Source organism: Synchiropus splendidus, chromosome 19 (genome assembly GCF_027744825.2).
Source record: "Synchiropus splendidus isolate RoL2022-P1 chromosome 19, RoL_Sspl_1.0, whole genome shotgun sequence".
Lineage (NCBI taxonomy): Eukaryota > Metazoa > Chordata > Actinopteri > Syngnathiformes > Callionymidae > Synchiropus > Synchiropus splendidus.
In genome coordinates, this window is record NC_071352.1 from 2,805,635 (window position 1) to 3,356,924 (window position 551,290).

The window sequence follows — 551,290 nt, forward strand, 5'->3', positions numbered from 1 at the left end:
GAAGGTCAGTAGTGAGATCAGCTGAACCTCACCGGTTTGAGTTATGTCGTGAGTAGCTTCTCATCACAGACGTGTCGACACTTTAAAAACAGTATTTCTGCCATCACACCATAGTACCACACTTGTCTCCAATGAATTTTCCTATTGATCCAGGAGGCGCTTTCCTCCACTCAGCCACACAAACTTGGGAAGCGTCCAACTCAAGACTCCACGGCGGCGTGGCAGCAGCGTGCTCATGTCACCGTCCACGCTTCCATACCTCCTTGGGCCTGTCGGCTGTGATTTATGTCGCCTCTTCCACAATATAAGTAATGAGATGTCAGTCAGTGGCGCGGCGCTCGCACCCCCCTCTACATTTGCACAAATTAAACCTGGCACAGGATCATTCATTGCACCAATGTCACCCTGCTCTCTGCCTGTCTCATTAATGTTTTACGGCTGCAGAGTGCACATCTCCTACCACTGGTCAGGTCACATGTGTTGCCCCGGCCATGGCTAATGGAGCTCTTTATTATATTTTGGGAATATCAGACACAATCTTTGAGACGTCTGGCCAAGTTTCCCAGGCTCCCACTGCGGAGATTTTTCTCAAAACTTCTCAGAACTTCACTCATAACTAGAAGCCCTTCTAATCTAGAGATACGATTATCACCAGGCTGATTTTATGTCTACTCTCGCTGGAATCATCAAACTAACCTGAGTGACCCAATTATAGAGTCAGTCTCTATCTTCCTACCATTTTGAGAGGTTTTCAGTGGCTCTGCCTACATGCATGCAATGTTTGGATGAGCTGCCTTATGTCACGACAAACATGGAGGGGACAGAGACAGTAATGCCACATGGTACCGCGCCGCTCAGGAGAAGTGTGACGTGGTTATATTTCTGCGACTGAACAATGTTTCCAACCAAGGAGGCTGTGAACACATGTAACACGCTCTCAATACTGATGGAGTAGTAGGACCTGAGGCATGACAACAGTCTTGAACTTGACAGTCTTGAACGGAGCTGTGAGAGATGAGTATACAGTGGTTTATAAAAGGTAGCACTGGTGACAAGGATGGAGCTGTGATTCCTACCATACCAGCCCTCTGGCTAGTGATGGGATGAGCAGGCTTCATGAGACGGTGTCCTCATTTTCAGAGCTCAGTAGGTGGCGCTCTTGGGATAAAAATGATGGCAGGTGTCATTGAAGTGGTTGTTGCGGCCTCTAGTGGGCTCTGAAACGAGGGCATGAAGCAGCTCGTGACAGAGCATGATGGCCGATAAAGGCAGCTCTTCATCCTGACACTCGTACAACCGCAGGCAGAAGCAGAGCTCATGTATTGCTTATTTTATCTGCCAGGGAATTCTGATGAGAGAAAGTGTTCAGCCCCGAACCGTCGGCAAAGAAATCGTTCAAGCATTAAATTGCTGCGAGCCAGACAACTCAGCGGCCAGACTGCAGGCCCGCGGATTTAAAGTCAGTCCAAAAGGGTTACTGTGTATAAGGCAGGGGTCAGCACTGTGGCCCACCGGAATAATGCGGATTTTAGGGGGAAATCAAGGCGCTCACCAAACAAGCTCTTAATTTTCCAAATCATGACGATATTAAGAACAGAAGCACGTCCTGAGAACCTGACTTGTGACTTGTTCCCATTATGCTGTTCTGAGACGACCAGTATGTGCTACTGTAATAATACATCCTGGGAAAATGAGTTCCCTTTGACCTTTTATTGTGAAAACACCTTCCTACTACTTCCGGTAAGCGTGGCGCTCTTGTCAGTAAGTCGGTGCTGGGCGAGCGGGGGAAGACAGTCGCTCAGCAGCAGCAGCAGCAGCGGCAGCAGCGGCGGTGTTCACGGTGTTGACAGCGTTGCGTCACCGCGGAGCGCAGCCAGGTGAGCGGCGACCACAAACCGGAGAGCGAATCGACAGAGGTAAGACTGCGTTTATTGTGGCTTAAAAACTTGCGGCTGCTGTGATGCCGAATGCGTCGGAGGATGAGACGGTTTCGCAGAAGTTGCGGAGAGTGGCTTGTTTAGAAGATGCTGGCGATGATGCGCGAGCGTGAAAAGTTCTTTGTCAATAACCAGGTGTGTAGCGCAAGGCTCAACGTCGACTGCTGGAATTTCTCAGATTTTAAAAGTGTTTCTCTCTGTTGCGTGTGAAATGTTGCTCTGGAGCAAAGATGCATTTGAAATAGTCTGAAATGTTGAAGTGGATTCAGTCATTCTCCGCAGTAGATCTTACGTAAGTGAAGCGAAATTGTTCTTTAAATGGAATTCACCTGACTCTGCGGCTTGGATGAGAAAGTGGGTCAGACTCACCGAATGCACGGAGCGTGGACACGGAGTGAGCATCTGTTGACCAGGTTTAACGAACGACTCTCGACCTGAGACTAATGAAAACGGCCTCTAATTTTGACAGTAGTTATAAACCTGCCCGAGACTTGGTTTTAAATTTCCAAAAAGTATTCGTACAGTAGGGTTGTACAGTAGAGCGTTGCTATTTGTATTTGTTTTTCTAATTTTATCATGACTAAGTCAAAACATAAAAATCACACCAGAAGAAATGTAACTGCAATATGATGACGTCACATTTAAGAAAAAAAAGTATAAAAGTAATTAAATAAAAGTATATTACAGTGGAATAATGGAGTGTTAAAGCTTAAGTCTGAAGAAAGTAAAAGTTGGATCAAAGCAGGAAGCTGTTCCGTCTGATCACGCACAGATCGTGACGGATTTCATGGATGTGCTGGGCGTTTGCTGCACCTGTCAGGTGCGAACACAGGACTGAAACACAGTGCGTAAGGCAGCCGCGTGACAGGCCGAGTGAAGCCACATGAAATGAATCAAACTTGAAATCTGAGGCAGAGAGACGCCTCGAGCTTTGCGGACGTCTTTCATGTGGCGAATATGCAAAGCAGCCAGAGAAGCATCTGCTCTCGGCTTACAACAAGCCGCCTGTCATGCAGGCAGCCAGCGTGTATTGATTGCCTCATGAAACTGTATCGCCGCGCGGAGATGCCGACAGACTGTGGCGGCGTGGAATGAGCAGCACCGGGTGAGTCCCGGGGAGAGGATTTACAAGCCACTGAAGCTGTTTACACGGATCCACTTCATGTTGGAGGAGCTGAGGCGAAACGTGAGCGTCTGGCGAACACAAAACGCAGCTCTCCTCGATGAAGGTTCCCGTCTTGTCACTTGTAAACCATCCCACTCCTCCCAGATCCATCAAGTGCGTTCTCTCTAGTCACACCTGTTTCCTTCATTCACCTCATCCTTGAACCTGATTGGTCATCTTCTCCTCGCAAGTGTTCAAACTATCTTTGCCTCCAAATGTCTACACCTCCCTTCCAGTTATTTACAAACAGCTCCGACATTAACTCGGTATCAGACGAACTCTGGGATCAGATCGGAATAACATCGGAATAAGGTACTGAACTGTGCCGATCCGATGAAGAGTGGGTAATTTTCCAAGCCGGACCCAAACACACCATCATGTGATGACGTCAGTAACTGCAGAGCGTTCCATACCACAGTTAGCACGTTAGCATTTAGCAGCGAAAATTTTTAGAAACGTTCTGCTTTATGCTGGTTTGGTTGGAACCCAAAAGTACCGTTGCATTAAGCCTTGTGTGACCTCCCCCTCAGAGCCATGTGACCTTGTGGGCGTTCAAACCTGGGAGGTTAAAGACGTTGAGGCATGCTGCAGTAGAGTTCAACTCTTCTGTGGCACGTGCCGCAAAAACCTTCACTCACAATACAGCTCAGCATGGCACTGAAGCCACGGTCCATACTTTCTTAATTCTCGATTTTTCCTTTCGCTGTCAGCTGTAGCTTCAGTGAGCTTGTCTGCTTTGTAGGGCTGGGTATCGATTCTAATTTCAAGAATCGATTCGATTCCGATTCTCATGACTTAGAATCGATTATCACGATTCGATTCGATTCGATCCGATCCGATCTCGATTCAGGTTAGTATTTAAACCATTTTCTGAGCTGTTGGCATGATCACATGACAAGTTACACAACGTATTAATACTAGTATCATATTGACATTCAACAGGAAAAGAATGAAGGATTGATAGTAAATGATAATAAAGATCCAGATGTGACTGCTCATGGGACTGGTGCATTATTAGAAATATGACATTAAAAATTCACCCAAAAGATTCTGCCGTTTAATACTAATGCGTTTTTATTTTATTATCAAAATGAAAAAAAGATATTCTCAGCCACTGAAAATGTAAACAGAGTGCTGGTTGCTCACTTCACAGCAACCTGACGGTCATTGCTCAGTATGTGAACAGTTCTATGTGGTCTGTAGTACGTACGACAAGAGGTCCCACTCCTCATCAATATAGTGAGTTGTCAGACTTGCGTAAGATTGCGAAGATGTCCACGCATCACTTGTAATGCCCACCCTGACTGCTGACTGAAGCTTACTCTTCACGTTTTCTTTGACTGACTGGTGCATGTTTGGGATAACAGACGTTTGCGAGCAAATGAAGCCAGCAATCGCTTCAGTTATTTTGACAGAGCGTGCAGAATTACCCGCTAGTGGTAAAGTTTGCTCGAGTTTCATTTGTTGCGGCCCGGTGGATGGCTTGGACAGGAGCGCTGGGTGATGTCGCGTCACGTGACTCGTGAGGTGGGTCGTATTTCCGCAATACTGCAACACTTCCAGTACCTCCATTAGGCATAACATGCTAATTGTTATGCTTTTGTCGAGCGCATTTTTGGTTTGTTTGCGTCTGAACGTTGCTCGTGTTGCCACTGTGAGGAGGCATGTTGTTTTGACTTTGGTGTCCAAGGTGCGCGCATGCGCACTTCACCCGGGGAATATGTTAAAACGTAAATTAATTAATCCGATCTTTGGACCTACGAATCGATTTTATGGAATTGATGTACGAATCGATTCAGAATCGGAAAATCGATTTTTTTAACACAGCACTACTGCTTTGGTGTTTCTGAGTTGAAGAGATGATTGACAGATGGAGGAACCAATAGGAACTTCTGGAGAGACATGCTCGTGTGTTAAAATGAGGGTGAAGCGTTTCAACAACCCAACTGGAGTTCAGTTACCGTACCAGTAACCTCAGAGCTTGGAGGAGAGCAAACATTCTCCTTACATTCCCCCAACCTGGTGTGAGTACAGGGGTGTGTGAGGCTCTGATCTCACCAGACAGAGGCAGCACATCTCTCACATGTGCCATTATGTTCAGCAGAAGCAATAAACATTGGCCTGCTCGCTCTGCTCTCCGCCAGAAGAATGATATCCTTCATCTCTCATTATTAATATTTGTTACTGCCGAGTCAACAGGAGCTCACTCGCCTCCACGCTGCCTGGAGGGGCTTCTCCACTTCCCTCTATCATCCAGGAAGCACCGGATATTTCTCATCTTGCACAGCCCCTCGTCCCCGAGCCCCCTTCCTTTAACTTTTTTTTCTCTCTGCCAGCCTGTGATTAAAACAGTGCTGCTGCTGATCTGGCCACTTCTCCTCAGTGGCTTCAGGTGAAACCAGAAGATGAAGACATTAGTTACATGTTGCTGAATGTGGTGAAACCGCTTTTAAGTCACAGGGAGCTTGTTGTTGCAGCCTCAAGGCCCATTGATGCTAGGTATATATGGATCCGGTGGAGCCTTCTGTTCGTGCTCTGCCTTCATTTCCTCCGTATTTCGTATCAAGGTAACGGATACGGTCAAACGGAGCAGTACCACAGGAAACCATGGGGGGCAGTGTTGCTGTTACCCCCTGATACGTAGCTCTAATGTGACACAAAGAGACGTAACAATGGCGGAAATTCTCCCATATAGCTCACGTCCTCACCGACAACCCTGCCTCTGTTTCCTCTTTTGTGCAAGAGCTACATGATGAATGCTTCTTCACAGTCGCCATGTTTGTTGTTGTTATGAACGTTTGACACTGGGATGATCCCCCTGGTGGATATATTGGTGAACAGCAATACCAGGGAACATCAAGTTCACTATGTCTCAGCTGATCTAGATCATATTTTTTATTAGTTTCAGGAGCAGTCAAGTGAGGCATTTTTGTGTTTATTGTTGTTCATATACTGTTTTTAAAGTGAACTGTTTCTTTACCCTTCACTCTGAATGCATGTTATTGAGTTTGCCTCAGACACTGATGAATTTTTCACAGTTTGTTTACATTATTCTAAGCCAAGATCTTGACTCAGTTACAGATGATGCATCGTTCTGTTGGGATAATTGATGAGCAGGAATATGTATTTCCCAGCAGCATTTTGGTGTCTGAGTCTTTGGTCCAAGAATCCTCAGCACCAGAGCAAAGCATTTCTATTTATAATATTTCTTCATATGCCAAACCTCAGAAGACATCACCATGTCGCCTGACAGTCGGTGACGGGGCCAGACAGTTTGCCCGCAGTCGCAGAAGAAAAAAATGTGCATTTGTGTCGGCTTCTCGTCGAGCAGGGTTGCGAGGTCCCCCACTGTAATCAATATCAGTGTCAGAAGGTGTGAAACAGAAGAGAATGCTAACAAACGTGTGTGCGTGCGTGCGTGTGTGTGTGTGAGCCGTGTGCTGATATCTCCCGCTGAGCTGGAGCAGCCTTTCAAGCGATGATGGATTTGCTCTCAGATCTGGGCTTTTGAATCCCGACACGGTTTGCATTGATAAACAAGCATTAGACTAATCTTCATGGGCTTCACGCTGCTGGAAGAGCAGCATCCAACACTTCCATCTTCTGCCTTAAGATGAATGTAGTGTGCAGCCATCGCCGCAGTCGATCTCAGCGGCTGACAATGTTGTCGCTTCATTTTTATTCATGAAGCCGTTTTCCTCTTGTCGAGGAAGGTAGATGCAACCATTGTCAGGAGGCTATGAGGAGAAGAAGGTATCAATGTTGTCATTTAGGAGGTGTCAAGTGGAAGAAAAGAGGCATGGAAGTGCGGATCACAGCGCGGGAGATGATGCCATTAAGGACAGAAGCAGAAGTTCTGCTTGATGGTGGTTACCGTTTCATTTGGCTGCTGTGTGAGTCTGCTCTGCCAGGTCCGTTTCACCAGCTACAATTAGAATAGTCACTCGTTTAGCCATGTGATCACACATAGCTTAAAACTAACAAAAGTCCCTGGCTATAATAAGTCAATCATTTGTTCACGTTTTATGGAAGCATATGGTTGGACTATTGACTCGGGCAATTATCGCTATCGGCTCCGATCCATGCCAGAAAGACCCTTAGTGTGACATGCTGTCATGCCTTATTGATTTCATGATGGTGCAGCAAACAAGGTGTGCAGTCTAGTATTTTTAATGTTTGTTTATTTTAATATTTGCCATGTTGCACTTGTGTTTATGCTGTTAAAAGCTTCACATTTTACAAAAGTTAAAGCAGTAGTGGACAGCTTCAGTGGTGTGGTGTTTCTAGGTGTCAGTATTAAAGGCCTGTACCATGCTGTTCACCAGCACAACCACCAGGGGGAGCAGCCCAGAGTCAAAAGTTCATGACAACGACCAACATGGAAGAAGCATTGATCATGTAACAACGGAGGCAGCGTTGTAAGAGGTGGTGGTCGGTGAGGCTGTGAAATATATCGCCACTGGAGGATGGAGAGTTTCCACCATTGTTGTCTTCTTCCTGTCTCATTAGAGCTACATATCAGGTAGGGATGGGCAATATGGACCAAAAAAGTTATCGCAATAAATGTTGTAATTTCAGCGATAACCATAATTATCACAATAAAGACATATTCATTGTGTTCCATGTGTTGGACACACTGTTTTATGATGAAACTTGTTAGTGGAGTTTGTTCACATCATTATTTGTTGTTTATAGGTTTAAATATGATAGTTAACTAAGTGTATAGATGAAAAATCAGTGTTTCACGTCTAGAAGCCGCTGGTGTCTGACAGATTGCTCTGCCAGCTTTATTTAGGGGTTAAATTGAGCTGTCTGTCTGCTGTATCTCATGTCTCTTAACAGTTGACTTGAACTATGAACCCACACATTTCCCAGATGCTATTGAAGAATTATTGGAAATCACGTGAATAAATGATCATTAAGTCATATTCTATTGCCCGAGTCTCATGATACAAACTGTCAGGCCTTTGTCTTGTGTGATGAAAAACCTTTTCACAATTCTCTCTCCTAAAATGGTTGTTTTCCATGGCCTTATTGAAGATTTCACTGATACTTTGACCACTTTAGAATTTGTTGATGGTCCCTAACTGATGCCATGTCGTAGCCTGTCTTGCCTGATAGAGTGTGTCCATGATCAGTGAACCCTAATGGGGACGTGGAAGAGGACGCCGCCGCCAATACCGCAGAGGAGGTCCATCCAATATCCTACTATTTTCACCACGATGTTTCGCCGAGGCGCCAGCGCAGTGGGAGACCTGCATGTGTTGATGTGAATCAAGGCAGAAGACCGCGTCAGAGAACCTATGAGGACCACTCCGTCTAATAAAATAAACACTGATCCAGAGACTCAGTGGACCAATGTCATTGTTAAAGGTTCCCTGAATTAAAAATAAGTTTAAAATTACGATCATGAACCAAAGTCCACCGCAACTGTCACACGCCAACGTCGGCTGTCAAACGGCGCAGAGCTGGAGAGCGCGTCGCACCATCACGGTCTCGTCATGTTCACGTGTATAAGTCGTGTGAGTTGCTTGCTTATCAAATTTATCGTGAGATTGTCATTGTGGAGATTGTGTTTGGTGGCATATACGATACGTTATCGCCCATCCCTAGTATCAGGTGGTAATAGCAACACTGCCCCCCATGGTTTCAGTTGGTACTGCTCCATTTGGGCCGTATCCATATGCTTTGTGGAGGGTTGTGTGGAAAGAAATACGGAGGAAATGAAGACAGAGCTGGGACAGAAGTTTCCATAGGTAACGTCGAGCATAAATGAGCCTTTAGCAGTCCACATCCATGTGAACATCAGTAACTTTTAGAGTGACATGTAGAAAGCATCGGATCAGACCGATGTTTTGGCCTGAAGTGGGCGAAAAGTAAGTCTGACTGAAGAGGGATGCATGTGAGAGGATAGGCATTCACTGAAGTCAAAATGGTGATATTTCACTAAAAACATGTCATAAGCCTGTGTCGTAGATACTTTTATAGAAGCTTAATCTAAAGTAAAGCCCATTATGATCATCGTCTATGGCACTTCTCAAAACACACTGCTGTCCTTGAGAATAAGGAGAAGAAATGATTAGTTCTCTGCTCCTTTTTAGTAGAATTATTGAAGAGATATATGTTCATTGAAAGCTCAGCTTTAAGTCACCTAATATACCGTCAACCATGGTACAACCATCTCTTGCTCGTACTCACCAGCCTAAAGTGAATAAAGCCTCCGTTCTACGTCTAGAAAGTTCACCACTGAAGACGAGAACATCCCGACTGCTCAGCCGGTGTCGAAGTACAGTCTCTGCCCGTGGGCAGAGGGAAGGGATATCCATCACCACCCAGGAAGGTGTTGGATAATATTCTTTCTCAATTAGTGGAGGGCTGTTCCCACTCTGTGTGGTCCGAGCCAGAGGGCTTGGCACTGCTGCCAGAAAAACCTCCTCCACCTCCTGAATCAGCAAAGTTTCCACTCAAAGAGGCGACGTCCTCAGCCCTCCTCTCTGAACACGCTTGTCCCCCATGCTGCGATCCAATTACTCCACGCTGTCATAATGCCGGACTGCAACTCCTTATCACTCAGGCAGGGAGAGGAGGAGGTGGGGGCGGAGTGAGAGGAAGACTTCAGCCGGGCTTATCAAAATGCTAATGCATTGGAAAGGAAACATTAGTCTTTCCTGAGCAGAGGAGGCGGGAGAAAAGCCGCGGTATTAAACATTTCTCGGCTTTATCTTGTCCAAGTGGTGCTATCTTCTCTCAGATGCTCAGGTGGAGCTTTTGTTGCATCCGTCACTCCAGCGCTGGCTGAGGACGACGTGGAAGAAGGGCCCGATGACACATCAATCATTCCAGTATTCTCTGGAATAAATGAGAGACATGCACTCGGGAAGTGGCGCTCCAGCGGGATATTATCTGGGGATATCGCGAAGGAATCGTCAGGAGAAGGTGCCCTTCCAAGAGCACGGCGATATGCATGTGGGTCACATGACGCTTCCATTTAGGCAGAGGCAGCCGTCCCACATGGGCCATCAAATGTTCCCAAACACCATCCCACCACAGGCCTCCAGGTTTGGTGACATTGTGTCAAGTCTTTAAGTTGTCACAGTCATTGAAACGGTGATATTAAAAGGGACTGGTTGGAAAAACATGTCAAACCCTGTAGAAGTTATTAGAACAAACCAGCTGCACATGATGAAGCAATGAGCATGTCTAAACAACCATCATCATGTTGACGTGTGATCAGGCAGTAACTGGCAGCAAATATCTTAACTTTCAACCATGAAAGACAGTTGTGACTCGGTCACACCATGAAGGTGAGTCCAGCCTGAGGCATCTGTGAGCAGCCGTATGGTTTCCCTCTGAGAAAGAGGACCACAGATCAGTTGCTCTGAGGTTGCTGAGAAGGTCACAGAAGGCCAGAAGGAGCTGCACTGTCTTTGTGGATTTGGAGAATCTGACAGAGTTCCCTCAGAGACAGCGTTAGGGAAATCAGAGGAGCAAGTGAGGATAGTGCAGGACATGTATGAGGGCAGTGGGACGGTGGTGAGGTGTGCTGTAGGAGCAAGGAGAGAGGGCTTTGAAGTGAGAGTAGGAGCCCATCAATTCCCAGCCCAGCATACTGGAGAGAAGATGGAGTAGAAGCAGTACTGAATATGTGCAGGGAGTGTATCTTAAATCTTTTGAATTTTTGAAGTGCTTTTTGCTCACCTGAGCCTCGACGACGAAATAATGACGAAGTAATGCACAACACAGAGCATGTGCTCACTGCTGTCTCTCCTGGTGGTTTGGTATTTCGGGATCGCAGTCGATCTGGGCCAGACAGGACTTCTTGTTTGGCTTCACATTTCAGAACTGGAAGCGACAGTATGTCCACAATCTGTGGGAAACACACACACGCACACACACACACACTGACTAAATGAGCTGGCCATCAGTGAGAGGGATTCTACATCCTGTCTGATGTTCAGTCCTGGCTGGTTGCTGGTTTGGACTCGGCCCCAGAGCCTGGCCGCTCAACAGGCCCTGAGCACATTTGATAAGTTGGACTTCCACCTCAGTAGACCGTGTGTGTGTGTATGTGTGTGTGAGGAGTACAGAGGGAAGAAACGGATCCTCGCATCAAACGCTTCTGCTACAAACACGAGCTCAGTGTCTGTGCCAGCAGGGAGCGCTGCAGATACTGACAGTTGGACCAGAGAGTCTGATGTTCCTCAGGCTGTCCGAGTGCTGGCCTGAAGACTTGAAATCTACCCCGCGAGTGAGGGAACTGCTATGAGACAGATTTGTTTTGTTTCTTCTGCGACATCACATGCACATGTGAGAGGCATCAACCAACATCAGCCATTTGTTCCCTCCTTAATGCGACGTTTGTCAATGCTTTATTTCCATTCAGATTTATTTACACATTCCCATCTCACCATATCAACATATTCTCATTCATATTTCCTTCCTTCCTAGCACGCCGCAACCTCATGGTGTCAGCTGTATGTGTGTTGATTTAAGGAATCCACTCAGCAAGATGGCGTCAGCCGATGAGTGGTGGCGAAGAGGTTTACCTGAAGTGACTGCAGATGCTTCTACAAACACTGGAGACACTCAGGTGGTCTGCTTGAAGAGGAGAAGCCTTCACTGCCACTTCAAACCACTAGATGTCATTGGATCTGACGTATAGTTCTTATCAGGATGCATGGGCTCTGGAAGGTGACCACCACTGAAGAGATGAGGTTTCATTTGCAGCACCACTTGTGTGTCATCAGGGACTGATGCTAAAGCTGCTGAACTCTTGCTCGACACGTGCCTTAGAGCCACATCAAGAGCTTGAACCGTTTTGAAGTTATTGCTACTTTTCCTCTGCGTTGAGATCAGAGATGGCACATGGCATGTAGGAATCATCTGAATTTCTGCCGCCAGTAAACGCCCCGCCCTCTTTTGCAGCATCTGAAACTCCAGAGGCGCGGTTGTTGGGTCAAACTAGCCCCCCCCCACTAGATATGGGATCAATGTTTTGGCTAAAATACTAAAATATCACGATGCTTGATGCACAATATGGTATCGATGTTTTGGCTGAAATATCACGATATTTGATGCGCGACATCGTATTGATGTTTTGGCTGAAATATCACAATACCTGATTGGGTGTTACTGTGTTGATATTTTCGGTCGGCTATGTTGAAATCAAATGTATAGATACTTGGATATGCTGCTGCATTGGTGACATACATTTTAACACTTAACATTATCTTTGCGTACACTGGAGTGTACAGATGGAAGCTGTTTATTCCAATGTTGGACTGGGAAATTTCACCGAATTGGACTGAAGTCATGACATATTGTACTCCATTATCTGATCCCCCCCTTAAAATGAAGGCTAACACATACAACAATATATTGCTGAACTTACTGTATCGCAGTGTATCGTATCGCCACTACTGTATCGGGTTCCGCATCATATTGCAAGATACTTGCCCTAATCACGTGTGACCATTTTGCAGGTCTATTACTTTCAGGCCGGTCATATTCACGAATATTTTCTGAAGCCTCAAGTTTCTCTGTCTTTTGTTTTGAAATTTTGCTGGAATTTGTTGATGAGAGGAAACATGTGCTGAGCAACTCAGTCATGAGACTCCAAGTTAACCTCCAGATCTAGTGTCTATGTTCAAAATGCTGTTGTTTTTTGTCACAGCTCTCATGCCATATGCCTTTATTTATACACACATAGTTCTTTTTTTTTAATTTCCATTAGAACAACTAGAGTTGAAATATAGTAGTGGGACAAATTGAAAGTAAACTGTAGTCCTGCTTATTACTGCAGTGTAGCAACAGCCTGACAACAGAAGCCTCTCTCCAGCACTCCACAGTGTTTGGTTCTCCTTTGTTGAGCAAATATAGCCGTTTTGGACAGAGTCAGCTCCAGCACACGGGAAAGAGCCAGTGCTACTAAAATTGGAAACTCTTGTTAAATGAGCTCAGCCTGTTTCGATGGAGGGTTCGGTAACGGAAGGAAGGAAAACAGTTGGGATTGCTCATCATTTTGGAACATAGAATCTGAGAAAAAAGCTGCAGACTTTCCCTGAATTTTCTAGCAATTGGTAGTGGTTTTGGAGCTGAGTGTCCTCCACATATGTTGACTGTGTTGTGACGGGTCAGAGGTCGAGGCCTGTGTGAGTTCAGCAGAGCATGAATCAATGGAGTATTTATTGTCTTTTGACAGTCCAAATGTACTTGCTAATGTATATATACAATAAGACCACTGAAGGGGCCCTATTGCGCTTTGTTCTTTGTAACCTAGTCTGAACATGCATTCATAGTGAGTTGAATGTGTGTTTGTCAAGTTATAGTTGCGTACACTATAGAAGAGAGTACAAAATGGCCGATGCTCCCTGCTCCCCACAGACCCACAATCCTTTGCGGCTCTGTTTTCGGGAGACAAAACTGACCCACATGCCACTGTTTTTATTCACTAATGCTAGATAAACTTTTCCATTTAATTTTGATGTGAAGCTGCTCTAGTCGTGTATGACATTCGGTTCCTGAAGAAAAACATAAGGAAAACCACTTTCAGAATGATTTACAACAGGGGTCTCTAACTGATCCACAAAGGGGACCGCAGTGGGTTCCAACCAAACGAACACACACAGTCTGAGACCCCTGATCAATGTTGTTAGAGGAATCCTGAGATCTAAAATGAAATGCCCCACTTTGGACCATTGACAACTGTAGCTGAAGACCAAACAAAAACATATGGCACGTTCTGAAGAGCAGTTATTGTTTAACGTTCTGACCGACGGTCTAAGTGAAACATGTCATGGCTCTGAGTTGATCAGGAGCCTTGGAGCCAAGGGTTTAGGTGGCTCTGGCCTCACAACACCTGACGTGGTTCCACAGCCACTGAAGCCCTTAACATCTAAAACACACTGGTTCAGAGAAGCAGCCGAGGACGGCAGTGTCTCAGGGAGCGCATCAGTCCTCGAGCACACCGGTAGACTGGCGATGACTCGCCTTTCAGGAGTCTCAAGACGGCCTCACCGATGCATGTGCACGTGAGTCCCGCGCTCCCACACACACACGCTCATTTATCTCCTGTGAGACCAATTACCTATCGACTCAATAACTGGAACTGCCACAGCTGTCAGTGCCAGCTACATCGCCACGGAAGGATGGCTGCAGCTCCCCCCCACACACACACACACACCCACACACCATCACAATCATGGTTCACTTTGAGCTCAACTTTCAGAGGAAATCAAACTGGTGCAAAGACAAATGTGCTCCGAGCAGAGTTGGGGTGAAAATGTCACACCAAACTGGTGAGAGTGATGGGCTGAGATGATGAACCCAAAAAGCCATGGTGTCACAGTAACCCGAGGAACGTTTGCTGTGTGCTTCTGCTGCCTCTGTGAGAAGAAAGAAAATGAGCCCTTCCGTCCTCTCTTGTCTTCCTGTTCGGTCAGTTGCTGGTGCGTGACTTCCTGTTCTGGTGAGAGTTTTGGAAAACATGGACTCATGGCAGCACATCCCACAGACTCCCCAACAGCTTGCGTTAAGTCATAGGACACATTCCTAAATCCTTAGTTGTCACGCTACTACAAAAGCCCCCCTACTCTAAAGATGGCGTTGAAGTGTGGTCACTTGCGTGCGAAGCATTTCGTCTTCACATCCAAGTCATTCCCGTTTACCTGAGACAACCTTCCTCACTGTGCTTCAGTTGAATTGCTTTCCAAATGCTTGCATTAATGTGTAGTTATTTTGTTGAATATTAATGTTACTTGTAAATGCTTTTTATTCAAATATTATGCACTTGACTCGATCAGTCGAACAATCGTCTTCAACTTTCACTCATTTGAATCTCCATCTTTGTGAGGACCACTCCTCGCCATCACCCTTTCCCCACCCTCTCACCCTAAACCTAACCATCCAAAACACGAGGCGAACCTGAACCAGGAATCTGAACCTAACCGGAACCCAAATATGACTCACATATTTCGATGTTATAACACTCAAATTGAGGCTTAAGCTTGTTCTCACAAGGAGGTGTGTTTCCAAGAATTGGTCCACACAAGTACAGCTAAAGCAGGTACGTACACGCACATAAATACTGTATGTAAAGACAGTTTCTTGATGCGGTCCATGACATGGATTCTTTCCATCCACCGTCTTCCAAGATAAGAAGTCCTGGCTGAGCCTCGGCAGCAGGGCTGATCCTCCCTGACATAATGGCTGTTGTAGAAACTCATTAGCAACTGGTGTTAAACAAGGTCACTGAACAATGACTCATTTTGGAGCACACAGCCCGCAGCTTTGACTGCTGCTCACACTGTAGGTGAACCGAAGAGGCTTCCTTCTGTTTAGCTCCTCATTATTCGCTGCGAGCTGGAGCCTCTTCACAGACGCCGAGGAGGCAGGTCACCCTGATGGGTTTCTGTGCTCCGGTATTCATGTGGAAACACTTACTGAACCGCACTGTTTATCCGGATTTCCTTTAACTGTTTGTCATAACAAAATAAAGACGGAGAAGTAGTGACTCTCCACATGTCCTCCTTCATCACATCCTTGAATTCAATGGCCTCCTCTGGACATCCATCTCCAAAATTCTTCATCCAACATGTTCCCTGTCTCTCCTCTCCACGTGTCCAAACCACCTCAGGCTGGCTTCCCTTACTGGGTCTCCACACTTCTCCACATCCTTCAGATACGAGGAAAGATTTCTAATCTTGATCCAATCCAGGTCCCACTCCCCTCACAGCCAAAAACAGTTCGCCATGGTCACAAAGTTGCTCTGTTGGGGCCGTCACAGGCATTTTAACCAGTCAAGAGACTTGGTGTCACGCTGCATGTATAAGATTTTAACTGAAATTGCTGAACATTGTTTCACACAAGGTTTTCACACCTCCTTAAAATGGTATTTGTGTTTGTTGTTTAAAAGGGAAACTGACCAAACTAACTTCCTGACAGTTTCAATATGCCAGTGCTCAACATTGTTTGGATCAAGAGCATAAAATAACAGTGAAACTGGGCATATTTAGTCGTCCTGTCTTCAACACACAGTACTATGCATGGGGATGTACCAAAACTACACCACTGTATGTTACCAAAACTCTCTTGGACGAGTGGTCACTTTAAACTGCTCCACTTTTGGCTTAGATGGTCGTCTCCTCACTACAAAGCTCAAGATCTTACCAGGATTGTTAAGCTTAAGATGGAGGGACTCCTCCTAAGACAATATAATCTCTCTATAACCTCTTTATTGGCAGATTATTTCGCCTTATTTCAAGGTAAAGGTACAGTGAAATAAAGTGAAAAAAAATCTGCCAATGGGGCAAGTAAAAAAACAGCCTGTTTAAGTTTATCTTATAAGAATTCCTCCATCTTACTTAGAGTGAATTTATATGATATTTTGATAAAAAAAAAATCTCTGTAAGATTTTGAGATTTGCGGAGCGCCCGTCCATCCTGCCTGCACTCTCGTCTTCACCTCTTAATCTCTGAACAGACACAATAGCAACGTCTTGGCGCCGAGAATAGAAGTCGTAATCCGACAGCTAGCAGCTGCAGTATGGCTGCGCTGGGATACACTCAGTGTGCCTCAACACCCCCGTATGGTGGGTTTCAGTGACCGTTAAGGGAAATAGAAACAATAAATGATCAGAGACAGAAACCGTTAATTTTGGGACTGTGAACCATGCCTGGGGTGCAGCCACCAAATGAGCTGCGTTCAGACCCGCGCACGGCAGCCTCTCTGTGTTAATGAAGCCCAGATAAATGCCAGTTGAGTCACGGTTCTGAGAAAGCTCAGGGACCGAGTGTGTGTCTGAAGCATCCGCAGAAGAAGCCCCGCCATGTGCCGGCTGCCTAATTAGTGTGTGTGTTTGTGTGTGTACCAGTGTGTGTCGGAGACCCCAGAGAACCCTGTTTTCCTCATTTGCGGTGACAAATAGGCAGCCTGTGGAGAAAGGGCGATGTGCGGCGTCGCAGTTGACCCTTGACATCTCATTTGGACCTGATAGATGGGCCCAGTAGCAGGGGGCTGTTTCCATCAGAAGGAAGGGCCAGACGCACTGTTAACCGTCTCGGAGCCCACATGCCTGTGCAGCCAAGTCCACTCTGCGTCACCTGTCTGATGCCATTTCACTGGCCTGTCTCCCAAATGAAAACCAGACGCAGCACAATGAAATACATATAGTGTAATGTACACCATGGATCATGTGAGTTCAGTGCATTGTTCATCAGAACGATACTGTAACTAGGGTAGAGACTTGTATAACCAGGTGAACTGGGTTGTGAGGACCTGTCCGTACCTCACACATAAGACGCTGGAATGGTCTCCATATTGGCCTATCACAACTCAGTCCTGACTGTAAAATATCGAGTCGGCATGGTTGACTAGACCCTACTATTAAGTCTCAGATGTCATCGTTCTCTTAGCACAATCTGCTGTGAGGGGCTCAACCACGACCCAGAGGGTTGAAAGCGTACGACCACTTCAAAGGGCACATCAAAGGACACCACAGTTTGAGCAACTAAAACTCGATCAAGTTTCCAAACAGCATTTAACAACAAACACAGTCTTTGCAACATTGTCTATCTTTAAATGTATATTTATATTCTATTGACAACACTAGAGTCAGCTATGTTGTCATCGTCGTCGTATGCTTGACTAGTCAACTAACTGTTAAGGTGGTCTGTCACGAGTCGCCTACCAAAATAATCACGAGTTGCAGCCCTATTTTCATGTCATTGCTGCCTCTAACCTACTTTTATTCGTTCACCACCTGCTGGTCAGGGGTGTCACTGTAACTTTGCATTTTTTTTCCTCCAGATGTTGGAATGTGCGATGGGAAGATGTGTATTAGATGGTGAACGATTCCTGTCCTCTGTTTATTTTGTCGATGTAAATCTGCATGTTTCTTCAGTCTTCATCACACTCCAATAGAAACAGAGCAAGAGAGTCAGTCAGGCTCACGCAGTGGCGTGGGCCGGACACTAGGGGTCAGACTAAGAACTCCAGCACTCCACCACAGTTCAACCCTTTGCTCCTCCTGCTGTGATCAACTTTTCACTCAGATGTGATGGTAAGGTTTCAGATTACTTGAAACGCTGGCAGAAACATGAATCTTGATGGAAGTAATTCTACAGCCACGAGGGGAGTTTTTGTTTAGCCGTGGAAGACGGCATAGTTCTGATGAAGCTTTGTTCCCATTTGGCTAAATGGGACCACATGACTCGTCTCACCTGACCACCTCTCCACGCACATGGCTGCCACTAATCCCTGCTGAAAACCAGAGCTCTCCACCCTGATCATGACAATCCAATGTTCTGGCTCAGAGCAACATTATGGTGGTCAAGCTGCTCGAACCCAAACCTGCAACTGAAATCATGATCCTAGACAAGCTCTTATCCTCCGTAATGATCGTTAATATTCCCCAGGAAAAACAGGCCTCCACCTTGCTTCCATCTCCATCAACAATCCCGACTGTCTGCTGGGACCCCAGGGGCCGATGATGCCGGGCGACTCAGATGCTGGACCACGCTGATGCCAGCCTGGTATTTATACTCCAAAGCCAGGAAGTGTTTGTTGCCTACATCAAGAGTCACTTTGCAGCCTTCCTGAGACAATAATAGCCAGGAGTCTGTGGCAAAAGCATTTGATATTGAAATGGGAGCGAGGCAGCAGAGAGGCAGACGCAAAGACGAGATGAAAGAGAGGAAGGTGAAGAATTAGAAGATGTGACGCCGCGCTGATTATTCATGGATTTGCTATATTCAAACTGAGGAGAGGACAAAAGATTTCAGCTGACAGCACTGAGCGCAGACGTGTATGATGTTAGAATGGACCAGCAACACAAACATGCCGAGCCACGCCTCGGACACGGCTCTAACGTTATTGTGCGTCGGGTTCTGCAGAGGTCACTAGCATTGCCATTGCTGCAAGTCACATGACTTCAGGGGAAGACGCCTGACTCAGACTCACTGGTTCAGGGTCCAACATTATGGTTCTAAAAACACTGGTGTGTGAGAAGGTGGTTGGAGAGATTGAGGGGGTCCCCCCAGTGTTGGGGTGTCTCTGCTGTCTACCTTCTGACTTCACAGTCAGTAGAAAGTGGTGGATTCCGTTCATGTCCCAACAGGATCGTACTTCAAAGCTCATCAAGAACTTGATGTGGAAGTACAGGAAGTCCTGCCTGTGTGTTCACTTCACCTGACTCCAGGGACTCCTCAGAGATCGAGGACTGGTGGTCTGCTGGAGATGCTGATCGCCGTCAGACCAAAGATGGTCGCCCAGCCACAGTGGAAACAGCCTCAGCTTGATAGAAGTCTGAGAAACAACAAATAAAATGTCATTAAACAGCTGCAGACACCTGAGCGCAGCATTAAAGTGAGATGGATTAAGATGCCTAAACAAAGGACAGTGGCAAAAAAAAAATGTTTTGGAGCCTCTAAAGATGTGACTCACTGTCAACAACTATCATGAAAAAGATGTGGCTTCACTATACAGACAAAGATACAAATATTTATTTGAAATATAATTTCTCGCTAAATATTTACAATGATGACTGAATGAAAACTGTTGCTTCTTATACTTGTTCATACTATCCTGGCTGGTCTGGACAAGTCTGTAGAAAGAGGGCGGGGCAGGAGCTGTAGACTGGCTGTTGAGTCTCCACGAATCAGAGTGTCACACACTGCCTGTCTTGGTCATGTGCATCCGTGATAGAGGCGTGTTTGCCTGGCAGATCAGTTGAATGAAACACAGCCAGTTTTATAATTTCCTCTCACCATTGTTTGGACCGTTCGACTCGGAGGAATGGAAATTGGGATTAACCGCTCAGCAGACGGGGTTCATCCCACGTACACGCTGCATTTAAATATGCATGGAAAGGAGACGGCTTCCTGCACTTCATCCTCTGTTCCTCCCATCGTCCCACCTCCTCATCATTCTCCCACCAGTGTATTCTCCAGCTTCAAATGCACGGCGCCTATTCTCCATCTAATCCAAACTTAATCAGAGGCGGGGAGGAGGAAAAATGGATCCCAGAAAGAAAGAGAACGTGGAGCCAGGTCATGCCATGAAATAGGGAGGGAATTAAAACATGAGCGAAGCCGGGGAGTAGGTGTGATGAGAGAGGAGGAGGAAGATGAAGCGCAGATGTTCCTCTTTAATGGCGCCAGCTAAAGAGCGCAGCAGGTGGCACAATCCCGATCCACATCACAAATCCACTTTGATTTGCAAAGCAACCATCTGATGGCGCTGTGTGGAACACCTTTTCTATTCAAGCCCGTCCTGGAATCCTGTGAGAGAAACCTTACCAGCTGCTTGTTAGTTTGAGAAGTAAATGGCAACTTTTTCATGAAGAAAATTCAGCTCCTTGTTCCAGATCTTACTGGGGCCTCATTAAATCTTTCCCTCAGCCAGACTGACAACAACGAGTTATACAAACTTATCACCTAAGGTTGTTTGGAAGATCACAGCTGCCCCTTGTTCAGTAAAACAGGACAGTTGTTGAACAAATGTGTTGACAGGATGTTACTGAACAGGTCTGCACGAGTCACCACTGAACCTACGAGAGAAAACACACCTCCTCTGTCTCAAGCAAATGTTTTTCTGATCAGCTCTCTGGCATCCAACTGTCACGCCTCGCCCAGATCTGGACTGGGTCTGGGCTCTATCACAGCTAATTCAGAGGCGGCATATCTGGCTCACATCCGTTTCATCCGGTGAATGGATTCATACAGCAGGTGGCCCGGATCTGGAACGGATCCCAGATTATTTTTAAAAATTAGTTTTTACTGGATTCCCGAGCTGAACTCCGCTGCATCATCTAAACCTACGTAACAGGGATTCACATAAAGGTAACACAGACAACTAAATTCCATTGGCACCTGAGCTTCCACCAATGAACCTTTTGAAAGTCAGAGCTCAGTAGGTGGCGCTACTATGATTAAAGGTAGTGTCATTGGAATGGGTGTTCAAATCCAAATACTTTTACGGAAAGAGCACCTCTAGTGGGCTCTGAAAATGAGGACAGTGTTTCATGAAGCCTCACCAACACATCACTCCCTTAGACTCTCTTCACTGGCTAGGAAATCTACATTTTTGAGGGGTGAAATATAATCGTTGAAGTATCTGCTCCAATTCCTGTGAGGCAACAGTGTTGATAAAGATCAAGTCTCTTCCAGGGCGTTGGTAAACAGTTTCCCCTAATCTGTCCGGCCTTTTCACCTTGGTCAGATGATGAAGGCCTTTCCCACATCACGTTTGGAAGATAAAACCCTGTCGTGAAAATGGCAAGCAATTAGAAGGATATTAGCCATTGAAGGCAGAAAATAATAACTGCTGCGGTGCCATTGTGATGGGCAACACAGCTGCGGCATCATGGGTGACTGACGCATGTCGCACTGTCGCGCACGGCACCAGCGGGCCCGTGCTCGGACCTGCCGAGTTTGACTCCCGCGCGGCCCACACTTGATCACATGACCTCGCTTTCATCCCGCACCGGCCCACTGCCTGGTCCTCACACACCCGACCGCCAGAATTAGACGCCATCTGCATATTCATCAAAGAAGGTCAGAGCCTGAAATTACAGCACTTAAATGGGACAAGGTCCCGGTTAAGTTCCGCTTTGATGGTTCGGTTAAAGACTGGATGTGATGAATAATTGATTTTCTGAGTCCATGAATGGGTTTGATGGCGTCGGTCTGTCGGCCGGATCATGAAAGCTGCGATGGGTCTGCATAACAGGCTCACACTGTCACTGCTGACGGGTGAGTTCTCCGTTTGTCTCCAGCTTTTTCAGACGCTTATCTGACTCCAGACAACTGTGAAATAACAGTCCTGTGAAACCAGTCAAACAATTCCCGAGGTTTCCTTCCGTATTCTTCCGGTTTACAAGACAGATCACAGAATGATGATTTTGTGCTTTTACATTTCCATTTTTCATCCCTTGTTTCCTCTACATTTTTGATTTTCTTGTTATCATGACTCATTTTTGTGTCATTAAAATGAAACTGAAGATCAACTGAGCCGCCCGGGTTTGTTATAATCATGCATTCCCTTCTTCACTCTCAGATCCTGTGTTTCTAATTTGGAAAAGTAAAGGACTAGTTAACATTCGGGACTTATATGTTGATAATATATTCTCATCATTCACCCAACTCCAAGATAGATTCTCACTTCCGGCATCGCACTTCTTCAGATATTTACAAATTTGAAATTATGTTAAAACTCACATAACTAATTTTGAAACCGATGATCCCCCTCACTGCATAGAGTCACTGATGATGAGCAAGCCGGATGCAAAACACCTTGTCTCTCGCTTCGTCAATGCATTTTCAGTACAGCCAGATATGTCGACACAACATCAAAGAACATCATGGGCAACTGAAATAGGCGTAGAGATATCTGATGAGACCTGGCTAAAGGATCCAATTCAAAGTTATTCATAGATTGCATTATTCTCAGGTTAGATTGCATTAGTTTTACCCAGATTCCTCCCCAAGATGTATTAAGTGTCATTAGAGTGATGGTACACTGACCCATATGTTTTGGTCCTGCACGAAACTGAGGAATTTTTGGGCCCAAATTTTTCAAATTTACTCTGAGATTTTCAGATGCAATTTAGAACCTGCTCCCAAAGCTGCAATCTTGGGCTGGTCAAAACAAATTGCAGACCTAGGCCGTCTTAAGACCCGTGCATTTTGGTACGGAAGTATTATTGCAAAGAAAAATATATTGATGATGTGGAACAAGGAAGCAGCACCATCAGTTGACTTATGGCTAATTGACATGGCTAATCTGTTGCATATAGAAGACATAAGATTTGAAAGACTTGGGAAAATTAGGACGTTTAAGAAAGTGTGGCAACCTTTTTTTGATTACCTTTCATCCCAGTAAAAACATCTGTGTAGCTCGTCTTGATGTCTGTCATGGATGATCGTCCAAGAATAAATAGATCACTCAATCTAAAGTGCAGCAACCTTTTTATTTATTTTATTTATTTTTGGTTGGTTGTTTTTGTTTTTTGTTTTTTATTTTTTTCATTGTTGTTCTGTGGTATATATATATCCAGATGTGTATTATAATTTGTGGTTTGTCAGTTAGATAAACATATACTAGAGACCATACTCAAGTGAATTATATACGGCAATGTGATTTGTGTTTTCTATTATGTAAAATGTAAAATAAAATATTACAAAAAAAAAAATGAAACTGAAGCATCATGAAGCCTCATTTTCGACAGGCTACTAGATGTCAACTGCTTCAACAAACCAAGAGCACCCCCTACTGAGCCCTACACAAGAAAGCTGCTGTTATTCAGCTACAAATCCTGCCAGTGTTTGCTGTTGCTTGAGCTTCTGTTATCTCCCGTGTCTTCTCCACATGAGGGTCCAAAACTGGAACCTGTTCCAAACTACTGTGGTGAGAGGTGGAAGACAGCCTGGCCAGGTGAATGCACGGCTCAGGTGGACAGATTACGGGGCTAGTGGGTGTAATATGATCTGCAAATCCTTAACCGTGTCTGTAATGTGGTCCAGAAATAGGAACTTGATTTGATAGATGCATGACTTTACTTGCAACTTGGTCCCCAAATGTGGAATGGCCACCGCAAGGCCTCAAATGGACTTGATATGCAAATATTTACCTTCTCAAAAGCGAAACTCGATTCACAAGTGCGCGACATGGTCCTGGAGTGATGTGCCAACCTTTGTCTTGACCCACAAACGTGCACGCAACTTGCACAACTTGGTTTTCAAAGACAACTCCTTCCTTAATCTGCAAAAACATAGCATTTTACATCACAGCTTGACTCTTCAATGGTTGCCCCAGTTCCGCCTCAGACACTTGGGATCACTCTAATCGATCAGAGCAGAAAGGGCGCCCTGCTCGATACACGGTGGAGGAGCTGGTGGGCGATCATACACACTCTGTGGTGTGTGTTACATGACGGCAGCAGCAGTTCAGTCATGTTGCATAAACGCTTTCATGTGTTGGCAACAGAAATAGAATGTAGTTCAATACATATAAAGAGGTTGGGGAAGAGTAGACAGAGATTATCTAACTCTGCTTTCATCTGCTCTCCTCTGCAGTCGTCTGGCACATCGCCCTCAGGCTGAGCTTTATCCAAGCTCTCGCTGAGAACATCCCATTATATGGAAGAAATTGACACCATCGAATGACAAACGGTGCAAGGGTGATGTGCGCGCCTCTGCTGTTGTGTTTTGCCATGACTCTGAGAATAAACTGCTGTTTCATTTGTTAGTCAGAAGCAGAAGAAGGTTGCTGGCGAGGAAACTGCTAATCCCACCTCTTCCTCAGCCAGTTTCATGAGGCGGCGGAAGCAGATCATTTAAAAAGGAAGCAGAAAATGGTTGCCCGGTCCAGCACACGAGGCTCACAAAAAACCCCAATAAAACACAACAGTAACAAGGCCAGCACCGGATCAAGCTAATCACTGGTGATGCACTGGTGACGCTTCATGAAACAGTGCCCTCATTTTCAGAGCCACTAGATTGCGCTGTGCACTCTAAAATGTGTGGATTTCAATGACACCTCCCATTATTTTTAATCCAAGCACGCCACCTACTGAGCTCTGAAGTGAAGACATTGTTTCATGACGCCTCGTCAGACCATCACTACTAATAAGCAGCAAAATCTAAATACATGTGGTCAGGAGTAGAACCAAGTAGGGCTGTGTATCAACAGCTATCTAGCTATTTAGCTGATACGTAGCCCGATACAGGAGAGGTGATAGTGTACATTGTGATAACGTAAGTCCAGCAATATATTGTAAAAAGAACAATCATTTTAAAGGGAAAAAAATCAGACAATGATGCAAAATATCATGTGCACGTTTAGCGTTCATGAATTCAGACCTTCAGTCAAAGTTCTCACTCCAGAGGAATGAATCCCTTAATCTGCAAAGTAACACGTCACACATGCAGCAGCATATCCAACACTGATATAGGCAACTTAAGAAATCAAGGTAATATCACACAATCAAGTGGTATTTCAGCAAAAATATTACACAACACAATATTGGAGTCAAGTATTGCGATGTTTGAGCGTATCAATGTTTTCTTACATGCCTGGAACCAAGGAGAAGAGTGTCATGCCATTCGCTTCATGAATGAAACTAGTTTTGCTCTGAAAAACAAGGACTTTTTTGAAGTACAGGGATCAGACTTGTTTTATGGTCGCTGTCCTTCCAATAAACCTTCAAATTACTTGTCAGAAACGGATCTCCTCTTCCTGTATGAACTTGATAACCTGTCCAATTTTCAGTCGATGCTATTCAGTAGTGCAGCAAGCCAAAGCCTGGACACCAACTTTCCCACTCTGAGATGGTGCTGAGGAGAAGCTCACCAAGTTGTTGTTTGAATTCCAAAGGAACGGCTGGTGACTGAAGCCTATGTTCCAACCTCAACCTCACATCCATCACAGGACAGAAAACGCATCTCCTGGGCTGCTGACCAATCATAGCAGGGCCAACTTGGAAGCCATCCGTCTCCGTAACACCGCTACTTGTTCAATTAGTGTCTTCATTTAGCGTCAGTCTGACTGATGAAGGTTTTTAATTATAACCATGAACAGCAGCCGGCGTGATGAATGGCTGAATTATTCTGTCCACGGTTTGATAAATGTTGTTGATCACACAGATCATTCCAATTAAAGCCACGGTTTTATTTCCCAGTGGCGCTTTGGAGCTGAGGGAGGCAGAGCATCATCACGAGGAGCTCAGGACACATGGGCCTCTGAGATCAGACGTATCTGCTCCACATCAGTGCAAGCTCTCTGCTGAAACTTTCTCCAACCCTCCAAACCTGCTGACTAAATCGTGACTGCTCTTCTTGGTGAAGCAAACCCTCCTCCCCTCCAGAGCATGGCCATGTTACAGGAGAAAGTGTTGGGTCAGTTACTGATCGTGACGCCATGATGGCAGAGCTTGGAACTGGAACTGTAGTGTGCAGTGTGGACTGTGGTTACGGAGGTAACTTCATTTCTGAGAAACACATTTTGAGAAACACAAAAATTGGAAATGTTATTTTTTCTCTTCCAAAATTACCACAAATTGTTTAGATTTAGACCTTATTTTGACTGACTAGCCTGTGATTTAATAGAGATTAAATAAAATACATTTTCTAGAGGAGCCTTGTACTTCATTAGTATCATCCTGATCCTTCTCTCTTGCTCGTGTACTTTGTGTTTTGTTGTTGTTTGCACACTGGTGGAATTGTGTAACGGCCATCGACTCCATTACAAGGTCAGAATTTCATCGTCATTCATTCAATATAATATAGAATTATGGTCATAGCTGCCGCACAGGAGAAAAAAACCAAAACGTGTTACTACTCTACTACTGAGTCTAATAAACATGAATCATCTGCATGTGTTGTCTAAAAGACTGAATTATGAATCAGCTTCACTCAAGCAATTCTCAGCACTAATAAGACGGGATTGATGGATAATGCAGGTGTGAAAACTACATTTGTTTGAGGACAATCAATGAGCATCAGGCGAAGAGGGAACAGGCGACAGGCAGCTGGACGGGATTTCATCTCTCACTCACCTAGCAGAGCGTGGGGGGCGAGGTGTACGCAGTCCGACCAAACTTAAAATCCTTCCACCAACAGCAGATCTCCATCTCTCAGCCGATCAGGGAGGGAATTCCCAGGAATAAATGTCGTGTGAAGTGGCCATGGTAGTGAGAGTCTCCGCTGCTGCTGACATTTCTGTGTGACCAGCTAATGGAAACACAAAGAACAGGATGTAGCTCAGGGTTGGAGCCAGGCCTGCCGTCCGCTGCACTGTTAACAGCCGCCACAGTTGGGGGATCTCTGAAGAAGCATGAGCACACCTGCCATGGAAGGATGACACCGCCGGTCCTTCTGCCTCCACTGATGCCTGTGAGGTATGAAGGCCCTTGAAAGAGTCAAAACGCGCCCCACCTGTGCACCACATGCTGTTACCAGTTACACTCCGAACTCTGATGCTTCCAGTTTTGATGAAACAGTCGGCTCCAATCTGCTGGTTGTTCTCAGAACCTGTCACTCATCAGCTCTTGGAGAACCCAAAATATCCCAACGATTATGACCCGACACCGTGACTCACTCGCATCTGCCTCACCAAACCATCAAGACCCAACCATTTAATGCCAGACAGCAGAGAGAGAGATATCTGAAGTCACATGACCAGGCCAAGAACTGGATCAGCCGTCTGCCTCAATGTGGTTTCTAGCACTTACTTTACAGCGGTGTCCAAATATCGCAGACAGAATCCTTAAAGTTGCCGGCGTGTATCGTCACTTTCCCGCTCAAAATGGCCCTCCATGTTTTGGCCTCGGATGAGCTGAGTGAGATCCAACAGCTGCTTTATGAGAGGAAACAACTCTTCAACCCAGCAGCAGTGCAAACACAGACTGATCCCCTTCAGAAGTGAGCGCCTCCAGCCAGCGAGGAGACACAGGAGGCTTTGTTCAGCGAACGCTTCTCTGAGGTTTGAGAGCAGGCTGGACTGATGTTCGCTGCCCCTGGGCTTACACCACACACACACACGCACACACACACACACACACACACACATTATTCAACGGACCTCAAGTCTAGACATAGAGAGCAGTGTCTCCAGTATCATACTGTGCAGTTGAAACAGTTTAAATCATAGGCACCGTCAGGCTGTTGGCCAGAGGTCCGTCGCAGCGAGGCGACGCCCTGAGCCTCCTCTAGTGATGGGTTCAGCAACAGCGATGCGCCAGCGTGCACGGCGAGCTCACACAGCAATCCCCGCGTCAATGCACGTACCACTTTAAGACACGTGACTGTGTCAACTGAAGAAAAACGCGCCAATCTGTGTTAAGGAAAGGAAGTGCTTGTGTCAACAGAATGCAACTGCTGAAATAATCTAATCTCACGGTTTCTTGTGAATGAATGAATTAATCTATCTGGATTATGGAGCAGCTCCACGGGAAACGCAAGTTGTCTGCCATGTGGGACCATTTTGATATCCCAATTTAAATCTTTACCCAGTTTGTCTCAAATTTTCGATTTGTCTTGTTCCATTCTAATTCCAATTAATTTCAATGTATTATTTAATTAAAAAAATTTAAAAACATAGGAAAAAGTTTTTTTTTTTTTAATAAAAAAACAAAGTCCGCGACCATCCTCATTTACATCGTTTTCACATCATGATACATGTTGACATTATTTAAAGATATGGAATAATACAATATGAATGTAAAGACATCAGTGATATTATTGTATACAGTAGGTCATCAAGTCAGTGTCACTTCAGTCTGTCAAGTCGGTTGCCTGCAGGGATTTTTAATGTCCAGCAGGTGTCAGCATTCAGCGACACAGTATCAACACAGCATCAGCGCAGTGTGTCATTATGTCAAAACACTTTATGATGCCTCATTTACCCATCACTAGCTCCCATCATCATGGGCCGTACAGCAGCCTGATTCACCTTGCCTGTCGCTGGCCTCCATGACGAGGGTGTTTCTCCTCAGCAGGACGGAGTGCATGGTCCCAGTTCTAGTGTGGCTCCAAGTCTGTGCACATGAGGTGCAGCTGGTGTGAGGGAGGGTCTCATCACACGCAGCAGTCTCTGCCAGAGGATGTGGGTGTCTGTGTGGCAGCAGATGGTTACCTGAATGTGTTTAGAAAACTGGCCGAGACGCACGGCTCATGATGAAATATGACTTCAGCAAACATGCAAGCAGCTTGCTCATTAGGAGATATTGATCGATGCGTGTGGTGGGAGTCTGCTCGTGGCTCTGGCTCTGCTCTGGTCCAGACTTGGCTGAGTTCACTCCAGAGAGATGTGCTCGCACCGATTGCTCACCGACGGGAGCCGCAGCTTTTCTCTGAAATACTCGGTCTGACTGAAGCCTACGGTGACCAGTGTTACCGAGTTACAAATATTGTAATGTCCAGCTGACTCTTGGTCAAGGGAACGCAGTTGTTTTGGGGGCGATGCACCATTTTTTCCCCCTGTGTTTCCATGTCAGATGTCTCACGGCCACATTAAAGCCTGTATGTACGTGACGGCTAATGTTTTCAAGACACTTTTATGGTGAAATATGAAATTCTTTTGGGTCTCATGAATGCAAAATCCAAAACCTGTGCAAAGGAAAATGGGAACAGAATGTGTTTTAAATAAGTTATGGATCTGTTGATCTGTCTCGTACCTGAACCATGCGAGACACAGGGAGAACGTCATGAGGTTTAGGAAGCAAGGCCACCACAACTGGTAGGGCACATGCATGAATGAAAACCAAGGGAAACCTAAAGTGGACCTGAACTCAGAAGCAAACACCGAAGCACACATATCAGTGGAATCAAACACAGTAGTGGAAATGTGGTGGTGGTTGACACAGGCACACGTTACATTCTGGCATCACTGTTGCATTGCAGTTGCCTGGCAACAATGCTGTGCTGCATTACATTGCGTAAAAACTCGGGTTGGGTCACAAACCATACAATGGAATGGTGGCGGGAAAGTGTCAGAGTTTGAGGCGGGAGGGTGGGGGCAGAGTGAACGGTAATAGTTTGGAGAAGTTACCTGAAGTTTCTACTGACTTCCCTGGAGCCCTCGACAGTGTCCGTCTAACCTCCACATGGGGAGGAGAAGCTTCTCCTGGACAGGTCTCGACTTGCCTGAGGTCACATGTCAAGACTGTTTGGACTAATGGAAGCATTATAAGCAAAGCAATGAGTGGATGAGATTCTGATGAGTGTAGCGGGAGCTGCTGCAGACTGGGAGGCACCAGAACACATTAGGCTCCACACTGGTGATGGTCCAGCGCGGCCTGATACAATCAGGGCCCAGATGAACGCAGATCTGTGGCTGCATTGGTTGCATTGCAGTTTTAAAATGGCAAATTACATACAGTGTTTGTGAGGACCTAAGCAGAAGTACAGCAGGTCATGACGACTGACTGCTTACTGTCAGTACGCCACTGCAATTCAAGCTGGAGTCTGGCTTCAGAGCACAAGTCAAACACGCCGATATGCCAAGTCTGGATCTGTGCGTTTGTTCTGATAATCTCCAAAACACTTTATATTAGACAGGAATAAGATAAAGCTCTTGTATATTTGTCCTCGATAATTCCTTGATTCATAGCTCAACAGTCAGTGATGAATGAGCTCAACAGTTATTCGGGGAAAACGTTTTCATAGCAAGGTAACGTGTTGAGGAAGCATTTGTTCTGGCAGCGTCTCTCTCTGCTTGTAAACACAGAAATTAGTTTGGTTACTATTGTCATCCCAGCTGCTCCTTCTTTGTCTACCTGTTCTAGAGTCTCTGCGTCGGGCGTCGAGGGGTCCTGAGTCTTCTCAAACTTATGAATTTATATTGTGTTTTGTCACCGTGCAGCGCTGGCATGGACAAAAGGCAGCGTGCCATGCCGGCTTGGTTGAAGATGTTGGCTAATTTATTCTCTTTGTGTTTCGAGACGAATTTGAAAAATAAACTGCAGAAGGACAGTGACATTGGCGAGCCATTCTTTTCTTGTCTGGGATTTTCATTTCAGTGAAACCTGAGTATTAGCATATAGAATGGAAACATTTACAGCGGCTTGAGAAGTGGTCATGCACAAAAAAGGCAAAGGATTAATTGATGCATGTGGAAAAAGACTGGCTGGATGTTGCGGTTTCATCGTCAATATGATGAGCAGGTCTGTGTTCAAGCGAGCTACTGACAGAGCTACTGACCACTGCAGAGCAGATGTCACCCTCAGCGGCCACACAGACCTGATCACCACTGGGCAGGCACGAGTGAAGGATAATCTGTCGCATTCTAGCGTCTGTAACTGCAGCATGTTGCAGAAACAGCAGTATAAAGCTCTTCACGTGCGAGTGCAGGCTGCTGAAAACCTCAACAGGACGATTATACATCCGGTGAAAGGCTTTTAGCGGTCCGACTGCGAGCCGTTTCCTCTCGCTATGTTCATCCTGCTGCGCGCTTCACAGGGAGCTCTCCAGGGTGCTGAAGTCCAGCAGCCTGCACCCACCACTTGTCACCAGTAGAGGGGAATAGAGCCCTGCTAATGTCAGAGCAGCGGGGAAGGAAGGAGCGTTCCGATGTGAAGTTACCCCGGTAACTGTAACTAACTGTATATAGATCAATTTATTCTTTTGTTTTTCTAAATTTAGAAACCATCCTAACCATCCCAACCTTCACTGGCTTCAGTGAGGTGGTTCTCCTGCAAACAGATGGATTCTTCAGATTTTACAGGCTCAAATATTGACTCACACCTGCAGCAAGTTTAGAGTCGCCAACCCGCCTGCTAATGATGATTCAGAAGCAAATGTTTCCTCAGCCACTTGTGAAGGAGACTTGCAGGAGGAACTGTGATTTTAGATGGAGCCAGTCTCCTTGCAAGCATTGTTATGAGGATCATTACAATCCCATCTCTAGCATGTTGACCTGGGTCAAGGGTCAGCACTATAACTGCCTACCATTCTGAGAGCACCTGAACGCCTCATGCCCAGTCATCCACTCCTCATAAGAGCCAAGCCTTATGAAGAGTCATGTGGGATACAGATGATGCCATTCTGTCCATCTCCTCAGGTGAATCTGAGCACGCCTTCCTGTTGACACTGCCCCTGTACAGTCCCAAACACCAGATCTGAGGGAGGCGCCGCCAACTCTGGATGCCCCCCGTCCCTCTCGTCTGTCAGCGCAGCTGCGGTCAAATGCATTTTGATGGTGCCGTGGTCGGTCGTATAGATGTGATCGGTTCACTTCGGGCCAGCGACGTGACTGGACTGCTGCCAGGCTACAAGGCGCGCTTCAGTCTGAAGACAATCCTGTTTGCATTTAGATTACTTTCAGGGGTGAAGGGTCACATGCAAAAACATGGAGGCTGGTTCTTTTGCTCGACTGGGGCTCAAATAATGACCTATTCCAAATGCTGTAAAAGTGCCAGCCCACACACTCGCACAAGTGTGTGCGCGCTATGGCGTATGCATGTCAGTGGAGGACATAAATCTTGTTTCGCAGATATGTTGTAAGAACCCGCCCTCTTTATAGAGTCCAAATATAACATCGGAGCAGAGGACCTTCACGGCTGCATTAGGAGTGAGTCCCACAGGCCTCCTCAACTGAACTCCACACTCAGAAAAAAAGTGCACAAAACCAAACCTACATCAACTTGTAGCCATGTACGTTTTCAGAAGGTTTTCAGAATGGTGGGTCACTCAAAGATTTTTAAACTTGTCTTTTTGAGAAAATCAGGATCATCAAATTTTGCTCTATTTTCTTATTATTGGTCAATTATAAATCTCAATTTTGACATTTGTGGTGACTTTTCTTGGGTTTTAAAAGGAGTAGAATTCATGTTTTCCATTTCCAAAGGACCACAAGGCAGGCCAACCCTTGGTTTTGAATTTTTTAAATTATTGCACAAATAGGAGAATCTCTGAATAATAATCCCACAGATGATTAGCTGGATATTCTGCCACTATAGCCTTTGTTTTGGACATTTTGGGCTGCTTTAATGGTAACAATACTGCTAAAGGAAATGGCAAAATGAATTCTACACTTTTTAAAACCCAAGAAAAGTCACCAAAGATCAGTGATCAAAGAATGACATTTGTAATTGACCGATAGAAAAATATATGATCCCCATTTTCTCTAAAAGATGACTTTAAATCTTTGAGCGGCGCACCATTCTGAAAACCTCACATATATGGCTAATAGTTGGTATAGGTTTGGTTTTGTGCACTTTGTTCTGAGTGTTGACTTAAGGAGACCTGTGAGTCCAGTCTTTTCACCCCCCACACCCTTGGTATTACACTGTCATTACTGTTACCTTTCACTTTTGCTGTCTGCCCAGTGTTTACTCAGAAGTCACCTAAAAATGAAAAATAATGTGATATGATTTCATAAATGATCATGTGAATACAGCAGATGACTGTCATGCAGGACGAGTCAGTACCAGTGGGGATGTTTGAGTCCGATCTAGTTCTGGAAATATATTGCTGATATGAAATCCACACAGTGATTTTTGACCATTTCATGAAGGTACTGTGTATGTAAAAATGGACTTTGTGGCTCAAATGTCTATTGCTCACCTCAGGAATATAGCAACGTCAATTTGTGTATTGTGATATGACAGTGAGCCGAAGGGGGAAGTGTGGGTCAGTCGGGGGCCATGTGAGGCCCGGGGGTAGCGCAGGCTCGATTAAAAGTACTAGCTACGATGAAGTGACCTGCATGGGTTTAGTTGGAGGGTATGGAGCAAACATTTGTTCAATGGCCACGACTGAAGTTCGCTAATATCTACGGGCACTGTGTCAGAATCAAGTAACGGGAGTTAGCAAGACCTTTTCTCCAGCAGGCCCTTGGGGGCCTACAATGTGGGTTTTTGTAATAAAAGGTTCCTGTTCGAACCTTTCTGCTGCACAGGACGCCTGCCACGCATCGCTTGTTTCTCTCGCGGTTGTGGTGCCACTAGATCCGGAAACTTGTTACAAAACAGCAGTGTCACATGTCTCTAGCTCCGGGACAACAGAACCACGGACTGGCATCGTTTTTGAAACATGGAGATGAAAGAAACCATCACAAGACAAGAGTTTTCTACTGTGAGTCATGTTGGGACACGAGGGAGGAAATGTGAGCTAGGGAGCTCTTATACCTGGTCATAAGTTCTTTTTTTTTTATTCAAATACTGAAGTGATGTTTCATGGTAGTACAAACTCTCATCTAGAACAAGCTAATAATTCATAATGTATGAATTATGAGCTCACTCACTTTATATTAAAGGGTGAACAAATGTTCATAAAAAAAAACTGGGGCCAATTTTCCGTCCTTTGAACTCGAAACTCAACCCAAACAAGTGTTACAGGAAGGCAGTTCAAACTTGGAGCAAAAACAAAACTAGATGCTTTGTTTGTAAATGTGCATTTCTCAGATCGGTGAAAGAAAGTGGTTGCAAGCCACAGCCTCATTTTTATTCATATTTCATTCTGCCCCTTTGGTTCCTTTGATACGGAGCATTTCAGAAATTGAAGATTGTTTATGACAACGACCCCAACAGGTGTCCAAATACGAGTGTAACAAACCTGTCTTGTGTTCAACTTCGAGAGGGAAATCGCTCCGTTAAGCTCAACAGATGTGCATCCAGGGAGAAGGCGGCTTTCATGAAGGAGAAGGGGCTTCCGCGCCTGGTGAATTTCAATATTCACATCTAGCCAGTGGACTCCACCGCCAGCGCTCAGCAGATGTTGATCTCACGCTTCCGCTTGCTGTCACTAATTCGACGGCGCGCAGACATGATTCTGCATTTGCTCGCCGCCGCCTCACACATGTATCGCTCTAATTGTTTGTTTGTCTGACTGGTGCTTATCAGCTGACACTGTTGGGGATCCACTTTAATTACTCGGATAGAAACGCCGGAGCCTTCACACCCTGGCGCTCACTCGCCACGTGTGACCAGTAGGGGGCAGGAGATTTACAGTTGCTGTTTCCTAGTGTGTGTGCGTGTGTGTGTGTGTGCAGCCCACAACGGGACTTCATCAGTTAATTAGTTTTTCTCCCGCATTTTTACTCTTACTCTGCCCAATGGGGATTTCTCTTTCAGCCTGTGTGTGTGTGTGTCATACTCTCCTCTTCATCACTGTATCATCTGTATCAGCAAATTATACTGCAGGGAAATCTTTTTTTCTCCTCTTTCAAATCGACCCCCTCCTCCCCAGCTCTTCCTCACTCTTTTCATTTTCCTTCTCCTCGTTCCCTCGCTCCCCTTCCACTCTTCCTCCCCCCCACCCCCTTATCCGTCTCTCCCTCCTTAAGCCTATTCCCCTTGAAGTGTGCTGGTTATGGATGCTCAAGTTGTCGGCTTGAGACCAGGAGATTATTAAGAGGATACATGATTAAAGAAAACTCTCATTTTCTCCACGGCGGCAGAGAAAAACTTTGCCAGCAGACAGATTTTCGGACCCTTTTTAAGTTTCCCGTTCACGTGGGTTGGCACGGCGCGTCCACAGGGCAGGCTGTCTTGAAATATGGCATTAAAAGCACTGGCTGTTCTCCCTTTAATGGCCAAATGGATCAAGAATCCAGATCAGAACTCAAACGGAGGGGAATAAAAAGCAAATGTGTGATGATGAGTGTGTGGCTGGTGGGTGGGGGGTGAAGCTGATGCTCTCTGGCTGGGACGACACTCTCCAGCCAGGAGCTCAAGTGTCCCGCGGCCCTGCTGATGAATGGGAGCAGAACAGAAGAGGACTGCTGCAGGAGGTGCAGTGACGCCGCCGACCAGACGGTCGGTGCAAGGGATGTGTGTGTTCCCGCCCAGATACAGCACCAGTGCAGCAGGAGAAACTGTGTTCTGTTCTGGCACATTTGCCACTAGGCTACATTTAAAAAATGAAAGAAATATGTCCAGCTAATTTCATTTTCCTTCAGTGCTCTCTTATATCTCTCTGACTCTTGACTCCACATTTGTGTGGACGCAGTGGTCCTGTTGGTTCTGGGACTTTTCCCAGAACAGGGAGCGTGGACAGGGAAGTAAGTCACGTCCCTCAGGGTCCTCCTGAAGCTCATTTTAAGGTCTACCTCCAGACGAAATGAGGGATGGCAAAAGGGGGTCCAACTCACAACTACCTCACTTCAACCTTTTGCTTCCATTTTTGCCTCATAATTTGGGACTTTACACTGGGATACATTGGATGTTTGTAGTCATGAAAATTTGAGGGTTTTTTTCCAGCTAGTCACCCTGAATGTCCACCCAGTCCGGTGGCGTGGGAACTGCAGCAGAGTTTTCTATTTCTACCAGGAACGGGCACATGACCTGTGTTCCTGAGAGGACCTGTCACAGAGGGAGAGAAGGGAGGCTGGAGGCCAGAAGAGTTCAGGTGTCCCGTGTGCGACCCAGCCGGAGCCTGCGAGGGTCAGACGCTCACGTCCGCAGACGGCAGCCTGCTCTATTGTCATTGCCCAACCGTCGTCAGCATATTTCCCTCCCCCGCCGCCTGATGCAGCTCCACGTCTCTCCTCGCGCCACGCGAGGAGAGACCTTCATGTCTCAGCCGCACTGAACTTAATAGGCAGGTGCGCTGGAAATCCAATTCCAGATTATGAATCCCATTTTGTCTGCAGTTTATCCTGCGGACGCTGAGCCGCTCATAATCAGTCCACTACTACTGTCGAATAACAATCTGATGTCGTCCACGCGACGCATCACTGTCCACAACAGACAACACCTTTCACTTCACACTTCAGACAGAGAAATCTGAATAAAATATGTTTCCACAGGCTTTATAAGGACCACAACTTGGATTAGAATGACATGCTACCGACTGTCTAACCCCGCCCCTGTATTTTTCTTTTATTCATGACCAGAATTGGAATCCTTTCCAGCTGCACCTGACAACAACATGTCCAAAATGCTGCTGTTTCTGTGTACTGTGTACCGTGTTACTGACTGAACCAGAGTTTTCCTAGCGATCATGAGCTCCTCTGCGAGTCTCAGATCTGTGTTCCACCCTACTTTTGAATCCCTCTCAAGAACAGACCTCCTTTGTCAGAGCAGGAATAAGGACCTGGGTGAAGCAACTTCAACATTGCTTGCTGCATTTGTCCTTGAAGAACACACAAAAACAAATCAACGCTACAACTTCTCAAAAAGTGCGGCATGTGAGACGATCCAATTCCAAATACTGTTTACCAGGACTCTGACAAACTCTTGTGAGGAATGAAAACCAAAGTCGACTGACTTGACTGCGACAGAGCGGGTCAAGATTGACTCATTTATGTCACAAATTTTGAAAAAAAAACAAAAACAAAAAACAATTTTTGAAAAAAAATTTGACATATTCACCTCTGTCAGTAGGATCAGTTGTAATAATGTTACTTTATGGTTTCACTGTTAAGAAGAGCTGCGTTGCTGCTGTACTGAGTGAAAGAGAATCAGCGAGGAACTCAAACTCAAAGCAGCCAGGAGCCAGTGTGCGCCGGACCAGGTTCAGGACAGAATGTGTCTGGCCTGGTGCATCTCTGTTGACACTCGTGAGGAGGGCAGTAAGTGATTCCTCACCTCCGCTACACGCACGTGATTCCCTCTACAGTGTGGCTGTTGTTGGGCTACAAAGGTTGCAGCATCCTCCTTGTGTGAAACATGCCATTTAGATGTCAGGAAAAGAGCAGCGCATCAGGGAGGAGAGTGGGAGGCGGGTGAGAGGCAACATTACAGAAGGTGTAAATATCAATGTTGCAATTGTGAGGCGTGAGTGTGGGCAGTTGTGACCATGGCTCACCCCGAGCTGGCTTCTGACTGCTCCGCTGCACTAGGGGGACATCTAGTGGCCATCGACGTCACAACATGCAGAGTATGGTCAATAGTTTCGGTTCCTCTCACACACATCCAAAACAGATGGAATATCGACGCATTCATGCCCAAGATCGCTGCTTACGTGGCACTCTGGTGAACTCGGAAGTTGGAAGTCCAAGCTGGGATAGACCTTTGTTACTGAGGTTGGAAAGGAAGATAGCGATGTCCAGGAAAGCTATTCTCAAGCAAACGTTCCATAAATATTCCGATTGATGATGAAGAGGATACACAAATTTGCGGAATGGGTTTGTTTCCTTTGAAGCATTGAATTTATTTTAAACAGTTTACGTTCAGTGCAGCCATCTTGGATTGCAATGTCGGGAATTCTCCCACCAGCCGACCTGGAAATCCGACCTCCAGTCACAGATGTTAATTTAGTCATGAAATTATAGCTCACATGGTTTGTGCTGAGGCTTCATGAAACTGTTCTTCCTCCACAGTCCACTGGATGGCAACATTTGCTCTATTGTTTTGGAAAAATCCCTTGTAAATTGAGACTGCCACCCACTGAGCTCTGAAAGTAGGGACAGCTTCACTTTGAACTTCTCACTAGCGGATGATAAAAGTGATTAGGAAAACAGGGCTCTGAGCCGAGTCATGTGAATATGGAATCACAACAACTTACCAAAGAATCAAGTGCATTGTGACCATTGCTGTTTTGAACACAAACTCACCACTGAAGAAAGTTAGAACTAAACGCGCGACACAGTCAAACACAGTCAAACACACTGGAGCCTGAAACACATGAGGATGGAGCATCACTTTATTTTCCCGCCAAAACATTATCTGCACACCTGCAGGAAGGTCTGACATCAAGGCTATTGACATGGAAATGTATTAACAAGCTGCTCCGGCATTAGAGCTCACGCACACACGGGCACACGCGCAGCGTTAAATGGCAGAGAATGGGCCTGGAGCTGCAGCTGATCACAGGAGCTGTGATAAGGTCTAACAGAGTGTATCAATTGCCTGCGTCTGCTGGATAAGGAGGAAGGGGCGGCGGCTTCACACTCCCAGCAGCACTTTGGCAAATGAAGCTTCTGAATCTCTCTCTCTCTGTGGCTAATCAATTAGGTGCTCGCGCCTCTCCCGCCCCACTGTCATCTTCCTCCTGTCTTTGGCCCTGTTTTGTCATCTGCTCCCGGAGTCTGATCAAACTTGATCTCTCCTCTTTGCTCTGCTTCTCTGGCACTTTCCTGGTGTCTGCTGGGGGGAGATAAGCCCCGCCTCTGCGCCGTCCGTGACAGTAGAAGTGCTAGAGATTTGTCGGGCTGTGTGGGAACATTTCCAGTTCTGACCCCATTTGGTTTGACTGGACCATAGTCTTGGTGGTGGACTACCATCATCACCATCACTCAGACTGGAGGTGTGTCCCTCCTGGCCTATGAGCTCATGAAGCTTCACCGCTGCTTTGCAGCCGTGATGGGCTGATGAGGTTTCCTGAAACAGTGGCCTCACTTTCATCGACTCAGGATGTCTGCCCTCTAGTGGCCTCTGAAAATGACACTGTTTCATGAAGCTTCATCAGCCCATCTGTGCTGGTCACTTGTGATGTGCTGGTGAGGATTCATGAAACAGTCTCCTCATTTTCAGACTAACCCACTAATTGGCACTGTGGCCCCCAAAATCTCTGGATTTAAACAACCTTTTCACTGACACCTTCCTCCACCTTCACCTTCTTCTGCCGCTTATCCGGGGTCGGGTCGCCGAGGCAGCATTCGGAGCAGGGAAGCCCAAACTTCCCGGTCCGCACAAACCTCCTCCAGCTCCTCCCAGGGGATCCCGAGGCGTTCCCAGGCCAGACCGGAGACATAATCTCTCCAGCCAGTCCTGGGTCTTCCCCGGGGTCTCCTCCCGGTAGGACATGCCTGGAACACCTCCCCAGGGAGGCGTCCAGGGGGCATCCGGATCAGATGCCCGAGCCACCTCAGCTGGTTCCTCTCGATGTGGAGGAGCAGCGGCTCCACCCCGAGTTCCTCCCTGCGGAGGAAACTCATCTCAGCCACATGTATCCGCGATCTCATCCTTTCGGTCATTACCCAAAGCTCGTGACCATAGGTGAGGGAGGGAATGTAGATCGATCGGTAAATCGTGACCTTCATCTTGTGACTCAGCTCCCTCTTCACCATGACGGTGTGATACAGCGACCGCATCACTGCTGCCGCTGCACCAACGCGTCTATCAATGTCATGCTCCCCTTTTCCCTCACTCGAGAACAAGACCCCGAGATACTTTAACTCCACCACTTGGGGCAAGAACTCTTCACCGAAGTCGAGAACCATGGCCTCAGACTTGGAGGTGCTGATCCTCATCCCGGCCGCTTCACACTCGGCTGCAAACCGACCCAGCACATGCTGAAGGTCCCGGTCCGATGAGGCCAGCAGAACAACATCGTCCGCAAATAGCAGAGATGAAATTCTGTGGTTCCCAAACCGGATCCCCTCCGACACCTGGCTGTGCCTAGAAATTCTGTCCATAAAAGTAATGAACAGAACCGATGACAAAGGGCAGCCCTGGCAGAGGCCAACCTGCACCGGGAACAAGTTTGATTTACTGCCGGAAATGCGAACCATGCCCCTGCTCTGGTCATACAGGGACCGGACAGCCCCTAGCAGAGGGCCCCGTACCCCATATTCTCAGAGCGGCCCCCACAGGACACCACGAGAGACACGGTCGAATGCCTTCTCCAAATCCACAAAGCACATGTGGACTGGTAGGGCGAACTCCCATGAACCCTCGAGCACCCGATGGAGGGTATAGAGCTGGTCCAGTGTTAAACGACCAGGCCGAAAACCACACTGTTCCTCCTGAATCCGAGGTTCGACTATTGGCCGAAGTCTCCTCTCTAGTACCCTGGAATAGACCTTTCCAGGGAGACTGAGGAGTGTGATCCCCCTGTAGTTGGAACACACCCTCCGGTCCCCCTTCTTAGACAGGGGGACAACCACCCTGGTCTGCCAATCCAGAGGCACTGTCCCCCGGGTTGTCCCCTGGCGATGTTGCAGAGACGTGTCAGCCACGACAGCCCTACAACATCCAGGGATTTCAGATACTCAGGACGGATCTCATCCACCCCCGGGGCCTTACGAACAACCTCTGTGACTTCAGCCCGGGTGATGAAGGAGTCATCCGAGTCCTCACGTGACGGCGGGATTGAGCAGACCATCAAAGCTTCCCCCTTCTGTGGCAACGGACGGTTTGCCAGAATTTCTTCGACCAATAGTCCTCCTCCATGGCCTCTCCGAACTCCTCCCTCCCAAGACTGTACGGGAAGCAGCACGCTTGGCCTGCCGGTGTACATCAGCTGCCTCAGGAGTCCCACAGGTGTCCACCACCGGGTTCGGGGATTGCTGCCACGACAGGCATCGGAGACTTTGTGACGGCAACTACGCACAGCCGCACTGACAATGGAGGAGGAGAACATGGACCACTCAGACTCCATGTCACCTACCTCCCTCGAGATCTGGGAGAAACTCTCCCGGAGGTGGGAGTTAAAGACACCACTGACAGAGGGTTCCGCCAGGCATTCCCAGCAGACACTCACAATACATTCAGGCCTGCCCGGTCTCACCAGCTTCCTCCCCTGCCAGCGGATCACACTCACCACTAGGTGGTGATCGGTTGACAGCTCTACCCCTCTCTTCAACCGAGTGTCCGAAACACGTGGCCAAAGGTCAGATGACACGACCGGAAAGTCAATCAAAGACCTCCGGCCCAGTGTGTCCTGGTTCAATGTGCACTTATGGACACCCTTGTGCTCAAACATGTGGTCATTATGGACAAACTGTGGGTGGCACAGAAATCCAGTAGTTGAACACCGCTCAGGTTCAGATCGGGTAGGCCGTTCTTCCCAATCACGCCCCTCCAAGTCTTGCTGTCATTGCCTATGTGGGCGTTGAAGTCTCCCAGTAGAACAATGGAGTCCCCAGTAGGGGCACTGTCAAGTACCCCTCCCAGTGACTCCAAGAAGGCCGGGTAGTCTGCACTGCTGTTTGGCCCATAAGCTGCGACCGCGGTGAGACACCTGTCCCCAACCCGAAGGCGTAGGGACGCGACCCTCTTGTTCACCAGGGTAAACCCCAACACGAAGCTGCAGAGCTGCAGGGCTATGAGCAAGCCTACGCCAGCCCGCCTCCTCTCCCCATGGACAACTCCAGAAAAGTAGAGAGTCCAGCCTCTCTCAAGGAGTTGGGATCCGGAGCCCAGGCTGTGCGTGGAGTAGAGCCCGACTGTGTCTAGCCGGTACCTCTCAACCTCCCGCACAAGCTCAGGCTCTTTCCCCCGCAGCTAAATGACATTCCATGTTCTGAAAGCCAGAGAATGTCCATACGAACCAGGTCGTCGGGTCCCCTGCCCTCGACTGCCACCTAGTCCTCTTTGCACCCGACCCCTATGACTCCCTCTGTGGGTGGTGGGTCAGCAGGAGGGACGGCCCATGTTGTCTTTTCGGGCTAGGCCCGGCCGGGTCCCATGGGCAGAGGCCCGACCACCAGGCGCTCGCATTCGAGCCCTAACCCCAGACCTGACTCCAGGGTGGGTCCCCGGTTGCGCCATGCCGGTGACGTCACAGTCCTTGTTGCTAAACTTGTCATCAGGGCTTCTGAACTGCTTTCAGTCTGACCCGTCACCTAGGAACTGTTTGCCATGGGAGACCCTACCAGGGGCGTAACACCCCGACAACACAGCTCCTGGGATCATTCAAGGTACACAAACTCCCCCACCACGATAAGGTTTTAGTTCCAGGGGGACACTGACACCTCTCATGTTTAAACCAAGAGCGCCACCAACTGAGCCTTGAAAATGAGGACATCATTTCATGAATCCTCACCTGCCCATCACTACTTGTTACTGCTGGAAAAATTAATAGCAGACAAAGCATCTGCCAAAAACAGTTCTAGTAGATGAAGTGGTTAGAAATACTTGCTTCCCTTTGATCCATGTTCTCACTTCAGTCTCTGAATGTCGTGAACAGAATGGCACCCAAGGCTGCTCTGTATAATGAACACAGCTTCAAAAGTTGCACCAAATAAAGACCAGTAAAGAGGAGCTGAGAACGCCAGGTTAAATTACAATGTGAGCAATTGATGAATCTTTGCTTTTCTTTCATGCATTCTAGTGTGTGCATCTGTGTTTTGATCGAGGAGTCGTCTCCAGATCTACTGAATTTAAAATCGCCCTGAGAAGTGTTGTTCTGGCTCTGGCTGGTGTTGTGAGGAGGAAGCTGGGGATGGCTGGAAGCTGCGGAGGTGTGTGTGTATTAGTATGTATGAGGTGCACAAATGGAAAGGTGCATAATGCTAGCGTAAGGGACTTCCACGGCACGCTGGCTTCTCTCGCCTCCACTCTGCTCCGTGAGCATATTCCATCCCTCATCAATAAATCACATATTTATGCCGCCGCCTCCTTCCTCCGCGTCGGAGCCGCGCCTGTCTTCCGTCTCATCCCTGTATCTCATATTCTTTCCTTGTAAGTATGTCTGTAGCTTCTTAAGTCTCTAATCTTTGTCCTCTGCCTCTGGTTGCTCTTTGTCGGCACCACTCAGCATTTCTGTGCCCTTCCAGGTTCCTTCTGTGTGGAATATTATTGTCAAGGTACGTCTGTTTGGACTGGACTCCCTGTGACCAAGACTGGTATCATCGATGCACTGATCCTGACCTTTAACAGGCCGCAGCATCGATGGCCCAAACCAGATGAGAAGGAAGAGTGACACACTTTCAAAGAGCAGTTTTCTCTCTGTGATGCCGCTCATCACGGCATCAATACTGGATAGCGACTGAATGTGGAACCTCAGGTCCAGTTTGATGAGACCTTATTTAAGTCTGAAAGTGTCTGTCAGCAGAAGTTCGAAAATCGTTTTCCGCTGCATGTGAACGCTCATGGCGCCAAAAAATAAAAGCTGCCGCTTTTTAGATGTTACAACTGTTAGTTATATTGTGTTGGGGCCTCTGTCGCAAACTGCACCTTGTCTCAGGAAACTCTCAGCGGGGGGGTGAGCTTCTCACCTCAGGCAACTCAGCGGTTGATACAGCGCGACTCCACACAAACATGATAGATAACTAAGGTGTTTTCTCCTTTATTAGGCTGACACTTGATTATATTGTCAGATTTGCTTAAATGAATAAAGCTGCACTCTACAGTAACTGTTTTCACTGCTGTGGTCTCGCCGCAGCACAACTGCATTAGGACAGCAAGGAGGAAAGACTGATTTTCCCCAAGTTACTGAAGCTCACCAGACTATTCATTGATCAATTCTATTTCCTTGTAAAATAAACATGACAACACTCCTTCATGTTTAGTTTTGCCTGTGAAACGCCACACTCTGTTACATCGGTGGCGGAGCTCCGTCATCAGTTCAGTTCTGAGGTGAGAACGACTCGTAGTGTTATGAAGAGACAGAGAAATAAGGAGGTCAAGTCGTGGGTCACAAACCAGCGCAGAGGACCCCCAGCTGAGCAGAACAAAAAGGTACATGGGACATGATTTCAATCTAGACCCACCTGAGGGTCCTGGTCGTAGGGGGTCAGCAGTTCTAGAGAGTAGTCGGGGGGCCAGGACAATCCTTAAAGTGGATTCTGAAGAGAACCGGGAGCCAGTGCAGAGGCCAACACTGCAGTGATGTGATGCAACCAGCAGGGGGTGTGAGAGAGGTCTGATCATGTGAGAGCATGGGCTTGAGTTCAGAGACTTATTTGTCCCATGCGGCTATATGAAGTACTTGAAGTAGAGATGCTCACAAATCCAAGTCAAGTCTCAAGTGTTGTGATGGGAAAGAGCAGTCGATCTGCTGCCAGCCTCTTCTGGCCACCACATTCTTATATATCTGAGAAAATCACAGCGTGATCTGTGACATCATCATCAGAAGCTATATTCATTTAAAATATATATAAACTATTAAAGACTGTAATTGAAAGAAACCTCATTGTAGTTAGTTTTTAACATAGTTGTGACATTTCAACAGCTGTCCTCTTCAACATGGATGTTACAGCCCTTCACGATCATTTGCTGCTGACGATAAAAGAAGAGGAGCTCAAGTGCTTCTCCAGTTTAATAATTTGCTCATCCTGCTCTGGTCTGCTTGTGTCAGCTCCTCTTCCTAACATCTTCATCCCCTCTTTTCATTCTCTCACACTGCTATTCAACATGTTGCCTCTGCTCAGTCTCTAGTTTTCAGTATGTCCCTCTCCGCCTTGGCCTTCCCCTGTCCGAACCCTGGCGGAGTGCAGATGAGCGGTGCAGAGGTCTGTTTAAGTGAAGCACTTGTAGCCATTAAGAAGCAGGCTTCATCAAGCCATTTGCATGTGAATGAGTCATCTCCCTCGCCCGTCCCGGTCCTGCCGTCTCTGGCTCCGGCCTCACTCCCCAGACCTTCTGCCAGAGACGCATGAATGTGGCAGTTTAATTAGCAGGAGCCCGCTATCGATTATACACTAGCCCGGGGTTAAGTTTGCCCTCTGCTCCCAGTCAGGTATCGATCCGGTGCTGGGAAGGAGCGCAGCCGCCAGGTTCACATATCAAGAGGGCGTCGCCCGGCGTTCTCATTATTTTCTTGCTGTTTGACTTGGAAGCAACAGTGTGGATTCATGTGGTTGTTAATGCTCAGAATAGCTTCACAATTCATAGCTCTACTCCAGGCTTCCTCTTCTCCCCATGTGGGGTTAATCTGCCCAGTGGTTCTTGACAGGAAGTTGGCAGCCCATGACCAAGCCTGCACCCTTCTCATCACCTTTAGCCAGGTGATCGGTAGTGCTCTCATTACCGAGTCTCTGGTTTCCTTCCTTGAGATCCCAGGATCTTCATAGGGAAGAGGTATCACCCCTGCGGGTCCACTAGCCCTTGGTACTTAACCGAGAACCTTGAATAGAAGGTAATATAGCAAGCATCCTACCCCAGAGTTTGTAAGAGACACAACATTGCTATGAAGCATCAGATGCCGCAGCAAGTTTTTCTTGGAATCACGGTGAAATATCTCAGTATAGTCCCCCATTCCAGAGCCAAGACGTTCAGCAATAAACTGGAGGGGCAGGGGAATTATGTTTTAAAAAAAAGGGTGGATACAAGAAAAAAAAATTTACACTGGGTGTCTCCCACGTTTCTTACTCTCTCCTGCACATTGGAATTCGGCGGTGGGTTCGGGCAATGACAAGTGGTTGAGGCTTCACGTAACAGTGTCACAATTTCCAGAGCCACTAGATGGTTCTCTCTGCTATAAAATCTTAGGATTAGAACAATTGATGATCATTTATAAACCAAGAGCGCCACCTACTGAGCTCTGAAAAAGTTTCATGAAGCCTCATCAGGCCATCACTGCTGTCTGGTCAACAGGAGCTATTTTGGCGTGCTTCGAAATGTTTTGCATCATGGTTAGTTGACTGAATGCACCCATGAAGTATCTCCAGTTAGTATGAAAATACATTGCTAAGAAGGTTACAAATCTCATGAAATAAATGTGAACATTTTGGTGATGTGCTGATGAGGCTTCATGAAAAAACATCTTCAGTTTCAGAATCTGCAAGATGGCACACACCGCTCAAAAAACTTTGGATTTCAATGACACCTGCTGTCATTTTTAAACCAGGTGCGCCACCTACTGAGCTCTGAAAATGAGGACACTTTTTCATAAAGCCTCACCAACCCATCAGTAATTTTAACCGCAGAGAACACAGTAGGTGTCGATAACTTAAGGTGTATATACAAGACAGTGTGAATATAGGAGGTAAACGTTTTCAGAGGATGATTGGTGGCGTATTTGTCCATGTTCTTCTGAAATATTTAATCCACTCTCATTACTAAACTTCCAGCACTTCTTTCGTCAGCAGCCTCAGGGACGCCCTCTTGTTCGCACTCTCAGACATCCACAACTTTACCCCAAAGTAATCATGACACAGACCCAGTCTGTGACCCGACCCAATTCGTGCAGTTTACCGACTCTTCCATCCAGAAACTGCTGCCTATCACAGCGATAATGAACAGAAGAGCAAATGAAAGCTCAGAACTCTGCTGAAGTGGAGCATAGGAGCTCCTCTGATGGATCTGTCTTGGCTAAATGATCCAATTAAGGGGAGATCCAGACGCTGGTCCGGCACATAGACAGAGCAAGATGCTTGTGAGAGGCCAGGACGAGTCCAAGCACATGAGGCTCAGTCATTTGCCAACATGTTCCCTCTCAGCACAGAGTGGATTGCAGTCTTGAAACCGGACCAAACAACGACACTGTGTGAGAAGGATATTAAAAGGGTGTATAACACTGCTGTCTACGCCTCACTTCACTGCTGTAGCTCCAGGCCCTGTAGTCAAAAATGGCTCGGAAAGGTCACGCCAACATGTTATTTCGGTGCAGATAATCTCCCTCTGAGAATCCATTTCCATCTAGAGAGTCTTTTTGTCCTCTGGGCAAAACGAATACTGCTGTTGCCTTTGCTGCCGTTGGACCTTTTACTTATGTGGAGCCGTTAGAGCATTTATGATGAGGCTGGCCCTGCCTGGACACTGGGCCTCTCTCCGTCTCCTCGGGCTCGTGGGCCTGGCAGCATTTGACGTCGCCTACGTCGGCTTCCTCTCTGCTGTGGCTGATGGCGCCTTCAGCTCCAAGCCAAAACAAAAAAGGTCAGGTTGAGAAGTGTGAAGGGCTCTTGGGTTCAGGAATAAAAGATGTGAAGAAGTGTTGGCTTCTTTATCACCACGAAAGGTGGAACCAATCACACAAGAGCATTTGTTCCTTTCAAGGTTAAGGATTTTGAAATATGTGGCATTAGACTTTCTTTGATGAGTCATCTCAGATGCCACAGTGGCTCCGCCATCATCATTTTTGTCGAGCTCAGAGTGATAAAGATGTAGTTGACGAAGGCGCGAGTGTTGGCTCACCTGAGGGCGGAGAACATGGCTTCCACTGAAGAGTTGGGTCGGAGCTCCGTGCAGTCCCTGTCTGAACCACTCTGCTGACGCCTTCTTCCAGTTGGAAACACACCCGACGTTGTCCACCGGAACACGACTTTCTCTGCTCCATATTGGACTTTTGTTTGTTTGATCTTAAAGAGGTTGACTGCCTTTTATGAGTCCGTTTTATTGTTAGTTGACACCTTCACTTTTTGTTGTCATTTTCCTGTGTATCTGCTGGAATAGCTCAGCACATCTGTGCAAATCCATCCATCCAAGCATTCATCCACTGCAGCTCCTGGTCTCTTCTGCTTTTCCAGGTTCTACTGCGGATCTGAGACGGGGTCTTGTGCCGGGCCAGGATCTTCAGGCTTACTGGTTGTTGATACTGTGGTAAGTTCCTGCTCACTGTACCTGCAAACAAGGGACTCAGTAGAGCCTTTCGTCCTGATATTCCTGGACAAAGTCACAGGACTTAACTCCTTGTACGACAGTGACAGGATGCCCAAACCTGCTCCCAGTCCAACTGCTGATGGACTGCAGAGCCCAGGCTGGGTGATGGGCTCATACTAAGTGATGAGAGAGGAAACCCCAGTCAACAGCCATTTACATTCCACTGAATGTGGCATCAACTTTCATTGACTACATGTGTTGTTATTCCATGTCAAAAATATCATGATAAAGTCACGTACCCACCGACGTTCAGTACTCATGACCAGTGCGGCCACAGCTGCTTTCAAAATATAATCAGACTACTGAGTACAGATTACTCCCTGAAAAAGTAACTTGAATTTAAGAACAAGTGAGATTACAAGTTACATTGGCGGCCGACAACGGGCTTCATTGCCTGAACAGACCCTTTCTATGGTGATTTTGAGGTTGTTTTTGAAGCTTGGCAACTTCAGAACAAAGCTCAAAGCTCTTTCGTTTTCTGATTACTGTGTGGGAATAGTAACTAGTTACTGAAGATATTATATACAAGTTATATAAGAGTAATATAAGAGTATATAAGTTGCGTGTGAGAGCCATCCCCGCTCACATTTATACATGTCTTTCATGCATTGGCGTTTTCACCTTTCCTTCAGTTAAGAGATGCTAATGTCAATACAGGCCATGGAGGCGTGACTGGTGGGATCCAGGGTTTGTGTGGAACCCGTCCAGGTTAAGGGACCAGGTCCGAAAAGAGAGGCGTTCGGGATATATGAGTGGCGGCTGCACCTTCACGTGGAAGGCCACTCGGCTCGGACGATCTAACTCTCAGCTCTCAGTGTGTGTTTTGAATGAGCGTCATGGAAGCTCCAGCAGCAGGCACCGTGATTAGGCATGGGCAGGAAGACGCCGCCGCTGCCTGCCTGCCTGCATGGCTGCGGGGTTGGAATCCACTTGCCCGAGGCTGAGCTGCTCTAATTGGCAGCTGTCTGACATGTCAGCCGAGCCGCTGCTGCCATTTTGGGTCCTGATCAAAGGTGGAGCCTGGCTGTTGTGGGGATGTGGACAGAGCGGTGATGGAGGTACCCGGGTCCAGTGAGTGTGTGTGAGAGAGAGAGAGAGAGACGCCGGCACAGATGATGGCAAATAACTGAGCAGCGCTGACATTGTTAGGGGAGGGGGGGCATATGTGGACATTTGGAGCCCAGAACTCCAGTCAGCGCTGCTTGGCTACAGTCCCACCACGACAAAGCTGCATGTTTTCTGTCCATCTAATCCTCGCGTGGACTCTTCAGCTTGTGTCCCAGTCCTTGGGAGATTCAGTGGGGAGGATGGATGGATGGCCATGTCATAATGGCTAGTCTAAGGTGATCCAAGTGCAGATGGAAGTGAATTTACAGAGGACTCAGAACAAAGGAGAGTTCTGTTAATCGATGTTTTAATACAACAAACACACAATACACAAACAATAATCAGTAACTCAGTGAGACGACACCAGAAGTGTAGCGCGGAAGATACACACGAAAGGAGAGGGATAAAACCTAAAACAGAAAGCAGACGTCAGTGACTGTGCTGCAAAATGGGGACAACAGAAAACTATATACTCTGAAAAACTCACGAGGTTAAATGTAACTAAAGACGCTCGGTAGAGGTACAAACACGCAAACCGAGGAAATAACTCAAGCACACAGGCTAACAGAAAGAGCGAGCAAACAAACACTCGAAGAGGCTAACACTGAGCTAAGGAGAGAATACACAGAAAGAGATCCAGACAGAGAGAGAAAGAACGCGGAGCGAGAAGCAAAACCAGGGTCAAGAGAATCAAAGTAATCGCGAGAGATCATACCAAGCGTCAGCAGCAGACCATCTAGCGACAACACACTGGACAGCAGGGTAGATATCCATGTGAGGATCATCAGTGGAATGAGTCCCAGCTGTGTGTCGCCGTTAAGCTGGAACAGGATAGATGAAATACAGGAAGCAGGGAGACAGTAAGTAAAACGATAAAAGCACATAAAAGACACGTAACCTAACAGTCCCTCCCCCACTTCAAGGAGGGCCTCTAGGCACTCTTCCGGGTTTGTCTGGGTGAGTGGCGTGGAACTCAGAGATTAAGTCTTGGTCAATGAAGAGGGAGCGGGAAATGCAGGATCGCTCCTCTGGACCGTATCCTTTCCAGTCTACCAAGGCGTTGCAGAGAGCAGCTCGAGTCTGGGTCCAGGTTTTGCAGCAGCGTTGGTTGACTGAGGGAACTGCAGTCCGTTTCCTGGGAAGGGAAACAAGGGAGGCTGGTAAGCGTAAGCAACCATGAATGGGGACATACCGGTGGAGGCTGATATGAGCGTACTCCACCCAGGGGAGCTGAGATGAGCCATTTTGGAGTATCTGTCGACAATGGTCATGACTGTCATCATACCTGCAGATTGGGGTACACCCGTGACGAAATCCATAGCGATGCGAGACCATGGTCGGCTTAGAGGTTGTAGAAGACCAGCGGGAGGGCGGTGGGAAGCCTTAGATCTGGAGCTGATGGTACAAGGCTTGCAGAAGGCTTTCACGTCCCTTGTCATGCCCGGCCGCCAAAACCATTGTCTAAGGAGACAGAGTACGGAATGTAGCTGGGTGGCAGGCTAGTTTGGATGAGTGGCTCCAGTTCAGGACTTGAGAACATGTGGGTTCGGGGACGAACAGTCTGTTTGGGGGTCCTTAGTTAGGAGCTGGATGTAGCTTCTGGGCCTCTAGTACCATCTTTTCCATGTCCCAGCAGGCGGTGCCGATGATGCACGTCTCAGGGAGAATGATCTGTCTTCTCCTAGGAATGAGGAAGTTCAAACAGTCTGGAGAGAGCATCAGGCTTGGCATACTGGCTGCCAGGCCGGTAGGTTATAGAGAACCTGAATGGCCCAAGGAAAAGGGCCCACCGAGCCTGGCGGGAATTGAGTCTCTTGGCGTTCTGGAGATACGTCAAGTTCTTGTGATCGGTAAGGACCATAAAAGGGGTTTCCACCCCTTTGAGCCAGTGTCTCCATTCTTGAAGAGCCGCCACTACTGCTAGGAGCTCACGGTTGCCAATGTCATAATTCATCTCTGCGTTAGTCTTCTAGAGAAGAAGGTGCATGGGTGTACCTTCTGGTCAGACGAGTCTCTTTGAGAAAGGACGGCACCGATTCCAGAGTCTGAGGTGTCCACCTCAACGATGAACTAACGTGATGGGTCCGGATGACGTAGGATTGGAGCAGATGAGAAAAGGGTCCGGCGCCTGTTAAAGGCATCCTCAGGAGTCCATATGAAGGCCTTCTTACTGGAAGTGAGTGAGGTTAGCGGTGCAGCCACTTTCTTTGGCAGGATCTGGAAGAAGGCGTCCCTCGCCCAAAATAAATCCCAGTAAACTCACTTTTCTTGTGAGGAACTCGCACTTCTCAGCTTTGCAGTAGAGTCTGTTCTCCAACAATCTCTGTAGAACCAGCCGCACGTGCTCCTGGTGTTCCTCTTCCCCCCTCAAGATTAGGATGTCGTCCAGATAGACATAAAGTGGTTAATAGTGTCTCGGAGAACGTCATTTATAAGAGCTTGGAAAACAGCAGCGAGGAGCGTTTGTCAACCCGAATGGCATTACAAGGTACTCGAAGTGACCCAGAGGTGTTTTGAATGCGGTCTTCCACTCATCCCCCTCTCTGACGCGAACTAAATTGTAGGTGTTGTGTAGGTCAAGCTTAGCAAAAATGGTTGCCTGATTTAAAGGTTCAAAAGCCGGATTGATGAGCGGGAGCCGGTATTTATTCTTAATTGTGATTTGGTTTAACCCGCGATAGTCGATGCAGGGACGTAAGGAGTTGTCTTTTTTGTTCACAAAGAAGAACCCTGCACCCATAGGAGAAGAGGAAGGACGGATCAGACCGGCGGCGAGAGATTCATTAATATACTTCTCCATAGCCTGCCTCTCTGGGCGCGAAACATTATACAACCTGCTCGAGGGGAAGGGAGCCCCGGGGATTAGGTCAATGGCGCAATCATATGGGTGGTGAGGAGGAAGCGAGAGAACCTGATCTTTACTAAATACCTCCCCGAGATCGTGCTAACAGAGCGAGGGGACTCTAACCTGACAAGGGGAATGGACAATGAGTTAGCAAAGGCAGTGTCAATGAAATTGTCATCAGCCCCCCCCCCCCCCCGAGTCAGTGAACACCTCGACCTGGGTGTTATTTTCACCCTCGCGCAGGGATGCAGAAAAGATTATTCTGCCTATTCTTATAGATGGCTTACTGACCTTACTCTGAGGGACGAGTGGAAGGCGAGAACCTCTGGGTTGGACCGGACAATGATGTGGCCTGGCTGATCACAACACAGACAGAGACCCCGCGAAATTAGGAGTTGTCGTTCCTCCGAGGTCAGTCTAGTTCTCCCCACCTGCATGGGCTCAGAGGACTCAGAAGAAGGGAGAACCTCGGACTGAGAGTTCTTTGCAGGTGAGGTAAACGGTACAGGAAACACCACGTGATTAGTAGGCCGTTTCTCTCTGGAATGCTCCCTAATGCTGTTGTCTATTCTAATAGCTAACAGTATGAGCTTTTCCAAGGATGTGGGCTCATCACGGAGAGAAAGTTGGTCCTGTATATTGGCAGCTAGGCCGTTGATAAAAATGGACATGAGTGCAGGCTCATTCCATCCAGCTTGGGCTGCTAAAATTCTAAAGCGGATGGAATACTCGGATACTGACTCTTTAGGAGAGTCTTGTGAAACTGAGACCAAACGCTTGGAAGCACTGGGACCACTCTTACACGGGGCGTCAAAAACACGATGCATTTCAGTGGAAAATGTAAGAACGTTATTCAGGATGGGTGAGTCTGACTCCCAGAGAGAAACTGCCCACTGGCTGGCCTGGTCACGCAGAAGGTTTATACAGTAGGCAACCCGGGCTCTGTCGGTCTGGAAAAGGGAGAAAAAGGAAGGCTGTAAGTCAAAAAGTAAAGAACATTGAAAAAAGAAGTTTTTGCAGAAACCGGAGTTACCTGCATAAACCTCCGGCGTGGGGATGGTCAGCTCTCGAAGAGTGGGTAGTTGTACTTTAGCAGGAGCAGAAGTCATTAATGGGACTGGCAGATTTGGATCAGACCCAGTCGGTGGAGGCGAAGACCGCTCACAGGAGGCTGAGATTTTTGCAGCTGCTCCAGGACACTCTGAGTAGCTCTCTTGAGGTTAGATATTCTTGTGCCCTAGGAGCCTACAGCCTTCTGTAAGCTGGATCAGTTAACTGGCTAGATGGTTCTGTCATAATGGCTAGTCTAAGGTGATCCAAGTGCAGATGGAAGTGAACTTACAGAGGACTCTGAAGAAACGAGAGTTCTCCTAATCTACGTTTTAATACAATAAACACACAAATATTACACACCAGAAGTGGAGCGCGGAAGACACACGCGAAGGAGAGGGATAAAACCTAAAACGGAAAGCAGACGTCAGTGACTGTGCTGCAAAACGGGGACAACAGAAAACTACATACTCAGAAAAACTCATGAGGTTAAATGTAACTAAAGACGCTCAGTAGAGGTACAAACACTCAAACCGAGGAAATGACACAAGCACACGGGCTAACAGAAAGAACGCGCAAACACTCAAAGAGGCTAACACTGAGCTAAGGAGAGAATACACAGAAAGAGATTCAGAGAGAGAGGGAGAGAAAGAGCGAGAATGAGAAGCAAAAACCAGGGTCTGGAGAATCAAAGTAATCGCAAGAGATCATACCAAGAGTCTGCAGCGGACCATCTAGCGACAACACACTGGGCAGCAGGGTAGATATCCATGTGAGGATCATCAGTGGAATGAGTCCCAGCTGTGTGTTGCCATTAAGCTGGAACAGGATAGATGAAACACAGGAAGCGAGGAGATAGGAAGTAACACAATAAAAGCACATACAAGACACGAAACCTAACAGGCGGGAGCGGTTCAGTTTCAAATGATAAAGTCAGAATTATGTGACATGAATTCATGGGAAAACCATAGAATATCAGCCAAATTATCAGTTAGATGAATGCCAATCATTGTTGGTAGCACGATCCAGATGCACCGTTCATCAGGAGCTCAACCTTTGAAACGTGTGCATCAACTGAAGAACAAAAGCAACACCTGGACTCTTAAGACTGAGTTTAACCCCAAACACTGCGAGTTAAAAGGACCTCTGGGCCAAGCTCGGCCCAAAAACAAGTATAATATCCATGATTTAGGTAGAAAATATCTGGTTCTAAGATTATTTTTGCTGAGCATGTCACTTTCAGCAGCTCCAACAGATGAATTAAGTGACTGAGGAGTTGTGATGTGGCTGCATCTCAACATGCTTGAAATAGACAAAAAAGAAAAAGTGAGAGGTGAATCATCAGAAATGAGAACTCCACGCTTGAAGCAAGACCATCTAACACTTCTATATCAAGAAGTAAAATCAAGTTTATAATCAAGTTTTTAAGTCGCATTAAGAACCTGAGCATTTGCAGTGCAGCGCCCACTATTGACTGATGTTCATTCTTCTTTCAGGACATTAAGGAAAGAGTGTTTTCCCACCGCCGTGCGATTCACCGTGGAGCGGCTCGATTTGTGTTTGTCAGGAAGTGTCCTGCTGATGCAGCAAAAGCTCCAGAGAAAGTGAGGCCTCATTAGACGGAGCTTTCCTGCGCAGGCGAGAGGGTAAACAACAGTAAAACTCGGGCTAATTAAAAAGACAAATTAATTGAGTTTCTGTTGTTAACTGCCAAGCCAATCTACATACGCGCACCAGCGCTGTCACACACACCATCTCCTGCCGCTGAAGGTGAATGGGGGCGATGGGGAAATGACTGATGAGGAGCTGGGAAACATGAGCAAGAAGATAAAAGAGAGCGACGGTGCATCTGCAGGAGGAGACGCGCGCGCCCCACATCACGGCGTTTCCTTCCGAGTTACGCTCTGCTGCTGATGCAAACACTAGCTCACCGCTTTGTTGGTTTGAGATGACGCTTTGGACTGACCAATACTTGAGACCACTGCTCCAGACCAGATCTTCTGCACCCCCACCCCAGGTCAGAGCAAAAACTGCAAGAAATATGTTAGAACATTCAGACCAAAATGTATTTTGTTTGGCTGAGCAATGCCCATTTTAACAATATTTGTCTGTAAAAACAACTTCCTCAAATATGTTGTGTGTGTGTGTGTGTGTATATATATATATATATATATATATATATATATATATATATATATATATATATACACTGGAATAAAACAGTTTATCATTTATGCGTGTTTTACACAGAATTCTGCAGCCAAGACAGTGGCACAGTGGTATATAATGTAGCTCTCAGCAACCTGCTCTACAACAGGACTTAAAAAACACAGCTTCAGTTCAGTGGACTGCTCTTAACTGCCAGTAGAAACCAGTCGATCAGCCTCCTTCCAACACGTGTGGCTAGTGTAGACTGGTCTTCTATGGAGTCCTGGTTACGCCGCAGCACTTGACGTCTCAGGCAGCGTCGTTCTCTGGCCTCCCCCGAGCTGCATGAATGCACTGACCATCATCATCATCCCTCATCGCTCCTCCACCACAGTTATCAGCAGTAAATATGCAAAAATGACCTTACTAATGTTAACATGTGGTGTAATAGGTTTGCTGTGTAACTTGGTTGCTTCACTGTGGTGTAGTGAGTTGGCTGTGATGGGGGAAATACATACACAGCAAGCTATAATGATGAGCAGGTGGCTGTTATCACCTTGCTGGAATCCGTCTCCAGAAGCTTCTGCGTTTTAAGTATAACTGCATAAATCTGCTGCATGAAATTGTCATGTGTCGTCTACAGAGGTGGTGAATAAGTGTTCATGTAGTTCTGAGTGGATCAAAGCCAGAGCCGAGCGTCTGTGAGGTCACTGGAGGTGGAAACTGTTGGCGCCGCATTATAATGCAGGTGAAAAAGCTTTTGAGCTTCAGGGTCAGTGGAGAAATAGGGAGGACAGCTGGATGTTCTGAAGGAGCCAGTGAGCATGGAAGCCTGTTCTTCTCACCAGAAGATGAAGAGAGGCATCAGAACACCAGGTGAAGCCAGTTGAAAGAGTGCGGGACAAGTGGCATGTGTGTTTGGCTGAACCTTTGTCTCAATCGGCTCAAAACAGCAGAGAAGCTCCCAGAAACATGGGTGAGGAGGCGTCAACACTCCACCCAGTCAGTCTCACTGGTGACCCAAACCCTTCTGATGAGTTTCACATTCAACTGACATCAGTGTTGAGCCGTTCAGACACATCATCCTCTCACAATAGTCGCTGCTACCACTGGTTCTCACTATTAGCTGATATTGTCACTAGATGGCTTCGGTGTTTGACCAGCTCAGAATCACAATGTATTTTATGGGTGGTGGAATTTGGTTACACAGACTGAAACGTAGTGCTTCATCTGCCTCTGTTCATGGTGTGACTCCAGAGAAAGAGAATGTTCCAGAGTAAATAGCTGAAACGTTTCCTTGAAGCTAAAAGGGTTCCAAGCAGTTCAGGGTTGAGACTCCAGCTCCTGCTGTCTGACCCCACTGACTGAGATTCCAGGAAGTTCCTGCAGTGCTTTGCTGACTGGTCCAGCTCGAGTCGGTCTTTCACAGGAGAAACCATTGAATCAAGCTCTGGTAAGCAAAGGCATCATTTGGTGCTTAAATCTGCAGAGTTCCTTCTCAAACCCTCAAGACTATATGTTGACTTCTTAGCCCCGCTTCGTCTGTCTGTCTCCATCTGTGGTTATCTATTGTTCTCACGGGGAGGTGGGCTTGGTGGGGAGCGTGGTGGGGTGGGGGGAACCCGTATTTGGGTTTGTATTAATTAGCCAGACAAGTTGCGCTCAGGGAGGATAAGCACATCTGACCTGCTTCCCTCAGCCCAATTTTAGCGCCGAGCAAGCAAGGTAATTAAAAAAGCAAGTCACAATCCCGAACCCAAAAATGAAGACTGAATCAATAAGCAGCCTCGGGTCAAAATCTGTCGGCAAAATGCGTATGAAAGCCATCCACGCTCCGGAGGAGGATCAGCGCTGAGGCTCTCACTGGAGCGTTTCCCATTCAACAACTGTGTTTTCTGATTAATTATTGAGTCGCTCATCTGACTTCATGGGAGGAAACACTTTTCATATTTGGCATAATATGTTGTTGTTGGGATGAATATATTGAGACGTCATGGCTTACAGCATGTTTTACAGACAATCTACAGCTTCAGTACGCAGTTTTCTTATCATGCATTTTCAAAAGGCAGAGTGTGTGTGTGTGTGTGTGTATCTTACTGCTGCTTTATCTGCCAAAGCCAAAGAGATTTCAAAATGCTGCCGGTGCTGTTATCTCCTAAGCTGACAGACATGAAGATACATTTACTGTGCATTTATTTTTTACACTGAAGAGAAAATATGACAAATAGGAAACAATTTAGACAGTGTTGGACAAATGAAACTTCAATTAAACTTGTTTTTAACCTCACTGAACAAATGTATTCTCAGTTGTTCACCATCATTTGTCTGATCCTTAGCAGAACGTCTTGCTGCTGTGGTTTTGTGTTTGATCTCAATGGTTAGATACTGTGCCGAATAGTGATGGTACCTCCAACACTGAAGCGCTGGCATGTGCGCTGAGCTCACATAACAATCCCCGCGTCAGTGCGCTTACCACTTGAAGACAATCACATGACGGTGTTGACTTGGCAGAAACATGCCAAACTGTGTTATAAGGAAGTGCATCTGTCAACAGGAAGCAACTGCTGAAACAATCCAATCTCACGGTTCCTTGTAAATGTTTTGGTGGATCTAGGGTGCAGGTTCCACACGGCAGACAGCGCAAGTTGGAACCATTTTGATCTCCTATCGGAAAATAAATATTTATTTCAGACCTTACCCCAGTTTGTCTCAGATTTTCGACTTACGGTGGTACCTCGGTTTTTGAACGTCCCGGAATTCTAGCAAAAATTTAGAGATTTTTTTGCTTCAGATTATAATAAAGTGATTAAAAACAAAAAATCCACAAGCATCCTCATTCACATCGTTTTCACATTATGATACATGGTCACATTATTTAAAGATATGGAATAATGATGAATGCAAAGACTTAAATGACATTATTGTATACAGGAGGTCATCGAATCAGTGTCAGTTCAGTCGGTTGCCTGCAGGGATTTATAATGTCCAGCAGGTGTCAGTGTTCAGTGACACAGTATCAACACAGTATCAGCACGGTGTGTCATTGTGTCAAAACGCTTTATGATGCCTCATTTACCCATCACTAGTAGCGGACCCTCTGACGCATGTTCCCGGGACCCAGCACCAGCCTTAACTCACACAACTTACAGTCAGACAAAATACGAAATCCTGGAAAAAATGCTTGCTGATTACCAAGACAGAGAGGTCAAAGGTCACGCTGACCTCATTAAACAGGGGTTTTCCTCACGTCAGCGCAGCAGAACGTGCGGGGTGATGGCAATCTCAACATCCAATGGGACAATTTAACAGAGTGACATTTGCTTGTGAAAGGTCAAAGCGGAACATTGGCGTGACGCCGCAGCCTGTTCATAAATATCAGGTCACACTGCAGGTGGTTCTTTAATGTGGACACACACACTCGTCACAAAGGAGAGAATATCATGGCAGGTTTGGTCTTCAAGTGTTTCAGGCTTTGAAAATGCAGAGGAAAAAGAAGAAACTCTTACCTCTTCAATCCTAGTCCGTCAGGTGAAGTGAGGCTCCTGGTCATTCTGCCCAGCCCGCTCTCGTATCTCTGCACACTTGCTCCCCACAGAGCTGGACATCCTAAACAGGAGGCAAGAAAGAGTCAGAATCCAAAAGCTCACCTGCGCCATCATGTTACCGTCTCCCTGCGCTTCACTTCACCTGGCGCCTTGCATTGAGAGCCAGTTGCCTTTATGACTCACCGGGCCTCGCTCACTGGTCTCCCTCAGATCTTTCTGACTCTGACTCATGTTGTGGTTCAACCACCAAAATACGAGCAGCACAAAAGGAGTGCAAGGACTAAACTTGACTAGACGTTGAAAAGACTTGGAGGACTTGGCGAAAGCAGACACAAACTGTGAGGCAAATGCAGCAGCACTGGAACAGAGGGGCAGATAACAAGCAAGACACCAGGTTTATAATTAATGAAGGGATCAGAGAGGGGGCGCAGACCAGACAGACGAGGCGCTCACAGGAAGACCAGACGCCCCCCGCCAAAATAAAACAGGAAATAAACAGCTGAACGTTCAAACTAACTGAGAAACAAAGCATAAAGGGTGACGCGTGACAGGAGGGGCCGGGGACAGAAGAGGCTCCACCACACTTTCAGAAAACCCAGTCCTTTTGTTCAGGGGTCACCTCTAGAAAGAAGTCGCTGCTTTGTGTTTCAACTGCGTGTGCTTGATTGGTTGGCACAAAGGGCCACACCCACTGCCGCCCTTTCTGGAACAGTTTGGTGACCATGGCCTAGTCCGAAGGAATGGAGTCCCACATATTAGGTCAACTTATTTTCCAAAGTAACCTGGATGATCCTCCATGTTTCACATTCTCGTATTTGCTCCGGTGATGTTTCATCTTGCTAACACTGTTGACAACAGCCATTGCAGGGCACCTTTTGGGCAACAACCTGGGTGACAGAACAGATGACAGGCAGGGGGTCGCAGTGTTACGGCCAATCTTGTCCGTATTTATTTGTATGCGTCACCTCCTTCCAAACTTCTCAGGGAATCTTTGTTAGAAGAGTAGAAATAGTGTGGAATCAGCGAGGTAGAAAAGACAAACGAGACAGAGAGGAAACAGATGTGGAGATGGTGGCGGACAGAGACAGAGCGAGGGATGAGCCGCGGCGAGGAGGAGAGCTGCTCTGGCTATTGTTTCATTAACTGCCGCTCGACAGCACATACATCAAGTCCCCACAAGTTAGCTGAGGGAGCACTGGCGTAACCTGCAGTGATCCAGGCGCTACAAGAGCCGGCGGTGATGGATCGTGTGACGCGCAGCGCCGGCGCACACAGAGACGCACACAGAGACGCACACTCTGAGATACACACACACAGATGCATACACAGAGATACAAACACAGAGATACACACGCTGAGATTCACACACACACACAGACACAGAGACACATGCGCACAGAGACTCAAACACACAGACACACGCACAAAGAAACACAAACACAGGCACACACACGTACGCGCGCACGCACAGAACAAAAGTGAATCCCAGTGGACGTGATGAAATGTGGAAGAAATCATCCAAGTCAAGCACCTGTTTCTGCCCAAAATGTTTAGCATCTGTAAATCCTTGCAGAATTGCTGGCAACAAATATTTGGACGAACGTTTAGTCATGTGATGTACGGGAACAAAAGTGATGTCACCAGTGTTGAAGCTTGACCTGACAACTGAGGCCACCTGCACCTTCTCCACTGTGAACAGTAATGGTGTGTTATTGTGGTGTCAAGTCTACAGAAGATCTGTTCTGTCATTGCAAGATCCGGTGTGGCCCTGACTCTCCGCCTGACACACCGAGCGGCAGAAGTCCGGAGGAGTTGGCGCCTCGCGTGTGGCACACAAATACTTGAGTAAACTTCGTCAACTTTCATTTGGTTTGTTGAAGCACCAGGCTTCCAAATCCTGAGTGAGTGGCCCGTGTGCGTGCGCTCAGCGCAGCAGTCGCTCGTGAGGCAACCACAAAGCTTTAATGCATAAATATATCAGCCACCGGAATCACAATTTAATGGTGTGTGGAATTAGAGAAGAAAGCTCTCGTTCTCACTCTTGGATGCTCGCTTTGTTACTGGCTCGAAACACATACACACACACACACACACACACACACATCCTTGTGGGGACCTCTCCTAGCCATCACCCTTTCTCCAGCCTCTCCCCCTCAACATAACCATCCAAAACACATGGCTAACCTGAACCAGGACTCTGACCCAAACTGGAACTTATATTACATTGACACAGTTATTTTGAAGTTTTAACCCTCAAAATGGTCCCCACAAAGGCATTTTGTTTGCATTCATAAGTAGCTGTGATTGTTCATCTCTCCTCTGATATGTTGGCCACTGTACTGAGCTGGAATTATTATTTGCGACGTCAACTGCGTAGAGTGGCTACTGATGTCATAACTGACTCAAAAATAAACATTTTCAAAAACATGATATTTGACCAATATCTCTCACCCTTCAGTGCAACACAGATGAACAGTCACAAGAAGAGAATTGAGTCCCATGAGTTACCTGAACCCACAACAGCCTCCTGTGGTGCCAGTGAGCAGATGTTGCACACATTCATGGCGCTTGAGTTTGGAACCATTTTAATTGAATTGTCTGGATGAAACACTCTGTGAACAAAGTGTCCATTCAGCTGTGGTATGTCAGAGAGTTGGCGTTTTCATTAAGCTGTGAAGCGGAAGGTGCTCACCAAAACTTCTCGCAACTCTGCAGTTAGAATCTGGGTCAGCTGAGCGCCCTGCAGCAGCCACTGCCGGTGCATCCCGAAGAGTTCTCCGCTCTTCCTCACCCCGCTACAGAACGCAGAGCTCTCAAACAGTTAGACACACCAAGGAGGAGGAGAAGGAAAAGAAATGTGTTCATTCGCCCTCAGACTCTGCATGGAGAAATCTCTGGCTTTGCATAAAGCAGAGGATTCAACACGTCTGTGGGTCTGGTCTGTAGGAGGGGCTGTGTTAGGATGGGACTGCTGCCTCAGAAACGCCCTTCCATAATGATGAGCTGAGCCAAGAGGCAACGTGCTCCTGTTGAGACATGAAAATGTATGGCTGAAGCTGAATATTAAACACGGTTGTTACGATTTTCCACTATATTTGCATGATTTAATATTTTTTACATTGTTTATTTTGCTTTTAAAAGAAAGAAAAAGGAGAACAGCAAGTTTTTTGTCCCAAAAATGCGTTACAGTGATGCGAGTATTTCAAGTAGCTTGGACAAAACAGGGCGTGGTGAGGACAGCAGTGTCTGGAGGAGTCACACGAGGGAGTACTTTATCGAAGTGGGTCACCTTGGTCGCTTCTGACTGCATCCTGTTTTGGATCCTAATCGAACCGCTAGCCAGGCTAAATGCTAACAAGCTAAGAAAATAGTGCAACAGAGAGAGACTGACGTGAGAACAAAGACGAGCCATAAACCAGAACTTCATTTCATAATAGAGGAGACGTCTGCCTTTAAATACAACTCTTTAATAAATATATATATTCAGGAGAAAACAGCGTTCAGGATTGCTGCTGGTCGACATCTGAATAATAAATGAGGACAAAATAAATTGACAGCAATATTCTGTTTACTCACGTTTGCTCGGAAGCTAAGTTGCCAGACACAAAGAAGAAAACGTGACCGTGTTAAAGCATGTCACACACGAGCCGAAGCAGCCGTCAGAAAGCCACTCACATCACCACACAAAATATTGACGGCGCGTTAACCTTGGCGGCGGCGAGCACAGCTCCCTGTCCGAACAGATGGTTGGCAGTTCTTTGTCTGTCTTCCATTATTCCGAAGTCGTCGGCCATTTTGGGGTTTTTTATGAGAGCGAATGATCAATAAAGGATTGTGCAGGCAGGCAGAGCGCCTCAACGTCCCCATTTAGGGGATAATATGCGTTGGAAAATGGTTTGCTCCATTAGTTTATTGATGTATAAAAGAAGAGAACAGGCTGCACAGTAGAGAAGTCGGCGGAAACAAAAGAGGAGGATTTGAGTGACATTGACTTCTCTCAGTGCAAAAGCTCAAGTTTTATATAAGATTATGAGACTAAACCAAACCTTTATACACTTTGTTTACTGATCATTTTATAAATAATCGATGAATGGAAGTGTTTTCACCTGTACTCCTGCTTCACTAGCTGCCCTGGTCCGAACCTTCATCACCTTGTCTCACATCGACTTCCTGCTCATCTCATCCAGCTGTCTGCTTCACCTCACGCTCACCACAGTCATTGGGATGGTCTTTCATTATCTGAAAACAAGATATTGTGGGAACAAGCCCTCTTCACTCCCATGGTGTCATATATATTGATGTTGGGAACGTGGACATTAGCGTCCTATACTGCCTTCAACTAGGCTCTGAATTGAAGCTCATGCTCCACCACCTGACTCCATGGGCACCACTCCATGTGGAGGAAGGAGGGAGGTTGGGGTTAGGGAAGCCATGAGATGGCGCTCCATTCCATCTACACATAATGTGTCAGTGGCTGTTTTTGACTCCACTGAAACACGCGTCAACACGGAAGGCTGCCCTTGTCGTCAGTATAAGACAGGGAGGCAGACAGACGTCCTCTCTGCGAGACACCACACGTGCTTGACCCTACTGCAGAGGTTTCATGAAACTCTCATTATTTTCACAGGCCTCTAGATGGCAGTCTCTTCTCTATCATCTCTCCCATCAGCTGAGCTTGGAACATGAGGACACCATTTCACCCAAGCTCATCAGCCCATCATAATCCCAATACAGTTATCTTGGACTCATCCGCTGTCCATGTCCTTACATTGCTCATCTTCTAGAAACGGCTTTCTTGTTCATGGTCTTCAGGTGATGCCTCCTCCTGGGACTGTTTTGATGCTGGGTGTGGCGTGAGGTTCTTTGCTTGGTCGCCTCCTGGTCCAGGTCTTTGCAGAAGAGAAGTCATGAAGCTAGAATGCAAACAAGACCATATTTCGAATCACTCCCTCTTTGGTCTGCTCTCTTGAGTCGATGCGTGTGAACTGTTTACCTCATTGTCACAGAGAGCTCGGCCCTTGCTGCTGCATGAGTGCTTCTCTGGTTAAGTCGCTGCCATCCCCTCCTGTCTGCTGATCAATAACTCAGGGAAGAGACTGGTGGGGGCTCGTGGAGTGCGCTGGTTGAGCAGTTGCCTCCATTAGTCTTCTGACCTCAATGTTAATTCCTGGAAGCTCCATTCGCTGCGGCTTCCCTCATGCTGCTTATTTGATTGACTTTTCTCAATCAGCGATTCATACCAGCAGTCACCCGAGCGCTGCCTCTTTCTCCCGACTCACTTACCCTAATGGACGTAAACGATTCCCCCACAACTTCATTTATTCTTACTTTTAGGAGCTCGATAAACGCAAAGCACCTTTTTAGAGAAAAAAATGGCCACGTTAAATGGAAAAAAGACTCGGTAACAATGAAGCATTTATTCCAGAAAATATCATTACGCGGCTGATCTACGGCTCGCTGACACAGAAATGGGACGGGATGGTAGGAAGTGCCACAGCTAATGCCTAAAGATTTTTCAGCTCCAGGAAGATCCTGCTATTAACAGAGCCTGGGTAAACAGTGGAGGCGCATTAAGCAGGAGCAGGGAAGTAAAAATGCTTAATGCTCACTCAGTTGTCGTGGTTTTGTTTTATGGCCGCATTTCTGCTCCACACTGTTTAACACGCCTTCAGTCACACTTAATAAAAATTAACACAGTATGATGATGGAAATGGGTTTTTGCCATGTAAACCACGGCTGCTCCAGAGAGGCCACCATTTTTGTTTCATTCCACCGAGGGAGATCAGATGGAGGGGATAAAGCAGAGTGTCAGTGTCATTGAAATGTTTCATTCAGTTTATGTTGAGACAAAGGGTCGCAAAGCTTTTGGGCTGAGGGCGCCCAAATACCCGCCTGCAATTCCATGAGAAACATTTATATTATTATATTATATTATATTTTAATTCAGACCGCAACTAAATGGAAAAGGAAGACATACAATTTTATCAGTATAATAAGAACTGATTTTTTTTGATAAAGTAATTCAATAATAACAAAGTTATTACAGCAGTGGAGTCCACTTGCCATGCGTCAGGTCAACAGCACCATCTACTGATTACTGTTAACTCTATTCAGAACACAGAATGTTCAGTCCTGCAGGGACTGGAAGCAGGTTATTATAAGTTGCTTCTGTGTCAACAGTCGAGCTTGACTAGCAAGTTCAGCCGTTACCAGTACTACACAGAGTAGTATGGTGACTCAAACAGTTCAGTCAACCACGGTTCACTGGACTGCAAGGCATCATGGGAGCTCCGCCTCCACAGCCGGTCAGCTGAGCAGCTGCGGGAACCGAAGAGAATTGGGAACCGAATGAAGAACTCAAATACATGGATGACAACAGCGCGTTTTTGTTCTTTAATGTCAATGAAACGCAGTCAATGTCAATTGGTCTGAAGTGATGATGCTCAATCCGGAAGTATGAGCTTCAATTGAAAGCCTGAGGCATCATGTTGCACCGTGGAAAGACTGACTGCATCAACAATGAGCAGAGAAGTCCATTTGAAAATAGTCGCTATTTGAGGCCAGGGGAGAGTGAAGGTGTTCATGGATGCAGCTGTTACCTCTGACAGGTTTGGAGGCTGTTGTGTAGGTTTATTACAGCTAGCTGGCTGTTGGTTTACTCAACTGTTTCTAAAGACAGGAAACCGGTGGATGTCAGTGGAACAACTCAAGTAAAAATGCTTGGAGACAAAGTCTCCCATGGCTTGGACTCATGGAGAGGAGAGGCATGAAGAGATGAAGAGTGTTGGAAGTGGAGAGACCCTGGAGACAAGCCAACCATTGATGTTCAAGGGCTTTGTATTATCGAAGGACTGGTGTAACTGGGGACGATGATCCGGACGGAGGAGGCTGATGTGGACCAGGGATGATGCTCTCTTCAAATGTGTATGTGAGAGAGGGACATTCCTATAACGACCTTTCATCCATATTTCCATGTTAAACTCCAAATATTTTGCTGCACAGTTACCCGCTGATGTCTGCAAAGCTAAGTTTAGCTCTGGAGGCTCAAAGCAATGACAGCGATATTGCACATTGCTCTGACTGTGCTGGCCAATCCAAAAGGGAAATAAAAGAGTGAGGCGCTGACAACAGAAGTCCGTGATCGTGGATAAAGAGCTCTCTGCTTTAAATTCCTCCATTCCTCTGATTGGGATGGGGCAATAACCAGGGAGATAAGAGGCGTCGGAATTTGTCTGCAGATACAGATCAACAGAAACCAAAAGAGTCTTCAGTTGTGGGGTGGAATGTTTTCTCAAGTTGTTCTAAATGTAGATGAGCCGAAGGTATAAACCTGAATAATGAAGTGTACAATAGATGCATCTCAAATCTCAACAATTAAAAACCATCTGCTCAGGAATGTGTGCGATGACATCATCACTGAACAGTTTAAATACCCTCCCAAGCAAACGTGGGGACTGATACACGAACATGTGACCCAGGATGGGGCTTGGTTCAGAAAAGCTCGTGCTGGAGACCCTTTCCAACCGGAGACAGAGTCAGTCGCACCCGCACAAGGTTTTGGGTGGGATGCTTCCCTTTACCGACTGACTGACATCACTTTTCGAAAGTGATGACATCAGCTGCGGTTCCCCTTGAACGTCGCTTCAGCTTCCAGCAAAGCCAGCCACAAACACTAGTATAATATTTCAACCACAGCTTGATTCTAGTTGAAATCCATAGAGTCCTCTTGTCTGTGTTGGTCGATCATATAGCAGGCCACCACAGCTCTGCTCAGAAACATGTCAGAACAGAAAAAAATAATCGAAATTATCCCCCCCTTTCCATCTGGCCTAAACGTTGCAAATATACGGTCGCAGTCTGTAAGATAAAAAAGGATTTGCGCTCCCTGGATGTGCTGGTGAGGTTTCGTGAAACAGCGTTCTCATCTTCAGAGGGGTCAGGTTGCACTCTCCGCTCTAAATCTTTGGATTTCAACAATCATTTCAGTGACACCTCCCATCATTTTTAGACAAACAGGACCGCCTGACTGAGCTCTGAAAATGAGGACACTGTTTCATGAAGCCTCATCAGCTCATCACTACTCACCCTACATGGCAACCTGTAGTGGCGTGGCAGCAACACAGGAGGCTCAATAACGCTGTGCACACTCTCTGACAAAAACACACTTGGCAACCTGCAATTTTGGGCATCTGGAGCTCAAGCCATAAGAAAGGGCAAGCATTACTAAAAATATTATTGTTGTCACAGAAATAAAAATCAACTTTAACACATGTAGTCCAACAAAAAAATGTGGTTTGAATCCGGCCTGGTTCTTTTCCTGATTCTTCTTACATTCTTGATGCATCTAAGCATCAAGGCTTCAGAAGAAGAGCTCACTTTGCCACAGCCTGGTGAGATAGACATTGAGCTGAGCAAATATCTGCAAGGATGAAGGAAGAAAATCGTCACATTAGAGTTACAAATGATCATGGTGAGCGAAGGGTGAGGTGAATTCACTGCTGTAATAGTATAACAGAGCAAAGGGCTTGAATAAACTTCGCCACTGTAGAGGTTCGAAAAACATACTGCAGCTGGTGTCGTCCCCTCAAGATGAACGGTGCTCTTTCTTTCTCAACCTTTCCCAAACCCAGATGCCCATGTGGTGATGTGTCTTTGCTTGTGGCTGGCAAACCCTTCCAGCATTGCTGCGCTTGGAGTCCAATCCTAGACTGGTGCTTCTGACAGGAAGCCGAGGGGCGGGACGGCGAGCTGCGCACTCATCAGAAGATTGTTCAGTCAGGCCACTCACATTAATGGTGAAGTAAATTGAAAAACGCAATCAATGATTGGACTGAATGTTTGGCAGTAATGATATCAGCCTGAGCTAATCCAATAATTGCCTAGCTGATGTATTCTCCATTGGTATTTGGCTGCTCTGCCTGTCACAATAAAGTATGCTCCTATTTTCTTGGCCCCGAGTGAAAGGCAGAGAGAGGAAAGAGGCGATCGGCGAGAGGCAAGGGGCGAGGGGCGAGGAGAAGCAGCGAGGGGCGAAGAGGGCGATGGGGGCGTGGGGCGAGGGGCAAGCAGTGAAGGGAGAAGGGCGAAAGCCAAGGGGTGAGGAGTGAGAGACGCGGGGCGAGGAGAAGCAGTGAGGGCGAGGGCGATGCAGGAGTTTTGGTGCAAGGAGTGAGGGGCGAAGGCAAAGGGGATGCAGGAGCTTTGGGGGAGGAGTGAGGAGTGATGGGCGAGCAGCGAGGGGCGAGTTGCAAAGGGCAAGGGGGATGCAGGAGCTTTGGGGCGAGGAGCGAGGGGCGAGGGAGAAGCAGGAGCTTTGGGGCGAGGGATGAGGAGCGAGCACTGAGGTTCGAGGTGCAATGGGGGAGGTGCGAGGGGCAAGGGACGAGGGGGATGCGGGAGCTTTGGGCTGAGGGGCAAGTGGCGAGTGGAAAGGGGGATGCAGGAGCTTTGGAAGTGGAGCTAATCCAAGGTTCTCGTTCTTGTTTACGCACAGCTTCTTCGCTTCTGTTTTAGATTCTGCAGGCAATTTTTGGGTTCTTTTTTGTGCCAGAGTTTTGCAAGCCATTTTTCTGGCCGTTGACACCGTAATAGAAAACTAAAGTTTCCGTAAGGTTTGTTCGTCAGCTTGAGTCAGGAAGATTAAGCCGTCTTTAGGACGACATGACACGGCTTTAACATGCGAGTCTGAGTGAGTCCCTGCCATAGGTTGCTTGTGTGAAAGAAATCCATGGATTCCCAGTCGGTGTCAGCAGTGATGGGCTGATCAGGCTTCAAGAAACAGTATCCTCACTGCAGTAGGTGGCGCTCTTGGTTTCAAAAAATGGAGAGAGGTGTCACCGCAATGGTTGTTGAAATCCAAACATTTAGAGTGGAGAGCGCCACCTAGTGAATTATGGCACTCTCCAACAAATCACTGTTGAAATGGTTGTTCAAGTCCAAATATTAAGAGTGCCATCTAGTGGCCTCTGAAATTCCAAAATTCTTAAGAAAAATGTTACTGACTGACCTGCACTGCGGCACTCCAAAGCCCTCGCCACAGCCCCTCCCACTTCTCCATGCTCAGCTGCTGGCGAACGCCTCCTCTGACCTACCATGAACAATGAATAATGCAACTAAAAACAATGGCAAAAGATGATGATAATAGAGAGGAAATCGCTATGGTGCCTTTTTTTTCCTGACGTGAGCCCGTGGCCTCTGAAATGCCCCTACACATGCCTTCTGATGACTCAGACCCCTTACAGCGCTGCACAGGAGAACTTGTTCTCAGTCATCACTCATGGTGAGGAGATAATGGTCCAACAGGTAGAGTTCAAGTTTGCGAGGGAACAGATGCTATAGTGAAATTCATGGGCTTGATAATGTGTCACAGACCAACTGTAACTGTCCTCTGATCCTGTGGATCAGACAACTGCACGTCGTTTTGGGTTTTACTCAGAGAATCCTTCTGCCACTGGTGGAGATGGGGAATAAAGAGCCACCGGCGAGGGTCTGGCCTTATTCATCGCCCACTTCCGTTCACCGCATCGTTCCGGCTGCTGTGGCTGGACTGCAGCGGTGGATGTTTCGCTTCCCACCGGGGGGAAAAGCGTTTCCTGCTTATTCAGCACGTTCAAAGCCAAGCTTGCTTTCATCGCTCTTATTTTCCCAGCCAAGATTTTCGTTGCGCATTCATGACTTTTGGAGATGAGATGAGGAACAGACAAAACAAGGCTGCGTCTCTGGTGGCTCATCAACGCCATCAGGTGCAGTCCAGCATCGCCGCATTGATTCTTTCTTCATAAACGATAGCAGAGCTGGTGGTTATGGTTTCCCTTACACAGTGAGCACAAGCATCGGTGCTGCTTCTGCTAATCAATAGCCTGAGGACATGTTTTTGCAGCGCTGCCAAAAAAATGTATATATATATATATATATATATATATATATATATATATAGTAAATGTTTTCAAATATGGCAAAAAGGAATAAATACTTTACATAACTGTATTTATTTATTTTTGAAGAGATCACACTTAATTCCTTAAGTCCTAAATTCTCCTGGTATATTCTTAGCTGTAGTAGCATCATGTCACATGCTCCTAGAGTTGGCTGTGACCAGGAGACAAGAAAAATGACTTTCATTTCCCTGTGAGTGTATTATACTCACCGAGGAAGAGTCCAGGCTTCAGAGGGTGACTGCTGCCGGAGCTCAGGACTGAATCCAACAGAGACGCTTCACAGGCCTGCACCTTTGATATGTCATTAAAACGCTAGCTTGGGGGACCCGTGCCGACCCTCGCCGGCCTTTTGATTACCTTCAGTCTGGAGTTATTCCCCAAAGCTGAGCTTGGAATGTAGAAATGATTGGCTACAGCAGCGGTGATGGATCGACACCTGCTCAGCGGCAGCCAGCTGTTGTTGCTGCCGGAGAGGAATCTCTCTCTGGACGGAGAGAACTGTGTCAGTCTGGCAATATTCATTCAGTCTGATCCTTCTGGAGAGAAATAAACACAACACACAATCAAGAATTGTGATATATCGGCAGAAATATTGATACAATATCCTACAATCGAGTATCCCGATATATATCGGCAGAAATACTGATACAATATTAGTCACATGATGCGCTGTTAATGGGTCACGGAAGCCAAAAACTACCTCAGCAGTTTTGTTTTACCACCTGTATTTACTGCACTGCACACCCTCAGGGTTGTTTGCTGTGGAATATGACTGGATAAGACTAAATGTTTCCTATTCTTCTGCTTCTCTTGTAGAAACGAACAACTAATGAGCTGTGAATCAGATCAGCTAAGGGTAAGTCCACTCCTCTCTGTCCTGGATCTGTATTTACTTTCCCTGAGCTGTGCTTTGTTCATGGGCTCATTGATGAGAGTTCTGCCATTGCCTGTTGCCTGCTGAAGAGCGAGTTAGCACCATGATTTGCCTGTGTTTCCTGGGTGACCTTCAACTGAGGACCAGTCTCCTGCACCTTGTACTGAGAACTTTTTCTGTGATGCTCAGTATTTATGGCGCATTCGATTTTCTTTTTACACGCCCTCAACTCCAGGCACAGTGTTACATTTGTGCCAAAAAGGCAACAAATCACAGCGCTCGGAGAAAGATTGGCCTTTGGGTCTCCAACGGCAACCCGCAACGTAACCAGGAGGGAAAACTGTTGCATTCAAGTGCCCCAAAACAGTGAACAACAGCAGCATCCGCTGAACGTCCCAGAACCAGATATAACTACTTGAACTTATAAATACTTGAACGCTGCAGTTGAGGAGCTATAAAGTCTTTCCACAGCACACTAAAAGTCATAGCAATTCATGTGTGGTTCTGGGACGTTCGGCCGCTGCTGCTCATTCGACATTTTCAAGATAAGTCTGCTTGTTGTCTTCATACCACTTAAAATCTCAAACTGCGTGCTCAGTTTTTTTGACACAATGCCACAAGTATTTAGTTGGATAAAAGCTGCGGCTTGTGTTCAGCAGTAGAAGCATCATGAAGCAGCGTGCGCTCTTCTGCGCCCACTAGATGGCATTGTTTTCTCTTTAGTGTTTGATCGACTCGTTTTCCCCATATTTAAACTGCTACTGACTGAGCACTGAAAATGCTGCTCCACGAAGCTTCATCAGCTCATCGACAGCGACAGAACAAATCCAGGAACATTTTTAACTGACAAGCAACAAATTTGATTTAAGAAATGCAGTTGTTCTAGACAGACAGATGGATGAGCGAGCAAAATTCTTAATATCATATCAAACTCACACAAAAAGTTAAGCATGCTTTTTTGGTTTGGATTTATTGCCTTGTTATTTTGCATTAACCACAGTATTCCGTGATGCTCATGCACTATTCAGCGTCATCTAGTTTGGCTTCATGTTTTCACCAGCCGCGTGATGTAGTCAAGCTGTTCTTCCTTCTTTGACAAGCATATCTCACCAGACCTGCCTGGTCTCTCCCTCTGTTTCACCTGGCATCACTAATATGTTCGACAGATTGAACCGGCTGCATATAATATCATTCACTTAGCTGGGCGACAGGCCTCTTCTGGGTCGCCGCCCACCAGTCGACAGTCACGGCTCTCAACTTTTTGACTGTTCTGCGCCGAGTCTTGCTCTTATTGCGGCGCGAGGTTTTCTCATCCAAGAGACGCAGCATGTGCAGTGTCGGAGCACTTTGGGATGTAGGTCAGCCCTAACACCGTTTCCCTTGTTAATGACGGTAGGGGATTGTTGACTTGTTTGGTATCCGCCACTCAGAGACCTTTGCTTTGAGTGGACTCACCCTGATCAATTAGGGCGGAGACCGGGGGACGGCGGTGGGGGGGGAGCGGGTGAGAGCGTGATGGATTACTGCTCCACTCTGTCCTACTGTTGTCTGCACAGGCACATGTGCTGTTGCAGGAGCAAGACGCTCATGAAGCCACGCTTTGATTGGACGTGTATGTCTGAAGCATCTGTATGATGAGTGTGTTTGGGTCTCATTACCGACTTGACAAGAGACCCGGGCGAGCCGGCGGCCTCATTATAAATCTTGTAGATTGAGTAGAGCCCGCTCATATCCGCACTTAATGAGTCAGAGATCTCACCTCTTTGCCATCCTCTTGTCTCGTGGGGATTTGGATGCTCGCGCTCATTTAATATTGCTGTGCAAAGCAAAAGTCCTGTCGGTTTTATTTATTTACATAATCTATTTCCGATAGAAAAATCTCCCCAAATGCCTCGGAAAGTGCAGCGATGTTGTCTTTGATGTCACCCAACATGCTTCTCATTAAACTGTGGCTACATTTTGGGACTAAAAATAAACTTCTGGCAGGAGTGTTATTATTCATGCCGTGGCGTCTTATTGCAATCCCCTCAACGCACAGCTACCAGCAGATTTCATTTCTTTTTAATTGTCCATAGCCATAAAGAAATGAACAAGTATTTCCTTCAGGATAATGGGGAAATGAGAAGCAAATAGATTACACTTGCAGATTGGATCTGGACTTCTCTCTACTGAGTTATGAGGCCTTTGGGGCATTTTTTAATCACACTTTCCAAGCTTTTCCATCACGGTTGAAACTTTTACACGTCGTGTGAAATGAAGCCGGTAGTTTGAAAGACATGGACCCAAGCCAACTGTGAAAGTGAGTGGATGGACGGTCATGATCTGTTGAGCTTTTCAGGAACTATTGTGATGTTGAGTGGGCGACGAACCCAGATGACAACGATATGTAAGTTCAGTAAAAGTAGCATCACTGTTGCTCCTCTTTCCATCCATTACTATCATTATAAGAACAACTCACTAAACCCTTTGTTTCCTGTGCAAACACTCTTGAAAAAGTGTTCTTTTCTGTTCAATTGTACGTGACCTTTCTGTATCAAGTGCGCCGTATAGGGGGCGCTATTGCAGACTCCTTTCTTCATTAATCAAATCTTGAACTTGAACTGCTCATATTTACGGTTAGATTTTGTTTACAAATCTGCTGCTTGCTCGAAAATCTGTGTGCGGTAAGGACTACACAATGAGATTCGATGAAAGGATACACTCACTATCCCACCATCGAGCACTGCCAACTGAGACTGTACATATGAAGCCATTAGTGCCATTTGAAAAGAAAACAAAGGTTATATGTGCTAGATGTTTTGGAATAATGGAATAATAATATCATGATAATTATAATATCAGTATATATACACATACACGAAACACATAGTTGCTTGGATTATCTAGTAAAATATTGGTAAAAGTTTGGGGAAGCTGATCTCAGTTCACTTATGCTTTAATCCCAACTCTAACAGGGAATCTAGCAAGTTAATCTTGGTAGTGGAGTTGAACTACACGCAAATATTAGGGCGGTCAGTATTTTTAATCTCAATTAATGGCACAAAAGCTGAGTTAACTCGCGATTAATGGCAAATGAATCACATTCTGTAACTGTTCTAAATGAAGGAACGTGGCCAAGAATGTGGCCAATGTTGTTCTGTTAGCAAAGAACGTTCTGGACAGTGTCTGTTCTGTTGGCTTGTTGTTTGCGTGAGGAAACATTATTTGGCCCCTCTGCTGTTGAGAACAGCTTCCTTCAAGTTGCATTTAGAACAGGTACAATGTTGGATTCATTTGCCATTAATCGCGGGTTAACTCAGCTTCAGTGCGATTAATTGAGATTAAAACGTGAACGTCACGACAGCCCTAACGTTGCACTGGACTGTAGTGTACTTGCTTGGTATGACGTTATCTAAGAAGGTCTTTTTTGAGAGCGTCACAGGTCAACAGAGCAAATCGCCCTCCGCTCTTGCTCAAAGTGCAATGGCTTCAGGTTAAGTCCAGATTCAACCGTAAAACCCCATTATGCTCCTCACAAATCCCTTTCTGTTCAGAGGGACCAGCGGAGTGTTTCAACTCTCTCTGTCTCTGTGCTCGGTCGATGGCCTCCAGCCATGCCACCTCAATTCCGTCCGCTGCATCAGTGTAGCTCTATAAACCCCACCCAACACTGAGCTGCCTCAGAATTAAAACTGATCCCTTTTATTGTCCGCACTTTTGAACCTCAACTCCTACTGAATGGCGTCAATCATTTACATGGAGCAATTTGCCTTCCTCTGTCCCGGGTGAAATATTTCGCCCCCTCACTTGCCCTGGATCCAAGATTTACCTGTGACTCAGGAATCTTCTCCACTGATTCCTTCAGCACCATGAGAAATTCAATTTGACGTTTTGAATTTGTAGTTTTAATATTTGTCTGCGCATGTCCTCACATGTGAGCGCCTGATCCAAAATCATGAGCCGAAAATGTGATGGACAGAACCCCAAGTTGCTCAGACTGCAGACAACAAGGTCCTCATTTGTCTCCAGAAGAACAAGGGAAACTGAATATTTGATATTTGATATTATATATATATATATATATATATATATATATATATATATATATATATATATATATATCTCCATCTGTTTGCATAATGTCAACACATATTTTGAGATATTTTCACCCATTATTTTGAAATTTTTTTCGCACATTCATGTAATTCTATTTAGTTGAACTAAACAGAATCACTGAAGCCCCCAGACTTCTTATAGCTCAGCTAGTTATGCTTAAACTAATATAGTTATGATGATTGCATAGGAAAGGACAATGTGTTTTTGTTCACAGAGAGCAGTTCATGTCACACGTCTGTGGTCAGATTTAGGAGGGAACTATTGTGTCTTAAACGCCAGTTGCATTAGATAGCAGATCCAATGAGACACAAAGTGAGTCAATGTAATTCCCCTCAAGTGTGTGTGTCTGCTGGTACCTTGTGTCTTGCTCCATCGCGCTCAGCATCCTGCAGCATCCAGGACATTCAGTCATTACGAGCTCTTTCGAGTGCAGAGGCTGCTGTTGCTGCTGAAATGCACCTCGAGTGAGCCGCGGCTGTGTGGACCTCACAGCTGAGCCGGAGGAGATGAACATTTGAACCATCAGAGAGGACTGAGGTGATGGTTGCACATTAGGCAGGGGATCCATCGCTCGACCCGAACTGTTGAAAGACTCGCTCTCTCCGCGCTGCTCGCACTCAGCCGGACCGTCACCATGATGATGTATCTGTGGGTAAGTTCACCGCTGCCTGGAGGAGAAGCCGTGCAAGTTTTCACTTGGAAAACATGTTGTTCTTTCTGCTCTGGGCTTCGCTGGGACACGTGTTTCACAATTGTTCATTGAAGGTACGAGGTCAGTGCAGCTCCACAAGTTAAGATCAAGGCTCCGTGTTGTCCTTTGTGTCCAAAACATTTGGACAAGGTCAGGTGGAGTCTTGTCCATTTACTTGAAATTATGATTGAAAACAATCTCTTATTTTTACTTATTTGTATTTTTCTACTAAAACACACACACAACGTGATGAATAATTGATCTGTTATTCACTTCTTACTGCTCCGACTACACAACAATGTTACACTGATATTTTGTCAATTCATCGTCATGGTTTTTGTCTCAGGAATTTTCCACTATTGCAAACTTTATTGAGCTATAGAAAGAAAGTGAGAGCAACACTTGATCAAGTGCATCCTGGGGAGATGGAGAAGAAATGTCATTCATGAATGCAGTCAGCTGCTCTAGCACACACTGATCGTACCAGGCAGCAGCGACAACTTGACTCATACCTTTATTCAGTTGATTCCTTTGATGCTTGTAACAGTTTAGCTGAGCGGGAGCTCCAGCCTTCAGTCGTGTGAAACACTGGAAGCGTCTCAGCCAGCAGAGAGGCGACATGTTGGGGAAGCTGCAGCCTCTGCAGGGAGGCTGCTGACTAAGATCTGTGCGGGGAAAAAGCCTACGTGTCAGAACAGACATGATGATGTTAACGGTCACAGTTCACGCCGCCGATACTGCTGAGTAACACTTTCGCTGACGGAGGGGATTCTGTTCCCAATGACTCCAATTAACAGACACACAGCACGGAACAGAAAATAAACACTGCTGATGTGTGCTGACCACAGAGCCAGAGTGAGTGGAAGAGAGTCAGGATGAATAAAATCCATCTACCCTCGGATTTTTAAAAAGTCTGCCAGCTTTGTTTATTGTTTGCCGAAACATTTGCGACTTAAAACCCATTTTTATTAGGCTGTCATTATAGCAAAAGCTGAGTTAACTTTTTTATTACTGAATATCAGTTCTAAATGTACCTTATAAAGGAAGATGCCCAAGTTTTTATTTAGTTAGTCTGTTTGTTTTCAGATGGAGGTGAGGCCAGGCATTTCTTTTCTTCTAGATTATAAAGCTGTGTTTGCTGCTGTAATAGCGGGCGACGCGGCGTCCATCAGCAGCTGGCTGTAGAGCTGACGTCTGCTCTGCTCAGCGGACTGTCATGGAGCGTGACAGCATCAGCTCCAGCTGCTGTGGGACTGACGTGTAAATAGCAATAAAGAAAATGTGACAACAATGGTAGTCATAACACTTACCACGATGATGGTGATATTTACTAGATTAGAATCAACAACACATCTCTCTCAACACTGTCAGCGGCAGAGTAGATCGATTCAACATATCAGTGACGTAGCTCTGATCCCAGAAAGTCCAGGGTTAAACACAAAGACTCACTCCTGCTCTTCAACATTTGGGGATTGATCAGAAGAGATCAGATTCGGGGCTGTGGGTGCGCTGCCTCCCACTCAGCAGAAAGCCAGGAAGTCCGAGTCAGCAGTTCGACAGCAGAACTGGCCAGCAGCTCCAGACCTCAGGGAGTGTTCGCCAGTCACCATCTTCACCGTGCCGTGCTCCTGAGAAACGAGAAGCCAGTCACAAAACATCACTGAGAAAAGTGGGGAAGTAAGGGAGCTGCTGTTAGGGAGTTAAAGCAGGAAACAGAGGAAAAGTAAATGCAAAGATGGAAACAAAGGAGTGAGTGGTCACGATGTCATATCATTAGCTGTTTCAGTTTAACGAGACTGAAGTTTATCTGTGATAAACAAAGCATTTTTACAGTTCCGTGTCTTTACTCTGATTTTAAAGTGTAAGTGTGATGCAGTTAGATTTTAAAGTTGACTCTGTGATTAATGGTGTTTGGTATCAGCTCAAAACCCATTTTAGACGTTGCGTCTGGTGAGATCAGAGGGGAGAAGTGCTGCTGAACTTATACAACACTTAAGTTGTGCAAAACTGCATCTCATCATCCGCCGCAGTGTCTGTCGACTTTCTGCTGACTGGCCCTCTTCCTGAGTGGCTCGGAGGAAGAGGAGTGTTTGTGGCGCTGAGCTGCTTTATGGCTCAAAGAAGGCAAGCGTTTTGCAGGTATTTCCCCTGGGAGCGGACGTGAAGAGCTTCTCATGGGTGATGCGAGCGTTTCCAAATCCAAAAACGTATCTTTTATGCATGTAAATGTCAGGGAATTATTCATCGTCTGTGGACTCACAGAATCACAGCTCTGCACTCGCAGCAGTTCCTTTGACATTTGAACACACCAGTGTTCCTGCACCAGGAGGTGGCGCTGATGCGATCGTCCCTATTAACACAGTTCCAACCAATCCCAGTGAGTCCTGCGAGGTGCTGCAATTTAATCCAAACACCACAACTTTTCCATCAATTCCATCTATCGCTTGAGTCTTCTTTGGCCCCGCCCTTCCCACAGTACGTGTGGCATCATATTGCCGCCAAGGGTTGCGATTCGGGTGTGAAGGATTGTGAATCCTAAATGTCCAGATTGCCATAATTGAAATGGCGAATAGAGGGAAGTAGAAAGCACCAAACAAACAATATACGGGGCATGGCCGACCGCTTGCTGTAGCTTCTTTGAAGCTGCTTCATCGGGCCAAAATGCTTCTTTCAAGTTCACTGGAAACATAGAACCATAAAAAGGTCAAAGAGTTGAAAGCAATTTTGAGGAGACGCAACAAAGTTGGAGTGAAAGTCCTTTCCGGGTGAGACGAAGGACATGTCAGATGTACAGTCCAAGGGAAAGTCTTCCTCCGAGTTTCAGATTGGTTTCAGGGCGGAAATGACTGCAGATTCCCATCCATCCCTTTCGGATCATTTACTTCACATTCGGCCGGACCAACTTGAGAGCGGGAAGAGAGAGTGTTGGGGGGAGGGCGGATGATAAGAAATGACAGGAACATGGAGGTTACTGCAGGAGGGATGGAGGTGGAAGGATGGGAAATGACAGCAGAGTTGGGGGGCGGGATGACAGGAGAAAAGATGGGCAAGAATGAGAATGAAGCCGGAATTGTTGACGTGGTGACAGCTGCTCCGTGTGGGAAGTGCGGCAGCGAGGCTCGGGACACTGTCAGAGTGGAGAGGGAAGATCCAGAGTATCAATGGTAAAGCCACTGCTGCCGCAGCAGAGTTGGCTTGACTGTGAGTTCAGGGATTTGCCATTGGACGGTGGATGTCACAGGCAGGATTTGGGGTCAGTCATTGGTAGGAATTTTTCAACTTATTGTGATTTCCGTGCATGTGGGACGTGTTGCTGGAGCTCTGATCCAAGCTAAGATTCAAATGTACTGAGACCCTATCTTCACCGTCCCCTGGGTCTGACCCGGGGCCTCCTCCCAGCTAAACCTGCCAGGAAAGCCTCATCCTGAAGGAGTTTGGGAGGAGCGAGTGAAATCTCACTTATTTGCTGTCCACTGTTTCCCCTGTTAGTTAGTTAGTAGTTGGCAGTTTGTTAAGCTGAAACACACATGCGCCACCTCCTCTTTTTTCGCACCTGGGAACTCACAAATCACAGCACTTAGGCTGTGTCCCATGTCTCCCCCTAACACTAGCAATTGGTTCTGAGCGCCCTCCACTATGAAGTGCCCTGCGACGACCAAGTGAAGTGATTGACATCCCTCAGAATTGGGACTTGAACACTTCATGACGTCAGGTGTAAAGACAGTGTGTCACTGACGGCCGCACTGTGTTTTGTTTCCAGTGTTTTGGAACTGCAGCTCCAACGTTTTTGCAACCTCTTGCATCAGCGGTGATCATCTCACTTGAACCAACGGAGAACTTTACTTTGGTATCCTGGAAATCTACCCACACTTCATATTCCCACTTGGTTTCAAGTCAGCTCTGGAGCTCCCTCGGTTTGAAGGGATCATTTCAAGTGGTGAACTTGCTCTGAGGAGGATTGGGACACACTACACGACATGTGACGTGCACTACCCATGGTTAGGGTGAGAAATGGGACACAGCCATAGTTTTGGATTCCAGGTTCCCAGCTTGCTGACTTCAGCAGTAAAATATAAATAATGAGCTCATGCTTCACCCTCCATGTGATCAGCTTCTTCAGTGGAAGAGGTTTTAATAAACGTAAGATGATAAGATCTGATATCCAGTCTAAAATTAGCATCATTTTCATTTCTCATTTCCATTTTTCCATCCAGCCATTAGTGGGGCAGTGCCTTCAAGCGTATTTCACCTTTAAATCCTCTTCAAGCAGAGGTTTATTGACAGGGTGAGGGGTGTGTCATCTGCCTGAACTTCAGATTTAGTTGTTCAGGTCTGAAAATGATAAAGAAACAAAGACAGCTTTATCGAAATTATCAGTTTTTATGACTAAAAGTTGCAAAACTAGTGTTTGAAGCAAACACCATGGAAGCCAGGCTTGGGCTCTGCCTGAGACTGAGAGACTTACTCTTCAATTTAGCAAAATAATGAAAGGCGGAGACGTGGCCTGACGTCGGGGTGTGCTCAGCGACTCCGGGGCTCTGGCAGTGGAGCAGTGTTAATTGAGTAATATTAGGCTGTCGTTGTCAGGAGAGGCTCCGCTTCTCTTTGCTCACTAATTCCAATCCTCCATACAGCGGAACACTTCATTTGAAGAGTTCAAATTTAATTGAGATTGCAGCTCCGGCATGGAGTCGACTTCTGACCCTGCGAGACTGGATTACATTGACTAAAATATTCAACACGCTGGAAAAAAAGGGAGCCAGAATTGCTTTCATGAACGAGGGACTCCACACATCTATCACATTAGGGCTGGATTTCCCCGGGGCTGTGTGGAAAGTTTGCTGGAAATTGAGAATGCGCTGCATTCCTCTCGCTGTTATTAACATTAAAACTGTTGAGGCCCCAAAGAAGAGATCATTAGAATCAATATTCAATTTGAGGGCCACGGCGACTGATGCGCGGCTGCGCTTCATAAAAATGTCAGAAAGATTTAGCGGCAACATCCACTGGAGGGGCCACGTGCGCACGTTGTTATTGATTTGCAAATATCATGGAGCGAATTTCCAGAAGAAGTTTCAGCAGCCGCATAATTACATAAGAAGGAAAGGGGGATTGAATTGGAGCCTGAGAGCGGGGCCTCATAAAGCCCTGCATGGTGACTTATGAATGATTTATTATTGTATTCCTGATATTACAAGTCAATATGTGGCTAGCATTTATGACTGCATATTTACAGGCCGTTTCTCTGATTGGTGTGAATCTTTTTCTCCCAAAAAAGATAATAATTAATCTTTTTATGTTTCAGGATTTTTAATCCAGAGCACTGTTATGGTACGTTTCTTCAGATATGTGAAATACCGAGTAATGCTGATTCATACATTATTCATACGTGTGTCAGATGATTTAATATTTTTGACATTTTATTATGTTTCAGATTTGGCTCTTCAAATAATAATAATTTCAAACATCACAACACGATTTCCCATGATATAATAGGCTGATAATGTAGTTATATATAGTTTGGTTGAACACTCATTGCGAACTCCTGTTCTCGCTCTCCAACGCTTGAAAAGAACAGAAAACTTCAACGCTTCACGCAGACTTTGAATCATACGTTGCTCTGAAGCGTCACCAAGACGATGGTCAGAACCGGCCGCACTAAATACTTGACAACTTGGACAACATAAGAAGAGGAAACGTGTGAGACGTGCGTCAGAAAGTGAAAGTCATTTCCACTAGTGCTGAACCGCTGCTGTTTGGCCTCCGCCGAGTCGATGCTGTCACCACTGAAGTGGAGGATTGTGTTGCCAGATTTTTCTTTTTTTTGAGTTTTGAGGATGGGGAGTTGGGTTGCCAGAGTTTAGTCAGGCGTCTCAGAGAGTTCACTTCACCTCCACAGTGCATTTTTGTATTTAAAACAAATTTTTTTGACTGCATATTTACAGGCTGATCATTTCTCTGATTGGAGTGAATCTTTTTATCCAAAAAAAAAACAACGATTTCAGGCTATATTTATGTTTTTAAAATTTATGTTTTTATTTTTAATGATACCGAATCCAGGTAAGTTTCTTTAGCTCAGCATAAATGTATTTTCTGCATGGCACCACTCATCTGCTCAGACTACATTTGTGGTTCAAATGAATTTCAGTCGCTTTACAGTTCATACATCATCTGCATGATGTGCAGCGAGTCAATAAGTACATTTTTTTATGACTGCATATTCATACGTAGATAATTTTTCTGAATGGACTTTATTATTAATTTCATTTCTCCCCGAAGATCCAACATTTTCAGGCCATATTTATGTTTAATAATTCTGAATCCAGACCAGCGTTATGGTATATTTCTTCAGTTATAATCGCTCCTCATGTTTTAAAATATGCTCAGCATAAATGTATTTTCCGGTTGGCGCCACTCATCTGCTCAGACTGCATTTGTAGTTTCCAGTTCATTCATCATCTGCATGATGTGCAGCAGGCCCATTTGTGTCGGAAAACTATTTTCTTTCTCAGAATTCCGATTGGTTGGCAGTGGTTTTTCAAGTGAGGACGAAAGAGATTTGGGATCATTTCAGATGATACATTTCCTCATGTCAGAGCTCCAGTTCCAGGCTTCATCTTCTGCTCCTTCTTCAGCATCATTTCTACTTTTTAAATCATCAAGTGGTCGTACTCTGAGGTCGATGCTATTCTCTTTTATACATTATGGTTTGGTCTCATCAAATAATCCTCCCATAACTTATTCAAAGGTCCCCATTGTGAGAAGAATGGAGGATCCTTTCTATAATTGCTGTATGATATTTGGATGGTTGGAGTGAGGTCATGGTTAGCACAAACAAATGGTGGCCCCTGACTGAAGCGTTCTCTGAGAAGCGGCGTTGTTGCTCTCACAATAGCGGCGCGCTCGCGCCTTGCCTCTGCGGCTCGGCTGCCCATTAATCCCTGTCAGCCGCGGCTGCTCCCACATCATATTCTCACTGCTGGGCTGCAGTATATGGAGTGCAGGCAGCAAATAGGAAGCCTTGAGTAATTGACTGCAGAAGTGCACAGGAGCATTCTGCTCCGGTGGACCTATGATGAGACGCACACAATAGCACATTTAGCCAACTCCATGCAAGTCCCAGAGTAATAAATCACAGCCGTAATGCAGGATGATACCAACAAGCTCATGTGACCTACATACTTCACTGTTGGATGAAAAGAAATGCTGATGTGTCAGGAGTGTGCACGTCTGCAGTGCAGCGCCTGAATAATTGAGAGCGTTATTTCTTTTCTCATGTGTGTGGAGCAGCGGGACGTTTCGCGGCTGCACCTTTCACACAACCCAAGACAGGAATACTTCACTGCATCGATACACCTTAACATTCTCTTTGACTGGTGCTCAATTCCAGGCTCGTGGGGCCAAGGCTGAACTTGCAGGTGGCTCACCAGGGCTGTTAATGCATGGAGTGGCCTCGGAGTGAGATTCAATCGGAGTCTCGCATGCTTGAGCATGACCTCAGTCACAATTTCAATATGAAACAGTTTTCTTGCCAGCGCAGAGCTCACATGCTCACAGTGACCCAAGAAACGGATGCACTTGACGAAAGGTGTCTTTCTTGTATTATGAAGGCGAGTCAGTAGTGCAGGAAGAGTCCAATGCTGAGACTCTAAGGTGCAATATAGACTGTGGCTCTGACACCTCTGGATTTAGGATGCATGAAACGTCAAACGTGACAATGTGAATTTGTGGCTGAAGCTAAAAAAAATGTTCAATACCGAATGATGCCAAATCTCCAATATGGTCAGGATTTCTTTCATTTTTTATAAAAAATAATGCATAAATAGTTGAGAACATATTTACATGCATATGTGTCAAAGCCGGCCAATGTTTAGATGACATTTGACATTTTTTATGTTTATGATTTTGCTCTTCAAATAATAATAATGGAAAAAATCATTACACAATTTCCCATGATATAACAGGCTGATAATGTAGGAACCAGCCACACTAAATACTTGACAACTTGGACAACAAATGAAGAGGAAACATGTGAGAGGTGGGTCAGAAAGTGAGAGTCATTTCCAATTGTGTTCAACCGCTGCTGTTCGGCCGGTGCCGTCACCGCTGAAGTGGAGGATTGTGTTGCCAGCACTTTGAGGATGGGGGAGTGGGTTGCCAGAGTTTTGTCAGGTAGAGTTCACTTCACTTCCGTGGCGCATTTTTGTATTTAAAAAACACATTTTATTCCATCATGGTTCAGGCTGCACTGCATCGTGTCTAATTGCATTGCACACCACTAATGCTGCTTTTTTTCCACTATTCAGCTGAACACATTTGGCCTCTGAATGTCGGGTGCATCCCTAATGAAATGTACTGCTTAAAACCTCATACAAACAAAGCAAGTTTTTGTTTTCCCAACCGCTGCCTCGGTTACTGAGGACAGGAGGCCTCACACAGGCCGCCGTCACCTCTTCCCTAAATCGTATTTTCCGGGCGCACGGGCTCCGGCGGGGCTCATTCAGCCACATCAGACCTGTTATCAGCCCGATCATCTTGGCCACGCTGCGCTTCAGTCGATGGTGCCTGCCAAAAGACCCGCTCCTCTGCCGAGCACCACAAAATCTGCAGCTCACGCACACAAGAGCGGACGCTCCGAGGCAATCTGTGATATCTATTAGCTGAGAGCTGAGAGCAGTCTATTCCCTGTGCCCTGAACACTGCTCCCCTCCTCAGACATCTTCTCAGATCCAATCAATAGAGGCTCGTTCACCACTGAGAGGTGTGTGTGTGTGTGTGTGGGTTCACAGTGGGAACACAGGTAGGAGATGGAGTGGAGGCCGGATTGAGATGGATTGATGGTGGAGGCAGAGGATCAGGAATGCTGATGCCGCTGTCTTATCACGATAGATTTGTAACTGGAGCATCCCAAACTACCACCACCCCCCACCCTCGACCCCCCGCCTCCCCGCTGCCTGGCCCGCCAACTCTCTTCACTGATGCTGCTTTCCTTTACGCCGTTCAATTATCCCTGGCTTCATCAGCACTCTCTGGGGCTGCATGTTTCCTCACGAGGCCCCACACGGGTCCCTGTGGAGCTGGGCTGCATCTGGCCTCAGTGAGGTCTGTGTCACTGTCACAACTCTGCTGCTTTCAGCTCATCTCTCAGCGGCTGCCCATGAACCTGGCGGGGGACCCCTGAGGAGAAGCATAAGTTCAGGCTAGACAAGCCCTGTTGGCTGGCAAGAATGGACAGTCGTCCCACAAGTCACCCTAGTGACGCGCTGGTGAGGCTTCATGAAACAGTGTCCTCATGTTCAGAGCTACTAGATACCACACTCTGTTCTAAAATCTTTTGACTTGAACAAGCGCCACCTACTAAGCTCTGAGATTGAGGAAAGTGTTTCATGAAGCTTCATCACCATCCTGTAGTGGTTCTGTACGAATGTTGTGACTTCTCACCATCAGTTGTGCCAGTTTTTAATAGAAAACTTCAGCCCTCAGATTAGTATTTTACGGTGGACTCAGAGTTTGCCCTCCACCAGGTCAAAGTCAGGCCCCGCCCCCTGCCGACGGCTGATTGATTAGACAAGTATTTCTGTGAATTGGGGGTTCGACAATTGCTCTCAGGGCGTCTGGTATTTCTGCCGTCTGCTGCTGACATTTCTGTTCCAGCCGCCGACAGAATGACCGTTGCAGCCAGTGTTCAATTGCCTTGCTTCACCAAGCGTGGCAGGTAAAAGACCACATCGCATCAAATGAATGTGTACGGACACACTCTGTGGGCGCACGCTGAAGCCGCAGCGCCGAGTTGTGTCCTGTAAACATGAGCTTTCATGACTGCTGTCGAATCAGAGCAGAACTCTGGCTCTACCTGCACTACAGTGCCGTCGCTGTGGTTTCTCAATGTGGCCTGATGTTTATTATTTCCTGCCTTTTTCAGTGTGTCTTCTTGCGCATATTTGGTCCCACATATACCAAGACAAAGGGCAAGGAAGTCCCGTAGACGAAGGTCTGACGCGGTTATTTCACACTAAGAACAGGGCTTCAATTGAAAAACCACTGAAACTTGTCTTGCAGTGATCCAATTATGAAAGAACAACCGTAGTTTTGGGTCATGCATCTGTGGATCCCACAGCATTTGGTCTAACATGGGCTTATTCAGAGCCACCATGAGACATGAGCTCTCTCTCCACGCTTCTGTTGGGCTACAGTGGAAACTCGACACCAATAACAATCACATGGGAGGTGTGTTTTCATAATGTTAGAGGACAAACATTCATCAGCTCTGTTCTGGAAAATTGCTCCACAAGTTCTGACCCCGAAATGAAATAATTGAGGTCGCTGGGACGAGTGACGAGGTTTGGGCCTGACTGTTCTGCTTCACTGGAAGCCTAAGAAACAGAAACCTAACTTTGTTAAGCTTGAAATTCACGAAACAAGTGTAGCACAATCCCTTGGCAGGTGTTAACATATGTTCACTGACTAACTTTGGCAAAATAATCTGTTTCTGTCTCTATCCGGCTTGTCTTCCCTAAACATATGAAGGGAAATGATGGATCGCCATGAACCATGCTCCTCCCGTGAATACAGTGGAGGTAACTAGTTTAGTTCCAGTCTTCAGGTCCCAGTCAAGTTCATCATGTGGAATTCAGAGGTTTCTGTTAGAGGGGTCAAGGGTAACCGTGTCTGTGCGGAGCAGCATGTACTGCAGGAACACGGTGTTCCTCCGGCGGCTGTTGAAGTTGTTTTTCTTTTTTTGTCTGACTTTTATCGAGGATCTGTACTGTGGTAATATTTGCAGTGTTTAGACAGCATCTGAAGTAGAAGTACACTCTAGTAGTGCTAACACAAGACCTTCAGTGGCTAGAAATTCAACATTTTAAAAAAAAAAAAAAAATCAGAGGCAATTTCAGATGTATGTTTTAGAAATTATATTAAAATAAAATTACTTCAATAAAGAAATTGTTATTGGTAGCATTTTTATAGTTTTTCTAATTTACATTTTATTTCTAATTTTTAAGTGTTTTATTGTATTTTCTTGTCATAACATGAAAATTGATTTTTTCAGATTTAATGACAAAGTATATATAGTAGTATATTTCATTATTGTACAATATTTGATCTTAGTTTTGCGTTGGTGTAAAAATGAAACTGGTTTAAGATTACAGTGCTGGGTCTCTGGTGTGTGGAGCAAGGCCACTGGCCACTTTCACTCCTAATTCATGACAGTATTGTTCAGTTTGTGTTAATCTTCTTTTGGATGAAGCTGAACACTTGATCAACATAACCTGTTTTTATTTTTATTTTTTTTAAGTCAGTTTTTCCAGGCGCTGTCCAAGGTCCTAAATTTAGGTTCAGCTTAAGGGGTTTTCCTCAAAATCTCATGAAGCTTTGGAGCCAACCATTTCCTGCGGTCCCTAAAACCAAGCTTCTGTTAAGTGGAGCTGTATAGACAGAGTTGAATCCTCCTGAGGTTTGAATCAGTTCTTGTGATTCACAGCACTCATAAACACGCCACATGCTCAGACATATTTATATTCCGGGACGAGGTCAGTTTCTCTGTGGCGGCGTTACAAACAGAGGGCAGCCCTTCTGTGCCGGCGCCATCGCCTAATTGAAGGAACAGACTCCTTCCCCGCACTAATTAGAAGCCGTCAGGCAGCGGAGGAGACCCTGAGATACGGCCACTTTCTCTGGGCACAGGCAGCCAATTATGGCAGTAAATTGGAAAAGCTGGCTTGAAATGTTTGCTGGCTCTGCTCTGTGGGGAGACCTTTTTCAGGAAGCTCAGTCTTTGACACTTTCCTCCTATTTATTATTGCTTCTTAAACTCAGCCACCATGATGGAAGCATCCACTCGCCTCTAAAAGCCTCGTGATGCTCATCGTTCTTTAATGGAAAGCTATGTGCTTTGTGAGGGTCCCGCTAATCTATCTGATGATAATTGGGACCCAGCCCGCGCGTGTGTGTGTGTGTGTGTGTGTGTGTGTGTGTGTGTGTGTGTGTGTGTGTGTGTGTGTGTGTGTGTGTGTGTGTGTGTGTGTGTGGACGATTGATGGAAGCCGGTAGATCAAACTTTAACCACGGGGAAACTGTCAAATATTTTTACCTTTGTTAAAGTAAAAGAAAATGAACTGCCATGTGAAGCTCGAGAGGTTTTAGCCGAAAAGGTTATTCATAATCCATGGTGGATAAAAGAACACACTTTGTTCCGATGTGATTGATCAAGTTGAATTTTAAGGCTCTCAAATCTGGTTTCCGTCTGGTCAGTCAGTTTCTATCTTCATGCTGGTTATTATCCAGAGGCCATGCCTCTCGGTGTCATTGATTGTGAGGACCTAAATTCGAGGGTTAAAAGTTCCAAATAACTGGGTGATTTTAACTGGGCTTCAGTTTGGTCCTGGTTCAGGTGAGCCATGTGTTTTGGATGGTTAGGTTGAGGGGGAGAGGCTGGAGAAAGGGCGATAGCCATGGAAGGTCCCCACAAGGATAGAGGTACAAGAGTGTGTGTGTGTGTGTATATGTGTGTGTGTGTTTGCTCGCTACACTAGCTCTTGTTTTCAGTCAACTGTAAAGCTCTTGTGCTGCGTCCAAATTTGGGACAGGAGCCAAAGGCAGGATGCAGAATTGGGCAGGTCCCGACAGATTCATTACGGAGCTGCTTTTCAATCCCTCAGAGATCCAAGGCAATAACCGCAGAGCCGACACCTCACTGTCTGGAGCGCTTTACGATTGAGACAATCTAGCGCTGGTGATCTACAACATATACATGCAAGTTGATAACAGCCGCCGCGCTGACTTCTGGCTTATTCAGCAGAAATGCCTTCCATCCGAAGCAATCTGCATCTGGGCTCCAGTTTAATCGGGCCAGGCCTTCTGAAGCTGGGGGTTTCCGACAGCTCTTTGCCGTCCCGGCTGACAGTGATGGATGGCCATTGTTAGGGGGGGTCTATTCTTTGTGTATCCAGGGTGCAAGTACACATGTGCGCCTCGGCGAGGATGCACACCTTGGTGCGTGCGCACTGGGGCCGACCTGACTCAGGGTTATCACCATGCGACGCCTCGGGGTGGCCACCGCTTAAATCCCTATTTGGAGTCAAAAAAGAGACTGAGAGATAAAGTTGGGTCAGGCTCTCCAACTGACAATTATTCATTTCTCTTCAGTGTTATTCATTTGTTTTTCCTCCACTGCCTTAGATTACTGTCATCCAAGACTTTTTTATTTTAGATTCCGCGGCTCAGTGACCTTTTGAATCATTTACTTGAAGTCAGGTCCAAATTTCTCGCTCCAGTCGGAGGAAATACGATAAGATCCATCAGCGAATTGAACTAAAACTGGGTTCTACGTGTTCACGTGTGAGTCCCGTCGTGTGTCCCAATGCTCCTCAGACCGAGAGCAGTCGCCGTTTATCACTTGAAATGATCCCTTCAAACTGAGGCTCTGGAGCCGACTTAACCCAAGTGGGAAGATGAAGCACAGACAGATTTCCAGGACACCAACGTGTGGATTGAATAACATGACTGATATACAACTGGGACAGAGGACGACTTTTCCGTTTGTTTACTTTCTCCTTGTGTCATATGTTAGTCACCTAAAAGGCCGACCGGGTCCGACATTAACAGCACAACATCAATGAGTGTGTTGTTATTTCTTCTTAACAAACAACGTTCAGCTAGCATCCAGGCTAAAGTTAGCGTCGACATGCCTCTAACAGCTGTATCACTGCAAAACAACGGCAAAGTGACTACGCCCATTTCTCCTTCGCTGGTTCACCAAACGGAGTAAGATGATCAAGAGGTTGCAGCCGGAGCTTCCATTTCCTAAACATCTCCAACACTCGATACACAGGAAACAAAACAGCAGCCAGTGAAGCGTGACGTGAGCGAAGCATCATGTCCTAAAGTGGCGTCGCAGATCTTAGGGATGTCAGTCACTTCTGGCACTTCACAGTGGAGGGCGCTCAGAACCACGTGCGAGTGTTGAGGGTGAGAAATGGGAAAGGGCCTTAGTTTCTGTTACATAGCTGTGGACATGTTGGCAACCAGGACCTGCAACTTTTTGCAGACACAAAATGCATTTCAAATAGAACCAGGGCTGAAAGTATGACCCATTTCTGTCTTGGAATCAATGGAAAGGTTTGTAATTTCAGTTGGCATTTAGAGCTTGCCTCTCTACAAATCAGGGGCCCCAGAGGTGATGTTGCTTTCAGCCCCTTGGACATGAAGGGGTGCCTATATCTGGGATCATTAGCAGGTAGGAAGGCTATCGTAATTTAGAGTTCAGTTCAGTGCCCCCCAGTCAGGCTCACAGGTGACTAACTAAGTGCTTCCCAAGGCACTGGGCGAAGGCTGGGACAGATTTAGATCCAGTGTTTGGGTGAAAGCCTCCTTCATATCAGACATACACAACACTCATTATATAACAGAATGAGTCACTGACCCGCGGCAGAGTGGCTAATTTCCATTGCACCGCCGGCGTGAAGGGAGGGAGCTGACTGGGCCAACGCATACTGCAAATCTGCCGCCAACCTATGAAACCGTTGGTTCAAGGAATATCAGCTGAAGATTCGGGCGAGGGGAGTGAGGAGGTGTCATGGGAGACATCTGGTGGTCCGCTTGAGAAAGACAGAGTGGGAGAGACGCCAGAGAGACGCCAGCTAGAGACAAACCTGTGCGTGACGTCAGCAAGGGTTTCTGAAGGAATCCTCTAAAGCGAGCAGCTTGGGTTTAGCCACAGATGCTATTTCTGTCTGGAACAGGAAACAGTACGTCCTCAGTCGGGCAGAGAACAGAGGCTGAGGTGGGCTGAGGAACTGTCATGGGCTCTGCAGTCGGCTAAACAGGCTTCTCTCCCTCTCGAATATTAATGAACGCTGAATAAATTGAGAGGAAAATATGTTATGAAAACAGATTTCTCTGTAGAGTCAGACTCCTTCGCAGCATAGGACCCACTGTTCAGACACATTTTAAAATCTAAAAAGTATATATATTACTGAGGCTGAAAAAGTAGTGAAGGGCTGAAAGGTTTCATGAAACAGTGTCCTCATTTTCAGAGGCCAGTGGATGGCACTCTCATCTTTTAAAGCTTTGGTTTTAACCACCCATTTCAATGATACCTCTGGTTTCATGTAGCCGAGTCTGGAGAGGTTTTTTTGTTTTTTTTTAAAGCCATACAGTCATCAAACCCTACTCATGTCTGGGGGATTATATTGTTATTATTATGAAATATGGATCGGTCACAAATTTATGGATGAAGACTTGAAATGCCCCCTACCTTTCGGATTAGTCAGGTCATGCATCAGTCATGCATGTCTGCTACACGATGTGTCTTTTCTCCTCTATCTTTTCTACCACATTTATCGTCCTGGATCCTCTGACACTTTTGCGGTAATTTCCCTCATAACAAGCTGGTTGGGTCATGTGCTGGGTGGCAACAAGACCACGGCATCTGGATTTTTAATGTCGAAATCTGTACATTTGTCATTACAAAGTTAAAGTTGACAAAATGGCCGCCTCGCTTGAAAGGCGCTGTTTATGTTGAATGAGCAACAAGACTTCAAAGAATTACAAACACGGGAGATGTTTGAACTGATCACAAATACCAATCCTTCCTTCCGTGAAGTTCTCAGTGCTTTTCATCCACAAGCTTCTTTTCAGAACTAAATTACACAGTGATGGATGAACCTGGTTCTTTACACTTCAGAAGAAGGTGTGGTTCATCCAGTCAACAGGGAAACAAGGAAGCGCCTAATTGGTCCCCGCTAACCATGAGACAAAGAGACGCAGCTTATTCAGGTACAAAACACTGACAGGTTTCTCAAGTCCAGCAGGGGTTAAATGCCTCCTCAGCACTATGACTAACAGCAGTGAGGCATCAGGAATGGATGGTCTGGGCATCAATACATTCTGGACACCAGCCAGCGGCTCTCAGGCAATTAAAAAAATAGCTGCATGGCTCTGTACCAGGCACAGCACCAGCATAACGCTCGGCTAGCGCTACGTTTAATAAGTGAAACCATCAAGATAATTACTTCTTTCGGGTCGCTTCCAACACATTTTAGGCAAACACATGGAGTGAACATGTCTATCTAATGGTCCACTAGCCTTCTTCCTCTTCTGACATTGTTCTCCATGAGCCATGGTTCAGACAGGGTTTGATATCAACAAGACAAGAAAACAGTCCTTGGCTGCTGTCCAGCTGCTCCACTCTGACATGAGCATCAAACTCCCTCCCACCACAGGCCCAACCCTAAATCTTAGCCCTCATGTTTAGAGGTGTCTAGAGGCCCACTAGTCCACAGAAATATCACGAGTAGATCACGGGATACTGTAGTATTACTGGGCGACAAAAGGTCAACTGTACAGACAATGGGATCTGACGAGCTTTCATATAAACCAGGGGTGGCCAGCCAGTCCGAGGCTAAGACCCACATTTATCATGTTGCTGCACAGAGCCACATGCTACAAACACGTCAGGCTGTAAGGCTCACCTGAACAGCTGGTCACGTGACTTAGTGGCAGTATAGCGGTTAAAAGCACAAGGTTGCTGGTTCATGTCCAGCATATGTCTCTTGTGCATGTGTTTTTAAAATTCATACATTTTACCGTGATCCTCCTGGAAATATCAAGCGGCATAGATAGAAATGTGTGAGCCATTTATTTGACTTCTCTATTTTTGGACGTGGCTCATGCGACCAATAACGTGGCCCCGGTCTGTGTGTTTGAGCGACGCTGCAGACTGGAGCACTGAATTGAACAGACTTCACCACCATCAACAATGAATCACAGGTGAAACACATGCCATACCTTTAGTATTGGGAATGACAAAGTCAAATCGTGTTCATCGTGGATCTGATGACGATCTGATGACCGTGGTATTTGAACAATATTTTGACATTTCCCCAAAATAACTCTTACTTTTTCCTCTTATTTCCTGTATGAACAATCATCTCAATAGCAACTTGCCCAAAACGCAGCCAGTTCATCGGCTCATTTGGTGAAGAGCCGCATGAAACTGGGGACTGGCAGGTTGGCCAGGCCTGACATAATAGGAGCTTTTCTCTGTAAGGTGAAGTTCTGCGACAGTATCATTGATGTAAGTATGTGAATCCTTAATGCGATGTCAGCAACAGGGTTGGGCGCGTCACCATGGCAACACCAGAAACACATTGCTCCACCCACTTCACACCCAGTGGAGACGGGAACATCAATGACTGCATACGCAGGAAGAGAGCTCCTTTAAAAATACTGAGTCAGTACATATTATTTGGAGAGAAAAATTAAACAAACAGACCCAAATCACTGTTGACAGTAAAGTACATTTCTTTCTGTAGTGAAGGGACACCACAGTCACACATTAAATAACTTTTATGGAATATAGACGGTATTTTATCGACTTTACTGGAGAGGCTTGGAAGACTGGGACTTGAACACTATAGATGAGAGTAGAAGTCGCTTCAGTGCAGCTGAACAACAATTGTGAATGGGTTTAAAGTCAAGGGCAACAGGTTGGAGCTCTTTATTAAAACTTTTACTAGTGACAGGCTCCGTCTATAACTGATGTGAAGCTTCATTGAAGTACAGAAAGTGCCATCGAAGCCAAGATGGGGTGCTAGTTCTTGGATCTTGCTCTCGAGTGAGGGCGTTGGAGATTAGTCGGCAAATCGGCAGGGGCGGTATTGTGAAAGAGAGCTGAGCCAAAAGGCAAAACTCTCCATTTACTGATCAATCTAGGTCCCAACCCTCAACTAGGGTGATGAGCTTCGGGTCATGTTGGAAAGAAGGAGATCTCAGATCCAAGAGGCCTTCGACTGGTGGCAGGTGTCTCCCCCAAAGATAGGGTGAGGAGTTCTGTCACTTGGGAGAGACTCGGAGTAGAGCCACGCGCCAGATGAGGTGATTCGGGCATCTCCTGAAGATGCCCTTTGCCCCCTCCCATTGGAGGTGTGTCAGGATTGGCGGGCTGGGAGGAGAGCGAAGGGTCGACCCAGGACCAGGTGGGAACTAGGCGTTCTAAGCTCAAGCAAACCCGCTAACAAGCCATAAAAACCAGCCACCTCCTCTGTTAATACCCCAGGACAGATTTTCTCCCTCTGGTCTCACCATCCTCCAGAATACAGCGTTTCCCTAAATATTTCCTTCAGAATGTGTTATTCTACCAAATCTAACAGCCGTGATGAAACACACTTGTCTTTGGTGGAAGTGGACCTGACAGAACTCCAATATCATGGTCCACTTTACCATTAAAACACAGGAGAATCTGCAGTTTCCCGGCTCCTGCTATCAGACCACAGGCTTGTGACGGCAGCTTCATCTTTTCCTGAGGAAATATCAAGTAATCAAAAGTGACAGAAGAGATTTCCGCACACTAATATCCACGCGCCGCTGTATTTTCCTTTCTATCACTGGTGCGTCGGGGGCTCATTCATCATTTGCCAGACATGAGTTTCCTTGATGGAGGATGAATCCTCTGTATGTTACCTTCCATTCTCACAAAAGGTCTCTTTCTGCAGCCGTCGAGGGTGAAGTGCAGCCGGGAAGAAATGAAAACATGGATCAAACAGAAATGTCGAAAATTTAACAGCAACCTCTAATGACACAGTGATGAGGAAGAACATTTCCACTCAGTGAAGCAGCGTGTCACTGCCACTCTGCTTGACATTGTTTACTTGGGTAGCAGCTTTCGTGCATTGAGTGAAAGGAAACATCCCTGGGTTGGTGGGACTCACTGGATGACCACAGCAGGCGGCCTCCTGTCGTCCCACCGCGCTGAGAAGCGCCCTGAGCTGAAGGCGACACTGAGATCGCCCCAACAGAGAAGGTCAGTCCGGAGCAGAAGACAAAGGAGGCATGTTGGCAATGGCTTAGTCCAAATACCCAGGATGATCCACACTGGCTGATAAACAAGCATCTACACAAGACACGCTGTTCCAGCCGGAGTTCAGTGGATTCACCTTGGCAGGGACGCTCACTCTGGGAAAAACTAAGGTGCGTTTGTGAGGAAACAGTCTGTGACCCCGAAGTTGATACGCTCTGCATTACAATAAGATATTTTTTATTAACCACAGCGGCTTAAAAGTGTTGCACAGTGTGTTGTTACGTGCCACTCTGGAGAAGTGCTTTTCATAAACGGCAGCAGGAACCTTCCGACGCATTGGTTCTGTATCGGAGCGTTTCACCCCTGGACAGCTCAGCGCGGACTTGATGTATAGTTATATGCGGCTTGCCACGGAACAATGACAAGGAACTCGCTTATCGACTAATATTCCTGCGATCCAAGTACATCGATCTCTGTGCTCCGCAGGTCGGCCTTGTGAACGTCAAGCTAGCATCGCATTCAAATGTAAGCAAGCTCGTAGAAAACAATGGGTTGCATTTTGTCATGGCATACTTTATATACCGTTTCCCTAACTGTTTACTATGATAGAGACTAACGTGAAATAAAACCGTTTTCAGGGTAGAAATGTCAAAGTACAAAATGAATAATCTCTAGCTTGAAGTCAGATTCCATCTGGTGCACTCTTTTATTCAAGAGGTAACTTGCTGTTGACGTCTCAAAATAAAGACCTGTCCAACGACGTCGATAAATGCAGAGAGCCACCTGTTCCAGAGACAAGAGCACATCACTCGACTTGCGTCTCTTAAACTTGAGGCACCAACCTTCAGCACGGAATTTGTGTCTACACTTCCATGAAGCTCTTTCATCACCTGCTCTCATTTCTAGCCTGAAACTCCCTCAGACGTTTATATGGACATAAACCTCGCCGAGCGCAGCTCCCGGGCAACTTTTTGGGAACGTTGTCAACAGATTCCAAGAGGCAGGAAGAGGAGACTCTGAGGAGGTCTAAACGTGATCCTCACAAGTGAGCAGCTCAGCGTGAGCAGCGGCTGACGCTTCTCACTTGTCTGATCTGAAACTGCTGACCAAGCTGACGCGGGCAGGTGTTCTGATGACGGATGGTCTACAGGTGTGCAGGGCGCAGATGGAGCATGAGGCGCCAAAGTTTATCCACCCCATTACTTCACCACTGGGGCTCACTTTCTGAAAATTCCCCTCATTACTTCCCAAAAATATATAAATGAGCTTAGAAATAAATTAAAGTAAATAAATAAAAAAAGTAAAACAATTCTGACTGGCAATGTCCAAGAAAAAATCCTATTCGTCTTGAAATTCTTCACCACAGCAACTGTTGGTTGATCTATTAATATAGTTAATTCCACAACTCCAGTCGTAGCTGAGCAACAGCTTCATATTAAAACTGAAGGACTTCATAAAGTATCTTCACCATTTAACACATTTCAAAACCAAATGTAAACATTCATAACCATCAAGTATGGAGTCATCACCCTCTAAATTCACGAAGCAAATAGCTTGATAAAGAAATGACAAATAAGCATTCAATTAAAAATATAAAATATATATATTTCAATTCCACTGTCTGTTCGCCATTTTGCTGACACCACCTGCATGGAAAGCACCAAAAAAAAAATGGCGGTGCAGGAGATCCTGTCAGCTCCATCTCTGCTGAAGGCTGGAGTTTGACGTCAAAACTACGACCAAGAAATGCAGGGTCCACTTGAATTTGGGCTTGTGTAAAGTGAAATGACACTGTGGTTGGTTCCGAAGCCTGGGAGCCTCCCACTGAAGGTCCAGGTCCCTGATAGTGGAACATAACGTGGGCAAACAAGTCTTCAAACTGACTTTTCAAGTCGGTATTTGTGAAGGAGAGGGTGGCGCCTTTGGCTGCGCAGGCTTAGCTAGCGAGTGATCATGTGTGAGTGGTAGCAAATAAAGCTGTGCCCAAGGGCGGAAGCAAAGATGCAGAGGGGAAGGAGGCGAGTGTGTTGTCACTCGAACGAATGGATAAAAGGTAGCTGCTGGCCTGCAGCCACACTCTGGCGCTGCTCGGCTTCATCCCATAATATGGCTTTATTTGCCTTTATACATCACGCGCAGCCCATACGTCTTCTCTGCCAGGCATTTCACCTTCATTGCTCTTAACCTCCTCTTCCATTTGCATTCGATTTGCTGTGTGATGCTACGCAGTCTTCCTGTCACTGACATCGGCTCTGGGTTTGACATGAAAAGAACCAGTTGCTGCAGATGAAAATGGACGCCAGCTTCAGCTCATGACAGGAGAAATGCAACTTTTGTATCACGGCCTTTAAAAGATTTCAAATTTGAATTCATCACTTCAGATAAAGCAAAATGGTGTGATGTAACAGCCTGGCAACCCGGCTGACGTCACCCACATCTGGCTCCTCTGACTCCTCCTGCTCTCCCGTCCACACAGATCTGTCATTTTGGGGTGATTAAGCTTGTTGCCTGTGAGGGGGGTTTGGATTTCTAGCTCCCTCTCATAGTTATCATTGCTGTTGTGGCAGAGCTGGAGACTGGCCTTGGTCTCAAGACCTCATTTCCAGAATCACTGCTGTTGTCAATGGAGGGTGCCACGAGTGGGACCTGTCTTTGGTGCCGTCCTGCCTTAAACATAAATAACATCAAGGTTCAAATAAAAGGTTTTTTTTTTCAAGGTCTTAGCTCAGGATTCACTGGATTTAGACCGGATCTCGATGCTGGACCTGGGAGTTACCGTCAAAACCACAGCTGCTTTTTAAAATCTCTGTGTGAAACTTTTGAACGAAGTCTCTCTAAATACTGAACCCAGTTCATGTCACAGATGAGGGGAGGGAGTTCCCAGTCTGTCGCTGAACGCAACATTAAATCAGCACCACCTTCATTAAAAACATGTGCTAACAACAACCATGGACTGCCAAAGTCTGGACTCTGTCTTGGTATTTTCTGTCTGGGACTCACCCTCCTTGGTCTTGGTTGTGACTGCGACTCCCTCAGAGTCTTGGTCTCAACTTGGTCTTGTGTGCTCAGGTCAGGAGCTCAACTCTGGTCTTGACTTGGCCTTGGTACGCTCTGGTCTTGGTCTCGATTTGGCCGTGGATACAGAAATGACTTGTAAGTTTAAGATAGAAAATATTTTTAAGTTTTAATCCTCAAATTGAGGCTTGGACTTGTGGCAATGACTGTCCTCACAAGTAGGAGTTTCCAAGAACTCGTCCGCACAAGCATAGCCATACAAGCACACACACACACACTGGTATTTCTGTGACATCTTCGGTTTGTCGGCTTCTTCACCAAACACTGACATGGCTGCATCAGTCAGGGTGACTCCTGGTGAGGCCGCCTGCTCTGCTGCTTTACACAGTTGAGAAGACTCTTCAGGGCTCCTCTCTGTGACTCCTGTGGCTCCTTCTCCAAGACATCTGAGTTTATAGCAACAAGACTCTCCCGTGCTGAGTGAGTCTGGGTGGCTCAGGTCAGTGGTCATTCGCCATCAAATCTCTGAAGGTACTTGATGTTTCCCTGCGCCACTGAAGCCAGTTTTGCCGGTGGATTAGGGCACTTCCGAGTCAGACGGAGGCTTGTGTAAGCGACTGGCATCCTTGTCGCCTGCAGTCACACATGTCAGAGAGTTTCAGTCTCTGCCCAGAATGATGGGGGTAAAGGGAGATCAGCACTTTCCTCCACGCAGCAAAGGCCACACGCGGCTGGCGTACACACGCGTGTAGGGCGCCGCATTACTGCCTCCATCACGCTCCAGCGAGCGCAGCCACACTGACTGCTGCCTGCCTCCACACACACACACACACACTCACACACTGCAGCACGGAGCTCGCTCTCGCTCTCTATCTCTCTCTTTCTCTCCCCCGCTCGCTCGCTCTCTCGCTCGTCCCGCCTTGCTGCGAGCAGAAAGCTCTCAGGTCTCCATCGTATGGGACCGGCTGCTGCATCCTCCACTCTCCGCATCTTTCTCGCTCTTTGACCAACATTCCTTCTTTTTTCTTTCTGTCTTTTAAAACCTCTTCTACCATCAGAGTTGAAGGGCTTTGTGGGGCTTTTTTTTTGTTTCGGTGCCAGCCCAGAGGAGGGACCATGCAGCATCCCGGAGGAACATGTGTGGCTCTACCCAACGTGGAAGCCTGTCCTCAGCTGTCCTGCGCTGCTCTCACCTTCATGTATCTACAGCAGGTGAGTGCGTGAGCGGGGACTCGTGTCAGCTGCCGGCAGCAGAGCGAGCGGTCAGTGTTGGACTCGGAACTATCTCGGCACAGCGTGCAGATGCTGCTGGTGGTACAAGAGTTCCACGAAAGCTTCGCTGCTGTTTCACGCCGGCGAGTTGGACTCAGCGCTGCAGCGTCTAAGCGCCATAGCGAGCGCACTTTCAAGTATCTCTTTGCATCTGTGCACTGAACCTTAGACGTGTCTGCAGGTGATCAATGTGAAGTGCAAGTGAGCCGTGTGTTTTCCATTATTATTAGAGCAGAACCACTGCACAAACCAGCGCTCAGTTGACTGATAGCCATAGTTTCAGTCTCTATTTTGAAGCGCGTGTGTGTGAGTGTGCATCACATGATCAGAAAGGCACCAAAACACACTTATTTCTTTGACTATTATTTTTCTTAGAAAATCAACATTTTTTGAGCAATAAATAGGAGCTTGTTTAATGTTTTCCAAGTATTAAATAAAAACATTTTGTATACAGCACCTTTCTTGGGTGGACAAAAAATGTAAAATTTTATTTTTTAATATAAGAAAGAACAAAGAAAACATATTACTTTTTTAAAAGAATAAGTCTTAACGTCGATCATCAGGGAACTGGTTTTACTTTTTTTCATTTGTGCCACTGTATCGTTGACCGATCTTTAATATATGTTTGACTTACTAAACAAATGCAAAAAAATACGACTTTACAATATCAGGAGTCAAAAGGTTGGAATCACAGAAGGACCAAGTTTGAGCTCTTCTATATATCTGCAGCTGTGTCAGTCAGAATGAGGAGCAAACGGCTTCTGTAAGAAGGTTGAATGTTGTGACCAGGCGCCGCGTTGTACGGTGCAGGTTCCTTTGTAGTTGAACGCTGCGTCATTGTTGCGTTACAACCTGTGGTGCTGTCATGAAGTGGAACTGTGACTGTGATTTGCTAATGCCGTGGTGTGCATGGCTTTTGGATCGATTCAGTCTTTACTGAGGACCACCGATTTTATGCAAGAAAGGTTGTCGCTGTTCCAGCTGAGGGTCGTCTGGGAAACTGTAGTTGATCATTCAATTTTAATGCATTTAGCTGTAGATATTATTAAAAAATGTTCATTATAATTCCTCCATAACTCAAACCATGTTCATGCTTTTTTTTCCTCATGATAAAATGAGGAGTTTTTGGTGTCACTTGGAATCAGCTTCAAATGTTACTTTCAGTTGTAGATGGGAAAAGCTTTCATTCTTAAATCTTTGAGTGTAACGCTCATTATATCCTCATCTGTGTGGGGATTTGAAGGAGCAGTGTTTGAGTTGTTTTTCTGCTGCTTCTGTGCCAACGTGAAGAAGGTTCGACTGTTTATTCCATTATTGTAAGCACTGTTTTCCTACTGAAAACAGAGGGAACAAAGCGCACTGCTCTGCAGCTGCGTGACGGTGGAACTGTGTCACCAACATGGCTGAGTAAGAAGTATGATACCTGGATGCCTGGATCCTGGTCTGTGTGTAACTATAATCTTGTCACAACAATTACAGTCAACGATCTGTAAAAACATCACCTGGTTGTGTTTGTGGTCAAATATGTGCCAGGAAAACTTGTGCTTAACTGGATGCCATAGAACTGAGGAAGGCCTGGTATTGCTCATGGGCTGAGGCTTACCGTGTGGTATTGAACTTGGGAGACCAGGACCAGGTTGTCTGGTAACAAGCCTGCTCTGACTGGAGTGAGTGCAGTGACTTGGTGTGGTTGCTCAGGCTGCATGACTCTGGCAACACCCAGGGAAACTTTGAAGGGAAGAAACATCTCATTCCCTGGAAGGACCGGCCGATGGTCAGCTGCTCAGCTCAGCTCAGCTCAGCTCACTATGTTTAGCAAGCATAGTAGAGAAGTGGTCACATGAGAAACACTGACCAGCAGCTGACAGATTTGGGGAGTGAGAACAGCGGAAGCCCGGGAGTCTGCAGGGGAAGTGGGAATCTTTTCACTGTGCAGTCAGGATGTAAACAATCGTATGTTTTGTTGACCCAATTTCCTTCCACATCGGCGTTGTGGGACTGTTCCCTCTGAAATTGGATGGTTAAAAGAGGGAGAGCAAATGCACGGGAGGGGAATTGAAAGTGTGACCGAGCACAAGCCGGGAGTGGAGGAATATTTTAGCAGCGCCCATGGATGAAAGAGCCAAATGACGACCCGAGAAAATGGCTTCTGCAATCTGACAATTCGTCATTAAGCAACTTTCCTCCATTAGTCTCATTCCTTTATCCAGGGCTTTGATCCACGGCTGCAAGCTGTGCGGGTGTAAACGCGCGTGTGTGTGTGGGAGAGAGAGAGTTCTTTTGTTTCCAGACACCAATGTTTAACTCTTTCAGATAGTGCTAATGTGGAGCCTTTTAACTCTTCAGCGGCGTGTGTACATGTATTAATATTCTTGTGTGGACCACTCTTTGGCAAGACACCGATCTTATGAGGACATTTTGGCTGGTCCACATAGAGTTTTGAGGGTTAAAACGTCAAAATAATTGGGAGATTATAACTGGGTCAGTAGTCAGTAGAAGTAGTTTATTCTAACATCAGCTTGGTTCAGAGTCCTGGTCCAGGTGAGCCATGTGTTTTGGATGGTTAGGTGTAGAGGGAGAGGCTGGGGAAAGGGCCATGAGAGGCCCTCGCAAGGATAGCGAAACAAATATCTGCGTTCCGTGTCTGCACGCGATATGAACAGCCACCTATGTAAATACTGTGGCGCGTATGAAAGGCCTCTCTGCGGCGCGACTGTGCGGCAGACAGGCTGGCTTCGTTTCTCCACTGTTAACTTATTTTTTCATGCACATTCTTCACCCCGCCCAACACTTCCTCCCCTCACAGCAGCATCACGTTGTTTTGTTCTTGCCATGTTGCTCAACAGTCCGTCAGGACGAAGTGAAAGAGTGGATTCATTTTGTGCAGTAAATCTTTGATTATGAACGCAGCATATGAGTGTTAGCGGGTGAAGCTAGCGCCGCGTGAACACCGCCACATGAATCTTCAGGATTATTTCACGTCAGCAGTCAAAGAGGCAGCTGCTGAGATTTCGGTGACTCTCCTGCAGTTCGGTTGGCTGTTGCTAACTTCATGCATGTCTGACATTTAAAAAAAATCAAGTTATGATTTAAGGTTTACGTTTCTCACACATTTTAATATTTCTTGGGCAATATTTAATTATTGATAGTAATTATTTTCTTCTGTAGCTATGGCAACAAAAAAAAATTACAAAAGTACATACAAAAGGAAAAGAACCGTTAACTGGGAGGCATTTGGAGTAGTTCTGTTTTTCACACTGAACACTATGGTGAATAATAAATGTCTTTTTTCTTGCTGCCTTTGCTGCCACATCTGCTCACACCACCCTGAAATCCCCTCAGTGAACAGACAGTTGATTCTGACTGCAGATATTGCTCATTATTATAAGCAGGCCGCAGCATTCTTCCATATTTACCAGGCCCACTGTTATTCAGGGGCTTCAAATGCTTACAACAAATGCCTGAGCCATCAGTTTGTCAAGGGAAAATAGAAATATACGCATCAAAAAATGTATGAATCTGTGCTGCTGTTGCTGTCTAGAATATCTGTGTTGGTCAAAGCGCAGTTACATTTGCAAAGCAACCTGTAAATAGAGTCATTCTGAGGGCCCTGGTAGGACGGGAGGCTGATGAGTCATGTGCTCGCGCTGAGCGACACCAAGGGTCGGCTGTGACTCTCCTGCTCCTTCCAGACATGATGGAAGCTTCACGCGGACGCTGTTGAAGCGTTTCAACTTCTGTCTCCTCACATCAAAAACAAAAACAATGGTATGTCCCATTAGCCCAGTCATCATGGCGCCCAGGACATTCCAATGGAGATGTGCTATTTTTAGTACCTTCATCTGACGATTGGATAAATAACAGGTCCACCACTGTGGTGTTAGCCATGCTAGCATCCGTGCGGCATTAGGCTCATGTCTGCATGTGAATAACTTGTATATTGGCGTGGCAACAACAGGAACAGGATCTGATCTATCAAGACACTTGCAGCTTCTTTGCCATCCTTGTTTGCTTGTTTCCAAACACAACTCCGATTGCCTCCCAGACTTCTCTCCTCCTCCTGCAGCGCGTTCCTCTGCCTGCTGTTCATGTCTCTCAGTCCTCGCTGTTGCGGCGAGGCAGCGCCAACATTGAGCCCACCATCAATAACATATCTTCTATTCACTGAAGGTCTTGTCCAGATTTATTTATTTATATCGTTGAGGACCGAAATATAAGTCATCTTGGAGGTATTTATGGTCCCTGTTCCAACAGCGTGCATCAGAGAGGCAAAGGTGTTGATTAAAAAAGGCACTGTAGAATGGTCAGCTGGAACCAGCGCTGAACCGATTCACTGACGTATTGAGTTTTGCATGGCGGAGGTGAACCACTGCACGTACAGTTTACAGTAGTTACAAAGTAATTACATTGAAATTTCAAACAAAAATCCATCATAAATAATTTAAAACATCACTTTAGATGCATAGCATTTTTCAAGTGTCACTCCAGACCTGCGACGCAAGGTTCACAACAGCTGCATCGAAGGTCAGCTCAGACGGTGAATAAATGAATTTGAATTCCCTCCTTTGTTGTTTGTTCATGCCCCAAACTGTATTTTCTTGACTGAGCCTGCACCACATTGGCCGTCTCTTAAATTTCCTTGATGATACTGTCCAGCTAATGGCTACATTCCTTACACACTCCTTGCTCACGGTGATAGATACACAGCTGTTTTCTGGGATTTAAATGAAAGTGACATGTTGTTACACGTGGCACAAAAAGAGTGTCACCGCATGGCTTCCCTATCCCCTTTCTTTTACGTGATTCGCAGTCCACAGCGTCAGGGTATGCCGCGGAAGGCGGAGCTCGTGCTTCAATTGAAAACCTAAGGCTGAAAGCTGCCTTCGCTGTCAGTATATGACCCGATGGGAGTGCTGAAAACGAATGTCTGACACAGCTGACACGGTCACTATCACAGGGTGAAGAAGTGATTTATTCTTTTATTGCTCTGTTTCGATCCCTGGAAGCCACGTTGAATTAGGAAAGTTGATGTGTTTGCTTCGAAGCAGGTTGGAAATAAACTTCTTTTTCTAATAGGTTCATATTAACAATGGAATTTGTACTAATTTTATTTATTTATTCACTTTTTCAGTGAAAGTGTTGCGCATTTCTTTCTAAGCTAATTTTGTTGCAAAAGTTGAGTGGACTAGTTACGTTAAGATACTGTTTCGACTGAATAGAGATTCATATCCACTTGCTCTTGACACGAGAAAACGGTAAAACGTCGCTACTTGGTGAACAAGCAGTTTTGATGGGGCATGAATGTTGTGACAGTCAGCCTGACAACAGCTGGCTGGGAAGTTGATCGGCAGAGTGGATCAGGTGGAACTAAGTGGTGTGAAAAACCAGGTGAACACTGGTTATCATCAGTAAAGAAGTGAAACTTAAGTGATGGTAGAACCCCGGTTCCTCCCACTGGTTCCTGAGGCAACCTTTGGAGTGTTGTGAGTTTAGTCGCAACCCTCTCTCTGATGCGACCCTGCAACTGCTCTCCTGGCTTTGCACAGACCAACCACTGTCACTGTTGGAAACTGTCCAGTCTGTTACAGGTGTCCCCACGGCCAGTGCATCCCAGTTTGTAGTGGTTAGGCTGGTCAGGATCTGCTGACCCATCGTCACGTGAGTCAGATGATGACTCAGCTTTATCTCCTCAGACGGTAACTTGAACAATTTTGGACCAGCGAGGGCAGAAACGCTCACCCGGTCCTGTTCACGCAACGACACGCCTGCGCTGCACGGCTGAATGGAGGAGGAGACGGGGAGAGTGGGGGGCGAGGTGGGGGGAGGATGAAGAAAGAGGATTAGAAAATAGACTGCGAGGAGAAGGAGGCCAAACTTTTCTTTGTTCAAAAATACATTCACTCTGGCTCTGGAGGCAGGAAGACAGTCTCTGTAGGTCCTGGACCATCACAGCTGCTGCCATAGCAACCAGCCCAGGGAGGAGATTCCTGCTCAACACGAGCATCTTCCTAAAACAAAATTCAGCTTCCTGTATTCAACTACAATTTCAGGAAGATCTTCTCAGCCTGACCCTGTTGTTCACCCTCTCATCACATCAGACACCATCCTCTAGAACCCGAGAATACCTCCATCCATCCACCTGTTAATCACTGACCCTCCTCTTACGTATCCTTTATTTTCAAATGTTCTTTGGGCACTTCAGTCATGCCTGTAACCTCCATCCATCTGTGCAGCATGCCCACTCATCCATCATTTTTTCTGGCCTCCATGTTTCGATCCGAGTGTTGGGCCAATGAGGATTTGTGAAACTGTGTCCTCCTTTTCATGGCTCTATAACTTGTTTTCGAACACCTGCTTCAGTGAAACCTCACCATTCATATTGGCTGTTTCATGAAGCCTCATTCGCCCATCACTACTCTCAACCATCCGTCTCTATACCTTGGCCTTCATCCAACCATCGAACTGTGAGTGTCCATGTTTATTTGTTAGCAATATATCTCAACATCAATGCAATATGGATACTGATCTTTTTAACTAGGAGCTCCCTTCCTTCCTCCTTCCTCCAGTGTGTGTTGCTCAAGCAAGTTCCCAAACACCACTGCCACCTTCTGTCCAATAGTGCTCATTGCTACTGTATAAATATTTCAAATGCACAATGTACCGAATGTTAATTGAATGTAGGGTGAACAAATCTCAACATAAACATTCCTACAGCCCACACCTTGGGTTTATTTTGAGGTTTCATGAGTGTAATGATGTTAGTGTCCACTAGAGGGATAAATCAAGCAAGCCAAATATTCTATGAGACCTGAAGTCAGAGACAACAGGAATCTAGTCCAGGTCCTTAAACAAGGTGATCACTCTGATCATCTCTTTATGCTGGATCATGGATATCTTCATTTATTATCGTCCGCTACGGTTATCTCATCTCATCGCTACAAAACCGACACATATTCCCCCGGTGGTTTAAAATTATTCTGAGCTGTAAAGTGAACTAAAGAGATTTGTTTTAAGGATTAGATTAAGATGTTAATAAGACGATTGTTATCGTGGCTGAGCCCCTTGGGTTGAAGCATCTGTGGATGCGTGGGAGGGACGGCTGCTGGAGAGGGATGCACCTCCATGTTCGTAAAGAGGAAAGAAGAACATTATTGTGACAGTTTCACCTGTAAATCAAGACCATTGGAGGGGAACCCGCTCAGACCGTCAACAGAGGGCAGGGGAACCTGCACGCTAGACTCCATCACTGTTTGGTATTCCGCTGCAGCCGCTGCATCTGAGGCGAATGCTAGGTCTGCTATAGTGTGTTCTGGTGAGAAGATACCACATAGAAAGCCTCTATAGAGTGAGAAAATGAATCCAAACAGTATCATGAAGACACCTCTGATCATAAGATTTAAATATTGGGAGAGGTTCCCAGTGAAAGGTTGAGCCGAAGACACCTTGGCTGCACTGGACGCTGCTGACCTCAGCTGCTCCAAGCTGATCCATACACAGCCATCACACTCAGTTAGACCTGCGCTGGTGTGATGTGCTGATTTGGGTCTGGATCAGCAGCTCTGCCGGCTTCTGTGTGGGCAAACAGGAAGCACATGAATATGGAATGCCTCACTGTGCCAGGTGTGCTGGGCCCAGACAGCTGCTGGACCAACATGCAGAAGCTGTTTTCTGCTTGATTTCAGGTTCAGTCACACACAGTGCTCTGGATGTGCTGCGCTTCTCGGGTTTGGGGTTAAACAGAGCTAGTCGTGGTCGGATTCCCTGCTTTTTATAGTTTTGGTCTATTTTAACCCACAAATACCAAGCAGTTAGATTTAGATTGTGAAATACTGTGGTGTGTGGTGCTGAATGCTTGCACTTCTCCGACCTTCCCTGCATCAGGAGAGCGTTGTGGGACACCATTAATTGCCTCACTCATACACAAACCACTGATTTTTCTCCTTCTCTTCTCTGCTTTTGACCCCATCTGAACTACTGCGGCTCCTGCGACGACTAGATACAATTATCGCATCTGAACTGCCCAAACTTGAAGTGAACTGGAAGTGAATTCAGCTCATGAAGGACCAATAAGTGACATTAGAGGGTCAGGAAGACTGGAGTCAATGCAACAGCATGATTTAAACAGCCTCTTAGAGCCACTGACTCAGCCGGTCCTCAACAGCCTGATCCATCACAGCTTCAACACTTTCACTTTAATATTTATAAAGACAATAGTCGTTGCTCCTCTCCTCGTTCCTCACTGAAGAAGATCCCACACGACACATAAGGTCATGAGCCCATTGTGGCGGTACTCTGCAACACTCACTCCACTTATGGTAAATAATACTGAATTGATGATGCTGATAATAATGTCAATACTATATCATTCATGGTGAATCATAAAAAGAATTTTAACTCATTTGTTTCAGTGAAAATGTAATCACCAAGTTATTCATTAAAATGCACTTTATTTTTAATGTGTCATATAAGGAAAAATGTATATATTATAGTATACAGTATATTAAGAAAAACGGACATAGTCTATTCTACTGTCATCACATAACTCCAACTGAAAGTTGCTATTATCATTGAACACATTCCAATGTCTGAACTTCGGCAGAGCAACTCTGGAGCTGTGGTGCTGAACGGACAGCTCCTCTGGCCCCTCAAGAGCATCAACAAATCATGGCAGCAGCTGAAATGACTTCAGTACGTGTACTTCCTTGTGTCTAAAACACCTCACAAACCAGGAGGATCAGGCTGATGCCACAAATATTCACTTCACACTTGCCCTCCCGGTGTTTCTGAATTACTATGGTGATGTTTAGGACTCAACAGAAGGCCTGAATGCACTTGTGTTGCCCTGATAAACAACCTTCTGCTCGGGTCGTGTTGCTGCTGCTTTTACTTGGTGTCAAACTTGGTGTTTGATGGAACTGGATGAGGAGGACTTGGCAACTTGTGCACCAATAATTTGCCTAATTTGCCTGCCATGGCAGCAGCTGCCGCGTCACTCAGCCAGTGTCTCCCTTCCCTCCCACTGTAGGAAGTGCGAGCTGCCGAAACTTTAAACGGCTCCTCTGCTGAAAGCTCCACGTCAGCGCCGGGCCCCGTCTCTATTGGAGAGATTCTCTTTTTAATCCTGGGATTCTCAAGGCAAATGATTTGCTCCATTTGCGCACGGCGTTGTTTATAGGAGGGTGGTCCTCAGTGAGCCATCCCGGGCTTCGGTAATCAAGCAAATCCAATGTAATCCAGCCTTTTGAAATAGAGCAAGGATGATGGGCATCATGGGAAATGCAGCCACCAGCAATTGTCTTGACCCACCGGGAGAAGCCACAATATCTTGACCTCTGCTGCATTGATTTACAAACGTCTCTAGTGAGACACCAACTTCATTAAAGTGCGACAATAAATCACTGCAGAGGCCGATTGATATTTGTGGAAGCCGATGCGAGCGATGCAAATGATCTGGCTCCTTCTCTGCCCCGGCGGATTTGTTGACCGATGCGCAGCATTATCTGACTGCTCCTTCAGATGTGAACCACCTGCAGTCCACAGAGCCGCCGCACCGAGTCAGAGGCAGATAACAAGAGGAGCGGGGCGGAGATGAAGAAACAGAGGTGGGGATGCAGCGGGGGGGTTATGGGGGGGGCTCCACAACCTCATTATGTCTGTTGGCATTTTAACTCCTTTTGATGATTTAGTAAGAAGAGGGGAAGGAGGAGGAGTTGTGTTCTCTTCCTCCGTCCATGACACCATTTCAATCCTCCGCTCGCCCCGTGATGGAGACGGGAGAGAGGAAGAAGAAAGAGAAGTGAGTGTCTTTAATTTAGAGGGATCCCGAACGCGTGAAATACTTTATGCTATCTGGGTCACAGTGTGCCTCGCAGGCTGGAGACACACACACACACACACACGCATGCAAGAAAGTGGCAGGCTGCGGATTCACTCGCTGCTTCTCTCTGTTCGTGCCATGCTGAGGGCATTGTTGTGCTACTGTATGGAATGTGTATGTCGCATTGTGCTCATTCACCAGGAATTATGCCGCTGCGCTTCTCACACAACGCAGTGGCGCAGCGGCAGGCGAGAGCCAGGCTCACGACATCCGGGCTCGCAATAACAAAGCCAGCCACTCGGATAAACAATGAGCATTAATCACGGTCTTCAGCGGGTCGCCGGGGCAAAAGTGTCATCAGGCTGCACTAGACTCGCCTTCCCCCGCTCACACCGTCCCCGGCGGAGGGATCCATCTGGCTCTCGCTATCGCGGAGTCCCTGCCGGGATCAAGAAGGGCCGTCCCCAAGAAAAGCACGGAGTTCTCGCCTTGTTCAGAGGAGCTTCCTGTCACATCTCCTCCTGGAGAGTGAGACAGACCAGTGGGGGCTGGGATTTTTCTCTATGTTATTGTTATTATTATTATTAATATTATTCTTATTATTGTTGTGTTGCAGTTGTTATTCTGCACGTGCAGTCAGCCTCAATGTAATTTCTATGAAGCACAACTGATACTCCGTGACAACCAATCGTACTTTGACACAGCTGTCATTCTCCATCACTTTATGTTGTTCTGTCACTTCTGCTAGCATTCACTCTGAGGCCAACAGGAAATGAGAGAACACAAAGTCAAACTTCTCACAAAGCTGTGTTTTTGAAAAGCCAAAAACTATAATTGAAAAACAATATTTAAAATATGACTCAAGTATTGAACTACTTTTCGAGGCATAACATCATAATCCCTGTCCAATGTTCTAGCCCCGCCCCTCTCCCCCAAAAAGTCAAAGGCGCTAGTACTGTAACTGAACATTTTACATTCCAGCAAGTCACATTCTGCAATCGGTAATGGTGTTTGTCCAAAGCATGGAAAAGCTGGCGCACTCGTCCAGAGCCACATATTAAACAAATAAAAACATATTTTTGTTTTTCGCTTTCACAAGTGTTGATGGACCTAGTGGATGAGGTTCCGTGGAAACTGATTCAGTAACTGGTAAACCGCTGAATAATGTGAGCACTGTTTTGTGTTGCAGTTATCAACGTTAGAAACCAAGTATTTCATGAACCTTTGATGAAGCAGTCCCCGGCTTGTCTTCTGGAATAAAAGAGCGACTTTTGGTAAAGACAAGGTTTGTAGCCTTTAAAATCAAGGAAGACCTGAGCCAGTACGACACGTCTTTTCCTGGCGCTGATGGAACGGAGGACTGATGAAAGGATGATGCCCGGGCCGGCAGAACCGTCTTGTATCGGTGAAAAATGAAGCAAGTCTTTGTTTAAAAATGAAAATCTGTTCCAGATATAGCTCCGCCGCTTTGCCTAACAACAAGATTGTGATATCAGGAATTGATGATTCCGATGATGAATGTGCTCACTTGGGTTTAATATGATGTCTGTGAGAGACGGCGAGAGCTTGAGGAATGTGACTCATTTGGAGTTTTTATCGTGCGGATCTGAAACGGAGGAGTCGTTCAGTGGACCGCCGCTGTGGCGGCGGTCTGGCGCAGCCTCTGAAGTCCCCGCCAGCTCCAAGGGGGAGCGAAAATCAATACGGCATCACATCATTCCTTGATTTTATTTAAAAGAATCCAGAAGTCTGATGCATGATTCCAATCGAATCCCAGTGTTCTACAATCAATCGGCCGGCAGATAGAGTTTCATCCCTCAGGGCGCACATAGATTGTGTGTACGTCTGGTGACACTCGATACTTGACATTCAGTGATGGAGGAGCACTTAGAGCAATAATTGGAAATGTTCGGCGTGGCAGGGCAGAGCCGCTCTAATGTGATCTGGGGGTATGGAGCAGGCATGTGTGGGTGCACGCACGCGGCCTCTGAGACGGACGACCCTCCTGGATGTATTGACATCTCTCAAGGCTAAACAAATGGTTCAGTTGAGACGCGTTCCGGGCATCGATCTCCAGGCTGTTTAACATTCCATCTGTGGTCTTGGATGGGTATGTGCAAAGGTTCCAGGGCTTGCTCGCACACACTCTGTCTTCAAGACTTTTCCCGGTAAGAGAAAAGTGGCTGGTCACTGGTGGCCCAACACTGGCGAGAAAACCTGGCGGACCCTCAGTCACGGAACACATCCACTAATGCTAGCAATCTGTTTCCCTGACTGAGCTTCAGTTCATAAGTGGGAGAAATGCAGGAGCTGCAGGTGAGGAGATTCCCAGGGAAGGTTGTGTGTTGGTTTATTATTGGTTATGGATCGAAGGGAATTCAACAAAAGACTGGGAAGCAAATGTGTGAGTGGTGCATGAAACTCAGGGCTGCTTGATGCTAAAATTAGCCTCCAAAAACTGATGTAACATTCTGTTTATTTCCTGTTAAACAAGCGCAAGTCGTGAAACACAGGACATGATGGTCAACTCTGCCAGCAGATGGCAGTCATGTCAGCTTGTCTCAGGGTCTCAGATTGGGACAGACAATGTGCTTTCAGTGTTTCTGTCTTCTGACGCCTTCATCAATGCAGTGAGGACTCTGAGAAGCCTGTGGGACCTTGTAAGGCAGGGCGAACCTTGGTACCCATGATGGGTTGGTGAGGCTTCATGAAATAGGGTCCTCATTCTCAGAGCTCAGCAGGTGGCGCACTTGGTTTAAAACTAATCGGAGGTGTCATTAAAATGCTTGTTCAAATCCAAAGATTTTAGAGCAGAGAGTGCTATCTAGTGGCTCTGAAACTGAGGACACTGTTTCATGAAGCCTCACCAGAGCATCACTGCAGGACGCCTCAGACACACACTGCAAATAGTAAGCAGGAGGAAAGATTTGATATTTTCGGTTACAGCTGAGTCACAACTTTATAGTTACTGCGGCAACATGTAAATGAACCTTGGACTTAGTTTCTACTGAATCCTAACAAGAATTTCTCTTTGTCAGTGTTGGGGTCTAGTTTGGAAAACAGTGACGCTCAGTGTGTTCACATATATGTAGGTCAGAGGTTGGCTATGTCATATATCTACAGATCTATATTACCATCTGTTTGAGTGTTTTTGGCATCACATTCCCGTTTTTTATAAATGGTTTAAGATACAGTGGTCGTAAGTGCTAGGTCTGAGATGTGGCGGCAAATAGTTTACATCCACTTGACCCTGCTTCCATCCGCGAGTCAACCACGAGCCTGTGAAGTCACTGGAAACTCAAGACATGTTAGACTGTATGGATCCACGTGGTGAGCTCATGTCAGCAGCGAGCCGCATCACTACTGCTGATGTGTTTGGCAGGGGAGTGAGTCACAGGCTGATCTAGCTGGTGTTTGTGTTCAGATGTTAACGATAATGTTCCTCTGGCTCGACGGCAAGTGTTTCCATCAGAAAACCATGGTGATTATGAGGCCCATCAGTGGCTCACTCTCTCTGTTATTCCTCTCACGATGACAGAACCAAACACTAATGGCAGCGGGGAACATTAGGAGACACACCACCTCCTTCCTTCCTGCTTTCTTTTCATATGATAATGTTGGATCACCAGTTGCTTTTATGTGTTTAGCAGGAAATGGCGTCCCGGCCCAGCGTGAGCTTACGGTCTGCTATAAACATCACGTTGTAATCTGAACCCTCAGATCCCGGTGCTGGAGATCCCCAGCTGTGAGGACCTTCGTCCATTAATATCTCTGAGCTCCTTACCTCACAGCTGTTGAATATACATGCACTCGATTCCATGATCATTTCAAACATCACCGCAAGAAACTCAGTGAGTTCTGCTCTGCAGGTGGCGCCCTTGCGTGACGTTTAGCTTCAGCTACTGTCGGCTGTGTGTGTGGGTGTGTGTGTGTGTGTGCGTGTGTTTGCCTTCTGGCTCTCTTGGGCAGAAAATACTGCAGACTAACAGTGGAGCGTCATCAGAGTCCAAAGAAAAAAAAGTGTTGACTCAGCTGACACAGCAGGACCAGGCTCTAGACTCTGACCTTTTGTGTCGTCACATCCAGTCAGCCGGACGTCACCGGCGGCGAGAGTCTGTTCTAGAAATCTGCCCCAAATGTTCAACTATCACCAGGCTTGGGCTGGTGAGGGAGTGATTCAATGGAGAGGATGACAAAGATGAACTTCAGAGCACCAACATGTCATATGCTCATCCCGAAACACACACGCAATCTTGTATATCTATCCTTGTGGGGACCTCTCCTGGCCATCAACCTTTCCCAAGCCTCTCCCCCTAAACACATGGCTCACCTGAACCAGGACTCTGAACCAGACTGGAACCCAGTCAGAATAAACTACTTTTACCGACCTTTTAACACTCTAAACCTAGTGAGGACAGGCCAAAATGTCCTCACAAAAAGGTGGATTGTCAAGATTTGGTACTCACAAATAAGGCAAAACATTCCCCCATACACACACACTGCTTGCACAAATGCACAATGAAATCTGAGGGTGACTACGAGACTGATAAATATGAAACAAAGCCACTCTCCAGGTGACACAGGTGGTTGTGAGGACTGTCTCAGGACTCAGGAGTGTTACTGACCCACTGTGATCTCCAACATGGCAGAGACTTGAGTTTCCAGTATGTGACGCTCTGCACGCGACTGAGAGGGGCGCTGTGGCTGGAGTGAACCGCGCCCCGATATCCACCCCCCCTCTCCCCCGACTCCTTGAGCGAGGCAGGAATATGGCGGAGCCTGCGGCCGGCAAATTAGTCACATCTGAAACAGTCTAATTAACCCAAAGGAGCTTAACCCACTTATCGCAGCGAGCAGAGGGCGAGAGACCCAGAGAGAGGAAGAGACGGAGGGAGAGCGAGCGGCGGACGGACTCGGACTATCTCCATCGCTGATTGATTTCTTTCATAAACAGCGCGAGCTTGTTTGTTCAGCCGCCGCCTGATGGATTGGCTCATCCCGGTCCTCACCACACACACACACACACACACGGCCGCCAGTCATCACCAGGGCTTCATTCATATGAATCCACTAATTTGCAAACAACATGAAGAGCAAGTATGCTCATTAGCAAAGGCGGAGCCAGCGACTCGGGGTCTGGCAGCTTTTGTTCTCGAGTGATGGACATCTCTGTTTAGGGACATAAATAAGGTTGGGTCTTCACTTGTCACGCATATTGCGACTCAAGAACTTCGACTCAAAGTCACTTCTAGTTAAGAAACAATTACTGTCCTGTATCTTGAGTTATTGGGTCTAATCTCCTTTTTACCTTTTTAAATTAAGACGCTAAAAATTTCTTTTTAAATCCATTTTCCCCTGAGTTTCCTTGCAGTCTCACACCCAAGGCTTCAAATATTGACTATTTTCACCAGGACTTTTACGGCCCATGGAAGTCGTCATGAGAGCTCCCCATCGTCACCCGACCCTCGCGCGCCCCACACTTAGATCGCGGACTGTGTGACAGAGCAGAGTCGGATCCCAGATCACGGCAGACCACTCCACAGCCGAGGGTTATTATAGTGAACAGAAACTGATGACAACTAGAATAAAAAGAATAATTCATTAAACAGTAACTGAAACTGCATTGCCTGTTTAGAAAACTAATCGCAATGAACTAATATTACAGCGAAATTGTCCTTGGTTTTCATCTTATAACTAAATTAAACTTTTCTCTAATTAAAGTAACTGAATTTGAAAGACAAAAAAAAAAAATGAAAGCTATGCAAAACTATGATAACCTTGTTCCAGAGGAAGCAGGAGTCGGGTACGAAGTACAGGGCAGAAAGTGCTGAGCTGTTGAGGCTTTGGAGGCAGTTTGATGGTACGCTCTGACCTATAGCGTCTGGTTTCCATGCAACATCACTGTTGCCGTCACCAGGGCTGGATCCTGCTGAATTTAGCGTGACTAAAATACAGCGAAAATGAATGTTGAATTGTGATGAATCTCACTGACTAATCCACTTGCAAACTCAGATCCGACATGAGTGTAGTAACTTCCCATGTGGCCATTTTGAGTCATGAAGAAAATGTCTGTGCTGCTGTCTTCACACTCTGGGATTGTGGGTTCGAGAAGTGCTCTGTTTTGCTGGGACACACAGCAGCAAAGCAACTGCCGTAATGTAAGATTGGATCACAGAGTTTTAGTGGCAACAGGAGTGGGTGGCGCCGCTGACAGCGTAACATGATGTTTGTGCAGAAGCCTTCCGCGGGCTGTGAGGACCGCAACTCGCCGGACGCTTCTGACGGCCCTGGTGAGCCGGTGCTCAGCGTCTGTGCCAGTAATTATTCTTCCTCAGCAGACGAAAACATTCAAAGACACTCCGGCGGCGCTGCCCTCGGTTGCCTGGTACAAATTGTTGACATCAGCACCTAGGCTCCGCGCGAGGGTCTCTCTCTCTCCCTCCCTCTTGTGCTCCCAGTAATCAATCATCAGCCGCCGCCCGACTGACGACTCCAATTTGTTGGACTGTTTTCACAGTGCTGGGCTTCGCTGTTCTGCGGCTGCAGACGGAGCAGCGGCCATTACTGGCTGAAATATCTCGCACCCCATCACGCTGCAGCCTCTGCACTGTATTCACTCGCAGGTGCTTCCATCCTGCTGCCTTCACAGATCTGCTCAAGGTTGTCTGCTGCCAGCCTTATCTCAGCGAGACAACTGCACATTCCACACTTCCATTTGGTTTATCTTCAAGTTCCAGCATGACTTCAGTCTCATTTGACTTACGGCCGCGAGGATGACTTTCTGTTTGTGGTGGAGACAATGTTGTTTGATGTTTGTGTTGTGAATGACTGAAGCCACCTTGAACAATCAGTATCTACCTATGTTTCCCTCTGATTTATAGCTCTCGTCATTATTATGAATATACAATCAGATACAAGTACATTTATGCAGTAGACACACCCTCCGGGATTTTTAAAACCATCGTTGAAAGTGAAAGTGGTTCTGCAGCAATATGATGGGAAATAAGGACCTTTGCAAATGAGATTGGAATAAAATAGTGTCAGGTTTTAGCATAAAAAAGCTCCAGGCTGCAATGATTTTAACCAAATATTTCAAGTGCAAAACACACACACACACACACACACAAATAAATAAATAAAGGAATTAATAAATGTCCAGTTCATCTTTTTTACGATGATGTTCTATGAGTAGTTTCCTGGCTGTTCTGCTCTTGAGCTCCTCACAGGTTTCACAGAGGTTTGGATGGTGGCAGACAAGTTGTGGTGATCGGTCAGAATTGTTGCGCCTTACAGAACTCACAGGGATTGGTTGGAACTGTTGTGATCGCAACATCGCCATCTCCTGGAGGACTGAGTAAACAGTAGCACATCAGTAATGTGTAAGAGGAGAATTGGTTTGAGGTTGCTAACATGTAACCAGGGTCAAAGGTCAGTGGCCGAAGGGTCAACCCACAACAACTTTGACCAGAAAGAATTAATAAATAATAAGAATAAAGTTTGGGTTTGGCTGCGAGAGCTGTCGGCGAAATTTGTTTTCTCGATCTGCAATTCAGAACATGCACGACATGTGAACAAGGAAATGGAATCTCAGATGAACAGTCTACTGTCATCATGGCTCCATCATGGTTCCTGCTATGCAAATGCAGCTGTAACATCAGTAAAACAGACGTGCAATATTGCAGCAAATAAGTTGAAAAAACCATTTAAATAGATACTGCAAGCATTCAGAGAGGAGGAGGAGCATCGAGGCCGGGAAATGAATTAAGGGAAGAGAAATGTCCCAAACACTTAAATTGAAATAATGCCAGAGTGTGTGTGTGCGTGTGCGTGTGCGTGTGTGTGTGCGCACATGTGAGCTCAGTCTCGCCGAGCTCAGCATTTTTCTGCACATTGTTCTTGGTCATTTGATTTGAGAGGCTCTCAGGATGAACCTGCCGATGCAAGCACTTTTGCAAGCCCAGCGCATGCACGCACACACACACACTCGCATTAGACAGTCAATATTAGCAGGCAGAAAAATGATCACCCACTCACACTCACACACACACACACACCGGCACGCTCCCACCTCGCTGCAGTCGCTTAGATAATGAATGCAAACGACCAGAAAATTCTCATCCATGTGGAATCATGGCCGCTGCTCGAACAGACATTTGTTTCTTGCTTTTGTTTCAATGGAAATGTGATGTTTCAATGCACGCACTTCATTCATATCAATTGTTGTCTGTGAACGACTGCTGAAGGGAGGCGTTCATGGGTCATATATTCCTCCATACTGCATGTATATCAGGCTTTTTCTGCCGTGCTATTTTCGATTAAATTCTTTCTTTTTTTCTTTTTTTCTTTTTTTAAGGTGGGTGAACCTCTGATTTGTGTTGTCAGTGTCACTGAGAGGAAATAGCTTATTGTCTCGAGAATAGTGTTTGGCTGATGTTCCTGACCACAAACTACAAACACCTGGCACATGTAGCTACCAGTTACCCCCAAACCACATAGGGGTTTGAATATTGGGGCATGTTTTGGACACAGATCAGCATGACGTGGGACCTGTCTGTCGATATGGCGACTGTGGTCCGTTAAAAGCAGCTGATGAGGTTTCATGAAACAGCCTCCTAACTTTCAGAGTTCAGCAGGTTGCGCTCTCAAGCTACAAACCACATGAGGTGTCATTGAAATAGCAAAAGCTTATAGAGCAAAGAATACCGTCTGAGTTCCTGTGAAAATCAGGACAGTGTTTCATGAAGCGTCACAGGGGGCAGGTCAGGCTTCACGGAGCAAAACACCATGTGACTGATGACTGAGTTAGAGGCAAGATCTTTCATATTTCCGAGCTGGACTTTGTATTTGTTGTGTCCTTTCAAGTCAGCTTAAAAACACTCTTTGATATCTACCTGTCAGACGCGGCGCCTGGCCGTCTCCCCTCATGATGTCATGCCGGCCGCCTCAGCAGAACCACACTGAGTTTGACTGACTGGACCGCGTCTCCCCTGCAATGAAAAGAGCCAGTGCAGCTCAGTCACTGGAGCCGACTTAATGAGTGTAAGGAGAATGAAGCGGAGATGGTGGAGCCTGAGGACGGGAACGAGGTGAACCTCGTGCACACATTACATCACAGCCAGAACACTTGAAGTTATACGTGACATCTGAACGCTGATGCTTTCAAACAGGCACGTGCACAGGGTCTTCTTCCTCTACTCATCCACGTTCATCGGTTAGCTCCAGGGAAGTGGGAGCACGAACGCCACGGTGCTGGTTGGGGCTCCATCAGATACCAAAGTAGATAGGGGCAGAATGGATGAGAAAGTATCCATAACTCCATTTTTCATATTGCATTTTGAGATGTTGCAGATTTCAATTTGGTAACTATAGCCAGAAAGGGGTTATCGCACTGTGGAATCAAGAGTTGTTGGGAACGCTTTAGGGGTCACAAACGTTGGAACGGTGCACTTCTGTTTCATCTGTTTCAATCTGAAGCCTTTAACCTTCGGGCCAAAATGGCCTTTCAGTGAACCCTCCCGCTCCTGCCTGACAAGGCCTCTTGTTTAAGGCCTTCCTTAAAACCAGTTTAGAACAAACACCAGACAAATCCATTGCATTTGATGGAAGTGACGACTGATTGATACATTTATAGAAAGAGAGAGAGAGAGAGGGCACTGATGCCTCTCCTGTTTGTTGACCAACTGGCTTAAGTGCTTTGCATTTGTGTCTGGTATCTGGAAACAACAGACCCGGAAAGGGGTCAGAAAAGGATCAGTTTGGATCAAGTTTGGGAACAAACGTTGATGACTGAAGGTTCTCCCTCTCTCTGCAGGCAATTCCTTCAAGGAATATTTAACCTATGAATGGTCTCTCCCTGGTTTCCTCTCAGTTCGTGTCAGAACATTTCTTCTTCCAGTCACTCTGAGAATATGATCATACACTGCCACAAGTGTGGGACCTTGCGTTGTCCCTTCTTAAACCACTGCTACATGAGTAGCTGAACGTCAGAAACAGCCGGGTTATTTTTGCCACCCACCGGTCTTGACTCGTCCCAGTCCAGTTAGATTGTAGCTCAAAGGCCCAGGAGAGAAGACAACACTCCTAATGGTTTCAACTTCTTCCTCAGAATCAGTCAAGCAGATCTGGATTTTTTCCCTCCAATTTTTATATAACCTATTCTGATTTTCCCCTGCAACATCCAAACTGCTGCGCCCTTTTCAACCAGTTCCGACCCCAGGCAGCGACTTACTTACGCATGACCAGAGGGGACACAGCATTTGCAGTTGGCTGCTCTTACCCACGGGTTTCCGCTGGCCTCATCTGGACCGTCCCAGAAAGAACTCCTACAGCACGACTGTGCTCTGATGTGAGGAAGATCACGGTAAAGAACGGCTGCATACACGATTCGCAAAAGTATTCCTTAAAACAAGCCAGGCAGTTGAAGTTTCCCTCAGATGCTAACTCATCTGCTGGAGATCGAGGGAAGACCTGCTGGTCCTTGGCACATGAGGGAGCAGTTAACTTGATTCAAGGTTTTGAAATGAATGGAAAGCTCAGCGATCTCTCATTCTACTGCGATCCCAACCATCTGGAAACAAGCAGGCCTCAGACGTGAGTGTCAACTAAACCTTCCTTCATTGTGTGTCACGACAGAGAGAGCCGAACACCAACTACAACCCAGGCGCTGTCACCACTGGAAACAGCTCCCCTCTGTTTGGACAGGGAAGGACACACCCACAAAAGATTCGTCAACTAAATAGTAATAATTAGATTTGATGAGGAGAATGACGCGGAGACAGTGTCTGCACCATGGCATCCAGACAGAGACAGAGAGACCTCAGATCTGCACTCCACACTTGAACTAGCTTCCGGCTTTTATCATTTCTCCCCGTTTCCTTTCTGAGCCGCTCTGGGTAGCATCTGCAGAGCAGGTTCCACAGTGCTGCACCTCATGATCTAACACTCACAAGCCCAAAACATGAAGGGTCTGTTTAGGAACCAACATAGAAGCTCTGCGGGTGTGAAGGCTATGACAGTGATGAGTTTCACAACCAGCTCATCGGCGATGACTGGATAAAATACAGACAAGCTGGAGGCCGTCCAAACTAGTGAGGACAATGCTGCTCTTGGCATCAGACCACGATGACGGACTAGATGGCAAGGTACGAGAGCGAGTGGTCGCCAGCAGGCGCCCCCTCTGAACACCTCTGTCCATGTTCACTTGAGTCTTTGACTTTATTAATTGGCGCCCCACGTTGGGCGCCAATTATGTTGTACGGCCTCAGGTTCCATAGATCTCAGGGCGTACAGAGAGTGGGAAGAGAACCAGAAGAATCAATGGAATGCCTCTGAAGCAGTGGGGTGCAGACCCAGTTTATTCCAGATCAGCATCTAGCTGTCAATGGTGACCATCAATGAAGTCAAAGTACAGACACATTAAATAGATACTGGACCAAGGCACGTTCCTCGAATCCATTACACCATCCAGTACACAATATTACACACATGACCATATCAGAATGTCCACGGTTCAACATTCCGTAGGTGTTAGGAAACAAGTTGTACTTTAACTTAACTGTTGCATGGGTTTCTAATGAGATATATCAAATGATTCTTCAACAACCCCCAGCAGTTCTGCTTCCCGGGGAACCGGACATGGTCTCAACCAGGCTCGGACAGTGGAGCTTTACAGCAGGAGATGTCAGCAGGAGTATTTGGCCCTGGCTCTTGGACGAACGCCGTTGCAGAGCCCAGGAGAAGGCAAACCACCACCTCTCTAGACAGCAGCGGCTGGGACTGGTTGGAAACAGCCTACTGATCTACACACAGTTTCCGGGTCGTCTTGTACTGTTGAGCTTCCTCCTCCTACTTCAGTGCCGGGGAAGTGAATTATTTTGCTTCTCCCTCATGATCTGTGTCACAGAGATCATTTCCACTATTTGTTGTTTTATTTTTATATTGGAATTTTTAAAAATGATCTTAGTGGAAACTATGTGTGGAACACCACTTGTAGTAACTCCAAGAAGAGCAGCGACGGGCTGAAACTGGGTCTGGGTTCAACAATGACGGGAGGTGTCATTGAAGTGGTTGTTCAAATCCAAAGATATTAGAGCGGAGAGCGCCACCTAGCGGATCGGAAAATGAAGACAGTGTTTCGTGAAGCCTCACCAGTGCATCACAGAGACCACTGGCTTGTAACGTTTATATACACCGGCATTTAAGTTGTGAACATACAGCTCCAAACTTCAGGTGATGGGTCTGCAAATCAGGAGCCTGTCACCTGTGAACTGCAGCTTCATCTGAGTTGCATCACACTGCAGTGATACACATCCACGAGCAGGAGACGGCAGCAGGTGAGCACAACAGCAGCACCAGCCCCCAGTGATGCCATCACAGCCCTTCGTTAGCACATGATCTTTTCTGTCCTGCGTGTGTGTATGTGAGCAGGACCAATGATCAGCACATTAAAGCAAGGGCTAGCACCATATGTTAATTATGTAAATGATTGGCTTTAATCAGGCTCAGCCATGTAGCAAGTTAGCAGAGAAGGAGAACGTGTAGATCTGCCACAATCCCAATTAATATTCATCTGGAAGAGCGCACGCCAAGCCGCAGACCGAGTGAGGATGAATTAATAGTTTGATGAGGGATGAAAGAGTTGGAGTGGCTCAGCTCTGCTCCCCATCTGTCTTCACCCCGGTTGCTTTGGAACACACACACATGCATCTGCCGAGTGTGTGCGTCCTGGAAGAAAGGGGAATGTTCAATATCACAGCCAGACAAATAGGGGAAAGTTGGAGAACATTCTTCAAGTTGAACTGGAGTCGGGAATTTAGAGGGCAGCGTGTCGGAAGTGGGAGGAGAAACCAGGGCAAAACAGCTTAGTTTCGGTTGGATTTGCTAGTTATGGTTGAAGCAAAGACAGAGCTGATCATATTGACTTCACACTGCGCTGACTGACACTGGCTCTGCAGCGATGTTCACTATAGTGGAGGCTACAGGCCCAGCTGCCTGCGCACCATGAGGACGATACCACCACTCACTACTATGCTCACCGCCCGGTGTTGGAAGACAGGAAGTGGTTTTAGCTCTGTGGCTCGGACGAGACCAGAGCACAGCGGTCTCTCTTTGGATCTGTTTGGGCTGGTAGCATCGAAGTCCATCAGCGTTGATCTCACAGGGTGTGTGTCCTTCTGCTGCTCGGACGGCTGGAGGAAGATGGCCGACTCTGTTGGTGTACTCTGCTTCGGTTGTGCATTGAGTGGCGGAGTTAAATGAAATCTCATTCCCTAATTGCAAATAATGACAAATAATAGATTCATAATATAAAAAAAACCCCACATAAATTATAATTTGTGTCCCGCAAACGATAATTATAATATTAGACTTCTAAATTATATAAATGTCACTGAGATAATTCTCTTTAAACGTGTCACTGTTTAACCATTTGTCCTTTTTGATGACAAGAACTGGGACATTGCAGAAACTTAGAATATTCAAGCTTCCATTAGAGAATTACATGCTCAGTGTGAGTGTGTGTGTGTGTGTGTGTTCGTGCCATGGTCCAAGCCCCACGAACACTGGAATCAATTGTAATCTAATTCTGGGCTGCTGTTATGATCTCGGTTTCTTATTCCCTTCTCTGCTCATCGAACCGTTGTGAAGTCATATTGGAGCACTTGTGGATCAATAATGACGACTGCCGTTTTAATAACCAATGCATTGATCCCCTCTCCCCCCGTCACGCGACTGGGGAAACACCTGCCGTTTGAGACTTGTCCCTTAAAACCACCTGAAAATGTTCTTCAGTGAGCTGAGCTTGTGTGAGCTGGACAGGACAGTTTCCTTCAGGAAGCCTTTGTGACCTCACAGGTGCCAATGGTTCACGATGACTAAACTCTTGTTTTTTCTCTCTCTCCTCTGTTTGCCTCTCATGGATGCGTCCGTCCTAACAAAGGTAAGACAGCAACAATTTGTCTGCCGCCTCCCTCTGTGTGTGTGTGTGTGTGTGTGTGTGTGTGGTTTACAGACCGGTCGGCTCACTCATCGATTGACTGGTTTATGGTGATGTTTTAGTGCCTCTGTGAAGGCCGATAATAGACTGATGCATTAACTGACCTATTGATTAGTTTCATCCCAGCAAAGTTATCGCTTCAATCTGTCGCCCTCCCACCCCCCATTCCCCCTCCTCTCCACATTGAACATCTTTGTGTTTATTGCTTCCATGTATATTTAAATGCCCAGTCAACTGTCCATGAAATGCAAACCAGTTCTGTCGGAAACCTCTGTCAACACGATGGACCTCTTCCCTCCAACAATCATTTCCTGTCGCAGATGCGCAATGAACAGCCGACACAAATCAGAGACTCATTTGTTGTGAACTGAATTCGACTGGAGATGTCATGCAGACGTGGTCAACAGCTGAGAATCGGTGCGCCTTTACCAAATATCTATGTTTCATCCTGATGGAAGCAGCAAGGAACCGATGTCCCTGCCTGTAGCGGCTGCTGTCAGTGGCGGGCAACTGAGTAACTCCTCGGGCGTCCCCATAGGCCACAAGAGAGAACAGGAGGGCCCATCTTATGTAAATACTGGATGTCACTTTGTTTTCCAGTTCAAACACTTATTAACAGTCACTAGTGCTGAGCCCCCTGTTGTAATTGCTGACCATATGAGCAGCTACACTTTAAGACCCCAGAAGGCTGTGGGCAGACACTCACTGTGGGAAGGCCATGAACGATGGCAGGATACTGGAGACAGAGGGAAGAACTGAGGACTAACTGAACGCAGGGTTCAATGCTTTAGTAGCAGAGGACCCCTGATTTTCCCCGATTTTTTGTTTTCTTCTTCTTTCTCTTTCAGCTTCTCCCTTCAGGGGTGGCCACAGCGTATCATCCTCCTGCATCTCACCCTGTCCTCTGCTTCCTCTTCTCTCAAACCTACAAACCTCATGTCCTCCTTCACCACCTCCATCAATCTCCTCTTTGCCCTTCCTCTCCACCCTCTGCCTGGCAGTTCCAACCTCAACATCTTCCTTTCAATGTAGTGGCTCTCTCTCCTCTGTACATGTCCAAACCATCTCCATCTAGCCTCTCTGACTTTGTCTCCTATACACCTGACATGTGCTGTCCCTCTGATCTACTGCTTCCTGATCCTATCCATCCTGCTCACTCCCAGAGAGAAGCTCAGCATCTTCATCTCTGCTACCTCCAGCTCTGCCTCCTGTCTGTTCCTCAGCGGCACTGTTTCCAAACCATACAACATTGCCAGCCTCACCACCCTTTTGTACACCTTCCCTTTCATCCTTGCCGACACCCTTTTGTCACACATCACACCTGACACTTTTCTCCAATGATTTCGTCCTGCCTGCGCACGCTTCTTCACCTGTTTCTCACACTCTCCATTGCCCTGGACAGTTGAGCCTAAGTACTTGAAACCCCTCACCTTCTTTATCTCTACATCCCTTAACTTCACCTGTCCACTTGGGTCCCTCTCATTCACACAGATGTATCCCATCTTACTGTGGTTAACCTTCATTCCTCTCCTTTCTAAGGCAAACTGCCACCTCTCTAGCTTATCTTCCACTTGCTCCCTGCTATCACAACAGATCACAATGTCATCAGCAAACATCATCGTCCAAGGGGCTTCTTGTCTAATCTCATCTGTCAACCTGTCCATCACCAGGGCAAACAAGAAGGGGCTCAGAGCTGAGCCTTGGTGCCGTCCCACCTCCACCATGAGCTCCTCTGATACACCTGCAGCACACCTCACCACTGTCTTACACCTGGCATACATGTCCTGCACCACTCGAACATACTTCTCTGCCACTCCTGACTTCCTCATACAATACCACAACTCTTCTCTTGCCACTCTGTCATACGATTTCTCCAGGTCCACAAAGACACAATGGAGCTCCTTCTGACCTTCTCTGTGCTTCTCCATGAACATCCTCAAAGCAAACACTGCATCTTTGGTGCTCTTTTTTGCTGTTGCTCACATATGCTAACTTCTGCCCTTAGTTTACTTTCCACTCACAACTTCATCGTATGGCTCAGCAACTTAATCCCTCGATAACCACAACACTGGACATCTCCTTGAAGATGGGCACCTGCACACTTCTCCTCCATTCCTCAGGAATCCTCTCACTCTCAAAGACCTTGTTAAGTGTTCTAGCCAAAAAGTCAACTGCCACCTCTCCTGAAAACTTCCACACCGCCACGGGTATATTATTCCCAGTGTTGGGGTGAAGAGTCCCAGCGTTTGCTGCTGTTTTTGTCAAGTGGAGTGTAATTTGTCTGCCGAGCAGGACTCTGCCTTTTAAAGTACATTGTTCACGAGTTCTGTCGTCCGACCCCGTCCACCAAGCACAGGCAGTAAATTGGTAGCTTGGAGTCAAACACATTTCAAGCGTTTAGTTTCTCATGGTGACCAATGTTGACGTGAGGTCACATTCATATCAGTGTTGCCTGGCTCGGATGGAACATGGCATGGTGTGAATCTCGCTCCTTGTCTCGGCGGTGTAGCAGTTGTTCATCATGACTCACCATCCCGAAAGTTGCTGTTGAATTAGTGATGTCACTGCCAACATTTAGAATCACAAATGAGCATCCCGTCATGGTTTCCCGGCGCAGCAGTCTGAATAAAAGATGCTGTGCAGGATATGTGCTGTTGTCTCTGCGCAGCTTGTTTTGGCACTAAAGACGATCTAAAATTAGAACAAAGTGGTTTATTCATTTGGAGATTATTTGGTCCAAAATCTGGGATAGCAGAGGCCCTCAGGGAGAGAGAAATGGGCTTTTGATAGGGAAGTTTGGGCATTTGGAGGCTGGTTGGAATCACTGAATGGGGCTTCATTCATCTGCTCTGAAAAGCAGAGGACTTGGCAAGACTCTCCACACTGTGACGCGACATGGTTGCCCATCGGGGTTTATGGCTTTCGGATTCCCGTCGAGCCGAGGGAAATGTGTTTTCTCGAGCAATGCCACGTTTCCATGAGGCCTCCCTGATAAGTCGTTTGTTCGGTGAACTCTTCCACTTTCAGTCCTTTAATCACAACTGGCACAAGGTCGAGACGAGGTCAGTGGCCGACATGTCCGTCAAACAAAGCCAGAGGAAGACTCGACTTTGCCGTGGCAGCTAGTGCTTCAGAGCCAATAACACCATGTGAGTTTATGTATCATCAATTACTCAAAAGCTTCCCAGAAGATGCTTCACCAGATATTATCCATATCCATGACTGCTTGATTGTGTGCTCCTGGCAACAGTCTAAGCCATGTGTGAGCATGTGATGTCACGCAGACCTCCACCGAGCAGCTCATTTTCACTAGTATTTCTCACACTATGTTACTGCTCTTCATTCATTTGATGAATATAATGAGACACAGTTTTGATGTCATTAAATAGTCATATTAAAGTGAGCTGAATGGGACAGCAGGTGGCACCACTGAGCTGGAATTGGCTTTCCCTCAGGACAATCTGTGGCTCCAGATGGTAGTCCAGAACACCATCAGGATTTTGGCCTCTGTTCTTTGTCCTATCATCAACAGCACCAGAAAATTTCATTGAAATCTATTCGAGTTGAAGTTGTTTTGGCGGACAGACGGACAGACGGACAATGGCGATCACAAAAGTCTTTCAACCGAACTATTATTAACACATTAACATTGATAACAGACAAGTTCTCGACCGCTGTTGCGGATGGGGAGACGCTGAGTTGCACGTGTCACTGGGCTGGTGCTCACTTGTGCTGCCTGTTCAGGTGATTCATGTATTCCTGCAAGAATGAACGAGTGATTTACAGGCCAACCGAGTCCAGATAGTTGATTTGCAGCTATTTTTAGTGGGACACAAACAAGCAGCGTCTCTTGACACAGTTGAAGTCCAGAACGGTCCAAAAACACATTTGCTCTTGTTAGAGCCGCCCTTCCAGTATGATGGAGCACAGAGAGAAATTCCTATTGCTCATTCACCAGTCTAACTGCTCCTCTAATGTGATGACAAAGTGGCTGGTTTACTGACCGAATTGCTCTTGTTCAGTCATTTACAGACTTTTCTTTCCCACCTCTCTCTCTCTGTCTCTCGGCTTCTGATACTTCCACGGCGCTCTCACTGCTCAGCTCAAACCAAAACTCTGTGTATTTGGCCGCAAGTCCAGGCCTCCAAACGCTTCACTGCTGGCATTAACAGGACCTTCTGAATTCTAACATTTGTCCCATGACTCTTCACCATTCTAGTCGCCACTAACCAGCCGATGAGGTCCCATGAAACCGTATCCTTGATTTCCAAGCCCAAGTGGCACGCAGGGTGCATAAATCGCTTCTGCGCTTGTGTTTAATAGTCATGAGGTTTCATGAAACATCCTCATTTATGTAGCCACTAGATGGCACTGTCTAAAAGTTTTGCATGTGACTCCATTGTTGGAGTCACAGTTTTTGTAATATTATCACTATACTTCATCCTCTGGTGCAGCAGCAGTCAAACCCATCAATAAAAACTTATTTGAGTTTTTTTTTTCCTAAAGTTCCATCCACTGTGTCTATCAAAAAGCATTTTCTTTGCCACTGCATTATAGCTGACTGATTTGACAAGGCATCAGGCAGAAGCAGTCGCGTGACATCCACTAATATTTAAGATGAAGTACTCTGAGCCCCAACAATATTTGGCTGCACAGTGTGAGCTTTGTAATGTATGACTCACCGGTGGGTTATTACTTTTTAAGAGGCTAACAACCCAAGCAGCTTGATTTATTGGACGAGATAAATGTGGCTTCTGAGCAGCAGGGGTGAGCTGGATTAAATGCCACCGTGAATCCAGAGTGTGGAGGTGATGGATGATTAGACCCTGTTTGAATTTGACACTAGAGGCAGCTGCTGGAGTCCTAACAGCGGGTTTTTCTATGATTTATACCCAGAGCAGGAGGCGGGGGGCAGGTAGAGGTCTGAGGGGGCGCCATTGGACTGAAATATTACAGTATGATAAGCATTAAGTCCTGTGATTGTACGCAGTCATACGCCTCAACATCGATAATATTGAGGGCTCAGTCGGCCATGCTTGTTTACGTTGGCCTCGTATAGTGTTAGGGTCAGTTCCGCTTTTTACTTCCGTCTATTCTACATTTCCATCATGGGAATTTGAGGATTCGGAATCATTCAAATGGGCAAATGCTACTGTTTGGCACATGACTTCATCTCAACAATGAGGGAGGGAATATGATGTCGCGGAGCGAGCAGCGTTAACGGAGGCTCAAGTGAGTGGTGGAAAAGTCGCAGGACAAAATTATTAGTTGCAACGGCTTGCAGAACTGCCTGGGATTGGTTGAGGTTGCGTGGGGGAACACCAGTATTTCATATCACAGTTCTTACGTTCCCTGTCCGTCCCTACAGTAACGTTAAACATCAATGTCTTCATCACCCAAAATCAATTTTCACTCATTCTAGACAACAGCAAAATTTAGCAACGTAGCGCAGCTAACAAGCTCTGAGGGCAGGAAATTCCCAGAGCAATATCACCGGCTGACACCAAACACCGAGCGTGAATGCCACTGCCGCTAAGAAAAAACTATAAAAACAAATATGGCATGAGCACGTGGCTAAACCATGTTGGAACCAGAAGGAAAAATGAGCGCCTTATTCATGTAGCAGGACTTGGGTTTCAGACACGTCGATGTGTTTAATTCTTTGCTCCCACGGAGGGAAATTACAAGTGAAAAGTCAGGATAATAATAATAACAGGGTCTGAAATTAGCTCAGCTAAAATGGTTTTTCATTCTGCACTGCTCTCCCAATTCAGTTTTTCCCAGGTGGATTTGAATTGACTCCAAAAGGTGCCACAGTAAAAGCCCCAGCGTGTCGGGGAAGATCCGCACGCTGGAATGAGTTCATGTCTGGCCAAGCTGGGAAAATCGTGGCACGCACGGCGCTCAAAAGAGACGGTGGGAAGGGTTCGACACATTTGCATGGCTTAAAGATTTTTGGGAGGAGGATATAATATTTCCCTGCAGCTGCCAGAAGGTTCCACACACAGTCCTTTTGAAGCACCGTATACCAAATTATACGCTTTTGTTTCCAAGACGACTCATCTTTAAAAAGCTGGAAGGCTGTCTGTGTGTGTATGTGTGTGTGTTCCCGGCCTGACTTGCATTATTTACAGGGTGCCTGTGCTGCTTGGGAACCCTACTATTTTCTGTGGGTGTGAAGCGTGCAGTGAGCGCCGCTCGGCTCTCTTCATCACAGCCGTTGCGTAACGTTCCCCTGTCCCGTGCGCCGACTGCAGCAAAGCTACACAGAAAACACTCCTGATTCCTTGCTGCAGCCCACTGAGGTGCTGATGATCCATCGAGGGGCACATGCTTCCATCCACAGAACCTTTGATCTGGATTCCAGAAAAGGAAGCTTGTTTCTAGATTGTAATCTCCAGTCTCCATCCGATCATTTTGCTCATTGGGTTGGTGCATGTATGGACGTCAGCAGATGAAGGTCCATGATGATTTTAATGGAGACATGAATATCACCCTGACCTTGTGGAGGAACCTTCCCTTGCTGCCTGACATGTCCAGCCCACACACACCAAAAATATTTTCATGACCAAAGCCCCCGAATGCAGTCGTTCCACGCTACATTAGGATTTGGCCTCACACATTTGGACCATCCAGGAGGCTGGATGTTGGAGCTCAGCCATTTGACACCGCTGTGATTCACACTGTTCATTATCACCTACCGCCAACAAGTCAGGTACGAGAGAGTCGTAAAAGCCTGTAGGGCTAGAAGAGCATCCACAGAATGTGACAAGTGCTCCTGCCAGGCTGAGCGTGATACTAATACCCACTCATGGGAGAGTCCCCACAAACACACACACACACGCACACACACTCCTGACTCCCACACCCTGCTGAGGGGAACACTGAAGCTCGGGAGGCAGAGTTGATGTGCGACAGAGAAAGGCAACATGCTGTTAGACGTAAAGGGGACAAGGTATATGGGCCACTGAACCTGACTCATTCCCTCACACGCACACGCACACACACACACACACACACACACACACACACACACACACACACACACACACACACAGTAGAGCTGCGTGGGCTTTTACTCTTACAAACAGCACCCAGACTTTTGCCCAGCTATGTGTGTGCGTGTGTGAGTGAGTAACTGTTGTGTGTGTGAGTGTGTGATGTGCTGAAATTGATAAATGACAATGCACATTAAAAAAAGGGGGATGAAACTCTGATTTGGGAACTACAGAGAGAATCATTTCCACAGCAACATTTCCACAGGCAGGATGCTACGGGAAGGTAATGGCTAGTGACGTACAAAGGTCATCTCTACTGCTTAGCACTTTTCAGACTAAGCCCTTCACCAGACTGTGTCTTCCACCGTAAACTCTTCCTTTGCATTACAGATGCAAAGCGTGTGATTCATTTGCCATTAATTGCGAGTTATCTCATCTAAGTGTGATTGATTCAGATTAAAAATTTGAACGTATTGACGGCCCTAATTTGACTTCAGTTTTTGAGTAACCTCTTTGTTGAGCTTGTTGTTTATAGTGCAATGATCATTCGCTGCTCATTTTCCTGACTGAGGAGCCAGAGATGTTGTTATGGTTTCAATTTAGGGGGCAGAGTCGAGGGGAAACCCTGACTAAGTTGAACAGCAGGCGAGCGTGGTTGATGTGAACCAAGGCAGACGACAAAGAAAGAAAAAAGATACGTTTGAGCATAGGTGAATGTAGACCACCACCAGCCAGGAGTGTATTGATAGGCGTAAAATGACTTTTAGAAGACGGTGATTCAGTGAAAGGAACCAGCCTTGTGATAGTTGAAGCAGAACCGCTTCTGTGTTAGAGGAGCTCATATGCTGGCAGATGATGGCATCACCATCCTGAGAGCCACAAGCGAAACCATGAGCTTGCAATACAGGAGCGACTTTAACTCGGGAGATGCCGCCTCTTGCAGAACGTAGTCTGCGCTGGATTCTGGGGTGGAGACTTGATCTGGTGTCCATGCCTTATTGTTGGCCTGCAGGTCAGGTGTTCCCTTACATCTCCTTCAGAGGGATGACCCTCACCCAATTTAGGACGAGCAGACGTCTGTCTTACCAGACTGTCCTGACAAGTCACATCCACCCAGTCATCATGGTAACTCTTAGCACTGCTGTAGTAGAGAAAGCTCCTGGTCAGTCAGTCACTCATCCCCAGCTGGAGTCCCGCAGAAATGTGCCGTTTCTCCAGCCATCACACCTGATCCCGTCCTCTTCACCTCTCACTCCTCGCTGGCTTTGTTTTGAAAATTCCAGGGTCACAGCCTGTCATGAGTAGGAAGTGTCCCGCATAGCGACTGTCTTGCTGAAAGCATCCTATTTTTGTCAAGGGAACACAAACCTGCTGTGACGGGAGATGTCCACTTACTCCTGCTGAACTATTGTGGCACTCTGGACTCTGCACTTAGTCCTTAGACTCAGGTCTGTTCCACCCTCCTCATTCCCTGCGCTCGTGCTTCGGATGTTGTCGGAACATGGCGTCAACAGTTTGGACGCATGACCGTTCACCAAGCCCCATCATTATGGTCCGCTGGGGGGTGCTCTGTTGTCAATAACTGCGTCTTTAAAATGGTCATCTTATGAACCATACAAAAGTACACAGTTGCACAGTATTCATGATAGTGTGGGCCTCGCTTTCGGGCATTTCATGAGTGTAAAAAGATGCCATGAGAAGCAGAAGCAAACTCAGTTTGTTTAAGTGATGATAAGCAGTTAATTCATGAATATTTCAACTAACAAAAGGTTTCAATAAGGAGAGTAAACGCCTGTTTTTTTTTTTTTATTTGTCAGATTTTAATTTAAGCTCTGAAGACCTGACCTTTTGTTTGGGGTGTGTTTTTCGAGTGGCGCTTCCGTGTGACACATGTCGACTAAAGGCGACTCAGTCTTGTGCAGAAACAGATGCATCTTCCCTTGAGCTCAAACAGTTTTGTTAGCCTCAGCTTTCCTCAGCTTCCTTGTACAAATCAATACAGAAAAATCTGCAGCGCTTCCCAGATCTTCCAGCGTGCAGATTTTTCTATTTTTATTTTGGGTCCCCCCTCCCCCCACAGACACACACACAGACAAGGTTTTGGATCATTTAAAGGCTTGGCCATGTTTCTTTGGAGCAAAGCAATTGGAAGCTCGCTCATCTTCATGTTGCCGTGGAAACGTTGCTGGAAAAGTGTTTAATATGTCCTCGGAGGGCTTGGGGGTTGCGTTCATGTATGTGTGTTTGCGTGAGTGTAAGTTGCGAGGACGAGGAGGTGCGGCTGCTGCGTTGGTCGATTAACTCATAACTCATGTGACATTACATCCAGCGAGGGGCTGTAGGAGGCAGCTCCTGATGATGGAACATAAACAGTGACACCAGCCAAACTGAATGAACATCATCAGTAAAGCCTGCGCTGCCAGGCCGGCAGCCATGTTGCCTCATGAGGTACCAGCTTTTCATCTACATCTTGAATACAATCGAATGTGTCTCAGAGCTGAAATGTGCAGCAAGAGTCTCTGCAATGGATGTGAGTCAGTTCAGTCATCATGATCACTGGGAGATAATGAGTAAAACACAGTGGAAATCACTGCACCACTCGCTCTGGAGGAGCTTTGACAACGCTTGAGAGCACAAATAAACGCCCATCAAAATGCATTGCTTCACAATGATGAGGGAGCTTTTTTTCCTCTTAGGACTTGAAGAATGAAGGAGGCTCCTTGTACAGCGAAGTTGGCTGGGGTCGGTCTGGTCATGTGACCACTGTTCAGTTTGCTGACAGTGAGCCAAACAAGCCCGGCTCAAATTCTCAACGTTTGATTTGTATTTTCATCTTCTTGTAAATGTCTGCATCCAGTACATTGTGCAGCGTGACATCATCCTCTGAGAGTCGATATAACTGGACAGGTCTTGTACCTGCACCAGCCACAGTGCTGTGTCTTGGGCCCACTCACACCCCCTCAAGAGGGATGTGGAAGGAAGCTCAGCTGCTTGAATGTCTGCAGTACCAAAGTTGCCCAACAGCTCCGCGATAAACGGTCAGAGAGTCAGGATACAGTTCATAGGACAGAACAAGAATATTCATTTGACACGTGAATCAGACTTGTCGAGCTGAGTCAGAACGACTGGGACTCTTCGTGAATTCAGATGCAACAATCAATGATCAGCAGGGACATACATGGTGAAAGGAAGAGCTGATGTAAGCTGCTCCTCCTGAGCCTAAACTGGCCCCACATGACCACATCACTGCGGTCCATCGTCGCGCAGGCGCTGGTACTGGTGCCGGTGCTGTTGCTGGTGTGCCAGTGTGCCAGTCCAGAACTGAATGACGATGTGTAAAGTGCTCTGTGAAGTCGTCAGGCTTCAGTTCGCTCCTGCCGCCTGGTCTGTCAGTCAGACTCACGCTGTGATCCCACCTGTGGTTAGATTACAGCAGCAGCGCCGCTGCCGCTCCAAGGCATTCAGTGCCTTCCTTTAATGATAATGGTGAAAAGCAAAACAGAAACGGTGTTGTGCGTCTCTGACAGGAGCTTGGTGAGAATATAATGCCACGCCTCACTCTGCCGCACGCTTCTCCACCGAGCGCTGTTAACACCCTGTAGGGCTTGTGTAACTTGAAAATGAACTGGTGAAGTGATGAAGTGTTTGCTGGATGAAAACCCTGAGTTAACCTCAGTGAACGGCTTCAGGCGTTTAGTGTCTGACACATGAAACACAACCAGGAAAGTGTGTGTCTCTGTGTGTCTCCCGGCCTCGCTCGTGTCACCATTTCTGGCGCTGTGGAGTTGTTCTGCTGTGAAATAACAAGTTCCCGCTCAACCTTTAATCACAAAAACTGAGTCCAATTCAGACCCGATGCTGGAGTCGGTCCTGCTCTGATGACAGGAAGTCGCACAGAGGCATGTGACGCCGAAGAAATACACACCAATGTTGAAACCCAAATCATAACTATCGCAAAGAACTGATGACAATGATGAGCCAGCTCCACCTGGGCCAGGACAAAAGATAGCAATGGGCTTCACTTGGTTCGTAAGGGCCCGCCCCCTGGCCCGGCTTTGATGTGTTCCGCCAAACCCATTCTCACTCCCAAACCCTCAGATATCAAATATTTTAAATTGACCTTTGAGTCCAATTGGACTCAAAATTCTCGCAGCAGACAACTACGCCCACGCAGATGCTCCGCCTCCAACAGACAGGAAATCAACAGCAAAGCGGCCAATTGAAAGAGTAGAGATGATCATCATTCGTTCCCATCTATTCTTCTGGCAAAGAACGTGGTCCACAGTACAGTGAGGAAACATGTCAGCACTGTACTGACAGCTCACCTGAGATGGCGCTTGAACCGCCAATGCTTCATCGGTGGCAAGATGAAAGGATAATTCCAGCAATGTGATTCACTTGCTGGTGCAGCAGATGTGTGTTTATGAGCCAAGCACTTGCTCCGCGTCACCAGCGGATCCACTCTGCAGCAGGTGCAAACACGGATTCTGACAAAATGAACACGTGTTTCCCACGGTTGGACGAGACGCTGGCGCAGCGACACGCACGCGTCGCTCTTATTCGCCAGTAACGTTTTGACAGTCACATGAGCGCGGTAATAAACATTAATGATGGCCGGCAGCTCGTGTGGAGATTTCATTAGAATAATAATAAAGAGTGACGCGCTGGCAGTTGACATTTGAGAGTCTTTTCTAATTGATGGCGACCTTGTTCAAATGTCATTTCAGTGGCAACCCGAGACCAGAAGGTTCTGAAACATGGTGAGACTTGATGTATCTGTGGATACGTGACTCTATTGACACAAACAAATGCTTGGGGTTTATTTCAAGGGATTCCAGCTCTTCCTCTGTGCCACTCTTTGAGTCAGACATTCCCAAGCAGTTAACCAAGCAGCTGAGAGAAAATAACTATTTCAGGCGTCATTTCATGCACCAAAGGCACATCTATATATAGAGCATATATCTGTACATAACAAGACTGGAGGGGAAGTACAAATAAGGACAAGACCAACTGGAAAACAACACTTTTTTTAGGGGTGGAACTATATTACTATATTATATTATTATATTATTGCCATGTGAAGGTCTATCATACTTTCAATTTGAAATTTTTCCCCCGCTCTCGATATTTTTCATTAAAATTTGTTTTTATACAGGATTGCTAAATGATTATTATTTTTCATTATTATTTCCATTTTATTATTTCCATAACCTGTACTCTGATCTTATCCATGAGTGAAATCGGACTAATCTCTTTTTTCTTTTTTAATACCGCGCTTCCTGATTATAAACCTGACATAATTCATGATAATCAGTACATTAAAATAATAAATAAATGCAATATTCCGATTGGTTTCTGGAGACATTCCTTTCATTTTACACAGGCACAGGGATAAGGTTGCTGTCGCAGCTGATCTTCAGATCCTCCGTGGGTTAAGTAAATGATGGGAATGAAATTATGAACTAATTTGACACCACAGGGGACACGAGGAGTGTTTCCCCCTCCAGGTTTCACACTCGCAGTCGGAGGTAATTATTGAATTGCCTACTCTTAAAATGTGACGGCGGATGGATACACAGACTCATGAAAGGGTTTTGATAGAGTGAGTGATCACAGGAGCTGGGCTGACTCATGATTGAAGTGGAGTTCTGGCTCACTGAGTGAGCGAGTGAACAACCCCACGACTAATGAACGTCTGGCCTCCAGTCGAGCAGACTGCCAGCCAAGCCCTCGTGCCTGTGTGTGTGTGTGTGTGTGTGCGGCGCTGCGGTCACACATCATCCCCAGCCATCTGTCAACGACACGGCCAGTACAAGGAGCCACGCGCCAGCACACATCTGGGCGGAAGTGGGCCCTCGCTGGCTCCGTCAGAGGCGCGCATGCGTGCACTAGTCAGCTGGTCGGATGGCCACGGCAGCTTAGTCAACTATTGATCTGCGGATGATGCACCGTGTGTGTGTGTTTACGTCGCTCTCTCAGCTCCGTAGCTCACTGTTGACAGGCGTGTGAATGAAATGCATCTGTCACAAGGCGGCGCGTGCTGGGGAAGTCAGCACACGTAACAAGAGTCATCTTCTGTGAAGCACTTGCTGTGATTTCAACACTATTGGAAACAAACTCAGCGGGACACAGCTTGATCATCACGGTTGCGTTCTCCCCATACACATGCGTGTGTGTGTCTGATACTCCATCTCATCGACAGCGTCTGTGTTTCAGTTTAAATGACGTGGTGTTTTTGTAGGTGAAGAATTGCTTTTTGTTCAAATTCTTTCTGAATTTTTTACATGATGTTTAGCCTCAGAAAAAGTGACTTTTGCTAAGACATTTTCCAACAAAAAAGTCACAATGATAGCTAAAAATAAGTGACATTCAATATATTCAGAACATTCAGTGATATATATATATAACACTTTAAAAGTGTTTACAGAGATGTTTGCATCTCTAAACTGAAACTCACCAGGGGACCCGTGTTGCTGGAGGCCAGTCAGATGAATGGTGGGAAATCGAAGTGCAATCGTTGTTTTCAGGGTGAATACTGGACTAGACTTACTGAGTGTTGCAGCCAGACCATGATATCCGGGTCCCCAACTCAAGCTCATTATATAAAACCCATGTATTCCTATTATCATTACTATTATTCTGACAAAGAGCAAGAGTTCGATGAAGCTCCTTGTGTTGTTCAGAACAGCAACACTGTAACACCGCGCATCTGATGCTTTTAAGACGATCGTGGCGGACGGAGGTCGGAGCAGAATCAAGCCGAGGACTGACGTTCTGAGGCAGTTCCGAGGGGGCTGCTCTCATTCATAGTAACACCTCGTGCTCCTCCTCCTTCTGCTTGCTCCGTCACACACCCAGACTCACATCCATAATTGATGATCGCTGTATGCAAACACTGCCCGCCTGGACTTCACAGTGCGGCTGAGTGTGCGAGGAAGACAGAGAGGAGATGGTGGAGCAGGTACTTCTTTCAACACATATCTCAGCCCTCTCCCTCTCACGCTTGCGCTCACTCTTCCTGCTGTCATAGCAGCACTTTTTCTCCGGCGCTTCCACTGGGTGTGTTTGCATGTGGTGGGGATTTTTTTAGGACTGCGCTGCATGCTCCAGTGCCGTTCTCTCATTCGGGCTCTGCGTCCGGAGTTGTTGTCGGAGTGAGGCATAAAAACAAGTACTAGCTTCTCAAAAACAGTGGATTATTATTCTGTTTTCTCAGAGCATAAAATCATAATCCTGCTGGGAAGTGGGAGTGATGAAAGTCTAAGGTCATGATTCAGTTTAAATGAAACAGAATTGTTTCACTTTTTTACTGTGTGGCATCACAACCATGGAGCTGACTCTCCATCTGATGATGCTACTGCCAGCTAACCAAATCAGGCTGTCACTACCACAGACCTGGCAATGGACTCCATCAACACCAAGCCAAGCACTTTTTTTAAGAAACACAATCTGAGACTTCAGCTCATCCATCCTCTGACACATACGTTTCTGAATGTGATTTACTATATATCACCTCTGATAATTGCTGCATGGTGTAATAGATGTGCACTCAAGCTCGCTGGCAGTGTCGTGTGAGGCGGATCCCTCATTCATTCTCTCTCCAAAATGAGAGATAAACCGAATTACAAAGCTGCCGCCACATTGTTTTTATTGCTGTGCAGGATCCATGGAGTCCAGAGTTGTGTCATTGTGCCCGACTGTTGAGCTCAGGAAGCGTATAAACCCTGGAAACCTTCTTCATTCTGCCTGCGTCTCCCGCCCGTAGTTAAGATCAAATTAACGGTGAATCTTACCTGGCAGTGCGGCGTCGTCACTTGCAGTTTGTGAGATTGATGGTGCCACTTGACCTTTGTGTAGCACTGCCAAGACGGCTTTGTTTGCTTTCCCTCTTTTTCAGCTGCCTCCTCCATTATACCTGCTTTTTCTTCTTCTTTTCTTGTTTACTTTTTTGACCTGCAGAAATAAATTTGAATTGAATTTACAATTGTGGCAAAACGATGCAGGACAACAGTTTCTATTTGCTGATACAGAGGAAGGATTTCCACAGCTCTGAAACCAAAGACACTGCTTAATATGGTGAAATTCATTTTCATCCGGGCATTTACACTTGTGAGATCTGTAAAGACCATGGAATATCAGGTTTCTTATAAACCTTGGAAGTGTCTACATTATTCTGAGATGTGCGTGGTGGCAGAACTGAAGATAATAAAATGACCTTTATATTTCATGTTACATGAGGAAGCCTGCCTTCACATGTGGATAAAAGAATCCTTTGTCTCTACACAAATGACTGAGTCCACAACACACTTACTGCAAGGCTAACCCAGACTTGGTTTGAGGGTGAGAGTCTCACTCTCAGCTGTAGTGACAGTGTTGAGGCCCCTGCTGCACCACATCTGACCATCTCCTCACTGAGGTTTTTAAAGAAGCAATGAGCGAGTCGGTGTGATTGTGTACTGGAGGTGGTGAGAAAGCAAAGGGGGAGCTACAAGAGAGCTGCTCCTATGCTGACGCTTCAGTGTATTTCCTCCGTGTGTGTGTGTGTGTGCTCTGCCACGTATGGCATATTTCAGCTGCAGAAATGTGTTTCCCATTAAAAACCAGAGCGTTTTGCCAAAACCCATGTCTGTATTTCCCTCCGTACTTTTTCTTCCTCTCCCTACTTCCCCTCTCTCACTCTCTCTCCGTCACACACCAACTCCCTCCATGTTTCCAACATTTCTTGTGGGTCGAGCTCTTCTCTGGCCTAAACCACAATCCAGAGATCAAGATCTTGGCTTTTCTTCTAAACCCTGGTGGATTTCTTAAAGACACAGTGCATGACTTCAGAGCTTTGGATTCTCAGAAGGAGCGTGGTCAACATCCTCAACAGACTTTGCTCCAGAACCTTTTAACAAACAGTGTTCAGATGGTTTAGAAAAAGCTCCAGTTGTGAGGAACCACTGGAGTCACACAGGAGCGACGTGTCAGCAGCATTTCCGAGAGACACATCAAAATAATTGACTTCTTAATAAAAGTCGTCCCTGCCCTGACTTAAGCAGAAGAGACTTGCTGAACAATTGTTCATGAGTGAGTCATTCAGTTTTGGTGCAGTGATTAAGAAGAATATTGGTGTCCTCAGAGCAGAGTCGTCTAGAAACCGCTCCTCACATAAAGTTGAACCAGGTGTCTGAAGACTGTAGCCTGGAGATCAGATCAGTCTGGTGCTGCTTGTTTCAGCTGAGGCTTGTCTGCATCATTGGATGGAAGAAAAACCTGAGACCCTTCGAGGAGCAGTTGAAGACCTGGACTTGAGGGCAGGGGTCTGAAACCTGTCCTCAAAATAAAGCTTTTTAATTTGAAGTTACATTTAATCCCAATAATGTAATAATGGTGACTCATACTGTCGTCGCCTGGGTTCTTATACATAATGTGCAATTCATGACATCAAATTTAATTTATTATTATGATAGTTTTATGATAGGTTTTAGTTTTTATACTGCTCAGTCCAAGGTCAAAGGTCAGAATTGTCCAACTATCATCATCCTCAGAATCACAGTTCAGATACGCTTCCACCCTCCTGCCACCACTGAAGAGAGCAGATGTGTTTGATGAAGGGAGCTGGTCTTTGCTGGACTGCTGCTGATCATGGAAGTTCGAATTCAGACCTTTTCCTGCTGAGAGTCGGAAGCGCTTCAGTTTTGATGGAAGACAGCTCAATAGCTGTGATGTAATGCTTCCAAGAGCTAAATCGATAAACCTGTGTCTGCAGAAACGTCCTCGGCAGAGGTGGAGATCAATGATAAACAGATGCACTTCACTCCCAAAGAGTTTCAGTCAAGAGCCTCGCTCAGGAGCTTTCTACAAATATGAGGCTACAGGATGAAAAGTAGACAGGCGTGAGGGTTCCGCAACTCACTCATCATCACAGAGTGATGGACGGGTCCGATACGCTCGCCCAGTGCAGAGGACGCAGCAGTCCACTGAGCTGGCGACTCAGGGATCGTCTAGTCAGACAGCGACTCTAAACTGACGATGGTCGTGACTCTGCTGTCTTCCATCCGGTGTGCCGTCTCTGCCCACCACACCCGGCTCACTACGCCTCCGAGGACTGGGAGCTTACCACGGCTAATTGTGACGCGTCCAAATAAGATGCATAAGATTGACCGTTCGCCGTAGCACTGTCTGGAACAGGCTCAGTAGCGGGTCAGGAGTCCAGATCACAAATGTCTAGCTTCCATCCTACCACAGCCACCCACACTGTCAGATACTTGATGCAGTGGAATGGTAACACGATGGCTGGCAGGAAGCTCCTCCTTCAGTTACCACCCAGGGGCATGGTGGGGTCAGCATGATCTCCACTGAGTGGCTTTACAAGATAACAGGAGACCATATTCATCCTGAGGCTCTAATGAAGCTTCATGAAGCAGCATCCACACTTCCAGAGCCCACTAGATGGCACTGTCTGATACTGTAGCTTCCAACAATGCCTTAAACCAAACCTATAAAATCACTTCCACTCTGCACTCTGAAACTCTCTCCACTCATCACTTCCAGTGACCAGCCTTTTCTCAGCTCTCGCCTCTGCGACTGCAAGCATAACCTTTTCAAGCTAATTTTTAGGCATCAGAAACTCTTGCTTCAGAGGTGCTAATTGTTATTTTCTTGTTTGGAACGGAATGTTATTACGTGATGAAGCATCTGTGGTTGAATTCAAAATGAAAGTTGTCTGTTGATGATATTCATTCACGTGTCAGTGTAGTGTCACCCAATCCTCCTCAGAGCGAGGGCACTCGCCGCTCACCACTTGAAATGATCCCCTCAAACCCAGGGAGCTCCGGAGCTGACTTGAAACCATGTGGGAATATGATGTGTGGAGAGATTTCCAGGATACCAAAGTAATTTATTGGATGTTGGATAGGGCAACGGGGACATATTAGTAGCGAGGACTACTCTTCCCTTTGTTGACTTTCTCTGGTATCACACGTTGGCGAGCCAAATGGTCGACCATGTCCGACATCATGAACAATACAACATGGGTGTACAACAGTATATTTTTATTTCTTCCGAACAAACAACTGGGCTAGCATCCAGGCTAACGTTAGCTTCCTCATACCTCTAACAGATCTATCACCGCAACATAGGCTCTGCCCATTTCTTCTCCGTTGGTTCACCAAACCAAGGGAGACGATCAGCACCGATGCAAGAGGTTCCAAAAACGTTGGCATTTCCAAAACCTCTCCAACACTGGATATGCAGGAAACAAAACAGCACGGCAGCCAATGACACGCTGTCTTTATGCGTGACGTCATGAAGTGTCAGAGGGCACTTCATAGTGGAGGGCACTCAGAACCAAGTGCTAGTGTTAGGGGGAGACACGGGACATCGTCCTTCAAACCCTTTCTCTTGAATATTCCACTGAAAATAAAGCATCTTTCTCTCTGTCTGACAGGGTAACCAGGACACACCAGCACCCCCGGACCCATCCATGGCCCAGACTTACCCCACCGCCCAGTTCGCCCCCCCTCCTCAGAATGGCATTCCGGCTGAGTTCACGGCTTCACACCCACATCCGCATCCACACTCGCATCCTCACTCGCATCAGCACCCGGCAGCGCCGCAGGACTACGCCGGGGTCCAGGCTTCGGTCAGTGAGCACCCCCTCAACATGTACCAGACCTCACAGAGCCACAGGGAGCCCGGCGGCTCCGACAGCGGCAGCCAGACCGTCCCAGGCACAGCAACAGTAAGGCATGACTGGACAGTGTTGTAGTGTGGCAGGTTTGGGAGATGAGAAGCAGACACAGCACGGCTGCGACCACCAGCTCATTCCTTCAGCCTGACCAACCATCAGCATTAACACACTGAAACCATGTCTATTGTTCAGATAGTGCTCTGTCTTCAGGGACCCGCTCAACAATGCTCCTTATTTTTAATTATTTTGCAATGTTTTTTTTTATACATTATTACACATTTAGAAAAGGATCGGGCCTGAAAGCAAGAATTTCTGCAGAGGAATCCAAAGGCTACTACTGATGTCAAATTGATCCTGAAGCATTGAAGATAATACGCAGTCGGCAAGCTTCAGCTCTCAGGGTTTTTTCTCTTGAAAACTCTGGTGATAAATCACAGCAGAAAACAGGGGAGAAGGTGTGGCTTTCTTTTCTCAAAGCAAAGATTTGTTCTTACTGTCTGAATGACAGAGTGAAAACACGTGTGACTGTAGAATCCAGGACTCGTCTCAGCGCCGCATGTTTCAGCTAGTTCTACGAGGGCTGCTTTCGGTGCATCCTGGCCCTAAACTGTCAGCTGTGCTTGGGCTGAGAAGTGCTCAATGCTGCCAGCGGCTTCTGAACTCTCACCGACATCTGGCCCAGGATCTACCTGCCAGCAAGCAGCACAAGCCCGTGCATAGATGGTGATTCTCACCCTGAGTGGTGACTCAACTGACCCCAGAAGCTCGTTGTCACAAAGTTCATGCAGAAGTCAAACAGAAACAGAGTAAGAGAAGGTTCCAGAATGTCAGAAGCAGAAAGGTGTAATGCAACGCTCAGGTTTGAAGCTTCATGTCTCATCTCTGTTGAAATGAAAACCATGGCCCTGCTCACGTTTAAAAGGATGTTGTTTTTACCAACATTAACATAAGGTCAGGACTTTCAGAAAAGAAAGCCATAGCCTACAGATTTTATATACGCTGGCTTCCTCCCATCCCTGTAAATTTATGAGACTATAGATTAAGGCAGAGAAAGCTGTTGGCAGAGGAAAGGCGGCTAATGGTACATCTGGAAGCCTCATCAGTTCTGCCCTGCAGTCTCAGTCTGCCGCAGTCCTCCCACCAAATCTTCATGCTTTTCCTTCCTTCTGCCTGAGATATGTGGCGAGGTGGTGGGAACAAAGTGTGGCAGTGTTCAGCTTATTATAAACGGTGTAGCATTGATAGGAGGACCAGGCCTTCCTGCTTTACACCTTCCAACATTCATAGGAAGGAAACGGAGCTCTGGCACTGACAACTTCTTCCCCAAACTGTGGAGGTTTTTCAGTGATGGGAATAAGATGTGGGGGATCTGACATGGCCCTTTCTCAACTGCATCATTAGCCTCGGTTGTTCTTTGTTTCCTCTCACTACAACACCGTGGCTCACCATCAGCGCTTCACTTTCGTGACACATGAGGTGGCTCACACCGACAAACTGGCTCCCTGGAGAAGCTCTTGTTTGGGATCATCACATCTGATCCAAACATACCATTTGGGCAGTGATTTTCATGCTGAAGATTTTCCTCTTGAGTGGGTGGGGAACGCTGAGCTGGCCACTTCCTCCCTCCCAAAACTTGTGTGTTTGTTAGCAGCAGCCCTCCTTGCCACACGATAAGCAGTGAATTACATCCACGTGGTTCTTCTCCCCATATGATGACTGACAGGGTTTCTCTTGATTCTGCTGGACAATGAAGCCTAGATAGTGATCCACCTCTCCAGCCGAGAGGGGTCGACTTCATTGTTTGTTTTACGACTTCAGCGTGAGCGTGGGTGGATGTCGCTGCCACCTCCCAGCTTTGCACAGATGGCAGTGGTGGCTCCGCCGGAGCCTCTCTTTCCATGTGCCGGCGAATACCTATGTGTTACATGAAAGACCTCTAGTCTCCTTGCCTTATGCTCGCTCCTTTTCAACATCGCACGCCCACACAAACATGCACATATTAATGTGCGAAGGCTTTAGTTGCAGCTGGCTTAACGCCTCGGACGGAAAAGGAAAGAGCGAGTAGGTGGGAAACAATGCCCTTGTAGTTATTTTAGTATTCAGCGCGCGGATTTGCCAGTGAGTTGGTCGTGTAATAGAATTGTTATTTAACATAAGAGGCACAGGCAGCCTCTTAATAATTTCTATTTATGTCTAAACAGTCGATCCCGCTCTTGTTCAGCAGCTTGCCGACTGTATCAAAGGCTGTTTCCGCTTTTTATATTGGTATTGAATGGCTGTGCAGCGGGCCTCACACTCCGTCCTTCTCTGTGTCAACGGGTGTCTTGTTTATAGATTGATACCCGTGTTTTGGGTGCTCTGAAGCGAAGTGAGCAGGGCAGAGTGAGAGGCTGGAGTAACAGGAGTCCCAGGCTTCTCCTTGTGTGTTTATCCACCATTGATCTCACTCACACTGAGAGGTAAATGCCAAACACAGACGGCTGCTGGCTCCTTGTGTTTGTGTTCATTACCTCCTATTATGTCCCTGTTCTTTTCCTTTGCATATTTTAATCCTTAAAGAGTTTCGTGTGGTACAACCCGCACAACTCATGGGTTAGAACGATACGTGGACTGAGCGATAAGAGAAAAGGATCAATAATATCCTCTTTCAAGTGCACTCGGTTGTCAAAGAGCATCAAGTAAAAGTGACACAAAGCAGTAAACTGCTTCACATGAACATATATTAGTTGTCAAGATCATCATCAAAAGTATGACCATGTGTTTTAACATAAATTGGTGGACAGGATTCAGATTGAAAAGCAGCTCAGTAAAAAATAATTCTTAATTCTAATACTGCATTGTGTAGCGTAGTATAGTATAGTCATGTATAGTATGGCACAGTAGAGCGTCGCATCACTAGTATAGTATGGCAGCATATTATGGGGCCGATGCTTTACAGTATGGCTGGAATGTGAAGGAAAAAAAAACTGGGAAATGGTGGGAGAATACCCCAGTAATACTGTAGTAGTGGAGGCACGGTTCACTGTCCTGTTGTAAAAGACAGTGATGAAGCTCATCCATCATGATCATCATCATCGTCGTCGTCGTCGTCGCTTCAGAGAGGAGGAAGAATGTCAGCAGTGGATCAGATAAACATCTGTAGAAGTTGTGTAATTCACTATGGCTGCCACTGAGTAGACCTCAGTAGGCCTCCCTCTGTCACCATTTTCAAGCTACAGCAATATCAAAATTCATTTATTTTGTTTTTTAAAGCTGTGTTTACTCTCACATGTCAGTGAGTTCCTCATCTTGATTTCTGCTCCTCATTCGCCTCCCGGTGGTCCGAGCATATGGTCTTTACTCAAGCAGAAGCGCTTCCATTTCACTTAGTTACAGCCAAATGTGATTGTGCTTCATGTTAAAGATTCTTTTTTGAGAAGATTTTCCCAAGCGGGACGTACTGGTTTGTGTCTCTCTGAAATTTATAACCAGCCTCCAGAGATGTGAACCGACAGACTGTAGCCACTTCATAACCATGTTGAGGATCCAGTTGAAATTTGAAATCACAAATGTATTGGATCAATTATCCGAGCATGAAAGAAGCCAACAACTAAGTGAACTGTTTGTCGTCTGCCAGCAGACAGACGACGCGGCCCAGACGGACAGCCAGTCATCGACGCAGAACGCACCTGAAAGCACAGACAGCAAAGCCCAACCCAAGAGACTCCACGTCTCCAACATCCCCTTCAGGTTCAGAGACCCAGACCTCAGGCAAATGTTTGGTGTAAGTTCATTCTAAATGCATTGGACAGGCCGGTGTGAGTGTGCGTTTGTACGAAGGCCAAACAAAGTTACATTGAGATGGAAAGATCAGCATCGCAGGATTATGGACGGAGTTCAGGGAATATAAAGGTCACCTTATGTTTACATTGACTGTGACGTCCGAGGCTGCTGACGCCAACACACTTCTCTCCAGCCAGTAAGGAGGAAATTGGCTCTAAAGTTCCAGCATGTGTTTGATTGATGCAGACAACCACACACTTCACATTCTTGTTTGATAATAATTGACTTGTAATGCTGAATAATGTGTGAATTTCTCACTGTTTTTTCTCCTAATTCCAGCAATTTGGCAAAATCCTCGATGTGGAAATCATCTTCAATGAACGTGGGTCAAAGGTGCGTGATTCTTTGCTGTGGTGTTTCGGCATCTTTGCCACTGCCCTTCACAAGAAAATGACCTGAATCCAAGCCATGGCTAATGTATGGGGAATAATGCGCTAATGTAATGGGAACACCGGCTCAGTGCAGACCTGACCATGAGGATGTGAACGGTATTTCTGGGCGTTTAAATGACATTTTAGCTCTCGGTGCATGTGTTCAGACTGCAGGAGAAGATATCAGTTCAAGCGTGGTGTCCGCCATGACATGAGGTGCTCGTCTGTTTACCATGTTAGTGTGTAACTACAAATCCCTTGAGGCACAGACACCAGCAGCGGCCGTGCAGCATTGCTTTATCACTTCTACCTGCAGATGGCTGCACACACACATTGTCCTCGCCACCACAGATAAAGCAAGTTGTTACCGTAAATGGGAGGATTTGTAAGCTCAGCACTGCCAGCATGTAAAAAACAAGGCTGAGAATCTTGTGATGTATTTCATACTGTGATATACTGAGCAGGATCACACACATCACATGTCAAAGGAACTGTATGTGACACCTCTCTTCTCATGATCCTCGCCCGATAAATGGGAGGCACTGGAGCTACTCACCCCTTCTTCCACGGATAAACATCAGTGTTCGATATGCCACGGGTTCCGCATGTTGTAGAGAAAAATAGGAACTGCTCTAAGGTAAAGTGGGTATTTAAGATGTTGTCATCAAATCAAATTTTAAAACACCAAACCAAGTATTTTTAACAAGTCAAAAGACAGAAGTAAAATAACCTGAAGTGGAGCTTAAAGAGGGAAAAGTGTAACTACACAATGACATTACACTGTTTGCTTAAAGTATGTTATTTGATTATAAATCATTTCATTTTGTTTAAAAATTCTCATGGAGGATCTTATAAAGTGGTGAATCTTGGCAACAGAACTATAGATGAGTCGATTGCATGTTTAATCCTGCCATTTATTCATTTTGAAGGACAAAAATAATGTAAAAATGAGCATTAAAAGAATCTAATTCTGAAAGACCAAACAAAGGAAGAGGAGCATAAACGTGTGCTTTTGCTCTGAGCTCATGAGGGCCGCGTGTGGCCCCCGGGCCAGACGTTGTTCACCTCTGCTGTTGGGCTGAATGTTAAAAAGTTGCGGAGCTGCGAGCCAGAATTGATCCCCACGTCTTGGTGAAATTCTAAATCGATGAGTGCGAGAGTGGCCGCATCCCTGACGCCCTCCAGACCTTCATGACAGGAGAGACAATAATGATTTGTTAATATTTCTGAAACCAAATGTGTCTTGCGTCGATGAGGACCTCACGCGTTAATGAGGAAGGATTTGATTTAGCCAGCGATGTGAATGTTGACGAAGTTAATGAAACGTTGTGTGGAGTCAGGGCTGATCGATGCGGCTGCATCAACGTGTCCTCCAGTCTGCGACACCACCACGTCAGACTCGATGAAGCTCCTGCTCTCCACTAACACTGACTCTGTCCTGTCCTCTTTGCAGGGCTTTGGCTTTGTGACGTTTGAGCATAGTTTGGACGCCGACAGAGCCAGAGAGAAATTACATGGCACAGTGGTTGAAGGTCGTAAAATAGAGGTGTGTACTCTCCCGTCTTCCCACTCCAGCGTTCCTCCTTCCTGTCTCTCAATGGAAGTGTGTGTTGTGTGTGTTCTTATGTGAGTGAGTGGCTTTCTCATTAGATCAAGTGACAGTCACTTTCCTTCCTTAACCTTCCCATTTACTTCTCTGGTATGAACTATACAGGTGTTTTTTGGGTTTTTTTTTCAGATTTTAGTTCCAAACCTCTTTATTACTTGAGTCAGAGTGATGCAGACTGGGGCGAATGACATGTTAGGGGCGGAGCAGCACACACACGATGTGGCTTCCATTTAGATAGTAACAGCAACAATAGTGAAAACAGTTAAACACGAGCTGTGGGTTCAATTCTGAGCCGGTAAGGTAAGGGAGCTGTGACACCACAATGTGGCTCTCACTCCCACCTTCAATCCAAAATGAAGCTCTCCACCATGGGACAAAGACATCTAGTCGAAATGTTGAGAGAAGAGTGTAGAAGTTTGTTTACTTTCTGGCCCAACACGGCAGCTCAGTGAGGCTTTATGAAACAGTCCACTTTTTGTTTTTTGAGCTCAGCAGGTGGCGCTCTCGCAGTTGTTCAAAGTTGCCAAACTGTCCTGCTTTTGTTGACCTGTGCTCCGAGCTGTCCGCCCCGTCACCGATACTCTCAGTAAAACCGTGCAACAGCTTTAGTCTGGCACCGGCAGCTAGGAAACGCACCAGACAGCTGAAGAGTTTGTGCAGTGTTGCTTTCTTGGCCACATGAATAAGATGCTGCTTATTCCTCTCTCATCCTCTCCCCCCCTCCTTCACCACCCTTGCAACGGTAGCTTGTTTAGACCCCCTCCATCACAGTTACAACGGTAACAGTACACACACAAGTGGGAGGGGCCAAAAAGGTTTGGCAATGGTAAGTGCGGGCAATTCTGACAGCATCTCCTCTCTGTTTTCCTCTATCTTTTGGAACGTTTGCAACGCTAGAACTCCAGTGACATTTCTGTTGATTTGAATGGTGGTTGGACTGATGCTGTATATTGACATATTTTCTGACGTGGAGGCGTGCGTGTTCTCCTGGCGCTGCGTGTGCGAGCGATACTGACTGAGCTATGACTTGTTTGTGGGACACCTTCTTCAACATCTGTCTTTGATTTGCCAGAATAATGCACCCTGTTTTCCATTCTTGTCCCGTCTGAGACGACTTTGGAATGGTTTCTTTTGGTTGATTCAAGTTGATGTTGGGATTTTTGTCAGTGTCTTTAACAAGAAACCTTGCGATGACCTGGAGAGGCTGTTGTCTACGTGTGAATGCTGCGTGTTGCTTCCATCACAACAGCTCCTCTCATACTCTCAAGAATGACTGGATGCTGCAGAATGCTCCCAACACCCCCCGCCACCCTCCTCCCGCTCTCCTTTGCCCCAAAATGGCGTCACCGCCCTCATCTCCACAGCATGCCTCCACACGTGGACAGTTTTTGCCAATTGCATCTGTCGTTTCTTTACATTGAACTGTCACGCAACATGGGAAGGGGAAGCATGTTGGGAAGCTCCACCAGGCAGAAAATATCCAAATGACAAGGAAACTGTTTTGGATGTGATTTTTTTTCTCAGTGTTTCTGAATGCAGTTTGATGACATCCAGATGACATGGGTGTTTGCCATGATGCAGTGTACTGCTTCTGTCTGAAAACACTTGAAGACTGTGCATGCAGACAAACCCAACAGTAACGGCCGATGCTGACCGCACTCACAGAGTCTCTTGTGCCCGCTCTTTACCTCCTAGGTCAACAATGCAACAGCCCGAGTCATGACGAACAAGAAGACTGTCAACCCATATGCAAATGGTGAGCGCAGTGTGGAAGGCTTTAACGCCTGCGAGAGCCGAGTATTTTCTTTTTTAAATCATAATCGCTTCATGGGCAGATGCACAATGGTTGTTTATCTGCTCCAGCAGATTCATGCTGGCGCAAATGAAAGGGACTTTGGATGGTGAAGCCCTGTTGTGGTGAATCTGGAGCAAAGCAGAGCATTGTCTGCTCTTGGCTCACCAACTCCAAATAACCTAAAGCTAGCTGTTGGATTTGACTAGCCACGGTCCACTCTCCACGGGCTGTGAAAGTTTACCATCCATCCATCCATTCCTTTATCATCCAGCCATCCATCTATCTGTCCATCTATATCCATCCATCCATCCTCCCTCTATCATCCATCCGTCCATCCACCCTCCCTCTATCATCCATCCATCCATCATCCCTCTATCATCCATCCATCTCTCTATCATTCATCTATCCATCCATCTAGTCATCCATTCATCCATCCATCCTCCCTCTATCATCCATCCGTCCATCCACCCTCCCTCTATCATCCATCCATCCATCATCCCTCTATCATCCATCCATCTCTCTATCATCCATCTATCCATCCATCTAGTCATCCATTCATCCATCCATCCATCCCTCTATCATCCATCCATCATTCCACCCTATTGTCTGTCTATCATTTATCCAGCCACCCACCTCCAGAGCCAGAATCTGATTCTCATCCACCCAGTCATACAGCCATCCATCCATCCATCCATCCAACCAAAGAACCCTCAAATGTATAGAAGAAACTGAAGCCACATTCCTAGAACACATTACGACAGCATTATTGACTATCATTACGGTTGCAGGCTTTTCACTCATGAGGTCTTTATTCTGACTTTCAGGCTGGAAGTTGAATCCAGTGGTCAGCGCTGTCTACAGCCCAGAATTCTATGCAGGTAAGCCTACGTTTGCCTCTCCCCATCTCATTGTGACCCCTCCCTCAGTCTGTTCCTCAGCGCTACCTCTCCACCTGGCCTCTCTCCCTCTCACCCTACTCTTCCCGCCGCTTCTTCCTCTGCCTCATTTTCAGCTGTTTGTGAGCTCGGCTGAGTAGCACGCAAAAAAACAAGGCACTCGACAAACACGGCACCTTTAATCTGAGCTGTCCAGGTTCCACCCCACCGATCCCTCCTCCCAGAGCCCACCCCCACACTGTCATTAACTGAGGCCATTAAGGTGAAAAATACCTGGATTTGGTGATAAGATCAACGCGTGACAGCAGAGGAGAAAAGTGAAGCGAGGCAAAGGACAAAAAGGGAAGGCAGCTAATTGCTCATGTCTGCAAGGACGCGGAAAGAAATGAAATATATTTCGCTGATTGGAATCAATAGTTTCACTTTCTCTGGATGTTTGTTTCAATAGTTTCACCCCTGCCTTGTGTTGAATATAGGACACGACTCATATTAACTAACAGATACAGTCCTGCCCTAGGTGGAGCTCCTGCCTTCTACCCACATTTGTTCTACATTTCTAACATAAGAATGGTGAACTAACCAAATAGATGATGCCTGACAGTTCCCCGTCCACAGATGCAGACCCAGTGGAGGGACTGGTTTCCCCCAGCATGTTAGTCTTGAGGGACCTGGGCTTCCTCACTTCAGCTTCTGCCCAGCAGCATGTAGTTTACAAGTTTACAAGAATATAAATCTTTTTGCAATTAGTTTTTTTTCACTATTTAGTTTATTATGTTTATTTCTTTACACATCACCAGGAACTCTAGTGACTAGAAAGGCATGGAAATATGTTTGTTGTGGAGTTAAACACCAAACTATGGGACGTACCAACCCCTCCAATACATAACTCTGTGACTGTCTGAGGTAATATTAATGAGAAAAACCTTGACACTGCGCACTCTGGTGTCTAATTGCCATTAAAATGGAATATTTTGTTGGAGAGTTTATGCTGCGTCACAACAGAAACAAAGTGTCCCAGGCCTGCTATTGTTCTCCGACAAAAACTAAATCCAGCCACATATCAGCAGCAGCACCATGTGCTTCGCTTCATGTCCACTTCTGCCATCTTCCTAAGTCTTTAAAACCAGAGTCTAATCCCCAAATGCAGCAACAGAGTGCGAGCAACATATCACTTCTCCTCAGAGAGAGCAAGATTATGAAACAGCAGAAAAGCAGAGAGCATCACTTCACTCTCCAGCTGAAGAAATGAACAATGTGACTCCATTGAAGAAAAGCGCCAGCCCTCAACAGCTTGCTCCGACTCTTTCGTTGACACGTGTAAATTTGCCCTGAAGAAGACCTTCTGTCATCCCAATCCTTCTATAAACATCACCTCTAATGTATGAGATACCGAACAGATTTAACCAGGAGATTAATAGAAAAGCGTCGCCGAGACAAAGTTTCTCAGTGTCGTGTAAATTCTGCCCTTTATTCACAAGCTGCACTGGAGGATGGCACTGACGGCATCTTCCCACCACTGCAGACGACACAGTACGACCAGCAAAGTACTGCTGCACACAGGAAAACACCGGCATTTCTTGGCTGGTTTTTAAACACCATTGCTCACTTCACTTCATTGGCTGATAGCTCCGGGTACAGGAAGTGATACAGTGTCTGGCAACGCAAGGTTTTCACGTTTAAGCCCATTGCAGACTGACACTGATCGTGGACAAACTCATTTGTTACCAAGTACGGAGAGTTAATATTGCGGGTAGCTGCTATCTGATACCCTTCCCTCTGGCCACCAGAGGGCATCTCTGAATTAAATAACAGTGTTTGATGGCCCTTTCATTGACAGTGATTATCTGATGGTTTTCTTACAGGTGCGGTATAAGGTTTACCGGGCCACAGGGTCCAGAAAGATGACAAAAGATGAATAGGAACAATTACCCCCTTACTCTTCTCCTTGTCTGGCTGTGAGAGACTCTTATCCTTTGGCTCAAACCTTCCATTTTTCATCAGCTTGCTAAATGATTCAGAGTTTCTATTAGCATTTTATTAGATCTCCCTTTTGAAGAGTTGTATAATTAGGAAGAGAAAAGGCACCTCAATCCGTTTCGCAACCCTCACTCACCCTCACTCAAATTAATCCACGTGTCAGTCGCCCCCCCATTAAGATTAATCATAAGCTAATAATAATGCTCCGCAGCGGCTTAACTTCTCCGCCGCAGCAGCCTGGCTTCTTTTTTCTTTTTCCCACGTCGACGATGCTTTCTAGATGTTGAGTGTATCTCTGTGACCCTCTGCTGTGCTTCCAGTCCCAGGATTTCCCTACCCAGCAGCCACTGCAGCCGCCGCAGCGTACAGAGGAGCCCACATACGGGGGAGAGGACGGACGGTATATAACACATTCAGGGCAGCTGCTCCACCTCCTCATATCCCAGCATATGGAGGGTGAGGGACTTCTCTTTCCAGTCTGCCCCCCACCCCCCCTCCCTCCTCCTCAAATGAAAAGTCCAGCGAAGCGGATGCATGCCCGCCACACTCGCCCACTGCCACAGCATGCTGATCCAACCAACAGGCATGCTGGAAGACTTGTGCCTTTGCACGTTTCGAATGTCAACCGGGCCTTGAACTGTGATGTCAAAGAGCGAGGTGGTGAATTGGAGGGGTGGCACTCGTGCTATTGAGCTGCCAAAGGCAAAAGAAGCATCACCTCTGGCCGATTCTTCGTAGTTAAATGTATGTATCACGTTTTTCCTTCATTATGCAGTTGAATGCACGTTAAGGAGGCTGGCTGGGATTTTTCCCAAAACAAACACTGATGCTAACTCAACATATTAGAAAACATTTACTTGTTTTTCACTCGGGATATCCACCAAGACTCAAAAAACAACAGCAAAAAAAGCTATCCGGTTCTTTTGACAGCTACAATGTGCAAATTCCAACAGATATGTGGAAACAGAGATGGCAATCTCTATCTTAAAGCTTAGCTTGTCTACAAAAGTGAGAAAACAGTGGCGGTTGAGAAGCACTGCTCCCGTGTACTAGTGCTGTGGTGGAGAAATCAAACATCCCCATGTGTAACCCACTACGCCACACTAAATGAGTGACTCAAGTGCTGGATCAAGTGTTGGAAACAAACGCATGGAGATGGGGAAAACACCCTCCAAGAGAATAGCAAAAGTAAAGTGGATAAAACGAAGGGACTCGGGTCTCGTGAAAATGCTTGAAGCGTGAAATCACAGCTTGATAATGCACCGTAATACAGCACAAGTTCACAGCTGCAAGTGCAATTTTGCAGGTTGTAGTGTAGTGACGGGCCGTTGAGGTTTGATGAACTAGTGTCCTCATTTTGTGCGCTCAGCAGGGGGCGCTGTCCGTGTCTAAGTCGACGTAAATCGTTGTTCAAAGCCAGAGATCATAGATCATTTTTGTTGTTGCAGTGCAGCATGTCACCTGACAAAAATGTATTTAAAGTTAAGAGAAAACAGATCACATGAAAGACTGTGGCTTCAAAGTGCTCTACCCACAGTGCTTGAATTATTGTCATTTGAATTCACATCTGACTAGGAAACAATAGCTGCTGCCTCTGGGGATATTGACCTTATTATGGGATTTATATCACAGCCTGAGGAAACCCAGCGATCAGGGCTCAAACTAATCTTGTTCACTAACCTTTAGCGCCCTCTTTCCCGGGGCTGTGTGATTATAGGAACAATTACCACGAGAATGAAACGGCAATTTAGAAAGACCACGCCAAACGATGGTGTGAGACGGCTCTTCTCATTGGTTGATGGAAGACCACCAGTAACCTATGACATCCAATTAGAGCAGATGAGGGGAGATGATGACTCTGCTTAACTGACCCCTGGACAGACCTGTACTGAAAGTCCCTGACTATAGTGCGCACCTGGATATAAGCCACACCCACCAAATGTGACATGCATAAGCAGCACTGGTCTGTAAGCTGCGGGTGCCATGGTGCAGCCAATACCACAGGAAGGTCAGCCATTTCTGTTCCCCGGCTTTGATACCAGGGTCCAGCGTCAAGGGTCGTAACGCGCATCCTGCCTCCAATATAGTAAGACTCTTCACATCAGACCCAAGAAATCACATTATTTACATTAATGCACTGTTTTCCTCCCATGAATATTCCCGGCACTTTCCTGCGTTGTTCCCGGAGCTTAACGCATCAGCTGACATCTGTGCAGCGCAGTGAGCACTTTATTATCAATAACATGCCTGTGGTTTCACCGGTCTGATGCGACGAGGCTCAATATCTCGGTGGCGTGAAGCTGGTTTGCCCATAAAAAAAATCCACATATCAGCAGGCTTGTTGTTTAGGCCGCAGGGTTGAGGCCGTGTGAAAAAAGTAGCGACTTATATTCGGGAAAAGACAGTAAATCTTCAGTCCACCAAAGTAGCGTGTTTAGACCGGGGTGCCGCAGCACACTAGTGTGAGACCATCAGGTGTGCCGTCCGGCAATATGATGTCATTAAATCTAAGTCAAAGCAACGCTGCTGTGGTGCGCGGCGCTCCTTCCCACACACTCACAGCGCAACTTCCAGCTGTTTTTAAACCTAATGCGGCTAACGTGACGTCTTCAAAACTTAGTTGAGACAGAAACTCAAAACTACAATAAAATCATGCAAAAGAGAAGTGATAAAATCCAAAGAGTTATTTTAAGTAAGTAAATGAATAAATAAATCATGATATATTTTGACATATTGCCCGCCCCTTCCTGGACACATTTGAAACAAATACATTTTCTGCAATTTGTTCCTGCAAATGGCCTGGCAAAATAACAAGCGAGTGTCAGTTTTTTCAGAAATGAATAGGGATTTTCTATAGGACTTTAAGCACAAGTGCGCTTTTCCGGGGGCTGGGAGGTCAGGATCCTGGCCTTCCCTCCGAGACGCCGGTGCTGCTGTCAGAGCCGAGGCAGCTGGTGATGAATTTCTTGTCAAACTTGGCTCCCTAAATGCAGCCTTCACCTGAGGAGCACAGAAGACGGGGCCACGGGGCCAGTGTGGTGTTAGCTCATGTCGAAGTGACTAGCTGCCCCAGTGAAAGCGTGCAGAGGGAACAAAACCCTCCCCACGACCCTCACGGACTAACCGATTCCTGAAGCAGCCGAGTGAGTGCGGGTCACGCTGGCTGAGATGAGGTGTTGGGGTGAGATCTCAGGCTCCGTCTTGACAGAGATATGTGCCACAGATTGTGCTCTTATTAATGCCCGGCTGTTCCGCGTAATTCCCCCAGAGCAGCCGCCACGGCACTGAATAATTAATGTGGGCTGAGAAGCATTTTCATTAAAAGTGTCTCTCAAAAGTGGCAACTGCAAATAAATCTTGACTCAGAGCCAAGTTTATGGTCATGAGCCATTTAAAGACAATGAGAGTATATCAACTGATTTGGGTAAAAAATTCAAAAGTCATAATTGTACTGTATATCTGGGGTAGACAGACATTCATAAGCCTTATAGTATTTTAATTATCGCTATAATTGTCTTTTTTTTATATTTTATAATACACCAAGCAATATTTCTATAGTTACAAATGTTCACTTCAAATAAAATATTTTATTTTTAATGAATATGAATATTAATGTTGTTCTTGATCTACAATATATATATATTTGATGGTGATTTAAATCATGTATTATGATCAACGGCTGATAGAGATGATGGAGGAAGGTCTTTTCTCTTGCCTTGGCTGTGGGCTGGCCTGATGTGGAGTGGGTCGATCTCAGCTAAGAAGTGAACCAGCTCTTGTGACGTTTGAAAACATCGATTTTTTGAGGATCTTGAAAACAAAATGTGAACGATTCTCCCTCGGAGGAGGGGCTCTTTGTTTGAGGCTGAACTCCATCAAAACTTTGTGAAAGGACTGAGTTGGTCGGTGATATCCTCAACCTCAGGTGGTGTTTTGTGGAGAGCGAAAAAAATAACACCAAACAGGCTCTTCAGGAGTGAATACATAAGGTTTATAGATCTGTGACGCAGAGAGAGAAGCAAGGAACATCTAGTCCCAGACAAACTAACTGAGGTTCAGAGGTGTAAAATAATACACAGCCGTTTCAGTCCACTGCTGTAGCACTGATGAGTCTTCAGGATGCAGCGTTCAATGTTAAGGAGCCCACTAGATGGCACTCCTTCCAAACTCTGGGTTTTTAACTAATATTCCAATTATTGACCGAGAGCGCCACCTACTGAATTCAGAAAATGAGGTCACGGTTTCATGAAACTCATTACCAGCTTGTAGCAAAGTATGAAGGTCAAACATACATAAACTACAGAATCAACTGTCAATAAAATCAAGAGTCACGATCACTTGATCCCATGAGGATCATCGCCATTTTTCTTTGCAACCTGAGAGGGGCCCAGGCTGGTAGCTCCGCAAGTGTAGTCTTTGCACATAGGCGAGGCACCTCAGTGCCGTCGCTCCCACCCCTCCAGCCTCCTTCCCAAGCCATCACACACGACAGGGATCCTGCTCCACTCCCTGGGTTCGGTTTCCTCTTGTTTTTCTGTTGGTTGCTCTCTGCATTGTGAGATGGAGGTTGGTTGTTAGCCTAGCCTGGTGACCTGCATGTCAACATGCACTAATATGAATGTTTTTGTTTTATTGTGTTTGTCTGTTTGTTTGTGTTTGCATCCTCTGCAGTGTTGTTTACCAGGATGGATTTTATGGTGCAGATATTTATGTAAGTATTATTTACTGGTATGACACCGCATGCTACACCGCCATCTCCGCTGTTTGTGCACTGTTGCTTCTTCGAGCCAATAACCCTTGACACTCATGCGTGCTCTGCGGGAGGATGGTGGACCATCACGTCACCGTCTGGTGCCCATCTCATCACACCAACGTTGATTTGACATGTTCCTTTCAGGTGGCGAGTCATGAAAGCTGCTCAAACTGATCAAGTCCTACTTTCCCCATATTTCTGTCACCATGGCCTGAAAATACAAAAAACAAAAGAAAACTTTGAATATTACTTTCTGTCTCACGTTTGAATTGAACTCATCGTGCAACACATCGTGATGCCAGAAGTTTGGCAGCCATAGCCCATGGACCTCGGCCTGTTTTTTTGCAGCCCTCATGAGGTCAAAACCACAATAGAAAATTGCTAACTCCAAATACTACTTGTAGATTTTTAGGTCTTTATTGTCTTGTCCCTTTTTTTGTTCACTTGAAATCATTTCGTTCACCAAGATATTCATCGCTTAAAAAGATCTTGAAATATTTGTGATTCATATTGAGAATCTTTACATTAAATGTATTTTAAAAATGATAGAATACACAATGAATATATATATATTATACATTTATACATGTTTATATTTTCAAGACATACATACAGTGGTGACGTGACTGTCCAGTCTCAAAGGAAAAGACAGGCACCTTCAGCAAAATCTAGTGCAGTTTTCATCACAGCCCGTTTAACCGCGCCAATTCTTCAACGTAACATTAAAATGTAGCATAAATGGATAAAGGGTTCTACATGAAATCCTTAAACTGAGCCAAGTTGCATCTTTGTTGCACTGGACTCAAGTGCAGCCAGAATTTTTTTTTTTGAATCTGATAGGGCCCTTTTTCATGCCACAAGGCGGTGCTACAGTCTGAGCTGGGCCGGACGTCACAGCGGAGTTCGGTCAAAAACAAGATATGTAAACACGAGCTGTCTCCATATTGTTTTATCTGTTTCTATCGGCTGAATAAGTGCATCAATGCTAACACGATAAACATAGCATAGCTAGGCTTTTGGTCACTAGAGTCACATGAATTTGATTGATGTGTTGTTTACATGGAATACTTGACCTAAACCACACATGCAGTCAAATAGAAACGACTTTGTGCAATCACCATTCCACACTAACAGAGTTTATTGTTCAAATTCACGAAAAGCTCGATGAGATGATGAGACTTGCCTTTTGCAGTCACTTGTTAAAGTGCAGGCGGAGCTTTATAGTTGATGAGAATCCCAAAGCTTTTACAGGGTGTGCGTGTGTGTGTGTCTGGCAGGCAGTTCTCTGGTGAGGTCCGACCTCCGTGGCCCCCCATTAACCCAGCGGCCCCTGCCTCAGGGGTTGATTGCTGCGCCGCTAAAGGAACATTTAATATTCATTAGCGATTACATCAAGAGCTGGCGACACAGTGTTTATTGTGGAGCTCGGCGCATTTGACAATTGATCACAGGACGAGACAGTTGATTTGACTGGATTTAGCTCTCTGCTGCATGGGAGAATCGTGTGACCAAGTGTGTCATCTCCTCCTGTCAGACATTTTTCTAAACTGTTTCTATAGTGAAACACTATCAAGCATCTGGAACCTCCAACACAATCCATTTTAAGAGGAATGACTTACAGTTCTGTCCCTTTCTAATGTGCTCGTGCTTTGACTTCTCGACAGCTTCATCCTCAGACTGAACACACTGTGAATGAGTTTGGAACCAAGAGGCTTACATCATCCTGGTGGTGCATGAAAAACGGACGAGCCTTGACAAGCAGAAGATTTTCCAGATTTTAATGAGTGATATTAGAAAAATACCACTAGTCCCTTTAGGCAAGGCCTTCTGTATGGTGGTTCTGAATATAATTCATGTTGTAATGTGTGTGGAAAGTTCTCGATGGTAAAACACACACAGCAGCTCAGTGCAGCAACAACCAGGAGCTGAAACCAAAACATGCAGCTCCACCTCCCACAGTTAAAGTCAGAGCTGCAGAGTGAGGCAGCACGTGGCCTTGTTCAGACTGATAAAGCACCAGGGAAATGGGGAGCTCAAGTCTCCGTGAGTCATTAAAGAGCAGGTAATTCCAAACCCTGCTAATGATTTGAACCCTGGACACGCCCGTCATTTGCCACGTTCCAACATTATTTTCGGCCGTGAAAATAATCGTCCTTATTATGGCTCACGGGACGTGTCCAGTCAGCGGCGACGCTCCATGTAGACAGCAGGATTACCAGGGGTGTGTGAGTGGATTAGCAGGCCCAGGTGCTACTTCTGACTGACTGTTTATTTATCTTTGGCTCTTTAATAGCATATTTGGGACAGATATTATTTGAGAATGGAGTACAGCACTTGATATGTAGTTTTCCACCAAGTTACGGATTCCCATCACATGATCACATGTCCGAGGGTGTGGTGCTGGCTGGAGCAAGCCTGGGACAGTCACCTTGATACTGTGTGCTGCTGGCCACAGACTCCTCAAATCACTAGTTCCCACGTAAATGATGGACATTTCTCCACGTGAGCATCTGCACGGAGGCTAAGCCTGGGCCATATGTCCGGCCACATGCAGATGGAGCTGCTTCATGGCTCAGTCTGCAGCAACAGTCTAGACTCAGGAGGAGCTACCAGCCTAGGCCCCTCTCAGGGATGCACACTAGCTCAGGGTGGCGTGACCTCAGTTCGGGATGCACCCGTGATGAAGTACGGGAGGAAAGGCCTTCACCTTTACTATCAATGAAGCCTGAGTCATAACCAAGTACAGATCCTGCAGAGTTGACAACTAGAGGCACATAAGTGAGGCATGACAACCAAAGCACAGGCGAGAGTGGAAATATTACAGTGCAGAGGTCAAACTTGACACCAGTGAAGTCGACACACTTTAGAACCTCACGAAGAGCCAACTTTTTAAAACCTTAGATGGAGGATGTTCAAAGAGGAGAGACATCAACACGACAATACACAAACTGGAAGCCTTGGAAGACTAAAAATGAAAGATCATTTCTCACAATAACACACTATTTTCCAGAGACACAGTTTCTCACTATGCAAACTAATCATTGAAATCACTCTTATTTCTTGTGACTTATTATCCGAGCTAATTTATTTCTATTATCATCAATTATTTCTATGTAATATATTACATTATATGTATTCTCGAATGCATATTGAATCTATATTTCCATTCCAAGTGCGTTCTCCTCCTTAATTCCTGAAAACATTTGTTGTGTAATATATTTTCCTCCATTGCAGTGTTTCTGCTGGGCCTTTATACAGTATTTAGTGTAGCCACTTCAGAGAACGAAAAACACTTGGTAAATTCAGTTGTATCTTGGTCTGTTGACATGCAGCACTAAAAGAAAAAAGCCAATTGCAGTTATTTCAAACCTGGTGAAGGCAGTGACTCTCCCGTGTCTTGTGTGTTGCAGATGAGTGTTGTGCGCACTGATGTGTGTCTGTGTTTGTGTCTTCCAGGGTGGTTACACTGCCTACAGATATGCCCAGCCTACTGCTGCCACAGCTGCTGCATACAGTGACAGGTAAAACACACAAGCTCAGGCGCACACGCCAGTCGGGCTGCAAGTCAGGTGTTAAATCATCCAGGTGAACCATCAGCAGGAGAACAGCTGCGTATCAGCTCTCTGAACATTTCCTCTCCCAAAACAACATCTTCAAGTGACTCCTGCGCCCAGTGTTTACGCCAATGCAGCCCTGTCCGCTGTTTCTTTTTAAAGTTTAACATGTAGTATTGATCACAATGTCACATGAATGAATTCAGTCTTTTGTTTCCTTCTCTCCCCCACACTTCCTTATTCAGTCCATAATACTTTTAAAACCACATCAGCTCAAAACGTTCCTTTTATCCTTTATCCTTTTATCTTCTTCCTGTTATTATTATGCTATTACGCATTATAGATAGATAAGAAACACATATTCACTGAAAATTCATTTCAATTTAGTTTGTTTTTTGTTTTGAAAGAATCATTGTCTTGTCCTATCTATCGCCTTACTTTCAATAACAGATTTGAATTATTCACAATTACATTTTTTCTCTTCTCTTCTATAATGAAAGTCACAGTTTCAGAGCAAATGCTGACCCTATGTGGGACGCAAGACTCACTTGAGGACAGTTACTATGTGGTGCCTTGGGAATGAGAGAATGTCTAAACAATGTTGCAAACTTAGTTGGGTGCTTCACATCTTTCACACTCAGGAGAGGAAACTGAGAACTCCAGGGAACATTTCAAGTTATTTTGAGTCACACCCCTTCTGTTGTCGCCCCTGGAATAGTCTAGGCAAAACAATGAACTGACATTTCGATGGATGAATGAATGAACTCACATCAACCGCTGGTAAAAGCTTGTAAGAGAGGCAGAACATTGACTGTGAAGAAGAAGAAGAGTCGCTCGTGGGAAGTGCTGTTTAATTGTGTCCAGTTGGTAGCTCAGGCTTATCAGCCCGGGCTCAGACCTGGTGGGATGTGATTCATATCGAAATTAAAAGATCAGATTTCGTCCAAGTAAGAGCACAGTAAACACGTCAGGTGACTGTGTGGTTTGTGTACAAGACAAGGACACAAAATTTTGTGAACCGAGTTTGTCTAGCCAGAGAGGAGACGCTCACAAAAGCTGTGTGTGTGATAGCACACACACGGCACACACAAAATATGGTCTCGCCGTCTTTAGTCGGTGGCTGGACCACTGGCCACCTCAGTTAAACTCTAGCTCGTTCACATGCTTCACCTCGGCATGTTGCGACGCCGAGGCGATGTCTGGATGCTACCATCTGCTCTGGCTCCTGCTGGAAGCGCGTGGGTCGTGTGGGAGCTCCAGCGATCCCAGCTGCTACCATAAAGCCTGAGCAGACCAGGTCCGACTCATGTGCTGTAAAATATTCATGCTAATGCAGCGCAGTCCATCATGCAGATGTGCACCGGCCTGCACATTATGCTGCTCTGACAAACTACCGCGCACATCTAGGTCAAACACTGCTCACTTGGAAGTCAGAAGCAGAGTATGGTTTACAGAACACGTCCCAAACCTTCTCCTAGTCCTGTCGCCATAGAAACCAATGACATGATCATCTAACGCCAGGTAGAACTGGAGTGGTGGCCTCTCCGCTTCACTTCTTTCACTTCTTTAGAGGGCGAGCCGTGAAGAAATGGTTTTCAGAATCTCCTCCTGCTCACGCGTCCAAGAGAAAAGTCTCGTCTTATGACTCAGTGAAGTTTGAAGTTAAAATTAGCCTCCAATGGTGCCAACTGAGAGGCTGATACACTTTCTGTAGTTAAACACAGAGCATGTTTACGCTCACAGCTGGGCAATGCTAGTGTGATCCGGTCGACACTCTCCATGTTAAACACTAAACAAACATGTTATGTTTAGTCTTATTTGTTTATTTTCATTGTTATTTAGTTAAAGTTATTAGTTTGTTTGAAAAACCTAATAACCTAACAATATATTGGACAATCCAGATACTGTATATGCTACTAAACGTCTCACTACTCTGGAGGGGGCGCAGCCACAGCGCTGGCCTGTGTGTGTGCCTGTGTTAAAACACAATCTGGACTGGTATTTCCTAGCGTTTCTTGGAGCAGACTTGCAAGTTAGCTTTACTCTCTGCTGTATTTACTTCTGGGCAGCGCTGACCCTGTAGCTTGAATACACTATGGCCTCTGTTAGAGAGTGGAAACCTGCAGTGAGAGGCCATCTGAGACTGTGGCACTTTACCCGACGTGCTCTCTCCGCTGTGATTAAATTCTTGTTTATCATTTCAACACGTTTGGAAAAAACGGAGTGAAATTGCATTTGAGCATGTGTGTTAGCTGAAGCTGAACACATGCGTCCTCACACACACACACACACAGTGATGGGTTAGGGTTCTGTGCCGTGAGATAAGATAGGTCAAATGTAATGTGTGTGTGTGGGAGGGTGTGTAGCCACAGAGGGGAGGCGGTGGGAGGAGGGGGTGCAAGCAAACAGCAATGTCCAAAACTAATCGGGATTAACTTCTAATCGCTTCAACCACTGGGCTGCTATGCAAATCAGCTCAATTATAAGCACAGACGCCGCCTCCTGATTGGCTCTTATCGTGGACGGGTGAGAGGAGGGATTTCACAAGGAATTAGCAGAGCTGCGGTGTATTTTCCTCTAAAAATAGAGAACTTATTCAACGTCTCCTCTTGGATTGTTCATCAATTCCTCCCCAGGGTTCCGCGCCAAACGGCTCCTGGTTTACGCTTCGTATGAAGGTCAAGTGGAACTTCTAACACCATCTCTTTCCCTCAGTTACGGACGAGTATATGCTGCCGACCCCTACAACCACACACTCACTCCAGCAGCCACATACAGCGTTGGTGCCATGGTGAGTCTCCGCCGCGGCGGCAGCTAGCATGCGAGCCTAGGCGGCCCCGTCGGTGGCGCATGCATTATGCCCTGCTGCAACAAGTTTACGCCCGGAACTGTCATCAAACCATAACGTTGATGTTGATGTGCATGAGTCACTTGATCAGCATGTGTGTGTTCTGGAATAAATCAACCATGAATCATCCTTCAACAGAAATGCCTTCAATAGAAGCCACAATAGTCACGTTGATATGATGAAAATGATTCAGGAGACAGAAGGGAGCTGTGAGAGAGCGGTGGCTCTGCCAGTGTTCATCATCATTTTCCTTAGCAGCATCAATCACCCGCTTCACAAGTCATGTTCATATGAAAGGCAGAAACAGGATCAGCAAGCTTGGCCAAGCCTTCTCTGGGTGCAAGTGTTCAATCACCACACCCACTGTGGGTGTCGAGGCCGTCCCTCAACCCACAAGCCAGGACCAGCCTGGTTCAGAAACTCAAGCGGGGAGCTGCTTTCTGAGGGAGAGGACGAAGCTTTTGAAATGGACGACAAGCCTTCTCCCTTTCCTGACCCTTCAGCCAGACTTGCGGCACATGGTACTTTTTTTTCTCCTATACAGAGACGCGGCGGGCGTAAGTAGGGTTTAACGGGTTTATGAACTAGATTGGGGTCAACCACCTTTTAGCAACCGCGAGCTACTCTAAGGGCACTGTGCGAGCCGAAGGGCTGCCATTGGTTCAGAACACACGTCTGAATACATAAAGAACAATACATGATATTCCTCTCAGGTACTGTTCCTCTCGTTGCTGACTTTCACAATAAGTACCCATGGTGCAACACAAAAAGGAATCACAAAACCAAACATAATAAGATGGTTATTACATGGAAATGACTATTATTATCATCATTAATTTAACTGCCCCTGGGCTGCTCCCGTGGTCTCAGCAGGCCCCTGGTGGGCGCCATGTGGGTGACCCCTGAACTAGATCAAGGTCAGTGTGAGAGGGTGAAGGTTCCTGAGCTCAAAATGCCTGGTATATCAGCAGCACATCCACCCGGCTCTGTGCACTCAGATCTACGGCCTCCTGTGCTGCAGCTTTAGCCTGTGACTGTGGATTCATTGATCACGGACGATGACTCTCTGTCAGCAGAATCCGCCCTTTGATCATTGATTGAGTTGAGTCACACTGTTTCCAGGGATGGGACTATTTGGCTTTAGTGTAGATTAAAATCTAAGTGGAATTATTAGCCCGGCTTCTGAGGTCCAGGCCAGGATTCATGTCAGTTTCCATTGGTGAAACACACTTAGGGAAGACATGTAGTACTCTCTCAGTATCGAAGACATAGTGAGAAGTAAGTACTGATGTCACGTTCATTGGAAAATATATGTCACAGATTTGAATAAACTCACTCAGTATCTGCTCTTGATCAAATTAAACCGGCTCAGGTTCTGACTCCTCGCTTTCTCTGTAAATAAGGAAAATACATCTCCCCAGGCTTGAAATTAAAACTCATCCATTCATGTAGACATGAATGTTTGCACCTTCTCCCAGTGTTGAGCACTGAGAACGTTCACTTAGTTTCTTACTTTTGTTAAGTTTAACGCTGTTTTTTTTTTTTTTTGTATCTTTTAGTATTGGACTCTAAATTTGTTATTATTATTGTGGTCAAAAATATTCTAGACAAAAGTAAAAATTTTAATGGGATCATAGGTTTGATTTCAATTGAGAGGGAAATTCATGTCATTCAAAAATTCATTATGAATGTGTATCCTGGCAGTCATATAGACAGACTTTTCCACATTTTTTATTTTTTTTCCTCGCGCGACAAGCTTTCCTACATGGGGCCGCACTGACCTGACTCTGATCCCAGGACCCTCAGGCTTCCCTGGGCCTGTGAGAGCTGTTCTGGTCCTGACTCCTGGTTTGCTCCCAGCTGTCTGGAAAGCCTCCAAACACGGGCGACCAAGCTTGATTCAATCACTGCAGCTGCCTGCCAGATCTGACTAGGTCAGTCGAGAAGGGAACGGACGCGAAAAGAGCTTTTCCTTTAGTCAGACTGAGGCATCTGGAAGTGCTAGAGAAACTTTTGAAATGGGAAAGATGTGAAAGGTGGAGCAGTAGGCTGAACTGTAAATGTTGCTGGAGATGGGATCTGTTTTTCTCAGATGATATTCAGGTTTGCTTCTTATTCATGAAAAATAAAGCAAGAGTCACCGGGCAAGACACAAAGTCACATGACAAAAAGAAACTCCTTCACCAGATCCGTGGAGTGGTGAGGTTTCATGAGACAGTGCCCCCGTCTCTGCTGTACTCTCTGCCTATAAATGAGGTTGCATTGAAATCGTTCAAAAACCAGAGGTTATAGAGCTGTAGAAGACCTGCCACAACCTGGTCCTCTGACCTCTGAACGTCTCCTCCTCCAAGTCACCATCATCATTACGTCATAGTCAAACAGAAACCACAGGATCAGCTGTTTTCATGGGTAGATCCCCAGTGTCCGCCGATTTCCAACCAAAGCGCCACCTCCTGGCTGGCTGCTCCATCACAGCGCGGCACTTGCGCAGCCTCCTCTTCAGGCCTTGCGCCGGAGCTTCTCTGCAGCGCTGACATCCCCTTCACTTCAACTTAATTGAATTTGCCTGCGCCGCTATCTTCCGTCCAAATGCCACATTAATCTGGCCTGTAAGAGGTGATGAATGTCTTCATGCCTTGGCAGCTCACTCCATGTTCGTTATTATATTTCTAATTTGGAGAAGACCACCTCACCCTGCGCTCGCCGCTAATGAAATAATTAGTCATTTTGATCATCAAATCCCTGACGGAGCCGCAGCCGCCGCGAGGGTCAGATGAAGCGGCTGAGTGAGAAGACGGGTGGGCCTCCAGGAGACCACTGTGAGAGCAGGTTGGAGAGATACCTAGAAGTGAAGGCTTGTTCTGAACGTGTTGAAGGCAAGCGCCTTTCAAAATAAGACACACTTTACATTAGGTAACGTATGAGTTACACATTAGCACAAAATTATTATCGATCATAAAGTAATAAAATAAAATAAAATAAAATAACAAAGGCTGATCAGAAATTTACCAGTCTGATGGCTGAGGGGAAGTAGCTGTTCCTGTCACGGGAGGTTCTGGTCTGGATGGACCGTAGCCTCCTGCCAGAGGGAAGAGGAACAAACAGTCCATGACCAGGGTGAGAAGGGTCAGTTCCGATCTGACCTGCACGTCTCTGGGTCCTGGAGACATACAGGTCATGAAGAGGTGGCAGGCTGCAACCGATAACATTCTCAGCAGAACGTACGATGCGCTGCAGTCTGCTCTTGTCCCTGGAGGTGGCACTGTTGTTCCAGACGGTGATAGAGGAGGTGAGGATGGGCTGGATGATGGGGTGTAGAACTCCACCAGCAACTTCGTCGGCAGTCGTAGTTTTCGTAGCTGCCTCAAGAAGAACATTCTCTGCTGGGCCTTCCTGATGAGGGACCTGATGGTTGGCTCCCATTTGAGGTCCTCAGTGATGGTGGTTCCTAGGAAGCACCTAGGAGGTGCAGCAGTTAGTGTACAGAGAGAAGAGCCACGGAGAGAGAACACAGCCCTGAGGAGACCCAATGTTGAGGGTCCGAGTGTCGGAGACAGTCATCCCCAGCCGCACACGCTGACTCCGGCTGGTCAGGAAGTCTGCAATCCATCTGCAGAGGGAGTCAGGCACGTCGAGCTGGCGAAGCTTGTCTTCAAGCAGAGCTGGGAGAATCGTGTTGAAAGCCGAGCTGAAGTCTACAATCAGGATCCTGGCATAGGTTCCTGGGTGGTCCAGATGCTGCAGAATGAAATGAAGGGCCTGGTTCACTGCATCGTTCCACAGATTTGTTGGCTCTGTAGGCAAACTGCAATGAGTCCAGGTGAGTGTCATTGAGTCATTGGCTGAGAACTGTTTCCCAAGTTTGTCAGAGTAAGCCTGAGCTTTCTTCAGCTCCCTCTGAAACCGATACTTCACCTCTTTGTAGCAGTTCCTGTCCCCACTCTTGCGAGCTTCCTCACTCTCCCGTCTAGTCTGGCTGAGTTTAGCTGTGATCCAAGGTTTGTCATTTGCATAACTCACTTTGGTGAGGGTTGGAACTATGCATTCTTCACAGCAGCTGATCCATGAAGTCACAGTGTCTGTATACTCATCCAGATTATTGGTTGCAGCCCTGAACACCTCCCAGTCCGTGGTCTCCATACAAGCCTGCAGCTCCTCCTTAGCTTCACTTGTCCAGATCTTCATGCTCCTCACAACAGGCTTTGCCAGCTTCAGCTTCTGCTTGTATGTGGGAACAAGATGAACCATCAAATTGTCAGAGAGACCCGGTGCAGTTCGAGGGAGGGCGGTATAAGAGTTGCGGAGCGATGAGTAACAGTGATTCAGCACGCTCTGCTCTCTGGTGGGGCAATTTACAACCTGCTTTTACTTGGGAAGCTCCTCGCTCAGATTCGCCTTGTTGTTGTAGTCACCGAGCACAATCAAAGGAGAGTCCGGGAGAGTTCGCTCCATGTGCAGGACCCGATCCGCAAGTACACTCTGAGCTTCACGTATATCCGCGGATGGTGGAATGTAAACGGCAGCCACAATAAATGAAGCGAACTCATGCGGGGAGTAAAATGGCTTACAGTTCAAGATGAGACATTTGATGTAGAAATACACTCCTCCACCTTTGGTTTTGCCGGTGAGCTCCGGAACCCGGCCCGCGCAGTGACGCTGGAATCCCTCCAGATGAAGCGCAGTGTCCGGGTCGCTCAACCTCTCTATGAAACACAAAACACAAGAGGAGGAAAAGTCTCTGTTCCGTCTCAACATCAGCGCCAGTTCATCCATCTTATTGCTGAGCGAGCGGACGTTGGAGAGTATTATCCCGGGAAGCGGAGTGCGCGATCCTCTTCGACGAAGGAGAACGAGCACACCAGCACGTTTCCCTCTCCTCCTGAGTCTCTTCCGCCCAACCAAAAGGTGAACTAACACCGAAACTGACACCAAAAATACTGGTAGTAAGTCAGACAGAGTCATAGCCCCGATGTTCATAAACTGATCTTGTGTGTAAGAACACGCAGAGGCTCCATTAAGACACAAAAATAAACAAAATAACACGCACGATATTTCCAGGCCAGCTTTCATCAGCGCCATCTTGAATCTCCATATACATATCTACATATACTTGTTTCACAATCTAAGGTGTTGCTGTAATAAAGGGAAAATATCCAAATTCACTGCTGACATTCCATCTTCAGCAGTATTTTTTTAACCATTTTCAATTTAAAGTGAAAAATAGTACCAGTGCTGTACATACATCACTTTTATAAAGTCAAATAATGTATTGAATAATTTAACTCTTTCATTCTCACAGCACATGGGCTGTATTTTGTTTTTCATTTGTTTCTTTTGTTAACTATTTGGTACATACTGTAGGTATTTTGTTTTGTTTTTCCCTCCTAATCACTCATCATATTCAGGCTTCATTTTCCTCTTCCAACTTTTGTTACCTGATTAAGACAATGAAAACATATTCTTAAATGAAAAGGTTTCCAAACTCGCAAAAACACTCCCTAACAAATACAAAACGACAGTATTTGAGTTTCACTCCCAGTGTGCAGTTCTCGCCCCAGCCATTGCAATGTCATGACCTTGTGGCTGGGACCACGAGGAAAATTCTGAGAGACAGCGGAAAAAATGAATGGAGAAAGCTAAAGAATCTTTTTAAAAAAATATTAATTTGAAGAAAAACTGATGGAAGGCCTGTTGTTTTCCACACCCCATGATCCCTCACCGCTGTGTTGATGGTGTTCACCCTGGCTGCTTCCTCTCTGTATTGACTGTATTTCTTCCACGTAGCTGTTGGCATGTTCCCCTGGCATGAAGCGCCTCCCTGTGCTTGCTGCATGATGATTGCTCCAGTTTTGGCTCTGTCCGTCCTCGGAGAGTTCACACCAGATCCACGGTAATGTCACCTTCAGCCCCCCGGCTGGAGTTGGGACGGACCTGGCTGCGCTGCAGTCAGCGTCTTAGAGAGCGTTTGCTCCAATGGGAGGAAAGAATTGTTGCAATGTGTAGGCGAGGAAGCTGCACTCTCTGAGGCAGATACGGAACAGACTCCTCTGTAATCTGCATATTTCACGAGGAAAAATGAAATTAAATCAATAATAATAATGAAAAGTATCGAGAGGACACATCTAAATGTGATCTCTCAGTGTCAGATTGACATCACAAGGAACCGTTGACGGACCTTGACTTGCTGCTCCCGATTGAGCGTTTAGTACCACACAGTGGCTCAAACACTCCCTCTAGAGTAATGTGTATCACGGGTGTGTATTGGCAGGTATCTCGCGATATGATACGTATCGCGATGCAGGAGTGGTGATACGATAAGAGCCGTCATTTTAAGGGGGAAAATCACAAATGCAGTCCAATATTATGTGTATGAAAACCAGTTTACAGTTATGACGTCAGACCGGTTAGACTTTCAGTTCAATTCCGTCTTATCAGCAAAATAACTCCAATGTGCAAAAAGAAAACAGGTCCAAGTAGATCCAAGTAGATCCAAGTATAAAAACTTAAAATATCAAGACAGTATCACACAGCCAAGTAATGCAATATTTCAGCAAAAATACACACAATATCAAACATTGCGATATTTGATCGCATCAATATTTTTTCTTCTTACGCCCCTATAGACAGCACATACTTCCATGTATAGAAATGCCTATTCATGTGTCATTACTTGCTGGTGGATGTGTCCGTGTGTGAGACGGTGCTTAGCCAGGCATATCTGTGTGTGTGTGTGTTTCAGAACGCGTTCACACCACTGACAGATGCCAAAGCTCGGAGCCATGCAGACGACGTGGGGCTGGTGCTGTCCTCCCTGCAGGCCAGTATATACCGGGGAGGATACAGCCGCTTCGCACCTTATTAAGCAACACCTTCAACCCAAAACCAACCTTCCAACAGGACACAGAAGCTTGTATGTGAGCGAGCGAGCGAATGAGTGAGTGAGTGAGTGAGAGCGAGGGAGTACTAGCGGTGGACTGGGTACTGCAATACATGCATTTTGTGCATCACTTCAACGACTCCCGATAAGAGCGAGCGGAAGAAAAAAATAATAAAATGACAGCTGATATTTTCCATCTTATACCTCAGATATTTTGTGCTGTGTATTTTGATATTGTGGGTTTTTCATTTCTGGAGATTTGAAACATATATTAGATTATCAGCTGTACATTTTTTTCATGGTACTAATAGAGACTAGAAACGATAGGAGGAATAAAATACAGTATTTAACAGACTCTATGGGCTTCTATCTAACCCTGTATGATAGGTCATTGTCACCTTAGGTTTCTGTCTTTGTTTTGGGATTTTCCTAGGTTTTCTAAGAGTGTTAGCGTGACTGCGCTAGTCAAGTGCTGTGGTTTCCCCCGTCTCTGTTTTCGTTGGCACTTTCTCTGTTTAGCGGTGATAGACTTCCTGTTTTCAGGAAAAGAGGAAGTTAAGAAGCAAATATGATCAAACGCAGGAAAGTCCTCTAGTAGGACTTCAGATGCTAAACTGAGCAGCTGAGAATGAACCACACCCATTTTGCCACCGTTTACTTTGCACGTAAACAAACCAGTAAAGTTTCCAAACAGGTGAACAAAGTGCTAATGTCTCGACTGTCCACATCATCTTCAGCTTCTCCCACGACAGGTTTTGTGAGCCTTTTGATGATATATATATTTATTGATTTTTTTTTTTCTTATAATGTGTTCCACAGAAGCAAAGGATATGCTAAAGCTAATGTAGCAGTGCACTGAAACACAGTTGTCTTTTTAAAATAAAAAACTACCTTTAACTTATAATAATAATTATAAATAATAATTCTTGCAATACATTAAAACAGCAGAAGAATCATTTTTCAAACATGAGATTTAACAGTTTTATTTTCTAACCAAAAATATTATAGATAATAGTTAAGGTCTTATTGTGCTTTCTAAAACTAATTTTAGTTACTGTAGCATTATGAGAAAAAATTAAGATGATATGAACGCATACAGACTGAAGAAACTATAGCAAGAGAAAAAAAAATAAGAATTTCAGCAAAATATGTGGGTAAAAGGGAAAAAAAATAGCTCTTTGATTCCACATAGTTTGATAGTCATGAATTTTAGATTAAAAGTATAAAAATGTTTTCAGGAAGATTAGAATAAAATACATTTTAGCTTGAGCTATACAAATCAAATGCAAGTGCTAACACAGTATATTGTTTCTCTCACTCATATCTCCAGAGCTGGACAACATTCTGATGCAATTTGAAAATTGAAAAACTTTTTTGGTTTGGTTGTTTATCTTTGTAATTGATCACTGAGAGGCTGATGTTTATGAATTCAGTACTTTCAAAAGCAGAACATAAAATGGCTGCCAACAAGCTAATAGTGAGTCTCTGGTCCGTCACGATGCTCATCCTCGACAGTCGTCGAACATTTTTAATTTTCCGCTGTTTGCAGGAGGTTCCAGTCAAAACTTGGATTTTATTTATTTCATCACCGCGTCCAATTCAAAGCCTGAAAACATGCCAACAGCTCCAGTCTGTTCCGTCTCTTCCAGCCCAACATTTTCGTGCTAAAGGCACCGCATTGTTTTTTAACTATCAACAAATTTATGCAGACGCCCTCAGAAGAACATGAAGCATCATTCACTCTTGAGTTGAAGCTTCATTCTCAGCTGCTGCTGCCTCAGTCTGATAAAACAAGTGTAGCTCAGCACTTGTTCAAGCTCCAGTATCACTGACTCCTGGTTGTACACAGTAGGGCATCACTTGAAGCCAAAGGTGCCAGGGGATATATGTGGAGCTCTAACTGGTGTGAGGGACGACCATGGCAGGGTCACTGTTCAGTCCAGTCCTAGCTAGATGAAAACTATGAAAAATAAATTTAAAAAATCTGAAGTGAATGAAGGACAGAGGAGGGTGTTGAGATAGGTTTTGTGGCACTAATCCTCTTCCGTACTGAGTAGCGTTGGTCAGCCAGACATAGATGTTTTTTATATAAACTTACAAGGTAACAATTGTTATAACGAATGATTTTTATATTCCAGAGGAGATTTAAAATATATATTGCGGTGGCTGACGGCCACTGTGTCTATTTTATCTTTTGTGTTGCATTTTTGTTCTTTCCTAATTAGAATTCAAAGGGAGTGACATATAGTGCGAGTCATATTATGAATAATAATAATAATAACCCAACAATGTATTGAATTTGACCTGTGCAGTGCAGATGTTCTCCTATATGAACTACATAATGCTGTTTTAGATTTAGAGCTGTAGATCCGTGGTCAGGAAGAAGCTATCTCATTTTCTCTTTTCCATCAAGATCACGTAACCATGTTGTAGATAAGATCATTGGGGTTTGCTTTTCCTTTTCTTTCTTCTCAACTCTACCATTTTGCACATGTAACTTTCACGTCATTCCAAGACATATCAGTGCTGTAGTTGTTAACTATTATGATGCTTTTTTAAGGCCACCCCCCATGCTAATCTAAATGTGACCTTTTTTCCTAAGACACAACCTTTACTCTTTAAACAGTAAACGTTGGAGTATAACGATATTATGAAAGCTCATTTGTGAACAGGCTAATTTATGGTGTACATAGCAGTTCTTGGAATAAATCTGTAGTGTATTTGGGAAGCGCTACACAGGAGCAGGAACTGGGCACGGCCGACGCTGCAAGTCCGCCTCCACTTCCTGCCTCCAGTTCTGTTTACAACTATTCCCAATTAATTGTGCTGTTACATATCTTCCTTTTTGTATTTATGAAAAATAGATAGCTAAAGAATCCGATGCATCTCATTCTGGATCTACGCAGCAGTAGGAACCTCAGGCCGTTTGGCTCGGCCGGTTCAAACCTTCGTATGTTGTTGGTAAAGATTGTGATTCAAAAAAAAACCTTCACGTCTTCACTTTGCTGAATGTCTGATTCCGCAAATACTTTATACAAGCTCAGCTTCCAGTAGGTTTTGTGGTTCAAAACAAGGCTTCCTATGCCGTCATTGTATGTGCATGTACTATGGTTCTTCCACTTAACAGTAACCATCAATAAAGATTTGGGTTTTATCTACTTCTTGGTCTCTGTTTCTGCGCCAAATGTCAACGTGCGTGTCAAAGGCTCACCGACATCAAGTCAACCAAGGCTGCGTGTTGGACGTCATCTTGCGATACGTATCCCGATACAAGAGTGGTGATACGGTACATTGCAATATATTGTGATACTGAAATAAGAACCATCATTTTAAGGGGGAAAATCATATCATGCCAAGTCCAACTGAGGAGTGAATCACAACAACATAAAACACGTCACAAATGCAGCAGCATAGTATCTATGTATCAAAAATTGATGTAGACAACTTACAACAATATTATGAATAGTATTGCAATATTTCAGCAAAAATATTGCAATGCAATATTGTGGCACCAAGTATCGCAATGTTTATTTTTAGGGAAGCACCGATATCTATATAAGTATCGATATCGTATTGTGTAATGTCAGTTTATGACAGTTTTGTAAAATTTGTCTTTGTACTGCAGTGAAACTTGTGACCACACCCACATATATGAAAAACATACTGAATATCCATCCATCGTCGCCCGCTTATCCATTGCCGAGCAATCCATCTGTCTCCGGTTGAGAACCATGGTCTCGGACTTAGAGGTGCTGATCCTCATCCCAGCCACTTCACACTCGCAAACCGATCCTGCTGAAGGTCATGCGATGATGAAGCCATCAGAACCAAATCATCTGCAACGAGTACAGACTGGATCTTCAGGCCATCAAACCGCAAACCCTCCTCACTGGAACTGTGCCTCAAAATCCTGTCCATGTAGACCAAGAACAGGATTGGGGACAAAGCACAACCCTGACGGAGACCAACCCTCACTGGGAATACATCGGACTTGCATCCAAGTATACAAACACAACTCCCGCCCCGGGAATACAGAGACTGAACAGCCCTCAGTAGAGAACCACTCACCCCATACTCCCGAAGCACCTCCCACAAGCGATCCCTGGGCATCCGGTCATACGCCTTCTCCAAGTCTACAAAGCACATGTAGACAGGTGGATCATACTCCCAGGAACCCTCGAGAACAGTCGCAAGAGTTGGTCAATAGTTCCATGGCCAGTACGGAACCTGCAGGTGACGGCCCACAGAGGACCGTCACCTACTGAATAATGTTGTTCAAATAACGATAAACGTAGAAAACTAAAAAAAAAATTGTAGTGGCGCAAGTAATCGGTAAGTACTCAAATGCAAGTACTCGTACACTCGTTTTTGAGAAATACTGTTCAGTGCATCACAAGGTACCTGTGACACAGACAAGTGCGAAGCTCCGACGTCAGCACTGGGTCAAACACTGCCGCCATCTTGTGACGTTACTGGAGATATCAATGCTGTAAACAAGTGTGGTTGAGGACACAGAACAGGGGAGAGTATTATCAGGTAAAATTTGAGCGAAAACTTTGTCCGATCTGGGCGACGCTGCCTCCATGTAAACAAACGCTGCATCTGCTGCTCAACTGTCAAATAAGTTATACTTTGACTTTTGACTTTGACAGATTGAAAATGTGCAATTAATGTGAGTTTACTATGGCTGTCGTGCGATTGATCACAATGACAGCCCTTATGTTTTGATGACACGCATGTGTACGTGAAACCCAGTCTGTGGATGAAGGTGTGACGCGCCTCAGCTCTGGGTCCGTGTGCTGTAATCTTTCCTCTCCAGAAGCCGATGACGGCAGGGTCGGGTGAAATATGTTTGGTCCTGGCTGCTCCATAATTGAAGCAAAGAGAAAAATGACTCCCCGACTCCATTTGAATGGTGTAATTAGGAAGGTTTTGCCAGGGGGATCGGCGGAAAGATAAGCAATAAAAATGTTTAAATGTGATGAAGGATTCGCATTAGAAAAGGTAATTATGTCTCAGCAGTGCAGAAACAGCTGATCAATAATTGATGCTGGAGGGTCACGTGCCGGCTCGCACGGAGCGTGAGGCTCTTCTGGACCGACCAGACACAGAGGACACTCCTGTCTTCTCTACTCAGATGGATGGATCCTGCCCCACTCAGACGCTGCTCCTGCTGTACTTTTCCAGCTGATGCAAAAGTCCGACATTCGATTCAAGTGTCAACCAACCAACCAACCAACGAGAGAAAATGACCACCAGCCCAATGGTCCACGGGTCAGTGGAGAGCAGCCACATGAAACCACTGCTCTGTTGTGGAAGCAGGTGTTTCCAGGAGCAGATCCACACGTTTGCCAGACTGAGACGGCAGCCACTCCGACACCTGCACCTGAACACTCTCCAGCCTGGCACAGCTCAAATGCCACTACCCTGCACCCACCTGCCCAAACCCGAGTGTCAACAGTCATCTCCTGATGGATGATAACTCGCAGGTTTGAAGAAAAATAAACGGATATGTTCATTACCTCCAGCAAGCCTTCCTGTTTTTACATTAGTTTGAGTCCTAACTCACTGATGTTCATCCCCCTGTGGCGCTTGACGTCCTCAAACCAGATCTATGGGCAGGTGAGAGGATTTTTGAGGACTTATATATCATATTTCTATGTCTATTGGGGATTATTACGTGAGCTCATAGCTCAAAACTGCACGTTTCCATCAAAAAATGATGAAAGCGGTGGTCCTACCTCCCAAAGAATCCTTTTCAAAGTTCCAGGATCCAGGCGATGATGATGATACTTGTTCCTGGTCCCATTCCCTGAAAAATGCATCCAAATCCATCCGCAACTTTTACTACTTTGAACACAGACAGACAAGCTGTCGAAAACATCACATAACAGGTTCTCAAGATGTGCACATGTATTCAGTGTAAAAGCTCAAAATGATGAGAAATTCGTGAGAAGCATTAAATCAAACACTGACTCTTGCAAAATAAAGCAAACGGTTAAACAGGAGTGGAACTGTGGTTGCAGGCGCTCATGACGAAGGATGGTTCTCGTAGCAATCTGGTGGCGACACCCTGTGGCCAAACAGCAGAACGCAGCCTGCTTCAATAAAAATCGTGCTCTTCGACTCCTATTAACTGGAAAACGTTTTTTTTCCCCTCCTTCTTTAATCCTAAAAATAAAACGTGCTATTTTTTTTTCCAAACAGATATAGAACAGCAGCCAGTCGTGTTCACTAATCTTGAATGACAAACAGAATCCAAACGTTAGCCGACATTGGCGACTCCAAACTCTTCTTCTTTAGTCGTTAAAATGCGCGAATTTATTGGCAACGTTACAAAACGTTATTAAACTGAAATCACTGACGACAAACTAAAACAGTTAATAGCTCGCAGACGAATTGACGAAGTCACAGGCGCACACGACGATCACGGACGTGACGTCATTACATATATATATATATATATGGAACTGTGACAAACAAATGCAAATGCTTTTAAGTTTAATAAAAAAAGTTTTAAATTTTGAGTTTTAATTGAATGTTGCTTTTTTTTTCATGAACCCAGGCATGGATTCTCAAGCTGACATAAAGAACTACTCAAACACACGGTTTCAGTAATTACAAAAAAAAAGAAAATATTTTCTGTTCTATTTGGTTTTTTTTTTTTGTTTTGTTTTTTGTTCAATTGTCTTTGAAAAACAATCAAACTTGCGGCAACTAAAAGAACTAAATTGCTCATCTTTTGCACTATGAAGAAGCCTGCGTTTTAGTCTCTGGGTGTGAGCTCTCGGAGTCCATTGACCCCTGTACTGGGCCTATCTGAACCCCTCGACATATACACAGTCTCTTCACAGCATCCATGTTGGATCCTCTAAATTCAGTGGTGCGAGTGCATCCACAGTCCTCACAGAAACTGGGTCACATTTGAGGCTCTCGTGCGCGTGGGCTGCTGAAAAACAGCAAGTTGGTCACATGTCCCAAAACAGGGCTCAGGGACGGCAGAGAAGGCATTTGTCACAAGCTTTGTTTTGAGGGAAATGATCATTCAAAGCTCCAGATTATTGAGACCGCAGGGGCGGTTGAAAGAGCTGCCATGGACTCTGGTTTACCGACAGTCGCTCTGACACAAGAGGAGGAAGCTGAACTAGAGGTGGCCGGAGATGCTGAGGGTTTCGTTGGTAGTGACCAGGAAGGAGACCAGACTTTGATCACGAGTAGAGGAGCAACGTGGAACATGAAGCATGAGAATCATGTCGGGGTACCAGGTAAGGGTATCCAGGTGGATGGATCTGATAAAGGAGGACATGGAGAGGATGGATGTGAATGGGGAGTCTCACTCTCCCAAGTTTAGCCCTGGACAGGTGCTTAAAATGAGGAATGAAAATCCCAGTTCCATGAAAGAAACATTTCATTGCCACGGCTGCAAACGAAGTACGCAGATTTGACCAAAATACATGAGCCTTTCTTTTAATACTGTGACGCAAAATACGACCACAATTTACCGTTAAATCATTGATTTACCATTTTAACATTGCTGTGTCCGAACATAGATCTGCCTTTGTTTACAGAAACCAGAAGATGGCAGCATTGCTCTATATAGGTCTGTGTAACTTCAGCAGAAATATTCTGATCTCCGGTTTGATTGTTTATATGCGCTTCAGTCAGGTATTTCTGGAACTGGCTCTCACAGACCCCATGCTCGGAGCAGATTTGAACTGAACCTTGTGGCAGACTCATGCCTGTGCTGCCCTTCCTTCACAGGAAGTGGCCTCGAACCACGAATGTTGGTGCTGTAGAGTCCAGGTGGTAGGAGGCCAACTCATCTCGTCTGTGGCTGGGGAAGCTGGGACCAGCCCTCCGTGCTGCGTCAGGCAGGAAGGGAACCCTCATCACGCAAGGTCACATTCCCTCCTTTGATCTGAAAAGTGTCACTTTTGGACCTCCATATCTCGAGGCAGATGAGCGGTTCCTCACGAGGATGAGGGCAAGCAGAAGAGGGGCGTGACCCAGGAGTAACTCCAGCGGAGCATGGCGGACTTTCCTGGCATCTAGTGTTAGCTACAGACAGGACACACAGTGGAGTCACTGTTCTGGCTTCCAGCCGAGCCATGTGGACCAGGACCGGTGTGCCTGCAGTTGCCACGAGGCTCAGAGCAGAAGGAACACACACAACAGCCTTTGAAAATAACAGTATTTAATAGATTCCAGAAGGAGTAACAAGAACGCTGTGACGTAATCACAAGGATAGTTGTGCTTCTTAACATGGCGGAACTTTGCAACAAGAGCCTGTTCCTGGTCGCCCACGGCAACGGCCGCGCCTCCCGCTGCTCCTCTAGCTGATCATGCGATGGACATGGTGGAGGCGTGACGTTGGTTTGAAGAGTGGCCGGAGGTTCTCGACGTGTCCCCCGTGTGGAACTGAACTTCCTGGACCTGTCGTCCAAAATGGGGCCTTTTTTTTCCGTGAAGGTAAAGTATATGTCAATGCAGACACAATAAACTACCATGCAACGACCACACATGGACACCCGGGGATTCAAACATCTAAAAACAGGAGCCCAGTTGGGGACAGACCATTAACATGTGCCAGCAAGGAAGTCAGGGATCTCCTCATGGCGGGAAAAGCTACATATTGACCTTCTTATACACATGGTGGCGTTTCCTAAGAGGGTGCATGTCGTCACCTGTGATCTTGCGGGCGATAGAAGAAACCAGAGATCAGTTTCAGTAAGTAAAGTTTGTTTTCAACAGGTGGAAGAGGTGGACCTCACCTGCGACACATCTGGACCATCAATGGTTCTAAAGTGCCAAAAGCATTCGTACATCGATTGTTTGCTTAATAAAACACCACGCCCTCACACACACACACACACACACACACTCACTTTCACGGCCAACAGTAGGACGAAGATACATTGTCATCATGTACAGCAACAATATACCACAATTGAATAAAGAGCCGCGTCGTGATCGGACCACAGGGTGGTTCCCTATATCTGTGGCAAAAGGGCTCCTCCCTGTCAGTTCAGTCCTGAACCCTCGGCCTCTCCAGTCCAAGCCTCCCGGTATAGCGTTGTCCCGTTTTTTTTCATTGGCGGAATTACAATTCATCTTCCTGAAACACACACACGGAAATCAGAAAACATTGGATGTTTGACTTTATATCAAGTGTCTGCAGTCCATTTCCGCTCAGTAGCAGCTCCTCCAGAGGTCCCGCTGATTTTCTCTGATCACAACTTGTGGAGCTCATGAAGGCTTGATGGTGGTCTGACACTTCACTGATGAGGCTTCATGAAACAGTGTCCTCATAGCTCAGTAGGGGGCACTCTTGGTTTATACATGTCAGGCGGTGTCATTGAAATGGTTGTTCACATCAGAAGGGTTTCAGAGCGGAGAGTGCCATCTAGAGGCTCTGAAAATGGGGACAATGTTTCATGAAGCCTCACCAGCACGTCACTGGTGATGGGCTTCCTGAAACATTTTCAGAGCTCAGTAGGTGGCGCTCCAAACCATCCTGGAGAGGAGAGACAGTGACTGGGTCAAAGAAGAAGTGGAAGTAGGAGATGAAGAGGAGAGGTGTCACTTGAGGATGATGAAGACAGGTCTGGATGGAGGAGACAGACTCGCTGAGATGAAGAAAGACAAAGTAAAAGACCGATGCTGACACTCGCTCTGTATGCTACAAACGCTAGAGGGGCATCGATGTTTGCAACAGGCAAGTACTCTGGAAAGGTTGAACCTGAGCAGATACACAGCCACAGTCCAGGAAGAGCGAAGTCTAGCCAAGTCTGCTGCATGTATTAAAACAATATCTACAACACGGAGGCATGTGGTGGTTCCAGGCCAGAGGGCTGCTACTTGCCTGTTAGAGTGGCTCCGGGTAAGCCTGTCTGGGGTCGTACGGCATTTCAGACATGTAGGACTCGTGGAAATCCGGGTCCAACGGCAGAGTGTCCAGGGGCAGGTCAGTGTAGCCATAAGGGGGGTAAGCAGCATCCAGCTCTGGACGACAGAGGTAGAACATGATCAGCAGAAGAAGCAAACACCATGCACTCAAGTCAAATCACCGGAAAAACTGTGGACAACCACGAGGAGGAGAGGGCTTGAGACTGCTGTGCCTTCTCGTCAGAAGCAGCAGGTTATTACTGGCCACTCCCTGTCAGGCTGATGAGGCTTCAGGAAACAGAGTCCTCATTTTCAAAGCTCAGTAGGTGGCGCCCTTGCTGGTGTCATGCTTGTTCACATCCATAGATTTCAGAGTGTAAAGTGCCACCTAGTGGGTCTGAAGCCTCTTCACGCCCTCCTTTACCACCATTATCCATGAACCTCACTGGTTTCTTCCTCTTCTTCGTCCAACACATCCTCCCTAACCCTTCTCCATGCTTTTTCCTCTGATGTCTAGTCCCTCCAAGTCACTCTCAGTGAAGCTACTGTCTCCAAACTAAACATCATGGTCCTATAAACCTTCCATTTCACTGGAGCTGCCAGTCTTCCGTGTCACCTCTTCACCTCCCTTCATGTCCACCGTGGCCATCACATCTGTTTTCACATCTCCTCCCGACATCTTCACTGCACTAGCTGCCCTGCCTCACTCTCTTGCTTCGACTGAGCTCCGTCAACAAACATTCCTGGATCTCTTCTCCAGTCTGGACCTCTGTGATGCCTCCGCTGTGTCTTTACACAGTGAAAGTCATCAAACCCGTCCACAACAGAGTGTGTGTCAGTAGAAGTGTGTCAGTGTGTCAGACGCACATGAGTCCGGGTCAGGCAGACACAAAGAAGGTGGAGCCTCACTGACTACCGGAGCTTGCTTCACACCAACATCTCAGATGTGTCAGTGCCGGCGTTCCAACACCGATGCTTCCGACGCACACTCCCACACACAGGAACACACTTGGGAGAGAGACTGAAGCTCTAATCAGAGACGGTGAAGTGTGTACACAGAGGAGAGCTTCTCAGTGAAGAGGGGGAATAAACAAACAGAGACAGATGGGAGGGGAAGCCAGAGCTGATTCCCGTTTTGCTTCTTCTCCCTGGTGCGTTTACAGGACGGCACATAAGCAAAGCCTGTGCAGCTGGTCCCGCTGTTATTTCACTGTCTGTCCACAGCGTTCAGTCGCCGTGAGAACGCAGCTTGCAAAAGACTCTCTTTCTTCTGCGCTGCATATGGTGAGCAATTTTGGTATTAGTTCGCTCAGCTGGACTGTAATGCAGTGGAAACCCAACACTCACCGAGACACAGCATAATTGGATTCCATGACAGCCATAGAAACCAGAGCTTCAGTGGCGTGTTTCCTCGGCAGCTCTCAGGTCAGCTGGGACCTTCTCATACAGGCTGTCACTCACCTGAGTGCCAGACAGCTCCGCAGCCCTCCGCCTTCTGATCCTGACTAGAGTGATCCTTCTGCACCTCCAAACTACACAAGACCAGACTGTCTCTACTCACTGACCCTTCCATCTCCATCCATGGTTCCCACAGCAACCTCCGTCAAGCCTCACCCCAGATGCCTGCACTCGACTCTGCTTGCAATTAAACTTAAAAATCAGCTGTATATTGAATCCGGCTCAAACCTCAGGGCCGCTGAGCAACATATACGTCGGCCTCCTCACTTGCTCACACTCTCTTTTCAGAAGCAATTATGGACCAGCATCCAAACTAAAATGCATCTACATAAATTGCTTTTCAATTGTGAAAATAAAGCTGCATTTTTGGTGCGTAAATAACACGCATGTACTATTTTCTTCATCCAGATTGCTTATTCCGCAGCTTCATTCAAATTCTCTCAAATTCCCAAATTAAAATCAATTATCAGCTACGCTTTTTCATTCCATAAATAAAGTGAATACTACATGGAGCACACTGCAGTTTGATTTCCTTCTTCGGACTCTACATTTTATAGCCCAACTCGAAAGAAAACGAAGACCATGACTGAGTTTGAGCGTGACGTCACTCTGACCATGAGCTGCGGACATAACACCAGCAGATCACACCAACAGATCTATGTGGTTACATTCACATTTCTGCCACTAATTCTCGTCCTCACCCAGGCACGACCCCGAAGCCATTAAGAACATCGGCACATTACTGCATGGAACGTGCAGCCTCTGCTCCCCAACACATCAAAGAATGACACTTTTGTGCACGGACGTGTCTGCACGTCTGCACACAGCAGGTGGCCACCTCTGTAAATTCCCTCCTGGCATGTGACAAGTTCTTCCTGCGAGTGGAGTGGGGTCTGACAAGAATACTAAAGCAGCATGTTTCCAGTCGCAGCATAACACTTCCTGCAGCACAGAACACGGACGGATCTCATGATCCAGGAGAACGTTTGGCAGAGGAACGGCGGGATGGTGCAGTACACACCCAGGTAACAGCTCCACAGTGTTGTGCTTGTTTCATCCACTGAAATAGCTTTCAATAAACGGAGTCTCTTACCGTCAGCTAGGTACGTGGGCTCCAGAGGAACTGCAGTGTGAGTCTGAGAAGAAAGGCGGAGTGAGGTGTTTGATCACAAATGATCGATTCACAAGAAACAAACACATCAGTCATATTACAGTCTAAACACAACACTTCCAGCCTGTTTGTGTGTCTGACAGTGTCATTGGTTGTTGAATACTCAGGTTTGTGTGCGTCAAAGACCAGATCCACGGCGGTGCTGACACCTTAGACCTCAGGCTGGCAGAATGCCAACTCGGGCCAAGCACATCACTGGACTGTAACAAGCTATTTTATTTTTCTCTGCTGACGCTGATCTTTTGACTGTGAGTCAGGCAGAGTTTGAAAGAAGAGTTCACTCGTTTTGTGAAAATCACAGAGGCAGTCAGCCCATTTCATCATGTCAGTCAGAACTTAGCTTCAACATTTGGAGGAGTGTGAACATGTAAGATCTTAACAGGCCTAAATATGGGCGTAAAGAACCAGCAGGTAAGCAAGGTGGGAGCTAATGCTCCTTCAGAGCCACGGACAGGTTGGTGGAGCACAGTTACGAAGAAGTCCGAGGTGCAGCTCAGTGAGAGGAGCCCATCAACCATCCACTGCGTCTCCATCCGGCCATGAAGAGAAGAAGGGTCTCACCATTTCCCAGGCAGCAGGGTCGTGCTTGAAAAGTGAGTGCGTGAGCTCCACGGACACTCTTTTCCTGTAGTCCGAGCTCTTGTCCTCGGAAATTCTGAAGAGCACTGCCGCAGCATAGGTGGCTGTGGAGACACATCAGAGCTCAGCAGAGCAGAAAATCCCAGCAATCAATTATCTCTCACCAGTTCAAGATCCCTCCACATTTGCATTTAAATCAGCTGCTTGGTGAAATCTTCTAATGTTGGCGAGAGGATGAACCAACTTGCTGGAATCAATTTCCCTGAATTAGAACACTCGGTGCCATCACGCTCGGCTGCTTTATTCCATATTCAATTTAGAATTTTGAAAAAGAGGTTAATTTCAATAAACTGCTGCCAAAAACCAGGGCTGTGCACAATATTTTTACATCCTTCATTTCCACCCTTTCGACCACAGAGCGACGCCGACTAATACAGCAGCAGAGTGTGGCTGCAGGTGGGTTGGCACGTGCAGACATTAGAGTGAGTCCCTGAGGCACAAAGCAACTTAAGCAACTTCTCTGAGTGAATGGATGGAGAGGCTGAGCTGATTCTGGGTCAGGCACGGTGTGATGCCCGAGAATGAGTGACATGCTTGGATACCTGAACTCACCCAGTCCCAGGAATTAGTCCTTGTCTCAGTCGGTTCTGACTCATGAAATCCCTTTCATTCATATGTGTCTGACCCCTCACTCACAGTTATGGCCTGGTGAGGCGTCATGAAACAGAGTCCTCATTCTCAGAGCTCAGTAGGGGGCGCTCTAATAAGGGGAGGAGTCAGTGAGTGCCAGTCAGAGTGCCACCCGGTGGCTCTGACACACTGCTTCACGAAGCCTCACCAGTGCATCACTAATAACTCGCGACTAACCCATCTCCAAAATATTATAATAACAATATATATTTATAATCCTCAGTGTGAGCACAGCTGACTGCAGGAAAATGTGCAAAGCCCAGCACATCTTCTGTTTGAAGACATTTGTTTGATCACAAAATTGCTTGGTTGGCTAGCACAACACCAGGTGGGATTTACCGAAACAAACAAACAATTTCTCGTAAAGCCCTTCGGGGAGTGAAAAGAAGTACGGTAGACTAGGCTTCAAATCTCCCTGCACAAATGTACAAACCTGCAGAACAGCTTTTGTTTATCACTTTGACCCTTTAACAACAATCATCTCGCTGTTTCTTCACAACAAAGTAAAACAATTGGCAAAGGATTACTGTGTCATGACGCTGGGAGGACGAGCTGCAGGTGTGAGAAAAAAAGAGTGAGTCAGCAGTTCCGAATGGTCGTGCCAACTTCAATCATAATTCATTATAAAGCGAGTGTTATTAGTTCTCACTGGCTGTGAAACTAAAGTTCTAACCAACAGCTAAGAGAGCAGACTTCTCCTCCACTGAATTATTCAGAGCCCTCACAGTGGCCCACCAACCAGGACCACCACCTCACTTAACTTTATCTTGAACCAGATGTTTTCCTGTGATCAAACTTCCTTCTCCCCGGAGACGTTTTATGATGTGTCCTCAGTACTGTTGTAGGCGGAGCCTCGTAACATCCAGGCACCACACCTGTCAGACTGTTATATGTTCTCTTAGTTGGCTCTTCATGCTGCAGTATGGCTATCAACATTAACTTCACCAAAAGCATATTTGCTCTGCTCCACATATGATGCTGACCCTGAGATATGACCGCAGTTATCCTCCATTACTCGCCGCCCTACAGGTAAAAGTCCTGTTGCTGCTTCAGCGCTGTGCGTGATCTTGGGCTAAAGGTGGAGACCAGGAGGTTGGACTGTGAACGTCGGTTCCGCTCACTTTCTCCCACATGAATGATAGACGAGCTGAGGGACCGTGATGATGAGCCCTGACACCACCTCCTGCTCAGGTGGATCGGGGGCAGGTGCTCTGTTGGCCGACTCCCTGCAGGGGGGCCAGAGGTCACCACCTCGCCACACATTAATGATTCAGTCTTTAAAACGCTGCTGTCTGCTAGAAACCCACTTCCATGGTACCTCACGGTCGTGGGATGCCTGTGTTTACTGAGCTGCCAAATAGAATCACGGTCATGCATCCTTAGGAACACCCCCTCACTGGAAACACTGGCTTTGTTTCCTGTCGGCACGAAATGAAACCAACCAGTGAAAGACAGCCCTCTGCTTCTTCATTTTCTGCCCCTGCCTTGCAGACCTCTTCACAACAGCCTCATGGTCTTCTGCCTTCTGTGAGGCTCACTTCAACAGAACAACTGTTTTTTAAGTAAAACCACAAGATAATTTGCATAAAAACGAAAACATTGTTTCGGGTCTCAGGTTGTTTCTTGTAAGATGACGTATTTAACCTTGGGTTGCAGGTCACAATAGCCCAATGAGAAGTCAACAATGTTGTAAAACCTGACTCCTCACAATTATTTATGATTTATTCAAACACTATTCTTGTTTTATTTGTCATTTAATCACGAAGCCATTCGCTGTATACACCTACCAAGATATCAAGTGCTGTAACACTCATACGTGGAGTGCCGTACCTATAATCGGTTACCAGAAAGAACTTTCTTCTTCTTCGCCACGCTGGCCAGCCACACCTTACATTGCCCCCTAAACAATTCATACGAGGCTCTATACTACCTGATCCAGGGCCACCACACGTCAGCTCGACCCTCTGCCTCTCATACACTCCTCACTCACAACTGCTCCATTACTTCTTAACACTACACTATTGGTTAAAAAAACGTCTGAATGTTTTGCTAGCCCCTGCTGAGACCCTCCTGAAAAACCCTCCCGTTAAGAGGCAGCAGGACCAGGTGACCTCTGCGTAACACTACATTGTTGGTTCCCACTTCTCCAGCATCCGAGACAAGCAAGGAGGGTGGCCAGTGTGACGCAAGCGGGCGAGACAGAATGGCTGCCGACCGGATTGGAACAGAGGTGAATGAGATTTTCAGTACCGATTCCCTCATTGTTGGAGTGCAGCAGCTCCATGAGCGGCGCTGATGCTCCCTCTGCGTCGATGAGTTCGGCAGACTGCTTATCCAGAGCGAGCTCACACAGAACACCAGCGGACACTCTCTTCACATTCTCCACGTAAGAGTAGAGCAACTGGAAACACACAAGCACAAGTCAGGGAACTCCACGGATGAATGTTTCAACAAGATCTGGGCTTGACTTGGCTCCCACCATCATCAGCTCCAGCATGGAAGCAGATGTGCAGATGTGGTGAGCTGAGAACATTGTGTTGAGTTTAGATAAAGGAGTGTTTTGAGAGAAACCTCTCAGACATATAGTTGACGCTGATGGATAGTGATGGGCTGAGAAGCCTTCATGAAACAATGTCCTCGTTCTCGAAGCTCCGTAGGTGGCGCTCTTGGTTTAGAGATGATGGGAGGAGTCATTGAAATCCAAAGCTCTTAGGGAGGACAGTGCCATCTAGTGGGCTCTGAAGATGAGGACACCTGCACATCACTATCATGGAAGCTAATGTCAGGCAGGAGAGTGACCATCAAGTTAGTAGCCTGATGACTCCTGCACGAACGACATCGCCCCCTGTCCTCACAGGCCACACACTTACCTGGACAAACAGAGGGATGGTCTGCATGCTGGCAATCTCCCCTCTGTTAATGGGGTCTCGGGCCAGAATATGAAGTGCTCCTGTGCACCCTTCCACAATTTCCTCCATCCGGACGCCGTCCTAGTGAGTGAGACAGCCACAGTTGGTGAACTTTTTTCCTCACTGCACTGACAGAGATGGATGGCATCCCCATTGATCTGCCTTCATTTCACCACTCATTTTCCTGTATAACCTGCTTGAGTGGTCCATTGAACAGCTGGAACACTTGTCTATCACTCCAGCTTCTCACTTGTCTGCAGATTTTCATTTCAGTCTCTCAGACACGTCTTCTTTAACTGGCCTTGATGACAATATCTGTTCTCACAAATTACAGCACTGATTGTGAAGTGGCTTCCACTTTTGAGATCCAGTTGTTTTGGATGGTTAGGTTTGCGCGCCCTCAAACTCTCTGCCACCTCTGTAAATACTATCATTTGTCTTTAAAATTATTATAAGTTCACCGCTGCATAACATTGTATCCTTGTTGACATTAAAGAAAAGAAAGTCATACAGACCAACCATTTACAATAAAGAATAACTTTATTAAGATTGTTTTGTCTGTAACAGAAAAGACTTAAAGTGCATCAATTTGCCTGAAATTAAAAAAAACAAAAATCATGAGTGGATGTGCAATGACACTTTATTCTAGTACGGCAAAAAAGTATGTTCGGAGGCCCCCTTCAAATCGCACCAAGTCCCACTATTTAAGAAGGACTGGTTTAAGGGGAGAGGCTGGGGAAAGCATGAAAGTCAATGAGTGGTCCCCACAAAGATAGAGGTAGAAACATAAGTGTGTGTTGGGAACTTGTATAGCTATATCTGTGGGGACAAATTCTTCAAAATAATGCGGTCACTATAATACGGTTTCAGTCTGGTTTAGGTAACTTATCCATGTGTTTTGGTTGGTTCGGTTCAGTGGGAGAAGCTAGGGAAAGCACCACAGCCAATGAGCGGTCCCCAAAAAACACATAAAGATTGTGTGGGCGTCATACCTGGTACGTTTGCTGAGAAGAAGAGGCGTGTCGTTGCGTGTCCTGGTGGGCTTTGAGAAGCAGGTTGACCAATCGTGGAATGGCACCTGCTTCCCTCAGAGGCGCCTGGTTGGTGGGGCACAGAGCCAGGTTCCGGATCAGGCCAACCGTAGCCTGAAACCAGGAAAGACATCAAAGGCAGCTCTCCACAGGGTTTTTCTATGTGGGTCAACTTTACACGTGGAAGGAGCGAACGTTGGAAACTGGATGTACCAGACGACGGTCTGATGTGGCGTATCAAAGCAGACCGCAGGGATGAGAGGGGAAAGATCTGAGGCTTTTCTTTGGACCGAGCTGCTGCACAGCCAGCAAGGGCTGGGAACAGCATCCAGACATTTCGGTCTCACCTCAACACTGCTCCAGCAGGAAAGTTTCTGAAGCAGTGCTGCATATTAGCTGGTGCTAATATGCAGCACTGGTGGTGGTCACCTCATAACTCATAAACGTGTCAGTGTCTTTTTATAGCCTTCTGTATGATAATAACCTGTCACCCGTCAGTCATATCACTAGCGTCAGCATCACAGCTGCGCAGCAGGAAAACAACAAGTTTGAATAATCCAGCAGAAACTCTCTTCCGGGTTGATCCAGGCTCCCACAGATCTGAAGGGCTGATCGAGAGCCGTATCTCACTCAGCACTCACATCAGCTGCCAGGGCCCACCTGCCCATGTACCAGGAGGCGGTGCTCACCTTGACAACAGGCCAGTAGTGTGGCTGGCTGAGGAGCTTGACGATGGCAGGGATGCCATAGTGCAGCCTCACAGCATTCTGGGCCAGCTCAGCGTCCTGATGGCGAGAGGTCAGGTGACGCAGGGCGCAGACCGCCGGCTCAGCCACATCCTCCTTCTCCCCAGCACGCAGAACCGCATGGATCAGAGCTTCCACCCCGCCAAACTGGGTCACCAGTGTCTGAGGAACGTGGAGGGAAATGAGATGTCAGTAAAACACAATTTCAAAACACAAGACAAACGTCTAGGATTTGAGGCCTTTCAGTTCTGAGCACCAGCCAGTACAGTAGCATCGTCACCTCGAAACCTTGGGGCACTGAAGAAAGTGACCCTCGTGCAACTGACTGGAGGAATTTCTGTTGTCATGTGACCCCTCGCGTCTCTGATTCTGAGCTGCTGTCATATAGGCAGAATGTGACAAACTGTTTTCACCCCAAACATGTAATGTTTTTTATTTTATAAGGGACATGAAGTAGAACACTAGGAAGACTGGTCTACTCATAAGTAGCAAAGTAGTAAATAAGTATCAAAATCCTGTGTATAGATTCTGTGGGACGTCCCCTGTTGGTACGCAGGAAAAAATAAATCTCTTCATCTCAGTTGTTGCCCTGCACCCTGCTCCATACAGCAGCAGATTCTCGGAGATGAGCCGCACCTTTATCCCGATGAAGTTCTCACGGGATCACTGATATGTCCTCCTTCATCATCAGACTCTGATCACTGCGTCATGAGTTACTGCGGACAGCTGATGTCGGGGTTGTGGCTCTGACTGGTGCCTGTCACACCTCAAGTGAATCACTGTCCCCAGCCATTACCAGGAACAGCATGAGTTACTGCCACCACAGCATGAGGCCTTTCTTCTCAAGCCTTCATTTGTCTCCAACTGATTTGTCTCCTTCTGAAGTGCCGCAGGTTTCATCCAGTGGATGTTTATTTATGTAGTGGAGCCCGCCTCCTGATGTCGTGGCGCCCCTGCTGTGTGATGGATCCTGTGCTTCCAAACGCCAGTGCGAGGCTACAGATCTCTTCCTGAGGAACCCCCGACGGATCCTGATTCTAGTGGAGTGGGATGGTGAGACCCAGCGTTACCTTGTTGCGTGAGTTGTTGCAGGTGAGGTTGGACAAGATGCCTGTGGCACAGGTGAGCATGTTGACATCATCGGAGCCCAACTGAGTGACCAGAATTTGCAGCAGACCGTCCAACCCCTCCTAAAAGAGTCAAACACAAGCACACATCAACATCAACGGACCGGAATCACCTGCCAGCACCAGAGTGAGCCATCTATTAATACACAGAAAAATAATGACAAGATTTGTAATTTTATTTGCTTGAATAAGTCTGTAGTTTTTGAATGTATTCCCGTCTTCAGGAATCTTCCGACAGACTGTGAATTTATGTAAAAATGTTATTCGTGTTCTAGGCTCACAGCAGAAGAAAACCCATGGGAGGATTCTGCAGGACTTGAGTCAGCAGTTGTCATTCCCATTAGTTTAACAAATGGGGACGAGGTCATTTCGGTCCTTTGTCCAGAGATTACGCCAGTAAACGGGCATAATCTCAGCTGGTGTTTAGCTCAAACCCTGTCCTCATCCTGGATCTTGAAACGAGGTGTAACTGTGTTGTGTTACAGTCTACGGAAACAGGACCCCCATTTGTGGCCGTGGTGAGACGAACCTCCAGACACGACAGAAATCCTCAGCACCTCTTTCTCTGAGAGGATGAACTCGCTGGTTTGAGGTTCATGTGACGGAGAGGACGATCAGGAAAGTCACAATACAGCGGTTACTGAATGGCACGTATGCCCATATGAGGAAGGTTTTCCATGCTCACAGTTGTTTATCTGTTGTTTACTCTTCACGTCACATGGTCATCAGAGAGAAAAGTCTGCCAACTGCCCATTACGGGGGTGATCAGCCCCCTTTGTTCTGTAACACTGAGTCATGCAGACAGGAAGTCAGATCAAAGTGCTCTCCCCAGCCCGGTGAAACCCAAACCTCAGGTGGTTGAAACCTCTGTTTAACTTGTGACCTATGAGCTCACCTGTGTCTTCAGAGCTAAATAAAATATTTGCTTTATCTACTTTGGATTTGGCTGACAAATAAGTGAATGTAACACACTTGCCATATCAGCTTCAGATAGCTCCAAGCTTTGCTCACATTCTGTGGCAGGACATCTATAAGATGCCTTACAGCCCAGATATCTCTGGGATAGTAAAGGTTTCACTCGAACGCCAGTTTACACTTGCCGCCGAGTAAGTGCTGACGCCGTCGCCTTCCATGCAGCAGAGAAGCGCTCTGTGTGCATGTGAACCGTTGGCACATATTTGATTCATTGTTCCCTCAATTTCATGCTGTAAACATAGAAGCGAAAAGAGGCCTCTTGGGTTTACAGGATTAGCTCCTAGGCGACCAAGTGTGAACTACATTTCCAAGGGAAGCACCAGCACACTAGCTGTCACTCTCAGTCACTGAGGCAGGAAATTAAAGGCTCTTTAAATTAAATCACAGAACATAATACTGAGTCGACATACAGCCCTCTGCAAGCAATTACAACATTTGTTTAAAAACCACTGTGGTCTCAGTGGGAAGAGGAGGAGGAGAACACTAGTTGGCTAAAAACTCCTGCCTCTTCAACCCCAGTCCTGGGTGGTTTGTGATGGGTTGTGTTTCAAGACAGCACAGCTAATATTTAACCCAAATACATTTAAACCAAATATATTTAACCCTTGGGGTGTTTTGGTCATCACTATTGCTGGGTTATATTTCAGGAGAGTCACTCACTGTGCGCATTATTGAGCCAATATTTCACCCCACATTCTTGGCTGGTTCGGGTTTTCTGGGTCACTTTTCAAAGAGCAACCCATGTTCTGGGAGGCTGGGGTGGTGGGAACAAGCATCCCTCTTTGATCTGCTGGAGTCTTCTTATAATAAGAAGACTTATTATGTCTTGGGATGCTTGTTCCCACCACCCCAGTGTCCCACAATATATATATATATATATATATATATATATATATATATATATATATATATATATATATATATATATATATATGCGTCATGTGTGAGCCCTTTAACATATTTCCAAATAAAATGAAATAAAAATACTAAGCAACAACAACAAAATAAAATACTAAACTGTCACTCTTCAATCATTCTGGGTTAAATAAATAACACATGTTCCCGGTTAACTTAACACAGAGGAAGCGTAGGTTCCTCTGAACCCTGAAGTTGGGTTTAAAACAGCCCAATATGTGTTTATCAAGAGCAGTTTGTGGATTTATGGCAAGATTAAAATGGAGCTGAGCACCATTCTGTGACTACTATGGACAATGATGAATAGAATCACTTAACGTGAGCTAATATTCTGTGAAAAATTAGGGGGTAGATTTATGAAAGACCCGCTGATAAAAATGTGCAAAAGTAAAAGGTCTGCCTGCTGGAAAGGTGCAAAACAGCATGTATTCCCCAGTCAGCTCAGTTTCCAGCAACGAATGTGAGTCAAGATGCAATATTGCAGGGAGAAAAAAACAACGTATCTGAGCAGAGAGGAAACTGCATCTGCAGTGAACTTGTCTCACATGCCAGGGGAAACAGTTTGTGGTTTCAATTATTGTGGACATTTTTCATCTGCACATTAATATTTAGTTAAAACAAACAAAAAAAAAACATGAAAATAGAGCGCACAGTGAGAGAGAAGGTGAGTCAGACCTGGGGACACTTGCGATGAGCTGGTGAGGTTCTTACTGGATATGAACCATAAATTTGCAGTCATATGATAGCAAAAACATGAGGAGGAAAGCCACAATGCTTCATGGACAGAGAGCCAGTGTTAGCAGGAGCAAGCAGACCACAGTCCAATCACCCCAGAACACCTGACTCTCCCACTGCTTCCTGTTCTTATCTGGCAACGAGAGAGATTCTTACCTGCTTGGTCGCAGCGTCTGAGAGGTTCCGCAGAGTCCACAGACAGTTCTGGATCAGACGTTGACTTGAACCTGTGAGGTGTTGCCCCAGCGCCTGCATGCCGCCTGGGAAGAGATATCATCACACATGAGTTTACAGTGGACCGTCACCGCTGCTGTCTCGGACCTACCTGCTTCCACGATGGCAGGCTTGTTGCTGGGGCAGACGGACAGAACCTTCAGCACTCGGCTTGTGGTCCACAGCAGCTTCTCGTAGTTGTAGTTTCTCATAATGAACACCAAACCATCCGGTCCTCCGTTGGCCAGAATAATCAGCTGTCAGACAGGAAGCCAGGGTGACTGTGTGACCCTGACAGAGGGCTGCAGCGCCTCCTCGCACCCCTCACCTTGCTCTCCTGGTTGGCGTAAGACAGCAGCTGCAGACAGTCTGTGGTGATGGCAAGGAACTTGGGGTTGCTTTTCTTCAGGAGGGGCACCATCCTCTGCAGGCCGTCGGCGAGACGCACCGCCATCTTGGCCCCCTCCTGGTGCAGCAGGAGATTGTGGAGGGTGGTGATGGCGTAAAACAAAACGGACTCCACCGGAGAGCTTCGACAGAAGAACAGCAAAATCAGACAGAGGCCATGGCCTTTTCAAACATCGAGCTCAACCAACCAAACAAAGAGCCGCATCTGGATCGGTGGCCAGTTCGCCATCAACCACCCACATTCTATTTTCTCATTCAAAGAAAGCCCCCAAATCAATTATGACTGAATTATCCCTTCTTTGTTAAGCCCCAGCCGAAGGATTAGCTCGGCTTTGGCTTGGAGCAGCCGCCAATTCTGGGCAGAACTCACAGACCAGTCCCCCAGAAGTCCACTTCCCAATATGCCCAGGCCGGTCAGAGAGTGGACAATGAGCGACACAATGAGAAATCATTTCATGCGTTGTACAAACTGCTACAAAAGTTTTTTTTTGTTGTTGTCAGTTTTATCATCTTAATGTTGTAGGCGAGGCTCAGTCTGTGGGTTTGGCCCCCGTGCTGCACAACAGTGTCGCAGCTAACCAATCTGTTTCCTCTTCAACACGTACGTCACACAAACGTGGCCAGTCAGTTCAGCTACAGCTGTTTCGCTTATCTGTCCAAGGTTTTCGGGTCATGAAGGAAGATTGCTATTGCTGTGGCGGCTCAGGCAGCGACCCGGTGGTCGAGACCTTCCCTGCCGAGCCCCAGCTTTGCCCTTCCCCTCCACTCCTGCTGCCAGTCTTCTGTCGTCTCCACCATCCCACCCTGTCTGCACTCTCCTCCTCACCTCCCATGATCTGCCTTCGTCACTACTTTAGTTCGCTCCTCCCCCACCCTGCTGACTCTCACACCTTTTCAGATATACATTAAAATGGACACAAGAAAAAAATCATAAAATGTTTTTCATCCTTCCCCCAATATTTCTACAACAGTCAGCTGTGATTTCAGTCTCTGTATCTTTGGTAACTACAGAGTGAGTAGTGTTTCCACCTGAGCATCCGGACCAACGCTGGAATCCCTCCACACTTGAAAATGGCCAGCAATCCTTCCTTCTGGTGGGAGAGGCTGTGCAGCACGCTGGCTGTGCAGCGGGCCGTCTCCATGTCGACAGCAGTTGTCATCGCACGCACGATGGCGCTGACCAAAGCTGAAGACTGCACCAGCACCCGTCTGCTGGCTTCCTTGCGAGTGAGCTGGTTCACAATCATGGCCGCCTTGTTCACCACAACCTGGGGAATTAAGCAGAAGTGGCTTCATTTCAGACCTTCTCAGACACTCTGTCTTCTAGATCAGTGACCGTAACCTGTTGTCTGGTGCCCCGACTATGACTATGTCAGAGCTGCACTGGCACCTGGGAGCTTTAAAGTTCAGCTAAAGTCACCCCTCTGTGCGCTGGCTTTTAACACAACCTGAGCTCCCATTTTATTGTCTTCATTGAACTGCATTTAATCATTTTGAGTTTTTTATGGTCTCATCTGAGGCTCCTATTATTTTATTTATTTCCTTTTTATTTTATCTTTATTTATTTATATTATTATATGACATTTATTATGCCCATTTCAGAGTGTTTTATTTGTAATTGTATGCTTGTGTTTGTCTTTTATTGTTATATAAAGCACTTTGGTCTGCACTTGCTGTGGAAATCGGCTAAGATTGACCTTGACCTTCATGAAGGAACGAACATTTGATGCAGGATCCACAGCTTCTGGTTCCCTCTGACGTTTGATCAGAATTGCCAGTGAATCTCACTAACTCCTGGGAATGCTGAAAGACCAGGAAGGCTTCAGGTCCTGACAGCATCTCACTTCTCCAGCCTCTAATTCAGAACAGACCACCTTCAGCAGGGTCAGCAGTTCCATGAAGCGACACTAACTGCTGTCAATCTGCTCCTACAGCAAACCATGATCTGCCTTCATCAGCCAAGGCCCAGCAGAGGATGCGTTCTGTTTCCTGTGCCTCCATCTGCAGGTCACCCGCATTGCAAGGCTACATCTGTTTGCCATGACAGACCAGTGGGTACACCAGGCCGATCCAAAATGGCTTCCCCTCTCGGAGCACTGCATATTCACATCATCAATCTGACTGTTTGCCGAGAGAAGGAATGAAACTGGCGGCGAGTCCTCGTATGGCAGTTCTTGGCAAGGTTGTCAAAGGTGAGGATCATGGACCGATAAAACACTTTGGACTAGAAGATTATGTCAACAACTTATCACAGAATAAGGATAATAAGTCTCAGGATCTGTGTACCGGATCATCATCTGCCAGAAGTTTGGTGAGCTCTGGCACCGCCCTGGTGGCCAGTTCAGCATCATCCTGGTAGTTAATCAGATGAACAATGGCATTCTTCAGGAGATGCGATGGCTCGGCCAGCCGCTGCACATTGCTCTGCTGAGCGGGATCTGACTGCACAGGCATGGCAGCCTCTCCTTCCACCAGGGTCTCTGGGAACATAGCGGCACGGACTCGTTGAGCTCTGGTCAGTGAGTACTGAGCGTCCAGATCTGAGGAGAGAACCAAGACAGACAGGAAGTTGTGACCGGGTCGCACCTGCTACTGACACTCTCACACTGACCGTGACCGTGTCAGTGAAATGCCGACAAAGTTCTTTCATTTCCACCTGAGGTGCGACTGGAGTCTTTCAAGTGCTAAACAGGAAAATACACTGACCTTCATTGGCTAGTTCCACCTCACCTTCAGCCACATCTTTGACCACCAAGTTCAGAGCTTCACAAGTGCCGAATCATCACATTAAAAGTTGTCATCTTTCACCATCATCCCTTCAGTGTTCTACACGCGATGGATGAGTCAGGGCGAAACCAACAGCCCTCGCCCCAGCAACGCCACACACTGGTGCGAGGAGCAGAGGAAACATGGCTGGAGCAGAGAGACTCTGCCCACGAGTGCGTGGATGTTGGGCTTCCAGGATGGAGTTTCTGTGTTTGTGTGTGAAGATGGGAAGTGACAGCCCAGCCACGCAGATAGAGCTGCACTAACACGGCTCACACTAAGAGAAACTGCAGTAATGATGAAGAGAAAGTGGTTAAATTGGCTGAAGCTGACTAGAGAACAAGCCTCTTCTCATCCCTCCCTGCTGCTAGTGTTTGTTTAGGCAGAGAAAGGTGAGACTCCTCCTTCACTCGACCACTGCGGGCCACTCACCTGTGGGACTGTCTCGGCCAGCGGCTGCAGTTTCACCTGCAGTGACAGAAGCCCCAGGCTCAGGGGCCGCAACTGAAGCACTGCCCGGGTAGTTCCTGCAGCCGCTGTGCTCTGTGCTGCTCTCGTCGTCTCGCACTGTGGTGGCTCCTGATTGGATGCCTGAGTCGGACGCGTAGTAGGTCTGCTGCCACTCTGCCACCTTCACCACGCCGTCCGCCTCACTCACTGTCAACGACACAGCGATGAGGTCAGATCAATGTTGCCAGTCACCCGTCACCATGGAAACTTTGGTCAGCAGCTTCCTTGCTGGCTTCTGTCTGGGACCAAACTCCGGGGAGAGTGTGGAGGGCCCCCCTGCACTGAAGCATCTCAGCCATGATTTAGAACCTGTGTCCCCAGTGTGTTGACTGACAGCCACCACCACGCCTCCTCCACTCCCACTTCCTTCACAGCTGCCCCTCGTTTTTCACTTCTCAGTCTGACTACAACTGTAGCCACTCTGTCTACAGCTGAGAAGACACTGGCTCTGCAGGGAATGTTAATGCCAGAGACTTTGACCTGTGGTCTGCAGTGTGACATTGACATGCAGGATGTAATGGATTTCGCCACTTGACACGATGAAATATTAAATTCCCCTCAGGTGTTCTTACACTCCATTAAGAGAAGGTGGGTGGGACAAATAAACCGCACCATGAGGCGGGGCAAACCTGAACCATGTAAATGAAGTGAGTGTAGGAAGCAGCATGCAGCGGTACGAGCAACAAATAAATCCCAAAACTCACTTTGCATGGACATCATCCCCTTCCACTGCTGCCCTCACCAACGACTGACCTGCAGACAAATAATGTTGAGAAAAGATGGAGGCTTCTGAAGGACAGGCGTGAGAACTTTGGAGATCACAGTCAAGCTTCATCTGGGTTCATTAGAGCAAAGTCATCAGGAGGCTGAGGTTGCAGTGGGGGTGGGGGAGGATGTTCCTCAATCAGATGGATGTCAGCAAAAGTTGCACGAGAAATGGCGATGAAGTTGATTTCGACTTTTGTTTCAAAGGCAAGTAGACGTTCGACTGAAGTGCTAGTCAAAGCACGTGTTGTTCAAGAGTGTCCGATGGCACCTGGTTTGAAATGGAGTGCAAGCACAAGTTGACTCTAGAGTTGTTGTGGACTGGCAGGCAGAGATCAACAGCTGCTGCAGTAAATACACGAGCAACACAATAGCAAACGTCTGTGAGGCTTGATGAAGGTCAAAAGGGTCATGGAAAGCATGACAAAGCCAAGGAAAGAACAACACTTCTTTGCAACAGTGGGAAACTGCTGGGCACTGGCATGTAATACTAAGCAATATTGATCAATCGGATTGATTTCTGCGACGCTGTAACTGACATGATTGTTTTCACTTGGCAATGCTCCAGCATATATATATATATATATATATATATATATATATATATATATATATATATATATATATATAAAGGTTGATGGCTCAAATGCCAATAGTTTGGTTGCTTAATAATGCAGCGCGGCGTCTTGCAGCGTCTGTGTTTAACCAAGCAGCTCCGTGGGCAACAATGAAAGTTAAACAGTGGGATGAAGCCAAGTGCAAGTGTGTGTTCACCAGAAGCAGAACTTCTGTCCCAGTCTGGGGGAGATTTGGACGGGACCATCTGTGGGTCTCTGTAGAACCACTCAAGCATATAAACCCAGACAGGCTGAATGAATTAGCGCCACTGAAAGTGAGAGAGGGGAAGTTGTCGGCCACAGGCGACAGTTCTCACGTCCCCTCTTCAACAGTGATCTCTGTCATAGCAAACTGTCTCTGACTCTCATCTTTATCTGCAAGCAAACCTATTATCCCTGTCCCTCTTTAGTATTGTTTGCCCCGGAGGACCTGGTGGGAAACTTGAATGGGGTGAAGTTCTGGTGAGGAAAAAGCAGCCTTCACATCTAGCAGCAGAACCAGCAGCCACAGTTACTCAGTCAAACTGAGGGTGGAATCAATCTGTGAATTCACATTCCTCGATGGCTGGGAAGCTAAATATCCCACTGTGTGCTGTGCCTTCATCGTCAGACCAGGAGAACATGTTCACATGGAGTTTGAGTGAATGTCATTAAGGCTTTGTCAGAAATAAACCCGCAGTAACAGCTGCGTAACAAGAATCGGATCTAATGAGGGGAACAGGGGATAAATGGACTGCAGACGAGAGAAACGTGTGAGACGGAGTAATGGAGCGGGAGACATACATTTTCTGGACTTAGGGAGTGTTTCTAGCTGTACCCGTGGGGACCTTAAAACTTCCACTTGAGGGTTCAAACTTCAACATAAGTGGCTCATTTATATGTTGGTTCCAGTTTGGTTCAGAGTCCTGGTTCAGGTGAGACGTGTGTTTTGGATGGTTAGGTTGAGAGGAAGAGGCTGGGGAAAGGGTGATGGCCAGGAGAGGTCCCCACAGAGACAGAGTGTGTGCGAGTGTGAGTATGTGGTGATGATGATGATGATGATGATGAAGATGTCTGGTGGAAGGCCATTTTTTCATCTTTGCAGCGTCACGATGTGAGACTCCATTATCATGAAAACCAAATGATCCACCTGGCAGCTCTGACAGACCCAGCGTGTTGCTTCAGACTGACTCAGTCATCTTTCATTAGAAGCAGTGATGGCAGACCAACAAGGCTCTTTCCCCACCTCTCAGATCATCATCAGTCCTCTCTCAGTCTGGAGGTGCTGACGGAGATGGGATTTGAATTCTCCGTCTGCCCACTCAGAAGCTCAGGCTGTCTGGAGGTTAACCAAGGTATTTCCACCATGACTCCCATACAAGTTGAGTTGAAAATTCACAAGAAGCTCTTCATCCCAAATCTTGAAAAGTGCAAGGTGCTGGAGCGCCCCCACACTGTCCAGATCCTAGTGTTCGCAGTGTCAGTGTCACCTTCTCTGTGGAGCACGGCATTTTTGCAATGCAGTTTTCTATTATTATTATTATAATTTCTCAGTACTATCCAGGTGATAGGTCACTATATAGTTAGGTTTATTACTAATAGTATCTTTATTTCTAAATACCTAATAACAAGACAATCAAAGACAGAAAGCACATGAACAATATGTGTTGTTGTTCATTTGACTGGCTACATCACAGGGTCTGGTTCTTCCAGCAGAAGTTCTCCTCACTCTGCACACACTCCTCTTCATGACTTACCATTTATGTGTCATTTTCATGTTCCTTTTAGTGAAGGCAGTGAGTATAGATCCATCTGGGCAGAAATGCAGGCATGAGGGAGAAGCCTCTGTATCACCTTGTTCTCCTTCAGCTGAGCACCGGCCTTGTTCCCTTTTGTTTTCTCAAGTATGGGGGGGTATTTGAGGGAGTGTTTGGTGACACGACAGAGTTTGAGCTGAAAAAGCTTTTGGACCATTAGCCCCATCCACTAAACATGCAGGCGTATTCAGTCAGACCTGTCCTTCCGTCTGCAACACAAGGTCACGCAGCCGTGGGACCAATGTCCCTGAGAGTGACAGCACAGTAAAGCAGGATGGAGAAACTTGAAAACTAATTCAACTGAGTCAGCAGAACTGTCAGTGGAAAACTCATCTGTCTCTCTCCTTTCATCACCGAGCAACATCCTGTCTCCTTCACAGCGGGTCAAATGCGTCAGTTCACCTGGAGCTTTGGAGACAATGGAGCTGGATCTGACCAAGGCACTTGGAGCCAATTCCAATGGCTTTGAAACGGCATCAAAGGAAGGTTCTCTCTGAGGGACACTAGAAACAGCATGACTGAGAGAGTCCGGGGCAAATATGTATTCTGACTTCCTTCCAGGGATCGAGTGAGTGCTCACTGACAAAGTCTGGTAAAATGGAAATAAAGAATCAAAACCTACTAGAGCTGTCACTAGATTCGATTATTAATCTCAATTAATCGCACTGAAGCCAAGTTAACTCATGGTTAATGGCAACATTCTATATCTGGTGTTGAGAACACCTTACTGTAAGTTGGAAGTGGAACAGATATGAGATGTGAGATTCATTTGCGATTAATCATGAGTGAACTCGGCTTTAGTGCGATTAATTGAGATTACATGTCATTTTAATCTTCTGACAGCCCTTCTCCTATTAGAGGAGTTTAATCCAGGGATTTTCGGTCCAGTCCAACAACCTTCACCCCACAACGGCAGAGACTCCAGCGACTTTTAGGAAACGACTGCAGCTAAGAACAGAATGTTTTCCACTGCCTTTCCAAAGGTTCATAAGTGTGAAGTCCTTCACAGTAAGGCAGCCCAGAATTACATTTCCAAATCCCACCGATTCAGACTGAACACATCTTCTTGCATGTCGCCAGCACCATGATAATGCCTGCCTCTGTGGATGGGGAGCTCCAGCTCTCCTTGCTGATCCACACTGACTAAAGCAGCGTTATGTTTCACGCCAGTCAAACGTTCTTGAAGAACAAAGATGGCGTATTCCACCGTCAGTTCTGGAAAGTGCCTGGTTATGACTGGGGTTGCATTCATCAACATGTGCAGATGCATGAGACATGCAGCACTGCCAGTCAATATCACACCACCAAGAGTTTATCAAAGTTAGAGCAGGCAGTTCGGAAATGCATGCTGCTGAATTTATATTAGAAATTTCCTGCAAAATATTGCCTCACAATTCTGAGGGAACTGGATCTTAAACAAATCACCAGCTCCACTACTACATCACTTTCAGTGACTCGTCATACGATCCAGTGGCTCTGCTCACCTCTTGTTCTCGTGCAGCACAGGACCCTCCGAGGAGCAGACCAACACGAAGGAGGGGCTGGGGTTCTACAGAGACAGGAGGAGACAGAAATGAGCCAAAGAGCAAGTGACTTCACTCTCACCCTCCTGGTGTCCACCTCGCCACGCTGTCTGTGTGTGTGTGTGTGTGTGTGTGTGTGTGTGTGTGTGTGAGCTGTCAACCGACTGCAATCGAGTGTGACGGCGCCGTGTCTCACAGTGACAGGTATTCAATTACACACCTGTGAGGAACCAAGTCACACAAAGAAACTAAAAAAGTCTCAGCTTCTCTGTTTCACAGATGCACCCGAGAGAGGTACACAGATGAAGTGTCCAGCAGACATGTGAAACATTCGCTTGATCTTCCTGTAGGCAGGCTTTATTTTCTTTTCTTACGTTTGAATCACATAACATTAGTTGTCCAGCAGAGAGCAGCGTGGAGCTAACAAACGTCCTGACCTCTTGCTACCAGCTCATGTCACTGGAGCTTCTTTTAGGTGAAATGATTGTGAGCGGTTGCAGAGGCAGTGTTCTGCGATCCTTCTCACGACCTCTTGGTCAAAGGCTGCAGGACTGGTAAACACATCGACAATGCACATCCAAGCTGAGTCTCTGCCTGAAGTCAGTGAGCGCAGGTGAGGCAGGAGGGCAAGAGGTGAGAGAAGCCTCCCAGAGGTGTTGGGAAATGTCAGGAAACGCTGCCACATGTGTGTGATGTGTTAAAACACTGCCTATTATCAATATGAGACTGGTCTTGGGTGTCAGGTCCTGAGCCTCTTTCCCCCACGGAAGACAGAATCATTGCTTTGTCACACACACCACAACTATGTAAACAGATCTGCACTGAAAATCTTCAGGTGTGCACGACAAAGGCAGGACGTCACTGGAGCACTGTGAGAGCCACAGAAGACTCATTTGCTGGAAACGATTGGGCTGGTGCAGGTTAATGGCAGGAAAGCAGAGCGAAGAGGGTGGGTTGACAGTTCCAGGTCAGGGATCATCTTCTCCCTCTCCACTGCCAGCCTGCTTCACTTACAAATGAGCGAGGCTTCAAGCACAGTCAGCGTGACTGACAGGTGAAAGAATCTATGATGTTTCTTCATTATAACCAGGAGCCTTTGATGAAGGGCTGTCACGCTTACGTCTGACTGGCTGAGACAGGCGTTCAGAGAGCGATGCAGCCCTGGCTCAGTTATCACCGCTGTTATTATTATTAAGCAAAACATATTTTTAAATACACCATGCTAATGTTGACATGCAATTGAAATCAGTTTATTTTTCCTTTTGGATGGATTGATTATTTAAGCGAGCACTTAGGAAATCAAGATAAAAAATCTGGCTAAATAGGTCAGGAGGAGCTTAGTTTGCAGACAAAGTGCTGGTTTCTTCCTTCCTGACAGACGTAGAACCATTTCTAGATGATTTCCCCCAATTTTGCTTATTTATCTATAATGAAAACCTTCAGTCAAGACCAATGACGGTAAATTGTGTGGTCTCACCAAACAATGAACATGTCCAATCTCCACTTCCAGAGGTTTCCACAAAAGGTCAGAGGAAATGATGGGCTGATGAGGCTTCATGAAGCACTGTCCTCATTCTCAGTGCTCAGTAGGTGGCGCTCTTGGTTTGAAAATGATGGGAGGTGTTCAAGTCCAAAGATTTTAGAGCAGAGAGTGCCCTCTTGTGGGGTCTGGAAATGAGGACAGTGTTTCACGAAGCCTCACCAGAGCATCAGGAGTCAGAGGTCAAATGGAAGCGTGACATCACACTCAAGCTCCAATGAGTCTGAGATGGCAGACGAGCGTTCAGACAAACACTCACACCATCTGCTGGAAGACTGTCACCGCAGTGATACACCTGAGGACAGGTAGCCCCGCACTGTGGTTTGGACAGGACTGACGTGCCTTGTGAGCTCAGGCTTGTTTGTGTGGCCAGAGATTCTAAAATAGCAGAGAGAGAAAGTGATGTCACATCAATGTTGCTTCTTTTTCCAGATGAATTATGCCGATCATCTGTCCTATATTCAGGTAATTCTCCTCTGACGAGGGAGACTTATCTTATTTAGACTCCAAGGTTGGGCCTCTCAAGTGCAGAGCCACGGTCTCAGACAGGTTGATGCCCAGATCTCTGCTCTGCTGCACCTGCTGACCTGCCTCCTCCTCACTATTGCAGTGCCTCTGAGCAAATAAACAATTCCGAGAGGCGGCTCTCAGATTGGTAACTTGAAAGTGTTGAGTCACTGAGTCTGCAAACTGAATGTTTTTGGATCACAGAGATCCAGTCTCCATGCACCTTCATCTAACATGGTCTCTCCTTTCCTCTACATGTCGCTCGCCTTGTCTCCATACGTTTCCACGTGCTGCCCCTCTGATACACTCCTTTCTAACCTTGTCACTTCCAGCTCACTCTCGGTGAAAACCTGAGCCTCGACATCTCTGACTTCGCCCGTCTGTCCGTCTGTCTGTCTGTCATGTGGAGAAATAACTGGAAAGGTTAAGAACATATTTCCAGTTCATCTCCAGTTGTTGCTCAACAGACAGTGGTGTTCTGAAGCTGGATATGAACTGCATGGAAGGATTGTCATTCTCTTGCTTGCCTCCTAATCACTGCTGATGGCGCACTCAATCCCATTCAGAGCAAGAAAACAAACAAAAGCCTGGGGTGGAATCACTAAAGTCAACAGTCGTGCGTTTGTACTCACACTGTGTCAGGGGTGGCCAGCCAGTCCGAGGCTCAGAGCCCCAATGTTTTACTGTTGCTGAACAGAGCCACATGCTACAAACACGTCAGGCTGTAAGGCTCACCTGAACAGCTGGTCACGTGACTTAGCGGCAGTATAGCGGTTAAAGCACATCCCTGTGTGTTACAAGGTTGCTGGTTCATGTCCACCCTATGTCTCTTGTGCATGTATTTTTAAATTCATACATTTTACCGTGATCCTCCTGGAAATATCAAGCAGCGTAGATAGAAATGTGTGAACCATTTATTTCGTTTACACATTTTTTACGTGGCTCATGCAACCAATAACGTGGCCCCGGTCTGTCTCCACTGCAGACTGGAGCATCTCATCTTCCCTCCACTGAATTAAACGATGAATAATACGCAAAACACATGCCATACGTTTAGTTTAGGCCATGACAAAGTGAAATACGGAACCAAGTCCTGTAAAATCGTGGATCTGAAGACGGTCCAAGTCAGAGGATCGCGACTTTCATTGCCATCGAAGCGAGGCGCATTGGTTACGTTTCAAAGTTAAATGCTCTTCGAAGTCTTCGACCAATATCTTTACATTCCGATGGAATAGCTCTTAGTTTTTCGACTAATTTTGCGTGCCTCGGGAGTCGCGGGGTTGGCCAGGCCTGTGTTGCAGTTGTTCACTTGACATTGCTGCTCAATGACAACCTGGCAACCCTGACACTCTCACAGCCTGCAGCCTTCCCTCATCACAACACTTCCTTTGTGTCAGTTTGGTCCAAAACACTTCATTTGGGATTCTGATACGAATCAACATGGTTCTCCCAAACTAATTTCATGCACATCCATCTGCCTTGGCAAGGGATGAACACATTACCTATGTATTATTATTATTAGACTCACACAACAGACCACTGCAGAGACAGTGTCCATCTGGATGTTCTTCAAGTTACTTTTGTGAGTCTGTCTTGCAGACCATTAAAATGAGGAATAACACGTGAAATACATGACACAGTTCGACCATTACAACCTGAAATGCTAAACAAACAACCTTAACATCATGTGTTGTCAAGTCAGACCAATGTAATTAATGACTGTTTATTTTTTATTACAAATACACATTGTTTTGTCTCCACGATGCATTCAGTCGGCTTTCCCAGGCCACAGAGGTGAGAGGAAGGAACCATGGGAAAGAGCTAAAAAAGGGTCCTAAAACTGTTGTTTGTTGTTTTATTCATTTGGCTGCATGAGCTTTGTGCTGTCACACAAATTTTCCTGCTGGAGACTATGACTAAAACTGCAGTGAGACAGGTAGGCAGCTGGACAGGGAGGGAGACAGACAGGTAGGCCGGCGGGCAGACAGACAGAGAGACAGGCAGGGAAGCACACAGACAGACAGAGAGACTGACGGACAGACGGACAGACACACAGACAGACAGGCAGACAGGCTGGCAGGCCTCTCAAAAGAGAAATTCACATTTACAGCCGCATCTGTTGTTGAAATCAAATATCAGACAAGATGAAAACGAAGAGCCGAAATACAATAAACTTATGCAAATGCTGAACATTCAGAAACAGTGCAGCGATTCATCATCTGCAGTGACATTTCTAAATGAACCGATGCTTGTAAACACCAGCTTGAAAGACCAACAGTTTCATTTTGCATCCAACTGCGGAAAGTATCTGAAGTGGTCATATTTTCACCTCACCTAATGTTAATTGAGTTTTTGGAGCCGATAGGACAGTATTCTAGCAGAGATTGGAGCCCGAGTTAAAAGACCTGGACTCTATAAATAGACACGTGAACTGACTTTTGGAATTGGTGTCTCCAGGAATAGCTATAGACATGGAATACAGCCTAATTATAGCAAGTGTTTAACAGTTACTTCACTTTGGCTCTGACAGCGTCTCAGACGGGGTTAAAAGTACACACTAATATTTGGGTATTTGAGGAATCCGACTGCTAAAATTAGAAATAATTGGCATGAGATGAAAAGATAATATCCCGGGGCTGAAGTCCCTCTTTCTCCCCGTCAACGCTCCCATCCTCTCCACGCTTCTTTTGATCTGCCCCCCTCCAGCTCCTCCTGTCCTCATTCCGCTGTCATTTAATGCTCACTGCTGAAGCCCTTCCTTTACCTCCTAAGAAAGACGGACACAGCGCTCATCAACTGTCTCATTCTCACACCAGGACCAGCTAAACCAGACCATCTGACGCTTTTCGCTGATGTGTCAAAAAAAAAAAAAAAACTCTTTTCCAAACCCACTCAGAACATTGTGACAAAAGAAGCCAGCAGTCTGGAGAAAGACTGTGTTTCTGGTGCGTCTGCCTCTGAAATATCAAGCACTCAGAGAGCACAGGTCTCCTGCGCCGTCTCCAATCGCGAGATGTCTCCCACGAATGTCCTCATACTGAGCCGGAGTAGACCTGGTGGCTGCAGCAGGCCAGGAACGCTGCCGCGTCCCACAACCAAATACATCAGACACATTCCTTGCTCAATGATCGGCATTTTCCAGGGAAATTCATTCAAATCAACAACCTCTGATTCCTCCAAATTATTCTTGAAACATTCACCCGGCTGACTTTTGGTAGGTGTGTGGGTCAGACAAGTATAAGTATACTCGTGGGGACCTTTTGCCGGACTGCACAGGTTTAAGCCTGAATTAGGATTAAAACTTCAAAATAACTGGGTCATTATAATTACATTTCAATTTGGTTTAGAGTTAAGGTTGGCCATGTGTTTTGGTGGTTAGATTTAGGAGGAGGGTCTGGGGAAAGGGTGATGGTGTGTTTGTCAGTGTATCATATTTATCTTAAGGAAAGGCATAGTTGTGATCATTTTAAACAACCATCCTGCTGTCCACTGGTTGGAACTGCTCTGAGGCAGCAGCAGAGACACACTTTCCCTGCTGACTTCAAGTCATCTGCAGAAGTCTGATCCTGCGCCTCAGAGAGACATCACAAGCACTGGTCTCGCTGCTCCAACCTGAAGGCTGCTTCTCTCACTAGTTACTCTTGGGCTGCGCATGTTGTTGAGGAAGAAAACACGCAGTGAACTCTGAACCCAAACAAGGACGAGCAGCTGGCTCAGCATATGCACACCCTGCTTCTGTGGGTCATGGAAGTCCAGCTCCTGGGCTGCATGGGCGACCTCCCGCGCCATAAGTCGACCAATGAAACCTCACATTTGTCAGCTGAGAGCGCCACCTACTGAGCGATGCTGTTTCATGAAGCCTCACCACCCATCACATCTCACACGACCTTCAGGGACCACAGCAGCATTAGTTAGGGCCTGGTAAGCTGAATTTCCTTGGCCATTTTGACAGCTCCACTTGAATAAGGACACGCTGAGGAACCTTACAAGCGCAGTGTGAGTCCCTCGGGACGGTTTGTCCTGAGTCCACCTCTGTGCCACAGCTCTCTGTAGAGACCAAGGCAGAGCGAGCATGGAGCCAACAGTAATCTCCTGCCTTGGAAATATGGCAACAGAAGAGATAGCGGGCGACAGGGGAAAAGGCATTCCGCTTCGGATCCACGGGGAACTGTGGCGCGCGTCTTCATCAACCGTGGCTGTAAATCCCCCGGAGACAGGGGAAGTGTGTGAATGTGGGGCTCAGATCTTCAGTCACCTGACCTGCTGAATCCAAATAGATGATTTACTGACAGTGAGAATTTGCTCTCTTGTTTGCTCAGTCATTGACTAACTGTTCAGTTGAACTGATCGATGAAAGGAAGCCGCTGAGCAGGACACGGCATTGAACAGTGTTGCTGTGATTTGGATGATAAATAACAACCTTTATTGGCCATCGCTTTTACAGTGATCGATGGTGAACATCCAGATGGGAGACGATGTGGGCGGCCTTCTGTGTGCTATGCAAAGATGTTGCTTCGTGGAAACTAACAGAGGAAGTTACTTTCTATTCACAACTATTGCTTTCTTCCACTCTGAGTGAGGCCACTCATTTCATTCTAACAAGAACAAACACTCCACTTTTCCTGCATAGAGATGTCCATGTTCCACATGTCTGCACACAGCTGAGGCTTAGTCTGTTGCTTTGTCCCAAGACTTTCCTCTCCATCGCCCCTCCACCTGCACCCCCGGGACAGTGACCTCCTCACCCTTGACATCTTGAGTTTAACTCTCCCCCTCAGCCAGACTAAAAATACTTCTCGATCGTGGCCTCATGAGCTAACCAAGAAGGAAGGACGTGGGAAATGGAGCAGTTGCATCAGTTGTTCCCAGCCCAGAGTTATCGCCAGTAACAAAGGAAAACAGTCTCGTGGGGCAGAAGCGTTGAGCAAACCAGACTCTGAAGGGGCATTCATGCAGCAACTGGTCCGGGTGAACACAAAACAAAAGCATTGAAGTCGAGGTTTGGCTCTGCAGAGGAGAGACTCAGCAAAACATACAAGTCATTTCACAAGAAAATCCTGTGAATTAATCTCATCTTGGACTCAGTCACGTGATGGATTAAGTTTCGACGCTAGTTCTGTTTTAATTAAGATAAAAAAAACAATTGACTTAAAGCCGTAAAAGTAATTCAAAAGCATCAAGGGACGTTTCAATTCCTTGACTTTGTGGGAGCATCGTGTACATGAGTGCACAAGGCTGGACAACGCCGAGCCCATTCACACCTCAGCGTAGGAACAACACTTGGCAGCCGAAGCACAGCCTCGGTCCAGCTATATATAGACCGCAGCTCCTCAGAGATGAAGAGCGGCAGAGATGCCAGGGAGATGGAAGGGATGACATGAAAACAACCACCTCAGAACTCAGACAATGAAGATCCCTCAACATCTTCAGCGCTCGCTTTTAGACCAAGCAGCTTCAGATAGCAAACACAGGGAGACGAGAGTCAGTCAGACACTTATTCTGTACAGTCTGGCTGAGTCTGCTCCATTTCTCCCTCTTACAGTAGCAAGAATAATTGGCCTTTTTCACAGACAGTTCTTTAAATAGCCCATATGAGGGGCGCTGATACCAGATCCCAGTGGAGCACTACAGTAGGTTTAATAAAATAATTTGACACGTAAGTGCAAGTGGACTGTGTCCCACTGTACCTCACCTCAGGCTGGGGTCTAGCCCCAGGGTGAGAGTTCAAAGAGTGAGGGCAGAGAGATGTCACAGGCCCACATCTGAAGCAGGAGAGCGAACACAAGTCATGTGACCTCTGACAGTGTGTCGTCGAGCTTATCTGGCAACATACACAGCTGAAGTGAGCAGAGGTTCGGAGAGAGATCTGCGCTGCAGGTTTGAACAACAGCACTGTGCTGGAGTAGCAACTTCCCTTTTCACCGCAGGGGTCACTGAAAGGTCAATGCTGCGTCGGTGCCTGCCAGTGGTCATGGGTGACTTTGGTTGGACACTGTTTGACATTGGAGCATGGAAATTCTGGACAAACGTTTACAGTACTGCGACAGATTTACAAAGTGAGACAACGGAATTAATTATTTATTCTTACAAACAAACATCCAGTGGATCAGAAAGCACAAGCACACTATGCTGCCAGACATGTCATGGAGGTGTTTGACCAGCGCACACTGCCGCTGCCTTTCTTCTGACTCCAACAATGAGCCTCCCTCACTATTGCTTCATACGCCCTTCACTTGGGTCCAGATATCCAGGATTAAAACTGTCTCATTCTGGGTTCCACTGTGGGTCAGAGTCCTGGTTCAGGTTAGCCATGTGTTTTGGATGGATAGGTTTAAAGACAGAGGCTGGGGAAAGGGTGATGGCCAGGAGAGGTCCCCACAAGGATAGCAGTACAAGTGCATGTGTGTTCTGTTTGTCCATTTTTGTTCTGTTTTTCACTAAGGAAGAAGCATCATGAAGAAAGGAGACAAATAACTCCTAATAAAATATCAACAATGGAGCCTTGTACAAATCCGTACCTATTGAAAGCAGTGTTTTTTGACCCCTGTCAGACCATGGAGGAACTGATCCAATTCCACCTAATTGGTCTGAAACCAATTACTAATTATTCCCTGCAATAATGGGCCATCATAGTCGCATGTTTTTGAATAAAGTAGGGATTTGAATCACCATCACACTGTGTCCCATCGCCAGTGTGCCGTGGCATTTTCCTGATGGAAGTGAGCGTCAGCCTTCAAAAAGGTTGGAAAACACAGTGTGGGTCCCTGATCGGCTCCATCTGTAGACGCACGCACTGAAGCTGTGTGATATTAAAACTCAGAAGCAGTTTGAAATGTGCTTCTGATATCTTCCCAGACTCCCATTTGAGAATTTCTCAGCCATTCGGTGCATCAAGCATTTTTCAGCCTGACACAGACCACGTTAGCTCTGAGACGGCGGGAACCTGACTCTTTCTAGCAAAACAAAGAAGAGAAGAAGAAGCCATGATCATCTCTGAATACCAGAACCAGAACCAGAACCAGAACCAGCTTTGGTGGTCAGTGGGGATCCCACCAATTAGGAAAGTGTTTTTGGAATAACCTACAGTCAAAAATAAAATAAAATAAAATAAAATAAGAAGCTTTTCCTGTGACGGGAGGTTCTGGTCTGGATGAACCACAGCCTCCTGCCAGAGGGAAGAGGGACAATGACCAGGTTGAGAAGGGTCGGCCCTGATACTTAATCCGCCGAAGCTCTCGGCTGTTTACTGGACGAGACATTAGTCGAGTGTAAATACATGGGGTGGATTGAATCAGACTATTGATATCTGTGTGACTCTTATCTACAGTCAGGTCGAGGACTGGGAGCTGAAGACGTTGATGTTTGTGTGCGAGGGCCGGTCAGTAACGGAACTGAGACAAATGGACACACCACAAATGTTCAGCTGCAAATCATTTCAATCATTTTCACATGAAGACGTACTTGCTTCTTTTGTCTGGCTGCTCATTTTGACAGCAGTATTTTCTGTACCGTCGCCACCATCACACACACAGACACACGTGCGGGTGTGTGACACCAGGGGAAATGCAAAGTCTTTTCATCTTTTGGGCGGATTATCTTACTCTATTAGCGCTGCTGGGAGAGATATGGAGGATGACTGATGCAGCACAACACTTTCTTCCCTGCTCTCATTTCCATCATCATACCCAGCAAAACATCAGACAATTTCAGCAATGAGTCTGCTTCACATGGCAGATGTCACATTTAGTACAGTAATAGGCCCTTGAAGAGAACATACCCCAAAAAATCACCCTGCACACATGAAGCACGATCGCCTGAAGGTAACTCCTGAGAGTCTGGGTTGGTCCTGGCCCTCACTTCCTCGGCCCCACTCCCACTCACTGAGTCACACTGTTCTACACCTGTGCTCCTCATGCTTTATCAACACCTCCAGTCCTGCCCTCTGATGGACATGGCCTGGAGCACAGGGTGAGAGTCTTCCAGCCTTGCTCACACCTGCCTGGCTCCTAACCTGTGATTACACTTCTTCATGTTCTCCCCCCCTAGGGGTCAAGCAGCCACTATTTTCAGGAGGAGTTTTGCGTCCAATGTTGAAATTGAAGTCATTAGTCATCAGCGTGTTGAAAGGCTTAACCAGGGGTCTCCGATTCTCAAAGGGCAGAGACGACTCAAGGTTTCTGATCCAACCAGTCAAGCACATAAAGGTTAACCCAGCTGAAACTTGCAACACCTAAACCGGCTATTTGAGGACGGCTTTGAAGAACCCGCTTACCCCCAAATCTGTCTTTCTTTTGTTGCCGCCATTGGAGTGATTTGCTATGTTTGTTGAACCCCACTGCTTTGCCTCAGTGGAAGTCTTCTCCTTGTGTAAGACACAAACTAAACCAGGCATCCAGTCACATGCTGTTTGGTCCCAAGATTTCCCAGTGGAACCCCCTTATTACACTCCCCCTTCATAAACCTCTTTGGTCCTAAATAAAAGCAAACTTCAGCCACTTAGCCTTGAGAACGATCTCTCCAACTACTTCATTCAAGGACTCAAATCAGCTCTGACTTATTTTACATCCATTCATCTTCTACCACTTATGGGGGCTGCTTCTACTTCTGCAGGGGGTTACACCCCAGCAACCTTCCTGCTGTGCCAGTTGTACACAGCCAGGCTGGAGGCACCTCAGGATGCACCCAACTCACAAAGCATCTTCCAGTTCAACGCCAGTTTGGCAGAATTCAATCATCATATACCGAGAACATGACCTTTGACTGCACCTCAAAATCAGACTGAAGTCGAGTAAACGGTGGTGAAAATAGCACTGAGCTGTGGGTGTGAGCAGTCAGCTGTAAACAGAAGGTGGACTGCGGAGCCAGCGTGATGATAGCTTGCCCCTCCCTCACCGTCATCTCTCATCTCCCTCAACTGAACCCTGTCGCATCACCATCTGTGTCTGTCTCCTGCCATCAGTGGCCTCTTCTGTTTGTCATCTCTCTGACTTATGTCTCCGTCCTCACTCTGCTCCCCTCCTTCCGTCCCCGGCGAGTCTCGAGCCACGAGAGGGACTGACATCTTTTCCTTCCAGAAAGAACATTAGGTCTACAGATCAGAAAATTCCTGGAAAGGCAGGCTGAGTAATGAACTGTCACCGATGACAGCAGCAGACAACGATACAATTAGAGTCGAACAAAAAAGGCAGCGTGTCTTTTCAGGAAATCAGATGAGCGAGGCCCAGAATCAGTTTTCACAGTCTAATGCCTCGATTTGGACTTATCATGAGGCGGGAGAAGAAGAGCACCATTTGAGATGTGCTCTCCACCTGTGCACCATGATGGTTGCCCTCATGAGCAGAGACGCCGCACCTGTTATCCCAGTCTTGGCTTGTATAACGGTTTCATGATGCCCACATCATGCCATATAGTAGTGGAAAAACAGGAGATGCCGTGGACCACAGTGACCAGATTAAATGCCCGACCGCAATGAAAAGTGCTGCTGCAGTCATTCGGAATCAAATAAACCCGACTTGACCTGGAACGAAAGGGCTGATCATTTACATTGATCTTCCATGTTCACACCCGATGCTTTGCTGCACTGCACATTTCAGCAGGGTTGTGTTCAGATTAAAATATTTTAGCGTCATGTAAACTGGGATGATTTAATCTCATGTCAGAATCCATTCAGAAAAGTGCCCAGGTAACTCCATTCCTTTCCCCAGAAACAAGGCCCAGGCCCCACACGCACTGCATGCTACTGAGCAACATTGGCAGGTTGATTTACTACTCCAACTGAGTTTAATATTTCATATAATAATATTGCGTTTGACCATAAGTGGAAAACATGTTGCTACATTCAGCTGCACTCCGTTTAGACTGCAGGTGTCAAGACATCAAAACCTGAGAGATGAGATCAAAGTTCAGCATAGTTTATGATGACATCCTGTCCTCTGGACTCATATTTGTTCTTTGATACAGAAATCACTTTGATCTTGTCAAAGATTACTTCAGAGGAACCAGAGGCATCATGACAATGTTCGTGTAGAGCTGAGATGTCAGAGCTTACTTCACTCATGTCATTACCGTGTAACCTTTACAACACTTTCCTACGTGGTGACATTGAGGCTGAGAAGTAGCAAAATGTAGTTTTGCTTACATACTTGAGTCAAAGTACAGATAACCTCAGCCGAATACTACTGCCATGAAAATGAAACTACATAATCGCTTGAGCAGAAGTGGCAGGGGTATTGGTTTTAAAAGGTATTCGCAATATCTTAATTTTCCACGTCAATAGTTACTAAATCCATAAGGGTTGAATTGTTAAGTCATGGTATTAATACTATAGAAATTGCAGCACAGAGTCATTACAAAGTTAGTTGATCGAACAAGATAGCTGGCTAAATTCTGGGACGGGCTGCAACCAATCACAGCCTAAACACACAGGACAACCTAAGGAATACACCTTAATCAATAAATAATGACTTGAATCAAGTTGACTTGAGAATACTCGTGTCGGTGTGGAGGTCGCTGGCATGGCTTTCCTCCCACTCTTCTGAAGTATTGGCAGGTTTCTTCTCAGGAATATAACAGACACACTCACAATAATGAGAATATCAAAAACAATGGGGTAATTACAGTGTATCAGAATACTATAATAAACAGTGTACGTGATGGACAAGTGACCCCCCTGGTGGCCAGCACCCCTGGTTATTAGGACCAGCTGCAGCAGTGTGACAGAGAGTTCAGTTGAAAACCAGGGCTCAGGTTTGACCCAGAACACAGACCCGGAGTGAACGTCAACAAACCTGCTCAGCTGCAAGTCACGTGGCATGAGGGTGGCGATCCGAGGTTTCCTATCCGTTTCAGACTCAGCAGATGGATCCGCACAGAAAGTTCTAATGGCATGTGGTGCGGATCCAGAACAGATCCCAGTGTACGTCCAGCCCTCATCAGGGCCAGATACATTTTGCAATGGGGGCAGTAAACCAGGAAAAGAGCCCACTTTTTCAGTGACAGCTGAGATGCAATCCTATCATCACCAACAACAGAAGCTCCCAGAGACCCGCGATGACATCATCACGCTCATCACTCCTGGCGTGCCTGGAGGCCTACAACTGCACTCAGAGATCTCCTCCAGTTTATCAGGAACACTTGGGGGCTCAGGCTGAAGTGTGAAACGTTAGGGGCCCCGTTAACACATCTGGTCATGTGCTGAACATGGCTCTCAGCCATGAGTTCGGAGGTGATGCTACCTTCCTTGGAGGCGGATGCTGGTCCACAAAATATGAACCACTGTGCATGAAGCAAATCATTTAAAAAAAGGATCCATGACATGAAGCAACACGAAGCACCATAAATGCTTCTGTTTCACTGCACTCACAAGATGGAAGAGAAAAACAAGGAAAGAAGAGTTTTGCATGTGAGAGGGTGAATGAAGGGTTGAGTGATGCCTGATCAGACTGGTAAGAGGATAAAGAAAAACAAGGAGAAGTGAGACCAGCATGAGGGACAAGACTTGGAGATGGAGAAAAGAGGAGACAGGCCTTCCACTCCTCCTACAAGCCCATCATCACTGATGAGACGACACACATGCAGACACACACACTGGTCCACTTGGTGTGATTGGCCTGCACACCAGCGCACATCTCCCTCCCCTTCCAACCCGTCCACAAACATCTAATCATGTCTCTCTCCATCATTCTCCTCATCACTCCCATCGTCCTGCACACTCTGCACTAGGCGGATCATCATCCCTTCCTTCCTCTCCTACAGTGCCTCCTCATAGACTTCTTCATTTACTGCCTTCAGCTGGGAGCCAGTTTGATCCACTCTGTGGTAGCTTGATCCTTCACACATGGGTGGCACTTTGACAAGCCCGACTCTGGATTAGAGCTGGAAATAGACCGGCGTTCAGTGTGCAGGAGTTTCTGCTCCCACACGAGCAGCTGTGACAGCACAGTGTGGCCTTCAGGTTTCATAAGCCAAGTCAGCCAACATGCCTCTGATAACCAACCTCACCACCTCCAGTCGCGTCTGGTCATGTCATACAGTTAGTAGTGGCGCTACAGCCATTCAGAACTATGTTCTCGTCTAGTTCTGATGGTTCCTTTCCAGGTTCCTCACAGAGCAGCAGCATGTCATCTTGTCAAGCACGGCTGTGGATTAGAGCAGGGGTTCTGAACCTTTTTGATCTCGGGGCCCACCTTTCCCAGAACAAATGAGTAATAGAACTGATTCAAAGCTGTCGAAACTGTCAAGAAAATTGGAAAAACTAAATGAAATTAAATATAATAAATCCATGTCTATGTCTTTATTTAAACTCCATAGAAGATATAAGTAAGTGTATCACCATAAAATGTTTTAATTAATTTTAAAAATTGCATCTACAGGTGCTTTCATGAACAGTGTTTACTGTTGGGGTGACATCACTTTCTTTATAATTTTTTCTTTTCAAGAACTTTTCAAGAAGTTGGTAAATATCACAGATTTGCAGCCGTCAAGTCAATGCAGTGACTCACCATAAGTGGCTAATGTGTTAAAACTGAGCGTCTCATGGCCCAAATGTGTAAAATAAAAAAGTTTTTGTGGCCCTCTAGGAGGCGGTCACAGCCCAACCATGGGCCCCAGCCCTATGGTTAAGAATCACTAGATTAGAATACCTCATTTTAAAGGCCTGTAGAACAAATACAAAACTCTCATGTTTCGGAACTATCACAAGTTCAACACCTACATCCTTTTAATTACAAATGCATCCCACTGAAACTTTTATTAACTCATCAAAAACCAAACGTATAGAAAATAAAAAAGAGGATTTTATAAATAGATAAAGTTGAAAAAAAAACCTTGCTGAACTGTTGACGCCTCAACATGAGCTTACACTCTTCTGCTGCAGCCCATCAAGAATATGAAAACAAATGCAGTAAAGTTGAGTGTGGCTATAGGAGATGGGTCCAGCTGCAGCCTGTGTGTCACTGACAGTAACCAGGATTGGGGGCGCAACTGGACTGAGGGGAACCCCCTTTTGTGGCTACAGTTGGATGACATTGGACTAAAGACCAAATGATACTCAGCACAACCACTCTCCCACCTCACATCAATGATTATTAAACTGCCTCTGGTGGACCTGCACTGACACCTTTCTTTGTTTCACCTCTCACTCACTCACGTCACTTTTCTCTTCTAAAGGTCTAAGTATGGATTCCAGCAGAGAGGAGAATCATACTCATGCAGGCCACTCGCGTCCTAGTTTCAATGTAAAGCTGCTGCGGCACTGCAGCTGAGTGCGAGGCGCCGGATGTATGAGACCTCTTCACAATGGCGTCACACAGACAAAACCTTGGAGGCAGTACAGACAAACTCGAGCTGAAGCATTTAATTGAACATGGAATTGAATGAAACCGTCCATACTCCCCAGTACGCCGCTCTTAAATAAAGCATGAAGTGAAGTTTGAAGACCTGAACCTGAAAGAGCTCCAGGACATAGCCTGTCAGAGAGAGAGACTCCTTCCTGAGGTGAAATGATGCGAGAGAGATTGAAAAAGTGGTTACATTTCCTGAGGCTTGGAGGCAAGGCAGGGCGATGTAAAATTCAAACACCTGACAATTGATGGAATATACAAGTCTCGAGCAGCTACACTGCCAAAGACAGAGAAACCCAGCCACCAATTCCTCTGTTGTGTCTCAGGCTCTGAAGAGTGGAGCCCAATAATGAGGGACATGGCTCCACACCAAAGCTTTCTGAGAGGTATAGAAGGCAAGAGAGCCTGTAAACAGTTCACCATTGTTGGCAAAACAAATCTCATCCCTCAGTCACCAAGGTCACCTATGCTACAGTAAAGATTTAAAATGGGTCAGCTGCCATGCAACGTTTTAAAGATTAGAAGTTTGATGTCAGGGGCACAGACTTGTCCGAGATATTAACGACTGCTGTTGCCACACTGGTCGTTGGTCGGTTCCAACCAAACCAGATAGCAATGTAGATCTCAGTTAGAATGCAAGCTCGGATTGCATGAGCAACATGAGAAGCACAAAGCTCAGTTGCTGTATCAGTTGACCCATATTCCTCTGTCACTTCCTATTTAAGGTTTCCCACACTGTGGTAACTAAAGTACTGAGGTAGAGTTGAACATCTTTGGTAAATGGCGCTGGCTTATGACAGCAGAGGGCCGTGATGCTGCCAGGGTCATGGTGAGGGCAACGCCTCATCTGGAGCTGAGATTGATCCAGCCACTTTCCTGTGCCTTGCTCAACCGTGCACTGTGTGGGATCCATTTTCAAGGTCAGTATTCACCGTAGACTCGCTCACATATGAGTTTAAGCCATGTCGTAGTCAGACAAGTGACACCATTTCTTTTTAAACCTCTGTTTGATTCCTGACTAATAAAGTTTTGAAAAACCAGCAGCAGAACGCTGCCACTGGGCTCAGTAATGAACCTTCCTCAAGTCAGAGATGAGGGGGGATAGCAACAACTACCTCTGGCAGTCATGGAAGCAGTGTATTGCTCCATTTGAAAACTGAAGAACTGCTTGGTTGGAAATGAGCTAATATTAACTTATACTCAAGTGTTCTACCTTCAGTTTGGTCTCAGTCTCGCCTCTCCTTGACCTTGGTCTTAGCAGTTAGGTGGTCTCTACTGCAGCAGTAATATACAGAAGACGCCAGATGTAGGCCAAGTGGAGCCGGGGGCCACATGTGGCCCTCAATAACAACTCAAACTTTTCTCATCACTAACTTCTGCCTACATTCTAAATAAGATTTGAAATAAATTGTTAAATGAATGAAATCAATCAATAAATAACAAGTTAAGATGCTCTCCAACTTTAAAGCGGCGCTTGAGTGTGTCCGTCACTCAAACCTCTGCACGGAGTTTGCATCAGACAAATCGTAATGTCAAACAAACACTGATGCCCAGTGAAATGGGATTCAGGTAGGGGATCAAGTGTTTCAGTGGCTTCATTAGCATGCTGGACTCTCATTTACCAGCATTTCATTTGGCTCTCAGCAACTCTGCTGCCATCTCCAGCTTCTTCCACTTGGCTTCCTAATCCGACGCACACAGTTCCATCCAGCCCTCTGGCTACCATGGTCCTCCCTACATTCTCTCTTTCTTCTCCACCCCCCCTTCATGCTTTGCATCTTTCTCTTTCTCTCCTCTGCACCTTTCATCCACTCCTGGCTTCCTGTGGCGATGAATGCTCGCCAACATTCTGGCGAGGCGAACAAATGAATCACAAAGAAGCTGCAGAAATGTCTGCATGAGCATTTCACGAAGCTCCGCTGATAAGGGCAGCACATGAAGGGAGGTACGAACATGTGTGTTCATGTAGATCTGCTTCAGAGCAGCTTAATCGTGTGCACACCTCTGACAGGTGGACGCACCGCTGCCCTCTGTCTTCATCTCTCCATCGGACGCACGTAGACACGAGCTGCAATGCAAACAACTGCAGCGCCAACCTGCTGAGGTTCACCATGGCAACAAGCGGAGCAGCCACCAGCTTTTTGGGGACACTGTTCCGGAAACAAAGGATCATTTAATCTGGCAGACTTGATCCTGTGTGACAGCGGGCTGTTGTAGGAGGACACTGTTTCATGAAGCCTCATCAGCCCGTCACTGGAAACCCAAACCCAGAGCAGCAGTGATGCATTACTGATTATACTGATTTATCCTCCTCTTACACCAAAGGGCACACGAGCCGAAGCTTCGCTTCATTCATAGATGCTGCGTCGCTCTACATGAAATGATATACAGAGAAATATCACTGAAAACAGTTTAAAAAAATACATTTTAGTACCAGTGCAAGGACCTTCACGCTGACAGAAACAGCCTCCCTCAGTGGAAATAAAGAGCTGATGAGCAGGAGCCTGTGAGAGCTACGAGAAACGTCACTGAAAATGTTACAAGAGGCTTTCAAACATTCTGAAGTTGCAAGTGTGTCATGCAGAAGCACAGGACGTCCTGCAGCACAGTGAGTGGGACTGGAGCACAGCAGCAGAGAACACTGTGTTTCACCAGCACGCACCAGCAGAGAGCTCAGTGAGGACTCAGCATCATCTCAGTGATAGAGAGAGATGTTGAAGGTGTTATGGCCTCCTACTGATTCTACTGCATCTGACTGAAGCAGGAGAGCAGGAGTGCATGCTATTCTTGCTTCATATAAAACTAGTGGTTTCAGCTCTTCTGGACCTGCGATGACATTGACACTGTGTATTAGTGATGAGGCTTCATGAAATAGTGTCCACATTTCAGTGCCACTAGATGGCACTCCCTGCTCTAAAATGATTTAAACCACCCTTCCACTGACACCGCCCATCATTTTTAAACCAAGAGCGCCACCTACTGAGCTCTGAGAATGTGGACACTGTTTCATGAAGCCTTGAGTTAATCTCCATTACAGTCACACAATCCAACCGTGATTCCAAAGGCTTGGAATTCAACGATGATCTAGCCGCTCTCCAGCAGATCAGCAGAACCAGATGATACCAACTGACTTTGCTTGAGGCGTAACTCCAGGCCAAGGCTGCCCCGAACACACTGGACATCAATATGAAGCCAACACAGGTTTGTTTCCTCAACAGACAGCAGCGACGCACAGCAACATTGAGAGTGAAGTTCCTTTGAAAATATATATTTTTATTCTCATTCATGAGTCGTCACAGATGTGTGGAGCAGGCTGGGAACAACAGAATTGAATAGCCGTGAGTCGAAAAGTGAGAAATGTCAGACGACTTTGTGAGGGATCGGTGACTGATGGTCATAGATTGTGCGCCATTAGAGAGGCGAAAATGAGGATTTTGTTTTCTGAGCGAGAGACACAGAGAGAAAGCGAGAGAGTCTTGAGGCTATTTTACATTTCTGTCACATTCATGAGCAACTGAAAACACATTCTGATAATGGGACCAAATTTGCAAAAACAAATTGGATCTGAGCGTTTCACTCGTTCACCTGTTTTCGTTTTGAGTTTCCACATCACATCTGCTGAGTTCCTCGCTTCACTGCAACTACTTTTTTTACTGGACAACACAAACTAATGCTGTCGCTGTTGAGTTTCTTCCATATGAAACAGTTTTTTTTGTTGTAATTGTTGGACATCAATATCTCAATAAGCTATTTTTTTTAGCAGTTTTTCCCTTCCTGTCCAGACAGAGGAAGCCATAGAACTAACACGTTTTGTATTGTTGTGCTTGGAATTAAATATTAATTCCATTCATAATTTAGTAGTAAATTAATTGAGTTCAATAAAAATGTGAGGAGCCACTGGGGAGGTAAAATAGACGGCTCTCTGAAAAGACATTTCCATTACTATGTTGTTGAGAATGAGACTGGACTGTTTCTGAAACGCTGATGGAGATCAGCATCCGTTGTTTTTCACGACCCTTCAGCATCACCAGTGAAGGTCCAAGGTTCATTCAGGTTGCCAAACTAGCCGTGTGAATGAGTCTAAACCCAGTGATTAAGCCTCCTAGCTTGGACTTGGCCTTTTTATTATTTTCCATCAGCCATTTTACCTCTAACACTTTTCTCTTTGATTTCATAATAGATGTAGACGTCCGTCAGGTGCCAGGTGTTTGAGGGAGGTAATGAATTCAGTTTCTTTGTCTGGCTCCCCACAGAGGGGACGACTCACTGGAAAGGCTAGACTGCAGAGCACAGACAAAACCTGCCGGCCTGAAAACTCCTGCACTCAAGGTGGAGCACGGAAGCCTCATGCCATGACAGCAACATGGACAATGAAGCGGAGAATAGTGACCTGCAGGTGGATGGTGCGAGCACATGACAGCACTGCTGGATAGAATGCTCCTCACTGAGCAGGGGACAGTCGACCAGTCAGTAGACTGGTGTTGAACCTGCGGAGCAGACGACCTGATTCAGACCCGCTGCCGTGACTCAACAGCTGCTACAGTTCTGTTTACATCTCCAGAAGTCTAATTAAAACACTAATCTTGACCAAACAGAACATTTCCTGTTTAATGTAATGTACTGGATCAGATGCGATGAGAAGAGAAGGTCTCGCGTGGGAGGACTTTCAACGCACACTGAACACACAAAATGGCACACATTAAAGGGGCCCTACTGCGCTTTTCCATCTGTTAGCAAGATGAAACGTCAACGTGATATAAACTAGAGTAATTTACTCTCAAAAATAACAGATATGGAGCCCAGAGAAAACACTGGCTTCCTCTGATTCCCTTTGCCTACAGTTGGTAGTGATGTCACTTCCATCTGACTGGCCAATGGAGGGACAGGTCAGCGTCACATTTGATATCTTTGATATCTTGAGAGCGACAGAGCGAGGAGTCGAGTTAAAGGCAATGAATCCCACACCTGTACCTGTTCTAAATGTAACTTAAAGGACTTAAAGGAAGCTTAGTGGCCAATAATGTTTCCTCATGCAAACAAGTGTTTACTCCAACAACCCAACATCACAGATACTGTCACGAACATCAATTATAATATTATTATATATTATATATAATGTGGGATTGGTTTGCCATTAATCGCAAGTTAACTCAGCTTTAGTGCGATTAATTGAGATTAAAAACTCCTTCCCCGACACCAGGAATCTCTTTGGAAGGTTACAATTGAGTTTTCTGGTCGTCATGACAGAGATTTTAAAAAAGCACTTTCTTATTTTAAAAAGAGGACCACTGCTGCTCAGACCTGGCTCAGATGTAGTTAAGAAGAGTGCATCTGTTGCGCTTTGCTCTCAGCCACAGTGGAGGAATAACAATAAATCAATGAGGAGGAAACAGCAAGAGAGAGCGCTGGTCCCTGGACTGACCTTTACCTGCCGTCACTTAAGTGACTACAGCGGCTGCTCCTTTAAACAGAAGCCATTAGTGGAGAGAGGGGTGCTATTAAATCCACATTATTCAAGATTTTTCTTTTTTTTTTGTACTGTCATTACTGTCATTTTCTCAGCCTCCTGCTTCACTGTGACTTGAAGGTGCAGCTTAAAAGCTAAGTTTGTTAGCCACAACAGGATGTCAGGCAACTCTATGCTTGAAGAGATACGGGCTATATGCAAACTTTGATGATTAAAACTGAGGAGCGTGACCCCCCGCCCCCCGCTGAGGCCCCTCAGGGCACACGCCGCAAAGGAAGGTCACGACAAGCGACGTGTCGTTCATTATGAACAATGGAGAATTGAAAGTGCATAGGTTTGGCAGCACTGTAGAAGTCATTACATGTCATTAAAAAAATCATTAACTTTTCTGTAGCTTGAGCGAGTCCACCACACATTCGTGTTTACTCACTCTTTACTCTTTGTTGTGTGCAAGGACAAACTGTTATTTTCTGCTCTCTCTAAACCCCTGTGAGCCATTCAACAGCTCTTAGCAACAGAACCAAGGAGCTGGTGAAAACTTCACTTTTGTGAACTACATCTCTAAAATCTTTCTGATTTGAACCTTCAATAACGGCCCACATCTAGAGCGCAACCTACTGGGCTCTGAAAACGAGGACCCAGTCTCATGAAGCCTCACCAGACATCACTAGTCGTCACCCCTGTTTCAGGAAATGTATCGCATCACCGGACACATTTTAGCAGCTACAGCTGGCACCTTGGCTGCAGCTAAACTAGCTGGAGATTTAAGAAAGCTGTCCACAAAGGTTGGGAAACAAAACACCCATTCCATCCTGCACCTGGCACACAGAACAAATGTGTTTGGTTTTGAGCCTCTAATGTGCTCGAGCTGACTTCGGTTTTCTACTGGGCCCTGAGGTAACATCACTCACGCTAACAGACTCGCCCTTCAAGTCGGGGAGACACTCAAGTGTATTTACACAGCAGCGTCTGCCGACACGCGCCTGCCGACGGATGCAGCCTCGTTCCTGAACAGCATGTGACTCATTGTTGTCCAGTCAGGACGGGACTCTCTTGGGCTCTTTTCCCACTGGATTTCAGTTCTTCAATATCCACTGTAGTTATTTAAGGCACATCAAGAACCTTCCTTACTTACAGGTAGGAAACTGACAGACAGCAAAAACCTGCTCCAAATGATGGATGGCTTCCATGGAGGAACCACCCAGTCAGTGAGATGAAGCCTCCACTCTCCAACCATACAACACCAGAGACCTCAGTCTGAACAAAAACCTACGCAAACATCAACTCTCAACTCTCTAATTGCATCCACACAATTAACACAGGAAGGCTCCTTTATTGTGCTAATTACTTCACCCACGCGCAAAACTCAATAGGAGCACAATACAGGGAAAAACAGGAGAAAAACATCCACAACATTTACAGTAAAACTGAGAGGCTTCTCACTAAAGATCTTTTCAAATTTGATTTTAACAAATTAAAAACTCATGTTTCTGTTAAACACAAAGATTAGTTTCCTTCATGAAACAGTGTCCTTATTTTCAGAGCTCAGTAGGTGGCGCTCTTGGTTTGAAGATGATGGGAGGTGATGAAACACTTGGTCACATCTAAAGATTTTAGAGTGGAGAGTGTCATCTAGTGGCCTGTGAAAAGGAGGACACTGTTTCGTGAAGCCTCACCAGCACATCACTAGCTGCAGAAGTTCAGTAAGAAGTAAATAAAAGAAAAAGAAAAAAACTCAATTTTGAGTGACAAAATTCAAATTAAATATGACATTAAACATCTTAAAATAAATATTTGATTAGGGATGCTTGATTAGCTGCCTTTCTCAGGTGTTGTTTATGCTGGATCCGTTGCCGTATTGGAGTCAGGTGCAGAGTTCATTAGCCACCTGAATCAGAAACTTTTAAAAACATCCAGAGTGGAAACTTTCATAAAGGCAGTGCTCTCTGTCTCGCAGTCCCGCTACAGTATGTAAATATGTCACGGACACAGCACAGTGTTTTTCAGTTGTCCTTTGACAGAGTAGTTCCATGATTCTGCAAGGGTTTTCTATTTTTTGCCTCAGTGAAGAGGTATATTAAAACCTGTCTGAATTAAAATGATTTAATGGTTGCTGAAAAGGCGTTTGATCGAGTCAGCTGGACCTTCCTATTCAGTGTGTTGGAGAGATTTGGTTTTAACAACCAATTTATTGACTGTCTAAAGTCATTATACAGTAATCCTACAGCAAGACTAAGAATAAACGGACATATGCCTGAGAGGTTTGTGCTGTCCAGGGGTACAAGGCAGGGTTGCTGCCTCAGTCCCTCTCTCTTTGCACTTTTCATAGAAGCATTGGCATAAACAATTAGGGAATGCCCAGAGCTAGAAGGTATTCAGTTTGGCACAGAAAAACACATCATGGCATTGTTTGCTGATGATATTATGGTATATCTCCTAAGCCCTAATTCAACCTTCACTAAACTCATGGATATTCTACAACAATTTGGCCTGGATTTAAACTCAATATTCCCAAAACACAAATCCTCTCATTCAACCATGCACCAAGTGAAATAATAGAACTGTGCTATAAATTAAAGTGGGACTCAAAGATGATCAAATATCTTGGCATATTTTTGACACATAATTGGAATCAAATTATAATGATATTAACAAAAAAATAAACTTGGTCTACATTGGTGATGGACTTAAGCACAAGAATTGAAGTCATTAAAATGGATCTTTTACCAAGACTATTGTTCCTCTTTTTATCACTAAAACTAAGAACTAAGCCAAGGATCAAATTAAGAACACTGCAACTTCAAAAAGACAAGGGTGGATTGGCAAACCAAATCTTAAAGAATACTTCCATGCTGCTCAACTAAGATACATTGTACAGTGGTGCTCCCCAGATTATGATGCAAAATGGAAACTAATAGAGTCAAACTTGGGGCAAGTGCGCTTGGAAACTATGTTGGCAGAAAGAAACCTGACAGAACAAATACTAAAGAGCAACATATTAAAAGAAACATTTAAAATATGGCAACATGTCAAGTAGAAAGTATCATTTGGATGATGACTGCAAACTTTTAATCTGGCCATCCTCAAATTCAAAATGTATACCAGCAAAAATAGATGGCACATTTGATAACTGGAGACATACAGGGATCACAGCAATTTGTCAATTAATAGAGGGTAACAACTTTAAAACATTTGAGAAAATTAAGAAAGAGTTCAAACTGGACAATGAAGATTTTTTCAGATTCTTGCAGATTAGACATCTTTTCAACACTGACATTAGACACAAACTCTCTCCTGAAGGAAATGAAATTGTTCATGTGTTTGTAGATGCTTATAAAGAAGCGCCAACAAAAACAGTCTCTAAAGTGTATAGGGGCTTACAGAAAACCAACGGTACAAACACACTGTATGTTAAAACAAAATGGGAACAGGAGTTGGAAATCACAATATCTGAAAGAGAATGGGGTTTAATGTGCAATACACAACACAGTACTACAGCTTCGAGAAAATGAAGGGAATTTGGCTGGAAGACCTTGATTCGATTTTTCATCACACCGCATAAGAAAAGCAAACAACTAGGAAAACCACAACAATACTGGGGAAAATGTGAGCACATGCATGCTTCTCATTCACATATATTTTTGACCTATATTGGAATACAAACATTCTGGGACAATGTTATAAATATTTTTGAGGAGATATTTGAATGTAATATTCTTAAGGACCCACAGATATGTTTGCTGGGACTCTTGCCCTCACAGGTGCAACAAGGTGATCAATATTTATTTAAAATCTTGATGCTTGCTGCTAAAAAAGCTATTACAAGGAACTGGATGAAAACTGATGGACCTAATGTACGAAGTTGGACTGACATTATTGAAGAAATACGGCAGATGGAGCATTTGACCTCTCTGTTGAGACTGAAAACTGGGTTGAAAAGATGGACAAAATGGAACATTTTTCAGCAAAGAAATCCAACCTTATCGCATTTATAAGTTATTGTAATATCCCCAGTGTTTTTCTGTGCCTGTATTTTATTTTTATTTTATTGTTCTCTATGTCTTTTCTTACATGTTATAAACCATTGTATGTATCATTTTCAATCATAATGCCTACTTTGTAAAATGTAAAATTTGAAAAATAACCAGTAAAAAAAAAAAAAGATTTAATGGTTGATGTTTTCACATCATGTACACAGAAAATCTCATCATTTTGAAATTCATTGTCAATCCATGTGATCGGCCGTTATCGGCAGCAAAAACCCTGATCAGAGCATCCCTTTATTTGATATAAACAGAGAATCCTCAACAGACATGGACAAAATCCATGTTTCAAGTTTGACAGTAATATGCCAGCGATGAGGCAGGTCTCCTGGGGTCGCCTCTGATCGTCCCCTCAGACACCGACGCAGGCCTCCACACTGCAACATCATGATTCCAGGTGAACTCAGGACAAGACATTCAGCACAGCAGCCTGTGAAACTTGACGGCTATAATCTCTTGCTCCACTGCTTCATCCGTTAAAAACAAAAAAAGGGCCGCTCCTCAGAGGTGCTTAATCTGATTACCGTCAATTTGCGGCGTCAGAATTACCGACAACCACGGCACGTAATAACCGTGAAACTGACCCGTCACTGAACCGCACTGTCAAATCCTCCCTCATCCACTCCATCCACACTTTTGGGCAGCAATTTAAACGAGACCATTTTGATCTGTGACAATCCTAATAGGAGAAGAAAAACGTGTGAAGCAGAGCCTGTCAGAGCTCAGAGCAGCCTGCTGACACTCCCCCAACAACCAAGTGTGAGGACAGGGTTTTTCAAACTGGACAGTTGGTGACATTTAAGACTTACATGTATCAACATCATGAATGACTCAACAGATCCCCAAACCGCTGAGGACCTGCCATCAGTGTCAAGAGGTGGAACTGGATATTTTAACAACTCTCTAATGTCAATGTTTACGCTGCATTACATGAATGAATGAATGTTTTTCACGCGATTCTTTCTTCAAACAACTGGACTGTGATGGTTGGGGACACAGCTGGAGGCTACACTTGCAACACGGGAAGCTTGACAACAATGGCTGCTCTTTTTTCTGAAGCCAGAGGCAAGAAAGAAGTTCCACGTCTCCCTGGGGAGAGTGCAGCATCTTTGCACAGAAAGTTGGAGACATGTGTTCCACAGATGTCCTGCTCAGACACCACTGACTTGTGTGCGTTTCATTCCCTATGCTCCTGTTCAAATGACGAACAAGACAATGTGAATCCCGTCCCTAACACGTAGAGGACACACTAATGCCGCGAGTGTTTTAATGAAACACACACACGGGTGTTACTCCTTTCTTATCGTGGCTGTGGCAGCCTGTTCATCAGTGTGCGTCCTTTCTGTCTGCCTTGGCAGCGCTGTCTAGCTCTGTGAGAGTTGCTGTCGTGCCAAACTGGGAGTTGGCAAAAAAACTTACCCAAAAATGTGTCTTCTGTTTCACAATAACAGTTTCCTTTTAACACTGTAGCAAACCTGCAGTTGCCCAGCTCAGGCCGGATTACAGCATGCTTCATACGGACTCATGAGCAGGCGCTCAGACTGTAGTCATAATTAAACATTTGGTCATTTTTCATTTAGCCCCCGGTAAGTCCAAGCAGAGGGATCCAGTGCCTCAGGAAGCCCTCTAGTGGTTATCCCAGGCATGACCAGAGACGTAATCTCGCATGGTCAGGGCTTCAGAGGGTCCCCTCTGGTGTCTGAAGGTCAGCCCAGACATTGGAACCGCCTGCTAGAAGAGCTCTGCAACACTCTCCTATGTACACGTCTAAAACCCTGCTTTTTCTACATTTTGCCATTGTATTGATCGTGCAGTCGAATTACAGTGAATAGGTGTGGCCCAAAAGTGTGTTGCTGATCTGTCTTCAGTGAGTCGAGCAGGAAAGGTCCAGAGGTGGACTGGAGAGGCGGCAGTGTTCACCGTTGCTGGCCCAAACCTCTGGAATTGTTTTGAGTAAAAGCCCCAGTAAATTCCAATCTAATGGAAATCTACACATAGCTTTGATATCAGTGTAATTTTACTCTTCATTCAAACCTATACCTGCAGTCGTATCCAGGCCTGCACTTGGTTGTACTTGTCTACGTGACTTTTTATGTTTGCCTGGAGGAAACATCCACGTTGGGATATTTAACTTTAGAACTCAGTTATTTAATTTGATTTTTGACAGTCAGAATGTTTTTTGTCAGAGGTTCATGTATTTGAAAATGGCGGCCTTAAGAAAGATGCTAAATGAATCTATTTTTATCATTCTAGCTTGACTCATCAGACTGAAGCGCTCGGCTGTTTTGAGGACGGAACATCAACATTTCAGCCAGGCAGAAGTATATTTTTCTGTTGCAGATTGTTAATCCAAAAAAATTAAATGTTCTCATTTTTTTCCAGTAACAAACTGATGTACGTTTATGGGAAATAATGCAATCGTGTCTCATGCGATGACATGAAAACACCACCTAATTTATCACACCTGAATGTTCTGGATCCAGGTGTCTGAATCAGACACGTCTCAAAATATAATCTGCAGGCCATATTGTCGCACCATTCGCTCTCGACAATACTACATTTTTACAGGCATAGTACTTCCAAAAATGAGGACACAATTCTTTTCACATTTCACATTTTTGGAACTCCAAAATGTGCAGCAGTTTGGCAGTCTCTCCACCAGGAACCGCATCTGTCCTAGTTGCGGGTGAAATGCGGCACGAACACCTGGAGATCAGCGCCGGCGTGTCGACACAACACTAGCACAGCAGAGGGAGGTAATGAGCGAGCCCTTCTAATCCTTGTGTAAGTGCTTCCTTATCCTGGACGAGATTGGAAGGCAACGCGTTGTGCCCGGCTCATTTCTCAGCCGAACGAACTGTAGACAACAGTTTAGAGAAGGTTATTAACAAGGCTGTCGCTCAGTTCAAGAGCTGGGGAGGAACTTCTTTTGCTTTGCATTGGAAACACATTTGGTGACACACAGAGTATTGCAGAACTGGCCCCCCAGGTGCCAGTAGATTATGAAGCCAGTGGCGTTAAAACAATGGGAGTCGTGATGATGACTCTGGTGAGCTGGCTTCCGGTCATATTTAATGGACTACTCTATTATAATAGAAGGGGATGCAGACATTTTTAACAGCTCTGAATCAAAGTGTCAGGTCATTATCTGGCCCAAACCTTTTCTCATTTTTCACTTTTGTAGGCAGTCAGTTACACATCCAGGGAAACAGGAGATGAAGTCAGCCTGCTTAAGTTTATCTGTCAACAAACTAACATGTGTCAAACTCACTTCATGATATTATCCTTCTTGGACTGACAACTTCAGCTCAGCGGTCATGAAGGGTTAGTTGGGACAAAAGCCTGCACCACCCCGGCCCCTTCAGGATCTGGATGAAGAGCACTGCTATAAAATGATGCATAGGACCCATCAGTTTAGATCCAGCTGGCTGCCAAGAGCGCCACCAACTGAGCTCCGAAAACAAGGTTTCAAGAAGCCTCATCAGCCCACCAACAGTCACAAACAATATGGAAGCCATAGTGAAAAGAAAATGAGCCATCAGTGAGCAAATCAGCATTCAGTCTATGTTCACTGCACACGTCCAAACCATTTTGTTCTCAATCGTACAAATAATCCACTTAAAAATAAAGACCTGACCATCTCCATCTCTGACTCTGCTTCTTGTTTTTGTGTCAGAGCAACTGTCCCTGAAACATATCAGTCCATCATGACAGTGCTACAGAGCTTCTCTTTAGCTGCTGCTCACCTGTCACATCCCAACGCCTCCTGCCTGCACCCTCTTCTTCACCTCCCTGGACCTCTGTCCTTGACTCCTAAATACTTCAATCATACTTGTTCTTCCTGTGTTTCTTATTAACCCATATGTATTGAGTCTGTCCTCTAACTTCAACTCCCCCTCTCTCCAGTCCGTGCCTCCAACTCCACCTCTTCAACTTCTCTTTAACCTCCTCCAAATCTCCCAATATATCACCATACCACCAACAAACATCATGGTCCTCTGGGACTCCGCCCTCATGTCAGGCTTGGACACATGGCTTTTGACCTTTTACCTGGCTGCATGTGTGGGTTGGTTTAGAAGAAACATTCAGGCTGAACCAGCCGGATAAACCTTCATCTGGCACACCAGCAAACCTGGTTCAACCATTTGCAAGAGTGGAACCAGACTGAAGTGACATCAAACATTTTACAAGCAACACCCAACACCCAGATTTCCCAGACCTCCTCACTGCCTAGCTCAGTTAGTTGATGTTCAATAGGAAGGCTTGAGGAAGTTCAAGCAGAAGTTGGACAGAGCACTTTTCTAGCCTTCCATCCCCAACATAGCATCAACACACGAGACAGAGCACCTGGTCCAGTCACCCTTGGCATGACTGGACCAGGCAGCATGTTGGAGATTCACACCCGCATTCCTGAACAGCTTCCGAAGGCCTGGGTTCCCCTCCACAGGCAGACAGGTAATAAATCTGCACACACCCAGCAGCAGCTCAGTGGAGTGAGGCGGCCAGACACACAGGTACCGTCTCCATATCAATGTTTTTGTTAACAGATTCTGTCGGCGTGAGTTTCCCGCTCATGAAACAAGCACATTGGCATGAATGGACATGGACACACACATGTAAGCTAGACTGAACCCGAACACACGCAGCCGGCACCCGTCCAGTCAAATGCACCACTGCATATCCTCAGACATACACACTCCTAGATCACTGTGTGTGTGTGTGTGTGTGTGTGTGTGTGTGTGTGTGTGTGTGTGTGTGTGTGTGTGTGTGTGTGTGTGTGTGTGTGTGTGTGTGTGTGTGCGTCTGTGTGTGTGTGTGTGTGTGTGTGTGTGTGTGGAGGTGAGGGTGGAAGCCCATGACACCTCTTGACAGTCACATATGTCCAGAAGGACAACTTCATTGCTACCCCAGCTGCATCTCACAGCGTCTCTCAGAAGATGGGCTGGGAATGAGAAGCCACTGTCTCTTAGACACACTTCAGTTAATGAACAAGCTCATAAAGACGCGTGTGTCGATGTTAGTGTGTGCGCCTGTGCAAGCAAATAGGATGTCATGCTTGAGGCAAGTACACCAGAGAGCAGACTATCCCCCACCCTGACACAGAAGCACACGCACGCATGCATGCACGCTCGCACATGGAATCGCCAAGTTTTCCTCTGCGCGCATTTGCAAGCATCAGCTCGGCTCCCAGGCGCGATCAACAAAGCTGGGTGTTGGAGTCTGCGGACCGCGAGATGGAAGTTAATGATGGAGGATGCACTTCAGCTCAAATAAGCTCAGTCTTCATCGTCCCCCTGCTCTGTGGTCACGCCAGCAGCCAGAGCTCTGCAGCAGAAGGACAGCAGTCTTACCTTGGGAGCGGTGAGTCTCTCCCGCTGCTGGATCTAAATCCACTCTGTGGTCAGGTGCGACTCTGCAGCCTCTCCTCGCTGTCTCCGATTCAACGCGCTGTGCGACGCTCAGTCAGCCGGGTGGAGTAAGGACCGGCGGCTCCAGCATCACAAGAGAGAGGGAGGAAGAGGAGGAGGAGGGGAGGAGGTCTCACTCTGATGAATTCCAAGACACTGGAGTATGAGCAGGGAGTGGATGTTGCTATGCAGAGAAGTCACAGAAACATCCAGCTTTATTCGTCAGAGCAAAAATATGAATATTATTGGCCTCATATTAGCTGTAAAAGCATGTCGGACGCATGCTGCTCCATCACTGTTTTTGTAAAAAAATAAAGAGAAAATTATAAAACTTTTCATTAAAACATTGGCCTTGATTTCCCTTGACTCTTTTCCACGCCTCAACAACAGAGACCAACAACACCCTGAAACATAGTCCCATCACCTCTCAATCTTTCAGTTCAGGACAGAAACTATTCAGCTATTTCTGTTTTTCTTCTTCTCTTCTTCATCACAAATGTGGGCAGGAACCATGGAGCTAAATATAGTGCAGACATGTGGGGACAGCAGCAATGAATCAACCGTCCACCATCATAAAAGTGTCCAGTGTCCTCATGAACTTCTACATCTCCACTATTGAAAGCGTCATGACTGGGAGCATCACCACCTGGATGGGTAACTGCACTAAACAGGACTTATTGGCTCTCAAGAGAGTAGTCCACTCGGCTGGGAGGACTATAAGAACAGCACTTCCACACCTGCAGGACACCTAGACCAAACGATGCAGGTCGAGAGCTCAGAATCCTTGGTCAGTCCCACCACTCTGGACATTCTTTCTTCTCCCTGTTACCATCAGGGCGCCGATTCAGCCTCCTGAGGACCAACACTGAGAGGATGAGAAGAAGCTTCTTCCCTCAGGCCATCCGGCTACTCAACGAAGTCCGAAAACCTGGTGTCATACTGTCCCTTTACATATTTTTATTTATGCACTATGCACTTATGACTTTATTTTTACTTTGCACTGTTGGTTCATACTGCTTTCTATAATTCATTATTGTTATCATGGTATGCATCCTGTGTGCACGTCTTTTTCTTCTATTGGATGCAGGGACACAAAGAATTTCACCGTGCGTTGTACCGCGTATAACTGCATGTGTGACAAATAAACCTCTTGAATCTTGAATAAAAAAACCCTCTGACTTCATCAGGAATTATTGGAGGCAGTGAGCCCTCCTCTCCTTCAGAGAGCATCTCTGAAATGCGCTTGTACAGCTCCCACTGGCTGACAGCAGCAGAAACACACGTTGTGATCCCGGCTGCCGTGATTGGAGTTTCTGCTACACTGTGCTATTAATTTTATGTTTTGCCGGGAGACTCGGAGCCGGCACAGAACGAGACGTACTCCACAATCCCTGTGTGGAGGGTGACCAGCAGCTGAAGCCAACAGCCGAAACACAAGCGTCAATAATCTATTATGTCAGGGAATCCAAGTGTGGAGAGACATTCAGCTTCATGGCAGATGTGAAAGATTTTTTTTCATCGAGTTAAAGGGCCATTCATGGAGGCTGGTGAGGCGACACACTGAACTGCAACACAAACAACAACCACAGGGATGGCATTTCAAATGAGACATCTCCGTCACACTGTGGTCTCCACAGTAGTGTGATGTTGGAGGGAGGATAAGGACAAAAGTGTTCAGTTGCTGATTTTTGCTGTCCACTTTTCTTTTAGCAGTCCACAATACCCAAACCTAATGCTCCAGTACATGCTCCACATGGATCCCACTTGCTGTCCCCCAGGCTCCGCCCTCCTGTCCTTGTTCCTACTCATCCTCTCCTGATTCTTCTTCATCCTCTGGATGTCCTTCAGTGTTTTGACTTTCACTGCTGCCTTCTCTCTGACAAACACCCCTGAGGGGATGAAAAGAGATTTGTTATGTGTGTGGGGGGGGGTCTCCTCAGGGGACGCACCAAACACGAGAAAAAATAATCATGAAACTTTCTAAGGAGTTTGAACAGAGAGATCAGTGTGTCACGGCATGTGCAGAAGTTGTGGTTGAGAGACCAACATTTTGTTTTGGACATTTTAACCTTCAGTAAGTGATCAGTTGGTGAGGCTTCATGAAACAGTGTGCTCATTTTTAGACTACTAGATGGCACTCTCTGCTCTGAAATCCTGGGATTTGAACAACTATTTCAGTGACTCCTCCCATCATTTTTAAACCAAAGCGCCACCTACTGTGCTCTGAGAATGAGTGCCTCACCAGCACATCACTGCCTTTGGGGTCTGAGAATGTTGTAATAGGTCACCTGAAAATAATAATCATATGCAGTATAATCAGAATGTATTCCTAGTTATCAAATTATGATGTGGATAAAGGGGAAATAAGGGTGTAAAAAAAACACATTACTCATTTAAAAACCAGTGCGTGATAACTAGTTCCTATGAATGTGATCAGTAATGTCATTGTAGATGCAAGAATGCACGAACTTCAGAAAACAGTTTTGCTCCTTGTTCGTTCAGACTATAAAGCAAACATGTTTGCACGCACTGAACTCAAAATAAATATTCCACACTGATGGATTAGCTCCACCAGGCTGGACAGCGCTGCCTGTGGGGCCACCTCTTTTCTCCAATGCTAGTCTGAACTTATGTTATTTTCAGCTTGATGTGTGTTTCCAGATTTCAAAGAGGGCAGCCAGTTTTGGCCTTCAAACTGGATCACTGAGCAATGGAGAGCATGAATCATGTTTTCATTTGCACATGGATGACCTGCTATTTGTGCTTACATAGACAACGGCGAGCTCCGGGACGGGTCGCAGGAACAAGAGGTCCAGACTGAGGACGCGAGGACAGAGTCAGTGCAGAGGGCGTCCCATGTACCGAGGCTTTGTCAAATGAAAGGTGACGGGCCTGTTTAATTCAGAGATGGCTGGCTAGACGGAGCGCGGAGCACACTGGGCTTGAGCCAATGTTCTGTTCCTCCAGCGTGAATAGTTCAGATCCAAGACCAATCGATGGGAAAGCTCCTTGATGACCATTGTTTTCGTTAAACTTGGTACAGTGGTATGTTCGCAAAACTGTCTGCTGTGAATCTGCCAAGTAAGATTCTGTTAAGCTGGTTTCAAAAAACAAACTGAATCCACTGAGCCTTCGCCGCTAGAAGGTCAAAAACACACTTCATCCTTCAGGGAAGGAGAAGTCCTCCAATGAAGGTCCTTTCAGTTTGTCCGAGTCAGCGTGATGATCCTTAGTTTAACACGCAATATTGGTGCAATAAAACTGTGAGTCCCAAGGATTTCTCAAACATTCCAATCAATGAGAAGGCAATGTTTCATCTTTAAGAACATGACTGCATGTAGCCACTGTCTCTGCCTTCACATGAGACCTGTCAAACAAAGAGTTGAAAATGTGGTTCAGGAAAGTATCAGGCTTAAAGACAAATGTTGGATAGACAGAGAGACAGAGACAGTCAACAGGCATGCGTGGATGGATGGATGGATGGATGGATGGATAGATAGATAGATAGATAGATAGATAGATAGATAGATAGATAGATAGATAGATAGATAGATAGATAGATAGATAGATAGATAGATAGATAGATAGATGAGCTTTTGCAATAAGTAGTTTCACCTCCATGGACGCCATCTTCTCGCACTGTAAACTGGTGACTAAATGATTGTGGAGCAAATGAAGAGCTGTCCACAGCTCCCTCTCTGGACAGCCTGTTCTCCCTCTCTTCGGTTGTTGGCGGTTTCTAAATTAATTAAATGGAGTGTGACTGTGCACCAGTTTGTAACACACGGGGGACCCCTCCACTTCCAGCACTCGCTTCATTTCCTCATTATTTACAGAGAGGGCCGAGTCTCGGTGGAGCAGCGAGGTGAGGACGGCTGGTGCTACGGCGGGCGCGTCGACAAAATGTACAGAAGCTGACAGCTGTTTATTTTCTACCTTGTTTCAGGGCTGCAGGGGGGTGGAGCCTGCCAAGAGGACTTTGTGTGATGGGAGTTGTTTGGTGGGGTGTTGAGCTGAATGATTCTCACAATGCATTGTGATGTGGCCACAGTGCATTGCTCTTCATAAGCCATGCTGACCTTAAAGGGTCCTTCACAGACGCAGCAAGACCTTCCAGAGGAACTGCTGTGGCCATGTTGGTAACAACACAAAGCACTGAAGGTAAACGTTTCACTTCATTAACCAACAAAAACTATTAAACAGTGGGGCATTATGTTCTCCCTGTAAAGACTCAGAGAACTGACTGATCAGTCCTGATATCACAGGCAGAATATGCACTCATATTCCAGAAGACACAATGTTCCAAGAGAGTCTTCCAGCTCAACGGTAACATTTTAAAGATTCACTGCAGTTAGAGACTTTTTGGCGGGAACACAGCGACCTCAGGAAGAGACATGGAGTGAGGCGTATTCACAGCCGCAGCTTTATAAGAGTCTAAATCGTCTTTGTTTCATTCAACTTTCCTGGTCGCTTCCTGAGCAGAGAAGCAATAGAAAACCAGTACTGGGGCGCTCATTTTGGCGAACTGTCGTCAACGTTTCCAATGCAGTTGTTTTAGGTCTTTAGCTGGTTCTGTTAGCGCCCACACACCTAGCTAACTTTGGCGCCTCTTGCATCTAGACTTGGGATTGACGTCGGTGCGAAAAGCTCCACAAGGAAACACAGGACCTCACTCCAAGTTCATGGTTGTAGGTGAGGGAAGGGAACACATTGCTCCCTGTGTACAGCCACGGACTACTAGCTGATCCCTCCGATTCACGCGTAACTCAGTGATCTGTCATTGACCCTGAAGTTTGATTCTAGTTCACCACACACACACACGCGAAACCCATCTGTAAGTATGGAAGAGTGCTGAGGACAAGCAGCCGCCCATGAGACCCTTTGGCAACGGTATCCGGCAAACACGGCTCGCGTCTTCATTCTAATTAGGCAGTGAATTATCAAGCGGTACCTTCCATTATCGGGCCTCTAGCTGACACACATGCCCACCAGTGAAGGCAGGAACCACTTAGCAGAACATGAATTGTTTAGCAGATCGGGGTTTGCTTCAGAAGCAACAATATGTCCTGCTATAATTGGCATTCCGGTAACAAAGTCCCGCTAATGAATCAGCGTTATCAGCAGCGCTCATGCTGGTGGGCGGCAAAAAGAGAACCAGGCGACAGACTGCTGTCAGTCTGCAGCACAGGAAGCAGAGAGCCGAGGAGGAGGTTTGTTTTTTCTGACGCGGAGCAGTTGTGAGGCAGCACGGATGTACACACACACATGCACGCTATGTGCAACTACATCCAAACATGCTTCGAAAGATAGGACCGTACTCTAATCTGTTTTTAAATTCCATACGTGCTGAAGGTTTTTGAAAAAAACGTGTGGTTTTCTATGATGTATCTGTCACTCAGCATCTGCACAAAAGGAAATACTCTGATCAGTCAAATAATTCATTGTGTTTCATCTAATCCCATGTACAATGGCGAATTCATTCTGTTTCTAATGCCTCATCCTATGCAGGAGGCGCACAGCTCTGTGGAACTGCGTGCTCAGGGAAGTGAAGGGTAATATGCACACAAGAGAACCGCTTCTCCGTGCTCCTCAGGAGACTCGTCTCAGCATCCTCCTTTAGCCATGTAAATAAACGTCAAAGGGAAAGCTCTGGAAGCTGCTGGTCCCCACCTTGAGGGTAATCCTCCATTTTGAATGGTGGAGGATTTAAATGGAGAGCAAAAGAAAGAGATAAATGCAAAGCGAAGCAGAGTGGAAAAGGCAGCAGATAATGACAGAAGGGCGCCCAGATAAAGGGAGATGAGGAGGAGAGAGGTAAAGCATGCATGGAGCAAAGGTGATGGAGGAGAGATAATGGAATGAGAAAAGAAGTCAGTCGACGGATGGCAGTGAGGCAAAATGTTTGCTCACTATCATCAACTGCCAGGAAACAAGGACACTGTCTTAGAGATCGGCTGAAAAGAACATTCATTTCTGTCTTTATGGGATCACAGGCCAGGAGTGGCTGAGTAGGCCACCTGTCAGTCAACAGAAACACACACCAAGAACCATCACACCGCACACAGGTTGGCCTCAAAATGGATTCCAGTCGACACCCCTCTGGCTATACGTTTGCTGAATGGACCACTAGTGATGTGCTGGTGAGGCTTCATGAAACAGTGTGCTCAGTTTCAGAGCCACTAGGTGTCACAAGCATTTCATTGACAGCTCCCATTATTTTTAAACCCAGAGTGCCCCTTAGGGAGCTCTGAAAATGACGACACTGTTTCATGAAGCCTCATCAGCCCATCACCACTGACCACTTCTCCACTGTACTGCTATTCAGAAACAATAACCCAAATACAATTCCACTTCATGGCTAGCGTTCCAATAAATGTTGATTCACTGAATCTGAAAACTGATTATGTTTCCCACAGATCCCAGAAGCACACGGGGGTTAGGAACAAGACTAACTTGTATTTGATCAAAATAAAGACAAATTCGGAGTCTTTTTCAGCTCCTGCTAAATGGAGCATTTGTGATGACCGAGACTTATTTACATTTTCTAATGTACATATTTAAAAATATGGAGGATCCAATATCATTTCAAGACATCATCAGGTCCCCGTGACAGTTTTTTTTTGTCTGAGAGTCTGGTCACCTTTTTCCCATGTTAGGTCAAATATATTCATTCTGTCCTTCCTTACCTTTTTCCCTTATGAATGTCCCATTTCTGGCCTCTCTAATTCAAACTTCCCATAAGCAGATGTCCCTCTGATACGCTCAATATCTTCAAGTAGGGTCGTCCTTTCCACTAGTGTCTGCGTCTAAGAGTATGGGTGGCAGGTCCACAGAGGTTGCCGGGGCAACCAGAAATATAAGTAATGTTATGCTCGGATGCTTTTCCGTGTCACACAGAGTAGACAGAAAACATGTTGAATCAAAGGTCAGTGCAGCGGGAATGACTAACATCAGGAGACAAGATTCTCAAAATAACTCGTTTTGTACAGGAGTGAAAACAAACGCAGCCTTCCCCAAAATGTCTGAGTCAATGACAGCTTTGAACAAATGTTGGCATGCGGATGAGCGCGGGATGATGGAGGCGCTGTCAAATGAGCCGAGGAACTGAGATTCTCACGGCAGAGTCAGCCGAGCAGGAGATGTGTCAACCAAGCGCTTTTTCAAATCCTGGTTTCCAACACTTGCAGAAAACCCACCCCGTCGTGTTTCACTCCAGAGCGTAGTTTGTTTATGGATAACTTCACACAGTCTTTGAAGGACATCTAAAAGACTGAAGTCTATAAACAAGTAACAGGGACAAACTATTATTTTGTGTTTATTTCTCTAATCTGAGACGTTCTTCAGCGGTCGGCAGGAAACATTCAAAGCGTGGGTTTGAAGATTCCCCGAGGACAGTCTTAGTTTCAACTCCAAAACATCTATGGTGGCTTGTCACGCCCAAGTTCCAGAGCAAAACTTTCTACGGAGTAAATGCCACAGTGAGCGGCATCTTATTGTCGAGTGTCACAGGACTCTCACCTCAGCTGTGGGTTTCCATGTGTTAAAGGGGCCCTACTGGAAATTTGACATTTTGGCATGCGGAACTGAGCAAACCCAGGAAGTATAAGGATACGGTCAGTACACTCATACATGAAAATTAAGGCAAGCATCAGGATAAAATAACGGAACAGGAGAGAAGATCAAGAGGAGAAAGAACAATGGTCACTTCCCTTAATCCAGCAGGACTCTTCACCTTTGCACGTTCATGCAGCGTTGAGAAGGAACCTCTGTGACCTCAGCAACTGGGACAATCTTTTCGAAGCGAGTGACACCCAGTACCCATCATTAACATGCCAGTTGGTTCCAATAATTGTATGAAATAAATGATATTGTCGAAATAGATGTGAGGAAGCGACTGCTTTCTTGAACATCTTGTTTGTAAAAACACTAAACAACCATTGTATTCTGAAGCTTTCAGGAAATAGTGCCAATAATGTGAGGACTCCAAATGATCTCTGCAGTTTAGAGACTGCAGCGCCACGTCGTCATGGTTACTCAACAATTGGCTAATTAACTCCCGACAGAGTTGCTGTTTAAGTGACTGTAAAGTGTGCAGCGGCTTAGGTGCCCTTGCACCCCGCGTACAGGTTGGTTCTGGATTAGACTGACTTCCTAGTCAGCAGCCCGTGGTCTCTGCCTGCTGTAGAGGTCTCTGATGTGGCATCAGCTCTCTGCTCTGCAGAGAAGGTGCACCGAGGGTTCCCCCCGCTGCAGGCAAGCATCTATTCCTTCTGTATGTAGCTTCTTCAGCTTTCTTTCTGACAAACTAACAACATAAAAACACTTCTAACTAGGGATGGGTGATAATTTCTTGTGCACGATATACCGCCAAACACAATCTCCACAATGACAATACTGCATCTCACGATAAATTCGACACACTCGTGACACGTGAACATGACGATACCGCGATGGCGAGCCACGCTCTCCAGTTCCGCGGCGTTTGCTAAGCCGACACCGGCGTGTGACAGCTGTGGAGAGTGTGGTGGACTTTGGTTCACGATCGTAGTTTTTAACTTATTTTTAATACAGGGAACTTTTGATAATGACACTGGTCGACTCTGAGTCTCTGGATCTGTGTGTATTTTATTAGATGGAGTGGTCCTCATAGGTTCTCTGACGCGGTCGTCTGCCTTGGTTCATATCAACACATGCAGGTCTCCCGCTGCGCTGGCGCCTTGGCGAAACACCGTGGTGAAAATAGTGCGATATTGGACAGAGCTCCGCTCCGGTATTGGCAGCAGTGTCCTCTTCTGCGTCCCCGATGAGGGTTCACTGATTGTGGACACACTCAGGCATGACAGCGCTAATGCTACGACCGGGCATCAGTTAGGGACCATCAACAAAACTAAAACATTCAAAGTATTCGTTATATATTAAATAAGGAAAAGAAAAACAGCCATTTTAGGAGAGAATTGTGAAAATGACGACCAGACATGAACCATTGAATTTCTCATCTCTACACTTGGTTAACTATTATATTTAAACATAAACAAATAATGATGCTGGAGACAAACTCCAGTATTAATTTTCATCATCAAACAGTTTCAAGAGAGACTGTAGTGTGTGCAACACATGGAATAGAATGAAAATGGATTTATCGTGATAATTATCGTTATCGCCGAAATTCCTACATTTATCGTGATAACTTTTTTTGTCCATATCGCCCAACCCTACTTCCAACCACTTGCACACGACGAGTGGAAGTGTGCCTCCAACAAGACACCACAACACCGCAGTTCTTCATGGCATTCACGAAAATAACGCCTCACAGTTCGTCGTCATAAGACATGGGTATGACTGACTGGGTATGTCTCACGCATGCCATCCGACACGTCAGATCATCTGTTTCACAGAAAACACGTGCGTCCACCCCTGAATAGATTCCTGTGGTCAAAGCTGTTTGAACATCAACGTCTCTTGATTATGTTTCCTTAAATCATAACACACACCAAAGCAGGGAAGAGACTGGTGTGTGTGTGTGCGTGTGAGTGTGTGTGTGTGTGTGTGCTTATCTGAGTACATGTCTTCATGAGTTATCTCTGGCTGTCTTATATTTATTCACACAGCCATGATGGCTGAGTGTGTGTGTGCGTGTGTGTGTGTGTGTGTGTGTGTGTGTGTGTGTGTGTGTGCACGCGTGGCAGCAAAGATCTTTTGCCTGCGGTGCATTAGTGTGTGTGTGTGATAAGAGATAGACAGTGTATGACAAAGACAGAAAAGAAATGAGGGCAGAGAGAGAGTACAAAGAGAGACATGAAAGAGGAGACAAGAAAGCAAGGAGTGAGGAGATAATGGACAGACTAAATGAAAAATAAGTAGGACGTGGGCACCAGGATTTAAATTGCAGATATTGCTGATTGCCCTCACAGAAATTCTTTGTCTTCATGGGCACTGCATTGAAGTGTCTGTGTGTGTGCAGACAGAAAAGAAATAAATAATAATAACACCAAATTCATTCAAATTGAATATATATATATATTCAATTTGAATACAGCCACCATCGTGATTTATTGTGCTATTGTCAAACTGATGCAAAAATACACAATATTTTGTTGTTTAAATGTATGTATGGGTCCATCATTTGATATATATTCAATTTGAATAAATTTGGTATTATTATTATTTGGTATTACTGAATCAAATGATGGACCCATACATACATTTAAACAACAAAATATTGTGTATTTTTGCATCACTTTGACAATAGCACAATAAATCACGATGTTGGCTGCATTAAAGTTTTTATATCACCTTATTTAAACTAAAGCTCTCTTAAGGTCTTGAAAATATTTGTATAAGAATTTGAATTTTATAAGAATTTCAAGTCCATTCAGAGTAGTGGAAACTCTGACCATTGTGTAGCGAAAAACATCCCTGAACAAAAGCAAACAAAAGCTTTTGTTGGTTTGTTGTTTGTTGCCTGGAGAGCAAACTGTTAAATTAAAATAAATTATATTAAAACAATTAACTGCGTTTAAAATATTTTAACACGTTAATTACGATTAATTCCCACCACTAATATATATATATATATATATATATATATATATAGGTTCACCGTTCCCATATGTGAGGCAGTAACCCCCAAATACAGTCAGGAGGTTGAGATCACAGCCATTTTCCTTCCTGCCTACTGAATACATATTTGATCTGCAGTGTCTTCCTCTCAGCTGACGGCTAGCTGTACACAAACCAGCAGCTGAGAGATGGCAGAGAAGCTCCATCACACTGGATCAGTACTGTCTCCTATTTGAACAGGAAACAATGAGTCAGCAAACACTGGTGATATTTCAGCACAGCACTTCTAATCAGGCTGTTATCTATTCCAAAATAAGCTTTTTGCAGCAGCACCAGGCTGCAGGCTCTGGGCTCTTGAAGATTCTCTCTCCCTCCACACTTCTCTCCAGAGGAAATGTCTGTCTGCTGTTTAACCGGGGAAGCTGCAGGGAGGTGGAAATGGATATTTGGCCGTGTTTGATGTTTGCGAATGTTCATTCATCTTTGTGCGGCTGTGTGTGTGTGAGCCCTCAAGGAGACGGCACAAAGCAAGATGCCACCTTAACAGGACGGCCAAAGCGCTTTCTTAAGGCAGGAAAAGCAGCAGAAATAAGAAGAGTGGAAGAGGAGGAAATGACATGAAAGGAAGGCACGGTCTGACGACATGGAATACGGTTCAACTGCAGGGGAAGACAATCATTTTTTTCATTTTTCATGAGCTTTGTTCTAGCAAGACCACTTTTTATTTAATTTAATGGTAATAAATAACCGAGGCAAATGACGGATTCAATTAGTTGGTTAATTAAACATTACACAGGTGTTAAACATCCCTTGATGCTGTGGAGCTTTGTTAAGAGGAGGGTCAGTACATCGGGTTCCAGTCTGGTTCAGAGTCCTGGTTCATGTTAGCCATGTGTTTTGGATGGTTAGGTTGAGGGGGAGCAGCTGGGGAAAGGGTAGAGATTGAAACATGAGTGTCTGTGTGGTGCAGCATCAAGTTGTAAAAATAGACAATGCAGGTGCTGTTGCTGGTGCAAGTAAATCAGCAGGCAATAAAGTGAAATGAAGCTCCATAAATCAGCATGGAGTGTTTGGCAGGCTGAGCTCAGATAGATGACCTGCCCAAAAGCCAGCTGATCAAGCACGTCTTCACAGGCGCTGGTGACGGACCTCCACCACAGAAGTGGTGTCGGAATCGTGACAAACATCACCAACATTTTGCTAAAACTACTCATTAATTGGTGGCGTGAACTGAGCGAGGAGGCAGATAGACATCATTGTTTTGATCTGTGTTTTGGTAAAATTAGTGGCAGCCTGATGAGGCTTCATGAAACAGTGTCCTCATTTGCTCAGTAGGTGGCGCCCTCAGTTTGAAAATGATGGGAGGTGTCACTGAACTGGTTGTTCAAATCCAAAGATTTTTGAGTTGAGAGTGCCACCTAGTGGCTCTGAGAATGAGGGCACTGTTTCATGAAGCCTCAGTGGCCCATCACTGGTTTTCGAAGTTCAAATGACTTGAAATTCAGGTACCTGCGCCCTCTGAAAGATGTGAAGGATCGTGCCGGTCCCACTGCGGTCTGCACTCCTGTAGTCAGCGGGGAGCTTGGTGTAACCCACGGCAACGCCATGCTGGAGCAGAGAGCACAACAACATCACCACTAGTCCGCTAACCACTTTTACAAAGGAAAAAAAGAGCAGTAAACTATTATTTCATTATATGAGAGACACCGTTTAATGCGTTTGTAAACTACAGTGGACAACATCTGATGAACGCCATTTCTTCTTTCATGATCGTACAAGAGTGGCTGAAGACATCCATGTGACGGACAGCGCACTCACAATGACGGAACTGAGTGCCAGGAATGCCGAGCCCAGTGCAAGGACAGAGATAAAGAGACGCTGTGGATGACGGAGATAAAGGCGCTGCCCTTCAAGGATCACCGCACAGGGACGTGGCCGCCGACACCACTGCGTGCCGTCGTGTGTCTGGGGCTGCCGGGCTCCTCTCTTCGGCCCGTCACATCTCTTTATTACCATCATTTCATCCTCGGCTTGACTCGGTTTGAAATGTTGTGTGACAGAGTGACACCCTGAACTCGGCACGTGTGTGTCCAGAGGTTGGTGTGCTCACAGGTGAACACGTCACTGCATGTGTGTGAGTGTCCGCCGAGCTGGGGGTCATTTCCTCACCACTTCCACTCCCCACTCTTCCTTTCATCTGTAGCCCAGTGCAGCAGCTATCTGATCTCACCTCTGCTCTGTCTATCGACAACAGACTTTGTCTCTGCAGCTCCGATTCAGCCAGCAGCTTCATAATAACCAGAATTCAGCGTCCGGGGTCATCAGAGGCATCAGGACGGGGTTGGGCGCCGTAGCTCTTCGCTGCTGTCCTTGAAGTTCACTGTCATGCGACTGATGTTCAACATGGCTTGCCCTGAGATGGTAATCAGCTGGCCTCTGATGCAGACTCCAAATCCCGACCACTGGGAGAGAATGTGTGCACTTTTACAGGTGTGAGAACACCTCCACCACACATCCTGTCCTTCACACCTCCAAACCTCCACTCCTCCACAGCTCCAGTCCTCCAAGCCACCACACCTCCACTCCACCGCACCTCCACTCCTCCACACCTCCAAGCAACCACACCTCCACTGCACTACACCTGCACACCTCCACTCCACCGCACCTCCAGTCCTCCACACCTACACACCTCCACTCCTCCACACCTACACACCTCCACTCCTCCACTCCTCCACATCTACACACCTCCACACCTCCAAGCAACCACTCCTCCACTGCACTACACCTGCACACCTCCACTCCTCCTCTCCTCCACACCTCAACACATTCAAGCAACCACACCTCCACTTCTCCACCTCCACTCCTCCAACCATAGGGCTGGGGCCCATGGTTTGGCTCTAGTGTGTTGACGTCAGGTTACTAAAGATGATTCTGATGATGTGATGGTTTCTCTATTGAGTTTTGAGCGCTTTCTGTCATGCGTTGCCAGTTCTGTTGTGGTCATTTGTTTGAAATGGTTTTTGGTTAGTCTGGCCTTCCTGTGTGTAGCTCGTCTGTGTCCCACCTGCTGTCTTTCCTTTATCTGCCCCTCTGCCAACAGTCACGTTACGCCAAGTCCTCGTCAAGTCACCGTCTCCTTGTCAAGTTTGGTCAAGTCTCTCCATCAAGTAAAGGAACTGTTTGGTCGAATCCTGTCTAGTCTAGTCATGTCATCGCCTGGTCAAGTTCCATCTCGCCAAGTCGTCTCATCCTGCCCCATCCAAATCGTTGTTTCCCCTCTAGTCATTGTCCAATCATAGCCTTGCCAAGTCACTGTTTTAGCTTGTCAAGGTCAAGTGTATAACAATCACAGAGGCTACGGCGCACCAAAGGATCTGAAAAGACTCTTGCACTTTGCTAGTCAGGCTCAGATCATGCTGCCTTGTTTGTTGACTTTCCCTGTCATTCTTCAAGTCATTCCAATGACTCTCTGTGCTTGCTTACACACAGCTGAGAGGGGAACAACAGTTTCCTCGAGCCACCTCTTTTTTCACGCAGACTTTGACTGAAGAAGCGTGTGGAGATAAAATCCAGCAGACAAGTTGTTTGTGCTTCATATTGACAAAAGCAGTGGCACACTGCAGCCGCCTCCTCCCAGTCTGTGGACGTCTGTGCAAATACACACCATCTGTCAGTGTCTCCCTCACAAGCAAATTCAAAACCCGCAGGACTAAGAAAAGAAACGCTCGGTTGAGTAACAATGTCAGGAGGAGAAACAAATGAAGCTGCGAGCCAATGTAAAGCATGAGACGTTATTACAAAGCCTGGGCACAGATGGAAGGAAGTGTTACATCTACAGGACAGTTGAAACCTGCTGCACTAAGCCTTGGTATGCAAAGGTTGGCGGTCGCTCTCACAGCTTCTGGGGCAGTCCAACTATACTTCGGACTTTATTAACAGCATGTGCTACTCTTCATGATCACTGTCAACCAGATGTAAACAAACCCAACATCGGATCAATGGACACAAAAAGCAAAACATGTTTACCAGAGCTGAAAAAAAAGAACTGCAATGCATTTGGACACAACTGTCATGAGCCCTTTCTGCTTTGTGCTCCTCCTCACTCGCGTTTCCACGTTTGAATGTGTGAATTTATCCAGATTTAAATGCAGCTTTTACTAAACTGGGTACTTAATCCTAGCTCAATTGGTCGGCAGAAATAGGTTAGGATTTGTTTTTTCCAATAACACTTCAGATTGGGGAGGACATACTTATTTACGGTCAATAATCTGTAATTATGATACTGTTCAGAGTGAACTTTCGGTGACCACTCCTGGGTAAAATGGCTTAGAAAGGCAGGAATAAGGATTTTACAGATTCATAACATGCTAATGTGCTGCTAATACTTGTACAAATAAGTAGTTTATTTATGTTCCCTAATCTAAAGTGTGTTTGCTATTTTTATTACTACCTTTATTTCCTCTTATTTCCTTCAACTTGTTACTCAGAAAGTTATCAATGACCTTGACAGAGATGAAAACATCGGTGTTGTTTCTTGCACCATTTTTACAGCTCTCCGTCCGGACTTCCAGACATGTGCACACATCTTGGTGAGCCGTTCCTCTCAGGGTACAGCTGGTTTTCTGCTCCAGCACACTGATTAACAGGAACTTTATTTTGGGCTGTCTGTGTTTACTTTGTCACTGGCAATGATTCCAGCTTCCTCACATCGTCTCCAATCAGCGGGTGATTATTTCATCGCTGTCAGTCAGGTCCCTGATAATTGCATAATCGGCACTATTGGTCAAATCAGTGGAATTTCACAGTAACAGATGTGGCATTTCACTCCGCGCTCAATATAGATGTTTCACTTTCTCCGCCTGGATGAGACACACTGAACTGCAGTGACTCAAATGTCAAAGCAAAGCAGAGGAATAAACAAGAGGAGCAGCATCAGAGCCAGGCAAGACGTGCTAAATAGAAGAGTGGGATTGGATATTTCAAGTTCAATTGTTGAACAACAGTCCACAGGTCCAAATCCAGTTGGTCAGGCGCGATAAGGGAGGAATAGAAATCAGAAGAGAGACAATAATACAAAAACTCATGGAGGCAGGAATAACAAATGTCATTTGAATCTATTACTCCCCGCTTCCAACACAGAGGCATCGTGGATCTGTGTACCCCGGTGCCACCCACAGATGATCTGGGTCAGTGACTTGGTCACACTGTGAGGTGTGGCTGGTGGATGTGAAGCTAGGCTGATCACATGTCACCTGAAATCACATGAGCGGAGCCAGAGCAGTGGCTCCAACAAGAGGACAGGCTTCTGGCGGCTGTAGATATCCCAAAACCGTTCAGGTTTTTGGTTGAGGCTTCTTACATGCTATCCAACACTGACTTCACCTTAATGAGCTTCAATTCAAGTGTGTCCAGAGTCGGCAGCTCGACAAAATATGCAGGAGATGCTGAGACAGAAAATGAAACGGGAGTTTTAGAAAAAACGAAGAAAGGAGAATGAAATTGACCAGTGAATGACAATCATTTTAGTGTGTTAGAGAGTCACTGTTGCGAGGAGCAGCCCTCACATTTAGAGATGTATAGACAGGAGGGGAAGTAACCCACTGAGCATTTTTCAGTCTAACAGAGCTTTAATAGATGTATAGGCTAAAATCGGTCTACCACAGGTCTAAAAGTGCACGTCTAAGCTAAAGACGGCTAAGACTATACGCCTCGTCTAAGTTCAGACATTTAAAATAGGTTTCAGTAATGCTCATGCTATGTTATCATTAACCAAACAATTCTTCTGTCATCGCAAACAATACATTTTTCAATCATCACAAACTTCAATGTGCAAACAACTCTCAATATTAATTTTTTTAACATAACCATACAAATACAATTTAAAAAGTGCAAGTTAAAATAACGTTACCAAAAAAATTAATGAATAAAAAGTGTAATTTTAAAAAATGTAATTAAAAAAATACAACTAACAAAAAAAAACAATACACTATTCACATGTGAGCCTTTTATAGCCCCATCCATCACTTCAGGCTGGGGTATGCTTCATGTGTAAAGCCATTGCAAGCTTAGACGTCTAAAAAACTTTCACTTTTAAACGTCTATTAGATGCCACATCTAAGCTTAGACTTTCATAAGCAGTTATTTAAACGTCTAAACTTGGACCAGGCGTATAGTCTTAGATGTCTAAAAAACTTTCACTTTTAGACCTGTGATAGACCGATTTTAGCCTAGACATCTAAGGACTTTTAGACGTCTATTAGACTGAAAAATGTTCAGTGGGAAGAGAGAAGGAGGCGGAGACAATCTTCTGCCTCCTCAACTTGAGCAGAAAAGTACTTTTTTTCTGGGTACAAAAATACCAGCAATTCTGTTATCCTTGCTGTCAGGGCTTCCTTATCTAGGCTTTGTGAAGTCCAGAATTAAAGAAGAAGCAATATGCAGACCTGAAAAAATATACAACCCCAGGTCCCTCTCACACACACACACACACACAGCAGCAGCACAACAACAACAACAACAACAAGATAAGGCTGGTTAATAAGGGAGCTAATTATTCATGCGACTGCAGTCTGCTGCTCTGCCACACGGCCTCTTTCATGTTGGGGTTTTTACTTATTCTGCTGCAGCTGCTAAGTATCTGAGTTCTAACAATTCTGACAGCAGTCTGGTGCATTGATCCATGAAAATGATCAAATCTTTCCCTGAAAACTGCTGTCCAAACATGAGAAAATGCTTCTGGATCAGGGTCCAGCCTGAAGCTCTGTCCATACCTGAGAGTCATCCTCCACTCTGGACTCTCCGGCACAGCAGACAGCAGCTCCAGTTCTGGTCCTCCTGTATTTCTGAAGCTCAAGTCCAACTGTGTCAGATGGGAGGGGTTGGATGTCAGAGCTGAGGCTCCTCTGAGATGAGACAACCTGAAATGAAGGAGGGAGAGACATCATGAGAGCAGAAGAAGTGTCCCGTGCTGGAGTAGAACTGAAGAGAGGAGATGATCTGTGGCATGGAATTTGCATCAAAAGTGCACCACATGATCCAAACTTGAAGAACTTGTCCTGTATTTTTTCCTCGACTATTTCAGTGAAGTTACACACACCAAAAATGAAAATGCTCCTCTCTCCCAATGTTAAAGAATCCTGGTGAGCTGGGTCATTCCTAAAATTGAATCATATTCCCTGAATATGATCCATCCAGAACTTTTCAAGTTATTCTGAACACAGTCCAACCAACGAAAACATAACCTCCTTGGCGGAGAGAACAAGGCCCAGTTAAAGTTGGAAGTCGAGTTGTCAGAATGAAAACAAGCATCTCAGCATATATCAAAAAAATAAGACTCACAGCTTCGCCTACTTCATAAATCAGAAATGGGTGTGTGAGGACTGAAATAACCTGGGAATTGAGGCGTTTGTGTCATGTTGTCGCTGTAATTGGTGCTGATGCTGCGAGGACTCCTTCCAATCAACCAAAGAGGTTGGTGCTGGTGTCAGTCGTGGCATGTGAGGACGTGTGTACACAGGTGAGCCCAAACAGAGCCTGTCTTCCTCTGCTGTTTTCTGCTCCCCGCCAAATAAAAGCTGATGAGCAAGATGAGCCTTCAGCTGAGTGACGCTGATTAAGACCCGAGGCCTCGACTGACTACAATCAGGCAAAGTGAGCCTGAATCACCGTGACTGACATTGTTCATTTCTAACTTTTGTTCAAGCCGTGTGCTCGTCTGACACTGCTTTTGTTCGGCTTGTCATCCGTCCTCACTTTTTTCGGTGCAGGCAGTGAGGCTGATCGTGTTTGACAGATGCTGTTATGTCGCCGTGTTCATTCTTCTACGTCTATCTGTTCACAGTCACGCTCTTTCAATCACTCTCACTTTTACCCTGACAGAAACTGAAGAGGTTTTTTTTAGGATGTGCGACTTCAGATGAGAGGAGGCTGTGGAGTCAGGAGTAGACGATGCACTCGCCAGTCACAGGCTGACCTTCACAATTCTGAGGTAACAAACAATGGTTTTGTTTTCAACGGAAGCCCAAATCATGCTGACACGATAAGAAGGAACTGGACTGCTTCTTGTTTTCCTGTGCATTTAATGAGACCTTATTTTCAGTCTTGGTTCAACAGATTATCACCCCCTTCATCTCAGTCTCCAGGTCATGATGATAGTGTCACTATGACCAGACTATTATCAGCCGTTCTGACCAGGGGTCATGGCCAAATTCTCTTGATGGACTCATCCCCGGACTCACTTCTTTATCTCATCTCTGCCAGCGGTTCTTCAAAGCTCACTGTCTGCCTTTAAAATAGGCCATGTTCCTTAGAGAGCAAAACTTGTGCGACGCTATTTGAGCCGTTTATCATTCCTAGGCTGTAAAGCCTTCAAAGACTTGTTCGGCATTATCGTTGTTCCACAGTTCAATTACTGCCTGCTGTGCCCCAATTTTCCCCGCAGTCGTTTCAGCGGAGCAGGACATCCATGTCACCAAGGAACGACTGCAGCGCCACACAGAGCCACCAGCAAAAGCTGACACAGACAAATAGAACATTAATTCTTTTCCAGCTCATTTTCACAATCACTAGGTAACATTCACACACTAAATGCTGAACTTTCTTTGAACCTATAGAGTGACCCTGTCAGTAAGTTCAACAGTAACTAGCTGTGATGATGTTACGACACACTTTTGTTTCTATTTTGTCTATTTTTGACTTCCAGCGTTCTCTTCTGTGTCTTCCTGCCAAATGCCTTTGTTTTGTCCACCTCTTCTTCTCCTCCTCTGGTCGTCAGTCTTCCCAGGTTGTCTGTCCACGAACCTCAGGATGCCTGGACAACCGTGACTTTCTCACCAATTCCACCTATCACTTTAGCCTGCTTTCGCCCGCCACTGTACGCAGTGTGTGTGTCATCATATTCCCTCCCCCGTCGTTCAGATAAAGTCACCTTTCCCACTCAAGACTCCATCCGTCCAAATGTCCCTCAGTCTCCGCCGTTGTGTAGAGCTTAAACCAAAACAATGAGCGCTTACTACATGCTGTCAGCCCGGGAACTACTCACCATCATAAAGCTGGGCCTCATATCCTTGGGTGATTTTGTGAAATAATTCAAATATGGGTCAAGCTTCAGTTGTTAAGTGCAGGGCAATCCTAGCCTGTGGGATGGTGGCCATCAGGGATATTTGTCTGTTGTGTGAAGTGAAAAACAAAACAGCCGTGGATGAAAAACAGGGAGGAAGCCTGGAGGTGAAGAGTGAGCAAAATAACTAATTCATTACGACCATGTTTCTTCAACATGCCTCTCATGATGACTATTAATGAGAGTCATGTTTCACTGTCAGTGGCAGCTTTTGGCTCTGATGGTTTGTTATTGTTTCATGACCGACAGTCATAACACAGAACACAAACACGCCTGTGCATCAGATTCTCTCCCATAAAAACTCACTTCTGCCTTCTAAAGATCTTCAGTCACCTAGTGGAAAAGATGTCATTTTCATAACTCACAGGCTGTAATTAGCATCAACATTTCAACTCTGTGGTGGACAGACACGAGCAACAAACGTCACATGTTCAGCGATGACGGTGACAGCTCAAGATCAACGGGCCGCCCTCTGGATCTCATTCATTCACACATGACTTTGGTGTCAGGAAGAATCAGATTTATGAACATCTGTTCTGGGAGAGTGATGGCGGCCTCAGCGCGCCAGTAGTGATTCATTACTGCCACCCAGCGGTTGATCTCTCATTTACAGCTAAAAACATGCTCCAAGTCTGCGCTTGAAAGCTGCTGAAAAATGTTTTCCTACTTAAACATTGGGCGGTTTGAGTCATCTATTGCCATATAAACATGGTGTAGCATGAAATGTTTTAATGAAAAAGAAAGTTTATTTTGGATAAAACTATGTTCTAAAATAACTAATGGATTTCTGATGGAATGTTGTTTTCCAAATATGTTTCTTCGTCTTGGCACATGGTACTGTAATATAAGAAAGTGCAGCTTATCCAGCCGAGAAAAAAAACGAAATGAACACCAACCTGCTTGAATCCAAGCTCTAACTAGCTGCGGTGAGACATGAAAAAAAGAATGTGACATGGAAAAAAACCTGGCAAAGATATAACCAACAATATCAAGTCCAATGTCCTAACCAGCTGAACCATTTTCCCTGCCAGGCAGCTCTTAAATTCATCCGTTTATACGAGGCTTTGCTTCAGACAAATGCTACTGAGTAAGAGACTCAAAAGGACCTGTAAAATCAGCCAAGAAAAAGTACTGGCACTGCTTCTTGACACACTCATTACTGTGCCAAAAGTTAAACTATTGCAAGAGTCAAAAGTCCTAAACAGTTTGTTGTCATATGCTTTAATTGACTACAGAGTCATTTCGGAGTGTCTTCCATGTTTTCGTAACCATGTTGCACTTTGTGATCAACAGCTGATGGTACGCACATTTGCGGCACTCGGTATGGGAAGTCAGTCCAGAGGAATAAACATTTCGGGAGAAGACCAGGAAAGTATCCGGCGAGAGAGAGTTTGGTGGTCATTTATTTTAAAAGCTTGTGATGAAAAATGAGTGCGTGAACACAAATGCATCTCCCTCTGGTACTGAGACCTTCTCGTGTCCACACAATAGCAACCTTGTGAGTCTGTGCTGTTCGGTCTTGAAGCGAGAGGAGGAGAAGAGGAGGTGAAGTCGGGGTACGAGGCGGGGCTCCTCCAGCTTACATGTTGGTGCTCATCCTGGTCTGGCTGTTGGCTGGTGTCAGCTCTCCCTGGCTGCCTTCTCTGGGGGGGGACTGAGGATGTACACACAACACACATGACTCTCACACATCAGAAATATTCAAGTCATCAGGTTTGACTTTAAAAACAGTATATATCTGAACATCAACTTCTGTTTTATTAACATTATTTGTTGTGTGTGACTCAATTGAATTTTATTTTTTTACTTGAGGTAAACCCACAATTTCCACATGTTTATGATACAATGTAGTTTACATCGTAATTCGCCAGCAAAACATTTAGCCGACTCCTGTTACTCATATATTGTGTTACGCATATTTTCCTTTTTCAAGCAGCCTGTCCCAAACACACAGGACAGTTGTCTTGAATCATATTTGGAGCAACACAAGCATCATCTGCTTCACCTTGACGTGGATCTGGTTGCGCAGCACTGCAGCTCGGAGGATCATAGCTTTGGCACGTCTCTGGAACTCCTTTCCCATGTGAAGGGACTTCTCAAAGGTGGTGCTTCTCTGGTCCACGTCCCTTGCGTATAGAATCTGAAACCAGGCCCAGAGGCGGTCAACACCGACCATGTCAGGAAAAGCTGAACACTGGCCCAAGACTCACTTTGCTGTGAGAGTCAATGCGAGCGTTGATGAGGCCCTCCAGGATGAGCTGAGTCAGCTCATCTTCCAGCGCCGCCACTGTGGTGTTGAAGGCCAGAGCCATCTTCGTCATGTCTGCCGAGACGTACGGGCTGAAATACTGAACACAGAGCAGTTCAGAGCCACTTATTTAAACAAACAGCGGGATTTGAGGTTTCAACTGGGGACATGGACACATCCGCTTCCAATATGAACTGACACATGATATATCAATGTTATGTTCAATGCCTCATTTGCATTAAAAACAAAAACAAATTCTGTGTCCCACCTGGATGAGAGCTCTGTTTCTGATCTGGCTGTACAGCGTCCTCACGTGCGGTGCCAAGTACATGTCCAGCAGCAGGTTGTCCTGCAGAGACACACCACCGCAGCTCACGCAGAGGTCAACACCACACACATGCTAAACCTCCTCCACACACTATTGCACCAAATTGTGCTGAAGATAGCTGAGAGACGTTCAAAGTCATCTCAAATCCACAAATAGAAACATTATTTTGTCCCATGTGAACTTCAGCTGCGGTCCTCCAGGGGAAAGGACAGCTATTTATACACGGTCACACAACTTTCTAAAGTCAGTCGACAAGCTCTCAAGAATTGCAACAAATGCACTTTGTTTACCTTCATTTCATCCAGGAGTTTGAGACAAGACGCATACTTGGACTCGTAAAACTTAAAGATGATGTCACGGATCTGGGGCTCCAACTCCAGAAATAACTTAAAAGAGCTGCAACAGGAGAAGATTAACTTGTGCACCTTCATCACAAGGTGAGTTCCTTCAATGCTACCTGCTCGATATAACATTCCGCTGCAGCTCCTGACGGTCGAATGTCGCCAGCGCACACAGCCCTCCGTACACAGCTACATTACTGGGTGACAGCAGCTGAAGAAACGCAGGTCGACCGTTACTAGACTTAACTTTCAGTTAAACCATTGTAACTCGTGAAAATTGTTGGCAACTGTTAGCATTTCAAACAGTGAAAGCAACAGAGTTTCAAAAAACCAAAAGACTGAACTGACCTCAGGACAGTCACAGTGGTCAAAAGAAGCCTGGAGGAAGCACTTGGCGGCAGGTTTGTACTTCCTCGACGCCAACTCTGCCAGACCTGAAACAGAAGCCATCATCAGCGGCGGCGGCTCACTCGTGATCTTGAACCTCTCCTCTGACCTGCAGCACACTTCAGTTTGGTGAGGACAGCTTGATTGTGGCTGTCTCGTTCCCCCCGTTGCTGTGGGAAAGCAAGAAGAGCAACGGTTTGAAGTCTCGTTTTTTTTCCCCGATGGCACCGTTTCAGAGGACAAACCCTGACTGGATGTGACAAGAACATTTTGCCAGTCACCGGGCCTCTACATTAAACCATCGCGGCAAACCAGGACGGCAAAATAACAACCATAGTACCTTCACAATTGTCTTTTGTTTCACATGTTGCAAATGTTAATTATCACATTTAAAAATGGCTTCAAGTGTCCCAGCACGGGTTCGAATTTCCCACTTCAGAGTAAGTCAGATCTGTAAGTCTCAGATGGACCCCAGCAGTCAAGCTGATGCTGTTCTGCTCTCTTCGGCGCTGAACTGTAATGTAATGACTCAGACTATGAATAACTTCAGTGATGATAATAATGTGTCGCGATCGTGTTGTATGAATGTGAAAAGAACTCGACACCACACATGAGAGGTTTCTGAATTATAAAAACATTTAAAACGGCAATCAAGTCACAGCCTAATTCCCTATACTGCGTTGGCTCTAGGAGGTCAAGACAAAGAAAAAACAGCCTTAAAATAACAAGAGGGGAAAGAATACTTTGGTAGCAGGGGAAAATGGAAAAAAAGATTAACTTAATAGAAAATTAATGACTGTAATTAACATTTTTTAAGAGAATTTGTTGTTTGACATATTTCATTTTATAAAAGACTTAATGTATAGTCACTCAATATAATTCATAAAGGAACACAGAACCCCAATAACTACAAGAACTGTAGTTATCTTTAGAGCTGAACTAGTGGTGGGGGAAATGAATACTTATCAGAAACATTTCTGACTAGTTTTATACTTGAGGGTCTCATAAGGGTCAAAATCTAAAATGGGACGCAATTCTACTGTGGATGAAGTTCAGAACAATGGATCAAGCATTTAGTACGTTTGCTCACCATTCTAAAAGGCATATTCTTTCATTATTGAACAAGGTCAGTTCGCCTCACCTCTGCAATTTCTGGTGTCGACTCCGCCTTGTTCACGTAGCTCAGCACGTGGGACCAGTTCTGTAGGTAAACGCTAACCTGTGAGCCAAAAGCAGGAGGCCATCATTAAGAGACGCATCAGCTGATGCTTTTCGCTGCTGGTAAAAAAGATGCCACTCAGTAGTTATGAGTCACCAAAAGCCACATATTCCTGGAGTGCTACTCTCACATGCCTTGATTGTTGCTAGGCTACCACACTGGCTGAGCACTTGGAACCACGCTTGCGCTTGGCAACATTCATTCTCAGTCAATCCTACGCATCGGTGGATGCCGTCAAATTAGAAGCCCATACTTCAGAGCTTTTGTATTGACATCATGTGTTGCTACACAACTGTTTCTGTCAACGTGACTCAGAGGACCATGACACATGTACGATGCACGTCGTCATCTGTCCGTCAGACACATCTTCTCCGCCATTAGTAGACACACCCCTGCGCAACGCACACGCTCCGTTTCGACTGTTTGGCTGTACCTTGATGACATTGAGACACATGTTGATGACATGTTTGGCGCTAGTGCAGTAGTCTCTGGCTCTTGAGTAGCACTTGAGGGCGTTACTGAGGTCTCCACAGTCCAGATAGTGATCACCCAAGTCATCGTGGCCTCTCCTGGTGATCGAGAAAAAGATGATCAATAAAGTTTCATCATTTATCTTCACAGAGCTGTGAAAGCTATAAAGTGTCTTCAATAATCCACCAAGACTTTTCAGATTTGAGAAGTGGCTGGCACCTGATGCTTTCTTTGATAGAGTTGCCTTTGTAATTCTTCAGGTCAGTGTCCAGCTTCTCCAGTTTAAGCAGAGCTTTTTTCCGTGTTGACTCAGCCCACGCTGAATCCAGAGGAGGGGGCACCACAGCACCTTCTGGCACAGTGTCAGGAACTCCCTGTACTTCACTGAGGAGAGGAACAACAGTCCACCATTCTTAGCTTTTCTATCATAATGGTTGGTGCACAATGTTCATGTACACAGTTCACGGGTTCTTTCATCTAAATCCAGCAAAAACTTCCATCAGCATAAAGCAGCCACATCTGGACCTATAAATGCAACCATCCTGAAGGTTGAAAGAGAAATGTTGAAAGCCTGAAAGCTCTGGCCTACACCCTTACTTCTTGTTGAAAACAGAGTACAGCAACTCCAATGAGCACTTGAAAAGCTGCACATGATAATCATCAGAGAATCTCGAGACTGCAGGTTTACCGTGTGGCCTCTGTAAGTTTTCTGTGGATTTCTTCATAGGTGTCGACATTGAATGTTCTCTGGACGAAGGTAAGGGCCATCTTCAGAGCCTCGACTCGCAGTTGAGGACAATGCTCTGCTATGAACTGAAGTCTTTCGATGCGCATTAACCCCTTATAGCTGGTGGCATACTGTTCCAGGTCCTGTACGAAGTTAAGAACATGAGAAGTGAAGAGTGTCGAGTCACCATTTTAAAGATGCATTTGTCCATTACCAGTGTTGGGTTCTCCACGATGTAGTTTGTATCTGGCGCATTCTGCTGGTCCTCCTGGGGGTCTGCATCAATCTGCATTGGCTCCACAGCCCCCTAACAGACGACACGGTATGAAACGAAACTGAACTAAATTCGTGGTTATCAATGAACCATACAATTAATATTGTGAGCGTGCTAACCGTCACGAAAGTAGAGTAATCGAACTCATGTCTAGAGTCATCTCATGTTGCCTTCACATTAGCACTTACTGCAAGAATTCAATCAAAGACCTAATTAACCAGATCTGATGGCCTGACACGTTAAAACAGGCACGATACAGATCTCGTCATGTGAAAAGAAAAGAGCCACGGTAGCTTTGCAAATAAACCGGTGAGATTCAACTCTCCTCTAGACTCTTAGACCTGCTTTTAAATGTGTCAGTATGAAAAGAATAGGAACATCACATTTCGATAACATTACAGAATGAAGAAAAATCCCCCGTAAGTGCAAAGCAGTAGCCAACAAACAAGGCTTCGGTTGTGTGCGTATGTAAAACCACAACAATACTGACATCGCCTAAAATGAAACCTATGTTAAAGTAGTTTCAAATAACACGTACGAAGAACTTGGAAAACTTAGATTCCAGACAGTCCACCAGCAAGAGCTCATTAGCTTTAGCTAGCTGTAAGCTGTCACTAGTCCTGTCTCTCGCAAGCACGTGAAGACTTACCTGGAAGTTAAACACTTGCACGGGTAAAGGCATCTTCTATTCCCTACTCTCGCTACGGAACTGAGACCTGCGTGATAAAATAAGATGTGTCACAATCCAGCAGCAGGGCCCCCGGCCTTGTTGTCCTCTCACCGGAAGTACTTGACACTACGGCTCGCGGGAAGGCGCAGTTTGACGCATGCGCAGGGCCGCATCTCGCGACGCAAAGTAGTTCGGAACCTCCATTATTATTAGTATTATTATTATTGTATTATATATGGGCGAAATTAATTTAAAAAAAAGAAACAACAATAAATCATAACAAAGCATACATCATTATTATTATGTACATGATAAAATGTGACCATCCTGAGAAATGTACGTGTACGTGATTGGTATGTTTCTCCACAAAGGCTTCATGTTGTCCGATAAAAAGTCCTTGACATTCAGCGTCATTTAAGAGGTTTGCGCAACAGTGTGACTCCAAATCTCTCTCTAGCCAGTGAATGCTGACCAAGTCTTCTGTGAGCTCGATATCCATCACTGCACGTCAGGGCTCACAATCCTCATTATCAAAGCTATTTATAGTATTTAAGCTATGAATCTTTCATTGTAGTCCGTCCTTATCTACCTAAGCGCGTGTCCCACTCAATGATGGTAAATCAACGACGCATTTTCATTCAGTCACTTAAATTTTACTATGGTTTTTTTTTTTTCTTTTTTATCAATTCAAAATCGGTAATTACAGGTGCCAAAGCTGCCATCGTGTGTGAGTTGCAACTGCAGATGTGGAACTGATAGTTTTGTGCTACTGCTGCACTACTTGATCACATAAATGATCATTCCTTTCATTGTAAGAAACCTTTTGCGGCTACATCTAATTATTATCTGATGACTCTGACTTTCAATTGAATTGTGTGTGTGTGTGTGTGTGTGTGTGTGTGTGTGTGTGTGTGTGTGTGTGTGTGTGTGTGTGTGTGTGTGTGTGTGTGTGTGTGTGCGTGCGTGCGTGTACTGGGTAGATCCTCAAGTGTGGGGACCAGTTATTGACAAAATACTGTCCTCGGGAGGACCTTATGCCACTGTTTTACCCATGTGGCTGGACTCAAGCCTCAATTTGAGTTTGAAGACTTCAAAAATAACTGGGTCATTACTCATTACCTAGGGTTAAGTTTGTCCTGGTTAATGTTATCCGTTTGTTGTGGATGATTAAGTTAAGCATGAAAGGATAGGAGATCCCCACATAAATACAAAAAATACAAACACGTGTGCGTGCACGCTGCAAGACTCTTCGCTAAATGTTTTAACATCACAGGCGTCTCAATGAGAGCATAACCAACTCGTATAATATACCACAGCTTCTAGTCTTTTAAAACGGAATAACGGACCTGCTTGTTCGGGACACAAGTGTTAAGTGGACGTTCTCACCACTCCTGGAGCAGCGACCTTTTAAGATGATTTGCGAGCTGCTGCAGAGGCGCGCAGCGTCACGCAGAGTGGGCGGGCTGCGTGGGGTTTTAGCTACTATTAACGTTTGTGTAGCACCTATGCGAAGACACCGGTCGCTACGCGCTTCATCAGCTGTCACCGCAACAATGGCATGTGACAGTAGTATTAATGCGGTCGACTGACCAACAGAGGAGCGCTCTGCTCCGGCTTCTCGGGATCGCTCCTCCGATCGTGTGTGGATTTACAAGTGCCTCCGTGACATCAGATCTATAGAACACGTGGGGCTGCTCGCCTGATTCTCTGGAGCGACATCCTCCTGCAGCATCTCCCCGGATCCCACGTCGGCCCTGGCGGTGTTATGAGCGGTGATGACAGTCGAAGCACTGACCCGGTAGGACTCCATGGGCAAAGCAGACCAGGGAATCCAGAGCGCCCAGACTCGCCGGCGGGAGCGCGTCGAACATGTGGAGGAGAGCGGAGGCTCGCTGGACCCGGAGCGGGAAAAGAAATACGCGGAGTTGTTCGAGCAGCTGGACCTCAACAAAGACGGACGCGTGGACATCAGCGAGCTACGGACCGGACTGGCAGCTCGAGGTCTGCACCGAGGAGAAGCGGAGGAGGTGAGAAGGCTCTGCGATCAGATCGCCGCTAATCCTGCTCATGTAAATGAACTTCGGCAAATGAGCCGCAGTTTCTACATCAACTGTTGGAACGTTAATTCACTGCACTGCGGCATTAATGTGTCAATTCCATGTAAGGGATGGTTTTGTCGGACTCCCACTCCCTTCACTTGCCAAGTCTGTTTACGTTTGAGTACATACGATGTAAAATGGATCCACAGCGTGCCAGGTAAAAACAACTGTCAAATCATAGTAATCTATGGCGACAGAACGAAAAGGTAGTGGCCCGTACGGGGATCGAACCCGCGACCTTGGCGTTATTAGCACCACGCTCTAACCAACTGAGCTAACCGGCCAACTGCTCATAGAGGCAGCCTACAAGATACATATACCATTACCATTAGTGTCGCTGCAACATTTATTTTTTTAATTGGGTTATATGTTGATTTAAAAAATGTACATTACATCTATGCTTATTTAGTAATAATATTGTGCAATATGGGGAGCAGCTCTGCTAACTTGTACATGAAGGCTGACAACACTGCAGTGACTATGCCTAGTAAGGACCTTAGTTTGGCTGTTTGCTAGTGAATCACAATTATATTGTTTCACTCGTTCGAACTTGCCAGTTGTTGCACAACTATCACTTTACATTACTTTATTCTTCTCACAATGATGATGAAATTATAGTTGCTACAGCAGCCTAGTGACATTTAAGACTTTGATACTCACAAAGCAACCACTCGATTGACATTGTAGAAACAAAACAAATAAAAAAAACATTAAAATTAAGTACACTAATGTGCAGCAATGTCCAAAATAGCCAGCAACAGTGTGTCCGGTCAGACGCAACCACTCTGACAGCAGTGGGCAGGAAGGAATGATGGGATTCCCATCCAGGTGGACTAGCTGATTTGTCTCTTTCCAGGCTCCTTGTTCTGAAAATCTATGTGTTCATTTGAGACACATGACCCGGATCAAATCCAAAGCAGTCCTTGTTTGAACTGAAATGTTGTGGGTTCCCTACCACAGTGATCCGGACTCACCTCCTATCTGCACGGGAATCAAACCTAGTGCAGATGAATATTTTAACAGTGTTGAAACACAAACCAGAAACTGTTGAAAGACAAGTTCGTCAGGCGCTCACAACAATGTCAATCTCTGCTGATGAGGCTATAACAGTGGGTGCTGAATCTGTTTGTACCATGTGAGAGCTTGGCAGTGACCTCCTTCCTCTGACTCTGATGCAGTGTAGGGTTACTTGTAGCCTTGTACTGTCTCTCACACTTTGTTTTTATGTCCGGTGCTGTAATATTTAGAATATAGGTCAAGTGCTGCTCATGCTGGGGAGATGGAGTTACCAATGGGTTTGTTTAGGTATCAGAGTGTCTGTTAAATGGAGGTGATAAAATTGCATGTCTAATTCAGACTAACTTGATTGGGTCAGACTTGTACTAAAAAGTAGGAAGGTAAAGCTACACTGGAAAACCAGGCAGGGTGGGAATTACATGGAGGGGTGTAGTGACTGTAGAGGAGACAGGGGTGTTGCAGGTGATGTGGTTGGTCAACGCTTGGGTGTAGGGTCTGAGTACAGTAATGGACCGGACTAAAAACAGTGTTGCTTAAAGCTGGAGGGAAACTGAGCAAGCTACGAGGGAGGGACTGTGAGCAGCATCCAATACACTTGATACATTCCAAGTTGAGGAATGACTGAATCAAGCAAAGCCAGTTCTCATTCAAACACCATCAATGTAATGCTTCTCTCAGTGCTCTGAGGTTCAACCTGTTCAGTTCAGGTATGTGAATCACGATAAAGAAACGTGTGAGTGAAACTCACAGGTGTAGTCCAGGGTGAGGGCAATGCAGGGCATTGGAGCATTCAAATGTAAGGAAATAGCCACAAGTGTGGGGCGTGTGGCTTCACTAGGCAACAGATGGGAGGAGCAAGGAGATGATGAGACATTGGACTGAAACTCATTCCCTCTTTACCTCAGCATCAGAATCCAGCAGGACAGGTAGAAACAGGTGTCATCCATGTTTTGGATTTGCAATGCAAAGTTGCTGTATCGACATCTCAAGAGCAAGTTAGGCTTCAGACAACGTACACTTAATACTGATCCTAGCCATTCTTGTCACCTAACATGTGCTGTGTGCCTCAGGTCTCTGCAGGGGTGGTGAAAATACTGGGTCACAAACAAACAGAGAGTCTTGGTCATTCACACTCATGAGTTTTGTGGGCCTCTCCACTTCTCCTTTAATAAGAAAGGTCTCATCTACCTGCAACGTTTTGACAACAAAAAGACAACAAATCATTCGAATTTAGAAACATATACAGCTGCATATATGCCACAAACAATTTGCTTGGTGAGGTTAGGGATGTGGAAGATGGAATGAGTAAACAAGATAACATATTTAACCAAAAAAATGTCTCATAACTTGACAACAAAAGAAAGAAGCACATTTGAAACACAAGACATGACTCACAGAGGGAGATTCTGCAGTGTTTTGTTACGGCAGAGAGCTTTCCTTTGCTCAAACCTTGGCTGTATTCATTCAAGGTGATTGCTCCAGCCTCACACCAAGAAGGTTGTGAGTTCAACTCCAGCATGAGGCAGCTCAACATCAGAACAGGAAGGTGGTCTGCTGATATCATAATAAAGGTCCTGAACATGGTGTGAGAGCTGCAAAATCCGTTATCGCCAGTGACACGGCCTCAGTATGGAGTGCTCAGAGGGACATCGCCATCTATAGGAGACACTTCACCCACACGCAAAACAGAACTTCTTCTGATGATTCAACAACCAAGTGCAACAGGCTGCCATTTTATCTTAGTATCTGTGGTGGAGGTCCTTGACTGGAACATCCATCATTCTCTGTCACAACGTCATGAATCTGATTCTCAAACGTTTGTGTTGAAAATGTTATGCAAATGTAGCCGTTCTGCGTTCATGAAATTGTCTCACTATTTAGAAGACCCTTGCATTCGACATCTCTCTTTCTCTCTCTTCCTCTCACCCTTTATCCTAATTAAGAGGAGTTTACATGCAGGTAAGCTGTGGTTTAAATCCTGACCTTCACAGGTGGAACACAGTCTTCCTCTCCGCTCAGTCTGTCTACACCTTCTGACCTCAATGCCACTCTCATTTCACCACGATTTGCGCACGTCCACCTGCACATTGAGCTTTATTGCTGTCCACAGCCAAAAGAGAACCTCCTGGTCTCCTTTCACCCTCACGTTTTCCCTCTGGACTCACAGATCGTTCTGGAGAGTGACATCAACCAAGATGGATCCCTGGACTTCCAAGAGTTCTCTCAGTACCTGCAGACTCATGAGAAACGGCTTCGGCTCATGTTCCACAGTCTGGACCGCAACAACGATGGTGAGTGAAGAAACATACTGGAGCTACCCCGTCGTTATACTGCTCTTCTTTGAAGAATGAGGCTAAAAACACCTGAGATGTATTTTCATGTTTCTGGGTAACCAGCTAATATTAGCATTAAAACTCATATACATCCACATGACATCACATGAAGACCCCTTGCATGTAAACCATTCAATAAATTGCATGAAAATGTGCTTGATCTGTTCTGCAGGTCGGATTGATGTGGAAGAGATTCAGCATGTGCTGCAGAAGCTTGGGATGAAGGTGACGATGGAGCAGGCGTCCAAAATACTGCAGAGGTATTCGGTTCATGGGATCTTGGGGGTTGCCTCAGCAAGTCAGCATCCTCCACCTATCATGATCAGCCTCCATAGTCTCACCTGTTTCCACCTCAAGTCCTCCTTTATCCACGAACCTCAGCTTTATCCAGGGGACTCAGACTGATCCACAAAAGGGCCACTATCAGTGCAGCTTTTTTGCTCCATCTGAACAGCAGACGGGCTTATTACAGTCTGCAGACACCTGGTGACATGGAGTGCTCTTGACTGGTTGGGATCAAAGGAAAGATGGAAATCTCTCAGGCTGAAATATAATAGCCATGAAAGTGAAAAGAATTATTTCATGCTTTGACATAACAGTGGTACAGTTATATGCAGATTTGAAGGGACAGATTGTGAATTTATTACAAATATTACTTTGGACGGTATTCTGTAAAAATTATAAGAAAAATGTGCTAGATCATTTTTTGCAGGAACATGAGTTTGGGATTAATTTTTTAAAAAGGGACCAAGTTGACTTTGATTAAAAAATTAAAAATAATCGAATTTAATTTAAATAAATAAAGCAGGTATTTACATAGATCCGCCAAAGATGTATTAAATACAATATTAATTGTTTCTATCTTAGTTTGTGCAGAAGATTTGATATGGAATTCTAACTTGCCCATAATTATTCATGCAAGAAAGTTTATTTCTTTTAATAAAAAAAAAACTGCACCCGCTGTGGCCATTTGTGGGTGATTTGGAGGCCACTCTAATTCAACCGAATTCTATCCCACACCGTTTTAACTGCAATTCAAGAACATATTGTTGCTGGTGATGAAGCGCTGCAGCAGTGACCCCTTGTGTCTCCACTGCATTCCCAGCATGGACAAAGATGGCACCATGACCATTGACTGGAATGAATGGCGAGACCACTTCCTGTTCAATCCTTTCCATAACATGGAGGAGATAGTTCATTTCTGGAAGCACTCCCATGTGAGTCGAAACCCTGTGATGAGTCACTCATCAAACCTGCATCATTTCAATCTGTATTCATTTCTAACACCGTCGCAAGATGTTTGACATTGGAGAACATTTGACGGTGCCAGACGAGTTCTCAGAGAAAGAGCGGCGCTCTGGGCTCGTGTGGCGGCAGCTAGTGGCCGGCGCTATGGCTGGCGCCGTGTCTCGGACTGGAACGGCACCACTAGACCGACTCAAAGTTTTTCTACAGGTGGGTATCCTCATTTTCCGTCGATGAAAAAGAGGATAAAATATGACTTGATTTCCATCATGTGTTTATCATAGTGTCTGACCAGGTTGTATTTTTGTGACCAGGTCCATGGCTCTTCTTCTCGGGGGGTCAATCTGTGGTCAGGACTGAGAGGGATGGTCAAGGAAGGAGGTGTTTCATCACTCTGGAGAGGAAATGGCATCAACGTTCTGAAGATTGCTCCTGAATCTGCCATTAAATTTATGGCTTATGAGCAGGTCCGAGCACAGAGGTCCTGACAACGGTCTTCCTTTGGCTGGGCTGAGTTTGCTGACTCCTTACTGTCTCCAGATCAAGTGGTTGATCCGTGGCAGTCGAGATGGAGGATCATTACGGGTGCAAGAGAGGTTCATTGCTGGATCATTAGCAGGAGCAACTGCCCAGACCATCATCTACCCAATGGAGGTTTGACAATCCATTAAGATGACGATGTTTCTGTTGTTGGTTTGAGGGAAGTTACCCCATGCTATTTAAATATATATGCTATTTAAATGTTGAGTCATATATATATATATATATATATATATATATATATATATATATAATGTGAGGTCTGAATGTGACTAAACATTCCTGACACTCAGAAATCTCCCCCTTCACTTGGTTCTTGTTAGCATGTTTATTTCCTCTGGTACTATATTCAGGATGCACCCATTCATGATGCTTCTGTACGTTGGTCAGGTGCTGAAGACTCGCCTCACGCTGAGGAAGACAGGCCAGTACTCAGGTATGGCGGATTGTGCCAGACAAATCTTTAAAATGGAAGGAGTTCAGGCTTTTTACAGGGGCTACCTGCCAAATACACTTGGCATCATTCCCTACGCCGGCATCGACCTTGCCGTTTATGAGGTGTGTCGACGTTTAGTAGCAGTTTAGCTCTTTATTATAGCGTCGTAATGTCTGCTTTTCTATCCTGCAGACGTTAAAAAACGCCTGGCTCCAACGATACTGTGTGGATTCTGCAGACCCAGGGGTTTTGGTCCTGCTTGGGTGCGGCACGGTGTCCAGTACCTGTGGTCAGCTGGCGTCCTACCCCCTTGCTTTAATACGGACACGCATGCAGGCACAAGGTGAGATCACAGGGTCACTACCAAGCAAGGAAGATAATCAAATCTGAATTTGAGTTTCCTGTTTCAGCTGTGACGGAGGGCAAACCCAAACTCACCATGCTGGGCCAGTTTAAATACATCATATCACACGAGGGAGTGCCAGGTCTCTATCGTGGAATTACCCCCAATTTTCTCAAGGTCATTCCTGCTGTGAGCATCTCATATGTGGTGTATGAGCACATGAAGAAACTCCTGGGAGTGGGTTTCTGCTAGAGGAGGCTGGAGCAATTTCCAGGTGAAAGGAAACGAGAACTCATGCTGTCTCCTTCAATGTTTGATGTTCCTTTTTAAACCACATTATTTATGAATGTGTTTCTATATTTTTTAATTTGACTCCGATGTTTACTGCTCATTTGTTCATCAAATGTCCTGATATTGCTTTTCATTTTTTGACATTTCAAAACAATAATGATTGTTCATGTAGTTGACGTTTGCCCTGAACAAGCACAGATATGCGGCTCAATGGTGGCAACTTTCCCCACTCCTTGAGAAACTATGGAAGACTGAGAACTGCTTTTTTCTGGACTTTACAAACCCAAGAACGACATGAGATTCTTCAGCGTTCTCTCTCTGGGTATTTTGGTCTGCACTGAAGTCTTTGATAAGATGAGAACTGAACTGTTTTTCTCAGCTTTGTTCTAAAATAACAGCAGCAGCTGGTCAAAGACAGTACTCACACACAAGATCAGAATAGGTGGTCGTAATGACATATGCCATGGCTGACAGAATCAGGATTCAAGATCCTGCTGCTGCTGGAATGACAACAAGATAACCCTGCAGGAGTGAGAGGATGAGGTGGGCTTGATATTGGTTTAACCAATAACTGAGCTGTGGAGAGGATACGGTGAGTCAGGCAGAAGGGGCCTAAAGGTTGAGTCCATAACGAAGAAGGGTAGCGGAACACTAGAATGTAAAACCAGTGGAACAGTAGCTGGGCTGGTCAGGACACTGGCAGGGATGAAGGTGGTTCTCTGGTTTCATGGCATGAGACTGCAGTAGGATCCAAACGGCTCAGCTGATCATCATGCTTGGCATGAAGCTTCCCACTGTCATCACATGGAGAGATTGTGATTTATTCACCCAGATGAGAGGAAGGTCCTTCAAATGGCTTGTACCACTGACAGTCAGTGAGCAAGCAAATGGACGTTTCTGCCAGAAAAACACGCGACCGAGGAGGCTCACTGCTGATCCTTGCAGTGGTTGGTTTCACTTTTTTCTCTTTTATTAATGAGAGGAAACTGAAGTGAAGTGACCTCCTGCCATGAAACCAGATGTCACTGTAGACGAGGACTTAAGACCCGCTCGAGTGAGGAATACAAGCTGTCTCTACTGAGTGGTTCGTGCCCCAACAGCAAGAAGGTTACAGGTTCCAGTACTGATGATGATTTAATGTTCCAATGCACTGGTGCTTCAGCTAAAAACCTCAGAATAGATTAACTTCAAGAGTAGTTACACATCAGTTCAGAAGCTGCTGTAAATGACTACTATTTCCTGAATGTGTTTCTATAGTCTGCAAATGTACTCTCTTCTCCTTTTTTGCTCATGGTTGTTTTTATTTATTTAATAATTGATTCCCTGGGAAATGCTTCTGAAAGACCCAACGGTTTGCTCAAGAGGCCTTTTAGAGTTTTAATGCATGGGTGCATGTTTGCTGTTTTCCAGCCTCAGTGTGTGCAATATTCTGTGTTTAAAATGAGACTGCTGCTGAGTGAGCGTGATGACAGCCAAAAAGACCACTTCTACTTTTCAAAGAATGTCCGCTGAATATGCATGTGCACTTTAGACGCATACATGAGGAAGGTGAAGCTGAGGCGATGTTCACGAGTGAACTGCAGGATGAGATTCTTGGTCACTCAGGGGACTGTATTAAAGGCTTGATATGTCTGTGTCCGTGTCTTTTCTAGAAGCAGGTTGCAGTGACTGATTTGTGGGTTTAAATCCTTTTGATTTTAACCGTATAAATGAGTTCTTGCACAAAGAGTTAAGCCAACGTGACGTGGGACTTTTGATTTTGACAACTCATGTCATACTTTGAGAGCAGCTGAGTCATGACTCAACCGGAACAACAAGCTCATCAGGAAAGCAGCTCCTCCCAGAAATGCAAGACTGAAGACTATATTCAGTGAATGTTATCAAGGCTAATCTGAATTGTTAGTCATGTTAGTGGGTTTTCTGTTGAAAAGGAATGTCTCTTGCATTGCAAATAGCCACAAATGAAACTGTGATCCAAATAAATTTTAGGTCTAATTATCTTTGCAGTAAGGAAAAAAGTATCTAAAAAAGTAATGTAAAGATGTAAAATGAATGGCCTGACCTTTTCTCATCGATTGACTAGTTTTTATTTAAGTATACAGGCGCAACAGAATAACCCTCGTTTGACAGGACGGGCTTGCGTCGCCTGATTGGTCAGTTCATTGTATACAGTGACGTCAGCAATGCCAGCGTGGAACGCACGTCTCGCGTGACACCAGGAAGTAAACGTCAGTCTCAGTGAGATGCATGTTGAGCGAGTAGCCGTTGGAAGCCTTCGCTCCTTTTAATTTGCTTTTAAAAAATATAAGTAATTTGTCCCACGTCTGTGCGGCGTCTTCCTGAATCCGTCTGTGGGAGTGCGGCGAGGCTGTCATCCGTGTGCGGGGAAGGTAAGCGACCGGTTCGTAACGAACGTCCGGGTGCACCGTCCCAGTGTCCTCCGGGTCTCTCGGGCTCGTGTTTCCTGCCTGTCTCGATTCATGACGCTTCGTTTAGGTCTAAATAACGAGACGTTATGAAGTGAAGCCTCCGGTGCTGTTCGCAGCCGCGCACCTGTTCCAGCTAATTATTAACCTTCCTCACCAATTCCAAACCAATTCTTGGCGAGCGACCCCCAAACACTGCCGTGGTCCTTCATGTTATTGATTTGTACTCGAGATCGGTTGTCAGTGGCCGAGTGACCTCCATGGTTAGATGTCAAGTACAAAGATGTCAAGTACAGGAAACTACGTTCCTACACCTTTGGCACTCCTATAAACTGTGCAAACACACGACAGCCTTGCAAAATACCCTCTAACTTAACCTAGTTACTGCTTTCAAAATGGTGAGCTTTGTTATTCATTATAATTCTTTGCTTATTTTATTGCACAAAGTGATGGTTTAAATAATATTTGTATTTCTAGTGTGAAACAGGGCAAGTCTCTATTACATTCGTGTTCTGACAGATATGTTAGTGTCCATCCAACTTAGCTTCCTTGCATTGTAATAATATACATGTCATTATGTTCCGGGAGATAATTGAATCTCATAGCCAAAGGCAAGGGAAGGCAACCTTTTTCAATGAGGGCCTCAAATCCTTGAAGAAATGTGTCAGACGCTTGGTGTGGTTTTCATCACATCAAGACAAACTGAATGGAAAATAAACTTATTTTTTTAGACAATGTGAGTAAGTAAAAATAGTTATGAATGAAATGACACAAGGCGTCTTGCATACAATAGTCAGTGTTATACAAGAGGTTACCTATTTTCAGAATCAGAAGGTTTTGCACTAACTGCACTAAGATACTCGGTGATAATTATTATTATTACGGTTATAATCCAAAGTAAGCTTTTCTTGAGAAGCCCCCAGGATGATGTTTAACCTGATATTGTAATAGTGCTACCAGCTTCCCTCACAGTGGTGTAAACGCACCTTCAGATGATCAGCGTGAAAGCTCGCAATCGTGATCCAAGATAAAGACGAAACACAAAAGGTGAATTTAACGTTGATTAATATAAGAAACTGTCCAACAAAAACGTCTCCATACTCCTTTGAAAAAGACCAACAATTGACAGTAGTAAAGCAGACCACCACTAGAAATTGAGCCTATATATTTTTTTACATAACCCTCTTACAGCTTCGCTATAATTTGCCCTTTTTATAGAATGCTATATCCATTAAGGTGCCCGCCTACATACATGCCTTTTGCTTGTTTTGTTCAGTGCAAAATGATGGTTATTTTCTCTGCAGCGCACACACAGACATCCACCCAGACACACACAGAGACGTTGCATGATGGTGGACAATGAGCTGGTCCAAGTGGGCAAGAGTCTGAGTGATGCCATAAGGATACTGGAGGATGGACCAAGGTGAGAAATGTAGTTGCATCAATGACACCCTGTAACATGGCGTCCACAGAGCAGATGTTTGATAGGTGGTTGCCTTCCAATAAGCCAATAAAGGTTGTTTGATAATGGCTCTTATGTGAGTGTGAGTGCATAGTTGCGCTTCGGCCTTAAAATAATAGCAACTGTTAACAACATACCTATAAGAATATATAATAGGAATTCTGTCTATTGTAGTAACAATATGTTATGGGCCAGGGCTCTATGACTGGCAGCTGTGAAATCAAAAAGTCACAAAGATAAAGAAGAGGACAATGGAGTACATCAGGCGCATCGACAGACAGCTTTGATTCAATGGAACATGATTAAAAGTCATGGATAAAAATCAGTAATTGTCTTGAAAAGCCTGTTCAGCCAACATCTACCCAGACACCAGTGAATTCAACCAGAGAATTCTGTTGTTTGTTTAGAGACCCAGAGGCAGGACCAGAGAGACGGCGCTTCAGTCGAACCAGCATCCCTGGACCACTGCAGGGAGAGTAAGACTGTACTCACAGACACACACACACACACACACACACACACTTTCTTCTTTGGAGAGCTTTGACCTCTTGTTGGTCGACTGAACCAATGACCCAGTACCTGCCGTAATGAGTTGCTGCAAGCTGTTCCAGGTCGGTGGGTCCTGTAGATAAGAGCCAAAATCTGTGGGAATGTTTAACAGTGACTTGCATAAGTTTGCTACAGTAACAGATCTGCTAAAGTTTTCTTAGTGGAGGAAATGTGTTTTTCTTTCATAATAAAATTAAAACGATGCAGAAAAAGGAACAAACAAATTCGAGGAGAATTGGAATAATGTTGCAGAAACCTGGAAGATCTACAAATAAATAAATGAATAAATCAGTGCTTGCTTATTTATGAGAGAAAGTTGTCCTGATATTTGCAGCTTAGAATACTCACTGCCTCTTCCTCTTGTACTCATCCTGTCCACTCAAACTCTTTCCGTGACTTAGTTCTTTGGTGCGACATGCTCACAGCAAGACTCATGATGGAACTTTACCAGTGTATTAACAAATGTTCTTTAATCTGACTTCTGAGAAGGAATATCACAAAAGGAGATGGAGCCGACTCAGAGTGCCAAATGCATGTATCAATAGTAGAATTGAGAAGTGTAATTAAAAACTAACACTCACTGCAGGGTTAGAAATAATATGTCTGAACAGACACTAAAGGGAATTCTTGTTTATGCTCAAGTACAGTGTCATTTCTGGCCATATGGTGACTGTTGGGGTCTATATTTTTATCGCTTGTCATAAGTAATGAAGACAACTCTGTACTGAAAGCTTCTGTTTCTTCTGCAGCGGGCAGGATGTGTCGGAAATCCTGCAGCTTGTTCACAACCTGATTCATGAGGAAGAAGAGGAGGAGGAGGAGGATAGATCAAGCCAACAGTAAGCCCGTAGATGTTGGCGTTTTTGATGACTCCAGACAGATTTCTCACTGTCGTCTGTGTTTTGGCTCTCAGTCGGATGCATCACGTTGGAGAGCAGGGTCACATGGCACTGCTAGGTCACAGCCTAGCGGCATACATTTCAGTTCTGGAGAGAGAACGACTGTGCAAGCTGACCACCCGTATCCTGTCAGACACCACGATGTGGCTCTGTAGGCTGTTCAGGTATTTCTGCTATCTCAGGGGTGGATGCATTTCTGATACACATGTGATACTTGCTGGACTCTTTGACCTGTGCGTGGAATGTACCCCAAACTTCAGCCCAATGTATTGTGATATCAAAAGCTTGAGTTAGTACTTCAACACAGAAGCTTTACCGCCAAAATATGTATACTGGATTTGACTGTTCAGACAATGATTGAGGCCATATCCAACGATCCAATCTCCTTGAAAATCGCCTCCAATCGCCTTGAAAACAAAAGCCATGGACGTCAGAAGCTTCCTTGTGTTTTATTTGTTCCCAACAGTGAATAAGGTTTGCTGGGTGGGGCAGTGTTGTCTTAACAAGGATGTTCAAATTAAATAACAGATGTCAAACAGTCTCCTTGGATTGTTTACTCTGTCGCAGTTATTTACTCAAGCACCCTATATCTTGAAGGAGAGGTAAAATAATAAAAAATATATTACACAATTCAATTCAAGAAACATATATAATGTTAAATATATTGCCAACAATTTTCATTCCTGGCATCACCTTTCATGATGAGTTTTGGCCATCAGCATCTTGTGGTAAAGCACATGCACCTTAAAGTCACTCACTGCAAAACAGCCGCAGTGTAAACACACACATAGCATATGGTAAACTTGAAGTCAGTGACTGAAGCAATTTGACTGGATGTTTTTAGGTACGAGAATGGGTCTGCCTACTTCCATGAAGATGACCGCGAAGGGCTCGTCAAAGTGTGTCGACTGGTCATCAACTCCCGTTATGAAGACTATGCCACTGAGGGCTACTCGGTCCTCAGCTCACGGCAGCCAGTGATTTACCAGAGCGCCGCCTGCAGGACTGGCCTCGGTCAGCACCTGTGCAACCAGGTACAGACACAGGTCACATGGAAACACGTGGGTCGAGTTAAAATAGAAAAATATATCTGAAATTAGAAGGATTTTTTTCTTGATCTATTGTGTTTGCTCATTACAAGTTAAGGCTCTTGTTTCTTTATCATTATTTTTGAGTTTCAGGTTTCACTGACTTTGTTAAATCAGATTTTAGAGTAGTTTTATGATAGGAAAGTATGAAAAGAAATGGATCACAAATAAAGAAAGGTGAGAAGAAGGAGAACTTGAATTGGGAGATATTTATTTGTGTATCTACACTTGTGTTCTCAGCTTGGCCTGCCACTCTCCAGTCTGTGCACTGTGCCATGCAACACAATCTTTGGATCTCAACACCAAATGGTGAGATTTTTGTCATCTGTATGATGATGCATATTAGAGTTGGTCATAATGAGTTTCATAAAGATTTCCTGCTGGTCCTCAGGATGTTGCGATGCTGGACAAACTTATCAAGGAAGATTTGGAAACTGGCAAACTCCCCCTGCTGTTGATCGCAAACGCAGGTGAATGCACTCAGTGGTCCACAGAAAACGCAGCGTAATTGCTCAAACCTTTGTGAACTCATACTGAGTTTGCTTTACCGCAGGTACTCCTGGAGCGGGACACACTGACAAGATGGGACGTCTGAAGGAACTTTGCGAGCAATACACCATGTGGCTTCATGTGGAGGGGTAACTTTGCTCCACACCTGAGTGGTGTTTGTCTCTCAAGGTTTACACTTTAAAGCCGTCGGTGATGCTCTAGGTCCATCTTTTCTGTCCATGTACTGTATCTCATAGACAAACTCATATGCTAATATCCATGTTCGCTTTGTATTTTAGAAGCAAGAAAACTGGAACCCGGAAGGATGTTAACTGTCTTATTTCTCCCTCAGTGTCAACCTTGCCACCCTGGCTCTGGGTCAAGTCTCCTCTGCTGTGCTGGTATACTCATCCTTAAATCATCAATTCTCTCACAATTAACAGCTGAAAATCAAGTTGTTAACCAGATTTAAACCTGAACTCTAATTTGTTTTTGTTCTAGACCAGTTATGATGGCAGGTGCTCTAACAGCATGGGTCTCATCTGCATCAGAGATGTTACCATTGTGTGATAATTATTGTTTGTTCCTCTCGGTCCAGGCAGCTACGAAAAGTGACAGCATGACACTTACCCCCGGGTTGTGGTTGGGCTTACCTGCAGTATCTGCCGTCACCCTTTACAGACATGAAGATCCAGCCTTGGTATGTGGAAGCACAGCTCAATGCTACTTAGCTTTAGCAAATATGCCGTGTGACTGATCACCTGCCGTCGCAGTCTCTGGCTGCAGGTTTGACCTCCAGTCAGCCTGTGGAGAAGCTCCGAGCTCTTCCACTCTGGCTCTCCCTGCAGTACCTGGGACAAAATGGAATTGTCCACAAAATCAGACAGGCTGCCAGTCTGGTGAGCACATGAGAAAAATACTTTGGTTTGTTTCAATTATTGTGTGCAGTTGGGTTGCAATGAATCATGCTTTCTTCCTCCAGAGTCAGGAGCTGCTGCAGAAGTTGAAGTCTCTTAACTGCATCAAAACATCGGTAGGTGACATTTCTGACTTCACTGAATGCATGGCATTCTTGAAGCTTTGAAGTGTCCGGTGTTAGTATGCGCAAATACAGTTAGCTTTGAAGCCCGCAAGAAGATAGAAACTTGTCCATAGCTTATCTGACAGTAATGTAGAATATATTTCTAATCAGTCTTAACCAATGATTAAAGGTGCAATCGCTTTACTGCTTAGGATGAAACAGTGACTGAGTAACGCTGTATATCTGGGTCTCAAACTCATCCTCAAAAGAACCGCTGCGGGTGCAGCTACTACTACTACTAACTAGCAGCACCAGACAGGGAGTCAAACGATTGCAGTCTTCAGACACCTGAGTGGTGAAACTGTGCTTTTGATTGGTTGCAATAGAAGTCATGTCCATGGATCAGTTTGACCATGATGCACAGTCTGTATGTCCTGGAGCAGATTCTTACACCCTCTGTCACAGTTTTTCCCCCAAACCTTCAGCGCACCGCCGACGTGGAGTCATTTTCTCAATGTTCTTGTCTCATCTTAACAGCTGTGCCCTTGTTTACTATAGACTGTGTTTACTTAGGTGTTGGATTCTGTATATGCTCTCGTAAATAGTTTTATGGATCATTCTGCCAGTTAAAGAGGCCCACAGCAGGAGGCTTCCCTGACACTCTAGATCCAAGGGCACCATCTTTCATCTAAAAATGACAGGCACTTCCGCATTCAGCTCCAGATCTTGATGCACTTAGCAGTATGAAAATATTTCAAGCAATTTTGAGAAAGAGATTAAACTCTGGGCAGAGTTTTTCCCCCTAAAAGGCCATTTTTTACGGATCAATCTAGATATGTCACATGCGTGTCTCATTAATGTATGCAGCATATGTGAAGAGAAACCTGCTGACTTATGTTTCTAGGATGTGCTTGAGACAGAGATTTCTCTCGTGGAGGCTTTGAACATGGTAAACTTTGGGTGAATATAAACACTAACCAAGGTTCCAACACTTATTCTGACTATGGAGGTGCTGTGAACAATGGCTGTGGGGAAAGTCAATCATAGTGTCTATCAGTAACACTGTCTCAGTGTCTTTGTTTGTGTCAAGTTGTGTGGTCAGTGTGGGTTGCCTTGCTTGCAGGGGGTGGTTTCTCCGCTACCGCCCATCTCCGGGGTGTCACTGCGGGACGTTCTAGGCTCTCTCATGCTCTCTATTGTAGGTGGGACCAACCCTCTGCCCCACTCCTTCACTCCTCCTGCTTTCACTCCTGACCATCTCCCCTCACTCACCAAAGCCCTGCCTTGTTTGGGCCCCCATTGGCTGATGGACTGTTCAGTTGTACCCAGTTGCTAGATCACTCGGCATGTGTTTGAGGTTCCTCAGAAAATGAAGTTCCTATCTGCACACATTATGTTGCTGGTCATGAATAATTGATGAAGGTTTGGAGCTGCATTTATTTATAATCTCCAACAAGTGTTCAGTTTTACCATCCAGCCCCACAGATAGTAGAAGAGTTTGTCACTTTGTCTGCGAGAGGGCTGCTGTGTGAGCGCTCACTTCCTTCCTGCTCTGGCTGTGTTGGGCCAGATGGTTCTAGAACGATGGTCTGGTTGTGTCTTCTCCAGGAGAGAACACAGAGCTCCTGAATTTGTTTCGGCTTCAGTTGTTGACGTATCTCCTTCTGTCCAGTACGGAAAAATGTTTTAAATGCTTTGGTCAGCATCAGCCAGTGTTCAGGTCTGTTCTCTTGTTGCAGCTCATTTAGTCATCGGGCTTCTTGAAAATAATGCACATCCCTTTCCAAAAGGCTGTGTCTTCATGCACGAATACGTTTTCCCCAGCGCAGCACAAAAGACAGAGTCACACCGATGAAGTGATAAACCAAATCACAGCGCAATTTCAGCCAGAGTTAAATGTAACTCTGTTAATGTAGCATGTAACATGAGCTGAAATGCTACAATAATAAAGTAAATATGAAAATGTTCAGTGTATCGATGGGTTGGCATCCACTCGGAATCAAGTTCAATATTCCCAGTGTTTGTTTTTACTGTATATGAATCAAAACACTACGTCTAGCTTGTATTTGATAGACCAAACAACCGAGAACACTGTGAATTATTCATGACCTGTCTGTCCCACCCCAGGAACACTTCCCTTTAGTCCAGCCTCACTCAGCCATGATGCTTGCATCACTTGATCCTCAATTAGCGCTTCTGTGCAGAAATTCAAGATTTTGAATTTTGACTCACAACAAAATAATGATTCTTTTTTCTTTTAAATTCAAATCACTTAAGAATCATTGTACACCAGCTATGTTGGCATAACCCGACACTGTCTGATCAGTGGACAGTAAACACCTGTTGTTTTCTGCAGGACTCAGGCAGTCAGACTTGCTCAGCTAAGATTATTGTTCTGGCTGCTCCATCCTAGTGACAGACACTAGCTTTCATACACATGAAGAGTCATTCAATCCATGTCTGACAACCATGGACTTCAACAATCCATATTAACATGTCCCTGAAGTGTAATGAAGCCTTTTTGTCTTCAGGTTTCCCCATGTTTAACCCGTGTCTTTGTGTTTCCAACAGGTAGAGGACGAACTCACCTCTCCTGTGGTGCTCTTCAAGTTTTCCCCTCAGACCAGTGCTGGTAACGTTCTTCTTTTGTCTTATTCATATATATATATATATATATATATATATATATATATATATATAATATAATTTTTTTTTTCATGTCATGTCAAATGAAATGAAAGAAAACTTTCCATAAGCTCATCCTCTCCAATACTTTAAATTGTTGATATAATGGTCTGTGTATGTCTATAATTATGTGGCATGTGTGGCACTGTACGGGACACATATTTCCTGCCTGAACGCAAGTTGTTTACATCATGTAGTGTATTGTTCTGTACATGAGGGCATATTCAGTACAAGCAAGCAATAAAGATCATGAATATTCGGAAACCTTGGGATTTTACTTTGTGTTTTCAGCTTCCAGCCCAGGTTCAGTGGAAAGCTTCTGTGCTGGTGAGCGGGAAGTGCTTAATGCCTTCAACAAATGGGTATGATTTTTTTTTCTTCTCAATCACCTGCAGGTTGCTGCTTTTAAACCTGCAAGACCACTCACTTTGACCTACAGTTTGTTTAGTCCGAAGCCTCCCATCTTTACAGCCACCACTTCCCTAAATCCTGAACCGTCTTTTCCTCAGTTGTGTGACCAGCTTGCTGAGCTTGTGCCAAACAGCGGAGTTGATGTTCTTGAACTTGAAGACGAGGGCACCTGTCTCCGCTTCAGCCCCCTCCTGACTGCGGCCGGTAAAACATCATTGCACTGTTCATGTGACTCCGCAAAGCATTTACGTTACACCCTGCTCCAGTCCTGAGGACCCAGCCGGAGGATGTGGCTAGTCTGGCGGAGAGTCTGAGTGAGCTGTTGCCAGTGATGCTCTCCACCATGAACTGCAGACAGGACTTCAAAGAGGAGACCCACAGGCTGGCACCGTACCTCAGATACGTTGAAGACGTTAACTGGCCTGGACTTGGTGCTGTTCGGTAAGAATGGACTCTCAGCATGTCACTTCTCTGGGGTGCCTAAATATGTTCATATTATTCTGAATATATTTACAATGAAACATCAGGCATGTGCTGTCCGATTGGCCAGTTTGTTTTCAGCGTTTGACACAAGCCATTAGATTCGTCTTCATATTCATTTTCACGTGTGTTGATGTGCAGGTTTGAGCCTCAGTCTGAGGGAATTGATGAGAGCAGGAGACAGAGGGAGCTGAAAGCCATTAATTCCGAGCTGCTGACGAAACTGCAGGAGCTGGATCCTGATATAACCTTCTCAACTGGTCTGTTCCTCGAGACGTTGCTGTGTGAATAATAATATTCTCTATTGCACTCATCTAAAAGCAGATGAGAGGGTCTCAATGGCTTTTTTATTTTAAAGATGTTGAACTTTTTCACCCTTTTGTTCTCGAGGTCCTGAATTCGGTGCAGAGGAGGACTGTGTTTTTGTGGGCATGATCGGTGAGGATGTGGATGTTGCGGAGCTGGTGGAAACGATAGCTGCTCTTGGGAGAGACATCGAAGAAAATGGAAGGGTAATGTGAAAGAGCTTCTCTGCCAACAGAGAGGGGTCTGTGATGCGTGCAAAACACCTGCGAGCACCGTCAGCATGGCTCCTGTGGAGTACACTTCTGACACACGTGTGTGTTTCCTGTGCAGCTGCTGGAGAACATGACTGAGGTGGTGAGGAAAGGAATCCAGGAGGCCGAGCTGGAGCTGCAGAAGGCCAATGAGGAGAAACTCATGGAAGAGGTGTGGACTTAAACAAGCACGTCTAGTGCAATCCCGAGTGGATATTTCAGTCTTTGTCTGTGGTCTTTCAGGGAATGTTGCGACAGCTTCCTTTGGTTGGCTCTGTGTTGAACTGGTTCTCACCTGTTGAAAGCACCATAAAAGGAAGAACCTTCAACTTGACAGCAGGTACTGGACTAGTACCCTCATCATCATCATCATCGTCATCATGGTCGTGCTCCTCCCCTCTAACCTGGCTTCAGCATCCTGCCTATTCACTCTATCTTGACTTGAAACAACATACAGCATAATGTTTGGTAATTTTTAGTCAGTAGCAACCCGTTTATGTCGAGTGTGTTTGGCAGGAAACATCATTGAAATTAATTTAATGTCCTTTTTTTGGTCCACAACTTTGAAGTTTTGCCACCTTGTGTGGCTGACTTTGACTCCCCTGTTCGAGTGTCACATGACCAAGGGTCGTCATTTGACGTACTGTATTTCAGCACCTCTTTATGAAATGGCTGTTTCTGTTTTTGTCTCTAGGTTCTCTGGACTCCACTGAGCTGACTTACTCCACCAAAGCCCAGCCAGGCCGGCCCACCTTGCAGGACTCCCCCACCTCCTTATCAAAGAGGTTTCCAGGTAGCTCTCCGTTTTTGTCTCTTAGTTATGTTCCAACAATCTTGGAGGTCTTTCTGTGATTTGTTTGGTGATTTCAGTTGCTTTTGTTTTTCTTAAAGTGAGCTGATACAATGAGTATTTTCCCTATGTATTTAACTAGTCAGCTGTTTCGACAGGCTCCATTTGTAAACAGCTTTTCAGTATTGGAAGTGGCATACACATCATCAATAGCGCTTTATTATTGTGCATTGATTTACATGCCCATAATAGTCTTAATATGCTGTTTCTGAATGTTGTTTTTCATTTCGCTCCATTATTATGACCTAAATTGTTGTGAAGGGTTCAGTAAAGGTGTTGTATTGTGTGGATAGCAGGCTAGTTGTGATCCGAACTGAAGCTGATGCTGTTTTCCTCTCGGAGCAGCCAAAATACAAGGCCACGTGATCTTGTGATCTTCAGCCACTATTTGGTCAGACTGCTCACAGGCACTGTGCAGGAGGGGAAGCATCCCAAGTAGAGGTGCATTTTGAGAGCATAAAGCTGCTCATTTAAATAGTGTACTTTGGGTCTGCTTTGCATCACATTAGGTTCCTTCCAGATCATGCCTCTCTGTGATGGTCCGAGTTTTGGAGTTTTAGTTTGGTCTGAATCACTGATGGTTTTCTCTCTGGCTTCCACAGGTCAGCGGTTATTTCGGCGATCAGGTGCAGGCACAGACTCAATCAGTGAGACAAGCTCTATAGGACAAGCCGAGGAGACGAGCAGCCCACAGGCCCACTCCACTGTATCAGCACCTGAGGAGGACCCTCAGACCACCTACGAGATCATTCCAGAAGAAACCCTAGAATCTGCTGTGCCGGAGAACCAGCTGGAGGAGAAGGACGCAGACTCGATAGAGAGGAACCTTGATGGCCAGGAGGTGGAGCAGAGTGGTCAGTAAGCTGCTGTTCTCTGATCTGGACCTGCACTCCGAGGCTTGGAGCTGAGACAGAGTTGTTCTTTGGGAAGGTGAAGGGGAGACGGCCCCCTGGATCCACCAGGGGATTTTTATTTACCTTACCCTGCACATGTAGCTGAAGCTGCTGCTTTGTGGTGTCGGTGCAATAATACACTTAGTAACCGTGGCCTGGTTTTAAATGGTGAACTCAGGCTGACTGTAAAATCAGTTGCACTAAAGGAAGCCATAATCCATGATCCTCACTGGGCATTGCTCTGTCAATGTTTAAAGGTGTGAAAGCCTAGGGATGAAGTAACTGAGGGTGTGGTTCACTGTCAAGTGTCAAAGCTTACAGACTTTTTTTTCCTCCTTAATTATCTCTTAAGCAATATGTATTTCAAAAAATATGGTCTTCTGCATTCTGTCTTGGTGGAAACTCCATGTTCTTATTATCTCAAATACCATTATTGTTTCAAGAAATCCAGGTGTCACCTTGTGAACAGCTGTATTGAAGCAGCCTGACGCGGCTCCACTTCACCCCAAACCTGTGCCTGCGGCATCGACCCCCGTCCTGAGCCGTGTTTAGAGAATTAATCATCAGCTTTCTTTGAAAAGAAAAATGGATTTAAACTCAAAGTCAGTATTTAAGCAGATGATTTTTTATGGAAAATCTATGTTGTTTCATTTAATCTTGCAAATCAGATTGAGGTGAGGATTGTTTCCTGGCCGTTCCAGACAAATATTCCCTCTGTGAATATAGAAATGTCATACTTTGAAAAGCTTAACTGACCGGCACAGAGGTTTTGTGGAATCCATGTGGAGTCTTTCACCACAAACCCAAGTCTCAGATTGTTGGTTCAAAGAGACCCAGTCGCAGGCTCAACTCAAACATCAAAATGGCCAAGACCAGAGATCTGAACAGCTACTTGAAGAAAAACCATATGCAAGGGTCCGCAGCTTTGTTAGTCATAACCAGACTTGTGTATTTCTAGTGTATTGCTCTGTTGTGAGGTGCAACAGCCGCTCGATAGCCGTATCCCTGCTGGTTGGTGCTCAGCCACTTTTCATGGCCTCTGGATGTTTACCGTCCAAGAATGGAACAGTGACTTGAGGAAAAAGTAAAAAAACAATGAATTAAATTGCGATAGAGATACGAAGTGTAGATGTAATGATTTTGAATATCTAATCTAATCACAATAAGTGGGTCTTATAATCCAGCATAGCAACACTCCGGTCAGCTCCCTCACAATGCTTTACTCACTGTAACCAAATGTCCTCCATGGATACATAAACATCAGCTGAGCCATTTTAACCCTGTGGTTGTAGTTTGTGCAATGGCAGAGAGTCTGTGATGCACAGTGGTTTATTTTAAAATGCACAGCTTGGCCTAGACACTTGAAAGGCATGAAACCGCTCTATCTATCAGGAGTAACCCTGGACATGTCCGCACTCTATTGTTTTAACTTGATTCAATGACTAATGCAAAATATTCATATTTAACAGAGGGACTGTCGTTTTCGTGAGAAGCAAAGTGAACCAAATCCTTTTAAATAGCTTCAATATAGCTGTGAACCCAAGTCTGCCGTCCGTCCTGTCCGAGCCAACTGGTGGCTTCTCCAATATCAGAGATATTACTGAATCGTCCATGTCCCACGCAAAAAAATCTGATGATGTAATTATGAAGTCGTTTATATTTACCACACACATTACCAGCTTTAAGTGATGTGCCACTCTTGTCTCTTTCTTCTCTGTTCTAACATCAACAGTTACTGGCCTTTTTATTTTCCTTTGAAAATCTTTGTCCTTATTTCTCCGATTTGTAATTACAAATTTAGATTTGTAATTACAAATTTAGATTCGTAAATGCGTCTGACCGCCCCTCATCCATCTTTCGCTCAGTTTCTCTTTCTGGATCATGACTGTTTTGTTTGAAGAGACCGTCCTCTCTGCCACTGATTGAATGTTTTCTACCTTCACAGGAAGATTGAATGATGTTGATGTAAATTTGTTGTCATGAGATAAATTCTAACTTTTATAATCTACATGTTTGTCATTTATTGATGATTGTTTTAAATCTGAAAATCTAATGAATTTACTGTTTTCGCTTGAAAAATAAATCAGCAGGATTCAGCTGGTTTCTGTTCTTAGTTTTTGAAATCAAACGGTCCAAGGTGTGTGTGTGTGTGTGTGTGTGTGTGTGTGTGTGTGTGTGTGTGTGTGTGTGTGTGTGTGTGTGTGTGTGTGTGTGTGTGTGTGTGTGTGTGTGTGTGTGTGTGTGTGTGTGTGTGTGTGTGTGTGTGTGTGTGTGTGTGTGTGTGTGTGTGTGTGTGTGTGTGTGTGTGTGTGTGTGTGTGTGTGTGTGTGTGTGTGTGTGTGTGTGTGTGTGGCACATTAACTTGACATGAGTGAGAAGATTTAACTGATTTAGTTCTGTCAAGTTCAAGTTAAAAATCGGTGAGGGAGGGCTGCAGTGAGTTTACTGGATTTTTGGATGAGTAAAGTTCCTCCGCAGCAGACAGGTAGGAATCCTCCTGCCCTTGATTCAAGTGGGAAGTGTATGCAGGGATGATGGTGCCTGTCATTTTTAATGCACCTGAACCGGGAAGCAGATGGCAAACCTGGCCCGCAGGTGATGCGGATGGACTGCTGGAACTGATAAGAGAGCATCACTGTAGTCCACAAATCTAACTGCTTGTCTTTAGGACTGATTTCTGAATTGATGCCAATTTATTGCATGATTTATTGAGCCAAATCATCAGCCAATCTGGAACTTGGTGTTCACTTGGTGTGTCATCCCCCTGATGTGCTTCAGTTCACCTTCTGCCTACTGAATGTTAAAAAGTTAAGACTCCAGCCCACAATATTGAAAGGTCATGAAAAGTGAGAGGAGGCGAAGTGTCAAGTTCTGGAATCATGTTGTTCTAGGACAGAACCTGCCCTGAGGAGAGCAGAGAAAACGGCAAGCTGAATGGCATCACCTCCATCATCAGTAGTTCTGTTTTCATTATAGTGGGGCAAAGGTCGCCCTGTCCCCGGACAAGTGCACACAATTCATGACTGGAATTAAACGGTGGATTCTACGTCTTCACTTGATAATGCCCTACCATCCACATCTTCCATCTACCAGCTCCTTAGCTTTTCACATCCTGTCTTTTGTACAATGTACAAATCAGGTCGCAGGGGCAGCAGCTGGCAATAAGAGACCGAGACTTCCGTCTCCCCAAACAGCTCCTCCAGCTCGTCTGGGGGCACGGATCTCTCTGAGAAATATGCTGTCACCAGCAAATCCTCCTCATGGGGATGAGCGGTGGCTCTGGGTCGTCCTATCAAGCACCTCGCTGTCTTGGGGAGCATCCATCAACTTGGCCGAGAAAATTACATTTTGTGCAAACTCTCTTCCTCTTCAGAAGGTTGCACATGGGAAAGAAATTAAAGCTATTGAGCTGTGTAGCAGCATCAGGTCGCTTGTCAAATGCATAAATGGAATGAAATCTGTTAACACAAACATGAAACTATTTTTTAAGTTTGATGTAATAAAGACGAAATGTTATAATAAAGTGTGCCGTTGAAGTTATGCTCGTATTTCAATAGTTAATTGGTGATGTGTTCTGTATAAGGTTTAGTTCAAGCGAGGGCGAGAGATTCATTTAATGAAACTTTAATAAGTGAACTCTCTACGAAAAGAATCTGCGGTTCCGGATAGAAAGTGGTACTCCGCATAGAAAAGAAGGGGTTTCTGGGTAATGTGGTTCTGCTGGTACTTGTCTCTTTACATGGGGGTCTGTTTCAAAACGACTCATCCCAGAATTCATTGCGGCAGAAGACGTCGACTGAGGGGACGCACGAGCTCACGCGGACTGTCTGGGAGTGCTGAGTCGAACATCCTCTCTGGCGACACAAACCACCAGCTGGACCGTGAGTTCGTTCGCCTGGTGTCGATCTGAGGACTGAGCCCGACCACAGACCACTCTTCGAGGCCGTCTAGCTCACAACTACCCCCGGGGAAAACTTCCAAGACCCTCGATGGAGGCGAAAGACACTGCCCCTGACTCCTGGGAACAAGAGGACGACGTGGAGGAGGCCACCATAGACGGACAACTCGAACCCGCGTTCACCAACCTCAATGTGAACGCCAAACCGTTTGTGCCCAACGTCAACGCGGCTGAGTTCGTCCCGGCTTTCGCTGTGAAAACTCCCGCGGAGAGCGCAGGTCCTGCCGGTAGGTAGACTGTCACGCTGGAAAGCTACATGTGCTAACTAGCCGCTGGCTAGCGCTCACGCGCGTCCGTGCTAGCTCGCGGTTTGGACTCGTTTAGAGAAAAACACGTCTGACGACGGAACACACGAATTGTGATGCACGCGCTTCGGCGACGCGACTTCCGTAGAGCGACTCCAAGTGGTTTTTGTAACTTTTAAAAGGATGGTTGAGCCTGTTTCTACAATAACCGGCTTCATAGCTTGTTAGCATCGTCCTTAGCCGGTGTGTTGTGCGTTCCGTTCTCCAGGTGTTCGCGCCGCCTATTGTGTGTTAATGGGACCGAACCAGGCGTTCGTCCACTCACTCAACCGAGGATGAAAAGTTGTCCCCTGTTCACGCTTAGACTCACCCAGAAGTTGACCAAAAGACGATAGTTGATGTTGGTCTGACGTGGATTTTATGAGGCACGGTTGGTCAAGAGTGGACCAAAGTGGGTCATTGATAGGCCAAAAGAGGCCACCACCCTTCAGAGCGTTCATTACCCAACAGATCGTCTTCCTGGAGAAGAAAGACAACCTGAGTTAATGAAACCAAATATTTGTCAAACCCCGGCGCGCTCGTTAAAGGTCACCTTTGTTTTTATATTGATTTATAAACACAGTTGCAGAAGCAGAATGCACATCTACATTGGAATCAGTTAGTCAAACTCGTGAAACAGACCACTTGCTGTGTAATTTGCACTTTTCGTGAAGGGAATTGCAATGTTGAACCATGGATGGGTTGGAAATCTGACTCACACACACTGTTGGGCCACAGTTGCAGTGAAAGTTAGGGAGAAATGTATCACTGCACAGCTGCTTTGTATCAACTGGACTTGATGTGATAACCCAGATTGTATGTTGCAAACACAGAATACTGGCGCTGCAGCAGTGTAAACACAGTTCTTGTTTTTAACTGCAACACTGCAGGTAAAACTGTATTCCCCTCAGAACATCCAATTGAATATACTCTGCACCAGTGATGCTGTGTTGCATGCTTAGTTTCTCTGTTAGTGAGACCTTAAGCGGTTTTTAGGGAGCACAGCTGACCTCTAAATGTGTATTTTGCTACTTGTATCAGTGTTTTACTTTTTCCCTATACAGAGCAAAGTTTCCTGAAGTTTGCCTATTTCCAAATGTGCATTTGTAATTATGCTTCATATCATTTTTCTTTTAGAACCTGTTGCTATTGAAAACAGCAAATGCAAATACTCGTCAGATTTCCTTTGATCTGATGACAATGGGTTTTTGTGGCAATTACTAATGAACTGAAACTCCTGAACATATCTGGTGGAATGGTATGAAACTGTTACAAGATTTAAAGGGTAGAATCCATTTGGTGCTTCTGGTGTTTTTTTTTTGTTGTGTAAATGATGTGGAGAACACCCCACTTTAAGTGCAGAAGGATCATCAAAGTGACTTCAGTAGTGTGATGTCACATGGGTGAGAGAGTGTAGCGAGAGATCAGTGGAGAGAAAAGAAGCGCTGCTACCCCCGATTGTCGTCCCCCTGCATAACAAAAGGTTAACAAGAAAACCCTGTCGGCCGTTATTCACTGCAAATATTTTGGTTTGGCCCGATCACTGAGCCATGAACCATATGAAAAACGTTGTCTGACTCTCCCTGATCACATTAGGAGAACACGCATGCCTTATCTTGATTAACAGATGACACTAGTTTGAACCGCTCCTGTTCAACTGATCTACAGCTGTGTTGAACCAGTCATGTGCTCATGTGATGCTTTTGAGGTTTCTTGAGTCAGAGAAACATGTGTTTGCCAAACAGTTTGTGTGCCTGTTCATGCAAAGTTGATCTTTTGAAAACAAGTTTGGGAACGCAACAGACCACCCACACTAGTCATTCGCCTGCTTGTGGTGTCTAGTATTTAGACAAAGTCCTTCTTCAGTCCAGTGTAAACCTGGTGTAGTCTGCTACAGGCTAATACACGACTCCTCTGTGTTGTACTTGCACTCCTTCGTTTAATCAGAACATGGTTTTTCAAATCGAATGAATATTCGGATGAGTGTTTCCGAATATCTCAGTATTTACTGTTACAAATTTACAGTGGTGCTACGCTTGTTAATTTCAATCAGACTCAAGATATTATTGATGTACTACATCGTCTTCAAATCATAGTAGTTATAATTGCAACCTTGAAAGACGTGTGAGGCATTTGGTGTATCGGCACCCTCTCGATGAGGCTCTTATTCAGATCAGACAGAGCGTTACTAGAACTGATGAGCGAAAACTGTCAGTGCCTGCCTGCCCACATGTCACCGAAGGCTATGCTAAATCGAACTTTGCTAAATCTCTCTCTTGGGCCACACAGCTCCAGTGGAGAACGGTGATGCAGAGATAACCTCCGAAGAGCCATGGGATCAGAAAGATGCTGAGCCCAATGAGGAGGAGCCAGGAGGCGTGCCATGTGGTGACCGAGGACCAACGGAATCGGTCGTGGTCGTGGAGGAGACCGCCCCAGAAGTGACAGAGGAGGAAGAGGAAGTGCCCGTGACCAAGGTTCCAGCTCCACAGACCGACTCCCCCAAGAAAGAACACATCAATGTTGTGTTCATTGGGCATGTCGGTCAGTGCATTTCATCAGAACAATATTCTTCCTAAACATGTGACGACACCACAAACCTAGCTGTGGCGTGCAGTCTGCCAGAATATAGCCGGGTACAGGTCTTATTAGGGGTCCGATCGATCAGCGCAGGTATCCTCACTTTTGCAGGCTGTGTGATCTGCCTTGTTCAGTCACCTTGATCGTGAAGCATCTCCACACATGACTCCCATCTACGTGGAGTGTCTCTAAGCCAAAGTGCTGAAGCCATTTTTGTCAGGATGCTCACCTGCATGTATTGGTTTTGCCAAGAATCAACATTTGTTTTCGGTACTGACAGTTGAAGAACATAGTCCTTGTACTTCACTAGCAGTGGATAGAAGTTGAACTGAGAAGTACGAGTTGGATCACAGTGCTCAGTCAGAGCCTGTGAAGGGCCCAGAACCGCCATCTTTGCTTTTAAAAGCTTTTCCAACATTGAATTGTTTGAAAATCTGCTCTAAAGCAAAATGACAGTAGCTGCACTTGTCACTGTGGTCAACTAGAAACATAAGCATTGATGATTGCACTTGTTAAGTTTGCTCTGCATTTTTCAGATGCTGGCAAATCCACCATCGGTGGACAGATCATGTGAGTAACCTCATATTGTTTTTGGACTCCTCATGTTGTTAATGTGTCATCAGTTTTTTTAAATGGTCCTGTCTGGCGCCACCATCAGGTATCTAACTGGCATGGTAGACAAGAGAACCCTGGAGAAATATGAGCGAGAAGCCAAAGAGAAGAACCGAGAAACCTGGTGAGCGTCCAAGCCCTTTTAACTTGCCGCTTTTTAGAACATCCCAGGATTGTTTTAGCTCTGTTTGGTCTGTTCAGCCCTTTGAGGAACAGATTGTGTGGTTTTTCACGGCCGTTTTGACAGTGGTGGTCCACTTCTTTAGGTACCTGTCTTGGGCTTTGGATACGAATCAAGAAGAGCGGGACAAGGGCAAGACGGTGGAAGTGGGCCGTGCTTATTTTGAGACGGACAAGAAGCACTTTACCATCCTAGACGCCCCCGGCCACAAGAGTTTCGTGCCCAACATGATTGGCGGTGCATCACAAGCTGACCTGGCTGTGCTGGTGAGTCCTTCAGTGGCGAGAACTCTGAACCCGTCAACTCACTGAGGCCTTTTGTTGAAGTGTTTTGCTGACCGCGCCCATTTATCCACAGGTCATTTCAGCCAGGAAGGGTGAGTTTGAAACGGGCTTTGAAAAGGGCGGCCAGACACGGGAGCATGCCATGTTAGCCAAGACGGCAGGAGTCAAACACCTGATTGTTTTGGTGAATAAAATGGATGACCCCACGGTCAACTGGAGCCTGGAGAGGTCAGTTGAGTTTACATTCCTACAGCACTACTTATAAGCAAATGACATGAAGCTTGGAAGCTAGTTGTCAAGTTGGCAGCGTCGCCATGCTGCTGTGACATCACTTGATAATCCCTGGAGTTATTTTAAAAGTTGTAATCCTCCTACAACGCTGAATATTTGCATCATTTGTGTGACGCCCTGGCTTGTTTAGAGTGGGCTGCTTACCTTTTCAGACTCATTGCTGAGCCATAAAAATCCAACTCCTAATCCTAATCTCACGACTGCTCCAAGGTATGAAGAGTGTAAGGAGAAACTCGTGCCATTTTTGAAGAAGGTCGGCTTCAACCCCCGAAGAGACATTCATTTCATGCCATGCTCAGGACTGACGGGTGCCAACCTGAAGGAGCCCACCGACATGTGCCCGTGGTACACGTAAGTCCCTGAGCCTGGTCCCTGTGTCAGGTGGAACATTCATGCTGACCTGGGTTTGATGCTCTTCCAGAGGGCTGCCGTTCATTTCACACTTGGACAGTTTGCCCACCTTGAACAGATCAAGCGATGGACCAGTCAGATTGCCAATTGTGGACAAATACAAAGTACGTGTGATCCGGTCCATAGCCACGGTGTCTGGTGCTTTCATTGGCTTTGTGTATGCGAGAGTCACTCGTGTTGTTTACCTGATCCCTACTGCACTCATGTGGAGCTACGACAACGTGGCATTTGACTCGCTGAAACTTTCTTTTCCTTTCCCCAGGACATGGGAACGGTGGTTCTCGGCAAGCTGGAGTCGGGCTCCATCAGTAAAGCTCAGCAGCTGGTGATGATGCCCAACAAGGTGACCGTCCTTCATTTGACATGTTCGTCTTCACTAGTCAGACTTGGGCTAGAGATTTTCATTGGTTGTTAAACTCTAGACTGCAATTGTGTCGTGAGTTTCGGCTGGAACATAAGATGCCTTTTGCTTAGGTTGTTTGTATATTATTTATGCCATTCTTCCAGTGCAATATTTGACAATGATCAGACGACTGACCATGTTGTGCCACCTGCAGCACGTGGTCGAGGTGTTGAGCCTCCTGTCAGATGACGTCGAGACAGAGGACGCTGGACCGGGTGAAAACCTCAAGCTGAGACTGAAGGGCATCGAGGAGGAGGAGATCTTGCCCGGATTTATCCTGTGCAACGCTGAGAACCTCTGCCACTCCGGCCGCATCTTTGATGCTCAGGTCCGTTCCCAGTCACCTGTAACCTCTTGTTTGTTCAAGTGACATGAGAGAAAAGAATTGTTTGATTTCTCTCCACAGATTGTTATCATCGAACACAAATCCATCATCTGTGCAGGTTACAATGCGGTGCTTCACATCCATACTTGCATCGAAGAAGTACAAATTGTGGTAAGGATCTCAGAAGAGAACATGGCGGCGTCTCCTCGTGCGTGTGTCCGATCCCGCTCTGCTCCTCCGCAGGCCTTCCTCTGCCTGATAGACAAAAAGACTGGAGAAAAAGGCAAACAACGACCACGATTTGTCAAGCAGGACCAAGTCTGCATCGCACGTCTGCGCACAGCAGGAGCCATTTGCCTTGAGACCTTTAAAGACTTTCCTCAGATGGGAAGATTTACCTTACGAGACGAAGGTAAGGAAGACCTGTTTGCTGAGCCTCGCTTGGTCGTTTGCCTCATTTCCCCATGTGTCTTCTGTTGCACCTCCTTTCTTCCTCACGGTGCACTAGTCGTTCGAATATCCTGGACCTAGCACAACCGGTTTCCATGGGGAGAATTACCATGACGATCGGCTTCTCCTTTACTCGCCCTGAAGTCCAGATGGCGGACCACATTTTTTACTGATGTATAGACCCATTTTCTGCCAGAAAATATGGCCATCTTCTGGCAACAGCAGTGGCCCTTGGCTCTGTCTATCTATCGACGTTCAGTTCCATGTGTGCCTGGTTGTTGGGTCCAGTATTCCAACAATGAACTTTATTTAGTTCAATTCTCTTTGCAGTTAAGTAGACTTCACATCCATTGTAGGTCTCCAGTAGCTTCATGAACAGCGGCTCTGCGCCAAGATTCTGTTGTCGGAGTGTATGTGCAGCCATTCTGACGTCATCAGTGTTAAACTCTGAACAGGTCCATCATAAGAGCTTTGATTCGACCTGATGCACATGCACCACAGCTCATCTAAACTCTGATCCCAGCGTGTGTCTGTGAGGGTCTGACTACAGCAACGGTGATGACTGTCAACTGAATTTGTCTGGCAGGTAAGACCATTGCTATCGGGAAGGTGCTGAAGCTGGCGAACGATCGTGAATGAGGACTTCAGAGCTGCTGGAAGTATGTGCCTGAGGATGGATGGGCGGAGACCGGTCCAAAGCCGCCCACACTGTGGTCACGGGCGACGGCACATCCCTCTCACGCTTCCCCTCTTCCTCCTGTGTGCCGAAGATCAGCTTCAGATAAAAAACTTTGGTGATAAAGAAAAATCTGTTTTTAAGCAAACCAAGACCAAGAAGAAGTCCACACGAGTCGGCTTTCTCATATTGAGAGCTCAGCTATGCCATTTCTGGGTTCGCCCCCATTCCCAGTAGTCCAGTCTACTCTTCACATGATTCTTTTCTTTACTTCATTCCTGCTTTCATCCATGACAAATGGCAGAAGTTATGTCTGTACACAGATGTGGACCAGGACTTTTGCTTGGAGTATTGATTTTCAGAGGTAAAAATAGTTTAAAGAGCCAATTGAAACCAAAACCTTCATGGGTCTTCACGTCGCCCTTGCTTTTACCCAATTTTTGGTTTCTCATGTGACGTTCTGGCCGTGTGCTGGGGCTAGCTCCAATGTAATTAAGGCAAACTATGACAATAAAATATTAAATTGGGGAATCATTATTTCATTCAAAGCCTGTCTGTGCTCTGATGGTGAAGCTCATGACATTGTGACTCGCGTGACCTTGTCCTGTGTTGTCCCAGGTGTGGCCTTCTTCCTCTTCCCAGTCCCCACGTGCTTTTATTTCAGAGGTCAGGTGGCGTCTGTCCTCCTCATCCGCTGGCCAAACCATTGAGCAGCTCTTGACTTTGAACTTTACAACTGTAACAGAGATCGCTGCACTGTACAGTAGTACCGAGTTCAGAACAGTAGGAGTCGTCCTCTCACTGTTGTTTCGTGTAGTTGAGTTCATTGCAGCGAAAATATTTGGGTTGATCCCATTTTAAATGTGGGTATTATGTATTTTGTATTTAAGATTTGTTTCTCAAAAAACGTTTCGTTTCGGGATTCATTCTTAACAGTGTCTTGCATTTAATGTGATTTTTTTTGTTTCCGTTTTGTTCAGGAAGGTTAGAATATCCACTCAATATCATTGTCCAGCATTTAGTCTACATAACATGAAATGAAGCTACTATCGACAGTCAAATGCAAATGCGCCGTTTTGGACAGCAGGCGGCAGTAGTCAACAGGAACTCGCGTGAGGAGCGCACACACGGCAAACGAAGAAGAAATGGAGCCGCTGTTTCTAGTTTCAAAACTAAGTGGAGACTTTTTCTGACGTAACCTGCAAAGTTGCCCTTGAACTAATCGGGATGTCATTAAAGTTCTTCAACCCTTTTTTTTTTTGTCGACAAACAATGGCGGTGGTTGCAGCGACGCGTGTGGAGTGCATATTGAGATCTACAAATCTAACCACTCATGTTCACAATCAGGATTTGATCATGTGTCTGAGAGTTTGTCTCGCATTTGTGCATGTTTTATTTTTAAAAAAAAATATGACGGATTCAAAATCATGACAACGTCTTTAAAATGCTTAAACATGCGTCAGTGGGAGATCGCGAGCGATTAACTGCGCGCGGCTTTTCCCTCCCGTTCATGTTCATTCCAGTTGTACGTTGACCATTGTCGCGCAGCAGTAGCCGACTCCTCCCCACACTGGCCACGCCCCGCACCTGTCTCACCTCAGCCCGCACCGATCTCGCCTCGCCACCATAGAGAAACCCGACGCCGCGCCAGAGCGGATCCGTGACCATGGAGCAGGAGTACCGGGGTCTGGGTCGCTGCGTGTGCTGCTTCTGGCTGGCGGTTGCCTTTGACGTCGTGGGTCTTCTGGTGCTGCTTATCGGGGTGTTCGTCTCCGTGTTCTTCTCGGACCTGCTCATCTACGCCGGCTCCATCGTCATCTTCCTCAGCCTCATCTGGTGGGTGTTCTGGTACTCCGGCAACATCGAAGTGGCCCCGTCCGAACTCGAGGATGACGTGGGCCTGCTGAAAAAGGACGGACGCGTGTTGAGGGGCGTGCGCGGGGCCATGCGCCAGCTGTCCAGCCGAGTGACGGGCAGCCTCCGACGGTCGCTGCGCAGAAGCGGAGACCCGCCGGGACCCCCGGCCTCCGGCCCGCGGGGGGGCACGGTGGTGGTGGCCATGACGACGATGGCCCCCCCTGACACCGAGAGCTCGCCCTCATGACAGGTGGGCTGTGTTTTCCTGCTGGTAATACGGTTTCAGTCGCGACAAAACCTAACAAGAAACAATATACAATTTATTTATTCATTCAGCAAGTTTTAGAACTTGAGCTAGAAGTGTTCAGCGGGTTGTTCCCTCTTTTGGATGCTAATTATAATGTAATTATAATGCTGCTGTTCAGTACCAAGCTTAGTAATTTCCACTCATTTTGCTTTCATTATTTTCATATTTATGACACAAACATGCATGAAGTTTTCTCTCTTGATGTCATTGTATATTCTTTAAACATATAGCTCACATTATTCAACCCTTCCCAGGCATGTTCTGCTCCTTCCTCATTAAAAACACAGTTTCACATGGTTCACTTCTGTGCTGTATCTCTTAGTTTATTGCCCTCCTTCCTCTTGTTGTCCTCACCTGTGCTGGCGGTACATGATGAATGGCACCAGACTGAGGGCTTGTTGGTAACTAACTTCCATTCTGAGTCCAGCATCACAGGAAGGTGTCAAAGTTAGTGGCATTTCCAACTGAATTAAATAATGAATCCACCACTTCTCTCTTCCTCCTCACTGCCATGAGCATGGCCTCTAATGACGGGAATCTGAAAGTGTGTTTGTCCCGTTAGAGGCCAATGATTAACCGTGTGCTGTTGCAGAGACACGCCCAAGTCAAACAATGATGTTTGGCATTTCCTTGTATGTCATCCTGATCAAGCCTCTGGTTTACAACCAACTCTCCTCTGTTTTCTCCTCTGCAGAAGTGAAAGCCCAGCCAGGTCCTCTGGACTGTCATCATGCTTTGGCCTTTGGTCAAATGTTTACTTCTTTTTTCCTTTTTTTAAATGTCATTTGAAGATAGAAATAAAGATGGATCTTCTAGTTGGGAATTTGGACTGAAGGAACTGAGCTCATGACTGGTTTCATGTTCCTGGTCAGATATTTCAGTTATCTGTGTTCATTTAAACTGGAGTTAACGGAGGCGGTTTCCCCAAAACAACATGGTAACTACAGCCATAAACACTGCAACAGACAAAGGTGCGACACAAGTGGAGACAGCGTTCGTCACCACTTTATTGGTCTGTGATTCCATTTCTCCTGTCACTCTGTAACTCTTTAACAAAGAAACGGACAGGAACTAGGTGACATGGAGCTGCGTTTGTTTGGAATCTTACCTGGCTAAATTGAAAACCATCCTGAGGAGGATCATGGTTCCATCAACAGGGTTGAAACTGTACACAATGAACTGTTATTTAAATGAAAAGTTTTCCAGTACTGGGACAGGTACAGTGGCAGGTGGTGTGTCTACAGTGGGTGCAGTTTGGAGGTGTGTGTGTGTAACTCGTTCTCGTTCCCACCCGCAGAGATAACGGGTGATTCATCTTTGGACCCGGAAGGTTACCTGCCTTGTGCTCTACTTTCTGCATCTGTTTCTATACAGAAAACCACGCGAATCATTCTCTGTAAATACGCACGTCTATTCCACTAATAAATATCTTCCTGTCGAACAATGTGGCCGCGACTTTGACGGACAAACCAATTAAACCTGTCGAATTATTGTCCTCAGGGTTCACTCATGAAGGTGCGGGGCTGGACTCAATTCGTTTTTTATATAAGAGATTCCGAAAAACTTCCCGAGCAGCAAAGATCATTCAGCCGTAACAAACCAGGAGGAGGAAATAAACGTTCGGGAGCAGAGGAAACACCGGAACCTTTCCATATGACGTCACCAACAGGGAACATTTTGAGCGTCGGACCAGACCAGCGTCGCCCACATACTTCCGCAAACAGTGAACGCATGCGTTCGCGTGGGAACAACATACCCGGAGATTTAAATGTAGAAATTAGCTTTTCACATTCACTCCGCTTATACTTCACTGACCCAGACGTCGCTATGAAACCAGTGTTTCCGTTTTCACGCGTTTGTACCGTCAGTTTAGCTTCTCAGTGATTAGCTTAGCAAGTTGGAATCGAACTAAACGTTTGGAAAATGGAAATTAATGACCGACATTTTATGAACACTCCACCGATGAAGACTGTCAGGTTTGGAGGCAATGTGGCGGAGACTTTGGTCAAACATAGACAGGTCAGTTAAAAAGGGCTAAAAGACCGGCGCTGTATTTAATTCTCATATATACGATATTAGACCGAGCATTGTTGACTGAGTGTGTGTTTGCGTCACAACCCTGTGAAGCACCAAACGTGCCTGGATCTCATCGACGTCATGTCAATGGTGTCTGTTTTCACTGGTTCCAGGGGGACTTACAGGACTACGAGCTGCTGAAGCATCAGCTCTCGGACCCTGACATAAAGGTTTGTTGTGATGGGACCCGTTATATCATCCGCTTGTGTTTCCCGCTGAACTGTGTTCTGTCTCCCACAGGATGCGCAGATCGTGAATTGGCTGCAAGAATTTCGGAAATGTGTCACCCAGTTGTCGAAGGAACACGAACAGCTGATCTACACTGTTTTGGTAAGTCAAACGGTGAACGGAGGTTCGCTGTAGAAAAGTTTTTTTTTTCCCCACAATATTTTTATTCATTAATATCAGCCATAATAACAATGATATAAATGCACATACACAATCAAGATCTCGGCTGTGTGACAAAAAACCCAACTATTATTTATATAACCAATTTACAAATAATAAAAATTAAAAGAAAAGAAAATACAGAATTAAAATAAAATAAAAAACAAAAACAGTAAATGACAATCGTTTGTTCGCTTAAAGTCCAATGTCCGTCTTGTATATATAGCTGCATATAACAAGCATCAAGTTGCAAAGGGCAAGAGGATCTCTTAATCAGTCCACATTAGTCCAGATTTCTATGTTTGAGATATTCAAGAAATGAACCCCAGATCCTTTTGAAAGCACTTTCCTTCCCTTTGATCAAAAAGACATCTTTTCCATGGCACACAGGAGCTCAGTTCAGTTAACCAGTTTTGAATACTTGGAGGATTTACACATTTCCACTTCAGTGCAATCATACGCTTTGCTCCCGAAATACAAAGATCCATACGTATCGGTTGACATTTGGTATAGTTATTTCCTGCAGGATAAATACCCAATAAAAACATTTTAGCATCAAATTTGATTTGTGCAAATAGGATCTCTTCAATCTTACATTTGACATCAAACCAGAACGTATTAATGTTGGCACATTGCTGGACACAATGAAAAAAAAGTCCCCTTATGTTGACCACATTTAAAACATAAATCAGGAATATTCCCATTGAATCTATTGAGTTTTTCTGGAGTGACGAATGTACGCATGAGCCAGTTGTATTGCAATATCCTGAGGCGACTGTTATTGTTGGGCTTTTTTACAGGCTGAATGCCATTCGTCCAGTAACACCTTCTCTTGCAAATCATTCCTCCAAGATAGAAGTTTAGCTTCACTGGACTCCGGGGAACCATCTACCAGTAGATCATAAAATCTAGAGATGAGTTTTTTCCCCCAGCAATCGTTGGTCATAGCTTCCTCTATTAATGTACTTGAGAGAGGGGCTAAAGATTGTTTCTGGTTAAGTTGAATAATTCTTCAATTGTCAGTTCAGTTTCCAGCCCTTCTCTAACCTTGTCAGGGATATATGGTATGTCAATGCCGTCTAAAAATATTTTTTCATTATGCTGATTTAGATTTGATTCAGATTTATACAAACTCTTAAAAAAAATGGAAAAGCTTACATTAATTTCACCTGGATCAATGATATTATTTCCATCTTTAACAATTATAGATGTTACTGCTCTCTCGGTCTATAATTGAGAAAAGATTTTTTTAGTGTAATTCTAGTATTTCACAGTTACTCCAGCTAAAAAAAAGACATCCCATCATGCAGTTGCTGTTTACTGGTTACAGTACAAGTAAAAGCAGTTTTAGTATGTGTCCTCCCAACATTGTCTGTATGTAAGTGATGAACACTGTAGTGGCTGTGAGTTTTTGGTTTCCTTGTTGCTAAGAAAAGGGCAAATGCTGGAGCTGTGTGGCAGTGAGTGCAGGACAGGGCCCCGTGTCCTAGCTGCTGTGATGAATAGACTGTGACATGTGACTGCAGAGACTGCCCTGGGTGGGTCGCAGTCAGGCGGTGGTGGAGGAGTACATGTGTTTCCTCAGTAACCTGGTGTCGGCTCAGACCGTTTACCTCTGTGCGGCCCTCAAATCTGTTGTCGCCCACTTCACCCCAAGTAAGTGCTTCAAAGATCCCGTTTGTTTTTCAGTCAAACCTTTCTGATGCTCATGTATCGGTCTTTACAGGGAGGGTGACCATAAGTGAAGGAGGAGTTGATTTCATCGACTCAGATGATGAAGAGGAGAGTGAGTTTCTTTCTCTTGTCAGTCATGTGTTTCTGTGCTGTACAGCTGGTAGATAAACTCTGTATTTTAAACTTCCATTTAGTGAAGAAGCAAAATCTGATGTCGCTGTTCCTCATTAATGTTTGTCTGTGTACTATGAGCCTCCAGCTTTCACTTTGATGTCAGTCTGCCGAGGCTCTAGGGACCCAGTATCTCCTTTACTGACCCTGTCGGCCTCAATAAAACTTGTCAGAATGACAGATGTTGTAGCTGAAGTGAATCCAACTTATTTCATTGTAATGTTTGGCATCATTGTGAGAATGCTTCACCGTGTTGCCATGTCTCTGGTCCAGATCTTCCCAGGAACTTCGACCAGTGTCACGTGGCCCTGCAGGTCATCGCCAGATACGTTCCATCGTGAGTTGCTGCTTCATCCTTGTGTTCTGATCTAACTGAGATGGTAGCGAGCACATTCAGCAGAATAACACTGCCGCTGCTTAGCAGCGTGTCGAGTCTCATACGTACCTAGATGTTAGACAGCAGGTCATTTGAAGTGCTCCGTCCTGAACCTCATTTCTCTACATGTAAATCTCACAGTTTGGAGAAATGTGTCTGAGAAGTGCCGAATGTTGTTCCCTCAGAACCAGCTGCTTCCTGATGCCGATCCTGAGGGTCAACTTTCCCTTCATGCAGAGGTCAGCGAGGACTCTGGTGAGTAATGCAAGTACACCGCAGCTGTAGTTTTAGTCTTCAGCTGGGGAGCACAGGTTCAACAATCCAAATTACTGGTTCGAGGAGAGGTGTAACGTTACGGTCAAAGCCGTTTATTACTGTGCTCAGAGGGGAAGAGGATGCAGGACAAGAGGAAGCAGACTTGAGAGCTTTCATGAAGCAGCCAGGAACCTCTGCACTCACCTGAGCTCTCTCTGCAGGAGTGCTACGTGCACAACCTCCTGAGAGTGAGCGTCTACTTCCCTGCCCTCCGCAGAGACACCCTGGAGCTCGTCATAGAAAACCTGCTCAAACTGGACGTACGGCCTTTCAACTCTAACACGTGGCGGATATGTATTGTTGATCATTTCTCATGCGCATAGGTGTCATGGACTGGACGAGAGGCTTTAGTTCTCCTCCAGATCTTCATTCTGTGACTGGTGTTTCTCAGGTGAGCGCGTCCCGCTCGGACATCGAGGAAGCGGAGGCCAATGCTGAGGCACAGCAAGCGGGCGGGCCTGTGGAGGAGGCCCTCTTTGATATGGTACGGTCACATCCTCATCCTGGGTCTCTGAGTGAGTGATGAGCTGCTGAACTGTCTGACTCAGGACGAGGACGAGGACAAGCCTCCGCTCTCCAGTGTGCTGACCATGGCTCACCCGGTGGCTGAGAGGCTTGACACGGTCATGGGCGTGATGATGGCCTACATCAAAGACGTCTGCCACGTCAACGGTACTCCTCCTCCCTGGCGCGCGCCGTGACGCCCGGTACCTTGTGTCACGACGGTCTCCCCCTCCCAGGTGTTCTTCACACAGAGCGGACCAAGGAGCTGTACCGGGATCTGCTGAGCATCTTCGACAAGCTGATCCTGCCCACGCACGCCTGCGCTCACGTGCAGTACCTCGTCTTCTACCTCTGCAGCTTCAGACTGGTCAGCGCTTCACTCTCACCTGCTGGAAGTTTGAAGCATGGCGCCGTTCGAGCCATGCGTCTTGTGTTGCAGGCCCTCGCCGAGGCCTTCCTGGACCACCTGTGGAAGGTCCTGGAAAGCCCATCCCAGCCTGACGTCCTGCGGCAGGCTGCGGCCGGATACATGGGCAGTTTCCTGGCCAGAGCCAAGTTCGTCCCGGTGGCGTGAGTACAGCCTTCACCGCTGAGGGGTCTAGGCGCAGTTCTCTCACTTGGCCTGTGTCTGGCGCTGCAGCACCGTGCGGGCCTGCCTGGACCTGCTCCTGTCCTGGATCCATCGCTACATCGACGCTCAGGATGTGAGTGGGAAGCAGACCTTCTGCGACATCACGCTGCACGGCCCCTTCTACTCCATTTGCCAGGCCGTCTTCTACGTCCTGGTCTTCAGACACAGAGCCATCCTCGCTGCCGACATGAGGAAAGGTGTGGTCACATTCCAGGGAGATGGGTCGGGTTTGAGAGAGGTGGGGGGCGGATGGATGGACGGACAGCGTCTTTGTTGGTCCACCTTAATAGGCAGAGTCTAGCTCGATAGACTCTTCCTGTTGACAAAACCTGCCTCCAACCACATGCTAAATCGCAATTTTGCTTCCTGAACCGCTGAGGCCCAGCTCTGCAGTGATATGTGTGTGTGTCAGGTCTGGAGTACCTGCGCAGCCTTAACCTGGAGCGGGTGGTCATGTGTCAGCTGAACCCTCTGAAGGTGTGCCTCCCGACCGTGGCCAGCATGTTCGCTGCCGTCACCAGGTGAGACCCGCTCCGCTTCCGAGCCTGTGACTCTGCCCACACTGACCCGCTGCTGTCGCTGCAGGAAGTACCAGGTGGTGTTCTGCTACACCATCATCGAGAGGAACAACCGCCTGCAGCTGCCGGTGGTCCGGAGCTCTGCCGGCGGAGACGGCGGTGCCACCAACACCAACCCGCTCGACTGCTTCTTCCCCTTCGACACCTACCTGCTCAAGAGGTCATTCACTGGAACCTCTCGGATCTGGTGGGTTCAGTCGTGAGTGCTGAAGCTTTGGTGCTGTCTCCAGGTCTGGGCCCCTGATCGAGCCGCTGTATCAGCCTTGGGAGGAGCTGGCAGACATGGAGATGCTGGCGACCAAAAGTGCGCCGCAGCAGCAGGTGAGACCCTGCTGGAGCGTCGCCAGGACTGGGTGTGGACCCCAGTTTCCATGACCACGCAGCCGCCAAGAATCCTTCTCTCATTCATTCATGTGGAAGCCTCTTCAGCTGCTGTTGAGGGAACAGATCATCACAACTGTCGATCACAGGACCGACAGAGGCACGACCCAGGAGCCGGTGATGGTCACTGATGAGAGCTTGTGCTGTCCTGCAGGGATCCAGGGAGGATGAGGACGACTTCCTGAGTGGAGAGACCCCGAAAGGCGACGGCATCATGGGGGCAACACCCAGCTCCCTGGACGCACACCTGTGCAGCCCCAGCAGCGTGGGCTCGCCGCCCACCAGCTTTCACAGAACTTTCTAGAAGCCAGGCCCCCGGTCTTCCTGGTCCTGAACGCTCTATGTTCCATACTTTTAGCCTCGACAGCTGAACGTCCTGGAAGTTTTCACTGAGAACTGAGTTTTTATATGCACAACTGGAGTGATGCTTCATGTCTGCAGTGGAATATGACCATCATGTTTCAGAATTGTCATAAAGATCTTTATTCACCACCTGAGGCCGATCATTCAGCAGCAAGACGTTCAGACTCAGAACAGTTCCGCCAGCGCTCAGTAGGTGGCGACATAGCCAGGGATTGTTTCAAGTCTTCCCTGCGGTAGCTGACAGACTCGCAGGTGAAACCCTGACTTCCTGACATGCCGTCACGCACCAGAGACGTTATTGATCACGTCTGTTTCAGGAAGCAGTATCTGCATCTTCAGCGCTCAACAGAGGGCGCTGTGTTCCCCGAGCAGATCCAGTTCATTTAAGCGCTGTTGACGGAACAGTAAACAATGATCAGCTGACAGACGAAGCGTCACATCCGGATGGTGTTGTATATTTTATTGCACAGATTAAATCACTGCTTGTGACGGACATGTAGCTTATCATTTGCACTGATGCAAAACAACACTGACCAATGGTCTTGGAGGCACGTGCACGTGCATGCTTTGTTATCTGAAGGTCCGAATCTGACCCGAATGGTGACCTCTGTGCGGCAGTCAAGGTCATGATGGTGGCCAGAAAGTACTACTCAGGATGAAAAAGATTAATCAGTTTCATGCTTGTTTATCAGAAGAAGAAAAACGTTCTGACTTCAACAGTCTATGACGGTGAAGTTCAGGTCACCGTTGGAATATATATATATATATATATATATACACGACAATATAAAGCATTTCCCACGGCGATACTGACGCTTCAATTTCACAAACAAAATCAAAAGCTAGTGTTTGGTCATGTGTGAAGTGGACAGCTGCGCGGGTGTAAGTGCAAACATGTGGTTGGTATTGACAACAGAAATCAAACTTAGACCACAGTCATGGAGACGGTGATGCGCGGAGGTGCCTGGTGTGGCGCGACCACTGTGTCTCCATGGTGCGGGAATGTTGTGAAGTCTTTCCCACTTTGTATATGATCACCGCAAAAACTCAAAGTGATTACACAGCAAATTAGACTGTCACTAGAGGAAGCTGTTCTTCATGTTCTCGTCTTCGAGGTAGGCTTTGGTGTCAGTGACGTGGGCGTCATGTGATCACCAGCGTTCAGAACAGACGGTCCTGAAATGCAGCGCGAGTTATGAGCGAGAAGCCAGTTGTTAGTAGTGACGTGACACCCACTGGTTCCTCAGCAACACGAGATCATTCCGGACTGTAGAGCAGCTTCCTCACACTTAGCCTTCCATACTAACATGATCACTCAACGATTCGTAATAAAGTCCATGTGCCTATAGAGAGATGTGGAGAGGCTCCCTCGGTTGCCATGGGAACGGCAGATAATGCCCAGAACATGGATATGAAGATGATGATCGTGAGTGGAACGTGGAGCAGGTGACCAGCGTGTGTGTGTGAAGGAACCCACACACACGCCACCCCAGGTGACAGGCACCAGGTCTAGAACGGCCGGTAGTTCCAGAAGCTGGAGAAGACGGAGATCTGTGGAAGGAGCGCAGACTGTAGCGCCACACGACGGCAGAGAGAGAGAGGACAGACTCGGCGTCTCACCTTGTCCTTGAGCTGCTGGCAGAGCTGCAGGGAGATGGTGAAGAACACCAGGGTGTCGTTGAGCCAGGGCACCACACACTCCACCTTGTGGACGTGGCTGACCTCGAAGCGGTTGTTGTTGAGCTCGCTGTGCAGAAAGGAAGCGGGTCAGACTGGAGCGTCTCTGGAGAGGAGTCATGAGCAGTGATGTGCCAGTGAGGCTTCTTGAAACACCGTCCTCACTCTCAGAGCTCAGGAGGTGGCGCTTCCGTTCAAAAATGTTGGTGGTGTCAGTGAAACTGTAGTTTCCAACACACAGCGTCATCTAGTGGGCTTTGAGAATGAGGATAGAGTTTCATGAAGCCTCATGGTGAACCTCTCCCTCAGAGGATGACCTGAGGTGACCTGAACGGGTCGTGAGTCGGCTGTAAAGGCCTGACATTTCCACCACAGGAATTGGACGAACCCGCCTGGCCCTCGATAGGTCAGACGGGGAACTTACAACATGGCTCCAGGGCTGTGCAGCACCGAGCTCCCGGCCGGTTTGAAGTTCTAGAGAGGAGTAGAGAGAAGAGAGGGCACATGAAGGCGCTGGAGCAAAAGGGTCTGGGGCGGTGTGATGAGCCGGACCTTGGTGGTGTTGGCGGGTAGCACGTGCAACTGGTACACGGTCAGACACAGCTTGCTCAGGTTGATGTAGAAGTTGACCATCACGTCTCCAGGCATGGGAGGCGTGAACATTTTCTGCAGACACACAAACACAGCGTGAGCGCAGAACAGGGCGGTCCTTGACTTGAGTCTTTGGTGAGCAGTACCATGAGGCCGCTGGTGGCCAGCTCCGGCAGGGTCAAAGAGGCCGGCGTGGTCAGTCGGTTCCTGGCCCGGGTCAGCTGCAGCATCACGGCATCCATCAGCTGCAGCACAAACATGGAGTTGTGAGCTCGGTTCTGACGCCGGCTGCTGAAACGCAGCTGACCTTGTTGACCTCTGCGCCGGTCTTGAAGTGGTAGCTCTCGTCGTGACTGCTGAGCAGCTGCAGAGCCTGGGACACGTGGTTCCTGGCGTCCTGGATCTGGAGAGGAGGGGGTCACAACACTCCACCAAGATTCACCGAGTCATCCCGAGGTGTTCCATCCCAGATCCGGGTCACATGACGAGCACCACACTCCCAACAACACCCACCTGCTGCAGCTTCCACTGCTTGTCCTCTCGGAACTGAAAGTGCAGAACCTGGCTGCTCTTGGCGACCTTCAGGTTGATGTCCTGTAGAGGAAGCACTTGAGTTGAATCGGCTCTCTGCCGCGACAGGAGACCTATGTGCGTGTGACACTCACAGCCTGACTGAGAGCCTCGCCCTGCAGGGTCAACACGCCCTTCACCTGGTCCATGCTGCCCGGGAGGAAGAGTCATGTGATGAGCCCACACTCAGTTACTCATCAACCTGGAGACGCTCACTCACACACAGACAGCAGGGCAGGAAGCTCCCGTACTAGAGTATCACAATATCAACCGCCATATTTGAGCTGCACTCACACAGTACTACTCCACATTTAAAGGACAAAACTATGTTGAAATCCAACATACACAGCAACAGCACTGTGTCCTGAGGGAGACCTTACGTGGAGCTTCCCAGGATGAAGTTCTCCTGCTTCAGCTGACTCTCCAGTCCTGGTGCAGGAACAGAGAACCTCCTGGACGCCTCCTGCAGCAGAGAGGACACGTGGACAACCAGTCCAAGAGCTGGTGGTTGGTGTTGGTCACGTGACCACAGCTCAGGCCGCATCATGAGCAGCACCCTCTCCTCTGTTTTAGTGACGTAACAACAGATAATGTGACTTTCATTATACCATGTTGTGACCTCCACTAGCATCGTAGCGACTGATACTACCGATTAGGCCAGCTTGGCGACAACAATGGGACCAAATAAGAGTGCTCAGTTAGGCTTCACAGCATTTAAAAAAACACCTCAACACCTCATCTGGACCTGCAGTAGTAGCTTGGAGCATATGACATTTTTATCAACACTGACAGCTGTGAATCACGGCAGTATCTTGCACCTCTTCTACTCACTCGTATCGGTGAGGTGAGGAATGATTCAGCTTTACCTTCAGAACATCCTGGAGCTGCTTCAGAACCGCATGAACTTCTTCTTTCAGCAGCCAGTTGAACTCCTCCTCCTGCACAAGACAACAACAATCTTGTCGGAGCAACAAAAAGCAACACACATCGCAAACTAAATCGCAAGCCAATTCTCTCCAAAATCTGTCTTTAAAATTCAGATTTAAACTGACATCAAAGCTCACACGCGTCCTGTCCCGCATGACCATCCACCTTACTATCAGTGACAACCTCAATATTTGACGGTTAGTTCAGTAAAATGATCGCGTTCTTCGAACCAACGTCAGAAAACTACAGTTTGCCTACAGACGCGTGGGGAAGACGTCAGTGGGCTCGCGCCGCTCGTCCATCTGCCGACCACCGAGGCCTCGTCACCGCATTAACTATGATTGACAGGCGCCTGGAGCCCCGCCTTCGTGTTAAAGCGCCTGCATTCACGGGCACAACCTTCCTCGACGTGGTCGCTCACGGAGATTTGAGTCGGTCGTTCATGCGTGTCCGTGGATAATCCACGCACGAGCTCTAACCACGCGAGCCCGCACTAGCGCGTCCCCCCGCTGCAGCTGCAGAGCCAGAGCATCTCACCAGCACGGCTCTCTCCACCTGGCTGGCCGCCGACATCCTGGGCAGCTCGGACAGCGAGCGCTGGTGGTTCAGCATTTCCCAGCCGGAAACACCTGGAGCCCAATGAACAACAACAACCTGTGGGTGTCCTGCGAGGATGAAGCTGTCAGCCGCTCGCCAGCTCTACCAAGGAGATGGTGCTTTCAAGGCAGTCGGACATTTGTGCTGCTCTCAAACTGTGATTGATAAAGACGTCATATTGACAGAGACCATGACAACAAATACGAGTCAAATGCAACCTGCATCGATCACACGCACGTCAGACCACAAAAAAAAATATTTTTAACGAGCAATTTTATGAAAAATAAAGCAATTCTTCTAGGTTTCGTTTCATTCGAGACATTGCAGATTCTTTTTTAACTATTATTTGTGTCAAATAAATGTAAACATCGATTTATATTCAACACACCCCGTTTCTGTGCAAACTAACTTCAGACATTCAAAATAAACACGAGTCCCTGAATGTACCATAAGATAGGTCACATGTCTATGAAGAATTAGCAACGCCCACTTTTCCCTCTGGAGAAAGTCCGCATGCGCCGAACGGAGTGGAGAGAAAGCGACTGTGGATTATCGCTCCTCCCCAACGTTTCCGGTCTTCCTTCGAGATCTTGCTGGATGGAAATATATCGGCTCAAACTGACCGCCTCCAAGGAACGAGTACCTCGAGAGGACAAAATGTTCATTTAATCCGTCGACCTGTTCTGAATGAGTCATCCAGTCATCAGGAGAGGTTTTATTAAATGCACAAAAATGTGAACATTTTCCACAAAATCATAAATATTCCCCCGAGCTGAAGTTACAACCTCATTCCCCAAATCTAGATCATTAGACTTTTAAAATCATGTCACACTTGAAACAAACCATCGACTTCTTTCATTTATAATTCATAGAAAAAAAACTTGCCCAACGCACTATTTACATCTTTAAAAAAAAATGCTCGTCACAAGTGAAAGAACCTGATGGCAAAAACACGTGTTGTAGGCGGGATGTTGGATTCATGCAACTAAATCAACAGCGGGACTGGTGAGCAAACAAAGCTTTGACTGAGTGAAGAGAATTTCAGGAAACGTGGACTCCGTCATTAGCGGATCAAATCAGGGCTCACAGAAAATAGCCAGGATGGATGAGTGGGGTTAAAAGTCATGTTTTAAAAAGAAAAAAAAACACAAAGGTTTCAGACAGTAAGACGTTGACAGAGGAGGATCAGTCGACGGGGTCGGATCTTTTGATCAGTTACATGGAATTGATTGTTCAGTGCGAGGAGTGACAACTGGGTCCCGCCAGGTCTTCCTTTGGACCAGTCCACCACACGTAGGAGCCATTGTAACAGTCCTAGAAGATTTAAAAAGCAAATCGAACAGGTGCAGACAGAGTCACGCACCAGAGCAAACTCGCAAGCATCGGAAGCTAAAATGTGACGACCGTTTCTGCACTGAAAATAAAACGCTTCTGTCAGTGATGAAGCCGAAGGCGGATACGCCTGTCCTTCACCAGCGGCTCTCCGCTCAGCTGCCCACACCCTACTGCTCTGTCGAAGCCCAGTGTCACAGACGCTCCGGGGTAGAGCTGAAATAGAAGTGATCACAGACACCGATGGCAGCATGAGTGTCTGGAGGAAGGGATCCAGGTAAAACATGCCTCAGACGCGGATGGACGACAGGACAAAATGAAGCAGTGAAGCAGAAGAACCAGTGACTGAGGAAACAGACGGAAGCAGACTGCATTTAAGGCTTGATACAGTTCAACTCCCTCCACAGACGAGATGGAACCATCGAGCACGGAGGTGTCAGGCAAACCTGCCCTCAAAAAGCAAACAAATAAATAACTATTCAGGATAAAGCTGAGGGACGACTAGAATCACGACAGTTAAGGCAATGCAGTGGCGCGCTCACTGGCTCCCTCCGGAGGGTATCACTGGAAATTAAATATCAGAGAGAAGGGGCTCATGTTAGAAAAGGAGAGTCTTCCATCAGACAGGTGCAGAGCCACGCGGCGCCAGCAGGGGACGACCCCAGCAGGCCGTCCACACATGCTAGCAGTGCCACTGGCTGGAGGAAAGACAGGAAACTAAGGTGGAGGATATAAAAAAAAAAAAAAAAAAAAAAAAAAAAAGCTCATCGTGTTCGGCAGGAGCGACGGGGGGGGGGGGGTCCAGCAGCAGCTCTAATGAATGTAGGCCCGGTACACGGCAGAAATGTCATTGTCAGACTGGTCCAGTGCCTTGGCCCGCTTGTAGACCTGCGCAAACACACCACACCGTCAGCCACGGACCTGCGAGTGGAGAGGTCGACGCAAACAGTACCTCATTGGCCGCAGCCGCCATCGGGGTTGGGTGGTTGGCCGAGTCACCCATGGAGATGGCAAGTCTCAGGTCCTTCTGGATGTGTTTTAAATAGTAGTCTGGTTTGAAGTTGCCCTGTAGGATGTCTGCAGAGGGGCAGAGCAGTGGTTACCAACAAACACCAAAGGACCTGCACCGCACCATCTGGACCGCGTCGCTGAGATATAGCACATGACATCACACAGATCAGCTTTCGGGCACCAGACCAGCAGAATATTCCACTTTCATGTCACTATACTGAGAGAGTGTAGCTGTAAAGTGTTGGAGACGCAGGTTCACTGTAGAGGAGCGTCAGTTTGGGATGCGAGTGAATCACTCATCACCCGTCAGCAGGCCACAGGAGTCTGTCCTCTGTCTGTGTGAAGTGGTCACTACAGCAGGCTCCTGGTGGCCTGTCGCCACTCTGGCACACAGAGGGCTCATTCCTGCTTCAAGTTCAGCAACTCCCGAACGTCACTCACTTTGGCATTTCTGGTCCACAAAGGTGCTGGCCATCTGACCCTGACTCAGGATGTCGAGGAAGGTCTGCTGTGATTGGCCCGTGGCCTGGGCCAGGGTGAGGCCCTCGGCTATCGTGGCCATGAAGCTTCCCTGCACCATGTTGAGGATCAGCATCATCCGAGCGGCGTTCCCAGCCTCACCTGCAACAGCAAGACGCTCGGTCAGACGCTGGCCGAGAGCTGCCATGTTAAGACAGAGGAGGGCACACTCATCACTGACCCAGGAAGAAGGAGGTCTTGCCCATGGCCTGGAAGCAGCTGCTGCAGTCCTCATACACCGTCCTGTCCCCGGCAGCCACGATGACCAGCATGCCGTCATTGGAGAGCTGCTGACTCCCAGCCACGGGGGCCTCCAGGAAGCGACCCCCTCGCGACGTGATGACCTGGGGTGCAGCCAATGACTTGGTTGAGTGGGATCTAGCGACACCAGAGAGGCTGGGTATCAGACCTGAGAGAGCTCCGTGATGGTCTCCGGGTCCACAGTGGACATCTCCACGTAGCACTTCCCGGGCCGGATGCCCTGCAGGACGCCGCTGGGGCCCAGCACCAGCTGAAGAGCAGAGCAGCACGTGGTTGTTTGCCTCACACTGTGCAGCAGAGCGAGTGAGCACTTACGTCTCTGGCAGCCTTTGGATCTGACACGCAGGAGAATGTGATGTCACACATGGAAGCCACCTCAGCAGGGGTCCGGCCTAACCGAGCGCCTTCCTGGATGAAAAGGTCACACTGGAGAGGAGCACGAGAAGCTGTTAGCTGCCGGAGCATCGAGGCTATACACAGTCCAGCTATGGACATACATGCTGGACATGCAGGTCATTTCAACAGGAGCCAAACTTGACTCCCAGTCACGGAGAAAACCAGACACACAGACTGTAACTGGATTATTTGGAACTGGTACCTTTTCCGCTGTGCGGTTCCACACGGTGACCACATGGCCCATTTTCAGGAGGTTGGACACCACGCCGCTGCCCATGAGCCCTAGACCCAGGAAGCCTATCCTGTGAGGCAACACACACACATGCGCACACAGGTGAGCGAAGTGAAGAGTTTGAGTGTGACTTCTGTGTTGGGTCAGACGTTCACTCCTGCTGTTGGTCACAGGCTCAGAGCATCATTAGATACAAGTCCTGTCAACACACATCGAGAGCATCTCTCTGGACGACTGGCTTGTGATGCAGTTCAACCATTCCACTGACGCACATCAGTGACGCCGAATCATCACTGATCAAGTCTAGTATGGAGTGTGGCCACTCAAGGGTCCAGCTTCACCGATACATTACGGATGACATCCCATAATAAACAGGATAGGAAGCTCAAGTGTTTCACTGCAGCCATGTTGCAGACGCGTGACGTGTCGGGTCTCCTCTGTCCAAACCTTTTATCTGTGGGTGTGATGCTGCCGTTGATGGCTGTGCTGTCTGCCGCCTGGATGGACGTTGACCCCGTGTCCTGCAGAGCACAAACACAAGAAGCTCACAGACACAGCACTTCCATGATGGCGACAGACAGTCCGGGAATCCCTGCACCTCTTCAATGATCTTCAAGCGTTTGCTGATGGGCTCCACTGTCGAGGCCTGCGAGGAGGCGGAGCAACATCACTGCCATGACTCTGGAACGTTGGCCGAGCAGCCGCTTACCTTCTCTGACTGGCTGAGTAGGAAGTGATGAAAATGTGGGTCGTCTTTCACAACCTGACGATGACAGAAGCAACTTCAGCTGGAGACTTCCAGACACACTGCATTCTCAATACCGAACTAGTCACTTTCTTACAAAGGAAATCCCTCCGTGGTAGTGACATCACTGGGGTGGGAAGGTTATTCAGCACCACAAGGTATCGGTCAGTAAGGAACCAGTGAGGTGAAGCAGCAGAAGCAGAAGTCGACTGACAACAGGCTGGGAACATGCTGACACTACCCACCCACGTGCCACACCACAAGCTAACAATACACACTACACACAGTAACAACAAGCAACTGAGGGGCTCCTTGTTGTTCAGAAAAAACCCTTGACCAAGTTGCAACCCAGTTAAAGCCTTGTTAAAGACCCTGAGCAGACATGACCTCAGCAATCAGCTCCAGTAGTCCAGTCAGGTGCATGAATACAGCACACACTGCGGGGACGTCGACAGGACTTATTCTGGCCCAATACACTTCTGAGTTCTCTCCTCTACATCTCTCTGAAGCTTTGAGTCAGTTCTCAGTCAAGAGCTAGTCAACAGAGTGCTGAGGTAGCAGGCGGATGACCACATGACTTCCATGGTAGAAGGGTCCACCTCAGAAGGAAACACCGAACAACCAGACTAGGTGCTAAAGAGGCAGCAGCAGAGGGTCAGAGGGAAAGTAGCGGGACGTCAGAGGTGAAGAGCAGCAAGGCAAGACAGGCTTGGTGGGGGAAGGGGGGTTCACCTACACTGCTTTCCCATTTGAATGCAGAGCCGGGTCCTGGCCCAAGCCTCTCCAGAGCTGACGGCTCAGGGTCAGAATCTGTTAAGTCCTTCAAGGGGGAGAGAGACACTTAATCACTGCCGAGAGCATGACAGTCGTGGTTTGGTTCAGCTGCGTGATACAGTCTTGCCTCTACATGAAGAGAACATCCACTCAGGGACAAACACAACATATCTGACTGGTGGGACAACGGTGACAAACACTGTTGTTAACATGTCGGTGTCAGAGTAAGCTCGCACCTACAGATGTGATGCATTTTAAACTTTCACCTGAACACGTGTGTGTGTGTGTGTGTGTGTGTGTGTGTGTGTGTGTGTGTGTGTGTGTGTGTCACTCAACTCAATTATAGGATGACCCACAGCATCACTCTGCAAAAGAGCTCTAGTTTTACCTTCTAATTTCACTCGTCTATTGTGCTGCCATTGGTTGGTATGGATTTTGAGGCTCTGAAACATTGAGTCTGTTGGTGGACAAGTGTCAGTATTCTGCTTACAGAACATTTCTCTCATCTTTTCCATGGTTTTAACCACACTAGATGACCGGGTGGAGCCATCATGCAAAGCCGTCTCTTGACAAACTGTGAGGGAACATGTGGAGGCTGTAGAATCTGGTGTGGAGACTGTTCACCAACCTTCTCGGAGGGGTCCTTCAAGGCGCTGAGGTCCTCATCGTCCTCATCCAATATCTTCAGTGGCTTATTCGGTTTCTTTCCCTTTGACTCTCCTTTGCTGTCAGAGTTCTGTGGGAGATAATGTCATCAGTCTGCTATTCGCAGAGGCAGATCACGGTCCAGAGGGTCGTGTGAGCGTTGTGTACTAAATAAGCAAATACAAGCGTCAGGACAATCTTTGCAATACATTTTAATGTTTACACAGGATCCAAATGCCTTCTGAACATTTCAAACTGTTATTCTGAGGAACACATCTCAGTGAATGCAGTGAATGCTCTAACCAAAACACACAGTCAACAGGCTCAAGGCCAGGAGCGCCTCTGGACAGCCATGTTTGAGGCAGCCCACTGGCTCAGTGGGGCATTTTCAGAAAGAGCTGTGTCGGAACTGCCTCACCTGTTCTTTTCCCTTAGCTTTCTTGAGGAATTCCTCCACAGCGTCCACCGCCTGCTGGAAACGCTTGCCCTTGTTTATCTTGATCATCTCGTCTTTGTGGGCATGGTAGGGCTTCAGCTGTTCCACTTTGATCCAGGCACTGAAACACAAGCGCGGTCACTACTGGGCACAGGTCAGGACGAGCCAAAGCAGCTGACATACTGGTCTTCTGTTCCAAAGAATTTCACAAAATGGCATTTTTTGCCCCTCGGCTTCTTCAGGTCCTTGGGCGGACTGACGATCTGTAATAACACCAGGAGTATCCAGGTGAGATTAATGACATCACCATTGCTCTGATCGAACGTGAGGGGGTTGTTTACCTTTCCTGGCCAGGGTGGATACCGACCAAGCTTGCCCCTGAAAAAAGACAGAAAAACAACAACCATGACATTGAGATTAGGACGAGACCCTTGTGATCAGCCTCGTATTCACAGCGACAACCTACGATCCAGATCAGTAAACAAGCGACTGAATAGTTCCACTGGCGTCTCATCCCAGATCTGAACATATGGCTCGCTGCCTCCGAGCAGACGACCCTGAGCTGACCCTCTTTCACGAGAGGCTGGTTTTGGTTTTTACCGGACTTCAGAAACCTGTGCGACCGAGCTGCTTCGACTTGTGACAGCAGTTGGTCCAAGTCAGTACCGTTAAACGTTTCTCACCACAAACACTTGCCCTCGGGCGGTTGGGCTGGAGAAAGATAAGCGCGCAGACACGAAACGATATGAAAGAAACGCGCAGCAGAAAAGTTAACACGGAAGACGAAAAAAGCGTCAGACATCCGCTAAAGCTAACGACCTGCTAGCTCCACTCACACAGCAACATTCCGCCTTGCGATTCAACGATGAGCTCTTTTCAGTCGGATCGAGACTTGCATTTGCACAAACTATAAAACTCATTCATCTAGGGCAACAAGATTCACCAGTGGCCGCGAACTCGTTGCTGACGGCGGATGTCGACGGAGTCAGCGACGGCTAGCAGTTTGTTTGGGACGCATTCGACTTAGTCCAGCGACCGCTGAGGAAAATAGCGGAGATATATAAAACTCTATCTCGGCTCCAGGCTACTGTGATCTAATAAACACACACAAAGGGGATAGAATGAATTCCTTTTGGTTTGAAACGCCAACTTACCACACTAGGTCCCCGATTCTTAGATGCACCGTCGCCATCTTGTAACTTTAATAAAAACGTCGCACGACAGAACGAGGGGTAGACAACACACACCCACTTGTCACGTGACAGCGTAAACTCCGCCCCATGGTGTTCGCTTATCATTTTTTAAAATTATTTTTTTCTCATCTTAAGATATTTACTGGATTGATATAGACTTGACCAGTGATCAGGCGTCACTGATGTGCGTCAGTGGCATGGTTGATCTTCACATCTTTTATCTCAACTATCTATGGATTTTATTGTTGGTACATTTGTACAAGATTATTGCATGTTTGTTGTTGTTTGGTGACAGATGGTTGTTGTCTCTTTTTACCTAAATTATCTCTCTATTTTGTTGTTGTTGTTGTTGTTGGCATTCAATATCAGGGATTACTGTGAAAGTGTTGAAAACAGAGACCCAATCACTTATGAGCACATATTAATTTTGAATTGTTTTGGGCTTCTTGGTCCATAGTCGACAGCCTCATGGTGCAAAGCAAGTCCAGTATTCTGGTCGATGGTGTGAGCTGGTGGATCGTAGATGTGGCAGACAAGGAGGGACCATGGCTGGGAAGAAAGTTGGATATCAGTAACATTAAGTTATCCTTTCTTTTAATTAAATTAAATTAAATTACCTGAATGTATATGCCATATATCTTCCCTCTAATATGTCAAGCTTCCTTGATGTCATCATAACCTATAATCCAATCTCTTTTTTGTGTCTGAAGAATGATCATGGAAAACTAGTTTCCAAAACAAAACAGCAGCCTTTGTTTTTGTTTCATTTTTTTATTGTTTTATGAGCAAACAAGAATACCTGCTGTGAAACCCCAAAATATAAATGAAACATCTCCCACCCAGGTGAATTTTTAATTTCACTGTGAATCAATCATATGTGCGTTTTACACCATCACACCCATTAAGCTCTGCCCAACCTCAGCATAACCACCTCCAAGGATGTGGAGTTTGGCAAATAAAGCAAATAAATATATAGTGCATTTGGAATTGGGAGTATAGAGCAAAATGATTCCAGTTCATCTCTCAATAGAATAAGTGTAAAAAAAAACCAAGCAAGCCAGTGGGAGCACTCTGGCAGGATGAAGAGAAAAGGGCGGAGCTTCTACTTCTTGCCCGACACCATAACACCAAACTCCTGGATGGAAATCTCTTTGGCTAAATACTGCTGAAGATGGTGATTGGTGATGTGCCCAAGGCGCAAGGCTTCTTCGATGGAGAACTTCTTCCCTGACTTTCTGTCGTGCAGCACAGAGGATTCCCCGGCCGGACCCTTCACTGAGATCTCCTCCCAATCGCACTCCTGGCTCTGCAGGTTGACAAACATCTTCCAGTCGATCAGGCCGAGCTTGTAGGCTTCCTCTGGCCGCATTTCTTTGCCAGTGTCTGGATCGATGACCACGATGGAGCGTCGCAGATGGCTTTCCCGCTGCTCCCTCTTGATTCTGACTGCGGCCAGGCTCTTCTGCAGCCGTTCGATTTCCACCTCCTTCTGGGTGGTGATGCCCCTGAGCTCGGCCAGTTCCTTCTGCAGTGAATCCAGCCTCAGCTCCAGGTTCTTCCCGTCCTCCCTGGGAGCGGACTCGGTGATGAGTCGGGTCTCTTTGCTGGTGATCTCGATCTCTGAGCGGAGCTTGCGGATCTCATTCTGCATTCTCTGGTTTTCTTGCTGCAGACGGTTGCTTTCGTCTCGGATGTAGTCCAGCTCCTTGAAGGACTTGGTGTTGGTGAACTCCATATCAGACAGCCTAGATGTCAGCGTGGTCAACTCCTGGTCCAGCTCTCGTCGCCTTCGTTTCTCCTCCTCCAGAGTCCTCTTCAGATTCTCGATCTCCAGCTCAGCCTCTGGGTCGCGCTCCACCTGCACCTTTTCGGTGCGGACCACCCGTTCCTTCACGTCCATCTTCTCCAGCGTGAGCTGCTGCTGGATCAGAGCGTTCAGCTCCTTCTCCAGCAGAGTGCGCTTGTGTTTCTCTTCATCCAGCTGGAGTCTGAGGATGGAGTGCTCCTTCTCCTGCTGTGGGTCCTGCTGCAGGACGACCTTCTGCTTCACGGTCACCTTTTCACGGTTCTCCTTGTCCCGGAGCTCCAGCTCGTTGAGTCGGACCCGAAGCCTTTGAATCTCCAGTTCGGCCTCCCTCCTGGATCTACGCTCTCTTTCCACCTCCTCCATCTGCAGGTCCAGATCGGCCCTCTGCCTCTGCAGCTGATAGAGCTCAGCTTTCAGGATGTCCTTCTGTTTCTGCTCATTGTTGATGTTGTGTAAGAAGGTGTCACACTCCGACTTGAGGATGGCGTCCTCTTCCACCTTCACCACCTCCTGCTGAACGACCTTCTCTCGGACCTGTGACAGATCAGTCTTCTTCAGTCGGATCTTCTCCTCCTGATCTGACTGGTCTCTTTCCAGGTCAAGGCGTTTCTTCTGCTCATCGGCCAATTTCCTCTTAAGAGTTTCGATTTCCTCTTTGGTTTTGGGGTCTTCTCTGTACTGGACCACTTCATTGACCACCTCTTTGGTCTGCACCTGAGGCTTGGTGTCCTTCCATCTCTGAATTTCATCCCGCAACTGCCGAATCTCCATCTCCGACTTCTCCGTTTGATGGGTTTTATCAACGATATCATTGCGAAGCCTCTCGAGCTCCCGCTCGGTCTGTGGGTCGGTCTTGTACTTGATGACCTCCTTTATGATCTCCTTCACCTCCACCTGGGGACCTCGGTTCTTCAGCATGGTCAGCTCATCCTGCAGGGACCTGAGCTGGAGTTCTGAGTCCCTGTAGCGCCTCTGGTGCTCCACCAATTCCAGTCTGAGATTGGCCACCTCGTTCTCAGCCTTGGGGTCTGGACGGACGATCTCACGCACTTTCTCCTGGATGACCACCTTCGACTTCTCCTCCTCAAGGCTGGCGATCTTCCTCTGCAGGTCATTCCTCTCTCGCTGAGATGATCGTCTTTTGGCTTTCTCGTCTTCAAACTGCCTCCGCAGGTTCTCAACCTCTCTTTCGAAGGCAACGTCCTTCTCCACCTTCACCACCTCCTTGATGGAAATCTTCTCTTCGGCCATTGATTTCTCCTTTTCCAGCCTGCGGTGCTTCTCTTGAAGAAAGAGCAGCTCATCCTCCAGCTGCTTTCTGCCGTCGGTTTCCTTCTGCTTCCTGTCCAGCATCACTCGGTACTCGGTCTCGAGTTTAGGATCGTTCTGGACTTTGATGACCTCCTCTTCCGTGATCACCTCCTGCTCCTTGTTCTTCTCCTCAGCCAGGACTGTCACCTGCTTCTGGATCTGGATCAGTTCGTTGTCCTTGATCAGTTTCTGCCTCCTCATCTCATCCAGCTCTTCCCTGAGATTGCGCACCTCCTCCTCCTGTCCTCGGTCCCTCTCAATACGGAGAACCTCCTTGACCGTGTACTGCTGGGCTCCTTCTTTGACCTCGGTCTCAAGACCCTGCAGCCTTAGCCTCAGAACTTCCAAGTCGTTCTCCAGGACGTGGGTGCTCCGGCGCTCCTCTGAGAGCTTCTGCTGGACCTTGTGCACTTCCTCATCCAGCTGGGGGTCTGGAACCTTTTTGATGAGCTCCTTCTTGACGATGGTGTCTTGCGGCTTCTGTCCTTCCAGGACGTAGATGTCGGTCTGAATGGTCTCAATTTCCTTCTCCAGCTGCTCTCTCCGACGAACTTCATCCTCCAACTGCTTCCTGATTCTCCAAGGTTCTTCTCCAGGAGCAGTGGCATGGACCGAGCTGACATTGGTGCTCTGGACCAGGGGGATCTCCGGTTGCTGTAGAACGAGAGCAACAGGTCAGTGATCCCATCCTTTCACAGAGAGCACGTGAGCTTGTCTTACCATGTTGAGAAGACTCTGGGCCAACTCCAGGCCCTGCATCCTCTGCTTATTCACGGCACTGACCTCTGTGAATTTAGCCCCGATGGCACCTTCCTGTGAACAAGTCATGCCGCTACCATTACACAAACCTGTCACCGTGGATCGTTTTGTTTTTAGGGCTGTCAATCAATTCAATTTTTGAATCTCAATTAATCGCGCTGAAGCTCAGTTGACTCGTGATCAATGGCAAATGAATCCCATATATTGTACCTGTTCTAATTGCAACTTAAAGGATGCTGTTCACAACAGCAGAGCGGCCAATAATGTTTCCTCATGCAAACATTTGTTGACTCCAACAAGGCAACTCCATAGAGAATGTGAGATTAAGTTGCCATTAATCGCGAGTTAACTCAGCTTTAGTGCAATTAACTGAGATTCAATTCATTTAATCTACTGTCCTCCCTAATTATTTCACAATTGAAACGTTTTTTTCTGGAATTCTCCAGCATTTCTCTGAGTATCACTCTGCAAATGAATGTTGACTCCAGTGATTTTCCAAAGGAGAAATCCGATCTCACCTCCGCCTTGACGACCTGGCCAGGTGACTCCAGTCGGCTCCTCTTAAATGTCTGGGGAACAATTCCATCCTCCATATCCAGGACGGTTCGGAACTTCTCTGTTTCATTCTCGTAATCCTGCAAACAGCCGGGTGAGGCCTCTCAACAGCCTGAGCAGTCACTGGACTCGTGGCTGGATGTCTTACCCTGATGGCCTGCTGGTACAGGTGGGCATGTTTGGAGACGCTGTTCAAGTCAGACTCCTTCTTGGTGATGTCAGACAGCAGGTTCTGTTCAGATGACATTCAGATGTTAGCACAAGTCATCACCCTGTCCATCCAGATGTGTGACAGCAGGCCAGGCTGGACCCTCACCTTCTGGTTCTTCAGCTTGGTCTCCACTTGCCTGGCATCGTCGGTCTCACGGGGCTCGTAGTTGGGCACTCGTGACAGCCAGGTGTTCAGGCTGTCATACTCTTTGCGGTAGTTGTTGTACGCCATCTTGGCCCGCTGCAGGCTCTGGGACCTACGGCAAGAGACGCCCTCAGCATCTGCAGCGCAGCTGTCTTGCAGCCCAGGCCTGGTTTCTTCCTACCTGGTGTCAATCTGCCTGTTGATGTTGCTGTAGCGCTTGCTGAGCTTCTGCACGTCCGCCTCCTGCCTCTCGATGTCGGGACAGTGTTCTTGGAACTTGTTGGCTAAGTTGTCGCAACTGTTCTTCGCCAGGCGCAAGTTCTGCTCCGTCTCTGTGACCACTGACCTCTTCGCTCTCAGGTCTGACGACATATCCTGACGGGACCAAACAGGGTCAAAGTTCATACAGCGATACTGACTTCTAAAGACGAAGACACATGTCAGGGACATAGACATCTTTTTGATGCAGAAATAAGCAATGAACCAAAACATTTGAACTTGTGACATGATGTGAATGTTCCTCACCCCGAGCTCCCGCTGAGTTTTCTCCAGAGAGGACATGTCGGCCGGCGCCACCTCCTCCCTTGCCAGCTTGCTCTCATAGTTGGAAATGTAGAGCTTGCCATTCTGAAGGGAAGTCTCCAGCTGGTTGGAATTCTTGAGTCTGAAACCACAAAGCATCTTTAGCTTGGGTTGCATTGGAAAATGCAAGCTTCTCGATCATGGAACTGAAGGTCGTACTTCTCCTGTGAGCACTGCAGCAGCTGCTCCAGCCGTTCGTACTTGTTGTTGGCTTCATCAATCTTGTTGTGAAGCTGAGGAGCACTGCCAGAGGAGGCGTTGGACGCCAGGAAGGTCTTGGCCTCCTGCACTTTCGCAGTCTTTTCTGGTTCAATTTTACTGACAGCAGCTGCAATGTCCTGCAAAAAAAACATTGACTTAGTGGAGGCAAGCCAGATCTAAGCTCAGTCTCTGAGTCTCAGTCTCACCCTCATGTCCTGCAGGCGATCCGCGCTGTCCTGCAGGGGCCTGGTCTGTTCCAGGGGAGGGCGCACTCGAGACTGAATGGCCTTCTCCTGCTTGTCCATGTCACCCACGACCTTGTCCAGACCTGCCATCAGCTGCCGACACTGCTGCTCTTGCTTGTCTCCTAGAAAACACAGTGGTTTCAGAACAAGCCACACGTTGAGTCACAAGTTCTTCTCAGTCAAGGTTGAGACTGTGTATCATTTCACCAGTTCCAGAGCCGCTGTCCCGCTTCAGCTCATCGAATCTCTTCTGCAGCGTGGCCTTGCTGCTCGCCATCTTCTGCTTGATGGACTTCTGCTGACTGGCCAAGCTGTGGGACAGACGGACAAGCGATGGTCAGCCTGAGGGCAAGCGTCCGGCCTGTGGGTCTGGCTGATCTCACTTGTCAGCGATGGCCACGGCGTCTGGGTTGGTGGGCGGGATCATGAAACACACGGCCGGAGCGGCGAATTTGCGTCCAGCTGCATCCTTCACATCCCACTTGGAGCCGTTGTTGCGAAGGAGAGTGTACTTTTCTCCACGCACAATCGAAGCCTGTGATGCATGACGGTTATTTCACGGAGGAACCGGCCCCAACCTGATGCTCTAAACAGACTGAATCATGATGTTTCATGAGGATGTTTCCTGCTCTCAGCTGATGTTGCCTGGAAGCTTGCAAGTCTTGTTTACACTTCGTTAAAATATGAGTGTTTTTGAATATGTAAGGAGTCTGGATTTTTTCCCATTTCATTCAAAGAAATATTCACCATATAATAGATATTGATTAAAGCTGGTTCAACAACGACAAAAAAACATCATGAAAATATAACAGTAATATCACAGTGTGATAAATTCTCATCACAATATTGTTGACTTCCTCATGCCAAGAACCAGATTAATATAAATATGCCTGAGGCATTTTTAGATATTTATTGGCATCAAATAACATCTCAGGTTACGAAACAAATATGAATAAAATATTATTAAAAATGGATAAAGAACAACAAGTAGATAGGAAAGGACCATGGGAGAGACTTGTTATGATTATTATTATAGACTTATTGTTAAAAGAATCTAAGTTATAATAACTGATTTTGCTCATCAGTGGGGGCAGGGCCTACAGCAGCATGTGTTTCTCCATGTGTTTACAATCGTCCTGGTCTGGCAGTGGATGCTCCAGGTGGGAGGCAGCTCACCTCATCTGTGTCAAATTCACACAGAGCTTCAACGGGCAGCAGCTTCTGGGGTGTCTCGCGACGGTACTGCAGCGGCAGGACCTGCAGGCTGCGCTTCTGCAGGGTCCTGACCCGCTCATCGATGCTGTCCATGGCTTTGGCCTGGTCCTGGACACACACACACAAACGGGCAGAAGTCAGCTGTGTCTACGGGAACCTACCACAGCTGAGGATGTGCCTCACGTCCAGGTCCCGGATCAGGCCCTCCGTTTGGTAGATGTCTTTGAAGTCAGGGTTGTACTTTTGGTTGATCTCTGTGTCCAGCCTCTTCAGCAAGTCCTGCGTGTCGCGAGCATCTTTGTGGAACTGCTCACAAACACACGTGGATGAGTGGACGACATGCAGCAGGCAAGAGTAACCAGCAGCAGGTCAGTGGGAGGCGCCACCTTGTGGTACTCGTCCATGTTTTTCAGGTGGTTCTCCTCGCAGATGAGCAGGTTCAGGTACTCCTTCCAGTCAGCGTGCACCGCCTCTGTGTGAGCCTGAGCAGCCCAGCAACACAAACGCACACGTCTCCGTCAGAAGAACAACCAAACCAAAGTTCACCTCACACCACCATAGATCGTTATATTCCACTGCATTTCCTCTTCAAATCAGCATATCTTCTAAGTCTAAACCATGAGGAGAAGGAAGGGCTGCTGCACCTCAATGACGTTCTTTCCCGGGTGATCCTGAGCGATCAGCTTCTCTCCATCCTCATTCAGCTTGGTGATGTTGGCTTCTTTGCTCTCCAGACACTTGCTGATAAAATTCTGTGGACAATTCAGAAGAGAAAAGATTCACTGTGACTCAGACACAGCAACAGACAATGTTAGTGTTCCAGTCCTTTATCAGTACATCTCCTCAGCAACATATTTAATGAACATTAAAAATGAATGTTGATTTGAATAAGTCGTTTTGGTTCACAACATCTCGTCTTTACTTGACAGGGCTTCCCCAGAAGAGACCTGTCTGAAGACAGATTCATGCTTTCACAGTGTCACATTTCATTGTCTGAACAGATGTGAAAGATGAACTCAAACTGCTGGGAGCTGCTGGTGTCACCGTGACAGCATGGGCGCTCCCACACCCACGTGACCCACTCAGACGCACCAGCTAGCTGTTCCTGCCACCGTTTGTCTGTATTCAAGATCACTTGAAAAGTTATGGACGTATTTGGCTGGAATTTACAGGTAATGTGTGAAATGGGAGGTTTTCCCTGTTGTTCCCTGTTGGGAAGGGCTTCGGATTAACAGGGTACGTGACTGATGTCGAGATGAACCATGGTTTCATGTCAACAAATGCTTGTATTTATGATGTTTATGATCAGGGAATGTTGGTTATACGATCAGGAATTTCATTTCATTATTTAGTTTGAAAACGTAATGGAAGTCGATTTGATGGAAATAGATTTTTTTTCGTTTTTGTTTTGTGAATAATTTTTGATTTATGTGTTTAAGTTGAAAATTGTGTGAAGCATGATGAGTTTTTTCATCATCATAATAATAAAAGGATTGGCTGCTCCCTCCATCGTGGCCTGGGCTCCACACTTTATTGGCCTCTCTGAGTGTTTTTGTATTACTTGGCATCATTGTTTCAAATGTGTTTTCTATTCCAACAGCAACAGGTGAACACATGCGTGTTCAGCCTCAGACGACACGTGTGGCCGATGCAGTACCTCGTAATGCCTCTGCCGTGTAGGGTAGTCCAGGTTGGTGTCGCTCCAGTCATAGTTGATCCTCTCCTCGGCCTGCTGGTCCATCCAGTACAGCTCATTGGTGCACTGCTGCATGTAGTCTCGCAGGCTCAGCAGGTGGCGCTGGCGGGCGGCGGAGTTAGCCTAGCAAAGCAGTAGCAGGGAGTCACAAAGAGCAGGGGTCTGCACTGTTCCTGGGACGGACGTGTTCGAGTGTCATGGCTCTGCTCTCATCACTGCTGGCTCGATGAGTGACACCACAGTCACAGGATCCACTGATCAGGTCGGCAAACAGCAGCCGCCGAAACAGTCGGCAAACAACCGCAGGCTCAGACAACACGTGTGTGTGTGTGTGTGTGTGTGTGTGTGTGCTTGACTTGTTGTTACCAGGAGTTTGCTGTACTTGTTCTGGAGGTCGCTGACGTACTCCTGCAGAGAAGAGACACGTTACAAGCAGCCACACTGAAGACAAAAACAGCTCATCGCTGCAGCCTTCTTTTTTTGAGTCGTCAAATTTCAATTCAAGCCCATGTGCAGGGAAGAGTCTGCGATCAGAAGGTCAGACAGTTAGTCCGCACTAATCTGTGAGTTTAGAATCCTGTTCAAGGCTTAACAAGGTCCGGAATGTCAGCCCTGGAGGTTGCTATCACACTGTCCAGACCACAGTGCTCCACCTGAGCTCAGGACAGCACCTCTAAACTTGGCTTGAACCTGTGTCCCTTCCTGGCAGATCACGCTCCACACAAAACTGGGATTATCTCATTCATTCACTACTTTTAATCCCTGCCTCCACTTTCCCTCCGTCCAGCCCTCTGACTGCTCCTGGTCATCAATCCACCACGGCTGCTTTTGGAGCGTGAGAGGGAAGCAGAGTTCCCTTGGAAAACCCCTGGAAGCACAGGGAGCTGACGCTCGCTCAGCAAAATCCTGCCACAGTTTGATTCACAAAATGCGGTAGGTTAAAGAGTGGTTTGTGTGCAGAGAAACGGAGGGAAAGGTGGGAACAGGCAATACTGAAGCGAGACAATGAAATTAAAAACAGAAAAGGTGGAGCAAAACATCCAGCTCTGCTGGGGTTTTTTTTAAAGGTTGTGACACTCCTGTATTAGCAGGGATGTAGTCCACCTCACTCTACTATGGCTCAGGGAGCCATAGATAAACAGCTTATTCATGGTGTATTAGCCAGAGATTAATGACTGTCCAGTGCTGATATGTGTCTAGTGAAGTCGGACTATCAAACGGCACCATGATAACTGAGCCTGGATGGTGATGAGGCACCAGGGTCCATCTGAAGGCTTGTGTCTCGCTCACCTTGTCTCCGCTGGCAGACAGATGCGGAGCCAGAGCCTCCACCTCACTGTGGAAGATGTTGTGCTGCTCCACCTCGTTCTCCACCGATGGAAGGTCTTGCCCAAAGCCTTTGCCGTCCAGGGCGTTCTGGAGACCAAACATGAGGGTTATGGTCCTGTGAGCACATGACCAGGTCCTGCTTGTGCTAACGTTTCTGACTGTACTAAAGAGCATCAGATGACAAAGGAGCGTTGAAGAGAAACTGCTCAAGTGGGACGTGTGTTTGGGCTCTGTACCATTTTCTCCGACATCATGTTGTCCCAGTTGACAGTGGGGACACCCTCAGTGCGGCTCAGGTGGTAGATGCGTTCCTGGTCCTCCTTCAGCTTCATCACTCTCTCGCGCAGCTGCTTCATGCTGAAGTGCAGAACACACGCAGGAACCGTGATCGTCACTCAGATTCAGGAAGCCGTGACTCATTGGTTCCAGGTTCTCACTCACTCCTGCTCGATCATCTCGGCCTGAGGATGCTGCAGCAGCTTGGCGTTGGCTGCATCTTCGTCAAGGCTGTTCAGCAGTTCCAGAGAGTTGAGGATCCTCTTGTTGGTGTCGTCCTGGTACAGCGGCTGCTTGCCCTCATTGATCTTGGCCACATCCTGAGTGAGACAAGCGTCAGAAGGTGAGGGAGGAGCAAGAGCTGCCCTGGTCCGGGGGCCATTCCTCACTGACCTTGTTGAGGTTCTGCTCAATGTCGTAGATGGCCTTCTCCACTTTATCTGCATTCTTCTGCAGCTTCTCTATGAGAGCGCCCAGCTCTGTGGAGGAAGCCCTGCAGGGAGAAGCAGCTGAGTCAATCCATTTCTGCTGTGATGTGCTGGAGCTCACGCTTCATGAGGCAAAGTCAGTCCCACTAGGTGGCACTCTCCGATCCAAACAACATGTCACCCACACCTCCCCTCATTTTTCAACCAAGGGCGCCCCCTACTGAGCTCTGGAAATGAGGCAGCTGTTTCGTGAAGCCTCAGCCCACCACTACTGCTGGATCCAAGACCAACTTCACACTTAAAACCAAAAACACTCTTGGTTCAAGTCTCTTGGTTCAATTAAAAACTCTTTTTTAAAACATTTAAAAAAACCATTTACTTCAAAGACACACGTGCTGATGTGAAAATGGATGGGAAGGTCATGCTACTAGCAGAAACCAGATGTAAGAAAAGTGACCTCCAGTTAATCATGTTTTCACCTCATTCAAAGTGAGCAAAGTACTTAAAGATGAACTTTGGCTGGTACTTTATTGATAAGTGGCAGTGTGATAAAGGTGAGCAGTACATCACTGCAGCACCGTTTCACTTGACCCCGCAGCTATAAACAATTCCACAATCCTGAAGACAAAGTGCTTTATGACAGATGAAGTCACTGAACAAGCATTGGAATCATGTTATAATCATTTTAATGTCTTTTAGTGTCTTTACTGAAACACTTGCTGAGGAATTGAAGCAGCTCTTTCACTGCGCTTGGCTCATTCCAGCGCCATGCTAACGCTAACTAGCATGAGAGAGCGGGTGTTCTGGCAGGAAACCAGAGCTTCGTGCTGCTGCCTGTTCTTGTGCTGCGTGGAGCTGAGATCCAAGATTCGCTGGACTGAAGGGAAGTTGTCTCCCTGCTTTCCTGTGCCCAGAGGTGACGGGTGTTTTCTAGAGCAGCTCAGAGGAATGACAGTCTGCAGAAAGAATCGAGGTGCCGAGAGGCATGACAGGAAAAACATCCAGGAAAAACCATTAGCGGTGAAGCACTCGGAGAGCGCAGACCTCTGCCAAGCAGCCTGTTCAAAGCTCAGTCCGGAGCCATGGTTTGTCGCAGCATGCTGGGAGTGCCGCTGCATTCAAGTCGTGACAGAACATCTGAGCTCCTGACTCGGCCACTGACGTCTCCTTAGCAACGGCAAAACAATGAGGATTCAACAACATTGATGCTGGATGTTCTAATGCAGTTGAAGTCCATGACTATCGTATCGTGAAGAGGAATGCACACACAGGTTACGACTCAAGCAGGATTTCAACCCACAACCATCAGTGTCCAGAGATATCCAGAGACTTCTCAGAAGCTAGTGGACCTCCCTGCAATATCAGCGCATCCACACCCTCCACAGCGGTTACATAATCTGGGCTCCGGAGCCCTGGACAGCCCTCGTCTCTCCACAAGCAGAGCTTTGATATAAAACAATGTGAGAAGCGAGTCCCGACGGGTCCCTCATGATTGTTTGACACCCGGCCATGAGGAAGAAGAAGAAGAAGCGCTGCAGGGCTGATTCTGCAGCTCAAACACGACGGGTTCAGACCAACAGGTCCTTGTGTAAGCAAGCAGAGCAGCCCTTGATCCACCACTGCTTCACATGCAATCACGGATGACAGGAGTGGCAATTACGAGAAACAGCCGGAGGGTGGGGGCATCAAGGGGGGCGTGGAGGGGCGAGGAACGCACAAGCACTCTCAAATGAGTGGCTTCTCCTGGTAGACTGGTGGTTTCTACAGGGCACAGACCCAGCCAAAGTCCACCCGTCATACTTCATATTGTTTGTGTCTCAAAGCAGTCTGGGATGCATTTAGGCTGAAGGAGACCCAGATGAATGGAATATCTAATAGTCAGTCTGGATCCTTTTATCTGAATATGGTTCACCTCTGCACTGCAGAGGTAAGAAAACCCTCGTCAGAAACCCACTCCCCTCACTCTGAGGAGTCCGTTATTTATTGTTGTTGCTCCAGAGGAGCATGTTGCTACTCAACATCTTTATCATATTTGTGTCCAGTTATGTTTGATTCCATGTAAAGAAATCCAGGAACAACTTAAGGTCTCATCAATAATGCATCACTAATACATTCATACATAAGGCTTCATAGGAGATATTAGGAATGTTCATAACCATGCTTATAAACCAGCATAAATTGGGGATTCAACTTATACTCAACCCTAACCACATATTATGAGAAATAAAACGCTATTCTTTGTCATTCTGCACCTTATAATACTTGTTATAAGTTGTTAAACTTGACTATGAACATTCATAACGTTTTCTATGAGGCCAGAGAAATGCACTCCGGTGTGTTATGAACGCAGAAGCGAAGTATTATCAACTAGACCTTTCAGTAAAGTACAGTCTGATCTGAAGGTCTGCTGCGTTGTTTCTGGGAAGACACTGGCACTAGCATCGCAGAAGTTTCCATGGTTTTTAATCAGAACCAGAGAGCTCCAGGAGTGAAGTCATGGTGGGTGTGGAGAGCTTGTGTCCTGCTCTCAGGCCACGTGCTTTACGTTAGACTCTTAGATCATTCCATACACCTCTCACTCCCCTCTGCAGCTCCACTTCCTTCACATTTCTGTCGTCCTCAACAATACATAAGGTGCAGCATGAGGCGGTGTGGTTGGGTGGAGCTGCATGACTGACATTCCAGCGCTTATCACGGTGGTATTGTGAGCACAATCACCACTCATCCCATCATGATTGATGAGGGCAAACTGAAGCCCATGATCTAATAACAATTCCCCAAGCATCCAACATTAAGAAAGGTGGTTGCACAGAGGACACGTTTTAAACTGTGTGAGAGAATACTTGATCTTATTTTGTTGTTAACTCAAAAAATGAAATATCCTGAATCAAAATTAAACAATAACATGCTCCTGAAAGATTATGGACATAATATAATCGTCAAGAGCTCATCATAAATGTATTTATCAAGACATTTTAATATCTACGAGCTCGCAAACATCACAGGTCAAGACAAACTGATAAGCCGTCAGGTGAGTGGGCTGCTACCTGGAACACAAGGGTGAGGCTTCTCAATCGCTCCCAGACTTATCGAACCGGTTACAACAACATAACTACACAGCCGCACCCTCGCTGAATTGACACCCATATGTCACTAAGTCATGTGCATGTTCCCGTCTCCCTGCGCTTCCAGCACAGGTTTAATGTGTTGGAATTCAAGCAAAGAGTCTTGTATTTAACCTCACATCTGACACCCTCAGGCACAGAAACGCCGTCAGGGAACCATTCAGAAGATGATAAATGTACATGAAGAATTATGGCACGATTGTTGCGTGATGCACCGTAATGACACAAGACAGTTGTATAAACACGCACATATATGGGTTATCAATTCTATTGCTTAAATTTATTTGATGGTTACAAACGTTTCATGTTTTACTCCACGAGAATGACGCATAAATAATGGTTCCGACGATTTGCGCTTCCACTAAACGCATCATGAAGTGCGCTAAACATAAACTTATAGGCGTGAATAACCACTTACGTTGACTTTGGGTTCGTGATCACCGTCGACTTGCTTTTCTTCTTCAACATGGTGACAGTCAGCTGTCAGCAGCCGCCGATCCAACAACAATCCCGAGCGATCGCAGGAGAAACTCGGACGTGCGTCCTCCACTTCCCTCGAGCTTTCGTGAGTGGAGACGTGAGCGTGAGCTTTACACCAAGCTTTGAATGAGTCACTCCCACACGCTCGGAACCATCGGTACTGGGCTCATCACCTGGATAGACTCACTTTTAGACCGCGGCTCTCACTCGTCCACCTGTCAGCCAGCAGCGCGGAGACCACGCCCCCTTCCGCCCACCTTTCCACACGCTCCGATGGAGGAGTATCGCTTACTAATCTGCTCCCGAACCCCCCTGTGGGCTGAGCTTGAGTTCGAAAAGGGAAATGTTCCGTGACTCGTGATGTTTTCAGGGTGGAACTGTTGCGTATTCAGATCGTTATTTGGTTAAAATCGAGTACAAAAATCCATGAAATAACAAGTACACACCCTCATTAGTCTGAGCGTGCGCGTGCGCGTATTTGTGTGTGTGTATCCAAGGGCGGATGAGTCTGCGTGGAGGGTGTGTGACAGCAGGACTACTCCAGCTGAACCAGTCCAACCAGACCTTTGGAGAAGGTGTGAGAGTGTGTGTGTGTGTGTGTGTGTGAGAGAGAGAGAGAGAGAGAGAGAGAGTGTGTGTCTGTGTGTGAGCCTCAGTTTATGGGTTCAAACTTCAAAATATCTGGGTGACTATAACTCGGCTCCAGTTTGGTTCAGAGTCCTGGTTCAGATGAGCCATATGACTAGGGGGAAGCTGGGGAAAGGGTGATGACCAGGAGAGGTCCCCACAAGTGTAGAGAGACCAGTCCGTGTGTGTTTAAAAGCCCCAGGTGTGAAACAATAACACTGTCTTTCCTCAGAAGCTCCAACTAAACCAGAAGATTCCTTCAGCAGATGTAAACATGTCAACAAGATGTGTATTTGTTTTATTGACTAAGGTTGGATTACTCTCATCGTCATGGTAACAGTTAAGACCCCAAATGATCTGCATGATGTTTGGTTGTCCTCACAGTCCGGGTCTGGAAAGATGTCGATAATAAAAAGTAATTGGAATGGTGCTATACGCCCTGGGCAACCAATCAGATTCTTCGATGAATCTCAGCCGCATTTTTTCCCTGCTTCTCTTCCACGTCACTGCAACACATTGTTGCACGGCATGTCGGGGCAACAGCAGCCTGGATGGACGTGTCAAGCTCGTGATGATCAGGGAGAAGGTTCAGGTTTGATGGTGACCATCCTGCATGTGGTCATGTGATCTACAGGCATCAGCATCAGGGAGCAGCGGTCTGCTTTCACTCTGGATGCTGAGGCAGGTGCATGGACGGTCACCAGGAGGTCACTGTCCTGGCAGGTCCAGAGCAGGCCTGAGTGTGTGGCTGACCCAGGAGGTCCGGAGAGTCCACCCGGCTCAAGGATCGGTGAGAGCCTCTCTCTACTTTGGAAGGTCCAGTTGACAGGAAGGAAGCCTGCTCAGTGTTTCCACTGCAGTGCTGAGTTGCTCTCAATGTCAGTCAGATCTCTCTTCCTCATTCCTGGTACCACTGCTTCCATTGTGTGAGTCCCACGCTGACTTCCTGTCGCTCACTCCTGAGCTCACACACAAGTTTATTGGCTCAGAGAACGGGCACCTACAGGGAGCCACACTTTTACCATGAAACACAGGCTGGATCAAACAGATGCAACAACTTGGCGATACGCCTGCCTTTGACACCTGTGTGCAGGTCGGACGTGGAGATCGTGACACTGAACTTCAGCTAGTGCTTCTCCTGCATTCTTCTGCTGAAGTGACAGAACTAGAATGTAGGACATCAAGGTTACACTGTGATCTCTGCTTAAACATTAACAGCAGCCAGCCTCCCATGCAGACACAACCCGTATAGATAAACTATTAAGTACACCTGTGCATAACATTGTATCCTTGTTGACATTAAAGAAAAGAAAAGTCATATAGATCAACTTCCAATCACTCCACGCCACCCCGGGCGGGGGCCCTCCCCACTATTAGTGAAGGACTGGTTTTGAGAAATGGTCCTGTATTTAGGCAACTGTGTGAGAAAGCTCCTCTAAACCCAGACAACCTGAGTTTGCTCTCCTGAATTTCACTCTAGTATGGTGATGATGATGATGCTCCCCAGTGGTCAGGGGCAGCCAGTGTTCGAGGCTTGTCTCCTGCGCTGGTGATGGATGACTCATTCCAGCGGGGTGTGGCCTATGAGAGCGTCCACCTACTGTACCATGAGAGGAATGTCTGGCTGGGTGGTGGAGCGGGTTGAACAACATTCTGCAGCTGAGCTCTCGGCTGAGAGGTGAGTCCAGCGACAGGTGGGATGAAAAAGCCCTGGAAGCACATGCTGCTGGGTGGACAGGGTCAAAGCTCCAATCAAAGTGTCGCTCTTCAACCTGACCCTCACCATGGTGATCCTTATCTGCACCAGATCAAGAACACGGGCAGCTGCTGGCGACCCCTCCTCCTCCATCCTGAGGTGATCGGACTGGGACGAAAGTAGACCACAGATCAAATCACCTTCATTCTTCACGAGTCCGAAGCCCAGCACCCCACAGCTGCACTCTCGACAGCGGCACCAGGTCCCTCACAGCACCTGGCGGTTTGTCAGAAGCCAACTGTAGCTGCGTGCACTAGCAAGACAACAATGGCGCTGAGTCGACTGAATAAACACCTCCAACATGCTTCAGTCAGCACTTTTCAGTTAGCCTGAAACAGTTTACACCGCGAAACAGAGGATACGCTCTCCACGCCCATCAGGTACTGATGAGTGACGAAGAGAATAAGCTGTGACACTGGATGAACTCATCTAGAGCCTCTCACAGGGCCACCACAGAGCTGAGGGGCCCATCAGGGACCACAGACACATGTGACATGCCTCCTCACAACGACTTTCTTCAGTACTTGTTTCAATAGACTCCTGTATATTTCCTTCCCTCAGTGACCCTCCTTTGTTTACTAATGCCTATCATTAGTTTAACTTGAAGTTTCTATTTTCTATTTCTATTTATTATTTATGTAATTTATCAATATCTATTTACTATATTTTCAGTTATATTATATTTATTTTGTCATATTATTTGTGTATATATATTATGTGGATATTTGTTTATTTGTCTTGTGTTGTTCGATAGCTTGTGACTTCACTTTTTTGCTGGTGCCTTATGGACGTCTTGTTTGTTTGTATCTTTAATGCCTTTGTTGTGTGTCAGGGTCTTTGTTGTCATTGGCTGCTGTGACACGTTGAATTTCCCCACTGTGGGACAAATAATGGCAGTCGAATTGAATCTAATCAAATTGAATTGAATGTAAATAAGTGCAGTTCTTCCACCGGTGTTGCCTCTGACACCCTCCTCCGAAGGTCCGATGACGTGGCAGCAGAAACTGAGATTTGGAAACGGCCTGCAGCCATGGATTCTCAGATGTCTCATGTGTGCTGACACCAGTGGAAAACAGTTAAGAAAGCTAGTCATTTGGTGAAACCCATTCCCTGTCAGAGGCCTGAACATCAGGCGATGCATGTTGTTCCACCTTCATGGTGTGAAGAGGCACTGATTCTGTTTTGTGGTGAACAGCAGGCATGTGCTCAGATGGAGGCCAAGTGGAGGAGGCTCATCTTCCCTCGCGTGAACATGGTCCAATTAAAGTAAGGAGTGATGGAAACCTACTGTAACCTCTGACCTTTGTGGTCACGCTCTTCCTGATAGTGCTCACTACAACTACAATCTGACTTCACCAAACCTACAGAAACGTTCTCCTGCTCAGTTAAGGATCAACAGCTGCTGCATTTCACACCTGTTCATGAGGAACACTTGAGATGGGGTCAGGAGCTCATCCTGGTCGACTCCCGTCCATCAGGTAGCGGCAGAAAGTAAATACTATTCAGATGAATGAGTGCTGCTTTGACAATAGACATTAATACTAGAGCATTCACGGTGTTGTAAAGTCTCCAGTCCACATTCCGCGCAGAGGTGTGACTCTGCTGCAGCAAGGTGTGTCTGCGTGCGTTTAAAGACCCGCAGGAGGAGGAGGTGGGGGGTCACGACCAGCGCGACAAGCATGACACATTGTTGCCAAGGGAGGTGGCACAGATCTGCAACACCATCCAGGTGAGGGAAGATGATTTGTGGAGGTTTGAGCTGCGTGACTGAGTCACTGCTGGAGCTCCTCCCTCGGAGCTGCCAGTCATACCGGACATTCTTCAGCCTGGCTTCTCTTCAGGTGGAATTTATGTGTAACATACTGTGCTCAATAACTACATCAGGATCAATCAGGTATTATTCATGAAAAACGGAGGCAACGAGACCCCAGGAGAAAAGCCAATCACAGGTTTTAATCTTTGGCATCAGAGGATGTTTCATCACAGTCACACCTGACAGGAAAATCTTTTAGTCTCTATTTATTTTTTTATTTACTAACTACAGGCGATCATGAATCACAAATATTTGGTGGCCTGAGGAGCAGGTGTCAGTCAGAGGTTTATCTAAGAGATCATGACTCTCATTTAATAATAAGTTCTCAGTAGAAGGGCGAGCCAAAGGCACATAGCTGGAGTTGGAAGATAGAGGGAAGCAGAACTCGATTGGCAGCTGCAGTCGCGGCACAGAAACTGTCGCTAGCAGGGTGTGGACGTCATTCCTGCTCAGGTGTGGCAGCCATGAAGGCAGCTGAAGAAAAATGCATATTTTAGCCTTTCTTACGACGGTAGATGACAATATCTTGTGTTCATAAAGAAATACACAGCTGGTCAAGCCCCATGATGCTGGAGACGGATCCCATCTGGCGTGCTGTTTCAACACCACATTTATGAGCTGAGTCACAAACGTCCTCCAGTTGATGGAGCTGTATAGAGAGGCCTAATATGTTTCCATTGATGACAATAGAAGTCAGACAGTTTCTGATTCTGGAACAACTCAGACGATTCAAGTTTAGCTGAGACTGAAACAGGACTCAGTCTTGCTTTGCTCTGACAGTTGAACATTGATGAAACTGCTTCCGCTCCTCTGCTTTCTGTTTGTTCAGAATCATCTTCCCTACATTCTACCACACCTTGGTATGTGGTACGTCAGGTGAGCAAGTGAACCCAGGTTTCAGGCACAAACCCGCCCTACTGGCTCCACATTTATTCTGCATATGAAGTTGATGTCCTGCCTGTGATCCAAGCCCAGGGGCCAGAGACTCATCCCCAGGTCCAGTCAAGACAGTGGTTCATCACTATTGGAGCATTCATGTTTGAAGCCTGCAAACGGAAGACAAGGAGAGAAGATGATTCCTGGGGAAACTGAATAGAATTAAACAAAGACCCAAAATGACCAAGAATCGAGAAGATTTTTCATTTTCATGCGTTCACAGCTTCTCTATGAACCATCCCCATCTAGTGTCTGGAAAACGTATGTGCACCTGTCTCCATGACTCCTTCTATTATTAAAGAACCAAAGAACCATTTTGAACAGATGCTGTAAGGCTGTTATTTTGTTTTACTTATTCATTCATGTAGTTGTTAATTTGATTAAAAACATAAATCTTGATCATAGTCACGAGAAAACTGACATTAACAAGTCACAGTCAGAGAAAAATAAATAAACAAAAACAGGAAAAGAAAATTGTGATTAAAATTAATGTGGTTGAAATAATGACTGGAGCATGATGATTGTGAATCTAATTATGGATCAAGTGCTGGTTACATTTTTTTAAAGCGTCTCAGTCCAGTTGATCATCCAGGATGGAGACACAGAAATGGAAAGGAGGTGTCGATTAGTGCCCTGGGATTCCTGTACTTTGTCTCAGTTAAACTTCGATTCTGCAAGGTGGCTGAGATACGCCATGTAGTTGTTGATACAACATTGAATTGCTCGTGTGTGTCCAAACTGAAGAGTGAACAGAGACTTTGGAGCTGAAAGCAGACTGGTGTTCACGTGTCGCTCAGATTAAAGACGGGCCAACACTGAGTCGGGTTCCCCGTGAGCAGAGTCCATCTCATTGATTTGAATGAGTGCTGACACATCCACTGGGTCAGCGGAGGCAGCAGCAGCTCGGCGGCGGCCGCAGCCGTGCCATCGTGGGCCGGCACCAGCAGCCGTATCCTCCCCTGAAGGGAGGCTGGAAGCCATTCGGGCTCTGGACTCTGGGACCGGGTTCCGACATGTCTCTACTGAAACAGCGTGGGAGGGAGCTTGAGCGCTTTGATGGACTGTCACTCATCTACTGGTAGGTGACCAGCCTTCAGCTGACATGAGAGTCCGCCATTCTTCAACAGGGAGTACCTCAACTTTGCTCACGCATTTCTGCATGACTGGTGCGTTTATGTATTCACTTCAGTCAACGATGGAGAGATCATCAGAGCAAACAGCTTTAATAGAGAACAGAGATCTGTTGCCATCTATTAGAGCAGAGAACAACCGACCTGAAATCACTGAGGCAGCAAAACGTGTCTTATGGCTCAAGTTCGATTCAGAGCCTGAAGCTTCTCTATACAAGAGAACAGTCGTGCTTCATTCCTTCTGTGGCTCATACAGTATTTTAGATGTGCAGTAGGTTCAGTAGTTTGGTGTGACTTTGACCTTCTGTGTGATGACCTTCATCATATGATTTTTAGGTCTTTTTTTTGTTTTATTGTTTTTTTCCCCACAAATTACGCTCTTAAAATCCAGTATTTTGCTTATGCTTGAATTTCAAATAAGTAGTGTATGACACATCTCTCTATACTTGTGAGGACTACCATCACCATTTCCCCAGCCTCACCCCCTAAACACATATGGCTCCCCTGAACCAGGACTCTGAACCAAACTGGAACCCAGTTAGAACAACACAGTTATTTTGAGGTTTTAACCCTCTGACTGAGGTTTCACCTTGTGGGGACCTGCAAAAATGTCCCAACAAAAGCAAAAGGTTCTCACACCAGTATAGCTAAAGCAGGTAAACACACACACAAGCACAATGAAGCAGGAGGCTCAGGCCGAGGAGGACAGTTTCTCATTCCCCAGAATCCTGAGCCACAATTTCATGTTAAAGCTGACCTAAAAGGTCATTAAGCAGCGAGCGGGTGCATACAGAAGATACCAATCTGAAGAGTCAAAACAGGTCAATAAAGAGAGGAGAAGAGAAACTCAGTTTTGCTTGTCGCAGGGGACACACATGGTCAGCTGAATTTTAGTGCTGAGTGGAGCAGTGGGCCGGGTCAAACCGCACTTGAGCATAAAGGCAAAGCGAAAGCAGCGGCTGCTCCACTTCTGTCCGCCCTTCCACTGCCATCTGCTGTTTGACCTCACCAAACTCATGATCCTCTCATCCAAGAAGCTGCCCGAGCTCTGGGACTACTTCCTCATGTACGTGTCCGGAGCGCTTGAGTTTAACCCCGACAGCCACGATGTAGATCTGGGACTGTTTCCTCTCAGGATGAACCCCACCATCAAGCACAGGTGAATCCTGCTGACCCTTGTTCTCCGCAAGTCTAAATGCATGTGACTTTGAGGATTTTGTTTTAACAGAGTCAGTCACAGGGTGGTTCGCTTTGTCTGGAAGTTGAAGCTCCAACATGGCTGCAGGAAGTTCTTTCAGTGCAGTGATGACAGGAACCTGCTTGAGAACCTCATGGGTTTGTTGACGGAGGAGGTTGTGCGATGATCCGCTCTGGATCTTTGGGTTCACTGTGTGAGAGGAGCTGATGAGGTCTGCTGCTCATGGCAAAGGACTTCCTTCATCACCACACTGTGGCCTGGACCTTCTGAGTGCCCAACTCATGGTGGGAATGGAGGTCCTCCACAGACTCCTGCTCTCCCACACTCTTGTCATCAGATAGGTTCAGATGGTTGTTCCAGAGTCAAGGTCAAAGGTGAAAGAAGTGGGATGTCACTGTCACGTCACCCCAGATTGACCTGCTTTTGAGAGAATCCCTGATATCCATGGGAAAATATAAGCGCGAGGCATATTTCCTCACTAGGCCGTGCACAGCGTCTCTGCTAACTCTGTCTCGGCACATCGCTGAATCTGGCCCAAATCTTTGTTTACCTTGGTGTCCTTGACATGATTTCTGCAGTGAAAGCGGCCAAAGGCAGTGACGGATGTGAGTGGATGCACTTCGACAGGTTATTTACTCCCCTCCTGTCCTCGCGGCCTCCGGTGGCACTCACTTTCTATCGGCCATGACAGAGAAAAACAGCGTGCTCTCATTAAGTCACCTGGCCTCAGCATCTTTCACCTCAGAGGGACGACCCGCTATCATGATCCGCTCCTTCTGCAGAGCTCACCTCCTCAGAGAGGCCTGCGACCCAGCTCGTGAGGCGCGGGTGCAAAGAGTGGAAGCAGATTTCTCTGCTCCCCTTGTCAGGTCCAGTCAATAGAAGTAATGAGGCTCTAATGTGTCTTTCCATCTCCATCTCTGCTGGACACCATCGACCTGCCGTCTTTGAGTCTGTCTCCAAATGTGTTTCCTCCAGCAGAACGCTGGCAGGATCTGCCCCAGGGGCTTTGGCTGGCTGCTGATTTGATTTTCTCTCCCCATCAGCCTATTGACAGTTCTATTCCCACACAGCTGACTGGTCTGCTGTCAGGGAGAACGGCTGCCCTCACACTATGGTATGGGAGGATACAGGAAGTGGAGCCACTACCTTTTCCTTAATGCACTACATGAGACACGTTCGATCCAAACTTACATGATTCACAACAGTCCCTAACTGAAATACAATCCTTCTGCAGTTGAATTCTCTGAGGACCACATTTGAACTAAATTTCAACTAGAAATTAGAAAATAAAGCGATTCAGATGTGAAGGATCCTGAATCCTAAATGTCCAGATTCCCATGATGGAAATGTAGAATAGAGGGAAGTCAAAAGCGGCATTGACTAGTGCAGCGTCACCCGAACACTATATGGGGCGTACGTAAACAAACATGGCCAACCTACAGATCCATCTCTCTCCAGGCTGTTTCTGACCCTCTACATCCTGACTCTGTGCAACAGATCAGCAGCTACTATTTGAATGCACACCTTAATCTCTCAGACCACACCCATCCAAACTCCTGTCAGGCTCCACCCTTGTGAGGAGCTCTGGAACAAAACAGCCCGGAAACTACTCACGGACTTATTTTAGCATGCGTTTTTATTTAGCATCTACATTTATGTGTTTGAAATATTCCTCATTGCAAGAAAACCATATACTGTTAAAATCTTTGCAGCCTGGAGCTTTTTTAGGGTAAAAAACAGACCCTAGTTTTACAAGCTCATTTGCAAAGGTCCTTATTTTCAGTCCTGTTGTTCCAGAACCATAAAAGATCCCAACATTCTCTGCAAGTACTTTGAACTTGTAAAAAACAAAATCAGTGGTGATAATGATCAGCAAAGTAATCCTGGATGACTTTCCTTTTAATCACGTATGTGGCAACACAGCAGCGGATTTCGTCCCTGAAACATGCAAAAGCTTTTTTCTTAATGAATAATTCGCAGGACGAAAAAGCCTTTGATCATTGTTTATGATTCCGACCATGCGCTAACAGGCGCAGGGCTTGATTTAATTATCTGGAGAACGTGCAGCAAGTGATGTTGTTGTTGAGATTGTTGTTTTTATCACCAATACACCCGCAGGCTCTGCAATGCTTCCGGTTTGGTTCATTTGTGAATGACCTCAGGGCCTTTTATGACTCTGTGATCAGTGACCTTTGTTGTGTGTTGTGTTATTTTGGAGTTCCATTTTGAAAGGATCTCATGAGGTCAAAACACTCAAAGAAATGTACTTTTCTTCATCATTTAATGCCAGTTCTAAATGTGACTTGAACTCAAACTTTTTCAGGTCTTTCCACCAATATTTATTTCACTTATATTAACATTTTCTTCTCCCACAAAATTAAGGAATAAAAAATATATAATGGACATATTCTTTGCTTCACAACAACGTGTTTTGTCCATTACTGCCATCCCAAGACATTTACCACTTAAATATCTTCAAATAATAGTAATTTATATAGATAATCTCTGAATAAAATACTGAAAAATAAAATTACATACAAACAACATATTTAGCGATTTTTTTTATTTAATTTACAAGACGATTGCTTTTCATCTGACCTTCGGCTTGACTGGTTTGGTTGTTTTATTGAACTTCGCTTTCTACTCCATAGATGGCAGCCTTGTAAATGGAAAACCATGTGTCCATCTGTTATGGATGGTTGAGTTTTATTTTGGGAATATCTCATTTTAAATTGAATATCTCGCCGTCTGTACCTCACTGCAAATATTGGATTTAGTTGAAAAGTCATCGTGTTTGTGCACTTCTCTTTGTGCGTGTGTTTGGGCTTGTTTATACTGCCTCGTGGGGACTTTATGTTGTGTGTGTGTCGGGCATGTGGGATTTCTGCTGTTAGATTTCTCAGTGAGGACTGGATAATCCCATAATCTGATAACGACCCACTGTGCAGATTTAGTGATTAAAGTTCAGAGGCAAATGGTGGTTGCCTTGTGCAGTATAGGAGAAGAGGATGATAATTCATGTGTGTGTGTGTGTGTGTGTGTGTGTGTGTGTGTGTGTGTGTGTGTGTGTGTGTGTGTGTGTGTGGTTGCTGTGGCGCATGTTAATGAGCGGACACACTCGCTGGAACAGGCGTCCGCACCAACGCCGCTCATCAGCGCCCACAGCCGCCGTGAAACACTCGATCAGATAAGGGGATTTGGTCAAATGACTCCAAACGATAATGCCGCTGTGATTCACCTTATCTGCGCAGTTGGATAATAAAAGCTGCGGAAGTGCCGAGCAGGCGTTTGGCTCGGAAGAGTCAGGAATCACTGACACAGCAGGAGCGTCACGGCGCACATGCCATATCCAGACGCGCCGCTGATCCTGCGTGTGTGCCGCGAGACATGAAGAGTCTTATACTGTCGGGATTTATCAAATGCAGCCTGATTCATGTGTGTAACAGAATCTGTTGTGCTTTTAATGAGCTCAAACATTGCGCAAACTCCAGTCTCTGGTCTCCATGTTTTCTCACCACATCAGAACCTGATGATATCTCAACACATTTTAGGGATTACACAGTCATGACTGGCCCAAAACTGACAGATGGTCAGAAGGAGAGGAGCCTTCAAGAGATGTAAAGTGCATCCATCCATCTTACACCTCTTATCCAAGGTTGGATGGTGAGTCCAGCAGCTGGACCAAAGAGGCCCAGACTTCCCTCTTCCTTGGCCAACTGAGAGACATACTGCAGTGAAGCCTGCTTAGAGTCTCTACCAGATGACTGAGCTCCTCATCCTAACCCGCCACCTTGTGAGGAAAACAAGTCTGTGATTCTGGATGAACATAAGAGCATAGGTTGACCAGTAAGTCCAGTTATTAGCTTTTGGCTCAGCTCATATTTTGTCTCATCCATCTGTCGAGCTCATGCTCCATCTTTTCCTCGTGATTCTGACTCCAGTTCAACTTCGCTTGGAGATGTCTCTGCAATATCCAGAGCCTCGAGATTCTCTCATCCACACCTGGGCCTCAGACACATAGGAGTGCCCTCAGCCTTGGTGATCGCTGAGTGTCCCTCTGAGGTCACTTTGGAGAGGTCCACACAGAAGCCCTTACACCCCCAGCATCCCTGGGTGAGGTCCACAGTCTCCACAGCACCATGTGAGCCGTGGACTGGAGCTCCTGAATCTCCTTTGAGCAGGTCTTTCCCTATAGTCTGGTCCCATATCCAAGTCTCAGTCACAGGCCCACTTCTTCTATGGCAGCCTCAGGGACCCCTGCTGCTCCTGACCCTTATAACCCCTCTTGTCAGTGAGATTAGACTGGACTTTGAACACCTTCTGGACGCCTCAAACTTAGGGCACTTCTGCCAGCAATGTGAAATGTAACAGTTGAGAACTAGATGGAGGACATCTGATGCTTTTGTCTCAATCAGGATTTGACCTTGAACTGAATGAATTTCCTCCAGCGTCTGCGGTTGTTGCTTCAAGGCAAATTTGCATGATTCTCCAAAGAGGTGGCTAAGCTCCTCAAGGTATTAGATTCTCAAAAATGCGGGATTTTGCTGGTTACGTAAAGCAGAGTCTGATCAAAGTAAACACAATTCACCTGATCCCTGCTCAGATCGACAGGTGCTGGTTTAAATTTAGAATGCTGTTCCAAAATCTAGCAAAGAGCTCAAGCCTTCAGTCCACACTTCCTTAATGCTGTCTGTCCAAATACTGATCCTTGATCTGCTCTACCAAGTATCGGTTTAGCCCAGGAGCCATCCAGCCTGGAGTGTTGTGGCGTGAAGCAAGACTCTGCTGAGCCACCCTCTCTGGCACAGATAGGCCTGGAGTCTTGAAGCGCTAGGTCTAGTTGGACTACTCCTTGCATGAAAACATGGTCCACAAAGCAGCTCTGAACCAGTTCCACAGCCATCAGATATCAGCCTCAGTCTGAAGACCTTGACCTGTTGGGAGTGTGTATTGTGACAGTATATGGTCAGATCCCTCTCAGGCCTCGCTGGAGTAATCCTTGGTTTGGGGAGCCTCTTCATTCAAGGCTATATTTAGCTGGGTTATATGGATCTGCCTGTATTATCCCTCCACCATAAGCTTATCATCTCTTTATCAACTGGCACTGCCTGTGCTGAGCAGTCGCAGTCGGATGTGAATGTGAACATGTGGACTCACCAAGAATTAGACCTGCTGACCCTGCCATGAGAACCATGTTCCAGAGGCTGAAGGTGCCTCTTGGTGTTGCCAGGTAGGTGTTCCCTCATTTCTTCAGCTTGTTCTGTCTGCGCTAGAGTCTGGTGGTGCTGCAGCATCACGCAGGGGGTGACATGAGGAGGACACACCTGTAGCAATGCTTCTGTGAGGGGTCCACTGTCCAACTCACCGAGGAGCGCCATAGCAGGCAGGTGCTCAGGTATTTTGGGGGGACTAGTGTCTGTGCTGCAGGCGGAGCAGCCCCTGGGCTGGAGGTGGAGTGGAAGGGGCCAAGAATTCGAATACATTTACCCATTAGAAACTAAAATTCGTCTTTTTTCTTCAAGAATTTAAGAAGGAATAAAAAATGGACTCCAGCAGGGGCACTTTTCATGAGCCCTCGGGTTGCCAGGTTAGCTGCTGCGCTACAGCTGAGCAGAACTGACAAAACCTTCTGGATTGAAGGTGACATGCTTTCTAGTTACCTTTTGACTATTAGTTACCTTGATTCCAACCTTTTCTGACTCCTGGTTGACTTACATGGACAAGGCAGGGTCCCAGAGTTATCAAGTGACAGCCTCAGAATGGTGGATTTGTAGTGAACCTTTCTGTGTGGAGTCTGTGGAGACTGGAGGTGAAGCTATGTGCCAAGTGTGTATGGAAGGATGAGACTGAATCAACCTGTGAATATATATAATAGACTCATCAAGACTGTAGCAACTGCTTGGATATTTCTGACTGAATCTTTAAGAGTAAGTTGTGTCATGGGACTAAATTGTCAATGTGCAAGTGTACTGAATCTCAATGCCCCAAAACACCATGTTGCTCTTTATATTTCTCTCATGCATGAGAGCTGCAGGTCAGTACCTCTCACTATAGGTTGATATTACAGTTGACTCACGATTTGTTGTTGAAGCTGCATGTGCACTCAGACGTCACACATTCTTACAGGTTTAAATGACAAGTGTCAACTGCATTTCACTAAGCCACGTTTTCTGCGTGATTAACTAAGAGGTGTGAGGTTGCAGGGGGATCTCAGTGCTGCAGTGACAGGATTCCCTCAGGTGGTGAGAGGTCGGCCATTTAAATCCTCAGAGAGACGCCAGAGGAGAGGAGTGCAGGGTTTAGTGGGGATGGCTCGGGAGGTCAGTCTGTTTGGAGGTTGGTCTTTAAGCACAGTGAACTCCTGTTGACCCTCGTGGACGGTGCAGACAGGAAGCAGGTCAGAGGGTCTCGGTGTTGGTCTGTATGGGCATCATAGCATCGCAGTCGCTGCACGTGAAGGATGTCAAGCTCCCACACAAAAGCAAGGGAGCTTCTGCGATTGTAACGCCAAACTCTGATCCAGAATTCACTTTCATCCTCACAGCTGCCGCCCACTGTTTCCATATTTCTCTGTGACCCTCAGATTCACAGAGCTGCCAGTCTGCCTGTCAACCATGCCACATTCAAAGTCACCAACGTATCCATCCTGTTTCCTTATCCCGCGCTTGATGTTCAGCAAGTTAGCTTCACCACTTTGTGACGCCCAAATGCATTATGGATGTCGAGCAATCTATATCAGCAAGCAGCTGATATAGATAGGTTCCCAAAGATATATATATATATATGTATATATGTAAAAAACAGCTGATATCCCTGAACAAAAGCAAATAGATGCTTTTGTTTCCTTCTGTTCAGGGATTCCTCCATGTTTGTTGTTGTTGTTATTATCCTAGTGTCTTGTGCATTAGTCTGATCAGTGGAGCAGGAACTCCTGCACTTACAAAGGTTCCCTGTTGTCTGGACAGCTAACTGTTCAATTAAAGTAAATTTTGTTGTAATTAAGTTATCGTAATTAACTTGTTAAAGTCCCCATATATATATATTTCACTTCCATCCTTGATGATGCTATTCTGATGGATGGTGTTAACGTGAGTTCAGGGCAGGCAGACAGAAGCAAACTGCTCTGTGCTCTGTGCCTCTGTAGTGTGAAGCTCATGGTTGGGCAAGTACATTTCCAGAGGAGCCATATTATATAATGCAAACAGACGACAAAGTGTAACTAGAATGTTGTTGCTGAAATATTATTTAAAAAGAGGAGAAAATAGGAAAAGGTGACACTATATTATAGGCTTATATATGTCATTTGTTTATATATGATTTTATATTCATGTCATTGAAAGATACACAGTATAAATCAAATATTGGAACATCTCTTTAAGTGGCAACATGGGGAAAAACATCTAAATAAGGCGAGGAATTTTTTGGTAGAGGGACAATATAGACTATTTAATCAAGAAAATCTAATCTAATCTACAATATGACTGTAAAAAGATTTAGTGGGAGGGAAGGAAAAACAGACATATATGAAAAGGGAAAAAGACAATAAAAAAGGAATGATGGGCCCAGTAAATCCAGGCAAAAGGCCGTCTGTGGCCCCCGGGCCGCACTTTGCGCACGTCTTCAGCAGCTTCTTTATCGTTTGTTATTGTAACGTATTGACTTCTGCGTCGGTCAGCTGACCTCTTGTGGGGGGTTCACTTGCACTTGCACTTGACCCGGGTCTCGTCCTCCGAAAACTTGCTCCCACTTCCAAGATCTGTCGGTGACGTCTTACGTAAGCGCTTAATTGCGCGGCGGAAGGTGTAGTTGTTTGGCGCGGAACTGGATGTAGGAGCAGCGGGAGCAGACGGAGCATCATGTGGCTGCTGGCTGGAGGTTGAAGGCAGGAGCGACCGAACCGAGCCGAGCCGAGCCGAACCTCCACGCCAACATGCCCACCTTCTCAGTGATGTACAAAGGAGCCGTCATCATCAGCAGGTAAACTCCGGACTTCCTGGCGTTTAATGCTCGCTGTTTAGGAAAAAGTGCAAACCGGCTCGCGTGGTTCGGTGCTGCCGTCGGTTCGGACAGGTTCCGAGCTGAGTGGACCTCAAGTCCCGCCTGTCGACGCGTCCATCATGAGCAGAAAGCACACAGCTTGGCGCTCGCGCCCTCGGTGCCCTGCTAGTTTCTGTCCACAAATGTCACCAATACTGGACCTGTAGTTTCATCCAGAGGACCGGAGAGGCGACAGCTACCGCCTTTTAACTTGGACCGCGGCGGAATGCGAAGCTAGGATCACGTGTTTTTATTCTCCTGAGACTGAAATCCAAACAAGTTGCCGAGCGTTTATCATCATGCCGACATTTTCAGTCATGTACAAAGGAGCTGTCATCGTTAGCAGGTAAAAACCAACTATTCCATCTAATTCTATCAGGAAACGGTCGCGTACCAACTGTATTTAAAAAAAGTAATTGTCGTGTTTATGGCACAAGTCAGTGTTTTAGGACCTGGGAGTGTTAGCTGTCTCTTTTACTGTGATATTGCGCTGATGTGTGTAACTTGAACACGATTTGCCAGTTGGTCTGTGTGTTTTAGTGAACTACATTCTATAATTGTGGCAGCAGGTTCAAGTTCCTAAGTCCTGGATCTATTAGACCCCATCTGTCGTCTCCCCTGCTGCCTGGAACTGTGGATTAACGCTGTGAAAATTCCCGTGCTTTCCACATAGACTTCCATAAAACAAATATGTTTGTAGTCGACGAAATTGGCTGACCGATGATCAGTTATCCTTGACTCCGTCAGTATTTTGTGCCACTGTGATTTCACTGGCATCAAAGTCGTGTCTGTGTGTGAAAACAAGCTGGATAAAAACAGTAGGACACCTCAGGGCATCACGGCATTCTTTTCTCAGGAAAATGTTATTTGCATGAAAACAAGGGAGAATTTTTGCGATTGGAAGTCGGTTTTCTGCTACTGAAACATGCCATGAGTGAAAGCAACATTGGTCTGTCGACGGAGACGACCAGTGATGGTTTTATCTGTGGAGCTTACAGTGGACCACTAGACTGGTCAAGTGCTCACCTTTCCAGATTCATACCAAGCTACATGACCAAAGGATGGTCTGTATCTGTCGGTGATAGAAGTGGAGTTTTCTATTAACATGTCCCGACATTTCAATGTAGGAGATCTGTGTTGCTCTGAAGGATTTGATCAGTTTGACTTTGATTTATTGACATGTCAGAAGGATAAGGGATCAAATCCAATGGTGCCTGTTTCATTTTGAAGTTCTGGAAGCTGCAAAGCAGTTGGCTCTTGCTCCACCAGCCTCCGTGTCCCTGGCGCTGAAGGAACAGTGAGTGAAGTTACAGGATCCGAGCCGTTTCAAATGTAGCATTTGAGTGGGTGGATTAGTTCTGGCTCTGTGAATAGAGCTCTCTTGGAGGCTGTCACCGAAAACATTTTTGGTTCAGCTCTGACATCTCAATATTTGCTGTAGATGAGTTCACTAGTTCATTAGCGTCAGTTTTGTGAGTTTGCAGATTTGAGCATGAGTCATCTTTCCCAGGGTTGTTTATCAGAAAAAGACTTGCTCTTATTCACCCAAAACATCAAACACGGAACGCTATAAACTAACTTTGGGAAATCATGATGTGGATTGGGACAAATTGTTTTGGGACTTGTTGTTTGGAAGGAGCAACATGTCATCTTTTTCTCTGTCTGGCAAGGCTGCTGCTGTCAAGTCGGAGCAGTCGTTGTTGATGCATTTGTGTCAGTATTTACTCCAAAAGCCTGGTAGATGAAGTTGCTCAGATTGAAGTCGCAGGTATCGCCACCTGCTTGCGTGAAGCCGTAACTGCATCAGGCTCCATATCTGCAGCAGGGCTTGTTTAAGTGCAGCAGTGCTGTGATGGTGGCATGACAGGGTCCCGGCTGTGAGAGCTGTCACGTCTGTCTGCACCCACGGCTGGTGTTGAAGGAAAGCACAACTTCATGTAGGAACCAAGGCAGCAGTTGAGCAGCATCCTGGCCTCACAGTTGCTCTCTGTTCGTGAACAGATGTGGAACCGTCAGCACATCGCGCTTGACTGAGTCGTTCCTGGACCTTAAAAGCTGATTAAAGGGAAGAAACTGATGTGAAAAAAACATGAATGGGTAATGGCTACTCGATCACATTGTGGATTAGGAAGGAGTCAACCAGGGTTTGTGTCTGGAGTTACATAAGAGTGTTATTGTTTCTGGCAAATCAATCTGGTGAAGATTACACAAGAGGCTCACCTGCAGTCTCTTCGCTCTCCAAGACTTGGAGATGAATCACACGGCGTACGATCACTGCAAAACAATACAATGTTCGGTTTCAGCACCTCTAAAGTTCCAGCACGTGTGGGAAGCTTCTCCTACAGAAGGAGAAAAAGCAAGTTAACTGTTCAGTCTACTGACTCTTCGTCTTGTTCTTTTGTCCTTGTTTTTCAAACCAGGACACTGATGGGTCCATATGGAGTCGACCGAGCAGTTCACTCCCTGGAGTTCACAGACTGTGAGAACGGTCTTGGTGAGTTGCTGTCATGCGTCTCTTCGGCCCGCGTGGGTCTCCCTTCTCTATCCTGAGGTCTGTCTACTGCCCAGACAGCTAAGGAGGCGTGTTCCAAACCTTAATTTACACTGGTGACCTTCACATCGGCCCTGTTGCTTGTGGAATCACTGTGCAAGCTGAGAAAACAAACTCCCCAAAGCTGAAATGAACTAATGCCAGAATGAGTTGGGCAGAGAGAGACAGGCCTCCTACGCTGAGACAAGGTCCTGGCCAGAACCCTGATATCTGGCTGCTTCAGTTTGACGTGTGCGTTGTTGAAGTCGTTCTGAGGCATTTGGCTGGCGCTTTGGATGACGGGGAGCACTGGCAGATCTCGACAGGCGACAAACATTAAAAGTTGATCCCCTGTTTAAGAAGGTTGTATTTGCAGACACGCTGCGTTTATAGCAGGTCTGGGGCCACATCGTATGCTGTGGCTGTTGTGAGGGGCTGCCCAGCTGCAAGTCAGAAAAAAAGAGTGCTAGGATGTAACTTAAATTCAGTAACTATAATGTTATAAAACAAGGACAAAATGGGGAAAATGTGAAGTGACATGCATGGAGTATGTAGTTTGATTATGTATGGTTCTGTTATATTAGATAAATAGATTTTAAAAACATATTGTTGGATATCCTGTGGGATAGAGGTGGAAGTTCGAGAAGATATAGAAGCTTTTTTTCAAAATATATATAAGTATAATTATGATCAGTCACTGGGAAAACACCATAAACAGCATAAAAAAGGAACATGAATAATAATAACAAAATAATGATTTGTTTTGTTGTTTTTCTCGGGTCCATATAAATGCAAGCAAAGAGCCACGTTTGGCCTCGGGGCTGTTAACACCACCCACACCCACCATCCCCACCTGCTGCTCCAGCAACTGAAGGCCAAATGATGGGAACTGTATAGGACTTCAACATTTCACTGCCAGTCATATCCCCACCTTTATAAGGCAGAACATCAGATTGCCAGATTGTGTCAGATTGTTGAAGGTGAAGACTTGAATAGATCTATTTATTCACTTATTCACGTAATTGCTAGGGTTTGTCATTAAAGCTTCATATTCATGAGGGGAGTCATGCAAGGCCGACATGAAAATAGATAGTCAGTTCTAAACTAAGTTTTAGATAATGAGGCAGCAAAATAAATTGTTTTTACTTCACTTTGTTAATTAGTTTGGTTACACTTTAGCTGAAGGAATGCATGTGAATGGCGTGTATTGGTCTTTATCTTATATTATATATTAATTTGTGTATTCATTGGGCTCATGAGACCTGCTGCCTTTCATATCTTCATTCATTCATGGATTTATCATTGTCGATGTTTCACTGTCCTGATTTTACTGTTTGTACTGCATTTAGTGAGTTGTTTTTAAATGCTTTATAAATAAATATGGTACAGTATGGTGTTCATCTTTACTATATTTCACCATAGAATGGTCACAGAAAGACTGTAATTAATATTATTATTATTTTGTAATTATTGATTATCCTCTGTAAATATTAGGTTTATTAATGGAATGTTTTTTAAAATCTGTGTTGTCATTTGATCAAAAATAACATTCATATGACCAAAATAATGCAAACAAGGCCTTGCAAAATGCTCCTGAACGTCACTCCAACTAACAGTAAAAACTGCATCAGCTGATCTTTGCTTTGTCCTGCATCAGTGGTTCAGTTGTTTGGTCTGTTGAATCGATGTGTATTTTGGAGGCGAAGAGTCGTTCAGGGCGTGGAATTCACAGAGTTTCTGGTGATGCTCACAACACAAAGCTGTTGTTCAAGTTGCTCAGAACAAGGTAAATGGCAGCCACTGGACCACACGCAACTGTCTGTTTAAGGACGGTGGAACATTGTGTGCGTAAGCGGTTTAGATGCTTTGATTAACTAACGACATATTGAAAAGCCGTGTTCAATCATCCTCCACTATTTGGCAGAGAAGTGGGTTGTTGAATAGCTCAAATAATGAGTCCTGCTTTTAAAGGGATTTGCTCTTCAGAGTAGGTATCCTGGCGGCGTATCAGTGTGTGTTGCCTGGGAAGGGAAGTAGGTCATCTGCTAAAGCCCTAACCCACTTAACACAGCGGGGTTAAGGATGCAAGGAGCTGCTGTTGTTTTTTATCTGTACGTCACTTACACTCCGCTGAGCTGGCTAAAGTGACGCGCCCAGGCAAGGATGAAACAATGAAGCATTAGGTAAAGCACCAGGACAACAGCAGTTTTCATCAATGCAGTCACATGTTTACCTTATGTACCAAGTAATAATCACAATAAATACTGAAATAGTTCACTCATGTTAAACATTGAGCTTGTTTGATAAAATAGGATGCATAATTTCAAGGTCAGAACTGAAGAGCAAATCAAGAAAAGCCACTTAATGTCTGGTGACTTGTTGTATTAAAAGATTAATGTGAGTTGCTCCATGTTGTGATCCCATGTCACTCACACTGACAACAGCGCTGTATTTCGTACATGCTCCACCCTCCAACGGAGTTCGCTATTGGTTTAGCCCTGTCTGTTAGAGGGCGTGAATGTACTCGTAGAACTGGCGTTACAGCCAGGTAAGTAGTATTTATTCTTCTAAACTTTTGTTTCTATATTTATCTTCTTCCTCTCTGTTGCTGATTTTTTAAAAGGGATGAGGCGTGGTAGAGGAAGGCTTATGAAGTTGGGTGGAGAATATGTAAAACATCTTTCAGGGAAGAGGCGGTGCCTCAAAAGGAATAAACCAATAGTGAAGTCCATCAGCGGCTGTGGAATTTACTCATAGAACTGGAGTTACATCCAGGTAACTAGTATTGATTAGACTGCATTTATTCTTAAAATTCTGGTTGTTAGTGCAGCATATATATATATTAAAGACAAACAAAGCAACAACACAATCAACAGTGTAGCAACAAAGACACTAGAAAAAGTAGTCTTGGAAATAAAAAACAATTAAGTTCCCACCAAAGAACAGTGAGTCCAGTCATGCGTGGTTTGTTAGCAGCTATGATCGTAAATCTTGAAGCATATTTTGAGTGAATTTCCTCTTCAATGCGTGTAAAAAGTGCTAAAAGCAGAAGACAGGTGAGCATCGCTGAGAAGCTTATAATAATCTAACGTTTGCACATGCAGGTGAGCAGGCTGTTCTTCTACATATAACCTGGTGGTGCGGGGCTTCTTAAGCAGCTGCCTTTGTTAATGATACTGTACTACCACTGCTGTGCACAGAAGCAGAAAACCAACTCAAACAAGTGACAAACAAAACATTGTCTCTTCCGAGATGAACTCAGATCCTGCTGGCAAGTAGCAGCTGCTTCACCGTCCAAACATTTGTGAGCCGTAAATTCCAGTGCACTGCGAGTGAGTGTGATGAGGAGGAGACAATGTTTGGAGTTTGCTCCCAATTCCATCTCTCCAGAATGATGTGTTCATAACGGCTGGGTGGAGGAAGGAGAGTGCTGTGAGGGTGAACGCTGAAAAGAAGAAAGTGTTTTCCTCAGAGAGGACGAGGCAGAACACAGACAGGGAACTTTGTAACCCCATTCTTGTAACGGGCGATAATTAACACGCACCCCTCTGCTACGCACACTCAATTAGTTTTACCCTTTGTCTCCTTGGTAACAGGCCAGAGGCAGGCACAAGCTGAAGAAACCTTGATGGAACGGTCAAATAAGATTTAAGCAGAAGGCGTCAGCTCCTTCAGTGTGTTGCCGGTGGGGAGGTGTAAAAGAAGCCAGAGATGAAGGCCGCTGGATTTAAGCTGCTCTGCGGTGATGTTTTCTATTCAGAGTGTGAGCTGGGATTTCTTGTATTCCAGATAATTCAACCCATCTTCCTACAGCAACGTTTTTTTTTGTGTGTGTTTTAAACTATTGACTGCCACATGAATGCCACGAGGAAGTGGGTGTAAGCCAGGGACGACAGGGTCTTTCTGATGTGGGAATTCAACATACTGTTTGCCATTGACCAGAAATAGCGTTGTTGTGTTTGAATATTTTAGCTCAACTTTCCTAAATCTCTTGAGACTGGGGAACACAGATTAACTATTAATATACTAATAACTGGCTTATTTACAGTGATGCTGTTAGACCGGACTTTAGGTGACCATTCTGGGTGAATTGTAGCCATGCAAGACAATAATAAGTACTTTATAATGATTAATTACAGGCTAACATGGTGCTAATACACGTCGGAATTAAGTAGTTTATTCACGGTTATCTATGTTAACACACGCTCTTCCAACAGGAATAAAGGTGATCGGTGGAGTTAAGGAGCTGACTGGAGAAGAGTTTGGAGTTTATGTGAAACGTATTTTACCGGGTGGCCTTGCATCAAGTGATGGTGAGTTCTTGTTTGCTGCAGTTTCAAGCTTGTCTTCAGTGTTGCATCAGTTTTCACCGAGGCTATCGCTAATACTCCTTATCAGAGTCACAACACTATCCAAAAATTTAATGCGCTCATGCTGTCAGAAAAGTTGGAGATTGAAGGTTTCCAAAGGTGATGAAACCTTCTCTCACTGCTCCATCGCAAGATGGAGGTTTTACAGTTGGCGTCCTAAAATCACATGACTTCCTTGCTGATATTACGGCCTGGACAACTCAGGTTCCATCTACAGTCTTCCCCAAACATTGTTCAATTTCTCATCTGTACTGCTTATATTTTGATTGAGCTCAAAGACTGATCTTACAGAGTTTAAGAACCACAATGCATCGAGGACTAAATATTGACCCAATTTCGACAAAAAAGTCTTGAATAGGTTATGAATTTCTGTTTAAAGGGGTCCTCGGATCCGTTTTTCTCTCACATCTCACACTAATAGAGTCACGTCATGTCAAAATAAAAATTCATGCTTGGCATTTTAAAGCTGTAACAAATTAAAGTTTGCATGAATGAGCTACTAAGACCTAATAACTACAAACGTCGGGGAGGAGCCTGTGAGTCCCTTCCAGTTTCAACGGCTCGCAAATGTAAATTGGCAAAAGCAGCTTAAACAAACCTGTTAAAAATAAAGCTGACTCACGTGTCATCTTGTTGAGTCTTGCTGCTGTAACACGGTGAAACCATGTGACCCCCGCATGTGATGCTGACTGAGCGCGGTCACTGTTCATGTGTGTAGATGTTCTGTCCTCCATTCTTGTCCTGGACGTCGACATCAACATGTTTTAGTCCTTGCAAATCTTTACAGCCTTCTGCTGTGTGTATATATACAGTATGTGAGCTTGCAGAGGCCGTGTTCCGTCTCACTGACCACCTTTGAAATGAAAAGTATTTTTACCATTTCCATCCTGAAAACATATCCACACCATTCAGAAAGCTGGTTTCATTCCCCATGACATAAGTAGGTCATGTGTTTTGGGGAGAGCAGTTTGAACTCATCTCTCTCAACCTTTGACAGCTAAACTGCTGAATAATTTCTCTCCAGTGTGATAGCGTTTAGTTTCCTGCTCGAGATGTAATTATCTGACCTGATAATGACCTTTAGAATAGAACTGTGTGAGAGGTTGTAGTAGGATGTTCAGTATCAAACTTTGATGGGCAGATGGATGTGAATCAAGTTGCGGAGCGATGCAGCAGCGCCTCATTATTCTCACTGTATTTGACTCTCGCCTCTGACAGGAAACCTCTTGCCTGGAGACCAGATCTTGGAGGTTAATGGAGACAGTCTTGTTGGAGTCACAAGTGAAAGGTATGGTGGTTCATTTATTGAGTTTGAGCTTTGAATATCCTGATTAAAGGCGCCTTGTTCTCAGAGCTGTGGACGTCTTAAGAGCCGCGTCTGCCACCAACCACATGCGACTTCTCATCGCCAGAGATGAGGAGGCAAAGTAAGTAGATCTGTCCGTCCATCGGTTTTCATGCTCAACTTTGAGCAAGAAGTTTGGCAAAAGCGTGAAACAGGATCTACTTGTTGTCACACGCCTGGCCGTCAGCCTCTAATCTACGTCATCAGCCTTTACTGGAAAGCTACAAATGTGTGAGTGGATTTGCATATTGAAGCAAGATTACATGTGAGTTTGTCAGCTCTCACACTTCCCAAAATGGGGGTTTGTCTTGCTGCTAATCCTCCGTGCAGAAAGTCTCCACTGGGGGATTTACACCTCAGCTTTTTGAGAGTGTCAGTGTCAAGACGAGAACAGTGGTGATACCCAGCAGACGAGCTCTTCATAGCCAGAGGGATTTTCAGCGGGTGAGGATTACTGGTCCAGAACAGGCATGTGAGGTCAGATGATAGAAACTCAACCATTTCATCGTTCAGTTTTCTCATCGAACGAAAGTTTGATGTTGCTGTGTTCACCAACTGTCCCCAGATCAGATGATTGGTTGATAAGCTGCAGCTCACAACTAGTTTGATTCATGATCACTGACTTTTCGACTAGTTTTTGATTAAACACTATTAAAATTATTGAATCAATAACAAATGAATGTAATTTTATTTAGAGATTTTAAAAATCTTATTTAAAAGTTTTTACTTGTCTGAATTTAGTGTAGATTAGATTAGATTGGACTACATTTATTCTTCCAAAGAAAAACAAACTTGTTACCGACTACCTTAGCGAGTAGTCAAATTGTCACCCTGTGGCTTGTTGTGTTTGTGGCCACATACCTGCCATCTTAAGTGTTGCTTTGAAATGTTATCTTTGTATTTTAATCGCTTCAAATGTGGTTTAGTTTTTGATGAGTTTGACGGAGAAGTGTCGACTCATGAACCCATCTGCAACTAATTTAATTGTTGCCGATTGTGGACTGTGTCGTCTCTCCTTTTCCCAAAGTCGATTTATTGCATCATAATCATCCGGTCTTTTCTGAACATTGACTTGTTTGTTGTGTTTGGTTATGAAAGAGGCACAGATTTCTGTTCCGCCCCCCCCAAAACTCAGTGTGTCCTTACTTGCCGTGAAGCCCATGTTGTGCTCTCTTACATTACGACTGCCGTGAAGAAAGAGAGCAGATATTACTGCGCTGGATGGAGGGAGAGCAGCATCGGACAGCAGCACAACACTTCAGAAACATAGTTGCTAACAGTTTCTGGCTGATAGAAGTGCATCAGACAGCTTCTCTCAGTTCAATGTGAAGCCTTGTGTGTGTGGAGAATAGCTGGCACCATGAGCTAAACCTGCGCTCTGTCTGAAAGCAACTCTTATTGATTTCAAATTAGAGGCTAAACTTGCTTATTATGATAATGTGTGGATGTTAACTTATGTGTGAAGATATGTTTGCATTGTCTGGAATTCAATCATCAAACATGCAGATGGGATGAAAGGTAAATGGTTGCAGAGTGGTTTCCACAAACCACAGGATACCAAAATGCACGACGTGCGAGTTGAGCAACATCTGGATTCTGTGGTCAGGAAATATTGAAAGGCTCGCTTTACTCGCTGAGCGGCTCCGTTCTGCTGGATCCTGCTCTACAGTTGAACATTCATCAGTCAACTAATACCAATGGGAAGTTTCAGACTGACTTGCTGTTGGGCTTGACCTGGCGTCCATCTTCTCTGTGTCTCAGTCTAATTAAGCATATGTGAGTGTTGAAGACAAACCAAAGGAGGTTTGAAGAGAACCTCACTCTCAGCGTTACATGGGGAGTGGAGCTCATGCTCTGTTTGATCATTGAAACCTTTCTCACTCTTATCTGCCCCACTAAAGGAAGGAGTTTGCAGAGCTGATGGAGAAATATGGCTCTAATGGCAGCACAGGGTCAACACGCAACTCTCCCATCCAGCAAGGTAAGAAGCTCTTCTCTGTGATCAACTGCAGTGCTACGCACGTCTCAGCCTCTCAAGCCTGTAGGGAAGATGGACCAAGTGGGCCTCTTCAAATGGCTTGTGACACATGCACCTGCCCATTTTGCAATTGTTAACATCTGCTAGAGTGGGGAGGACGCAGCCAGCTGCGGCTCCAGCACGTGAGCATCCTGCTGTGCTCTGTGCTGCAACCCCTCTCGATCAGGAGTGAGCCCCAGTTAGCTGCATCTTCAGCGTCTGGTGACCTCTGCATGCTGCCCCGGGCCTTTGAAACTTGAGATGTTCTTCTGTTCTCATCTGTCTGCAATGCACTGAGTGGGTTATCTTTATTGTTAAGGTATTAAATTCAGAGAAGCTAGTGAGGGGCCAACTCCAGATCCCCGGAGTCCACAATGCAGTCATCAAAGTAGGTGTCTTGTTTTACCTGGACGCAATGTGAGTGCACACAATAAACAAAATACGTCTATGATAGGAGTCATGCACGAAAGACAGGTAGTGGTTGAGAAGCGACAGAAGAGAAGAAAAGGAGTCTTCATTTTAACTTGCATTTTGTGGCTCAGCGTTACCAACCAAGGAAAGCATTGGGAGAGTGCAACACATAATGTAAAGGCACCTTTTTACATTTTTGTGAACTTATTTTTACGGACAGAAAATACTGTTAAAATGAACATTGATTTAACAAAAGACTTTTCAGTAAAACCATCATAGCTGTGGAGGAAGAAAAACTAGAAATGGTTAAGAAAGAAAATCCAGACCTAGAAATATTAGTTTTATTTCTAATTTAATTATAATTCAATTTTGTTTTGTAGTTTCGCCTCGACCTCGTGGCACATGTCTGCTGCTGATGTTTTCTTCATTGTTGCAAAATTAATAATGAAACAGTGAGCAGTGTCATGAATGTCCTCATTTTTTAACAATTTCAAGACACCTGTCATTTTTTTTTTAAACCAAGAGCGCCACCTACTGAGCTCTGAGAATGAAGACACTGTTTCATGAAGCTTCATCAGCCCATCACCAGAAATTCTTGAGAAATAAGTAGCTTTATCATCAATTTCACCCGCATGTATTTTGGAATCTAACAGGGAATTTATTTGAGATCAAGTGAGACTTTTTTGTTCGTGACCCTGCCCACTCCAGTCAAGTGGCCCCTCTGACCCACAGCGTCAGACAGATCAACATCCGCTTCAGCCAGAGTATGGATGCGTTTCATATGGACATAGTTAAAGGTCCCAGTGACGCACTGAAGCCTGTTTTGTTAAGTGAAATCCTCCTTTCTTCATCATTTCTTGGCTCTAAGGCAGACTCTGTCATGGATGGATCAGGAAACTTGAATGAAATAAATAGCTGTTGTTTGACTACAGGTCTTTCTCGGCGATCTAAGCCGATAAAGAGATCTTTTATCCGCGCTGTTGCGTTGAACACAGATGCTGAGTTAGAGTGAGTTAACACAGCCAGTAAACATGGTGATTGTGAGTCAGTAGGACCGTGAAATGCATTTCATTTAAGTAGAATGATTCTACTGAGTGTGAGAAATGAGTGGAGAGAGACTGAGTAGCGCTGCGCACACAGGCACGCCAGCGCGACTCGGCGACTCAGATTAAGCGAGTCAATTAAAATATCAACTCAGTCAGTGGGAATGCGTTTGAAATACATTTGAACTGAATGACTTTCCAAAACACAGCTCGCCGAAGCTCCTCAGGGCTTTCATAAATTCATTTCTAAATGTAAATAAATGAATATGGATGGTGGTTTCAGAATATTTTATGAACATGCTGAGGAACCCCAAAGAACGACCCAGAAAAGAGGCAGTTTTGTGTGACATGGGCCCCTAAAACAACAAATCGCTCTAGATTTTTCTGACTCTTGCAGGGATATGATTTGATGTGCAGATGGAAGCATCTGTCAATCATGCCCTTTGTTATTGTGCATGAGCACAATCTTTGAGCAATTGTTTGCTGACATGATTTTGTACTTGGTGGAAATATTCTGAGGGGGAACATACAAGTAAACAGTCAGTGTAGGTGGAAGTACCATGAAATAAAGAGGAGTAACCTGCTCATCCAACACTGCGTCAACAGCAGAACCATTCGGGTCTGTGTTAAAACTCTGCGGACAGATGTTGCACCTTTTCAAATTGATCAAAACACACGTTTCACTCGTGTCAGCCTTGGTTTGGCGTTTGCTTGAGTGCATCGCAGTACAGGCTGGTTCACCCAGTCGCCACCACGTTACACTCACCAGTTGTTTTGTTCACATATTCATGATAAACAGCTGAATTTCAGACCGAAAGACCTTCTCGCTGCAGGATTAACCTTTGCTTCTGAGGACAGTAAAGAAGCAGATGTTGACCTCAGGCAGGGATAAAAGAAAAAAAACAGTAAAGGGTTATATTTGGGCTGCTCTGCTCAGGGATTGCTCAGTAGTTTAACTGTTCTGAACTCAGTTGATGAAGCTTGAGAACTTGACCTGATTTTAGTTAAAAACATATGTGTTCATTTGTGCATATGAAGGTGCATGTTGATATTAAAACACGTGTGACTAATGGGATTTTTTTTCATTGATTCTCTCATCTTGGCTTCTCATCTATGGCACTAGAAGGTCCAAATTTCTATTTTTTTTATTCAGTTTTATAAGACCAAAGACTGTGATTCACATACAGCAACACTCAACTTGGAAAAGTGGTCTTCTCTTTCTACGTAACAAAAAACCCTGAATAAGAAGGTGCAGGTTTTTGCTCCAACTCCAAATCAATAAATACCAATAATCTAGTAGTACACAGGTGACTTAGTACGAGGGTGGTAATGTAAAGGAGAGTAAATATAACAGTGATTAAAAATGAACAGTGCATCACAACGTTGTGTGCAAAGGCTTATTCTTTTAAAAAGAAAAAACAACAGCAAAAACACTGCTCCAACACTCCAACTTTGTCTATGTTGATACGTCCTTCCAACCCAAAGGTGGACGCTACCTGGATAGCACATCATCGGGTTCATCCTCACGGTCTCAGAGTCCTTTACTGCTGAGCCCAGCAGGTTCCCAGAGCATGTTCAACACCAGCGGGCCCTTACTGCGCTCTCTCAGGTGAGACTGATGATGTGGTGACCTGGAAGGCTCAGTTTCGGGTTGTGAATTGCTGCATCTGTTGCAGTCATCCAGGTGAAGGAGTGATCCAACTCATTTCAGTGACTCGATCCAGCAACTTGGGGATCACGATAGGAGGCGGGTCCAACCGACCTGATGGCCCAGCGGTCTTTATCCAGGAGGTCCTGTCTGCGGGAGACTGCCACCGGGTAAGAAGCAACCATCAGCCTGTCACAGAGACTCAGTATTGTGGTGCAAGGGAGCCGATATCTCATTGTTTAAAACTTCAACCCGTTAAATGTTTTATTCTCAGTCGTTCTATTTTTACTTCAAAGCCTTCAGAGTGACGTCTCAGTGTCTCTTCAAAGTGGAGCAAATGAAAACATCTCCGCTTCATTATATACAAGTGGTGGATATTCGTGTTCATGTTTTTACCGCTGACTTTTGGGAGGAACCCCAGAAATGATACCATTCCCTCCATAAATATTGAATCTCTGCCCAACTTTTTTCACTGTGCGTGCTGCAGCAGTACTCATCCTCAAGTGTTTTTCTTGCTAGTGCAGCATCCGATGAAATGAAAGATTGTTTCCCACCAAAAGCACGCTCACTATAAATGGTTTATTGGCAGCACCTTATATCGTCTCTTGCCCTGTCTGTGACACTCTTAAGAGGATCTCAGTTAGAATTTCAACTCCCAAGCTTAGGAGGCTCAGATCACTCCCATAATGTTTTAGTGGAATTTACTTCACGCCAAGAAAACTTTTAAAATCCACCGTGAACCTGGTTCTGCTGGATATCATCCTGGTGAAAATGTATTCAGGCTTCGCTGCTCAGTTTTCTGGTTCCCACGTCCATGATTTATTCACATGCAGTGCTTTAGTGTGATATGAGACCATTAAAAACATGGCTTAAAGGACAGACGGTAGCAGGGACTACAGAACGTTTAAACATAATGATGCTATTTTTCACAATCTTGATGTCCTGAAATATCATAGTATCAATGGATAATTTCTCAGACTTGAGGAACTTATCATTAAAACATGAGCAACGAAGAAAGCCCTCTTATTTGTCATCTCTTAATGTAAGATCAGATACTACTTGAGGTACTTGATGGCGTGATTCTGTACTGATATTTTAAGTGCACAATATTGATATTTCATAAATAAAAACTTTGTGTTTTTGAGAGGTATTTAGGCTTATCGTGAACACTGGACCCTCAGCTTCTTCTAATAGGTTCAAGTCTGGGTTAGCACGTCACTGTCAGCTAAACTGTGAGATGTGGCTGTTGATCTAACTGGAGTTCATAACAGTACATTAATTTTAGTGAACATAGTACTTAACATGTTTAATGTGTTTTTTCCCTTAAAATAAAGGCTCTTGTTACCAACTCATACACTTATTATACATCATATCGGCAGTCATACAATATGTCAGCATATATCATATCACTGCTTCTGTTTCAGGATACCTATTGCTGGCAACACACAGCCCTACTTTCAATACTGTAAATACGAGCTGCTGAAGCTTCTCAGAGCTGTTTTCGACCTGTATCTGTGGAATCTTCTGCTGTAGTGACTGAGGCCTGCTAACAGCAGTGATGTTTAAGAACATGCAGTAGACCTCTGTCACATGCTCTTTATGAATCAACAGGAGCTCAGGCTCTGTGAGGGCGGTCAGTCCGGGCAAGCAGTCGATCCAGCTCCAGTGGGCCCCGGCAAGCAAAGCGGGGCTCATGCTGACCGGTGTGTTGGTGAATACCAGTGGTTGACCTGCATGTGAAACTGAAGCATATATTGTTTCTACACAGTGTTTGCCCACAGCAAACACAGAATCCTGCTGTGATGAAATCGTTGGTGAAAATGCAGTTTTCTCTTTCCTTTCTTTACAACATGAAAAGGCACTGAAATATTAATGTATGTAAAACACGGCTAAGAATACTGAGGATATTGAGCTGTTTTATAAATTCCCTTTCAGGAACGAGTGAAAGAATGATAAACCTTAGTGAGTTTCTTCCTTCTCTTCTGCTGAGGAACCTTGGATCAGTTCACATGTGTCTGTGTCCTGCGATGCTTGTCATGTCCGACATCCATGCTGTGTTTCCAGCCCGATAAAGCTTCAGCATTCACCGTGTGGCTAGGAAGAACCTGACCGAGGCAACATATTACTGCCTGGCTTTTCTTCTCCTGCCTTCTCCACTTCTGTCCAAATCTCATCCTCCTTGCCTCTCTGTCCGCCCCCTCTCTGTGAGCTGTGGGCAGGATGACAAGAGAAGGATAGAGACAAGGCGCAATGCTGTTCGCTGGAAGCATCCAATCTTCTCTTTCTTCTGCAAACCTTTGCAGCATTGTGGAAATGAGGCTCGTTCAGCAGCTGGCTGAGACTTATCATGTGCTTTAACGTGTTTATGGAATTGAAATCTAGATTTTCCAGTTCAGTATCAACCTCATTAAGATCTTCAAACGATTTAGATTCACCATCAGCTATCTTAGTGAAGCGTTTGGATGTTGAGAATCCGAAAGCTGAACGTTAACCAAGTCAGAAATGAAATCAAAAGTTAGGCATTTATTTAAATATTCAGCAACAATGGTGGCGCTTTGGACATCATCGTATGTTGTATGTTCATGTAGTGAAGGTAGAGGGAGGAAGTGAAGGCAGATTAAGTGGTGGGAGATGACACAGGAAGAGTGTCGTTCTGAGTTCAGGGAGAAGTCACCACAGGTTATGGTTGGTCAGGAAGAACCTCTAGAGGGGTACAGAAAAGGTGGTGAGGGAAACAAAGAAAGTCAGGCAAGAGGCAGGGGGGAGAAATTGTGGGATAAGATGAGGGGGGAGGAGAACAGGCTGGTCTATTCAGAGTGTTGCAAAAGGTAGTGGCTTATAGTGAGTTGTATCAGAGACTGGACGGAGAGAAGGATGGATTCAAGAGACCCTGGCGGAGAGAGAGAGAGCAGGGGCGGTGGATGGAAGTGTGTGATCAAGTGAAGACTGTGTGAGGGAAAGATGGAAGGATTTCTTCAGGGAACTGAGGAATAGGAGAGGAAGGAGGGTGGGTGGTGGTGAACTAGAAGACCAGGTAGTTGAGGAAACAACAGAGTGGGAAGGCAGGGGAAGTGTTTAGGAGACTGAGCAGTGAACCTTCTGACTAGAATGTTCAATGATCTTCAAGGCTGAGGGGATGAGCAGTGGAGGAACTGACCGGAGATCAGCAGCAGAACGCTCAGAAATGTCACGGCATGAAGGTGTGGGAAAGAATGGTTGGGTCCAGGCTCGGGTTTTCATGGGCAATGACTAGACGGGACAAGATTAGCAACCGGGGTGTCAGAGAGACGTGTGGAGAAGTTCAGAGGCAAAGCCAGGACGGCCAGACGCGGGTGTGGTTTGGACACTTGGAGAGGTGATGGTGATGGATGGAGAATGTTTGAAATGGAGGGACCAGGCAAATGAAGGAGAGGAAGCCAAGCACAGAGGTTCATGGATGCAATATAGGACGGTATAAAGAGGAGTGTTCTTGTCATAGTTTTACAGCGATGAATAGATGAAGCTTAAAATAAGAGCGACTCCAAAATCATTTAAATTATATTACAAAATCTAAAGAGGGGACCGTCAATGCTTCTGCGTTTAAGCGCTGTCTGACAACTCAATTTTTCAATGAGGAGAGACGCCAGCAGACAGTATTAAGGATTAGTTTTTTTTTCTGACTCATTTTTATCGCTGACCTGTGGATGGAAAATCCCTAATAACAGATGGTGAACGGTAGTGAAGACAGCATGTACGCGTGTAAGAGAAGGACAGCGTAGAACCACTCCATCACCAGCTTCCTTTCCACTGTTCACTGATGCCTGGCTCATTTACACAGCCGTGACTGACCCAGACTTTCTTTGCTTATGGAAGCATGTTGTCCATTTCCTCCAAATCCCAGCTGGTAATCCCCTGTGTCACATAGGAGGAGCGGCCGCTTCTTGCAGTGAGATTTATAGGCTATGAGTCAGCAAGAGGATTACACACATTTATCAAAACTCAGCGTGAGGCTCTTGCAAGGAGAGTAAACTGCGTAGTTGATACCATCTTAATTAGCAGGTCTGTCCGTCACTTCTGATCCTGGATCAAGTCAGAGTCCTGAATTTGTTGTCAAGATATGAGAAACTTCATTAACCTCCTGAGACCAAGTGACTTCTGCAAGCTTGAAGGGCCACTGCCCACGCTATACTATAGTCAAGTGTCGGTGAGCTGGCGTGAAAGGGCGGCGACCAGCCTGGAGTTTGCCTGAAACATTCCGTCCGTAAATGTAGACTCCTTCTGAGTATATACACGTCACAACCGGGTTTGTATGAGCTGAGAGTACAAGCAATAACCAATGCACACGTTTCAACAGGGTAGGGGCAACTTTTTCAGAAAAACTGATGCTGCGTCATGAAACGGTGTCCTCATTCTCAGAGCTCAGTAGGTGGCGCTCTGGGTTAAAAAATGATGGGAGGTGTTATTGAGATGGTTGTTCGAATCCAAAGATTTCAGAGCAGAGAGTGCCATCTAGTGGACACTGTTTCATGAAGCTTTTTTTGAAGTTTCCCGAAGCACGGATGCTATACTGCTATATTGCTGCATCTAAATAAACCTGTTTTTTCAAAGTAAAACACAGTGCATCTATCATCGTAAAGTGAAAAAATCCAAAGTACAAGTGACAATTCAACCTACTGCCAGGTGGTTTACATTAAATATATGAAATGTGTAGTTTCATCAATAATGAGTGTGATAGTAATACCCAAGTGATGACCATGACCTGAGCTTGCTCACCTGCTCTGTGCAGGACGGTCGTCTCAGGCCTGGAGACCAACTCATTGCCATGAACAAGGAGTCCATGATAGGTGTGACCCACGAGGAGGCCAAAAGCATGCTGAACAAAGTCAAAGTCAGGTGGGTCATGGCCTGTGCTGCGGGTCCATCTGTCCCTGTGCTTTGTGATCAGAGAGAGCTGCACTGAAGATTCCCAGTTGATTTAGAATCAGCGTTTCTGCTTCCAGTCAGGACAGTGTGGTGGAAATAGCCTTCATACCAGGGAAGGGACATTTCCCTAGTAGCACGTCTCTTCATAATGGTGTCCAGAGAGCCACAGGCAACAGCTACAACTCCGGACGCCTAAAAGTGCACATCAGGTCGCCGGAGGTCAGTTTGGTTTCCCAAGTCGTGGGCTATTATTGTTCACAGTTGAGCTGTGAAGCGTGTCACACCCTGCCTGCTCGGCTGAAGAGAGTCTGACCTGTCTGTCTATCCAGATCTGCACCGAGGAGCCGGCCTCAGTGTCTTCACCTTCTCCTGACATCTGCCCACCAGATATCCACATTTCAGGTAACTGTTACAGAACTGGATTCCTCTCGTGACATTAGATAACTCGTCGGATGGTTTTCATCCATCCACACGTTCATCACTGTGGTAAAACAATTGTTGGCAACTGCACTGTAGTGATTTGCAGTACCGTCACCATCGATCCTGACTCTCCTCTCGCCTGTCAAATACTGAGTTGTTTGTGGTGGAAAGTCTGCTTCCTCGTGATGTGACCAGTTCACCTGTGAAAGCTTGAAGAAAAAACATTGTCACCAGTTGAACTTTTTCTTGAATGAAACATTTCTGTTTTATTCGGCTTGTGTAAATATTTTATTTGTTATGGAAATTTCCCATGCTTAATATGCCATGCCATGATAATACGGATCATATGTAGCTGGCGTGACAGGCCCGGGATAATTCTGTTCTACATATTTGTGGTGCCTAAGATTAAGTCCACCACACTCAGAGGATTGTTTACAAATGCTCCCTGATGGAAGTGCTGTGTCTGTGGAGTCGTGAGGGACAGTTTAAATAGAAGTTGTCCTGTGAATGGAGGTCCTGCCCATGACGGTCCGGACAGTTCTTCAGTGCTGGAGGGAGAGTTTGTCTCAGAGTCATGAAGGCAACAGTGTTTGATCAGCATCAGTTGGATGAGAACGGGAGGATGAAATGACGCTCTTGGTAACTTGGCTATCCCTTTTTCTAGAAGCGCTGTCCAAGGTGCTATCAAACTGGCTTCAAGTGTTTGCCTCTGCCAAACTCTGGCGCTTCATGTGGTCAAGCAAGAGTTTTCATTCAAGTTGGCCTGTTCCCGAACAGGGTGAACCCGAGCGCGAGTGTCGAGGGAGCAGTTGATTTGAGATTCCAGCTGGATTTAGCAGACACACACACGCAGATCACAGTTAGGCACCATGGATCGTGAAGGTTCTGAGTTGAAGCCACCTCTGACTGCCCTGGACCTTTGACGCTGTAGCTTAGATGTGCAGGGTCATCGATGGGAAGTGGCTAAAAGCCACCAGACACCAATCCAATTGGTCTGGATTAACCCACTCAAGGTCACTTCCCAGTGGCCCTGACCACTGACATCCCTCCCTCCGACCGGTCCTACAGCAAGTGGCTCCTCAAACACAGCAAATCCTGTTAGAGGGATAATTACCTGTGTTAACATTATCAGAAGCTATTTAACGACGCTCACACACGAGAGCGTCGTGTTCCTGATATCGTTTTAAAATCATTCTACATCATGAATCACACCTCAATCAACTGCTAACTTTGAGTCCACCAAAACGACAGAGGCTCTAGAACCTAAGATGAAATCAAAGCTCTCTACCTGTAAGTCACTGCAAAGTTATTCTGGAATTGCCATAAATATATAGCTTATATAGGAGTTCATCCCTCAGGTGACAGATAATGTTCGGAACAGCCAAATCTTCTTCTTTGGGCTTCACCCTTCAAGGGTGGCCACAGCGGATCACCGTCCTCCATCTCACCCTGGCCTCAACCTCTTCTCACAAACCTCATGTCCTCCTTGTCTTATTCTGAACAGCCAAATAAAATGACCTAATGTGAGCATCTAATACGAGTCAAGACGCCTCATGTGATCTCAGTCATCGATGAGCTGTATCGAAACGAGCGGTGATTCATTTCAGTGCAGGTTTTCCGTGACAGCATATGCAGCGTCTTTCACCGTCAGTAGAGGTGGAGCACGTTAATCCCTGAGTGGGATGTGGAGGCGGAGCATTTACCCTAGCAACAGGGGTCCTCCGGTCTCTTCCTCCCGCTCACACATAGACACACGCACACGTAGCTGTCACCAACGTATCAGGCTGACACACAAATCTGGGACAGACAAACTCATCAAATTAATATTAGACATTGGCTGTCTGCCCCTCTGTTCCTCTCTCACTCTCATCTATATAATCATCCTTCCACCTTTAATCATCTGCTCCACCTCCACAAACACACACACACACTTTAAATCCCGAGGGCATAGCTGTTGATCCTCTCTATTTCTGCCGATTATTTTTCCAACATTTACATTGGCCTCCTGTGGCTCTCTGAGGTGAAGCAGCGGTGTGAGTGAATGAGCATCATGTTCGGCGCTTTAACATTTATATATATAACTCCTGGTCAGGTGTGGTGCCCCTGGATGATCATGCCTTCCAGCGCTGCAAAGGTTGCCAACAGTGTTGGCTAGATCAAACCCTCCCTGAACACACAGTGAGTTGTCATGTTTAACGGAGCTTCATTCCCAAATCATCACAGGATTGTCTCGTAAATTGGTTCGAGGCGATGCTGAAGACTGTGGTTTACGTGCATGGCACATTGCTCGTGAAGTGAAACATGACAGCTACAATGGAGCTGCGAAGAGATGGCAAACTTCAGTGTGGGAGCGCCTCAGTGAGCGCTCTCTCTCTTCCTCTAGTTGCAACTTTGATGTGGGTTTGAAATAAACTTCTTCTTTGCAGGCACAACCAATCAGCGGTCACCAACAGGAACAAAACCCAAGATCACACTGGACCCGTATATCCGGCTAAAACTGGACAAGTTGGATTTGGTGAGTCCGATTTTTGAGGGAAAGTGGTCAGGCCAGCAATGTTGCATGGTTTGGAAACAGTGGCACTGAGGAAAAGACAGGAGGCGGAGCTGGAGGTAGCAGAGATGAAGATGCTGAGGTTCTCTCTGGGAGTGACCAGTGGCTGGTCCTCCTCACAATCCTGTGTGAGATATTGAGGAGGCAGCCACAGCACCAGAGGAAAGAAACACATGGCTGTTGCATCATCTTGATGCATGCATGAATGGATATCTGAGGAGAACTTGAAGACACGTTAGACGGCTTTGAGCTTCATTGAATGTGAGCAGGATGTGGTCTTATCTCGGCTGTAGCATGTACAGCTTCACCCCTGCCAGCTGTGCCGGAGCACCAAACAGCTTGCTCCTCAGCAAGGTCAGACGTCCTGTTCCATGGGTGCTAACAGACCAGTGTGGATTTGACATGCTTTGAGAGCGCTCCATGACAAAAGTTTCTCCAGTGATGCACACAACCAAACTCAAATCTACGATGCTCCACACTGGAATTAACTTTCCAGCTCTGTGGCGTTTGAGAGCCGACACCGGCGTGTGACAGTTGTTGTGGCGTGTGTATACTTGAGTGTGGTGGACTCTGGGTCACCATCGTAGTTTGAAACTGATTTTTAATTCAGGGAACCTTTGATAATGACACTGGTCGACTCAGAGTCTCTGGATCCGTCTTTATTTTATTAGATGGAGTGGTCGTCTGCCTTGGTTCACATCAACACATGCAGGAAACACCGTGGTGAAAATAGTAGGATATTGGACGGAGCTCCGCGCCGGTATTGGCAGCTGCGTCCTCTTCCACGTCCCCATTAGGGTTCACTGATCGTGGACACACTCTCACAGGTCGCGCTAATGCTACGAGCCGGCATTAGTTAATGACCATCAAAAAATTCTAAAGCGGTCAAAGTGTCAGTGAAATCTTCAACAAGGCAGCGGAAAACAACCATTTTAGGAGAGAGAATTTTTAAAAGGTTTTTCATCACACAAGACAGAGGACTGACAGTTTGTGTAACGATTTGGAGAATAGAATATGACTAAATGATCATTTCTTCACATGATTTCTAATATTTATTCAATTCTTCTTTAATAGCATCAAGGAATGGATGTGTCCAGACTGGACACTGGACACATTTCCTAGATGACTGGAACCTATGAGTGGTCCTAATAGGTTCTCTGAGTCCACACTCAACATGTTCACGTGTGCAAGCCCAATGCAGGGAGTGTCGCATGTTTATCAAATTCAATATTTGTCGGTATATCGTGTACGATAAGTTATCGCCCATCCCTAGTCCATAGTTCAAGTCAACTGTTAAGAGACATGAGACCCAGCAGACAGACGGCTCAATTTAACCACCCCTAAATAAAGCTGGCAGAGACACCAGCGGCTTCTACCAGAGACACGAAACATTGAATTTCTCATCTAAACACTTAGTTCACTATTCTATTGAAACATTAACAAATAATGATATTGGAGACAAACTCCACTAGTAAGTTTCATCATAAAACGGTTGCAAGAAAGACTGTAGTGTCCCACACATGGAAGAGAATGAAAATAATCGTGATAACTTCTTTGGTTCATATCGCCCATCATTCGTGTCCAGTTATTATAATGCAGCGCTAGTTAGGCTCTTGTTTCCATTTCCATCCACGTACCTCTCTGCTCGATCTCTCATTTCTAACTCTTGTTATCCGAACATCCCCCAGCTCATTTGCACATCTCTCAGCCGTGACTCAGCGTCTCTGTGTCTCTGTGCTCACAGGCGCTCTCATTCCTGGGTCTGGATGTCGCTGACGAGAAGAAGAAGAAACTGAAGCAGAGTCTGAACACAGACTCACAAGGCACAGTGGCATACGGAGGTGAACTTTCACACACATGCTGCTGCTGAGGATCACATACTCATGCTGAGTCAGTGGACAGGTGAAATGTCTTTGTGGAATTGAGATGTTACTGTGTGCAGCCACTGGCTCTGCTGTGTTGCAGCTACCCACGTCTTAGTAGAGTCAAGGTCGATTAAGATTTATCTTTTCGTTTTCGTCAGAGTGAGAACATTATCTTTCATAAACCTGTGCCAGTTGGTTCACAGTTGTGTGGTTTTCACCTTCACCTGGTGGAGTGGCCTCATTGTAAAACTGGTGCTGCTGGGCTTCAGGAAAAGTCAGTTAAGGCAGCTCTGTCATCTTGTCTGGATGGACACCTCCTGGGACAGGTATTCTTGGCCTGGCCAACTAGGTGGCAGCCCTTGTGCCCACCCAGGACACTGGGAGGGATTACGACCTTTGGTTGGCAGGAGGTCTGGGAAGGCCCGGCCATGCCAGGAAAGGTTTCTAGGGAGAAGCTTGGGTCTCTCCTTTCCAATGACCTGACCTTGGATGAGAGATGGAAATGGATAGATTGATGGAACATGATCACATTTGGTGTCTGAAATCACCGTCTGGTTTGGACTTTTCAGACTTTGTTGAGGCAACGCGCAATATTTTCCAAGACAACCTGGAGGAGCTTGGTTTTGGGGCGGGACCCTTCATGTTCTCCTACCATGAAGCTGCCAGTCTGATGGACACGTCGGCCTTCCACTCACCTGTGAGTAACCTGGTGTCACCGTACACAGCTGTCTAACTAAAGCTTCTGCTTGTGCTGTCTGGAGCAGACGTACGAATCGGAATGCAGCTACAGCAGTGAGGAAATGGAACAGTTTCAAACAGAAGTCAAACAGCTGCAGATGCAGATGAAGCAACTCAAGGTAACGCAACAGAACATGGTGGCGTGCATCACCTGTGCCCGTCCATCCATGGTTTGATCATGGGCCTCTCTGTTTATCTTAATGAGCAACTTCAGTGGCTCAGTCCTTTTATAGTTATCGCCTCTGCTCTTTCTGTTCAATCTAAATTTCGAGATGAAATGTCCGCTCTGTCTGTAGGTGATGCTGAAAGACATGGAGCACAGCAAGAAAAACCTTGAAGAGGAGCTGCAGAAGACCTCAGAGGTTGGCTTGATTTCCTCACATGTGACATCACCAGGGTTCTCTCCAGGCTGCAGCAGCTTAGGGACCCTACACGCTGGGGAGAACCCTGGTGCTCAGCTCTGTACATGTCTGCGTGTGCACATTGAGAGCGCTGCGGATGTGCTCCTCGTGACAGAGAGCGTGCCTGACTGTGGAGGAGAACACCCGCTTGAAGAGCCGCCTGCAGGCAGCTGAGGCGGAGGTAGGCCAGCGGCAGGCCAGCAGTGCAGAGCAGGACTACGAGGAGGTCATCCAGCTGCTGGAAGCAGAGATCCGTGACCTGAAAAGCCAGCTCGCCAGCAAAAGGCAAACGCGAGGGATGGACGCCACCAAAGTACGAGCTTTCACTCCACATTCCTTGTTGCTGTTGTTACATGCACATCTCTCCTGCAGAGCTCCTCTCTGAAAGCCCAGTCAGATGATGTCTCACAGGTGTGTGGACCCAGAGGGATCCTCAGAATGATGCGCCCAGTGTATCACACCAGGGAAATACTACACAATTACCCTTTTAAAATGAGCTGCAGTTAGTGCACCGTGCACATGGGCTGAGATCGATGGGTCTCTGCTGATAGGAAGAGATTGGTCTTGATGAAAGCCTCTTATGTGAAGAACAATTTATTTTGGCTGCATGGAAAGGTCCATCATCACATTCGGCTCACTTACATCTCATGGAACATATTCACCTCTGACCCTTCTGTATCTCAGGTCAGTCGCAGGTTTGCATGGTTTTCTAGAGCCATTTTCGAGGGTTCAAACTCAGCTCAGAACTCTTTGTAACAAACCTGTAGGGACGATACTTGAGTCTGAGTCAAACATCTCCAAAACAAGTTTCTTCTCCAACTGAAAATGTATCCGATTCAAACAGATTCTTTTTTCTAGCGGGATGATACATTTTGGAAATGTTGAAAGGGCAGAAGTTAAAATATTTAAAGGAAACTGTGGGTGAACCTCAGTTCCTCAGTGGTCCATCACTCATTCATCATGCTTTTGCTCTCGGCTCTCACACGCTGCAGAGGTGTGAGGACGGTTCCTGCTGAGAGGATCCTGGTTCCTTCTGTGTCCGGTGATCCTTACCCTGCTTCAGCGGAGTGAGCCAGGCGCCCTGGGTTAGCATTTCTGAACCATGTCATTCCTGGTGGCAGAGATTGACTCTGACTTCGTCTCACTGGTGCAGATGACAAACACGAGTCACCAATCGCAGTGCTTGTTTTCCTCTGTCAGCCTCAGAAAGTTCTAATGCTGGGTTCAGCCTCCAGTGAACAATTGAGTGCATGGATTATTTTGTGTGAAGTTCAAAAGAAAATATTGAGCTGAGCCTGTGCGCTCCCGTCGACCCTCCCTCTGACTCGGCAGCCTGCAGCAGTCGCTCCTCTGCCTGCTTTTGTTCCCACATCTCACAGAGCCGTCAGCTCGCATACATTTCCAGCAACCTGCTGACTAAAGCGCCCGCCTCTGCCTGTGCTGTGAGCTAGACTGACGGAGCACGGACTGATCTCTGGCGTCTCATCCTCCTCCTCCTCCTGTGGTTCCTTTCACGTGCTGAGTCCATCTGCAGAAGCCCTTCTCTCTGTTCTGTAGACCTTGATATCTATGATGATCTGGATGATCACCAGCTCGCTTTAAACACACATGCTCCACAACCATCTTCACACCCTTTGGACGTCACATCTTGGTGGCTTCGCCTCTGTGAACCCCGGCTGGGATCAGGATCCCCTAGATCTGGAGTCCAACCATTCACTTGTCTGATGCTGACTCAGCAGAAGTGGCTGGTCACAAGGTGCTCAACAAGATTTAAATTCCATAGTTAATTATCTTAATGTGTCTTTATTGTGCTTCATTTTTCCGCATATTTTAGCATTAAAAACATTCACTCTGCCCAGGGCTCTAGTGGAATTAGATGTATGAAAGAATACATTTCCATGTGGCTTCATTTCTTGTTTGGTTGAGATGGAATCCACTTCAGAATGCCAGCGTTTCTGCAGATTAGATTAGACGGCCTAGTCCCACAGTTTGTTTCTAGTTTGAGAGTGTGCAGCAGGTGCAGACAGCTGTGTTCCCTCATGTGTTCTCTGCTTTCTTGAAGCTATGTTTATGTCCTGAAGCCAAAAGTTTACCAAACACACACACACACTCAGAAACCTTGACGTCCTCCAGCTGCTTTTTCTTTTTTACTTGATTGATCCGTCTGATTCAGGAGGGGAAAGACATGAACGTGGCAGCCGCTCCTCTCCTGACTGTGTGTGGTGTGTCTCCTCCAGAGTGACGTGCAGGAGCTCAACAAGAGGCTGACGGCCGTGGACGGCCAGCTGAAGAGGTCGGAGCTGAGCAGGAAGCACTTGGAGATGTCCAATAAGAAACTGCTGGGCTTTGCTCAGGTGGCTGCCACACTTTTGATCATCGTCTTTCTCAGTGCCTCAATGTTTAACCCTGGTGAAAACTGAGCCAGGACTCTATTGTCTTCATGTATTGAACACTCTGTCCATCAGAGTGTCTCCAATACGCTTCAAACAAGCAGAGTCCTCATCTATCTCAGAGCACCACGTGTGTTTCCCGCAGCTGATTCATCATTTCGCCAACGTCCTGAATATTTAAGAAAAGCCTTAGTCAAATCTTTTTCATATAGTGGCGTCACAGAAGGGCAGTGTGCCCTCTAGTGGCCAGAAGAGCTAGTTTTCGCTAGGGCGCCGCACTTCATCTCCCATAGGGAGAGTAGCAATAACGGCAGACCTGTCGCACGTAGTGCACTAACACGGTCGACCTCATGCGAGAGATTGCCGCCCTTTCTTTTCTGCACATATTTCATATTCATCGTCAAATTTTCTCAAAATGGATGGCAATAATTTCAGCCAAACAGGAACAAGGGGATTGAACGCGAGTGAGCTGTGGCTTAACAGAGGCTGGACACACTACAGTTGGTCGGCAGAGAGGGGATGATGTTGTGTTGTTATGGCCATAGTTTATCCTGTCTGAGTCAGTCAGTCTGCTGAAGCCTTCATGTCTGTGGCCAGTGAGGAGTGAAGATGCTCGTCTCATGCTGCCATCACTGTGATGATCTGGCTTATCCTGTGTGTCTCTGCAGAACGTCCACAAAGTCTTGACCACTCCAAGCTTGTTCGGGGGAGAAGCTGGGTAAGAACAACCAATTTCTTTGTCTTGGCTGAGTTGCATTAATGGTGCCTGTGTGTCCAGGAGCAACCGGTCGTCTCCGGCCGCGGACAGTCCTGAACCCCTGTCCCCTCTGCCTGACCCCGCCGTCCAGCTGGCTGTGGAGGCCAGAGAGCTGGTGCAGGGCGCCTGCTGCCTGGCCGCAGATGAGACAGGTGGGCCTCGGCTGCTGTAGCGTGTAGACTCAACTCAAGCCGTGTTGTGGTCTCAGCGCACAGGTCCGAGCCAGAGACCAGTCCTGACGGCAGGCCTCACATGTGAGCCTGAGGCATGGACGGCGTGGGATCATCTGCTGAACCTACCAAAGACTGGATCCATCAAATTCCTAAATATCTTCTTGAGATTTTTTTAATGCCAAAGTTCAAATTTGAATCACTTTCAACGCGGCTCAGCAGAGGGAAGCACTGAGAAGTGCTCTGCTGGAACTCCCCTTACCGTGACGACGGGATGCTGGCGGGGCTGCATGAGGCAACACACAGGCAGGAAACTTGTGAATACTCCTCCGTGACCTTTTCTAGCCCTCTGTGCTCACGTTGACACACACACACACACTGCATGTTAAGGCCTATTACAGACTCGCTGCCATCAGCGACCACCAACTGTGTTGAACCCCAGATAGCACCCTGCTATACCCATGTCCAGAAGAGATGAGGAGCAAATTCTGACCAGAAGATCAGCTCTGCGGCTCGGCATCGCTGCATGTTGTCCCCTGCTTTCAGCAGCTGTGCGTCATCTCTGCTGTAGCTCCTGCTGTGTACACTTGTGTTTGCTAGTCAGCCATGTTCCGTAGTCTACATGTAGGACGGGGGCTCAAAAAAATAAAAAAGAAAAACTAACTAGAAAAACTAGAGCGAAAAATAAAGGAGGAACAAATGCATTTACAGATACTGACATGTCCTGTATGTCAACCAGACTGCATCATTGTCGTGGCCTCATGTTCTTTCTGTTACTGTTTTATATTAAAGATTTAACTGATGTCTCGAACCCTGCGCACAAATCTCTTCGTTGCACAGGAAAACAAAGGTCAGTGCCATTATTCTCTATCTCTCAACCTAAACTTCATCAAATCATTCCATCTCCACTCACGGCTCCAAATGAATGGTTTTCTCCTTCCAAAAATTCTTGCCAGTTCTTCATTAGCTGTCTTTGGAGCTAAGTGCAGCCCCAGCATGACGAAGAAGCACAACATGTTTTATGAAACACAATAATCAATGTGAAAAAGGGATTCAGAGATGCGTCTCTACTCTGGCAGGGGAACATTTAAAAACCCTTCTGTCTGAGGTGAACCGACCAGCTGGCCGACACTCTTTCACAAAATACTTCCATTTATTCATAGAGACACTGAGATTTTCAATACATCTTTAAAAACATTCATTTATGATTCAAGGGTGAGGACAAAAATAATCAGTCGATTTGATGCAGCTGGGAGTCAGGCAGCGATCCACCTCCATCAGTGGGGTCAGAAGTGTCAGGGCTCCAGAGCCAGGTTATCGATCCCCACCTTGTGGTGTCGAGGCTGCGGAGGAAGCAGCTCCATCAGAGAACACAGGACTGGCTACCAGAAATGAGCTCCAGTGGCAAATGTTACAGTGAGGATGACCCTCCATCGTGTGTGTGTGTGTTTACCTCCGAATCATCACAGCAGCAGCAGCAGAAGCAGCGGACGAGCACAAGGATCAGCAGCAGCACAATCATCCCTGCGCACACGGACACACACACACTTTACTGACATACTCTATATAAAGTTAACCAGATCAAACAAAACGTCTAATTTTCAGATGTCACAGTGACATCACAGTTCGCCTTCACTCACCAATAAAGATGAAGAAAACTGCAAACGAAGCTTTGTCCCAGTCCGACTGGAAGAACTCCTTGGACTCAAAGCGTGAGATCACGTCGTTGAATTGATACTCAAATTCCTGCCGCAGGTTTCTCTGCTCCATGATGAGACTCTGGGAAGCACGCACATTTTCGAAACGTTAATGTTTTTTTCGAGTGAAAACACCAGGCATTGTTCACATGGACTAAAATTCAAACGAATGGCTTAAAAGTGTTTTGCCGAGTTTTATGATTCACTCTACAATAACACGGACACTTGCACAAATGATAAATTACTGAAAGACTATTTAGAAAATATCAAATTAAACAGACTAACCAAGGAGGTGGCAAACAAATTGCATGAGCCAATAAAAGAACAAGAAATACTGGAGGCAATTTCTTCATTAAAAAATAATAAAAGCCCTGGTTCAGACGGATTTATCAATGAATTCTATAAAATGTTTAAAGAGACATTAGTACCATTGCTTCTGGATGCCTATCACCACGCATTACAACCTGGCACTATGGCCCCTTCATGGAAAGAGGCAGTAAATGCCAATCATACCGACCTATATCTCTATTGAATACAGACATCAGAATACTGACTGCCATCCTCGCAAACTGTCTTAATAAATTTATCAGCAAAATCATTCACCCAGATCAAACAGGTTTTATTACTGGGAGATTTTACGGCGACAATATTAGAAGACTACTAAACCTAAGGACTCATCCTCTAGCAACAAAAAATCCAACTATGATACTGTCTCTCGATGCCCAGAAAGCATTTGACAGAGTTTCTTGGCAATACTTAAACCTTAAGAAAACTCAAATTTGGCCCCAACTTCATTAAATGGATCAAAATTATATATTCAAACTCACAGGCTGGCGTTCGAATTAATGGGACCCTGTCGGATCGATTTCCTCTCAAGCAAGGATGCAGGCAGGGGTGTCCACTTTCCCCGCTCCTCTTTGATATCTGTATTGAGCCATTGGCCCAGCAAATACGACAAGATGAAAATATAAGGGTGTTGAAAATTAATCAAGAAGAACATAAGCTGTCATTATATGCAGATGATATTCTAATATACATTACGGAACCAACGTTCCACTCTTAAAAAAGCTCATACATACGTTTGGCTTTTTCTCAGGTTATAAAGTCAACATAGATAAAACAATGGCACTGGATATAAGTGGAAAAATTCCGCAAAACCTCAAAACTCAGAGTGAATTCAAATGGTCCCAAGGTGGAATTAAGTATCTAGGAATACAGATCTCACCAACATTGGAAAAATTATTCGAAACAAATTATAAAAGTGTAGTACAGAGTATCTCCAGAGACCTTGAACGATGGACATTACTTCCACTATCGCTATTAAGTAGAATAGAAAGTGTACGTATGAGTACGTAAACTGTTATATCTCTTTCAGATGCTTCCTGTCAATGTACCGAAATCCACTTTTGACAAGTTAAAGAGATTGATTTCCAAATTCATATGTCAGGGGAGAAGACCACAAATAAGACTTAAAACCCTACAGCTACCTAAAGCAAGAGGCGGCCTCAAAGTTCCAAACTTAAAATTTTACTTCTGGGCAGCTCAACTCAAACTTTTCACCACTTGGATCCTGAATGACATGAATACAAGATGGTTAGATATTGAACAAGACCAATGTAATCTACCATTGCAGGCCCTCCCTTTTTTTAATGTAGCTGCGAGGGAGATAAAAACAGGACTATGGACCAATGCCACTCTGAATATTTGGAAAAAAAATAAAATTAAACTTTGGAATGGCAAAAACAATATCATGCCTTACAAACATTGGATATATTGGAAGTTTTATACCATCACAAACTGACTCAAATTTTAGAAAAGTGGGCTGAGCATGGACTGAGGTACATACACCAGCTTCATAATGAAGGGAACTTTCATACCTTCAAACAGTTGAAAGAAACATCCATCCATCTCCCCAACACAGATTTTTTTCGGTACTTACAACTGAGAAGCTTTATCTCAAATCATAAAGAGTGGCCCAAAATTAGGGAACCCAACATGGTGGAACAATTTATGGAACATACTCAAAAGGGTGATAGGAAAGCTAAAGTAATTGTACGGTTTTACCAAATATTTTTTAACTTGGACTTCCACAACACCTCAAAGATTAAAGCAAGATGGGAGGTAGAATTGAATTTGGAAATATCAACTGAAACTCGGGAACAAATATGTACGGAAGCACATCATGTCACTAATGCAAACATGTGGTGGGAGTTTGAATTGAAAGTTGTCACAAGATTTTTTCTGACACCAGAGGTGGTTGCAAAAGTGAATACGACCCGTCCTAACACTTGCTGGAGAAATTGTGGAGCACACATCGGTAATCACACTCACATGTTTTGGACATGCCAGAAACTGTCTTCATTTTGGGAAAACATTTTCAAGTTCCTGAATAGATTGTTCGGTGGAGATGTTTCAAAAGATTTTAAAACTGTGGGTATTGAGGGAAGGGGAAACATCGACCAGATATTACGAACAGCTGCCCTGAAATGTATTACAATTAAATGGCAAAAACCTGAACCACCAACATATCAGATGTGGCTTGACAAAGTAATGGAAATCTATCAGATGGAACGACTCACCTACTTGCTTAGACTTCAAACACATATTTTGAATAAATGATGGAAGCTGTTCCTTGATGCCCATAGATAGCTTGATTGATGTTGTACATGTTGTATATTTTTTCTGCTTTCATTATGTGGACATTTCTCGGACTCGGACTCCACTCTCTGTTTGGTGAAATGTATCATGTTTACTATATCATTGTACTGTATTATTGTAAAGTGTATATTTGAGGTTTGTTGGTAGCTGGAAGGGAAATTGCGATCCAAAACTGAGGAGTTGAGGTGACTTCCTCATAACAAAGATGGATAAGTTCAATCAAAATGTGAAGAAATAAAATGACCACGTTGAATACCACCTTTATCAAAAAGAAATTCAAGTGGTGTTCGTTTATTACGAGTCTAAAGTCCAAGTACGCATCGAATACAAAAAAAACGAACGCGCGTTTGACCTACATGACGTCTGAACACTTGATTTTAAACATACCGTGCGTATTATTGTTGACGCTTCAAAACGCGCTTACAGTTAGGGTTTGAGTAACTATAACATGCTGGATGGAAACTGGTTATAAACCACAGATCATAACACGGAACGAGCTGTTTTGATCTTTGATTTAATGCAGCGCTCAGTGTTCTAAAAGGTGTGAGATTAAATCAGCAGAGAATAATGTGAACAACGAACCAGAACCGCAACGAATTCACTCAAACTAATCATTATCGTTATACGCACAAAAAATCTTACGTGTGATGAGTTGATGTCAGTTCCTTTCCGGAAACGAAATTTACCTGAAGTCACCTGTTCAAAGTGTACGGAGGCTCTGGAAGGACAAGTGGAGGTTGGACATTAGCTGTTGGTCTAGCTGTCACTTGGAAAGTTGGTTAAAATTTAATCATTAAGCGGAAACTGGAAGTTTTGGCAACCACTTTTCTCTCACAAGTTTTCCTCTCTTTTACCATGATAAGATTGTAAGGACGTCATAGGAGAAAAGTGACCATTTTAAGAACTAGATTTATTTTTGTTGAACATGAGGCTGAAGTGCCATAATGTCATTTATTTGCTTTTAGCTTATTACATTACTGTATTCTGGGGGAAAAAGTATTTCAAAGAGGAATAACTTGGAATCTTAATACAATATTTAATCGCCATTTTAATTTTTATCTCAACTTGTGCTTGGATACCGTCCTGCTAAAATTCATGCTTCATTTTTATTTAGTTAGTTACATTTAAAACGGGATTTTTTTAATTGACAACGAAGGGCGTGGCTTGTCTTGACCTTTCTGATTTGTTATTGCTTTTGACAGACAGCTATGAAGACCAATGATTGAGCAGCTTTATTTCGAGTCTACGTGGATACCGGAAGTATTTATCCCGTTTGTTCCGGGTTGAGTGTTGTGGGACAGCAGCTATGGCCGATGTTCCAGAGTTGTCGCTCCGGGTCTCCGAAATTAAGGACCCGGCGGTTCTGTTCGAGCGTTACAGCGCGGAGGAGATCCGAGGAATCGAGCGCAAAGTCCGCGGAGAGATAGAACAGAAGAAGGAAGAGCTGCGGCAGATGGTCGGGGAGCGGTACCGGGACCTCATTGACGCAGCCGACACTATCGGGGAGATGAAGCAGTGTTCGGGGGATGTGGTCCGGTCCATTCAGGACATGACGCACTACTGTCAGCGGCTGAAACAGAGCAGGAGCGGCGGGATCTGCCGCGGACAGGAGGTAAACTTGACTGAAGAACATTTAACATTTAACAGATAGTTTTTCTGATAAATAAAAAATAAGTTCCCGACCTGTAGTGAAACCCTGCTGCCGGACAGAACCTGTGACTCGTTACACAGGTTCGCTTCCTTCCTCTTCTTTTGTCCTTGCGGTAAAATATGTAGTAAATGTGTCGTTTCCCAATAAGCCTGTTGCTAAAACTGCTTTCGATGTGTTTGCGTTCTTGCTCTGCCTGTTTGTTTTAAACTGTAGCAGCTATGATTGGTTTTATACGTTTCGCCCACAATAAAACACAGTCATTTCATCTGATAGTTCTCCTTTTGCTTATTGCTGTGTAATTCACATTATACTGTTATGTGATCATGAATCAGCCTTCCTGTCAGAGTTGTTTAAGCAAGAGAAGATAAGCACAATAAAGGAGCTGTCATGTCGCTTGCTTGGTCTCCAGATGCAAAGGCAGAGTCAGGAGAAGTTCTTCACCATGGCCGCCCAGATCAAGCTCCTCCTGGAGATCCCTGAGCGTATTTGGAGTTCTCTGGAAGCCTCTCAGTATCTGCAGGCCACTCAGCTCTACCTGCTATGCTGCCACCTGCACCGTCTGTTGCAGCTGCAGCCCTCTGCCGGGGGACACTACAGCCCAGTCCTGGCCCGCTTTCCAATCCTGGTGCGACAGGTTGCCACCACGGAGCACTTCAGGTGTGTGTGTGTGTGTGTGGTGAAGCCGGTCAAACGAAGCAGACCTGGCCAGCCATGTTGTGATGAAGCCTCCTGGTTTCAGGGCCACCATTCTCCTGGACAGCAGGTCGGTGCTGCGGGGCCGGGCCGTCTCCGACCAGGCCATAGCTGAGGCGCTGGTGTCCACTATGCTGCTGGAGGGAAGCTCCCCTCGCCAGGCTCTGGCAGATTTCCTGTTGGCCCGCAAAGCTTCCATTCACCAGCTGCTCAATCAGCCACAGCACGGTAGGCCCACTTCCTCCTCTGTCTGACTGGATCTGGGACGAACACTAGACCTGGGCTTGACACAATGTCGACTCTGACACTTGATCATTGATGGTTTCATGGAGATGGAAACGCAAGTCACATTGATGAGACCAGACCTCAGTTTCTAAAGAGTGTCCTTTTCTTTATCACCCCTTTTCCCATTTTCTCTCTTTTATTGATGTTAAAAATTATAAATATATATGAATGTGTCTTCATTCATTGTTGTGTATGTATATATGTGTGTGTGTAGCTTTTCACTATAGTAGTTATTACTCTGACCGGTGACCAGGACTATATTGCAGTGGGGCTTGTTGATGCTGGATGAAAGTGAGTAATGACTGAGGCGTTGCTGTTTCCAGGTGCTGGGATTAAAGCGCAGGTGTGCAGTCTGGTGGAGCTGCTGGTGACAACTCTGTTTCAGGCCTACGCTGTCTTCTACCTGCCGCCAGAGGGCGCCCCTCGGCCCGGGGAGACCGGCCTGGCCTCTGGAATGCTCTTTTCCATCCTGGAGAAGGTGACAGCCAACACAGGTGAGCATGCATGAAATGTAGGACTCATGAGAACGGCAGAGTTTCAAATGACTCTGCCCATGATGAAGCAAGATTCCATTTTAATATGTAGGTTGTTGTGTCATAGTGTCTGTTGCTGATCAAATTCCACATCCCACATTCAGACCTTCTTGTGTGTGACATCTGTGATGAAAAAGCCATGTTTGATTTGGGTCAGATTCACAGGAAACAATGGTTCATATGGATCTAGCGGCTATAACGATAGGAGGGCTAAAGCCCTGACCCACGGAGAGCAAGGCCTTCCAGTCAAAAACAAATCGGTATGACATCATCCGCCGCTCTTTCTCTTCCTTCCTTCTGTGTTGCAGCTAAAGGCCGGCGAGTCCTGAGTGAAGACCCCAGCACCGGCAGCTGGTTCAAGTACGTGCCGGCCTCCATCACTGAGTTCCAGCCCACCCTGCGCACCTTGGCTCAGCCCATCCAGAGGGAGCAGCTGCGGGACACGCTGCAGCAGTGGATTGACACGTGAGCGCCTGACACTTCCGCTCTCAGCTGTACCACTCAGGTCTGCTGGAGCTCGCGCACCACTTCAGTGACAAAGTTTTGAGGTCGGAAAATCGGTTAGGAACAAAACTGGATGTCACGTCGCCCGAAAGCTTTTCCTGTCCATTTTCCCTCAAACATTTTCCCCAAAGCAGTGATTCTTAACCATAGGCCCGGGGCCCATGGTTGGGCCGTGAGCGCCCCCTCGAGGGCTGCTAGAAGTTTTCTGTTTTGCGCCTCTGGGCCATCAGACGCTCAGTTTTAATTAATTCCATGAGCCACATGGCTCATGGAATTAATTAGTCAGTGAGAGTCAGTGACACACTGACTCTTGTCAGTGACACACTGACAAGAGTCGACAGCTGCAAATCTGTGATAGTTACCAACTATGGAGAAGTTCTTCAAAAGAAAAAAATGTGTGATTGCGCCCCCAACAGTAAAAACTGTTCATGAAAGCACCTGTTGAAGCAGTTTTGAAAATTAATTAGAACATTTTATGGCGATGCTTTCATTTACACTTTATATCTTCTTTGGAGTTTAAATAATATTGTTTTTAATTATTTTAATTTTTTAGACATGGATTTAATATGTTTATTTTTTCAGAATTTTCTCAAGAGTGTATTTTTAATTTTTTTTTCTTTAGTAAATTTGGTGAATATGACTTGCACCTGTTTCTGCTGCTGGATGGACTTTTCAATGACAATTTCACAAGGTTCTGGTTTGTTTACGTGTAAGTAGATCTAAGAAGTTTATTGATCACAAATGAAATCAAGAGTCATGACTCAGTTCTATTGCTTGAATGGGCCATTTGATCTGTGAAAGGTGGGCCCCGAGATCAAAAAGGTTCAGAACCCCTGACCTAAATGAATTTACACCTGTGTCTCTGCCATGTTCCTTGTGCTGATGTCAGCATTTTGGAGAGCAGTGCAGCCAGTTTACTGATGCATCACCCATGACATCACTTTCAAACGCGACTCTCTCAGGAAGAGTTGCTGAGTGTCAGCAGCCCAATTAGAAGCTGTTCTCTCTAGTCCACGGGTTCTGAACCTTTTTGATCTCGGGACCCACCTTTCCCCAAGCAAATGGATCTGGGGATTCATGACACTTGATTTCATTTGTGATCACCAACCATATTTAATCTACTTACTCATAAACAGACCGAAATCTTGTGAAACGACATCAAACCGTGCTCGACTTGACGCTCTCTATAATCCTGTTGCGTTTCCACATAGAACCGTTCATAAAGGTTTAAACAGTTTACTGGTGACAAGCAGAACAAGAAGAAGGGCATCGAAATTGTGCACCAAGCATCTGTAGCATCCAAACGACAACGAAAGTTAAACTGCATTTAGGCTCCTACTCATGTGCTCATCGGAACAATATTTATTTGACATTGAAAAGTCCAACCAGCAGCAGAAGAAAAAAGTACACTTGATGCAAACTGTTGAGATAGTTGGAAAAACTCAATTACAATTCTGGTGGATGACCCATGGTTTGGTCGCGAGCGCCATGGCTATGCCTATGGTTAAGAGTCACGGCTCTAGTCGATGATGGCCGGCTGGTCTCTGCGTCCAGCTGTAAGGAGGACATCTGCCGAGGTGTCAGCAGTCTCCTGGTCTACGTGAAGAGCCTCAAGGCTTTGGCAGCCATCAGGGATGCCGTGTGGGACCTGCTGTCCAGCGACTCCATCAGTCAGCACTGGAGCAGCGTGTGTCAGCGGCTGCTCGACCGCCGCCTGGCTGTCTGGGATGACTTCCTGCAGCAGCTGTTTCTGCAGCGCCTGCAGGTCAGTTCTGCTCCATGTTTGCACAGTGAGGCCCTCACTTCCACACCGCCTGATGTTCCTCCCTTTCTTCTCCTCAAGACCATCACGAAAGAAGAAACGGAAGCCATCTCTGCCAGCTCTGTGCAGCTCTTGTCGTCTGCAGTCAAAGACCTGGTGAGCCAGACCCCCAAATCCTCTTCTGCGAACGTACCCGGCTCCGGCAGAGGGGCCCAATATGAGGCGGACGTGTCGGCTTTCCTGTGGTCTGAGTCAGTGGGGGACCTGCCCGGTGATGCCGGGTGGGTGAGTGTGGCCCAGCGGGTGCAGCAGCAGCAGCAGAGGAGTGGCCTGGCCATGAAGACCCAGGCGCTCACGCCCTGTGTGCAGAACTTCTGCTGCTCAATGGACACCCAGCTGAAGGCCAGACTGGAGGACCTCCAGCAGTACTTGCCCTCTCAGGACACAGGTGGGTGGCAGCTCCTCTTCCACACATCCATTCAGCCAGTGGTATCGTCCTACTTAACCATGAGAAAGTTTGGTGCTGCATGCTGCGTTCAAGGGCAGTCGGATGTTCCAGCCTTGGGCCGTCTTCTTTGGCAGCCCTAAGACAGCATCACATTTTTGCTGCTGTTTGATTCTGCTGTGTAAATGATGAGCCATCGATTCTGGAGCTTGTTCACTACTGGAGCTGCTGGAAAGCTCCCTGGCCAGTGATGTAACGGTGTCCACGCTACTGCCAGTCGCACAGGTTCATCTGCGCTTAAAGTGGCCCAGGTTGCTCAGAGGCTGATGTAACTGTGGGCTGGCCTCTGCAGCACCCTCTGCTGTCCTAGCCATATCTGGGTCAAATGTGGCCAGCGGGCAGCCAGTTACCGATCTCTGGTGTCATGTGGTACTGTAACTGTGAAGATTGAAACTGGAACGTGTCACACTATCAGGGATGAATTTTAAGTTCACCCGAGTTAAGGCTGTGTCCCATTTCTCACCCTAACACTGGGTTTTGACCCTAACACTGGGGTCACGTGTCAGTGTAGTGTGTCCCAATCCTCCTCAGAGCGAGGGCACTCGCCGTTCACCACTTGAAATGATCCCTTCAAACCAAGGAAGCTGAGTTGAAACCAAGTGGGAATATGAAGTGTGGCTAGATTTCCAGGATACCAAAGCACTTTATTTCAAAACAATGTTGGATAGGACAACAGGGACATTTTAGTAGCGAGGACTACTCTTCCCTTTGTTGACTTTCTCTGGTATCACACGTTAGCGAGCCAAATGGTCGACCGTGTCCGACAACATGAACAATACAACATGTATGTACAACAGTATGTTTTTATTTGTTCTGAACAAACAACAGTGGGCTAGCATCCAGGCTAACGTTAGCATCCTCATACGGCCAAGCCGGCTTCAGCTCCGCCCATTTCTTCTCCGGTTTGCTGATCACCTAGAGGTTCCAAAAACATTTCCAAAACCAACACTGGATATGCGGGAAATAAAACACAGCACGGCAGCCAATGACACGCTGCCTTTACGCGTGACGTCATGAAGTGTCGTCCCAATTCTGAGGGACATCAATCACTTCACTTGGTCGTCACAGGGCACTTCATAGTGGAGGGCGCTCACAACCAAGTTGACATGGGACACAGCCTAAGTGTCTTCATTGATGTAAATGCAGAGGAACACAAGGCATTTTGCTCAGTTGGTTGTTTGTGTGATTCATGATCACCAGTTCATTCAGCAGCATGTGTGTGACCCTGACTCTCTGTTCCAGACTCCACGTCAGCCCTGACTTCGGCACCGACGGCTGGTCCTGCCCCTGCTTCCTCATTTGACCGTTTCACCGACTCCCCGGCAGTGGAGGAGGCTCTGCGGAGTGGCTGCCTCGCCTGTGTTCGCCAAATACTGTCAGCCGTCCACACCACGCTCTCTGCTGCCCCAGCAGAACCAAGTCCCGCCCACCTGAGCTCCGTTCTGTTCCTGGCCCGCCTGTGCCAGTCCATGGGCCAACTGTGTCCCAACTTGAAGCACTGCATCCTGGGGAGGAAGACGGAGGCTGCATCCACCCCTCGGGTCAGCAAGAAGCTTGGCAAGGCCAAGTCGGTGGCAGAGGTCAACCCTGCTCAGGCCCAGTGGGCCGGACTGCAGGAGGAGCTCCTGTCCTGCAGCATGGAGGCGTATCAGATCTGGACCTCTGCCCTCGCCAAAGTAATGCTCAGTCCTTGACTCCCTGCTCACCTTTCTCTCGAGGGAGGTATGTTCAGGTTGTGGAGTCAAGGGCCCTTGTGCTCTTGCAGGTTCTGCTGGACAGATTTGGCTCAGCTCTTAGTGCAGAGACTCCAGGTTCTGTCCTCACCACTGCCACCAACTGGGAGGATCTGGAGATACAGGAGGAGACGGAGTCCGGCACCAGCGTCACGTCCAAGATCCGCCTGCCGGTCCAGGTGGGTCACGCAGGTCGTGATTGTGCCATGGTGCCGCTCTAACCGCGCCTGTGTTTGCCTCTGCCTCAGCCGTCCTGGTACGTGCAGTCGCTCCTCTTCCAGCTGTGCTTGGAAGTTAACAAGGTCGGCGGTCACGCTCTGCCCCGGCCCACCCTGCAGGAGCTGCTGCACCAGTGTCTGAGCCAGGCGACACAGCACTACCACAGTCTGAGCCAGAGGGACCGCGGCACGGTAGCCCACTCTTCAGTAGCCACACACTGCAACCGTCACTCTGCCTGAAGCTCAGTACACAAGCATGACTTAAGCATGATTCACACGCACACACACAGAGAGCGCAAGCTTTAAACATGAACCATGAAGGAACCAAAAGACGCAACTCAACAGCCCAGTAGATGGGGCTGTTTTACCAATTGTCTCGTTCACTCCCTTCATCTTGTTGTCTCTCTCTCTCTCTCTCTCTGTGTGTTCAGGAGATGGTCTTTCCAATGACACAGAACCGAGCTCTCCAGATGTTGTTTGATCTCCGGTACCTGAACACCACGCTGGGCAGCAGAATGGAGGAAGGCAAGAGCTCCCGGGCCCAGAAGGATCCCATGATCCAGGAGGTCTGCGATTGGCTGGAGGGCTTCATCGACCCCTTTGACCTGGACGTGTTCACGCCGCCGCTCAACGCCAATCTCAGCCGCCTGTCGCAGAGAACCTCGGTGCGTTGACGCCAGCCTGTGGTCTGGCTCCAGACCGGGTGAGGTGTGTGCTGATGGAGCTGTGGTCCCCAGGTGCTGCTGGGTCTGCTGAGTGGCTCCGAGAAGCACTTCCTGGCTCGGAGCAGCAGCGTGTCATCACAGGAGCCTTACAACATCCTGCCGCTGGCCAGCAGCCAGATCAGGTCAGAGGTCACCCTCTCACAGCCCGTCTCTGTGGAAACCCTGCCTCACGCTGAGCTTTCTCCCGTGCAGGTTTGGTCTGCTGCCTCTCAGCATGTCCAACGTGCGTAAGTCCAAGTCGCCCGCATCCACCTCCAGCACTCTGATGGCCAGTGACAGGGTGAGCTTTCATTCTCACTCACTCACTCACTCACTCACTCACTCACTCACTCACTTTCTCTGTTCTGGTTTGTTCCTTTTTGGATAAATGTTTGTGTTCCACCTGCTGCCTCTGCAGAGATTTTGAATTCAGGACTCACAGGCAAGTTCCCCAGTGTGACTGCTCACACAGTGTTTAATCCTTCAGACCAACCCAAGGGTGTCACTCTAACCGTCGGGTCGAGGTTTGGAAGGAGCTTTTACCTGTGGATCAGGTGGTCTTCATTCTTCCCACTCTGGGACACATCAGACGCCTCCAAAAAACACGCGTGACATAAGAATCTCACTGGATTGTTTTGCTCCACAAGAGGGTGATGGTCATTAACATCCCCGTCATAACAGCGTGCTGGTCAGGAATGTCGGTGGACATGTGTTCTGACTGAGAGAATGTTGAGCTGCAGCTTCCTCTGAAACCGCGGTCCTTCAACTCTGGGACTGAAGCTCTTGCGGTCTGCTCACAGGCTCCCACCGTGTCCACATCCACTTCTGATGACCAGGTCCGGCCCGGCAGCTTCTTCAGGCAGCTGGCAGATCAGGACGAGGACGCGGCAGCACCGTCGCTGTTCAAGCTCAGCTGGCTGTCTGGCAAGTGACGCCGCACCACTGGACTTTGCCACGCTTTGTACAGAATAAATGAGAGTGAGTAGCTCTGGGTTCTGGGATCAGTGGCTCCTGTACTGCGTTTCATTCCCCTGCAGACCGTGCGCCTGGGTCAAACCAGCTCAGACTCTAATGTCACGTGGATCTTTATTTGTTACGTACTGGAATGTATTTTCTTCAGAAGAAAGAGCAATCCTTCTCCCAGCACAGAAGTGACGGTGGAACTACATTTAAACATCTTGCAGCTGACGTGGAGACAGAAGTAGTTTCAGGGGGCGAAGAGTGAGATCCTCCACCCCCAGCGGGTCAGCGAGGAAGCGACCCTTTAGGACAGGAATCCACTAGGAGTGCTGGTTTCTAAGGTTTCCTCCTCAGCTGCGCTGGAGGAGCTCTCTACTTCTTCCTGTCTATCTTGCTCATCATGGTCTTGACGTCGACCGGAGCAGACGCCGCGGCAGCTTTGGCCTTCTCCTCCTCCTCCTGCTTCCACAGAATAATTGGATGGATTCCTGGGGCCCGGTTCTGGGCGTTCTGCTCCACCTGGGCCGGGCTGAGATGGAGCAGAACATCAGTGCTAGGCTTGGCTGGGACTTTAAATGGCTCACCTGAAGTTGTGCGGTTCAGGGTTCAGCGCCTTCTTCTGGATGTCCTTGTAGACTGGAGACTTGAGGTACCGGAAGAACGTGTCCTGGAGCCACCAAAGGTCAAAGTCACTCTCTGTTCCTGGCCACAGAATCATGAGTCGAGATCAGGGTCGGGACGGACCTTTTTCATCAGCAGGAAGACATGGGTCTGTGCTGCCTCCAGCACGTAGCGGTGTGGATGGTCCAGGCCCTTCACAGTGAGCCCCATCGTTCTGCCGTCGATGTTGATCCAGCGGGGGGCGCCAGGTGCCAGAAACATCCTGAGGTCAGCGCCAGATTAGCATTTTAAACAAGGAGGTTCAGACTTCCTCATTTGTCCTACTTGAAGATGGACTCTGCTTTGGAGGACATGGAGGACGCAGTGCCCCACTTCAGTTCCTCAGCAGCCTCCCAAAACGCCAAGTTCTCGCCTGTGACACACAAACACGGCAACACGTGTGGAACAGACGCTGATGGAAGAGCAGTACAGTCGCTTGTCTGCTGACTGTTGGGGTTTGAATGGCTCAAGTTCATCCTCCATCCACCAAGTCCCTCATGTTAAGCACCTTTCATCCAATTCCCAAACATCTGCCACAGTTTCTGTATGCTTCCAGTACATGATCTGAACCGACTGGGCGGGCCACATCTGGCCCCGGGCCACGCGTTTGAACAAACAACTCACCACTGAACTCCTTCTTGAGGAAGATCTTGAAGTCGTCTCGACCTCTGAGGTCGCTCAGCAGCTCGAACAGGCTGAAGGACCAACGCTCCACCCGCATCTTGGTGGGCAAGTCCACCCTGGACACACTCAGGCTCCATTAACCTTCAGGGGTCAGAGGTCATGCATCTGCAGGTCGTCCTCTCACCTCCTCATGTTGAGGTTCCAGTACGAGTCGTTGTCCGTCTGCCAGGGGTTGCTGGGTAGACACGGAGCCAGGAACGGGTCGTGGTTTTTGTAGGTCGTGATGTACTTGACCAATCTGGAAGGACACACAGGCTTGGTTGCCATGGAAACCCACTCTAACCCTGCAGGTGACTTACGCTCCGAGGGACACGCTGGACTTCACCTTTGACCTCATGATAGCTTGTTGGTAGAAGATGTGCTAGACAAGAGACGAGAGACACCGTCAGCATGCCTTGTTTTGGACCTTAGTCCCAGGACAGTCTCACGCTAAGAAGTGGCTCAGAAACAAAGTTCTTTTTTTAAGCCTGTCTCCATGTGAGGCTCACTAAACTAGTGTGTGACCGAGGAGGACCAATAATGCAAGGCTGACGCTGGAGGGACGCAGGGGTCACTGAGGAAACCTGATCAACAAAGTGTTGTAGAAAAACCTACCCTTCGCCTGAGCTCATCAAAGGATGCGACCTGTGGAGCGAGAGGAGGAGATGAGAGAGTTTGTTTTCCACTGATGCCACCGGCCTTAAAGGGATCTCTCTCACAGTCAACAATTCTACTGCCGAGACTCTTAGGATGGTTTTGGGGAAAGGTGGAGAGGAAGGCAGTCATCTGGAGGTTGTTGAGAAGAGGGACAGTGGAAGGAAAGGTCTGAAGCGTCACAACAGCACGTTTGAGAAGGATCCCGAGTTGCTTGTCTTGGTTCACGTGACGTTTGACTGAGGGTCTACATCTGAAGGAACGGCAACACAAACACAACCGCTGCTTTACTCTGGACTCCATCTGAGGGAAGAGAAAGGAGAGAACGCACAAGAGGACCAGATTAACTTGACATTAGCAATAGTGCTGGGAGAGTGGGAGTGTGAATGAAAGATGTTGAGCGTCATGTGGGTGAGAAACGATGATGGAACACCTGAGCTCACTGACCTGTTACCTGCTCCGTGTTGGGATCGATCAGACGCTCTGGACCAGTGTCCATGGCGCTGAACGTGCGCTTCTGGATGGACGACACGACAGAAACATCATCAGCTCAGTCACACCCGGATCGAAGCACCAATCAGGTCGTGCAAGGGAGTCACACACTACACACACACACACGTTTGTATTGCTATCCGTGTAGGGACATTGTGAGGATTCTCATTGCCATAACCTTTTCCCCAGCTTCTCGCCCTAAACTCAACCCTCCAAAACAAGTGGCTCACCTTAACCAGGACTCTGAACCAAACTGGCACCCAGTTTTAATGACCCAGTTATTTTGAAGTCTTCATCCTCAAAGTGAGGACCGGCCAAAATGTCGTCACTATGTTGATTACAACTCATACAGGTTCTCTCAAAGATAGAAGTACAAGAACACGCACGCACGCACCACACAGACACTGACCGGGGGCCTGTTCACTATCCAGAAAGCTCTCTCCTGGCAGTCGAACACCACGCGGTCCGGCTTCTTCCGCTCCTTCCCGGCTCTGAAGGAGAGAGCAGTGACTGATCGTGTGAAGGCAGAAATGTACTGCAGCCTCTCAGACACAACGTGGATCTCAGAACTCCCCAGCAAATCTGAATACTATTTTTACATGCGGCCATGAACAGGAGGGTTTGTAACCATCAACATCACTAAAGTACATTATAAATATGATCTTTCTGTACAAACCATTTTAAATGTCCTTAAATCAGAGCTGATGGACGTCAAAGTACAAACATTTCACTCAGCAGAAGTCCATATCTTCATCCTCTAACCTCAACAGATAAAGTTCATTGATCTGTTCTGTCAGCTTGTTTACAATCGCGCTCCTCCAGTGATGACACTGACGTCCCACAATGCAATGCGGCGTGATGTAACTTCGCAAGCTCGTCCAAACTTTATTATAGATATTTAACCTTCCGTCACTGTATCCAGTGGATCACAATAAAAGCTTGTGTTTCAACAATTATCTATTCTTTATGTCAGCGGTTTTGCCGGACATGTCGCGAGTATATCTCAAACTTGATCAAACTGGAAGTTAAAATTTTCACAATTTACAAACGAAAATACTGGCACAGCTGCAGCATAACAATAGCCGTTCAGTGAAAACCTTTTAGTGTCATTATTACAGAAACCGTGAAAGTATCAGAAGTGAGGACAAGCACTGTCTAGTTCTACACGCGTCTTACTTGTACTGCTCGGTGGCCTGCATGACAATGAAGTCCCACTTGTGATTCAGCCATTTGTGGAGGTGGTTGTAATGCGCCTGTTGAACCACAGGAAACATGAAAGAACGTCAGAAACATCTGCTACTTTTTCTCTACAGATGAGGGTAGCCATGTTCGCTCATCTGTAGAGACTCAGAGATGCCATCTGAAATAAATATTCATAAAACATATATAACACAGAGCTCGCTGGTGCCCACTGTAGGTGTGTCCTGAGGGCTGTTTTCAAAAATGTCCCACTGTTGGAAGCTGAGTGGGAGATGAATGTTCCACCTGCCCCTCGGTGAGCGCAGTTCTTGGCTCATACCTGCTCGTACGGTTCCAGCTGACCCTTCTTACGGATGTTCCTCTTTGCCAGGTAAATGGCTGCAAAAACAATGGCTCAGGTTACACCAGCTGGGAAGGCAGATTCAGCTCAGGTGCTGGGCTCCTCTGAATGGTTTCTTCTGCTCACCGTAGTCTGTGTCTTCCGCAAACCATTTCTGTGTCGGCCAGAAATATGGAGTCTGGAAACCAAGGGTGCAGGAAGAGGCTTGACCCAACAGGTTTACATCCAGATACGAGGTCACCATTTGTTGTTAAGCCAATTCAGTTCAATTAAAAATAGTTTTTTTTAGAGGCAACTATTGTGTGTTTTACATCAAAACAATATTGTCGGAAATATTAAAGGACCCAGTGGTGTTTCAACACTTCACACTGACTGTTGAGGACGGACCCGGTGAACTCTAGCTCCAAGTGTCGCGCTTGTTTCCCCAGACTTGGCTCTCGACCTACCTGGAAGCGGTACATGTTGGAGTCGTTGCACAGCACCAGCTTCTTGTGGTTCTGCAGAGGGTAAATGTAGCCGTAGGCCACCAGCATGGTGCCGAAGGCCTGGGCCTCTGTTGGCCAGTGAGGAGCAGAAGAAGTGTCAGTGCAACAGTCTGTTGAGCCTCCAGTGACTGGCGGCGCCACTCACCTTCCACAGGGCTCTTCATCTTATTGACAAGCCACGCCACGACGTCCTTCCCTGCAAACATAGTCCATTCCAAACCAAATGTACACCTGAATCCACACGTAACTTCATGAAATCACAGCTTCATTTCATGTCTTTTATTGATTTGTGAGAAAAAGAGATAACATTAGGAGGAACATGTGATTGGCTGTTGAGGTTTCATGAAACACTAGATGGCACTAAAATCGTACTGATGCAAACAGCCAGTTCAATGAAACCTTAAAACTGAGAGCACCCCCCTGCTGAGCCCCGAGTACAAGTTTCATGAAGCCCATCGCATCATGTGACCTAATATTAAAAGTCAAGCTCCAGTCTAGCTAATAATGTCAATAAATTTAACTCAAGCTTAAGATGACTGCCTGGAGTATCCTTTGACCTTTCACCTGCACCTCTCTGGCCAGATTAAAACCTCCTAAAGCGCTGAACATGTCTCATCCTATTGCCACTTCCTTATTTAGCCTGGTGAGCAGCTTAGGTCAGCCTCGCTGCTCTTCACTCTCTGCTCCTCCAACACTTGCGCCTAACCTCTTCTGATAGTGAGGAAGAGGAGCCACACCACATCACACGTTAATTCTGTTAGACAAAACATTTCTACATCAACATGGACGCCATGTTCCACAGCTCTCTCCAGGAGATGTGTCTCCTCTCCTCAGTGGCTGTCACTTCTGTCCTCCTCCTCCTGGTGGCGCTGCTCTTCTGAGAGCAGGTGCCAGTGCTTAGCTGGGGTACACATTACTGGCTCCTACTGGGAGATGTGTCGATTCCTCAAAGTCTGATTTGTGTGTGTGCGTGGCTATGTGTGTGTGTTTGCCTCACCAGCGATCACATGAGGGATGGAGGTGACGTTAAGCTTCTGCTCCGAACCTTTGACCCCACTTTTCTGGTCCTGCATCTCAACAACAATGGCCTCCAGCTGTAAACAAACACACGGCACAAGTTCATGTCGTGAAACTGGGAGAGACGAAGAAGTGTCTTCAGAGCAAGTACATGAAACTGTCCCTCCTGATTCTCCTGTAGCAAATCCAACAGGCCCGGCAGCTGAAAGCCTCTGCTGCTTCTTGTCTTCAACACCAGCCTCAGTCAGCACACTCCTGCTTTCCACACCATCATCTGGGATGTCTTCAGTTTAACCTTCACATTATATCACATTGGTTCTTTTTTTAATTTGACATTTGTAACGGTTCATGTTCTATTGTTACTTTTTCGCTGTTTCTTTCAATCCAAAGCCTAAAACAAAACCAACCGAGCTTCATGGATTTGGTTCAAAGCTCTGCACTACCTTGAGCTCAGATGAAGGCTGGCAGACATGCTTCCTTCTTCTAGGCAAAACCAGAGGTCAAGGTTCGGCAGGTCTCACCTGCTCCTTATTGAGTCTCGTCACCCATGGACGATGTTTATTAGAGCTCTTGTGGCTGTGAACCAGGGTGAGAACTGCCTGAACCCTGCAAGTCTGCCATCAAAAAGGCAAGTTGCAAAGACATGCCTCTCAAGATGGGACTTCCATGGATCCACTTTCTGGATGGACTCAGAGCAGCTCCACCAGCAGCTTCACTGCAGCAGGCTGTGAGGGAAGATCAGCTGATCATGATCCCATCAGAGAGGATGCTGGCATGAGTCGCGGCTGGACCAGAACTATGACTTGGGCTCACAGGCTGCAGTGCGCCCAGGCCAACTTCAACAACATCAAGTCACTAAAGCACTAAAGTCGGATTCAGTGTGAGGTTTGTGCCACCACCTGGAGAACTTGAAGGAGAACGTGAAGTTGGTGAGGTTTGGGCTCCAGTCAGTCAGAGAGAAGAGATTGAGGAGAAATGAAATGTAAACTAGAGTGGCAGAGCAGCATGTCGCGGGGGTCGCACCTCAGTTTAGTTGCCACTCACCTTCTTTAAGCAGTGAATGCGAGGCCGGAAATGCTGCAGCCGGTCCGGGCGGTTCGTGCGAATCGTCATTCTTGCGCCTGGTTCAGCTCCAAATGAGAAGAGAAATAAGGAATGGAATTATCCCTGCGCTTCACCAGAAAGACTCTGGCAGGAGTGACCGCACTCATCCTCTGTGACTGACAGGATGAGAAGGATATAGTTATCAACCAATCAGCAGGGCGAAGACGCCTCTCATCCCCAGACCATCGCAGCCAATCTTGCTGATCTCAAAATTGAAAGTAAAGGAGGAGCCAGCAGCTCTGCCAGTGAGAGTTGGCTGCCAGGTGCAAACATGTTTCACAGACACGATTCCAGGTTTCCACTTTCCAAGTGATCCTGGCTGAGTTCTGTTCAGGAAACTCCCCAAAACAGCATCAAAGCAGCCGGAGGCAGGGGGAGCAAAGATCGGCTGGTCAACGCCTCAAATGTCATTTTGGATAACTCCTACTAATAACTGTACTAATGGAAACCAACACACATTTCACTTCATTCACTGAGTGCAATGAGCTCTAACGGTCAGCAGGTGGGAGTAGCGCAACAGGTCACACTGGGAGACGCAAAGAAGACCTTGCATTCGGCAGGAACGAAGCCGTATACTGTCAGATTAGATGAGATTACTGTAGATCGCTATAGAACTATAAAGCAAACTAGCAACCTTCTTCGTCTTATTCAGTGTTCATCCTCATAAAACATGGTACCAGGACATGAAGGTCCTGGAACCTGATTGATGATCTGATATATATATATATATATATATATATATATATATATATATATATATATATATATATATATATATATATATATATATATATATATATATATATATATATATATATATATATATATATATATATATATATATATATATATAGTCAATGTGATGTAGTTCTATTGTGTTGTACTGCGGGTTACAGTGAAGTCCGTTTAAAAAGTGAAAGCGTAGGAATTCCGAGGTTACTTGAACGCAGCAGCACCGCGCTCGCGCTCACCCCTGCTCGCCTGCCTTCATCGATGAAGTTGGTTCAAAGATGGCGGACTTCCTGCCGTCCAGCTCTGTCTTATCTGTATGTTTTCCAAACTGTCTCCTGACGAGCGGCGAGGCAGAGCAGCTTCGGAAATCTAAAGAGATAGATAAGTGTTTAAATCGGGACAAAACGTATGTTAAAAGGCTAGTAAAGATATTGTTGCTGGGAGCAGGCGAGAGCGGCAAGTCCACTTTCCTCAAGCAGATGCGCATTATTCACGGACAAGACTTCGACCAGAAGGCCAAGGAAGAGTTTAGGGCCACGATTTTTAGCAACGTTATAAAAGGTAAGGCCGCGCTAACTTGTCTTTGTTGGGAACACGGCGAGTTGTGCGCTTTAAGCCACTCCACAGTGGGTTGAGTAACGACTGGGAAGTTGTTAGCAGCGTTAGCTCCAACTGCGGCGACTAGACGGGGACAACACTGATGGCTGGTCTGGTTATAGCGGGTCAGGGAAGCAGAAACGCCCATGTTTGTGCGTGTTCACACTTCGGAGCGATGCTCGCTGCTCACCCGAAAATTCTCCAGTCGGTTGGCAGTGAAATGACATGGTGCTGCACTGAAACATGTCAGTGCCGCTTGTTTATGGGGAACGTGACACCATAAGTCGTTCGAGAAGAGAGTGTTTAGTGTAAACTTTGCTCTCAACACTCAGCCCGTCGGTCAACAGGACCACAGCCTGACCGTTCAACTCTTCATCGTAGCATCATCCGAATATTTCCTACCAAGAGCCTGGAACTCTGCCAACACGTCCCCAAAATCCCTCTCAGTCTGACCGCTGTAGCCAGTTATTTTGCATTGATTCACTGTTTTGTACTTCTGGCATTGTTCACTGTGCCGTGGCTGAGCTGCGTGTTTTGTTTGTACTGTTTAAGTCTTGATTCTGTGTGGTTTAACGCCATGAGGATGTCACAGACTTTGATCACGTGGTCGCTAGGCTTATAATCATACTTACGGGGTATTTCGTTACACATCATGTCGTTATGAGAGAATTGTCTGTTCCATCTGTGTGACATGGCATTACGTGTGTGTTATTTTCAGTCTGTACAGTTCCTTTGCTAATGTATTTTGCACACATCTGTCAAAAACTAGTCTGATGTCCGTAAAATATATAAAATAATACAACTAACGACTGTGCTTTCTCAAGGGTTTGGGTTAACGTTGACCTTTGCAATCAACTGTATTACAGAGCTCAGTTTGGAGAACTTGAAATTCAAATTGTGGTCAAGTTGAAATGACCTTTAATTTCCCCTTCAAGTAAGCATATTTGAATGCTTTACATTTAGCTAGAATTCTACAACAATGGAAGGGTGTGTGTTCTCAACATACTGTCCTAGTCCTTCACCACCTTCTCTGTTTACCGTGGCTGTGTTTACAGGAAATGGTTGCTGCTCACTTCATCCTCATCTTATTTCAAACCACTGTTTACTGTGAAAGTAAGAGCCGCTGCTATCCTGTTTGTCATCACAGTCACACCCATGCATGTCTTATTGATCAATGTGTTGGGTAAAGTTGAAGTTGGTTGTTAATTAAAAGCTGTTGGGGATTGATCAAATATGATGTACTAAATCCTCAAACACAATTTGTCATCTATTTTTAAGTGACCTGCACAAAGGATCCGCTACCGTTCTTCTTATTTTAGTCTGGGGTATCACCAGGCTTCTGTCTCCTAACGTCATTTATTTATTTTTGTTTTTTTTTATTTCATTTATAACTTTCATGCTTGTAAATATTATATATGCTGTTGAGAATTACATTTTGCTTCAGTTAACCTACTAAAATATCTTGACGTGTCTTGAGCTCTTTAAGTGTCGACTGTCTGGCAGTGATGGAACCTGCACCTCAATTAGATTTTCTGTGAAATGGTAGCTGGTCAGGGTGCAGAAGGGGTAGACAGATTGATAGTGCTTCTTAGTAGCTCTGCATTCTACCTAAGAGCAAGTCTGTTGTCAGTCCAAGTACAGTGTTTCTTTATTGTTTGCGCTTCTTTCTGTCTGCTGAGCAAATGACAAGTTCTCCCCCGGATGTTTTCCCACCCTGGGAAAATGTGTGTAAACTGCATATGCAAAATTAATGTCATAGTTGTTTTCTGACCATCTAAACTCATTTCATGCTTAAATGAGACGCACTTAGAGGAAATCCACAAATGAATTGCATAGACTTTGTCAAAAATGAAATAAAATGGTTGAAGAACCGGCCGTTGTCAAAGACTGCTGTCTCTCCCTGTAATTTTTGGCTTGTAACACTCCAGTGTCTTGGCTTGTTACTGGTAGTGGCAGTGTACCACGATCCTGTCAGCGCAAGAGCAAGTTTAAAGCACTATGCAGCTGATCTTTTTGCCGAGCTCAAAGCAGCAAGATGTACTAGTGTCTGACACTTAAGGGATTAAACCGCTGCTTTCTGCATGTGTTGTGGGCTTGCTATGTTTTTATTGTCTGTTATAAGGTCTCCTACTAATTTATTTGAGATATCAGATAAAACACACTAACATGTTGTAGAGAAAGATGTGCTCTCAATCTGTATAATAATATATGAAGGCATCTGCCAATTCACTGTTCATAATTGTAGTTTGCTTCGGAGGAGACGAGTGCGGTTGATGGCTCGGTCATGTCATCGTACCGGGTTCAGTACATTTGCTCCTCTTCACTTCAGTTAACCTTAACAAAGCTAAATGTCTCTAACGCAGGTGTTCGAGTCTTGGTGGATGCTCGGGAGAAGCTGCACATCCCCTGGGGTAACCCGTCCAACAAGACACATGGGGACACCATGATGGCATTCGACACGCGGACCATGATGTCCCACGGTCATGGCATGGTAGAGCCCAAAGTGTTTCACCATTACCTGCCCTCCATTCGCTCCCTGTGGGCTGACCAAGGAATCCAGAACGCCTACGACCGGCGCCGTGAGTTCCAGCTGGTAAGTCTGTGACCCGCACTGTGCTTCTGAAGCGACAGGTCATCTTCCACACTTGATGGTTTTATTAGTTTTATCTTCTAAATATGCCATCAATACGATCCGATGCTGCTCATCATCCAGTTCACCTCCACCTACGATGTAGGGAAAAAGTGATCACTGTTGTTGTTGCAGAAGCCCCAGTGTTTTTGGTCTGAATTGAAACTGAGGTCACTACGGATCTTTGGATGATAAAATGTAAGCCTGATGGTGACGAGCGCCTTCTCAAATGCCGCAGTGTGGTACTGTCTTCCACACTGACAGTCTTGTCCGTCAACAAAAAGCAATTGACAGTAAGACAGACTGACCAACCACTGAATGAACGGCTCATTCTCTTTCTGCCCCCCGCCGCCCTTCCTTCCTCCACTCCTCCCTTGCTTCTCTTCTGCACTTCAGCATAAGCCCTTTCAAGTTGATTGGATGGAAGACTGCAGTGTATGATAATTATTGGATCATAACTAATGTCCTGTCACAGCTATGAAATCAAACATCTCAGACTTAAGGCTGCTTGTCCTCATGTAGCTGAACCTGATTGCATTTTGTTGGAAATACACCTCCTGTGTACTTCCGTGCGTCTGTTTACTCGTGAGAATGACTACCAAGAAACAAGTTGTATCCAAGAAATGTATTCCTTGAGTCTAATGCATACGCAGAATTCTGGGTCAGCAGCTACGCCTCAGCCTTAGTAGTAGTCCGGTATAGCGACAAAAAACAGTCTGAGGTCTTGACCCTTTATACACAAAAGCTTCTCCTCGTGGGCTCCGTCCTCATCCGATTGGTCCTCAGCCGTTGATGCCATTTCCCGGTCGCTGGCTCCCTCATAACCATGGCAACGATCCCCAGGCATGCTCCCCTCTTCCGGACCCAGGTGGTTCTTATCAGGACCAGCTCCTACGAGCTCTGGAAAAGATGGTACTTTAAAGCCTTCTCTGTTTGACCTTGGACTCTCTGATGAGTTACAATGTCTGCTCAAGCCTCCAGTGTGCTTCACTCCCGCCATTGTACTCCACCTGTAACTTCAATTCCTCTGTCTGTGAATAACTTCTTTCTTAGTAGCACAAACAATTTCAACACTATTAATATTGTATAATAAATGCACAATTCCCATTAATTTTAGTAAAATGTGGAGCATCATTTGAGCAAAATATGTAAATACTTTGGCCTAAGTTATGATTCTGTGTTTCTGAAAGTAACTCTCTGTCTTCTTCATATTCTGCTTTGCAATTTACAAGTTGAATCCTAAACGACTTGCTCATTTTGCTGCTAGATAGTTTGGCGGGTTACAACGCAGAGGAAGGAATTAGACATGTTGGAGAGGACCAACCACTGACTTGGTTCTCAGGGTGTTCATGTGTCTGTGATGAGCCCTTTCCTGTGCAACTAGTTGACCAACATTACCCACGAATAACTTGAATGAAAAAAGAAGAAAAGAAATTGCAGATCTGGGTTTACACTACTTGCTGGTTATTGTTTGGCCTGCTGTTAACCCACCACTTACAGAAGATAAAGTGCTGGGAAAAATGAAAAAAAAGTGTGCTCAAGTGAGTTCATTCAAACTAGAAATATGAATGTACGCTGACACAGCGTGTCGCCTCAGCATTCTACAGTGGCATGGGTGTGTCCAAACATTGCATTAGTCAAAGCAATAATAACTGTTGTTTATATGGTTTTGTGATGATGTGGAGTCAATAGTCAAGTTTGGAAAGTGCCGGGTGAGTGTGACATTAATGAGCACTGCTCAGCAGCAAAGCCTTTGTTGTCCTCTTGAAAGCACCAGTTCATATGGAGAATCAATAGTAATAGAATAGCAAACGTAATTAACGTGGTGTCGTTTGAGTGCAGTGCCAGAGTCTCAGCCCGAGGTCCGGACTGAAGTCTGAATCTGTGACCTTGGTGTCTCCCGACACGCGTTTTTATCTTCCTTTGCCTATGGACAGATCAAATCAGCTCATCTCTTCTTTCTCCCTATCTGTCTGTCTCAGGGGGAGTCGGTCAAGTATTTCCTGGATAATTTGGAAAAGCTTGGACAGTCGGTAAGTCTCACCCACCAAGATTGTGCAGAGCAGAGGGCGCACATGGCTCCGAGGCAGATTATCAGAGAAGTGAAACCTCTGCTGTGACTCTGTGGGACCCTGCGTATTCTCTCTTTCCTGTTGCCTTCCTGCTGACACACGCATGTCAAGGCCTACGTGGGTCATGTGATGTCACTCGGTGTCATAACAAAACAATAACATCGTGGGTTACGAGGTGAGAAGCAACTGGAGCTTTATGTCAGACAGGAAGTGAGAGACTTGTGGTCTCCTGCTCACATCAGTGATAAGACCCAGCAGCTTTTTATGTCCTCGTGGAAGACACCTCTCGTGTGATGTCACGTACCTTTTGCACAATAACCTGCACAAAAATTAGCTAAGAAGCGCGTCAAATATGAGGTTTTGACTCTCATTATTATATGCGACGGTGTGGAAGGAGCATAGTAAACGCTTTGTTGCAGCAGTCAGACGGTCCTCTCTCCCCTCTGGTTCCAGGACTACCTGCCCAGCCAGCAGGACATCCTCCTGGCCAGAAAACCCACCAAGGGAATCCACGAATACAACTTTGAGATCAAGAATGTGCCTTTCAAGATGGTGGACGTGGGCGGCCAGCGATCTGAGCGGCGCCGCTGGTTCGAGTGTTTTGACTCCGTCACTTCCATCCTCTTCCTTGTCTCCTCCTCTGAATATGACCAGGTAAGCTGTTATTGCTGCCGTGTTGAGGTCCTGTGACCCGGTCACGTGTGAGTCTGGATTCTCCGGACAGTCTTGCCGCACCTCCCCACTGCTGCTGAATAGGACAAGCAATAAGTGAATAAGTGTTTCCGGTCACATGACAATCCCAGACCACAATGCGTCGGTTAAACACGCTGTGAGGGGTTCAAGCTTTTTAGATTGCAAAAGTGTCTTTTTCTATGAAATATGAGGAGAATATAAAAGGAGTCGTAATAAAACTAATAATAAAATTAATGGAAATGTCCGGGGAAACTGGATAAATGCCACAAAAGTCTGGCCTCCATTGGAGGAGCTGAACCAGTTTGGAACTGGTTCTGTGGGTTTCTCCCAGAGCTCGGTCCATTAGCATGCTATACTCTTCTGAGCAACTGCATTAGCCCTGCAGCCCCTGGGTGTTTTATTTTTGACATGCCCTACAGACAACAGGACCAGTGGAAGGAACCGACTCCTCCTTCAGCCCTGAGACGTTCCTCAAATATTTACTGGCATTAATGCATGCTGCAAAGGGAAAAGATCAAGCCGCTGTGCGCAGGTCCTCAATTGCAGGCAGGTCAAAGATCACCAGGAGGCGAGGATGAGGCCTGAGACGTGTCCTGGACATGCTTCATTGTCCAGTGTGAGCGGAGAGTGCAGTAGCATAGACGTTTGTCATCTGTAACAAACTTCATCGTAAGAGCCTGCCAACACGAACCGCCCCGCAGGGAGGTGTCTGTACTAAGATAGCTGCAGCCGGAGAGGAATGTTCTTCTTGCTCCTCTCCACCCGGAGATGATGCTAGTTCGGCGTTAGCTTCATCAGCATGAGCAAACATGGCAGAAAGGTTCCGGTACACATGCTTGGGTCTCGCCACCTGCAGGTGCTGATGGAGGACCGGCAGACCAACCGGCTCAGTGAGTCTCTCAACATCTTCGAGACCATAGTCAACAACCGGGTGTTCAGCAACGTCTCCATCATCCTGTTCCTGAACAAGACAGACCTGCTGGAGGACAAGGTCAAGCAGGTGTCTATCAAAGACTACTTCCCTGAGTTCTCAGGCAATCCCACAAGCCTGGCCGACGTCCAGCGCTTCTTGGTGGAGTGCTTCCGCAAGAAGCGCCGCGAGCAGCAGCAGAAGCCGCTCTACCACCATTTCACCACAGCCATCAACACTGAGAACATCCGGCTGGTGTTCCGTGACGTCAAGGACACCATCCTGCATGACAACCTCAAGCAGCTCATGCTACAGTGAATCTATCAGCAGGGGGCGTCCTGCTGCAGGAGAAGGAAGAGGGACGGGTGGAGGCCGACCTAAACCGGTGCCTTGTTTTTCCTCCTCCCTCTCACCAGCCCCAGTGGGGAGTGGGCAGCGCCCCTCTCCTCTCTCTCTCTCTCCTTGTCTCCCTGTGGCCTCACCCTCCATGTTGAACTAAGACTTTGTATTAAAGCCACCACTACTACACCCCTGTACGCCACACTCGCTCTCTGCCTTACCAAGCTTGTTCACTGTGACTGAAACCATGGCTCAGAGACCCCTGTAAACCACTGTAAATGACCTTGTAGCCCGGTCTCCTGACTATTCTTTATGCTCTGATCCACATGTCCTCCCGCTCTCCACCGCTCTGACCACTGTTACTGTGGAGAAGTGGGAGGGGCTTGTTATTAGATTATTAACTGGTGACTGTTGCCAAGTCTGGTGTTCTTAACTCAACTGACTTTCCCGCTGTTACTCCCGACCGAGCTGGACATTCCCTCGGTGTATTGAAGCAGGTCGCTCGCACCGCTCCAACCGTTTTAGCTATTACCTGTTTCTAATATGTGTATCTATGCATTTTCTCTAACTTATATTTTATAGAGTTTACAATCTGCTTTTGACTGTAACGTTCCTGAAGGGGGCGACCTGTTGCTGAGGATCCAGCGACGCGACTCCAGACCACTTACTCAGCAAGACCACGTTCTATTTGGCTTCTGTTCAGAGTCAGCGTTGTGCTGTTTCTCAGGGCTTCTTATGAACCACTTTTTTTTTTCTTTAACTTCTGTGCCTCCTCAAGCTGTTCAAAGATGATGGCCGGTGCTGAGCCAGGACAGTATTAACTTGCGTGCTTCTGGGCCTGCAGTTAGGTTCGGTTGTGGGAGTCATGTGGCCTCTCTTAGACTCAGCTTGGACTAAAGTTTGTAGCAAGTAATCTGGACCAAGACCGTGATGTGCCCGCTGCTGTCCTCCAAGTCCACCTTCAAGCCACGAGGGTTTGTGTCAAAAATGTTGTCTAACAACGGATGCTTTTACATTGAATTTTCAAATATGATTCTTCATCTAATTTATAAGAAGCGGTCACTTGACTCTGGAGACGACCTGTAACACTTCGATGTCTTAACTTGTAAACATGCTGCAGGTTCATGTCCCAGTAATGTGGGCCGGTCTTCAGCTTCTCGACGGGACTCGGCTGTTGTGTGCTCATGTTTGACTGGTCAAATAAAATCACCCATTCATTTGTTCGTGACGCAGTGCTCCATTCCACTTTGTCTCTCTGTGGGGTCTGCTCACAGAGAGCTGGAGGAAGGAACCACGCTTCTACAAAACTCATCAATATAAACATGACCAAAGGGCCTTTATGCACAGAGACAGGTCGAACTGTGTAGGAAAGAAAACTAGTCTTTAAATACCAGCGATATTTTGACCTTTAATGTTCACTCTATTCTGTCAGTAGACAGGGAACATGGGATTCCATTTGCGTGTTGATCGAACATTACACATTACTCATTTCCGTTGAGGTAAAGAGAACATGTTTTATGCCTACTTTGGCCACTGGGGGGCGCTGACAGTTAACGCTAGAAATCGGCCATCGTTGCCTCGCTTCTGAGCCCAAACTCAATCTTGGCTTCTAAGAAGGTATGTAGTGTTTGGGGATTATTGAGGCGATAGTGACCCTGGACCGTGAGCATTTCGTCTCTCACACACACCAGGCCTGATTTATTCCTCCTCTGACACAGACAAAAACACAGCTCCTGATTCCAGCAGTTTATTCCAAAACATCTGGTGAAATTGGATTAAAAAAGCGATATTGTGGCTAAAAAAATCACTTTGGTAAATAAAACAACTAGTTAAAAAAGACTGGGACACAAGCATGTGAGAGATTTCATTACAGAGGTGCATCTGGTGCATGCCGATTGGTCCAGCTGGTGTGTTCCGCCCAATCATGACTGTATTGCTCGATGTGCTGAAAACCCACACACTAAAGTGTCAACCATAAATAACCCACTGTGCGTTCAGTTCACATGCTGTCAGGTTGTCAGGTCACTGTCCCAACTCAAGTAACACTGGACTGAGGTGTGTGTGTGTAGCAGCAACAGGCTTGGGAAGATGTGACTGTGGTCTTTGGTCTCAGCAGAGACGACGTCCTGGTGGGACTTCAAGCTTCGAAAACAAAGAGTGACACCTGAGATTGCAGCAGCAGTGCAGCGACCGTGGTCACAGAGGCTGGTCCTGGTGCAGCTTGGGTTTGGCTGGACTGCCCTCCGGGCAGAAGTCCACCTCTAAGAACTCGGCCTGGTCGTCAGCCCGGTCCGTCTGGCTGCGGCTCTGCTCCGGAGGTCTGCACCAGCCGGACTTGGCTGGGCCCACCAGAGCCAGGAAGACGGCACTGAGGCCCATCCCTGCGGCGCAGGAGTAGAAGGCAGCGCCGTAGTTGTCGGTCAGGTCCACCAGCAAGCCTGCAAGGACACCAGGTCAGGAACCGTCAGACCCGCACCAATCATCCACACCAGGCACAACACATTCAGGTGACCTACCACCGAGCGGGGGTCCGGCCAGTCCGGCAAAGCTCTGGATGAAGACGTACACGCCCGCCGATGAGGCCATCTTCTGGATGCCCACCACATCCTCCTCTGCCAGCATGGGGATGTGAGTGGAGCCCACTGTGCCCATGAAGTAGCCATAGAGGGCGCAGCAGACGACCAGGCCCCAGAACTCCGTCACCAGAGTGAAGGTCAGCAGGACGGCGCTCATGAGAACCACGCAGACCAGCAGCACGCTGATCTTCCTGCAGCACGCTTTGTTCAGGATCACGCCGATGGACAGGCGGCCCACCACCTCAGCCACTGCCATCACCGACAGCATGTAGGAGGCGTGGTGCGGCTCCACCCCGCGAGTCTTACTCAGCTCGATGACGTAGAGCTGAGGGGCGAAGAAGCCCAGTGTGGCAAAGAGGCCAAACAGAGAGTAGCAGATGAAGGCACCATCTGTGAGCACCGAGAAGTCCAGCAGCTTGGACTGACGGGTTTGTGGAGGCCCCGTCTCCTGCACAGGGCTGGACAGCGCCACCTCCTGCTCTTTATCCTGAATTGCACAGTCCAGCTGCACTTGAGCGCCTGCATTCCGCAGGTCCGCATTGGAAGCAGAAAGTGAGATGACGCCCGAATCGTCAGAACCCTGGGAGACCCCGGAACTGATGGAGGTTCGGGTTTGTTCGTTCTCCAGCTGATAAACATCCTCCAGCTGTTTGAGAGAAAGCTGCTCGCTGGTTAAGTCCTGGTCCTTCACGGGCTCTGGCTGGAGAACGATGGGGCGCAAAAGCAGGCCACAGACCATCACCAGAGACTGGATCACACCAAGGATCACCAGGCAGAAGCGCCAGCCCAGCACATCCTTCAGAGCAGTGAAGGCTGTGGACAACACAGGGGCACGAATCACACTCATTTACTCACTCATTACTCATGCCGTTCTGCCGCAGCAGTGATCACAGCCTCGAGCACAGCCTGGTGGAACCTCAGGACCTGCGCTGTTCACTTGTTTCATTCAATGCTTCACTTCCGTCATTTTAAAGCAAAAAATCCTGCTGTATCCGACGAGACTCCCGTTCCATAAAACCCTCAGTTTCTATATAAATAGCTCAATAATAATCGGTGGCTGCTGGCCAGGCTGCTTAGAGGTGGCTGCTACTCTGGGTCACAGAACCAAAGGCGGAAGTGGACTCACCGGGGGCAAAGGCGATGATAGCGAAGGACTCTCCAGAGGAGGCCACAGAGGTAACCAGCGCCCGGCGCCTGGAGAAGTACTGTGCCAGCAGCGTGACGGTGGGGAGGAAGCTGAAGCAGTAGCCCAGACCTGTAAGCAACAGCAAGAAGAGAAAGGGACATGACAGCCTCTGGCCCGCATGGCACACTGCATGGCTAGGGTTGGGTCAGGGTCAAAGGTCAAGCTGTCTGGTCACTCCGCTCGCATGAGTGGCAGGGGGCTTGAGAGGACTCAACTTCAGCAGCGGCTGGAAGACAAAGGCGTGTAAAGACAAAAAAAAGAGACAGGGAGAGAAGAGAGGGGACGCGCTGTTAGCTCAGCTCAGATTCAGGACCAGACATCGCAGGGAGGAGGAGCTAGCAGTGAGAGAAAAAGGTCAACTGAAACCAGCTGGAGCTGGGTCTCTCTCAGAGGCCCACCCGGTCCAAGCTGATCTGTGAAGGAAAGCGGTTGATGGGGGCTCAGCCGAGGGGACCTCACGTCTGACTGGGGCGAAACAGACCCCCCCCACACACACCAACGCATGCTTAAGCCCAGCCTGAAGTTTCTCACCTGAGATGATGCCATAGGTGATGTACATCTCGTTGATGGAGCTGGTGAAGGCAGAGGTGATGGTTCCGAGGCTGATGAGGAAGCCTCCCACCACTACCACTGGGCGGTAGCCGTAGCGGTTGCTCAACAGGGTGGACAAGGGAGCTGCGGAGGTACAGACAAGAGTCCGGTCAGAAGTCTGCGCCGGGCGATCGGCCAGCCTCAGGTCATCCTGGAGTATTTCTGCTCACTAATGCACCTCTCCTCCATGACCACCAGAGGTCGTCGTGTTCTGAATCTGAGTGGTGACGGTGGAGTGTCTGACACTCACACAGAGTGCATGTATTCGACTAAGCTTGTTGATGCTTGTAGCCACCAGGTGAACCAGTCCCGAATGGATCAGCTGCTTTGTTGCTGTGCTGTTATCCTGATCTGTGCAGATTGGTTTATGCTCTATCATGCATCATTACCATAACTTTAAAATTGATGTCAAACTGGTCCAAGCGGAGAAGGCCACAGTCACGTGACGGACAAACACAGGCGGCTGTAATTGACTGGGCTCAGCAGTGGTGGTCCAGAGATGGAGCCAACACAGGCCCTGGGAGCAGACCTACCCAGGAAGGTGAAGGTGAAGACGGAGATGGAAATGACCCAGGACACTCGGCTGTTGCTCTCGCCGAACTCATCCATCAGATCCTGCAGGAAGACGCCCATGCTCTTGATGGAGCCGTAGGTGCAGATCTCCACCAGGAAGAAGGCCAGAGCAATGGCCCAACCCCACCCTCCATCAGGGGCCGACGGGTAGACGTTTGGACCCCAGCAGGCTGGCGTGAGCGGCACCTTCATGGCTGGAGAGGGAAGCCAAAATCAGCTCATTCAAATGTCGTGAAATCCAGACACGTCTGAGAAGACGCTGAGGAGAAACAAACAGAAATGCTGCAGCCTGTTTCACAGCCGCCTGGGGTCAGAGGAGCGGCGGTTTGACGTCAGAGTGATGTAATTCCACCACGCTGATGAATTATTAATCTTTACAAAGCCACTTCTGCAGCGAAAGTGACCCACAGAGATAGCGAGGGCCGTTTATGAACCATTCAACTTTAACAATCATGATGCAACAGCAGCTCTCAGCATCAGGCAGTCTTGTGTAAGAACCTGCTCCCATGTGAACCTCAGGGTTAGCCTGGTTCATGACTTCAAAACCTCACCAAACCTTGTTGAGCACCTGTGAGCTTCAGTTCAGTCACACAGTCCCACGTGTCGTGACAGCGAGTCTGAATCCACAAGCAGCATCGCTGACAGATGAGGACCAGTGTCTGTGAGACGAGTGAGATGATTTCCATCCCAAACACCTTCACCCCCAACAGTTTCCAAGCCCCAGACTCAGAGAACAGTGATGTCAAAGTGGAACATTTCACTGAACAAACTTGAAGCTGGGGAGGACTTCAGTTTGGCAGGAAGTCTTCATCACAAAGGAGCAAAAACAAAAGCCCAGGATATCAGGATGGAGACTGGACTGAGGGGCTCCTTCATCACTGCTACACTGGACGGGAGTTTGACTGTCGGTGGTTTTCGGTATTTATCTTGAGGAACAGTCCTCACAGTTTAGTCTGGAGATGAGTCACCACATCAGAGACACGCAACAACAGTTAAGACGTGACGTGAACCGGTTCGATCTGGAGCGACACCACAGGGCCATGTGCTACGGGAGCCGCAGTGCAGACAAGGCGCTGTGACGTCACTGTGTCGCATCCTAGAGCATTTCAGATGTAAACACGCAACTACTGCGTCTTTAGAATGTTTAGACAGTTAGGAAGTCGAGCCAGTTGCTATTTAACCATCCGGGAAGCTCAGACAAAGATGTTGAAGCGTCATTTCAAACACGCCATCAACTCGCCGATACGGAATTACTGACCGTCCGGTTCCCTGGATCTGGACCCACATCCTCCCGTCCCATCATTTAGCGGGGACTTACCGAGGCGCAGTGGAGCGGAGGTGGATGAAGCGAATCGAGCGGAAAGGACTAGTTGAATCTCGGTGCCATGTCGGGCTCAGCGCTGATCCACATAAAAGGCGCGGAGGGAGCTGGAGAAAGTCGGGGGCTCCTCTACATCCGCAGCTGGTGGAGGTGGCGTACTCGGCTGCCTCCCACAGCAGGCAGCATCTTTTGTCTGGGTTGCTGGTTCCCTGCCTGTTCCGTCAGCTCTTTACCGGCTCAAGCCGGTATTGAAGCGAGCGCGCGCAAGCCGCCGTTCGGGAGCGCGCCGACGCGTTTGCCCGTTCTTGTAAAGCGCGCGGTTTAGTTCGCGGAAAGGTCCTCGTTGTTGCGAGGGCTTCGGTTCGGACTTGGCAAAGAAAGAGCCGCACTCACCTCTGACTGCTCGGCTGACAGAGTCGGACGCTGGCGGACGCTGACTAAAGGTGAAGGAACCGACGGGCGTGATTGGCTGATGGAGCTGCGCTTTGACCCAGCATCCACGTGGACCAGGTGGAGAACTGGCTCCAGTTTTCCCCGGGAATCATGCGCGTAGCATTTAGACTTGATGGTGGAACAATGTCATTAGACTTTGTTTCATCGTAGATTTGTTCTTGCCTTCATCTCCAGTGGTGGGAAATTGTTTTTTTTTTATCTTGATGACCAACCCTCGGGTCCGCACCAGACCCAGCCCAGTCCGCCCCGTCAGCGTCTGCATTGTCGCCATCATAAGACCAGAGGTGTCTGTGTGGCGGCAGAGACACTCTCTGTGTCAGGACTTCCTGGTCACACTGGTGACACACTTCTAAGAACGGGCTGATGCATAACTGACTGAGGACTCCTCAGTGAGGCGCTCGGCACCGGCGGTTTGGGGAATACATTTTTTAAAACACCTTTCTTTCCTTTTTCAAAGCCGCAGAGAGGAAACAAAGACATGAAAGGCACGAGAAGGAAGTGCTCAGAAGCAGCATCCTTGAGCTACTGCCCCTTTGTTTTGAGTCACATCCACAGCTGCCCAACAGGACTGGATGCTCTCTGGTTTCTGCTCCCTGCTGGTCTCATACACAGGAGGAGGACGTGTCACCACGAGGCACCATGAGGCTGAGACCTTCCGACTTTCGGCCGTCACTTCCCCTGAGAGCGCTCTGCTTTGTTCCTCTGGGTGTGAGGGAACTGTGACCTTTTTATCACCTCAGTTTCATAACAGACAGACAATGCAGATAAAGACTCCCACGACAACGGCGTGGTGTGTTCAGGGTCAGAGGCCGCAGACATCGACTCAGCAAATGTTCAATAGTTGGACTGTTGGACCGAAGATGTTTCTCCACGTTTGTCAATTGAAAACCAGCCTCCTGTCTCTGTTTAAGAAGTGACTCAAAGACAAACCTCCAGCAAAACTGGACCTAGACTCAACCGATATCAGTCTTGAGGGATCTGTTTTAGGAGCTGCTGTGTAAACAAACACTGCAGGCTGGAAGGGAGGTATCAGGCACAATTAAAACAGGTCCACTGCTTGACTCGGTCGCCAAGTCACCGACTGGTGAACTGGCATCAGCGGTGTGAGTCTTGTTTGTTGAATTGTACTGCAGCGATAAGGTGCTCCTGTCCAGGATGGTAAAGAGGTGAAAGGTCACGCAGCATCCCTGGTCTTAAGTTTGGGTCAGAGAGGTGCTGTAGAGAAGAGTGGCAGGCTCTCCTCAGGACTGGGATCTGAACCACTCGGTTTGTCCATCAGAACCAGGTTTTGATCAACAGTTGTTCAGCCACACACCCAACACATCTGCTGGCACTGCCGCAGCCCAGAGCTCTGTCTCGGCTGCAGGAGGCACAGCGTGACGCCAGTCTGACTGGACAACGGAAGAAAATCCCAGCCACGCTCAGCTGTGACTCACCAGATGTTGATGAGCGTCTTTTCATCTGATGCTGAGTCAGCACAGCCTCCCTCCCGAGAGGGAAACCCCAGACTAAACATCAGTCCAACTGAAAAATGTGAGCCGTACACACACTCCCACGTCTGTCCCTCGATCCTTGTGATGACCTCTCCTGGCCATCACCCTTTCCCCAGCCTCTCCCCCTGAACGTAACCATTCAGAACGCATGGCTCGTCTGAACCAGGACTCTGGACCAAACTGGAACCCAGTTACTTTGAAGGTTTAAACTGAGGCTGGACCTTGTGGGGACCTGCAAAAGTAGAGCCAAACCATTCACACACACTGGTGAACTGTGAATCCTCAATTCAAAACCTCTGCAGACAGAAACTAGTCCGAGCTGTGTGAGAGCAGGTGAAGCCCCTCCCCCTTCCCCATCACGACGCAAGGCAAGAGAGAAGAGTGACTGAAGTCAGTTATCTGAAGCTGTCAGAGCAGCCAGTGCGGAGTCACCTTGCAGTCCTCAGCTTCCTTCACATCCCTCATTGGCTTTTCATGCAGCCAGTCAGATTAGTGACTGAACTCGTGGTGAACTCAAGTGGGTGGCGTCATGTCAGCTGTAACGACTGACCCGGAGTTTTATCTGTTATGGTGCTATAAAGTCAGATACCTGTCCTTTCCCTGACCTGCTTATGTAACTACCTGCAGAAGATCCCACATCTGTAGTCATTTGCAGTCACAAGTCTTTTTATTCACAGTTAATCGCACTCAAGCTGAGTTCACTCACCATTAAAGGCAGATCAATCACACATTCTGTATCTATTCTATATGGAACCTCATGGCCACTCTGGTGCCATTGACTCTTCCTAACAGTTACATTCAGAGGCTGAGTTAACTCAGCTTTAGTGTGACTACCTGAGAGGAGAAATTTGAGTCTATTGTCAGCTCGAAGAAAAACCCAAACCCAAACCAACCACAGCAGCAACAGTGCACTGTTACTTCTTTAATTTTCAGTCTCTTCTGGTTTGGTCTTGTGCAGTGATCAGAACAGTCGGGTCCCAACTGAACACAAACATATATACAGTACTGGCTCCTCTGGGGTTCCACGGCAGGAACAAACATCAACCTTTTCAAACAGTGAATATAATTTATCATACAGGAACAGGCGTCGTTAATAAATGCTACTAAAAGAACAAAAGTCAGAGAAAAGTTGGTCAAGTCATACAGCACCGACGTGCACCCCAACACCACCTGCCTAGAAACGTGGTCATCGGAGACCGTTACGTCACACAAGCTCATGTTGCGGGTCACGACTGTGGCGTCAACATCTCGTCACGTTTGAGTCTCAAGAATAAAACATGAAATGAAGTGACATAGCACCCTTAGTTTCTGGCCCTCGCTCAGGAGCTCCGCCCTCGGGCCCGTCCGCTCCCGTCCTGGCACCAGTTAATCTGGCAACACACAGAGTTGACAGCATGAGATCTGGGAGGGAGATGGGCTGAGACCCAGTGGCACACAGAAGCAGGTCATGAAGAAAAGCACTGAAGCTAGCAACTCCTCTGCTCATGCTGTTAAACGCTCCAGACTCCAGGCTGTTAGTAAATGGAACCATGCTGAGGACTGACACCTACAACGACAGTCAGCACTTGGAAATGCTCACAGGCGGAAACTCATTCTCATCGTCCAGACACACGGGCCCCGCCGCTAGCTCGTGTTCTGGGATGACCTCGCCACTCCTCACGCCGCCGTCTTCAGAGTAGCCTGCAGGGGGAGCGAGAGCAGCAGGTCATGAGCACAGAGCAGAACCACAGGGCTGTGGATGGCCGAAGCCCTCTCTCACCTGTGAGCAGGTCAGTGTTGGGAGCCGATGCTGGTGAAGCCACAGTAGCAGCGTAGGACGGGGTCTCTGTGACCTCTGACCTCTCCCCGTCTGCCCCCTCACTGGAGTCATCGGCACCGAAGAGCCTGCAAGAGAGCAGGAAAGGGTCCAGTGCCCTGGGAACAGCCGAGCGCCAGCGTCCACTCCCACCTGTGCTTGTGCAGCAGGACACACTCGCCGCCCTCTTGTGGGTCGATGCTGTAGATGAACATCTGGCCGTCAGCGGTGGCCACCAGCAGCCGCGGCTGCTTCCGGATCCTGCGGCATCAGGGAGTTGAGGATCAGCCAGTTGCTCATGTCAGCGGCGTCAGCCCAAGACACTCACGTGGTCAGGGTGCAGACGTTCCTCTGGCCGGACGTGAGGAGGTGGACGGTGGCGAAGGCCCGGTCCTGGCTCATCATGCCAGAGACCGGAGCGGGGAGGTAGCTGCTGGCTGCAGAGAACATCTTCCCCACGTAGGAGGACCAGGTGGCACTTTCCTCCGCCGCGCTGCACGTGACACAAACCAAGGTCAGAGGTCATGGGTCAGTCCATGGTGAAACTTGTCCGACCCAGAGCTCCATCTCTTTGCTTAGCATGTTCACGTCCCAGTCTGGTCCGAGGGACTCCCGTGAGTCGTTCCTTACACGGCCACCTCCACAGAGACCACCCCAAACCTCAGTACTTTGATAATACACACTAGTACTGTGCTATTATCGTCATGAACACACCGCACCTGACCCGTTCAAGCCATCTGAACCAGTTCTGTATTAATCCACGTCCACACGAGAAGATGACTTGTTTCTAGTTACACAGTCCTCAAACATCTCAAGCGACTCTGTTGCGTCCGCACACACGGCGTGTGTTTACCTTGGACTCTGCTGCTCCAGTTTGAAGATGTGCACAGTCTCAGTGTTGCTGGATGCACACAGGTACTGGGCGTCAGGGCTGAAGGAGAGCGAGCTGATGCTGACGTACCTGCACACACCCACACACACGCAAACACGTTGGTCTTTCTAGCTTAGTGAGGACCTCTCTTTGACAACCCTTTCCCCAGCCTCCACCTAACCATCTAAAACACACGGCTAAACTTAACGTACACTCCGAACCAGACTGGAACCCAGCTATAATAACCAAGCTATTTTGTAGTTTTGACCCTCAAAATGAGGCTCAGCAAAGTGAGGACCTGCCAAACTGGTCCCAATCTGTTCTCATACAGGTCCTCGCAAAGGTCGAAGTACAAGAACACACACATGACAGAGTAAAGAATCATCAGTGAAAAATTAACACAGCCAAAACTGCAAACCAAATTAAGCTGACGGAACTACATCTCACTTCAAGGAAAACGTGTCAAAATTCTTCAAGCTGAAACTAAGAATGAACGTGAAGAACTGTATTGATAGGGTTTGGGGTGCACAGCAGTCATTGGCTTTCAATTGTACAGACTGGTGCGCTGACGTCGTGACATGAGGGTTGATTCATTCTCGTACGTAAAGACCATGCCAGGTGACAACAGAGCAGTTCAGGTGTGTGAGCGTGTGCTGGAACCCCAACCTCTTCATGCCGCGCCGGAACTCGTAGAGCCGCTGACCCTCAGGAATGGAGAAGACTCGGATGACGGTGCCCTGTGAAGGAAGAGGTCAAGTCCTGCATGGGTACCACAGCTACATCCACAAGCCTCGACCATGTCGTGTTTAGACCATGAAGAAGTACCCGCTCAGAGGCACTGGCCAGTTTGGTGGTGGCAGCGTTGAAGCACAGCGCAGCGATGGGCGTGTCATGAGCCGGAACCACCATCACCGAGCTCTGGAACCACAGCAGAAGCCAGTGAGGAGGCAGAGCTTTGAAGCCTCCACCAGCTGCTTACCAAACTGTTGGCATCAAATACGATAATCTCTCCCACTGCGGCGCTTCCTGGGTAGGCCAGGTACGAGCTGGAGTGGCTGATGGAGAGCGCGCACAGACCTGGAACACACTTGGAGTCAGTGGGGTCCCAAGATCAGTAGCGTGTCCGATTTTATATCGAGCTGTCTGGCATTTTGACCTTTCTCTTCTAATTCACCAAAGCAACCCATCGCAAGGTCAACATCTACAGAGGACTTGAGTATGAGCTGCTCATTCAGCACGACAGCTGATGTCAGGGTCTGGTACCTGAGGGGTTAGGCGGGGTGTTGAGCAGGGTCTTCAGCAGCTTCATGTCCTTGATGTTGTGGATATAAATGGACTCTTCAAGACAAACCACCAGCCTCTGTGGAGAGAAACTCAGTCAGGCTCTCTTGGAAAGGACGTCCTTTGTTTCACTGCGGAGTCACATGACCTCACCTGGCGGTTGAGGCGCACGGCCAGGATCTTGTTGGGGTAACTGTAGTTGCAGATCTCAGTTCCCTTCTTGAAGTGAAAGATGTTCATGCGCTGCGGGGTGTTGGCGCTGACCACCACAACCAGACTGCTGGAGAAAAGACGCTCCACGATGTAGACATCTGGAGTCTCTGAGAGGGGGCAACAACACCTGATCAGCGGGGTGGCATCTGGGAGGCTCTGAAAGCTCTAGGTCATCATCTCTAACAGATCATCTATCACTTCCACCCCCCTGGGTAAGAGAACCAAGGTGGTGAGAGGATCAGCTCCACCCCCTGACCTGAGCTCTGAGCCACCCATGGAGGGGAGATCACTGTGATCTCCTCATACTGACCGCTCTCATGGATGCAGTCCAGTTGCTCAACCGAGGTCAGAGAAAACAGTTTGAAGCCACCTTTGGTTCCCACAGCCAGCGACCTGCAGCACACACACACACACTTCAGTAACACACTTCAGTAACCTTCATCAGACTTGTAATGTCGCAGTCACTTTGTGAGCCCAGATGGGATGGGCGGATCAATCGGAGAGAAATGTCGTTATTCTGCCAAAGCCAGACATTGTCCTGGTTTTGAGTCCAACCATGAAGGAGCCGCAAACACACCTCCGAGTGCTGACTCAGCGTTGACCCAGTCTGGGCAGCGACGAGACGAGTGCCAGTTAAAGACAAACCCGGCCGCGCTGAGCAGAGCTTGGACTTCGCTCTTCATCACAAAGAGATGGAACATTCCAGTCCTGTCTAATCCTGTTGAGCGTGTTCAGCACAGCTGCTTCTGTCTCTTCTGCCGTTTATTGCCACAAGTGAGTTAGAAATGTCATGTCTGAGCTGCAGCCAGAGACGCCGTCACAGCAGCTCGCCGTGTCATCTGCGCGAGAGAAGAAGTCTGAGACTCGTGCTTGTGGGTCACTCAGTTTCAAGTTTGATCACAGAGTGCAGCCGTGGGGCAACGCTGCTGATAAAATTAAAAAAAAATCTTCCAGTGGAAAACATGACGGACATAGATAAAAGGCCTCTGGACCAAGAGGAAGCTACAGGTCCTGGGGTCAGTTTCCTGTTGCATTATGCAGTGTCATTTCATTTTCAATATTATTTACATCAATTTAAATATGAATTCTGCCAAATATATTGCGATTATAAGAGTGTTTTATACTGCTGTAACATCAGCTTCTTCCGTCCCACTTGGCCCAAAGGGCCTGAAGAGCCCTGGTCTGCACCATGCTCTCTGACAGAGTGTTCATGGCATCAGGAGTCGGACAGTGAGAGGCAAACAACCCTGAACGGTGAGCACCAGGCTTCATCAGTCCTCACATACACATGAGGGATTTATGATGTTCACGGTGGACCACATCAGAACCTGAGTGGTAAACCGAGTCAAAATGAATATCTGGAAAGTTGCAATGCATCAGACCACTTTTGTAACAAATGTATCGAGATCTGAAAATAGTCCCATTGCATTGTTCGGAACAACCCTCTAACAAAAACAACAACAATGATGATGATAATGAAAATAATAACTAAGCTACAAGGTGGACTTTAAACCTTGAACTGCATGGGAAGTCCTGTGGCTGTTGTTAACACTGTACGCTTTCTGCTTTTGCTTTTCTTCTTCAGATTCTCTCAGAAGCTAGACTCGAACCGAGGTACGGTATGGGGCCGTATACAATAAACATGTCATTATCTTTGAGCTGGAATTTTCCATCGGGTCTAACTAAGTGAATCTGAAAGCAAAAGTGACGAGTAAAAGTTATACTTCGGTTAAACCCAAACTCTTAAACTCTTAACTCTGGGTGTTTTAAAAGGATTCGGTCGCAGACACCGCAGTGAGAAGCCGCCTGTGTCTTTGCTTACGTGGAGTCTTGGTTGAATGACGCGCAGCCGAACGGGACTCCCGGTCCGCCCGGTCCTCCAGGCCCGCCCGCGCCCTCTGCAGCCTCCATCCCGATTCCCAGCGACCTCCTTCCCTCCCTCCGCCGTGGATTGGAGGCCTGGGATCGGCTTCACCGTTTGGCTCGATGTCGGCGGCAAACGGCTCCAATGCGGCAGAATTCGTGGTTCAGCCGTCGCGTTCGTGAGAGCCCGAACCAGAGCCGAGCTTTACAGCGATATTAAACCCGCTCCGCACAGTTATTCGGTGCTTAATTCCTCAGATCTTCCAGCCCGGATCCTGGAGGAAAACCAGCAAAATAAGAACAGCTGACTGAGACACGTCACCGCGAATCCTATGCTGATTGGCTCATGTATGACTTGTGTTGCCCCACATCCGAATTGTGATTGGCTCATCTGAAATGGCGGGTATGGATTGGACGCGTACTCTTGGTTTGTACCGCCCTTTCCTGAGATGCTGCAACATCCACAACATCCTCCTCCGAGTGAGAGCACGGAAACACTCGAGCTTCGCTTCCGCATTGCTGCCGCCGGAGACGCTGCACCGATCATCTGTCCGTCTGTGAGAAGTTTATCTGCCAAAACGTTTTTGCAATTTTATTAGCTTTTTGTTACACTTCCTGTCCTTAGCAAATAAATTAATAAATTCTCAATTCATTGAATAACACTACCGGAGAGTGAAATTCTGAGAGACTTCAGTCCTGTTGATTTGAATTTGAATGGAATCGCCTCCGACCTACAGGGTGTTGAGGATTAGAACCGGAACTACAGCAAGTGTAGTTCATAACCATTTAATTTAATTTAATTTAATGTTTTGACCAACAGCAGGGAAATGGACCAATTTTATTGAATACCTTGTTTATTTTCACATAAATTTGGAAACATAAAATGAAATTATCTGTTTGGTGGATTATGTGTTTATTCCTTATTGTTGCAGAATAATATTTGATGTATTTAACATATGTTCATTCGGAGTGATAGAGTAACCTAATTTTCCTGTTGCATTTCCCTCAGCAACAGTACTACTTAAAGATGAAAATCCATTATTTATAAATGGCTCTGAGCTACAGTGAGCTGTGTACAGTGCAGCAAGACCTGCTTGTCTCTTGGTGAGGTAAAAACACAATTTACATGTGAAATATTGTGTTTATTGACAGCGACTCATGGCCAGTGTATGATCAGTAGCTCAACACGAACTCCAGGAGTTTCCAGGCGTTTCCCACCTGCATCCTCTCAGTGCTGGGACAGAAGAAGACAAGTCTTAGTAAAGTAGCATCTCTGTTGAAATGGTTAGCTCATGGATTTGGGTTACCTGGAACTTCCAGATGACCATAGCACCATCCAGGCTCACACTGCTGTACTCTTCCACTCGTTGGTTGGTCCCCGACACGACGCACAGCTGCCTGCAGGACCATCAACACACACTGAATGTGTAACTCATGTACGAGCAAGAGATGTTCAGAGGGGTTGGACATCACATAAAAGGTTGCTCTGCATAGCAGACAAGAAGATGTTTACGTGATGGTGTTCTGGTGAAGAGTGTCCAGCTCTTTGCTGTCGTCCTCTGTGGCCTTCTTGTCCAGGTTTTGAAAGTGTCTCATGGCAGTCAGGTTGACTTTGGTGGTCTGCTTGGGGATGTCCAGCTTCTTCACAAACTCCAGAGCTCCTGGGCCCTTGTAGGTGTACTGGTACGGGCAGCAGTCGTGTCCCTGGTGGACCAGAGGTAAGACTTCATTCTCTTTCATCAGATCTTATCTTTCCATCACTATCTTTCTCTGCATGAACGCCGGACCCTCCCCCTGCTTGACGGTCGTCGGTTCCTGGGCCCCACTGGCCTGATCTCCCACCTCTGACCACCTACTTCATCACCTAGACCTTTGACCTCTGCTTCAGTGAAAAGGCTTGAAGCTCAAGACGCTGCTAATAACTTCAGTCTCTGAACACGTTTTCCTCTTCAGTCATGGGACGACCTGCTGCAGGTACTGGCACACTCAGAAAGTGATAGTTACCGCAGCAACAATCTCCGTTGGGTTGACGTAGAGGACGCTCAGCAGAGGCAGTCGCTGAGTGGTCAGCTGAGTGACCCTGTGAACAGCCAGGAGGATCAGTTCCTGGTCAGTGGTGGGACCAAGTGGGACGTGGTGGACCTGTCCATGACTCACGTCTTGTTCTGGGTGGCGTCGGCCACGGTGATACTGCTGTTGTGGCCCACCCAAGCCAGCTGGTCGCCACTGGGGGAGAAGCAGACGCTGTGGACCCAGCCCCCGCAGTCCTTGTGCTCCATCATCACCTCCCCGAAGGGCATCTTGGCCCCCCAGGACGTGGGGCCAGGCTTGTCCTCGATGTCCTTGATGTAGGTTGAGAAGATCCTGTCAAGTGCAAAGACTATTCATTTAATGCTGCTGTTGTTATTGTTAGCACCAGCAGAGGGCAGCGTTTGTTGACATGTTGCAAGCAGGTGGAGTGGTTCCCGTTGTGGTTGAGTCTTGAGTGCTTCAGACTCCGACCTGAGTGATCTGGAAAGCTACTGCCACCTGCTGTCCTACTGAGTTAATGTGCTCCCTCACCTGCAGTGGAGATCAGCCGACCCAGCAGCCAACAGGATGTTGTTGGGGTGCCAGGCCAGACTCAGGACCGTGGAGCGAATGGCCTTCTTGATGTGTTTGCTCAACCACCTGCAGGAGGTTCGTCCAGTGTGCAATGAGGTCCAAACACTCAGTGAGAAGGTTCTGATTCTGAGCCGTACCAGTCGTTCTCCTTCTCAAAGTAGCAGACGGAGATGAGGCGAGCGCCGCTGCCCAGCGCGAACTTGTTCTCCTGGGGTGACCACTTGACACAGGTGGCTGCTCGGTTGATGCGCACCAGGACCAGAGTGGGCTTCCATGTCCCATCCTTCAGCGTCCACACGTAGGCGTTACGGTCCGAAGCACAGGTCACAATGCGGTTGGACTCCGGGGCCCAGTCGATCCCTGCAGACAGCGAGAAGAAAAGAAATGTGATGAGCTGGGAATCTTGGTTCTGCGGGTCTGACCCATGAACCACGCCTCGCCTGACTTGGATCATGATGAGGACTGACTCTACCTGTGATGCGTCCGCTGTGTTCTGTCAGCTCCTCGATCTTGATCCAGTCCTTCCCTTTCTTCTGGTAGATGTTGACCACATTGTTGTTGGGACTCAGTGCTATTTCTGTTGGACGCAGGAGGACACACAAGACACATCACACCGCAGCCTGCACCACATGTGGACCTGATGCAGCCGGCACACATCATCATTCTGTAGCAGATAATCTAATCTGTTCCCCGGCAACAGTGAAGCATTTCCAGGAAGGAGAAGCATCTGCACTCAGCATTACAGCCGTGATAAATTGACCTGCTGATGCTTCTGTGCAGGCCACAGAGGCAGCCCGCGAGCCGCTTCACCTACGTGTCCTGTCTTTGTTCCAGGCGTGGCAGGAGATGGGTTCCAGCCCAAAGCTGTACAGGGACATGTCTGAGCAGACACTGTTATGGGTGGAATGTGGGGGGATGAGTATGTGGAGCTGCAGGTCCTGGGAGGAGAGCAGCAGAACATCAGGAGGCTTTTCAAACATAAACAAAGTTTATCCCCAATAGATTCCGTCCACTGAAATGGAGGCATGTAATGCCTCTGCATATCTTGGATTCGATTTTTAAAATATACAGCAACAGATTTCCAACCAGGAAACGATGAGTTCAGTTCAGCATGTGCTTATCTCCACCTGTCTGAGTGCTGTTCTCGGGTGTGTCATGCTGTGCAAACAGTTCCTCATTCTTCCCTGACAACTTGTATCTGCCACGAAAATACTTCAAACCAGAAGAAGAGCAATTCTGAACTATCAAAAACAAATATTTGATTCCCCTCTTGGTCATCTCACGACTTCAGACTGAGGGCTTGAAGTCACAGGCAGCGTGATAAGAGAGAGCATTTTAAAGTGAAGCCAAGTCTTACCTGAGCCTTCTGGGCTGTGCAGGCGTTGATATCCAGGCGTGAGGGTCGGGATTCGCGGACTCTGGGCAGTCGACACGAATGGAGCTGAGCACCAGAAGGAAGGAACTGAAGATATAGACAAGAGAGGAGGGCGTGTCCACGTGTCAAAGCAGGACCAGGCTTGTGCGCAACACAAACACCTTCCCTGTCGTCACAGTTCGGACGGACCGGTCAGCAGTGGCTGGTGAGGAGGAGGCAGGCTGAGAGTGTGTGGTGACATCCAGGGAGAGGAGCCGGAAGGTGGCTCCATGACTGACTCACTGAGGTGCGACAGGAGAGGCATTATGATCATTATTTAGTTCAGTCTCTACTGATACATTGTTATTACATTTGGGATTAACACACCGTTCTCACTAGACACGGGTTACGAGAGAGCCGTATATTTGTCATGTTTTGGATCTTATGTAGTTTAACTTTAAAACACTGCAGTAAATAATACCTTCCACAGAAACACTTTTTTCAAGGTTTGTCCTAATAAGAGCCCAAAACAAACCCTCTCAAAATAAAACAGGCAAGGAAACATCTGGAACCCGAGATTGACAAAGGTGAGAGAAGAGAAATGGCCACCAATATATGTAATAATATAATATGCCATTGCCGTCAGACGACACCTTTTTTGACACACGATTGATCCAACTAAATCTGTGTTGAGGACAATGAAGGTGACTAACAGCTCTTTCATCGCTACTTTATTCACACTCTATGGATCATATATTTTGACCAATTGCGTCACGTTAATAGCGACTTTAGCGATGCTAATAGTATGACAAACGTTGTCGACTGGACTTTCAGGGCAACCTTCCTGCTCAGTGGACATTTTACCGTAAACACGTGATGTTTGGCGCAGCATTTTTCAGACGCAGCTACCGTAGTGACCGACTGAGCGGAAGTGGTTCTATGCTGTGAGGAACGAAAAACAAACGACGACGGCGAACCAAGGTCTACGCTTTACTCAGTGCCCTTTGCTTCTCGATTGTCGGTAAGTACCGTAAAGACGCCGGTGTCTTGACAAAGCTTTGATGACGAAAGCGTCGTTTCGCGTGCGTTTCTGAGACTGTTAGCCTGGGAAGCTACATGAAGTGTTGCTCGCTGTCTCCCCGAGTTCGTGGCTGTAGTTTAACATTGTGTTTGCCAACCACACGTGTTATGGCCAGGCTCTTACAACTGTGTATACGCGGAGTGAGACGTTGTTAAAGGACCGTGTGCAACATTAGCATGTTAGCACGTTAGCAATGTAGCGCTCACTGTACGCACTGTATTCACATGAAATCGTCGGTTCCACTGGCCTTCCAGAGGAACAGTACCGCCAGTGTATTCATTTGTTTCTTAGATTTCTTGTTGTATTTTGAAAATATGTTGATCAGCGATGCATCATTGTTTACTATGATAACCAAGGAAGTGTTCTCGTGACATGAACGTTCTCCTACATATTATAGTTCAGGTATACTAGTTCAGATACTACTGCACTGCGAGCTGCTCGCCACTTGGTGGCTGTTGGGTTAAATCTGCTGAGGATGATAGATGTAACAAAGAGTGTCATATGAGAATTAAATGTTGTTGGAGATGTCCCATGTTGTTGAGGGTCACCAGAGTTAATGTGACCGTGATGAAGATGACGTCAGGCCTAGTGGTCTGTCACGTGCTGTTGCCATTGCTGCTCATGTTTACTGTCAAACAAGAAACGGGTATAACTCCTGGAAGCCTCATCCAAGGGATGACCAGCTAAGCTGGGCCACTGGCCAGTGACACAGTTTACCGTAGAAGGGAAAGAGGGGAACTGTTGCTACCCGACTAGCTAATACTCGATATAATATCATGTCTTGTGTTGTTACTGTCTGGACCAGGGTGGGACGTTTTATAGGGCCAGATTATATACAGACTGTTGGGAGGGGCTGAAGGAAAGAAGGACAAAATTCAATTATTTTGTTGCTGAAATATTACCATGAAATTGGAATTGCATTGGATGACTGAAACCAAAATGTAGTGTAAAGTATTTCATGTTATATATATTTTATTGAACAATTCCCTGAATATCACTTCAGTGACAAATATTTTGGTAACACACATTTCTGATAGCTATTGTTTCAAGTTATTTTTTCAAGTATATTTTTTAAATGAGAAATTTTGTAAAAATGAATATGACATAGGAAGAAAATCCAAAAAATATTTTGTGCTTTTGACCCCACGAGGGCTGCACGAACACAGGCAAAGGGCCGCGCTTCGCCTACATCTGCTAGAGCTCAAACAACTCAGGCATAACTGTACGACAATACTGCACCAAAAAACTGCAGGTATTCACCATTTGTCGGGGGATCATTAAGCGCCTGGGTCTGGCATCATTGCACGCCACATTTGTTTTTCCCATTAGTTACGGTGAAGCGCTGTGTTTTGTTTGCACCGTCAGTTAAGTTTACATGGTAAATTGAGCATTTTATTTTGGTAGTGAAATGGTTTTGTAAATGTTTTTTTTTTTAGTCTGTAATGGTGAAGGTCGCACACTGGGTCATGCCAAGCCTGGGTGTCATCGTTTCACTGATGTAAACAACTATACATCGTGAAATATGATGAAGAGACACTGTCAACTAATTGGTGCCTGTTTTCTGCCTTATGCTGTAAAATCAGCTGGTCCTTACGGTGGACGTCTTCCTTGTTATTGTTGAGGTGGAAGCACAACAATGGCGTCGAGCAGTTCTAGCAGCGAGGAGGAGCGGAGTCTGCGAGAGTGTGAGGTGTATGTGCAGAAGCACGGCATCCACCAGCTGCTCAAGGACTGCATCGTCCAGCTCTGCACGGCCCGCCCCGAGAGACCCATGGCCTTCCTGAGGGAGTACTTTGACAAACTGGAGAGGGTGAGTTCCGTTCGGCAGGTTTGTGTTTTTGTGAGCTGAACGCTCACGTGATCCACAGGAAGAGGCCCAGCAGATGGCGTCGCAGCAGAAGTCTGGTGTGAGAAGAGACTCGCGTGACGATGAGGTGTCTCCACTCATGAACCCAGTGGTGAGAGGACGGAATCGAAGAGGCGCCATCAGTGCTGAGGTGTACACGGAGGAAGATGCGGCTTCCTACGTCAGAAAGGTCAGCATCTTGTCATGGACTCTCATGTTCAATGAAGAAAACTCTAGATTCTCTTTCAAAACTCTCAACATGTCTGATCCGAAAATAGTTCTTTGTGTTCCAAACGTCTGTAAAACAGCAAGCGTGACTTTAGAGTCCGACTTCATCTCCATTTAACTAGGTCATGGAACCTAATCCGCTCCTCTCCTGTTCCCTGCAGTGTCTCTGTTGTTCAGTTTCACACACATTAGGACACAGTTTTTGCTTGAACCCACACAGAGGCTTCACTGTTAGAGTGGACAGGACACTTCAGTAACGCTTTGTCCTTCTTTTTGTTCGTAACCTTGGCTGCCTCTCCTTCAGGGCTGAGCTGTTGGAGCTCGTCCTTTCCTCTCAGGAATCCCCTGACTTTGCACCTGCGAGTGCCTTGCTGTCGTAGTTTCACCCTGGTTTCTGGGGGGCTGAGAGCCAAAGAGCTTGGTTGCGCCATGGTTGCTGTACTGCACAGTGTAGGCAGCTAAAGGAAACCGAAGGGCAAATGTCCAGTCCGACCCGTGGCTCTCGTGCCTGCTCTGTAGCTGATGGCTTTCCCTCACTGTCCATGGTATCAAGTTTCAAGTCAGATCTTCTTTCACCCGACGACTTGGTGTCCATTCCACGGGTTGAGACATAATCTTGTTGATTCAGATCAGAATGTCATTCAAAGTCTGCTCATAGTTATGTGGTGACCCAGGCGTGATGCCTGACCCCTGAAGATCCGCCTGCACTCCAGGTGCTGCTCTGTCTGGAAGCTGTGTGGCCAGTTAAAACTAAACCATGGGTCCCTGATATGAGGCTTCATATCACGTGTCTCTTGAATGAGACGCCTCACTATTGCTGTCTACATGTGTGAATTTCTGAGGTCACTGGCTCTTGTTAGTGTTCAGCAGAACCATAATACACTGATGTTTGAGCTGCTGTCTGACTCCAGGTCATCCCTAAAGACTACAAAACTATGGCGGCACTGGCTAAAGCCATGGAGAAGAACGTTCTGTTCGCCCACCTGGATGACAATGAGAGGAGGTGAATACAGTGACGTCCATGTTGCCAGCGTGTGGGGGCCCAGCGCCATCTAACGTCTGACTCTTTGGTTTTCTCTCCAGCGACATTTTTGATGCAATGTTCTCAGTCAACTACATCGCTGGAGAGACCGTCATCGTACAAGGTCAGTCCATGGTCTGAGTGGCCAGTGAAACCTGCTTCTGGTGTCCTTCCTCTCAGCCTCCTCAGGGTTCTGTTTCTGTTTTGTTTTCCAGGTGATGAAGGAGACAACTTCTATGTCATCGATCAAGGCGAGATGGATGTGAGTCCCTGCAGCTGGAGGCTGGACTGGCCTCCGAGTCCAAACCTCTCTGCTCTATATCCTCTCAGGTGTATGTCAACAACGAGCTGGTGACCAGCATCGGAGAGGGCGGCAGTTTTGGGGAGCTGGCTCTGATCTATGGGACCCCGCGCGCCGCCACAGTCCGAGCCAAGTCCGACGTTAAGCTGTGGGGCATCGACAGGGACAGCTACAGGAGGATCCTGATGGTGAGCGGTAGCCAAGGGTGGGCATTCGACACGTGCCGCAGCCACTAATTCGTCCTGATGACTGGCATGTGCAGGGCAGCACTCTGAGGAAGAGGAAGATGTACGAAGAGTTCCTGAGCAAAGTCTCCATTCTAGGTGAGTCAGGCCCCTGGGCAGCAGCAGCTGTGAACTGATGACCTCTGACCCCGTCTCGACCAGAGTCTCTGGACAAGTGGGAGCGGCTGACTGTGGCTGACGCTCTGGAGACGGTGCCTTTTGAGGACGGCCAGAAGATCGTGGTGCAAGGAGAGCCTGGGGACGAGTTCTTCATCATCCTGGAGGTGACGTCTGATGCGGAAGACTTCTAGCTAGCGGTGGTCAGGTGTTGAGAGAAGGAACTCCCTGCTGTGGATGGCAGCATCTGGCTGACATCAATTGAATAGATGGTTGTGTCAGGTGTTGATCCACTTCAGCTGCTGGAAGTAGAGCGCTTATCCTGGTTTCCCCCTGAGAGTTGTCGACAGAAGGACATTTGCTCCTCATCTTTTAACTTTCTTAAAGCTTGTGATTTCAGATGTAGCTGATGATGTGTTGCTGTCTTGCTCCAGGGAACTGCGGCGGTGCTGCAGAGACGCTCAGAGCAGGAGGAGTTTGTGGAGGTGGGCAGACTCGGGCCCTCAGATTACTTTGGTGAGTGACACGCTTGACGTCATGTTGCCACACACACAGTAGTAGGTCCCAGTTTTGAGCCACATCTGAGGTGTCGTCCTGGTGACTGGGTCTCGGCCTGGACATGTGGTGGGGCTCTGTCACATAAACAGCTGTGTTTGTAGGCAACTCTGTCACCACCGTTCTATAAAGATACTGCTGCACGACGCTTCGTCACCAGGGAGTGAAAATGGCAGCTCTGTGCGGTCAGTTGGATCATCCAGCTCAGGGCTGACAACTGACAACCGTATTTTCCGCACTATAGAGCGCCCCGGAATATTAGCCACACTCAAGAGATTTAAGAAGGAAAATAAATATTTTTTACATAAGCCGCACCGATCCATAAGACTGGTGCTGTCTGCGCCGCAGAATATGCACGAGGATCACTTCTAGTGATCCTCTAGTTCCAGCATTCTGGGCAATTTTCTGAACTGGAATCATGAACTACTCACATCTTATTTACATTTAAGGTGTTGAAAGTGCGCTGTTTTCACCCTCCAGTAGATCGTCTCTGTTGGCAGAGCTGCGGACACACGGGCGAAAACAGAACGGGTGATCGGACGCACCACAGACAGCGGGTGGGGCTTCATCAGAGCGCCGGTTGTCACATGAGATCAGATTGAAGTCGCAGCCGCAGGGTTCAGATCACGAGAAAAAAGTAGCGGCTCATAGTCTGGAAAATACGGTAATAACAATATAAATCTATAGGTAATTGCACCGGTTTCCTTCTCAAACTCAAACAAACTCAGACTTAATTTGGATGCCATTTTGACAGGAGCGACTTTTATTCGCTAACAATAGTGGTATGATGCAACACAGCAGGCCATGAACAGAATCAATGCAGGGCGCCGCCCATTGGTGAATGCAGTTATTGCAACAGAGGCTCACTTTCCGTGACGCAGCTGGCATTGACGTCATTCTTCTGGCCGCAGGTGAGATCGCCCTGCTGATGAACCGTCCTCGCGCCGCCACCGTCCTCGCCTCTGGACCTCTCAAGTGTGTGAAACTGGACCGGCCTCGGTTCGAGAGAGTCCTGGGTCCCTGCTCGGACATCCTGAAGAGAAACATCGAGCAGTACAACAGCTTTGTGTCTCTGTCGGTCTGAGCTCCGGATCAGGGCTGCTCTGCTGCATCAGACGCTCCCTGTCTGCAACTGTTACGGTGTGTGTCGGCGTGTGCGTGTGCGTGGGCGGGGAGGGGGGAGCTGGGCTCGAACTGCGGGACAAGGCGTGAGTGTCAGACTTCCGGGCACCAGCAAATCTGAAACCTTTTTTTTAAAGACTGTGGAGACTGTCATTATCTGGTCTCAAGTTTCCCTCTGTGTGTCACTGAAACCACACCGTGTTACCGAGTCTTAATCACACCCACATGATATTATGAAGCATATATGAAGCTATTTGTATGTAAAAGGTTTGAGTGGTAGCGCTGTGGTGCCACCTGCCTCCACATCTTTCCGGTTCTTACCTCCTGCACATTATTTTTCAATAAAAGTGACTTTAAAGTGTTGTAAACTCAGCGAGCGTCGTTGAAGCCGTGCGTTGAAGCCAACTCCCCTGACTTTCAACCATGAAGCGGTTTCCAATGTAAATGCTGTGGACTCAGCTGTGACTGGGTCCTGGGATGCCGGTCGGGGTCCGTCCTCTCCAGTCACTCGGACCAGTCGTCGAACTTGACCACGCCATCGAAGCCTTGGTAGGTGAAGGGCTCCAGGACGGGACTGCAGGTCTCTTGAGCAATGCACGCCATCCTGTTGGAGTCGCAGGAGTTTTCAGTGCCGGGTCGTAGGTACACAGAGTCCGGAGACTGGATGGACGGGTCCTCGTTGAAGTAGTTGTGTGGTCGCAACAGGACACTGCCTCCGTTGCCCACGGTTACTGTGTTGGGGATGTCCTCAGCGTGAGGGATGTGGAGGAAGCCGGTGGTGACCCAGGCCACCAGGTCCTGCGGGTCAGAGTCAGGTTTGACTCCAGTGCCGACGTCCGGTCAAACCTGTCGGGACTCACCTCATCCACTATGTTGTCGTCGTCCTGGATGAAGCTGCTGAAGTCCACCGGAGGAGACCAGATGTTGTTCAGGTTATACACACTGCTGCTGGTTCGCTCCTCGTCCTTGTGCTTTGTGATCGCCACCTTGTATCTGCACACCATCACAGTCGCTGAGCTAGTGGTGCCCTGACCAGGCTTCATGAAACACGGTCCTCATTCTCAGAGCTCAGTAGGTGGCGCTCTTGGTTTAAAAACGATGGGAGGTGCCACTGAAATGTTTGCTCAAATCCAAACATCTGAAAGTGCACAGTGCCATCTAGTGGCTCTGAAGATAAGGACGTTGTTTCATGAAGCCTCACCAGCGCATCACTACTGACTAGTGATGCAGCCATCTTAGGTTTGAAGAGACAACTATGTCATTCATGTTAGTGTCGTGACCAGCATCCTTAAAGTGCTGTAGAAATATAGCGTTCATGATGATAATAGTTATTGTTATTATTCAAGAGGTTCTCAACTGACCTCTGGTGTCAAGCCTTAAGCCAAGAAATCCAAATGTATTTCATTAAAAAATATGAAAAATATTTAAAAAATGCAGAAGCTGAGTGGAAAAAAGGTTTTTAAAGTCCTTCTTGATGACCCCCATGAGTCAGATGAAGACCTTGGATAACTAAGGGGTTGCTGGTTCTAACCCGGGCTCCCCGCACCTCTCTCTGTCTCTCTTTCTTTCTTTCATTCCACTTCCGGTCAGCTCAGTCGTGTGGACACGTGAGGTGTGAGGCGCCAGATGGCGGCCGGCTGCTGTTACCTGGCCCAGGACATGGCCCGCTCCTCGGCCTCGCTCTCAGGTAGGGGGTCCCCCGTCATGCTGAAGACCTGCAGCCTGTAGCTGCGGTTGTGGCCCCAGCGGTTGGTCTTATTGCTGGCAATGTGAAGGTAGCGTGGAGTCTTGGTGTCGAAGCGCAGCGCCGCCTCCTGCAGAGGCCATACATGATACCATGGGTCTCAAACTCTGATCCACAGAAGGGACTGGGGCACAGTTGCCACAGGCTTGGCTTCCAACCAATCACCGCGACACCTGACTGGGTGGGAGCGACGCCCCGTGGCTAGCGAGGCCTTGAGCACCTTCACGTCTGACTCTTGGTCTCAGGTCTGACCCCGACAGCCGTCCCCTCCCTCCCACTCACAGCCCACACACCTGCTCAGTCTTGAGTTGCTGCTCCACCAGCTGAGGGACCATGGCGTGGTGCTCGGGCATCCATGGCAGGGACGTGTTGACAAACTTCATGTCTTTGGTCTGGAAGACGTTCTTCACTCCTGTGGAGAGGCAACGTGTTTGGTTTATGGTGTGCTCTCCAGAGGGCTCACGAGCCAGTGGAACCTGTCTGCGGTCCTCACAAGGTCAAGGCAAAAGTGCGACGATTATTTGAGGCGTAAACAAAACCCATTCGCTATTTGTCTACTTTATATTCTGCTTCCTTTTGAATTAATGAATTGAATGAGTAGTGCACATTTTAACAATACTTTCCAGAGTTCTTCACGACTTTTAGACCTTGCATTATTTATGATTTACGCTGAGAAGAGTTACGTTAAATTAAATCATTTATAAATTTCCCCAACTTATGTGTTCACATCCCAAAATGTAAGCGAAGATTCGGCCCTTATTTAAGATAACAGAGCACGAGATTTAAATGACACTCACCGAGAATGTCCAGATCCACCTTGAAGTTGACGAAGTGCGTGTGCATGTTTCCAAGGACGTTTGCCGCCACCTGGTGGCCGTGTTTTAAACTGCCGTCCACCAGGTAAGACGAGGAGATGTATCCCGTGGCGTGGACCTTGGCCTCCACGGAGCCGCTCTGGTAGAAGATGAAGTCCCACATGTAGTCGTAGTTCAAGATGGCGGTGAGGGTCCGCACCACGAGGGCGCTGTTGGCCATCCCGCCGTAGCTGTGCTGGTAGAAGTCGGAGAAGTGCCTGCGCAGCGGCTCGGCGCGGTTCACCTCAAAGATGCAGATGGAGTTTCGGTATCTGACCGGGGCCGGGACGTCCATGTAGCGGTAGGTGTCCACGTAGACGGCGTCGGCCGGGCAGTCCACGCCTCGGACCAGCTCGTGTGCGAAGCGTCCGATTCCGATGCTGGAGTCCAGGAACTTGGTGATCATCATGCCCGGGGTCACGGAGCCGTAGACCGACATGGACTCCTGCACGCTCAGCTCGTACAGGATCCTCTCGCCCCTGAAGCGTACGTCGAAGACCCTCATCCCGGTGAGGGCACTGAGGCCGAAGGCGAAGCTCCAGTCCAGGTAGAGGACCTGGTTCCCGCTCAGGCTGAAGCGCCGGCCCTCCACGCTCAGCTGCTGCGGAGCCGCCTGCCGCGGGCCGCTCCTGGGCCTCAGCGAGCCGTAGTCCTCCGGCCGGTGGTGGACGATCTTCTTAATGGTCCCTGCGTCGTATTTGTCCCGGAGCTCCGTCACGCTGTCAAAGTACTGTCCGTTGTAGTAGAGCTTCTTCACGCTCCAGTCTGACTCCCTCACGCTGTCATGGTAGACCAGGACCTCGAAGCCCACCGGCAGAATGTAGACGCCGCTCATGTCTCTGAAGAAGGAGATCCATGTCTTCCTGTCCTTGGAGCGGACACCTCGCGGCATCTGCTCGAAGCCCTGCAGCGCCGTGCCAGCGTCCGCACCGAAGCTCTCCTTCATGAGCCGCGGCAGCTTGGAGAAGACCTCTCGCTCCAGGAAGCTGAAGAGCAGCACGTATTCGCCGCTGGTGACCGTGCGGGCATTGATGGGGAGGCCGCTCTTGTACCGCTCCACCGTGACGTCCCTGTGGTACTTGGGCTCGGGCAGCGGTCCCACCACGTACTCCTTGATGTGGCCCTGGGCTCCGTAGAAGACCACCACGGTGGCCTCGCGCACAGGCTTGGCTCCCTTCCTGTCCAAGTACGCCAGCACGTCCCGCTTCTTGGGCAGGGAGAGGTCGATTAGGAACAAGAAGTTCTCAGAGGGTTTGGTGAGCTGGCGGGTGGACAGGGCCAGGTCCTTCTGCTGGAGCATGTAGCGCTGGACCTGCAGGTACTCCTCCCTGCTGAGGTCGGCGAACACCTGGCTGCGCTGGTCGTGCCTGGCTGCAGGAGAGGGGCCTGCCTGCGTGGCACATCTGGGCGCCCGCTTGGAGTGGAGGCTGATGAAGATGATGTTGAGGAGGACGGAGAAGAGCAGCAGGGCGATCAGAGCCCACTTCAGCAGCCAGCTCTTTTTCTCAGCCATCATGAAGGAGCCTCGCCGCTCGAGTGGAGAGCTCCGCCCCGCGCCTTGTGTAAAGAGCAGAGGCCTCTCCGCCCTCAGAGACGCGGGGAGGAAGGGCTGCTGGGACACGGGAGGTTCAGGGGCTCCAGACCTGCCTGCCTTCAGAGACCCTGCCCTGCAGAGATGCCCCAGACACACAGCCATGCAGAGACGCCCCAGAGACACAGCCATGCAGAGACGCCCCAGAGACACAGCCCTACAGAGACACCAAACCATCCCTCTGCATGCTCATTGCACAATCGGTGATTGAGAGAGTTGACACAGCAACTGGAGTTTTCACACAATATGCTCATTTGAAACATGAGGGCAGCCTGGCACTTCGACCCCCCCAAACCTCCCCTGGAGATCACCTCCAGATGTTTTCCAGCTCACCCCCCCCCCATTACACAGAATCAAAAGCCTTGTTTTGGCGAAGCAGACACAGTAACGGAGAGAAACTGCTGCAGCAGGAAATGAAGTCATGGTGAAAAGAATGCGTGAACTCTGCCCGACACTACACACACACACACACCAGTGCTGCTCACCGACTGGGATCGGCAACTGACTTCAAGATATTCATACCAGCGAGCCATTGCTTTCCATCTGCTCCTCTACAGTCAATTAAAAAGATGGTTTTGGACCACTGCGCTATTCTAGTCTACACCGGAGTAGTTTTTAGTAGTTTGGAAGTCATTTTCAACTTAAAAAAACAAATACAATCAAAATTCATGGAACAATTCATGAACATGTGTGTCATTGTGTATTTTGTGGTGAATAATATTTATTTAAAAAAAACAAAACAGAAAAAAGAACACAATGGTTTTAGAATATATATATTTTTTATTAATTCATCTTCTGTTTTGTGGTCCTTTTTTTTTAGAATTGTTTATTAAAATGTGAATACATGGAACAATTAGAATAAAAAAAAAATAGAAAGTTAAAAAATAAACTATTTTTTTGGACCACTGCGCTAAAAGCTACATGAGGATTCTTCAGAGGTTTTTAGCAGTTTGGAAGTAATTTTCCACTTTTTTTTTTAATACATTGAAAATAATGAAACAATTCATGAATAGGTGTGATTTGATGTATTTTCAACCCAAATAATAAAAAAAACTAACAATTAATAGATTTTTTTGTTGTGGTTTCTCTTTTTCCAAATATTTTTATTTTTCTAAATAAAATGTAAATGAATTGAACAATTCAGGGACATGTGAGTGATTGTGTATTTTGTGTAGAATATTTTTATTTGGAAAAATACATCAAAAATAAACTTTTTTCTTTTAAAATAAAATTAAAATTAGCTAATCTACTTTTTTTGTTTTTTTTTTTTTCAAATAGTTTTATTTTTCTAAATAAAATGTAAATAATAGGAACAATTCAGGGACATGTGAGTGATTGTGTATTTTGTGTAGTATAATATGTATTTGAAGAAAAAAAACAGTAACTTTTAAAATTTTAAAATAAAATAAAAATGAGTTAATCTCCTTTTTTGTGGTTTTTTTTTTCCAAATCGTTTTATTTTTCTAAATAAAATGTAAATAATAGGAACAATTCAGGGACATGTGAGTGATTGTCTATTTTGTGTAGAATAATTAATAATTGACGAAAAAAAACAGAAAGAAACCTTTTTAATTTTAAAATAAAATTAATTTCCTCTTTTGTGTTTCTTTCTAAATAAAAATGTAAATAATAGGAACAATTCATTCATTTTATTTTTTTATATATATATATATATATTTTTTTTATGAGTGTCAGACTTGTTCCCAATGCACTTGGCCTCATCGGACCGGGACCTTCAGCATGCACCGGGGCGGTTTGCAGCCGAGTGTGAAGCGGCCGGGATGAGGATCAGCACTTCCAAGTCTGAGGCCATGGTTCTCGACCGGAATAAAGTGGTTTGCTCTCTCCGGGTCGGTGGAGAGTTCTTGCCCCAAGTGGTGGAGTTAAAGTATCTCGGGGTCTTGTTCTCGAGTGAGGGAAAAGGGGGCCATGAGTTTTTAGCAGTTTGGAAGTAATTTTCCACTTTTTTTTTTTTATACAATCAAAATAATGCAACAATTTATAAACAACTGTGATTTGACGTATATTCAATCTAAATCATAAAAAAAACAACCTCAAATTAATACATTTATTTGTTGTGGTTTCTCTTTTTTTCCAAATATTTTTTATTTTTCTAAATAAAATGTAAATAAAAGAAACAATTCAGGGACATGTGAGTTATTGTGCATTTCGTGTGGAATATTTTTTTATTATATTATTTATTATTTCTATATTTCTATATATTATTTCTTTGAAAAACAAATGCAGAGAAAGAAACAATATGCTTTAAATATTTTTTTATGATAATGGTCCTTTTTTAGAATATTTTTATTTTATTTAAATAAAATGTGAATTAATGGAACAATTCATGAACATCTGTGTTATTGTGTATTTTGCGTAGAATAATTTCTATTTGAAACAAAATAGAAAAAGAAACCTTTTCTTTTTAAAATAAAATAAAAAGGACCAAAAAGACCAAAGATGGTCTTTTTGTGGTTATTTTTTTTTTTTTCAAATATTTTTATTTTTCTAAAAAAAATTAAATAAATGGATTAATGTGTGTCACTGTCTATTTTGTGTAGAATAATTTTTATTTGGAAAAAAAACAGAAAAAGAAATATCTTTCCAAATCTTTAAATTTTTTTAAAAATGAATTAATCTTTTTTGTGGTCCTTTTTTTTTAGAATATATATTTTTTTAAATAAAATGTGAATTAATGGAACAATTCATGAACGCGTGTGTTAGTGTATTTTGTGTAGAATAATTTCAATTTTTAAACGGCTAACAAATAAACTCTTTTTTTGGACCACTGCGCTAATGGCTACACACAAGGATTCTTCAGTTTTTTTGCAGTTTGGAAGTCATTTTCCGCTTTTTTTCTGTTATGAATTTAAATTAATGCAATACTTCAGGATTGAGTGATTTTTATCGCGTGCTGTCTTTAATTATTCTAGAAAAAAATCCATGAAGATCTGATTCTGATTCTGATGAACGGAACAATTCGGAAAAACCAGTTTGAGCAGTGATGTCAGCTGGTGACGCGATCTGTAGTACCGCTGCGTGTCCGCCAGAGGTCGCCATTCAGGACGATGCTCAACCGTCTGCTGGTTTTCTCATGAAGCCGTAGTTTTACCAACATTTCAACGACGCCTTTATCAACAACGCAGTGACGTTGTCGCTCCAGGCCAGCGCTGTTGGCCTCATGTCTCATCAGGTTTGCTTGCGCTGCTGAGGGCGGAGTCAGTGGTAGCAAGGAGCAGAGCTGGGTGTCGCCTCCATGACAGATCTCATTGGCACCGACGCCTTCAGCCAGTCCCATATAACGCCCAACACGTCAGGGAAGAGTCAAACCAGACACTTTACAGAGTCAACAACACCGCAGAAGCTGCTCCAGAACCTGGGTCCAAGACACCATCACAAGATGGTCAGCAGCGGCGAGGGTCGCTCGTGTTGCAAGATGACATGGTGATTTGAGTTGGACTCGGGTGGCTCACAGGTAGATACCCTGGTGCAGTAGCTTCAGGAGGAGAACACCACACATGTGCTCGCATGCGAACTCACGACCGCGCAGCCCTCACACACACCTGACTCTATCCTTGTCTGGACCACTCCAGGCCATCACCCTTTACCCAGCCTCAGACACTTGGCTAACCTGAACCAGGACTCTGTGGACCTCAACAGATTTGTGCTGGTCCTCACAGGCTTCAGAATAACAGGGACATGACAGTCTTATGTCTCAGAAGGTCCCATGATGTCTGCATGGTCCAGCCTGCTGCTGAGCTTCTTCTGAAGAACGTTCTGGACCAATGTTTGGCCACTCTGCTGTGGAGAACATGACGACAGATAGCAAACATCTCAATCGTGGTGACCTCTGACCCAAACGTCTCCGGGTCCCAGGTCAGCGTGAGCGACCCAACGAGCACCATGGCAGCACGAAAGACACACGACACAGAGATTCCTCCGTCATGGACGCCATTATTGACTGTACAGAGCAAAGTCATCACAACAGAGGCGGCAGGAGCCTAGCACTAATGAAACGCCTCTGTCGACGGTGCAGATCGAAGCGTCACCAACTCTCCTCCGGATGGAACATTACCACATTTAATTTGCACTTTTTTTTAAGCCTTTCTTGTTTTTTTTTTTAAAGAAAAAGAAAAAGAGAAAAATAAATCCTACAGAGGAAGGTCCTCATGGCCTCCCTCCAAGCTCCATTCAGTCCATTGGTTGTGATGCTGGAAGCGATGCTCGCACGTCACTCTCCCTCTGCTGGCCTGATATGTCGGTGTCTACACGGTGAAGAGGCGACTGTAGTGCATCTGTCAGTGTCTCACTGAAATCAAAAAGTTGGGAGAGGAAGCAAGGTGGGGGGAAGGTGTGGGGGTGAGTGAGGCTCCCTCCAGTCCAGAAATGTGTCTCCAGTTCCAGTTCCAGTTCCTCCAGGCACCTCCCGCTCTGCGCTGGGTTTGTTTGGGGATCATCACATGCAAAGCAACCTTCCATGCTGCGGACCAGACCTAGCCGCTTCAGCTCCCCGCTCCATTATTGCTAGTCCCTTATTGCTCCGTGTCAAATGTCATGGGACCCAGAACCTGGGTCGGGAACAGGAGAGTGAGACGCCTGTGGTGAGGAGGGGTCGGGTTGTGGCCACATGGAGCAGAAGAGAGCCGTGGATACTTCCAGACGGCTGGACTGAGGTGCTGCGGCGATGAGACCCAGCAGAGCGGGTCCGAGGCGCCCGAATGGAAGACCAATTCTCAGGGAGCTCGGGGTGAGACAAAGCAGCGTGGAGCAGGTGGGAGGTCATGAGCAGCAGCTGGTGAGATGGAAGTGACCAGGAGGAAAAGTGGGCGCTCGCCTGGGACGGACGGGTGGGCGGAGCCTCGCTCTTCAGGTCCAGTGGGAGGAGCTGATGAGGTATGTGAAGATGAACCAGGGAGAAATGGAGGTCGATGGAGTGATGGGGATCCTGAGCGGGCGGCTGACAACCACTGCTATGCACGTGTCACAGTCCCAGTTCATAGGTGAGGAGGGGAGGCAGGGTGGGGGCAGCAGCTGGTCAACAGTCTGGACGGATGTGAGAGTCTTTGTTCATACAGCGACGGACCGAACACAGGAGAGGGGCGACGGACGACTGCTTTTGGTATCGGCTGCACTTGGTGAGTCAAGAGGAGGGGGCTCGGGGGGGGGGGGGGGGAGAGGAGGGGGTGTCGTCATGCAAGGGCAGGGGGGCGGGGCCTGGCTCTTAACTGCCGTAATGCATGGTGTTGCTGGGGATGACCATGGGGGAGGCCATGGAGATGGCGGCCCCGCCCATGGTGAACTGGTTGGTGACGGGGTAGTAGGCGCCGGCGCTACTGGGGCCCGACTGGGTGGCGGTGGATCCTGGGGAGACAGAGCAGAAGGCGGGGTGAGACAACACGCCCGGAGGCTGAGCAGCGACAGATCGGTGCAGGTACCCTGGACAACTCCTGTGCTCATGATGGAACCCATCCTGGAGTGGGTGTGGTTCACGATCCCCGTGTTCACTGGGACCAATCAGAGAGGAAACACAGTCAGCTGCTTGTCAGTCACATGACATCACCAACCAGAGGGCGCACAAGACTAAAGCAGCACTGAAGCCGGGGCGCGAGCCGCTGACTCAGCAGGCTCTCTCCGGGACGGGACCACAGAGCCACATGCAGCTCCTCTGCAGAGGAGAGACCTGCCTAACCACAGGTCAGCGAGACGCACAGAGCGACCGGAGAGAGGCGGCTCCAGCAAGCCGGGGGCGCTGACTGCAGCGTCCCCAGGGTGAAGCGTGAGGCGCTGCTACGCCTCTGACAAAGCAACTCTTACACATGATGTAAGCGCCACCAGGGGAGGCTGTCAGGACGCTTCGCTACAGTCTTGTTGGTGAACCAGGCCCCATGGAAGCCCAGGTTAAGTGAAGCTCCGACCTTTGTTTCCTCGCGTCTGACATGAAACCTTCATGGTCCAGATCAGTCAGGATCATTGGAACCATGTGTTAAAAGAGAGACTAGTGACAGATGGTTTTATTGCTTTATTATGGTCAAGATTTGTTCAAGTCAACAGCTTCACCTTTCACCTGGAGGCCTTGGTTTCAACGTTTCGGTTCAGAGCCAAATGTGTTTCCCGCTAAGGTCCAAGACACTGACTTTATTCTCGCCTTCCTTCCCAGCTGGGCAGCAGGGACACGCACAGTGAAGCAAGTCTCATCAGTTCCACACTATTTCAGGGTCATCTGGAACCCAGTCTGTTCCAAACTTAAATTCAAGTATTTGAACAGATGGAGTGGCGCCATCGTGTGTTAGGAACTTGCATGACATAACGTGCGCCCACACACCAACTAAAGGGTAGTGCCGGGGTTTGAACACAATAGTGTTGTTAATCGAATTCAGGTTGAGCTCTGGGTGAAAATGTGGAGTTGGTTCTCTGTGGTTCTCCACAGCGGCGCCACCTAGTGACAGTGTGAGGATCAGTCTGCTGAGAGACATGTTCCCCTGTCTCTGACTGGCAGAGAGATCTTTCGCCTGTGAATCCTACCCATCATGTTCCGGGCTGCTTTCCAGCGTCAGAAATAAAAGGGCCGCATCCGCACTGCTGACGGAAACGCTCGAGTCACCATGAAACGCACAAGCATCACAGAAAGGTTTGATTTGATGTCAGACGACGAGGAAAGAGTGGCCGCGGTCACCAGGTCAGTGAAGGTCTGGCTCTCATTATTATTTGCTGGGAGACACACCTGCCACTCAGGTCCATCCCACATTCTACACCCTAATATCCCAACACTGCTCGCCAGCGTAGCAGTGAAGTTGGGAGTGAACAGCGTTAGTGCCGGGCGGGTGGCGTATTTGGGAGCTGGGTTTGCCACCATGCAACAGCACGAGCTTCTCCGTGTCCCACCTTGACTCTACAGCGCGACACAGCTGTTTTCTAATGCAGAGGCTGCGAGGTGAAAACTTGATCTGCAAATGATGTCACCAAGAACAATACTGGACGTCAATGTTGCTTTATTGTGCCGAGGCCGCTGCTTGAGCTCAGCAGAAACTGGCGCTGACATTTCAATAGAGGCGTGGCCATTCATGAAGCCATGGCTTCCTGTGGCCAGGCAGCAACAAGGCTCCCGTCCTCGGACATGCCAGCTCCCACGCACTGAGACAGGTTTGTGTACAAGAATAAAACCGACAAGGACGAGCACCACGTCACTGCAGCTGCGCTCACTGTCACGAGATGATGCGGGTCATGGTCAACGCTCCCGTGTTGTGTCAAGAGAAACGTGACTCATCACCGCCACTATCTAGGTGCATGTTAGACAGGAGGAATGGAGGTCGTACCCAGCGGGATGAGGTTGTTGTGGGTCACTGGCGGGCCGCTGCCAATCACTGTACTGAGGTCATAAGCTGCTGGCATCCCTGTAGGACAGAGCACAGAGCAGAGGTGAGCACCAGGAACATTGTTCGTCCAGCGAGTCAGTCACACTGCGGCGGGTTGTGAGCCGCGCTAGACATGGCGAGGCCCTTTGGAGGGAAAACTTGTGGTGAAATGAATAAAAAGGACTCCTGCAGCCTGATCCACCTGATTCAACTCAAAACAGATTCAGAGCTTCATGCTACACAGGCACAGAAACACTGTCCTGCACTAGTGGCTTGGTCCAGTGTCACCTGAGCAACACCAGACTTGGGTCACATGATCAGTCACACAAAACTTGGACAACAAGACAGTCCCTCACTTATGATGAGCCCAAGTCTCGCACAGAGTCATGCAAAACAAAATTCATCTGGTTGGAACTGTCACATCGCTGTGACATCAGTCACATGATCGTTGTGAGCGCGGCGTCATCGACAAAAACACTTTCACTGAGCAGTGTTCAGACGGCAGAATGTGTTCCAGAGAAGCAAAGAGAAATGTGACGGGGGAGCCAGCACTGGTGCCACCACAAAGGTGGGCTCCTGCCTTCACACGAGCAGAACATCACACCATGGTTTTGCGAGGCAAATGTGGAGACGTCGACCACGTCTTGGACTGAAACATGATGCAGCTGTCAGGCATCAGATCATCTCCTGCTGGTCTGGAGAGGCAGGGTTGAACCCCAGTCAATATAAACCACTTCACCTAAAAGGTTAAGAGTCTCATTTAGAGCGTTTTATGCAGTGTTGAGCAACCTAAGTGAAAATAATCCCCAATCAAGATGGCAAAAACAAAAAGGGGGGTGTTTTGGACATCAGCGACACCTTCTCACTTCCAAGGTTCAACTTTCCATCCAATGCAAAGTCACCCTTCTGTGCTGCACATCAACACTCAGGCTAAATTAAATTCACAGACTAAATGTTGGTCAAGCATCGAAAAAATCTGAAGAAACAGCGCCTGGAGGCTTTGGAGAAACCACCCTCCTTAAACGTGCCAGGACCAGGGATGCAAGTGAGTGACAGTGGGAAGTGACTCCACCAGGGTCACAAGTCATCTAAGCTGGAGCCTTGTACAGAGCTTGGGGTGCAGTGGCATGCAGCTGCTGTGAACAATGAAGCAAATGGAAGATACACAAGTCCCTTCTTCTAATGTCCCTGAAGAGGGACGGAACACTAAGTCCGGTCTAACAATACATCAGTCCCCTGGTCCTGAGCATCCTCTCCAGTAGCCCGGACCCAGGAGGGGGAACACTGCACTGAAGGGATGCAACGCAGCTGGCTGTGTCACCTGCGTGACACCTGACGAGTGAGATCGTGTCGGTGCTATACAGCGGAGGAGGAGGAGCCTAAAAACATGAGCTTTGATTCTGAGCATGTTCACCTGACACAGCCATCCCCTGACTCATGCTGTATGCTGCCCCTGTGTTCCACATATTCTCAGACGGGGAGGTGTAGTGTGAACCTGGGGGTGGGTTTGGGGTTGTGCCTGTGTACCTGCAACACAACGTTGCTCAGTGTTAGTCCAACCTCTCACTGCAGCTGCTCAATAGCTCATTGCGACGAACTCTCACGGACACTCACCTGAAAAAGGGGTTCTTCAAGTCCAGGAGGTTACTGGACTTTGATCCAGTCTGGTCCACCTGGGCAACAATACTGATGTCATAGCTTTGTCTGGAAGACAGGCGGAAGAAAACAAAACACTTTTGACAAGGAACCCTGCTTGAGCACGAGAAAACACAGCGAGAGTAAGTTGTGACAGAATACTGTCAGTGCTATTTTGACAGCAGTTATTATTTCAGGCCCGTGTCAGAGCAGCAGTAACCATGATCACTGTGGGCATGCTGAGTGTAAACAGCAGAGGAACTGTAGCAAATGGTCCTCCAAGTGTAAACACCGTACAGGTTATTTCAGAAGTTTGTTCTGTCAGTGTATACCCAGCTGAAGTTTACTGAAGCAAGCCTTCGTGAGAAGCCATCACTGTTCTCTTGGCATGAACACATCAGCACTTGTGTGTGGTTTTGGTTGCGTTTTGTTTCATATGCCACACTCTGTACCTCTGTACCGCAGCATCTACTTGTCTAGTCACTAACATGCAAGTACATACAGAAAGCTTTTCTGCAAGTCCATACCTTTTGTTGGCGATCAACAGGGCTGTGCCGGACAGTGTGTCCCCAGCTTTGGTGAAGAGGGGTGACTGCAGCAGACAGCGGACCTGGTACCAGTGGGTGAGGGGCTCCGTGGGTGCTGTGGACAGCCATACCGTCATCCTGCAGGGAGGACAGCCACATGTTAGGACACGGTCGCAGCAGTTTCCCAGTTCCCTCACACCAACTTACACTGATCCGATAAACGCCACATCAAACCAGAAAGCCAAACCGTGTACCAGACCTGAGTGCATCATATGGAACTTAAAAGGAATCTCTATCCTGGAGGACAGAAGAGGCAGAGATGTTACACAGTCACTAGCCAAGCCACGAGCCTCAGGAAGACACCTGTACCTGTAGAGATCTTCTTCTTTGGCCTCCAGGAAGTTGACCGTGTATTTTACTGACTTGGCCATGAGGATACGGATATCGAAAGTGTCCTGCGGGACAAAGGAGTACAGGACTAGTTGTGACTGGCTGTCGAGTCAAAACAAACACCAGGTGAAGTAAGACAGAGCAAGTACAGAAATCAGACCTGGTTTGAAGGATTATTAAATGCATACATTGATAAACACAACAGAAGGAGGAGTACCAGGACAGACATATACATACCACAATTGGCTGACGGAAATACTCATCAACTGCTGCCCCCCGCAAGGCAGACAGATCCACACCATGGAAGGAAGGCTGGTACCTGACAACCCAAGTGAGAGCAGTTTCCTCAGTAACTTCTACAGGGCTGAGAGCTCTCTAGCCACATCTTGGCTTCATAACCTTCAGACAGTTCTCACACAAACACCTTACTTGGGAGTGACTATGACACCAGGCCAAGATTCCACATGACTCACCAGAAATTGGCCTTGGTAAACTGCTCCATGTAGAGCTGCTCGTCTGTAAATGGGGCCAAGTGGACATCTCCGATTGTAGGGAACATTTTACCTGGAACAGCAGGTGCGTCATTATTTGGTGAAGGTCAACATTACTTGGTGTCCGCAGCTTTTTAAAGTTGTCGGACCAAAGTAGAGGCTGTTACTCATCATCAAGCACGTCAGTCCCCAAGTTCTCACAACCAATGACCAACATCAACGGTGCAAACTGACTTGAGATATTTGCTATCTGCCTTCAGATGCTGAACCAGGCCTTCTGGCCGTCTCCAGCCTCAAGCTTCAAATGACACATTACTTCCTGGTGTGAAATCAATAACAGAGCAGCGAAGCAGCCATCAGAATGCACAGTCGACACACAGCCAAAGCTGGAGCCAAATAAATCACATGTTCAGCTGAACAAATGTCATCATCAGCTAAAAAACTGCGGAAACTAGTGGCAGAATTGATAGAAATGCAGAACCGACAATGAAACCACCCAGAGTCACTGAGTACACCAATAATAAAAGATACTGAACAAGCTGTGGAGAACAGACGCGACTGAATCCATTTTACACAGTCGTTTTCAATAATTCATGGGCGAACATGATCACATCAGAAAACTGTCCGATCTGTTATTGCACTGCTCCATAGCAATGGAATTATTCCATTCAGATTTTGATGTTTGTGAAACTATTTTTTGCTAAGGCGAGAGCAGTCATGAGGGAAGCTGAAGCTATTCCTTTTAACAATGACTAGATCTGAGAATCACTAGGGAGACAGAGAGTGCAAGTACGTTTGGGTCACATGTTTTTAAAGAATCAACAATGTTCAACAATTCACTGTGTGTAAAGAGCAGAAATAAGAGTGTAGCACATGGTGAATCCTGAGAATTCTCACAAGTGACCGTTCAGACAGAAGGTTTCAGAGAGGCAGGAACATGGCAACCACACAGCAGCCTGTGAGAAGGTTCTGCAAGAGCTTCTCCGTACCGTTGGGTTTGAGAAACTTCTTGGCGTGCAGGTAGCTCTCCAGCATACGTTCATTGAACAGCATGTAGCCCATGGGCTCCGAGATGATGATGTCAACTTGCTCAGGCAGCGTCACCTCCTCCACCTTCCCTGGGATGACCACCACACGCTCTCCGAGACGGTTACTGTTGACCAGCACCTGAGGAGCAGAGCACACTCACGCGTCACAACTGATGTCGTCATTTACAGGAGCACGTCGTGGCTGCTCACCTCAGCATGCTGGGCCATGGTGCTGGCCTCCACAGCATAGACCTTCCTGGCACCTGCTTGTGCAGCAAAGAACGAGAGTATCCCTGAACCGCACCCAACATCCAAAACAACCTGTATGAGAGAACAACAGGTCAGATCACAGCAAAAGGAAGAGTGTCGTGAAATAGCAATGAAGCACAGGAGTTGAAACACTTAAATCCAACATGTGCATACCTAACTTGTCCCTTTACGTGTCATTGCTTTGTCTGCGACTTAAATAATAAAGGCAGTCTAACCTAACTAAGAAAAAACTCGAGGAACTCACCTGTCATCTTCACTAATGTTTCTGTAAACATGATGAAAGGTTAAATATTGATTGTTCAACTTGACTGTAGTGTTTAAGGACACTACAGTGTTCCTCTGCAGAAATGTTACAGTGACCTTAACACAGCCAAATTGTGCAAACATTTACTGCAGCCCTTCATCTAGCGAGTAGTTCGCAGGCTCCTGAAACATCCAATTAAAACTGCATATGGCCCCTCTCTCATACATTATAACAAAAAAATGGATACTCCAAACAGTATCGATACTGAACTAAGTATCGAACGCTGGATCTGGATATCTGGATACAATACTAATTGGCCATGTGACTGTGTGATGCTTTTTTTTTGAATCCCCGTGGTACTGAAAATGGTACTGACCACAGAATATCTTCCAGGGTATTCTGTGTTGAGTTTGCAGTTACTGCATTCATTTGTGAGGTGCAATGTAGAAGTTTGAAATGCACAGAACAGTTTGGGTGCACTGGTACACCTGGGCAAAACATAAATGAGGTGCATACGAGGGTGTGTGTACACCCTTCAATTTTAGTCCAGAGGGACGTAAAGGAACTAGATGTGGTGACATGGTTTGGTCACATGAAATATTTAAATAAGGGTGGAGGCAGGTCGGCTGTTTTCAAAGTGGCCTAGATATAAGGATACAACATAATCACCTTATCCTTAAAGTCGGTGTGGTTCTGGAGAATAGCCCGCTGATAAGTCCCAGTCCGAACATAGTCCTGCATCATGTTCTGTTGCTGAGAGAGGTAGCCATAAAACTGGAGGGACAAATAGGCTTTAGTATTGGACCCGCATCGCCACTGTGGGTGAACTGGGGGATATGCGCTCCTCTCACCTGGAAGTACTGTACAGCAGAGGACTCCTCTGTTCTTTCACTGAAAACTGACCGCTCGCCAAGATGTCCGCGGGAGTTCTTTAGGACGTTATAAAAGGACTGAAAATCTGAGGAGGAAATTGAAGTCAAATGGAGTCCATCACTCAGGTTAAAGAAGCTTGAAATACATGAATACACACACGACACACCCTTGCACATGAACCTGCAAACTTTTTCACATTTAAGAGCTGTGAAGCAACAGAATGGCAGCAAATGGTCAAGGAACGGGCCATTTTAGTAGCAGGCTAAACACACGTTAGACAGGTTAAACAGGGGAACAAATAAGGGGATAAAAGTCATGCAGTGAGGTGTACAAAAATGGGTGCAAACAACCAGGTTTGCATGGATATGCATATGGGACATTTGTTTATCAAATGGATGCCAAGTTATGACAGAATCAATACCAGAAAAAATTTAATGTTACCATGATTTACTAGAGGAGCCAAATATTAAGAGTGTAATGTACAGTTCTGAGTCTCACTGTACCTGCAGGTGAAGAGAATTGCAGTAGGACACTGTTGCAGCCAAGTGTGATGATGAACGACTGCTTCCCCACGCGGCTGCACTCCGTCTCCCGGGAAACCGAACACTTGAACACACTCGCCTCCTCTCCTCGAAATAAAGGAAAGAAAAGTATTTCAAAGATTCCTCTTTATTTCAACGGTCAGAAAAAAACATGGGGATAAACAGCCCACCAGGCATCAGACTTGAAAGTTCGCTCCACACCATGGGGGCATCGCAGCCGTCGACAGCTCGGATGCAACGACGTGTAACAGTGAGTAAACGTAAGATCAATTTAAAACCTGACATCTCAACTTCGATTACCCGAATGTAAAGAAAAGGTCTGTAAGATGCTGCGAGAAATATAAGTAATCTGTGTGACTAGCATAGGTAACTTGATCAGACCTGCTACACTGCCAGGTAAACTATGTAACAAAAACATTATGGGCTTTATGACTGCATGTTTCCTTTCCCTTTAGATTGTTATTTAGAACCACCAGAAGATGGTATCAACTAAGTTTTTAAGTTTGATAACGCTATTTACTGAAAGTTCTTAGCTTGATCTTCCCTGCAACATTCTCTGGAAAAAAGCTTTAAATGTTGCTTGTACTTAGATTTTGGAAAGATGCTGCCAGTTATGCTTTGATCTCCTGGATGATGTGTTTTTTAATTGGTCATCAAGATTATGAACTACAAAAAGGTAAGAACAATCTGCTTATAAGCCATAAAATGAGTATATGGGCAACATGTTTTGAATTAGACCTTTCCATGCTCCAATAACAAAAGAATCCAGGTGGGCAGGTGTAATTACAAACAGAGGTCGATGAGAAACACAGGGATTGGTCTGAAATTACTTTAAGTTGGAAAACACAGCTCTGACTTTGTAAACTTCATTTCCAATTCGATCTGCAATCTTATCTTAAACAGCGTTTCTGGACAAAGCACTTGGCGATTAAGGTTTCCGAAAGTCTGGGCTTTTACAGGCGTTCTCTCCCACAATGAAGCTTTAAAGGGGATTCCTTTAGAGTTGTCGAGCATTTGTGAATCAGACAATAGAATGAATGGAGGCGGCCGGGACGGCTTGCAGCGGGAAGTCCCGCTGAAGAGGTGCGGCGAGGATGCTGCCAGCACCCGGCTATTGTTCCAATGAGAACAAAGATGAATGCATAAGTAATGAGGGCCCGAGCTCACACCAAAATAAAGCGCCAAGACATTCTTCTAGCAAAGACTCCGCCGTCATTTTAAGCCATAAGTCTAGGGTTATGTTTAGAAAGTGAATTAATCTGGAGCGAGGTGCTCGAGTCTGGAAGGATGCTCCGTTAGCTCCAGTTGCTCCCGATAAAGCAAAGTTAACAAGCCATTTCAATGACCCACGTCCTCTGGGAACAAGATTTGAAGTTTTTACACAACACTAACTTTGAATAAAAGCCGAACAATGAGAAGAGCAGAGCAGGAGCGGGGAGATCCCGCAAGGCTTCTGCATCAGGCTTTGTTTAACTCCCGTTAAATTACTATTTAGCAGCGCGTCTTCAGACAAGTTCGTCCTCCAGCTACTGGGTTTAATATTCGTGGGTCAGGTTGGTGACAGAGGGCGTCGGTTCGAAAGAGCCAGGTCCGTTACAACAGCGCGTTTGAAGGTCCTCCTCGTGACGAGCAGAAGGGACGACGTGGTCTCGATGGACGGGTTAGCTCCTTCAGATTAGCCCGGCGTTAGCATTAGCGCTTAAGACGGGCCGAAGATCAAGCAGCCAACTTGGAGCCGTAAACTCACCATTGGAGAGGTTGATGAGGGCCGAGTCCTGTGTGCTCTTCACTTCTAACCGCAGCGGCTGCTGCTCAGAGTGCCGCTGTATATCTCCGTTTGCGTCTCCGATGGAGAGAAGCCGCACGCCGGGAAACACCGAGACCGCCATCTTCTTCACTCGAGGCCGGTGGCGCACTGCTCTCTGCTGGAGGCTCACACAAGGAGCCGCCGCAACAGCGCCCCCCCTGCGGCCGTGCGCGCTCCTGCTCAAGAAACAGCACGGGGGACTTGACAATCGGAAATATATCTTTCACACAAGAGCAGGTGGAAAATGCGGGGTTGTGGAAGCAAAACCTCATTTGAAGACTACGTTGCACACACTAAAAATACATTTGAAATAAGCACGTCATTAATTCACTAGGGCTTCCTCTCTTTGCTCCGGTTTGTTCCCCATTCACTCCATCATCCATCTGAGATTGCGCCAACGATCACGTGACCATCAAGCCCACTAAGTTATGAATCTGTGAAATTATTACTCCGGGGTTTAGAGAGCAATAGTGCGACTAGATTAGTCTATAAATATGGTGATGCACAGGATGTATATTGTGATTAATGCAAGACAATATGGCATCAATGGGCAACCTTCCCACAACTGTCTGAAATGCCGCACGTTTATTCACTTAAAATTGAATTTATTTTTAACAATATACTATATTTATGTGTTCACATTTTAGGGGAAGTTGTGAGTAGGCCAAAGTTTAATTTTGGATTATGGAGTGCGCAAACCTTTGCAAGGAGTTTTCACTCCTGTGTGTGGTGCAAGCAAGTTCCAGAACAAGTCTGTTTCTATCAATCACATTTTAAATGCTTGAACGGTGCCAAATGATGTAGACGAGATTAGTACTGGGGAACTGACTCTCCAGGACTCCACACCTGTTCCCTACATGGCCAGTGAAGTCGGTTCCAATCGTGACTCTCCCCCCTGGTGCTCTCCATCACTTGGTCCAGCTTCTCTCTTCTGACTGACTGCAGGGCTAAAGTGCTGGTGTTTAATGTGCCGCGGTGAAGTGAATGTGTGTGACTTGTGACTGTCACCAAGTGTGAAGGAAATGAGGTCGACTGGGGTTCAGCAAGGCACTTTACTGACTGTACATGGCTGAACAGAATCAGCTGCTGCAACACACAACATGGCAAACAAAGTGCAACAATAATCAAATAGAAACGCAGTGTTTTATGGATTAAATAACCTCAGGATACAAAGAAACCACATGATCTGACCATATTAATTAATCACATGCTCAAAATAGATCAGAGATGGAACATGGATTAAGCTTGGTGCAGCTCTCTGCTCCAAACTGAGGGAACAGCACGGCTTGACGTCACCAGCTAGACCCACTTTAGACATTAGAATATGAGATTTCACCGGGAAGTGGAAAACAAAGCTCTGGACTTTTGCCACTCCAAATAGCTTCCACCAAACTGGTCTGGAGAAGCAACCCTTCGTCATGACTGACAACCATCACACCTCTACATCATCATCACAAATTGTGGCAAAAATGTTTAAGCAGTATATATATTTCCTGTAGTTTCAAATGCAATGTACAACGACTACAAAAGCATCTCCTTGTACAACTATACATTAAACAGGTTATAGAAACTATATAGAGGCTTGGACATTCACACAGAACATTGAGTGTGACACATTCTCAATGGCCTTTTTCACGTTCGTAGCTGTTTCGGTGGCTTAGTTTGTGCTTGCAGGCAGTTGTGTGTGAGGCCAGGACGGCCTCTCTGGTGTATACTCAGTGTGACACACGACACAAGCCGTTATCTTCTTCACTACTGCCACTTCAAAAAAGGAGCAGATGTTCAGTTTGGCTCGCAGGGATGAGTCTTGTGCTGGAAAACAGAATGTTCTTTGTTGGAGAAATACTGACTTGCATTTTAAAAATAACAAAAAGAAGAAGCATTCAAGGAGCGACCAAAACACTCGATGAAACCCCCACCTCAAAGGAGAACACATGACTTCGGAGGTCTGAACGGGTTATCGCTGGAGGGAACCCCCATCAAGAGAGGATCTTTGTGAGCGTTCTGGAGACAGAAGGTCTTCAGTTCTGCCGCAGCTTGTGAAACCTGCAGGAGTTGGATTGAAGAGCATGATCCGCTTGGTCAATGCAACTCGAGAGAAAACGTGTCCATACTGTGACCACTGCCAACTAACTTGTCACTGCTAGATTTATGATCTCCCAACAAACATATTAGGAAAACTCAATACCAACAATCTGAAGAAAAAAGATTTTAAATTAGCCAATTCTACATGTAACACACAGCATTAGAACACATCATTTCTCGCTCAAGTAATACAATTGTGAGGAGAAAAAACAATGAATAAATAAGGAGAAAAGTAAAATGTAAAACAAATAAGTCGACAAATAAAAGAAGGACAGAAACAGAATAGTTCACAACATAAAAAGACAAGTCTCCATATTTTAAGATTTTAGTGTAAAAGTGCGTGATGTGAGAAACAACCATTAACTTAAAATTGAATTTGAATGCATTCCTTCAAGAAAGTCTTCCGAGTCCTGTATGCATGTATGTATGTGCACCAGATGGGTCAGAGTTGAGGAATAAATAAATAAATGACTCAATAAATCTTGCGCTCGTACCTTGATGCGCGGGACACTGGCCTCCAGCCGCAGCTGCTTGACCGCCTTGTGCGCCAACAGCAGGCTGCTGTTGGCGGCTGAGTTGTTGGACATGGTGCGTCTGAGAACCAACTCCCAGAAAGGCTCATTTATTTATACTCGAGCGTCACTCGGGGCTGTCAGATCAGCCTCGTCCCATCAACATCTTCAAAATAAAAGCGTCCTCACGCGCTTCCAAAACACACGGATACAACCGAGGGCCTTATATCATGATTTATTCAATTGTCATGTATTATTTCACTCTTATTGAGACATTTATTTTCGTATTTATTCTCATGCATATTTATTCACTCGTGAAGAGTTTGATACAGATGGAAGGGGAATGACAGCTATAATACTCCGGAGCATTAGATGGCGCTGGTGTGCCGTCTCGGCTGCTCTCTGCGCGTTGCCGTCATACCTGGATCTTTTTCCGGGGCGTCAGTGTCAAGCAGCCACCAAGCACTAAAATGCTTTTACGAGTAAGTGAAATGCGTCCGGGGTTGTTGTTTTGAGTGGTTTCTTAAAACATTGTTTAGACGGACGTGTTGTTGCTGTCGGCGGTGCAACTGACCAGTGAAGCTGGGAGGAGTGTTTCACCTCCAACCCCCTGATGTAACCCGTCACTGCTGCTCTGGCTCTCTGGTGAAAATGACCTTTGTGACATCATGTGTTTTGCGTTTTCTCTTAAATGTTGCTTCTATTGTTACAATGTTGTCCAACTGTGATTAAGAGTTACATCACATGAAACAGATGTTTACTCACGGTGGCGGTGCACTTACTCCACACCTGATGGACCTGGGATGAAGAGGTTTCTGCTTTGTAGTTGCCGCCAGGTTGCAAAAACTGTCTCCATCTTGGACCTTATGTGCATTATAGAACAGGAGGCTACTGTGTTGAAGTTGCAGTTGGACGTCTGCATGTTGCTGTAGTCTAACCTTTCTTTTCTCTCGTGTCTCAGAGAGCGCTGACTCTGGGAGGACACACTCTGAGACAAGCCAGATTCTTCAGCCACAGTCCCACATGGAGGAGCCCACTGATACCCATCGTAGTGGAGCAAACGGTGAGTCACCTCGGGAGTGTGGAGGTGACAGGCTTCTGATGATTGTTCCGCGTCCACAGGGCCGAGGAGAGCGAGCGTATGACATCTACTCTCGTCTGCTGAGGGAGAGGATCATCTGTGTCATGGGTCCTGTAAGTGTCTGGCTGCTTGCCTGCGTCAGCTGTCCAGTAACTGTTGTGTGTCTCTGTCAGATCGACGACTCGGTGGCCAGCCTTGTCATCGCTCAGCTACTCTTCCTTCAGTCGGAGAGCAACAACAAACCCATCCACATGTACATCAACAGTCCAGGTGGGTCCACTGCCGAGGAGACCTTCCACCTGATGTTCAAGCTTCAGGGGACAGGTCCAGTTTGATCATGCTGGAGTCAAGTGTTTCCATTCAAGTGCGCTGCTCATTCATCTCCTGCAGGGGGCGTGGTGACTGCAGGCTTGGCCATCTATGACACCATGCAGTACATCCTCAACCCCATCTCCACCTGGTGCGTGGGTCAGGCAGCCAGCATGGGCAGCTTGCTGCTGGCGGCGGGGACAACAGGCATGAGGCACTCGCTGCCCAACGCTCGCATCATGGTGCACCAGCCTTCAGGAGGAGCCCGGGTACGGCCACGCCACCTCACCACACACCTGTCAGTAGTGAATTCTGAATCTGTGTGTGTGTTGGGATCAGGGTCAGGCAACAGACATCGCCATCCAGGCCGAGGAGATCCTCAAGCTGAAGAGGCAGATCAACAATCTGTATACCAAACACACCGGCCAGAAGCTGGAGACCATTGGTACGTTGGCACACGGGCCGCCAGTTAGCCAAGGCACCGTGGCAGTAACGGCTCTGTCCCTGCATGTTCCAGAGAGTGTGATGGAGCGGGATCGCTACATGAGTCCCATGGAGGCGCAGGACTTCGGTCTCATCGACCGCGTCCTCGTCCACCCACCGCACGCGGGCCAGGACGAGCCAGAGCTGGTGCAGAAGGAGCCGCCCGCGGCTGCAAGCTTGTCTCCAGCCACAGAGTCTGCTGCTCCAGATCTAAGCCTGCCAGGGAAGAGCAGCCCCTCCTCCCTCAAGCCTGAGCCATGAGGTGCTGCAGCAAGCATCACTGACTTGAATGCTCTTCTTTTCCTGCGTGGCGTTGCCATCCAGCCCCCTACATGCTGCCCTCCAGGAACATGGACTGAGAAGAGACTGTGGTCCAGCGGTGGTGGGTTTTTGCCAGTTATCAGTCGCAACAGAGCAGAGCGTCTACAGCGGAACAGTAAAATACATTTTGGGTCAATACTTACTGAACACTGGTGTCTTTGCATTCACTGGGACACACGAGTTTAGTTGCTCTGAGTCTCCACCAGAACCTCTCTTCAAACCATGCTCTAACAGTTCTCCTGAAGCATCTGGTGAACTGCACAGCCTCAGGATGGACCACATAACACTTTCACCAGGTCTGGGGTATTGATCTGGACGTTTCTTCACTTTAACATTTTCTAATTGAAATACATCACAATCCCACCAGCTGCCACTCAGGATCAACGTTTCTCCAGAAAACTAACGTTCAGTAAAGGAACATGAAAATTACATGGTTGGATCACGAGCTGTATTTGGGCCTCAAAACAACACAGTAAAATATAGGCTTGAAAACACATGTCTTGTAAGTCTTTTTCCCCAAACCACGCTTCTAATCTGTGTTTTCCAGTCTTAAATGATGCGTCACGTCCCTTATCTAGTGCTTGTGAGGCTTCATGGCACTGTCCTCAATTTCAGAGCCCACTAGATGCCACTCTCTGCTCTGTTTCACAAAGCCCCATCACTCCCCTGATGCCACAGCTGATCACCCGTCACGTATATGTCAGTGAGACGGCAGGAGAGTCTCGCTGGGTTTACTGAGGTCAGAGCGGCGTCATTACAAACCTACTTGTTATTCAACAAACAGCAGTTTTAGGAAGTAAATGGAGGAAATATTCATGCATTCATCTGTAACAATGATAGAATAACAGGCTTATCAACGCATTTTGCTTTTTATTACCGTCAAAACAGGAAAACAAAATGTTGCTTCGGGAAGTTAATCCATTCATTTTTAAATTAAATAATTAAAAATGAAAAAAAAAAAAAGTAATAAATAAAACATTTTGTTTTTAATGTTCACAGTTGTATCAAACCCTGCAGAGGCAGCAAATGTGTCAAGTATAACATAACCAGAGAACAGAACGTGTCTCTGGCACTTGAAATTAAGTAACTCTAGATAAACAAGGAACCTTCAGGCACTTTATTGCACAGTGTGAGAAGAATCATTCAAGTATTCTCTGTACGGTAAAGGACTCACATGGACCTGATCCACCGGTCATCCACCTCCTGACCTTGCTCCTCTGCCATCTGCAGCTCTGCGGCACCCTCTGCTGCAGCAAGTCTCTCCTCTCTCTTCAGTGAGTTGGTGCTGTCGCCCATTGAGCCGAAAGCGGGCGTCTCTTCCTGCACAACACCCGGGTCTCTCTGAATTTCCCTTCTCTCCATGAGCTGTAGAAACTCCCGCCTCCTCTCCGCTTCCTGACGCTCCTTCTCCAGCTTGTACTTCTTCCACTGCTCCTGCCGGCTCTCGCGCTTCCTGCCACTCGCCCTCTTCTCCTCCTGCTGCTGGACGGGGCTCTGACGGGACCTGTGTGGCTCTTCGTGTGAACTTAAAGAGTGGTCGGCCACTGGAGCGTCTTCCACTGGAAGGTCATCTAAGTCCAGGCCCGGGATGATGACCTTTGGCTCCTGGGGTTCCACATAAGGCGTGAAAGTGAGAGGCAGTGTCTTGCTCACGTTCTGAGACACGAGCTCTTGATCGGCCAGTGTCAGTTCCTGACCGTCCTGGGGACAGCGGTCTACCATCTGCTGGTCTGAGTCTGTCACACTTTGACCTGGCGGTGTAGTCCGTGCCTCTGACGTAGAGAAAACATCACTGCTCTCTTCAACCTCCTTTATTTCTCTGTGCTCTGACAACAAAGGGACAGCAACAGACGGAAGCAAACTCTCCAGGAAAGAAGCCGAGCTGCAGCGTTCCCTCTCCTCCTCACTCTGAAGAGCATCATCTCCATTACTCTGTGTTTCCTTCTCCATCGTTTCCTCTCTTCCACTGCCTTCATCTTTGCTTTTCTCGTCACACGCAGAAGTGGCGATATGCTCTTGGACACTAGAGGGAGCCATGCAGAGGTTTTCCTCACTCACCACAGACGTCACATCTTCTAGCATCAACTCTTCTTTATCATCTTCAGTCTTCTGCTCCCTGAAGGCTTGCATCTCCACCAGAACCTGTGGAACCTCTCGATCATCTTTTTCCTCACTGGATGGAACGTCCTGCTGAGAGGGAGAAAATCAAAAACTGTTTGTCCATGCTGAAGAACACGCTGAAGAATCCTCAGTGAAGATGAAGGTCACCTGCACGTCCACATCTGTGTCCGGTGGACTCTCCCCCAGAGGCTTCTCCTCGCTCGTCCCTTCTGTCCTGCAGTGCTCTGTCATGTTGCTGCTCAACAGACATGAAACATCATAAACATCTGACCAAACCACAGCACCAGACGACCGCACAGGACTCAAGCATGTTTTGGGTTCGAGACCTGATCATTTCTAACTGGGTACCTTATGAACAGCCAGTTTTCGACAGCCTAACTGCTGATTTCTGGCCTGAATGCTTGGTTTACAGCAAAGCCCTCTCCTCTCTACACGGCAGCTGTGAATCATAGGAAGTCCAGAGCTCACTGCCAGTGAGAATTTAAACCTCATTACAGATCATTGATATTGAATTTCAGGCATAAAATAAAGTCCCTGCATGAGCTGCATTAGCAGCAGTCAGGGGCACTGGACGTTAAGCTGTCAGTAAAACCAGCCACTCTGACCTCTCTGAGTTGAGGGGAGCCTCTGCTTCCTCCACTTCTTGTGTCGTCATGTCCTCGCTGGGCTGCGTCTCCTCAGGCAGGGTAGCAGCATCTTGCCTCTCGATCTCTGACGTCTCCTCCGATTCACCCCCCCCCAGAGTGCCCATCATTTTCTCTCCATCCTCTGTGCGCTCTTCAACGTTCACCCTGTCCTGAATGATGTCTCCTTCAAGTGTCTCTCTGTCTTCTGTGTGCTCTTGTTCCTCCTCCCCTTCGTGGATGAGCTTTCCTTCCTCAGGTTTCTCTTCATCACCTACACACTCTTCAACATCCATCCTGTCCTGAACGATGGCTCCTTCAAGTGTCCCTCTGTCTTCTGCGTGCTCTCTATCACAGACACACTTTTCTTCCTCAGGGTTCTCTCCATCATCAGCACACTCTTCTCCATCCATCCTCTCCTGCACGATCATTGCTTCCTCTCTCCCACTGGCATCCTGTCCTTCTTCTTCTCCTTCACGGACGATCGTTGCCTCCACCACATCTTTCCCGAGCTCCCAGCAGACGTCTGTCACCTGCCACTCCTCGCTCGTCTCCACACTGTCCTCCTCCTTTGTTTGCCGCGCTCTTGTTTCTTCACCTGGCTCCACTGGTTCCTGTGATTCCTCAGCAACATCCTGCTCTGCACTCTCAGCAACTTTCTCTTCTGCAGCTCTCAGGTTTATTTTGATATTGATCTTCTTTTGGAGCTTCACATTCGCTCTGTTTTCCCAGACATTTTTCTCATCCGCCGGCGTTTCCTTTTTCTTCTCTGCTCGGCCTCTTCTGTGTCTTGAACAAGGTTCCAAGTCTTTCCTCCCAGACTCCTCTCTTCTTCTCTTCTTTTTCTCAGAGCCAGATCCGTCTTTAGAAGCTCTGAGGTCTTCTGCCGTCGCCTTCGGGTGTCTGGTCGACTCCCTTCTGGAGTCTCTGCTTCTGGATCTGCGCCTTCCTTCTGTGACCTTCCCTCCTTTGATCTTCCTTCTAGCACTTTTGCTGGACCTCTCAGAGTGGTGATGTTGGGCTGAAATGTGAGCAGGAGTTCGATCCACACCTCTGTTGCCATCCAAGGAGGCCGACGACCCAGCGTGCTCCTGCTTCTTAGCTTGGTCCTTGTTCTGCAGAGTGGAGGCCTGATGGTCTTTAGGTGGTGAGGAGGTGCGGCTGGAACGCTGGGACAGAGGAGACCGACTGTCCCTGGATGATTTGGAGAGCGGGGAGCAGCTCTCACTGGAGCGGGTCGGCGGCGAGCGGCTTTGGCTGGAGGACTTCCGGGTGCGCCGGCCCCGTCGCCGATCACCCGACTGACGCGTCCCTACGTCTCCCTGCAGGAGGGGGGGCGGCTGGGACAGGTGTTGGGGGGGGAGTTGCTGGAAGTGGGTAACGTAGCTGTTGAAATATTTGTCGCACCACTCTTCGTACTGTCTCTTCCACTCGAAGTACTGCTGTGACTCCTGATCCTGGCTGCCAGCCTGCCCGCCGTATGGGTCACGTGACTCCTCCATCCTGCATGAGTGCTTGTCATGGCGACTTTTCCTGTGGTAGCTCTTGTGAGACGACAACGACGAAGAGGGTGTTGGCGAGCGGGAGCGTTTGTTGTCGTAACTATAGGAGGACGAGGAGCGACTGTGCTCCACTTTGTACCTGCAGAACAGAGCAGAGGGGTCACCTAAGGTCATCTGTGGACCCGGCTGGACGTGTTCACTGGGACAGCCTCTGATTAATGATTAAAAATGAACATGGAAACAGTCCAGTTTCTTATCAGTTCAGTTTGTTCAATTCCTCCATTTTTCAACTTTCCCATTTCAAAAAACATGAAAATATTTACACCGACGTTTTCATATTTCCGTTTTGTTCCAGCTAGATGTTTACTTTTCATATGATATTAGAAATAAAGAAAGTGATTGAGACAGTTGTATCGAGAAATAATCAAATGTAAAACAGGAAATGATAACAATGACAGCTGAATCGGGGCTGCTTGCATATGTTGCCTCCGGTGGCGCAAGGTTCGGCATGTTCCTGGAAGAGTGAGTCACAGTCATACCTGGACCGCTCTTGAGACCTGGAGCGGGATCTGGATCTGCTGGAACTGTGCGACTTTGACTTGGAATATATGGATTTTGAATGAGAGTAGGAGGTCCTGTAGGTGGACCCTCTGTCTGGAGACCTTCTGGGAAAAAGCAGAGCCACGTTGTCACTTCAGGTCCGTGTTTGGGAACGGGCAGTTGCCATGCTACCTCTTGTTGCTCTCCCTTTGGTGTTTGCTGTACCAGTCCTTGGGGATGAGAGGCGGGATGGAAGCTGTAGAGGAGACGGGTGGACACTGGGGGTTCGCCAGGTTCCACAGCGGCGAGGGAGGGGGGTAGCCAGGGGGGTAGGCTCTGAGCGACTGCTGCTGGGGCAAGAGGAAGGGCTGAAAGGGGGGGGTGGGGAAGAGCGGGGGTGGAGTCGCGTGAAATGAGGAGGAAGTGAGGTGGCGCTGGGTGCTGGCATCAGTGGGACCACCAGCAGAGTAGGACAGAGAAGAGCTGCGGGGAACATGTGTTCAGTCAAGACTTGGATCTGTGACTGGAGGCAGACAGGAAGAACACGTACCTGAGCGGCTGGTGCCAGGAGGGGGGCTGACTCTGGGCGGAACCTGGGAAGAGAAGCCGGAAATTCATGTGAAGTCACTGATCGGACGGAGTTGACGTGAGTGCGGGGTGTCGGCTCACCTGTGGAGGAGCCCTGAGGATTCACGCTCCCAGACTCCACACGTTCAGGAGGAACCTCCTGAGGAGATCACATTTAGGAGGAACAAAAGTGAGGAAATACTTCCACACAACCAATGATCTGATAAAAGGATAGGTGTTCGGAGTGCAGTCCAGGGGCCTTGAGGAGACCTTCCTGGTGTCACCTGTAGAGAGAGCTCACCGCGGTCGCAGCAGCCGGCTCCTCGGTGGAAACCAGGAGAGACGGCGTCGCTGCACTGTTGGCCTCAGCATCACTGAGAGAAGATCAACACAGCTCACACACACACACCAGGCTCAGGGAAGGATGAGAGGCAGACACATACCGTCCTGGTGAGTACCGCTGGACCGGCGCCGGCTCCGCCGCCTGGTGGAGACGAGGGAAGAAGAACAGTGGGCAAAAAGAAGTGGAAACCCAGTTAATGACGGCAGGCTCACCAGCTTCTGTGGTGGTTTCTGGGGGGGCAAGTTGCGCAGGGCGGGAGCCAGGCTCGGCGCTGCACTGAGACCCGGGGCGCTCCTCATGTCGGTCCTGCTGCTGTCACCCTTCTCTTTCGTGTAGTTGTTCACCGCCTGTGAGCAGAGGAAGCGTCAGTGTCGGCGGCTCACCTGCTACCAACGCCTCTAACCTGTCGCAGGAATTTGTTGGCGATCAGAGTGTCAGGCGAGACACCGGACTGTCCACAGGTGGGGCACGTGTGCTCCTCAGAATCCAGCAGGGCGCTGCGAATACCTGTGGTAGGGAGACGTGTCACTGGAGCACAGCAGCACTCGGGCCACATCAGGCCGCCGGCGCTCACAGTCATCGCAGTAGCTGTTCCCACAGCAGGGGATGACCACGGCATCACTCAGCAGGTCCCGGCAGATCAGACAGAGCAGCTCCTCAGGCACCGCTTCCTTCTTGCTCTCCAGCTTTGGCAGCTCTTGCTGGAGGAACGGAGGTCTCTCCTTCTTCCCGATGGCGTATGCCTCGCTGCTCACACGAGACAGATTGATGTCCTGTAAGAATCTTCAGTGAGGAAGTTGGCTACTCACGCGTCGATCGTCGGGATGGCATAGCGCCCACTGCTGGTCAGCATGGCTCCCTTGATGTTGGGGTCGTCCACCTCCACCATAAAGGAGCGAGGGATGCCGGAGCTCTTCCTGATCTTCACAGGAGGCTCCAGGTTTTTGTCAGTCTGGAAAACATGACCCCATTAGCACAAGACGTGGGACACAAGGCCACGCAGCTGAGGGAGAAGCTCTCACCCCGATGGAGGGGCAGTTCTTGATGTGGTGTCCTCCGGTGCCACAGCGGTAACACGTGTACTTGGCATGAGGAACGGCGTTGAATGAGTTGGTGTAACTGGAGGGATGAACGACATGAACATGGTGAGGGAACCGGGATGAAGGTCAGAATCTCTTGCAGGAGGTGGTGGTGAGACTCACGTCTGCGGATCGTAGAGGGACTGATGAGACAGGGTTTTGAGTTTGTCCTCCTCCGAAACGTCAGCGTGCGCCAGGTTGACGATCTACATCCAACGACAGGAAATAGGTTTTGGTCCCGGGGGTCTTGTGGGCGTTGCCATACATTCTCAGCGTCAACAGAAAAGAACCTACCTTGGAGAAAAACGGCGTCGCTACGGAGAAACTTTGGTCGCTCATCTGAAACAACACAGCCATCAGAAGGTCTGATAAAACAACAGTCACAGGCAGAGAGGAGCAGGACAGACGGTTTCATGGTGGCCCGAGCGAGCACGGAGCAACCGTCAAACTCAAAACCTGTGAGCCAAACCCACCCGGTCTCACAAGGCCCAGCTCAAGACGAGAGACTGCACTCACTGCAGCAACAACACATGATGACACAGTGACCCACGAGGTTGGTCGTGATCCAGCCTTATCATTTACAGTCACCGAAAAATGAGGTGGAAGAGAGGAAACTCAGGTTTCAATGAGACGAACCAGAGCAGCTCTTGAGTCGGTTGATAGTGATAGGAGGACAATTTAGCGATTTTCAAACCAAGTCCTGATTTTAGAACAAAGAAAAATAAGAGAACAGGGGGTGTAACTTTAAGAGAAAAACATCATAGCAAAACTGCAGCGAAATAAACATGACTAAACTACAAACGACCATCAAAAACCCTCAGTGACCCTGTCAAGCCTCTTCAGCAGGAGTCAACTGCGTTTCCACCAAAGCGCCGACTTCCAGCTGCAGTCAGAGCAGTGTAAACATATACAGTTTCAGGACAATGCAACAGGAGTGGGACAACAAACGTGTCAACGTTTTGACCTGGTTCACCACCAAAACAAGAGTGCTGTTTGTGTCATTATCGTCAAACAGGTTAAGGAATATACTTTCATTGATATAGAAGTTTATATAAAAAACCTACTAGCAAAGAGAAGGGAAAAGGGAGGGATGTGTTTGTCTCATTTGGAACCAAGTAAAGAAGGAACTTTATATGGAATAAAGGCTGTAACCTTATTCACGCAACACTCTGCATCACGCCGCAAAAAAATTTCAAAAAGGGCAAAATAAAAGAAAATAAAACGTTTGAGAGAAAGAAAAAGCACATTCAGATGCAAATTATTATCTAATGTAAGCAGCTTCCCACACAGTGGCATCATCAAGGCTGAAGAAAATCAACTCTGTCTCATAAAGAGTCAACACACTCTCTTTAAACTAGTTCAGAAACTGCATAAAACTGATGACCAAAGTAGCATGAAGACACAAGGACAACACAGATTCACACACAACAGGTTTTATTTTAGAGCATAAACATCTTGCTTGAAGGGAAAAGAGACAAGGGGATCAAGGACAAACAGAGATATCAAGACGACATGCACAGACAGATAGACGTGGCCCTCTGCTGCAGGAAGCGGCAAATCTAAACAAATATTCTGGGTCTATTGGTGATGGAAATATGCAACAGATGTGTGATCAGTGGGGTAGAAGTATCACTGAAAAAGCCGACCCAACTGGTTAATTCAACAGGAAGTGCTGCATTTCTGTTTTAAATATTCAAATGAAGCTCGAAGACCAGCAGCGGTTGGGTTTATCACGCTAGTGTGTAGCCGCTCGACAAGATAAGGTGTCACTCGGGCTCCACCCGTCGGTGTGCATCACCCAGCTGAAGCAAACGCACGGGGGGATTCAGTGAGAATGAGGATTGTTCACCGAGTACACACCTGAAGATGCTTCAGGTTCAAATGTTTATTTTCTGGATACCCATTTAAGGTTTAATCCAGTGCTGCTGTCACATTTCAGCCACTAAATTGGAATATCACGTCCCATACGGGATGAAAAGCAGCATTTTCATCAGCCAGATGTAAACGCTTAAAGACTTAAGCCAAGTCAAGTTTGAAGCTAGTGAGTGTTGCATGGTGAGTGTGGTGGCCCGGGCACAGGTACGTACTGGTTTGACTGCTCCGTAGCTGCTGTGCTGACGAAGGTCCGGCCGCTCACTGAAATGGGAAAAATGACATTGATTTAATCGACAGTTTCTCTCACATCAAACCTCACCAGGGTCCATTATTCAGAGGAGCCACACAGACTTCACAGCGCAAACACCACAGTGGAACCTGGATGAACTAAACGGTTTGAAGGTCAAAGTGCAGGAACCAATCATCAACTCAGATCAAAGTTCATCCTCCTGTGACACAGTGAACTCACAGCAGAGGTCTCACTTCAGTCAACACACTTCACCGTCCTGCTTGTCCAGCCGGTCATGTGACCCCAGCGGTCTAGCCTCACAGCGCGACCGTGAACCCACTGACAAGTGAATAATCCAGCTGCCAGCTCACTGTGATCCTGGTGACCATCATTGTTTTCCTCTCCAGCTCCCACATGACTCAGCAGAATGAGAGCGAGCTAACAAGGCGCTGGTCCCCGGAGCCTCGCCGGCTCATTAGAGCAGACACACTGCAACACACGCCTGGTCTCCACCTGACCAACTCCACACTTCTGACATACTCCCACATTCTTAGCATGAATAAACCAATAGAAAAGCACCTCCTACTTTCATGTTAACACCTGCGTATATGAGTGAGTAACAACAATAAACTAGCTCCCAGCTTGAGTTCAGATCTTGTAACTTCAAGTAAGAAGGAGACCAATAATAAAGAAAAAATATAAAATTAATAAAAAAATAATTAAATAGTTAATAATAGTTAATAAAAATAAAAGTCAAACTATAACTATAACGTGAACAATTCCAGGTGGGACAGTTAAAGTAGCTGAGCTCACTTCCATCCATGACAGACGGCACTGAGCAGCACTCTCATCAGGTAGGGTTGGAAATGAATGAGCAGCTCGCCTGAGGTGACGCCAATGTCTGGTCCACCAGTCAGCAGAGTGAGTCAAGAGTAACTTCAGAAAGTTATGAAGACATTTCAGGGAAAATAATGAGGTTTAAATGCTGGTTCTGAGTGGGTGTTCTGGGTATTGTGTCATGCTATATGACAAACCATCAGGAAGCTAGACAAGCTGGACCAGGACCAGTGGTGTTCAGCTCAGATGGTTGCGACCCACGGCGCCGAAGCATTAAAAATTCAGTCACTATTTGTATCAAATATTTCCTCTCCAGAACTGCACTCGAACTACGCGGCGCTGGGGTCGTTGAGGGATTTCCAACATTAACTCTAGTCCAGTCAGGTTCAGGAGGAGCCCTGACTCAAACCTGTTGCACTAAAATGATGTTCGAGTGAGTCAAAGCCCCTTTTCCCACCACTGAACCCCAGCGGCCTCAAAAACACCCGAGTCATCATCACCGCGGCAGAGCATCAGGACACTTACAGGTTGTGGTTCTTGCTGCCCACTTTGACGCCGACGATCGGCACCCGTTTGACGATGACAGAGGAACCTTTGGAGATGAGACACTCGCTGTCCGTGTACTCTGGAGGGGGGAGACAAACAAGCATCTTGAACAGACCTTACTACAGTCTTCAGAGGCGCATCAGCAACACTTTAGTTTGTCACAGCCTGCAAAGATTCGAGTGGCTGGAGCTCCAGACTGAAATAACTTGTGTTCATGGAGAAGCTACAGTCGGCACTCGCGCAGCTTGGTGAGGAAAACATCCCTCAGCTGTAACGCACGTTGAGATGCCTTCAGCAAAACTTTTTCGGAATTTTGGATGCGCGACAATTAGCAGCTAGAATGGGGCTGCAACTAACAACTATGACTAGACGGCGACCAAGACTAGTGAACCTGTCGGCGTATGTTGTGAACAGACTCGTGCCATTACACATTAGAAATGTATGTAAACTGCTGAAAACACGAGTTATGTGTGAAATTCCAACCATATTGACAGTCACGAGCACTTGCTTGATCCAGTGGTTGTGTTGTCTTCAGTGCAGGTTTGAAAGTGAACATTATTGCTGAAAAGTTAGTATGTTGTCACAATGGTCCCGGAGCCTCAGCAGTTAATCGACATGGACTCCACTTTATCAACTAATGGACAGTAAAATACAAGAGTCTCTCCACTAATACTGTGACAGAAAATTGAAACATGAAATGGACGAACCCTTAAGACGGACCAGATTAGAGGGTTTAATCAAATTTCATCTCGTAGAGAAGTTTGGCGGCTCACAGTTCAGCAGGAACTGGACGAACCTGTCGGCGCTGACCAAGCTAGCAGTTTAAAGAGCTGCCAGTGAAACCCCGGGGACATTTTAACTCTGGGTAATGGTGAAACCATAAACACAACACGAGAGACCGTCCAAGGTAGACACGTCTCTCTCACTAACACCCACTCATCTGATGGCCACACGAAGCTAGCAAGCTAACCCATGTCTGTGAACGAGACTGGCCATGTCCGGGGTCCCTCACGGACACCCCAGTTCGGGAGTTCACCTCCTCGGTTCGGCTGAGCTATTTTGGTCCGGTTTCTCCGTCACAAACACGCAGTAACACACGCGACAACGATCCCGCTTGTCGAGCACACGGTGGTGGCACTTCGATATAGAGTCGGGGATCACCTTCAGGTCCCGAACCCCGGGTGCTGGCAAACCCGGACCACGTGGTTCCCACTACACCAGCGTCGACTTCAAACTCCCCGAATCACAGAAGCGAGGAGCGAAAGAGGTTGATATTTACCTTCTCGGTTCTGGGCATTGGTGATCCGGAGGTCGCAGTCCGCGGCTCGGAGCTTCTCTCGGCCCATGATGCGGCTCTTCAGGTCCGCCAGGGTGATGTGCGGCCCGTCGAACACCAGCGTGTCGTAGCTGAGCTTGGAGGAGAATTTATAATGCACATGGGCCATGTTTGATCGGCGGCTCGGCCTGGTCCGCCGGCAGCAGGTGTTTCTCCGGAGGAGAAAAGTTGAGCGGCTCTCGTTAGCAACCGGCTGCGTCGAGCTTCGCCCTCAGTGCCGCTTAAAAGTGAGCGACACCGGTTGACAGTCCCCGGGGGCGGTGATGACAGCAGCAGAGACACAAAATAAGTCAGTTTCGAGTCAAATACAAACTTTTATTTCCGTTTAAGCTGCTAATCGACGTTAGCAGCGGCTGAGAGAAACTACCAGCTGTTTCCAGGCTCGTCAGCATTGATGCTGCGTTCAGGACCGCCCCGGAAACACCAGCTTCCTCACACAGAAAACCACAAATACTGGGGTTTTTGGATTTTCTAAAGGGCTGTTTCGCAGCACAATTCAAGTTATCACACGCAGCTGCAATATTCTGTACAGTTTTCTAGTCAATCGAAGTTATATTTATAAAAGTAGGTGCCTTTGTACTCTGTCCTACGGTCCTTGATTTTGCTTAATGGTGACGTCACCGTACGTCAATTTTAAAGGACGACAGTCAGCATTATTTTTTTTTTTTAACTACATCACGCTAAGAAGACGGAATCGAATTATGCATCTTATGAACAAAATTTTGCAATAATAATGAAAAAATAGTTGCTAACTTCTTTCATAAAAACGTGGAAGAAAAACATTTTTTTTACCTGCAATGGAGCTTTGGAAACCAATTGTAAATTAGATTAGTCTAATTTCTATTCTATTAAGCGTTATTTTCTGTTTTAACGCGGACGAGTGTGACGTAATCTTTAGGCGCTTTGTCTCGAATTAAAATGGGTTCTTTGATCTATTATTTTTTTTAGATGAAATCCATCCTTATCGATGACGCAACCCTGCTGATCGGACTTCGGACTGCAGTTCAAACAGAGATTTCCAGTCAGTATTTGAGACACACGTATTGTATGATCAAATATAATCGCGTTTTCAGGAAAACTAACACGGACCACATAATAACAGTGTATAACAAGGAAACTGAGGTCGATAAAAGACAAAAATACTTCATTGAGCATAACGGAAGAATTAGTTAGAATCAGTTGTGTTACTAGCTTCAGCAGTTAGGGGGCGCCACAGGAACAATAATGGTGCAGACGGTAGTTTAACTGTTTCATTTTGGAACTAAATCGTTGGTACGTGTTCCAATATATTTAACTTTACACGGTAAATTAACGCGTTTGGTTTGACCGGCTTTGACTTTGATGAACTAGTTTGATGCTAAATTAATCGACTTTATTCATTGCTGGTGACGCGAGCATTTCCCTTACCCCGGCGTCAGAGTACTGACATGCTCCGTAGTGCGGATGTAATCTCCCTCACATGACCTGGATCTGACCCCTGGTCTATTCCTGGCTGGACATGCCTGGGAAACCTCCACCGGGGAGCTGCTCAGTAACATGGCATGAGTTAACATGGCTGACCAGCGTGGAGCTCTGAGGTCAGCAAACAAGCGTTCATATGGACTTGAATATTAACAGTCAGTGTTGCTGAGGAAGTTGGGAAAATCAGTTGTGTACAGGGTCAGGGAGCGCAAGGTCACACCGGGGGCCAGATCTTTCACTTGCCATGAAGTCTCGGTGGACCCTGATGTTTTCTGATGTCATGGTGATTTGAGGGGAGGAAGGAAGGACAGGAGGATTTTGGATCAATCAAGGAGGCGAGGACGAGAGTGCGGGCAGGGTGGAGACCTCCTGCTGGACAGACAGCTTCCCAGGTGAGCAGTGGAATGATGTTTGACCTGAGCTGAGTCAGAAGCCTCCGCTCCTCTCCCTGGCAAGTGTTGAAGCTCCACATCAGTTAGAGGCAAAACACAATGGCGGTCACGCTGCTCAGGGCCGGCAGGAGATCTTGGGTTTGATTCCCGTTGACAGCAAGGCCGGCAGCAGCACGAGAGAGAGATTAATGAGAGAGGAATATTTGAGGAAGCGTTTTGCTCTCAGCCCGGCCTCTCCTCCCTCTCCTGGCTGCTCGGCTCAGAGGAGGGATTTGCCCTATCTTGCCTGGCTTAGCGCACCATTGTGAAAGCAGTAGGAGGATGGAGGGATGCAGCAGGAGGAAGAGGGAGGCAGGATGAAAGGGAAACAGCTGCAGCCTTTAAACTGATGTTCTTCTTATCGTGATATGATGCAGGACATGCTCAGTGAGTCAGCCATCAAAGACATGCTTGGAAACAATTATGTTCCACACTCTGCGTGTGTGTGTGTGAGCTCATCTTCTTAAATAAATTAAATGCTACTAATCAAAAAACAAACACATGGTTCAGTGCAATAATCCCAGATGAAAACGTGACATCACGACACTCTAATTCCTTCTACCTGCACGGCATTAGTCACTCACTTGTTATTTTCAGCTGGAATTCTGTGTGGACTCAGAGGCGCCTCAGGTGGCCGGTGGTGTCTGTGTCACGCTTCTTTGGGCTTATGAAGATAGTGGAGACATACGAGGAGGAACAGAGGATTGCACTGCCATTTGGAGCCACCAGCCTCTTGAAGGATTCATCACTTCCTCTTCCCCGACTGTCTGGGCTCGATGCTGCCACACTCAGCTAAATGCCATCAGTGATATTTCAAAGGCATGTTTTTATTATTTTATAATAAAATCAATGTATTATCAGGCAGAAAAACAAAAGAGATTATTGAAAAAAAGAAAAATAAGTAAAATAAGGCAAAAAAGACAGATGGAAGCATGAGGCTCCCGCCGAACCAGGAGGCAAACACACCAACGGAACTGAGGCAAAGGATCTGACGCAAAAGCAGAAAGGAGAGGTCAGCAAACACACACCCTGAACTCCAAGCAGAACACAGAGTCACGACATCACAGAGGATCAAACGGCGGCCACAGAATGGATCTACAGACACAGCAGTTCTGAACTGCAGAGGAGGTCCAGGTGAGAGGGGCAGGAGCAGGGAGAAACTGAAGATCAGACCAAAGTAAACAACAACTGTCATTCATCTCAGATTCAGATTCATCTCACACTGAGGATGAGATGCTCACGTGAAGAGGGACCGACCGTCCTCTGGAGGTTCCAGTCTCAGACAGCAAATGTGTGGATTAGTATTCCAGTCACTGATAAATCCCTCATCTCGCCCTCACTCTCCTTCCAGCCTTCACTCCTCCTTTTCTTTCTGCTTGAACAACGTTCACAGCTCGCAGGCTTTTTTTTCACGCTGCAGATGGTCACCACAGTGTTGCTCTACTCCAGAGACACACACGCCAGCACACGTGCACTGGAGCTCACGCACACACACGAGTCAAATTACCCCCCTCGTCACTGACATTAGCCCTGAGAGCTCCTCGTTTAGTTCACCCTTCTCCAAAATGTGAAGAGCCTCTCAGCCGCTGATCTCCGACTGTATGTTTTCAAATATGGAGTCATGTGACGGGGCTTGTCCTCATGCAGTGCTGCAAGCTTGTGGATGACTTTGGTCCTGTTTAGTCCAGCGACTTCTGGATCACAGAGAGATGGAGTGAAGCACTGGACGTGGTGAGAAGATGCAGCAGAATGGCCTGGTGGCATCACGCAACTCGAGGAGCGCTTCCAACCAACAAAAGCAGAGTGGCAGCCAATCCAAGGGCGGCATGGAATCTCAGCCGTAATCCCATCATCCACTCTAATCTCTATGACGCCAACAGGGCTCCATCAGTGACGTCACAGGCTTGAATATTCATCGATTCCAGCCCATTCATCCTGCACTCTCATCTATCTCTCAGTTGGGTGTTCAATATGCGTCTCATCGCAACAACACCTCGCAGGTGTGGAGAGGATGATGGAGCGTGATCCATCTGTTGAGTCCAATGTGGTCTATAAACAAGGTTTGTTTGAGCAAAACCATTTATGGTTTTGGTCAGCTGAAGCAGGAACAGAGTCAAGGGGGCGCATTTTTGTCGTCAGAGCAGTTTTGAGTGAGGTGGCCATTTTGTAAACTTTAACTAGATATAACTACGTAAATACAGGGGTTGGACAAAATAATGGAAACATGTTAAAGCTAAAAAATGGTGTTTCCATTGTTTTGTCCAACCCCTGTACAAGGATTCAAAATATTCATTCGATGAGTGAGTGGGATAAATAGTGTCTCCTAACCTGAGACCATCAACGGAGGCAAGACCAAGACTGAGACCATCACTGCAACACCCTTGGTGTGGGCTTGGTCTCGACCCCCTCATTGGTCTTGGTCCTGATTTAGTCTCTGGCCCTCTAGGTCCTGGACTCTGAGGTGAGGATTTCGTCCAGACAGGCTGGCACCATGAAGGTTGCAGTGAGCTTGAACCCGGACGTTTGTTTCCATCACCTGATGCCACCTAAGTGCCGCCCATCCTCCGCAGTGTCCCGCCCTCCCGAGGCAGCGATAACCCCAGGGGCAGTGTATCGGCAGCCTGCCGATCCATATCTGGCACCGGCTACGTGAATCTATGCAAGTGAATCGGATGGTTGAGTCCGTGAATGGCAAACAAACACAAGAGAAAGCCACACAGGTGCTTTTGAAAAGGTGATCTTTATTTTCTAATGATGATATTGTATATAATATTCTTCCTCTCTAGATATAGGTAATCATATTTATAGAAGTAAAAGTGTGCTTTTCTTCACAGTCCTGGTGAGACTGCTGTTAGTCAGAGGTTTACATTAGAAAGTATACAGTGAGTCTGGCTGGCAGCTGTGTGTGCGCGTGTGTGTGTCTGCATGCATGTGTGTGTGCTTGCAGTGGGACCGCATGACAGGGCTCAGAGGTACGGGGCTGCCCACACACGCCACGCTCCATCCATCCTTTGCCACTCCCTCCCTGGTCGGTGTGAGATCACTTGATGATAAATTGCTACATGACTCTATATATATATATATATATATATATATATATATATATATTCACACAGACATAGCTCTCATTTTAATACCTTAAAGGTCCGTTAAATTCAAATAGATTTATGGAAGATTAATCTAGGGTCAGTTTATTACCTCCAACCTGGTCCCCACATCTGACTCCTCCACCTGGTGTTTGTGTTTGAGTGCAGTGTTGACCAAACACATCAGGGCCGTCGCTCCAGGTATGTCACCAACTCTATCTCTCCAGGGTTGACGACTCACTGAGCTGAGGGCCAACACTCTCCTCGAGTTACTGATGGAGGTGTCTGTGGACAGGTTGGTCAGTGTGGACTGAAGACTGGCTTTCATAAGGAGTCTGGAACCCCCTCGGCCAGTTTCAAGTATACCTGCATCTAAAGGTGCCGTTCGCTCATCGGTCGCATCACCAGACTGGAAAACAGTCCTTGGAGCAAATATGGCTGCATCTGCTGAGTAATAGTGAGCTCTGATCCCAGTGCAGAGTTCTGTGTGGAGGATGGACAGGAGGTTCTACAGGAAGCCCCGTGGCTGATCTGGGAGCAGTCGGAAGGCAGGCCGGGCAGGCACTCGGTGCACAGCTAAGGAGAGTCTGTAGCGTCACGCACACATCGGCTTCACACACGCACACACAAACATGCAGCCGAAAGCCCTCCTCACACAGTGTTTTCGCTCGTGTGTGTGTGCGGCAGGAAAGGTGTCGTAAATATTCACAGATCAGCCTCACTCCGCAGTCTTCGTCTATCCACGACACAATGATGTCCACGGGACACACACGTCCCCACGCCACACTGACAAGCTGCAATGTGTGTTTGTGTTGGATGCTCTTGTGTTTGGCTTCATCTCTACTGTTGAGGACAAACTGGCCACGCAGTGCTTCCTTCAGAAGAAACCCCCAATGTCTGGATGATCGCGTCCTCAACTGGGAAATTCAGGAAGTTACAATGCTAATTACTGTCTCACACACCCTGTTTGTATAGTTCTGCTACTGCGCTAGCATATTTAGCACTAGCATTTTAGAATTTAGAGTGGAACTTGTTGGGACGCCAGACTTTTTATAGTTCCTATAAGCTAGTGTTAGCATTGGCATTCACGAGGGAATAGAAGCCGGGAGACAGTCGCTCATTTTGGACACAATCTTGTTAGTTGGGTCGCTACACAACGCTTCTGACTACAGGTGGCAGTAGGAGCTTAGCTTTGTCCTGCAGCTCAGCTCTTTCTGAACCATGTAACTAATATGCATGTCAAGAAATTAGCCTTTCATTTTCACAGTAAATGATCAAATGATGTATTGTTTTTATCATGTAGCTCTAATGTTTAACCATTTAAGCAGATTGAAAATATATGTCCTCACATTTAATGCAAGGTCTGGTCTCCTGTACTCGAACCTCAGGCTCCTCACTGTGCCAACACTGAGGTCAACGTAACTGTCTTTCACTTCAGCAGCTGCTGCACCAGACTTGATTCCAAAAAGCCAATTTGTCCTCATGAGTGGAGCCAACAGTGATCCTGGCATGAAAGCATTGCACTTGCAGTGTGATACTCGACATTAGGACGGTGACCTCCGACGCCGGCGGGTGAACGTCCACAGTCCCAGAGTCTCTGCTCTGTCTTCCCATCAGATTCAGGTGTGACCACAACAACACAACCTCACAGACCACGTAAAGTAGAAAACTCAAACTAGGATATCGTAATATTACAAAGACCCCCCCGTCGGTTGCCCCCACCCGTCCGTGGATTAATAATCGTGACAGGCTCGGTCACGGTGGCACCTTCAGAGTAGAATATCTTATTTTTATACAGTTATTTGTTGATATCAAAGCTGTATGGCGGTAAGAAGAAGCTGAGAAAGACACGTCTCCCAAGGCACCCGGCGCTCTGTTGCAGTAAACATCAGTGGCACAGTTCGAGGCCCGCACCCCCGCTGAGGTGCCGCGACTGGACCCTCCCTACAGATGACAGAGGCCAGGTGCCGTCTGAGACCGGTTTTACAGACACAGTGGATGCGAAAGTGCTGGAAGAGGATGAGTATGGCATGCATGACAGGCGGATGCTGATATGGCTCATGGAAGGCAGTTCTGGACTCCTGAAGGACCTCAGGGGTCTGGGATGTGCTGGCGGGAACCTACCACCTACGGCTACACTGGAGGCCCTAACGCAGGAGAGTAATATTTGGCGTTACACTAATATATGATTCAGACAACTCACTTCTGTCCTACATGTTTAAGGCAGTAATAATCCAGTCTAGTTACGGACACGTCTACCTAACAAGCACAAAAGCACAGTTTTAAGCTACTTCTGCGGCGGCGAGTGGCTTTGATCACGCCAAACGCCGCTAGCTACTCAAGCTGGTTTAAAAACAGTTGTTCCTGCGTGCAAAAGTACTTTCCCTCATCTCCCGCGCAACACAACACCCTCACAAGGACAGCGCCGCGGCGCACAGCGTAAAGAGCCCTTGTGTGCTCCTGTCTTTTAAAAATTAAAAAGCCCTTGCTTGGAGAAAAGTAGCTTTTCTCTTTCACAGCCCATGACAAGTATGGATGTTGTCAAATTAATATTTACATGGGAAGAACCGTCCCTTCAAGATGGCGCCGAAGACGGCGGATAAAACGGCATGAATAAAACAGCTGGACTAAGTTTTTACAGCATTTTTTATTATGCTGCGACCATGTGGCCCATATGTGTGAGTCGCTGGAGCAAAACAGTGGGTGGTCGAGGAGGAGTGCGGAGAGGACTCGAGATTTTCACATGTTTCACTTAAAGATTTATAAAGTCTCACAGTTGTTGAAGCCGCTCTGCTCTGCGTGCCGGCGCCGCTAACATACAGAATGAAATCACCCTGCAAAGATTCAGACGTCACCTGTCACCTCCCTTCCACTTTAGTGTTAGGGTGCTTATTTGGTGCCTCAGTAGAAGTTAAGAGAAGTTCCTAAAACAGGTGGCGACTCGGCACATGCCGGAGCAGCCGACTAGTCCCGCCCCAAACCGCCACCGGAGCTCAGTAATGTGATGCACCAAGACACTATGCAGTGGTGAAGTTGAAAAGGGCAAACGAGAAGCACAGTCAGCAGCCACCTGGAGGAGAGTCGGTTACGTGATCCTCACGTATCTCCATCAGAAGCTCATATTAACAGGAAACATCTGATCAACTCACACGACACTTCCTTCAACACCAAACGCTGCATGTTTCATTCACAAGGGATTCAGTTTTGGGGCTGGTCAAATGCCTTCATGCAACTTTGCCTGGAAAATCTCATTTCATCTGAGTTGCTCTGGATATACGAGGTGACAGACATGCTCCAGAGTACGCAACAGTGACGTGTGAGTGGCAGGAACATTTTTGGGTCAATCTCAAACAGAACCTGAAGATTTGTGTGTAACTCACGCGTCACATGACTTATTGATTTCCTCTCTTGCAAATCCCTGCATGACGTACTAAAGAGGTTTAAGAAAATATGGCTTCAAAAAAACGTTCTTTTCACGAAGATCAACAAGATTATTTAGTCCAGCGGTGGCTGGTTTGGCTTCCCACACGAATGGATCGCTGCCACCAGTCAGTTGCACGCGAGACCAGGCCGGAATTTTCATGTAGAAAACCAGATAAAGGCTGACAGAGTGGCAGTTCATTCCTCCTTTACTACATTACTAAATGTGTTTGAAGCCAATAATTAAAATGTCTCTAGATAATTTTCTACATGATTTGGAGACTGAAACGAGCCTAATCCATGGATTGTTTTGAACATGAAATAATGTTTGAAACCGAGGACCTACCCACAGCACCGTGGCCGTCTACACGTCCGGCAAATACTACACGTGTATATACAGATATGTACTTCTCCTCAGCGTTACAATTCTTCTGAGTTTGATATGAATTCAGTGCGAGGTAGTGGGCAACTTATTTTCGGCTCCGCCTCATTCCACACACTCATCTCGGAGCAACAGACTCCAGAAAATGTCGCCGGTCTAGAGGCAACGCCGACGGAAGACGAAACCTACAGCCAGTCCCTTGTGGAGGAGGAGAAGCGGGTGACCGGTGAAGGTGAGATGGGAAAACATGGGTGGTGAGGGGTGACAGACATGAATATCATCTTCATTTCAGGTTAGAAAGAAAGGAGACTGGCTAAAACAGGATTCAAAGGAAGCACCAATGATCTTAGATTTACCCTCGAGAAGAGACTCAAATATTCTTCCTGACTTCAGGAAACAGAGGAAACAGGAGCCACTGGACTCAGCTCCAGTTCAGTGTGACCGGTCGACAAATCCATATGAAACCTTTATGTACAAAACAGATGGTGCCACGCGGCGATGAAGGGCTCCTCTGAACTGAGTCTGAACCACAGTGGCCCCTGGGTTCCTCCCTTGCTCAACAGTCTGGAGAGAAGGAGAGCAGCGACATCCACACGGTACGTTTTCTGATGGCTTGGGTGTCCGGACTACCGCATCATTACCCTGACACGCCGCGGCACGTGCCGGTGTCAGCAGGTAGTTGATTATCCACGGGACCGACGACAATGTAAAGCACTTCTCTGAGCCTGTCCGGACTCTCAGACGCGGTTTCCTGGTTTCCTTAACTTTTCTTCGACCGACGTGTTGGGAAGGGCAGCGGAGAGCTTGGAAAACATAGGCGCTAGTTTGAAAGACTCTTGCCACCATGGTGCAGGGCTTATCTCAGGGTGTTTCCGACAGAGAGGTGAAAACATAGAGGCGTGGATGTGGCTACACGGTCCTTCTCTCCTCAGTCCTCTGGAAGGCGAACACGACGCTTGTGAAGGACTTATTCTCTGTCTGGGAGAAGCTGCTCCAAGCCCAGAGGAGCCGACCGCAGGCACGTGGACCTGTCGGTGGTGGAGTGGAACAACTTCTCTGCCGTTCCCACTCCGGCTACACAAATTCTCACAGGGCTCAGGATTCACAGTTCGAAGGCTAAAAGTTCACAGTTCACAGTCAAAGTTTATCAAACCCCTTTGGCCCCTCCCCCCCCGCTGACCCTGTGTGTCTCATCCGGGACGTCTGCGCTCTCAGACTGGCGTGGTCCTGCGGTTGGGGTCCTTGTTGTAGTCTTTAGTGAGAGTGCTGCTCTGGAGGAACTCCCGCTCCGAGTTGAGCAGCCCGCCCATCCCGGTGGCTTTGGTGCCAGTGTTGCCCGCCTCGCGCGGGTTCAGCGTGTACATGGGCATCTCAGATGCGGCCGGGCCCGTGTAGCCGCCTTTCCCCAGCGGAGAAGTGTCGCGGCTGGGGACCTCCGAGGAACGTACGCTGGAGCGACGCCGGAAGCGGTAGCGGTACGATGGGATGCGGCTAAAGGCAGACTTCTTGATGAGCTCCGTGCGGGACTTGGCTCGCAGCTTGCGGTGCTTCTCTATAAACATGTGCACGGCAAGAACGCCCACCATTTCCGCCATGATGAAGGACAGAGCGCCGAAATAGAAGGACCAACCGTAGGAGTAGGACTTCTTGCTGTCGCTCTGGCCCGGGTCGCCCGAGTTGGCTGAGATGTAGACGATGATGCCGATGATGTTGCTGAGGCCTGCAGAGAGAGCACAGGCCGACAATCAGAGAGACGTTCACGTTCCCATGGCAACCTGACAGCAAGTCAGACGACTGACTCAGCAGTTGTCAACATAATGTCGGCCATGCGTGCGAGAGGCCCCGCGTGGCATGTGTGAATGGTTTATCTATCCTCGTGAGGACAGTTGGTTTAGTTAGGAGCGTTTTGCTGGTCGCCACAAGGTTAAGCATGAATTTGAGGGTCAAAATGACTGAGTCATTCAGTTTCAGTCCTGGTTCAGGTTTTTCCGGAGGTTAGGTTTAGGGGGAGAGGCTGGGGAAAGGGTGATGGCCAGACGAGGTCCTCACTGAAATGAAATGTGTCCTGATGGATTTTTTTGGGGAAACAATCTAAATGACTCCAGCTTCTCTGAATTCCACCCTCGAACACGTGTTCAGACTCGGATCTCACTTGGGCCAAATAACTTAGAGAGTTCAGCTTCCAGCCCTGGAAAGACTGGAGCCACATCTGGAGCCTCATAGAGACCAGCCGGATCGGAGACAAGGCTCCCGTTGTAATTAACCAGAATCCATCCTCCACTATTGAGGTAAATAATGATCAATTTGGCTGCAGGAAATTACAACAAAACCCAGAGGAGGCTCTTTATTCCGGCAATTAAAACCGCTGTAGAGCTCTGAGCCCACAGAACTTCACGATGTTCTCCACCATCCATCCATTCATTCATTCATCAGCCAGTGCACCCCCTCCCAACACACGTGCACGCACACACACGCACTCACACACACACTGTCTGCTCCATGGGCTCTCCAGCCTCACCTTCTCACTGTGGAAAACCCTCACACACACACACACGTTTCTGCATTCCTGTGTTGAAACTCCACTCCAGCGTTGCTGTGGATGCTGCTGCAGCTAAGATGGCTGCTGTATTGTGTTCGGCAGCGTTGTCATGGAGATGAGCATTAGAGCCGCTCAATACTGCATCCTTGCTGGCCCCCGGGCCTTTCTCACACAAACACAACCATCCTGCTCTGCTGTGCAAACATCAGGACTTCAGGTCAGGTGGCGTTTCAGAGGCTCGGCCAGAACATTCAGACCCACCTGCAGAGACGAAGAAAATCCCTGCGCTGAGGATGACGTTATGCCGACTTCGGTAAAACTCGCTGGCGGCCACGCAGAGTCCCCCCAGAAACAGCAGCCCCACACTCATGATAGGGAAAATACTGGAGGCACGGACAGCACCTGCAGGAGAGAAACATCAGGAGGTCAGGAATCCATTGGTCACATGACAGGGAAGGTCCAGCATGAGGCAAGCAGTGGCGAGGCGCTGGTCGGAGCTAAACCAGAGGAAAGAGACGGCAGTGTGCAGCCACGTGCACGCCGGAGTCTGGAGTCAGATCATGTTAGAGCAAGAGCGAGCGGGAGAGAAAACATGGCCAAAAACCAAGACAGATGGAGCGGGATCTGACACATATGCCGGCTGAACAACAAGACGGCAGAAGGAGCGGCGAGCGGTCGGGGCCCATGTGTGTCGTGGACGTGATCACGTACTGTCAGATCAACTGTGATGTCGTGTTAAAATGCTGATGCCAAACCCAGTGGAGCCCAGCGCCAGTCCCGGGCTCATGGCAACATCTAAGCCACGGGCCCCTCAGCCCAAACCCCTGGGCAGTGTGGAATACCGGTCACTAGGTCCAGCCTTCCGATTAGCTGTCGGCACTAGAGTGCTGCAGTGTGATTGGCTGCCTCTGGGAATGTCGCTCAGTGTTCAGTGGAGCAGCAAAAAAGGCTGAATACATTTTTCCTCTTCTTTTTTCTGGGATGCGCAGCGTGTTCACCAGCAGCATCCACCTTCACTTAGCAGCTACAATAGCGGAGCCATGCTCCTTCTGTCTCCTCCCCTGTCTTGGTTGGTTCAAGCTGCTCTTGATACATGGGGGGATAAAAACCTTCCCTCTTTCTTTTGATCTGAGCGGATTGTTCTGAGCTGACAATCGTCAATAATCCTACTGTGCTAACTTTGTCAGACAAGGTCGAATGAACACGTCTCCAGAGACCCAGAATCTTCATCTACTGCTGCACTAGCATTCACATCACCACAAGTGGACAAGGGCGCACAGAGGAACCAGGCAAGATCTGGCATCCAGAGTGACGGACCCAGATGAGGGAGGAGAAGAAGAGAGTGCAGCAGGGAGGGGACGGCCGTGACGTCAGAGTGAAGGTCACAGGACAGAAGAGGCCCCTGGCTTCCAGACGCAGAAGTCAGATGGACATGAGAAAAGTAAGAAGACCAGGTTAAGGAGGGCAGATGGTCCAGAGTTGGACCAACAGGCTGGGGATTGAGAAGAGGAGGACAGCAGAGAGTTCCAAGAAAGGTCTTGTTCTGGAGTGAAAGGGCAAATAAATCAATCCAGCTTTGCCTGGACTCTAGTGAAGCCTACTTTTCCAGGCAGCAGTCGAAATGCCACTGGCTCCTGGGGCGACCCAGAGGAGGTCAGAACCATGCCTCCATTGTTTTCATGGGTTCGGCTTGAGTTCAAGCAAGTTGGCTCAGCTCTTTCTGCAGAGGAACCATGCTTCAACTTCTCTGATGAATGTCGTGTCCGATATGTCGAGTCTGGGATAATAACACTTGCATTTCTTTGCCGATAACAGTCATGTACTGACTGTCTTCATGTCAGGGCTGCCAGAGAGGAAAGATCTGTTCAGCAGAAAACACTGTGTTGAGCTTCTGGGACACGAAGTGAAGCCCAAAGCCGTGGCAAAGATCAGCGTGTGCCCGTCCCCAGTCAGAGCCAAAGCAGCAAACTGAAGTCAGATAACAGTCAAAGGTGGAAGAGCTCAAGATGCGTTTCAAATCCAAAATGGGTCAAATGTGCGCGAGTTGCACGCCGCTCTTCGGAGAGGGGATCTCCGACCAAAAACCAGGGCGAACGCGTGTACAAGCCGGGGATGTGAATAAGTCATGCGCATGTGTACGCGCACGTGCTGAGACTTACGCAGGAGATACTCAGCAGCGTCTGCTTCATAGTCGGCGTCCTCTGGGAAGTGATCGATCTTCTTGCACACGCCCCTGAAGGTTCCTGCGGAGGAGACCAGTGACAGGGTCCAGTTAGTGTCGCATTATGCATCAAGCATCCAAAGGACTGGGCTGGAGAGTCCAGTGTGACACGACAGGACAGACTTTGATGGAGTGAAGCGGGAAATATCAGGAGGAGGTGAAGTGAAATGTTAAAGAGCAATGGACTTGGTGAAGGTGGGGCGTCGTAGTGTCATGAGGAACAGAGGAGTCAAGACTGAGAGAAATGAGGAGGATTCTGGACAGGAGAGAGGAAGAGAGGCAGAGAAGAGGAGGTCGTGAGAGGGTCGTCTTCATCAGGTCAAGGTCAATGAGTACCAGTGGAAGCTCCAGAGAGATCAGGGGTCTTCAAACCGGTCCAACCAGCCAAGCACATACTGAAGAGAAGTGAATCTGTGTGTGCCTGGCAGGTTGGACCCAAGACCTGCAGCACCTCCTCCCTTGGAGGAGCAGTTTGAAGACCCCTGGGTGATGAGACACGGTGGAGAGAAGAAGAGACCAGGTGGAGTCTGCAAAGAAAGAGTAGAGAGGAGTGGAGAGGCGTAAAAATAGACAGGACAGTTGATGAAACGAGAGAGAGATGAAAGAATACAGAGCAGAGGAGAGGAGGCTGAGTGAAGCAGAGAGGGAGGGAAGAGAAGGAGAGCAGAGTGTTGTGGATGGAAGCAGGAAGTGGTGTTTACGTGTGAGGAGCGAAGGAAGGATGCTGTGGAGCAGAGAGAGACATTTGTCAGAGCAGTGTGGATTTCCAGTCCACCTGCAGCGTTTAATGGAGGTCGCTATGAGCGATTCCATCACACGAGTTTGGGGCTGCAGAAATGGAAAATACACACAAACACACACTCGATACAAACATCAACAGGACAGACACAACACGACCGCTCATTAAACTGACACAGGAAGGCCATCAATCATGCGTGGACGCCAGAGCCCTTGCGCTGATGTCACTCAGAGTGTATGTGTGTGAGTGTGGTATTGACTAGGATGCGGCCCCTCTTGAGGGTTCCAGCCAGAGTGACTCATCCTTCTCTGTACTGGACCCTTCACACACACACACACACACACACACACACACACACACACACACACACACACGTGTGCCCAGCATCTTCTCAGCCCATTCACACATGCAGCACTCGGCGGGGGACCAGGGATGGGGTGAGATGAAGGAGGACGGAGGGAGTTGTGAAAGCGCTTCGGCACCAGCGAGAGAATGTGAAAGACCTGGGAGGATGGAGGCTGGAACTCCACAAATGAAAGCCTCTGCCTAATGACTTGTTTTGCATATGAAGAGTTTCTGTGGTGCAGCTCCTCTCGTCGAGGCCCGGCTCTGATTGAGTCATGTTTCCACGCTTTGATTCCAGGATTTTTAAAGGAATAATTGCCACATTTGATACAAATCAAAGTCATTTTGTGGATTCACGTACTGCTGACTCAGCACATACGATCCAGTGGAAGTGTTCTCTTCACAGCACGGTGCAATTCTCTCTCCCGCTCTGAAATAACTTCGTCCCCTTTCACACTTGCGGATCATAAATGACCCACATTCCAAGCCAACCAAACGTATTGACATGACACCACCGATGGGGTAGCCTGAGTTCAAGCTCCGCTTCCGCAGGCCTGCGCTGATCCTCATTTTCAGCACCAGGACAGTTCCCAAACGGAACCAGCCTAAGCCGGTAACAGCTACAGCAACACTGCTTTCATAGGTCAGAAGGTAAGAGGTCAAACCTCAAAGTACGACGTGGCAGTCCAGATCGGTTCAGCAACAAGCCCCAGTGACAGAGACAGAGATCCGACAGTGGTCTTAATGTTTTCTGGCCGTGACAACTTTCTCATTGTCTTGGTTCAGCAGAAGTGGCAGGGCAGAAGCAAGGTCTGTTGCGTGAAACATCTCCAGCGCTGGATAGCTTCCCAAAATAGCTGCAGCTGAGCGAGTGTTTACAACCGGTAGCCAACGTTAATCACACAATCCTGGTGAGGCTCTTCAGCGTCTGCGAGTGTGTCGCTCTGGGGTCAATCAATTAGTCACAGACTCGCACTCTGGTTTTGCTTCCAACACACCTGCACACAGGAGCTGCGCTCAGGAGAGCATGGTGGAGCGGGACGTCCTTGAAACCAGAGGCAAGATCCAGAGTCAACAGGGCAATGACATCCCTTCTCCACCGAGTTTCACTGAGGAGAGCAGTCGTGCTTGAAGATAAACATCACTGGTCCTTGAACCAACAACCTGAGAGCCCATAGTGTATGGCAACAGCTCATAAAGGAGAGACATGGTTCGATTCCTGCCTAAATGCAAAGTGGGTGTGACATTTATGCTTGAACATATTCGGGGAGACTGAGAGCAGTCTGCAGTCCTGACCCCACCACCTCTGACCTACAGTTGCACCTGAGGTGACCTCAGCTTGATGGTCACATGAGGAGACCCCAGAATCAGTCAGCAATACAAATACATAATGAAATAATGAATATGGAGGGGATAGAAATGAAATTCACCAAATCCACCGAATGGTAATAGAATAATATTTGCATAAAAATCTGAATAATTTCAAAAAAGTCTTGCGCAAACAGAATTATACTTTGAGATGACATTTTCGAATGTTTCACAGAAAGATTCTGTAAAGGTGCAATCTGTTTTTGTTATGGTAATGTTTTCACCTTGAAAACAAGCAAGTTGCAACATTCAAAAGGTGATTTTCACTGGAGATTTGTAAACCCTGTTGATGTTCTGATCCTGGTAATTAAAAGCCATTGTTCACCCACAAACAAAGAGATGTTTGGCAACATTGAGTCCTGTGACGGAGCAGGCAGGTGCCTGGATCTGTAGTCGACAACTGTGAGCAGGATGAAATGACCTTTGATCCCTGATGGACCTCAGAACACCGAGCGTCACTGGCTCAACGTCCTGTAAAAGAGACCCACTGGACGCATGTTTTCAGGGAGCACCTCTGACAGTTCGGCGTGGGTGACTCTTCCGCCCCTTCCACCGTCTCTTTCTCTCTCTTCCTCCTTTCTACCTCGCTCGCCCCCTGATTATCTCTTTCCAGGCGGAGAGAAGCTGGGGAGAGGGGGAAGGAGGGAGCGGTTGGTTTCCACGGTGATGGCAGATGAAAGCGAATGAGACAGGTTCTGCTTGGTTGCATGTCTGTCCTCCTCCTTCCCTCCATCCTGGCTTGGTTGGTATTCCAGCACTCGCCTCTCTGAAGCAGCGAGGTCGCTGCCGCTGGATCTGGTGGAAGCGGATATTTTGGTGTTGGCTGGTGGGTCTGTCGCAGAACGAGCAGTCATCCTGCACAACCTCAAATTAACCTTAAAATGTTCCTGTGACTAATGCTGCCCCCGAGCTTCGTCCTGAGCAGATCTTTCCTGAGCCACCAGTGAATTCAGATGATGTCTATGCAAGCAAAGGTCACCTGTTGTGCACCTGAGTTTTGAAACCAAGCACGAAAGCGTCCTGCACCAGGAGCCGATCACGGAGGCAAACCTGCCTCAGACTTCTTCCACACAGAATGAATCCATGTTTTCCTTCCAAAGCTTCAGGTTCTTCACTAGCAAGGCCCAGAGCTCTTCACTCATCCAGATATATAGATCCACAGAAGTTTGACTGAGCAACAGAGAACACAAATCATCCGCAAAAAACATAGAACATCTCTTCCTCTGCTTCCCTGCCAGCTGTGGTCACCTTCCTACAGGTCTTCCTATCTTCTCATCACTCTAGACTCTACATCAAAGCAGCCCATTCTATAAGCTCCTTCCCCTCACCATCACCTTCTGCTGATACCGAAGATGAAGACACAGCAAGTAGTTGAAAACACAAGATAAAGGTGGAACTAGCTGCTCAGCAGAAGCTCCATTCAACTCTATTGATCCAAGGACCATCCATCCCTGGTGCTTCAGCTGAAGTGAGAGGGAGGAGTCACGAGTGTTAGTTACAGCTCAAGAGCCGAGGGAGAGCCAGAGGTTTGAACCCGGAGACTCTGTCCAGCTGAAGGTGGTGGTTTCTGAGGAGGTCAGATGGAGGCTTGTGCTGGACGAAGGAGCATCAGCTGAGCCGAGCGCCCTGTGTCTGGGCAGAACCCTGGTGTGGGGACCATCAGAGGGAGAGGATGTGGATCAGGTCAGACCAAGCTAGGTGGGGCAGGGGAGAGGAGACGGTGTTGGACGAGAAGCAGTGGGGGTCCCAGGTGAACCAAGAGGAAGACAACAAATGAGGCTCATGAGGACCGCAGATGATGAGGAACCACAGCACCAGTTCAGCACCACAAACCAGCCCCAGTCCGCCCTAACATCCTGGAAATGAGAGGCAGACAGGACGGAAGAGGAAGTGGTGTGGTCAGAGGAAGGCGGAGGATGAAACTCCAGGTCTTCTTGTGAGGCCTTCCTCCTGACCTGCAGGCCGGTAACTGGTGGTTTATATCCCAGATACAGTCAACACGATCCATTTTTAATAACGCCCAATTTCCCTAAAGCACCGGCCTGGTCCCGCACTCATTCCTCATTCTGTCCAGTCAAGTGTGCGATCGCTCTCAGCCCCCCTCCCCTACACCATTCTCTCTATTACCAGGGGATCATTTAGATATCCGTTGTGGTCAAACACTCCCAGGAGATTCACCTGAAACAGAGGCCGCGCTCGGCTCATCCATCACTGTCTGTCGTCCACCGCCCACCTCCCACTGCAGCAGCCTCATTCATGCTCAGCCACTCATTCATGCCGCTCCAGCCAGGTTTTCCCTTTCCACCTCCATGAATGTTTGATCCAAAAGTAAGGTTAAGTAAGAGGGAATTAAATATTGAAACGGGAATATGATTGACTACAGAGCAGGTGTGGCCTTCACCACTCACCCAGGGGAGACAGGGGGAGGTGAAGAAGAGAGTGCAGCAGGGTGGAGGTGGAGATGAAGGTGGAGGACTCACTGTGGTGACCTCTGATCGACGAAGACTCGTGAATCACCACCGGGAGACATCACTGACTGACAGGAGAAGAAGGTCTGACATGGCTCAGAAGACCATCAACCTCCACTGATTCAGAGAGCTTCACCTCGTGTGTCCTGAGCAACAAACTCTGCTGGTCTAACTAACAGATGGACACAACTCTTCATCTTGAAGAATCAGCTTTCACAGTGGAAACAGTGCCAAACACAAGAGCACTCTGGGAGCACTGTCCTCCACTGAGTTGCTCACCTCGTGGTCTCTTTTGCACTTGGAATATCATTGACACGAGCTCAATGGGACAGTTATCTCTGTGAGAGCGACCAAGAACCACCTCTTCAAAAGCCTCCTGGATCCAGAGGTGATCCAGAACTCAACACCAAAATGAGTCGATCCCTGTCCCACCCTCAACTGCAGGCGAGCATGTGATCAGTGATGGACACGTGGTTTGAAAAGGGCGCAGGCCTTTAGCCAGAAGGCATCCAGCAGACGTCCTAAACTGCCAAACATGACATAATGGACGCCCTCTAGCACTCAAAAGCGGGAGCCCTGTTTCCTCAGAAGGACGCCCTAAATGATTAGTGCCTGTATAATGCCCGACTTGTGCTGTCATCTCGTTGGTTTGCATTAAATTGTGTCTGGTCATGTCGCTGAATATGATCCAAATTCGCAGACTCTCGAACCTTTCGCAACCGTCTTTTGGTCATCGCCATATTTGTTTACCTTCCGTAATCACGCGGTGACCCACATCTCGCGGTAAGTGGCGACACTCGCGGCATGGAATCGCGCTGCTATTGATGGGACGTCTGACGCTGATGACAGGAGGAAGCTGCAGATAAGTTCCCAACTTTAAACAATCGTTCACAAAAGTAACTCATTGTTTTCTAATTGGAGGGATATTTTTCGCTCCCCTCCCTGCCACCCCGCATCTCAACAGCAAGCGGACGAACACAAAGCCCTTTCAGAATGAGAGCAAAATAGCTTGACAGGGATCAAAAGAGAGAAGAGGGAACGAAACATTATACAAATGTTTTATTGTTGTTATTAGTTTTTTTTTTAATAATCAGGGTCATCCAAGTATCCAAGTTGGGGGTGGGGTTTTTGGACGCCCTGTTTCAAAATCCTAACTAAAAGCCTGAAAGGGCGGGTATATTTTCGTAGGTAAAGGGAGCGTCAGTGGACCTTTAGAGTTTACCTCCGTCTTTAGTGTCAAAACTACGAGAGTGGGCAGAGCCATGGGAGCGTGTAAGACCTGCAGTTGTTCTCCTCACCATGACTGCAACACTGGGCAGATTGTCACAGTGATAATGGAGGTGTCTAACTTATGGTCCTGCTGGGAACTGAACCTATGAACACAGCCTTATTTCCTGCCTCTGGAAGGCTACATTGAGCAGCCGTTTGTTGGGTTCCGTTGGACACATGTCAGGAAAGACAAGTGAATATTTCAGTCTGAGAGCGGTCGAGTCCACAAGCCTGGTCCCGGGCTCCACCGTGCCGGAGGACGCCTTGGGCACATGTGCTGGGAAGTGGGCCACTATAAAATGTACGGGGCTGGTATGCATGGCTGCGCCATACATGAAGAACACCAGCGCATACATCATGCTGCACTCTGATGTGCCGCCACGTGCGCGTCTCCCCTCCACTTCCTGTCTCTGTATGAAGAGCTGCTGAATTATAGAAGTGTGACGAGCTGCGACTCGGCGAGAGACGAGGGACGAGGGGAACCTTCACTCACTGCAGCGGCCAGCATTTGCATGAGTGTGGTGCCACTGCGATCCCACAGCTGGCTTTATTCCAGGGTTGGGAAAATTCCGGAGTTGCTCTATTTGTTTGTGCAATTAGGCCTGTGTGGCTACGAATGAGAGCAGTTGGCGAATCCTCAACCCACCGCCATCTGGGGCCCCAGTAGCTGGTGGTGGCCCCCAGAATCAGACGGCCATGTCTGGCTGCGTAGCACTTCAGGTTGAGCAAATGCAGAATCTGGTTAAAAAGTTCACTTTCCCATCAGGTGGGGAATGTTATAGTAGGAAGCAAAGTGGCATCAAAGACAAGAGGCGCCTCTCAGCATCAGGCGCTGGTGTCCCATTTGATCTCTGGTCTGATCTCTGGACACGTTGGTCCAAACCGAAGTGGGAGTCAAGCTCACTCTATAAGACCAAGGTCTTGATCCAACAAGAGCTTCCTCTGCTCAAACGTAGCAGCGAGTCCTCGCGCTCGCACCACGACCAGGTTGTTTTAAATTCCTGACAAGATGGCTTCAAAGCCAGGATCGGCGCAGCGCCACAGAACAGATCCAGGAACTTATTAGTGGCACAGCAGCCGGTGTAAAAACAGCATCAGCTGTCTGAGCTGGTGTCTCCACTGTGGCACACGCCATGACATTCCTCTGCTCCCCTCAAAAGCAGACCCACACGGACCTGATCCTGGGCTGCAGGACCGCGCTCAGCAAGTCACATGACGTCGGCGACCTTGCCACGAGACCTCAACTCAAACCCGCCCTCATTTCGTCCTGTTTATTTTCCAATTGTGAAGGAATATTTTCACATTTGAATTCATGACATAGTTTCTCTAATTTATTTCACAACTCGATTTCTCAATAATGAACCCCTTCTGTTTCAGTGTCCTAGATATTGTGTTCACACATTTATGTTGACATATCAATCATAAACCCATTTTTCACCTTTCCATCAAAATCATCTTCATTTTTAACTGCTATTTTTTACAGTTCATTATATTATTATATATTGGCATTTTCCGGCACATTTCATTCATCATAGAGAGTGTTGTCTTTATTGACGCACATAATCACAGGATAATCTGTTCTTAGCCAGCACTGCATCACATAGTTCATTTTCTCTCAGGCTATTCAACGCTCTGTATCTGAGCACCGATGTTTCCTCTCACCAGCAAACATGGTGGAGGTCTTCCATGGACACCAACATATCTGAGGTGCAGCGCCTGTGAGGACTCCCAGAGCCTGGCCTGGTTCAGACCTCCAGAGCCTCTAGCTCCGGGCGAAACCTCTATTTGAGACATATTCGAAAGTAAATATTTGACCTTCAGCAGTATGAGACGATTAAACCCTGCCAGTGAGGCGTGTTCTCAGTCGTGCCGTTTTCTTCGCCCACATTCATTCCAACTGTCAACGGAGAGACCCTCAAGCATTTGCCGCTCAGATAAACTTCCTGCCTGAAGATCAACATGGTGAACTTTTAAAGCAGCAAACGCCCACAAGCCAGTTCCTCTGGAAATGTTAGAGCACTGCAGTCATGGAGGAGCTGCACTTCAAGTAGACGACCAGCTTCAAAATTGGTTCAGCTACCGACTCATTTCAGCCACATACAACAGGCAATGAAGCAGATATTCACATCATCAGCTGTTTTTCTTGACTGGAGACATTAGCACAATGATGTGTTCAGTGAAGATGGTGCAGGACAAGTGGAGCAACAGCTAACTGATGTGGTTGTTAGGACACCGAATGTAGGGTCACATGAGAACTGGATGACAGAGCTTTCGCTGGTGAAAGGCGGGGGATATCCTGGAAAGCTTGGGAGAGCATCCCGTCACCTCTGCAGGGAACCAGATCCACAGTCAGGTGTGAGCCAAAACCAGCCTCATCTCTGGCTTGAGTTGAACTCAAGACCTCTGAGAGCAGCAGCATCACAACCACCCCTGACAGTGGCGATTCAGCGAGACCATTCTCCGTCATCCATTCAGGACCTGGAGTAGAGCCTGAGAAACCCAGCACCAGATGGACGGAACATGAAGGACAGTGGGTTTAGGGAGGAGCGGCTCAAGCCCACAGTAGCAGGCGAGAGTCATGACATGTGAAACTCAAACACTGCACGTGCAGGGCCGGCGTGCACGGCTGTTCCACGCAAACGCGCGCGCGCGCGCGCACACACACACACACACACACACACAAGCACAGCCGACGGATCACGTACCTTCCAGACAGCAGGTTCGCCAGAGGCCGGAGTGCGTCATCACCTCCTCGTTCTTGCGGCTGGTGTCGTTGTCGCCGCTGCTCTTCACTCGACAGACCCCCCGCGAGTAGAGCCAGTAGTCGGTGCCCACGGCGATGGTCATGAGGCTGAAGGCGGCGAAGGCGCCCACCGTCGTCACCAGCATCTGGACCCCGCGGTCACACATCAGCATCTTCATATAGGCGGCTCCTGTTTCCCTGTTTCCTCCGCTCGCCTGCTCAGGTTCTCCCCTTGATTTATCCCGCGAGATTTGGGGAGGCGCCGTGAAATACCGCGCTTCGCATCCAAAAAACCCACTTCCACTCACACCGACCACCGGTTGTTATCGGTGAAAGGACAGAGGAGCGACATCTTCCGTCGTCCAACTTCACCACTCCATCCCTGAAACACACCATCGGCCCATGGATTCGCGCCTTCAGCGACAGTGTTGGGGATCATACTCACCGTTTCTGCGCGGCGGGTTTTAGGATTCGATTCCCAGGTGATGCCAAAGACGCGGGATCGAAGAGCGTCGCGTGTTTTCCCGCGCCAGGGGTGCGCTCACGGTCATGTCCGCCTCTGGAGCAAGCGGCAGCTTCATGTAAGACAGAAACCGCCCGCCGACTGGCTCCGATCCCGAGAAACGTGCCCGATGGTGGAGATGAAAAAATGACAGCTGTCGCCTCCTCCTTCAAGTCTTCCTCCTCCTCCTCCTCCCGCTCCGACCAACACAAACTAACCGCGCGTCTCCTCGAACTCCGCCCGAGGCCGAGCCACTCGTCTCTGATTGGACGCCCGCGTGACAGCCGCGGCGACTATCCAATCACCTTCCAGAGTGGCGTCAAGGCCCGCCTACCGCCGCAGCGCCGCCAGTATAAGAAAGGCGGCTGCTTCACTGTCGTCGGTGAACCAGCGCTTGCGCGCCTCACATCACACGGTCGAACACACGAAGCACCGCGTCTCAATAAACTCCGCATCCAAAGACCGGCTCGCCTCCCCCGCGCGGGACTGCGGAGTGCGTCGCTGTCCGCGGTGCTGAATCCAAGAGGCTCGGCGTGGACGAGCCCGGCTGATGAGTTGGAGAGATGGGGGGAGGAAAGAGGAGAGTTTGGCAAGTGATGCATGAAGAATCGCGCCCGGGAGAGAAGCAGAGATGCCACTTAAAGAGCCACGGACCGTTTTTAATGATTCCACTCCAGCGGGGCTCCGCACAAGGCGAGCTGAGCTTCACAGTTGACTTGACGCACTGAAGTGTGTGTATGTGTCAGCGTGTGTGTGCCGTCGTGTTTTTGAAAGACGTGTTTGTGCCGCAGGCGGCCGAACAGATACGACTGTTTTAAAGCTATTGCCTGTTTCAGCAGCAGCGGATGGAAGACGACGGGGAGAAGGGACTTCAGGCTTGGCTGCACACACACACACACACGCACACACACAGATCCATGCGCCAACTTGTGTGGCGCTGCGTTGGCTTGGGTTGGAATGACATGCTGGCACAGAAGCGGGGAGCGACCACACTCTCCCTTTTTGATAGCCGAGGTGATGGAGGATGAACATGGCTGACATCAGTTCCTGGAGTCAATAAACTGCTAAACCACCACAGCAGTGGTCTAAAAAGGCGCCCAGTGAGTGTGGCCCTGCTCAGATAGAAAATGGCCACAGTTGGTTTCCATGCTAGAGAAGGGCTTCACGACTCGAGCTGACATGGACATTTCATGGTTTCGCAGCACAAATGTTACATCAACTTTAGAATGGCTTCATCATGTTGGCTGCCACCGCGCCACACACTGGAGTCCAGACACAGTCCAGAGCAGGCAGAGACCCAGTCTTCAGAAGGGTGTACTGAACCACTGTCGGGTCACACGGCTGGCCATGGCTAAAAGGTCAGCGACCCCTGTTCAATCACCTTGTTATTTGATATCTCAAACTGATTCAGGTTCGAACCTTAGGACACATGTGCAGAGGATCTTCAGAGTTTGGAGTTTGTCAGTGATGAACAACAACTATTCCACACTCACACACACCTCTGCATGTTGGTGGGAGGAAACTGGAGCTCTTCTAGCATTCAGTTCCAGGAAATGTTTGACGGCTAACCAGGCTGAGTCCAGGCTGGCAGGACAGACGGGCGAGGAGGAGCGAGTCGAGCTGATGCATTCTTGATGAGCTGCTGAGGTCGGATGTCACACGCATGAGGGACCATGCAGGGTGGAGGAAAAGGCCACCACCCGAGAAGGAGCCTCTGCACCATCATCAGGGTGGTGATGAGAGAGAGGAGAGCGTGGCGGTCTGGAGAAGATGTGGAGTCACTGACGGCTGCAGAGGGAAGCGCTCTCCCTCAGCAGAAGCCTGGACGAAAGGCTGCTGCAGAATCACACATCCAAATCTGTATGAACAGATCAAGAGAAGCAGAAGTGACAGGTGCGATCGTGGCGCTCGCTGCTGCACCAGCATGTGTGTGTTTGTGAGAGGGGTGTGCGATTGTGTGTCCGAGGGCCTCGCCTGCTGCCTTATCTCTAAAAGAGACTCATTAACATAGAAATGACTTCAGGAGGAGAAGAACGGTGTTTCACCTCTGAGCAGAGGGGGAGGAAGAAGGTACCGGAGAAGAGCGAAGCAGGAAGAGGCTCCGAGGAGATGAAAGGATGGAGACGTCTGAGGAAGTGATGGATGAGAGAAAGATGAGAGAGGCTTTGATGAAGATGGCGCTTCCTGTTTGTGCTGCCAAACACGTCTCAAGGAGAGTTTCGTTTGTTTCACAGACTCAGACTCGCATTCACGCCGATCGGCTGACTAGCTAGCCAGGCACAGCAGCAGGGGGCGTGGCTGCAGGTCACGGCGACAGAACAGCCATGATGAGCACCACACAGGGCTTCAGACCGAAGCACTGACGGACAAGCTGGGCGTCCAACTCCAGGCTCGAGGGCCGAATCTGGCCTCCAGATACCTTCTCTGACCCGCCACAGAGTCAACCTCTGTGACTTGTCACACAAAGAAGCTCAACTCTGACACACTTAGCGACGCTAGCTGCAGCGTCTTGGTAGCGAGATGGCAGCAATATTCTCCCAAACAGAAGTGTAAACCATTCAAAGCACATTTTCTGAAACTGGAAAAACTGAAGTTCTTTCAGAATCATCATCAGTCGTTACAAAGATGGAGATCAAAATGCTAACAACAGCAGCAACAGTCGAGGACCACTGGAGACTCTGCTTAAAGCGCCACGGCCACCTCTCAGTCAGTGCAGCTCTGAGGACCTTGTTAGTAAGTCCCAGGTCTCGGGAGCATCTCAGTTAGCTTCAAATTTAATCGAAAGCTAATCTACAGTTCACCAACAACTCAGGCCCCCTGCAGTGCAGGCTGATATCTGCATGCTGGCTGCTGGTGGTGAACCCTCACTCCTGACCAGACTCAGGCGGATCTAAATTGTGGGCCCTGGTGTCACGGATCAGAAGACGGGGTCGACCTTTCAGGAGTGCAGCACCTCCTCCTCTTTGAAGCTCCATGTGCGGCAGGAGAATGACAAACGCCCGCAGAAGTGTGTGAACACGCGTCTTCTCCTCCAAAGAGGGAAAGATGGATGGTTCTTGAAAAGCAGAGCTGGACCTGCGGGTCTTTGCTCAGCGAGCTGGAACCTCCTGACGCCTGTGGCCAGCACTCAGCGTTCCAGAGGAGGAGGAGGAGGAGGAGGTGATGTGCATGATGCCTTCAGGCGCCGTGCCTTGCTACAATACATGTCAGGGCTCAGTGTTTGTGAGTCTCTGACCAGATGGGCATGTCTGCGGGGCGAGGGAGGACATGGAGAGGGAAGCTGCCTGTCACAACTATGATTTACGAGCTGCGAGGAGGCAGACACACCTCACTGTGGGGAGACACACACACGTGTTGAGCTCAGACTGAGAAAGACCATGGTCCTTTTGGTCCAGATTTCTGAGAGTGTTCAGTGTCTCATGGTTCACACGTCTGTGCTCAACACAATCCCGCTCAGTATTTCTGCTGTAATACTGTCTCTGGTTTTGTGTTTCTATATTTGGCTTTGTGTTTTCCTGGACACGTGTGTCAGATGCTGTGTTGATGCTCTTGTAGTTCGTGTTTAGTTTACATGTGCTTTGTTTGCCCTTGTTTTCTGAGTTGTGTGTTTGGTTGATGTAGAATATCCACAGACGTTTGTATTTTCTGTGTCACTCGCATCAGAATGTCGGTGTGTTTGGAGCAAAGTGTTTACTCAGCATTTCCAACGAGTGTATCAACGGTGTCCACGCTGACCTGGTGTTTGGTCTGCACTTGTGGTATGCACACACACTTTTGATGTTTAGTTTGGTGTTCGCTGTTTTGTATATTCGTGAAGGTTTCGTCGATACTTGGACCGGAGGCAATATGAAACTTTTAAAGCAAAAGACAGGGAAATATCGTATTGTTTTAAGACATCCCACACCTCGGTCCCCCGGAAGTCACGCAGGAAGTTGGACCTCTATCTCATGTGTTGTATTTCAAAGTCTCAATTTGAAGCCTTATTGAAAATGGATGTGTATATATTTCAAATAATACTTAACTTGATAACTAGAGCACCACAGGAAGTTACCCAGGAAGTCTGACCATGTCGTTTTAAAACAAAAACCTTGTGAAAATTCAGCCTACAGAATGTGAATGTCTATTTGCCTTTATTGTGAAAGGACACAGGGGATTGATGGCTGTGTGGTAACAATGTTGACCTCTGACAGTTGTTAGCAACGTAATGTTGTTGGCGTCTCGGGGGTGGGTGGAGCTTCTAATGCCTGTGAAGGACGCGACTGTCCGGCAGAGTGATGCGAAGGGACAGGATGGAGGGGAAGTGTGTCTGATGTGCGATGTGTGAGCGAGCATGGAATAAACCCAGTGAGCCTCTCAGTCATGCTTCTCCTGACACATCAATAAAATCATCCCCTCACTCCTGTCCGCTGCGACCTTTGACCCCAGAGCACCGCACCTGCCTGGTGAGGCGCATCGAGCCAGAGACACCCGGACCACAGCACCACACCACCGACCACACACACAGAGTCACCAACAAAACACTTGCAGAGAACTTCTTCAAGCCTCTGTTTCCACACTCCTATTTTGAAAAACTACACTGCTGTGATCCCAGGAAACAATAATATTATCATAAAATGCACTTTCATGTTCCGCGCACCAGACTTTCCCGCCATAGCTACACATGGAGCACACAAAACACCAGTTTGGCAGAGTAATTTATTATTCTACAGTCAAAACGTCACAATACACGTGTTTTCTGCTAACTCAGCACTTCTCTCCACACAGAACAAACCAGAAGTTGTGAAGCTCAGACACAGGTGTTAAATGCCGCGAGTCATCACATGGAAGCATTTAGGAAGGAAGAACTGAAGACAGTCTGCTTGCGTACTACTGAGCATGTCGCTCGACTGGAGGAAGCAGGAAACACAGCAGGGAGAGGGAGAATCTATTCACATGAGCTGGTCTGAGCTCCAGTGAGCTCGGAGGCGGAGGAAGACACTCCATCAACACTGTCTCAGCGTTGGCTAGCGAGGTTGTGCTAGCATGGTTAGCCACGAGCTTGCTGTTATTACGGCACCTTAAAATTACCTGAATCGAAGTGCGTGCGTTTACAGTAGGGGAGCGTCACTCGACGTTTGTGTTTCGGGGGTCACTTTTGACTTTTCCACGCCCAGAAACCGCTGGATCTGACGCACCAAAACAGCATTTTCAGGCATTTCCATTTTGAAACATCAACCCTGACGTGGAGGACGTTCACTAGCCAGAGTAGAAAGGGAAGACTGGTTCTCACACCAAGGCTCAGACGGAGGCTTACAGGAAACAAACATCTTAAGGATACGTCTCATCTAAAAGGAGCATGCAACACGACACACCCGCTCACATCCGTGCCTCAGATCTAGATGGGCTGATATTTACAGGGGGGAGGGACTGGAAACCTGGAGGGACAGAGATCCAAACACGTGACGGTCGTGGGAGGCCTTGGCACCTTGCGCCTCATGAAGCGCCTGATACCATCTGAGTCACTGAGTCGAGTCCATCAGAGCAGTAAAGCAGGCGACGCCACGCAGCAACACCAGTCTCCGAGTGTTTTTCCTTGGCAGGTGTGTGTCAGCGGTTTTACAAGCCGGCAGCAGCAGCTAACACAACTAACGGCTCGCAGGATCAGATCAGCGAGGCAGAACCACCACCAGTTGTGTTCCGGTGAAGCTTCAAGGTGACGGCTCAATGACGTTAGCTTTGTCATTTAATGCGACGCTCTGTTGGTCAGGAAGTTTCCGCTAGTCCATTTAGGATTCCTGCTGACGTACACTAGCTGCACAGTGCATTTCCTAGCTCATCATAGTTCACACGTTGGTGGCCACGATGCGAAACATCAGCCTTGCGTCTGGGGCCTGTTTCATCTCTGTGATTCGCCTGGACTGTGAATTTGGTTCCGACATGTTTCGGGTTCCAAAACTGCGCCGCGCTGCCGTGAAGCTGCGTGACCAACAAGCAGAGGAAAAAAAAGGGGTTTCAAACAAAACTTACTTCTGCGAATAAAAAGCATGTGATGGAGCAGACGGACAAGAAACGCTTCAGAGAGCCGCTCGCCCTAAATGGACAGACACTCAGGGTTCCACGTCTGAAGAGTCAGCCGGTGGAAGCCGCGGTTAATTTTTGGGGGCCACGTATTCGGGGTTGGTATAGGTGAAGCCCATGAAGTCCTCCTGGTCCATGTTCATGATGACCAACTTATCTGTGGGCGTCAGGTCCACCGGCATCTTGGTGAACTCCTTGTCGAAGTTGCAGGGATCGCGGCGGTTCTTCTGCAGATGGGAAGGAAGGGGGGCGATGGTGGTGGTATGAGTGGAGAGAAATTCACGTTAGAATTAGCTCCGGTCCACAGAGTAAGCGGAGGAGGGTCAAAGATGGAGGACGTGGGAGGCGGAGTCACAACCAAGGCAGCGTGTGGAGCAGCTGCCATTTACCCACAAGGGTCGAGTGTCGGCGTTGTGCCGACACACTGGAAGCGCAACACTCTTGACTGTAGAGGAAAACTTGGGCCATGTCACTGACAAGCTGCTCGCAGTATAGGTTCATAGTCTGGTTGAAGAAACTTAAGTTTATGTACGTTTGTGTTAACGTTTAGTTACGCAGCTGTGAAGAAACACATTCGAGGGCCACGTTTGTGAGAGCGTTCAGCCAGAGCTGGGGGGCCGTGTTGTTTTGAACATTTTAGTGAGCTCCATCTCCTCACACTTTCTGGAGCTATTTTGTACGGCAACACTCACCGACTCCCCTCATGTTCTTATCATTTTGATATGCATTGCCTTGTTGTGGCTTTTTTATTAGACAGAATGGATAGCTAGCCTTAGCATGAGCGACGAAAATCACAGAGCGCACAGTGAAAGCAGTTCGAGGTTAGCATTAGCTAACTAGCAGAAATAGCGGCTAGCTGACATTCAGGGACGTCACTTTGTCTTATGTTTCTAGTGATTGGCGCTAAATAAGGTCAGCTCTGCTGCCGCCCTACTGGAGGAGGAGTGAGCAGCATGACAGTGAGTCAAGGACGTGACCCTGTCCACGGACAGACCCACACTAAACAGAGAAAACCACAACGGTGGGAGCCCCACAAACACACATATAGCTGCAGATGCGGAGCAACAGGCCAAAGATGGGAACACACAACCGCGCGGCACACCATCGGCAGGACTCCTACCTTCCTCTGGAGGACCAGGTCCGGCTCCACCTGAGAGCTCGGGCGGTGCAGGAAGTGCCCCACAAATGTTCCTTCTGCACTCAGTTCAGCTAAGGTCTAACTGAAGTCCAGACACTTTCTCTGGATCTTCAGATGATGCACACACACACATGCAGCAACAGCGAAGGCCAACTCGTGATGTCTTCCATCACAGCGTGCTTCAACTGCAGCTAATGCTGTGAGGCAGAGAGATACAGAGGCAGGAAGAAGGAAAGACGCAACGGAGGACGCAGAGAGAGATGAGTATCAGTGGCCTTTGGTGGAGATGGAGCGATAGGCAGCGGCAGGAAGGCAGCAGCGTGAGGCCAGCACATGCACCCGCACGCTCCCCTGAGTCCTTCATTTAGTCTTAACACATCCTTCCCCACTCCTCACCCCGACCCACACTCTCCCTCACCCCATCTCTTTTCAGTAACCAGAGGATTAGCGGGAGACGAGCCCATGTCAGCTGAGGATGAGGGGGAGAGTGGGAGGCACGGGGGAGGGGGGAGGGCTGAATGAAAGGCAGTATCGAACGCTGACCTGTTTTGGGCTGATAAGCGCAGCCTGCTTTGTGCGGGAGCCACCGGCTTTAATTTGGGGGCTGCAACATTGGGAATTAATTATCAGAGGCGCCGGCGCTGCCGCAGCACGCCGCACTCGCCAGATATTACATCCACTCCAACGCAAAGTTTACACAGCTTGTGTGCTGGAACTGGGTGCCTCGTCCCAGCGGCAGGAGGACAGGCCTTCCCAGAGTCCAGGATGCTCCTCAGAGTTTCATTCCAACCTTCAGCTGCACTGAGCTGGAACACTTACTTACTACACTTACTACCTGACACTGGCCCTTTTTCCAAACCCAGTTCTTCAACACCGACTGCTACTCGGTCTGAACTCAGTCCAGACTCTTCACTACTGTAAGAACAGAATCCTTTGTCTGCTTGGTGGAAACATTCCACTGACTGACAAGAGGCGGCGCTTCTCTGACGCGCCCATCGCTAGCATGTTCCTCTGGAGCTTAGCATGACTGGCTGCAGAACGCCATCTTAGGGTCTGAAACAGAGGCGCATAGCATTCACGCGTGGATGCCGGCGACAAGAGCCAATCAGCTCCCTCGGAACTTTGCAACGGCTTTGTAGGTGTTAGAGTCGGCGGGAGCAGCAGCATGGTCTCTCCTCAACACGCCAACTGCTCTCACCTGAACCCCCCTGACACCTCCCCCTTTGCCTTTCACATGCTTCCATCTTGGTAGGCGAGAGAGGGTCTCCATGAATCCAGCCCTAGCTCAGGAGGAGTGGCTCGCCAGGCCGTACTCCGCATGTGATTTCCTTGAAGTCATCAGACCTGTGCTCCCCATCAAGGAAAGGCTCTTATGATAAGTGGCAGCCATGAAATATGCACAGCCGCCGGAGCCTCTCCAATCTCCTCCTGTCCTCTTCACCCCATGCCGCTTCCCTCACTCTTCTTTTTGTTCTGCTCGTTTCCATTTCCAATTTCGGTCACAACACACCCCCTCCCCCGGTCACCCTCCAACAATCTCATCTCTGGTCCTCAGCTCACTGTCCTCCACCTCCCAGGTATTGGGACGCGCTCCTTCACGCAGCGATTTGTCTTCAGCACCAGTTCAGGTTCGTGCACACTTGACCTACAACACTTAGCATCTTCATGTAGCTCCATCTCTGAGGTGAAGAAGAGGTGAGATGGACACAGTTCACTCCTTTATTTTGCCCTTTGTTTTTCTCCAAAACAAGCTATTTTGGCACATGGAAAGCATCCAAAACCTTTTTTTTCTCTTTTTTTGGTACAGTACATTTGTTAGCACAGAACAGTAGCAACATTAACTTTAGCAGAACAGCCACCCGAACAGGTTAGATGGGTATAAATCCAAAATATTTCTTTTTAAAAAAAAATCATGCAGTAAAGATTGCTCAAGGAAAAAAACTCTTTTCAACAACACTGAGCGCAGACCGGTGTGTTTGCGGCGGGAAACACAGACACGATACCTGGGTTTGGATTTCCGAGTTTGTTCAGGTCGACGGTAAAGAGCTGTCGTGGCTACACTACAGAGAGAACTAACACTGCGGAGTCCAGGCTGTTGGGCTCAGTGCCAACACCAGGTTATTGCTAGCTGTGAAGACGCAGCTTCAGTCGGCAGTGAGCTTCTCACCCAAACCCGCGGCTGCAGTGGTCAGTTCCTAAGCCTCGACCAACTGAGGAGCATTGGGTGTCAGAACCGTCCCAGCAGCAGGAAACGGGACTGCAGCAAGCGCCCTAGAAGGTCTGGCTCTGCCATTTACAAGGAAAACTCCTGCCGTGGAAATGAAGGGCGATATTTGAGACTGTAGGAGCCAGACTCAGGGAGGCAGGGATGAGGATGAAGAGCAGGAGTTCATTTCCGTGTAAATCACAAAACCAGAATGAAAACCCATTTCATAAACTGATCTCATGGTAAGACACAGATCACATGACTCCGCGGACCAATCGCTGCCGGGCCTCACAGGCAGCAGGGACTGACCACTGCAGGGGCTTCTATTGACTGCATGAGCTAGAGTCCACCGTACCCCGAGCTAAGTTGAGCAGCCGGGACTGATGGGATGGTCACCATAGCAACAGCCACATTCACACAAACACACACTGTAAACATAGCATTGGAGTCATGCTTCTCAACACGAAGGAACTAACTACTGGTCTCTTTTGTAACCACAGTTAAGTCAGAGTATAAGAGCTGTCTACCTACGTCAGCAACCGTCGTCAGGGTCACACAAACTCATGCACGAGAGGGTCAGGCATCCAGATTTTGGCTAAGATAAGATCAAACACTGATAGAAAAGCAGAGCGCACGGGGGTCATGACGAGCTGAAAGAGCCGAGAGAGAAAGAGCGAGTCCAACACAGCCAGCGGGAATGTCGTCAGGAATCCTGACTTCAGTGGGGCTCGTATTTTCAGCTTCAGTTGTCGAGTGAAAGGAACGGTTCTGCTGGATTCCTGACCATGACATTATGACCACCAGCCTCGCAGTGGCCAGCAGCCACAGAAGGGTTCCCACTTGAGAGCTACTGACCACTGCGGCCCTCACTCCAGCAGCAAAGTTGGAGCAGGCCTGACAGGTGGTCATAATGTTTGGCCCAGTTTACCTCTTGAATATTTATGGCCACATGTGTTGGACTCCCCTGCATATGTAGATTTAATGAGCGGCCCGTTTAGTTTGTAAATCCTTAATGAGCTGAGATCTAATGGTTCGGACGGACTCAGTTATGAAAACCCGAGACACTACTGCAGCAGATGTCGGTGCAAGCAGAGTGAGGTGTGTGAGGTCCACCCTAAAGTCCGGCCCAAATCAAGCCTTCTTGGAGGTGGCGGTGGTGGCGGCTCCAGGAAACTCCGGGTTGATAAAGGAGAATCCCTGGAACTCGTCTTGGTCCAGGTTCTGAATCACTTCCTCGTCAGGAGGGGTCAACACCGGCGGGTGGCGAGTGAAAAATCGGTCAAAGTTCTCCGCATCCCGTCCGCACTGTTGGGGAGGGGTCAGGGAGGGGGGGTGGATGAGCAGGAGGGGGAGGGGGTAGAAGTGGAGGGTTGAAACAAGATGACATCATTTGAAGTTCAAATATGAGAGAAGGTGAGATGAGCCTGAGCTGGAGATGGCGGGGGCCCACAGGAGGTCCAGAGTTACATCAGGTACGACGGAGGTCACAGCCATGTCAGGATCAACGGAGCAGTGACCCGTCTTTTTATCATTTTTATAGACATAACTGAGATTTCTTTTTAAATCTTGTCCGTAAAAAATGTAATTTCTGAGAAGATTAAATACGAGGTTCAGCTGACGCTTGTACAGCTGTGATTCATTTCCTTTAGGTGCAACAGAGAGCCAGCTTTACTTCAGAGCGCTGGAAGCGCCAAGCTGGCCTCGAACGCACCACAGCCTGTGTACCTGTTTCCACCTTACACAACACTCAAATGCTTTTCACTTCAACTTTCAGTTTCTTGTGCGACATTTGAACTTTTCCTTGTTTTCTAAAATATATGCATCATTAATAAATTGAAAATTTGAAGTCAGAAAACCTGTTTTTACACTGCGCAGGATGGAAACCAGAAGACTGATTCAGGATTAAAAACCTTCCTGTCTCTGCTTTGTCAGTTCAGGCGCATCTCTCCGTCCGATATTTGACAGGCAGCTAACAACCTTCAGCACCAGAGCGTTGGAGTGCACCTCCCCCGGGAAAACCTGCATTTAACCAGCAAAATGGCGGTGTCCACACAAGGCCAGTTCTGAAAAAGCCTAGTTGGAGGGTGATGTTGCCGCTGCAGCCCCAAAAACAGCACTTTCAGGAGTGGGAACCCAAGGCTCCCCCTCCATCAATCAGCTTAACTACCACAACAAGGGTCCGGCCTCCTCCTACAACGTGACCCAGAGGGAGACGACCAACTCGTGAAATCCCTCCAACTGAAGAGATCCAGCTGACACTGCAGAGTTTGGGGAAGAGGAAACGTGGGATCCAGAGGGTCACAGGGCAGCTGCTTACGGAGGCTTTGAGGACCAGGGAGCTCAAGTGAAGACCGTGTCATCAGACCTCTTCATTGAATCGAGGTACAAATGTTGGCTTGGCGAGGTGCACTCCACGGCAGGTTTGGTGAGAGGCTGAGCCTCAGCATGTAGAGAAACCAAAGAGACACACAGAAACAACTAAAACGTGAGAATGAAGATCGATGGGGGGATGGATGGAGGGATGGAGGCTGAAGAAGAGGGCGTTGGTCTGGACCACTGGACTCGTGCGTGTCGAGCCAAAGCATCCTTGGTTAAAGAGGCCCTGTGCTGAGCGTGCCACCTCACCCGAGCACCCCACCCCCCGCGGCCCCTCCCCGGGGTCGGACAGTGAGAAGAGAGGGGTCAGAACAGAGAAAAGTGAAGACGCCTGGAGATGGCAGAGACCACAGGGACAGACGACAGCCATGGGTCTCGCGGGACTTACGGATCTGGGCTTGAACGGCGGCTGCACCTCCTTGTTCTCCAGCTTCTCCCAGTCCATGTAGCGGAAGAAGCTGTGGTCCCGGATGTCCCGCTCGCCCTCCGGACCGCAGCCCAGTCGCTTGGCGGGATGCTTGGTCATCAACTGCGCGAGGACGAGAGAAAGCAGCCGTCAGTGTAGAGGCACCCACAAGCAGGGACGACCTTTGACCTCCGGACGCAGCCGGCTGGAGGTGTGTGTACAGATGTTTGGTCCCTTCCCTCACGACTCTGCCAACACTTCTGTGACCTGCTGACCTGAACCTCAGGTCCTCAGTGAAGAAGGTGTCGCCCTCCAGGTGGCCACTAACAGCCTCCCAAACAGCAGCACGTTCGACTGATGAAATATAGATGCAGGTGTGAGCGGAGAGGTTTCCGATCACTACCTGCACGCGCACACACTGAGCGTACAGACCACCCCGTGTTACACAACAATAAATATTTCATTCACGAGAGAGTGACGTCACCACAGACCACCATCACACCTGTCAGTCAAACTTCAGAGGAACCGTTCAAAAGACAGCCATGTTTTCACGTTCCCAAAATGGAAATACTGTGTTAGTCGAGGCAGACTCACGCACGCACGCACGCATGCACAGACAGACAGACAGACAGACAGACAGACAGACAGACAGACAGACAGACAGACAGACAGACAGACAGACAGACAGACAGACAGACAGACAGACAGACAGACAGACAGACAGAGACGGAGTGAACCCAGGAAGTGGTGTTGGGCCACAGTGGGAGCTGTGGGGGAGGACGGAGGCGAGTTTTCATGCTCCACTGAGGATCCACTACAACCCAGTGATCATCACTAATACATAACATGGAGTGACTGTGTGTGTGCTTGTATTCTAAACACTGTCCTTGTGAGGACCTTATGCCTTAATGGGGACCAGTTGGCTGGACCCCACAAGGTTGAGTCTGAATCTGAAGGTTAAACCGTCAAAATAACTGGGTTCCAGTTTGGTTCAGAGTCCTGCTTCAGGTGTTTTGCTTTGGTTTAGGGGAAGATGCTGGGGTAAGGACATTGGCCAGGAGAGGTGCCCACAAGCGCAAAGAGACAAGTGTGTATAAACAACACACTAGAGAGAGAAGCTGAACAATGAGTGCAGCAGGACGGAGGACAGTTGTTCCTCCTGCTGCTGCCTCCACAAGTGAGAGACACTCACCCCTTTACAGATGGCCACGGCCTCTTTGGACATGGACTTGGGGTACGAGACGTGATGCTCCATGATGGACTGGAACAATTCGTCTTCATCCTCGCCGTCGAAGGGCGGCTGGTAAGAGAGAGAGAGGGGGGCGATCACCATGATGAGACCTCATGCCAGGCCTGACCTGTGAAAGGTTCCGACCACGACCCACATCTGGACTCACCTGCCCAGCCAGCATCTCATACAGCAGCACCCCGAAGGCCCACCAGTCGACAGACTTCCCGTACGGCTGATACGCGATGATCTGTGGAAAGAGACCAACCCGTCAGTGCCACGTCTGCGCTGCCACAGGCCGGATCACCAGCGCCGGACCTCCGGAGCGATGTAGTCTGGTGTTCCACAGAAGGTCTTGGTGGTGACGCCGTCGTTCATGTTCTCCTTGCACATGCCGAAGTCTGCGATCTTGATGTGTCCCTCACAGTCCAGCATCACGTTGTCCAGCTTCAGATCCCTGTAGATGAGCCACGCAAACACACTGACCCAAGGTTCAACTGAAGAGGACCCAAGAGCAACTGAATCAACATCTCTACATTCACTGCCCCAGGTCTCTGGGAGACTGTCCCAGCTACACAGGGGAGCCAGGAGCCAGGAGACACCCTGCACCCTGAACACAGATTAAGCTCTGTTTAGTTCTGACAAGGGGAGGAAACCAGAGTGCTCTCCGACGCTGGTGAGTATCAGAGCCAGCCCCTCCAGCCGGGAATCGATCCTGTGACTCCGTGCTGCCCACTCACTTCTACACTGGCTGTTAGCAGAAACAAGTGTGATTTACCTGTAGATGATGCCCTTCTGATGCAGGAAGAACAGACCGATGGCAATTTCTGCGGCGTAGAACCTGCACACAGGTGAGGACAAGGAGATGAAGGACGGGACAGGAGGCGTGCAAGGTCTGCACATGTCAACACAAAGGTCGTAGCTGTCTGCAGGAGGCCAGCAAGCAGCTGATAAGACCAACAGGCGTCTGGACACGCGTCTGCCCAGCCGCAGCCAAAGCTTCGCAGCCAAGGCTCCTCATCATGTCACACATGCAGTTCAGCCACATCACGGACACGTCAGACCAACAGCTACACAGAGGATTAAGATGAAAGGATTTCAAAAGGGATCTGTCTCTGTTGGACTCGCCCTTCAGTGTTCCAAACATGAGGGAAGCGTCTCTAATTCCCTGAATGAAGGGCGAGCTTGGTGGCGCCGCACCTCCTCCGCAGCCCAACGTCAAAATGTGTCATCTGCTGGGGTCGATCTGACGCCCGGGATCTCGCCATGTTCCATCATTATGCCGTGCACTTTTGGTGGGATCGGACCTCAGTTGCAGCAGGTTAACATAGAGCATCGCTCGCATGAGTGAGCCACATGCGGGGCTCCTGACTGGATTCAACTGAAGAACTGGCAGCTGGAGACAAACTGAGGTTGGGTTTCAAGGCCGCAGGTGGTTACATATCAGGCAGTTATCCACTACGGCTGAGCTCATGAGGTTTAAGGCACAAGCAGCGGTCTTGACTTCATCACCGGGAACAATCAAATGGAGATGATAAACCTGAACTGGGAACTGTTTTCCAGACTCGCACTGGCAACTCTCACCACCATGGTTTCAGTCAGCCACCAGCTGAGAAGCTGAGCTCCAGGTGTTTCCAGCTGGAGAGGTAGGACTGAGCAGCCTGGTGGTCTCTCCCTCCCATCAAGCAAACACCAGCTTGCAAACTAAAAATCATTCAACGCTTCATATTGTGTTATAAACACTGGAAAATCTGCACCGCAGCCAGACCCTCATGACTGCCCTCTAGTCTCAGCAAACTGGTCACTGTGAGACTGTTCCAGAGTCTTGGTTCTCAGAAGCCTAATAAGTGCTAAAGCACGAGACTCGGCTGTGAATGTGCGGAGTGTCTGAGCACAAAGATTCTGACGGTGAGCCACTTGTCAGCAAGACTTGATCAATCCAAACATCTCATGATGGTGAACCATCTCAGCAGCAGCTCCAGTGAGAGCAGGAAAGGTTGACTCACACAGCGTGCGGCTCTTTGAACTTGCCGACTTGCTGGATCTGGTACATGAGATCTCCGCCGTTGATGTACTCCATGACAAAATAGAGTCGGTCCTGCAGGGGGAAGAGAAGGGGTGTCACACGAGAGTGAACAGAGGGGCAGCTTGGCTGGGATTAGGGGTCAAGCTGGAAGAGAAAAGGCAGGAATTGAGGAGCAGCTGGAAATGGAAGTGGTGAGGAAAGGTCGTCGCCAAGGCAAAACAATTCAGGAGCCTATTCTGAGACAATATCTGCAGAGATTGGCAATAACACCAGACCGTGGGACGAGTGCGTGACTGCGACTACATGAGGGCCGGAGGGGCCCCACCACCTGCAGTTCTGATGTGATGGCAGCAACACAACTATACAATTACACAGGTGGTCATTATGTTTTGGCTACCCAGCACATTGATCCAGGTGAGCTGGACGTGATCAAGACACTTGAATAGAGAAGACTTCAGCCCGAGCTGCTGCTCCTGTCCAAGCTCCACAGACTGAGCCTCTTTATTGGTCAAGCACAAGTTAGTTCCTCACCATCTGCCAGTAGAAGCACTCCCATGATGCACTGCAACAGTTAACGCTTCACTAACTACAGCACCATGCACGTGCCACCCACCATGGTCTGGAACGTGGAGTGGAGTTGAGTTAGGAAGGGAGGCTTCCCCGCTAGAGCCAGCACTCTCTTCTCCACCATGGTGCACTCCACATCATCGTCCTGGATCACCACGTCCTTCTTCAGAATCTTAATGGCGTAGAGGTCATCTGTTCCTTTCCGTTCAGCCAGCATCACCTGCAGAGGAGGAGGAATGTGAGAGCTTCCGCACAAGCAATGTTCACGGAGCAGAGCCCTGGATTCTCTGAACCGCAGAGCAAACACAGCGAGGGCTGGCGGCTCTTCACTGACAAGCATCACCGGATCATCATCGGATTGACTCAGACTTTCTGAGACAGACTCAGTAGGACCGGTCAGTTTGAAAGTGAGAGAATACATTTCATTCGCTTCACATCTCACTGTGCAAGTTTACTCCAGGCACTCCGGTTTCCTCCCACAGTCCAAAAATAGTGCAGGTGTGAATGGTTCTGACTTTTCTGCCAGTGCAGATATTTTCAGGTGGTGTGATGGGACTGAGCAGCCTGGTGGTCTCACTCTGACTGAGAGACTGAACCAGTTCCTTCTGCTTCCAACTACACAGCTGTCTCTCGAGCATCGCAGCAGGAGGAGCTCAAGGTAACTGTTACAATGTGTCCACAAGCATCTGCCGCCGAGACGATGCGTGGCCAGATGCCAGGGGTGGCAGCGGTGACCCGCCATCTTCCCGGCCCCCTCCACACACGTCACCAAATGACATCCTCTGGACGCCGGTGGAGATCAAGCAGGCTTTGAGGAGAACAGAGACGGGAACTTTAATAGGCCCAGATAAAGGAGGAGAGTGATGAAGCACGTTTCAGTCAGTCACAGAGTGCTGAATCATCATTTAGGTCACCTGAGCGGGAGAAGACAGGAGAGATAACGAACACAAAAGAGGAGACGCACAGCAAGAGCAGCAGCGTCGGAGGCGATTCAGCCACTATTTACTGCTTAATTATACGTGTTTCTTTAAAGTGTCCTTCACAGACACAGCTAATCTGAAGAGGACGAGCGCTTTAATCCGGCAGTGTCATTCCAACTTTCTCCCTGACTCACTCAAGTTCTCACTGTCCTGCACCGAAACTCCCCACAGTGAGGCAAAAGCGAAAGCCACGGAACACAAGCAGATGTTCCCGCCGGAGTCTCCGAGAACATCCGGTCAGATCAGTCCTGGACACTGTCTCCAGCCAGAGACATTTGAAACCAAATTACCTCCAAAATGATTGTCAAGGCTCTTAAAGTGGGAATTACTCAGCGTTTATCTCCAAACATCTGTGCGTGAAGGACCCTCAGAAAGTGACTGAGCTTTCAATTAAAAACTCTGACACGAGCGTGTGTCGAAACCCACCGGGCTAATTGAGTTTTGGGACCTTGACTAAAAGCTATTTCAACTTTTTATAACATTACTTTTGTTCATTTGCATAAAAAGGGAGCCAAATAAAGGACGGAGCTTCGTCTGCTCCACCGACCCGTGTGTGATGGAGTGATGAGGAGGCGTGACCCGACGAGCGTGTCAGCTCACCGTCATGAGCTGGACACAGACTGAGCCCGTCCATGGTGACGGTCCATGAACCGGCGCGGGTTTGTATTCAGGAGCACATAACCTGTAGATGGGTAATAAATGGTGAAGGCACCTCAGGGTGTGTCTTCAGGAGTCCAGGTCATCTGAGTGACTCCAGGCGCTTCTGTACGTGAGATGGAGGGTCAGACGGAGGAGCCGTCCTGGGATTATTAACTGTCACGGGTTGGAAGTGGCGCAGCGGTAAATTCACGCCGACTTTGGAGGGAAATTCATGAAGGAAAGTAGCAGAGGTGAGTTTGGTTTCTTCACGTCATGAATCATTTGTTCTTTGCTCCGTCACAGTCCATGAAGCCTAAACTCACTTCAGAGACGAAGAAGCATTAACCTTGCAGCTGTTTGTGGAGTCTTCACCTCCAAAGAGCTCAGCTGAAAATCACAGCTCCTCCCTCCTTGACTCATCCAACACTTGGAACATCACATGTTCATGCACAAGTCAGACAAATGACAGGGGTCTGGAGGGCAGCTACCTGAGGCCAGAAGCAGGGGACACCCTGGACCAGTCCCATCCATCTCCATAGGCTTTGGACTTTGGACTGTTAGAGCACCCAGAGGAAACCCACACAAGCACAGAAGAGGAAGAACTCCACACAGAGCTTGTCCAGCTGGACTCAGGAACCGAGGTGCTACCAAACTCGGGTCCCAGGGGCCAAAGCTGGCCGACGAACTCTGCACCATATTCATCATGACCTCTGATGCATGACCAGCTGATCATAACTCAGTCACTGATGCAGAATCTTCCAGAAGAGGGATGGAAGTCGGTCGCTGCGTGACCTCAACACTGGCTTCTGCAGCTTCAGTGCTCTGAGCCCATGGTCTGAGTGGAGAGCAGGGAGAGGATGGTGACACAGACAGACACTCCACACTGTTCGTTTGAGATGAAGATGATGAAGCCTCACGTGAGGGGACCTCACCACACTGGGGCGTGCGTGCGTGCGTGCGTGCGTGTGCAGCAGTCTTATGATGCAGATATTCTGAAGCACAGAGGCAGAAGATCTGCTCTGAAGGTACGAGCCTCCCACGCACACACTTGTGTCGCTCGCGTTGATCCGTCGCTTGTGTCAGCACCGCTGTGTGTGTGTGTGTGTCTGTACATGTACTAATATCCTCACGTGGACCAATCATTGACAAGACACTGACTTGTGAGGATATTTAGGCTGGTCCATACAGTGTGTGTTTTGAGGGTGAAAACATCAAAAATATAATCGAGATTAAGGTTAGCCATGTGTTTCGGATGGTTAGGTTTTGGGTGATGGCCCTGAGAGGTCCTCACAAGGATAGAGAGACAAGCACATGCGTGCTTGTGTGTGTGAGCAACAGTGTTGCTGGATATTCCAGAACGACAGACCCTTGACTTCCCTTCTCCACATTGATGTACCAGTGTGGCTTTAAAAGCCTGTTACCATGGAAACAAGCAGCTGGCGCACAGGTCGCCTCACAGACAATGCTGTCTCTCCCTCCCTCTGTCTCTCTCTGTGTCACTTGTTCCTTCTCTCCCCAACATTTACCCAATTTTCTCCCTCCTCCCTTCTTTCTCTCTTCCCTGCCTCCATTTTCATTCATGTCAGTCTTCCGTCGCCAAGGTGCACCCCTCCTCTCCCCCACTTCATTCACACTGACATTTTTTTTCCACCTCTCTCAGCTCATTCATGTTGTCATCCCTCGCTCGTCACACCCGTCCTCCTCGTCTCTCACCTTTCCATCTTCCCTCGCTTCAGCTCGGATGCTTCCTGTCGATTCCGTTCCTCGCTTGAACCAAGATGGATCACTCACCCCCTCACCCTCGCTCGCCACGAGTCCCCCACCTTCCTCCAGTTCACCGGGATGTTCACTGATGCCCAGTCCCGCCTCAAACACATGAAAACATCTGAAGGTCGTTCAAGGTTGCCAAGGCCGACAACACTCAGCGGGAAGCCTAAAGCATCATCCTCACTTCATCCTCACCAGTCGCGTGTGGTGAGGATGAAGAGGAAGGGAGGCTCACGGACACGGTGGAGAAGAGGAGGAGTGAGGAGGAAGTCCTGGTGGCCCCTTGAGACTCGGTGGAGCACTAAGTTCAGACCCACTGATGGCTGGCCATTGAGAGTGGCAAGCAGATTCTGACCCGACCCACGCCCAATCTGGAGACGGAGCCGGATCTTCCAGCCGCCACATGCTCGGACCACAATCCAGCGGCGGACCCACAGAGATGAAAGACCAAATCAGACGCACTGATCAGGGAGGGTGACCAGATCCCAGAGGTTAAAGAGCACATGTCTGACTGGAGGCCCCGAGGCCAAATCATCTGCGGTGACTTAAAGATCGGACACATGACAACATGGCGAGTCTGGAGGATGCCAGCATCACGTTCTGCCAGCGACCTAGACCCTCCGGACCAGGATCAAGATAAGAAGAACCACTGTCAGAACTAGAACTATCCTGCTCCACCTGACCTCCACGTGACCTGGTCAGCGCACTGCTCTTCTCTGAGGTGTCACATCACTCCTCTCTTACCTTGCCGAAGCTTCCTTTGCCCAAAACCATGAGGAAGTTGAAGTCAGACAGCTTCATTCGATCCTGGTTGCCGTTGGAGTCGAACCTGGAGGCTGCGTTTGCCGATTTGCCCTCAGTGTTCTTCCCCGGGCCGATTTTCGCCCTCTACATCAGGAAGACAGACATGGAGACATGCCGTTACTCAGGGTTCATAAGCTTTCTTCCCCTCAGGCCCCGGTGGTGTTCCCGGTATGTTGTTGAGCAGAACAGCGCTCACATGCCTCTCTGCCAACACGGCCCTTGGTCTGGAGGAATATGACCTCACATCACCATTGAGCTCACCAGACTGTAATTATATGTTAGTTCACTGTTATCAAGTAGGCGGTCCCGTTGTTATGGCCCCCACCTAGAGGGCGCTGTGGTCCATCTCACATCCATTTGAACATGTGTGACGGATTTGTTTATTAAAACATGCGTCTGTTTCTCCGGGCAAACTAAATGACAGCTTCACCCTGAGAGAGAGAGAGAGAGTGTGTGTGTGTGTGTGTGTGTGTGTGTGTGTGTGTGTGTGTGTGTGTGTGTGTGTGTCGGCACACTTCCCCAGAGAGCCAGTCTCACAGAACATCTGAGGACCGTGACCTTGAGGAGATGGAGGGAATGAAAAACAGATGGAGAGAAGCACACAAGGGGGCGCTGAAGGTGACAGAGGACAGAATCCCTGAGAGAAGGAAACAGGGAGGGAAGATGGAGGGATGATGTTCATTCATTCACAGTCCTCAGCTCAGCACTTTGACAGTGATGGATCTACTAACGCAGGAAGATGACATCGCTGACATCTGTCTCACTTCCTGAGTCGTCGACTTTTTGCCGACTTGACTTCAAAAAGCTGTTGGTTTCTGCCAGAGAGGCTGACCCAGAAGTCTTCCTGTTTTTCAGAGGGGCAAACACGATTCAGCTGCACCAGACTGAGGCGAGACACTACTTTTGAGTTGGTGAAACTGGGCACCTTGCTAGAGTTGGCGGCACCATGCTAATGTTGGTGGCACCATGCTAGTGTTGGTGGCACCATGCTAATGTTGGTGGCACCATGCTAGTGTTGGTGGTACCATGCTGGCTCTGGTGGCACCATGCTAATGTTGGTGGCACCATGCTAGTGTTGGTGGTACCATGCTGGCTCTGGTGGCACCATGCTAATGTTGGTGGCACCATGCTAGCTCTGGTAGCATCATGCTAATGTTGCTGGCACCATGCTAACTCTGGTGGCACCATGCCAGTGAGGACGACACAGCCAGTTCCAGGAACATTTTTGGTTCTGGTCTAACATCTGTGTCTGTAGCGCCAGCGCCACCTGCTGTCCCATTTGACAACCGAGGGCATCAGTGTTGGGGAGAATCCTGAGAGGACGCAAGCTGCTTGACTGAGGGTTCCCGGTGAGCCTTGTTTCTGAGTCGTCTCTGTGTACTTCATCACATGAAAGTACTATGTGTACATGAGGAGAGAGGGAGGGGAAGCAGGAGGGTGGTCCTCTCTGCCAAGTGTGTTCCTGCAGCGGCCGACTGGTTCACATTCTCACACAGCAACACACACAGGCTCTCACGTCTGGACCTGCAGTGTGCCAGACCGGATGGTACGAGATAGAAGTCTTCCTGCCAACTGCTAACAGCTCTCCCAGAGAGCCTCTCAGACGAGTGTCTCACACACACACACACACACACACACACACACACACACACACACACACACACACACACACACACACACACACACACACACACACACACACACACACACACACACACACACACACACACACACACACACACACACACACACACACACACACACACACACACACCTCGAACTTCTGCCGCAGCTCCTCGTTGCCTTCCTCTCCTTCAGGAGCCACGGGAACGTTGAAGTACTCGCCTTCTTCCTGGGAAAGCATCTTAAACCTGAGAAGAACAATAAATCCATTTTCAATTTGGAAATTACGGCTTTTAAGTGCAGCCATTAGCTGAAGCTGCCGACTGTAAACGCTGCAATTTCAAGCCCAAAACTCCGTAATCAGATGATCATTTCCTAATTCACTGTCCTTCATGGAAGAAATGAGCTGGTAAATGCTGGTTCCACACCCGAGCTCACGTCGCCCAAACATCAGCTGCGACGGGCCTCGGAGATGGTTCCACTCCGACTCATTTCACAGTGAATTATGCTGTGCTCTGACCCCTCGCACACACGCCTGTCTCTCTGTCCTTGTGGGGACCTGAAGGACTCAGAACCAAACTGAGACCCACTTACTTTGAAGCCTGCACCCTCAGATTGAGGCAGAACCTTGTGGGGACCTCAAATGCACACTGCACGAAGCGCACATGTTCACGAGTCAGAGCTCATCCTTGTGATCATAAATGGTGGACTACTGAACCATTCTCTGCTTCACATGGAGGTCTGCGACACACTGCAGTATGGTCATGAGCTCCCGAGGCACAAGCCTTTCAGGACTTTGTTCTAGAAACCATCACTTGAACCCCATGAACGCCACTTGAACTCATGGTGGTTTTCAGAGAAACACAAAATGGTTCCATCAGCACCAGTTCTCGCGTCAGGTGTCAGGTCAGCAGAGGACCCCAGCTCAGTCCTTCACCTCTGAAGAATCACAGCCAAACGCTGCTCTGCTGCCTTCAGCAGTAACGCCTGCTCTGATGAGACGCGGCTCCACCCAGCCTCCCTCTCAGCTCCTGTGACTGCGGCTGGTGTCTCTGGGAAGCGTCTTAGCGCTTCCTCAAACGTTGGCGTCTCATTCACAGGCCTGACAAGCATCAGCGTCAGCAAAATGAAAGGATGAGAGCGAGGGAAGAGATGAACAAGAACAGATACAGAAGCTCTGGCAGAGACTCTCCTCAGGAGGCAGCAGAGCATTCATGAAGACACTGACCTTCACCCCCCCCGCTCCCACCCGTCACCCCTCCTTCCCATCTCACCATCCGTCCACTCCTTGCTTCTGCAGCTCTGAGATGCCAAAGGACAGTGAGCCCATGAAGTCGTTGCGGCTGGTCAGGTCCCAGTCCCAGACCTCCACCGAGAGGCGCCGGTCCTTGTCGCACTCCTTCAAGTGGCTGCAGGGAGAGCACAGGTAGGTTCTCACACCGTGAGGGCTGCTCCACCAGGTGACGTTGTCGGACCCGGGTCAAAGCTTACAATTTAAAGGTCTCGTTCCAGGTGGGGTTGAGGCAACACTTGATGGTCTTGGTCTTCTGTTTGCTCTCGCTGCGCGGGTCAGGGATCAGTTTCAGCTTCACGTAGGGGTCCGACAGGCCGTTGGGGTCCATGGGAACCAGATTCCGGGCCTCTTTGACTGGCAAGAGGAGAGACACCAAGTGAGAAACACAGAGACACCTGAGGGTCCAGAGGACCAGCCTGAGCGGAGTCAACATAAAGAGAAGCAGGCAACACAAGCAGAGGTTGATCAAACTCAAGGAGATAATCTAACACCACAGGTTCACACAAAGATGGGATAGAATCTAAACTACAAGGGAGTTAATAAAATAAGACATAATCTCACACACCAGACGCACAGAACAAGACAAAGAAACTGGCAGGTTCAATAACAGAAAAAGAGTTTTACATTTAATGGATGGAGAGAGAAAATCTAACACTGAAAAAGCAATGAACACCAAGAGAACACTGTCATTTTCATGATGACAGACTGATCTAAAACCGGCCGGAGGAAGAGAGCAAACCTCATAGAATGAGGGTGGAAAGAGTGGAGGAGGAGAGAAACCAGAAGGGAAAATCAGAATGACGTCAGTTAAAAAGGAGCAGCAGGGGAGGCCTGAGAGGAAGCATGTGATCAGGCAGATGTTGCAGCTCTGAAGGGTGGAGCACAGTAGCCTGGGCGCAGTGGCCAGTGAATATTACATGATGCCTGTTAAAGTGACCATCACAGGCCGTGCAGGGAGCAGTGACCCGGTCGCATGCCAGCCAGTTTCTCAGGAGCCTGTCAGTAAAGAGTGCGTGCTCTGGTGTCAGCCGGTCAGCTTCCAGCACGTGACACACTGAGCTCTGCCCCCTGTGCTGACCACACAGAGCATGTCCGGCTCTCCATGTGGAGGCGTGTGTGTGTGCCTAAAGGCAGCGGAGAGGAGACTGGGTATGAAGATGTGTGGACTTTCTCTCAGGTGGAGCGGCAACAGGGTCTCACTGGTCCCAAAGTCTTCAGGCTGCTGAAGGTCAAACATGACACCTCACACTGGGCTGCTCTCGTCTGAGACTCTGACTGGTGCCTGAGCTCGAGGCCCTGTGATGAGGCTCAGGACAGAGAAGCCAAACGTTTCGATCAGATGGCGCCACACTGACCCCTGTCGGTGAAGCGCTGCACTTCACCCCAGGAAGTCGCAATCTGCGCGTGGACGCCATGACAGACACCTTCTGTCATGCACCTGCGGCAGACGGGAGCCACTAGCGCCCTCTAGCGCAAGCGTGGGAACAAGGTGGTCAGTGACGGAGACAGAAGAGGAACTCAACGGTTCCTGCACAGCACAGCCGAGAGTGACTCACCAAGGTCGCGCTCCAGATCAGGGAGCACGTGGACCATTCTAGCACTGAACAACACTGGTATTACTGCTTATTAACAGTCAATAAGTGGTTTATTAACGACTATATTGCGACCCTGAAGACCTACAGCTATTACAGACCAAAGTTTGAGACTCAATCGTATTTCAACGAGAAGAAGGACATTCTGCTGTCAAAACTGAGAAGTGACAGGCCGCAAGCACGTTTGTGCCTGGCTCTCTGACGTCACCTGAAGGCAAAAGGAGGAATTACACGACGCAAAGTGTTTATCATCATTAAAATAAATGTAGTGTAGTGCCCGAGGGACACCCTGGACAGGCCACACTGGGACAGACAACCACTCACGCACGCATAACGCAAGAGCCGACCCACACTAGCAGAGAGAGCAAACCAACTCCTCACAGGAGGGACCAAACACTTAAAGGTGGAAACCCTAAAGGTGGAAACAAACGCGTGAGTCTGGAGAGAACAACATCATCATCCAAGCGCTCGCTTTCATTAGAAAACAGGCTGAAATGTTTCGGTTGGGTCAATTGTGTACTACTGGCCTGCTTCCACTAGAGGGAGACAAAAGACAGCGTGACGTCTGAGGCGAGAGCAACCTGCTGTTGCTGAAGTTGTGTGTCAGTGAAGAGGGGCGTGTGATGCCGACTTACTGGTGACAGTGAGGACGTTGGTCTTGATCTCGGCACTGATCTGGATCCGACCTCTCCTCTCCGTGTGGTCGGTGCCGCAGAGGCTGGGCACGTTGGCCACGCAGCGCTTGTGGATGTTCATCATGCAGTCTGGAAGCCAACGTGCAAGAGTCTCACTCACAACACGGTTCGACTCAATCCGCTTTCAAACAACTAATCAATTAGGACTGTCACATTTGAACTCCAGCTGAGGCCGAGCATGTGGGAGCTGAGCTGCAGCTGAAGGTGGAGGGTTTCTACATCTCCGATTCCGTCACCAGACAGCTGAACATCGGAGCTCCTCACGCTCATGTTTATTAAATCTAGTTACATAAAGCCAAGCGGCGTGGGAGTACATACGGTCGCATCGCATGCCCTGGTGGATGAGGCCGTAGAGCAGGGAGCCGCAGTGGTCACAGAAGGTGGGGCTGGAGTACGTGTGGATCTTGAACTTGTGCTTCGACCTCGGGTCCTGCAGAGAAACCACAGAAGGGCCACATGTCTTTCTGTGTAATATGTGACCCTGGTGAGCCAGAGAGCCATCACAGAGCGAGGAGACGAAGCTAGACAGAATGACTCTACTCAGCTCCTGTGACGGCAGCGGGGTCTGATATCAGCCTGAAGCCACTTTCAAACCAGCATTTGGGGCCGATGACTCATTTGAGGAAAGGTTCTGGTTCAGAGAGTCAAAGCACACACAGCTGAGGTTCTCTCACAACTATGTTCCTGACAATGGTGGGAGTCTGTGATGAGGAACACAAGCAGCCAAAGCTCCAGTGATCTGCAGTTGGAACAGTTCGGAGGTGAAAATCCGGAGGAGAAGAAGAGGGTGCAGGCACTGTAGCCTGCACCACTGAAGAGCAACATCATGCTCAGAGTAAGAGGGACATGGGTGGACGTGTGTTTGCCTCCTCCATAGCATCTGTAGCGCCCTTGCACACACGCGACTCATCCATCATGACGCCTTTGTGTTTCCAACTCCTCAATCCATTATTATTCCTGCCACAGACATCAGTCAGGAGCCCACGCGTGGCATCCATGATGCAGCCTGACAGATGACTGACACGCAGCTGCAGGCGACGGCCATCTTTAAAGCAAGACTCGTCCTCTTTCCTCTGGCCAGCTCTGGTGGTGGTGGTGGTGGTGGTGGTGGTTGGGGGGCGTGGCACTCGCCCTAAACCTAACCATCCAAAGCACGTGGCCTGAACCAGGAGCAAGCCCAGTTATTTTGTCGTTTTAACTCTAAAATTAAGGGTTAAACTTGTGGGGACCTGCCAAAAGGGAAAAAACACAATCATAAGGGAGATAAACTGCTTTCTTCTGCTGCTAATTGGACTTTAATAGAGATCTAACGATGATGAACGCATCCTGTCAGGTGTGTAAATGAGTGATGAGAACATCTGATCCTCACTCGATGCTCAACTCCAGCACCTGCATCTGCTGCATCTCACCAAGCTTTCGTTTCAGGGAGCTAACGCTAGTAAACAACCCACCAAGCATCACTGAACCAGCAGGTTTGACACACGACGTCACATGACCATCTCACCCCTTCAAGTGGGTCAGGATCACAGCGACGGTTGATGAGAAACTATTGGAGGGAAGGGGAAACTATTGGAGGGAAGGAGGAGCTGAAGTCAGAAGAGAGCTAGTCTTCCTCTTCGTGGATTATGACAAGTTCAGCGTGTTGGGACAGCTCCCAGCTACCCGGGGTGAGGGGGTATGGGCAGGGTGTGGGGGGGGCAGGTCTGTCACAGACTGTCTACAGTCATGACTGGAAATCGGAGCGCCTGGAGGAAACCTTCACACGTGACTGGGATTCAAACCCACCATGTTCGTGTCAACAGGCCGCGCCACAGGTTTTTCCTCCGGTGAGGCGTTGCAGAGGTCAGCGCCGTGACGGGGGTCAGCCGGGGCCACATTTCTCTGTCCGGTGTTGAAGTGGAGCTCAGCAACACGACCATCCGTGAAACAGCGGCGGGTTGCGTCACGCCAGAAATGTAGGCTTCATTAGACGAGCTGCTCCCCCAGGACGTGCAGCCAATTAGCCCAGCTCTATAATAGACTCACACCTGAAGCCCGGGGGGGAGGGTGACATCACGCCACTCTCCCTCCGAACATCCATCAGCTGTCCTCGGCTGGATCCTCCACAGGCTGGACCCAGAGAGAGGTGGAGCACGAGTCATGACTCGGCAGTTCCTTCATCATCTGGAGGCCATTTTGATGCAGAGGAGGTGGATCGGATTTGTCCCAGGATGCAGGACCCAGGCCACGCGAGACACTGCCAAGTCCACTCCACAACACCAGGACAGACCAGAGCATCCTGCCGTGCAGCCGGAGGTTGGCTCAGACCAGCAGATTCACCTGGACTCTGGAGGAGCAGCAGGTCTGCTGGAGCTGAGCCGCACGGCTCTGTCAAGCCAGGGCACTTTGACCCCGCTCAAACTGTCACCTGACGGAAACGGCTCCGCCGCCTGTGACCAGCTGCTGAGCCAAGGAGCTGGGGAGGCTGGTCACCCACCCATCGGGGCGGCAGACTGGCTCGGGGTGCGGGAGGTGAAGGTGGTGTTGCTCAGGGGAGAGCGGAGACTGTCGAGGGGTGGACACAGGTCCAGCGTGTGGCTGCTCTAACTCACGTCCCCTGCGCTGCAGACAGACTCTTGAGTCCCAGTCATGATCCTGAAGCCCGGCCTGACCCACTCCTGTGAGCCCCAAGACCCTCCATGTGGGAAGAAGACGATGCTGAGGGAGGACCTTTTAACCATCAGATACTGGATGCTAAGGTTAGCCTCCAGCACCAGTCTGATAGAGCTGTGGCCCCTCGGTTCAACCCCTCTTCTCAAGGGCCAACAGAAGCTGCCGGTGGTGTCTCTTTCCTGAGGAGGCTCTTGGGACCTGGAGCATCAATACAAACACACATCCCTTTGTTCTGCCCCCTGTATGACCTTTGAGCCCTGGGTCAATGCTGACTTCCCGACGCCCGGAGTGAAGGAGGCGGTACTCACGTCTGAATCGGGTCCTTTATCGGCACCAGGACAGGAGAAGGTGACAAACTCATGACAGCGCTTGTGGACCACGAAACAGCAGACTGTGGAGAGCAGAGAGAGGCGCGTTAGTGGCTGGGGGACACGATCAGTCAGACACTTTTGTCCTCTGATCTGATGAGCGGAGCAGACTTCAGCCTGGTGGAGGCCCAGACTCCGTCTTCCATCTCCCACACGCTGCGAGTGACTCACAGGCCCACGCTGCTCTTAAATGTCTGGAATCTGACGTCCAACCTGGTGCCGACAGTCACCCCCTTCCTCAGGTAACTCCTCACCACCATGTCGATCACTGAAGACGCAACAGGAAAGGGTCGGAGGTTTTCGAACACGACGACTGAAGCACTCGCATGAGTCCCACCGCCCTCATCTGTCCAGTTGTTTGGACTGGACTCAGACTCTCAGCACTCCATGCACACATGTTGACATTGACGGTGCTCTCTGCAGTGACAGCACCATTATTTGCTTTTATTTGGTCTCTCTCTGCGTCTCTTCAAGCTCCACAGGTCTGGTGGAGTTGATTACCTCAAACTCAACTGAAGGACCCAGGTCTCTTCCTCCGACTGACACACACATTCACCTCTTCAGAACAGACCCAGAACCTGGTGTCTGCTGGTCTCGGCCTCAGGTTCGAGCCAAAGTGTAATTCAACTGAGTTCAATGAGCAATGTTACCAGACTGTCTGAATCGCGATGGTGCCCCTGAGTGATGAACACTGCTGATCACGTGACCTCCACGCCACGTCTCCATCAGCTCAGCTCAAGTCCTGATCACCTGACTTGAGTTCAGAGCTGCTAAATTTACACACACACTAACACAGTCATGTTCACACGGAGCATGTGCAGCTCAATGGTGCTTCACTCCCACACAACATCCTCTCTTTGGTCACACCGCCCACTCACCGCAACCATCCAACACACACACACACACACTCAAGTATGAAGCGCCCACTCATTCCAGTAACGTGGCCCCAGAATCCACCAGCCATGCAGGGAGCTTCACGCACATATGGCTGTGCCGCATGTGGCGGACGCCAAATCCCAAACCAAAACACAGCGATCCCTCGCGGGGGGGGGGGGCCCAAAGTCAGTCGTGGAAAAATACTCTTTGACTCAAGCGAAATGAGCAGATTGATGTGGTCTGGTGCGCCGTTGTGGTTTCCACCTGTAACTCTAGATCCCCACGTGCATGAAAACATGGTGCTTTACCACACGCTCACACACGGAAGTGCGAGTCCCTAGCAGCTCGCACTCACATCAGCTACACACAAGTGAGACTCACAGCAGAGGCATGACCCTGGGCCCACCAGGGCTCCAGTCCTGAGCTCATGGCTATGGTCTAAAACATGGGCTTACTCTGATATCCATGGAGATCCATGTTTCCACAGAATGAAAGGTTAAAAAGGCACTCTGTATGTAAAACTGCATTTGACTCTCAATACTAAAAAAAGAAATAAATACAATCAAGTTACTGTGATATCACGCTGTATTGTCTTCCAATCATGTCGTGATGAGAGGTTCTGGCATGCAGCCCCTGGACAAATGGATGGAGAAGAAAGAGCCTTTGATGTGGAGCTCTGGGTGCAGCCTTCTGTAGCCACATGATGTTTCAGAGTCAGCGACAGCCACGAGTGACGGCTGCGCACCGACGTATGGAGTAAAGTGGGACTCATTGAGAGAAGCTTGCCACTCCACTTCCCTGAGGGATGAAGAGATGCCACCTCTGTGTGGAGGGATGCACACGGCAGCTGCCGAGCCAAAGACCGAGGTGGGAGGGACTGTCTGAGCTAGAGAGGCCCCTGAGGTTCTGACTGGTCTGGATGCAGTGACCTAGAGCAGGGGTTCTCAACCTTTCTGATCTGGGGCCCACCTTTCACAGAACTAATGGGCCGGGACCCATTCCAGCAACAGAACTGATTCATGAGTCTTGATTTTATTTGTGATCAATAACCATATTTAATCTACTTCCACGTAAACAAACCAAAACCTTGTGAAATTATATGAAATCATGTTATCATTGGGAAGATATTTGTCATCGAAAAGTCCAACCAGCAGCAGAAGCAGGTGAAAGTCATATTCGTCAAATGTACTAAAGAAAAAAAGGAAAAAATACACTTCATGCAAACTGTTGAGAAAATTGGAAAAACTGAATAAAATTCTGAATAAAATATAATAAAACCATGTCTAAATATCATAAAATAAAAATGATATATCTTCTTTGGAGAATAAAACATAAGTGTAAATGAAAATCGCCATAAAAAGTTCCAATTAATTTTCAAAACTGCTTGAACACGTGCTTTCATGAACAGTTTTTACTTTTAACTTCCTTTTTTTTTTTCTTTTTTTTCTTTCCAAGAACTTCTCCATAGTTGGTAACTATCACAGATCTGCAGCTGTCAAGTCCATTCAGTGACACACTACTGCCACCATATGTGGCTCATGTATTAAAACTGAGCGTCTCACGGCCCAGAGGCAAAAAAACTAAACACTTCTGGTGGCCCTCTAGGGGGCGCTCATGGCCAAACCATGGGCCCCAGCCCTATGGTTAAGAGTCACTGACCTAGAACAATTCAGTCTGAGCGCTTCAGATTCCAGTGCAGGTCCAACATAAATCACGTTCCCTGACAGTATCGCTGACCCTCCCTCCCCCATTGCTCCACCATGACCTCTCGCCGGCCTGATCTCTTGGCAGCACGGCGCCGAGCCGGAGTGTCTTCATTATTGATCACAGCCATTAAATATCCATGCACCGCAGCCACGCGCGCAACCAGGCAGCTAAAGACTCATTAGCATGGCGCATCATCACGCTGGGCTCCGCAGCGCCGCTGTGGCCGTTCTGTAACACGACACAGCTCAGGCCAGTAAGCCAATCTGACGCAGGCAGGCAGGCAGACAGACAGCTCTGAGCTTTGAGTTTCAGCACTGGATTCGGTTGACACCTGGTCAGTCCTTCGCCTCAGCCTCCCCTCCTCACCCCGTCACCCTTGCCTCACTGTGCATGTGTTGACACGCTGCAGGGAGGAGGAGTCATTTCACTAGCCCCTTCCTCAGGAGACGACATGCCACTGCCTGTCCTGCAGGGGGCCTCGGGTGAGGAACAGCTGGGACTCAGCCAAAGATGGATTTCAATCTTGGATGGACGTCGTTGAACTACATTCAGGCCGTAGTGTGCTCACCCCAAACCATTGTACGACTGGGAAGGGGAGAGGTCTCCATGGAGACAAGCTGAAGCATCGTCTTCATATTGACGTTACAACAGGAAAATACATGGATTTGGCCCTTGGTTCTGGGCGGTAAAACCGAGATCTTTTGGCTCAGCACTGCCAGACCAAGACACACTGGGAAGGGCACCACCCGTCCCTATCATCACAGCACTATGGTTCAGATTATGGTGGTCTCTGGTCGATGGCACCAACAGGAAGAACAGTCTCCCCATTTCCAGAGCCACTAGATGGCACTCTATGCTCTAAAAGCTTTGGATTTGAAGAAGCATTTCCATGACCCCTCCCATTACTTTCAAACCAAAAGCGCCCCCTACTGAGCTCTGAGAATAAGGGCAGTGTTTCATGAATCCTCACCAGCCCAGCACGAGCTTGGACACTCGTGTTTCAGTGGTTTGAGATGTTCAGCTCCATTTTCATTTTCGTCCCTCTACTTTGTTAATACGTTCTCCGCGTGTGGCATGTAACTGACAGGTCAGAGCGCCCAGTCTGACCTGAGAAACACAGTGCTGCTGGAGGGACATCCAGGCTTCAAACAGAGCCCTGGATCATGGCAGGGAGCAGCGCCTCTACTTCTGGTCTGAAAGCCACCGAACACGTCACTGACCTCCGTGAGCTGCTCTTAATTTCCCACCGTTCAGACACAGCTCCCTGTTGAAGAGTGATCAAACTTGATTTTCAGGATTACGTAACCAACAATGGGCCACTTCGCAGGAGACTAGCTTTATATAATTTCCCTTTCATTGGCGCGCCCCCCCCGATACATTCATCTTGAGAGATGTTGGCAGAGTCTAGTGCTCAGCTTCCTCCTCTAATGAGCTGCCAGCACCGCGGCGACATGCGTCCCAGATTCAGACACCTACAGATCCACTCCTCGGCCTCCGTGTGGCACGTGTCGAGAGAGCGCTGCGCCTCAGGTTGCTCCACACCGCCACCACCTGTTACAGGGGTGCACAAAACGTTTGGGGGAAAAAAAACCTCTGAGATCACTGAGCAGTCTCTGGGGGATCCGCTTCAGTTAGAATCTGCAAAAAGCCTCATTTGTATTTGCCACACTCTCATTTCCTCCTCCACGTTCTGCCGTCTTGCTTGTTTGCTGTTGGTCTGGAGTTCAGCGTGATCGTGATCATCTGGCTTCGGGATGCTATGCTACTGCGGTTTCTTGCTTGAACAAGTTTTGGGTGACCTTGTTCTTGGAACTTTACAGCGCCACCCACGGGCCTGGCCTGGCCACTACCACTCACACACATCATGAATTCAAGAATAACGTTTGGCTGCTACACAAACAAAACTCTGGCTTCCCTTCACAGAATGTGGCCCTAAAAATGCAGGAAGTGGTTCTCCTGAGGATTTCCAACTCAGAGAACTTTGGGGTCCCCGGGGCCTCCTGCTGCGATGGCGTTGGGTCCAAATATTCATTTGAATCCAGTCTCATTCAAGTACCAACACAGATCAAAGGACGGACAAGTGAGAAACAGGTTCACACCTGATGATGGCGGTTTGGAAGGTTCATGAGTTAAAACACGGATCCTGACTCCAACTCTCCGTCACCACTGCCCCCTCACAAGGTGGCGGGCTCTGGCTAGACAAACCACGGGTTCTGCCTCCGTATCATCTCACCATCTGAGTCGACAGGAACTGCTCCGACGACTGAGGCTCAAGACTCAAAGGTAAGTAACAGGGCCAAGAGCAGAAGAAGCATGAAAGGAAAGGAGGCACACAAGTCAATATTCTGAGGAGAAACACGCCATTGACCGTGTGTACGGACTTATATAAGGGAAACAACAGCCTACGCCGCGGTATAAATACCCACAATGCTGCTTGTGAATCAGGGAGAGGGGTCAGAGTGAGTCAGCACACCCATATCACTCCTCCTCTGTCTTTCGCACCCGCTCTTTTTCCTCCTTTCTAATCTGCACTCACTCTCTCCGTTTGTCATATTTCAAGAGGATTTTTCCATCAGAGGCAAAGCACAGAGGATTTCTCTTGGCAGGCACACGCTGACCTCTGCTACATGATGATAGTAAGACAAGAGACGAAGCAGCTACAAAGGCAAATCAGCCACAAACAGCCTTTCAAACCCGAGCCTTTTGATGGCAAGGTTTCAAAAATGATCATGAAAAGCAGCAGAGATGATGCAAGTCCAACCACGCCACGCAGAAGTAGCAGGAAGCAGAAGGTTGCTGGTTGCATTCCAGCATGGGACTGAACCAGTCTCCGGTCTGCTCCAACGCTCTGCTTGTGTGGGCATTCTCTCAGCACTCCCAGAGGGGGAAAGGTTTCCTCCCAGAGTCAGGAAGGGTGTGATTCGCTGGGAGGAAACCTGCTCCTGAGCGAAATTTCACACATGAATTCAATTCAAATCCAGCTCCTATTTTTTGCTCATTTTCAATGAAGCTAGAGCAACCTTCATCAGCCAGACCTGGCCTGGGTGCGTTTCACCAACAGGAAAGCAGTTCCAGTGACGCGGCGGCTGATCAGACACGCTCATCCCAGACTTCAGACTGAAGGTACGGTCCTGTCTATTTTGGTCCAGGGAGACACAACGTGTATGTCTGACTTCACAAACTCAGCTCGGCTGCCAGCTCCGTGGAGGAAGTCTGGCACCAGAGCGATGTACGTGGTCCAGCTCACACCTCCAGCAGCAGACTTCTTCAACTCATTCACTGCATCCCGCTGTCTTCATTCACCTCCACAGAAAACCAAGCCTGCGCCCCAACTCTCGCTCAGCAAGACCAGCACAGGGCCCAGTCTCGTACCAGTCAGCCCTCTTCCTCCTCCTCCTCCTCACAGCTCTTCCTGTGCCACTCCTGAAGGCACCTGGCTTCTCTGACCTGCTCCTTCACTCTTCACTCTCCCACTGCCTCCCACCCCCCCCACACACCTGCTGCCCGAGGCCAGACCTCAGGGCCCAGAGCACCGAGCGCAGCGACGCACTACAACTCACATTTCATTTATGTAACAGTGGAGCACTAATCCACTCTTTCATCAGTCGTTCGGATTAATTCTGAGAGCGAGGGAGAGTGGGAGAACGAGGGCGAAGGGTGAGAGTGGAGAGCTGTCGATATTCACCAGCGAGCTGATGAGACAAACACCAGTGAACACATCGAATCATACACCCAGCGCCATTTGTAAAGGTCTTTTCTGTCATTAAAGAAATGTCAGTGCAGGAAAACTGATGCCAGAAACCGGCGGAAAACTGAAGGAAGCCACGCCTTCATCTGCGGGGGGACTCATGGCAGGGTGGGGAGTTGGGGGCCACATGTGTTTGTCCGGCCCCCAAAAATATTCAAAACATGCAAGAGATACTTTTCCTTGGTGTGGTCTTTATAGTTGTAACTTTTGGACTGTGGGAGGAAATCAGAATACCAAGAGGAAACCCACACAAGACAAGGGAGAGGACACAAACTCCCGACTGGTTCCCTCCAAACCTCGAGTTTCCAAAATTACACGTTGATTTCGATTCAGGGGTTTGAAACCAGACTTTTGCTGAGACACAGACGCCGGACCGGTGATCAGCCCAACAGACTGAACACCACAACACTTAGACCTGAAGTTCTGGGTCATGAAATCAGGGCCACATTTCCAGGCCTCAGAGGACAGAACGTGTCGACCTTCCCGGATCGATTTCTGGGCGCATGACGGACGATTCATCAGTGAATGACCTTCTTGTCTACGTCGGTCTGACGGATGCTTGACGAAGACACGCCTCGCACACCAATCACCAGGTCACCGCTCTGTCAAGGACTGTGAAGCAGGAGCCTGAGTCCTGCAGGATTCTCCTGCAGCTGAGTGAGAGACACGCGACACCAGGTGGGCATGACGTGGCCTAAGTGAGGACCCGGTCCAGACGGACTCAAGCACTCTGGTTCAACAGTAGAGTTTACCTGCTCAAGCTATTGAGTTAGAGGTCTGCAATATTTCCATTCAAAAATGTTCACTGCTTCTCGAACGTTTTTCCCACACAAACACATTACTTCTGAAATCCCAATGAAAAACAGCTTTCGTTCAGCTACACGTGCATCAATAGACCTTTTCTTTCCTGTACCGTGTGTTTCTACGATCAAGTCTCTTCCTGTGTCAGGAGCTTTGCTCTGATCCTTCTATGAGCCAAGCACCATTGGTTTTCCTGGGATTTTGCTTCTTCATGATGCTCTCCTGACAGCTTCAGAAAGAACCCATGTACTGAGTGTGACAGCAACCCAGTTTCCTCCCATACAGATGTCCACTGACTTCTGTAACTAGCGAGCGCATCTAACACTGAGGCGTCTTGTCTACTGCGACGTCGAGCTTGGTGTTTTGTTTTCAGTGTGTGTGTGTGTGTCTGCAACAGCTTGCTCGATGCCTGGCAACAGACCAGAACAGTCCCAGTCTCTGTTGCTCTTTCAGCAGTTAGAAGATTCAAAAGCGGATATTTTCACACAACTGTGAGGAGAGTCAAGGCTGCAGCTGCAACAGAGACGGATTCACAAGCTCCTTGTCCGATGCTAATTCATCGTTTTGGTATGTTAAACTGGGGAATAAATGGAGACAAACTGCAGGGAGAAGTCACGCCGAGGTGCCGCACTAAGCTAACAGCAACAAATCAAACGGAAGGAGTGAGATATAGAAGGAGGTCTAGGATCAGTGCACTGCTGTCCCTGTTGCTAGGTTACCATCTGTGGACGAGCGGGTTAAATGATCTCAGGAGCAACAGTGACATAGTTAGCTCATCGCCAACACACAACCAGAGCAAGACTCAGTGGGGTCCACAGAAGTGGAGCAGTGTGTGATCACACGGACCTCGCGCCTGGAAATGAGCAACAAGCTGCAAATATTGATTCTGTAAACAGCTACTTTCACGTAGCATGGTGGCAGTAAACAGATCTGGTGACGCAAAAACTCTTAGCAGCGACAATCACATGCTAAGGACGCAGGTTCAATTCCCATGGGCTTCCAATCGCAAGGCAATCCAGCTACAGAGAGGGCATCCAGGCGGCACTACAGGTGACAAGAGAGTCAACAGGTACGACGTCAACGTCACTGTTGTTGGTGCGAGGAGACAGAAACCAAACCCACGAGAAACACTGGGAATGAAGGTGAAGCATCAGGGAAGGAAGACTTCTGCATCAGCACATAAGCCTCATGCTAGCCTCACATAGCTTCATGATGTCTCTATCTCCAGCAGCGACAGGACCATAGCTCATAGCTCAGAAGGTCCGGTCCAAGTAGGTCGCGAAGGCCAGAGTTGGCTTGTCCTGGTGAGGTAAGAGGGGCAGCGACATCTCAAGCTCATCTGCAGCTCTGAGTCAGGAGGTCCCTAGCGCAGGGAGCAGAAGCAGCAGTAAGGCTGAGAGAAGAGCTGCTGCTCCTCAGAGAGGAGGGGGAGGGATCTAGGTGAACTCTCCTGGATGTGAGACCATGCAGAGGTGCAGTAGAACAGTTTGGATCTCTGAGAGGGAAAGTCCATGCTTCTCACCACGGGTTGTATTAGCATGTCCTCCACTTTGACCCAACAGCTCTCTGGTTCTCCTCTGTCCTGGCGTCACCTCGTCCAGCAAGCTTCCTCCAACAGGCTTCAGGTGAGCGCGACTGGTGTTACAGAAAAGCAAGCTAACATAGATGGCATCTGCAAAAGTGTGTTCAGACATCTTCAGTGGAAACTCTTCAGAGGCGGCAGCTAAGAGCCCTCGGTGGCAGCTCAGGTGAGCCATGCCGCCACGTGCCATGACTCACCGCTGTAGACAACCAGCTCATCGTACCTGTGTCACCATTTCACCTCGGGGTTCAAACTGCAACCAGGCCTGAGAACAGTGGGCGCAGCTGATGACGCAAGAGCGAGCAGGTCGGACCAGTGCTGCGCACGCAGCTCGGCGGGAAGGTTCACGGGTGTGAAGTGAAGGAGCCCAGGTGTGCTTGTACCACCACAGCCTCCACTGGCAACAGGAAGGAAGGGCAGTCGAGGCCATGCCCGGTCAAACACTGCAGCACATCTGGACCCTGCCCGCCCTCGCGACTCCTTCCTGTTTGCTCTTCAGCTCATCCTGGTTGAGCTTCGTCCCTCAGCATGCAGATGACTCTGGCCATGGAACTAGCACGGCCCATTTTCCCAGAGCTGACAAAGCTCCTCTGTCTCTAGCTCTGCCCCCTGACCCAATCCAACCGCGCCTGGCCTGGAGAGACCCCAATGCTGTCCCGGTCCCCGGCATGCAAGGGCGCCAAACTGGCCCAGGACAGTCCCGGGCTCACGGCTGCAGGTGGAAACACTGGAGTGAGGTGAGGCCCGTCGACAACACCCGGTCCTACGTCAACATGCTGACGCTGTCAGACCTCAGAATCACCAGAGTGAGACTCAAACACGTCTGAACCACCCTGAAAGAGGAAGTCTGGACGGAACGTGCTTCACAGGCCACTCTCTCTGCATCCCTGGACGGAAACGCTTCTGTGGAGCACAGCAGCAGAGGACCACCAGTCCCCTGGACTGGTTAGAAGAGGTATTCAGCCAGGGTGAAAACACAAAGTATCATATGCTTCACACTGGCCTCACATGCAAGCAGGTTCACACCCTGACACGCATGAGGGCTTTTTTCACCCTCCGCAGAGCAGCGAGAAGAGGAAGAAGATCAGAGAGGAAACACTGGGTGTTACCGTTACAGAACATTATCTGTTTCACTAATGAGGCCTGTGTCACTTCTCAGTAAAGGCAGATAACGGCGCTTCGGCCGAGGAGCGTCGGCGAGTGCGAGGGCCAGCAGGTACTGAGCCTCAGGGTCATCACAGCCTGCGGCTAAACCACAGGTTTATGTGGGGCTTGTCTCAGAACCTGCTGGAGGTCGGGACAAAAATAGCAGCGCGACTGAGGCCTTGCTTAGTGACAGACAGTAACAGGCCTGGACCTGGTCTGGAGCTGGAGGAGGCTGACACCAGCTCCACTGCAGACCACGGCTCCCTCTGCTCTCAACGGCACCGACAGCAGCCAACTTTTTGCTGACTCAGTACTGTTTACGGGTCTGAACTGAAACCTTTGTGACCGAGAGCAGGAGCTGGTTGGTTATCACCATGGAAGTGTTGCCGTTCACAGCACTTCATAACTTCACTTCCACATCTGACTCTACAACAATTCACCTCTGTTGACACCACCACCGGCCACAGTTGCACAACATTGTTTGTCGCCAAGGACTTATGAGGGATCTGACGGAGCACATCTCCAGCTCACGTCACCAGGCATCCATAAGCTGTGTGGGTCAGAGGAGCACAATGGAGCTTCAGGTTGCCACACAGCTCTGTTACTGTCCTCAGGTCTTGAGTTCTGTATTCATATCAGTGGGTTTTATGCCCAAAGCCATGACCAATTCGAGCGTATCAGTGGAGCTTCATGATGAAGTCGACAACTGACATGGAGGAGCAACAGTGTTTGGCTCCTGCTACTGCGACTGGAGCGGTGCGTCCCAATTCCTTCCTTCATCCTCAACCCTTGTGAGGAGCAAGGTCTGTCCCAATTCTTAGGAAGTGAAATGGAGGAACAAGTTTGAAGAACTCCACGACTTCCCTGGGTATTGACGAATACCCAGAATCCTTTGCGTTGTATCACAGATGCCATCGAAAACAAAGAGACTGAGCTATAAATGTAAATATTGTCTGTGTTAAGAGTGATATAAAACTACAAAAAACACAGGATTATCCAAGTTCATGCCCATCTTATGGATGTTTATCTCATCACTACATGATTTTGTTTATTTCACAATGTTTTGTATAAAGCGGATGGTGCGGACAAGCTTCGTCGCTATTGTTTTGTTATTTAACACTACAAAATGGTGATTTTTCTCAATGGTGATGTTTTATTGAGATTGTGGCCTGAACCTGCAATAAGGAGTGTCCCTTTCCTAGGAACAGAATCTTCCTCAACTCTTGGTTTTGAGGATTGAGGAAGGAATTGGAATTCAGCCTCTTTGTGTCGAGGTTCCGCTGGACGGCGTCACAGTCCTATGACTGGAGGAGGAACAAAGCAGGGTCTGCAGGAAGCTGGATCAGACTCCTGTCCAGATCAGGTTAGCATTCATAAGCTAGTAGGTGCGGTAGCCTTGCTCCGAGCAACTACAGCTGCGTGTTTAAAGCCAACAACCTACTCAAAGAACCCACATTTCTCATGCAGTTGATAGAAGCCAGCACTCTGCAACTTTTCCACAGAGGTGCCAGGACGGACGTGAATAAAGCAGAAACAGCAGCTCCTACTTGGCCGACACAGTGGGGCTCACCCTGCTGTTTCGGACGCGTGATGTCGAGGATACACCATAAAGGAGCTCTGTTAGGAAGAAGAGTTGTGTAATACAACAGAAGAGAGGGTCCTTGAATGCAGTTCAATGGCCTGGAATAACTGGCCAAACATCAGCTGCTGGAGGGTTTGTTGCCGGACACATGATGAAGGAAGAGCCACGCGATGGTTTCCTGCAGTCCTGATTTGACACTTATTGACAAAGTCATCTCCCTTTTCTTCCAAAACAAGATTCCACATGCTTCCCAACAGAACTAGAATTGCTTTGACGGTGCGACTGATTCTTCCGGCGACAGTTCCCCACTTCACTCTTCGTCACCAGGAAATTCTTGCTGCTTTTGCCTTCGCTGCTCTCACTTCACACCTACACTCTCCACTTGCATCCCCGTCTACGATCCCCCACCCGCCGTCCATCCATTTCATTTGATGGAGCTCTCTGTGGAACACTTAGGCTATTTATAAAAGCATCAAAGCCCACAGCTCCCAACACATCTCCAGCGCAGAGACGGAGGGGGAGGCTTGCGAAGACGAGGGGTGAGGTGTGGGGATCAGAGCGACAGAAGCGTGTGGACTGGACGTGATCCTCCAAGGACCAGCTCACGGGTCACTGCTGGACCTGCCAGGACCATGAGGTCTCGGCAGGAGAAGATCCAGATCCATCCTTTACATCAGCCCCAGCTTCTGTCGTCTGAGAATGTCACCCTCACGCTGACACACGCTCACAGTCGAGCTGTCATGACAGTGAGTATGAGTAGTACGCGGAGGAGGACATGAAGAAATGGACTCAACAATTCACAGTTGAAACACCACCAAGGTTGAGCTCATCTGGACCGCACTTCAGGAGTCAGAACCGTCACGCGGGCGTCTCAGGACAAAGCCATGATGAAAGCAGAAGCGTCCTATGAAGTACATCACACGGCGACAGCTGCGGTGGAGACTTCGCAGATAGGAAGTGAGTCGAAGAGGGCGGGAAAACACATTTGCAGCGGTTTATAGAGTCAAAAAGCTCAGGTTTGGTCTCACTTTACATTTACATGAAGATCATCATCTGGCGACATCAGTTCAGAAACCCCTGGTGTCTAACTGGGGTCGGGAGCGGGGTCAGTCCAGCAAGTCGCGGTGGAAACCGCCTGGGAGATCGTCAGGTTTCCTGTGTCTCCTCCACCTGTGTGCATGACGACAGGCTTGTTTTCCAGCGTGCAGTTGTGCGAGCGCGTGTCTCTGCCGGCGTGGGCGGCAGGATTTGGATCGCGGACCTCGCGCCCACGCAGGTGAGAGTTACAGCAGCACCTGAGCAGCGTTCGGCACCAACAGACAGCCATGTTTGCAAATAACACCAGCCCGATCCAACCCGGGAAGAGGCAGAAAACATCAGAGTCGAGGGGGCAGCGGGCAGCAGGCCGGCCCCACACTAACCCCACAGATGAGCAGATGAAAGGGTCCCGTCTAGTGCCCCCTCCCTGGTGCAAATGACTGCGAAGCCCACGTCACTTCATCCCTCTCAGTTCCTCTCCACGGCCTCTCTTACCGTCCATTATCTCCTTTGGCTCAGAGAAAAACTCGAGTGTCACTCCAACACCCCTTTCTCACTCCACCATCTGACTCACGTAATGTATTCAACACTTGGAGTGTGCACGCAACCAGCCGCTTGTCAAACACCAAATCCAAAGATCCACCTTCTACTCCAGCACAACTCCACCTACGTGTTGGCTGGAGTTACCATGGCTAACCAAACATGGTGAGCACGTGACTCGCCATGAGGCTCCACCAACAACCTGCCGCTTCTTCTGACATGCAACAGGAATATCACACGTCTTTCTGTTTATTTGTTCTGGTGTGTTACTACCTGACAGAGAGCCTGTCTGATCACATCCTTCCCACTCACCTCCCACTCTTTCTCCCCGCTTTGTTTCTAATATTTCCCTCACAGAATCCAGCCTCCTCCATTCTTCCTCCCATCATGCTTCTCTCACGTCGCTCCATGAAGACCTTCAGGTCCCTGCAGTGAGGCTTTCCAGGGGCCGAACCTGGAGCCTGGTACCTTCCTGGCTTGCTAACGTACACGTACAGCTCCAGAGAAGTGAGCCGACGACCAGCCGGTCACATGACCTGGCCTCGGCAACTGATCCCTGCCGCGAGAGTCTCACAGCCAGAGACGGTGAGAGCCTGGATCTGGGCAGCAGCGTTTGCATCAGTGACCTCACTCCTGAGCGTCTGTATACAACAATAACACAGGCCGCCCACACAGAACAGCAGCGCACAGAAACCCACACACCCAAAACAGAAGTCACAACTGGACTCTTGTTTTGGCTTCAGGTGAACAACACAGGCCTCCCTCACTCGCTTCCCCCTGACAGACCCCTGATTCAGAATCTATCGATCCATCTATACTGAGTCATTAGCAGCCCCCCCACCCCCCCGCCGCCATCTCAAAGTGCTCCATAGACAGTTGCATATCAATTTCCACTGTTGCTAGGCGACGGGGAAAAAAATCCTTGAGCATATCCAGTTTGCTGTTAAGTGAGAAGAAACACATCAAAGAAAATGAGCGACATGAAAGCTGCAGACGACTGAGGGCTTCCGTCTTCATGGGACCAGAGGATCTCCACCAGTAGGGCGAGGGACGAGGTGACGCCCAGGTCATAGGTCGAGCTGCACAGCAACATCTAGAGATTCCATCCAAAACAAGCTTCAGTTAAGAAGCTTCTGCACAGACTTCACGAACCCCTGAGGAGCAGGAGGCAGTGCAAGTCATGTGACTGATGAGCCGCTTGACCTTCATCCCATCTTTAGTCCAGAGAGTCTTGTGATGACCTGAGAGTTCCTGCCTACTGCGTGACCTGACTCTCCAGCTATACCATCAGGTGACATCACAAACACACCCCCAGTAACTTGTCCTGTTTCCCACTGTTGCCCGTACAATTCCCTGATTCCAGCTCCAACAGAGAGGAGCCAGGGCGACAGGAAGTTCAGGCTGAGAAGGTGCGGTGCAAGTCAGTGCACGACGGCGTTCATCCTCCTACCTTGACACTGGAATCCCTGCTTCCCGAATCCCCTGCAGAGAGAAGAGAGAGAGAGAAACAGAGTTCAGCATCTACACACTGGAGCAGCTGCCCTCAGGTGAAACCCCTCCGGAGCAAGTGACGTCACATGACTGAAGCCATTTTGGAGGACTAGCATGATGAAGATGATGGTCTGAATCATCTGTCTGGAGGAACCACTGACACCATCTGGAGAGCCGGGGGGGTCTTCACCACCACAGCCCTGACTGTTAACAGCTGAGTGAGAAGCCACGTAGCTCACTCCATTGGCACAGTCTGAGCGAAGCAAGGCGCTCCGTGTTTGGCTCCCGGCTCCGTGAGGACACCTCAGAATGGCTTGGTGATTGACGGCAGACACAGCCCTCACACTGCACCCTGCGTGGCAGCACTCCGGCTGGCAGCGCCAACACTCCACACCTCTCCAGGAACAAGCTCCACATGACTTCTGGCTGCAGCTCCAGACCCTGCTGACCTCTGCTTCCTCCACCATCCGCAGGACCACTCACCCACAGGCCTGTTGCCCCACTCATCCATGCAGGTGCTGCTCCTCACCATTCTAACAGCCAATCATTCTTCTGTGAAAGCTCCTCTCCCCTCAACATCAGTCCAACCAGGTCTCCAAACCTCCCTCCATCATCTCTGCAGCCATCATCACACCTCTACTGTGTCTGCCTTCCGTTTTCAGTGAAGAAGGGTAAAACAGGGCACCCTGCCTAAAAGTAGGGCGTTGAACCTGCTCGCCATCATCTCATTCAGCCAGATGTTCAGCTCCTATCCGTCTGTCCCAGCATCACGGGACCCTTCCATCCATATATAGAGCCGCTGGTGGCAGAACTCCACCCTGCTGGACCGGCTGTCTGAAGACACCACAAGTGGGTCGAGGCGGTCAGAGTGCTGCGGTGTCCTCACACACACACTCTCTCTCTCTTTTGGGTCACATCATTAAGCCATTCACAAATTAAAACACTCAGCACAGGACTAGAGTAATTATTTTGGGAGCAGAGGATAATAATAACCAGGATAAATGAGGTCAACCTGTACGCCCCCCTGAGGATCCCTCCCCCCCCCGGCTGGACCGATGACAAGTCGGTACAGGTGACGAGGAATGCAGCTCTGCTGTTAGGAGGAATGTTTAGTTCACATCTGCACTTCATCCCTGCTGCTTGAAAATGTTTGGCTCAGAGGCACTTCAGCCTTCAGATCTCCACCACCGAGACCATACCCGCTGAGGTCTCAGTGACATCATGACTCACTCAGGTGCCAACACCTTCTGACCTGAACATAGATGTGGCTGCGAGCTGAGCTTCACTGGACTCTTCATCTCGCTGGGTCTTGAACACCTCCAGCTTCTACCTTCCACACAGCCAGACTCCAGCAGCCCATTCCCACACACTCAAACACGCTGGAACGGCTGTTTCAGGAAACATCAGCACGTCCAGACCATCAGAGAGCAGACCTCTGGGAACTGCCTGGGGAGTCCCAGTTCTGGTTCCGAATCCACCAACACGTTTGTCAACAGCCGGCCCTCTGCTAGCAAGAGCTAAGCTAAGCAGCCTCGGATCAGAAGGGAACGTCTGTGTCTGAGTAGTGTTGCAGTCTAGACCACCTAGCCAAGACCCAGACCCAGAACCAAACTGAATCCAGAAGTATCAGACACATGTGTTTCACACAGCAAAAGACTTTTTCCCCAAATAAAACAAGAACTGAAATGTTTTCACAGAAAGAAACTTCTGTCCCCAGTTTGGTCTGGATCTCCCCCACTTCAATGGTTTGGTCTCAGGTCTTGGTCTGACAACAACACCACTTCAAACAATTGAAGGCTAACATTAGCATCTTGTTGTTGTAGCAAAAAACATACAACTTTCTTTTTTTTGGAAGTTTCCAGATCAACTGTGGACATTAATAGCAAAGAGCATGCTAAACACTGCTGCTCACAATTTAAATTTGACCCAGGCTAAGACAGAGTTGGCGGTCGGACTTGGACCGAGGACTGAGGGTTTGACTGGGTTAGATAGATGTGGACTGAAGAGCACTTTCGTGTTTGTCGGGGCCAATAGTCGAACCCAGACTGACACCTAGTTACGGACCTGCAGGGTCGAGAGCCTCACACACACCTCATCCAGAACACCTGACCTCTGACCTTCCAGTGATGGCACTCGAACCTGATATTTACAGCTCCGAGTCTGACCTGCTGGAGCCTCGAGCTCAAGTGCTGTCGGAGGCGAGACAGGTACGCAAAAGTTGGACACACGGGGACCGAGAAAGACGAGAGCGGAGCCGCGGGTCCGGGACCCGCCCCAGGTGCGCGGCTCTCACCAGATGAAGTCGGTGCAGTGGCTGCAGAACGTAGGCTGCTTGAAGAAGCGCGCGATGAACTTGTGGTCCTTGACTTCGTGGACGTTCTTCTGGCGGAGCGCGCCCTGGCGGGCGAAGCCCCGCAGCGGCTGGCGGGGTCCGTCCTCCCCGTCGCTGTTGGCGGCCGCCGAGTCTGCCATGGTCTCGCGGATGTTCCGAGCCTGAGCGACCCCTTCTGGACCCGCTGAGTTTTCCGAGCTTAGCGCGCGCACAGGTGGAGCCTGGGCGGAGAGTTGGACGGGCTGAGCCGCGGACTGGACTGGGCTGGTTCTGCTTCCTCCTTTTACGGAGGAGAGCGAGAGCGACAGTGAGAGAGAGAGAGAGAGAGAGAGAGAGCGAGAGAGAGAGAGAGTAAGACGCGGGAAGTTTTCATCTCTTCTCCTGACGCTCCTCACAACACGCCCCCACCGTCTTCACTTGAACTTGCGGCACGTTAGTTTCAAAAATCAACGTCAGTCATGAACATAGAAACAGAAGGGTGCGCGAGCCCGCCAGGTGTGTGTGATTGTGGCCAGTCACCAGCGGGGAAATCTTCCGCTCAGAACGTCAACGTTAAATTATGTTTTTTTTATTCAGTTGAATCTCATCATTATACTAAGCGACTATTATATTCTATCGTCTATAGTCTAAGGTGCGCGTCACGAATATATATATATATATATATATATATATATATATATATATATATATATATATATATATATATATATATATTTTTTTTTTTTTTTTTTTTTTTTTTTTTTTAATTTATAATCACATTAAACCTCAAGCATTTTCTTCACTGCCAGTCAAATCTTTCTCCTCATTTCATCTCCTGTGGAAGCCGAGTCAGTTGCGGTGTTTCCTCCGCCGTGTGTGATGGTTGCCAGATTGAGGATTTATTCCTGTCTGACAGTGTTTGAGCGTCCCAGCCTTTGTTTCCACTGAGATGTTTGTCTTCTGGAAGAGGAGGCAAACACAGACATCCCTGAGAAGAGAGAGCAGTTTCTGTGCATCTCTGTTCAAATCAAAAGGTGATTGACAGATACATCACCTCGCCTGTACGGCGATGATGACGCCATCAACTGATCGGCTGTATGAGGATGAGGATCAAGTCCGGCACTAGAAGCCTGGTCAGATACATGGATCCGCTGAAGCCATCTAGTGGTCACATACAGGAGGAACCATCGCAAAAGCAGCAACTTGGTTTCTCCACTCCAGAAGCATCATTGATATCAGCTGTGCAACAGTGTGGAACTTCTCTGTTACCCATATATATAGCAACATTTTTCCTCTTCAACGCAGTCATCACATACGTGACGTGATTCCACCTCTATTATTTAGTTCCTGGGTAGACGAACCTCAGTTTGCTAAAATATATCTGGACAGTGGAGGAGTTCCAGACCAGAGGTGGTGACATCACCAGGCTCCAACATGTCTGAGTGGCTTCACCTCACCAGTGTTCAGGCTCAGCCAGAGGTCCTGACCTAACAGAGACTGAAGAATTTCTACATGAAAGCTCAAAAGAAAACTGCTATCACTGCTGCTAACCTGAGTTTTGTTGCATCACATCATTTCTAATCCTACAGACCTTGGGAGTCTTTCTCCAGCTGAGCTCAAACTGAACAGCTTCTGCCTTTAAACCAGATCAGTCACTTTAAAACAACATCATCAAACAACACGATCTCAGTTGCAGCAGTGGCACCTTCACAGGGCGGTTTTTAACTTCACAAGGTTTTCATGGCCAAACTGACAAGGCACTTCATGTCCCACTTTGACAGGTTGAGGATCAAATTCCCAGTGTAATCTGTACCTCCTCAGAGTGGATGCGAACTGGTTCGACTCGTCTTCCAGGTGTGTGTGTGTGCTTGACTGCTGCACTCCTCCAGTGACAGCTCAGTGTTGGGATGATTTTCTAAAGGGTTCTTTTCATCAGAGATTAAACACTAAGCTCCAAGGCAACACAAAGAAAATACAGCAGAAGCTGACTCCAGTCCTGACAGAGGGAAGCCACAGGCAGCAGGGTGAATTAAAGTCACACACATAGAACAAACACAGGGAGACCATCATCCCGAAGAAGCACAACTCACACACCTTGATCTTTGGGTTGTTTATTTGAACGTCATCGCCGGGTGAACAAACTCACCTGGCGCTGCCACCAGTGTTGTGTATGTAAAGCTTGAGGGTGAGGAGCGGCAAGTTGGAGGAGGCTCCCTGCTCACAGCTCAGGGAGACCCGGCATGGGGAAGCCGCCGGAGAAGGCCTCCACCTCTGCTCTGATCTCAGCCACCCTCTGCTGGAACTTCTCCTCCTGGGACAGAGCCTGGAGGAACTCCTTCAGAGGGGCCTTAGGGTCCAGGCTCCTCTGCACCTCCAGGGTCAGCTCGATGCCTGGAAGAGGTTGGTGGAGTTCAGACCTGCGAGTCCACCTCAGCTTCAGTTTCGAGGGTGAAACTCATGATGTGGTCGTGGAGTCTCGCCTGACTGAGGGATCAGACTGACTGGGTGAAAGGGCAGCAGTGGGAGTTACCTCTGTGGATGAAGTCCGCCACCTTCTTGAAATCCTCCTCCACAAAGCCTCTGGAGGTCAGAGCCGGGGAGCCGAACCTCAGGCCACTGGGCCTCAGCGCACTCTTGTCCCCTGCCAGTGAGAGTCACTCAGGTGAGCGCTGAAACACCAGCCCTCTGGGGCCACACCCACACCACACCTGGACAGGTGTTCTTGTTGCATGCGATGGCGCACGCTTCCAGAACCTTCTCAGCTCGACCTCCGTCGGTTCCTTTGCTGCGCAGGTCCAGCAGGATCAGATGGTTGTCAGAGCCACCTGCACACAGACCACAGGTGAGGAGGGGGAAAGGGGTGGAGGATCCCCCCCACCGGGCTGAGCACTCACCCGTCACGATCTTGTAGCCGTGGTCCACCAGGGTCCTGGACAGGGACTTGCAGTTGAGAAGAACTTGAGTCTGGTAGGCTTTGAACTCTGGAGTCATGGCTTGCTTCAGTGCAACAGCGACCCCTGCGGATGGAAATGGTAAATGCAGAAGTTACACTGAGCTCAGCAGCTCTTCGTCGGTGGGGGAGGTCACCCGCAATGGCGTGGTTGTGAGGTCCTCCCTGAAGACCAGGGAAGACGGCCTGGTTGATCAGAGACTCCAGGTTGTAAAGCGTCTCCTTCCCTTTGGCGTCGACGCTTCGTACACCTGCAGGACCAGACCAGGAGCGGTGAGAGGAGAAGCCTGGACCGGGAGCACAGCAGGACCAACCTTTCCTGTAGAAGATTAGCCCGGCACGGCAGCCGCGCAGAGTCTTGTGCGTAGTCGTGGAGACGATGTCGCAGTGGTCGAACGGAGAGGGCACCACTCCGGCTGCCACCAGCCCGCTAATGTGGGCCATGTCCCCCATCAGGTAGGCCCCATTCTCGCAGGCGATCTGCTTCAGCCGGCCGTAGTCCAGGTTCCGGGAATAACAGCTGGTTCCTGCGGATCCACGGGAGAACCAGGGAGAAGAGTGAAGCAGTGGTGACGTCCCTGAGCCAGAGTGAGACTCTGAAACACAACTCTCTCCAGAAGTCACAGAAACATGAAAGAAAAACATCGAGATTCGAATACAAAAGACAAATTGAATTCGAAAAAAATAAATCCAAATTATATGGTTATATACAGATTTTTTTAAGGCTTATACTTTGAAATAACACATGAAATTGAGTTCTTCCTGTGTGTCTTCCGTGGGACCAATGAGTTGGATTTTCTAAACAACACACGGCATATTTGCGTGTTTTTTACTTTGAAATCGGCCTGGCTTTGGCAATACCGTAATACTCACCTTAGAGGAGCACTGTGGAATTGGAGTTTCGTTTTGGTGCGGACTTGAGTGCGGTGCTGAACCGCTAGTGACGTTGCATTCAATGACGTTGGATTAAATTGGACATTTGAAAAGTGGTCACACAATCGTACAGCGTGGCATTATTTACTTCTTTTATATGGTGTGTGATGGCAAGTTGCAGCTCAAACAGCATGTAGATTGAAGAAGTGTGTTGGATCTGCACTTTTTCTCCCACATCCACATATTCGCGTGTTTTCACTGCATCACAATATCCGTGTTGCCTGTAAACATCACACCTCACATGTGCTTCTGAGTCTCGATTCGGCTCCGCCCACCGAGCAAGGACACGCCCCCAATGCCACTTCTGCGCCATCAGTTTTGAACTCTAAAAACATTTCAAATCAGAAAAAACTTTTGAATTCGTACATACAAATTGAAACCGAAAAAAACGTCTTTATATTACTAACTTGAATCAAATTATTAATTTTCAAGCTGTATTGATTTTTTTTAAAAATAAGAAATATGGAAATCTTTTTGTTTTGTATTCAAACCTTAGTAACAGGGCATCAAAACATCATTTTTCAGAATGGTTCTTTTTTTCGAATTCAATATGTTTTTTGTATTCAAATGTGGATGGCAGAGATGTCCGTCCATAGTAAAACTGACTTCATTTCTACTGAGAGTCGATCTCAGTCTTAACTAGAGAACCTGCAATGATGAGCTTCGGGTGGAAGAGCCTGGCGTTCTCCTGCAGTCGGTCGTAGTCGATGTAGCCGGTCTCTGGATCCACCTGAAAGTGACAACAGGCCATGAAAGAGCTGCCGGCTCTTCCCATCGATGGGAGGCAGTGAACCTCGGAGAGGAGAGGAGAGGAGAGGAGAGGAGAGGAGAGGAGAGGAAAGAAGAGAAGACTCAGATCTGAATCCCTGCCCTTCACTTGGACTGATGATGTCATCACGTGCACATGCCGGCACCGTCATCTCATCCCAGGCTGCTGCACCAGATCCTGGTGTGTGTGTGTGTGTCTCTCTCTCTCTCTGTCTCTCTCTCTCTCTGTCACACTCTCACTCAAACTCTCACTCACACTCTCACTCACATGGTTGAAACAGCTTCAGCTGAGAATCACCTGACATCAGCTCATCTCACCTTATAAGGCATGGACTCGAAGAAAATGGAGGTCGCAGAGATTTTCTTTTTGTCGGTCATGAAGCCGTGGGTCAGGTGACCTCCGTCGGGAAGGTCCAGTCCCATGATGCGACCATGCGGCTCCACCACGGCGGTGTACACAGCGAAATTGGCAGGCGAGCCTGCGCATCAGAAGCTCAGCGTGACATCTCCAACAGGGAAGCCAAGGGAAGGCTTTGGCTGGAACCTTGCACCACCTGAATACGGCTGCACGTTGACCCCCCACTGCTCCGAATGCAGACCATAGGCCTCCAGCGCCCGCTTCTGGCAGAGGCGCTCCAGCTGGTCCACATGCTCGGTTCCACCGTAGTACCTGGACAGCCTCAGCACTTCACTCCCTCGAACACAAGACGTCGCCGCTGCCGCTGCCCAACCCTCGCTGCCTCACCTCTGACCTGGGTATCCCTCCGAGTACTTGTTGTTCATGCAGGACCCCAGAGCCTCCAGAACGGCTCTGCTGGCGAAGTTTTCCGAGGCGATCAGCTCCAGTCCGTACGTCTGGCGGTGCTTCTCCTTCTTGATGATGGAAAACACCTGGAACCGCAACAGCACCACATGTCACTCTCGGTTCTCCCAGAGGACATGTTTTCATGTGACTGTGAGACTCTCAAACTGCAGAGCAGCCAACACTTCCTGTGAGGAACGTGCAGTAGCAATGCAACTGACTTCCAGTAGGGGGCGCTGGTTCCAGTTTGGTCACATGACCTTAAACCTACTCATGTTAGGTGACACAGTGACACGTTGCAGACTATTCAATAGAAGTCAACTTCTACAACGTTATTATGGTTCTATTTACATGCCAAACTAAACCTGTAAACAAGGTGAGGGAAACCCTTCGAACCTCAGAGTCGTTGACGGCCAGCGGCTCTAGCATCATCTTGTTGTGCGAGTCCCACGTATCTTTGCTGATGCAGTGGCCGTTGGTCGACATGGCTGCTTCGTCACTGAAACTAAAGAGCATGTAAACAACTTCAGTCCGCTAATACCAACGGCAAACAGCATCACAGTAGCTGAGGGAGGCAGGAGGAACAGGAGGTCGGCCCAGTGGTGCCTGGTATGGAGATTATATAAGCCGGAGGTTCGGAATAAAGTCGCTCACATGACTGCATTAAAGCAGCTCAGTGTTTATTTACCACACAGGTGTTTATTCCGGAAAAATAAACTTTATTAATCTTGTTGCAATTCAAATACCATCAGTGCATCAGAATCCGTGCCATGAATGTGAAGAGAACTGATCAGGCACATTTTTCTGACAGTAAAATCTGAAGTGTCGCTCAGACGACTGTTTTTGACAACAATTACAGCCAGTAAATCCGTGAAAAACTATAGGATCCGGTATGAAAACAGCCAAAGCAGCAGACCAGTTGTGGGGTGACATGATGTCATGAAACAAACTTTGAACCACAACATTTCAAAACGGCAGTGTGTTGAGCAACACCACCGGCACTTTCACTTCTCTGAGAGCTGAAGAGGCAATTTCCATGTTTCTTTTGACATTGGTGACTCGTGATTGTTCCAACTCTTACCTAGTGTAAACCAGAGATGACCCCAGGCTGACCTGGAATGACTTGATTGTATAACACAGCCAGGCATCATTTCAAAAGATGATTTTATTGCGGATATATGACACTCATCCTGACAGTGCTCCTCCTCTAAAGTTTTACTGCGTGAATTTGCTTCATGATAAATAGTAGATGATTCAAGATGTTGGCTTTGGGTTCTGAAATCTACTCAGCGGAAAACTTCACATCCATTTAAAACCGATTGCACTACAATACATAAGAAGTAAAACAACCATTATTAACATTAATGACATTTTAACGTCATTAATACCACGGCGTTTATATATTTTAATAGATGTTTGCGAAACTACTCAGCGCCATTGCAACAAAAAGGAACTGAGACTCTGACGCAGACTGTCAAACTCCATCGGCAGAGTACCGACATTTGCAACAAAAGTTTCAGTGAAAGAACTTAAGTCTTCCGAGCGAGTTCTGGAAGCGCGCGGCGGTGTTTACGGTGCAGTTTGGTTCCAATCGAGGACGACAACGGGGAACTCACCTCTCTCCGCTGACAGATGTGAGGAGTTGACAAAGCGCGTGCTCGTGCAGGCTAAAGTCCGCGAATTTCTCCACCAATCAGATTCAGAGCTTCTTCTTTAGTCAAATGATTATGTGCAAGTTCACAGCATGTGTGCCCCCTGAGTTCGGAGTGAGAGACGCAGCCTGTTTATGCGAAATCATGTGACGATTGTGTAACAGTTCGATACCAGACTCGATGCAAGCTCTTCTTAATCGAGCCAAAGGAAATAATGAAATATTTCCTCCGAATCTGAACATTATTCATATAAACACAACCTAAATACAACAAAGCTTGGCACAGCATGGTCGTCACTCTGCTGCGGTTGAATCCAGACTCCACCAGGTGGTATTTTCTTGTGATTGTGGAGGAAGGAAAGACACAGAATCAATGGACGTTTGTGTAAAACACAATTTATGCTGTTATGTTTGATCAAAGCAGCTTTCATGGATCATTTCAACAATAAAAAATAACTTTGAACAGCAGGTCTGGATCTGTGGGGGCAGGTCACCTCAGCACTGAGATACCCACCACATCTGTATTGCTGACCAATTTCCAGCTCGGGACAGTTCAACACAAACAACCAACTGTCCATCAGCCAAAGGACAAAACAACATGTTAAATAACTCGGCGATGAAACAGGAAGCATTTGAACGGTTTCATCACACTAACCTGCAAATATTTACAAACAACTCAGGCTCCAAGTCGCACAACGGCACACGAACTTCATCCTGCAGGAGTCAGAACATTCTCTTGGCAGCGTCGGGTTTGATGCTATCGTACAATCATCAGAGGCCAGTAGGTCTGTGAAATACTCTTCTTTAAAAATAGGTACATATATCTTGCCGGGACATTCACATGGAAGGTGGCGTCATTATTTGAGTGACAGGCTTTGAACGCCTCGTGCTGCCATAGCTGCCGCCGCCGCCGCTTCCTTTGCTGCGAGAGAAAGATAAGTGATTAAACCAACCACTGCTTTAGCGAGTGTCGCATTCAGACAGCATTTATACAATCATTTTAGACGATTAACTCAGATTTCGATTAAAACCTGCCCCAAACCAAGGATAAAAGGTCAGAAATCAGAGCTTGTTTACCCTGTTATAGAACCGACAATGGCTCGTGATATAAGTGGTAGCCGCCTCTGACACACTTTCTCCATCCACTTAGTCATAGAAAGCTGCTTGCCTTTTTTCTCCTCCTCCTTCTTTTTTGCTGCTTCCTCCCTCTGTTTCCTGATGATGGCCAGGCGAGCAAGGTCGGCTTTAGCCTGGTCTGTCTTCCCAGCCAAGTGCAGCTTCATGTAGCGCTCCTTTGCCTTCTGCTTCTCAATTTCCTCTCTGCACCACAGAAACATTACAAAAGCATTGTAGCCATTCTTGTTGGTTTGGGTTTTTTTTTACAAGATAGACACATGGAAAATATCATGTGAAATATAAAATACAATTACATAACAGTAAACGAACAAATCCCAAATAACAGGTGAAACCACTTCAAGCACTAAAGCTGTGCCACAAAGACACTCAGGACCAACCTCTCCCTCCTCGAGAGCTGCCGAGGCTCGTCCAGCTCAATCTGCGTCACCTTCTTGGATTTCTGAACAACTCTGTTTGGGTTGTCGATTTGTATCAAACCCTCGACGCCGGCTCTCTTCCTCTGAGAACAAGTTCAAACACAGCTCACTCAGTGAGACACAGACGGACATGACATCTGTTCCCTTCACCTCAGCTCCTGGCTGATATGGATGGAAGGAAAACTCAATTCATTAATGATCATATCTACTCCAGCGTTAGATCAAAACAGAGTCACTCATCTCTCCTTGTGGTCTAAGGATGAGAAAGTGCGAGCGTCTGTACCGTTGACCCGTCGTCGTCACTGTCGTCAGAGCCGGACCCCGGCAGCTTTGCTCCTCCACCATCATTGTCAGCTGCACCGTCTTCCTCATCATCCTTCAACATTAACCCCAAGACATATTATCAACACAGGAGTGTTTAGAAGTTTGGAGTCGAAGTTAGTGAGGACTCAGGGAGAAGAGAGGCAGAGTTGGCCCAAAGATGAATGAGAGGAGGAGAACCAGTGTGGCTCACTCCGGGAGGATGGAGCCTGGTGAAGGAGGAGGCGCTGTAGCCAGCGGCCAGTGACTCACCCTCCTCTTCTCCTTCTCTGCCTTCATCTGCGCGTCTATCTCCTCAGGACTGGTGTAGGTCCTCATGCGACCCTTGTGGCCGCTTCTTCTACCTGAAAGCGTCACAGATTTGTCAGCGGTTTCATTTATCAGAAAAGAAACCATCAACACTTGCTTCATGTTTGTAGCTACAGACTTTTACTGTCACTTTTGCTTCATGCTGCTAAGTGGAGGCTAACGATGCCCCGACCAAACTGCTGTCCAGATATTAACACGGGAGCAGAATTGATCGACATTCATACCTCCTTTAGGCATTTTGAAGCTTGAAGTTGTTGGGTTATCCGCCTGTAAAGTAAAAGCTGGCAAAACTATTAATATTAACGTCGTAAACGATCTGACAGCTGCTGAACTCTCAAACACGACCGAGGGTTGTTCAAAGATATGCCTGACTACAAATACAATAAAAACGCAATTGATCAGAAACATGGGGTGATTGTACACAATTTATGACACAACAGCAATTTAGTTTCGAGTAAATCATAATAAGAGATTTTCGTCAAATGGTGGTTTTACTGTGGTCGTTAAACGTTGCCATACACACTACCGTCAATAACGTAGAAAGATGTAGCATCAGACCTCAAATTATAGTCTGCCTACATTTTGAAAAACACTAAAAACGCTTGACTGTCAAAGTGGAGTATTTAAAAGAAGAAGAAGAAGTGACGTCACTCACCAGCCACTATTGAGCGAAGACCCTTTGCTGACGTCAGTGACGCAATTGTTCCTGTTCCGAGCGGGTGTTGTGGAGACTGCCGCACGATCTTCAATTAATACAAAATGCCGAAAGTGAAGAGGAGTCGAAAACCACCTCCAGATGGTTGGGAGCTTATCGAGCCAACTTTAGATGAGTTGGATCAGAAAATGAGAGAAGGTATGTCGCAACCGAGTCGCTGAGCAGGCGACCGCCTTCCTGCTAGCCGATGCTAACACTTGTGCGCCATCAGCGTTTGTTTACCTCGGGACGTTTCAGGTTTTGTATAATGTATAATGTTTAAATCCGCGGACTTTTAAGCACAATTTGCCATGTGCGTTGTATTGATAGAAATTGTGTTGATATACATTAACAGGTGTGAAAGTAGACAATATAGAAAATGTTTTAAGATGGCGGCCATATTTATTGTTGTCTCATAAATGAGTGCCTCGAACTCGAACACCTTTTGTCGTCTCCCAAAGCTGAAACGGACCCACATGAAGGAAAACGCAAAGTGGAGGCTCTGTGGCCCATTTTCAGACTCCACCATCAGCGCAGCCGCTACATCTACGACCTCTTCTTCAAGAGGAAAGCCATCAGCAGAGGTACGACCTGTGTTTGTGCTGGAGCGAGTCGCGACTTGTGTGCTGAGACGTGTCCTCTTCCACCAGAACTCTACGACTACTGTGTGAAGGAGGGCTATGCAGACAAGAACCTCATCGCCAAGTGGAAAAAGCAGGGCTACGAGAACCTGTGCTGCCTGCGATGCATCCAAACCCGCGACACCAACTTCGGAACCAACTGTATCTGCAGAGTCCCCAAGAGCAAACTGGAAGTGGTGAGGCGGAATAGTGCAAGTCAGTGGCCTTGTGGCGGAGTCTTGAGTGCTACGTGTTTGATCCCAGGGTAAGATCATCGAGTGCACCCACTGTGGCTGCAGGGGATGTTCTGGCTGAGACCTTCAACCATCCTCAACTCATCACGAACAATCCCACCAGAGAGAGCTGCCTTCACGGGAACATGTTTTGATACCAGCACAGGAGAACACGTTTTCGGGGCCACTTGTTTGATTGACATCTTTTTTTTTTTTTTAAGTACAATTTTTGTCCTGAGCAGGCCTGAAATTCCATCTATTGTTAATACTGATTTTATTGTGTTTATATCAGGAAATGTGTTGAATTTGAATAAAAGTGGTTGACTTGCCCCCCTCACTCTCTGCTTGTCTGTGAGCAGCGCCTTGATCAGCCATGTTGTGACAAGTTAAATCCAACTGAGATTATGGATTTCAATAATTTAATGTGATATGAATACATTAAAAACCAGCAGACATTCAGATCGTGCTCAGCAAACATGGCAACACCGCCATCCCTCGGATGCAGTGGAACATGGCAACATCAACTCCGGGACGTCGTTATGTGAAGCACACGGTGGAATGTATGGCTTGAACAAGTTACACTCCCCATCAGCCGCAGGCTGTATCCAGGTGGTCATAATGTTGAGGCTTTCTGGTGCGATTTTAGAGGCAAGTTTGAATAGTTAGTTTGACAAATAAAAATTCTGACTGATTCATAAACCCATCAGATAAACAAGCAGAGATTGGTGTGTCCCACTCATGGAATGATAGAGAGGCGCCGAGCTCCATGTCCATATCTCCACAGTGAAGGCCTCTCCTCAACATCTCCACCTCTGTAGGTGGACCAGCACAAGACGGTCTCATGCTGACACCAGGGCACATGACTCAGACAACGGTGAGCTTCAACACGGCTGACATGCAACACCAGGACACCACGTCACACACTTGTCATGCAGCAAAGCCTGGAGGCCTGCAGGGACCATTGCACCAAGACACTGACTTACAACCTGAAATGGTTTGAACCAAACTCAGACATGTTCACTCGCGGTGCAGCTGTGACAACTGGACCTCAGGAGGTCTGGGACTCTTCCGTCTGACCGCGGGCATTTTCTATTTGGTGAGCTTGTGCCTCCATCATGAGCTGAGTCATCCATCAAAGACTCAGATGGAGCAACACCAGGGCATGGACAGGAAACAGCCGTAGTTGTTGTAGGAAGCTAATGCATGAGCAGGTGGTCATAATGTTTGAGGATGTCAAAGACTGAGAGCCCGGACTCACTGGCGAGGCAGAAGTAAAGTCCAGCCCACACTGGAAGATAAAACCGGACCTGGGTCGGTGGAAGGAACGGAACCTCCCGGCCCATGGCGCCGTCATATTTTGTATAAAACACTGCTGGTGTAGTCAAAGGTAAAAGTGGGAGGCGCAGCGTCGCCCCCGGTGGCAGACATTAGGTACTGCTGAGTGATCAGCTGACTGAGGTAGATCAGGATCCGAGCGTCGTCCGGGCTCAGTCCCAGCTGCTCCTGCAGGAAGCAGCGGCGCCGGCCCTCCACAGCCTCGGGCCCCTCGCAGCAGCCCACCGGCAGGTGCAGGTGGTGAGTGAAGCTGTAGAGGAAGGCTTTGGCTGCCAGCCCGCACAAGCTGCCCTGAAGGTGCAGGAAGTAGGTGGAGCCGCGGCGGATGGCGGTGCGGTGGTCGGCCAGGTTGGACATCAGCTGACCCTGGTAGGACGGGCAGCGGAGGGTCTTGTGGTCCAGGTCCAGGATAGAAATGTAGCGACTGTAGCGGGACAGGGAGTGGAGCAGGCTGGAGCCAGCGGGAGACGCTGCCCTGGAAGACAGGGGCGGAGTCAGAGGCGGAGCTCTCACACACACACACACACACAAACCAGTGAGACGCTACAGCAGCCCACTGAACGTCAACGTCTGGGTGAAGACTAAGTCTGAGACTCGTCGCATTTGCTTATGTGGACACGAGCGTTAGCTGATGTTAGTGTTTGAGCTCCAGTGGCTACTTGCTGCCTTGCGCTTCCCTCGCCTCCCCTGCAGCAGCACGACAGATGGAGTTGAGAGAGGACCAGCAGTAGGACACCAAGCCTACCTCTGCAGCCCGATGAGCCTCCACCTCTGCAGGTCCGTCAGGGTGATGGCGCCGGTCAGCCAGGCCTGGACTCGCTCCGCACACCTCCCCGCCGCTGGAACAAAGAGCGCCAGAGCAGCGACCAGTCGGCGGACCCTCCCCTCATCCTCCCCGAGGACCACCAGGGGGCGCCCGCTCATCAGACACCACAGGGCCTGCGCTGCAAAGGGGTACTGGCGGACGAACCTCAGGGCGGCCTGCCCGGCCTTCCTCTTCTGCCGCAGGGTCACGGCTACTCCGTAGCCCAGAGGTGACGCCGCACAATCTGACTCAGTGGACACACTCATGGTGCAGTCGGAGCCGTCTTCCACGGAGATGTGAGAAATACTGTCCCCTGCAGGCGGCTCCAGGGAGGACGGGGAGCCCACGGTGTAGTCACCCTGGAGGGGCAGCAGGGCCTGGGGCTCCTGGTTCACCACTGGCGGCTGCAACCCCAGATGCCGGCTCGACACCGGCGCCGCGTCCTCGTACAGGAAGCCATCTTGGGCCATGCAGCACGCTGTGTCCGCCGGGGCTAACAGCTCTGCGTCCGCCTGGAAGGCGTCCTCCCGGGTGACCTCCAGCTCCAGCAGAGACACGGGGGTGTGGTCGCCGTTGTCTCCCCAGCCGGTGGTCTGGAGCTCCTCGCTGCTGCTCTCCCTCTCGGGATCGGTTTGAATTCTGAGCTCGCTGCTGAAGCTCTCCTGCGATGACTCCAGCTGACCATCCTCCACTCCCAGACTGGGCTCTGACGTGGGCTCCAGAGCTCCGGCAGGTTCGGGCGTGAGCACGATGGGTGGAGGATTCAGGAGGATGAAGCCGTCCTCGGCGTGGTTGACCGCACAGAAGGGCCTCGGCACTTCTTCAACTCCATCTTCATCCTCCTCCTCGCAGGTGTCCTCAAAAAGGAAGTTGGTCATGCTCTGCTTCGTCCGCAGCGCTCGGTCCAGGTGGCGTGTTTGGAGGTAACACAACTCTCCCCGGAAACTCTTCTCTGTCTTCTTCAGGAGGTCCACGGTGGCCTGGTAGAAGGTCTGGTCACAGAGCTCCTGCAGAGTCTTCAGCTGCTTGTCGAAGCACTTGGCAGACTTGGCCTTGATCAGCTGCGGCGTGTAGGATGAGCGGCGCGTGACACTTTCATCCTGCTCCACCGGCTGGTCCTCAGCCTCCTTCTCGCTGGGCTGACTGAGCGGGTATTTCTCCAGCAGCTGCTCGCCCTCGCGCAGACACTGGCTCAGGCACCTCAGGCAGGGGGCGGCGTGAGGGTCGCGGCGCGGGCGGCAGGGGTATGAGCTGATCTGCCTCAGCAGGTCTCGGTGTTCGAAGATGCTCTTCTCCACGTTGGCCAGTTCGTTGGCTTTTTCCACCGCGTGAGGCGAGTACATGCGCTTAGGCTCCGCCCCGCGCTGCAGCCCCTCCTCCTTCTGCAGCACTGACTGGGTGTACCTGCAGGAAGCAGACACACCAGTCACACAGTGCAACCAATCGGACATCAATTTCCCACATTTGGATTCAAATGTCTCCCAGCAGAAGTAAACACTAGCTCCAAAGAGTGAATCTATTAAAATAAACAAATCCAGACAGGCCCTTCTCAGGGCTCTCACTCACTCCAGGTCCTGCAGCTTCCTCTGGAGCTCCTTGGCGAAGGCTCTCCTGTTGCCAGTCTTCAGACACTCGGAGGCCTGTGAGAAGCGGAGGGACAGCTCCTGGAACTGCAGCATGATCTTCCTCTCATCTGCCGAGATGTAAGCCATGCAGAAGGGTCTGACGAAGCCCCGGGCCTCCAGGTCATACAATGTCAGGTGATGCACGTAGGCGAAGGCGCCCTCTTTAGAGTCCCCCAGTACCACTCGGGAGTCCTCCACGAAGCTGAGCCGGGGGTATCCACTCCCAGGCGGATGCCCCACGAAGGAGGCTTGGTAGTCCACTGACATGATCCGGAGGGAGAAGTAGTTGAGGTCAAAGGTGCCGCAGACCTTGGGGTCCTCCGGGATGGTGAGAAGAGGCTGAGGACCCACCTGCTCGGAAAACTCGGAAATGAGAATGAAGTCTTTGGTGAACTTAGCGTAGGAGGTTTTGGCCCAGGGATTGGAGTCGGCCTGCGGGTGGAGCGGGACGGAGAACTCCTCGGGGATTTCCCAGTGGTCCGATGAGGTCTGCCCATATTCCACGTCTTTTGCGAAAGCCACGACGTCAGGGGAGCCTATCATGATGCTGCCGTTGAGCAAGGCATGAGAGGACAAGGCAGCAGAGCAGCTGTCAGGCCAGCGAGACACAGGTCATCCTGCTCGGTTTAAGTCTCATGGCGAGGTCCGAGCGGCTCCTGACAACACGGCGGAGCCAGTCTGCTAACAAAGGCAATTCAGTCTGCTCACAAACATCCGGACCGGCATCGGACCCAGCGGCTCCGCTCCGTTCGCGCCTCCAGCCGTGTGCTTGGCAAGTCGTAACGATTTTGGATGAGACGCTGCTGCGATAGAAATCCTGCCGATGAGCACTACGTTCCCCATTCTGTAACGGCGGCCATGTTTACCCAGCTGGATGTGTTCTTGTCACGTGACCGAGCCTCCCAGATATACAGGAAGTGCAGCTAACCTTTTTTTTTCGACCCGAACATAATTCCAATCGCCACCCGGTCATCAATCTCCTAATCATGATAAATAATAATTAAAAAACAACTTTTCTTTGTACAAGAATGTGTGACATAAACATCAACATCAAAATAAACACGCAGTTTATTCATTATTTTAAAGCAGAAACATCGCTACAACCGCGCATAAAACAACTCTTATAGATTAAAACAAAATGTATGACAATTCAAGTCATATTCATATCGCGGAGTTGGGTCGTCATTGCGACATTTTACGAGTGGCCGGGTTTTACGGCAGTTTTAACAGTTTACGTCAGACTCTGACGGGTGAGCGCGCAGTTTGTAAACAAAGTTTGGAGTTCGCACGGAGATTGGTTATTTTGCCGCTCTTAAACATTTTACATAAGAAATTGCACTTCTTCGATCGTGACAGTCACCGCTGACACATTCCGCGTTGGCATGCTTTAGAATATATATATTGTTCTCTTGAGTGGAAGTGTTAGCTGCGCGTAGCATCGCTGGCTAACATGCAGAGGCAGCAGCGGGTGCAGGCGGAGAACGGTCCGCGTCACGCGAGAGCAGTCGGGAAATGCGTGTGCTAAACACTGCAGGGAGGTCTTTATATCGTATACAGTCTCGAATTCGGCGGAGTTGTTCCTTAGCGGTGCGGAGAGACCTGAGTCAGGACACGTCAGAGGAGGCAGACATGAACCGGAGCCGGACTCAGATCAAGCGAGTGCTCTGTGTGGCCGAGAAGAACGATGCAGCTAAAGGAATCTCAGAGATCATGTCCGGCGGCAGAGCCAGGAGGGTCAGTCCAGAAGTCTGCCAGTCTTGGCTTGAATCATTTCTATAGATCAGCACTGTCCAGAACTCCAGAAAGTTATCAAACAAAATCTATACTCACTCATGGAAACTGCAAGTCTAAGCCCAGTCCTTGAGTTGCACTTTCCTTCGTCTTCAATAAATTGTCACACAGAATCCTTTGTTTTTTTCCTCAGAGGGAAGGGCTGTCCAAGTTCAACAAACTCTACGAATTTGAATATCATCTCTTTGGCCAGGTAGGTCAAACATCTGTACAGCAAAAACCATCTGGTCAGTGTGTTTTCATCTATCGTCCTTACTCTTATTTGATTTTCAGAATGTGAGCGTCACAATGACGTCAGTGTCTGGACATTTACTGGGTCTGGAATTCAAGGCACCTTTTCAGAAATGGTAACATACACCCGAGTAAATATCATGCAGTATCTCACACATGGTGAACAACCTTAGAGGCTAGAGGCCATGAACGTGTGAAGTCACAAGTGCTTTGTCCTGACAGCGGTGTCCTCTTCATTCTGTCTAAAGGCACAGCTGCAACCCTGTTCTGCTGTTTGACGCTGAGGTGGAGAAGTATTGTCCAGATAACATGGTACCAATAAAGGTTTGTTGAATGTTGTGATTAACATGCTTTTGATCTGAGGTCAACAATGACCTCAACATTGCTTATCATCATTTGTAACACAACTGGGAAAATTTATCTAATTTCTTACCTCTTGTACAGCGAACCCTGGAGAAGGAGGTGCGTCAGTGCCAGGCTCTGATCATCTGGACTGACTGCGACCGAGAGGGTGAGAACATCGGGTTTGAGGTCATCGACGTCTGCAAAGCAGGTAGTTGAAACCAAGCTGAAATGGTCGGCAGGGCAGGTTCCTCGACTCTTCCTTCAGCTAAAAGAGCTGCAAGTCTGAAGTGTGGTTTCATGAAGCGTGCATGTGTTTTAGTGAAGTCGAACCTGCAAGTGTTCCGGGCCAAGTTCTCTGAGATCACCCCAAACTCCATCCGGAGAGCTTGTGAGACTCTGACAGAACCAGATGTGAATGTCAGCGATGCGGTGGATGTTCGGCAGGAGCTGGACCTGCGGATCGGTGAGAGCATGCGTGAAAGCGGTACTGCAACCTGCCTGTCCACAGACGCTCTGTTTGGAGACCATTTACAGTTGAGATTATATCTCCTGCAGGAGCGTCCTTCACTCGATTCCAGACTCTCCGGCTGCAAAAGATCTTCCCAGCATCTCTGGCCAATCAGCTGATCTCGTACGGAAGCTGTCAGTTTCCCACTCTGGGTTTTGTGGTGGAGCGTTTCAAAGCAATCCAGGCCTTCATTCCTGAAACATTCTACAAGATCAAAGGTTCAAACGGTGCAGACTCACCCTGCACAGGTCGGCTGAATTCAAGTTCTCCTGCTTCTTCCTCTTTTCTGTCCAGTCCTGCACGAGGTGGACGAGGACTGTGTGGAGTTTAGCTGGAAGAGAAATCGCCTTTTTAACCACACTGCATGTCTGGTGCTGTACCAAATCTGCATGGAGGTTTGTGGCGTGACCCAGGCATCACACACTCTGACACACAGCAACCAGTCTACCTTCTGTGGAGCCTGTTCTGAAACGCTGTGATCTGTATTCACACCTTAGGATCCCAGTGCAACAGTTGTGGCTGTCACCAGCAAGCCCAAGAGCAAGTGGAGGCCCCTGCCACTGGACACTGTGGTAAGTGAACACATTTGTGTATCATACACAAGATACTGTTCATGTTTAGTGAGGTCATGTCCTCATCAGGAACTGGAGAAACTGGCTTCTCGTAAGCTAAAGATCAGCGCCAAGGAGACCATGAAGATCGCAGAGAAGCTCTACACGCAGGGGTGAGTGAATGTGTTGGCACTTCATGGTCCGGCGTCGTGGTCGTCTAAGGTCTGCAGCCTGCCTTCCTCTGATCTCCAAGTCCTTGTTCGTGCTCAGGTTCATCAGTTACCCCCGTACAGAGACCAACATCTTCCCCACCTCGCTGGCTCTCAGTCCCCTGGTGGAGGAGCAGAGGCAAAGCAGCATTTGGGGCACGTTTGCCCAGCGGGTTCTTGATCAGCCCGGGGGTCCCAATCCTCGACAGGGCAAGAACTCGGACCAGGCCCATCCCCCCATACATCCCACCAAGTTCACCAACTCACTGCAGGTGGGTCTGTCCAGGCAGATTACTCAGCAGTGGAGAAAGTTTGGACCTGATGACTGGAAGAGGCTCTCCTCTCTTCTGTCTCTGAATTCAGGGGAACGAAGGGCGAGTGTATGAGTTCATCGTCCGTCACTTCCTGGCCTGTGTTTCCCAGGATGCCTTGGGACAGGAGACAATTGTGGACATCGACATTGCTCAGGAGAAGTTCTCAGCTTCAGGACTGATGATCATCGCGAGGAACTACTTGGACGTGTACCCATACGACAAGTGGAACACCAAGGTCGCCATACTCGCTGCGAGGTGCTGGCAGAAACCAAACTGACGTGCAATCGTGTGTCCTAGGTGATTCCAGTGTATCAGCTTCATTCCCAGTTCCAGCCCTCTGCCATCGAGATGGTGGACGGACAGACGAGTCCGCCGCAGCTGCTCACCGAGGCTGACCTCATTTCACTGATGGAGAAACATGGCATCGGTGGGTTCACTCGGTCCACACCTGGAGTACAGTAACAGGAAGATGAAGCTGATCACTGTGATCTTCTGTGCCAGGCACCGACGCCACACACGCCGAGCATATTGAGACCATCAAGAGCCGCATGTATGTGGGGCTGACGGCCGACCAGAGGTTCCTGCCGGGAGAGCTCGGGATGGGACTGGTGGAGGGTTGGTACCAGCGCATGTGACGGCTCAGTGATAGGCTAACGTGCTGACCACATCGCTCCTTGCCACCCGTCAGGCTACAACGCCATGGGCTACGAGATGTCCAAGCCGAACCTTCGGGCAGAGCTGGAGGCCGACCTCAAACTGGTGTCTGAAGGGAGGAAGGACAAACAAAGCGTCCTGCAGCATCACATCCAGAAATACAAGTCTGTCTTCATCGAGTCGGTCAGGAAGGCCAAGAAGTGAGCTGCAGTCGCTGGTGAGCCTGCTGGGTGGTGGTGGACTGGCCTGATGGCTCTCTGTGCTGCTGCCATTAGGTTGGACGAAGCGCTGACGCCGTATCTGGGAGCAGCGGTGGAGGTCCCCGAGTCTCTGCAGCCAGACATGGAGATGCCTCTGCCGGTCAGAAAGTGTCCTCACTGTGGACGAGACATGGTGCTGAAGAAGAAGAGGGAGGGAACCAGGTGAGAACAGGAGATATGCAGACCTCCTGTCGCTCTGTTGGAAGGACAAGCGCTTTTATCTGGCTCAATACAGTCCAACTCTTTTTTTTCCTGATGTTGTGGCGCCCTCTGGTGGATCTGTAAGTAACAGGCACCACCAAGTGTTTACCCCGTCTAACATGATCCCCTCAAAACTGCATGGTGATGAACATGTCAGGAACAGTTTTCATACAAGTCTGCAGTCCTGTTAGGTCACCTAAATGGAGATACGGTGCGAGTGCACTAGGGACAGACTTCAAACATCGTCTCTGTGCGGTCACTTGATGAGGCAGCTCTGACTCCTGCGTGTGCTTCTCCAGTAAGTACCTGTCGTGTGTGGGCTTCCCCGCCTGCAAGACCGCCGTCTGGTTCCCGGACACAGTTCTGGAGGTCAGCAGAGACGACAGCGTGTGCCCCACCTGTCGGCCGCATCCTGTTCACATGTAGGTATCTCACCAGTGTACAGGACACACAGAGGGTGAACAAACACTCTGAAGTTTGAATGTATGCAGCCGTTCTCTCTCACTAATTTGTTATAAACAATGTATTTTAGTTCTGCGCTGCTGTTGCTATCGCTCCATCTCAACACACTGGTCTTGTTGTTCGGCATGTAGTTCACGTCTTCCCTGCACTCAGGACCCACTGCATCCGCCCACATGGAACTAAACAGCTCCAGATCATTAAGCATTCAAAACTTGTCAAGCTAGTTGTTTACATCAGTGGGAGTTAACCCTCTGACCACCTGCCTCGGCGAAGTCCAAATCTGGGTCATGTTTTTTAAGAAGTGATACAAAGAGCTTCTGTTTCCACGGCAACCCAAAGAGGCTGAAACAATATGTGTTTTTATAATGATTCTCTGAGCTCGTTTGATAACTTAAGCTGTCGTCACGGCGACCAGGTCTTCGAGGACGAGGAGGATTTGGTTTGCTGAATTAACCATACTTTTTCTGCTGCCGTGTGATCTGCAGGCTAAAGTTCAAGTTCCGCCGTGGAAGCCTTCCCGCCATGATGCCTCTGGAATTTGTTGGCTGCATCGGTGGCTGTGATGAGACTCTGAGGGAAGTGCTGGACCTCAAGTACCTTCGGGCCGGAGGAGGCAGCGTCAGTGACGGGGGAGGACGAGGAAATCACTCTCGGCCAAATAACTCTGGGCCACCGCGACCCTCAACTGTCCCAGTGCGACCTCCTCAGCCTCGCCCTCCACCAGGGGGCAGCAGCTTCTCCGCAGACTCCAGCAACGACCCCATCGTGTGTAACTGTGGGCAGGACGCGCTTCTGTTGACTGTACGGAAGGACGGACCCAACCAGGGCAGACAGTTCTACAAATGCAACAGCGGAACCTGCAACTTCTTCCTGTGGGCCGGTGAGCCGAGTCAGCCGGGGGCACCACAGAGTCGGGGACCCACACTGCCTCAGCAGGGAGCTCCCCAGCCACCGAGGCCATCTCTGGGCTTCAGGAACACACCTGGCTCCAGTAGAGGGCAGAACGGCGGATCGGGAGACCAGACAATGTGCAACTGCAACGAGGCAGCGGTCACTCGCACGGTGCAGAAGGACGGCCCCAACAAGGGCCGCATGTTCCACACCTGCGGGAAACCCAGGGAGCAGCAGTGCGGCTTCTTCCAGTGGGCCGACGAGAACGTTCCACCAGCAGGTAAGAAACCCAGTCGGTGGTGCCACCGTCACAGCGAGAATATACAGATACACAGATGCAGGGAGGTCACAGAGACCTCCTTGGAAGGATCAAACTTCCATCAGTGTCATGAGAACAGTTTGGAGAGTCCAGATATTACTGAGTGGAGCGCGATGACGTAGACGCTCAAGGACGTTCCCCCGTCACACATGCTCCTCCTTACTTACAGATTCAACTCCCACGCCTGCAGCAGCCGCACCAACAGTCCTATTGTGTGGATTAATGGAGAAAAAAAACCTTCATCTGTCATGACTCACACTCCCACTGAGACCTTCAGACCCACTCTCACGTCACCCGCTCTCTTACTCCAGATTCTCCTCTTCCTCCGGCAGGCAATTTCAGAGGCGGGTTCAACTCTGGCGAGGAGAGAGTGAAGAAGGGTAGGAGGACAAACGGAGGAACGCACAACCCCACCGCGGCGAAAAAACCCCGCAACTGTGGCATCTGTCACTGTCCCGGGCACACGAGGGTTACCTGCCCTAAGCGATGACCACGGCGCCCAGTTTTCATTACTATTCTGAAGATCAAGGCTTTTTATGTTGACCCATGGTTCATCTTTTAAAATAAGGTCTCAAATAAAAGAATCTACTTTAGTTATTGTGTTTTAAGAGTGACTTTGGCGGGAATAAACCTGATACAATGATTGCGCACATCAACACCTGCTTCCAAAAATGATGAGAGATTAAGGATTGTTGTCTGCCTGCCTTGGTACAGTGGCTCTCAGGTCGGATGCTTTGTGATCAGCAGCAGGTGCCGTTTTGGGACCTGCTTCTGTCGGGGGATGATGCAGTTGACCTTTTCTGGAAAGCCGCCCTCTAGTGGCTGTGGGTGAGATTGCTGTGGTTACGAGTGAGTCATTTCTCAACTTTAAAAGCTCTTCCAAAGAAAGGTAACATAAGAACACAGCTGCTTCTCAAGCATTGCCGACACTGGGCTCAAACTCAGAATGTGTTTGTCATTGCTCAGGAAGACGCTTTAGAAAGGCTGCTTCAGCAAGGACGGGAGCCATTTGAATATTTGTCAACGTGTCGAGGCGGAATCAAACGCTTCAGTATATTTTTACACTCTGTTGATGAAGAGTGAAGAACAAACACAACAGTTGGTCAGAACTGCTATTTTGGTTCTGATGTTGGTTAACAAACGTGCTACAACTTTGTTCTGCTGCAAATGTGTCACAGAGCTGCTTCATAATGAGGAGAGGAAGTGATGCCTCAATTACAGACCCAGGCTTTTTTAGGCTGAGCGGGTTTCGGTTTGCAGTTGATTCACTTGTGTCGAGTGAAGTAGAGATTTGAGTCAGCAGAAGTGGTGCTTCATGAGAGTCCAGTGTTGCTGCCGCCGAAGACTCCGTGAGCGCTGAGCAGCTCAACGCTACATCCTCAAGCTCTCCTTCATGTCATCACATACAACAACCTTGCAGCATCACTTACTCCTCCTAATGACGAGGTTGGTCACGTGACCTCCAGCAAAAACAGTTGCTGTTATGCAAGAACCATCCATCTCACCCATGTTACTGTCATCTGTGACGCGTCAGTCACTTCAAGTCAGGGGAATGCAACTTGGTCATTTGAAATTGAGGAAAAGTGCCATCTTGCCCAGATATTCTGTGCAAAAAATACTAATGGTTAAATCTGCACACACACACACACACACACACATAGATATATATATATATTGTAGTGACTGATGAAGTAATTTGTACTACAAGCCAAGGGGCCATGTGTGGCCCGCAGGCCGCGCTTTTAGCGTGGCCGAGTTACTCCTCCAAGTCTGTTATTGCAGGCGGCCACAGAACCAGGGCATCAGAAATTAAGGTGCCCTTTCACTGGGAGGAAACCAGAGAGATCCACCAACTGTCACTTGAAGTGACTTTTAAAACCAGTCCAAACGGGACGCGGCAGCTGGATTTCTGCGTGAACCTCCAGCTGCTGCACAAAAAGAGCCAGCGCCGAATCAGCGTGATCAGGTGACACGGTGACACCGGCAGTGGTTCTGGAACACTGTGTTCTGAAACGTGAGGAGCGAGCACTTTGCTGCTCTGGTGTTTCTGCGGCGGGTGTCGGGCATGTGTGCGGACAAACGGGACGCGGGATAATGAGAAGCGCGTGAATTCCCGGCATCGCTTGTTCCTCGGTGTTTTCGTTCCGTGTTCCAGGGAAGCGATCCGGTGGTTCTTACTGGCACGTTCGGTGACTCAGCGGTGAGTCACGGTGCGAGTGGGCGGGAGAGCGCGCCGGGATCCGGCCTGCCGTCCTCGGTATCCGGGCAGAACACTCAGTCATGTGATCTACGGCTCTGTTTTTAAAGCAGCGATAACGGCCCACTTACGGGAAAATACGAGAGCACATTCCGTCACTGCGATCCTCGCGGGAACCGTTCTGGGTGTTGTGCAGACGCAACTCACATCAGAGGGCTTTTAACAAAGAACTTGTTGAGCGGGGCAAAGTGAAGCGACACAAATCCGCAGTTTTCAAACAAATCTCCCCAAACAAACCAAAATATCAAAAGTCAGCAGTGGGCAGTGCATGCCTTAGCCTCAATAAACAATAGATAAATATACACGATAGATTAAAGTGACAAAATGATTTATGGTTGTGGATTGAAACCGGAAGACCGTCAAGCTACATCAAAACAGAGCTCTGTGTGTACAACAAACTCCAGTGTTTCTCTCAGAGCTGTTTGTTTTTAAGCACCTCAGCGACTGCCAGTCCAAGAGCTTTTCTGAAGGTGTTGTCAGAACACACACCGACGCTGCATGTGTTTTCACTTTCTGTTTGTTAAAACCCAAACTGAAATGAAACTGCATCCTGACACGCTGGAATCACCAACACCAACCAGCCCAAACACACAGTTCACAAAGGATGGCAGTCATGACCATGCTGGTGTGGAACTGTTGTAACCAGGCACAGATTCAGACTTAGTTCACCGTCTGATCCAGACAATCTCAGCCACTCTACACTAATGTCTGACATGCTCCTATATCAGCAGACGGGTTGGAAACAGCAGCAGAACCAAGCAGAAAATCAAGGAGCGGCATCTGAAAGAAACACTTGCTGAAACACCTTTCACTTTCATTTTGAGTCGTCTGTAACTGCCAATAACGTTTGCCAAAAACAGGGCACTTGCTGTCTGAAACACTGGAGTCTTCCAGTCCGATCCCCACGTAAAGCATGTGATGAGTGGAAGGTGTAGGGCCCAAACCCAGTCCAGACTTCCCCCGAAACCTCCAGACACCAAAGCACCAGTGACGAGAAATCAGCCCCCTTTCACTTTTCTTTTGATGCGTCGCCTCAAATCTGAAGCTATAGACACTCGACCAGCAGCCAGCTGCGGGGAACACCACACCTCCAGTCCTCTGTAACTCTGGTCAACTACGAGCAAACCTGAATCAGCGGCCTCCAAATCCTGCAGGACCAGGTAACCCTAAAGCAGAAGAACCCGGATGACCGGCCTCTTCACCACAGCTCCAGTGAGCCAGTCACAGGCTGAGCACAACTGTCCTACTCGACTGGTGGCGCTGTGTCACAGCCAGAGTAAAAACTCCAAGTTTAAAGGTCAAGTTGATGTCAGGGGGCAGAAAAGGCTTCTGATCCTGAACTTTGCATCAACTCTTCCTGACTGTCTCATCACCATCACCAGCCAGCTTTCCACTGGTTGCCATAGAAACAGTTGCCATGACAGCCAGAGCCTGTGAGTGATGCTAGCCTTCCAGGTGCGCTGAGATGATGTGTGTGTGTAATGTGAACACAGAGACGTGAAGTTGTAAACTGGCACCACGAACGCCACCTGCGAGCCGCACTGCTGACTTCCAAAGTTCTGAGGAAGACACCGGAGCTGAACTCAGCCAAGCCACGTCTTCATATGTAAAGTTCCACCTCCACACACTCAACTGGCCACTCGGAAGCTTTGAATTCATGATTAGGAATTTCAATGTTCGGCTCCTGACTTGGATCAGATTCTGGCCGTGCCTGAGAAGGTCATGGACTCAACACACTGGGTGAGGAACAAAAACCTGGCCCCACTGTGGCCCTCGGGTGGATCACTTCAAGACCCCTGAAATATGTGAAAAACACTACAAAACCGAACAAAGAGCCAGAAACTGTCTTTCACCAACTGTTGGACTCGACCCGAGTACAAGACCAATCTGGAGTACTACAAGAGCAGGAGAGACTGAAAGATTTGGCTGCCTAGTGCCGCGGTGTGAAGGTAAAACAGAACCCTAAACTGAGGCTGGAGTTTGAGCTGGACTGGTGAAATCCTCTGCACATTTGCACCGTCACGCCCAACTACCTCCATCTGTCAGAGCATCAGACACTCACATCCACTCCTGGTAAAATCTCACACAAGTCTGAGACTTCCAAGTGTGTCTCACGGCTGAGGCAGAACGGAGAGAAGATTTGCTCACATCTCTGACCGAGCAAAGTGAGGCGATGGTTAACTTCAGAGGGAAGAAGGACAAGGTTTGGATGATGAAAGCTGCTGCAGGAGGCTAGTTTTGAAATTATATTGATGTGAACTTGTTGACTCATAAAGCAGGTCCGGCTAGAGCAGAAAGACCAGTCCTTCATCGTCATCTTCTTCGTCACAATATGGGAGTATCACAACTTCATATCAGCAAAAAGAGGATGAAATAATAGCAAAACACCAGCGTGATTTCAGTCAGAACTTCTTGGATTCACCGTAAAGCCCTTGCACTTTTTGTAAACAAGTGCGTGTGTAGTTGCCCAGAAACAAGACTGGTATCTGCGTCTGT

The 551,290-nt window shown here is 47.4% G+C and overlaps 32 protein-coding genes, 1 long non-coding RNA gene and 1 other non-coding gene across 73 annotated transcripts; 14 read left to right on the top strand and 20 right to left on the bottom strand.

Annotated features, from left to right (window-relative positions):
• The first annotated feature begins 1,783 nt into the window (after positions 1–1,783).
• Positions 1,784–172,274, top strand: rbfox1 (RNA binding fox-1 homolog 1). 8 transcript variants are annotated; one of them, XM_053851827.1, is made up of 14 exons: positions 1,784–1,916; positions 47,614–47,686; positions 70,195–70,234; positions 140,364–140,657; positions 144,223–144,369; positions 144,708–144,761; positions 146,253–146,345; positions 148,104–148,164; positions 149,028–149,081; positions 151,397–151,532; positions 155,748–155,787; positions 159,286–159,350; positions 162,099–162,174; positions 168,971–172,274. In XM_053851827.1, exons 3-14 carry the CDS (start codon positions 70,208–70,210, stop codon positions 169,091–169,093), a joined length of 1,170 nt encoding a protein of 389 aa, XP_053707802.1. In that variant the 5' UTR covers positions 1,784–1,916; positions 47,614–47,686; positions 70,195–70,207; the 3' UTR covers positions 169,094–172,274. The 8 variants fall into 8 exon arrangements, with proteins under 8 accessions (XP_053707802.1, XP_053707803.1, XP_053707804.1 ...); XM_053851828.1 differs by lacking the exon at positions 47,614–47,686 and having other exon boundaries at positions 1,842–1,916; XM_053851829.1 differs by lacking the exons at positions 1,784–1,916; positions 47,614–47,686; positions 70,195–70,234 and adding an exon at positions 74,654–74,999.
• Positions 172,275–177,304: 5,030 nt separating this feature from the next.
• Positions 177,305–230,313, bottom strand: LOC128750839 (junction plakoglobin-like). 4 transcript variants are annotated; one of them, XM_053851405.1, is made up of 18 exons: positions 230,176–230,313; positions 199,889–199,953; positions 195,931–195,979; positions 195,149–195,373; positions 194,237–194,430; positions 192,980–193,218; positions 191,871–192,072; positions 191,655–191,799; positions 191,486–191,589; positions 188,648–188,767; positions 187,521–187,739; positions 186,793–186,945; positions 185,762–185,881; positions 185,142–185,292; positions 182,184–182,305; positions 181,545–181,587; positions 178,971–179,110; positions 177,305–178,223 (listed from the first exon to the last, which is right to left on the bottom strand). In XM_053851405.1, the coding sequence occupies exons 3-17, from the start codon at positions 195,944–195,946 to the stop codon at positions 178,974–178,976; spliced, it is 2,190 nt and encodes a 729-aa protein (XP_053707380.1). In that variant the 5' UTR covers positions 195,947–195,979; positions 199,889–199,953; positions 230,176–230,313; the 3' UTR covers positions 177,305–178,223; positions 178,971–178,973. The 4 variants fall into 4 exon arrangements, with proteins under 4 accessions (XP_053707380.1, XP_053707378.1, XP_053707379.1 ...); XM_053851403.1 differs by having other exon boundaries at positions 194,237–194,490; XM_053851404.1 differs by lacking the exon at positions 199,889–199,953 and having other exon boundaries at positions 194,237–194,490; positions 230,176–230,287.
• Positions 230,314–251,295: 20,982 nt separating this feature from the next.
• Positions 251,296–256,734, bottom strand: gps1 (G protein pathway suppressor 1). The gene is made up of 15 exons (XM_053851661.1): positions 256,687–256,734; positions 256,555–256,621; positions 255,846–255,938; positions 255,593–255,774; positions 255,124–255,288; positions 254,867–255,002; positions 254,356–254,433; positions 253,324–253,384; positions 253,176–253,261; positions 252,944–253,038; positions 252,777–252,882; positions 252,427–252,507; positions 252,121–252,258; positions 251,916–252,050; positions 251,296–251,564 (listed from the first exon to the last, which is right to left on the bottom strand). Exons 2-15 carry the CDS (start codon positions 256,585–256,587, stop codon positions 251,490–251,492), a joined length of 1,464 nt encoding a protein of 487 aa, XP_053707636.1. The 5' UTR covers positions 256,588–256,621; positions 256,687–256,734; the 3' UTR covers positions 251,296–251,489.
• Positions 256,735–258,055: 1,321 nt separating this feature from the next.
• LOC128750913 (calcium-binding mitochondrial carrier protein SCaMC-3-like) lies at positions 258,056–266,498 on the top strand. Its single transcript, XM_053851544.1, has 10 exons — positions 258,056–258,602; positions 261,859–261,982; positions 262,197–262,284; positions 263,130–263,241; positions 263,321–263,479; positions 263,584–263,736; positions 263,810–263,923; positions 264,200–264,367; positions 264,438–264,588; positions 264,656–266,498. The coding sequence occupies exons 1-10, from the start codon at positions 258,384–258,386 to the stop codon at positions 264,838–264,840; spliced, it is 1,473 nt and encodes a 490-aa protein (XP_053707519.1). The 5' UTR covers positions 258,056–258,383; the 3' UTR covers positions 264,841–266,498.
• On the bottom strand, positions 258,885–258,958 carry trnai-aau (transfer RNA isoleucine (anticodon AAU)). Its single transcript has one exon. It is a non-coding gene; the product is annotated as a tRNA-Ile (tRNA).
• A 597-nt stretch (positions 266,499–267,095) lies between the features above and the next one.
• Positions 267,096–280,723, top strand: pdxdc1 (pyridoxal-dependent decarboxylase domain containing 1). 2 transcript variants are annotated; one of them, XM_053851542.1, is made up of 24 exons: positions 267,096–267,269; positions 268,610–268,728; positions 269,175–269,243; positions 270,066–270,155; positions 270,230–270,379; positions 271,060–271,249; positions 271,544–271,612; positions 271,695–271,773; positions 271,857–271,941; positions 272,145–272,193; positions 272,391–272,492; positions 272,566–272,691; positions 272,775–272,825; positions 273,718–273,762; positions 275,385–275,445; positions 275,790–275,860; positions 276,008–276,113; positions 276,176–276,350; positions 276,531–276,649; positions 276,780–276,901; positions 277,026–277,118; positions 277,190–277,286; positions 277,641–277,739; positions 278,399–280,723. In XM_053851542.1, exons 2-24 carry the CDS (start codon positions 268,652–268,654, stop codon positions 278,656–278,658), a joined length of 2,385 nt encoding a protein of 794 aa, XP_053707517.1. In that variant the 5' UTR covers positions 267,096–267,269; positions 268,610–268,651; the 3' UTR covers positions 278,659–280,723. The 2 variants fall into 2 exon arrangements, with proteins under 2 accessions (XP_053707517.1, XP_053707518.1); XM_053851543.1 differs by lacking the exon at positions 273,718–273,762 and having other exon boundaries at positions 267,097–267,269.
• A 1,610-nt stretch (positions 280,724–282,333) lies between these two features.
• Positions 282,334–289,690, top strand: gspt1l (G1 to S phase transition 1, like). Its single transcript, XM_053852654.1, has 13 exons — positions 282,334–282,874; positions 285,221–285,475; positions 286,048–286,081; positions 286,170–286,247; positions 286,390–286,570; positions 286,662–286,816; positions 287,090–287,230; positions 287,301–287,394; positions 287,553–287,633; positions 287,848–288,021; positions 288,100–288,189; positions 288,262–288,430; positions 289,055–289,690. The coding sequence occupies exons 1-13, from the start codon at positions 282,679–282,681 to the stop codon at positions 289,105–289,107; spliced, it is 1,701 nt and encodes a 566-aa protein (XP_053708629.1). The 5' UTR covers positions 282,334–282,678; the 3' UTR covers positions 289,108–289,690.
• Positions 289,691–290,739: 1,049 nt separating this feature from the next.
• On the top strand, positions 290,740–292,741 carry si:dkeyp-72e1.6 (transmembrane protein 238-like). The gene is made up of 2 exons (XM_053852655.1): positions 290,740–291,251; positions 292,003–292,741. Exon 1 carries the CDS (start codon positions 290,811–290,813, stop codon positions 291,246–291,248), a length of 438 nt encoding a protein of 145 aa, XP_053708630.1. The 5' UTR covers positions 290,740–290,810; the 3' UTR covers positions 291,249–291,251; positions 292,003–292,741.
• A 225-nt stretch (positions 292,742–292,966) lies between these two features.
• Positions 292,967–299,392, top strand: rrn3 (RRN3 homolog, RNA polymerase I transcription factor). 2 transcript variants are annotated; one of them, XM_053852601.1, is made up of 17 exons: positions 292,971–293,327; positions 293,498–293,554; positions 293,625–293,714; positions 295,298–295,427; positions 295,498–295,557; positions 295,890–295,953; positions 296,178–296,247; positions 296,469–296,567; positions 296,699–296,791; positions 296,856–296,979; positions 297,048–297,178; positions 297,251–297,381; positions 297,452–297,639; positions 297,855–297,963; positions 298,028–298,180; positions 298,251–298,341; positions 298,556–299,276. In XM_053852601.1, exons 1-17 carry the CDS (start codon positions 293,232–293,234, stop codon positions 298,703–298,705), a joined length of 1,836 nt encoding a protein of 611 aa, XP_053708576.1. In that variant the 5' UTR covers positions 292,971–293,231; the 3' UTR covers positions 298,706–299,276. The 2 variants fall into 2 exon arrangements, with proteins under 2 accessions (XP_053708575.1, XP_053708576.1); XM_053852600.1 differs by having other exon boundaries at positions 292,967–293,327; positions 297,048–297,381; positions 298,556–299,392.
• rogdi (rogdi atypical leucine zipper) lies at positions 299,210–303,231 on the bottom strand. Its single transcript, XM_053852602.1, has 11 exons — positions 303,067–303,231; positions 302,469–302,540; positions 301,983–302,065; positions 301,698–301,752; positions 301,546–301,626; positions 301,340–301,435; positions 301,179–301,277; positions 300,994–301,107; positions 300,866–300,915; positions 300,385–300,511; positions 299,210–300,315 (listed from the first exon to the last, which is right to left on the bottom strand). The coding sequence occupies exons 1-11, from the start codon at positions 303,139–303,141 to the stop codon at positions 300,274–300,276; spliced, it is 894 nt and encodes a 297-aa protein (XP_053708577.1). The 5' UTR covers positions 303,142–303,231; the 3' UTR covers positions 299,210–300,273.
• A 595-nt stretch (positions 303,232–303,826) lies between these two features.
• glyr1 (glyoxylate reductase 1 homolog (Arabidopsis)) lies at positions 303,827–310,731 on the bottom strand. 2 transcript variants are annotated; one of them, XM_053851440.1, is made up of 16 exons: positions 310,632–310,731; positions 309,819–309,855; positions 309,661–309,740; positions 309,460–309,598; positions 309,025–309,132; positions 308,359–308,442; positions 307,587–307,640; positions 307,476–307,523; positions 307,325–307,398; positions 306,848–306,947; positions 306,565–306,675; positions 306,398–306,499; positions 306,170–306,332; positions 305,911–306,090; positions 305,411–305,535; positions 303,827–305,346 (listed from the first exon to the last, which is right to left on the bottom strand). In XM_053851440.1, exons 1-16 carry the CDS (start codon positions 310,667–310,669, stop codon positions 305,272–305,274), a joined length of 1,518 nt encoding a protein of 505 aa, XP_053707415.1. In that variant the 5' UTR covers positions 310,670–310,731; the 3' UTR covers positions 303,827–305,271. The 2 variants fall into 2 exon arrangements, with proteins under 2 accessions (XP_053707415.1, XP_053707416.1); XM_053851441.1 differs by lacking the exon at positions 308,359–308,442.
• A 711-nt stretch (positions 310,732–311,442) lies between these two features.
• Positions 311,443–325,244, bottom strand: ppl (periplakin). Its single transcript, XM_053852667.1, has 22 exons — positions 324,973–325,244; positions 321,395–321,494; positions 321,167–321,321; positions 320,962–321,082; positions 320,687–320,812; positions 319,763–319,804; positions 319,358–319,519; positions 318,345–318,452; positions 318,087–318,182; positions 317,884–318,006; positions 317,662–317,808; positions 316,869–317,020; positions 316,693–316,796; positions 316,447–316,607; positions 316,199–316,377; positions 315,983–316,121; positions 315,639–315,832; positions 315,419–315,569; positions 315,251–315,334; positions 315,066–315,182; positions 314,509–314,601; positions 311,443–314,442 (listed from the first exon to the last, which is right to left on the bottom strand). The coding sequence occupies exons 1-22, from the start codon at positions 325,020–325,022 to the stop codon at positions 311,773–311,775; spliced, it is 5,274 nt and encodes a 1,757-aa protein (XP_053708642.1). The 5' UTR covers positions 325,023–325,244; the 3' UTR covers positions 311,443–311,772.
• Positions 325,245–328,305: 3,061 nt separating this feature from the next.
• Positions 328,306–330,464, top strand: LOC128751506 (uncharacterized). Of its 2 annotated transcripts, none has more exons than XR_008413258.1 (3): positions 328,306–328,492; positions 328,613–328,683; positions 330,060–330,464. It is a non-coding gene; the product is annotated as an uncharacterized LOC128751506 (long non-coding RNA). The 2 variants fall into 2 exon arrangements; XR_008413259.1 differs by having other exon boundaries at positions 328,616–328,683.
• A 7,139-nt stretch (positions 330,465–337,603) lies between these two features.
• si:dkeyp-72e1.9 (syntaxin-binding protein 4) lies at positions 337,604–370,384 on the top strand. Of its 6 annotated transcripts, none has more exons than XM_053850775.1 (22): positions 337,604–337,727; positions 342,955–343,028; positions 347,282–347,377; positions 348,653–348,722; positions 348,787–348,861; positions 350,681–350,760; positions 351,116–351,184; positions 353,736–353,859; positions 353,927–354,068; positions 358,664–358,770; positions 358,878–359,019; positions 359,130–359,202; positions 361,647–361,735; positions 363,516–363,612; positions 364,206–364,333; positions 364,401–364,493; positions 364,671–364,736; positions 364,891–365,088; positions 367,013–367,129; positions 367,834–367,883; positions 367,944–368,074; positions 368,131–370,377. In XM_053850775.1, exons 1-22 carry the CDS (start codon positions 337,681–337,683, stop codon positions 368,178–368,180), a joined length of 2,118 nt encoding a protein of 705 aa, XP_053706750.1. In that variant the 5' UTR covers positions 337,604–337,680; the 3' UTR covers positions 368,181–370,377. The 6 variants fall into 6 exon arrangements, with proteins under 6 accessions (XP_053706750.1, XP_053706753.1, XP_053706754.1 ...); XM_053850773.1 differs by lacking the exon at positions 337,604–337,727 and adding an exon at positions 340,234–340,474 and having other exon boundaries at positions 368,131–370,371; XM_053850774.1 differs by lacking the exon at positions 337,604–337,727 and adding an exon at positions 340,489–340,880 and having other exon boundaries at positions 368,131–370,371.
• Positions 369,235–374,170, bottom strand: smim22 (small integral membrane protein 22). 4 transcript variants are annotated; one of them, XM_053850783.1, is made up of 5 exons: positions 374,131–374,170; positions 370,617–370,713; positions 369,733–369,871; positions 369,546–369,616; positions 369,235–369,435 (listed from the first exon to the last, which is right to left on the bottom strand). In XM_053850783.1, exons 3-5 carry the CDS (start codon positions 369,860–369,862, stop codon positions 369,388–369,390), a joined length of 249 nt encoding a protein of 82 aa, XP_053706758.1. In that variant the 5' UTR covers positions 369,863–369,871; positions 370,617–370,713; positions 374,131–374,170; the 3' UTR covers positions 369,235–369,387. The 4 variants fall into 4 exon arrangements, with proteins under 4 accessions (XP_053706758.1, XP_053706757.1, XP_053706759.1 ...); XM_053850782.1 differs by lacking the exon at positions 374,131–374,170 and adding an exon at positions 373,090–373,198; XM_053850784.1 differs by lacking the exon at positions 374,131–374,170 and adding an exon at positions 373,078–373,100.
• Positions 373,697–386,390, top strand: cog1 (component of oligomeric golgi complex 1). Of its 2 annotated transcripts, none has more exons than XM_053850771.1 (14): positions 373,697–374,059; positions 374,508–374,755; positions 374,838–375,019; positions 375,400–375,570; positions 375,918–376,074; positions 377,668–377,878; positions 377,957–378,323; positions 379,623–380,056; positions 380,146–380,292; positions 380,362–380,523; positions 380,763–380,996; positions 381,069–381,178; positions 381,249–381,336; positions 381,836–386,390. In XM_053850771.1, exons 1-14 carry the CDS (start codon positions 373,754–373,756, stop codon positions 381,965–381,967), a joined length of 2,949 nt encoding a protein of 982 aa, XP_053706746.1. In that variant the 5' UTR covers positions 373,697–373,753; the 3' UTR covers positions 381,968–386,390. The 2 variants fall into 2 exon arrangements, with proteins under 2 accessions (XP_053706746.1, XP_053706747.1); XM_053850772.1 differs by lacking the exon at positions 381,836–386,390 and adding an exon at positions 381,454–381,815.
• Positions 381,363–388,721, bottom strand: rgs9a (regulator of G protein signaling 9a). Of its 2 annotated transcripts, XM_053850780.1 has the most exons (17): positions 388,551–388,719; positions 387,487–387,583; positions 386,635–386,685; positions 386,451–386,557; positions 386,131–386,182; positions 385,984–386,042; positions 385,641–385,717; positions 384,874–384,955; positions 384,427–384,489; positions 383,934–383,963; positions 383,639–383,700; positions 383,464–383,577; positions 383,280–383,395; positions 382,941–383,028; positions 382,740–382,878; positions 382,580–382,662; positions 381,366–382,524 (listed from the first exon to the last, which is right to left on the bottom strand). In XM_053850780.1, exons 1-17 carry the CDS (start codon positions 388,617–388,619, stop codon positions 382,368–382,370), a joined length of 1,446 nt encoding a protein of 481 aa, XP_053706755.1. In that variant the 5' UTR covers positions 388,620–388,719; the 3' UTR covers positions 381,366–382,367. The 2 variants fall into 2 exon arrangements, with proteins under 2 accessions (XP_053706756.1, XP_053706755.1); XM_053850781.1 differs by lacking the exons at positions 385,984–386,042; positions 386,131–386,182 and having other exon boundaries at positions 381,363–382,524; positions 388,551–388,721.
• An 867-nt stretch (positions 388,722–389,588) lies between these two features.
• Positions 389,589–397,810, top strand: gna13b (guanine nucleotide binding protein (G protein), alpha 13b). The gene is made up of 5 exons (XM_053851244.1): positions 389,589–389,903; positions 392,303–392,532; positions 394,551–394,601; positions 395,094–395,294; positions 396,190–397,810. Exons 1-5 carry the CDS (start codon positions 389,621–389,623, stop codon positions 396,559–396,561), a joined length of 1,137 nt encoding a protein of 378 aa, XP_053707219.1. The 5' UTR covers positions 389,589–389,620; the 3' UTR covers positions 396,562–397,810.
• A 505-nt stretch (positions 397,811–398,315) lies between these two features.
• Positions 398,316–405,550, bottom strand: slc16a6b (solute carrier family 16 member 6b). Of its 2 annotated transcripts, none has more exons than XM_053851240.1 (6): positions 403,223–405,550; positions 401,469–401,702; positions 400,876–401,019; positions 400,285–400,413; positions 399,099–399,971; positions 398,316–399,020 (listed from the first exon to the last, which is right to left on the bottom strand). In XM_053851240.1, exons 2-6 carry the CDS (start codon positions 401,698–401,700, stop codon positions 398,779–398,781), a joined length of 1,620 nt encoding a protein of 539 aa, XP_053707215.1. In that variant the 5' UTR covers positions 401,701–401,702; positions 403,223–405,550; the 3' UTR covers positions 398,316–398,778. The 2 variants fall into 2 exon arrangements, with proteins under 2 accessions (XP_053707215.1, XP_053707214.1); XM_053851239.1 differs by lacking the exon at positions 403,223–405,550 and adding an exon at positions 402,827–403,196.
• A 134-nt stretch (positions 405,551–405,684) lies between these two features.
• On the bottom strand, positions 405,685–411,110 carry wipi1 (WD repeat domain, phosphoinositide interacting 1). Of its 2 annotated transcripts, none has more exons than XM_053851241.1 (13): positions 410,758–411,110; positions 409,246–409,328; positions 408,876–409,042; positions 408,705–408,801; positions 408,421–408,518; positions 408,267–408,359; positions 408,108–408,178; positions 407,424–407,531; positions 406,899–407,063; positions 406,724–406,831; positions 406,535–406,659; positions 406,355–406,455; positions 405,685–406,145 (listed from the first exon to the last, which is right to left on the bottom strand). In XM_053851241.1, the coding sequence occupies exons 1-13, from the start codon at positions 410,844–410,846 to the stop codon at positions 406,095–406,097; spliced, it is 1,356 nt and encodes a 451-aa protein (XP_053707216.1). In that variant the 5' UTR covers positions 410,847–411,110; the 3' UTR covers positions 405,685–406,094. The 2 variants fall into 2 exon arrangements, with proteins under 2 accessions (XP_053707216.1, XP_053707217.1); XM_053851242.1 differs by having other exon boundaries at positions 406,326–406,455.
• An 809-nt stretch (positions 411,111–411,919) lies between these two features.
• zgc:86896 (uncharacterized protein LOC415190 homolog) lies at positions 411,920–415,739 on the bottom strand. The gene is made up of 11 exons (XM_053851823.1): positions 415,621–415,739; positions 414,760–415,058; positions 414,217–414,340; positions 413,875–413,979; positions 413,540–413,762; positions 413,361–413,468; positions 412,956–413,162; positions 412,803–412,878; positions 412,312–412,502; positions 412,106–412,196; positions 411,920–412,032 (listed from the first exon to the last, which is right to left on the bottom strand). The coding sequence occupies exons 3-11, from the start codon at positions 414,278–414,280 to the stop codon at positions 412,027–412,029; spliced, it is 1,071 nt and encodes a 356-aa protein (XP_053707798.1). The 5' UTR covers positions 414,281–414,340; positions 414,760–415,058; positions 415,621–415,739; the 3' UTR covers positions 411,920–412,026.
• Positions 415,636–421,635, top strand: prkar1aa (protein kinase, cAMP-dependent, regulatory, type I, alpha (tissue specific extinguisher 1) a). 2 transcript variants are annotated; one of them, XM_053851820.1, is made up of 11 exons: positions 415,636–415,777; positions 417,460–417,647; positions 417,706–417,873; positions 418,823–418,914; positions 418,995–419,056; positions 419,148–419,194; positions 419,263–419,421; positions 419,496–419,556; positions 419,620–419,741; positions 420,009–420,090; positions 421,041–421,634. In XM_053851820.1, the coding sequence occupies exons 2-11, from the start codon at positions 417,474–417,476 to the stop codon at positions 421,211–421,213; spliced, it is 1,140 nt and encodes a 379-aa protein (XP_053707795.1). In that variant the 5' UTR covers positions 415,636–415,777; positions 417,460–417,473; the 3' UTR covers positions 421,214–421,634. The 2 variants fall into 2 exon arrangements, with proteins under 2 accessions (XP_053707795.1, XP_053707796.1); XM_053851821.1 differs by having other exon boundaries at positions 415,637–415,777; positions 417,421–417,647; positions 421,041–421,635.
• Positions 420,876–425,373, bottom strand: LOC128751054 (primary amine oxidase, liver isozyme-like). The gene is made up of 5 exons (XM_053851819.1): positions 423,793–425,373; positions 423,289–423,407; positions 422,899–423,065; positions 422,112–422,244; positions 420,876–422,049 (listed from the first exon to the last, which is right to left on the bottom strand). The coding sequence occupies exons 1-5, from the start codon at positions 425,363–425,365 to the stop codon at positions 421,756–421,758; spliced, it is 2,286 nt and encodes a 761-aa protein (XP_053707794.1). The 5' UTR covers positions 425,366–425,373; the 3' UTR covers positions 420,876–421,755.
• Positions 425,374–429,374: 4,001 nt separating this feature from the next.
• On the bottom strand, positions 429,375–440,702 carry carm1 (coactivator-associated arginine methyltransferase 1). Of its 3 annotated transcripts, none has more exons than XM_053852604.1 (16): positions 440,540–440,702; positions 438,754–438,876; positions 438,229–438,335; positions 438,047–438,151; positions 437,074–437,184; positions 436,825–437,002; positions 435,818–435,908; positions 435,582–435,663; positions 435,324–435,409; positions 435,162–435,251; positions 434,955–435,092; positions 434,407–434,496; positions 434,207–434,319; positions 432,754–432,831; positions 430,876–430,944; positions 429,375–430,801 (listed from the first exon to the last, which is right to left on the bottom strand). In XM_053852604.1, exons 1-16 carry the CDS (start codon positions 440,679–440,681, stop codon positions 430,662–430,664), a joined length of 1,743 nt encoding a protein of 580 aa, XP_053708579.1. In that variant the 5' UTR covers positions 440,682–440,702; the 3' UTR covers positions 429,375–430,661. The 3 variants fall into 3 exon arrangements, with proteins under 3 accessions (XP_053708579.1, XP_053708578.1, XP_053708580.1); XM_053852603.1 differs by having other exon boundaries at positions 438,754–438,879; XM_053852605.1 differs by lacking the exon at positions 430,876–430,944 and having other exon boundaries at positions 438,754–438,879.
• A 1,021-nt stretch (positions 440,703–441,723) lies between these two features.
• LOC128751007 (guanine nucleotide-binding protein G(I)/G(S)/G(O) subunit gamma-5-like) lies at positions 441,724–443,810 on the bottom strand. Its single transcript, XM_053851729.1, has 3 exons — positions 443,179–443,810; positions 442,519–442,645; positions 441,724–442,411 (listed from the first exon to the last, which is right to left on the bottom strand). The coding sequence occupies exons 1-2, from the start codon at positions 443,269–443,271 to the stop codon at positions 442,520–442,522; spliced, it is 219 nt and encodes a 72-aa protein (XP_053707704.1). The 5' UTR covers positions 443,272–443,810; the 3' UTR covers positions 441,724–442,411; position 442,519.
• Positions 443,578–446,163, top strand: clpp (caseinolytic mitochondrial matrix peptidase proteolytic subunit). 2 transcript variants are annotated; one of them, XM_053851728.1, is made up of 7 exons: positions 443,578–443,678; positions 444,158–444,259; positions 444,319–444,390; positions 444,451–444,547; positions 444,668–444,855; positions 444,926–445,031; positions 445,104–446,160. In XM_053851728.1, exons 1-7 carry the CDS (start codon positions 443,667–443,669, stop codon positions 445,328–445,330), a joined length of 804 nt encoding a protein of 267 aa, XP_053707703.1. In that variant the 5' UTR covers positions 443,578–443,666; the 3' UTR covers positions 445,331–446,160. The 2 variants fall into 2 exon arrangements, with proteins under 2 accessions (XP_053707703.1, XP_053707702.1); XM_053851727.1 differs by lacking the exon at positions 443,578–443,678 and adding an exon at positions 443,913–444,032 and having other exon boundaries at positions 445,104–446,163.
• LOC128751005 (E3 ubiquitin-protein ligase RBBP6-like) lies at positions 445,251–461,076 on the bottom strand. Of its 8 annotated transcripts, none has more exons than XM_053851723.1 (20): positions 459,465–461,076; positions 456,932–457,059; positions 455,632–455,731; positions 454,253–454,301; positions 452,460–452,504; positions 452,289–452,371; positions 452,109–452,205; positions 451,896–452,038; positions 451,661–451,833; positions 451,490–451,593; positions 451,299–451,433; positions 451,187–451,227; positions 451,045–451,117; positions 450,846–450,903; positions 450,727–450,769; positions 450,369–450,659; positions 450,176–450,301; positions 448,117–449,775; positions 447,659–447,746; positions 445,252–447,580 (listed from the first exon to the last, which is right to left on the bottom strand). In XM_053851723.1, the coding sequence occupies exons 2-20, from the start codon at positions 456,996–456,998 to the stop codon at positions 446,561–446,563; spliced, it is 4,395 nt and encodes a 1,464-aa protein (XP_053707698.1). In that variant the 5' UTR covers positions 456,999–457,059; positions 459,465–461,076; the 3' UTR covers positions 445,252–446,560. The 8 variants fall into 8 exon arrangements, with proteins under 8 accessions (XP_053707697.1, XP_053707696.1, XP_053707698.1 ...); XM_053851720.1 differs by having other exon boundaries at positions 456,932–457,208; XM_053851718.1 differs by having other exon boundaries at positions 456,932–457,208; positions 457,781–461,076.
• A 65-nt stretch (positions 461,077–461,141) lies between these two features.
• LOC128751110 (voltage-dependent calcium channel gamma-3 subunit-like) lies at positions 461,142–480,501 on the bottom strand. The gene is made up of 5 exons (XM_053851919.1): positions 479,906–480,501; positions 479,423–479,842; positions 470,467–470,550; positions 468,569–468,709; positions 461,142–467,488 (listed from the first exon to the last, which is right to left on the bottom strand). Exons 2-5 carry the CDS (start codon positions 479,637–479,639, stop codon positions 466,980–466,982), a joined length of 951 nt encoding a protein of 316 aa, XP_053707894.1. The 5' UTR covers positions 479,640–479,842; positions 479,906–480,501; the 3' UTR covers positions 461,142–466,979.
• Positions 480,502–484,621: 4,120 nt separating this feature from the next.
• LOC128750578 (protein kinase C beta type) lies at positions 484,622–525,513 on the bottom strand. 2 transcript variants are annotated; one of them, XM_053850834.1, is made up of 17 exons: positions 525,185–525,513; positions 522,851–522,882; positions 508,321–508,403; positions 505,679–505,790; positions 505,301–505,429; positions 503,271–503,427; positions 503,054–503,188; positions 501,931–502,027; positions 500,097–500,240; positions 496,013–496,186; positions 495,380–495,471; positions 494,152–494,214; positions 493,692–493,830; positions 493,543–493,623; positions 493,338–493,445; positions 492,128–492,268; positions 484,622–486,246 (listed from the first exon to the last, which is right to left on the bottom strand). In XM_053850834.1, the coding sequence occupies exons 1-17, from the start codon at positions 525,361–525,363 to the stop codon at positions 486,091–486,093; spliced, it is 2,022 nt and encodes a 673-aa protein (XP_053706809.1). In that variant the 5' UTR covers positions 525,364–525,513; the 3' UTR covers positions 484,622–486,090. The 2 variants fall into 2 exon arrangements, with proteins under 2 accessions (XP_053706809.1, XP_053706808.1); XM_053850833.1 differs by lacking the exon at positions 484,622–486,246 and adding an exon at positions 486,289–490,668 and having other exon boundaries at positions 525,185–525,512.
• A 1,784-nt stretch (positions 525,514–527,297) lies between these two features.
• Positions 527,298–532,324, bottom strand: shmt1 (serine hydroxymethyltransferase 1 (soluble)). The gene is made up of 12 exons (XM_053851765.1): positions 532,272–532,324; positions 531,052–531,160; positions 530,599–530,744; positions 530,408–530,523; positions 530,172–530,332; positions 529,734–529,815; positions 528,467–528,679; positions 528,290–528,403; positions 528,097–528,219; positions 527,911–528,027; positions 527,733–527,843; positions 527,298–527,593 (listed from the first exon to the last, which is right to left on the bottom strand). The coding sequence occupies exons 2-12, from the start codon at positions 531,139–531,141 to the stop codon at positions 527,421–527,423; spliced, it is 1,446 nt and encodes a 481-aa protein (XP_053707740.1). The 5' UTR covers positions 531,142–531,160; positions 532,272–532,324; the 3' UTR covers positions 527,298–527,420.
• A 366-nt stretch (positions 532,325–532,690) lies between these two features.
• On the bottom strand, positions 532,691–535,320 carry pdap1b (pdgfa associated protein 1b). Its single transcript, XM_053852619.1, has 6 exons — positions 534,714–535,320; positions 534,433–534,524; positions 534,143–534,235; positions 533,821–533,942; positions 533,475–533,626; positions 532,691–533,228 (listed from the first exon to the last, which is right to left on the bottom strand). The coding sequence occupies exons 1-6, from the start codon at positions 534,895–534,897 to the stop codon at positions 533,164–533,166; spliced, it is 708 nt and encodes a 235-aa protein (XP_053708594.1). The 5' UTR covers positions 534,898–535,320; the 3' UTR covers positions 532,691–533,163.
• On the top strand, positions 535,155–536,365 carry bud31 (BUD31 homolog). The gene is made up of 4 exons (XM_053852620.1): positions 535,155–535,342; positions 535,645–535,767; positions 535,834–536,000; positions 536,068–536,365. Exons 1-4 carry the CDS (start codon positions 535,249–535,251, stop codon positions 536,116–536,118), a joined length of 435 nt encoding a protein of 144 aa, XP_053708595.1. The 5' UTR covers positions 535,155–535,248; the 3' UTR covers positions 536,119–536,365.
• Positions 535,442–540,662, bottom strand: smcr8a (Smith-Magenis syndrome chromosome region, candidate 8a). The gene is made up of 3 exons (XM_053852618.1): positions 539,743–540,662; positions 538,117–539,580; positions 535,442–537,846 (listed from the first exon to the last, which is right to left on the bottom strand). Exons 1-3 carry the CDS (start codon positions 540,342–540,344, stop codon positions 537,387–537,389), a joined length of 2,526 nt encoding a protein of 841 aa, XP_053708593.1. The 5' UTR covers positions 540,345–540,662; the 3' UTR covers positions 535,442–537,386.
• Positions 540,663–541,044: 382 nt separating this feature from the next.
• top3a (DNA topoisomerase III alpha) lies at positions 541,045–547,130 on the top strand. Of its 2 annotated transcripts, none has more exons than XM_053851710.1 (19): positions 541,045–541,535; positions 541,726–541,785; positions 541,866–541,939; positions 542,072–542,147; positions 542,268–542,376; positions 542,488–542,631; positions 542,724–542,894; positions 542,971–543,071; positions 543,174–543,248; positions 543,318–543,400; positions 543,498–543,708; positions 543,800–543,985; positions 544,048–544,177; positions 544,252–544,365; positions 544,439–544,604; positions 544,680–544,826; positions 545,165–545,287; positions 545,813–546,498; positions 546,870–547,130. In XM_053851710.1, the coding sequence occupies exons 1-19, from the start codon at positions 541,314–541,316 to the stop codon at positions 547,025–547,027; spliced, it is 3,036 nt and encodes a 1,011-aa protein (XP_053707685.1). In that variant the 5' UTR covers positions 541,045–541,313; the 3' UTR covers positions 547,028–547,130. The 2 variants fall into 2 exon arrangements, with proteins under 2 accessions (XP_053707685.1, XP_053707686.1); XM_053851711.1 differs by having other exon boundaries at positions 543,860–543,985.
• Positions 547,131–551,290: the final 4,160 nt, after the last annotated feature.

Excerpts from the sequence above, each read along its gene's own strand:
- smcr8a (XM_053852618.1), bottom strand. The coding sequence starts at position 540,344 with ATGATAGGCTCCCCTGACGTCGTGGCTTTCGCAAAAGACGTGGAATAT. Across the intron at positions 539,581-539,742 it reads AGGAAGCTGCAGGACCTGGA|GTACACCCAGTCAGTGCTGC; the intron begins GTGAGTGAGAGC and ends TGCTTCCTGCAG. Across the intron at positions 537,847-538,116 it reads AGGCTCATCGGGCTGCAGAG|GGCAGCGTCTCCCGCTGGCT; the intron begins GTAGGCTTGGTG and ends CCTGTCTTCCAG.
- gna13b (XM_053851244.1), top strand. The coding sequence starts at position 389,621 with ATGGCGGACTTCCTGCCGTCCAGCTCTGTCTTATCTGTATGTTTTCCA. Across the intron at positions 389,904-392,302 it reads TTTTAGCAACGTTATAAAAG|GTGTTCGAGTCTTGGTGGAT; the intron begins GTAAGGCCGCGC and ends TCTCTAACGCAG. Across the intron at positions 394,602-395,093 it reads TGGAAAAGCTTGGACAGTCG|GACTACCTGCCCAGCCAGCA; the intron begins GTAAGTCTCACC and ends CTCTGGTTCCAG.
- gspt1l (XM_053852654.1), top strand. The coding sequence starts at position 282,679 with ATGGAGGCGAAAGACACTGCCCCTGACTCCTGGGAACAAGAGGACGAC. Across the intron at positions 286,571-286,661 it reads AAGCTGACCTGGCTGTGCTG|GTCATTTCAGCCAGGAAGGG; the intron begins GTGAGTCCTTCA and ends ATTTATCCACAG. Across the intron at positions 288,431-289,054 it reads ATTTACCTTACGAGACGAAG|GTAAGACCATTGCTATCGGG; the intron begins GTAAGGAAGACC and ends TTTGTCTGGCAG.
- si:dkeyp-72e1.6 (XM_053852655.1), top strand. The coding sequence starts at position 290,811 with ATGGAGCAGGAGTACCGGGGTCTGGGTCGCTGCGTGTGCTGCTTCTGG.
- top3a (XM_053851710.1), top strand. The coding sequence starts at position 541,314 with ATGCGTGTGCTAAACACTGCAGGGAGGTCTTTATATCGTATACAGTCT. Across the intron at positions 541,786-541,865 it reads AATATCATCTCTTTGGCCAG|AATGTGAGCGTCACAATGAC; the intron begins GTAGGTCAAACA and ends TTTGATTTTCAG. Across the intron at positions 543,986-544,047 it reads ACGACAAGTGGAACACCAAG|GTGATTCCAGTGTATCAGCT; the intron begins GTCGCCATACTC and ends CGTGTGTCCTAG.
- wipi1 (XM_053851241.1), bottom strand. The coding sequence starts at position 410,846 with ATGGAGGCTGCAGAGGGCGCGGGCGGGCCTGGAGGACCGGGCGGACCG. Across the intron at positions 408,360-408,420 it reads TATTTGATGCCAACAGTTTG|AGCTCGGTGATGGTGGTTCC; the intron begins GTAAGCAGCTGG and ends CTGTGGTTCCAG. Across the intron at positions 406,660-406,723 it reads GTCCTGCTGCACAAGCACAG|GCTCTTCGGTGCCGATGACT; the intron begins GTGGGAGTGGAC and ends GCTCTCTTGCAG.
- clpp (XM_053851727.1), top strand. The coding sequence starts at position 444,000 with ATGAAGAGGTTTCTGCTTTGTAGTTGCCGCCAG. Across the intron at positions 444,391-444,450 it reads TCATCTGTGTCATGGGTCCT|ATCGACGACTCGGTGGCCAG; the intron begins GTAAGTGTCTGG and ends TGTCTCTGTCAG. Across the intron at positions 444,856-444,925 it reads AGCCTTCAGGAGGAGCCCGG|GGTCAGGCAACAGACATCGC; the intron begins GTACGGCCACGC and ends TGTTGGGATCAG.
- rogdi (XM_053852602.1), bottom strand. The coding sequence starts at position 303,141 with ATGCTGAACCACCAGCGCTCGCTGTCCGAGCTGCCCAGGATGTCGGCG. Across the intron at positions 301,436-301,545 it reads AGCAGTGGAAGCTGCAGCAG|ATCCAGGACGCCAGGAACCA; the intron begins GTGGGTGTTGTT and ends CCTCCTCTCCAG. Across the intron at positions 300,512-300,865 it reads CACAGCCCTGGAGCCATGTT|CGAGCTCAACAACAACCGCT; the intron begins GTAAGTTCCCCG and ends CTTTCTGCACAG.
- cog1 (XM_053850771.1), top strand. The coding sequence starts at position 373,754 with ATGGCCGATGTTCCAGAGTTGTCGCTCCGGGTCTCCGAAATTAAGGAC. Across the intron at positions 376,075-377,667 it reads CTGCAGCAGTGGATTGACAC|CTGTAAGGAGGACATCTGCC; the intron begins GTGAGCGCCTGA and ends CTCTGCGTCCAG. Across the intron at positions 381,337-381,835 it reads CTCTGATGGCCAGTGACAGG|GCTCCCACCGTGTCCACATC; the intron begins GTGAGCTTTCAT and ends GTCTGCTCACAG.
- shmt1 (XM_053851765.1), bottom strand. The coding sequence starts at position 531,141 with ATGTCGACCAACGGCCACTGCATCAGCAAAGATACGTGGGACTCGCAC. Across the intron at positions 528,404-528,466 it reads GCTAATCTTCTACAGGAAAG|GTGTACGAAGCGTCGACGCC; the intron begins GTTGGTCCTGCT and ends CTGGTCCTGCAG. Across the intron at positions 527,594-527,732 it reads GGCGGACTTCATCCACAGAG|GCATCGAGCTGACCCTGGAG; the intron begins GTAACTCCCACT and ends AACCTCTTCCAG.
- smim22 (XM_053850783.1), bottom strand. The coding sequence starts at position 369,862 with ATGGAGCAGAGAAACCTGCGGCAGGAATTTGAGTATCAATTCAACGAC. Across the intron at positions 369,617-369,732 it reads AGTTTTCTTCATCTTTATTG|GGATGATTGTGCTGCTGCTG; the intron begins GTGAGTGAAGGC and ends CCGTGTGCGCAG. Across the intron at positions 369,436-369,545 it reads GCTGCTGTGATGATTCGGAG|CCTCGACACCACAAGGTGGG; the intron begins GTAAACACACAC and ends CTTCCTCCGCAG.
- si:dkeyp-72e1.9 (XM_053850775.1), top strand. The coding sequence starts at position 337,681 with ATGAGAACCATGTTCCAGAGGCTGAAGGTGCCTCTTGGTGTTGCCAG. Across the intron at positions 351,185-353,735 it reads TCCACAATGCAGTCATCAAA|GTGGACGCTACCTGGATAGC; the intron begins GTAGGTGTCTTG and ends TCCAACCCAAAG. Across the intron at positions 368,075-368,130 it reads CCTGGCCGCAGATGAGACAG|CGCACAGGTCCGAGCCAGAG; the intron begins GTGGGCCTCGGC and ends TTGTGGTCTCAG.
- rbfox1 (XM_053851825.1), top strand. The coding sequence starts at position 97,969 with ATGCAGCATCCCGGAGGAACATGTGTGGCTCTACCCAACGTGGAAGCC. Across the intron at positions 140,658-144,222 it reads CCGTCCCAGGCACAGCAACA|CAGACAGACGACGCGGCCCA; the intron begins GTAAGGCATGAC and ends GTCGTCTGCCAG. Across the intron at positions 146,346-148,103 it reads TTGAAGGTCGTAAAATAGAG|GTCAACAATGCAACAGCCCG; the intron begins GTGTGTACTCTC and ends TTTACCTCCTAG.
- LOC128750839 (XM_053851403.1), bottom strand. Across the intron at positions 193,219-194,236 it reads TTCTGGCAGATGATGATCCG|GTTGTGGTGAACAAGGCGGC; the intron begins GTACACAGATCC and ends TTAATTCCCCAG. Across the intron at positions 192,073-192,979 it reads GCGTTGGTCCGGATGCTCAG|CTCTCCGGTGGAGTCCGTTT; the intron begins GTGGAAACACTA and ends CTTCTGTCGAAG.
- LOC128751054 (XM_053851819.1), bottom strand. The coding sequence starts at position 425,365 with ATGATGGCTGAGAAAAAGAGCTGGCTGCTGAAGTGGGCTCTGATCGCC. Across the intron at positions 423,066-423,288 it reads AGCAACTCAAGACTGAGCAG|GAGGCGGCGCTGCGCTTCGA; the intron begins GTGTGTGGGCTG and ends TGGCCTCTGCAG. Across the intron at positions 422,050-422,111 it reads ACGACAACATAGTGGATGAG|GACCTGGTGGCCTGGGTCAC; the intron begins GTGAGTCCCGAC and ends TCTGACCCGCAG.
- rrn3 (XM_053852600.1), top strand. The coding sequence starts at position 293,232 with ATGGAAATTAATGACCGACATTTTATGAACACTCCACCGATGAAGACT. Across the intron at positions 296,792-296,855 it reads AGGAGGCCCTCTTTGATATG|GACGAGGACGAGGACAAGCC; the intron begins GTACGGTCACAT and ends TGTCTGACTCAG. Across the intron at positions 296,980-297,047 it reads AGACGTCTGCCACGTCAACG|GTGTTCTTCACACAGAGCGG; the intron begins GTACTCCTCCTC and ends TCCCCCTCCCAG.
- gps1 (XM_053851661.1), bottom strand. The coding sequence starts at position 256,587 with ATGCCTTTACCCGTGCAAGTGTTTAACTTCCAG. Across the intron at positions 252,508-252,776 it reads AACTCCTGGATGAAATGAAG|GACAACCTGCTGCTGGACAT; the intron begins GTAAACAAAGTG and ends GTGTCTCTGCAG. Across the intron at positions 251,565-251,915 it reads GCAACCAGATCCACGTCAAG|TCCCCCCCCAGAGAAGGCAG; the intron begins GTGAAGCAGATG and ends GTACATCCTCAG.
- glyr1 (XM_053851440.1), bottom strand. The coding sequence starts at position 310,669 with ATGGCGACGGTGCATCTAAGAATCGGGGACCTAGTGTG. Across the intron at positions 309,741-309,818 it reads ATCCACCCTGGCCAGGAAAG|ATCGTCAGTCCGCCCAAGGA; the intron begins GTAAACAACCCC and ends GTGTTATTACAG. Across the intron at positions 307,641-308,358 it reads CATTCAAATGGGAAAGCAGT|GTTGTGAAAGACGACCCACA; the intron begins GTAGGTGAACCC and ends TGTCATCGTCAG.
- LOC128750913 (XM_053851544.1), top strand. The coding sequence starts at position 258,384 with ATGGGCAAAGCAGACCAGGGAATCCAGAGCGCCCAGACTCGCCGGCGG. Across the intron at positions 261,983-262,196 it reads TCTGGACCGCAACAACGATG|GTCGGATTGATGTGGAAGAG; the intron begins GTGAGTGAAGAA and ends TCTGTTCTGCAG. Across the intron at positions 264,368-264,437 it reads TCGACCTTGCCGTTTATGAG|ACGTTAAAAAACGCCTGGCT; the intron begins GTGTGTCGACGT and ends TCTATCCTGCAG.
- slc16a6b (XM_053851240.1), bottom strand. The coding sequence starts at position 401,700 with ATGAAGGTGCCGCTCACGCCAGCCTGCTGGGGTCCAAACGTCTACCCG. Across the intron at positions 400,414-400,875 it reads CACCTATGGCATCATCTCAG|GTCTGGGCTACTGCTTCAGC; the intron begins GTGAGAAACTTC and ends TGTTGCTTACAG. Across the intron at positions 399,972-400,284 it reads TATCATCGCCTTTGCCCCCG|CCTTCACTGCTCTGAAGGAT; the intron begins GTGAGTCCACTT and ends TGTTGTCCACAG.
- bud31 (XM_053852620.1), top strand. The coding sequence starts at position 535,249 with ATGCCGAAAGTGAAGAGGAGTCGAAAACCACCTCCAGATGGTTGGGAG. Across the intron at positions 535,343-535,644 it reads GGATCAGAAAATGAGAGAAG|CTGAAACGGACCCACATGAA; the intron begins GTATGTCGCAAC and ends CGTCTCCCAAAG. Across the intron at positions 535,768-535,833 it reads GAGGAAAGCCATCAGCAGAG|AACTCTACGACTACTGTGTG; the intron begins GTACGACCTGTG and ends CTCTTCCACCAG.
- LOC128751007 (XM_053851729.1), bottom strand. The coding sequence starts at position 443,271 with ATGTCCAACAACTCAGCCGCCAACAGCAGCCTGCTGTTGGCGCACAAG. Across the intron at positions 442,646-443,178 it reads CCAGTGTCCCGCGCATCAAG|GTTTCACAAGCTGCGGCAGA; the intron begins GTACGAGCGCAA and ends CAACTCCTGCAG.
- ppl (XM_053852667.1), bottom strand. The coding sequence starts at position 325,022 with ATGTTGAAGAAGAAAAGCAAGTCGACGGTGATCACGAACCCAAAGTCA. Across the intron at positions 318,007-318,086 it reads ACATGGACGAGTACCACAAG|TTCCACAAAGATGCTCGCGA; the intron begins GTGGCGCCTCCC and ends GTTTGTGAGCAG. Across the intron at positions 316,608-316,692 it reads GGACAGCGGCTCTGGAACTG|GAGACAAGCAAGAGCAGCAG; the intron begins GTGAAATGATAC and ends TGTGTTTTCTAG.
- pdxdc1 (XM_053851542.1), top strand. The coding sequence starts at position 268,652 with ATGATGGTGGACAATGAGCTGGTCCAAGTGGGCAAGAGTCTGAGTGAT. Across the intron at positions 268,729-269,174 it reads ATACTGGAGGATGGACCAAG|AGACCCAGAGGCAGGACCAG; the intron begins GTGAGAAATGTA and ends TTGTTTGTTTAG. Across the intron at positions 271,942-272,144 it reads ATGTGGCTTCATGTGGAGGG|TGTCAACCTTGCCACCCTGG; the intron begins GTAACTTTGCTC and ends TTTCTCCCTCAG.
- zgc:86896 (XM_053851823.1), bottom strand. The coding sequence starts at position 414,280 with ATGTCCCTGTACAGCTTTGGGCTGGAACCCATCTCCTGCCACGCCTGG. Across the intron at positions 413,163-413,360 it reads TCGGCTGATCTCCACTGCAG|GATCTTCTCAACCTACATCA; the intron begins GTGAGGGAGCAC and ends TGCACTTGACAG. Across the intron at positions 412,197-412,311 it reads CTTCACCAGAACACCATCAC|GCAGCTGTGCGTCGTGTCGG; the intron begins GTAAACATCTTC and ends ATGGTCCTGCAG.
- pdap1b (XM_053852619.1), bottom strand. The coding sequence starts at position 534,897 with ATGTTTCTGATCAATTGCGTTTTTATTGTATTTGTAGTCAGGCATATC. Across the intron at positions 534,525-534,713 it reads CTTCAAAATGCCTAAAGGAG|GTAGAAGAAGCGGCCACAAG; the intron begins GTATGAATGTCG and ends TGACGCTTTCAG. Across the intron at positions 533,627-533,820 it reads CAGCTCTCGAGGAGGGAGAG|AGAGGAAATTGAGAAGCAGA; the intron begins GTTGGTCCTGAG and ends TCTGTGGTGCAG.
- LOC128751110 (XM_053851919.1), bottom strand. The coding sequence starts at position 479,639 with ATGAAGATGCTGATGTGTGACCGCGGGGTCCAGATGCTGGTGACGACG. Across the intron at positions 470,551-479,422 it reads GCGAACCTGCTGTCTGGAAG|GAACCTTCAGGGGCGTGTGC; the intron begins GTACGTGATCCG and ends TCTCCTCCGCAG. Across the intron at positions 468,710-470,466 it reads CGCTGCTGAGTATCTCCTGC|GTGCTGTCCGTGCCTCCAGT; the intron begins GTAAGTCTCAGC and ends TCTCTCCTGCAG.
- LOC128750578 (XM_053850833.1), bottom strand. The coding sequence starts at position 525,363 with ATGGCAGACTCGGCGGCCGCCAACAGCGACGGGGAGGACGGACCCCGC. Across the intron at positions 495,472-496,012 it reads ACTCCACGTTCCAGACCATG|GACCGACTCTATTTTGTCAT; the intron begins GTGGGTGGCACG and ends TTCCCCCTGCAG. Across the intron at positions 493,831-494,151 it reads CAGAAGGGCATCATCTACAG|GGATCTGAAGCTGGACAACG; the intron begins GTAAATCACACT and ends GCTCATCTACAG.
- prkar1aa (XM_053851820.1), top strand. The coding sequence starts at position 417,474 with ATGGCGTCGAGCAGTTCTAGCAGCGAGGAGGAGCGGAGTCTGCGAGAG. Across the intron at positions 418,915-418,994 it reads CTGGATGACAATGAGAGGAG|CGACATTTTTGATGCAATGT; the intron begins GTGAATACAGTG and ends TTTTCTCTCCAG. Across the intron at positions 419,422-419,495 it reads GCTACAGGAGGATCCTGATG|GGCAGCACTCTGAGGAAGAG; the intron begins GTGAGCGGTAGC and ends TGGCATGTGCAG.
- carm1 (XM_053852603.1), bottom strand. The coding sequence starts at position 440,681 with ATGGCGGTCTCGGTGTTTCCCGGCGTGCGGCTTCTCTCCATCGGAGAC. Across the intron at positions 435,664-435,817 it reads TTTACCAAGGCCAATTTCTG|GTACCAGCCTTCCTTCCATG; the intron begins GTGAGTCATGTG and ends TTGGGTTGTCAG. Across the intron at positions 435,410-435,581 it reads ATTTCCGTCAGCCAATTGTG|GACACTTTCGATATCCGTAT; the intron begins GTATGTATATGT and ends TTTGTCCCGCAG.
- rgs9a (XM_053850780.1), bottom strand. The coding sequence starts at position 388,619 with ATGACGATTCGCACGAACCGCCCGGACCGGCTGCAGCATTTCCGGCCT. Across the intron at positions 387,584-388,550 it reads GCATTCACTGCTTAAAGAAG|CTGGAGGCCATTGTTGTTGA; the intron begins GTGAGTGGCAAC and ends GTTTGTTTACAG. Across the intron at positions 386,686-387,486 it reads CATCCCTCATGTGATCGCTG|GGAAGGACGTCGTGGCGTGG; the intron begins GTGAGGCAAACA and ends CTATGTTTGCAG.
- LOC128751005 (XM_053851720.1), bottom strand. The coding sequence starts at position 457,097 with ATGGCCCATGTGCATTATAAATTCTCCTCCAAGCTCAGCTACGACACG. Across the intron at positions 452,039-452,108 it reads AGAACTGCCCCTCCATCGGG|ACTGACAAAAACCTGGAGCC; the intron begins GTGAGAGCTTCT and ends CATGTTTTCCAG. Across the intron at positions 451,834-451,895 it reads GCCATCCCGACGATCGACGC|CGAGGCATACGCCATCGGGA; the intron begins GTGAGTAGCCAA and ends TCGTGTGAGCAG.